Source organism: Colius striatus, chromosome 1 (genome assembly GCF_028858725.1).
Source record: "Colius striatus isolate bColStr4 chromosome 1, bColStr4.1.hap1, whole genome shotgun sequence".
Taxonomy (NCBI): domain Eukaryota; kingdom Metazoa; phylum Chordata; class Aves; order Coliiformes; family Coliidae; genus Colius; species Colius striatus.
Window position 1 is genome coordinate 103,832,269 of NC_084759.1, and position 576,716 is coordinate 104,408,984.

The following is a 576,716-nucleotide window of genomic DNA, read 5'->3' on the forward strand; positions in this document are numbered from 1 at the left end:
ATTTCCCACCCCCCGCCTTCCAGTTCAGCTAACCATGAAGATTCTGAAGAAATAACTTTTAAAGAAATGAATCAAGAAATCTAAAATCAATTTACAAGGTGTGGCTATTATTTTACCATAGCCATGTGTTTTTGAGTTGAGTCACAGTTAATTCTATTTAGGTGAGGTTTTAAAATACATACATACATATATACATCCAGAGACTGACGCATAACAACACCTATAATAGAGTGTAACTAATTTTTAATGTAGAGACTTTTGTGTGTTTGTCTCAAATTTATGAGATGCACACACAGAAGACTACAATATATTAGAGATTATATTGCATTGTCCATGAGTGTTGTATTAACAGTACACTCCACTTGCATTCATAGTCTCCTTGGAACATCTCAAAGGTTACTGTAGGACCAGGTAATATCAAAGTTTTCCTTGTATCCATGAATCAAAGATAGGCTATGCAAAATTTGGTTTTAAGGTTCATCCTATAGTCAGATGATAACATATTTATTTCTTATAATACAGTAAAACCTATTTTTAGCTGGATATTTCATATTTAGATATTATAGAGAACAAAGCACACTTAAATTAGGAGACAGTATTCAAACCTTTCATTCACAGAATCATGGAATGGCAGGGGTTGGAAGAGATCTCTAGGGATCATCTAGTCCAAACCACCTGCTAAAGCAGGTTAACCTCAATCAGGTCACACAAGAATATGTCCAGGTGAGCTTTGAAAACCTTCAGAGAAAGAAACTCCGCACCCTCTGTGCAGTCTGTTATAGTGCTCTCTCACCCTCACAGTAAAGTTTTCCTTCGTGTTCAAATGACAAGTTAAGAGTTTTCACATAACTTTTCCTTCTTGCTAAGCAGACTAATCCACAGCCTTGTCTCACATGCTAAACTAAGCTAGATCTGCGACCTGATCTAGGTGGACCTGCTTTGGCACGGAGGTTGGACTAGATGATCTCTAAAGGTTCCTTTCAATACCTTTCTGTCATTCTATGATTCTATGAAATTTTCAACTAGATTCTAATTTTCCTTCAAAAATATGACTTGGTATCAAAGTCAGTTATACTTCTGGTGGAAAAAGTAATTTGTTTCAAAAACTTACTGCAATGATGACTATGTTTTAATTAATATTACAGTCAAAGTTTAGACTTTACCACTGCTTTCAGTGAAATACAACACAAGGCTTAAAAATGTTATGTCTTCTTTTTATATGCAGCAGCAGTTACTGCAGTCTTGAGATATACTTTAGGGCAAGTTTTCAAGTAGTGTCAGGTAGTTGTAATGCTATCTGCAGACTGTTAAAGGTTATAAATTTTAAAGTATTTTTAACATGCAGTGAGTGTTTTGCTTTACAAAGACTACCTTAGCCAAAAGTTATTTCGTTTTATTATCTCAAGGGATTTATTTCTTGTTGAGAACAAGATGAGTCATACCTGGTGGTACTAGATTTTATATTTGTTAAAAAAAAAAAAAGGTAGTTTACTTCTTTTAGAGAGCTTATCAAGTAGGAAGAGCTTGTCTTAAGTCAGTAATGCTCACCTTGAGCAGATCAGTGAAAAAAATTAGAAACCCACCTATGAGGTAGCCGCCCCTCTACAAGCGCAAAATTGGAAATTCATCTGCTAGCATGTAGGTGTCCTCTCTGGATTCTTTCATTCTTCTTATTACTCGTTCAAAATATGTATCCTTTCTGGAATTAAAAAGGAAGGAGTTAAATGGAAACTGAAAGGAACTTATATGAAAACAAGAGATGATTCTAATGTAGTGGATCAAACATGGTGATGACAGACATATCTAATTTCAGAAGCTACAGGAAGACTATCTTATCACATTTGTTTCAGTGACCTCAGTTTTTAACTTCCAGAGGCAATGCCTTCAATATGCAACCTTACACTGAGGAAAAAGAGCCAAAATAAGTAGACAAAATGATGTTATTGCATTTGCCAACAGAATTTTTAATGGAAACTTTTTTTTTTTTACAGTTCCTGCCTCTTATAAAAACAAATCCGAATCACTAGTTAGAGGACTACTTTTGTTACAAAAAAGTTTTAAGGAGCTACATAATTGTGTATGGCTATGAGTCTCAGTTCAGAAACCTGTTCATGAGAAAAGTCGCAGCATCATGTCCAAACTCTTATTTTGTACACAAGAATGCAAACATGTGATTATGAATGACTGTATAAATAAAAATGGCAGCATAATTTGTTTTTATAATATTCAAGGAAACAGGTTTTGACAAGAATAGACTTACAGTAGGATATTTTTAGTTGAGATATCTTAGTAGTTTCAACTAATCATATTGTCAACTCCAAAGCAGGGCAGTGATTCAGCTGAACTCTACTTTTCCACTGGACCTCAACAGAGAAAGAAAGAGGAAGAAAAATCATCTCACTTGTAGGAACAACATGTTATGGCGGTGGGATTTATTGTGGCAATGAGATTTAATTAATATTTATATTACAATTTTGACTTGTACATAATTAGGAAAAAAAAAGGTGAAGGTTGCGACCTACAAATAGATTCTTTAATAGACTTTAGACTAATAACTCTTAACGTACTGAGGAAAAAATAGAAAAATTGAAATGGTTTTATCAGTTGCCGCTGTAACCTAGGAGTAGATTTTAGCGTAGGAATCTGATATTCTGGTACAATATTTACTAAAATACATATTATTTCCTTGTGTTATTGCAAATACAAAAGAACAATATATAGACAATAGTTGTATTTTCCATCTTAGATTTTGTGAGCTTTTTCTTTGGGGAGTGACACCGCAGCACATAAATGTTTTGGTTCAATCATTCTCGACTTCTTAAAAGATTATATGCCATTTCTTTTCTGAAAAAATAACAAAAATAGCATAAGGAATATTTTTTTTTCTCAAATGTCTGTTAACTTAACTTTATGTCCCTACTTTTCCACTGAAAATGGCTTTCTGCTCCTGTTTATGGCAAACCTTCTTCATTACAATTTTATTCACTGCTTTCTGGCCTTTGTCTTGGTTTTCTCCATCTGTAATTATTTCAGTTCACATGACATAGCTCTGAGCAAGGCTAGCCATGCTGCTTGGTAAATCCTGTGGTCATTCCTATTAATACCAGGTATTTCAATACTGAAAGAGTTGTAATTGTACTCTTTACTTGGTCTGAAAGAAGAGCAATTAGTACTTCATACTCTCTTTAAATGGTCTTTAATTAATTTTCTAGATCTCCAAATTAAAGATGGAAGTTTTCATACACTGCCAGGGTAAAAATGTTTTAGATAGTTACCTGTTAAGAACCTTCAAAAGAAATTAATTACTAGAAACTTAACTCGCACTGACTTGCAGCCTGGTAAGGTTTCCACACAGATGTTATTAGTATGGTGAAGCACCTATAGATAATTTTTAAAAACTTGGCCTTGGAAAAACATTTTTCTACAAAATTGTTTTGCTTTTAACATTGAACAAAATTTGCTAGGCATTTTTTCACGAATAAAAATAATACAGACCAAATGGGAGGTAGTATATAATGTCACCAGTCCAAACATCTATAGCTACAGTAGATGATTCTTTCATGTTGACAGGCATAAATTCATAAAGATTGTGAAATGATTAAAAAAATGAGTGTACTACTCTATCAAAGCTGTTGCATACAGCATTCTTTTGCTTAAGTAGTTTAAAATGTAAAGAACAACCAAAATATCATCAGAGAAATGTCTCTCAAAGAAAAACAATTACCATTTTATCGATACAGATTTCTCTTTAAAGATTTGTAAATAAAAATGGAAAAATTCCTATTTTAAGTGCATATAACAGCAATCCTACTGTTCATCTTAATGAGCCTGTCAGTCCAGAATATTAAGCAGTTTGATTTAAGAATCTTAAATATGATGTAGATCTGAAATGTTAATGGGAAGCTAGAGTTTGGAAAATGTAATGAGAGGCACTTTTCCTATATAAAAAAAATCTTCTGTCATGTGCTATTTGCCTAGATTATGAAATGTGATTATTAATTATTATAGCTTTGATTTTTAGGGACTAAAGGAATTCAAATATAAAATATTCCACTGTATTTTAAAATATTTCAAGATGTTCTTATAGGAATCCAGAGGTTCTTCATATTTACTTGATGTGATTTAGCCTTCATTTAATTTTTTTTTGCTCATCTTGACATTCTTTTAAGGAATAGTCAGCAATTGTTTGATCTACCACTGTCATTTGACTTAACAATCTTCTGATTCAGTCACTGCTTACAATCCAGTATTTAACAGTTCAGATGCCCTAACCTCCCTGTGCCACTCTTGCATCTATAATCTTATTTCTGGCAGAAAAGACATCTCTGCATCTATCAGACATCCAGCTCCAGAGTCATTGCTCCAGTCTTTTTTTTTTAAGTTGGTGTTAGAGAAGGCTATATCAGTTTTTCCTACATATTGTTTGTAAGAAACATGACTTAAGCAACTGTAATATTGTATACAGGGACCAAAAAAGCACTTTTCTGCAAATACGCTGGTCACAGATACATTCAGACATCCATAAGATTTAAGAAATATAATCCTTAGTATTTTTATGTTAAGTAGTTTAAGGGTAAACACTGTGAATTGTTCATGGCTAAAAAGCAAGCTCCTTCTTGATTCAGATGATGTTGTACATTTCACTTGAATGATGTATATTTATGGCCATTCAAAAATAAACAGATTAAAATTTGTTTTAACTGGGTATATGTTGAATCACTAACCAACTTTCAGGTCATGTGACAAGAAAATAAATGGTTTTATAGGGAGGAAAAAGAGAAAATAATCAGACTTGGAATCTTATGTCAGGACTACTATGATCAGATGATCAGCACTATACCGTGTCTCTGCAAAATCACTAAACAGTGGTGGCTGATGATAGAGTACATCAGAATTTATGCTAATTTTCTTTGAAATGTAGATCACTTGAAAGGATCTTTACGTCTCCCAAAGGAAAAATTTCCTAGGTGGCCTTCCGTATTACTTCAGTTATTTCTATCAGCTGTACTATTTCTTCAAAACGGTACTGGAAAAGACTTGTAGTGTCTTTTTAAAAAAAGAAAAAAACTGTAAAAATCCATGGGAATTTCTCAACTGAATTCCATGCAAATTTAGATGAGAACTTTTTCCTTATGTTCTTCAGAATAGATTGTTGTTTGGTTTTAATTATCTACAAAATAATAAACACAGCACACATCACTATTTGATGCCACCTACACATCTATAGGCATTACTACAGTATTTTCAATTTCATATACATTTTCAAAACATACACATTTTTTACTTAACATTCTTTTGTGGTTTTATATATTGTCTGATTTACTGTAAATCTGACATTTTAATAGACATGATACAGATTAAAGTGTTAGTATATATTCTTTCTCTTTCTTGGGAAATTTTACAAAGTCAAATTTTGCATAACTTTTTACCAGAATCATGAAAGACACATTTCCTACAGCTAATCTCTCAGAAAGTAACGTTACAGTGGGATTTAATTACTATTTATGTGGCAGACATCCACAGATACACAGTTCTGGTTACAGGATCTCATTGTGGTAGATCCTGTTGAATGAGATCCAATTCTTTCTTCATTCTCAAGATAAGTACCTTCTGGGCCATGGCAGTACAAAATACCCTATTCTTCTCAAGATTGTCCTAGAGGACTAAACTATTGCTGATTGTCTGCGTAAGATAAGCTTACAATGTATTTCTCTTGTCTACAAAAAGCTAACTCAAATAATTTAAGCTGAGAATCATCAAATTTGGTCGCCATCAGCATGGGCAAGATTTGAACTGATGACTTTGATTGAAACATGCTAAATTCCACCATCAGTCACAAATTTGAAGGCTGTACAATGAAAAGAAAAAAAATCCCAAATCAAGCACAACAGATTTTCTGTTATGTGGGTAGTGTGCTTTAAATGCAAAAGAGTCTTCCTAGCTGTGGCAGTAAGCAGCTTTGAGGTAATTGCTATTTTGTGTTTCAGTTCAGAGACAGACGTTAAAATGAGTCATTGGCTTCTGTTTCTGTGTTCTGAGCTGGCCCCTTTGCTTGTACAATTTTATTGTTTTTAAAGGGACCATGTACTGACACAGCTGCTCACAGTATAACAGGATATGCAGCATAGGGGAAAAACATTCCCACATATTTTCCTGTTAAAAGTTTCATGAATTTGTATGCAATGTAAGCAATTAAATCCTATAATAGCTTTAACTGCTAATTATTCAAAATACAATAGTTGCTCTCCTGATTATATAGGATACTTGGTGTTTACACTTGTATTTACTTATTTGTCATTTTGATTAAATGCATACTTTTTAAGAAGTCTTGCTCTGAGGTTTCATTTTTTTCCCTCTTTCACTTTTCTTTTCAATTTACTTTTTAAATTTATGGTAATATTGACTACTCTTTTAGTCCGCCATGCATGGAAGAGGTATTACACCAAATTCTGCTGTGAGAACTCTGTTCGTCATCTGTCTTTAATAGGATCACATTTTTTAAAAAATAAGTAATATTCTCATATAAAAATTTAGATAGAAAACTAAATTACATGAGCCCTGAAAAATCATATGACTGAAACATCAATTCTAATTTAAAAGCATTTCTTGTGACAATGCAAAATGCAATTCTATTGCTGAGGTGAGGCAAGGCTATTCTGGAACAAAACTAATATAAAAGTCTGACAAATATTGTTAATAATCCACTGATATGTATAACTGATGAGAACAGTGCTGACAGCACCATATTGCAAAAAAGAATCATAGCCTGATGGGAACATTACAACCCACTGCTAGAAACATGCAAGAGTCTCTAATGCTGTTACGGTTGCCATCGTAGTGATGGACCAAATTCTCAGGAGTTGACATCTTCATAAATCAGAAGCTCTGTGGTACCACAATAAGTCCTTGGTTTGACTAATATATGATTACAATTGAGGACTTTAGTACAGCAGAAATCATGCTACACAATAACCTATCCATACACACTGAAAGCCAGAGATAATGGGGGACTCAGTAAGTCTGGCTTCTTTTTCTATAAGTGACTATAAAATACAACTAAATTCAAAAGACATTTAAGATCCAAAAGCAATACTGTATGTGTCCATTAGAATTTTAAAGTAAATTGACTTATTAATGACACAATAAATCTTGCTTCCTACATTATAAAATGAAACAATTCCTATCATAGAATCATAGAATCATAGAATGGTAGGGGTTGGAAGGGACCTTTAGAGATCATCTAGTCCAACTCCTCTACCGAAGCAGGTTCACCTAGATCAGGTCGCCTACGAACATGTCCAGGTGGGTCTTGAAGACCTCCAAGGAAGGAGACTCCACAACCCCTATTTTCCCACTTACATGGGTATCTACATAATGGACATTTACATATGGATCCTCTTGTATGAATTTCTACCCCGTTAACAACTTATATAGATCTGTAGCTACATAATTTAATTTTTAAAGCTGTAATTAAAGTGTAAATATTGTTGGCTAATGTAGCTGGCTGTCAATATGGACTTGTTATGGAAAATGTTACATATGTCATTTAATAAGAGAGCATAACATTATTTATAATATAATTATACAGGAATATGGTGTTCAGTCTGAGACTTATTTGTATATTGCTTTGTACAGTTATAAATGTTGTGTTGCTGTATAGCTTGATTTTTCAGATTCTTGGAAGTCAGTGTGCAGTAGCTACACTGATTTTCACCTGAATCAGTCTGATCGTACTATGATGAAATGCATGTTTTCTAATGGGAATTTCACCTTTGCATCTCTCACGTAGGTAGGGTAAGATCTTGCCTTCTCCCAGTTTTAAATGTTTCTTCTTTCTTTTTGAATGATACAAGGGCTACCTTACGCCCTCTGGAAACCTAAACTGTTTTTTGAAATTAAGCTTTGTCACTTAAGGAATGGGTTTATTTTATGAACGTAAATTAGGAGAGAGTGCATTTTTATTAATTTTTAATAAAAAAGAATGTCTAGATAGAGAAATACACTATCAAAGGAACAAGTGAAATTACTCTTGGAGTCTTATTTTATTTGTAGTTGATAGAATATGTCTTTAATGTCCTTGTTTACATAGATTATCACATTATTCCATTCTTGGTGCCTTCATCTTACTATGTAATTGGCTTTTCCTTCATTAGACAAATAAATGCTTAATTTACAGAGTCCTATATATGAGGGGAAATAGAAGTTCCTGATGTAGCAGACAGGAACACTCAACAGCTCTTACAAATGAGAGATGTATAGACATACCAATATGAAAATATTAGTATGCAAGAGGAAACTCCTGACCTGGAGAAGGCCAGCTAGATGTAGTCTGTGGAAAGACTGAAATGGATGCAGTGTGTCTTGTTGCAAATAATGAACTCATGCTACAGTCAACAATGTGAAGACAGCCTGAAGCTTGGTGTGCAACTTACCACATTGGGTAGAAAGGCTTTTAATTTTAGATACTGCAGTTGCAAAAGGAAGCATTTCCAACCCCAAGAGATAAAGGAATGCTCTTCTATTCCTATAATATTCACCCTTCAGTCCACATAGCAGTTACTCAACAAAGGCTTCTAATATTGCAATAGGAATGGCTTAAATTTTCTGACAAATCAAAAAAATATTTTATTTCTAGTTTGTGTGTGCAGTTTTATGTAATTTTAAAGCAGAAGAGCGTACTACTGAACACTTTAATATATATTTCTCTACTAAGAAGTATGCTTACATGCTCAGAGCTTTGCCAGTACTGCGAGTCACAGAATCATGGAACCTCAGAAAAATACTGTTCAGAAGAGACCTCTGGAGATCATTTGGTGCAACTCAAAGCATATTCACCTTTAATATCTAGGACATTGTCCAATTAAGTTTTTAATATCTCCAGTGAAAGTGATTCCACAGCTCCCTGGGCACCTGTTTGACTGTCTTCATGGTTAAAACCTATTCCCTGACATTCCCTGACATGTGTGAATCCTCCCACATTGCAACTGGTGTCATTTCCTCTTGTGCCATCCCTATGTACCTCTGAAGAGAATCCAGTTCCACGTGTTCTATGCAAGTCCACACAAGTCTATATGAAGTCCTTCACTTTTGAAATGCACTGTACTCTTCACGCTACAGGTCTGGAGTTTCAGCTGCTACTACTACAAGTCACAAACATATATCTAACGTGCTATTCTTATCCCTTTAATCTAGAGATGCTGTTGCTCTTTACGATGCCAGCTCCAGGTATCTCAAAGGATGGTGTGCTGCCATCTTTTACTCAGCAGGGGAACACAGACCTGTACTTCACACAGTAGTAAAAGTAGCAATTTTCAGGAATGCCACAACTAGGAGCTTTCTTTCACCTTCCTCTTCTGCTTTCAGAAAGGAGAAACGTTTATAAACCATTTTTAATTCATTTTAAAATTCTTTTTTTAACTTGGAATAATTTCTCTGTTTTATTGATTTTTTTTTCACCAAGCTTCAAAACATGAAAGATACAGTATCTTTTCTTACAGGTGGTAAAAGTGCATCCACAGAACAAATGGAAAGTAGGATCTACAAAGTCTTTATATGGTAAAAGTATATCTACTGTATAAATATTTGTGCTTATTGCCTACTCTGAATCTCAGTTTAAAAGAAAATAACCTATTAGAATTTATTTTAGGTGAGGTTGTTTTAAAATTCATCAAGAAACTGTACCATCTTTCTGTTATCAGATTTTGCACATTTACTGAGCTATGGATACAAAACCTAAATTGAGCATATGATGTATATCAAAAACCTTGCAATAATTTAATTTATCAAATATTTATCTTACTAACAGTATAGATCATTCTTATAACTGTGGTAAGCACTGTAGCTGTACTAGTAATTAAGAACAGTGCAGACATATACACAAATGTAGGAACATTTCAAAATAGGGTGGGTTAGTGTTACTTCATTGGTATTTCCATAAGAACACTCTGAAGTCAGCTGCCTCGACTCATGAATTTGTAATGTTGAAGCAGAAGGTGACCCTCTGTGCTGCAAGTAAGAGACACTTGTGAGACATATTCAGCTACAAGAATGGTTCTAGAAAAATAGATTAGTCAACATTGTGGTAGTCTAGGACAGCAGAAAAAATAATTTTCAGTTTTCAGAGGTCTTCATGAGACACAGTTCTTATAAATTGTTTCTAGTAAAATGTCTTACTTTCCTGGACTGAGTTCCTAATTTACCTCTCAATGTCTGTTTTCCTATAGAAGACTCTATTGATTGCAGCAGGAATAATAACCAAACTTCAGCATTTATAAGGATTAAAACCTATAAATTCTGTTCTCTCATAACGTATTCAATAGTCAGATGACATCAGAAGCTGGTGATCTGGAAGAGAATAGCACAAAGGAAGAAAAGAGTGCATTTTCTGGGAAAGTCCATGCTTATTCTGGTGGTTTTTTCCTTTTTATTTTTGTATTTCTGAGTCTGCCTAACATTACATGCTCTGAATTATCATCTGGATCCACCTTTCACTCTACTCCAGAGTCTAGAAAGACCAGCTTCCTAACTTAAATACTTCAATTAGTTACCTACACTTAAATTATATTGCCACTATATGTGTATATTTTTGGGTATTAAAAGATCTGGAGCCACTTTCAGCAAGTCCCTGAATGAGACTCTAGTGTCTAGAATAAATTCTAGATCACCAACTTCAACTCAACCTCTCCTCTTTAAGAAGACAACAAGAGTTTTTAATGGCAACCAGGAAACTGAGTATATTATACACATTTGTAACATCAGAAATGGTAATGTTTACAATAAAGATGCTGTGAATGGTAGAGCTCACCTGAAAAGAAGGTTAGTTGTTAAACACCCATACTTTAAACACTGGATCTGATCTTTCACGTACTATGTATTTTAATGCAGTTATAGAAGTGCAGATAATCACAGATAAGAAATATCAGACTGAGGAAGCAACAAAACCTTTACTTGTACCACTGACATGTCTAATCTTACTGCTTTTTTACCAAATTAGTCCTTTCTTACTTGATTACTGACCTTAGTATGAATGAGGGCAATCTTACTGTGCCATTTCTCTGTTTTAAAGTCCCACTTCAACGACACTCTTTGAACTTATGTGTGCCAATACTGACACTTCTTTTCCTCATCCTGCTCATAGAATTATTTCATCAGGTGGGACATTACTCATAGCCAAACAAATAGTTGGCAAGGTCAGTTCCTCTGTATCCACCTTGCTATTCAAGCAAAGAATATTTGTCTTGTTGGCCATATCCATCGGAAAACAAGAGAGATACTGTATTTTTTTTATTCTGCACCTTATAATGCAAACATTACTCTAAATAAACTCTGCTTATAGGCCAGTGACTCTGATCTGTGACACATCTTATGCTTGTGAGCCACAACACTTGTGAGCCACAACACTTGTGAAACTTAACTATAACACTCCAGCAGACCGCTCTCAGATTCTGACAGCCATTTTAGAGGCCTGTTGACTCTTCTCAAAGAAAAAAAAAAAATCTAACACTGAAGTACATACAGGCAAAATTTACACCAGAAAAGGTTTGATTAAGTTTCGTTGAAACTTTTCAAAGTTTTGCAAAGTGTTTAATAGTTGAAACGTGGTATTCTGTAGAAGAGAATGAATAAAACAGTAGCAGCTATAAAGAATAAGCTGTTGATTTCACTGGGAATGTTTACAGAACAGTATATAGCTATTTCCAATTTAAAACTTTGTCATAAACATGCCAGCATTTCCCCTAGCAGTGTGTCCTTAAAATGTCCACTAGAATAGGAAATATTCTTTAATATTTCATGTTTTGTTACACATACTGCTGTCAGGTAGGTGATTTATGATTTTCTCGTTTTGCCAATTCACAAGCACACTTACAAAGAACACCATTTTGATCATCTTACCCTAATTAGCTATAATTACAGCCTTCTTCACAAGGTAGTCTTTAGATATATTAATACATATTTATCTGCAGGGCATATTGTGAGTATAGGAGGACGTCCTTCTGATTTGCACAAAGAGGCTTTGGAATCGTCATCTGGCTCTGTACAGAATAGCAATAATCTTCTCAGACACCTAAAAAACCTACAAACACCTCATGTCTGCCACGTTTAGTGATGGTAAAACACGTGTCACTAATTCCACATGAGAATCAAGGAGGAAATCACTTGCAGATCATTTGTTTGAGTACACATAGGCAGGGTATATTTTGCAGAAATATTATTCTGATCCTTTATGAGAAGAACTTATCAAACCTCTTTTCAATGTAAAATAAAAGAAAGAGATTTAATGAGAGAAAACAACTTGGGACCATGTAAGAGGCAAGTCCTTTCTGTTGAAACAGCCCTGCTCATCCTACTGCATCAAAGCGCGACTCATACCTTTTCGTTCCCCAGTTAATTTTTATCCAGCGTCATTGTGTTAGACCAACCCCCAACTTCAACGTCCCCCTAAAAAATAAAAATATAAGCGAGCTAAGTATGCTCCCAACGCATTTGACCAGGTTCCCTTGAAAAAGTTACCTCTGCTACTACTCGCTTGGGTCCTGTGGTGGAGAAAAGGCTTATCGCCTGATTAAACAACGCGCCCCCGGCCTCCGGTAGTTCCCGAGTGTCAGTCATTCCTATCACAACGCCCGCCCTTTCCCGCGGGCTACCCTACCGAAAGCTCCCCGGGACGCGGGGCCACCCAGCCGCCCGCCGTCAGTAGCCTCCCCGCGCCGGGCAGATGGGGAGGTCGCCCCCCGCTTCCCCTCCCCTAGCTCCAGCCCCCCCGCCAACCACGAGCGAGGAACTCGACCGTAACAAAAGGCAACGCCGGGCACGAGGTGGCAGCCGCTGCCTGTCGCCTGTCAGTAGGGGGCGCCCGAGTTTCATCTTGCGAGGCTCCCGCTGGCCGGGGGCAGGCGCGCGGCGGCCTAACCGTCACCCGAGGGCCACCTCAGGGCTCCCGCCGGCCTCCCCTCATTGCGCCCTGTGTGGCTACGCCTGGCCACCCCCTGCCCTGCTTCCGTGCTTTTCAATTCCGGTTGCGTCCACTTTGTTCCTTTCTTCCATGTTCTTGCCTCTTCACACACGCCCCTCGTCCCCCACCACCCCCGTGGTGGTTTGGGGCTTATTCTACCGTTTGACAGCCTCTGTCGTGCGTGAAGGGGAGAGGGGCTGTTCCCCCATGTTTCTTGGGCGTGACGGCAGCCCTTCTCTCGTCTCTCTTCGTCGCCGTCTCCTCCGGGGACCGCGCTCGGCTCCGCGAAACTTTCCGGCTGAGAGGACGGAGTTTCAGTGCAGCCGAGGGGCCCGGGGGAGGGTAGCGGAGGGGATGGCGCGGGAGACGCGAGGCGGGAGGCTGCTTGTTCCCGCGTTCCGGCTGAGCAAGCCCCTGCCAGCCCTACAGACTTTGCAGGTCACGCGTGATCCATTTTATTTTATATGCCTCCTTTCCTTCCCATAGAGCAGATCAGCAGGAAAATCTCTGGGGAAGATTCTTTCAAGGGTCTCCCTCCCAAGTGTCTGTGTGTGTGAGGAGAGGGAATGAATAATTAAGGGAAGAGTTCCATGAAATCAGTTACGGAAAAATTAGCCGCCCGTTAAATGGGAAGCGGTGAGGTGCAATCATGTAAATTCTACCTATACTCAACTGTAGAGGAGAGACAAGAGAGGGGGCACCGCCTGCAGGAAGCTTGATTTCCAGTCCTGCGGCTGCCGCCTTATATCGCCGTCCCCATCTTTCTACCCCGGGAGGAGAGGGACGCGTGGGTGTGGAGCACAGTGGTTTAGTCCACACCCCGCAGCCTCCCTTCCCCAGGCAGCCTCGGGAGCCGCACTCATTCTCCTCCCTCTCCTCGCCAGCCGGTGTGTCCGCGGCAGCAGGAGGCGGCGGGAGGGGAGAGAGGAGGGAGAGGAGAGCGGAGCGGCTCGGCGGACGCCGGGGCCGCCCGGGAGAGCCGCGGCGGCGGGAGGCCCCCGCATCCCCCGCCGCACGCACATACTCATTCATTCACCGCCGCCGCCGTGATTGCAGGGCAGCAGCCTGCCGCCGCTCCCGCCCGCAGCGGCACCGAGCTGGAGTTACTGCCCTCAAGCAATTTCCGCTCTGGTTTTCAGTCAGGAGGGAGGTGTAGGGGCTTTATTTTGAGGGGACGCTGAGAAAGCTGTTCCCCTCCTGTAGCACATTGCCTAGGCGTTCCTATTATGGAAGTTAAGTGAGAAACTCCGCAGCTTGAACTGATTTGGTAGAGAAAAAGAGAGAAAGGGGTAGGGGGAGGGCAAGAGAAAAGCAAAATAGCCAAACCAAGCCAATGATTTTCCTGCAAAGTGCCGGGAAGTTTGTGGAGCACTTTCCAGGAACCAGGTCCTTTCTCAGAGTCTCTCCTTGTCTTCAGAAGAAAGAGCTTGCTTTTTGGATTGCCATGGATCCTAAAGAGAGTCTTAGACACACTTGAATAATTCCTCTGCTTGGGCTGGATTGGTGGGAATTTAGGAAGGAGCGTGTGTGCAAAGCTGAAGGCTTCGGAGCTCGCTCGCTGCTCTAATCTGTATGGATCTAAAAGTATCACATCTAAGACCTTTCCAGCTGCAGCTTTTGATTTCGAGATTTCCCTTTCCACTTTAAGTAGCTGCTAGGAAACTGAAAACTTTTTGAACTACCTCTTACTGGCTTTGGATACTTTTTTTTTTCCTTTTTTTTTTTTTTTTTTTAATCTCTGTGGAATTGGTCTCATAAGCGATCGGGATTGCTTTTAATATGTCAAAATGGGTCTGCTGACGCCACTCCTGCTCTTTGGATTTGCATTTTTTCAAGTCGATGGTAAGTTCGCTTGTTTTAGATGTGCCATTTCTGTGCAGAAATCCCCTTCATCTGAATCTGATTTGGGACGGCACATGGACGGCATTATAAGCTTTAACGTTACAGAGCCTTAAGTTTGTTTCTGGTATAAAAATGGTATTTCGGGGGTGGGGGGGAGAGGGAGAATATGTTTCCAATAAGTACTCCTTCCCGTCTGCTAACTTAATGGAAAAACAGCTTATGAATGGAAGAATGTCAGCTTGAGGTAGCGAGGAAAGAGTAAAAAGTGCCGTGCTAAATCTTTTATTTCGGGAGTGGGGGTGAGTGAGCGGGAAGGAGAAAAGAAAGGCAGAGAGCTCTTGCAGCTGATACTACTTTGCCTCCTTCTATTGTTAAACTTTCCACCGGGAGAGCCAGCTGATGAAATAAATAGGGTAGCTCTGCCTCGGCTCCAGGTGAGGCCAGCTGGCGAATTTCCAGTCCCTAACCGCCTCCTTTGGCGCTGGCGAGAGGCAGGCAGGGCAGAACGGCACAGGGGGACACTGACCCTCACCTCCGCCCCCCCGGGGGCAGGTGCGGCGCGGCCAGTCCGCCCTGCCGGCCGCCACCGCGGGGCTCCGCTCGAGGGTGGGGCGGGAGGGTCTGCCATCGTCCTCTCTCTCGCCGCCTCCTCGCGGGCTCTCCAGAGGGAGCGTTGTCATGAAGCTTAGCAACGTTTGGGGGAAAAGGGTGGGGTTCTCTCTTCCCCCCTCCCCCCCTTTGATTCGGCTCTCCGATACTTGTGGCAGTTTGCAAGTTTAAGGAATGGGGAGCAATAAATTATCATCTTGGGGAAGTACGCTTTAATAGGGTGAGAACTTCTGTGCAAGGGTAAATTGTCTTTCGAAATAGGGGTTGGCGCTGTACTGCAGTACAGACCTTAGACACGTTACAGTAGTTCAAGCACAGAACTAGGAAGCGAGCATCTGTAACCGCGTACAGTTCTACCTGAGTGTATGCTGGGTCCAAAGTGCTTGGCAGCCCTCCCGGTATTGAGTATTAGCAGCTCTAAACAGTCTTTTTAAATTTTAGGCTGGCTGTGCTTGTTAGAGCAAACTTTATTCCAAGAAGCTGATTACAGCATTTACTGTTTCAGTCCTAAAGCAAGGATTCTGGGTTTATTGTTTGCAGTCACAGGCTGCTTTGGGTATTTCTCCCTCTCATCTTACCCACCTCCAAGCAAGAAAGAAGGCAAAATAGACGAGACACTCAAGTACAGTTACACGTTGGTTACATAATATGTTGTGTAGTTTAATGTTCAGTTTGGTATACTGAGAAAAAAATTTATGTGTAAGGTGTGGACACGCTAAACGCTAGGAAGTTTTAACTATGAAATGATTTAATGCAACACTTCTGTCTTAGCAGCATGGTCATAGTTTTTATACAAAGTGAAAACATCAGATTGTGGAAATGTAATTATTAGTAAGTGTTTAAAATTGTATGTAGCTAGAAGGAATACAATTAAAGTGCTCAGTGGAAGTGACAGAGTGAATCAGAGGAGCTTGGTGTTACAGAATGTAATTAATGTACCGGGCTGTTTGGAGATACACGAAACAAATGCAATTAACCAGCTTGCTGGAACGACAGGAGCAAGACATAATTTATTCTAGTTTTGTCATGGGGAACACAAGTAGAACCTTTGTTCTGGCTTGGGGGGGGGAGGGAGGCAGTGTGCAGGTGAAACACAAAGCTAATTTAGAGCTGGACCATTATTAAAAAAAAAAAAACAAACCACAAACTAAAACCACCAAGCAACTGCGCAGAATAGATGTGATCCTCCACTTTCCTGGAAAGATATTGCAGAGAATGTCAAGTTTGCCTACATTAACAACTCTCTGAAATAAATTAAAGAAGCCTTGTGGATAGCACATCATGACCAAGTAGAAATAAGTTGATATTGTTGAAATGACTAAGAAGCAGCTTGGAAGAAATACTGACATGGAAGCTTGGCATGCAGTACTTTATGCTTCTAAAGAGACAAGTGATTATGGTTCCACCTTAGGGTGACACATACCACTGGTTGCTTTGGAAAGATGTACATCAAAACTAGCCCTATTTGTAATGCTCTGCTTTAAGGGGAAAAAAGGCAAAACTCTACAGACCACTTGCTCAATAACTAATTGATTTGCTTTCTGTGTTTGAAAGTTACCTCTTTGTGCAGTTCTGGTTTTGAGGGGTTTCTGTTGGTGGGTTTGGTCGTTTTTCTTTCTTTCTCTTGGCATCAGGTCCGGACAGAGAGAGGCACTGTAGCATCTGAGACGTGTTAGCCATCCTTTTCCCTGTGTTGTTAGTTTTGTTTAATGATTCAAAAGTGGTATTACACAGTGCATAGATCAAAATGATAAGTTTTTTCTTTGAAAGTTATTTTCTCTGGGCTTTGCAATTTTCAGGTATCATAAAAACAATGAAAATATCAGAAAGCATGTGATACACACACATATATTATTGTCTTATTTTTTAATTATTGTGCTTCTGATTTTCCTGAGGCCCTGCCCATATTCCTTCAGTCTGTTCAGGCAATAACTGTAATTCTTTTTCTTTAGCTATCAGTCTTGGCTAACATTCTTGACAAAAAAAGAAATCAAACACACAGAAAACCTCCCAAATCACACAGCATTTCACTAGACAGAGTCTCTACCATAAAATAAAACATTAGTTATTGGAGTTAAAACAACTGATTACTTTTTTTTATAGTATTGTTCATTCGATTTTTTTTTTCTTTCATTGTCATATGTTTTTTTCTTATCTTTAACAGAAAAGTTCACAACTGCTGTGAACACAGGTGTGTGAATGTTACTGCAAACACTGTTTTTAGTGGGCCAAACCCTGCCCTGGTGGGACTCATGGTGCTTTCAATGAAAATGACAACCTGTCATGTGAGGGCTGGCTTTTAGCCTTTGTCCCTTGAAAACTGCAAGTGAGATGCCCTGGAACATGTGAAGGTGTAAAAGATAGATGAGAATAATTCTGTAAAAGCAGCATTTTGATCTCTGTATTGGTATATTTAAAAAACAATTACTTCTTTTTAATGAAAAGTATGTGACTGAAATAGTGGGGTGACTTAAGCATTCTAGCTTGCTTTGGTTAGGGTTTTTTTAACTTCATTTTATTTCTTCACACCAATAAGCTACACATCTGTGGCCTTATGTAGGTTTCTGTTGTCTCTGTGAGAATATGGCTTACATATAGAGTATATTTTTCCAGCGATTATTTGAGCTGACAGGGTCTTGATCTGTCATGTGAGTTTTGCTATTGATGGATAACCTTTGCTTCTGTGGAATGCATCCATTTTAATGCATTAAGAGTAAAATTCTGAAATGGAGACTTTGTGGTTTTGTTTCCTTTAGCTTTTTCATTCACAGGACTAAATTTTGCAAAGCATTTAAGTACATTCTTCCATTTTATATCCAGAATCTTGCTGAAGTAGTGATGAATTTATTCCCAAGATGAAAAGTTTTTCTGAATTAGTCTTAATATTTTGCCGTCTTTACTTCCTGTCTGGTAAATTGTTATTACAACAACAAATATTTATGTGCAAAGGGTAGGCAGTGAAGAAATCCAGTCACAGTGCTTCCAGATATGGAGGCGTTTGAAAAATAATGTGATAATTAAAATAATTTGTTTTGTTTCTTTGCTAATTTGGAATGGTGCAAACCATCTGATACCCTCCAATTCTTCCCCAAAAGTCAGAATAGAGGCTTTAAAAGTTTTCCATGGGTTGTACTTAACTACAATAATCCTTCCATTAGGAACTTTCTGTAATGATGAGATCGATGCTGCTCAAGGAAGATAGGTTTTAGCAATGCAGGCTAAAGATACATAACCTTAAAAATACACAAAAGCCTTTAAGTGCCTTTTTAAGGATGCATGAAATGCACCAAAGAGATTAAAAAAAAAAAAAAAAAGAAAATCAGTGAGAGGAAATGGAGGCTCTGGCTGGTCTGTCCAGTTGTTTTCCATAGCAATGTGGTATAAGCTCATAGCACTAAATGCAAGGCATGCTCTGTCCGCTGCTGAACCATTTAGTGGAAATTACTAAAGAGTATGCAATGGCTTTTTAGCCATTTGCTACTCTTGAATTGTTATTCAAATATTGATCTCAGCTAAATAGATTGCTAACAGGTTCTGTACATTCTGTTTCAACCACCTAAGAGGAACACTGCTGTCAGGTTTTATCTGTTATCTCAGCTGGCATGGCAGAGGTTGCTCTTCCTGTGGCTGCCATCTGGCTCACTACCTCTCATACCAACCTTGTGGAGGATACTTAGTAATCACATTGATGCTGTTTCTTGCCAAGACACTAGGTTGCTGGTGCTCATTTCTACATTTCTGTAGAAACCTTTTATGTGCAGAAGAAAGCAAGATTTGCTCTTGCCAAATAAATAAATGTGTTGGGTTTTTTGATTCTGATCGAACACACATTTCTTACATGCAACTACTTAATTTTTATAGAATTTTTATTATTACTCAAGCTTTCTTGCACTTGGAAGGCATGTGGACCATAAAAATGTATAGGCAAAAAAAATTTGTTCAAATTTTGGTACATCTGATCTTAGATTGATACTTCAGAGAGAATGATGAGGATACATTTTATGCAGGACTAGTCAAGTGAACTGTTAGTTACATGATTTTTGAATGCAAAGTAATCGCACAGAAACAAAGATTTGGAGATGTAGATTTTATTCTCACCATCTTTACTCTCACACCTGGCTTCTGCAATGCAAACTGTGGACTCTGCCCTTAAAATGATGTGTCCAGAAATAAGAGTCAAGCCTTGTCAATTTAGGACCTGATTCTGCACCACTGAAATCTATAACAAATTTTCATCCTTTGTGCAAAAGACCTTGAAAGTGAGTGATGATATCTTGACTTACTGTAAGTAAAGCCTTGCATCTTAATTCATGTAATGTAATCTTAATACAAGATTAAATTGGCTTTTTACTACATTCTTCCATTAAGATACCTTTCAAATACTACAAGGATATAAGAACATGTTGATGCTTTGGTCCTGCTTACTCCTTATGTGTTCCTATAGTGCTCTCATTGTTAGTGTATCCCTTTGCAATCAGAAAGCTGCTGCTTGTGCTGGGTTGTGGATGTAACGATGTGCATTCCTAGTATTTTTTTCAAGCCAAAAGTTCATGAAGTAAGAAATGGCTTTTTAATTCCATCTCTGCAGCTTATCTTGGTTTTGCTGACATGGAAGACATCCAAGATGAGCTATTAATTTTATTATGATAATAACCTTCATCAATAAATACATAAACAACAATACACAAACTAACAAGTAGTACCCATGTTATAATCTGTTGATACCTATATGTATAGAGCCACTGTGCTCTAGTGGCCAAGCTTAATTGAGATTCATCTTTGTATTATGGACAAATGTGATGTGAAGATATTAATTTAAACAATGTTCTGGCAGAAGTAACTTGTGCATATGCACAGAATTTGGAGACTTTACCACTGTTCCCCAGCTTCTCTCTTTTTTTTCCAGCTGAGAAAATTGATTATACACTCACTAAATGGTAGTTATTATCTGCAGGTCTCTGAGTTAACACATCTGTTTGAGCATTGAGCTAACAACTTTCTGGTTATGTTCTAGATAAATTTGCAAACATCCTTCCCTGTGCTTAGTTTCTCTTTCAGCTTTGTTGAAATACAGAATCATATTAGTAAAGAAACACACAATTTGATCTCCTATGACAGGGTGACCCGCTTGCTGGATGAAGGAAAGGCTGTAGATGTTGTCTACCTTAAATTTAGTACGGCATTTGACAATGTTTCCCACAGTGTTCTCCTGGGAAAACTGGCTGCTCTTGGCTTGGATGGGCATACACTTTCCTGGGTGAAAAACTGCTTAGATGGTTGGGTCCAATTAGCTGTGGTTAGTGGAGTTAAATCCAGTTGGCAGCTGGTCACAAGTGGTGTCCGCCAGGGCTCAGTACTGGGACCACTCCTGTTTAACATCTTTGTTAATGATCTGGATGAGGGGATAGAGTGCACCCTTAGTAAGTTTGCAGATGACACCAAGCTGGATGGAAGTGTTGATCTGCTTGAGGGTAGGGAAGCTTTACAGAGAGATCTAGATAGGCTGGATGGCTTGGCCAAGGCCAATTCCATGAGTTTTAATAAGGCCAAGTGTTGGGTTCTGTACTGTATGCCTGAGTGGTGAAGAAGGCCAATGGCATCCTGGCCTGTATCAGGAACAGTGTTGTCAGCAGGAGGAGGGAGATGATCATTCCCCTGTACTTGACTTTGATGAGGTCGCACCTCGAATGCTATGTCCAATTTCTGCTGGGTAGTCCCTCTCTAGAAGGACATTGAGATGCTGGAGAGGATCCAAGAGGTGGGCTACCAAGTCAGTAAAGGATTTGGAGCATGTCTCGTGAAGAAAGGCTGAGGGATCTGGGACTGTTTATCCTGGAGAAAAGAAGGCTCAGGGGAGACCTTACCACTGTCTACAACTATCTGAAAGGAAGTTGTAGTGAGAAGGGAGTCAGTCTGTTCTCCCTAGTGACAAGCAATAAAACAAGAAGAAATGGCCTCAAGTTGCACCAGGGGAGGTTCAGGCTGGATATGAAGAGGAATTCCTTTACTGAAAGGGTTGTCAGGCATTGGAATGGCCTGCCCAGGGAGGTGGTGGAGTCACTGTCCCTGGAGGTATTCAAGAGATAGGTGGATGTTGCACTTAAGGAAATGGTCTAGTGGTTGATAGGGCTGGGACAAAGACTGGACTTGATCTCAAAGGTCTCTTCCAGCTGAAATGATTCCAACTTCATCTTGTTTGTCCTGATATTTCTACAAGGAAACAATTGATGTTTGGCGTGCTGATAACTGAAGGCCACTAGTCTTCTAGTGATTCCATTGCACATTTTGGAATCAAATGAGATTGTTTGCATCCAGGTTGTATTGCAAGCTTTTTATGCTATTATTTGTCTTGATTGATATCTCCACTTACCTATGTGAATGATGACTGGAAGAACACAATTTTCAAAATCTTTCCTCATAATTTCCAGGTGTTTGTTGCATGACACCATTTAAATCTTGTTTTGGAGCAACCTTAATGATATGTGACATTTGCTTGCAGAAATTACTCTTCTTGTCAGTGAGTGCTCAACTATACTCCTTCAGTTCCAGCATGTTCGTGTCTGACTTCAGTGAAAGACAGTGGCCTGTCATTGTACTATTTTATACATTGTTATAATTTACTCTTTTTTTTTCATAATTTCTTAGATTAATTGGGAGAACAGTTTATTTGGTGTGATATGAAGAAATGAGCTGGTAGGATGAGTGGGAATGCTAGGAACTATATAGTTGTACTCACAGAATTACAGAATGGTAGGGGACGGAAGGGACATCTAAAGATCATCTAGTCTAACCCCCTTGCTAAAGCATGACTACCTAGATCAGGTCACACAGGAACACATCCAAGCAGGTTTTGAAAACCTCCAGAGAAGGAGATTGGCCTGTGCCAGTGCTCCGTCTCTCTTACAGTAACAAAGTTTTTCCTTATGTTTAAGTGTAACTTTCTGTGTTCCAGCTTTTGTCCATTACCCCTTGTCCTGTCACTTGACACGACAGAAAGAAATGCCACCCCGTGCACCTTTTAAATACTTTTAAGTATTGATGAAGTCTCCCCACAGTCTTTTCTTCCCTGGGCTGATCAGTCCCAGGTCCTACAACCTTTCCTCATAAGAAAGATGCTTCAGTCCCCTGATCATCACCTAAATGATTATGCCACAATGTCTACTGCAGCATATGGTCTTTTAGTTTGTATTTATGCATTGCCTGTGTAGCTTTGGTGTAGTGTGCTAAGGTGAGCAGCATATTTTCATAATATACTTGTCAAATGCAGATTGGACAAATGCATAAATAATAAATGACTAGCAGCAAGCTGTAAAACACACTAAACTGTAGTTCAGTTCTATTAATCACTTGCCATTGATTGCAAGAGAAACTGTGTAGGAAAAAAACCCTTTTAAAACCAAAACGTCAGGTAACTAACATTAGTTAGCTTATTTCTCATTCATAGTGAATGGAGGGACCAGATGCCAGGATACCAGAGGTACTTTTCTACTGCTATGAAAATGTCAAGAGTTAAGAAATAGCTATGAGAAGTATTGTAATGCTGCATGAGCCCTATAATAATAGGTTCTCAAGCTGTCATTCTGTACAGTTTCCAAAGTCCTTGTGTCCTGAAGCACATATATTTAATCTTGGCAAAAAGAGTGGTCAATCCTCAAGAGAACTCTGTGACTAAAGGATGGGTGTTAATATCTTTTATATCAGCCTTATGAAAAAGTCAAATGGCATAGCAATGCTGTTGGACTAGGAGCTAGTTAGAAAATATGTGTTTTCTTCATCTGGATTTCCTTTCCCTAGTCACCTTGATCTTTGGGATTGTCACTCCATAGTGGAGGCAGCAGAAAAGGGATCAGTGGGCATGTCCTCCCTTCTCATTTTGCAGAGATGAAGTCCTTTGCACAAAGCATTATGTTACCTTCAAAACCTTGAGGTACATATTGGTTCTGCATGTACAGTAGCACTGCTCTTCTCCGACAGTTTTCTAGAGAGAGAAATGACACTATAATCTGGGAGAAGGAGTGGAATAGTAGCCTAATTCCAGGTCCATGGTCAATGGATTAAAGAACTACTCCTGTTTTGAAACAGAGAATGAGGAGAGAGACTTAGCAAAGGAGCTACAGACCAAGTGTCTGAGTTAGCACAGGGAGTGAAAAGGAAAGCAAACCACTGCTGTCTTGCTTAACATGATAGTCTTGCTGCCTAATAACTTTGTGATTGGTTTATGCACAGTATGCTTAGGCTTTTATCATTGCTATGTCATTCGTACATCAATTATTCATGAAGTGAATAAACATTTCTGTTAAATTGTTTGAGTTCAGATTTGTTTAGAGTGGCTGCAAGAAAATACTAAATTGTCATTTGATGCAGTGAACTAAGGTCTTTGCTGGCTTAAACTTGATGCATTGCAGAAGTGCTGTGATAGACTGTCTGGGTTTCTTGTGTATGTGTTTTTATGATATGTAAGAGAAATTCAGTGGGCTAACTAAAGTAGTTGGTTTACGTGAAGGCAGCAGCTGTTAAACAAAAGGCTTTCAATGGGAAAAAAAAAACCCCAAAAACTATTGGAACTATTGCATCCTGTTACCAAACTGGATTTTTAAAATATAATGCTTTGATTTTAAGCTAGTAAGTGTAATGTGTCTATTCAGATGTATGGCTGACTAGTAAACTTTGGGGTTTTTATTTTTTTCTTTTGCATGAATTTGATTCATCATCTTAAACTATGCAAGGTAGTGTTTACATAATGAGACCAGATAGTTTGTTCTGTGAGATCACAGCCTGTAGGATAAAATTTCAGCATTTGGGATAGGAGGATCTAATGATAAAATTGGGTTTTAGTACTGTTGTTTTTGAAACTTTAAGAATAGTTCTCTGTGTGTACATCTAGATTTTAAAAAAAACCCCCATATTAGATATATCTATACAGACTTACAATGTAAGAAAATAACTTTAGAAAGTGTAAGGAATAAAATTTATGTCCCTGAAGGCAAAACTGTAAACAGTAGTAGGAATCGTAGAACACTGAATTAAAAGAAAATTAATTGTGTGACAAGTAGACAAATAGAGATTTCATTAAATATGTGAATCAGTGTAAACCAAAGCTGTTTATTGTTATTTACTGAATGCTTTTTGACAACTGCTCAATTTAGGATGAAATGCAAAAGAACATATGTCTGGCTTTGTATAACCCCAAATTTCTCTGTTCTCCCTTTCAGCAGAGAACATGCCTTTTTTGCCTAAGTTATTTTTGGTTGCTAGGAGAAGTGCAGTAGTCTGCCCTGCCCTCACCCAGCAGTAAAACCTAAGAGTGTATTGAGGTAAAAAGAGGGGCAAAGCACAGTATAGGCCATGAATTACAAGTTGTCTCTGATATGTCCACTTTGTTCCCACTTTTTCTTTGAAAACTTTTGTTTTTACTAATGATGCTTCTTTTGAGCTGATCTCTCAGAGCCATTCAGTGCTGTTAAGAGTCCACTCACAGGAACAAAAAAAGGAGGGGGAGACTGAAACTTATTCATGGGCCACTGTGGTAGCAGTGCTCAACTCAATGAATAGTTTCAGTCAGCTGCCCTTAAAACTGGATGATTGATACCTACTGTTTTTTTTTCTAGGACTAGGAAGTACACAAAAAGTCTTCATAGTGGTCCTGCCAGCTTTTAGTACAGATATTGAAGTTATTTACAAATGCTTGTTTATTGAGGTTGTCTTCAAACTTCAGTATCTACAGTATTCTTGAATCATGTCTGTAGAATTTGAATAGTAATGTTGCACAGTTAAAATTAGAAAAAAAATTGTTAAAATTAGATAGAATAATAGTCATGTGTCTCTTGCTCTAGTTCGTGAAATCCTTTATTCAATCATAATCATGTATTTTGAATTAATTTTGTACTGTGGCAAGAATCATTTGACCATCACCTCCTACAATGATCTGAAAGTATGCTTAACCAAATATCATTAGCTACTTTTGAACCTTTGCAGTTAAAAATGATTTTATGTAGCTAGATATTTTAACAGAAATAAGTGATTAGACAATATTTTCTACATTCACAAACTGTTGAAATAATGAGATTTATGGCAGATTTCCCTTGAAATTGATTGTAGGATGAATATATAGACAATATATTCTTTTCATAAGTGCTTAATGAAACCTAGCCTTAAGAGCAGTCTTAAAACAGTGATTATATCTCTCAAGAAAGAGTGTTGAAGATGTCACATGTGTGAGTCCTTTGAATGAAGAATTAGAACATATGACTGCAGAGAACTGTGATTTGTGCTGTAGAAACAGATGACTGCCTGTGAACAGAGCAGGCCTCTGTATCATTCCTTAACAGAAATAAGTGGTGAATGGCTAAGAGTCTCATTACCAATTTAGAATATCTTGTTGACTCAATTTAGCAACATGCAGATAATAGAGAAATTCAATGATGATGTAATTGGAAAAATAGTGCAGCAACTTGTACCAATTTGTTATTCCCATTTGAACAAAATAGGTTTCACCCATATTTCTGAGGGTATTGGGTGACCTGGTGGTACTGGATTCAGTCCGAGTATAATTTAATGGAATTTGTGTCTGTTTAGGTCAGGGCTGAATTTGCCCCCAGGGAAAGATGAACATGGAAGAGTTGTAAGTTAAATTATGGAGAGTTGTCCCTGTCTTAGAGTCTGCTGCAAGGGATGGGAGTGTGTGTGTGGTTCTGTGTGGCATTTTTTTCTTTTTCTTCCTGATCCACATAGACTTTAGGCGATAATTTAAATACCATCTACAATACAACTGAGTTTTCAGTTACTTCTCTGAAAGCTGCAAGTGTGGAGACCAAGGATTTTTCCTCATAAATTATAGCAGATGTTGCCTCATTCTTCAGTATTAGTGCACAAGTGATGTTGTCTTTCATGCTGAGAACTGCATGGCAAAACAGACACATTTTTGTCACTGTATATGGATATTAGTTAACAAAATTGGATTCACTGTTAATATGTTAATAAAAAAGATGCGCCCAGTGCCACTGGGAACTCTGTGTCAGAAGGGTGAATGAGATCTCTAAGAACATGGTGATGGTGGGAGAGGGGTGCTAGTGTTAATGGTGAGGGAAGAAGGCCTAATTTGAATTGATGTTGCTGCTGCATCTCTACCTGGCATTTAAAGCAAGGCACCTTTTGACGTCCAGGAGGGTGAGAATGGTAGAATCACAGAACATGAATCTGTCCTGCAGTTATAATTTTCTTTCCTGTTACTTGAGTCTTGCCACACTGCACTATGAAAGAGAAAAAGGTGTAGAGGGTGAATCATCACTGCTGTATTTTGTATAGGGGCTACAGGGGAACAGACACTGCTGTGGTGAAACACTGAGCTGGGCCCGTTCTTCCTCATCTTTTCCCTCTGTTCTCAGCTGTGTGTTTTGGGGAATCTAAGTATGCAAATGAAGGAGTCAGAAAAGAAGTGGTAACTGTGGACCTGGACCTATCTGAACTTGCAGGACGCCTGTTGTTGCATGGTGACATTTACCTGTCCTTGCATTTCCCTCTTCATTCAACTTAACATTATAAATGAAGGATCGTTTCTTCAGAGAACTTCTCTGTCCCTCAGAGCCCACCCAGTTTGTCTGTAGCTCAAACTTGTTTCAAATGAAGCAGTATACATCTAATTAAGTAAGGAGCAGCTATAGCTACAAATCTGAAGTGGATAAATAAGGAATGAAGGCAAATTTGTGTACACTTTTTCTGTCATGTGATATGGAACAAATCTATAGCCATTTCTTTCCTTTTATTCTTTTTCTCCCCTTCTGTTAAATGTTTCCTAGATTTTTGCTATCATGAAAGATGTTTGTAGCTTGACTGGTAAGTTTCAGATATGAAATCTCCTCGCTGTTGATACTTTGTATTTATAATTCTAGAATGCATTCCTTTGCATAGGCTAGAAAATGAGAAATACCTTAGCTTACTACACAGAAATCACTAGAGTCAAGACTTCTAGATTTATTCTAGGCCACAGAGAAAAATATGCTCTTGTATTTACAAATTTTACTTCCCTGCGCTGTTTGCTACTTCTGTCCCTGTTTCATTCACGTATCTTTCCTCCCTGTGTTTCATAGTTAAATAATTTCTTCTATCATCTTCTTTTTTGTTAATTAATTTAGTTTAGTTTCCTTTTTTTTTTTTTGGTGTTCATCTTGTTCTTCTCTGGTTGGTTTAGGTTACCATTTTCTAACCATATTTCTTGAAGATGAGGAACGGAATGGCTGAAATAAGAGGAAAAGTTGGGGGGAAAGTGTTGATGGAGGAACAATTGTAAGAAACTTTGTCAGGATTACTTGATGAATTCTGTGTGCATAGATAATGTTCTATGAACACAGAATCTTCTGCCAGCCGTAACAAGGGCTTCAAGTAAGTAAATAAGAAAAAGTTTACAGATGTAGGAAATTTTGTGGCAATTTAGAAAGAGATACCTTCCAGAACATTCATCCATGTCTCAAATCTATCTTTTAGTTTTGAAGGACATGTCTCTGTCATGGAGAATCCCTCAGTCTAGAGAGACTTACAGATATTATAAGTGATTTGTTAGGTTTCCTATTTTTACAAATTGTTGAACTTTAGCCACTTAGAAAATACATAGTTGGGCAATCAACTTTAAAAATCTAAGCTGATTTTTTTTTTTCATGTTCTACAAAGTTATACACGGATAAATAACATTAAACGGCAAAAAACCACTAGAGAGGCATAAACTAAATAGTAACAGCATTCAAGGAAATTCTTGTGGTGATACTACTGTTGAAATTATTGACCTTTTAAGACAATTTCTGTTATGTGTATGTAATGTATACATGATAAATGTATACAATACTGTACATGACACTATATATACTATAAATATATCTTGTAAGAAAACTCTACTTGGTAAGCTGGTGTAAATAGTTTCTGGGTAAAAGTTTAAGCTGCTTTTGGTTTGGTGATCTTAGTTGTATTGGAGAAAAAAATATTTTTTTTGTGGCGGGTGTGGCTCATTGTATATGAAATCCTGATTCAGCAGACAATGTTCAGAATTTTGGAATCAGGAAGCCCACAGTTTTGTTTTTGGATTATTTGGCAACATGAGAGGCTAATGCAGATGTTTTGTTTTAAGTAATTACACAAACCTTAAGAGATTGACTTAAAACCAAACATAACGATGTATTCAGGAGGTTAAGATGCAAGAAGCTTTACCTGTACTCTATTAGACAACTAGTGAGAAGCCAAGATAATGATGCACAACAGATGCAGTCAGCAGCTTGAGAAAAAATTCTGTAATGACATAAGACTATATTATTTCATCTTCAAATAAAGGGTGGCTGTTGACTTGTGGAGCCCACCTTCAGCTGTATCTGCCCTGAGGGTCACAGCTTTCACTATGAGGGAAGCCATAGATCTATTTAAAAAAAAAAAAAAAAAAAGGTTTGCAAACTAGCAAGGCAGAATCATTATTTGGCAACAGATTTCTTCCATACCTCTTAGCAGTTGTGACCAGGTGTCTTTCTAGGCCACTTGGTATTTCCAGAGCAGTGGTGAGGACGCTGGCACTCTTTAGATGAAAAATTATACAGGAGTTATTGGTTGTTTGAAGGGGATGGACAATAATTACATGCAAGGCTTGGTGTCTTCTGCTACCTACAATGGTAGTTTTGGCAACTTTTGAGATGTTCTCAACTTGTACTTCAAGGGCCCAAATCTGTATTTTACTGTACATACTATCATCAAAGTCTAGGCCTGACTTCATTAGAGACTACGTCATATTAATTCCATGGTATTGCTGTTAATGTAGTACTTTTGTCCTATGGGAAATCACCAACAAAGCTTTATGAGAATGAGGCAATGTCTCCTAATTGGAGTGAGGGAATAATTTTTGACTACTCAATATCATGACTTTTTGCTATCATGCCCGGGTAAGCATATAGAAGGAAAAGTATGGAGCATGAAGACGAGTTGGAGCCATGGCTCAGCATACTTCTTGTGTATTACTTGCAATATGAAATATTTACTGCTTCAGAAACTATCACTGGGGAATATTTTAGCAACAATCACAAAAAAGCAGTGTTTTTCCTGGATTCCCAGAATACCTGTATGCTAATCAGGATTTGGGGTATTGGGGGAAAATTTTAAGGTCATTTTTAGAGGAAGATGGATTTCTGAGAGTTTGAAATTTCTGAAGGCAGATACCGATGCAGTTATAGATACAATGTATCTACCTTTTGGTTTGGTTTTTGTTTGTTTTGTTGGGTTTTTTTCTTCAATGCCTTTTGGAAATTAATTTCCCAGTGCTTCATACTTTGCTTAACAATTTGAACTGACAGGCATCATTCTCATGTTTAACAACTGTGGTATATTAAGCTGAGGAGAAAAAATGTAGGGAAAGTTAGTTTTAATAGAGACTTGGCAGGAGGTGTGCCTCCTAATGAATCAACTGTACCACATCCTGTAGTGTTATCCATGCTAGTGGTCTCCTATCCGAATATAATTCTTGTCCAACTTCCTTCACTTCTGAGCCTCACAGGGTCATAATTCTTACATTTCCTTTAGAAAGAAGACAGGTTACAAGTTTGACTGAGATGGAGCATTTTGAACAATTTTCTTTGGAAATGAGACTTCAATGGAGAAATTGAAACATAGGAAGAATAGTGTTATGCAGGAGTAAAAATGTTCAGCCAGTACACCAAGTACCTAGAGAGGAAATAGATTCTTTAATATTCTATGTTCAATGTTCAGAGGGCTTTTCAGATTTCAAGCTTTTTTATAACTTGGTATGAATGGTTGCATGTGATATAAATAAAAACTAACTAGAATTTGTAAGCTAAAGAAACAAATCAGCCAATGATTCTATTGCATATATTCTTAGTAGAACTCTCTTGGAGAGATAGAAATAGATACTGCGTATTACTTTTGCTTGCATTTATTTGTGCTTTAAATAACAAATAAACATATTTTTAACTGACCTTAAAGTCACTTGGAGCGTATTTGCATAGATCATTTTGAGAAAAAGAATTAGTATCCTTGTTAAAAGATTTGTTAATTGTGTCTTGGTGTTGGGACAAATAGGTAGTCAGTATAAATGACAGATGTTTCTTTTGTGTCTTTGAGAAATTACATAGAAGGTTTATGAGAACTTTTCCAAGCACTTACACTATGAGTTACCTTTCTGTGGAAAAAGCTGTATCTAAGAAAAGAATAGAAATTGGAGTAGTAATTTCAATAAGTATCCATTGGCCTAAAAAACCTTAAATAAGTAAAAGGAACATAGTAGAAAAATACCTGTCTCATAGATGTGTCATTACCTCTTTGCTGCTTTCCAAATATATCACAGCCACCAAAAATATTGCTATAGTTTCAGTAACCTCTTCATTAGAGGCAGATCTTGCTGGCTTTGTGGGTTTTGTTGGGTCTTTGTTGGTTTTTGTTTTGGTTTGTTTTTTTTTTTTCCAGTAATGGAAGAGCTTTTGCTTTGTAAGGACTTTTGGAGGCTTTGCTCACTACTAGTAAATATGGCCAAAATAAAATAGGAGATCAGTCTGATAAAGTGTTTAAGTGTTTGTGGAATATATACCTAATATAATGTAAATGTTACTCCCTGTTGTTCTCCCTTTGTTCTCCTAGGGGAAAATCAATATATACGCTTCAGAATACTTCCCCTGACAAAATGAGATAGACAATGATGATAGACCTGGCTAACTGTCTGGCAGCATGCCATCTCTTGGATAAACTAAATATTTGGAACTTTCAGAGAAGTATTGTTAAAACATAGTATTCCTTCCATCTGGCACTTGTTGCTCACTTCAGTGAGATGTTTTGGAGGTAAGAAGAAATGCTGCTTAAGAAGTTCAGTATGACAGATTTCAGAATATTGTGACTTGGTGAGATTCCTTTATTATATAAACAGTTAATAAAAGTAATAAAGGAGTCAGAACAGCTGCTTTCTTATGCTGTAGAGTTTTGACTTTTGGTTGTGTAAGCAAAGAGAGTCATAGTGTACCTTACAATCTATATTTATGGATTTTTAACCTTTCAAGTGGCGTGAGCTGTTCAACTGGCCTTTCAATAGAAGCTGCACAATACCAGCAAAATAGATAGTAGGAAGGATTAATGAAAAATGAGTTTCATCTCAGCCTACGTATAACTAGGTATATAAAGCTTCACTTTTCAAGGGAATAGGCTAGTTATTTCTAACCCAGATTTTACATTTTAAGATGTAATTTCATATTTACAGATCAAAAAATGTACACCAACAAAACAAGAAAACCTCCTCAGAGAGAGAATAGATTTCAAAATAACTTTTAAAAATATTGCGAGCATTCTGTGTTTGCAAATAATGGATCTTTCATTTTGTTAAAAACTTATAGTGAACGGAATGGAGTTTATGTCTAAAAAAAGTCTTAATTGCAGTTATGAGAGCTGTTACATAGACAAAACAAGGAATCTTTTGGACCATAGATAATGTAAACACTTGAACAATACAAAAATGAAAATTACCCACATTTTATTTATTTAATTGAAAATTGATTATGAGAGGTTGCAAGTCTTGACATTTTGTAGGAAAACTAGACTCATCTTCTAGGCAAAGGAATGCAGCCTGTTCACTTACTGGATGAGTAATGTCAAAACACCAAGTGCTAAAAATGAGTCAGTGTTGCATCTCAAAATTAGCACTGAAAATAGCAGATAAAAGCAGATGAATCTTGACTCTGCATGCACTCTCTTCATTGAAAAGCCCCTTAGGACAAAGTTATAGTTGGCTGTTAGATGACATTAATCTGTGTCCTCCATGAACTGTTGGGTCCCCAGTTATGATAAAATACTGATAAGTCTACTTAAGCTGGTTTATTATGGCTCATATAATTGTTTTAATTCTTTCATTCACTAATCCATGTTCCTTCACTAAGTATTTTATTCCTATCCATGGTTTTCAAAATGCCTTTTAATTGAAGAAACATTTGAGTGAGTGGAAATATCATGTCACTTATCAATGTTATCTATAAGTTAGAAACAATCTCCTAATTTAAGGAATTTCAATCAATTACCATCATGCCTCATATTGATGAGGTTTTGTTATTTTAGGGCAACTAGCCATCTTTTCAAACCATAAATAGGACTATTAAAACTTAGCCACCGATAGTATGGCACTAACCTTTTTTCAATACATGACATAGAAGGCATACAGTTTTGAAGGTAAAACTTTCATTCGAAAGACAGAATTTTAAACATGAGAAAGAGAAGTTCATATTTATTGTAAATAAGAAGTATGGGTGGATTATTGGATGAAGTGATGGCCTTTCACCTCCAAGGCAACAGTTTAAATTAATCCTTAGATCCTAAGTTAATTGAGATAAATGGTTTTAGCTTTGTCCCTGGTGCAAAGTAGTCCATATTAAAAAATCACCAAACATCTATATTTGCATATTTGGCCTAATTGGTATGCTCTTGGGACTGAATTGGCATTGAAAATGAACTCTTTCTTATTGCTTAGGAAAGTATTCCCTCTAGGTCAGGGTAAATGTCATTGTTGGATTTGTGAAGAAAACCTACTCCTGCTACCGTTGATAATCCATAGCTGACAGATTTGTAAAAAATATTTTAAGTGCTACATCAATACTTTTAAAATAAAAAACCTTACTTCAGAGTAAAAAAATAGATCGGTATGAGACAGGGATCGTATTATATCTGGTAATTCAAGTGCTCAGATACATTAAAATTGTCTAACATCATTTGCTCATAACAGGTTGTCTAATGCTTCAATGATGCTCTTTTGAACTTCATGGAAGATGGACATGTGTAAAGAAATATAAATTAATGTAGAATACATTATTACTTACTAAAGACTATCTTGAAGGAAAGCATGTGGCTTTCCTTCTCCACATGCCCTGGAGGATCGCTAAGAACTACAATTCCTTCTCTTTTGTTATGAGAGTGATAAGACCCTGGAACAGGTTGCCCAGGGAAGTTGTGAATGCCCCATCCCTATTAGTGTTCAAAGCCAGGCTAGATGGGGCTTTGAGCAACCTAGTCTAGTGAAATGTGTCCTTGCCTATGACAGAAGGGTTGGAACTAGATGATTTTTAAACTCTCTTCCAAGTCAAATCAGTCTACGATTCTGTTACATGTAGATGCAGCATCTAGGGATATGGTTTAATAGTTGACTTAGCAATGTTAGTTTTATAGTTGAACTCAATGATTTAAAAGTATTTTCCACTCTTAATAATTCTCTCCTTTTACTACTGTTGTCTGCAGAGTTTTTGTTTGTTTGCTTTTCTACTCTTGCTCTGTATGGGCTGGACTGAACCTCACTATTTTAGCTGGCAGAACATCTGGAGGAGTGAAGGATCGAATACACGGCTTTTAACCAGTGCCTCACTTTTAACCCCTAGTGTGGACTAAAATGTTGGGAGGCAATGAAGGAAGCTGCATCTGCATTTTGACCAACATATTCACTTTGGAGTCATCCAAGGCAGTGCTCCAGGTGAGAGCTTAGTGTGCTAAGTGCTGTTTCAGCACAGGTGGAGTACATGCTTTCCCAAAATCTTTAGATTTAGACAGAAAAAGATCACAAAAATATTTATGTGACAGAAATTGAGGGGAAAAGTCCAGGAAGACAATGTGTCATGTTCATTGAATTCTGTTTGTTCTCTTTTGATACTAACAAAAGAAGCAATTTCAAAATGGAATTCTGTCAAATTGCATATGTTTTTATATACATCTATTGGCTACTTTGGGAACATTTTTGTTAAATTCAGGGAATATTATGACATTTTTTCTGGCTGAAAATTTTTTTCTGAAAGCAGAGCACAAATGTTATGCATATAAAAATAACATGTTTTGAAAAATAACTTGTGAAATATCTGTAGTTTATCAGACTTTTTTTTTAATTAAGAACTTGAAAAATACTTTAGTAGTTCTTGGTTCATTTTTATAAAGTATACAGACATGCATTTATAAAGGAATCAGAGAAACTGCCTCATATATGTCCATGGCAGGGTTTTATATAACAAGTTAACATAGATGTCTTAAATCCAAGTAAAATTTAGGTTACATATTAAGGCAACATATTAGGTCAGCTTTAATTAGGTGTTTGAAAGTGTGTACCATTTATTTCAGGTGTCTGGAAGAACAGGAGGGAAGGAGAGAGGAGGGACAAGAAAAAGTGCTTTTTTTCAATTGTCATACTCTCCAAAATAACATGGAATGAATTGTTTTATCATATGATTCATACTGGCTAGTTACTGTGATTTCTGGTGATGTAGATGGATAGAAATTTGTGGCAATTTTTCTTAGCAGAGTAGTTTTCATAAGACATGCATCTCAGTCCTTTGCTGTATCATGTGTAGAACTTATTGGCAGGAATGGGAGATGTGAGCTGTTCTAAGCCTTAAGTAGCTAAAAGGGATTAACTCTACACAGAGGATTTACTAATGAAGACATTGCACTTAGGCACACTGGAGGAAAGTGGATTGTTGATCAAGAAGTCATTCTATCTAGTTGATTTAAATGCTTTCCTAATTTATTTTTTGTTGTTATTTTCTTTAATGCTACTTATAAATGTAATGTATTGTAGAAATGTACTTGGATACTAGTCTTATTTTTTTGTCTTCATGCTTTTATAATAGTTTCACAGCACCTGACAGTCAAAGTAAGATGCAGTCTATGGACAGATAGACATGACAGTCAAACTGCAGGCTGCAATGGCAACTGGTGTAGTATTTGTTCTTCTGATACATCATGTACTTAGGAGTAGATCCTACAACTTAAGCCAGTAAATAATTTTTTAAAGGGATGATGTAGGTAATTCTAATCTTTGCTGGGATTTGTTATTTTTAAAAAACACAAAAAAGAAAAAGGATTTTTTTAAAACTGAATGCTTCCTCTTTGCTTGTATTCTGGAAACCACCAGTTAGCTTTGTAGCTGGAGGTCAGGTGAGCATCAACAATGTCTCTCGAGTGAGCAAAAATCAAAGCCCAAGTAATGAAAAGATTTTTCTCCACTGAAATTTAGGAAGACTTGTTGACAGCTGGCATCGTTGTCAGTACCTCTCTGAATACTAACATTCGGAATTATTCATCAGGAAGGCAGGACAAGGTACATGTGGCTAGTTAACCTCCTTTATTAAAATGTTAGGGTTTTTTTCCTGAAAGACTTGCAATTTGATCAGAACACATTAACTTTGTAGGCAAAGATCAAGGAGGTATCAAAAAGTTAAGAAATATGCCTATTGCCTCTCATTACTTCTCTTGCTTTCTTACCATATAAACTGCAAGTTCTGTAGTGAGTCAGACCATCTTGATCTGTATTTCAAATGCAACTTTGCTACAAAGAGTTGAAGCAGGTCTTAAGGTGTTTTATACTTACCACCCCAAGTGGAGCTGTCTGAGTTTTGACTAATAGAATATGAGATTTTTTTTGTGCTTTTTAAGAGATACTGCTTTATTATATGCTTACACTTATAGACATCCAGATATATAATTGTAATTATAAAATGAGGTGTTATAATATAGATGTTCTGTTTTACTTGTAGGGAAATATAAAGACGTTATTTGTAACAAAGAATACTGTTTTAGCTGGATCCAATATAAAAGAGAAGAGTCATTTAAGAAGTGGTTTTCAAACAAAGAACACTAAAGCTATTGCTTTGACAACTGGAGTATGATCTTTAAAACTGTGTAAGCTACTGATAACTGATAAGAGTGTATGTCATTCAAAAAAGTTTAGTCTATCTTTCTAGAATATATTGGGTATATGCTGTATATTTGGTATATCGTATATACAATATATTCTTTTTAGATATTACTATATGATTAATTTTTTTTTTTTTAATCTTTAAGATGTGTCTGGGTCACATCAAGCTGTCCTCTTGTTTTTGGTCTTAGATAGATAAACAATACATTTTGGAAAGGAAGAAATGGGACAAGTACTTTGCAAGTCATTCCCAGCTTCTAAAAGTTTGTGGCTTATTGACTTCCTGAGATTGCTGTCATTGTGGAAAATCTCTTTTGCTGAAATTAGACAGCTGCTTGTTTGGTGTGTTTTTTGTTTGTTTGTTTGTTTGTTTTTTTTTAATTTGTTCTTTGCTTTTTGAGTAAAGTCTTTCTGAGTAAAGTAACAAAATAATTCCAGCAAACCATTTCCTGTGGTATTAGCTGATATTTATCCATAGATCAGTTCTCTTGCTCAGTGTTATTAAAGAGTACTGACAGAACTGAAGGAATAGCTATAGACACGTTTGGGATTTTTTTTTCCTTGCTACAGTCAAATGAAAGAATATTAAATAACAAACACAGGCTTGGCACCTGGTGACCAGAACACTACCAATTTTTAAATGCAGGCAGTTCTGAAGTTTTTTGTGCTACTGTAGTGTTTTGTTTTGGGGCTTTTTTTACCTGCAAAGTTAGTGATATAATCATTTGAGGTTGTTGCATTTGATATTGACATTAACCTTTAGGATAGCTGATAAACTGACTTTCTTCTGGCAGGCATCGTTAATAGGAGGCTCTGTGCTGTCCTTAATAATTTTCTTCACAATTAGCAGCATTGATCTTGTAGGTGGAGCAGCAGTTGAAGTTCCTTGAGGCAATCAGTGACTAAAACTCGCTGAAACTCACACTGAACTGCAAACCAATTGTTCCCATTTGACCATTACTGCAATCACTTTCTTCTAGTCCTTGCTTGTTGATTTTTAGTTTCTTTTTTCTGAAAGCAATTTATTCCTCATGCATAGATAAATTTCTCATGCTTCTAAAGCAAGAAGTGAAAGCCTGGATTCACCAAGTTGTTCTTAATCTTGAATTAAAATTGGAGGTAACATAGAAAGGTAGGGAAATGCATAGTGAAATGTTATCATTACAGCTCTTTAATTTAACAAGTCTTTCAGAAGTGTAAAAAATGTCTCAACTGGTTATAATGCACTGACATGATGCACATGACACCTTTTTTTTGTATCTCTTATAAGATAATGGAAAGTACTTGCAATTTAAGTAATTTTAAAGTGGACTGAACAAAGCTAGAGATCACTGTGGCTGACAGATTAAAATGCTTAGTCTACAGTAAAGAAAACGTGCTGATTTCTGTAATCATTCTCAGTTGGTTTTATGCAGACAAACCCACTGTATCCTAAACCATTATTTTAGGCTCTATGTTCTAGGCATTTACTACTGAGAACAGTGTTGTGTCATACTGTAATGAATGTTAGACTGATGGATTCCGAGGAAGATGCTGCTCAAGGCATGAGAAACAATAAAAGATTAACAAAGCATATGTTATGTTTGCTCTCATTATTTTGAGAGAGAAGGAAGAGAGTGGGTTTGTTTTTTTTCCTGCCCTTCTTCACCTTCCAGTAAGACTGGATGGTTTTCTAGTCAGGAAGACCATCTGTAGTGTCACAATCTGAAATGCTTAATCAAAGTGTGTACTTCAAGGTGTAACCTGATCACCTGCAGCTGTTTGAGTGAAGATTCTTGCCCATGTGCAGCTTCATACAACTGCAGTATATTTGTTGTTTTCCACTGTCTCTAAGTATGATCATAAAGTAGATGATGTATTTAGGGTTTGATGTGGTGGGGCGAGTTTTACAGGGCTAAAATTTTGAAATGACCTGGCTCACTAATTAGCTTTATATGCTGTACTAATTAGTGTGCCACTCGCTATGAGGACAACCAGAATGTTTATATCACTTATTTTATATCTGTAATTGAAAAGTCAAATGTAATAATAATGTATGGGGGGGACGTTTGGAGAAGGGCACAGGAAGGGAAATATTGAGGGAAAAAACTTTGTTTTAAAGTAAAATTTACAAGTGATTCTAAAGCAACCGCATTAAGATAGTGTTACTGGTAGACAAGGATTTGCATTTTTACTTTATAATATCAATTAAAAATCTGGATATTGTAGTTATTTCAATTATTTTTTAGACAATTTTTCTCTATGCTAACTAGAGTGATTTTTTTAAAAGCTATTAGTTTGTGTAACATAAGAGATAGCGTGAAATTCACATAAATATGACAGTTTAAGAGATAATAGTGCATAATAGCACTGTAACACGGTAATTGTGAGGTGAAAATACTAGGTGATGCCCTTTCAATAGAGACCGTTTTTCCCCAATAGAATTGAAATCTAATTAAATAGATTTCTTAATCCCACATGAATTAAAAAAAAGAAAAAAAAATGTTCAGAACACACATTCAGGCATGGAACGACCAAGGGAGTTGCTTGATTAATCTGAAGTAAAAGTAAAGAAGTCTTTCATTATTCATCAGTTAATGACACTTAGGAGCAAGCTGCAATGTTTCGATAAATGAGAGATGTACAATGTTAGTGTTATGCAGCCATCTTCCTCTCAAAGTAGAACACAAGACTCAACCAAGCTCCTCAATGAAAATGCTAATTCCACATGATTAATTCTTTCTCCCTTTCTGTCAACATGAATATTAAGTAACTTCCTTTCCAGGGTCACTGGTAACTTGTAACTCTTTTACTTCAGGCTCCCCTACCCCAAAACATACAGCCTGACCACAGCACTTAAAATTACCCTTAGTGTTTGTTTCTGCCCCTTTGAACTATAGTTCTTATTCTTACCAGTCTGGAGGAAGAAGGCAAATGGCAGAAGCAGCAGATAGTGGAAATTACTGATATAACAGGAAAAGAACTTTTTGAACTGCTTTGCAAGTTCATTGCTTATGGGCAGTGTGAGCCTGATCTGGCCTTCCTTTAAGTAGGGGATTAGCTTCAGTTCATGATGTTAAATCAGCATTGGCTGTGTTTAGGAGAGTGGCTATGAGTATTTAATTTATTATGTTTGTGTGGTTTACAGGAAACATTTATTCTTGAAAACCTGTCTTCAGAGGCCTAATGCTCTAAAGTATTCTGCTGTCCAGTATGGTGCAACTGTACTTTCATATGGAATGTTTTTTCGCAATTCTATTTCAGTTTTATGTACATAGGCTTAAAGACAAAAGACCTAGAATGTTGGTCTCCTTACCTCATCTAAGGAAAAGAAACAGGACCTGGTTGCACAACTCAGTCTTCGATGTACTTCTTCATGGTGTGCTGAGTAAATCTGTAGCATAAAGATATGAGGAAATCAATACAGGCATGTCTATTGTAAAAACAAATTTAAAAGATGGCTGTGCCTTGTGGATGCATTCCAGATAATAACTTGACCCTCTTTCCTTTATACTATCCCTCAGTGACCTCTGCCACCTGCATACACTTTTGTGGCATTCCTCTCAGCTCTTAATTGTGCATTAACACCAACTGTTTCTTTGGTGTAGAGGAGCTAGCAGATGTGGCATTGATGCTATGTAGGTTCTTTGATTCCTGTTAATGGTTAGGTACACTGCCTTTCTTTTTTTCATGAATATCTGCACTATCTCTAGATTCATCTGGGTTAGCTAGTGTATAGCAATGCCTATTCTGGAGAGTGGCAGTCGCTTTATGGTATGGCATAGATTACCAGCATCTGGGGTTTTTTTTAATATTTATTGTAACATACAAACTGGTTAAAAATAAACTTTCACTCACGGAAGCTATGTATGCTAAATTAAGTTTTTAAATAGTTCATACACACACTGATTTCTGAAAAATATGTGGCTGTTTGCATGATTTGAGTAATATGAAAGAGAATGAAAATTTCTGGTTGTACCTCACTGATTATAGAGTAGATTCAATCCCCATGAGACAAGCCATATAAAATTAGGTGTGTAATCTAAGGCTTTCAGTTCTTTCTGTAGTCATTGGAGACCCTTGTACTAATGATTTATCCTATTCCTACAAACTTTAAAAAGCATGTTAGGATGGTATGAACCTCTGGAGCTGAATTCATTTACTATCAAATGTGTAGTTTAGACAGCTGAACTGAGATGTCTGATTAAGACTTCATTTCAGAAGAAAGGGTTGTTGAGAAAGGGATTTAAGTAGAAGAAAAAAAATTAAGAATATACTTTTACCAAATTTTGATACAATTATTCTTGTGCTCGCTTAGTTGTTGATAATGCAAGTCTTGAGTGTAAATGTGTGGTCTTGTTCTAAGTGGGTAAAAGAAAAAAAAACCTATTGTTTTGTTCAGTCAAGAATTTACAGATACCTTTTATTATGAAATTAAACTTTCATCCAGATTTTATAAAGTATACAGTTATACAGATGAGCAATGATATTTAGTGTTGATGTGTCTGTGAACAGACCAATTGAGGATTATATTAGCATGCAGAAATTACTGTTTCTATTATTATTCTAAGCATTCTCAGTGCTATGCACTCTCCCCTCTCCTAGGTTTCTGTTTACTACATTATTGTTTGAAATGTGTCTTTCAGGAAAATTATGTTCCTATTCATCTCTTGTAAAAGTATGTAGCATGGTATGGAGTGCTATGGTTAAGAACTGCTAAGAAGTGGGAGAGAGTGCTACTGGTCAATAAGAGGAGATTGTGTACTTCTGCTTAAGAGCTATGTATCAACTTCACTTCCATGTAAACGGAATTTGTAGACTGAAGTTTATTTTGGTCTCTGCTTAGGCTATTTACACTCTGACAGAATATAGCTTTGATTATGGGAAGAAATCTGTTAAGCTCCTGTTATTATTTCCACTGTATTGTGGTACTACCAGGGAAGATTAGAATGTGTTGCTTTATGCTCTATGTAACAGTGCAGTCTGAAAGAAAGGTCCAGAGCTGTCAAGGTTATTTGAAGCAGGCATAGGGAGACACTAAAGTGTTTATTAAATTAACTGGAACTGCTTTGAAGTAAACTTTTTCAACTACTCAGCACTTTCCTAAAGAAAGGGAAAAAACCAATATTCTATAAATAAGCTCAGAGAAAGCTTGTATTTCTTACGTGGTATGTGTGGCTATCTTTTATAAAGTGGATTTTCATTTGGCTTTGGACATGCAAATGTTTTCTTGTTTCTTCTGTTATGGTATTTTTGCAAAGGGACGAGGACTTTGCTTAACATTTTGAGCTACAAGTTGGATTTGGTTTATGAACACAGGAGGGTATGGGTGTATCTATGTGTGTCTCTATTATATATAAATATATGCATATTTATGTCTATATGTAAATATAGTGATAAATTCCATAAAGTGGTCTCGAATTTTCGATCTCCTTTGTATGGAGAGTTATCTATGGCATTCTTGTTTGTCTTTTCTTCAAATGTAGTATGTTTTATGGGTGAAATTCCATTACACTTATTTTCATTTCAAAACCTAAATATCAATACATAGGCACTACATTGTAGTTTTGGTTATCTGATTAATGAAACTGTAATGCCCTTATTGAGGCTACTGCCTCTGAGTAGTGCTTTCACATTAGTTTTCATTAATAAAAAAATTAAATGTTTTTCCCTTACATATTCATTGAATAGTTGCCACTACTACTAATCTCTCATTTCAAATCCCATTTATAAAACTGTTAAGTACACTAAATTTATTTCAGTATTGCTGGAATAACCAATATATCTCCCTCTGCCAGATTCCTATGGACTCGTTTTAGGTTATTACACTGGAAAAAAAAAATCACAAATGCTGTGGACTTTTCCTGACCAGCATTTAGCAATGATTCTGTGCATTCTGCTGATAGGCTGATGAAACGGAAACAGGAGGCTAGGTATTCTAGTGAGGTGAAACGTGCAGTAAATATGAACTAAGATTTTGGAAATGATGACAATTGAGTGTAATTCTAGCATGTATCAAAACTTTCTAGCTGGAGGAAAAAAATAATAGCAAACTTCCTTGGATATCCATACTAACATGTAAATGAACCCTTGATTGACATGGGTAAATAAAGGGTTACAATAGATAGCAATAAACTGATTTAAAGAAACCCATTGATTGGTTTGCCACAGGGATCTTTTTATTTGGGTTGTGTCTTGTTTAACATCTTCGTTAATAATCTGAATGAGTGGGTAAACTGCATGCTAATTAAATTCACAGATGATACTAAGCAGGGAGGTGTTACAAACATAGGGTGGCCAGATTTTCTAAGTGAAAATCTGGACCACCTGTCATGGCAGGCAGAGAGAGGAAGGTTTTTAGCAGGGATAAGGGAGGGGGTGTGCACAGAAGGACTTGACAGCTTGTGGGAGGGGAAGAAAGACTGCCCACTCCACCCCCTCCTTAACCAAGCACACCCTCCCTTTCCTTCTTCAGCATCCTCTGGCTTGGATCCATTGTATTTCTACTGTTTGCTATCCTCAGGTCATGAAAAATTTACTAGGTACCTATTAACTGAAAAGCAAAACCTCTTAATCAGGGATAGAGTGAAATGTGGAAGGGAGAGGAGGAAGCAGTAGCAAGTTCCAGGCAAGTCATCCTGGTAAGCTCATCTTACATCAACTGAAAATTTGGATTACACAAGTTGTTGGGGTCTTTATTAAGATGAAGATTGAAGGCTGACCCTTCCATAGTAGTCTGATTTATATTGTTCTGACAAACATGGAGCTATGCATTTTATATAGAAGCTGTAGTGGCAAAAAGGCACTACGCCTCCCTCTTAATTTTTTGACTGTTGCTTAATAGCTAGTCTTACATAAGTGGTTGTGGGCCATCAAGAGTGTAGCTCATGACGTGAGGCACTGAGTGCCAAGTGGAAATTGTCTTTCCTCCCATTTTTTCTGGTTCTGTGTGACAAAGATGCTACTTTAGTACCTTCTCTACTGGGCCAGCCTATTTTCTTGTGCTTTCCTTGTTATTTACTAAGCACCTGTTGTTTATAATTTCTTTTAACTTAACATTGTTTGGGAAACATAAGTAGTGCTTTTAAAACCTTCTTTTCTGTCCTCCCAGGATTATGAATAAAGGATTGGAAAAAACTTTGTCTGTAACTTTGTCAATCTATGATCATGTGAACACTTGAATAACAATATCCACTTAGTGATGAACCTACTTCCAATGATGTAACAATGATCAAGGGGAAAGATGGGCATTGTATTCTTAATGAGGCAACTAGTTTTAAAGGAGTGGCACTACCTTTTCTTTTCTGATTTTTACTTTAGGTTCCAAAGTTTTAATTGTCCTTGGCTGAGAAGGTTAGGTTTTTTTTTTTCTTCTCATACTACAATTGATGTATTAACCTGTGGCCCATACTGTCTTTGGGACAGTTTTGGGGAAACCTAGAGGACTCCAGCTTTTTTTAGTCACAAAGTCTTGTTCTGTTTACCTGTGTAGTTGTAGCTGTGTAAAATGTAATTTACTTGAGAAAGAGAGAGAGACAGGGTTTGACATTGGAGGTTTGGCAAAACCACGTGCTTTCTAGTTTTCTCAGTACTGTTCATTTTTCTTTGAATTTTGTTTGGACAAATTCATTGGCAGCAGTGCGAAAAATCATGCAATCAAATATTGTATGTAGATGTTTGTTATGTATTTAGCTGTAATTCAGTTCTATGTTTGCTTCCTCAAACAATAGATGGTTCAAAGTGTAATGGCCATGTGACAAATTATGTACATGTCAGGCTGCCTTCTTGAGGCTTTTTACTCTTGGCTTTTGTTTCCTAGGCATCTTTCCCTGGCAGTGTTATGCAAATTAACCAATTAATGACAGACAAAATGGCCTTCCTGCATCGCCATGTTTGTAATAAGAAGGGCAATGCTGTAAGTCACGTACCCATTCAGCTTGCTCTGTAGGCCACTGCGAGGGCATGATTAGCCTGACTGTGGAAGACAATTGCAGAGGCATCTGCTCAGTTAATTTTGAGAGAAAATTTACCAGATGGAGGCTGAAGATTTAAGTGATTAGAAGGTAGTAGATTGGAATACAAATTGGATTAAAAGAAATTAGATTGATATAAATCGAATTGAGTCACAACAGTTTGTGTTGTTTGTACCAAGGGGCAATGGATTATGGGAGAAGCAGATGCTCCAATGAGATAGGAATTAATGTGGCTTTGACGGTCCATCTGGGAAGGCCTGAATATCGAGTACATCCCTAATCTCTCTCTCCATTTATCAATGCCATAATGTTAATTAGTACTTCATTCATTAAGTTACTTACAGAGGAAAAAAATCTCACCCCTAGCCCTCTCTGCTTGAGGATTTGTTACTGTGCCAAGAAATGGAAATCTCTCTTTAGCTGAGCTAGTTACAGTTGACTGCTATGCTAGACCTGTGTCATTTTTCTTCAAGCTTGCTGCTGGTTTTGGTGCAAATGAAATTTACCGAGCTTTGTTTTGCACTAAACTTCCCTTTTAAAATCCAGCAGCATAGTTTTTGAAGTCCTATCTTGATCTCTGTGTCACACTGATCTCTACACCACACCAATCTCTAGCTAACAGCAATGTAATCTGCTTCCTCACAGTTTTAATAAGGTACGAGATATTCTGTTTTATGTAATTGCATAGCTTTTTGGTTTATGACCAAGATAAAGCTATGACTTTAATAGTGAGAGGCAGATCTTCTTTGGGAGAAAACCAAGAAAGTTTGCAATTGTGTGTGCATGTGCAAGAGATCTCTGTTAGAAAAAGTTGTGAGTAAAAGTGCTCTACCAGAAACACCTGATGTGAGGCTTGTCTTCAGGTCTGCAAAACTGGCTGACAGAGCTGTTGACTTTTAAGCGTATTTCTCTTGCCTAAGCTATATTCCAGAAGATAAAAGTTTGGGTTTTTTCCAACTTTGAAAAGTGACATGAAATTGTAATGTGAGTGTTTTCATTAGATGAGGAAATTGCAGAAGTAAAAACCTCTATAAAATAATTAACAAATACACCAGTATTGTAAAGGCACCAAGTTTAATTATTTTTCTAGCAGCAATCTTCTAAAAATGAAAGTGAGATCAGAAATTAGAAGTATGCTTAGTAAAAACAGAAAGAGATGACTTAAATTTCTCTCTTCCCTCTCCCAAGTACACACATAGGTATGATGCAGCAAGGTTGTATTAAGGTTGTATTACACAGAGTGCAAACATTGGTAAATGTTGGTCTTCTTGCATTGTTATAATATTAACTTTAAATTTTTCTTTATATTTTTCCATAAATATTTGATTTGTTTTCCTGTCTGGCAAAGAAGCTTTCATTCCACTTCATAGAGAAAGGTAACTGCAGCTACAGTCCTTTTAATTATTAATCAGAAAAGTATTAGGTATAAAAGCATGTTTCTGCTCAACTGATGGAACCTAAAATGTGGAAGATATATACAAGAATGTCTTATACCTCTCTGTCCTGGAGGAAGTAGGTTCACCACAGAAAGGTTGTGCAGAGGAAAAGATTCTTTTCTCATGTTTGAGGTTTTTTATCTGTCAAAAAAGCCATAACCCCCTCTATGTCTCCAGAAAAGTGCATGGGTTTTATCTTTAAACAAGGAATGTAGTAGGCATTAGATGGGCAAGAAGTTGGGAGGGAACATAGCTTGGGACAGCTGACTCAAATTGATCAAAGGAATATTCTGTGTCATTTGACATAAGCTCAGCAATAAAAAATCATGGAAAGGAAGATAAAGGAGGGATATTTGTGGTCATAGCATTTCTGTTCTTAATTAACAGTTATGCAGAGGCTCTGCTTGCCCAGTAAGTGGCTGGACATGTCCTTGCAGATGGGAAATAGTGAATTAATTCCTATTTCTTATGCTTTGCTTGTATATATGGCATTTCCTTCCTCTTATACCTGCCATGATCTCAATCCTTGAGTTTCTTGTTGTCCTTCTGCTTTCTCCCCATCCCATGGGAAAGAGTGATGAGTGAGCAAATGGGTGGATGTTCAATAGTTGACTGGGGTTAAACCACTGCTTTTTAGAGATGGAATTTTATTTCATTAGTTTGTGTAGACAACATTTGTTCTGTTTACTGAAGATAGTGATTTAGAACTCAAAGGTCACAACCAGAGTTACTGGAATCTGCTTCTCTATATTTTATATTTAGTTGCTCTACTGCTATTTTCACAAATTTACTTGCAGTAAATAATAACTGCCTAGGAGTTTGTTTTGTTTCACCTACTGTGGTGCCAGACCCTCTTATTTCTGTGCTTTGTGGTTCTGTTTGCTCTAGAAAAACATGGATTAAAGAAATTACACTAGAAAGAAGCCTTTAGGTTTTATTTCAGCAGTACCCTTGTCATTCCATAAGCTCTGAGAGGTGACTGTTTATCAGTAATACACACTCCATTAGTAGAATAAACAGACATCCCTATAAAGATGGGGTAGACAATGTAGATTTCTGAGTTGATGTCTTCAACTTTAGTGTTTCAGTATTTTCTCTCTCTTTTTAATGTATGAAGGATCAAATAATGCTGCAGAAAGATAGTGTGAAATGTGTATCCCTTGAAAGGCAGGACTGTTCCTAGCTAGGACTGCCACTACTAACAGCAGGGTTACATATGTACAGCTGAGTCAGAAATCCATAGAATCATAGAATGGTAGGGATTGGAAGAGACCATTAGAAATTATCTAGTCCAACCCCCCTGCAGAAGCAGGTCCACCTCGATCAGTTCATATAGGAATGTGTCCAGGCGAGTCTTGAAGACCTCCAAGGAAGGAGACTCCACAACCCCTCTGGGCAGCCTGTGCCACTGCTCCATCACCCTCACAGTGAAATAGTTTTTTCTAATGTTTAAGTGGAACTTTTTGTATTCCAGCTTCATCCCATTACCCCTTGTCCTGTTGCTAGATACAACAGAAGAAAGGGATACCCTAACTTCCTGACATCACCATTTATATACTTATAAATATTAATGAGATTCCCCCCTCAGTCTCCTCTTCTCTAGACTAAACAGCCGCAGTTCATGCAGCCTTTCCTCATAAGGAACATGCTTCTGCCAATTGGTCCAAAACTTGGTCCAAGAAAGCCTGTCAATTGACTGGTGTCTTCAATCTAAAGTACTAAGAAAGACTTTTTTGCTATGTGACAGGTTTGGATGTAAATACATGCAGCAGTAGAGATGAGAAAAATCAGTGAGGACTGCTTAAAAAAAGATCCCACAGTTGCCACAGCTACTGGGAGTGTTTGTGCTCTGTCACCAGGCTGAAGAACATTAAATCAAGTTTTGGCTGTGGAAGCTGGAGAATTCTATTTTGTAACCTAATGGGATGGATAATTGGTTAGCTTCTAAATGAGAGAAGAAAAAGAAGAGAGTTCCACCTTGTAAATGTTGATTCACTGGTTTGGATAAAGCAACATGTCATTTTACTAGCTACAGGCAGTAAGGTAGAAAGGTGACTAATTAAAATACATACAATGAGGTTTCTGAGGCATTTGTGAAGTTTTCATGGAGAACAGAAAGAAAGGGTGCAAGAGAAGTATGGAAGAAAGGAGACAGGAACAGGACATGTAGAAGATGATGTGGGCAGTTAAATGCCATTTATTCTCTTAATAAAAGATGCTCTCTCAGGTGGTAGATATATAGAAGATATATATAAAATTGTGCTATAATTCTACTATAAATGCATCAAGAGAAACTAGAGTTAAGATAAGATATTTGTGTGCAAATTTAAATGATATGTTAAGTTTCTAATTAAGGAAGTTTTTATCACTAATAGTGTAACAGAATCGATAATATGACCTCAGCAGTGTGATAATTGTTGAAAAAATTAAAACATTTTCATGATCAAACCAGGCAGTGCACACAAAAAGATGTGATATTTGCAGTAAAATATTTATATTTTAAAACTTAAAAAAAAGTCCCAAGCTAAACATCAAACTTCTAAAAATATATATAAAAAGAAAAATGCATACCATAAAACACCAGTATAAAAAAAATGTGGTGATCTTTTCTGTTTGGGATATTAGGTGTCTTGTAAATATGACTTAGAGGTAGAAATAGCATGACTGAATTGTCTTTAAAAGTTGTGTTTTTTTCAGACATAGAGTGTCTGAATGTGTCTTTCATTTTACCTCTTGCTAGCTTACATTTTAAAGGGCATTAGCCAATGTCCCCTAAGTCTTTTATTGCCTGTACTTATTCACTTGATTCTTGTATCTTGACATATATAACAGAGATACAGTTGTGAGGAAGTTTATGTTGATTCCAAAAGTCTTTCGTATGAAGATGTACTTACTCAATATAGAGTTAGAAAAAGTAGCTTCAGAAGCTATATGAAGAAAGCTTGATTTATGTTTTCCTCCTTACATTTTTGGGAAAACTTTTATAAAACTAGTTGAGCAATCTGACAAATGGCCAAGGTATAACCTTTAGATTTCTAAACCAAGAGATTACAGTGATCTTTTGATAGCCATCATATTACTTTCAATTTTATTTTGAGCTTTGCTGGTGAATTAATATTGATTGATTAGTTAGAACTTTATAGAAGCTTATTTTAGGATGTTTGGGTGAAGTTTTAAGTAAAGTACTGATAATGTCTACATGGGATTCCTTACACACAACTGGTGTGGTTCAGAAGAGCAGGGTGAAAGTCTTTATTGCCAGTGTCAGCACTGAACACAGTGGCTGTGGGTGTAATTTAGAAACCAAAGTTAAATGCCTGCTGTGCTCAGAGTAGCAATCTCCCACCTTCCTCAAAATAATATTTCAAATGGCTTCACATAGGTGCAGTTATATTGCTTGTTGTGACTGTTGTCTAATGTTCTTTTTTTTTTAATACTTCATAGACCTGATTTCCATGGTATGCAAAATATGTAATTGATTACATCTGCTAACATGAGTGATATTTTTTCTATGTTGCATTATGTGAGGGTAGCTTTGTCGAAAATTGAGTAGAACAAATGATATTGCTTCTGAGTTGCAAAACAAAAAAAAAAAAACCTAAACAAAATAAAACTAAAAAAAACCAAAACAAATCCCAAAACCCTATTTTGATATATGTCTGTCACTTCAGAATTTTTGTCTAGCAGTGAGATATTAGATTTTATTTTCAGGTTTTAAGATATTGGATTGCTAGTGACCCCAGATTGATGTTTATGAGTGTGAAGATGAAGGAAGAGATAAGAAAATAAGTTTCCTTAGCTGAAGTAGCTCTATGTGTAGTCCTCTGTAAAAGTTAGGGTGTCAGAACTATCAAGCTTACCTAATAATACAGTCAAAATTTGTATTGCAGTTGTGTTGTGGAGTAAAGATGAATTATTAATCAGAACTAAAACACACAATATTCATGATTCTAACAGCACAATACTGTGAAAATTTTGACTTGTATATCAAAATATTGGTATAGAAAAGTTAAAGGTTAGATCATTTTAAGATTATTTGAAGAGGCTTTTTGAAGACAGGTTGAAAGTTCTTGAGAAACATCTTCCTAGATTTTGTGGAATTATAATAGTTTGTAAATAAAGTTAGGTCGATTTCACAGAATGTGCCAATTGTATCCTATCGTGATAGCTATTTGACTTCTGATTCTTGAAGAGATCTGGACCAGATTGACATTCAAAAGCTGTTTTTGTAGCTGTTGTTTGTGTTTAATATTGTCAAATCTTATTTTCATGTGTACACATTTTTAAAGCTTTTTAATAATTAATTTTTCATAATCTCTTAGATGGTCATTATCATCTATCAATAGAACGTTTTAGACTGGAGAGCCTGTGTTTATCAACCCTTCTATGCAAAAGTATGAAAATTACTTGCTCCTAATTAGCCATTGATTTTTACAGTGGTATGTGGGAAGATGAAAACTTCTTTTTGACTGGCTGATAAGATGTTGTTACTTTGCCAGTGCTATGATGACAGTATACTAGTTGTATAATAAATGATTGTGCTGTCTATAATCAATGTCTGGTGGGTTTTTTTTTTTTCTATCCTTGACCTGAGAAAGAGCTAAAAGATGTTGGGTAGAGTCAGACATACACTTACGCATTTGTTTGCTAAATTCCAGAGTGGTTTTGAAAGGCTCCCAAGGGGAGAGCTGTTGTGCTTGAGCTCTACTGGATGAGAAGAGAAAAAACACTTTTGCTCTCTATTTGATGCTTTTGTTACATGCTGTATATGTATCATAGAATGATTTGGATTAGAAGTGACCTCTGGAGGTTATGTGTGTATATATATTGTATGTGTGTACATTTATAAAAATATAGACATATATTCACATAACCCTTCTCATTTGTTCTGCTTTTCATATCTGTAAGTGTTTCTCTTCTTTCCCTATTATTTAAAATTTTTAAAGTTATTTTTATTGTCTCACTGTTTTAGAGTCAGTGAATAGTTGAATTGGAACAACTATTTTAATTCCAAAATCAGAGCGTTTTTGAGAAAGAAAACCTATATATAACTAAAAGTGATTTGGTTTTGGTTTGGGTGTGGTTTTTTTTGGTGATGGTTTGGTGGTGTTTTTGTTTGTATAGTGGGTTGTTGTTTTTTGGGGAGGAGGGATTGTGGACAGTTAGTGTGTTAGATATTGGTGTGTTAAGTAAATAGCTCTATGTTATCTGCTTCCAGGGAGCATAGCAACAGTAGATATTTTACTCTGTGACTGAACTCTAAACTATATTGCTTTGCCACAAACAAATGGATGTAACTTTCTCATTGAAGCAGTGACTTACAAATGTAACATCAGTTTTCACCAGGGGAAAAAAAAAGATTAATTTGCCTGAGAATCTATATACCAGTTTTCAAGGGTACTACTCACTTCTCTCATAAGTGCTGTATTCCACTGCAAGCAGTGTGTTGGAATGCAACAATTTTTGAGGAGTGGTAAGACTCTGCAAAACAAGTTCCAAAGCAAAGAGAGCACAGCCATTGAGATGTAAAGTGAAAGAATGTAGCTAACCTATTTGCAATATGGGTGGTCCTAATGTACTTGTCAGAAGTGCTGTATGAAAAGGGAAGTAGATTTTTGGTATTTCCTATTGTGTGAGAAATCTATTAGCAAACTTCTAAATCAAGGTGCATTTTACACTAGTAAACACAGCACAAAACTGCTCTGCTCTTTGCTGGCTATTCTGATTTTTGGCCTGTAATGCAGATTGGATTTTTTTTTTAATTACTATTCTGCTCTTCCATACCCCTCAACCCAAAATTGAAGTGTGACACTTGTATGTTGGTACGTTGGTCATGAGGAAAAAAAAAAAAAATTGAAGAAAAGTGAATTACAACAAATTTCCATTAAGTCTTTATGGTGATTTTGGAATGTTCCCCCTGAAATAATTTCATAGAAGGAATAGGGTGCTTATATTGTGACATTGGATTATTTTTCACATTTCTAAAAAAAACAACCAAAAAACCCCTCAAACCAAATTTTATGTCTGCAAAGTTTCCTTGTAATCAAAGTTGTTTACACCTTGCAAAACAAAGTCAGTTTTATACAACAGAAACTTCATAGAATCAGCTTTTCAATAAGATTTGGTCAAATGTTTTTAATGACAGTTATTGATCTGTCCTGTCAGCATTGCCTGCTATCCCTTCTTGGCAGATGTGCACTATAGGAAAGGTGGCTTATCTGCAGATACAAATCCTGGGGAATTTAGTATGTGTTGCTTAATGGATTAATTTTGCTCAAGGTAAAAGCTTTCAGAGGACCTTGTCATAGCTGATATGGCTTTGAACAAAAACCTTACCTTGGAAACAGTCATATCACTAGAGTCTATTCCCGTCTGCCAAATCTCAGGGGAAGAGGAGAGACTGTAAAGTATAAATTTTTGAAATGTAATCTTTTACCATGTCACTTTGCCTAGAGGAATGCATCTAGGATAATCAGCCTGATGCCAGTGCATCAGCCTGTACTCCAGTTGAGTTTTCTCATTATCTTGAATTTTTTGTACATTATCTTTTGTTCAAACTAGGATGTGACTGACTGGATCTCTATTTGAGATCTCTGCTTCCTTTCAGTCAACCCTGTGGTTAAAAGGGTAGTGAAAGCAACGTACTTATTCATTATATCTAACAGATATATGTAATAAGCGTTTCCGATAAGTACTTCCTAAGTGGAACAAGGCATATGAATAAGCAGGAAAATGAACAGTAACTATGACTGTCTTTCGATAGCTCTGAGTAGCTGCAGGAGTGCCTTTTTTTCCAAGCTTAATGTCATTCAGAAGTGTTGGTCTGCTTAAGGAAAAAAAGAATCCAAGCCTGGCCGTGCGAAAGATCTTACATAGTCAGAAAAGATTTTGCATGTTATTCTTTTAATTGTTATTTTAATACCTTCTGATTTTTTTTTTCCTTATTTTGTGCAATGAAAATAACCCATGATTCTAGCATAAAAGAGAGTTCTTTGGTATTGAAATATATCTTTGGAGTTATCCTCCAAGTAAAATAAAATGTATTCAGGCCTTTTCATTCCTGCATCTATTACTTTCTGTTGCAGGAGTTTTTTATACATTTTTTTTTTATTACAAATTACTGTTTCTTTTCCTGATAAACAATCTTTTGTACTGAAGCAGAGCATGTATTCTTCGTAAAACTCTTATAAGGAATGCATTCAAAATGCCATCAAAAGCACAGAACAAGCTAATAACCTCTGGGACACAATATTGATTGTTTTCACTTGTAGCGCACACAAGCTTTGAAATGTCAGCATGACTTTTTTGAGTTGATGTTTCTTTATTCTACTACTGTTTTACAGTAAAGTGTATATTATGAACTTGTCTTTCAAGTTCATTTGTCTTTCAGGCATTACTTTTTTCCTGCACTAAATATACAATACACCTGTCAAGCATGACCTATCAGAACTGTTGAACCAAAAATGTTTCAAATCTATGACAGAGTGGAATACATCACGTCATATTTTAAACTTCCCTTTTCCTAGTAATAAAATGATAACTTTAGGAAGGATAGAATAGTAGGTGGCAACTCTGTAGTAAGGATGATGTTTAGCATTCATAGTGCTAAATAAGTTAGTCCTGTTAGTGAAAATCTAGTCCTGACTTTTTTTATCTAAGTATATTAAAGCTATGCCTTTGGAATGTTAGAAAAATCAAAACATGAGCCTTCAGAAAAGATGTCAGATTCAAAGTGTGAGGTTAAGGGCTGGACTTGATGATCTTAAAGGTCTTTTCTATCTGAATCAGTTATATAAAACAAACAGCAGCCTCAGAGATCAACATAGGAAGACATTTTTATATGTAGAAAATCAGGTAGGAAGAAGTTGGAAGGGAGGTGAAGATATGCAAATAAATGGTATGTTAGCTGAATCACTAGTGACAAGCGGTCTCAGGTGGAGATAAAGTGAGAAAGGAAGAAAGAGTATTGAGGTTTGTGAAGGCAATTCGGACATCTGTGTTATGAAATAATATGTCACATTATTAATGTTAAAACTGATACAATATTGTTTTTTCTTCAAAATTGCTTAGTAGTTATAATAAAGTCATTGGCTTTTCAATTAACCACCACTGTCCCAGTAGCCATAAACATTTTGGTGACTTGATAAATGACTGAAATGGCTCTGAATTTAGTGTTTACTGCCACTTTTCTTATATGACAGACTAAGAGAAGGCTTAATAGATGAAATCAACTTGTGGTCTTGATGTGAATCTAATAAAATTGGAGAAGCATGAAGTGCAACAATATATTTTCCTTGAAATTTCCTTGAAATTTGAAAGACAGTGGCCTAGGAGGACTAGAAGGTGAATTTCCAGATGCCTTTTTCTATGAAGATGTGTGTATATATTACATGCATACACAGAGCACATTATCCTTAGGGTAGGGATTGTATAGTGTCTTTGTGGAAATGTAGTGAAAAAGAAGAGAATGTTGACTTTTTTTTGAATTTGCTTTTCTTACTGCTGTGTCTCTAGAAAATATCTTTAAGAAGATTTTTTTGCATTCAATTAACTTTCTGAGGGTTATTTAGCTATAGAATCATCCAACCTATATTGAAAATAACATTGTTTATGTGCTATCAGTATAACTGTAGCTATATAGTAGAAACAGACTGACTTAGTCAGAACACTGACGGTGCTGAACTGGTCAGAATGAACTAGTGACCATTGTCTTTTACACTTTCCAAAAGAGTAATCTTGAAGGTAATTCCGAGGGAATGTCTCCTCTAACACATCCAAATTGAATTACAGCAGGAGACCTGGAAGAGCAGAGTGTGTTCAGACACCTGAAGTACAATATGCAGTCTAGATTTTTTTCTACTTTTGTCAACTTACTCCATTTTAATTACTTTCCACTTTAATTACTTTTGATTAGGAAGTATGTAAGTATACAAGTTCTTAGGACAGGAAAGGAGGTATAAGTGCAGGTGGTGAATATATTTCAGTGCATGTGCTCCATCTAAAGTGGAACTTTTCTCTTTTTTGTGGCAAAGTGTTTCGTCTAGCAGCTTCCTCTTGCTTGGCTCTGGAAGGAGGGTGGGCTTTGCAAGTTCAGTGTCCTGACCTCTATAGACATTAGCAATGACTGATGTGGAAATGATTCTTGTAAAGCTAGATATGAATGGAAGGGTGTTCATTACCTGCAAAGTGACAGTTTATCACAAAGCTATAAAGTCACCAATTACTATTATGAGAATACAGCATTTCCCATTAGTCAACATTTATCAGGTCAGCAATTATCAGTAGTTCTGATACCAAGCTTTAGTACCTGAAAATGAAAGCTGTGTTTGTTAGTTACAAAACAATGTCTTTCAGTGTCTTACACAATGCAATTTTATAACTTGATGTTCATTTTTAAATGAAGATGATGTTATTCAGCCCTTGAGATTCTGTTATTATTCACAAGTAAACATGCAACAGAATAGCATTAACACTTAGTTAACAATTTCATGATCCATATTTTAGTTTTAACTGTAGACTATAACTTATATTTTACCATAGAAATTTCAGATATATTCTTTATGAAGTATGGAAAAATTCTGCATTTTTTAAGTGTAAGTAGTAGTATCTAGCAGTAGAAGCAAAAATGAAATAATATAAAACCTAGACTTAGCTAATTCCTTGTGTTTTTCTTTATTTATTCCAAGTAGTGACTGGAAAATATCATGGAGCTTTTCACTGAAATAAATGTTACTATTGGCTAAGTAAATTTGAGTGTGATTTTTTATATGTATGTAGTTTTATAGTCTTTTTCTTTTAATTTGGTGCTGGCTTGTGAATTTGAACAATAGCAAAGAGGGTGAAGATAAGGAAGAACAAATAATTAGCAGTATAATCTTACTTTGCTGTATACTTGGGAAGAAACCAGTGAAAATATATCAATCTATTAAGATAAGAATTTAACATATGAGATAAATCAGTACATTAATACTGTTCCATCAGTTGTCTCCTGCTATTTGGCAGTAGTTCTGATTTACTCAATGAAGGCTATTGAATTTCCTAACTTAGGTTCTTAATGAAATATTGCCTGAGCACCTCCCCTACATTAGGTTTTCTAGCTCTGGTAGCATCCACTGTACTATGATGTTTACATCAATTCACATCTCTCTGAAAGACACATTTGCTGAATCTGAACTATTTCTACTAATAGGTTTCCAATCAGGAGACACCAGCAGCTGCCTTGAAGATGCTGCTTCCTTCCTTCTTTGCCTTACCATTAAAAAAAAAGCCAATTAAAGAAGAGAACATTGAGCTAACTAATAAAGTAATGTAAACAGATGTGTTGGTTTTGGCTATAGCAGGATCTTAACAAAACTGCATGGGGAACTTCAGCAGCATTAAGGTAGAATGATTTGTTTGTTTATTTCCAGCCTCATCCCTCCCAAGGCTGTTATTTGGATTTCAACATTAACTCTATATACTGTGATTGTTTATACCCTCACTCTATAGTGAAAACTATTCTCATCCATTTTTTCTTTCTAGCTTAGATTCTCACACATAAAACTAACAATCACACACACATTGCTGGTGCATGTTATTAGCAGTGTTCCAGATGACACTGAGGTTATGTTGAATGGTGTACTTATTTTCTGTGCTTATTGTGCTTTGCCTGATGGCATCAAGACAGAATGTCATACATATTTTATTTTGTAATTTTACCTAGGTTTGGTTTTTTTGTTTTCTTTGGGTTTTTTTTAGTAGTACTAACGTAGGAGTATGTCATGTTGTGGCAGATGCTAAAAGTGCAATAGAATCACTGCTCTTTTTTTGTTTTGTATGAGAATCATTTTGCTGCTCAATTTTGTTAAGTAATTAATTGTAATGGTGACTTACTCAGTTTGCGGCAGAAGTGTTTGTAAAATATAAAACAAAGTTTTTAAAGATAGACCAGGATAGAAGTAAGTTGGAGAGATGGCTTACGTCTTGGCTTTTGTTGGAGGAATCTTAGTAACTGTTTAATGCTGCAGTAGGATACCATGATAAACTTGTACATTATCTTTTTTTCATGTATATTTTGGGCTTTTGTTTATGGAGAATGGTTTCAATTATTCTGTGAAGTAATAATAAACAAATAAATGTAAAACTTTCACTGTGAATTAGTTGAGGTGCGCATAAAGCCAATCTTCTCTGTGTTAAAACCAGTCATCTGCAAAAGTTATGTGAACCTTCACATGCAGTAAGTATTAGAGTATTTATTCAAGGAAGTGTTAATACTCTTTTTGTAGATGCAGCTTCATGGCAGCTTTCACTTAGTCATGATATTTTTGTAAGATTTTTTTCCAAAGGCATGTTTTTGCCCAACAGCATGTAACAGCCAATTTGAAGCCATTGCAGTGCATCATAGTAATGACTACTTAGGAGTTCTTAAACTCAGAGGTTACTCACATGCTCTATGCATATAGCCTTGAAGGAAGAATGGAGAGGCAAGCTGCCTGGGTAGTCTAGGATACACCACTAAGTGTGTTCCACCATAAGTGGAACGACTTATGATCTTGAGTAGGTCATGGTTCCATCTTGCTCTCCAGTAAAAGGAGAAGTAGCATCTTATGCCTAGTTAGCTCAGGGGGTTAATATTTTCTCTGTTCCTTCTAAATTGGGATGTATTTGTAAGAGTACTGGGAGGTGAGGTGAGGGAAAGCCATAGTGGAAGAGTCAAAACTCAACTAGGAAAACACCATTTGGGGCTATCACTTTCTGTCAGGAAGACAGTGTTGGTGTCTGCCAGAAGAGAAGCAGTGAAGTCAAGTTTTCAGTTTTCTTTGTTCTTCTAAATAAGAGTATCCTTCTAGGATAGCTGTTGCTACTCAGTCAGTTCTGAAGGTGAGAGTCTGTTGTGGTTGCTGATTGATTTCTTCTGTGTGTTTTTCTTCCCCCCTCTTAAGTGCTGAAGGAAATAACTTGCAGTGCTAGATAGCTGAAGGTACACCCAACCATCACAGGAATGTGTGGTATGAGTCCCCCTCAGAACTCCTCCTGAGCCTTTCTCCTTGCTGATTGGCATAGTTTCTGCTGCCCACATCTCAACCCTCTCATGTGCACAAATTACTTAATTAGGGTAGAGTGAGGTAAATATTAGTTTTGTGATAAACATCTGTGCTGGAGAGGAGGAATTAGTCCTATTATGACCTGAGGAGGGGTTCTGAACTGGGCTGTATAAGGCAGAAGGTTTAACTCTTTATGGGAAAAAGCCTTTTTTAAAGGTTGAAGATGGCCTATAATTCTCATTAGATTTTTGAACATTATCAACAAACCTTTGCGTTAGAAAATTAATAGTTTAGATTTTTGTTGGTGGTGGTTTTGGATACTAATTTTGTTGAAATCTGCTAATCATTTGTCAAAATTTAGTCATATTCTCTCATGTGATTCAAACTTTAAGAAACACTTCAACTTTGATGTTCTTACTGATAAGATTAGTAAGAATTTCTTGACACAACTAATAGGGGTGGGGTTTTTTTATCTGTTTCTTTTGAAAAAAAAGCAACAAAGTTGCTAGACCTTTGCTATAATGATAATTGAATCTGGTAGCCAATGAAAGAGTTCAGCAGTGTTGTAACACTATATTGCTGAGACAAGCCTTAGTATAGTGAATAGAGCATTTACAAAACAGAAGTCCAAAGGCAGATTCACTCTGTAGAATGGATCCTTATTACTTTCCTCATAACTTTTGGAGTAAATGAGCCCTTGACAATATTTTTAAATATGTAGTGCCTGAAATAAAATTAAGACACTGATCTTAAAATTCTTTTCTATGACTCAGAAAAACTGCTTACCAGAAAATTGAGGCAAATGTTTTACTAACCTGCTGAAGCTGATATAACTTGTGTTTAAGTAGTGCAGTCCAATTACACTAGAATGGCAGCTCCACTCAAAGAGTTTACAGCATCCATGGTAGAAGAGATGATTTTTGCCAACAATTATGAGCACTAACCTCATTTTTATGAGAAGCAATGCAGAAGCGTAAACTACTGTGATGTGTTTGTCGCAGAAGAACTATTTGTCAGAATTATATAGTCTAACTAAACATGCAGTAATGAACTATATCTGAATGATTGTTACTGAAGTTAGGAGTGCTGGACTTTGGTTTTCTGTTGAGTGACACTGTTCTTGTGCTTTCTTATTTTTACAGTTTGTCTGTTAATAGCTGTAAAAATGAGAAGACAATCACAGAATCACAGATTGGTAGGAGTCCAACTCCTTTGCTCAAGCAGGTCCACCTAGATCAGGTCACAGGAATACATCCAAGTGGGTTTAGAGAATCTCCAGAGAAGGAGATCCGACACCCTCCCTGGGCAGCCTATGCCAGCGCGAGCTCACCCTCACAGGAAAGAAGTTTTTCACGTTAAAGTTGAACTTCCTGTGTTCCAACTTCTGTCTATTACTCCTTTCCTGTCACTGAACACAGCAGAAAAAAAGGTTGCCTCAATGTCTTGACATCTAACCTTTAGGTACTTCTAAGTGTTGATGAGATCCCCTTCAGTCTTCTTTTATTTAGACTAAACAGCCCCAGGTTAATTATGCAAAGAATTTCAGAAAAAGGGTACAGCAAGATATGGTGAGTCCTCTGATACTATTGAATATTTTTGACAAGCGTTCCATGGAGGTTTGGGATGCTGTGATTGGTCTTAGAAAAATTGTACTATATGGGAAAGACTGTAATGGAAAGCTGGCACTGGGACTTTCTCCAGCATGGTGCACCCAGTGCAAATCTCTTCCATATTCCTTACTTTTATAGTCTCCCCTTCTTCAGCACCCCTCTTCTTTATTCCAGGACTTGAGTGACAGGGTAAGGCTTTGTTGGAGAAGGTGGAGGACAATGTTCAGGCCTTACTGCTTCCCTGTCCCAGGCAGTGGGAAGACACTGGAGTATGAAGGAAATACAGAAAAGCGTAATGGTGTGTAGAAGTGGCTGGATGTAAAAAGTACAGGGCAAAGCACAAAGTTGCTATTGTAGAGGGGAAAAAAAATAGTGCTGTAGAAATGTCGGTATTATCAATACCTGGTGGTACCGATAGCTGTGAAGTCTTAACAATGGCATATTCATCATCAGTATTGTACAGTGAAAAATAACGTGCAAGTTTGGCCTGGTCTCAAGCACTCAATGAAGAGGTGGTGCAGTAGTGCCTTATATGGGATGTCCCGGCCCACTGCACACAATGGAGAGTCTAGGCACTATGGCCTTTGTGGTGGATTGACTTGGGCTGGCTGCCAGGTACCCACCCAGCTGCTCTATCACTCCCCTCCTCAGCAGGGAGGAAGACAGTATTCTGGTGGCAACTGAAAGATGAAGGTGCTTTGGGTTGTATTACTTTCCAGTGATAAAGGGAATAATTTATTTAATCCTTAATAGTGAGAAAAAAAAAATAGTGGAAAAAGTATAACTACGTTCTCTCCAAGGTATGCTGCACTCAGGCTGAGCTGCCGGCATGCACTCAGAGATCATTTAAGGTTCCGGATCCCTGTTTAGATGAACTATGTGGAAATGATGGTGATATTCAACTCACCATAACCATGTAGCCAGGGTTGTGATACAGATTTAGGGATACTGCAAATGTGTTAGAAAGTACATTTGCAGATAAAAGATGAAAGACACCAAAAAGCAAAGTGGGGGAAAAAAAAAAAGGATAAATGCAGAGAGAAGAAAAAGATAAATGAATCTATAATGATTTCCAAGGCACTGGTGCTTGCAATACACTTTCAGGCATATGTATGCCTGTATTTTATTTGTATGTATGAGTAGATGCACGCAATCTACTTAAATTTCCTAAAACGTAGATCACATTTGAGATTTCCAAATAAAAATAAAGCTCATTAGTTATTTCAGATACTTTAATCAGTAAAAATTGCCAACCGGTGTATTAGAAATTTGTGAAGGAAGGAATGCCTCTCAGGTATCGGTGTAGGTTTTTGTTTGCTTGGTTTGGAATTTTTTTTCTTCTGTTTCTGTACCTAGACTGTTTGTGGAAAAAGGGTAAAAAGCGTACATATAAACGAACAAAAATTGTTATCAATTGGTGGTAGGACGTGGTGGTTTTGGATGTCCACCTATTCAGTCTGGCAGAAGAAAGGGTGGGAGAGCAGTAGCCATAAGCAGAATCTGGAAGCACATAAGGATCTAGATGGAAATATAAATAGAAAGTTTATTGGAATAAGGAAAATACTGTTATACATGCTTGTATAGGAGATCCTTCTTTCAGCCCAGTCTGTGTGTAGTATGAATTTGATAATGCTTTAGAGGTGTGTATCTGTAGTCCAACTCAGGTTTTTAGCTTTGAAAGCGATGCAGTCTCTGATATCAAACAAAACAATATCAGATGTGTACAGATTTTCATATTTTCTCTAATTTGAAAATGTTTGTGGCATTAAAGAGGAACCTGTGAGAACTCTTTGTGATGCCTAGAGCTAAAATAAATTGTTCTTTCCTGCCTCTCTCCTTTTCTTTTACTCTAGGATCCCGTCTCCGCCAGGAGGACTTTGCACCACGAATTGTTGAGCATCCTTCAGATGTGATAGTCTCTAAAGGAGAGCCGACAACTCTGAACTGCAAAGCTGAAGGACGGCCAACTCCTACTATTGAGTGGTACAAGGATGGAGAGCGAGTAGAAACAGACAAGGATGACCCGCGCTCCCACCGCATGCTGCTGCCCAGCGGATCTTTATTTTTCCTGCGTATAGTGCATGGACGCAGGAGTAAACCTGATGAAGGAAGTTATGTTTGCGTAGCAAGGAACTATCTTGGAGAAGCTGTGAGTCGCAATGCATCTCTGGAAGTGGCATGTGAGTAGTTTTGTATGATTAGCACTGTGTGAAACTTTATAATTGCTTTTATGCTGCCTTCTAGCGCTTGCACACAGTCAGCAATCTGAGAGATAACAAATGTAGATAAGTGTGGCATTTTGTCATTAGCTATAGCTCTTAGTCAAGGCATTTTTGCATGCATTTAATACAGTAGCAATGACCATACAGAATATGTGATTTATACTGAAGCAAAGTTCCAGCCAGCACATAATCATGATTGGCATAAACATGGCCAAAGGCTAATCTTCCTCTGAAGAGTAATTTAATTTTTAAATTATGACTAAAGTTGGTTATATTGAAACTAATGTGGAAAAATACCTATCATTTACTATAAGGTGCACTGTCTTTTTCTCTTCATCTAGTCATCTGTTACCTGGGCAGAAGCATATAGCTTCTCAGTGACTCATGTTCTGTACTGCTGAAAGCCTCAATATATGCTCCTCTATCATAAACTTGATACAGGCCTCATTCATTATGTGAATGGCAAGTGAAATTGTTGTCCATTTCTCATATCATCCAAAGCAGTCTTATTCTTTATCGATTCTCTTCATCTTAACAGATAAGTCGTCACATCTCTTTCAGAGACCACCTGACGTGCATTATCTGCTTCCAGTAGAATTAGCTGACACATTTGTTAAACTCACATAGCAAACAAGCTCATCATACATAAAATACAATGCAGCATATATTATTTTTTGCTGCTTAGCTATATGGGATGAATAAACACTAATCTTTTTATTCAGGGTATCAACTAAGGATCTTTACATAGATCTTGTATTTTAGTGGATTTATGAATGCTGTTCTCTTGCAGAACTTAAGTTTTTCACCCTTACAGGTCTTATCTGTCACGAGTTTCACCAAAATATGTTTGACTGAAGTAGGACTTTAGCACAAACTTGTATTCCTTAGTTGATAAAGAATGGATTTAAGTAAATATGAGAAAGTATTTGGGTTTAAAGCTAGATGGGAGGATGCAGCGCACAGAAGATAAATCTTTGTTCCTGATGCTGTATTTAAACTTTTATAGCCAATGTAATGTGATCTTGAGGCACCAGTCTTCTCAGAAATTGCAGAAAATGCCATTTTGGAAATATTTAGATGGTAGTATAAATGAAGTAGAACAGACTTGTCCATTCCCTTCCACTTGTAACCTAGATTCAGAACTGTTTCAAACAAAAAAATGAATACAGTTTCAGCACACATTCAAGTAAGGTGTATCTGCTAATAAAGGCATCACAGAATGTTATTCAGTTTTGGTAGGTATTTAGGAATCAAGAAGAACAACAATTTAAAGAAGACTGAAATTTAAGTGAGTAAGACTCCAGATAAATTTACTGGATTATTTCTATCTTTGTACATGTGGGTTTTAAATTGTCTGTTCAGAAATCTTATGAGGGAGGCGTAAACACATAAAACTTTTATTGCAATCCTGTTGATTCAGACATCTGCCAAAGTTCAGAAGATCATTCAAGTTATTCCTTGAGTCATCAAATATAAGTGATTATTTTGAAATTTAAACATGCTTCACGTTTCATCAGTTTTCACTGATCCCTACTGAGCACTCTTGTTACAATATCCCCTCTCTGGAGTTATTGTTGTAACCGCTGTAGCTGGTGGCATGAACTGTATGTGAGATAGTGGAAGACTTTGAAAATAGTTTCATTGTGAGGGATATTTTAGAGAAAGATCGTAGAATGTGACACGAGATCTGAAACTATAGCCAAAGTTTTTGCAATAGTAGCATACACCTGACACCAGATTATTTTGCTGTTTTCCTGGCTTTGAAATTTTAATTGGAGAATTTGGTCAACAGTTTAGCAGTTTTAAGCAGACACTCCTGTTGCACTTCAGCAGTGCTTTGGCTTTCCTTGACCTATGGCATGACTATGATTTCAAGGAGGTCTTCACCAAAAAAAAAAACCCCACCTTAAATAAGTACATTCCTTGTTTACTTAATATTAGATTCTAATGGTTTTCTATTCATTGGTCTTAAAAGCACATTGGCAGAGCTTGATGTGTATCTAATGCTACCCTGCTTTCCCTTGGATTTGAGACACTTTTTAATACGACTTTTGGTTCTAAATCAAGTTTTCAGGTAACTTTCAGAGAAATTATTTTAACGTTTTTAACTGTTTTTCTACTGTCAGCATTTCTGGACTGAAGATGGGCAGGACCATAGCAGCCCATTTGCAGACTAGGGAAATGAGTTGTTGCTGACAGCCTGTTGTGAGCAGGGAGTCCTCATTCACCTGGACTCAACTGCTACAGGAAACAGTTGAGTTGCCTGGATACTGCAGCCCTGTCTGTTGGAGCTGGGACAGCTGAATGAAATTGGGTCTTACTTCTGCTATCTGTAATGGTGTTGAAAACTGCTCTTTCCTACACTAAGCCAAACTGTTTTCATCACCAGGAAAAGGATGGCTGTTCTTTGCTGACAACAGAGTTTTGGATTATTATTCGACTCTAGGTGGCTTCAAATTGTTCCATTAGAGACAAACTGCTGCTTTTTACTGGTTTAAAATTCTTGAGTCTGCTGTTTTAGTGAAAGAATCACTAATTGTTTTACTTTGCTTATTAAATTGTCAGTTGCCAGTAATGCGTGCTTGCAACTTTCTAAATGATGTATGAAGAAATATTTATTAGTTTTATGTATCTGTTAAGTGTGTTCATGCTTATGCATTCAGATGATGATAAACTGTTAATTGTGGTCCATTCTCTTCTGTTTCTTCCCGACCCCATATCCATGTGTAGAGACAGAAGAAAAACTTCAGTGAAATTCAGTTGGAGCCTGTGGTGATGCAGAGCATCTTGAATACAAGCAATTTGCCCAATGTTTTGTTTTGTTTTTTTAAAGTTGCTGAAAAGGTTTTTTGATCCAGTAGCAGTTAACACTGTTCCCAAACATGATGAATTCAGGTACTAGCTCATCCAAGGCATTTAAGTATGCCTTTAAATCTATACCTATTTAGAGCATGTGCATAAAATAAAGGGCAGATATTTTTGTGCTGATATGTGTCCTCAGAAAAACTTTTGTGTGACAGTGAAACTGTGAACTATAATTTGAGAGATTAGTTAAAAACCATCATTAACATACACAATCTGCTTTTAGATTTTTTTTAAATGCTTTTAATTTAGAAAAACTTGATTCCAGAAGACACTTCAGAAGAAACAGGAGTTTGTATTTGAAGTCATAGTTTAGGATTGATATGATTTATTCTGTTTCGTTCTCCTTTAATGCATTAGTCTATGGCATAATTTGTGCAGTAGGATCTTTCTTCAGGAAGAGTTTCCTGAGAAGGAAAAAATAATGCTACTTGTAGCAGCAAAGCCATTTTTCCACTGTGTACTTGCAAATTCTGATGTAGCATTTGCGTGACTTTATGCTTAAATAGTTAAAAATAAATGTTCTAGTCCTAAAGCAACTACAAAGGTTTATACTTGAAGATTAAAACATCTTTCTTTTGATTTTCTGTATTAGAATTTTTTTTTATTGAAACTGAACAAGGGTGGGCATTATCAGAAGTATGTTGATGCTCAGATTTTCCTGGGAGGATTTTAGAAAGGGAAGTAGGCTTGAAATAGTTTGGTCTTTCATGAAATTGCTTTCATATTTGAAAGACAGAAGTTTTAAAATAAAAGCACAGTTTTTCACTCTGTAAGAATTAACACGATTGAACCTATGTAGTGGAGTTTTCCACTGGGAGTATCGGGAGACACATTTGCAATAATGACTATAGGTAGGATTTCAGTTGCAAGCACTGGGGCGCCACATGTAAGCAAGAGAAAGAGCACAAGGGTCCTCACACTGACTCAGGCTGCCTCTGATCTAGCGTGAGTCAGCGGCAGCCCCCAGAGATAGCAGCTGTAGCCCCAGGTGTTAAATATGTGACAGCAGCTTGATCTATCGACCACTGTAAGAGGGGGCTTTGGCCTAAATGAAAATTCATGAAAAATTGATGAAGTCCCCAGATTATTTTTTTCCCCTTTTCCAGTGCTGTGCCAGTGCAGCGAGGAGAGATTAAATGAGGTGTTGAACGCTTTAGTGGCAAGGAGGTTGTAGTTCAAAGGTCGGGGGGAAAAGGAAAAAAAGACCAATTTTCTACCTTAGTTTCCTTTAAAAGCAAACAGGAGGCTTTTCAGATTAGCTTGGATTTGCTGCCATTTTAATATAAGAATAAATCTCAGGAATATTCATAAATGAGATTCTTTTCTGCATGGATTGGCAAAGAGTAGGAGTGTGTGGGCTGGTGCTAATAGAAAACAGTGGAAGACTCTGAGTCATAATTCAATTGGAGAACCAGAAATAGATTGAATTTTGTAATGGCAGTATAAATTTGGGCTTCCATCTTTCTGAATCTATGCTTGAACTGAAGTCATTTGGAGAAAGAAGAGGTCTTGCATTATTTATATGTCACAGATTGCTTGAATAGCAGGCTTTGGAACACTCTCCAAACATAATGATCCTGTTTATGTTAGATCCAAAAGTGAATTATGTTTTTATCTGTAACAGTAGAGGTTGTAATAGTACACTGAGTTTAGTGAGAAGCATCATAGGTGTATTGCAAAACAAGCATAATCCAGATCTTAAACATGAGAGACAGTAGTTTTACAAATAAAAAAGATATGTCTTAATATTTAGTGAATAAAGGCTGAGAGGTGTAAAATACATGCTATGCAATCTTCTCTGTATCATAATGTCAATGGCTACTTGCTGGAGCATGTGCAAAAGACTGCAACATGTTTGTAGTAAGACAGTTAATTCCATTTGAGATATTCAGGATAAAGACTCCCTTTAAAATAGCATAAAGACTATAATGTATGTGCATAAAATGAGTGGGTGATGTTTTTTCATCTGTTTTCTGTTCAACATATGACTTTAAAAATATTGTTCGTAAATCTATTATTGGCAATTTCAAAGTCTGGGGTCACTTTCATACATGGAAAGCACATCCTGTTCCTTTACTTACATCTCTCTTGTTCAAATCCTTCTAAACAGACTGTAAAATGCTTCCTGTCTAAGCTGGAAGCCTCTTCCTTTCACCAAGACAGAAGTAATTATTGTAGAAATGGAAATTCTAGTGGCCCTGGTCCTGAGGAAGAGCTGTATCAGGATGTTGAAATGCATCATGGTTTTTCTTACTCTCTTTTCTTACTCTTACCATAGCTGTTATCACAGCATACAGCATACAATGAAGATAAAATTTCCCTTGTAGAAGAAAATGAACAAAATTGTATCTGATTAGATAATCTGGGGAAGGGCAGATTTCGTAAGATGGAGGGAACACTTCAAACCTTCTCTGTAATTCTGAAGTTTGCAATAAGAAATTTCTATATATTATGATGAAAGCATTGGGAGTATCATTGTTAGAAACTATTTCATATTACACTATTTCTGTATAAGATATAATATAATTCTTATGGTCAGTATTGGAAATTAAAGTGTTTAATAAATAGTAATGAATGAAGCCATATCAGATAAATCAAGAATTGACAAAATTTTCATTGCAAAGTTTCTATTTGAGCTAAAAAAGCAGTTCAAAAAAGTGTTCATTTTGAGTGCTTAAGCTCAGCTAGTTATGTGTGCCAAGAAAGGTACACAAGCCCACCTAAACATTTCCTTAACAGCTAGAAGTTAGTTCTAGTATCGGAATTAATTCCTTCAGAACAGATTAGTATGTCTTTGCAATGTGTTCTCTTGCGCTGGGTAGTTGTATTGTTGAGCATCATTCCCAGTGTTCTTGTAGCAGAAATAGCTTTTGACATCCAGAAATAGTTAGTGAAGCTTTCTGTTAGATCTGTAATTTATACCTTGAATTCTTCTCTGTAGGATCTACCCTTTTTCCCCATCTAAAAGAGAACTTTCCGCAATATATTTTTAGAAGCTATTTGCAGTGTATTTGATCTCAGTCTACTGCTAATAATTTCTTGCACGTTTCCTCATTTGATTTTTATCAGCTTCTTTCTTCATCTTACCTTTTATTTTATTTTATTTTTATAAATCAAATCCTGCTGTTTATATCTCTTTGAATGGTCTATCTGGTAAAATGTTGACAGTTAAGGAACTACTGATAACTTTGCAGAAACCTCGAAGGAGATCAACTATTAACTTAATTGGCTAATGTGGATGTCATCATGTACTGTTCCAGTTTTTTTGTTAGTTGATATTTCTCTAATTTTTATTTCCTCTAGGGAAAAAATTGCATTTTTTCAACTTTATTCCCTTTGCTCAAGAGTCTATAAGCACTATTTGAATGTTAATTGAAATATTAGTTGTTGTTGCACTATTCTGTGGTGTTAGATTCTTTTTTTTTAAAAAAAAAGAGTACTCCTTTGAAATAATATGTCAGAATATTCCTCTGCAAGTATTGTGTGATCACAATTGTGACATAATTCATTACCGTGGTAATAATTATTAGGATGAGATTGGTGGATGTTTTGTAGTTACACATATATATGTATAGATATAGTTTTTCATTCCAATAATCATTATGTTTGTTTGAGGACACCAGGACATTCCTCTTCTTCCTTCCCCCCTCCCTCCCCCTGTGTTTTTTAAGATATGTTCTTTTCCCTGTTCCTGTTCCCAGAGGACTAAAATTTAATCATGGCTTTGGTGATACTTCCACTTCAAGTGTTCCTACAGATGTTATACTTTGAGTGACTTTCTAATATTTGGAATTATGTGGGAATTTAAGTCATGGTTTTGTTTCACTCCTCTTGCTCAAATTTTTTCAAGTAGCAGTGATGTGAATGTATATAGATACTTTGGAAATGACTTCATCACATTAAAGGGAGGCATATGCAGTTGCTTTTTGCTGTCTCATAGATGTGTACTATTGTAAAAAGAGATATAGAGATGTAAAGAGCTTGAAGCCCTGGATCACTGAGTCATCTGTATTCTACACAGCTGTATTTTATAACTCCATTCAGAAACATTTCAAGCTACACTTTGAAAAGCAGCTTAATTGCTTTCCCCTTCATCCTCAAGCTCACTCTGTTCCCTGTTTCTGTTGGAAGCCCATCTTGGAACACTTGCATCTTTCAATGGTGAAAAAAATAGTTCTTATGTTTCCAATGTAAACATTAAACATGTTTTATGTATACTTGTTCTTGTGATCTGATTTTCCTAAAGGTGTATTCTCTCCTTTGTAACTATAGACCACAGTGGTATCATTTCCTATCTCTGTTATTGCCAAGTTAAAGAAAAACTAGCTCATATGTTCTCTTGGAAAATATTTGCTTGATCCCAGTAGTCATTGTTCACCTGCTCTGGTCTGTGTATTTTTTCTGAGACATGGGTGGGTAGATTTCATACAGTATTTCAAGACTTGCATGCCATGTATTATGAGCTAATGTCAACAACTACCTTCACTGTTCACGTCAGTCCTATGATCATGTTTACCTTTTTTTAAGCATTTGATAGCTCATAGTCACTCTGTAGTTACCTAATGCAGATCTTTATCGTCCTCTGTAAATTGTAACAGATGAGCTTGTACTTTATAGTAAACTTCACTGTGATCAGTTTGAAAGGATATGGCTGTTCACTTTCTCTTATTTCACTTCATCTCGCCTCTCCTACACTAGTCTTCAATGTTCTTCAGTTCCTCCTGCTTAACGTAATCCTCTTGTTGGGTCCTGCTGGGCTTGTTGCCTGATCATTAATGCCAAAGCAGAAAGAGGGTGGCTTTGTCATTCAAAATTATCAGTTTCTTAATCCACCTGCATCTTGCTGAAGGACTTTGCTTCTACTAATTGGACTTGAACTTGCCTCTTGCCCACCCTTTTATGCAAAATCATTTTCTGAAATAAATGAGAAAGAAACAACTTTCTGTCAGCCTATGAACAGAATATCAACCTAGCAATGTTGAGCCCTGTGAACATTGTGTGAAAGAAGTAGTTTCACTGACTCTCATTTTGTTTCTGTTACAATCTTGAAACACCAATCCACATGTGAGAATCTGAGGAAAAATATTTCCAGTTTAAGTGGATAATCTTGCAAAAGAATTTACATGAGTTAATATTTTAATTTTTTTTCGATTATAATGTATGCAAAAAGTTCTGTATACGTGCACACCCACAAGTATAATTTAGAAGAACGTAGGCGTGGAAGAACAAAAGAATTCATTGCAAACCTCTGACTTCAACTTTAGGAATTAATTAATCAGTGCTATATGTAGTGCACTTGATGACTGACACTATTATAAACCCCTAAAGCTGACAAGTAATAGGATGATCACTTTGTATTTTATCAGAGACAGATATTAAATGGAACTTCAGGGTGTGGTTAGAATATAATTCCTGTGTTTTGTCTAGAAGAGCACCATTGTTGAGGTACTTACATGAAATTTCTTAGTTTCTATTTTATATGGAAGAAAGAAATCAGTGATGATGAAAACAATAGTGTACTTAGGACAGCTTTCAATTGATTTCCATGATAAAAATTCTTCACAGGTTTTACATGCAAATATAGCCTTTGAAATATGCAGATTATTACTTGTTAGTATGAAGTAACATTTTGGTTGCAATATGGTCACACAGCGATTTTGAGAATGATAAAATTTTTATTGTTTTTTAGGTTTGAAAGCTGGGATTATGATTTCAATTTTCAGGAGACTTTTAATCTCTTGTATCAGTGACAATGGTGTAGTGCCCTACTGGGTCACACCAGTTGGTCCGTCTAGCGCAATGTTCTGTCTTGGATAGTGAAAAAGACAGATGCTATTTAGGAGAATACATGAGCTTAAATGCTTTAAGTGGCTCATTCCCCTCATTGATTCCAGTGAAGTACAATTGGTTTTCTTAGACTGCAGAAATGACACAGATAGTGGAAAACCTACAGAAGCTGAAAACACCTGGAATGGGTGAAACAGTCACCTTAGTCATTGAGATGTTTATTATCTTTACTGCAAGACAGTCTTTACGAGAGATGTGTACATAGAGTTAAGTTTCCTTTCTTTCTCTGCACCTCACTTTTGTCTTAATGTTCTAAATATTCTAAACTTGAATATTTAACAATATTAGTAATTTCAAATTAATTTTTTGCCATTTACTCTTTAGCAACCAAAATGCTTTGCTAGAAGCAAAAGCCATCCTGATCTACCTTGAAAAGGTACATTTGACTTTTCTGTTTTCTCCAGTAACTTCTAGTTTATACCTAAACTATGGTCTCATATGGGCTTTGTATTTAAACCACTCTAGATTCTAAAGATGCCTACATTAGAGTCTTTATTCACTCAATTAGCTTCTATACAATCTTCATTCTGCTGTAGAAGCAACTTGACCATGTGATTCAAACCTATATACTGCACTTGAAGAGATGCATGCCTAAAAGTCAATAATGGCAACACTGAACATCAGTCATGTTTTCTTTGAGACTGAGCCATCTGTTCAGTCATGTATCATGTTGATTGCAGAACCATGAGCAGAAGCCAAATCTTTGGATTGGTAATATGATATCTTAAGAATATGAGGAATAGTCTTCATTATGTTTATGTCCCTTAGCCTCCTATAAAAAACAGGTGACTTTCCTCATGCTCTTTTTCAGGTTGTGTTCCCATCTGAGCAACATACGATTCTCTATGTATTAGTTTCTGTAAATGTTGGACTTTTTAATAGATCTTTTATGTATTATGTTAAAATTTTATTCTGTCAATCTTATTGAAAGATGTGAAAATACCCCATCCCCTGGGGAGCACTTAATAGAAAGAAGTTTTTCAGAAAGTGAGCCATAGGGAAAGTCGAAACAAAAACGTTTCATTTGTCTCTGAGAAATTGACATATTTCAAAAACAAAACAAAAAACAAGGGAACCTACAAAAAAACCTGACAAAGAGCACCACTATCCCCTCCTCACCTTCCTCACCCTCCTGCCCCCCCCCAAAAAAAAGGGGGCAAACAAAAAAAATCCCAGTAGGTGGTGGTGGCAGTATTGTTTGACCTGAAAATTGTAGAATTAGTTCTTTCCCTACCACTGTCATTAATCTAAATGATACCTCCACTGAAGCCCATGCTTTTACAGTTGTGAGATTAGAAATGAGTTTGGGACAGAGCCCTGGATTTTTTTTTAGCTGGATTTTCCTATCAAATAATTTGGTCAGATTGTAAGGACTTGTTTTCACTTGCTAGAATAAAAGCTTGTCTTTTAGTATTCTTTATATAGTTCATCTGCTAATTTTGCCATTCATCAAAATGTTTTGACTCTATTATAATAAATACCCTATGCATATGTGCAGATCTAGGGTTACATGTCGTTTTTCTCATTATAAACCTGCATGCTCAAGAAATGAGAACTTGGTTTCTGTCATATCAAACCTCTTGCACAGTTGTTTTATTTCAGAGCTGCAGATGTGCTTAAAGATAGTTTAATAGTACTAATTTTCATCTCTCTTAGAAATAATTTCACTTTTGCAGAATGGTTCTTTACTGGGAATGCACGTAAGTAGTACAATTTAAGAGCTATGAGAAAGGAATAGTTTTGTATTGGAATGTCATCAAATCCCTATTGGGGACATACAAAATTGGTGAACAAACAGGATATAAAGTGTAATGTGTTTATTAATAACATTGATTTGCTAAAATTATGGGAATATGAATTCTCAATTTATAATGAAGTATTTGCAGTATTATTTAGGACTTCTATAATGTACAGTTATTTAACTGTTTCTTAACTATGTGCACACTTTGTCAAGGCACACAGTATGCACAACGCAGCTGTGGTATAAAATGTATTTCCATCCCCCTGTCTGTACACTAGAACCATTCTTTGACATTGTGTACTCTTTTTGCTTCCTTTCTGTTCTTCCAATGCATTAGCAAATAGGTACAGAAGAAACACTGAATCAATCATTTTTTCTAATTTTTGGTGATCCTCTCTTCAGCCTTCATGCTTCTGCTGTAATACCAATGGGATATTTGTACAAAAACACCTTTTCTTCCCATGTTTTTCTAACCAAGCTAAAAACAACACTGGCAACTCAAGGAGCAGTGTAAATAAGGATCTGTACTTATTTCCATACATAGCATCAGCTACAGGGAAGGCGTGTATGCTTGTGCCAGCTGTCTTTCCATTGCCTATCCCAGACTCCTCAGTTGAGGTGACCTCTGAAGTGTCTGCTGCAGTGAGTGATGGAGTTATTGAGATCCAGTGACACCATAACCCTGACCCCCTCATGGCCTTGGTTTCACTCATCCATCTTCCTAGCCCCACAGGCTGTGATGGGCTGTGTGGAAACAGGATTAAACAAGTGTGAATAAACAAGTTCAAAGCTTTCTGTCATGGCTGCCAACACAGAACATCAGGAAAATGAAGCATTAATAACCCAATAGTGGGAAGGCATGTTGTTTTGCCATAGGAACACCTGGGAGAAGTACTGCTTTCTTTACAATTGGTGTTTTACATGCCAGGAAATGTTTGGCAAAGACTTCTGTGAAGGGTGCAAGATTTGGCCTGCCATTCTTCTTAGTCATGAAGCAGTCAGATCAGAGGTAGAGCATATAATCCAGAAAGGTGCTGAAAAACCTCCTTTGAAAGCAACACCCTTTGCTTGTGTGTTGTTGTTTGGGCTATGATTCATTAGAATTGATTGAAAGGGGTTTTTTTTTGTGGTTGTAACCTAATCTGTTTACAAGAAAAAACAGTCTGAGAGGTATTGCTGAGATTATTCTTTTAAGGAAAATTTTATGAGATGAATTTTGTACTTTGTCACAAAATAAACTTTTTTGCTATAGTATGATTTCAGGTAGAATCTGTCTCTGAGTAAGATGTGGAGATAAAATACATTTTTTTGGTTGTTAGAGTGGTTTAGATAGTGTCTGTCTTCTCTTGGTGAAAACACTTTCTTTATCCTGTGGCACTTTCTGATCAGTTGACTAGTCAGTGATTAAATTCATTCATTTAGTTCAATGGGTCAGAGCATTGGGTAGAAAATTACTGATAGATTATCAGTTTCATCACCTCTGACATCCGGCCTTAGCATAGTTTATCATCTGAGAATTCATAACACATTTGCCTGAGCAATAACATGCTCAGCTACCTGTGTGATCATGGATCTACTTACTGGGAATGTTGTATTGAGGGATGATAAGACAAATGTCACAGAAATTAGAAGGGCATCATGGGGTTTTTTTTGGTGATAAAACACTCATTAGTACTTTACTAAAGTGTGTACTAGGGTCAGTAGCAAGCTTATTAAGTTACAAAACTGTAGTTCACCAATATTTGTCTGTACCTGAAGCTTTTCAAGAAATAAAAAGTATTTTCTGAATTTGAGGAGCTTTGGCTTTAGAGTAACTGGAAACTTACAAGGAATAAAATATGTAATGATTTTTGTGGTCTAAAACTAGCAAATTCATATTGTGACAAATATCTCTTCTGAGACCTCTTAATTTTATTCCTTTTAGAGAGTAAACACTACTACTGACTGAAAGCCTATCTAAGATTAGAATTATTTTCTAGACATCAATCCCAAAATTCCTGTGAGCAAGCCCATCTGGTGATGGCACATATCTGGAGATGTTGTATTTCTAGGTTACAAAAAAATCAGAGACATCTTGTATTGAAATTTGTGACAAAACAAAAGGATGCCCAAGAGATCTAGTGAATGAAGAGTAAGGACCATTTGCTGCTCGGACCAGATAGCCGAGTACTGTTGAGGTTAGCAATGTAACAGTGGCTGTCATGGTGGGAAGCTTATTCCTCCAAAAATTCCTCTGATATTTGAGATCTGTCTCCTAGTGGTTTCTGTTGTTCTTGTAATTTATATTTCAAACTAAGGCAATTTCCACTCTTATGGGACTATCTACTGGTTTGTTTGCTTGGTCTCTTAACAGAAGATGCCTCAAATATCTCTGACTTCAAAAAGGTTCAGGGAGCACTCATGCATCTGTATTTTCATCTTAGATTATGAATAATTTTTTTTTCTATTTATTTCTCCATACGTCCTTGGAGTATTCTCTATCTTCCTAGCATCTTCCTACCATAATTCTACAAATATCTTTTAATATCCTATGCACCATATTTAAACGTAATGCTAATTTGAAATTTAGTATGTATCCAATAATGATTTATCCAACAGTTCTTTTGTCAATTCTTCCACAGAAAAGTGTTGCAATGTCATTGCAACTATGACTAGTCAGACTCCTGTGCTTTAGCCTGTGATTTTTGCTGAATAATTCATGTGTTTCTCATTTAAGTTATGCACTTTACAAAGAGAGTTGATTTTTCTACTAGGTGTGCTACCTATTGTAGGTAATGAGAGTAGGTACTACTCAGGTAGTGAGAGGAGGAACATCAAAAGAATGGTAACTGGCTGGAATGAAAAAGAAAGGGTAAAGACAATTAGGGCCCTGTGGTGAGATTTTTCTTATTCTGGGACAGAGTTAATTATCTTCCTAGTAGCTGGTACAGTGGTGTGTTTTTTATTTAGAATAAGAACAATGTTGGTAACACACTGATGGTTTTAGTTGTTGCTAAGACATGTTTCTACTAAGTGAAGGACTTTTTAGTTTTTCATGCCAGCAAGAAGTTTGGAGGGGCACAAGCAGTTGGGAGGAGGACAGCTGGCCCCAAGTGACCACAGGACTATTCCATACCATGTGACGTCATGCCTAGTATATAAACTCGGGGAGCTGGCTTGGAGTGGCAGATGCTGCTCAGGGACTAGCTGAGCATCCGTCAGCAGGTGGTAATCAATTGCATTGTGCCTCACTTGTCTTTCTTGGGTTTTATTTCACTCTCTTGTTACCTTCTTTTTCATTTTTCTTTTTCAGTTATTAAACGATTCTTATCCCAGCCTATAAGTTTTACTTGGTTTTGATTCTCTTTCCCTTCTCACTGGATGCAGATGCCAACAAGCTTAGAGGCCTTGGATAAAAGGGAAATACTCCTGTTATTGAAATAACTTAATGTGTGAAGCTATATTGGAAAATAGCAGTTATAGAACTTCTGCTGTCTTTTACTGCTTCATTATATATCATAGTTCACCAGAGGGACACTTGCAATATAGTCTATCTTAATGTAGTTTTACTTTAATTTAAGGATGCTGTAATCCTGTAACTTAGAGTTTACTAGCTTTCTCTGATTATATATACATCTTGAATATTAAGAAGTACTTAAATGTTACTCTCTAGAGTTTGACTCTATAGAGTTTGACTATAGAGTTACTCTATAGAGTTCCTTAACGTGTATTTCACAATCTTGACAATGAAAGGATAAAAGCTGTAGTTTTTCAGAATATTTTATGATATGCAGTGATCTTCCATCGTGGAATTGGACATCAGCTTTGGCTGATGTGGCACCCAGTGACAGACTTAAGTATTTAACAGTTGCGTAAAGGAGTGCAATGACTGTGTTATCTTACTTTTGCTACCTCAAATAGAGCATTTTCTTCGCAAAAATATTTGAAAATTATATATTCCACATGCTGCAGGTGGGTTGCAGAGAAATATCATTAAAAAAGCTGATAAATTTGTGTCATACCTTGAATCTACCTACTTATAGATTGATGAGTTGTTGGTGTTCCTGTCCTAAGGTCTCGATTTTCGCAAAGTTGTGTGTACCTACAAAGACCAATCTTGGTGTCAGAATGTGGCATACAAAGCCTGGTGGTTTCAGCAGATATTTGATTTAGAGCAACTGAAAATGCAGATGACTTCAGTCTAATTTCAGTAAGAACTTTAAAGGAATGACATACCTTTAAAGGAAATAAAACATTATTTATAATAGAAATACCACGAGCTGCTTAGACCAAATATCTGATATACCTCATGTACTATAAAAGAAGCATAAAGTGAATAATGGACACAGTTGCTTCAGAAACAGGTCAAACAAATGTCAGTTTCAATGGCTGTATATTCATGAAAATTGGGAAAGTTAAACAGGAGAAAAAGTAAATGCCCAAAGAACAAGTGTCAAATGTTTAGTTTTTTGTTGTTCACAAATAAATACTTTTTTGGGATGTTGACCTCAAAGATGCAATTGAGCATCTAATGATGTATGTAGTAGTGAAGTGAAATCTAACATTAGCAAAGAATTTTCAATTTTATTTACTGCCTTTATTCTTCATCTTGCAAATTACAGCCAGAATGGGATTTCATTGTAGATGGCTTTGAGCAAGTATGCCTTTAAAGCTATAACCCTCTGAACTTTACAAAAGAATATGAGAGGGAGGTTTTAGAGAAGTGGTGCTTTCATCCTTCAAAGTGTAGTAAAACTCCTATATTGGCGTTATACAAGTTACTGACAAATGTCTTTATAGAAGCTAGGTATTTTGTTTACTTTTATTTGTGAACCAATAGTCACATTTAAGGTTAAAGGAGCTGTAACCCTTAATTCTTACAGTTCTTAATGTAGTAGGATTTCTTGGAGGTTTAGGAGCCTTTTTATTTTCATTTCTGTTTTTTAGGTCTTTCAAGTATGTAATTCATATCCTTCTTTTAAATCATAAACAATTCTAGGATCCATTTAATATAGTGGCTCCATAGAGACATCTTTTAATTCCAAATAGTTTACAAGTATGACATTTGAAACCTTTAATGTCATGTGCAGCCAAAGGGGAAAGATGCTTTGAGAGGAGGTAAAATGATTGATTTTTTTTTTTTCCTCACAGAGGTTTAAACTATAGTTTTAGTAATAGTACTAAAATAAAAATCAGACCTAAACTTTACAATCAGTTAACAATGAATGATCTTGTTCAAATGCTTAAATTCTTTCAACATTGTCAGTTTGAAAATAAGGCAGAGTTAAAACTTTGTAGAAGCAGACAGTGGAAAACAAAATTTATTCTTTTTATGTCCAATTTGTACAATGTCCATTGTATAAAATATTTGCTAGTATAGGTTTTGATTTTCTCCTTTTGATTAATATTAATTTCAGATTTTACTTAGAATGGATGAGGAAATGCTATGGTTTCAGTTCTTGCTTCTGCTCCAAACTTCTTGGTATTACCAGCTGTATTTAACAAATTTGTAGCCATTACTTCTTTAGCTTTACAAACCCTTCTGAGGTACTTATATTGCTGATGTGAAACACTAAAATAATGCTACTATGGTAGGTAGCTTTGAGACATTCTGCTCTTGATTTAAGAGCACAGTTTACCCGTTGGATATGATCAGTGTTTAACTGCATGCGCAGCTTTATTCCCAGGTAACTCTTTTAGCCTAGAGAGACTTCATGTGCATATGATTGCTTATTTTCTTACATGTCTGAAAGGCTATCTTAGTTTCCACCACCTACTTGATTTTTCTTTTCCTAAGTGCTTGAAATGTATTGAGAGGAGAAAAATGACAAGAAACCATTAATCTAGAGCAGATTATCCAAAGTGTGGAAGAATATATGCAGTACTTGAAATGACTTTTAACCCAAGTTTGACATTTGACTTGCTTTGGAGTTGCTAATATGCTTTTGAGATCTCCGACTTACAATAAACCTCATTAATTCTTGTGACTTCTCTTGTTTCTTTTTATTGACACATAAGATGTATTATTTTAGAAAATGAATTCCAGTTCTTTGTCACAATTCCCTGTTACAAAGATGAAGTAAGGTTAAACTACACATATGCTTATAATATGACAATAGCTCTGCTCTTTTACTAGGAGAAGCATGCAGGAATTATCAAGTTAGACCCTAGAATTTGCATCAATTGTTGTTATGTCAAAGCTGCCATATTAATATTCTTAGTTTTCCATTTCAGTGGTTAAGTATAATACAGATCAATCTAACGAGGTTTTAGGTACACTAAGTACTTCTTGCTTTTACAGCTGTATGGTCTCAAGTTAAAAATAAGCTTTTTAAAATGTACCAGCATAATTCATAAAAACTTGTAGTTTTAAATAAAAGGGAAATTTAATCAGGAAGGAAATGAAGGACATAAATTTTGTCTTATTTTCTTAAAACTGATTGCAGGCTTTGTGTTGAGAAGTAGTGTTTAATCTTTATAAATTGGTATTTTCTTTTGACCAAGTTTTTAGGTGACCTTAGTTAGGCCTAAGAATGAAAACTATTGTTACAACAAAGAACTATCTCTAACAGTTATTGGGATAGACAATGCTCATTGCTTTAATATCTAGTTGTATTAATGTATTTTCTCACCTAAATACTGAGAGGAAATGATAAAACTTCCTAAAAATGAATGCAGTGCTTAGATTTTTAGATTTGGAGATATGGAAACAAAGCTTTCTCATATTTATTCCAGGAATGTGAAAATGTTTTCTATTATAATCTAATCCAAGACTTTGTTCAATATACTATATTTAAAAAGAAATAAGTTCTTGTGTTCTCTCATCCTGACAACACAATATTCTGTTGAAATAACATCAGAAACCATGTCTGAAGGATTTAAAGTTGAATGGAGGGGACATGTATTACTATTTTTTTTTCCCCTAGTACAGTATTTTCACCTTTACTGGTCCTCAGACTGATATAAGCCTTCATTGCGTTCATTCGGTATATGCAACAGAGAAATGTAAACACTTTCATAGTGGTCGCAAGGCAGGAGCCACAGGAAATAGTTTACTCCGAAATGGTGGAGTTTTACTAGTGTAATAAAATCTAAAAGGGAAACAGCAACAGAGAATTAAGCCTTGTTTCCCAAGCATAAACTATGAGAAATTTGAATAAACCAGCTTTTCAGATTTACTAGTTTTAAAGAAATTTAACCACTGTGTTTCCTTATGAGTCCCTGTGGAGATGCATTTGAACAGAAATTGATTATGTGTTTTTAAATGTTCTTTAGAGTTTCGACAGGGTTCTAATGTAGAAAATAATTATTTTGTTGCTATGGGTTTTGATTAGGGAAGAAGATACTATTGGTTTATTTTAAGCTCTTTAACACTTTTAAAGACGTTTTCCTAAACTCCATTTTAGTAAGAGGCAGGTACATTAACCAAAATAAATTATTTTGTTTCCTTGTGGTATGTATGTTTGAAAACAAATGCAGAGTGATTTGTAACACCTGACTCCATATCATCTTTGAGATGAACTAGCCTAGGGATCTTGGATTTCGGTGAAGGGTCTAGAGAACAGGTCTTATAAGGAGCAGCTGAGGGAACTAGGGTTACTTAGGCTACAGAAGAGGAGGCTGAGGGAAGTCATGATCACTCTCTACAACTACTGAAAGGTGGTAGCAAGATGGCAGTTGGTCTCTTCTCTCAAGAGATGAATGATAAGACAAGTGGAAATGGCCTCAAGTTGTGTCAGAGGTGGTTTAGATTGGATATTAGGAAAAACTTTTTCACTGAGAGGGTTGTTAAACACTGGAACCAGCTGCTTAGTTGGATGATGGAGTCTCAGTCCCTGGAGATATTTAAAAGATATGTAGATGAGAGACATGGTTTAGTGGTGGACTTTGCAGTGTTAGATTAGTGGTTGGACTTATCTTAAAGGTCTTTTCCAACAAAAGTGATTGTATGATTCTATATGTAGAAAATGTACTTTTGTGTGAAGATTCAGTTAAAGAAAACTTAAAAATGCAGGGAAACAGAAAGAAGAGTGATTTGTGCTTCTGATTTTCTCTTTCTGATTGTTTACGGCTTTTGGTATCCATGTTTGAAAGGCACTTATGGCTCCTGTCAGGCCAGATCTAGGTTGCTCATAAAAATATCAAATTATGAATTGTTCGTTGGAGTGCTTAAGTATGCTTGGGTGATAAATCTTAGGTTGTAAGGCATGGTTTGAATAGCCTAAGTTAGCAGAAGCAAAAGCAGGGCAGCTTCATCTGTTACATACAATTTCCTTAATTTAGATATGACAGAGTCGCATTTGCCTGCGTAATGCACTTGTTCTAGACAATGTGAAGTGTTCACTTATGTCTGTGAGGTGTGTGGTGTTTGTGTGTATATATATATATAAAAATCTCATTTACATATATATATTTAAGTACCTAAAAGGTTTGTCAAATATTAATTCTGCTTTATTATACCATGACCTTTACATAATGGTTGCAGTTTGACCCCAATTGGAAGCTAAGCTCCATGCAGCTTCTCATTCACTTCCTCCTAGTGGAATGGGAGAGAGAACTGGAAGAGTGAAAGTGAGAAAACTCGTGAGTTGAGATATAGATAGTTTAACAGATTAAGCAAAATCCATGCACAAGCAAAACAAAACAAAGAATTCATTCAGCACTTCTTATCATCAGGCAGGTGTTCAGCCATGTCCAAAAAAAAACAGGACTGAATCACATGTAATGGTTACTTGGGAAAACAAATGCCATCATTCTGATTGTCTCTGTCTTCCTCCACCTTCCCTCATCTTTATATGCTGAGCATGATGTCATATGGTCAGTTAGGGTCAGCTGACCCAGCTGTGTCCCCTCCTAACTTCTTGTGCAGCCCCAGCCTGCTTGCTGGTGGGGTGGGATGGGAAACAGAAAAGTCCTTGACTGTGCCAGCACTGCTCAGCAGTAACTAAAACGCTGTTTCCAGTATAAGTCAGAAACATAGCCCCATACTGGCTACAATGAAGAAAATTTTCTATAACCAGCATATTCATTTTCTGATGCACCACTGTCTGAGTCAGTGTTGAAAATGGATGTTTTTTGTACTTTGCTTGTTCAATGTTTTCCTCGCACTTCAGCTGCTGTGTATTGTTGATGTCTTAAAATAAGTGCAGTGGTATTTTTTTAATCTTCAAAGTTTTTAATGCTTATCTTGAGTACGAGAAGTAGCACTACAAATATTTTGTAGACATAGAACAAACAGGGCTAGCTTGTGACTTCAGCAGTACTGGCCGAGTAGGTTGTGGCAAATGTAGAGCTTGGGTGTTTCAAACTGACAGGAGTACTACTTGTCTTTCTATGAGTCTCACATGACTTGTGACTTGTACAGGAGATGGAAGAAATGTGACTTGATGTTCTGCTCATTCAAGATATCAAACAAAAACTGAAGGGAAATGGTGAAATTTGAACAGTTTACTGGTTCTGTAACAGTTCTGACTTGTTCTGTGAAATTATAAGGCTAGTTATCTGAGCTGGAGGATAGGCCAGTAAATTTTAATTCATTTGAAAGGGACTTAGCAACAGATTGTAGAAGATTACAGATCCTGTAGAGAATAAGTAGATGGTCATCATTTGGCGAGACTGTATCATAGTACAATTATACAAAGGAATAATACAAGTAATAATAAACTAGTTCCTTTCTATAATAGTTTACTTAGCATAGGTTTCATTCTCTCTTTTGAACAAAATTTTCTGTGTTTGTTGGGAAGAAATAAAGTCTAAACTGATAATTCCATAGTTTTCTATCAAATAAGCTAATGATTTTTTTTTTCTCTATAGCATGTATGAGCTGAAGTACTTTCTTAGACCTTAGTCTCCCTGTACATGCACTTCTCACTGGTTATGCACCTTTCATCTGCCTCTAAGTATGAACACTAGTGAACTGTTATTTGTATCTATGTTTACATTTACACACAGGAACAGTGAATGCTGATCAATTATCCATAGATCTCACCAGAGAATCCAATGCATATTAAACAGCCATGCAGAGCTTTGAGAACTCCCTTTTAATAGTAAGCAAAATGTAAAGGAATGCATAGATATTTCTGAACCTTTGTCTTATGAAAGCACCATTTTCCTTTGAACACCTGATCTTTTTTCAGTCTTCAGGTAGAAAGCTGCTTTAGCTTCAGCTTCCCTAAAATAGCTGTTATTAAATTTTATATTTAACTTTTTTCCCGAACCTCACATTTTATCTTTTATGTCTAAAAAGTATAAAAGTTAATTCCTTAAAACAGAAATGCAGCTTAAACTGTACCTTGTGTCTGGGTATTTATGTGTACCTATGTATTTAACATAAATGCAATTTTTGCTTTTTTCCCTACCTGGTGAATCAAGAGACATATATAAAGATCATTGAATATCACTTGTTACTCATCCACTATCTAGAGATTTGATCCTTGGTGTGGATTTCAGCAGCTCTAAAGCAAAACAAACAAAAAAGACAAAGAACTTTTCAAAGATTTACCCAATGGCAAATTACTCTTTTATGAAGTCTTATCAGGGCTGTAAAAGTAATGATATGACCCTTATGTATCATGAAGAAACCTGATCACATTTAGCCAAGTGGCTTGCCATCGTTCAACCTCAGCACAAGAAGCAAAATATTCCTTTAAAAACTTAGCTGTAGTCTCTGAAGAGGAGAAATTCTGGAGACCACCATGAAGTTGAAGTAAGGCTTCCTATTGTTTAGGCAGCTTCCAGCTATTGTACACATTTGACCCTCAAATGACAAAATAAATGAAAGCTGCTCTTCAAAGTAATGCAATCAGTTCAAAAATATTGTGCTAATAAAGTTATAAATTCTAATTGAAAGATTTATGGCAATCCATTTAGTTGTTACTAGGTTATTTGTGACAGACAGATGCAGAGTAACCTGATTACAGTCAGTATTGTGATGACTTGTAACTGCAGAGGGGAATAAAGCTTTAAACCATTGTCAGAGCCCATTCTCTGAGTTGCAGTTGGAAGCTAATTTAAAAGAAAATATATGACCTTTAAATGTGGGTTTTCAGCTGCCTCAGGTTGGCCCACAGAAAGTGCCAAAATGACTGGCAGGTCTTTCTTTATCTAATTTTAATTTTTAACTGAATTTTGCAGATAGATTTAGAAGATGTTCTATTGCAACACTTTTCAATATAAAATGAATTTTTCCATTCATTTACATTTAATGTTAGGAAAAAGTCTTAATTCAGTTACTAAGGGGTTTGTTTACTCTTTTGGATTTGAGAAACAGACTTCATTGCAATATGCCATCTATATGGACATTCCTTTGAAAAATGTAAAAGCAGTGCTTTTATTAATACATAGCTGTATAATTTTAATTGGAGGAGCTTGGCTTTATTGGAACAAAATAATGGTTTCACAAATGCTACAAAGAGAAATAAGCTAGCTGTTGTGTGGTACACGTTTCTAGATCTAATACCTAAAAGGTGGACATTATTCTCATATTTTCTTTAAGATACTTATTGTTGTAGTGACATCCTTCAAATCATTCTACAGGTGAGAATGAATTCAATTTTTTGTTCAATTTGTTTGATCTGTTTATCATAAACAAGGTTAGTTAGTGAAACAGTACAGTTCTGGATGAACAGGAATAAAATGTATCCAGTTTTTTAATAGTAATGTAGTAATGTGTATTGTAAAGCAGTTCCTAGCACTAACTTCAGTGCACTTGAATGCTTTGGTACAATCAAGCAATCAAATGGTCCAAGTTCAGGCTTATTGGCAAGTGCTGATCTTAACCTTTCTAATTAATAAAAGTCTTTTACTGTAATATGTCAATTTATATTACATTCAAAGTTATAATCAAAATAGATGTAGTAGTTACAGCTGTCAAAGAGGTCTATTTTGACAAAACTGCTTTTGTATGGGGAGTTAGATGAGTCTCATATCTCTAGCATTACAGAATAGCATGCTTTACTTGCTGGCATTCATTTAATAAGATCTATCTCTCATGCTTTAGGAGGAAATAATAATTTACCAGAATATCCGAAAACTGAGGGTGAACTGTAAATATAATCAACGATTGTATTTCTGTAGAGTAAGTGGTATTCTTTGATAAGTTGTAATACTGATTGATTTCCTGTTAGTATTGACTAGTAAGGAAGAATTGTGAAGTATGTGTCTAAATTTGTGTATTGTACATATATATGTGTGTTTGTGTATAGTACATATGTATTAACTGTATTCCAGATTATTAGTGTCACTTTAAAATTGTCTAATCTTTTTTCTAAGATAAGACTTAATTTCTGTTGTCTGTCACCTTACCAAGTTGTGATCACTTCTTTTGAGGAGGCCATGTTTGGCTCTGTCTTCAGGATGACTTCTTGCTGTGAAGAGGAAAAACAAAGGAAAGAAACAAGGTAGAAACTTTGTCCTATTCTAAACATCCGGATTTATGAAACAAGAACTTCTGGATACCTCCTACCAATGTCCTTCCTAAACTCTGGAAGGATTTTATAACCAGTTGTGGTATCTAGATACTTAGGACCAGGGACCTGTAAATCAGAAACTTCCTTTTCACAGTGCCATCAATCCACTGTTTACAGAAATCAGTGTTTACATTTGTGAATTACCAGAGTCTGAGATCCTAAGCAGTTAGAGGCCCTGAAGATTCCATTGGTGTTTTGTGTGCTCAAGATATTCCCAGCAATTGTAACTTTTTAAACTTCTTTCTAATGATATTCCTTTGAGGCTCAGGGGCCTGGAATGATTGAATAATCCCCAAAGTGATGGATTAGCATGCAGAGAGGATTTGAGGTGGTCAAAAGTGCATGATAAGTTTAACTCATCAGATGGACATCACTGCCGTTTCTCTCGGGATTTGAGGGGACTAGCATAAGCATGTTTTACAGACTGGATAGACATTTATTTTTAATCTATGACTCTTTATTTTAAATAGTTACTTAAGTAGAAAAATCATTGTGATCCAAGCTGTCAGTACAGCTCTGGTAAAACATTAGAACTTATTTTCTACTATCTAGGAATACTACTGTTAGTGACAAACTGTTATAGTATGGGAGCAAATTAAAACCCAGAGCTTCTCATCTTTTTCTCAGTTAACTCTTATTCCGCTCAAATACGTTCCATGCACAAAATAGAACTCCACATAGTTTGTAATAATGCAGTTTTACGTTTTCCAAGGCTTTTCCACTTTGGAACTTGTATTTAAGCACAGAATTATAATGTAAATACCTAGATTGTTTAAAATACTTTGATCTTGTTAAGAAGGCTGTTGAAATAGATTTAAAATAGTGAATGAGATCATTAGCTGACATGCATGGACTCTGTATCATTTACTTCACTTAATTTTTGCCTGTATGCATGTATCTTGGTTAGCCTGGCCTACTGTTGCTAATAAAAGACATAGAGTAGTTTCACTGCATCTGTAGCAGTCAAGATGATAGTGGAAGGTGCTGGTACACAACTTCCATTAGTTGCAGTGATTCTCACTTCAAAGGGTCAAACTGAGCATCTTCTCTATTGCGTATTTTCCCCCATCTTAAACACACAAAAATACTAGTCCCAGGTTTCCTGGTTAGGGCTGGCTAAATATAATTCTGAATCTAATACTTAAAAGCCAGCAGTATATTTTCAGTTCTATTCTATTTTTTAACTGGAAAGTGGAACTCTGCTTTGCCAGTTCTCATCTTAAATGTGTATTTTCTATCTCTTAAATATACTTCCTTGCTCCCTAATCTCTTAAGTAGTGTTTGTGAAGACTCAAATTTGATTCAAAATCTGGAAAACATTTCACAAATGAAGAAAGATTTGTTGCAAACTGGATGTCGAATCACTTTTAATTTATGGTTCCAGTATGTCATAATCTAAGTCATTGCTTGTCACTCTGCATAGTGGCTGAGGTTCTTCTGAACTGAAGATGATTATTCTGAAAAGTCTCAATAGTTTGTCTCAGGTGTGTGCCATTGCTGTGCTGTTTCAGTCAAGAGTCAGAAATGCTGCAATGGGCATATTGTGTTTGTTCACTTCCCTGTGCGTCATCACTTCAGGAGCCTTTACAGTACCCTTTTTCCTAGTGCTCTCCCTGATCAAAGCATGACTTGCTTACTAAGATTCTCATGAGATAATCATTTAATAGCTAGAAGACAAAAGGAAAGATATCTGAAGAGCTCATTGCTAATTTCTCTCCCAGCGTAATCAAATCAGTACAGCTCTCCAGCCAGGACTTATAACCCTTAATAAGTCACTCCATTCGATTAAGAGGAATTGATTTTCTTCTACTGTGGATCACAGTGATTATGACAAATATGGTATCTGCTGCCCACATTCCTATCTTCCCTGCTAGTGTCCATTTGTTTGCAGGGTCGGCAGGTAAACGAGCCAGAGAGATGACGCAGTGTCATTAACTGCAGTTGGTGTCAGCACTCTGACAGCTGTGGAATTGAGTAGTTCCATAGATCAGAGCAGAAGCCAGTTGTGAGGATCTTGCACAGCAATTACATACTTCTGACAACTCTACTGACAGCGTTAAATGCAGGAAATGATGGGACGGTAATTTGTAATTGCAACTAAGATAGCAACTTGCAATCGGCGGTGGTGTGGTGGCAGCATATGGGCCATAGTTGAGAGGTTAGCCAGCATTAAAGCAGATGGGCGAAGGGGAAAGGAGAGCTGTCAAGTTGCCATGTTTCAAAAGTAAAGCAATGTTGACCTTCTCTTCAATCAGAGGTTACCAGTGGAAATATTTCGTGACAAGGTTACCTGTTTGTTTGCTTTCTTTAAGCTTATTGGCAGTAGAAAATTTAATTGACTTGAATTAATTTAAATTTTGGAGATGCAGGGTGGGGGTAGGGAGGCAAATGGGTAAAGGTCGGTGCCGTTCAAGATAGTTTTGGGAATTGTTACATAGAGGCACATAAATGTTTGTTTATACATGTTTAACTTTTTGGGCTATCATGAGTACAGTCAAACAGCAAAACAAGACGTTATATCTGGAAGTTTTTCTTTCCCCATCATGGTAATAGCAGCCTATACCTACAGAGCTTTTCTTCTGGGTGCTCTCAAGCTGTATACCACATAGCAAACACAGGTGAACTTAGGGAAGTGAGCCAGTCATATGATTAATCTCTTTTGTGTTTATTTTTATTTGTTAAAGCTGCAGTAAAAATTATGTAAAAACATAGCAGACTTCCTGCCCTCCAAAGTATTGCCTAACCCATATCTAGGCAACTATTTAAGAAGTTTTACCTTCTTGCTGAGCAAGGGAAACTCAATGACCATTTCAGTGTTCAATTATATAATCTGGCTAGATTAGGGCAAAATTATCCAAATCAATATGATCGTGTCGTATGATACCTTGTGTAACTGAAGCCACAATTTCTATAGTAGAATCAATAATATGTGCCTTTGTTTTAGGGCCTGAATTTGTTCCATGTTATCCTAAATAAATCACAGAATTCCTGTTCAGGGTTAAAAGGATTTCAAGTGAGGGAAATCATATCCCCTCTAGGCTCTTTTAGTATTGATATGAATCAAAACTAAACCTACTACTTCATGAATTTTAGGTGTTCTGTTCTGGTTAGGTTACTTAGTTTTATACAAACTGAAGAAAAAAAAAAAAGTGATGCCCACACTGTGTGGTATTTTTGAGATGTTATATGTCTTTTAGATATTGCAGCTGTTTCGTGCATTTGATGTTTACTTTTCCTCCATAGCTATGTGGAATGATGGTAAAACGGGATTCATCTTGCCAGCTGCTATCTCATACTGCATAAGTAGAGCTTTAAAATACTGATTAGATGGGAGTATGGTTTTGAAGTGTCTGAAATCTACAGCATTTGGATCCAGAGACAGGTTTGAGTGAAGGATGATAAAGTGATAAATTTTTTTCATGTTTCAGAGTATTTTGGGAAACTTACTTCATTAATGTACACACACACACAAAAATCCAGTTACTTCCCTTTCAGTCGATTCCCTTCATCGACTTTATTTGCAATGTGAGTTTTTCTAGATCCAACTTCCAGCCTTGAAATGCTGAAATCCTATAGTGGGAATGTCACTCTATGGTTAAAGCCTTGAAAAACTGCAACTTGCATAAACATTTACTGCCTATGCTGTCCCTTATATAGGTCTAGCACCTTGAATTTTTCTAAGTATCACATTCTCAAATGTGACTTTTTTTTTTTTTAACCATACTTCTAATTATTCTCCTCTACATTTTGTATAAACTGTTGGATTTTTTAGTACTTCAAAATTGTGGACAGTAATATTGGGCAAAATATCACAGGAGTAGCCAAATCATTGGCAGTTACACACTGTGCAAACATATTTTGCTGCTATTCTCTTACATCCAGAGATAATTTCAGTAATTTTTAGCCACATTGTTAAATCGGTAGCACGTGTTCCCTTGGTTATTTATTTCCCTTTTACTCTAGCATATAATCTTCCATTTTGTCTTTGTGGGATTTTTTGATTGTTTTGAAATATGATCTTATCGTAAATCCTGAACTGTGTTCAGTTTACCAGGCAATGCTTATTTGTATAGATTGCTTACCACTTCATTATCTAGTAATATGTGTTGTCTGAAAATTGGATTAGTAATGACCTTATATTTTCTTCTCGATTACTGACAGATATTGAATTGTTTTGAGGGTGTGAACCAATGTCAGCATGACTCCACTAGGAACTTGTTTTTTCATCAGTGATTCCCTAGTGATATATCTTTTTCTGGATTTATCAATTACTAGCTTCAAATCCACTTAGTATGTGCCAGGTTTAATTTGTATGGTGCTAATTTTCTAATGCAAATGTCATGCGGTCAGATGCTTCACTGTCTATATAACTTCTTTTCTAAGAAAGTGTGTTGAGGTGTGATACAGTCATCAACCTCCTTCTGAATAGATTTAAAGCTTTTTATACTGCATTATTGGACTGTTTTGTTTCTTTACTGTAAAAGCAGTCTTGGCTGTGTAGTGCAACTTTGGCTTGAAGGGTGCTCCCTGTTGGTGTTGCTTTTTAGCGTGCAGTGCTGCTTATGCTGTGAAGAGAAACAAGACAGCTTGCTCAAGTGTACCAGTGCTGTTTACATTATGAGGCTGACTTAAATGCACATAAAGCCTGGTTATTGCTGACTAGAAAGTACAATACTCAGCTTTGAGAATAAGATGTTTATGGATTTAAAAAAGAAGGAAAATATTCAGCAAGCTTCCTTTCTCATGGCTTTATTTGATTGTATTGTTATTTTAGTAGCCATGGTTGATGCAAATAAAGACCTGAGAATTAAATTACTATTTTGACTCTAAAACTATCTATGTCAATAAAATCTTATGGACAGCTCTTTCCTCTGTGAGGCTTATGTTCTGGTCCAGGTTCTCCATTGCTTTGGCTCACGCAATTTGGAGATTTTTGGAATGTAATTAGGGAAACACGAGGTTAGAGTAATATAGAGGGCTCTTATTCTGTCCTAGGTTGACTCTATGTCATGGTTTAGGCCCATCAGGGAACAAAAGATTAGCCTCAAGTACCAAAGACTTGAGAATTGCCAAAGGGCAGAGAGGGCTTAATTGCTGCTTATGGTCCAGGACAAAACAGACCAGACTACTCGGCTTGGGGAAGAAAACAGAAAATAATTGAATCCAACACCAACTAAAGCATAACCCTAAAACCCCAAAACATAACAGACACAAAACAACACAGAATGGTGCAACAATGAAGAGTTACAACTAGCCCTTTAAGACCACCTTCTCCCCACTCCTCCCCTCTTCCTGGGCTCAGAGCCCTGATCCCAGTGTCTTTATCTGCTCCCTTGCTGAATGGTTCAGGGGAGCAGGGAACGGGGGTTTCAGTCAGTCTATTCTCGATGGTTTCTACCTTTTGTCTCTTCTCAGGGCAGGTGGGCTCCACACCAGTCCTCCGTGCTCCTCCATGGGGTACCTCACACATACCTGCATGGACTGCTCCAAAGGCCACAGCTCCTCTCTGCCTCTCGTGTGGGTCTACTCTGTGGCCCGCAGGCTCTCCATCATGGTCTGTGCCATGGCCACCTCCTCACACAGTCTCTCACCCATCTGTGTACACTCACATGGAGCTGCTGGTGGCTCTCAGTCTGGCCTTTGCCCTCCATGGATTGCAGGGGTACAGCCTGCTTTCTCACCACAGGTTGCAGAGAGGTCTCTGATCTGGTGCTCCTCCTTCCTCCTTCTCTGACTGCAAGGTCCATGTGGTTGCCTCCATCTTGTACCACTCTTACACCTCCTCCCAGGCACTTCAAATTCCCATCCTTAAATAGTGATGGCAGAGGTGCCAGATTGGCCCAGCTGGGCTGGAGGTGGATGTGAACATAAGAGTCAGGGGAGAGTCCAAGAACTGAACATGAGCCAGCAATGTGCCCTCATGGCCAAGAAGGCCAACGGCATTCTGGGATACATCAAGAAGAGTGTGGCCAGCAGGTTGAGGGAGGTTCTGCTTCCCCTCTACTCTGCCCTGGTGAGGCCTCATCTGGTGTCCGGTTCTGGACTCCTCAGCTCAAGAGTGACAGAGATCTGGAGAGAGTGCAGGACAGGGCCACCAAGATGGTCAGGGGACTGAAGCTTCTTTTTTATGAGGAAAGGCTGTGGGAACTGGGGCTGTTTAATCTAAAAAAGAGGAGATGGGGGGGGGGAATCTTATTAATATTTACAAATATCTAAATGGTGACTGTCAGGAGGCTGGGGCATCCCTTTTTTCTATCGTATGTGGCAACATACAAGGGGTAATGGAACACAAAAAGTTCCATTTAAACACAAGAAAAAAGTATTTCACTGTGAGGGTGAGGGAGGCCTGGTACAGGCTGCCCAGGGAGGGTGTGGAGTCTCCTTCCTTGGAGGTCTTCAAGACCCGCCTGGATACATTCCTGTTTGACCTGATCTAGGTGGACCTGCTTCTGCAGGGGTGTTGGACTGGATGATTTCTAAAGGTCCCTTCCAACCCCTACCATTCTATGATTCTATGAGCCGTAACATTTTCTGATGTAAAGAGAATTAGCATACAATTTACTTGCTAGCATTGCTGTTAATAATGAATGGTAAGAGCACTTGATAGTATAGAGATGATTGCTTTACCAATACCTTACTTAAATAAACTTTAGCTAAAATGTAAGCCTCATCTCCAAGTGAAAATTCCAATGTGTTTTTTTAGAATTGATCTTCATTTGCTCCTTAATAGTTGGTACTGGTTTTATATTGCAAGTCTTGTGTAGTCTAATAGTTCACTGATAATTTTTCTGCCTGTGATCAGAAATCCAGTAGCCAACTAGAATGAGTATCAAGAGTTGACATTCCTCACTCTCCGAGGACAACAGCGTCTGCAAATGTCATAGGAGACATAGCTAGAAGGCACTGAATTTTCTCTTAGAGGGAGAATTCCTTAATCCCCTAGAGCTCTGGGGTGTGCTAATGAATAGTGAATTCCTGCCATTTTTTACACATGCAAAAATTCTTTTGGAGAAAGTTGTATTGATGTTTGGAAAACAATTTCACACACATCAATACTAAAAGTTCTAATCAATATGGATTACAAAAAGCAGTAAGCATAGCTCTAGCTTATTCTTGACTTAGAGATTGTTTTGGTGGTGGATTTATTGTTGATTTTTTTTTTTTCTTGAGTCTATTGGGAATAAAAGCTGACGATTTCTTTGCTACTTGATGATCCTAAGCAAAACACTATGGATGAGTTACAAGCCCTTGAATTTAGTTTAGAGTAGTAATGTACTTTGCAGTCTAACGTGAAAACTGTTGCTACTAACATAAGCCAAGTCTTTAGCACAATAACAAAGGAGTTGAAGGAATTGTTGAACATGAGTAGGTGGTGGAAATCCATGAAGATCCTTTTGGACTTTACTGTGTTTCTTGTCTGCTTTCTGTGAGCTCATCTGATACTCTAACTCTAGCATGGAAGTCTCAGTGGACATTTGATGATTGTTCCTGATACTTATTGCATCATTAGAATTTTGAATAGAAGCAGTTGAGGATATAATTAATTAGTTTATGTTAGTAAAGTGCTCTCTAAATACTAACTATTATAAAGTAAACTGACAGTATACTCTGGAAAAATGGTACAAGCATTCTCATTACTGTAAATCATTATATTTGTTTACAGAATTCTGCTTATTGTTAAGGGGAATTTATAACTGATGAACAGTTCAAAAGTAACCTGGAGCCTTGAGTCCTTAATTTATCACAGGAGCAGGACATTACTGACAGAATAAAATAAATGCTGTGGTACTTAAAATGCACCTTAACCTTGACCTAGAGGAGACATCTCTGGGTATGATCAGGTAATTCTTGCTCCATGCCCTGTAATTCGTGACCTTTCTGTTACGATTACCAATAAGGATATCCATTACTCTCTGTTGAAAGTTAGATTTTATTAGTATTAACCATAATTTATATTATATTAAGGCCTAGAGAAATGACTTCTCAATGTCATAAACAAAGTAAAGGCACAACAAAAAGACTGTCTCTGCCCCAGAGAACTTATATTTGAACGCTTGGGCCGAGGACACTGGCACTTGTACAATGTACAGTCACACTATGACTGTCAATCAGATGTCTTTGTGAGGCACTCAGGTTACTGTGGGTTGAATTCTTTGTTCATAAGTCTTGGGTGCTGGGGTTAACTTTTTTTTCCTCTTTTTAAAGCAGGTTTTATCCATATTTCATTTTAAATTATTTCTGCACAGCAAGTTGCTATCATAATGTAAATTAAAAAAATCTGTAACTGAATAATCTCCATGTGCAACCACAGGACAAAGCATTCTTAGGCATCACTCTTGCTCTAGTGAGTGTAAAAATCTTTGCAGTTTTTGTGCAAAAATATCCATGTTGTCTACTGAATGGGCTTGCTCAGTAACTGTAGGCAACGTATATTCCATCATGAATAAATAGGAAAGCCAATTAGGACTGTTACTAATTTTGGAATGCACTGGGTGTTGTCATATTGGAAAAGCAGTTTGCTTGAACTAAGTCTGTCAGTGTATCTCCAACATTGCATTGGGAGTTTATCTCCAGAGTCATTAGGTTACATACATCCTTTTGTTTTCATTTGATTTTGACTGTAAGCATCTGAAATCCTCAATAGTTGTACAGTAATTTAGGAAAAAAAGAAAAATCAATCAAATGGAGAGAAGGAATAAACCAATGGATGGGGAAAAAAGATAAAAAGATGAAGTGATTGTAAAATTAAGTTTCCATTATGGATAGATGAAGCTCTAATACAGATGTTCTGGAGGGGAATAAAACAGTATGATGAAGACTTGATACTTAAGTCCATATACCTCTTCCCCTACTTGGACCTCTCCCAGATGTTGGCCAATGAAGCTGGCAGTATGGTGGGAGAAAGAGCAAAAGGTTCTTACAGGAATTCTTAAACCTACTTATTTCTATCATCTGCTTGTCCTCTTGAACATTGCTTTGATCCTGTATATAAATCAATGTAGTCCTTGTACACAACTATTAAGGGGCTTAAAATGCTTGGTGTTTCCAAGTGATTATTTAATTAGTGGAGGCTTTACTAATAAAAACTGTACTGCTTTTTGAATCTGGAATGGACAACACTGAAAATACACTTTGTCAAAATAGGGAACTGAATGAAATCTTGGAAACAAATGCAATGTAAAAATGTGATCTGTATTTACTGTTGTATTGGGTCAGACCAAGATAGTGAAAATTTTTCCACAGCAGCCCTCACAGCACTTACAGCGCTGCGCATTCTGTTAGAAGTGCTAGAAGTGTTAGATGTGCTTGAAACGTGTTTGATAGCCCGTCAGTGTTTTGGCTACTGCTCACGCAGTATTGAGGCTATCTCTCGATAGCCTAAGGATGGGCAGGGATCTGGGAGGACCCATGGCCAGGACAGCTAACCCAAACTGACCAAAGAGATATTCCATACCATGTGATGTCAGCTCAGCAATATAAACTCAAGGAGAGGCGCAGGAAGGGAGAGGTATTTGTGATTCATATTTGCCTTCCAAAGCAACATCTTTGCTTTGCTTCTCATGTGCGTGGCTTTGCTATTTCTTTAGTAAACTTAATATACTTTAAACTGCTTGTATCTCTACCCACGAGGCTTCCACCTTATTTTCTCCCCTCCCTGGCTCACTGAGGAGGGAGATGATAGAGTGGCGCGGTGAGAACCTGATGTCCAGACAAGCTCAAACCACCACAATTTTCTTTCAGTCTTAGTGTTCCTAAGGCTGTCTTTGCTAAATCCTTTCCTTTCAACTGGAACATACACTGCAGTTTTTCTCAAGTTATCAGTGATATGTGAAAAAAACTTCTTTTACAAAGACTGGTATTAGAAATTCATGGATGCGTGTATGGGTTGTATTTATGGATAGATGTACCTGAATCTGAAGACTTGAAAGAGAATTCATCTTTCAAGTTTCTGAGCTTGATTAAATTAATTGATAAAAGACCACACCTGTCATTCTTAGTAAGTTTCAAGAACCCTGAAGTAGAAGAAAAGATAGTAGATATAAGTATATGGATAGCAATCATCAGGAATATCTTGAAAATACACATTTGGAGATGTAAGGAAAAAGGGCAGGGAAGCCTCTGTTTATAGAAATGTGTTCAATACCAGTGTTTGTATAAAAGACAAGATGTTACTGGATTTTATGATCTTCGATTTCCATCATTCCTATAATTATTTATAATGCTTTCCATCATTCACCTGCTGTTGTATATAGAGAAATACAGTCGAACACTTGCCTGGCGATATGCAGGTATTTTTTGACACTTTTTCAGTGTGAGTTATTCATTATGGTAATGGTACTTTGTGATGTGCAGTTTCTGGATTTATGACCCATTCTCGATAAGCGTGAATCCAGCCTGCATGTGCATCTTTGATAAGGTTCTAATTGGATAGCAGTGACCTTTCTGAATGTAATTCTAGGAGGAAGATTAAAAAGCAGTCCAGAAAGTGACAGGTTTGGGACAATAACATATGAATTCAGCTCTGCTGGCAGGCATGAGATGTAAGCCATGATAAATTAGAGGCAGGCCAAACAGGCTTGTTGAATGATTGCTCATTTCTGCTGCATCCTTGGGTAAAATACCACAAGTAGCACCAGTGGTGCCACGTTTTCCCTGTATTCCAAATTCAGTGTTTACTGATTATATGCATGCTACAAAATCGTACAGCTAGTAAAGTTACAGAAAACACTAGAGGAATGCCTGTTGAGCTTTACACATCTGAGTGATAGTATCCCTTCTTGTGCTAGGGAAGTCGTGTATTTGTTGTCTTCATTTAGCTACCCTGTAATAGCCTGCTTCTGGTCACTATGTCTGCTCTAATTAAACTACTTTAAAAAAAACAGATTAGCTCCATCCAGTGTCTGATTAAATAGCTTACAAATTAAAATTAGTCAGCTTGACTCTGCATGCATGCTTTTTATTTTTATTTTTTAAATTTCTTTGAAAATAAGACATCTGAAGTTGAGTTACAGAACTTGTTCCACATGAATGCTTAAAGGCCTATGGTAATGTAGGAATGAACTAGAAATGAAAACTTTTTTTATACATAAAAAGTTTGCTTGAATAAAAAAGAGATAGCTTAGTTAACTTGGCAATTATCCAGAAGGGATATGCTGTTTCCTATATTGAAAGACTGTATTTAATTCTGGATGAAATTCCTATGTTGATTTCTCAGGTATTGTACATATACAGTGTAAGGGACGTTTTTTACTATTGTTCTTAGTACCAATTTTTTGCATTGTGACAAAGCCATTAAGAATTTGAAGTCACTTTTTACCTTATGAGAAATACTTGGCTGTACTGTGTGAAATCTGAGATCACCAAACTGAAGGGGAAAACACTTGTCAATGCAGTAAAGCCAATGTGAATAACTTGTTTTTAAAACTTTGTAAGCCATCACTATTCAGCCTCCAAACTGCAGAGTGGAGAGTTCTAATGGTTACTAGCTTTAGCTTTTGAAGTAGAAGTTTGATGTTTGTAATTTTAACCGTAGGGGAAATGAGAACTGTTTTTTTTTTGTTTGTTTCATGCTTAATCTTATGATAAATATATTTAAAATCAGATTCCTCAGTACTAGTGATACTTGTGAGAGAGCAATGTAATTATTTATTAATGCCTTGGTTTATTGGAGCACGCTGATAGAAACAAACTGTCATTACCTCTGATAATTTGTTTTGGTTTATCTCAATCTATCTTGAAACATTTAGAAAATGAATCATGGTAAGAAACTGTCAGAGGTTACAGTGCATAGTTGTCATTTAAATCTTATCTAATGAAGATACTTAAAAGCAGATAATAAATGAAATACTTTGCTTTAAGAATTTCACAACTGAAATTTAGCAGAAAAATTTTTAGAAGTGTAAGGCCAGAATGTTCCTAGAATCATAAGAAATTTCACTTTGCATGCGTTTGAATAGGGTTTCCAGGCCTTTTCAGGACATTATGGCAGGTAATCAAGGGCTCTTGTTACATACAGATGAGTTGAAAATTGTTCAACAAGTGAAGAAATGTTATACCTTCTACAGGCAGAATTGTCAAATATGATTGCTAAAATTAAATAAGGTTCAACATTTAAATATCAAGATCTGCTTGATTTTTCTGAAATTCTACCCTAAATTTAATGAAATTCTACACTAAATTTAATGTGAATGCTTTTGTATCTTTATGTACCAAACATGTTTGATATTTTTTTGTATCACATGAAGTACCTATGTTTATTTTGTATTTTAAAGTTTTGAATATTTTAATTAAGTGATCTGATTTTTTTACAGTTTCTGAGAATGGACACTTTGAACTAAGTGAGTGTATTAGGGAATGTCCTTCTTTACCTAGTTAGTTCAACCCTGCGTCTCTACTGTTCTTCAACTGGTATTTTCCAATATAACTGCAATATGTGGTATGATGCCAAGTAAACATTGATAACTATTTCATAGTAATTCAAAGCAATGAGTTGAAAGTGTCTGTTACTTCCTGAATGTGTAGCTAAAGGAAAATTAGATTAAAACCAAACAGGTGTTCAAAGAAATCCTTGATGTTGATACATTTAAGCTGCTGAGCTTGGTGGTGTCTGTAATTCTTTTAGTTCAGGCATTTCAGCTATTTTGCCTTGTTACTATACCAATTGTTTTGTTTATGTGGAGTTTTTTTGTTTTTTGTTTTTATTTTTGTGTTTTGTTTATTTAGTTTTTTGAGGGGCTGAATATTTTTGTTTTCAGTTTTATGGTTTTTAAAATCTGAATGAAATTGCCGTTTTACTCCATAACAGTGCTGAAAATAGAGATGTGCTTTGACTTTAAGGTAATATTTGCTCATTGACCAACAGCATCTAAACATAATCAAGACTTCTGAGACACTAGAACCTTGAGTGTTTTGAAATGTCTTAACTCCAAGTCTATTAGAATAAGACAAGGCAAAAAGCCAACCTCCCCAATTTTAAAATAGAGTGATAGCATGTATTGATAAGGTAAGTTTGTAGTTGGAGTGTTTTTCTGATGGAATAGAGTCTATTTATATGTCTTGTTACTGGAGGATGCCATTTTATATGGAAAACTTGTAATACACAGAAATATTTGTCTTATTACAAAGTTTTCACAGTTAATCATCTCTTCACAAGCAGATAGCAAGGCTTTTGTGGGTGAATACGACCAGTTTTCTATTAGCAATCTTCCTGATAAGAAACAGAGCCCATCTTCCAGATCCATGTTGGTTTTCTGTCCCCAGTGCTTTAATGTTTTGCGTGGAAAAGCGGTGTTTGTCCCCCATAGGCAAACTCCCATGCTGCTGTTCTGTGGAGAGCCAGGAAAATCAAAGAGCCACCTACTGACCCTACCTATTGTCTGGCCTTGTCGCCTTCTATCAGTAGCATGCCACAATCAGCAAGCTACATGTGTACCTCGTGCTTGCTTGAGGTTTGGCAGACCTCATCCTCTGCACTTGTTTGCTTATGCATGAGCTGTGCATGTTTGAATCCAAATAACTGATAGAGAAGGAAAGCAAAGTGGGAGGGAGGGAGAAAAGTCATCACCGTCAGGAGCTTTTCATTAGGCTGCTTGGAAGGAGCCAAGGCACAATGATACTGTGGAGGCAAAGGAAGTATTGGTAGAATCCACAAGTGTATTATGAAATTGGGAATTTTAATAGATGTGACAGTTGATCATGGCACATATGAAGATAAACCATCTGAGGAAAGGCATCTCTCCTTTTCCTACGTATTTTAATTCTCAGGTTTGATCTCTGAGAATTAAAGACTGCATACTTTGTAGATGAAGGGAGAATCTGTACTTTTCTTGAACAGACTCTTGTAATAAGTGCTGGTAAAAGTGTTATGCAGCATGAGTCAGGATGACAGAATTTAGCCTGTTGTCTGCTACCAAATCTGCTATTTAATCTGCAGGGTCTTGCTGGCAAATGTTTATAACTGTTACAGAGGAAGGTCCTCTTGATTTTTTTTTTTTTCCCCCACTACTGTTAGTAGGAGTCACATTTAACCTTGTTCAGCAAATACTTTTTAATTTTTTTGTAAGATATTTCTCATTCAGAATCTCCTATGAACATATGGGAGTAGAAGCACAAGAAAACAGATTCCACATGCTGGTGTATATTTCTTGTCATTTCAGTGTTTTGAGAACAGTATTGGAAAAGCTTATTTTAATTCAACTCAGTGAAAATAGGTGCAGGGTCATGTTCTTACTTTCTTATTTGTACCTGCCCAGAGAGAAGAATTGACACAGCGCTCCTCTAGGTACAGAGATCAAATACCTTCTCTGAAATATAACCATTTTAGTGCATCTTCCATGCACTTCTTTTCTTTTTCCTTTGGACTATGCTTTAAAAGTCGTGCTTTTCCTTAAAGTACTGTATATAGATAATGCATAATTTGCCTACTTGCTACTCATGAAATAACTTTATTGAGTTGGGACTGATTCCCTGCAATAGGAACATAATCCTTCATCTAGACTTAGATAACTAAATGCAGTAGAATAAAGCTCTTTAATTAGCTAATATAGCTAATACCTAGTTATGTTGAGCATTGTACAGTGGAAGTGTGAAATATTACTTGCCTTAATTCAGAAAATATCTGAACAGTTTTCATTCCCAGATGATGCATTTCCTATGTATATTTAGGATTTGTTAATGCCAACTAGACTTAAATTCTTAAGAAGAAGATAGACATCTAAATAGTTTTGAGAACATGGACCCCATGTGATTGTTGCCTTTCAAGGATACTTTTGCAGTATTACTCTTACTAGAAGGACCCTTGGATACTAGAACTACAGGAGAACTGGTGAAATTGAAAGTTGCCAAGTTCCTTGAACTTAGAAATACTATACATCCTAATTACCCCATTAAAGGAATTTTCTACCAAGTATGTAAGTGTTATCACTTCTTTCTCCCCTTCCTCTTTTTTTTGAGCAATCTTTAGATCCTGATGAGAACCAAAACAAATTTAGGATGATGGAAAATGTTATGTTCCTGTGAAATATGGATGTTTGCTTCTTTTATAGGGAGAAGGGCCTTAAATTTTCACGATGTAAAATTTTCGTGCTATAAAATAGAATTCAGCAAGTACTTTAGCATATAAAAGTGGATTTATTTTTTATTTTTCATTATTGAATCAGAGAAGTTCCTGTGTGTATTTTTCTTTAGTGAGAATGAGCCAGTGCTTCTAATGAGCCTCTGCCAGTGTGTTTCACTCTAGGACTTTGTCATACAGCTGTTATCTGACAAAATGAATAAAATTTTTAAAAAGAAAAGAAAAAGAAGAACATGAAACATTCCTGTGATCTATTTTGCACATTCAACTATAGTAGAAAAAATGTGGCTAGTCCTGTAGTAAGTAGAGTAGCATTTGCAATTGAATATGTATAATGAATTCCAGAAAGAACTCCACCTCTTACTTACGTTGCCCAACACAGTCTTAAAGCTGTTGTCTTTATGTACTCCACACAGTCTGAACAAATGAACACTTTCTGCATACAGATTTTCAGTGCTTGTGCAGAAGGTACATCTGCAGACCCTTACACGACTGATTTCATGCCAGCAATGTATTTTACTGCCATTTAAATAAAATATTATACTAATACCTGTAAAGTCACCAGATAGTTAGACAGGTACATTTTAAGGCCTGTAAGCTTAAAAATATTTAGATTTCTTTTCTTACCTGTCTTCCTTGAGTGCAAACACATTTAGGTTTTTTTCAATTAGGGATTACTATAATTTTTTTTTTTTATTCATTCCTCCTGCTCACCCATTTACTGTAATACAGTTGTCTTTCAGTGGATTTTTTTTTTCCAACAGCTATTTTGATCAGTTTAACTGTGTACTTGAGTAGCAATACAAAAACTCAACACAAAGGCTTAGGTATAGAACTCTTTTTGAATTCCATGAGACTTACGAAAATTTGTCTGTTCTGCAATTCTTTTCAAGTGGAAGCACTACACACAAAACCAGCTGTCTCCCTGTGGGAGTTCATGCAGCATTTAAGTCCTGTCAGGTTTAAAATTTTCAGACCTAAATTTTGCCATCTTTACAACTTCTATGAATTTATATAATGTGTGTCAGAGCACTATGTGTTTTTCTTCTGTGGCATCCTTACCAGTACAGCACAGACTGTGGGTGCTGTTGCAGATAGCTTATCTAAAAGATATCCCTGAGACTGCTAGTCTGAGGAGAGGTTATGTTCAATAAGCTTCAGAATTGGAGAAGAGTCACTATACACCTGTCATCTCTTCCCCTGCTTTAGGGTATATGGCTCCAAAGGATATTGCAGTTACAGGTTCAAATGTAGTTTTATAGAAGTTAAGCAGTAATGACATTTCCTTTGGACTCTCTTTTTGTAGGACTTGACTTTTTAATTTTTCTGTGTGTTTTGGAGTTTTTCTTCAAGCTTTGTAAATTACATTAAACATTTTTTTTTCTTTGCCACTGAAACCTTATGCATCAATTTGATTTTGAAAACTTATTTAAACTGTCACATCTTAATTTTTTAAGGGGATTTTTCCTTTTCAACTACAGTGTATCTATTGGCTTGTTACCTCAAAAATGTGATCAAGCGTGCAAATGAAGATTTGAAAGCCCTGCGAATGACAGACCTTACAAACATTTTTGTGTAGATAGTATTTATTGTAGATTAGTTATAGCATCTTTGTGGATTGCTTTTCCTGTGAGCTTTTGTAGGAGTAATTAACATGTTCAGTATATATATCTATCTCTATGTCTTGATTATCTCCAGTGTAAGACAGTGTATTTATCAAGAGTCCAATACTGGTCAATGGATATATATTCCCAAAGGTCATTCTTGTTTTACACATCTTTCAGTAGATTTAGGTCCTTTACTGCCATTACTTAGTCTCTAACATCCCTCCCATCCAATTCACAGTTTGAACTTCCTCACCTACCAGTATATTTGCTTGCTGCCTAAAAATCAAACTGTTGGAGTGTATTCAGAAGGATAGATTATTGGCTTGGTTACATTCAGCTTTGTCACAGACATGATCTGTACAAAATATTTTGGTGACAGAATCTTTAATTTCTAGTTTATCTCTTCCCTTCTTTTGTTGTTTTGACTATCAATTAGTGTTCTCTTTTCTCATTTTTTCTTTACATTGTGCATATTTCTTTTTATCTTAATCACATCTAACTATGGTTAGAGACAATTTGTGAAATAACAGAGAAGCACAACAAAAAGCAGGAGAGCAAGAGGGAAATGCTTTCCTGGGAAAATGTCAAAATTGGTTAATTTCTTTTCTCTCTCATCTGTATGCTTTTTTTTTTTTGTTTTGTTTTTTTTTGCCTCCCCCTTCACTGGATATATAATTACCTTATTGTTTCAGTAATGTGAAACAAAAATTAGATGCAAGAGAAAAATCTAAATACAAGTACTCCAAATGCTTTTTCAAAATGAAGAATTTAACTAAACCACTCTAAAGTCCCCTGCTGGGCTCAGGCAAGCTGAAATTAATTCAAGAAGGCAGATAAAAATTTTAACCAGCCCAAGTGGAGATGACGGATGTGACAGCTCTCAGTTAAAATGTCTTTTAATGGCAAATGCATGCATATCAGTCAAGTGATGTGACATAACTGTCCTGGGTGAGAGAAGATGAACCAATGACCATTTGCATTGAGAACAAAAGAAAATTTAGAAGATTACAATATAGAAAAGAAGAAAAAAAAAGATGTTAACATTCTCTTTCTATATGTAAACTGGTACATATGTGTATACATACAAAAGTGTATGAATAAAAGAGGTAGCTTAAAAGATCTTGTTGGTGATGGGAAGTCATAAATGATGAAGAGTTTTAAGTTTCCTTTTTACAGGAGTATTTAAAAAAAACTGTAGACTTGCCTGACTAGGATCCATGAAAAGTAGTGTTTTTTCTTTTTTTTCTCTGCATAATTGACCAAAAAAGCTGAAGTGTGTGCTTCATGTATAGATACTGAATTTTAAAAGTCTTTCTGTTTTGAAAGATGTTTTTGACTCAGTATATTCTCAGATTGAGCAAATGTACAGAACTAATATGAGCAGAATTTATTCAAGGATCATTCAAGGATGCAGTCCATTGTGAAATGCAACAACAGAAATAACAGGAATGGACTTTTAAGAAAATAAATTACCTGCTTAAGAAACCTTGGCCAGTCTACCACATGAATTATTATTTTTTTAAAGTTATAGTTTAGCAGCATATGTTAACAAGTCACAGGAGCTCCCAGTTAGAGCTGCCTAGGTAATTGTATTTTGGTATTATTTTTGCTTTTCTCCTCTGTAATCAGATTATATTATAATTTTGTTATTTGGATATACTCCTTACTGTGTACCTCAATAACATTCAAGGTCACATCTGGAATATACTATTCTTAAATGCTGTAGGATGACAGGATATGGGATACTGTACTATCTTTCTAATAACATTTGATTGCAAAATAAGACATACTCCCAACTGCTGTTATAGAGGGAATTCTACCAAAAGGCTACTTTTGGTATTTTTCTATGTGAGAACGTGCATAAATTGATTCTCAACATCTTAATTTCAATATTCAGTCTAAAAAACTTTTGTTTCCACTGTGACATTTTTAAATACATCCTTGTGCATCATGCTTCATTACAGTATTTCACTTAAAAAAGGAGTATTCATTAAAAGAGTTTCAGCTATTGAATAAAGTACTCTAAAACAGGCTCAGAAGGATAGGGACTGTAAAATGCTGACCTGTTCAGAAATAAAGTGCAATTCAGCAAGCTTATGGCAAGCTACTCATTAACATTTTAACAAGTGGATCTAATAGCACAACAACCTTATTACAGCAATGCATCTGTGTACATTTGCTCTGCCAATTTTTTTCTTCTCAGTTGCTTTGAAAGTAATGTTTTTAATGTTTAAAAAGTTGATCTGAGCTATTATAAACTATTTTCTAGAGAGACAGTTGAAAGAGGAACATTTACTTTTTTTTCTTTTAATTCAAAACAAGCAAATGTGTATATTGTAGGTTATTGTTTTTTCTTTACCCTGATATCCAGCATAGGTGTGTACTTTGAGACGATCAGTGTGTAAATCAATTTCTTTTCTAAAGCTAGAAATTTTCAAGTTTTCTCAGTGTCTTCATGAAGGTCTGTCTTGTCACAGTTTGACTAAATACAAGTTTGCAAATACACATGATTTCAATTCCCTGCTCTGTCAGCTATCCCACTGACCTTGAGCAAGGCTTTTGTCACCTTTTTGTGCTTCAGTAACCAGTCTGTAAGATGAAGACATTAACTTTTCACAGCATCACATGGACACTAAATATTAACTGTTTTTTTCCAGTTATAATGTGAATACAGTTAATGTACACCTTTATGTACAGTATGGAGCCTTTCTGGGAAAAGAGATTAAGGTAATTTCTATAGGCTTATGTCTAATTGCTCAGAGTTTTGTATTCTATATCTGGAGATAACTGAGGTCTGGAAGCCAGGAAAACTGTTTTCAAGAATCTCACAGCTTCATGTTCCTATCTCAGTCAGTAAACTAAATAGTGAAGAAAGAGTATTAAATAAAATACATGGAATAAATTACACCAGAATAAACCCCATATGTATAAAATATCTCTACCTAAGATCTGGATTGTTTAATTAAGTCACTCTTGCTTACTGTGCTTATCATGCTGCCTACCAGAATATTGTCTGCCTGTCTTGCTAGAGAATATTTTCTTAGTTCAGGAGAAGAGATGTTGTTCGCAGAGAAGATACCCGTGTGCCAGCCTTTCCAAATTATGTCTAGTTGAGGAGTACCTAGCTTATTTCTCTGTCTCCAGTGTACAATTATTTCAAACACTAAAAATTATTTTAATATTATTATTTTGTATAATTAAAATCCAAATGACACTTTCAAGTGAGTTAGTCTTTATTGAGATTAAAATTACAATCTTAAGACCTTTAAGGCATATATATCTCTTGAAGGCTGACGTAACTCAGCTGCCCTGAGGAGATTGTGCATCGGTAAGGCTGCCGAGGGCTGGTTTGGGTTAGAACAATACTGAGATTCTTCTTCCCCTACCTGTCCTACTTCTGCTCAACTGTTTAAAATGAGTGTATGTACAAGACCACACCAATGACCATATGGTGATATTTGCAAGTAACAGATAAAAGTATCTGATGAGCTCCATTTAGCATATTTGAAACAATGTAGATCAATAGGCCTACCTGAAGATAATATTTTCAGACAATTGCCTGAGAGAACTACTCAAGGCTAGGTGAAGATAAAGGATATATCAATGAGCCAATGAAGTAGTTTTTTTTCACTGTTCCATTGTTAGTGATTAGTTTGGAGTCTAAATCAGCTAAAACAAGGTAGACTTTTAACCTGTTTTATTTCTCTACTTGTAGTTTAATTACCAAAGTGACTTGCCTTTAGGGATCATATTTGGGATGTTGTGGGGATCCATTTACTTTCACAAATGACTGCAAATGTACTTATAAAGTATATTTTTAAAAAGTAGGAAAAATAATGCAGTTAATCTCAGTGCAAGGTGTTATGCAGGGGGAAAGTGATATTGATTACTAAATGTTTAAGCAAGTTGTTTGTATGCACTCACTTTACAGCTACATACTAAAACAATCCAAGATGTTTGTGTCTGCGTAGTCTGGTCATGATCACTTCTGTGTGATGCACAAGACAAGGGCTGCCAGTTCCTCTTGACTGATGACAACAAACTGATCTTTGGACAGATCTTTAGTCTTAAACATCACATTCCTCAACCTTTTTCCTGGGAGCAGTGTCCTGGGAATAACATCCTTTACTATCAGTGTAGGCCATTGTTTTCAGTCTTTGATCTACTTTTATTCTGGTGCTAACCGACAAAGATTTATATTTTATTCATACCTGTTCGTTGGGTTGTTTTTTCCTTGTACAAATCTATAGAACGACCTGTTAGGAAGGGTATGGACTATTCTATCCACAGTAACTCTAATTTTAGCTGATTTGAGACCATGGGAAACATTATTCTTTGTAAAGTTGGGCTACATGCATGTCAGCTAGAAATGTGTTGAAGTTTTATTAGTGTTAAGTACAAGACATTCAAGTGAAATGATCAAGTGGCTGTAATTGAGTTATCTTTTATCAAAAAGGATTATTTCAACTATGAAGAATATGTCAGAATTTTAAACAGTTAACTCAAGACTAAATTTGCTGTTTGGCTTGGTAATAATAATAGGCAAAATACGAAACATCCTTCTGCTCCTGATGCTTTTAGTTCTAATTTTTGTTTGTTTCTTAGGTGATATAGATTAGTGTTACAAGTGTTGTGCTGATATTTTCTTCTTTTTCACAGGATTAATCTTGTACAAGTAAGAAAATTAAGGGACAGATGGATGTTCTAGATGACTCTTTCAGTCTGTTTACTTATTATTTAGAAACTTTGTTTACAACATATTTCGAAGATGCATTTTATGTTACTATGGATGTACAAGCTTTTTTAACCCAGGTACTGATGTTTATCCATTCCTTGTAAAAGTGTGAGAAGTAAATTTAGACTGGTGTTGAAAGATCTCATGGAAGGAAACTGATTTGTTGATGGCTGCCCTGCAAAAAAGTGTTGTGCTTATCAGAAGAATGTTTATTTAAGCAAAGGAAACTACCAAACACATCAAAAGCTCAACTTCTGGAACAAAAGTTCCAGCTTGCTTGCTCATTTATTTATTTATTTAAAGCTATTCTAAACCTTACGTTTTAAAGATACATGTAAATTTGACTGTTCTATTTGTTGAATACAGCAACTCTGATCTCATTTCTGATAACTGAAACGGTAATCATCCACAGTAAGAAACTATGGAAGTCTCTATGTTATCTTGGCAAGACCTAGAGTGACATTTCCATTTATGTGACACGTTACATTTGCCAAAAGCGTTACTAGTGCACTGGTTTGTGGTAGACTGCAAACAAAATTCTGTGTACTAGTGAGCATTCATTAAGGAGGCAATCTCATGAATGGAATACTTGCAAAGCTTATTCAAGCTTTTATTTTTGGGAAATAAAATATTTTAATTGTCGTTCAGAGGCACAGATGGCTTTATAGTCATTGAATGAGGAGCCAGATATTCATTCTTCACTATAGAAGATTTAAAGGTTTGATTACATTTTTGTTAATTTTTTGTTATTTCGCTAATCACACATGGTGAAAAGAAATTTTAAAAATCTCTTGTTGAGACATTCATGTAAGGTTATTTTACAGTGTTTTTTAATTTTTCAGTCGTCTGAGGGTACCTTACATTTACACTTTCTAGTTATGCTCAGTTTTATTAATAGAGAGCTGAAGTATGGGGACTTAATCATCATCCAGCTGCTTACAAAATAAGAATAGCAGCAATATTAATGTGTGGCGCAGCATGAAATCTAGAACAGATGGTTTTAAAAATCATATCTGTTATGCCTTTTGGGTTCTGACATTCATCTCTCTGTATAACTTACAGCACTTGCTGACTTGTTCATACCGTAAACTTGTTCATGCTGTAAGCCTCATTGACCATCTTGAATTAAATCTCAACTCTAGAATCTGGGACATAAGCAAATTCTTCAGACTTTGGTATCATTTCACTATTATCCTCTTAATGGAGGTGCCACCTACTAGTGAACTATTTAGGCAGATGCCGTTAATCTTTGCAGTCAATTATTGGACTATTAAAAGTACAAATAAGAATTTTTAAGCGTTAGATGGTCTGAATATTGAAATATTGGCGCTTGTTAGGGAAAGTGGTGCTTCTGTTTAGTGCTGAAAGTTTTTGTACTCTGTGATGATTTCTAGTTTTTGTTATTGAGTTCTGAATGCATTTATTGGTACCACCTACAGGCACCATTAAGGCTCTGACTACTTGTCAGTGTAGGGAGAATTTTATTGTAAGACAATGAGAGAAATTGAAAAGAATGAAGTTTTTGTTTCAAAGGTTGTTTGACATTGATATAATGTGTGTGTGTATGTATTTTAATAAACTCCCGTTATGTATAAAACACACTAAACCATGCTTTTACTCTTTTCTAAAACCTTACTTGGCACAAATGTACCTAGTGACTGTACGCCCTTTATAAGGGAACAGTCTTTAAGGTCTTCTGGTTTAGATGGACAAAACTTCAAATGTTTAGGTGGTCAGAAAGTTAAAAAAATAAAAATATTATGATCAAAAGATATTTGGGGGAAAATGGCACCTGTAGTAACTGCCCAAATTGTTGGTAGTATTGGCATATGCTGGAAAATCATTGATGGATGATCAAGTAGACGATATAGGAGTACCAATGTTAAATATTTCACTGACCTGTCTGGCTGTGAGAGAAGATATGTGTAATAGTATGCCATACTTATATTAATATACCACTAGAAGAAGTCAAATTAGAAGTTTGATGTGACATCTGTGTTTTTGTAGTCTTAAGTCAGTTTCTTGTATTAATTCAGTTGTTCCAGCACAAATTCTGAATGCTTAATAATAGTATTCTAGCAATCTTAATAGATTCATTCTGAATTCTGTTAGTTTTATTAAAAACAGGATTGATAGCAATATATGTTTTTGCCTTTAATTTTTTATGACTTAAAATGAAGTTATGGAGTAGTATCCAGAGACACGAGCCCAGAGTGGCTTTGTGAAATTTGAATATCTCTCCCATGATCCTCTTCATTTTCTCCTTGTGATAATAGCCTATTACCACTCAAAAAAAAAAAAAAATCAAACAAAAAACCCCACATTACTCTGTCATATTTAAACGCTCTAAAATAAAAGCTACATCTCATTCCTGTAGATGCTTGCAGCAAATCTCTTCCAATTTTCCACAATAATACAATTGAAGATTTTGTGAATCCTGAATCAAACTTTAAAGGAAAAATTCCCCCTGGACAGCAGATTATGACTTTCAGAATATTTAAAAATTTTAATTATTAGCTGTAAACAATTATTATTAAACAATTTTGAATTATGACTTATTGATCCAATGGATTGTGTTTCTTTTGCAGTCATTCTGTTAGGTTAAGGAGATTTCTCCTACTGTAGGCTGCACAATATTGATCTAATACCACAAGTTAGTGGCCTGTGATAATTCCGTTTCAAGAAATTTTTTCTGTGTAATATATAACTGTACAGTTCATGACTTAATGAATTTGTCCTATATAAGTTAATAATCTGTATTTTATTGTCACAGAATGTGTATAACAGTCATGTCCTATGTTACCATTGGTTATTTAGATTTCTTTAAAAAACACTCTTGTGAGTTAATGCCTAAAGGATTAGATTCTCACTCAGCTCCTCTGTCAATTCCTCCTCCTCAATCCCCTACAGGGTAGGGTGAGACAAATAGAATAGAAAAGGTCATGGATTGAGATGAAGACAGGGAAATTGCTTATTAATTACTATTACAGGTGAAACAGACTGAACTCGGGGAAAATGAATTTAACTTATACCAATTAAAACAGAATTAGATATTGAGAAATAGAGACAAAACATTAAAATAACATTTTCCACCTACTTCCCTTTCCAGATTCAATCTCATTCCATTCCCAACTCCTGTACCTTCCCTTCTCTGCAGGGCAGGAAATACGAGGGATGGAGATTTGTGGTCAGTCCATAAAAGCTTCTCATTGCTGCTGCTTCCTCCTCGTGCTTTTCCTATGCATTAGGATGGATCCTTCCATGAACTGCAATCCTTCAAGATAAACCTGCTCCTACATGGTGTCTCCACTGGCTGCAGTTGCTTCATAGCTACTTGCTTTGCCATGATCCCCTCCATGGGCTGCTAGGAAATCTCTACTCCAGCACCTCCTTTCCTCTTCTTCCTCTCACCTCTGTACTTGCAGGGCTGTTTCATGTACTTTGCTCCTCACTGCTGGGCAGCATTTCCTGCCCTTTTTTATACACTTGTCTCCCTCCTATTTTGTAACCATCCTCTGTCAGGTCTATATGCAAATACCTATATACATCTGGTGAAGATGTACTTTGTTATGCATATGATTATTTTAGTAGTTGCTTCTTATTTTTCAGTTATTTTGTTAGCAGTTACTTCTTTATCAAGAAACAAATGTTAATGCCTTGATTCCGAGTTCTACATTTTAAAAGGCTTGGAGGAGCTAGGCATGGAGCATTTACCCTACGTGTCTCAGAGTCCCTAATAAAGTAGCACTGTAGTTCATGGAACTTGTAGCCGCTTTCATTGAACACATTGAGGCACTTGAAATAACTCTCTGCCCTACATTTTTTTTTTTCCACAATCTGTTCTTCCTTCTCTCGCTGTAATTTTGGCACCACACTATACTAGGAGGTTTCATGCTGCAGACTGTGTGATAAGGGACAATGTTTTCCACCTCACGGGAAAAATTCTCCCAAATCTATGAAGTATTTTCCAGAAGGATGATACACTAAGTGTATTATTCCCAAGTGTGTGTAGATGACATGCCTCAAGGCTGTGGTTTTGCATTTATTATTACTGGATCTGTATTCAGAGTATAAGATGAGAGCTTTATGCCTTTTATGGGGAGGCAGATGGTATCAATTTAATGAGTTGTTACTGGTTCAGCACTAATGTTGTGTAACTGTTCTCTATGTCTTGCTTCATGATTCTGTGCCCTTATACCAAATGTACTCCTATTATGTAGCCACTACTGGAATTTGCCTCAAGCGAGAGAAATTCCCACAGCAAAGAAGGTGTAATTGTGCAAGTTTTGAAACTCTTTTTGGTATGTCCTACTTATATGTTTCAAACTATTTTGGTGTAGACAGATTTCATACAATCATAGCATGGCTTTGACTGGAAGAGATCTTAAAGAGCATCTAGTTCCACTCCCATGTGCCTTATTTTTCTCAAAATCTATAAACTGGCATAAACCTGCAAAGGTATCTCATCTTCTCCTCATTCTATCATGTCTCCCTAGACCTATACTGATCCCATCTAATATCAGAAAAACTGTGAGAGTTTCCCATGACTAGGAAATTAATCTAGGTTAAAAGAAAAGCTTTTTGTTGGCTGAGTGCATGTGTGTATTTATCCAAATGTAGAAATTTGACCAGATCACTTTTAAACTTGCCATGCTGGTCCTTGGACAGGTCACATAATTGCCTGTATTGATCTAAGGGAGAGGAGGGTGTAGAGTAGAAAAACTCAACAAGGACTAAGATCTGCATTTGGTGGTAAATTTAACTCGGGTGTTGATAAAACCCTGCCTTTAGGCAGGAATGTGCAGAGAGAAGCTCAGAGAAGAGTTTCTTAGCACAAAAAGGTGCCAAATTTGGCCTGTGGGATGGGCACACAAAGTATGCTGTTATGTTAAATATGACTTATGCATTCAGTAGGTTAATAAAAGGAGGTAATATAATGATTAGCATATTATGAGTGAACTGTATATTGGAGGGGGAAAAAATGACCTTCTGAAATATATTACAAATTATTTATATATCTAATCAAAGGTTTAGTGCTGGTTCATCGCCTTTTTCCACCTGCTGCTTATTCACAGCTTACCTTTTGTCAGGTCCTATAAATGTAATGAATTCATCAGCTTCTCTGTTAAGCCTTTTAAATGCCAGAGAATGGCAGTAGGTATATTACTGTGTTTTGGTTAGCAAAGCTCTTTCTTCTCTTCTTCCTACTCATCTTTATGTTTTTACTCATTGCTATGAGTCTCCTACTACTTCCTGAGGCTTTTGCTACTAATCATTACTTAACAGTCTCTGTTGCTATAATCACAGAATCACAGAATGTTAAGGGTTGGAATATTGTGGAAGTGCTGGTCAGCCCTATCATGACCCAGCCTATTGGGAAACGGCAGAGAATTCTTACAACTCTGGCACTGAAGTCTTAGCCTGTCCCTTGGTGATTAAGTCATATCTTGTTATATATGTAATTACTTAGATATCAAAATAAGATTTCCTGATGTCAAGTGAAATCCTACAGAATAATCATGGCAGAGGTTTTCTTGAGAGTATTGTTAGTAGTGGTTGCAGTATTACAGGTCTGTAATAAAGTTGTTTTTATCAGTATGTAATAAGTATACCTTTTGATGTTGTTTGTAAGGTTCTTTGCTTATGTTGTGGTAATAACTACAGGTCTACAATACCTACAAGAATCATAATCTATTGAGTACTGTTCCAACACAGAGCACTATGCAAAATATGCTCTCTAGTCCCTAATACCACTGTACTCCTCATTTCTTTTGAATTTTACAATATTCCCTTCAAAACCTCCACACTCACTGTTTGCATTACAGATGCTACTAAACATTTAGATGGCATGATAAATATAAACAATGCTTAACAAAACATTAAAAGCTCATGCAATATTTTGCATAAAAATATACAATACAATATGTGGCATTATTTTACAGTTTTTACATATTTTTTTTAAAGCACATTAAAGAGGGACTGTCTAGATACCACTGGTTAGGGCATAATGTGGAACTAGCGAAAGCAGTTGATTTTAAGGGAGGATTTGAACATGAAAAATTATGTGGTTGGCAGAAATTAGGTGAGAGATATAAAAGCTGTTTTTCTTTTAAGCTCTCAGGAGCAGAATTCTAATGGATATAGTACAGGTAGTCAGCTCTAAAAATGGAAGTTCCATTTCTGTGAAAAATCTTTTAGAACCCATCTGTTTATGTTTCACAGAAGTGGCGAGTGCAAGACATAGAAATGATTGAAGATTGTGTGACTTGCAAAGGGCAAAAGTGTGAATGAGACTGTTTTACTTCTCTTGGAAAGAGAGTTGCATTTTTATAATCCTATGCCTAAAACTGCTTCAACTAATGCCAAAAAATTAATTAGAATTAACACACATACTCACTCTAGAGGTGAAATTTTTAGAGCAGCTTAGGGGAAATAGGGAGAAACTTCATTTCCAAGTGGAAGTTGGGTGCTAAGGCCTTTGAGCTCTTAAAAGTATCTAGTTTTAAATGCAGCGGGCTGGGGAATATTGTTTTCCTAGTGTGCCTCATATGGAAAAAAAGAGGAATGCAGAAGTAAAAGTTGTTCTGTAATGTACTGTATAGGGACTGCATAAGGCCCACCAAAGGAGCTAGGAAAGGAAAAAGAATGTATCTGAAAAATTGTCATTTCGTAATTGTTTGCCAGTGGAAAAAATAAAACTGCTTATGGCTCATTTCATATCCTCACTAGGCTGTGTTTAGAATACTCTCCTAGGCACAAAATGCTTGCTGTTTCATTATAGTGATTTCTGAAACTCCTCTACTTAAGCAAATAAATGACAGGGTCAGACTGACAGCTTTTGTAAATCTGGGCCAGGTACATTTAGTCTACAATTTTTTTGAGAGGCAGAGTTCCTTGTAGTTACATACAGCACAATATGGTACTCTGTCAAAAAGCCAAAGGATTTGCTCCAATAAATCACATGACATATCCAACAGGTCTGCAAAGATATCACTGCATAAACATCTCTGTACTTATGGAAGGTTTTGCACATAGTTTTGTAGTATGCTTACTTCGTACTTACTTACTACTTCATACATACTTACTTCTTACTTACTTAGTATGTCTACCTGAGGACCTGAGCAAAAATGCTGTGCAGCTTTTTCTTCCTTCTAGGTTCTTGTATTTCAATGTTGTTTTAAAAAAGTCTTGCATTGAGCTGATTCTTATTTAGTGCCATCCAGTAAGAAACAGATACTAACTTGTCTTTCCTGCTGCATGGGAGCCAAGATGTGAGTAGCTGCAGGATAAGGGGGAAGAATTGAGACTCCAAAGACTTGGGGAACCTGCTAGGACTGATGGTGAAGTTTGTCTTCATTATGATTCTGCTGAATGACAAGCATCAACCCCTTGAAGGAAAGAGCCCTACCTTGACCTATTGTTTTTTTGAGTCACATACTTATTTGTGCATGTTTCTGAAAAAACAAAATGAAATTACTTTTTATGTTTCTTGTTAAGAGAACAGATGCCATAGACGTGTGTGTTTAGTAACACCACTTTCTGAGCTCTGATCCTCTGCAACTCTGTATCTTAAACAATGTGTTGACTCATTCTTAATCCTTTTGCTGTTGCACTGTGAGCCAGACTATGTTAATGTCCTGTAAAACTCATCATCATATCCAAGGGCTCAGCTGATTACACTGGATATACTTGCATATCCAATGAGAATTTTGAAAGCTCTGTCATCTTGTAGTACAGCCGCAAGTTCACTTCTGAAAGATTGGAGTTGGACGGAGAAGGAGGTGAGTTTTGGTTTGATTTTGTTTCTGGGCTCAGCATTACCTTCATCTATTCAAAGGGAGTGTTGCAGTGGATTAATAAACAAAGTAGCTTTCTCAGTGGGCTTTCAGTACAGCTGACAAGGATGGAATCCTGGGTGAAATTCCCAGAAAACCTTCAAGAGTTTCAATAGGGATGATGATTTTCAGATCTTTATTTCATCTTAATAAAAAAAAAACTAAGGAAAGGCAGTTTTGTTTATAAACAAAATCAGTTAATTCAACTAGAGGATGAGCGTAAACCTTTTCAAAGATTAGCTAACACTTGAAGAATATGAAACTCAAAGTGATGACCAGTATATGTTGGCGAATGAACTGTTAGAAGGTAGTACAGGCGAAAGGGACCTGGGGGTCCTGGTGGACAGCAGGATGACCATGACCCAACAATGTGCCCTCGTGGTCAAGAAGACCAATGGCATCCTGGGGTGTATTAGAAGGAGTGTGGACAGTAGTTCAAGAGAGATTCTCCTCCCCCTCTACTCAGCCCTTGTGAGACCACATAAGCAGTATTGTGTCCAGTTCTGGGCCCCTCAGTTCAAGAAGGACGGGGAGCTGCTGGAGAGAGTTCAGTGCAGGGCCACCAAGATGATGAAGGGAGTGTAGCATCTCCCTTATGATGAAAGGCTGAGGGAGCTGCGGCTCTTTAGCTTGGAAGAGACTGAGGGGTGACCTCATTCATGTTTACAAATCATGTTTACAAAGGACAGGTGTCAGGAGGATGGAGCCAGGCTCTTCTCAATGATGTCCAATGATAGGACAAGGGGCAATGGGTACAAGCTGGAACATAAGAGCTTCCAAAGAAACATAAGGAAAAACTTTTCACTGTAAGGGTAACAGGGCACTGGAACAGGCTACCCAGATGAATTGTGGAGTGTCCTTCCCTGGAGACATTCAAAACCCACCTGGATGAGTTCCTGTGTGACCTATTCTGGATGGTCCTGCTCTGGCAGGGGCGTTGGACTAGGGGATCTTTCAACTCTTAAGATTCTGTGATTCTGTGATGAAGTTGACTGAATGTTGACTCTTTCTATTATGTCTTTCCCCTTACTGCTTCTTCCTGTTGCAGATGTAAGTTTCTATGGATTCATACAGGCCTTACATATATAGCAAAGTTTTACTGATTTAACTTAAGCTAAATAGATACTCCTGTTAAGCTTTAGGAATATTTTATTTTGTTTACATTGATGCCTAATAGAACAAAAACAACCATAGTAGGTTCCTTTAACTTAAGTGACAAATATCTAGTTTTGTATATTCATATAGTACAGAAAGGGCACAATTCTATTTCAGGGGAAAAAAAGAAGGAACATCACATTAAATGTTAAGATTTATGTATTTGTTCTGTTCTTAATATTGACAAAGGTTTGCTGTTTAACAATGCTTCTCAGACTTCAACAGGAACAAAAATGTTATTAAAAAAAATCAATATTTTCCAAAGTATTACCTCTTATCAAGCTGTAATCGAGTGAAGTTCTCTCTGACCAATGCTTAAATAAACACTCCATACCTAGGGTTTTGTTATGATATTTGTTTTAATTCTCCCGGAACAGCAAATTCAGGATGTCTTGTACCCCATCAGTCTTCTACCTAAGTAGCAGGTGTAGTAGCTACTCTGTAAGGCCAGCTATGGTTTGATCGTAGTATTAGGATCCATGTTGGTAAACCTGCTAACAGTATGTTGAATTTATTTACTATTATAAGTGGGTCTTCAACACATCTTCTGATTGCTAACAATAGTCCCTGTTTTGATATTACATATCCATAATACTAAAGACTCAGAAACTCCATAGGAAAAAAAAATGTTCTCTGTACATCTAAATACTCTTAGTTCAGAATTCAGTTTTTCAGCCAGTACTTTTTGAAGACTGGCTAGCACAAGGGACTTGTCTGCAGTACAAAATAACAAACATTTGTCCATGAGAAGAAGAGTGAAAAAGGTACATAACGGAAGAGAGAAGCCAAAGATTACAGTAAAAGACCATAGCTGTGAAACTGTCAGTAAAGACAATCAGTAACTTTAGGAGCAATCAACAGATTGTGTATGTGTTACCTCCCAAAATGAAGATAGAAAAGCCAAACAGGAGAAAGATAGTTTCCAGAACGTTCATCTTCTCATAGCCTTATTTGCATGGAAACACTGTTAACAGCAGACATCACATGGCCCTAATGAGAGCAGGTGTGTTCCCTCATGGATCCAAGCCAGTTGTGAGTGGTAATGAAACTAGTCTGTAAATGAGATTTTAAAGGGTGCAATACTTCATCACTGGCACTGTTGTCAACGTGCAGAAGGCCCTTCCCTCTGTTTATAGTGGAATGCGATTAGTTGCAGATTAAGAGTGATGACAGAATAGAGTTCAAAGCACATCCTCCATTGTGGCAACAGGCCTTAATGATAACATAGTGCCATTTCTCTTAAAGAGTTTCATGTCTTATTCAATGTAAATGGTAAAAATGTAGCATTTTAGAACCAATGATGTGTTTTTCTATTGATATTGTCATAGTACACAGCTGCTGAAAGAAGAGCTGTTTGTCAGTTCCCATTTTTCTCAGTGATTCATCAAACAGTGGCAGTTCATGCATGTAGTATCAGAATGGGAATTAATAACTTGCAGCAATGTATTGAACAGCATAGTGTTTTAACAATCACCCAGCTATTCTGATGCTACTCAAGATATCAGAGATTTTGGGTAGGTTCATCCAAGTCTGCATTCAGTATCTTGCAAGTTGCATGACTATTTTTCAGGAACAAGACATAAGAAATAGGAATATTAATGAGTTAATGGGTGAGGAAATCAGAACTATACATTCACATTATTCTTGCCATAGGATTTTTACACTCCTCAAAACTGCTATGGATGCAACCTTTTCACATACTTTTAAATTCTGTATTTTTAACAATTACAATCAATCCAAGAAGGGAAAAAAAAATCACTTTAGTAACACTTTAATAAGTCAAAATTCAAAATTAATTTAAATCTAATATACTCACATGGCACCTACAGTTACCTATGTCATGTAAATGCATTATTTAAAATAGTAGTAATAAAATTAATCTTTCTGATTCAGAAGGGTATTGACACCAGGAAAAGTATTCATGAAGTTCCATGCATTTCCAGCTATCATAATATGACCTGGATGGAAGTGCCTTGGATGTATTTTAGTTGCCGTCTTGGGCAAGTGATTCGTGGCTTTTAAGTTTTATAATATCTGAGAAAGATTGGTTATATATATTGTGTGTCTCTGACAGTTAGGATTTGGCGTGAAAGGATTAGAAAAGGGGGAGAGAGTGTGAAGACAGACATAAGGAAAGCCAAGTAAAAAGCCTGGTACATCCTAGCCTTGTCTTCTGAAAAGCAGATGTTGACCAATGTTATGAGAATTGGGTAGATATTCTAATGGGAAATAGTATGAGGGTTTCATATAATGTGACTTTGGGTGCCTGAATTAATAGACTAACACCCAGAGACTATATAATCATTTTTATATTCCCCTAGAACCTGTCTGCCTAAATGGGTATGTGTGTGTACGTGTGATACTGTAGTTCGCACACAAATTGTAGACACAGCTTTTTGTATGAGCTTTTGAACAAGAGAATATATCAAACTATAGCTTACTACTTGGAGTGAAATTTAGTTTTCCATTAAAATCGTGTTTCATACTCTGCATTCAAGAGATCCTGGCAAGTTCTTCAATGTGAAACGTATTCTACAGGATCTGCTGGAAGGATTTAAAAAAAAAGGATTTTTTTGGTTCTTTTGAATTCCTTTGTCCACGGTAGCTGGCACACAGAAGTTATTCTAGGGAGCAGTCTTAACATAGTCTTAAAGGATAAAAAGCTTCTAAAGTACAGTTTAATAGGAATTGAGCTGACTTAACGGTTATAGTTTACAGTAAATATTTTTGTGATCGTTTTATTGCCTCAGTCTGAACTTACGTTTTATTGCCTCAGTCTGAACTTACGTCACACCTTACTGAAAGATCAGTTGGATGATACAGTTTTCCACAATGTGTCGTGCAACTTTCTTCAGCCAAATCACAGGAGAAATGCCAAAAATGTCTGCTGAGGACAGTCGAGAGGGCAAAATACTTGAACTCTTCTGCAACAAAAATGGTAGTATCGAGCAAATTCTCTCGAACTGCATAAGTTAACATAATATTCTTATAACCAATATAATACCATTGTTAATTAGTTTTGAAAATAATTATGTACACATGTGTAATCATAATTTACATGTGTATGTTACACTTGTATGTACCAACACTTGTAGATACTTGTAGTAATGTATATTTCTCCCAGAATATGCATGACTCATTGTCACAGCAGGGTAAGTAATTTTTTATGTGTCAAGTTAAATATGGTCAGGATTTTTTTTATATTCTTTTCTACCTAAGATCTCATTTACACATCAGTTGGAGAAACACAGGGAACAGAGTGTGGCACTAGTAACTGCTGTCATGAAAAACTTTGTGACTCTTTTCTGTTACATTTTGTCATGTTTTGATCATAATTCCCAGCAGTGTTCTGCTCTGGGATGTCCTTTTCAGTAGTGGGCCAGAAAATGTCACTACATATGATAATTTATGAGTTCATGAACAGAATTAATAGATATGTCTGTGAGCATGAGAAACCAAACTCCAGTATACTTAAAGAGGGTTTATTTTTATATTAAAGATCTCTTTAGGCATCTTTATCATTGACTTTGGTAGAAAAAGGGTCAAATGCATCTGTAGTTTATCAAATACTGAAATAAATAGGTAATACAGAGAAGTTTGAGGCTGTGAAGTAAGTGATTACAGGACGCAGAGAAAGTATCTTTCTGGTTCAACATAGTAGATGCATAGTGAAAATGAAACATAGGATCCTTCATCCTAACTACAACTGTGAGTTGTAGACAGTTGTATGTGGTGTGTAGTCTATTAACATAAATTCATGAGAATTTCCATGTGAAACTCCTCCCAGAGTAAAAATCTTCCTGTATTCCTATCAAGGGGCATTGCAGAATCTCAAAGGCTGGAAGAGTTCTCGAAAGATTTCCCAGTCCAACTCCCCTGACACATGTATAGAGAAGAATACATTTTCAGACATATGTAATGAATACTCTTTGCAGATATTTATCATATTGTCACACAGCAGTAACGTTAGCAATGGGTAACTAAAAAGTGCAAGTCAGAAATAACTCTTCTCTAGGCTGAAACCACAATGGTATATACTTTTCTCATCAGAGGAGGAAACGTAAGAGTTTCTCAGTTTCTAAAAAAATTTTGGCCATGTAAAATACTATTATAGCATCTTATGTGATTATATGGTTAACTAATTACACATCTGAAAGAAAGAGTACTCTGGACTGAGGAAGCGTGTTAAATACAAGTCTATTTCATGTAGCATTGTAGCATATGATCTTTGAAAGAGGTTAGCTTTAGAAAGGCATTTAAGTGTGGCTGTTATAGGCCATGCAGGTCTCAAATATTTGAGCTATTTCAGATCTGAGGAAAAAAAAACAACAAAAACCCAACACATAATGGTCATAATTATATTATGTATTTTGAATTGAATTTTTGTGTCTATCTCATAGAGCTATTTGTTTCGTGAAAGTGCAAATGCAGCATAATTTTATAATGCTTCATTTGCTAATGAAGCATGTAAAACATCTTAAATATAGATATACAATTGACAGGGAATGCTATTGCAGTTAATTTACTCCCACTGATCTCAATTGACAGATCACAAATATCTGATTATTTGGGGATGTTTTGAGAGTCAGTATTTTCCTCTTTCCTCTGAAGTAAGGTCAGTGCAAGAGGATACCTAGGTTTTATCTCTGAACTCTGTTTTAAAGGATCAAGTTGGAAAAAAAACCCTAAATGTTTTGCCTCATAACTCAAATAAATTGCTAATACACGCAATGATATACTGGGCAGTGAAATGAGGATCATGTAATTTGCTCTATTAGAACCACTTGTTGAACTGATTACATGCTACCATGATTTTTTTCTTTATAATTTTTCTAAATTAGCTGATAATTTCTAAAGAAATTTATTACTAAAGTCTTTGGTCTTTTAAGGTTGAGGTGGGCACAATATAGTAAAAGGTCAATTCAGATTTTAAAAAAGTCACAAGTAGTTCAAAGGGAGTATTGTTTCTGGTATATGGTAGTTTTATATGTGTAAAAGAAAAAACCCACAAATATACTTTGAAATATTTCCTAATTTTATATGCATTTTCTTACAATGCTTTGCTCATGTTTATTTGATTGTAGATTTCTCTCATTTTTATGGATTATAGATAGAAAACACCCTTGGTCAGTTCCTATGGTTTTTGTCTTGAGACTTACATCTTCTCTAAATCCTGTTGGAAGAAAAAGAAAAGATTGATGTAAATTCTTTATTGTGAATTATTTTCAATGAATTATTGTGGTGAAACATATTTCATATGGTTGTGTACTGTAAATATTTACATTAGCAATCTAATTAATTTAGACCGTGAAGATGACAATTTTTTGTCTGTTTTTAATGGAAAGAAATAGGAGGATTTGCAAAGGTGGAGTAGAAATACTACTTCTACATCTTGCTAGTTATAACTCAGATATATGTGTATATATCTAGTATTTTGTATTCTTCCGTGTGACAGCAAAGCAGCTCACCTAAGCAGTCCTCATTAAATGAATATGCATAGCTACATATGAGTAGAACACTGGGTTACGTTATAGCACTCTACTGAAATTTAGAGTGAATATCCTTTTAATCCCTGGACTTCCCCTTCCCTTTATTTGCGTTATACATGTAAACTTAGTTGTTTTAAAGACATACAGCCATTTTCTGTCTTCAAACTGACTCTCTGGGAATGAAGAACCTGCACAAAAACCTGCAAATGTAACTCTCCATTAAAAATCAAACATCCATGAATATTATATGAGTGAGAATTGACCATTCCCTCTAGTCAGAAAATATAATAAAACCAGCTGAGGTCTCAGGAAGAGGTTTTTCATCACTTATTAATCTACCAACTTAAAATAGCAAATGTAACAGCAGAGTGACTTACATTGCGGTATAACACCCTATGCTTTGCCTTTCATAAAGCCATATATTTTTTAAAAAAATATAATCAATTAACAAAGATCATTTATTCCTACTGAAATTCTGATTTTTAACAGTATGCAGTCCCATGCACGTTAATTTTCACTGACATTTGTCTCTCCCTCTGTCTCTCCCCCTATGCCTCCATGATTCTGTGTTAAGGGAGCCAAAGTTTATTAGTCATAATAGGAAATAATCTTAAATACCTCTTGATTTGAATTTAAATGGGCCCAGTCTAGCTACTTTGAAATTAAAATTAAATTCAAAATTCGTACCCTTGATTATGAAAGAGAATGTGAGAGACCAGTCAAGTGTGATTTTTCTGAACAAATTAACCTTCCTTGATACTGCTATATACATTATTTGGTAGTTACACTGGACTGGGTCGTGACAGATCTTTTATACACTTGGATGTATGTGAGAAGGACCCATTTCCTATCAGCCTTCAACACAAGCTGCCTGAAAGTCACAGTACTTAACCTCAGGAGAAGACACTAGTTTACTCTCAGACATCAATGTCTGGGAAAGAGGTTTTACGTATGCTCCTTGGATGTACGAGGCACCAAGAAGAGAGTGCTATGACTTTAAAAGGGTCCCTCTTATTGGTTCAAAAGCTCAGCTACCACATGACAGAAAAGTGCAGACTGCGTATAAATTTATGCTGCTAATTCAGATTTATCCAAACATATTTGATAGGGGAACATGACAGCAGCAGCCATTATGCCATATTGTCAGCCTTCCCACAGTTGGCACAAAAGCCCATGGCCAGTGTAGACTTCATATTGTGCATAGTATTGGAGTTAGCAGCAATCTGCCTGTGTGTCCATGCTCATCTGGAATGAATGTATTGTGTGAGCAGGTACATACCTCTACTATGAGTAACTGTAGAATTATAGCCTCAGCAGCAGTACTCAAAGAATTAGTGAATTACTGAGGTATTTGAGGAGATGTTGTTGCAGCTGCCATCAGTTTTGTATATTTGATTCCCATCTTGTTATGGCATGGCCTTGAAGAGGAATACATATGCTTACTGAAATGAGAAACGAATGTTTGAATGTAACAGCATTTTGTATTTGCTGCTTCTGAAGAAAAAAGAAAAAATGTAAAAGTTACCTCCAAGTTACCTGGACACCATTTTGTCATTATTTTTATTTCACTGACAAACTCTGAGTTAGATTTTAATATCTATTCCTCTTCATAAATATTCTTCAAAAATGGTTCTGTGCATAGAGTCTGCCCAGTCTAGAATAAGTGAATTCAAAGTGAAAACTGCCGAGGTTTGGATATTTTTTTCTTAATTAAAATATGATAACACATTCTCAAAAGATTGTTTTAAACTTTCTTGGAAGAGGTGTGCTCTTCTTTAGTGCATAATCCTATATTTTATCTGAACTGATGCAGTTAGAAGGAAGTTTTGGTAAGATACGATTCTCTTACAAAGCTTTATTAGCTCTCCCAAGTACAGTATGATAAAATTAGAGAACAGTTTCATTTAAACTTTAAACCTTTCTAAAAGGTTTTAATTAGCAATTTAATGATCAATGTGAAGGAGAATGTGGCTGTGTTTTCTCATTAAATGAGATTAAATTAAATAACACATTTTGGTTTTGTAGAGTGTGCTCTTGTGACAAGCGTGAATATGTTTCTAAGAGGGTTGATTAGCCTTTTGGCCCCTCTGCTTAATATTTTTGTCATTCTTCTATGGAAGTTCCTGTGTGCCTCCCATCAGGATTATTGGAATTTGGAACTTTATCTATAATTGTCTACCAATAGGGGTGACATGATGTCTCTCCGCTGCATTAACTTTATCGTTCCCTGTAAAACATTAACGCAGCAAAAATCTGAGCTTGTAAATGAGAGCTATGTCTTCATCTTGATCGGAGAAATGAAATTTGTAATTCAAATGAGAAAAGTTAATGAACTTAATGCACAAGCTGAAAAAAGTGTTGTGATGTGCCAATTTGGTCTGCCTATGGATGCTTCCAAACAGTCCCATTAAGGTATTGATTGTGTCCATTTAGCAAAGTGAAGGGGACAGGGAACTCTCTAATGGTTTACACATTACACCGGTAGTGTCTAGACCCACAAACAAAGGAAACCTATCATGATAAGCCTTACATTTTCTTAAAAAAATTAATTTAAGAATGTAGCTGTTAATGCCAATATGTTTATTTATAAGGTCAAAAGCCATTGCAGACAGAATAAGGAAGCTTTTTGTTTATTGATATCTATGCAGGATTTAACATTCGCAAGTAATGGTGGAGGGTCTTAGAACTATAAATAATAACGAAGGTCTCCCATCACATAAATGATCGCTGCAGTTTTATAGTGACATTTTACCTGGAGACGTAATGTTGTGGTCATGATGATAGTTTGCTATCTGCTCCTTGTACTTTCAGAAAATTTTATTTCTTCACTGATTACCAACAATTACCATTTTACTTGCTTTCATTAGTGCTGGTGATGGTGGACAAAGCTTTATTAGTGGAGTCTGTAGCTGATGATGTATGTAGACTTCAAAATTATCTTAAGGAGAAGAAACAAAGGTGAAAAAACAACAAGTCAAGGAGAAAAAAAATTAGGGACAGAGAGGGAGAAGAAAAGACCTCTTCCTAGTGACGGCCTGGGGAGAGAAGTGTGTCCTTGAACATGTCCCCAAGCGCTTTTCTCACAGTAAGTGAGAAACTGCTCAAACTCCTGAGAGGATGTACCTGCGTGTGGTACTGTTAGTAGTCATGAGTGCAAGTCTTGCACATTGGTTGTTGTCTAAGCTTGGCAGATGAGCTTTGTATGCAGAAACATGATCAGAACCTGTCCACTGGATTTGTGACTAGTCTTTGCTATGCCATCTGTGATGTGCTAAAACTCTAAGCTGGAAAACAGAAGGGAAATTGTGAAGATGACGTTTCCTGGACTTGTAGGCTGAAAGCCAAGAGATTGGGAGTGATTTGGGCATGTGCCAATCACAAGAAGACACTATGAGAGTGGTGAAAATCTGCCAGCACAAGGCTGTGAGAAGAGCAATTGGAATGATATGAAATACATTGCCACTGTATCCTCAGGGGGATGTACTGATGACAAGGCATGAGGTTACAAGTCAGAGTTGTACTACAAAATTAGAAATGGAAGGACCCTGATTTTATGAATGTTAGATGAAGTGGCCACCATGATCACACCTCATGTGGTCTGCGTGCGACATCTGGTACTATAAGAGCCCCATTTGATTTCTAGATGACTTGAGTATAGAAGAGATTTATGAATGAGGCAGTAATAGCTGCTAACTTACCACCTCATGCCAAGTAATACAATGAAGTACTAATCTACAATTGCAGGTTTGTAGCAACATGTGAAGTGAGCCTCCCAACCACTATTTTCTTCTTACTATCTTGAGGAATTTTGTCTCAGACATAAGTTGTGAATAACTGGTTTTCTTACCTAGAAAGATTGTATGTGTCAGCTTGCAATCATTTAACTGTTTTACCAGGCTAGTTGTCTACACTTCTAGGTTACTGGATGATGTATAAATGTTGGTGGACTTCATGTTTAACAAAGTGTTCTGATTGCCAAACAGTATTTTCACTATTGTAAACACATTGTAGTTCATTTTAAATAAGGCCAGTTTTAACACAATATGCAGAAGTTTTCTCTAAAGCATGACTATATATAAATGCAAGTCTGCAATGGATAAGTATTTTTAAATGTAGTTATTTTTATATACTATGGCTTAATTTCACTGTTAAAGAAGATGACATTTAATCAAGAAATAAATCTGCTCTACCTCCTGTGAACTGAAGTAAATACGCCAAAATGATGGGAGTGAGATATTTTACATGAAAACAGAGGACTTCACAAAGACCTCAAAAGCTGTTTCCAACATTTAAGTTTGAAAGACCTGGAAAGTGTTTGAAAGGTAGCCTGTGCTAAATGCAGACCTTGAGAAGCGGCATACTTGAATGTAGAACAAGTCAGTGTACTATTGATTGGAGTACGGTGGGATAAATGTGTGGCTTTTGCCCTTAATGGAAGCTGATTGTTCAGGGACGTACTGGCAAGGCTGGTCGATTCTTTAGCTGTTGTTTACTGGGGAGGACGATATCAATTTTCCAGAGGGATGATTGGTGGGATGTCAAGGCTGTCACCCTTTTCTTCTCATCACTGACAGACAGCTGAGTGACAATTACAGTGATGGGACATTGTCTGCATTGGCATATACACCAGAGGATAACTGGCAAACAAAAAAAGGCAGCAGCACTTTAAAAAAGATATAATCAGCAGTTGTCAGGACTAGTTACATATATGATGTCTGAATAACAAGGCCAGAGTGTCCCGCCTAAGACACTGACATATACTGTACTGTGTATTCCTCAGCTTACATAGAAATTAGCCCTGGGAAATTTATTGACTGCTACTAGAAGTCACTGATAATCTATTTGGGAATTAAGCTTCAATGAACTGTATTTTCATGTGGGTCCTCCTGAAAATAGGAGAGCTTTTCTGCAGAACTTCAAAACAGTGGACCTGTGTACAAAATTTCGAAGCTAAAAGTCTGTTTAAGTGTATGCCTAGCTCCTTCAGGAATCCTGTGTTGGAATTTCTTCTGAACGTTACGTCTATAGTTGAAGAGACAGCAAACTGTGTGTTCTTTGTGTTTGTTGTAGATATTTAACCTGGCAATCCAGAACACACAGATGAAACTAAACTTTAGATCTTGAAAGCCTTGTTTCACACTATATGGATGTATACTAGGTGGACATATGTACTTTTTGTATTTTTATATTGATATATTTTAATAGCTACAAGTCATTGGTCGTAGAATTATAGAATGATTTGGGTTGGAAGGGATCTTAAATACCATCTCGTTCCAACCCCCTTGCCATAGGCAGGGACACCTTCCACTAGATCAGGATGCTTAAAGCCCCATCTGACCCAGCCTTTAACAGTGACAGGGATGAAGCATTGACAACCTTTCTGCACAACCTGTTTCAACCTCACGACTGTCATAGTGAAGAAGATATCTACCCTAAATCTTATATTTTTTTCAGTTTGAAGCTATTATTTCTTGTCCTATCACTATGCCCTGGTAAAAAGTCTCTTTCCAAGCTTTCTTATACCTTTAGGTATACCCTTTAGGTACTGGAAGGCTGCTATAATGTCTCTCCCTCTATTCTTGTGAGACCCCACCTGTAGTACTGTGTTCAGCTCTGACACCCCAAAGTAAGAAGGACATGGAGCTGTTGAAGCAAGTCCAGAGGAGGGCCACAACAATGATGAGACTGCTGAGGCACAATACTGTTGGCTCTCAGGGCTGCAAATGCACATTTCTGCCTCATATTCAGTCTCTCATCCACCAACACCTTCAAGTCCTCCACAGGACTGCTCTCAATTCACTCGTCATCCAGCCTATATATGCATTTTGGATTGCCTCGATCCATTATACAGAAGATTTTGTCTTGTTCCTATGAAATCCCAAGTAAAACTAATTTCCATAGTGCATACTGAGGACCAATGAATCTAGCTGTGTGTTACATTAACAGCTGTGACTTCCCCTTCCTTTTGAATGTTGAGATGAGAATGGGGCTATAGGAAAAAAGAGACTCAAGGAATGACTTAGAGGTAAGTGTTGTATTTATGGTGCAAAGCACTTTTGGCTTATCTCCAATCAGCTATTTTCTCATCTTTACTGCTTTTTTTGCCACTCCTCTTAAAAACTCTAGATTGAGCAGACCTTTTTGAAGGGTATTTTAGATGTACTCTCTTCAAACCTTGATTACTATTTTGACAGTACACTTAGATTTATTTCAAACTTTTACCTGAAATATACATCCTACTGAGACTTTTCCCTGGTCTATTTCTCAAGATCTCCTGCAGCAAGCACAGAAGAGGGCAAAACATTCAGCTCCCTGCATACAACTTTCGCTGAAGCAAGGAAAGATAATGGAGGCAGAGATTTTTGGAACACCTATGTTATTTGTTACAGGCCTATATCTCAGTCTTCCTTATAATGGATTAAGAAAAAAATGTAGTGGTCACTAGTTAGAAAAAAAAAAAGTGCCTCTTCAGAGACAAATGTATGAATACACTAATGGAATGTGAATATTGTCTCTCAGACCTACATATTATCAGTTGAAAAATGGTACAGAGAGTCTTTGCAATGAGGAATTAATAGTCTAAATGCTTTTCAGGCTAAGTGGTACAGTTGCTTGAAACCCACTGCAATAGGGTTTGGATAGCTTCCACAACTACTGAAATTCTTAAGTGCTTTTTATTGTCTATACCTTGTACATTTACACAGTCGTAGGTAGTATATGATATGGAGGCCACACATATATTAGCTTTCCTCAGTTAGGTTCTTTTTCTCCTTTTGTGACTTTTAAATCTCTTTTCATGTGCTAACTTGCTATAATATATTAGTTCCTTTACTTCTTTCTGTTCTTCCTCACCTGCCATTTTCATTTTTTTCCTACATGTTCTATATACATGCATCATGTTCTTTCGAGTTTTCACTGTATAGTGAGAGATTTTGTGTATGCTTCTGATTCCCTTATGCAATTGGATCTCTCAAACAGCTGAGTCCAAACTTTAGCAAAATAATGTTACTCATTTGTTCATGCATGTTTCATCCCTTAAATTCTAGGCCTTTGATGGCAGCAGGCTAAGTAGGAGGAGACTCTAGTACAAAGCACAACTCTTTCTGTTATATGCTCTGGATCTCAGTGTAGCGGTTCCTAACAGAGGAGTTTGTTTCTGCTGCAGACAGCTCATAACAGGGACTTTTGAGCCACTGGGGCTGTTACAGTAAGAGTCTAAAGTAACCCTCTACTGTTAGCACACAGGTAAAGGGACAAAATTGTCTGTGAGGCCAAATAGTTGATCCAGCATGGATTCTCTCATGCATGTTAAAACAGATTTAGATTTTGCCTTTTTGATAAAAGAAGTCTATGTTAAACTTAATGTGTTTGATACCTGACTTTTTCTTGCCTTCCGTCAATACTTTAGCAATATCTAATAATATTGCTATTTATGGAAGTTCAGGTTTCTTTTGTTTTCTTGATTTGTGAATATCTATTGTTCCTTTCCACCAAGGTGAAGTTGTATTGGTGAGCTTAGAAGTATCATTACAAGTAGAGTTCATGATTTGAGACCTATTAGTTTCCAGGTACAACGAAAATTAACAAATTGTACTTTGGGAAAAATTTCCTGCTGCAGTACAGATATAATAATATGACATATGAAGTTGGCTGTCTCCCAACTGAATGGCATTGTAGAATTGTATCAGACGCTCATCTTCTCTTTTTCTGTTCTTTTTGAAATTATTTTCTTTGAGTGTTGTTGGGTTTTTTTGTAGCTATGCTATAGCATTTTTCAAATTGGTGATGTGCAAGACTATGAAAGAGCAATATGGGGATTTTTTTTTTTTTTGCATTTTTATTTTTAGGAAATTATTCTTCAGTCTGCAGAAAATTACCAATACATGTGATTAATACAGAAGGTTATTTTTGATGGGTCTCATGAAAATACCAAATAAATGTGATTAGTAATTTCTTTTTCTTAGCCACCAGCTAATTGATTTTGCACTGTGCTCATCAGATACTTTGACTTTCACAGGACTGTATGGGAAACCTAAGGCAGGGCATGACTCCTCTGGGACACCATCAACTGACCATTCCATCAGGCAGGGAGAGAATGGTCATGGTGCTTGTCAGAGCTGAAGTATATTTACCTCATCTCCCAGCAGATAAACATTTGCAAGGCTAATAATAAATTAGCCATTAATCAGAAGAGTGGCTGTGTTTGATGAACCCTGAATAGAGTGGAGATGTCAGGTAATGAGACAGAGCAAACTGACATTGTAGACTGAGCCACGTGGAAATGTCTGTTAGGAGTTTTGAAAGCTTTTGTGCTGCGTTTTTGAGAGAGTTTCAAGGTTAAATTAAAAAGAAGTGTGAAGATAGGAGGCAACCAATGATTACTCATTTTCAAAATGATAGTATTACACAGTCTTTCACCTCAATTAGATCTGCGGCACTGTTCCAGTGCACAGCTATATGTAATGCAGAAAAAAAGACATTTTTACAGAAACGGTATAGAATGCCCTATTATTACCAATTTATTAAAAGCATACGTTTGTTCAGACTTAATGATCTCAATACATCTTCAGGTGAAAGTTCAGGTTTTTGATTGACAATGTTTTTTAAATACTAATTTCTATTACATTAAATAGACTTTTTAAATGGCATTTACATTATAAAAATGTTATTCTCAAAACATATAAGGAAAACAGTGGAGAAACTGTACATTGTTATTATCTAGGCAATTTTATTAAAGATCAGGCATGCTTTAATGGCCATGCTTGTAAACAGAACTAAAAATAATAGCAGAATTTTCTAATTACCATTTGTGAGCGCTTAATTTGAGCATAATTCTTTAGACTATTTAGTAATTCTAGAAACTTTAGATGGTCCAACTACTGAAAACTGGGCAATTGCTGTCTTAGAAGAGTTAGCTCAAATGACTTTTTCATCGTATGATGTAAGTGGAGCTTATAAATAATTTGAAAAGTAAAACGTGTAGGGATTCTGTGAGACTCCACAAACTTAAGACGAAAAACATTACAAGCCTTGTTTTTTAACTGAAAGACAAAATTGCCGTCCTTACAAATTATACATCAGTTGTTTAGTCACATGTGACATGCTCTTAGTCTTCAGGTGTCACAAAATGGTCTGTTTGAAACAGATCTGCACCTTTTATTCTTGAATGCCCCTTTTTTTTTTTTTTTTGTAAAATAGACTGAAAATTCAGTTGCAAGTTTTTTAAGTAATCAGAATGTTCAAGACCTTTCATTTTCATCTCCACTCATTCAGTGCAGTATAGCTCCTAGAAATGAATTTCCAGACTGTCAAAGGAACATCTTTGATTTCTGAGATCAGCTATGTTGGTGTTTATCAAAATGCTTACCTGAGCTCTTGAAATCCTTTAAATTGTTAATTTTTAATTAGGACTTGTTCTGTTCATTAGCAGAATTCAAGCAAACACTTTAAGAAAAAAGTTGAGCTATTGTAGGTGACTCTTGCTTTCTCACAGAAGCAATACGTTTGCAAATAAAAGATTGCTGATTACTTGTTTCTTACTTGTTCATTGCACATGCAGATTACCTGACCAGGCTTTGGTTAAGAAGTATACCTTGTTGTCATTATTCCTGTTTGGGACAAGCATATTTTTCTTTCTTGGCTGTCATGTAGAAGATCTGCATGATTTTCTTTATTTAGTTTGGAAAGTAGGGAGAAAGATACTTTTCTACAGGGTTGGTTTGGGTTTCTTTTGTTGCTTTTTGTTTGCCTTTTTTTTTTAGGTACTCTCCTCAGTTGTGTTAACAGACCTGTCATCTCTGTCTCTAGTAGGCTTAGATTGTAACCTGTTCTTTTTAGGAAGCATCATTTTAGTACTGCTGGAAATTTGCTGCAGGTGAATATCTCAGAAGGGGAAACGTTTTCTTCCTAAAATTCCAATTCTCTTGAAAATTGAAAATAAACACTCTAAGAGAAAGAAATCTCTGAGCCAGAAAGGTCGCTAACCTGTGCATATATAGTAAGAGTAAAAAAACAATGGAACAAAAACTCAATAGAATTTTTTTTTTCCATTTACATGCTGCAATAGTTACTGAAAGGCTGTCTTTTTCCTTTTTTTATTAACTTAACTGTTGTTTAATAATATACTTGCCTTGAGTTTTCTTGTTGTTTTTTGTAGGTCATGGAAGATCCTTCTCTTTTTAATATGCCTGTAGATAGAAAAGAAAACCCACAGAGAGAGAAAGAGAGAAATTATTCTCCAATGTCGATATTTTCTCTTATCTCTTGTGATCACAGCAAATCTCAACAGTCATTTACAATATAATAGCATACTGTTCATTTATAGTCGGCAGTATAATTCCAAAATTAATGGTGACCCTTCAGATTTCAATTTTCTGTGGATTAGGTTTCTTAACCAAGCCTCAGAGCCTTTAGTGCCTGTTTTCAAATACAGGATACTAGTCAGTCAAAGAAATGTGTACATGTAATAATGGAAGCATGGCTTTGGAGTGAACTGATGCCTCCAGTATTTGTCATAACTCTTTTTGACATAAAGTGTATTTTTTCACAGCGTGGTGTGGCTAATTTGTGCAGAAAGAGCTGAAGCCTCAGAATGTGTATAAGAAGCTCATCATCAAATAACTGTCAGGGAAATGACCTTGAAAAGATAAGTCTGCACACAAGTGTCCAGAAGGCTTGTGACTGGGGTGTTTCAGGCTCTCTGGCATTTTCTCTTTGGAAAGGAATTGTGTTCTGCCATATACAGACAGTAGGTTAAAACTCTCTTTACTGCAGTGTCATATTATGATGTATGGATATTCAAATAAGTGACTGTTGATTGCATGAGAGATTCTCAAAAGGTTCCCATGGCTAAATGTCCACAAGTGGACTATACAGTATGAATCAACTACCTATAAGGCAATGTTTAAAAATGCTTAAGATTTCAATTGCTTTTAACTACTTAAGAAACTGTATCTCTTTGAGAACAGCAGCTTAAGAATTTTTGTAACTTAAACTTTTTAACAGTTTTGACTTTGGATTTCTACTTCATAAATAGAAATGGCTTTGGTTGCTTCCAGCAACTCTTGTTCTAATTAGTATCTGCAATTTGTAAGTATATGAAAACCATTCAATTATTAAAATTATTTTCAGAGACTCCAGTTATCTTACAAACTTCTTTAATTGTTAGCTGATTATTCTAATGTTTTTTGGTTGGTTTAAGTACATGTTGGTTTTCTTCTGAACTCTTCAACTTACTTAGCTCTTAGGTATTTTAAAGCTTTCATGAAAGACTGTTCACTGTTTATTTTGCCAAAGGACCTTCATAAATAGTTGATCTTACAATGATTTTACCTGATGATTTCTGTAGTGCTTGAAACAAAACAAAACAAAAGTTGAAGTAAATATGATTCTTCTCTTTTAGTCTAGATTATTTTTTGTGCTTTTTATTTTGGTAGTAGACAAGCAGACTTGTTTAGTTTTAAATTGGAGATTACCTTTTCCTGTGACTTTTTTGTTGTTGTTTATTTAGTCAATTATTTGGTAATGATTTAGACACTAAATGGAATGGAAGTTTCAGGTTTTTTTAGCTGAATTTTTAAATCGTTTTAAAATTAACTGCAGCAGCCTTGTGCTTAGCTTTCACAACCTCATATACTCAATGGAACAGTGACGTGTATTCTTATGTAGATGACACCCTACTATTTTCGACTGACTTGGTTAGGTTTCTGAAAATCGCCTTTAGCTTTTGTATTGTTCACTTGATTAGCAAAGTTTAATAGAGGTTTATGTCAGAGAAGTCTGAATACCTCAGTATTGTCATTTATAGAAAGATCTTTTAATCCTTTGGAGATCAGAATTTTGTCATGAAAGGGAAAAGCAAGATTTTTAGTATTATACTAGCATGACAAAAAAGTATGTACATTATGCAGCAAAATAGATTCAGTCTTATTTTCTGTATTTGCAATAAAAGTCTATTGGAGGGAATGTTTTGCTTAGCTACCAATGATCCAAGAGACTTTCTTGCTCTCAAGATACTTTGCACAGATATTAGTGTCTCAGGATGACTAGCTTTTTTACATCAGGTAAGAAGGGAGCTTGAATTTCACTTCTTTAATTTATTTCAGACCTTTTGGTAATTCTCAGCATTTGACTTTGTCACTCCTGTATTCTGACTTCATGATGCTAAAATGGAGATTATAATTTTGCCCTATCTAACAAGTAGAGGAAAGGGACTGACTATATTAGTCTGTATGGTGCTGTGAAATAAGATGAGAAAGAAGGAAGCATCTTGTTCGTCTAATACTCTGTCAGCAATTTTGCTGGCAAATAGGAGAGAATTATGATAATGAAGAAGTCTTGGTTATCCCAGGTGGCAGGGGAACTCGGCTGATGCTAATCCCATGTGATGTCCTAGCCTTTAAAGTAGAAAACAATAGTATAAATGTAGACAGGTGAATTATACAGTTAGTTCAGTGTATGAAATTTTTAATACTATAGTATAAACTGGTACTCTCTTCTTTCTACAGAGATCTCAGTGTCAGTCTCACTGAGCACATCATAAAGTTTGTTCAACCTAGCTGTGTCTGTATTTGTAGTTCTGGAAGCCTGGGCTCTGTACCTGCTCTCCCCATCTGTGATTTACCATTGCTTTTTTCTAGGCTTTGGTCCTTTGTTAGTAAATTAATGTCCTGGTAGCTTGAAAGTCTTACGAGTTTGTTATCTTTTTATTTTCTTATTCATGTTGCAAATATAGTGGCATGGAATGCACCTTAGGGGAGATACTATACTACTTAAAAAGCTAACCTGACAGCACACAAATATTTGAGAAAGGCAAAAGTTGAGGTTACTGTGCTTTCTGAATTTGTAAACATCTCTGTTGTTCTGCCTTTTAAAATTTTTGGTCAGCTTTAGGAGAAGAAAGGTTACCACATCTTTGGCCTACATTTGTTGAAATCGTAATTCAGCAAAAAACTTCACTTCTCAGGTTCACTGATTTTATTTGGAAATCTTAGCAGTTGATATTGTTTTCTTAGTTTGTTAAAATACTGGCTCATTAGTTTTTATTTCTCATTACTCTGATTTGATTGGTAATAAATTAAATTAATTTTCCCCAAGTCATCTGTTTTGCCCATGCTGACTGTCTTGCCCATTTCTGACTGATCTTCTTGCTCTTATCTAAACCCACAAGCTTTTACTATATTTTCTCTCCTCTGTCCAGCTGAGAAGGGGAGCGATAGAGCAACTTTGATGGGCACCTGGTGTACAGCCAGGTTCAAACCACCACAAGAGCAAAGATCCTTCCCCTGTTCTAGATGAGAGTCTGACCTATCTGTGGGTAATGAGGCAACGTCTCACATCCTCACTGCATCCCAGCTGTAGGTTTGACACTGTAGAGTCCGCGTTGGTCTCTCTCAATTTAAACTGGATTGAATTACTCATCTCACTTTTGTAAACACATTTGTTTATCTTACTGATTGTGTTTTGAAAGAAATTTGCAACTCCTGTTTGTTTCATGAAATACAAGACTGAAGTGCCTGTCTTATTAATATCATTTTGTGTGGTATCTTACGAATAGAGGGAAAGGGATGCCAGTAGTGGTAAAACAAAGAAAAAGGGGGTAAAAAACAGAAGTGATGTGAAGAGTGGACAAAAGTTTGTTTTAAATAGCTCTGTAATGTTAGAGGCTTTCTCACATCCATTCAGACTCCCGTTTTTCTTCACTTTAGACTGAAGGCAGACTTTTCCCTGAAGCGGGGTGCTAGCTTGTTACCTGGAAGGAAGAGAACAGTTTTTCAAACATTAGTCAAAGAAATGCTCAGCATTGTGATATATTTTTCTGCCTTTTAATCACAGTCTTATTTGAAATCAGATTAAGCCAGACATTTTGAGATACACTTCCTTGGCTGTGAGGCAGCTAAATATAGGGCATTTTATATAAGTCAATTCTGACTGCTGGCTTTACCCATACCATAGAGCAATTATAAAGTAGACTAAAATATATGTCTCACTAGTTTGCCCTATTTCAACTTCTGTAAACTGGATCAGTATCTGCTTTGCTTATAATTTGTATGAACTGTCCATATGTGGGATGTTTCCAGAAGTTATGAAACTGTTATTTTCCCTTGCTCTTACTTAGGCGGTGGTTTTGAATTACTGCATGTTTTGCACAAAAACGGATTGCCAAGAGAATAGTCAAGAGCACTTTTTAGAAGGAATAGGCCTTGACAGCTGCAGAAGAGCAGTATGTGTGGGTCAATCTGTTAAACATTGCAGCTGAGGTGGACTGTGCTAAGATACAATTGCAGTCCATTTGTAATTAGATAAGGAATACTGACAGGAGCAGTGAGTTAGTGGCTCCCCTCCAACAAGAGCTATTGACTGAACATTAGGTTTTGCATGAGATGGTGATGCAGTCGATAAAACCATCAGGTCTTGTTTGGAGTAACACCATGGATTACTCTCTAATTTGCTGCCTGGAAGTGAGCCACAGACATTTCAGCCTTGTGTTTAGTGTTGATGAGATCTAGAGTGAACATTTAATCTTATGTTTACTAGCAAACCACTTGTAAAGAGGATGCAGCACCACAAAAGTATAGCTCTCTGATGGTTTTCCAGCAGTACAGCTTTGTTTTAGCTTTAACCCAGTTCAAAGCTACCGCTTGATAGGGATTGTTCATTTTGTAAGCGGCAGCTCAAGGCAATCTCTTAAACCTTTGATGAGTGACCTCATTTATTTATTTTTTTAAAGGTATATATGATGTTTACCTTGTGACTAAAACCACAGTATTCATTTTCCAAATCACAGCAAAGTCTCAGTTCTTCAAAGTGCTCTAGATAGAAAGGGGCATCTATTCACTTGTATCGTCTCACTGCTGGAGGTCCTCATGGCTACAGCTGACTGCCAACAACAAGCATTTTGCAGGACCAGAGCTCTTCTGCCAGCTGCCTTCACTTTGCTGTGACAGATTTCTTATCAGTAGTGCTTTACCAATGCTGTCAGCTTTGTAGATTCCTTCATGCAGTAATTTAATTTAAACGAATACTTTCTTTTTGGTCTAGAAAGTTATTGAGCATGTACACAATATCAATTTTGCTTTATATCAGAACTACAGGCTATCAACTATTAGGTGAAACGTAGCTTCAAGTGTAAGCCAGTAAGTGTGAAAGAAAGAAAGAAAAAAAAAATGCAGAAGAGGCAAATGTAACTCTGAAGTGATTTTAAAAATAATCTTTTGGGAATGCCTTTGTGTGACTTCATTGTATTTCTATTTCCAGAAAAATTGGTTAGTTCAAGTGCCTAAAACAAAAATCTCATCCAATTCTATGGCTGCTGCAACTAAATACATAGAAGAGATTTGGTACAAAAATAGGTTACGTGAGGAGATATGGGATATAAAGTTTTTAACTTCTTGGCTTTTCATGCATTCACACTAACTTTTTTTTTCTTTTTTTTTTTTAATTAAGTGGTAATTTAGATCCTCTGTGCAAAGAAATACCCAAACTTTAAGTGATTATGGCAGGAAAGAGCTATACCACAAACAAAGCAAATGGAGGTTACTAACCCTAACTGTAGTTTAAATGCTTTGGAAAGGGTCAAGTGGCATCTATTCAGGAAGCTTACGAATTTCATTACAGTTGAGAATCTCCCTTAAGATGTTCTCCCTTAGAATTAGGCAGATGAAGAGGTACTTTTTCCCATATTATAATTTCTGTTGCATGAGAATGAGTCAAGTTTCTACTTTTGTTCTGTGGGAAAGCTGAGAAATCTGCCTACACCTTAGGAATTCTGATTAACTCTACAAATTCATTAATGTTATGGGATTTGATCGAGCTTCTTTGTGGGTCCATATCTAGCACTGCTGACAATGGTGGCAGAGCTAGCACAATTATCAGGTCTTTTACTTCAGAACTGGTATATTAGAGTGAAACCAGCTTGGGGCAATTAATTAGATGCTCAGAAAATTAACAGACATAGGAAGAAGACTTGGTGCAATAAAAAGTTTTGAGAGACAGACTAAACTGTTAGGTTGTTGTAATTTTGTCAGGAGTGCTTGAAGTTCAGGAATTCTCCATAGGTTTGCTGTATATGAAAAGAGCTGACACAAATGGTAATAAAAATATCTCTTGCCTGTGTCTTGTATTACTTACATCCAAATGGGTACATAAAATCTATTGGAAGTCTGGAGTAGCTCTGAATGCAGAATGCAAATCCTGGACACAGACTCTGAGTCTCAGAGTCTTATGAACTAGTTTTTTATGTGTTATCACTGAACTCTGAAAAAAAAAAGGAAAATAATTTAATTTGTATAATCCAAATATTAACAACACATGACCGGGTTTAGAGATAAGAGGAATTAATATCTAGTTTTTATCACTTCAGTGACAGACATTCCTGTCACTCTGGCAGCAAAGTAGTGGAAGATTGTTCCAGTTTTGCAGCTGGGCTTTAGGTTTAAAGAAAATCATTGTGTTTGGTATTGTTTTAGATAAAGGCAACCTGTATTTGAAAATATTTGTAATGCTATTTAGCCATTCTAGGGGCTCTATTTAGGCTTAAACTACCCTGTCCACTAAGTGAGGTCATTCATGAAGAGAGAAGTTTTTTCAGCCCTCCTGTAGTCTGCTGACAGCCTCTGTCTGCCTTTAAAAATGTCAAGTCCTTTCAGTGTGGGAAAATACTCATCTTCTGTCCAGTTTGTTGGCATAACTTATTAATGACTGTTCCTATATTTAAGATAAAAAGTTATGTGACCTGCCTTTGGTTTGTATTTTTGTATATGCTGAAATCATTCAAATACAGTGACAGTCATGTTTCATGACGTGTGATGTTTATTTTCAAGTTTTGGCTGAATTATGACTAACATGGGCTTTTAAAAGTTATTTTGGAAGAAACATGTAACCTGGCAGAGGCTTCCAGAAAGTCTGGGTAGAACAGAATACAAAGAGCAAAATGACATCGTTTCAAAGTGGAAGGCTTGTTTAGGTTGTAAGTCTGGAAACACTCAACAGAGCTGGACACTGGAAAGGACAGACTTTAAAGTCCAGAAACTTGAGAGCAAAAATCATGGATTAGTCTGGAGACAACGATGCAGGAAAAGGAGTGTTCATGGGAACCAGAAAGGAAAATAATTTAAGGAAATTTATTAAAGCCTTGTTTTGTCTGTTTTTAGAAATATTTCTTTATGTGAACGCAAGAGTAATATAGGTTTCTTTTAAATTCTCGGTATCTCTGTGTGTCTATCTGCATAAGATAATATAAACTATGTGACCCTTAAAAAGCCAAAGCAAAGATGAGGTATCTGGGAAGGAAGTGCATTTAATTTTTCCATTTACTATAGAATGTCATTTAAGTTTGAATGTCATCACTAATCTTCAGGCAGCTTGGTAGGTGGGTTGTAGGAGCTTATTTCTGTTGATGTCTGGCTCTAATTAAGAGAAGTTCTATGCACAGTGATACACCAGAGAAAACATGTAGTAAACAAGCACTGCCCTGCTGCTGGTGAGATTAATAGTGATACTGTTCTCCATTTTGCTGGAGGGTAATGTTTTCCTCAAAACAGAATATCCCTAAGCTAGTGTGGGGGATATTGAAGTCACACAGATACATTCAGGCTCTTATAGCTGCTCAATGTAATGATTTAATTAAATTAATGAAGCCAGAACATACATGAGCACTGAATAATTTATCAAAACAGATTGAAGAGAAGAATCAAAACAGTATGTCTCCCTAGATTTTGTCTTGCACATGGGAAACTGCATCCTGCCATGATCATCTTCAGTAAAAATCTGAGCACTATACAAAAGTACTGAGAACAGTCAAGGTGGTCTTCAATGAAATCTCTTCTGGAGGCATGTAATATGGTACTGAATTGAGAGGCAAGCTTCTAGGCCAGACTGTTGTAATAAATGGTAATATGAGAATGTATGTGACACCACGTAGGGGATGGCTAACCTTCCCAGCCTGAGTGTTCTCATGAGTAAATGAGCCATAAAGTTGTATTTGGAAGCCTCTGTCTGTGCTCTGGGGGAAAGTAAGAGAAGTTTTTCTGTAGTAGAAGATTGTAGTAGAGTAGAGCAAAGTAGAAGACTGGCAGCATCACCTGATTAAGTACCACTGAGAATGAGCAGGGTTGACTGGTCTTTGTTCACCTTTTCAGGCCATTGCCGACATGAATGATGGACCATTTTATTTTCTGAAGGTTCAAAAGTCACAGATTAAAACATTAATTTAGATGAAGGTATTTCTTCTGGCTTGCTGTACTTTGCTGGTGTAAGATTTTTACATTTGATCAAATGGGTTGTTTTTGTGTACTTTATGGCAGTTAATGCTTTAATAAGATTTGATTTAACAGCCAATCGTTAATTACACGTACAGCTGATCCATTCTATCTTGGAAGGAACTATAGGAAAGAGAAGACTTGAAGTACTGCAGAAAACCTTTGTGTTTTTCTCAAAATGGATTGCAGCTCCGTATTTATCACTAACATTTTGAACTTAGCATCCTTATGCTGCTTCTGACATTTTCTGCTTTTGCTGTTTTGTGTTGCTTTATTTTAATGATTTTCCTGGGAGACTGGTAGAAATTGTCCATGCCTTTGGATTAAAAATTGGCACCCTCACCATACTGCAATAGTGTGCTCTCGTTAGTATGCTGCCTTTTTTCTGGTAAAAACTTCAACTGTGTTTCACATTTAAGTTGTAGGCCTGCTTGTGTTTCGGCAAATACATACTTATCAAGGGATATGCACACTACATAAAATCTACTAGTTTGTCTGAAAGTCTGGTCAGTAAATCATGAAGTATACCATTCAAGAACTTTATAAATAAACAGTTTTATTATTAAAGTCTGTCCTTTTTTTTTTTTCACATTTTCGACAACATTTACTTTATGAAATACTCTTGCTAGTCACTAAAAATCACTTTCCACTGATATACAGCTGCCTTCAAGGTAGAAGATAACTGTAATAGTACCTGTACAGGAAGTAAATGTGTGTACTTAATTTATTACACCTATAGGAGATAATTTACATAGACAGAATGTAATTAGGTAGATTGGACTTTTGTCTGAGAATAAATGCTGTGAAGCATTAAGTAGCTAGAAGACATTATAAAAAACTCCAAGGCTTCTACAAGTGCTGCCTCAATCCAGCTGTAAAGTGTAGACTGAATGTCACATTATCTCTGATTCAGTCTGTACTGAAGTTCATGGGGGAAAGAAATCCCCTGTTTTTAATGGGCTTGGATCTTTCCCTGGGAGGGAATTGTGTCAGCTTTGAATCATCAGACCACTTCCTGGTGCACCTGTGTTTTCCTTGGAGGACTCTCATGCAAACAAGGGAGACATGGTCTTGCTCAAACTTGTGAGAACTGAGAAGCTCAGATCCCAGGGCACAAAGTCTCTAGATGCACGTGCCAAACAGAACCAGACAAAATGCAATGGCAAAACTTGTCAGTCTTCCAGACGTGACGGTCATGAGGGATGCCACAGCCAAGGAATGAACTCAAGTGATACTGAGTTTGATGCAGCTGTGCTGTGGTTAGGGGAAAGCATGCACATCTGTGTTCATGCCCTTTGGATTGCACAACTAGAATCTTACAGGCTGAACTGGATTGACAGTGGTACCAGAAAGTGCAGCCACCACACTTTTGTCCCTTTCCTCTCTTTGCTGTAAATCAGTACCTTCTGAAGCACTGAGAGGTTTTTTTTTTGTGGCATCTCACATAAATAAAGACTAGTGTGTTTAGTTAACCTCCAAAAGTAATTGAAGACTAAGAAATGTTGGTAAAATTTCTGATTCACATAAAGCAAACTTTGAAATCTGCTTTCCATAAAGATGACTACACAATATCAACCTCTAGTGAGGGTGCTGTCAATTTTTTTTAATCCTTTATAACTTATTACACATGTTATAGCGATAACTGTTGTTCTGCAGAGCTACTTTTTGCAACCTTGTGATAATGAACTGAATTAAGTCTTTCTAAACAACCCAGTGCCCAGAATGCCTGTATGTAATTAGGATTCTGTTTATTAAGGTTGGTGTAAAAAATAATCACTCTAGAGGCATCCATATCACTGGACAACACACCTGCATCTCAAGAGACAATGGCATTAATTGTAAAGTGTGTATTTTTTGTTTTCTTGCTGCACAGCTTACATCAGCCTACTTTGCAAAATCTAAAATCAGCAAGCAATTTAGCTTTCTTTCAGTGCTTTGTGGGCTGAAAGCTGTGAAGATTTTAATTTCCTTAAAGGGCTATAAAAATCTCCTCAAACAGTAGCCATCAGTGTGCATTCTAAAGCTAGTTAAGTGTAGTAGCATGTTCAGTGCAGATAGCAGTTTATTCTTGTGTATCCACCCTGTCTTATTTTTTTGTGATGAGTTTGCATAATTCTTACCAGATGGAATATTTGTTTCAGAGTTCATCAGATTTTATAGTCTATTAATTTGAAATATCTTGTCAATAAATATTGAACTGTTTCATTTTGTTCACCAGTGAAGTCTTTTGATACAGAGGACAAAAAATGACCTGTGTCATTGTCATCTCCAGTATGAATTTGTTGTGGGAATTTTAATGTGAAAGAGTATAAAAATACTGTCATAGATGCTTATAATGTTGATTACACTACTAAATCATAAAAGCGGAAATGTATGGTTGTACAATATTTCTAAGTTCTTTTTTCTTAATCTCTTTGAGGCCCTGCTTTAATAAACAGGCTTATATAATGATTTGTTTTGTTTACGATCCACAAAGGTAGTATCACATATTATTCTGATTACAAAGTTAGGATCATATTAGCTGTTTAAAATTCTCTTGAGAATATGATCTACAAATGAAGACTTCTACTATTTTGTGCAGTGTGTGCCTTTTGTACCAAGAGTGTTACCTAGACGCTTCACCTGGAAAAAGTAAAACCCTAAAGTCCCTATACTGAGACACTTATTATGTGACCCTATTGATGAAGTGACTTTGTATTTCTGATTTTAATAGTGTTTTCTTTAATTAACAATTAAGTTAATTCATAGCTCAAATAGCAAAGCTTCTGGCAGGGCAATTGTTTGTCACTGTAACAAGTGCACAATGGATTAAAATTAAAATTGAAACAACTATAATATAACTGTATTCCATAGTTTACTTTAACTGTTAAGTATAGTTTACTGGGAAGACCAAAAGCCAACCGAAGATTAATTGTCAAAACTGTACCCAATATTTATTCCCCTCCTCGAGCTTGGCTGTGTGATTAATAATATGCAGGTGGAGCCACTGGTATTAGAAAACATGCATTTGAGTTCCCCTGATCATAAATGTATGAACATCTCTTGCACTGCACTCTTTTAATATTGCTGGTTATTTTTATTATATTTGACCACAAAATTTTAAGATTATTTATTTTTTAATATTATAATCATAATCACTTTTATTAATTTTTAACTCCAGGCAAAATCTTGGTCGCACTGAAATTTGTAGAATTTGTTGTCAGTGATTTCAGTCAAGCTTTGATTTCACATTTAAATGTCGTCAGGTCCCTTACATCTGATGTGACTTAAAGTTCTTTGTCCCTTGCTGAAAAAGATCTTTCACACTGTCCTATCCAAGACACTCAGTGTTCTCAAAAAACAACTTGGCCACAACTGACTTTACCTTTATTTTCCCCAGACTGAAGTTGCACAGGTGGAGGCAAATGACTGAAAATAATACAGCTCGCAGCAACAACATCTCTAACATTGAACAGCCAGGACAGGTCTCTTGCAGACACTGTCACTCTCTCAGGCACTCCAGCATGTGGTCTGGAGCTGCTGCCACCAGGGTCTGACCTTGTGCTTAGATTCCATGTGCACTCTCTCCATGAAGACTCTCGGTTGGGGTAATCAATCCAATGGCAGTCTGGTCAATGTCGAAATTAAAATCTAAAGCCTTCTGAACAAAGCTGTGATATGATGAGTTTTATTACTTGGTGAGCGAGCAGTGTGGAGAAAGGTTCCTTGTTTGCTTTGTTCTAGCTGCTATGCCCAGGCCTGTATGGCAGCTTTCTAGATAAGGGGCTGTTGCTTTTTCCTAAAAACATGCTGCAGGAGTCTGAGGGGAGTGGAGAAGGGTGTCACATGCCTGAAGGGCAGCAGAAAGACAGCAAGCAAAAGGGCAGGTGCTGAGCCTAGGAGCTGGCGTAAGGCCAGCTCTCAGGAGTCATGGACAGCAAAAGGCTGTGTAAAAACCATTAGCCCTACTGCTAGGTTCTGGTAGCAAATCCAATGAAACTTGGTCTCTGGTTTTATAAGGTTTCTTTGTATTTTCGTGGAGATTTCTATTAGGAAAAAAGAAAAAAAAAGTGCAAGGAGTGCTTCTTGAAAGCTCTGGCAGACACAGGATCCCATTGCACAAGAGCTTTTCACATAATTTATCTTCCCAACAGTGTATGAAAAAAAAAAGATAATCCTGTCCACACAATTCATGTTACTAGTTTTTTGAGGAGCTATGAAAAGGGAAATGTGGCTGTATTTTAAGCCTTGAGCTTTGCATTTAATACTTTTCATGTTTTTAGAAATCCATCTTAGCTACAGCCACTTTCTCCATTTTGTTGCTCTCTTTCTTGTAACAAAATATAATTTTTTTAGATCCCATAGACCAGCAGCAAAAAGAGGTACCAGTTTTACTGTTGCTGCAAGTAAGTCCATGATCTTTTCTATTAGATCAGCAAGTGACTTTATACACAGAATATGGTTGCTCACTGGCTGTTTTCTTTTCTTATTGCAAGGCTTCAGAGCTGCTTATTACTATTATTTCTTTCTAGATGCGCAAATTGTTGCAGAAAGCCAATAACTTTCATAAGAAAATGTAAAATTCTTCTGAGCAGTGTGGTTTTTTTGTTTTTGTCTTTTTTTTTTTAAGGATTTTGCTTCCCTGTTTCTGGATTTACTTCTTTGTTTGTAACAAAAGAGATTAAATTAATAGTACAAATATGTTCTTAAAAGTAAGCATATGTTTTTGAGGACTAGTGACTTCCAGTATTTTAAATATAAGACTATTGATTTGAAGTGATAAATGATTTGTCTATTTTGATGGATGTTTTTCAGATTTTGCCGGTCTTTCCAAAATGCTTTTGTAACAAAATCAGACCATGTAACATAAAACTTGTATAAAGGATCTCTAAGCTAATACCTTTCATTTACATTTTTGGAAAAATAATAGTAATTTGACACGTGTGCACTTTTATGATAAACTTAAAATGGAAAGAAGTATCCTAGAAACTGGCGAAGTATGTCATCGTACAGCTGTGAAAGCTACTTTATGTTTCATTTGCAGCAAGTGAAGTTACATGTTAAGGAGCGTGACTACCCAGCCATACAATGCTTCCCTTGAAGAACTGTGATTTGTAGTTCATTCAACCAGAAATTTCTTAAGACAACGATAATCATTCTGAAAGCAAAGTACACAAAACCTGACCTACTAGCCTCTTTTTTTCTTTAAGCTTTTATCTTATGATTCATCCAGGGGTGGTGGTGGGGAAGAATTCTATCTGCTTCTCAGACAGTCATCATTTCTACTCAGGGTGCAGCAGGCATACACTGCTACAATTGCTATAGCATACAAGGCCATCCACAAGGGACAGAAATCTGAATAGAAAGAAAGACTATTATTGCCAGATAATAGTCTTTGCCCTGCCTGAAACCTGTTGGAAGGAACCATGGGAAGAGGTAACAGAGAAGACAATTTCCACTTTTCTCCAGAAATGGTCATGTCAGTTTCCAGCAGTTGTATACATGCTACGCTGCTGGCGTAAGTCAAGGAGACCTGAGAGAGACTTGACAACAGGCAAATAATTTTATTCTGCCACCATTTCTGGAATATCCATCCTTCTGTAAAGTATTGGAAAGCTGTAAGGTGGCCCAGCCCAGGGGTCCATGGTATTTCTTGTAAAAAAAAGTAATGCGTCATTCCTCAGGTATATTGATCTCATTGAAAGGACAGCTCTTATTGTGAGTTGGGGACAGCTCTTTTTTGCCTCCTGCAGGATTATAAGTTAATTATATAAATATTTCATACCCTTTGTGAAGGACAGTAAAAAAGATAAAATTGAATTCTGAATAAAGATTGCATTTTAAGTTGGAAGCTAAGGATGTATTCTTTATAGAGATGTGTAACTACAGCGCTTATCCCTTACCTCATTGATAGGCATGGGTAATGTGAGGAATAAATTTCATTCTTATGCTTGGAACAAGCATAGTTAGGTGCAGAGTTATAGATGTTAGTTTCAGCATTCCTGTCTAGGAAGCAGGGTATTCTTTTTTTGTGCGTGTCAACTTGAAATTGTAACCTTAAAATTAGAAAAAAATGTATGGGAAAAAACCCAACAGGGGAAAAGAAAGAATTAGAACAAAAGCAATAGTATGAGACATGTGCCAAACAAGGTAAGTTGTTTTGTTTTGTTTTGTGGTTTTTTTTTTTTTGTTAGGATCAGAGAAAACAGTATATTTTATCATTAAAACAGCACAGGGTTTCTCCTATTGCTTCTCTGCACTCTCAGCATCTCCTACATCTGTGACCACAACTTGTTTTCTAGTCCCTTGGCAGAACTAGCTTGTGTGCTCAGATTGTGCCTCTCCTTGCCATCATGCATCTTTTAGTTAGCCGAGTCTGATCATGTCACAGGCTGAGGCTGTCCTGAAGAATTAAGAGGTCTGTTTGTGAAAAGAAACTACATGACTAGGTTCATGCTTTCCCAGGATACTTCCCTAGTGATCTTTCACCAGAGCTGGTAAATCCAAAGATTTCATTTCAGAGTCAAGGCTTCACATAACACTTTTTCTGTTGTAGTATTGTTTATTAAAGATATTCTTTATACAGGGCCACTAACCCATAGTACACTTGGAGTTTTACTGGAGAAAAAAAACCCCACCTAAACTTGTTGCCATTTCACCAGTGAATGAGAAAGGTGACAAAAGCATTCTTTTACTGTTAAGAAATAAGGAAATTTACAGTGGAATAAACGTAATAATTGTAAAAACTGAACATAAGTTTTTTATCAGATCTTTTGTACTTTGATGTACAGATAAATCACACTGTTCAGCTGAAAATGCCCTGTCTTCAGCATTGTGCATGCCACTTCATAATTTGGTATTTTTTTAAGAAAACCATTATTTTTCTTTTACTGTAAAGTATACACTGAATGAAGATGCTACCTTTATTAATTTCCATATTGCCAAAATTTTAACTAACAATACCTGAAAAAAAAGGACTAAGTATAGTATAAAAAGTTCATACAATGGAAAAAGCATATAAACTACTATAAATGGCCTGTTCTTGCACCTTAACCCTGACTTGTAAACTACCATGTTTCACTCCTGGGTCTCAACTTCAGCGGAAATTGTTAATTGTATAGTTAGTTCATGATGTGGCTAAACGTCCACTAGGGATTAAGGCAAGATCACAAATCTCTTAACTCATGACCTCAGACAGACATGAACGTTGGCCTCCAGAGATGAAAGGCTAATACAAAGCTCCACTACTGCCATCTTCCCATCGTTATCTTGTTCTCAATAAAATCAAAGATTATCAGTGCCCTGTGTTTTTTAAGATTAGGTATGTGTAAATGCACATATCTAATGATATGTGTGAATCTCTACATGGCAAAGAATGATTACAAAATATGGACTTAAAAAAACAAAATAAGAAATAAGGAAAATTTATACAGCTCAATTATGGGAATTCATAACTTTTGAATGTTTCTGATGTATTGAAATGAATCTTAGGAGAACGAGAAAATGACCAGTTCCTTTTACAGTTAAAAACAAAAAGAAAACACCCGAGAGAAACCCATATTTCTATCTGTGAGACTTTAATACTAAGCTTTTTAAACAGAGATGTTTTTAAAGAATCCTAGTGCCTCAAAATAAAAATTACAGTGGAACTTGAAGTTTCTTTGGGGTGTGATATAGATAGAAATGACTGGTAAAAGACTGTGCTAAATAAAGAAAGTAAAACATTTAAATGATATCTCTCTTTTTGAAAGATAATGACCTAATGGTTCAAAGCACATGGAAATAAGGAAGATCTCTGCTTAAATGGAGATGATACTAATGACCTTGGCAACGAGCTGAACAAAAAATTTAGGAATTTTCTCAGGTGACATATTTAGCAAAGTGGATTGTGTAAGATTTGAGAACAAATAATATAGTATGAAATGAATACTAAATTCAATTAAAAAGAGATAGAGGAGAGAAAATTTTAGATGATCCATTATATTTTTCATAAAATTTATTGTTTACCTTTTTCATGAAATAATTAAAAAATATTTTAACTTATTTATAATTTAACTTATATAATCCATGTAGAATTGGTGGCTGCTCTAATTTTGAAGATAATTATTCTTTATTTTTAAATATACAGTGAACTAAACAAAAAGGATTATTTATCAGGATTGTTGGATTGAAGGTGACATAACAATTTCATCATAGAATGTAAGGATTTTGATTCTAATATATAGAATCTACCAAAGTGTTTTCACCCACCATATGTTTTCTGTGGTGTAGAGGTATCAGACAAGACCTGTCTTGTATTTGCATGTCAGTGTGTGAGTGTCTTAGAGGGAGAGCCTACAGAGATCAATTGTTGAAATGAGCCTGGTCTGATCCTAGGTCTAATGCCATTGCAGTGTAGGGAGACGTTGCTCCTTTGGCATTAAGTAAGGGTGCAATTTAAACCAAAACAATGGGCATGCCTCTCTTATTTTTGCATTTAGAATGACTGTCATGAGAAAGACTTCTGTGAATAGTAGAGGAGGTTTAAGGTAGCTATTAAAGATTTTTACATTGTTAGGATGAACGAGCTCTTTTGTAATTTAATAGTGTTAGTAATCTTGCAAGTCATTTTTTAAAAATAATTATGATTAGCAATTTGAACCTCAATTTATGATTTAGGAATTCACTGTATCTCTTGTAATAGCAGAGAAAATAACTTCATTAAATATGAAGAGATCTTCTTGAAATGTTCAAAACATAATGACTGTGTTTCTAGGGTCTTTAGGACATTTGCCAAACCAAAGCACTTCATCAGATCTGATTGCCATGGAAAGCAAGATTACAGACATTTCAAATTTAATGTGCAGGCTTTCATAACATTTTTAAATACATTTTTTTATTAAAAAGTCGATTGAGATAGTAATTTGTGTTCCTGTCAAGCACTGAAAACTGTCTGAATAAACGGTAAATTCCTTGCAAAGAAACTTTGCTTTGTTTTCTCAAGGCTGCATGTTCCCTTAAAGTTATGATTTTTCAAAGAAATCCCATATGGTTGCACTTACATTTTCTTAATGGAGGATGGAGCCATCATTTCCTTGTAAAAAGGAGATATGCCTTGAGGAAGCTTGTTAGTTGTGCTAACAAGTCCAGTTTGGGGTGTTTTTTCAGTTTTGGGTTTTTTTTTTTTTTTGATTTGTTTGGACAGACATTCTCTGAAGATTGTGAGTGTAAATTGATGCAGAATGGATAAAGAGGTATCAGGCCTCGACAAAAAAGCATTTAACCACATTACTAAGTCTGGTTTTACATACTAGAACATTTTCCATCTCACTCCCTGCTTAATTTCAGGTCTATGATTTAATCTCTTAAAGTTCAGCATATGTTTATTCTTCCTAATTGGGTCTCTAGCTGAAGCTTCTGATGTTTATATTTTGGCAGCATTTCATTTCCCTGTGATGCTATGTTTCTGAAAATGCACATTTTACCAGCACCTCTATGATTTGTGCCTACCATGTTCATAAATCTCACTGCCCTTTTCATGACAACTGAAAGAATAACTTTTAAGGCAGCATTAACATGGTGACTGGAGCTTCAGGGCACATCTCTGTTTTCATGCGAGTTATGCTATTGCATACCATAAGACAGCCCTTTGTAGCATCAGAAGTTTAGAAGAAGATGTTTATATGATATGATGCAGATTCCGTTATTTTAATGAGATACTGCTCCTCTGGTATGTAAAATTGACGTGAATATTTATGAGCCAGACACAGAATCTACTTGCCCACCTTTCATTATGATGATGAAATTGTAATGAGATTTCACTCTCCTGTCAAAAAGTTGCTTCCCTTGGATGAATTAGCAAAGACAAATTTTGCAGCACAGCTTTACACACAGGTTATTGTCTGGATTTTCTATCTGAACAAGAAACTCTGTTTTCTAACTGAGACTTTATGTAGCAATATTTTGTAGTTGGAAAGATTCACTGTAGTTGCTGTACACCATCCATAAGATAGATTATAAGAAGGAAAGACATTTCACACTGTGTTTAAGTGCACAATACAAATGCCTCCAGTGTATTGTGCTCCAGCCTTCTCTTTCACTGGAGGCTCAAGGAGATAGGGTTGCTGTGCTAGGGCCTGCTCTTCAAGGCAGGGTGGGTGTTGTCCTGATGAGTCAGGGGGCAGCCCACTACTTGGCAGACCCAGTGGGTGATGAATGTCCAAAGCCCTCCAGGCTGACTACACATTTTTCATCATTAATCCTGCCTATTGTGAGCTGGTCACTCACATTGATTCCAACTAGAGGGCATCATCTGCTGTTAAGAGGGTGATGACTCGCTAAAAATGAAGGCCTGAAACTAATCAAATACAGTTAGAGCCTTGGCTGTCAGCTTGCTTGGATTGCTCAAGGGCACTAATAGGAAAGCAGCAGACATGTGGGCAGATCCCTTCAGGCAGTGCATGGCTTAGTATAGGAATGCAATGGTTCCCTTTGACAGCATGTCGTGTTATTATGGCTATTATTGAGTCAAGCGCTGTTATGAGAAATTCTTCTGTCTCTTTTTGCATTTTTTTTCCTGGTTGTTTTGCAATAAAAAAATGGCCCCAAAGAGGTGTGAATTTGGAACCATAATGTAACACCCATCCTGTCAAGTCAAGATCAAGCTAAGTGATTGTGCTAAAAAGAGGAAATAATTCACTCTGCAGAGATCTTTGTCTGCCTATCAAAATCATTTGCCTATCTTTATTTAGCTACTTATTTATCTAGTGGCTTAATTTCTTTTGTTAAAAAGTATCACATATGCCCACTTTTATGCCTTATTCAGTGTTTGTCTTTGAATAGAGAGCTTAGTGGCCTCAAGTGCAATTACAGATTTTACAGAAATTACAGAAATCACATAGTCAGTGTGCTTGTAAGCAACATGTTCCTATTGCAAAGTGGTGAGTTTTTCTCCCATTTTTTTTTTTTCACCTCATTCACTGATTGTGTCCCTCTTCTAAAAAAGTTTGCATCACTAGAGGTTCTACTTGGGGGAATTTAATGCTGCTGGAAGAGGATCCTTTTCAAGAATACATCCATTGTTGGAAGGAGGCTTTTCCAGCATCTGCTCTGCTGGGGCCCCCCCTACCCCTCCTGGGATTGTTTTCCTACTGAGTTTCTCCTACTGAGACTTCATGTTGGAGGAAAGTCAGTATGCTTAATTGGTAGCTCATAAAGTGTTCTCATTGTTCAACACTTTTGCTCCCAGTAAAAGGTTCGTAAATACGTTAGGCATTCTTCTACTATGTTTTTATTACAAGATGTGCAAGTGATAGCCAGTGGCAAGTTTACAGAATGTGAAGCTGTTGCTCTTTTGGGCATTGATTTAGTCCTCTTGTAAGCCAGTTCAACTTCCAGGTCATGTTTTCTTAGAAAGCTATTTAATGCTACAGGAGTAACCACTTTATATTGGGAAGGATTGCTGAGTGTGCCAGTCTTGGCCATTCATTTAGGCATAATGCATTGATGAAGTGGTCTACAGAAAAAAAAACCCTAAATAACAAAAAGCCTCCCCAAAAAACACCAACACAAAACAAATCAAACCCCAAGGCTGGTTTCTTCAAAAAACTGGGACAGCTGTTGATTGGAACAGAGCGGTGAGAGGAAATTCCCTGCTGCAGAGTTTCTTAGCCTCAAACAATCTCATTGAAAGCAAGTTAATTGGGGAGCACCAAACCGGCTTTGTGACAGGAATAAGAGCGTGCTGGGGAGGAGCGGTCAGAGAATTTGCTTCACAAATGTCCTACTGCTCTAAAGGGAAGCATGAATATAGATGCAGCCTAAGGGTCAGATTTTTGTGAGGATAAGATGGACTTGGATAACCAGTTCCCACTAACTTGTCTAGGCTGCAGACTTTTTTAAAAAACCCATAAGTTTCAGTCCTTTTACGTATGCTGCTTCAGTGACAACTATCTTCAGCCATCTGAAGCTGTATAGGATGAGTATGCCCTCCATGAAGTTTAACTACAGTTATGGATTTTACCCAAGAAAATTCAACATATTCAATTATTCATGGGACTATTCACATTTTTGAAAATGAAAGAACATTATCCTGTACTTCTTCGGATCATTTAGTTTTGTGTCATGGCAATTCAGGGAACTCACCTTTGAATTTAAAAAAAAAAAAAAAGTGAGAATATTTGGCTGTTAGATACCAATTTCAGCAATACATTTCTTTTCAGAATCCCAGAATTGTCAAAGTATTTGTTGTTTGCATGACAACTATTCTGATAAACTATGTAAAGAGTTTTCTAGATTTTCCGGGATTTTATTTCATTTTTCTCTGTTAAATCCATATATTGTTAGTCCAGAACAAAAAATACTAATGTTCTACACTGTTGGGTCTTTTAAACCACTCTCTTAGATTTTGCTTTATGTTTGTATTGTTTTAGCATTGTAGGTGGTTGAATATTTTTTTACATAGTTGATGACATCTTGGTAATTTAATTCAGGGAATATTATATTTATTTCTTGTCTATTCAGCATCTTCAATAAAGTGAGCTATTTTAATTTATCCCACTCCCAAGTAAAGGAATGAAATATTACTTTGCTTAAAGATTCAGAGGCCAAGGAAAGATTTTACAAATAATATCAAAGAGGGGAGAAGTCAGTCAACTGTGAAATTACTGATCATCTGGATTTTCCCAGTCGTTTTGACTGCATATAGTGAACTGAAAAAAATGCATTTTCTGCAATATACAGCACTTCATAGTAGTTTATACCAATTCGCTTTTGTTGATTACACATCCATCTTACTAGGGCAGTGGTAGTGTACTGGATGGTTTGTAGCATATTTTCTGGTGACTCTTCAGGAGAGGTTATATGGGGCAAGAGAGGGGAAAAGCTCTTAATGTCATTAAGAAAAATACTCTGAGGAAAGATTTCCCTTCTAAAAATGTAAATAGCTTTTCTTCATGGTGTTTTAATACAAATAGACACTACAAAATAACTGATGCATAATAATCCTTTCTCACTTAGAATAGTGTATAATGAAAAGAAATGGTCTTTTGATGAGTGTTCAGGAGTACACTGTATGTATTAAATATTAACTTCAGTTGCTGGTTGGGAAGGAATGAGCTCAGTCATCTAACGAAGTCTGTAGTCCTGCTAGTCAATCAGATAAAGAGAGCTAAGCCTTTCTTAAAGGAGTTGGGGCTTAGGAAGTTAAAAATAAGGGAGCCTGAAGACTGATCTGTCATCATCTTGTGGCAGGTTTTTTTGTGCCCTGCATTACATATGCAAAGGTGATTCACTATGTATATGATGAAAGGGAAGTTTATCAAAATATCTGTGACCCTGTGACAACAAATACTTCAAGACTAATTTTAGAGTGAGAGTGGTATGTTTATAATAAAATGAGTGAGATACTGTGCTGTAGTCTCAAGAAAAAAAAAAGAACGGAGCACTTCCCTTAAGAGTAGGTTAACATTTTATAGGCTGGAATCTACATTCGCTGTATATAGAGGCTGCACTGTTTCCTGAGTTGTAAAGCTCAATAGTCATGCTTTAAAAAGTCATTGTTACTCATGGCTAAGAGAGTGTAGTTTGGAGTTTGATTGGCTGGTAATTTGATTATTTTTCTGATGGGTTATTTATGCAGTTCAGAGCATGGCTTAATCACGTCCCCAGACAGTTCCACTGACAAAACTGAGGAAGCCAAGAAACTGCAGCATGGGTGACAGGAGGCCATTGCTGGTAGGAGGTGTAATGGGAACTTTGGAAACTGGTGCTGTGGGCAGAGAAAATACAAGGTCAAGTTAAACTCTGATACACTTGAGTGTCTGCTCAAATATTTTACTATTCTGGAGCCCGTATTGAGTCACTTTGTCCGTGTTGCTGCTTGAAACAGTGAAAAAGTGATTACTGCAGTAATCACTTAGTAATCTTTAGTTTCCAATGATGTACTTGTTTTAGGGCATGTTTAGATTTAATTTGGAAGTTAGTTAGATTGGGTTAGTTGTTACTTGATTTGATATATTATGACCTCTTTAAGCAAGCCTTAGCTTTCTGTGCCTCCTTTCCAGTTCTGTGAAACACTGCAAGTTCTCCCTAGGCCCTCTGCAGTATTCTGAACTGATTGTTTTGCATGGATAAAGGGAGGTAGTACAAACACTTAACAATACTCTTGCATGCTTGTATAAAACAATAGTGTCTGGTTCTGTGGTGCTGGTGGACCATTATTTTGTTGAGAAGTGAGATGTGATTTTGCAGCACCCCAGTGAGACTTAGGTGTGTACTCAAATATTTTACTCTTCTGGAGTCTGTGTTGAGTAACTGTCTCCATGTTGCTGCTTGAAACAGTGAAAAGGGGATTACTGCTGTGCCACAGCTCTTTAGTTTTCAATGCTGTATTTTAGAGCATGTTTAGGTTAAGTTTGTAAATTAGTTAAGTAACACTAAGGCTATGTCAGACTCTTGTTGTTTCGACCACACATTCTTTCCTGCTGTAATGTCCACAGCATATTGCCCCGACTGCTCTAATATCTCTGTTAACTTGCATCTCCTGGTGAAACTGATTTTGTGACCGTGTGCTAACCTGTCTGAGGCAAAATGAGCTGCCTTTAGATCTTTGCTCAGGTTACTTAAATTAACTGAAATCTTTTAGAGAACCACAGTTTTGTACTGCTAGAATCAGAAAATTGGAACTGTAGAGCAGGGTGCAAGCTGGTCACAATTGTGTCCTTTGATCCACAGAGGCATTGGCAGGAAAGGATGCAATAACACTCCCAGAAGTCATCCTTAAGTGCCGTTCAGTGCATCAAAAGTGTTGGATGTTAAAGAAGACTTCTTTTGCATTCTTTTCTTCTAAAACATCAATATTTTGTGGTGAAGAAAGTAACTTTTTTTCTATTGTCAAGCAAAGGTGTAGCTTTTGTCATGAGAGATTTTTTGCCTGCTGGAACCACAGCTTTCATTCCTTTGCATAAGCAAGACTTCATCCCAGTTATGAGTGTTGCAAAATACTGAGGACATACCAGCTACTATCAGCCATAGTTTCCAGCTGAAACTATCTTTCCAGAAGAGTAGGTAGCCTGATTAAGTCAGATCAATAGGCATAAAGGTGAGGACGTGCCAGAACCTCATGCCAGTGGTTGTTGACTCACGTGGTCTTAAACCAGCTTTATAGTCTGTATTATTAGAGGAAACATTTTTCCCACCTGTGGGGTGTAGACAGAGACATGCTCTGGGCTGTATTAGAGATAGCAACTCTAGAGGAAATAGCAGATTTCCTCATGTCTCTGCACATGCATCGTATTATATATTTGGAATGGATCGATTTCCTCAGAAATCTTCTTTTCAGGCACTTAAACATTTAGCAGCAAACAAGCAGAAAAAAAAAAAAATTCCTTTTCCCTGAACTCAATTTGTGCATATGATCCTGAGGATCAACAGCTGCACATTCATATCTTCCTTGGTCTTGAGTTGTGCCAAGCATTGGTAGGTGACTTGAAGGCTGGTATGTAGTGATGCAGAGTGAAAGGTAGAATTTAGTCAGTTGTGTATACACAATAATAAAATAAAATATTTCATTCACCAGTTATATGAACATTTTAAACAAAATTTCAGGGGTTTGTTGAATTTTTTTCTGTGTTAATAGACTTATGACTGTTCTATCTCAGACCAGACAATTTTGTTTTATTTTTCAACAGGAAATATCCTTCTTTTGTGATTACCCTTACATTAAGTTTCTGGGATGAAACAATGCATTATGAAAAAAAAGTCAGCTTGAAACTCAGGCAAAGTTTTCAGATTTACCTGATTTTTTGGAGGAACCTTTCTTTTTGCATGGCTGAATTGAGGCATCTCTAAAGTATTTGACATGCAAAAGGAAAATTATCAGTACTTCTGGATTATTGTGCCCCTTGAGAAAAAGAATAGCAGGTAGGGGATCTTGAAGTGTAAACAGTCAAAATCACTTGTTAAATGAAGAGATTCCAAATATAAGCCATATTTTTATGGATTAAATTCTCTTATCCCTGCCAATGGTTTGAATTTATCCCTCTGTAAAAAGCCCACCCTAGGCCTCTGCTGTGCTTTCCTGTCATTTGAATGCTGTTTTGAGATTTCAAGTGGAAATGAAGTGGTAGGGATGTGTTGGGCAGTCCTTCTGCAAAGTTTTAAGTTTAATAGTAGCAACACAAAGAATTTCATGATATAGCACAAGAATAGAAATTTATTCCATGAAAGGAGCCTGTGTTGTCTTTTGTGAGCAACACAAGTAGGAAAAGGAATGTGAATGCAGAATGCTTTTCCAAATACTCTCATGTTCAGATATGTGCAAATACCTTGTGATAAAAATTATTAAAAGAGAGGTTTAAATTCTCTCTGCTTATGAGCATAAGACAGTAATACAATTATTTTCAATATGTACCGTCATTATTGTATACTTCTGTCAAGATATTTGTTTACAAATAAAGTCCACGTACTCTTTGTATGACTGCTCTTTAAATTTGAAGCAAAAGAAATCTGTTTTCTATTGATCAGAATGTTTTACCATCCAATTAGAAAAAAAAATGAACTTGATCTTTGTCCGGTAAGTGTTCTCATTAATTGGATACATGTCCACGTTACAAGCTGTTCTGCCCAGGGAACATCTAGTATGGTAACAGATGATAAGCCAAGCAATGAATGAATCCCTGTGAAGAGGATTCAACCCCTATGAGTATCCTTGCTTACTATGAGAGGGCACTTAGCAGGACAAGCTGGAGTGTTCTGCCTGAGTGGCCTGCAGGGATGCAAAAGGCCATACTTATGTCCCCTGGCCTGACTGACCTCAAATGCACTGAATCTGCTCTCTACCTGGAATTTAAAACATTTTTATTAAAACTATTTAATGTAAAATAGGATTTTGTTTTTTCACATATTACCTGAGTAGTCAATCTGACCAGGTTTTAACAATCTGACTTTGAGTGAAGTACATAGTTACAATGGTAGAGATGTTGCCCTGTGCCTGCAAGCTTCAATATACAGGAAATTGTTTACCACCTTTTCATTGCCTTTGACCTGCTAAACAGTCCACTCATGAGAGCCTATTAGTCTTGCCCTAATTAATATTAATGGCTGGACTGAAGGTACTTAGAATTCAGATTTAAATGGGCAATCAATCTTAGGTTTGCTTGTGAATGGTGCAGGCCTCACTGCTTTGTTCTCTGCCCTATGTGAGCATCTTCAGTTATCTGAAATTATTATATTTAAAAATAAACGTCTTCCATGTTTGCCAGTACATAATTTTAGAACCACATAGAAGTTTGCAGTGGCATGGAAAAGAAATACCAGCTCTACTTGTGAAGTGGAGTCAAAAGGCAAATCAGTTTTTCCAAATACAAAACTTCTAAAGTTTAACAACTAAGTTGTCAAGATATATTATTTTTAGCTTGTAGTGTGACCTTGTTGTCTTCATCTTTTGGTTTGGGACAGCCATTTGAGTCTTCCTCTTCATACTTGAAGGCTTGTGTTAGTGCCTGATGCAGTGGATAATTAATCAGATATTTAATTTTTAGTGAGAACTAGAGAACTGAGAAGCCATGCAGTAGCAAGTCAAGAAAGGAAATAAATTATGCTATTTTGTCATTCTGGTCAATGTCATGCAATCAATTCCTAACTGGTAACAATTTTGTAAGCAAGATCTGGCGAGCGCACCATTGAATTTTAATGATTATTTTCACATTTCACACGAAGAACAGAAGTTAGAATTTCTTCATCTCCAAAATGCCCATGGAAGCTGACTCTGCACCGCTTGAAATTGCCATTACAACAGTTTCTTTCCAATCCAGGTGCTAGAGGACATAAACTGTTTCTCCATGTCATACAGTCTAATAGAAGAAGAGTTAGGATTATTTAGAGGCCATAAAAGCCTGAATTTTTGTTAATATATAAAAAAATAATTTATTCTTGTTTTCTTGAATTACAAAAATTGAATTTGTTCAACCTGTTGTGTTTAGGGTGTTTGATAATAGTATACATCTTCAAACTTTTCAAAATTCTGCATTGTTATTTTTTCAGGACATATTTATAATTCTGATAAGGGACTAAACTTCTAGTTTCTGTTCCCTTCAGACATCACAGTGAAAGCTGAATCAGTAGAAAAAAAACTCATTTGAATCCTAATAAAGTGATAGGTAGTAAAAAATATCAAATGATAGTTCAGAGGTATTTTTAATATAATCATTCCTAAGATGGGATAGTATTTTAACTCACTATAGAGAATACTGTAACTCTATGGGGGTTTTGTTTTTCTTTAAATATATTATGTTTCAAAAGCATCTCACTCCATCATGATGTTCTTTTACATATAATTTAGTTCTTGTATAATGCATTGTATCATCAGATATTCTGCATGGTATTCTGGAGTATATGCTATTTATATACAGAAACCATTTATTCATATAAGAGATGCATTAGAATAATTTTTCTGACTACAATACATGATTAAAGGACACTGTCAAAGTAATTTTTCAAATGATTTTCCTCTTTCCCTGTTGTTTATAATAGCTTTTTGGAAGAGGAATACTTAAGACATATCTGTTTGAAATCAAATAAAGTCTTGGAACCTTTTCTAACTTGCCTTGGCTAATTTTGGTGAGCTAATGAAGAGAGATTAATATCTGTTTCACTATTAAGACATTAATGAATTTTAAGTCCTGAGCACCCAGCTTAGCCATTCATCTTTCCTAAGAGACAAATTATTGCATAACTTTCAGTAATGCTCCCGAGTTTTATTACATCTATGATGAGAATACGTGTTTAAACAGCAACATTTTTATTTTAAATGGCTAAAGGGCACAATCCGGTTAAAGTATAAATAATTCTGCAACTTGGATGGTAAGGAAGTTCTGAACATATTTTGATTAATAAATTTCTCAAGTCACAGTCAAAGCTATAGCCTACCTATGTTTCTGGCTTGCCAGAAAGGGAGCAAGAACAAGTACTTCTTAGTTAAGCTTTGAGGAATTTCATTCACTTCCCATAGTTTTTTATCTGTCTTTCTATCTACTGCCTCCCTGTTATAAAATGCTGCCATACCCAAAATCAAAGGTGTGTTTATCCAAAGTTTTTTTCACTCTGGACTACCGGACCTTTTGCTATCTCTGACCTCTAAATAGCACGCCTTCCACTGTCATTTTGTTACCAGGGACACCGTTAAGTTACAGTCTTCAGAGATATTCATGTATCTTCAATATGTCATAGCTGAGTAAATGTAAAGAGATTGGAGCCAAAGTGAGCTTTATGTTTTATGCATGTATGTAGTCTCTTGCATGAGGGATCTTGATCCTTGATGAATGCCTCCAAGCTGTTGCCACAGTAGCAGTAAGTTGTTCCTGCAGATTCTGTAGAAACATTCATGGAATCTCTCTGTGAGTAGGGGAAAGCTATCAGGGTCTGCCTGAATCTGCTTCTGTCTTCTAACATTCTTGATGATGAAGCAGGTGAGTGGGATACATAGGAGATAAGATTAGGTGTGGATGGGTTCATGTGATTTGGATTATATAGTTGCTGTCTGTATTTTGTCCCTTTTACTGAGGTCCTTGGTCTCAGGTGTTTATCTTTCTGCACACCAATTATATGTGGCTCAGGGTTGGTTTGTTTGTTCATTGTCTATTTCTGTAAAGCAGTCCATCAGCATTATTTTGCTATTGTTACTGTTTTTCCTCTTAAATTTGTTGTTGCTTTTTATCTAGCTGAGTGTTGCAGAATCAAACATACTATGATCAAGACTCAATCTGTTGTAGAATTGGCACTGATCTCATCGATAAGTCATTTGAGTCCCAATTTATTTTCTTTTTCTGAATATGAAGGTCCATTGAACTGCAGACATCTGGTGTTTTGGGCACTTAAAGCTGCAGATCCCAGACAAATCTGTTATTTTTGTTTGAATATGTATGAATTGTTGTTTAGGTAATCCACCCTGTCAAAATAGCATCAAGTGTAATATATCGTTGACCTTCTCTTTTGCATATTGGAGAGGACTGGATAAGTCTACTTATACTTGCAACTACATTGCCATGTTGCACTTTTTGTATATTTGAATGTTTGGAAGTGTAAAGATTATAGAAGATGTAATTGTGGTGGTTTAGCCTAATGTCCACCCAGTCATAAAATCACTCCCCCTTCCAAACTGGATAGGAGAGAGAGAAATATGACAAACGGCTTGTGAGTTGAGTTAAGGACAGAGAGATCATTTGATAATTAGCATCACAGCCAAAACAGACTCAACTTAGGGAGAAAAAGGTTTGATTTATTAAAGAAAGAATAAGAACAGGGAGATGAGAAATAAAACCGTCTTAAAACCACCTCCCCCCACTCCTCCTCTTCCCAGGACTCTCTTTCCTTCCCTCCCAGCAGCATGGGGGATGGGAGTTGCAGTCAGTTCATTACAGATGGACTTTGCCGCTGCTTCTTTTCAGGGAGAGGCCTCCTCACACTTCCCACTGCTACAATGTGGGGTCTCTCCCCTCAAGAGACAGTCCCTCATGAACTTCTCCAGCATGGGTCCTTCCCAAGGGCTGCAGCTCCTCATGAACTGCTCCAGCATGGGGCCTCCCACGGGGGCAGCTCTTTACACCCTGCCCCAACGTGGGTCATCCACCGGGAGAACAGTCCTTCAGGGACAGACTGCTCCAGCCTGGGGCCCTGACAGGATCACAAGTCGTGACAGTAAACCTACTCTGGCCTGGGCACCTCCCCCACAGACTCCCGGGTCCTGCCAGGAACTTGCTCCAGGATGAACTTCTTACGGAGTCACAGCTTCCTTCAGGCATCCACTCGCTCCGGCGGGGGTCTTCCACGGGCTGTGAGTGGGTCTCTGCTTCCTGGTGGTCCTCCATGGACCACAGGGGGACAACCTGCTTCACCATGGTCCTCACCACATATCACAGGGGAGCCTTTTCAGTGCCTAAGCACCCTCCTCCCCCTCCTTCTCCACTGACCTTGGTGTCTGCAGAGATGTTTTCACATTCTCCTTCCCTGTTGCTGCCGCCATTTTGCAACTGCACCACAACTACTTCTCCTTCTCAAATATGTTTTTCACAGAGGCGTTACCTCCATCACTAATTGGCCAGGCCTGGGTCAGGTGCAGGGTCCAGCTTAGAATTGACTGGCCCTAACCCTGTGAGCTACACGGGAAGCTTCTGGCAACTCTTTTTGTTTAAAGAAGCACCCCTGCTACCAAAAAAACCTGGCCCAGGCAAAACCACTACAGTAATATTTGTTAATAAGTGGTTTAATTTATTAATATATTTTATTTGGCCCTAAACAATAAATAACATTAATCTTTTACAGCATAAGCTTGGTGTTAGGGAAAAAAGAATGTAATAAGGTAACTTGGCAAGCTACAGGCCCTACTGTGCACTGTGTGCAAAGCACATCATGAAGGAAATACCTGGACCAATTCCTGACCTTCAGCCTGTAAGACTGCAAAAAGCTGAAGTCTGTGCAGATGTAGTTTGGCTTCTGGTGTTGAGGAAGCAGGCTTAGAATCACTGTGATTTACGAGGCCCGTGAAGATTGCTTTGACAGTGAGAGTCAGAGCAGCACTTCACTCATATACTTTCTCAGCCAAGAGGGTCTGCAAGCATGTGACAAGTGGCTAGCACTGCCAGCTGTGCTGTGCTCTGAGATAATCCTTGGTGAGCCAGCTAAAGTAGTTTAGTGATTCAGTTGCTGCTGTACTTGCATGGAGCAGCAGCATCTTGGGATGTCATTGCAAGCAATTTGTATTTCAATATAAAAAGTCTCTGGGTTTACAGTCAAGCATGGGCAGTTTTCCTGCCATGTTAACATAGCAGTTTCAGTTGAAGTTACAACCTGTGTCAAAATTAATAATATCTTTTTTTTTCTTTTTTTTTTCTTGTGGACAAGCTAAAGTGGAAAGTGTTTTCTGAAATCAATCATTTATCATCTCTGTGAGTATTTTAAGTTAGCAGTATTGACCTTTTCTTGGTATGATTAAGAGCTTTTCTACTGCAATTATAGAATCACAGAATCTTAAGGGTTGAAAGAGACCTTGAAAGATCACCTAGCCCAACCCCCCTGCCAGAGCAGGACCACCTAGAGTAGGTGACACAGGAACTCATCCAGGTGGGTTTTCAATGTCTCCAGAGAAGGAGACTCCACAACCTATCCTGGCAGCCTGTTCCAGTGCTCCATCATCTTCACAGTTTAAAAGTTTTCCTTAAATTTCTTTGGAAGCTCTTATGCTCTAGCTTGTAATTATGCGAGAGCAAACTCTTGCAGATTCTATAAAATTAGAATTTTGTATAAGCTTTGCAATTTTATTTTCTAAGGCCAAAATCAGATTGTATTCGTTCTGTTGTTTTTTGTTCTTACAACAGGAAGTATTACTACAATGACAGGTGTGATTTAAAAGGTACAGACTTGTCTTCCTGCAGATAAATTTATTTTTAATAGGCACTTAATCCTTCTAAAAGGTGCTGAATTTGTATTTTTATGCAGAAGTTGTTCAGCAGGAGACAACAGCAAGACATAGTTCCCTTACAGACATGTCTGAACCCTGACCTAGAGAGATCACCTTTAGAGATGAGTCTCTGCACCCATTCAATCCTTGACCTCCCTGCCAAGACTCTATCAGTATTGCCAATTTATGATGTAGACCTTGGTGTGAGAGTACCATCTCATTTCAAGTTGACTACCAAACCAGTTGTGAATGATGGCAACTCAATAATGACCCAGAGGTGGTTTCAAGCCAGTGGTCACTGGGGAAAGGTTCCCATCCTATTACAGATCTTTTGAGCCATCTAGCTTGCAGAGCAAATGCTCTTCATTGTTAGAAAGTACTTTCTTTTGTCCATATTCTATGTTCATTTTCATAATCTTCAGTGCAATCTTTTTACAAATTTGTGAAAAAATAAGAGTAAAAATTGTAGGGATTGCTTTTACATCAGAAGCTTGCAAATTTAGCATGTGGGTACAAAAATCACAGAAAGATAACTGTATTTAGCTATGTCAGATGCACCAGACTCTTTTTTCTTGCTGAACCTTACATGTGAACAGTGAGCTTCCATGTATGCACTTTCCCCTGTTCTTGTGAATGTGGCAACGATGGCAGTAGTATTCAAGTAGCAACTCATGCACAAACTGAATGATGCTCTGGCAGATGCTCCCCATCTCCTCCAAGAAAAAGATTGCAGATATTTTTATTTCTTTTTTTTTAAACTGGGAAAAAGAGTATATTTATGTTAATATGCATCTGTATGTATGTGTGCATGCATGTGTGTTCTAAGTATGTACCTGTATTTAGGCATCTTGCCTTAAAGTATTGTGCAAATAATTTATTAAATACTCGCTATAGATCGGTAGTCCCTATTCTGAATCTCTGCTAGGCTTTATCCTACACTTACTAGGTAACAGCAAAGCTCTCACTGTAGCACTGATTCACTCTCTTGTCCTTGATAATATTTTTAGTAATTTTTGTAAGCACGCAGAAGAAGAGAACTTTGCAATGATTATTCAGCCTGTCTTTCTTGTTTTATCATTATCCTCTTTTAGATTAGGAGGAATAAAAGCCAACTAATGCATTTTCTGAGATTTTTCTCTCCCTTATCTTTCCTTTAATAATTGATTCAAACCCAGCCATTTTTATGGGTTTTTTTTTTTTTACAAACCATAATGGTGTCAGAGCCCTTTTCCTCTTTCCCATTCTTAAGCATTTGAATAACATTGCTCATTTGGAACCTGTTTTAACCTTAGCAATATGTTTAGGCTATTTGAATTCTTGTTCTCTTTTTCCTCTTTGTTATTCACTGTACAATTTGGTTAATGCTGCTGTAGCCATGCATTACTAGTCAACCTTATATATAAATTCTGTAATAAATTAAATAAAGCTCTATATAGGTCAGCTTAGACTAGCCCGATTAAAAAATGATTTACTAAAGAGATAGAGGTAGCAGGATGGTAGAACGTGCTTCTAAATCAATTATGAGTCCATTCACTGTCGGCCTATTGTGCGTAATAGTGTATTAAAATGCATTCTATATTGTTAAAAAAAAAATTGACTCTTTCATTGAAACTGAATTAACATTTGCAAGCCCATAATAGTGTTTGGAAAGCTATAAACATTTAAATTCAATCCCTCATTGCAGGCTAAGTGTATACAGCTAGAATTGTAATATCCAGATAAGTCTTGATACTGTGCTCATTTCATTATTATTGCAAGATGTTCACCATACAGGTAAGATTGGGTCAACACTTGTATTTATAAGCCCATAGTACAAGCAGAAAGCAATACCACTGGAGTGTAAAAGCAAAGTTCATTTTTAATTGGAAATACATTATAGATATATTTGTGCATATACACACACATACATATAGAAATGTATAATACTTAAGTAAGTTTCTTAAAGCTTTTCAGTCTGAGTCCATTGGCTGGTCCTATAAAACAACATCTGCTAGCCCTTGTGGCAGAAGATCCACAGTCCTTACCCTCAGGTTCAAGATCTTCTAGTCTGTCAGCTGTATGCTCTGATTGCATAGGGGAACATCTTAAGTTCCACATGCACAGTGTACCTGCCTGCCTCCAGCTTGCAGATCAGATACTCTTCATTTTTAGTAAATTCTTTTGTCCCTATTCTGTGTTCATTTTCATAAGGTCTACAGTGTGCTGCTGTTCTAAATACCTGTGAAGAAAAGGCAGGGTGCAATCAAACAGGTTTTGTTCTTGGTGAGCTAGAGATGAAGGCTATGCCTATACTTGCAGGTTGGCACAGATCCTGTCATCTGAGATGCTTTCTTTCTTTCCCTCTGGTATTGCAGAAGATCTCAGTCCTCTCCAGAGACTGTCTGCAAAGAGTTGGCATGACATTAGGTTGCCTGGATGCACCTATGTACCAAATTCATGTGCAGCAGACATGCATCTTGGTACTCACATGGTAGCACTGAAACAAGCGATGCAATGGAGTTCTGTTCCTCTAGAGTATTCCTCTACTGGGACTAACACTGTCTTTAGTATGATTTGCTTACTTCAAATCCAGCTAATTAATTTTTATGGGATAAATGCAAAAGGATCTACAACTACAGCTTTCATTTTAGTTTTACTTACATTTGTACTTGCTTTTGTGTTTCCAGTATACTAAAATGAAATGGGAAGTTCTACAGGAAACAGACCAAGCAATGTCATCTGCAGAGTCTGAGAGTTTTAAGGAAGTTAGATTCTGTTTTCTTCCATAGGGTATAAATACTGGGGCTGTTGTTTACATACACACATTCAAGCATTGAAGCATGTAAATCCATAGCAACCAGCTGTTTGGATCTGAAGCAGACCATCTTAAAACAGGTCTACTTTTGCTGTCAACACTGCTCTGTGGTAGCTCCCATTTTAACAGCCGTGCTTATTATGTTTATAAAACATAGATGAAGATGAACAAGCAATAGATTAGGATCTTTTGTGACTTGGAAAACAGGTAGTGAGCATCTTACATGTTTTGTGGTGCCTAGTGTTCATACCAGAGTTTCCAGAAGTGTATGAATAATTCTTTCAGTCTTTAGAGTTTGCCTAAATTTGTTTTTCTTAAAGTTGTGTGTGTAATTTCTGTTGAGTTGTAGGATGTTTGCAGAAAACTATAGAAATTAGCTAAGCATTTTTCTAACATCCATGAGGGACATATACCTGAGCAAGCATGAAGACTGATTTCTTTATCATCTCTGAAGAAATGTAGCCCTTCAGTTTTCTGACATGATCAGCTGAAGTACAAATTCACTAGTGTTTATTTCTAAATCAAGGAGAAACATATATGGCTTCAGACGTTGTGTGCATTTTTAGAAAAAAAAGTGGTTCTACAACCACCTTTATGGCTGATCCTCTATTTGAAATAGAGGCACTGTCTGTGCATCTAGAAGTAAATGAGTTTTACTGTATATTTTAGAGTTGAGAGAAATTTATGTGAAGAGAAATACAATAGTTTACCAAAGGCTTCATACTGTGGAAAAGTATGTTAAAATTTTCCCGTTGGTTTTCTGTCATTTTATTGTAAGCATGATGTGGTTTAATATTTTTATAAATTTACAGGACAATTAAAAAATAATTTAAATTTTGTGTGTATACATTGTTTTTTCCCTGTAAGAAAAGAGATGTCAGATTTTTGTAGGTTAGTTACTAGCTGAAACTCAAAAAAAAAGTGTAAATGTTTAACCTCACTTCAGCCTTTGGGTTCATATGTGATGCAAGGGCTATTCAAATGAAATAATTGCTTTGTCTGGCAAATAGATAGTCTCATAAGAGGACTGAACTGTATTAAGTGATTTTCCCCTGGTGATTGGAAGTCTCTCTCTCCACTGGTTCGGGTAATTCTAAGGTTGTGCCTTCACTCTTTCATGCTAGACTGCATTTCCAATAAAATAAAAAATGTAGAACCTGTTACATAAATGTAATGTTAACCTAGATTTCTCTGAGGACACAGGTGAATGCTATAGGACTTGCCAAAGACAGAGAGGGAAATTATATTAAAAGGATATTAGAGATAATATTGGATGCATGGGACTGTACAAAGCTGAAAGGTGCAGTTTAGGGTGTATGAATTTTATATTAGTTTACGGTTCTATGAGACTCCTTGAGGCAAATCCTAACAGACTTTTTAAATACTTGAATACTACTTTCTTTTCCCTTCCAGATATAAATTCAAGATAATGTTGGGTTTTTTTTGGTTTTTTTTTTTTTTTGTGTGGTAGAAAAATACAGTTTTAGGCAAAAAAGGAAGAACTAATAATGGAAAACAAAAGCATCAAGATTGTCATAGAGGAAGCTTACATGTTTCTAAACATTGTTTTAGGTCAATACTTGAGCAGGGCTGTGGCTGTACAAACTACATATGTACAAGGAGCAAAATGAGAACTAAAGATAAACTTACTTTCTAGTTTAAATCCTCAAGTGACCTGTCAGAGCCTGGAGTATTTTACATGGAACAACTGGGAATGCCCAAGGCTGGATTTTAGTGTGTTACTGTACCTACATTGAAATGATGTATGTAAATGTTGAAATGCACTTCATGCACAGCAAATCTTCATATTCAGCAGAGAAACTGCTTTCATTGCAGATAAATGAGGTACAATCTGGATGTATATTTGCTGCTGTAATGGGATAAATGTACACATCTGGAGAGATGTTAGGATAGAGTACTGGTGGGAAGGAGGGAGTGCATCAGTATCTATTTTATGAGCATCTTATTCATGGGCAATTATGCAACTTGTGCTCACTTGCTGTGCAGCTTGCAGATGATATGTTACTGGTAGATATTTGGTGCTTCATTACAAGGATTTTCAGTGCCATAGAACTATGAGGTCCTTGTTATACAAAAGTGCCCAAAACTTGATCCTTTTTTTTTACACTTGATGTGGTTTTTTTACACATTGTGCATGTGTACTTCAGAAAAAAAATAGTTTAATTAAAAGAATTCTTAACAGAAAATATTATTCAAAGCATGTACTTCAAAATTATTGTGAAAATGTTTTGAAAGACGAAGAGATGAGCAATTATTGCTGTAGTATACCATATAAAATAGATTCTCTCTGTAAATTTGGCATTATATTTCAGCTTAGAGATAACAGTGAGAGAAGAATTTAGTAATGAATATTATTTAGTACTTCTGGGACCCCTGTTCATTCTCAATCCTGGGAAGAGAAAACTCATTTTGCATTGTTCTAAATCAAAAATCATACACTGATGTGGCTGCATGGGAGCCAGTGAAGCTTCTTTAGGCCTAATGATTGAAAGTCAGAGGTGAGTGAAGACAAAAAGACTGTTCAGATGATACCACTGCTTTATAGAGGATAAAACCAAATCTAACAATGGCAGCTGGGATTAACCTTTTGGGAAATAATTAGACTGTGGGGAAATAATTTTTGCCTTGATGATTTCTCTGTGTCAGAAGAGCTGACCTGGCTCCTCTGCTGATCAGCTGGTGATCTATAAGGTCCAACTGGGAGAAAAGCTTTGTCTCTCCTTCTCTTCCACTCCTATATATGCATCCACTCAGTAAGTGAAAGGGAGCCCAACTATTTAGAACTCTTCTTCTTGGGTGCATTGGTCAAGGCATATGGAAGAAGACACAGCCACTCATGAGGCACTGAACGTGTAAGTCCAGTTTGCCCGAGTTACTGTTCCTGTCAAAAAAATCTTGAAGTCTGTTGTAGATATTAGGTAAACATTCTGAAATAATAATTTCCCAAATCCCAATAAGGATAATGTCTTTTAAAATCTTTTGACAAAGTAAACATCAAGGAAAATCCTGGGCAACTTCCAGAATGTGACACAGTTCAGAGTTTTTAGTTGTTAGCTAGTGCCACAGCCTGTGTTGCACACAAAGTAACTGAAGAGAAATAAATACTGAAAATTATTTTCCTTTATTGCCACACTCCTTTTTATCTGACCAAAGACCTTAATAATAGTTGCTATATCTGGTGGGCACCAGTATAATAGCATGCTAGTTGCTTTGTTTTGCCAATCATCTGGCAAGCCAGTTACTTTAAGAAACTGGATCAATCCTCTTAGCAGTGCAAGCAGTTTGCACTGTACTAGGCAGCTGTTGTCCAAAGATGATTTAAAACAAATGCCTGTAAATTCCAGTGATTCCCATCACACAGCACTTCCCCTCACTTCCAGTGGCCCAGCAGGCACACAGGTCATCAGCACATGATATTCGTGGAAGCCTTGGTGGGGGTCTTGTCTCACATAGTGTTGTGTCCTCGGGCCTTGAAAGGAGGAGAATTAGTGGGCTTTGGAGAAATATCTGTCTGGACTCTGACAATAAGAATGGTGATCATAGCACAAAGCCTGCAAGGAGGAAATGAAGAGTGATGTGGAAAAGGCCTGAAAAAGTCTTCTCGTAAAGGTTTATGCAGAAATGCAAACACACTTCCTCTCTCTCACAAACTGTGTGTGCTTTTTGTGTCTCTACCAAAAGATCTGTAGTCATCTTAATATTTATGCTTCAGTATATCTGCTGCAAATGATGATGAGACACTGACATTACGGGCCAGCTGTAACATTGTCTTTGTTATAGGAGTACATACAAGTGCTGTTCTGGATGTGATGGTTGAGGATGGAAGAAAGATTTTTAGTAGACTACCTGACATGACAGGGACAAAAATACTAGATTTGTAGGGATAAAATAAGTAAATAATATCAAATCTCTGACCCGGAAACATGAGCACTCTCATTTTTCTGTAAACAAGTTTCAGGATTTTAATGCACAGATACTTGTTTATTGAAGGCTTTTATTTATCCACCTGCTGTGGGAGGGAAGGCTTCACGGTTTGTAGGCTGCTGTTCAGCATCACAGATGATATTGTTGCTCAGCAGCCATTAATACAGCTTTATCTATAATTAGCTGAGGTCTAACACCTATCTGGCCATATGGAAAATGATAAGTTAGCTCCTGTCATAACAGGAAAATAATTGTTGGATAAAGTAAAAACATCAAAACATGATAAATAATGGTTACTTGAACAATCCTCAGCTGGATAAAAGTAGCATCTGCCTTCACTTTCTGAATATCACACATGATTAATCTGGAGACAGCGAGGCACTTTCTCAGCAGTGTTGTCTCCACTGGGCAAGCCTGGCCAGGTAGTTGATCCCATGAAAGCAGCAGTGGCAAGAAAAGTCTGAAACCTTCTCTTACCCTTAAGCTCTGAGATGACATCTCAGAATCGGTTTTCATCCAGATGTCTTTTAAGGAAAAATGAGAAATAGGAGTAGGGGTGATCTGAAAATGTAGCATTAACTGAAAGTATTCAGTTTACTCTTACAATTTTGCTTCTGGAAAGTGCATCTAAACAAAGTTTTGGTTTATTATTCTCAGAATTTCTACTGTACTACCCACTGGAGAGTTCCTACCAGCCCTGTTGCACCACAGAGCTTGCCTCCCATTCACTGTCAGGTCACCCATACAGATACTCTGGTTTCATTGAGAGACGTGACCTGACAAAACTCTTCAATCCCAAGTCAAAATTCCAAAGCTCACGGTGGGCGTTAGGCATTGTGCAAAGCACATCATAGGTTCCTGTTGAATTGAACCCCTGATGGATGATGGTGTTGTCACTACACCAGCAGACCCCAAAACATTGATCTTTTTTGCTATTTATTTGATAACAAAGAGGAGAACATAAAGATCTTTTCATGTGTGTGAGTTAAACAGAGCAACTGCCACAATCCCAAGGGAAATCCACTGATAAAGAGGAGCACTTTCTCCTTTTGCTATTCCTGTGGAGGCTTTTGAATAAAAGTAGCTGTCTATGTCTAGTTTTCTTAAAATTATGAAGTATATGTGAAAGCCTTATTCCTATTTGAAGTGAGAGGCAGTAGCATAATGCTGCAAAGTGTGCTGTAATTTCTCCTGTAAACTTAGCGGTGACTATTAATCCACCAAGATTTGAGAGATTAAAGGAGAGCTGTGCCAGTGGGGAGTTGGGACTGAGTTTGATATTTGATAATTTCATCTAATCTCAAATATCTATACATGGATAGAATTCTTAGTAAAGTACTCTTTCTTTTCCCTTAATAAAACCTTTGAGTTTGCTGTAGATTCTGTGCGGGTATTTACTACTTAAAATCAGGTTATCTATCTTGAGGTCCATTAGCTTCCCTAGAGCTCTGGGACTTCGCCCTTTGCCTCTTAAATTAAATATTTAATATTGCTTTGTCTGTGCTTACTTTGAAAAGCATTCATCCTTCATTTGGGTACCATGTTGGGATTCATTGGGAAGCAACAGCTAATGTTGCCGACTGAAATCAAACCTGATCCTTTCATTCCCTATCTGCCCTCAGGGGCTGTGTTAGCACTGCCATCTCAGGAACCCCTGGGGTTGCTCAATGATAAAATGAAGGGAAATTAGGATCCTGGTAGAAAGCAGTCTGAGATCCTAAGTGTTACTGTAGAAAAGGACCCCTTATATTAGTTTGCTGGCAGTGAGGTTCTTCATACTCAAACAATTACTGCAAGAAAACATAATATGTATATGACTAAATGGCATATAGTAGGTGTGTCAGTTGGGCTAAATATATGAAGCATTTTTCTTAAGAGTTTTACTTGAAATGAACAGTGCATGCACATAGAGTTAATCTTTCTTCCAAGGAGACATGAGATGATGTGACATAGAAACAGACAGGATGTATGTAGTTTTAATAGTATATTTTAAATTACATTTTTTGCTATATTTTAATCTTTATCTGCCTCTCTAGATTTTCTGGTGACCTACCTGAGTGCTTTGCCCATTAAGCATCCATGGGATTAAATATAGTGAATTTATTTCAAAAGATGTATAGTCAGTGAACACCTTGCACATAGTATGGTGAGGATTCAATTAATTTCAACACTAAGCATGCCTTGTGAACTGTAGGGCTTTAAATTGAGAATGATTTGAACCGGCTATCCAAGTGTTTAGTTGTGCGGTATCAGCATTGGTATAAATAACAGTGTCATCCCAGTTTTTAGCTGTTTCATCTTGTTAAAGTCTTGTTCAGAGATTTTAACAGTAAAGGTTACCTTTGGAGACCAAGGATTACGTTTTAGGAGATCTTGTAAGTTAGTAAATAAAATACCGATTTTTAATTTTTTTTTCTTGGTTTGGTAGTTTAAAAATGCCATTGTATCCATTCAATATGTAGATGCACATTTGTATTAGAGTTAAGGAAAAAAAAAAACCAGCAATGAAGCAAAACACTTCTTAACAGTTTTATTCTACAAAGGTTATGTTACCGATTGATTAAATTTAATTTTTAAAACTAAGGTTAGTGAAGGCAACAACTGCATTTCATAAAACAAATATGAAAGCAATGTAGCAATGGAGTACATACTGATAACGCTTGTATTTTCTCAAAGCTCACAATGAGGTTTTAACAAGTATTTTATATGACATAAAGCCCTTCTGGGAAACAAGGAGATGATGATGTGTGATTACAGGTGGATACTGTGCTCTTCTGTGGTTTCAGATTAGTTCAGGTGCCCCTAAGTTAATGATGAGTACTAGTATTATTTAAGAGGGTGGGAATATTTTAAAGCTGTTTGTCGTTTATTATACACATCTCCATTTTTAGAAACTTTTTTTTAATATGTTTGTTTTACTAGTTCACTGAGATGTGTTTCATATAAAATTATGTCAATATTTAATAGTGGAAGGATAAAAATTCTTTCAAAGTATTTGCCTTATGCTTTACTGGAAATAAAACAGAAAGGGCTATAACATGTCCTTATTTAGGATTAGAAACCGTAGCTGAAGAGCGCAAGGATATTTTCTTCCCTTTAGTATTTTCAGTACAATAGAAGTCTTTGCCTGATTATAGAGGTAAACTAAGGCTGAGAGCTTCTAGAACCCTCTGGGGCTGACCAGGGTGCAGCAGAGGGTCCCACTGACTTCTGTGCTTACCAGCAAAAAAATGGAGAGTTGAAGCGTAAGATAGAATTTTTCATAGTCTCACAGGTTCTTCAACTTGTGTCCCTACAGGAAGATGGCTCTGTGAGTGTTCACTTGTGCAACATTTATCTACTGACATTGTCCTCCCCTTTCTGTCTCAGAGAAGTTGTAATGTCCTGTTTGAAGATTTAAACTTCTTAGACATTATATATTTTTCCATGGCTGAAAATTATCTTTGTTTTGCATGATGCAGCTTTAACAAGAAAAAATTAATTGATTCAGAAATACCCCCAGCAGTTGCTCTTGAAAGTGATATCTTAATTTTGTCCTACACTGAAAATGAAAGTATTTTAGGCTATGCTAAAAGTTAGTGTTGCCAGTGCAAGCTGCATAGATGATTCAATCCTGCTCTTGAAATATAATATTTGTAGTAAGTTTAGTATAGCTGCTGTTTTCATATTAACCTTTTGTAATTATGTCTTCAGTAACTGGTGATTAGCTCACATTCATTCATACGAAGTGGTACATTCAGTGGAAATGTGTCCAAGGTCTAAGAGCACTTGGCTAAAGAGTCTTCTTCAACCTTTTATCGCTGAATCAGAAATCAGGGCAGACGATAGTGGAGGATTGAAAAAGATGGTCCCTGTGGTGCACTGAATATACTGCAGTAGTGTTTGTAGAGGTCAAGGCAGCTTTCACCTTTACTCTTGGAAACTCTTTGGACATGGACTTGGTCTTACTTTTGTTATCAAACATCAGATTGTTCAATTCAACTGTCTGTTTTTCCAGATGGTTATGATTCCCCATTATGCCATTTCACTTCATTTCTCATTACTTATTCATATTTGGTTTTGATGTGCAATTGAAATACTGGCCCCCTCATCTTAAACAAGCTTCTAGTTGATTACAAACAACTCTTGTCAGTTATGAAACTGAAGTGCAATATTAACCCATAGTAGCATTTGAGATTAAAAATTGGAATAAAAGACAGAAAAGGCAACTTTTGCATTTTTGGAGAGAAACTGGCTTACTTGTAGGTTTGGCTTGGTGTATTATTGTAGTAAATTCCACTCAAGTAAGAAAAAAACATGTATCACAATTAGTAGGTGAGTAAGAATACCTGATTGCCTTCTCAAAAAGCGCATCAAGATAAATTTGGGGAAAATGAGATCATGACTTTAGGCAGCATAATGCTTCTAGTTTATTAATATGCCAAGTAACATGTCAAAACAAGAAATCAAATGCAATTTACCAATTCCTTCCTACAATAAAAAAATACAATACTCCACACAATGTAGTAGGAATTTTAATTTGATCTTGTCCCTCTCGATTGAAGTCAGCCATCAGGTTTTCAACTAAATTTAATACCCTATAAATGTGACTGATTGCTGATGTGGTAATCCAGTTAGCTGCTGAAATGAATAAAAATCTAGAGATTTTCTGTAATATTTTCAAGAGATCTAATTTCAGTTCTTAGATTTGACATGAATTTGAGGTGAATTCCCTTCTGTGTGCCTCTCTTCATGACATGGGAATTTCTGTCTCCTTCTCTACCTGGGGCATGAACATGGGTGTGAATGGTGTGGTCCCATCAACATAAGACATCAAGGTCTACAGTAGGATTTTCCTTACATTTTAAGAAGATCAAGCAGGCAGCTTGTGTGTTATTTTAAAATAATTTTACCCAATTGAGGGGGAAAAGGAAATAAGAAACTCTTCACAGCTTGATCTCTCAGCTCACATATCTGTCTGTTCAGGATGATGATAATTGTAGTTTTGAGTTCAGTCAGAGGTTTAACAGCTTTTGGTACTGCTAGTTTCACACTTAAGTTACAGCATCTCATTAGTATTTCACTGTCTCAGTAACAATGTATCTTTACATTTAAAATGTTCTTTTTGCTTGTACTCCCACATACAGGAGAGCAATGATTTTAGCTTTTGTCTGAAAAGGGTGAATGTCAAATGATTTCTGTGACAATTTATAAGAGGCTTGTGCATTTTTTTTCCCCATTATACAAATCCATCTCACTTATCATTATCTATGTTAAAAAAAAAAAAAAAGCTCATATATAGTATGATGTGAGTGCATGAAAGTATGCAAAGACAATGCTGGCGAGACAGCTAATTAAAATCAGACTGACAAACAAAAATTTTTAAAGTTACTAAAAACCATTCTTATAAAGGTAAAACAAAATTGCAGAAGTCTCATTCAAGAGACAACTCAAAAGGTTCGTGGAGTACAAAGGACTATGATTGATTATCTGGAGGGAAACTGTATTATTGTGGCTCCCAAATGACAAGTTATTGTTGCCTTGGTGTTGGGAGACCTCCTATAGTTGTAAAGCAACTATATTATTGTATAATATTTATAATTATGATAATTATAAATTATACTTATAAATAATTGTATAATATTATTATACAATAATATAGTTGCAAGGCAACTATAGGTAACTTTTCAGCTTACAGCACTAGATACCAACAAAGCAGAGTATTTTAGATCAGTCAGATCCCTTAAATTCCTTTGCAGATAATCCTTCAACCTAATCAGTTGGGTAAGTCACCCAAACTCCTGTTTAGCCTCATCAGGCAACTGTGATATCAGATATATTTGCATATGGAAAAAATGAATGGTAATATATGATTTTTATCTATGAGTTCTTTTGAGCCTAATCAAATGTTAATAGCCAAGCAAAAGTACTGTCGGGAAGAGACTACACATTTACATTGCTTATTTGCTGTGATCTGAATGTAGGGTTTAACTATATGTTTTAACATACAGATGTATTACTCTAAAGCCTTTGCATACCCCTAAGCTATCTTCCTTTACTGTCAGGAGATCTAATGATAAACATAGATATTTTACAAAGTCCTATCCTATACTGTGGAGTAATTAGTAGAGTTATTTTACTTAATATCTTAAACATAAGCCTTTTCATTTAAATCAATTCTTTTATCCCCTCAACGCTTTTGCTTTATGAGCGTGTGTCTATATACACATGCTGGGCTCCTGTTTCAGTGAAGTCTAAGCAGATACTAGGCTAGAGAGCAAGAGTATAGTGAGCAGGCTGAGACAGATAACTATTACCCACTGATGCTTATCTTCAAGAGCAGAAGACTAAGGGTGAATTTTTGTCTTTGACTGCTTGGTAGATGACTGCAGAGAAGGCAGTCCTGCTCTCCTTTGAGATGTGCAGCAAAAGGACTGGAGGCAATTACCACAGGTTGCAGGAAGGAACATTTCAGATAGATAAGGGAAAAAATCCTCCATGGTAAGCGTGATGATTTGTGGCATGGGCACTGATGCCCAGAGGGGTGGTGGAATCTCCAATCCTGGGGTAGTCAAAACCCATCTGGATAAGATCATGAGCAAAATGACTCCTACTTTGAAGTTATCCCTGATTTGAGAAGGTCTCAGCAGGTCACCGCCAGAAAGCCTTGAAACAATTTTTTCTGTGATTCTATGAGATATATGTGAGTATATATATATTATGGATGGGGTATGTATTGCCTTATGGTTTGCTATTGGCACAGACTCTCAGGGTGTTAAACGTATATAGGATAAGTAGAATTTGGAAGGAGTGGCATTTGCTTCAGGAAAAAATAAAACTAACATCATACAAGGAACTAAAGAAATGCTTTGAAGTGGCAGCAAGATGTCATGCATTTGGCAGTTAGAGATAACAACATTTAGGCCTTGTGGGAATAGAGTCTCTTTCCCCCTCCTCCTGCCCTGTTTTGCTTCTGCAGCGTGCTTTTGGCAATACAAAATGTCATTCTATGCATCATGTAACACTTCGGTTACAGTTCCTAAAATAGGATTCAGATGAGGGTACAGGAAACCAACTCATGTACATGGAGAGCAGACATAAAAGACTTGTGATGAAAAAGATGAACCCATTGCTGTTTGATTTTCAGAGCATATTGGCAAGACTTGCAATTGCTGACATTTTGGGGGCAGTTCCTGAGAAGTACAGAACTCAGTTGTCTTGCTCTGTTACAGCCACATCAACATTGACACAGTTTGTTTGTGCAAATGTGTTGTCAAAATGAAAGCATTTGTTTTAAATCAGTCCTGTTTTATTTCAAAAGCAAAAGAAGATTTTGGCACGTATTTTGTAAAGCCATAGGAGGTAACGTCTAGGAGGCAAAGCAGCAGAAAAAAGGGGGTACAGTGTGTCACATACATGAAGAAGCTGTTTGCAGACTACATAAAACAGCCTGGGAATAAATAGAGAGTCTCTTGTCAGTAAGTTCATAACCATCTAAACTTCCCTTGACTTTAAAAATGAAGCATGACACAAACTGGAACAGAGACTGTGTTCACTAGATGCATCTATTTGTCCACTTTTTAAAAGAAAGAAGCAAGATGTGACTTTGGAATGAATATGACTTTGAGTTCGAAAGACGTGGAATACCAAGATACAGAAAATGATAATGGAAGAGGTTTAGTTAGGCATGTATGAGCTTTTTCTGGATATTTGCAGAGGAATGTAGTAACTTTTAGTAAGTCTTGAGCAGGAAACTAAATCTCCCAAATGATGAAGGCCCAGATGTATACAGCTTCATCCTGAATTCTACAAATATTTCAACAAATGCATGAATGACATGAGCTGCTTGAAAACATGCTAAATTTCTGATGGAATTGTCCCACTGCTCTTATGTTTATGATTATTCTAGCTGAGACTGTAAGAGCAATCCAAATAGTCTCATGTGTTCTAGAGAAATGTATGTAAGACTGATATTGTTAACCATGGAGGCACTCAGGATTCCACCTTCTGTAAGGGAATTTCAAGGAAACCTATGTGAGGTTTGAATTTTACAGGTCTTAATTTTAGTGTGGTTCAGTGGAAGCTGCCCTAATATGCTTTGATAATACTAATCCATATCCTAATTTGTATATATTACAGAGTACAGTTAAATTTGAAAGTAAAACATTAAATGATGTCTTTACCTGTGAGTGCTTTAACTGTGCTTTCTCAACAGACTTTCCATTCAACCTGGTAGATTAGCTTTGTTTTATATAGTTGGAAAACATGATTTGTGTAGACCAGCCTCCATGCTTGTACAAAAATCTTCCTGACTTAGTGATGTTTCTGTATAATGGAGCAATTAGCTTCCATGCCTCCAGTGCAGATTGAGATCAATAATAGTGCAACACAAGCACTGAACATAGTCAATAGAAATCTCAGCTTCTACTGTTATAAAAATAACAAAAATATCTCTGCAATGCCTGTAGAGGCTTTTAATGACTTCAAAATATAAGGCGTGACATATTGTTTTAATTTATATACAACAAACACCACACTTCTAAAGTTGCTATTTGGGTTTTTTAAAAGATGAAACTGATGATAGCTAAAATGAAATGAAGTAAGTTTTATGCATGTTGCATTTTAACAAGTCTGCTGTCTCATTGGAATGCACTGCCGTCTTGTGCTACATTTTATTTTTGGAATTTAATAAGGCGCCTGTCATATCTGCCTCAAGGCTAAAGAATATCATGAGGGAGAAATCCAAAGTACTGTCACGTTTGAATGACAGGGGGCCAATTTTAATTTTTTTATGGGAGGTGGCTGATATTAACAGGCTGTAGTGCTGAAGATGCATTGCTCTACCATCTGCTTTAAACACCCTGTGTTGATGAGCCAGTAATGACGTTGCTCAGTGACATTTATCAGGTGAATTTGGCTCTGACACTCAATAGAGGATTTTCATTAAAAAATTAATTCTGTGCATTTTACAGTGAAGCCCATTGTGATGATAGATTCTGGTACAGTGCCATGTATCTCCAGAAGCTGCTCTAATTACCTGAGAAACTTGGGAAAGCAATAAACTACTACTTTCCATTTCTTGTGTGTACTCCCTTAGCATATAATTAACACACTGATTCAGTAAGCTTAAATCTCTAAAGATCTGTGTCTATGTGATGATTACTAAGTCTTCAAAGTAATAAGCAAATGCACTTCAGTTGCTTAGTGGTTGGATGGCAGTGGGATCGGCAGCCTTTGTGCAATGCAGCCTGATGGTGACATTCCCTAAATGCGCACCAGAAAAGGGAGTGAGACACAATAGTAGTGGAAATGCTACAATTTAGGCAAAGCTTTAAAAAAACCAAAAACACCTGACCTCCCAGAGGGAGATTTATTAAAATATTCTATTAACCTCTTCAATCCAGTGGGAGAGATAAGATTCCCATTCACTAAGTCAGGATTTTGAGGTCTGGGCATTTCCTGAACTGGAGGCTCTATGGACACCTGGTACTGATATAAATTAGAAGACTTCTCTTTCAATATTTGTTGTAATGTTCATTCATCTTGATTAGCTTTATTTCTCATTAGCTTACCATCAGAAAAAAAGAAAAAAATCTTGTCTAAGAAATTAACAGAAATTCCTTAAGAAGCAGAATTTGTTAATTAAGTTTGGCATTTAATCTAGCATCTTTTCCTGTCCTTAGACGTGTCAGATCTGCATGTATCTTTTTCCAATTCAGAATGACTTTCAGGTGACCTGAGAGGAACAAGTATACCATGGCTTTTCAAGCCCCTATAAGTGCACCCTGGCAAGTGGTGACACTTCTACTGACAATCTTTGTAGAAGGAGTAAAGGCTTAATAAAATACAGTAAGTGGAGTTATGGTTCAGTGTTCATTAATACTTATCTCTGTTAAGCTAGATTATTTTGCAGTGCCTATTTGATTTGAATCAAGGCTGAGCATAAGTTCTACTCAATTTATTATAACACATAACAAGGGTCTTGTGCCAAGTTTATGCAGCTAACAAGAAGAGATGATGCCTCCTCCAGCCTGTAAAGTGACATATACAGAGCATTGTAGGAGCAGCATGAAGCCTACTAAGGCCAGATTTACTATATTACGGAATATGATGATATCACCACAAGTGATTGGAGATATAGTATCTAAGCAAAGCAGCTGAAGGAACAACTGGATGTTTTGAGCTAAGAAAACACATCAGGAAGATTGCATAGCATTTTGCTGCTGATCATCAGAATACTTAAGAACACCTTAATGTAAACCAGGTGAGTTATCCATTAATGTCTCTGGAGATTATTTGATTAGCCATTTCATCTAGTTAGATAATTTTAAATGACAAACATTCTGTTTAAAGTATTATGACTATTTTTTAAACTCATCTCATGGGTTTTGTTGTGGTCAGGGAGGTTTATTATTTAAAAACAAACTATAAATATTTTTATCTATATTTTCACAGAAAAAATAAAGATAGTTTTCAGACAGCTTTGTTGGCCTTTGAGTGGGAACAGAATGGGAATTTGAGTAGGAATTTTGTGACATTCTGCAGTGTTTCTTCTTCCTTCTATGAAAGAGGAGTATTTCTTTGTTTGGTTCAGCGAGTCATTTGCTGTAGTACTGATGATACCTTACACCTGGCTTGGGAGCCATATACTAGTAGGAGATGGGAAAAGCAATACTCACTTAACAGTATCATGGAAAAGAAGTATGTTAGTGACCTTTTGAGAAAGGTCTGTTTGGGGATTATTTTCATAGCAGGCAAGTACTGTGTGCATTCATCACCTTAATGCGTACCTGCTTGCTGACCTCCTACAGAGGTCATCTGGATCATGTCTTCAAGCAGCTTTTCTAGCCAGAGACCCCTGGTAAGCATCTGCTTGATCTGCCTCTGGCTGCTATATGATCTCCCTTTTCTCTTAGTGGCATGGCTCCCTCACTCTCTGAAATGAATTGCCAGCCAAAAGAAAAATGTTGTATAGCTGGGAGACGCACTAAGGCAGAAGGGGATTGCTCAAATGCAGTTTCTTCCCTCAGTTATCTGGTTTCTAAACCCTCCTTTCTCTGCCTTTCTCGAGTGGAAATGTTTCCAGCTGACTGCCTTGGCCAGGTGCTAGTCCTCCTGTCACCTTTGAACCTTTGTAGTGTGCGGGACCTCCTGCTGGTGGCCAAGGCAGAGTTAAATAACCGTATGGCTGCCTGCTGCTGAGCTCAGTTAGCTCGTCACTCACAACCTGAGCAGATGGTTGTTCTGCTCAGCCTTGAGACGCAGTCTCTTTCTCTCTTATGACCGGAGACTTGTGGAAGTGGTTTTGTTGCTTGCTTTTTGCTTCTTGCTTGTTTTCTTTCCTGTGTAACAAAAGATCTAGGGAGCCTAAACATTAGTCTTTTGGAAGCAATATGAAAACCAGCAAAATAATGGACGACTGTCACAACAGGAACTTTGATTTAAATATTAGTATAAAGCCTAAGTAAGCCCGAGTTTTGGTTGGTTTGGTTTTGTTTTGTTTTTTTTTTTTTTGACAAATGTTCATTTTCAGCTATTGCATGCTCATTTACCTGCCCATCTCTCAAGGCGCTCTCTGATTATTTCAATTTTGCAGCACACTGAGGCAAATGTCATTCTTCTTTACAGGGAAGCAGGTTTAAAGCCATGCGGTTTTTTAAGCACCAACTGCTGGTCATGAGTGACAAACCATGACCCAGAATATGCCTTGTTTGCCTGGATCTTTCATTTAAAGGGAAGAAAAAACCCTCACCTCTGCTGCTAGAATGATTTATGTTCTTTTTTTAATTTTTTTTTTATCCTTATTTGTGAAAAAAGTAGTTGGTCTGGACATCCTAAGCATTTTTGACAAAATGGTAATTCATCACTGTTAATTTTAGCCACACTTCTGTAATCATTTCATACTTTTAGCAACAGAAAGGTAGATTAGGTGCATCCCTAGTGTTCTACAAGTAGATTAAGGGCAAGAGGGAAATTACTTTCCTGAAGGGAAAAAGTGTAAAGGGTATGCCTTCCTCTTCCTCTCTCCCCACTCTCCCTTTTTTCCTCTTCATGCTTATTTTCTCTGTGAGTATACAGTACCAGAAGCTGCTGACTCCAGATCTTCAAAATAACATGAATTCTCAAGAGAAGAAAGGGTCAGAGAAATAGAAGAGGAAACACATTTTCCTCTGATCAGAAGAGAGCATGTCTGAGTTAGCAGACATCATCAGGTTAATGCAAGAACTAAGGATTTTATGGTATTAAAATACTTAAAGCACTGGTATTGCAGTCATAATATAAGCATAAACAAATAATTTAAGGGGTTTTAAATGATTTTCATCAGATCAGGACTATGTATCTGCATCCATTTCTTTTCCCATCATTTTCCGATGTTGAAGAATGCTTCCTTTCCCTTCCAACCATGCTTCTCTTATGATCTTGAACTTCTTAAAAAAAATCTTGTGAGAAGCTTAAAACCTAGTGTTTGTGCAATACCAAATCAACAAACCATTAGCTCTGCTGCTGAAGTTTTGTATCTCTTAGCTGATAAGCCATTATAATCGTATCATAGGGTACAAATAGGTAAGAAAAAACAGAAAAAATCCTGCTTTATGCCAAAGGTAAGAATGCTATTGTAAAGGGATTGTAGAAGAAGGGACATAGTGCCTTTAAATGTTTGTGGAGCAGCAAGTTACAGAATTCCCTGTGCAACTGTCTGGTTCATAGTAAAAGCAACTTGAGTGAAGTAGAGGAATTGCACAAGGAAATAGATATTATTAGCATGACAAGGAAATGATGTAGGTGTTAAAGCTTGGCACGATTGTTACTGCAATTTTTGGAATGAAGAATCCAAAGCATTTGGAGTTGGAAGTATCTAGATAAATGTTAGTTTGTGTTTGGACACTGCAGCAAGAGCTGTGTGTATTGAGTTAGTGTGTATTGTGTGTATTGAGTTAGTCAAAAAGCAGCAGTGCCAATTCCCACCTTTTTCCCCATAGTATGCGAAAGGATAGGTGTTTATTAGCTCATATTATTACTAAATTACAAAATGAATCTTTGGTATTTTGGAAAGAGCACACTAACTAAATAAAAATTGGTTTAGATGCTGAGAAAGCTGTGTAAAAAACATTAACGGTCTCAATGAAATGAGGTTTCTCCCTAGGTGAAGCAGGTAGACTAACCACATACACTTATGAGACACTGTTGCCCAACAATTTGTTTTGCTTTTCAAGTGCTTAAAGTTTCTATTCTTTAAGGATAACAATTCTAGTGACATGTATAATTTCCTTTTTTTCTTCTTTTTTTTTTCCCACTCACAGTCTCATTGTTGTTTCTTAATTCCATTTGTATAAATGTATTGATCTACAAATCAAACCACAACCTTTTACATTCAATAAATGGATGGGAAATAAAAGGGAAAGGGTCTGAATAGGCAAATGTTTGACAAGATAAACCGAATGTGTTTTAGCTTGAAAGAAATGGATAGATTACAGCATGAACACAGAACATGTTGCTGTAAGTAACATCTTCTTGGTATTTCCCGCAGAGAAGCTAAAGTTACTCTGATGCCTCGACATTCACTTCTTTACACAGGAAATTTTTCCAAATTAGACAAACAGATCTGATTGGTATAAGGGATAGCACCTCTAATGTGTTCATGGGCATTTTTGCCATGAACAGGTGTCAGTCTAACAACTCTTGGGAGTCTTTTCTACATTAGGGTTTCTGTAAGATCTGAAATGTTAATGTCTTTCACTGCCTTTCCCATTACATTCCTAATGCTATTGGGAAGAAGAGTAGTGCTATTATGTTAGTTATGATAGCTTGGCAGTATACACATATAAATGCAGCAGAGTGAACTCTGTAACTCCTAATGAATTTTCTGTAACTCCTAATGAAGAACTGTTTCTAGCTTAAGCCAATTTTCAGCTGTGTTTTTGGCATGACGATATGTTGTGGTTTGGCCCAGCTAACACAGAAGCACCACGACAGTCTCTCGGTGCCCCCATTCACCCCCACTCTCGTTAGGATGGTGGAGGCCCCAGTGAAATGGGAGTAAAAAGATAAGGTTGTTGTGGATTAAGACAACGGCAGGGAGGGGTCGCTGCCAAACAGACTCCAGTACTCGACTTAGAGAGGAAAGTAGGAAAGTTTATTCTACAAGAAACAGAACGGAATAAAAGCAAAAAAGGGAGTAGGATGATGAGAAAATTACAATCAGCACTTTAAGATCTCCCTCCCATTGCTTTCAGTGTGGTTTTCAATAATCCATTGTTTCACTCAGCTTTTCCAGATGCTGGTGCATGCTAAGGAATATGATAAACCCATTCAATGTCGTGCTCTTTGGCTCAGGCAAAAGTTATTTCCAAAGTGTGTCCCATTGTCTGACTCAATTCTTTCTGGGGTGCCATGTCGCCATAGGACTTTCCTTTCAAGGCCCTGAATAGTGTTCTGGTCGGTGTGGTCTGAGACACAGGATATGTTTCCAACCATCCTGTGGTTGCCTCACCTATTGTGAGCACATGGCGTTTGCCTTGGTGAGTCTGTGGCAAAGTGATGTAATCAATCTGCCAGGCCTCTCCATATTTATATTTCTGCCATCACCCTTGATACGGGGTCATTATCAAAATGAGTCTCTACCACTGATGCAGGCTCTTTAAAGAAAGGAAAATAAATCTCAGCTTCACCAGTCCTCTCCGTAGAACGCAGGAGAGTCTCTGCTCCAGTCTCTGCTCCTCCTCCTCTCTTTCATCACTGACCTTGGAGTCCACATGGTTGTTTCTCTCTCTTCCTACTCCTTGCACCACCACCAAGCAGAAGAAGGGGCAGAAGAAGGAAGAAACAGGAAGAAGAAGGATGAAGAAGCCTCCTCTTCCTGCTTCTTCTTAAAAAATGATCATGGAGGCATCTAATTGGCTCAAACCTAGAAGTGGGTCTGGCTCAGAGCTGGGGAGAGTTTCTAGCAACTATTTACAGGAGCCATCTTTACAGCCCTTTCCCCCTTACCAGAAAAAGCTGTCATGTTAAACCATGACATTCCACCCCTTGCCTTCACAAATCACTTTTTTAAGGAGGCATTAAAAATCCACCCCTCGTCCCTTCACCAGAGGTAGAACCACAGAAGACCTCATTAGTCAGCAGCACAGTTCATGTTTTACTCGTTACCACTCCCAATTAATATCCTTATCTCACATTTGACCATTTAAAACTTCAAAAAGTTTAACATGTTTAACGTGAGGGCACTTGCGTAATAGTGTCACAATGTTACAAACATTTGTAAAGAGCTAATAAACATACTAATCAACTAGGGGATCTTGAGTCCTATAGGAAATGAGCTTTACTGAGTTTTTGTAAAACAGAGAATTTCAGACACTAAAAGATATGATAAATTGAAATAAATAGTAAGAAGTCTTCTCTTCTTCTGTATAAAACTTGCTTGCCTCTCTCATTTGTCCAGTTTCAGAACTCAAACCTGCTTTAAGCTTCTGATTCTTCTCCTCTTTAAAGGTCACACTGGATTTTCAGCAGATTAAATTTATCCCATAATTGCCCAGACCTGAAAAGTAATAACTCTTATATTGCAAGAAGGAATACATGTAGTCAACTGAGAAGATAGGATCCACTAAAGTATTTGTCTAATTTCCTGAACACTGTATAAATGACTGTACTGAAAGGAGAGGATCTGTTGGAAGATGCAGATATTTCAGTCTGCACAACAGGACATCAGCCTTTTGAAGTCTATCAACTGACTCCAGTTGACATAGTCTTCAAATTTCCTTTTCATTTTGATTTTTAAATGGGATGTAATCTCAGTAGAAATAGCTTCAGTCATCAAAAAAAAAAAAAAAATAGTGAGAGTGGACTGAAATCTCCAGAAACTTTCCCAGTAAAGCTGTGGCTTCTGCTGATTTTTTTTTTTTTTTTGAGGTAAAATTCCTCTAGAGAAACACTATAATGATGCAAAGTGTCAAATGGAACTTAAATTCAATTTATAGCCATTTCCTCTTGGAATAGTAGTGTAATTTCAAATATGGAACACGATTTCAAGAGTTATTTGTAGTATCCATCAGATTATAAATACCTGTGTTCCTTCTGTTTTATATTATCTCTTCTGGTCTATTTTTTGTACATAAGGAATGATGAAAGGAATATTGGAACATACCTTAGAGGAAAAACAGGGTTGATATGGTAAAACTGAAGACATTCTTAATTCAGTCAATGTTGAAGATGTCTCAGTATTTCCCTTATTTAAAAAGAATGAACCTGATTTACAACTTTTAAGGACTGTAGATATTTTGTCTGATAAACTTGCTGCTATCTTTTATATATGGATTGTGCATGGGATTTTCCATATAAAAACCCATGAAGTTTGTTCATGACAAAAATACTATATCTTTGGTTTACTCCTCTTTGTCACAGTTCTGCTGTTAAGCAACATTCTAATGTGGCCTGTGCCACTTGTTCAGTCATGTCATGTGTGATCTTTCCTTTCTTCCATATTGTTCTGGTTTAGCAAGGAGCAGCTTTTGGCTTAGTAACAGGGGGAGCGGGTTGCAGTGAAGACCCGGTAAAGAGTTTGCGGACTCTCCCCCGGCTCCTGGGTTCACACCCACCTCCGGCCTGGCTGGGCCAATCTGGCACCTCTGCCATCACTATTTAGGGGACGGGAATTTGGAATGTGAGTCAGGAGGTGTATGAGTGATACAAGATGGAGGCGACCACACAGACCCTTCAGCTGGAGAAGGAGGAAGGAAGGAGAAGCAATAGACCAGAGACTCCTCTGCAAGCCGTGGCGAGAATGCAAGCTGTGCCCCTGCAACCTATGGAGATCCACGGCAGGACCGTGAGTTACCAGCAGCTCCATGTGAGTGAGCCCGGACGGGCGAGGGACTGTGTGGGGAGACGGCCATGGCCCAGGCCGTGTTGGAGAGCCTGCACACCGCAGAGCAGCCCCACACGAGAGGCAGAGAGGAGCTGCAGCCTTTGGAATAAGTGCACGTCGGAGCAGCCCGTGCAGGGCTGCCATGCGTGTGAGTTACCCCACGGACTCGCAGGGAGGACTGGCGTGGAGTTCACCCGTCCTGAGGAGGGACAAACGGCAGAAGCTATCGGGAACAGACTAACTGAAACCCCCACTGCCTGCCCCCCCGAACCGTTCAGGAGGGGACAGGGTAAAAACCCCGGGATCAGGGCTCTGAGCCCGGGAAGAGGGGAGGTGTGGCAAGAAGGTGTTCTTAAAAAGGCTGGTTGGACTCTTCATTGATGTATTACTCTGAGTTGTTGCGTTTTGGTTATGTTTTGGGTTTTTGGGGGTATGTTTTAGTTGGTGTTGCATTAAATTGTTTCTCTGTTTTCTTCCCCAAATCGAGTAGCCTGGTGTGTTTTGTCCTGAACCTTAAGCGGCAATTAAGCCCTCCCTGCCCTTGAGCAATTCTCAGCCTCTTCGGTACTTGAGGCTAATCGTGGCCTTTGTTCCCTGATGTGCCTAAACCGCGACACATATATTTACTGTTCTGACTCACATTAAAGTCACAAAACTTAAAGTGTATTTTTCAAATCGAAAAAGGATCACTAGCCTACTTGTTTGCAGATGCCTGGGTATTGACAGGCAAACTCAGTACATTATTGTCATGTATTTAAAAAGCTAGAGGATGTGACTCCCTTATTTGAAAGCACGTACAAAACTTTATTTTGTTTTGTTTTGTTTTTTCAGTGGTACTTGCTCTTGGAAATAAAGAGTCTTACTCTGTAAAATAGAATCTTGCGAGCAAGCGAGCAGTTGAATTTATATATCCAGTGTTCATAGATTGGACAGCACTCTCTTCTGTCTGTTACTCCATGCTTAACTTTAGCATCACTCTTTTGAGTGGCAAAGGGACTTCTATTTGACCTCTTCCTTTGACCACTCTAGAGCCAGCATTTACAGCCACATGTGGAGTTGCAATGAGTGGCTGCAAAATTCAGGGGCTGGTGTCAGGAATGTATTTTTACAGCTGTGTCATCTGCATCTTTGGACATTTTATTTTATTGTGTTTTAGCTGTCTTCATTTCTGGCTTTACTATACAGCAGAACAGCCTTTGAGATGTTTGCTGCGTCAAACTGTTTGTGATAGTCCCTTGTCATCCTTGATGCCATTTGCATTGAATCACGCTCTTAACAAGGGCAAGTGCAGAGTCCTGCACCTGGGAAGGAACAACCTCATGCACCAATACAGGCTGGGAATTGACCTGTTGGAGAGCAGCTCTGTAGATAGAGACCTGGGGTATCTATTTGATAATAAACTAAACATGAGCCAGCAATGTGCCCTCATGGCCAAGAAGGCCAATAGCATACTGGGATGCATCAAGAAGAATGTAGCCAGTAGGCTAAGTCAAGGGAGGTTCTCCTCCCTCTTTACTCTGTTCTGGTGAGGCCTCATCTGGAGTCCTGTGTTCAGTTTTGGGCTTCCCAGCTCAAGAGGGACAGAGAACTTCTGGAGAGAGTCCAGCGCAGGGCCAACAAGATGATCGGGGGGAAAGAAAAATGAAAAGCTGTGGGGCTATTTATCTTAGAGGAGACAGGGGGGACCTCATTAATGCTTACATGTGTTTGAAAGGTGTATGTCAAGAGGATGGGGATTTTTTCTGTAGTGTCCCGTGACAGGACTGGGGTTAATGGACAAAAACTGAAACACAGAGAGTTCCACTTAAGGAAAAACTTCTTTCCTGTGAGCATGAAGGAGCCTTGTCACAGGCTGCCCAGGGAGGTTATGGAGTCTCCTCTGGAGGTTTTCAAAACCTGCCTGAACAAGTTCCTGGGTGACCTGATCTAGGCAGACTTGCTTGAGCAGGGGAATTGGACTAGATGATCTTTAGAGGTTCATTCCAACTCCTAACATTCTATGATTCTTAAGCGAGAGCAATTTTACTCTATGTATGGTTTGAAAGCAGCAGAACAGTTGGCCACTGGATGTATTCAATATTACATAAACATGATCATTTTTTTCTCTGAAGATCAGAAATAAACTGGCCATCCTCTTGCCTCAAAGCACTTCGTATATGTCATGGTTTAGGCTCATCCATGGACAAAAGACCATGATCAGATTTAAGTACCACAGACTTCAGAAATCCCAAAGGACAGGGAGGACTTAATTGCTGCTTATGGTCCCAGACAAAACAGACAAGGCTTCTTAGCTTGGGGAAGAAAACGAAACTTAATTTCATCCACCTCAAACTAAAACACAACAAACAGAAATATCCAATGGAAAAATGATACAGAATAGGGCAAATGAAAGTGCAACCAGCCCTTTAAGATTATCTTTCACCCACCTCCTTCCCCCATAAGCAGTGCTAGGGCCAGGGAATGGGGGGTGCTGTCAGTCCTTTCCCAATGTCTCTTGCTGCTTATCTCACTCCTGAGGAGAAGTGCTCCTCGCCAGCCCTCCCTTGCTCCAGCTTGGGATCTCCCACACAGCGGGCAGCTCTGCACAGGCCAGTCTGACTGGATGCTGCAACCACAGTACATCTTCTCCAAGTTGGGTCTAAACTTCTCGCTCCGTCTGACCTGGAGTCTCCAGATCTCACCTCCTCTGTCATGGGGTCTCTACTTACCATCACAGGCTGCAAGGATGTCTCTGGTCCAACATCGCTCCTTCTGTCTTTCTCCTGACTGTGGGGTCTATGTGGTTGCCTTCATCTTGCCCTTCCCTTCCACCTCCTTCCATGGACTTCAAATTCCCATCCGTAAATAGTGATGGTAGAGGTGCCAGATTGACCCAGCCAGGCTGGAGGTGGGTCTAAACCCAAGAGCCAGGGGAAAGTCCGAGAACTCTTTACCAGGCCTGCACTGCAGCCCCATCCCCCTGTTACCAAGCAAAAGCAGCTCCTTGCTAAACCATGACAACATAATTGTATTATTTTGTCTTTTTATAATTTGATAAAATCTTTGAAGCTTTTTCCAGAGCAGGTGGCAATGTTTCCTTAGCACCAAATGTTTGATCAAAACAATAAAGATATACTGAATTGTTAATGAAAAGTGGTGTTTATAAACTTTCTTCTAATATAGTAAAAAGACATGCTTATCAGTTTATTCATTAAAAAAAACCCAAATGAACCAAAATGTCAACACAGGTAAATTAAGATTTTCTGATTTTGCTTTCTGCTTTCTCCCACTATATTGGAGAATGTAGTTGTAATGTAAATACATTGCTTCAAAATTAAATAGGCTTCTATGACATGAAATTGAAAAATGTCCAAAAATTCAGTGTTATAGTTCAAGTGTTCTCTAACAAGCAAATACGTAATTGAGAGAGTTGGACCAGTTTGACAATTAAAAATGATAGTGAATTTTTCTCAGAGGACAGCTGTATTTTAAAGTACTGGAAAACTGCTTGTATAATGTAAGGTTTTACAAAGTTATGTATCAGTGTGTTATCCAGATCATGGCCCTGTTATAAACCTTATGCTGCACTGTAAAAAAAAAATGCCAAAGCTCGTACTGAGTAGCAGCATGGGCCATACTCAGATCCTGCACCAAATCTTAGTGACAGGAAGGCAAAAGCCAACTTTCACAGAGATAGGGGTGAAGGCAACTGTGCTTTGTAATGACAGAGAGAGCAGCTGAGCAAGCCTTTCCACACCCTGCTTCCACCCTGACCTGCAAGACACTTCCGCGGGGTGAAAAAGAGGTCAGTTCATTTTGCAAACTCAACAAGCCATTCAAATCCACAACTTGTGTGCTGTGACTGCCAAGGGTGCCAATTAGTGGCAGCTGTCTTGGTGGGGTTTGGGATGTGGACAGCTGGATGCTAGGAGCTGAACCCAGACAACCCTATCCTTCCACGTGGAAACAATAAACCAAGGAGGATGGCTTTTTTTTTTCTTGTTTCTTTCTATTTATTTTCATTTTCTCTATCACCTTATGCTTATTTCTTTATACATTTATCTGATTATTGGTATTTATGTCTATGTAAAATTCTTTACAGTAGAGAAATGTTGGTTGTGATACCTACTTCAGCATGGTATTCAAGATGTTCTTGTCTAGCTGGGGCATCCTCATCATCCAAAATGATGTGAAAATCGGCTAGATTAAGGAAGAAACTGGGAGTCTTATAAGAACCCCAGTAAAGCATGAGGAAAGACTTTAGTTGCAAACTTTTGAACTTACTTTTTGAAGTGTGAGCTGAGCCAATAATTTAGTTCAGATCCTACTAAGAGACTGAAAGTGCAATTAAAATATCTGAAACACACTCAGAAGAGGGGGCAAAGGCTGTAAGATGAACTACCCTCTTGTCCTTAAACAAAATCTGTCTAGGTCTTGTTTAGGAGGCTACTGTGAAGAGGTTTCTTTTACTGTCTCCATACTCAAAGTTGGAATTACTTTATCATTTCCTGTGTGAAAAAGATAGTCTGATGTATAAAAAGCACCCAGGCCCTAATGACATTTTTTCCAGAAATCTTTGCATTTCAGAGTTGAAAAGATTTTTTTAAAGTCTTTGAAACACTTAGAATACGTTCTTTCTTCAAAAAGATCCTTGACAGAAGAAAGAAGTACACCATCACAAAGTTGACTGTTTTCTCAAATAATGAGTAAAGGGAACTGGATCATAAGACTTGCTTTAGCTGCTAGAGCAACATAGATTAAGTAACAACTGGGAAAATACTTCTTTTTGGAATTTGGCAATGACACAGAAAAAAAAAGTAAAAGTACATATTACTTCATCTGTAGGAAACCCTATAAACTGTAGCAGTTCCTTTAGTTTGTTCTGATGCCAAAGAACACATTTCAGACTTCATCTTGTATAAGAGTAAGAATTGCAAAGAGCTTACTGTTATTCAGTAAAATACCATTTCTCTGACTGGCTTCATCTCATCCCTACTGAAACATAATGCGTTGAGACTGCCTATGTGGTTATTTTTACTTCTTCAGTTTTGTACAGTTTGTCTTTAGCTGGAAAAATACATACCTTGAAAAGCTGTTATGGTGATATTCACTAAGTTTTGTAATGTATACAGCAGCTATGTCATAGAAACAGGTCTTGCACCAGTAAGAGTGACAGCAAACAGATGAATTTTTTGTGACTGCTTCAGCCTTAGTATCTGTGTTCAGGACTCAAAGGATGTAATGTCATCCTGAAAGCATTCTCTGTGTATATGTTTCCATCTATAGATAGGGACATTAAAAAATTAGAATTTACATCCATAATCCTAACAAAAAGAGAGTTACAAATCCAGAGGATTCAACAACTGATCACAGTATGACTGGCTGCTCCATTGTTTGTTTCCCTCTTATACTCACTGGATACACAGTGCTTCCCTGCATCACTCATGAACAAAATGCTCTTCTCCATATCCAGGCTGATATCACAGCATCCTGCTTCTCACTCATCACTTCACTTTTATATTGTCTTCTCCATACTGGTGGTAATTTGAAGCCATTGACTCAGGTTCTGTATGGGTTTATAACTGGACCTTGCAAGACATTAGCAACTTTTTCAATACTCCGAGTCTCCCACTAAGAAAAATAAGCCTGTCAGCTGGAGACTTGAAGGCAGTATCAGCTCAAAAGTCTACTTCCTGGCTTCTTCTTCTCATCACACTGTTGGAGCTGAAGTTCATCTCTGTTTTAGAAGTACCTATCTCAGGAAAATATTTTGCAAGAAAAAAAGTATACGTGAATTAATGATAACACTTGATTATCTTTTTTTTTAATTATTATTTTTTTAATCTGTCAATTCACATACACATATGGTCTGTTCTGAGTAGGAAAGGGTTAAATAAAATACCTTCTATCTTTTTTTTTCTGTTTTTTTAATTATGTGGGACACTGTCACACTTCTGAGGTTAATATCAAGGTACCAATTTTATTACTTGTTCTTTATAGACTGTATATAGTGTGGCAGCAGTGTTTAACCAGTGTTCATGTGACTATTTTAAGGAAATTGAGAAAGTTAACTTTATCATCAGTATGTATATATTTGCTAAGGCAGTGTCTGCAGATCCATTTCAGAGGGAATAGTTAGATGTCGGTAAGTCACAGAATGTTGAAAACAACTGTGTGTGTTAGAATAGTGCACCTACTCTTCCATTGTCTTCTTTGTTCAGGGCAGGAGCTGAAGCAAAGGAAGGACAAAATTCCTGCAGCAAGACAACTTTTGAAAATGCAGCTTTTGGTTAGGTGTCAAGTATTTGATTTTCTGCTTTGTTCGGTTAATGTTTGAAATAATTTCATTTTCCCTTTACGGATTTACTGTCGGACAGTTAAGCATTTTGCTTATTCTTGGTGATATTTTTGTATAGCCTCAGATTGCCTACAGAGACTATTTTCTGAGTTTATTCAGTCTTTAACGTGCTTCTTGGTATAGTATGGCCACTAATACTAGGTATCACTGTGAATGTTTTAAAAGATGTAAACGTTAATACCTCTGTGTTCAGTGCTGCAATCCATCTGACTTTGTACTAGTATGAAATCAAATTACCTGAAAATATAAAAATGCAAATGTAGGCTAAATTTTGATCCAACTACTAAAAGCTTAAACAAGTTAGTAAATCTGAAGAGGTTCCACATTTATTTTAAACATTATCTATAGCCTGGTTTAAGTGTAATGGGTACAGTATGCCTGTAAGATAAATACTTTCAATGGTCTTTGACCTGTAGGTAGTTGACAAAGTGGTGTAACAGCATCAAAGGGATAATTTTGATGATTCAAACTAAGATCTTCTGTACAGCTGATGCCAGTAAAAAATCTACTGATGTAGATGCTGTCATCTAACATACACAAAGTTAGCCTGTGATGTAAGGGAGAGTGTTGAATGTTAGAATTGTCAAGGTCCATTCTTCAGTAAAACATACCTTCTGCAGGCAGTAGTTCTAGTATTGTTAGCTGACAATGTGAGATTGTTGACTGGACATCTGCAAAAATGCACAAATAAAAAATAAAACTATTAAGATTCACTTCTGTAATTCACATGTTTTCAACTTCTGAACTAATACATCTCATCCATGCTACCTGGTAGGAGATTGTATTTGCCTGGGAAGGCAATAAGGCAGGCAGAACAAGCTGAAGTGTGTTAGTACATCTGTTTGCAACAAAATCCCATTGTGGGAAGGACTGGGTCAGTGTACATGGAAGAAGTGAACAATAATAATAATGATAATAATAATACTAAAGCAGTTTCTTTGTAAGTGGGGTGGTCCCTTCAGCTCATGCATTAGTGCTTGTGCTACAGAAGACTAGTAATTTATTGATGCAGATGGCTATGTAAAGTGCATGCAATTTGTGAGGGGGCTTGACCCTTGACTGATGGGCCATATGTTGCAAAGCCCCAAGGGCATCATTTGACTGAGTTCTCTTCCTCTCTCTGTCTCTGCACCTATGGTCCTTGTTCAATCACCACATATTGAACTATAGACTTACTAACTCCCCCAATAAATCTCCAACTAATGGCTCACAAAGGCTATAACTTAACCCTTTACATACAAAAGAGCACATAATTTTACACTGAATTTTTCACACTCGTTGAAATAAATATTACATGACCTAACTAGTTATCAAGGACCAAGAGGCCATAAAATATGAACACCTGCAGGCTTGTCATTGTCTGCATAAACCAAATTCATCTGGAGGATTCTCAGACTTTAATGTACATGATGTTATTGAGAGCTGTGCCCTAAATGCGCACTTTGGTTGTACGTTACTGTTGAGTTGCATTTCTAAAACACCACTAATGAAACACAGTGGAGTACCTAATGTTTCTAATTTACTGTCTTATTTTGTCTGCTACTCTTTTTATGTTCTAATAGGGTTAATAATAAGTTCTTCATGACCTAGGCATACATCTTCAGTTGCATAGAGATTTGACAGACAGTTATCCCAGTAGACAGTCTTTCCATTATCTATTAAAATGTATCACATTTTTCTCTCATGCAAAACCCTTTCTTAAGAGTAGTTAATGTATTCATGTGCAGTAAAATTACAGCTGCAATTTATTTCATATATTACCTTTAAATTGTACGATACTGCAAGTCACTCCTCAGGCTGGCAAGTGAGGTTCTGCATTGTTGTCTGCAGTAGGAGCTGTAGTCTGCTATGTAGCAAAGCTGTCCTGTAAGAAAGTTGTATATTGCCATTAAGCTATTTTTATGTAAGAAGCAGAACAAGGTACACAAAGCAAGACACAGTTGTAAAGTCCGTGTAAGATTAGTATTCATATAGCTCCTTCACATATTAAGAAGTAACCCTATGCATCTAGCTAATATAACTATGGGGGATTCGACTTTAAAATGTTGGTTTGAAACTAGACAGACAGAAGTTTTTCAGTAAGTTCAAAAAGCACCAGAAGAAAATCGTTCTATGTAGATAATAACTATTCTTCTTTCACCGCAAAGTAATGCGAGGTGACAGTTTAGCTGGGTGGAAGTCAGTGGGAGTTTTAACATTGACTGCAAGGTCACGACTTTACCTAGAGAGTGATGAGGCATTTGTAGGTAAGGGGATGCTTTTTTTTTTTTTTTTTTTTTTACTGTTAAAGCCTTGTGTAATAGTTTCATGTGAGAAGCTTTCTCTAATTCTCTCAAATTTGTTCTGGCAAAACTCAAATTAACAATGAGTATTTTTTGTGTGAATTAGCACACTGGCAGTGCTCAGTTAAGTTTATATATATCTTTATGCTGAGGAAAACTATGAAGACTTCACTTGGATAGTCATTGTTCTGTAGTTTAAAGTACAGGTGATGCTTTTCTGCGTGATTCTTTGGCAGTAGAAAATGGGGAAAAAATCAGAGCAATTTAGAGTTCATTGGTGAATCAGAATTAGTTATTAGGCATGAAAACAATGAGTTCATGGTGAACCAATGTAAATGAATGCATTCATTACTTCCATTCTTAAAACTGCTTTTTTAGCAATTTGTGATGTAGTCAGAAAACATGGTTATTTCAGCACAAATCACGTGAATTAATCATGCACATTTTTGTTCTCAGTCATCCAAATCAGTCATCCTATGATTTGGCATTTTTTTTCAAATGGATCCTTTTTCTGTACTGTTGGCTCTGCACCATTATTTTTTTCACAAGTCTTCAAGACTGAAGTATTCCGTGTTCCCAGAAGCCACTGATAAGCATTCCCTCCTGTGATTATTATTTCACAATTAAAGTTATGATATTGAAAACATTGATTAGCAGTGGGATTTACAAGGGCAGGCACCTTTACCATTGCCTACAATAGCAGAAGCAGTGGAAAACATCAGTTTTCAAATTTTTGATGTACTTTAGTCTCCATGAATTTCAGTATATGTTCTGAAAGAGTTGGGCTAACATATAATTTAATATGCATTTTATATAGCTTCAGTCAGAATTTGAACAGGCTGCCCAGATGGGTTGTTGAGTCTCCTTTTCTTGGGCATTCAAAACTCACCTGGATGAGTTCTTGTGTTACCTACTCTAGGTGGCCCTGCTCTGGCAGGGGGGACTTGATGATCTTTCGAGGTCCCTTCCAACCTGTTAATGTGTACAGTTATGTTTCTGTAATGACTACCTTTGTTTAAACTGAGTAGGCTTTGTTTCCTTACTGTAGCCACTCAAATAATTCAGAGTCCCATTCCAAACACACAAGCACAGTGTAATAATATAAGAAACTTATTTTGTGCTTACAGCTGAAGCAAACAGGACAACTGTAGGAAAGTGTTTTGGTATTACACAGATAGATCATCAATCTGTGTCAATGTCAACAAAAACTCTGGACCTTGCCGATGTGAAATATTAGAAGGCAGAGAAAGACATTTGTTCCTGCTGATCATGAAAGAAGTTGTAGAAAGCTGCCTGGACTAAACTGTGTTAGTGAGCAGGCACACTGCTGAAAGTCATTACCCTCTTGAGTTCCAGGTGGCAGTTTCTGTGTTATTACTGCCATACTCCATGTAGTGAAATGCACTGTCCTTGATGAGTTTGGAGTTTTTGAGAGGCAATAACAGATCATCTTTTTTATCAGTCACATTTCTGTCAACTGCTATTTGGTTTTCTGAGTCTCAGGTTGGGCATTAGAAATGCTAGCTGAAAACTGGTAGGGTTTTACTAACTTTTTTAGGTTTGGAAGTTTTATGTAGAAATGCAGAGAAAAATGGTTATTCAGGGAAGACACACGGTTTGCCTGAGATAAACTGTGATTGAGTCACACAATCACAGAATGGTAGGGATTGTAATGGACCTCTAAAGATCATAAAGTCCAACCCCCCTGCTCAAGCAGATACACCTAGATCAGGTCACTCAGGAATGTGTCCAGGTGGGTTTTGCAAATCTCCAGAGAAGGAAACTCCACACTCTCCCTGGGCAGCCTGTGCCAGGGATTCATCACCTTCACAGTTTAAGTGGAACTTTTTGTGTTCTAGCTTTTTTCCATTACTCCAGTCCTGTCACTGGACACTACAGAAAAAAGTGTCACCCATCCTCTTGACATATACCTTTTAAATACTTGTAAGTATTAATGAGGTCTCCCCTCCATCTCCTCCAGGCTAAATAGCTCCAGTTCCTACAGCCTTTCCTCATAAGAAAGATGCTCCAGTCCCCTGATCATCTTGGTAGCCCTGTGCTGGACTCTCTCCAGAAGTTCTCTGTCCCTCTTGAGCTGGGGAGCCCAGAACTGGACACAGGGGTCCAGATGAGGCCTCACCAGGGCAGAGTATAGGGGGAGGAGAACCTTCTTTGACCTGCTGGCCACACTCTTCTTGATGCATCCCAGGATGCCATTGGCCTTCTTGGCCATGAGGACATATTGCTGGCTTATGTTTAGTTTGCTGTCCTCCAGAACTCTCAAGTCTCTCTCTGTAGTGCTGCTCTCCAGGAGGTCAACCTCCAGCCTGTACTGATGCATGGAATTTTTCCTCCCTAGATGCAGGACTCTGCACTTGTCCTTGCTGAACCTCATGAGGTTCCTCTCTGCCCAAGTCTCAAGCTGGTTGAGATCTCGCTGAATGGCAGCACAGCCTTCTGGGAAATCACCGAGTCCTCACAATTTGGTGTCAGTTTGGTGTATTTACAACAAATGTTTTCATTGTATGGTCTTTCCAGGCAAATAGAAATTAAGAGAACAAAAAAAGATGAAAGTCATTGCAATTCAAGGCTGTTCAGGTTTAAAAAGCTACTACTCAGCTTTTCCAGCTTAGGTGTCACAAGCAACTTTTGAACTGATACACAGCCGTGGCTTGGCCATAATCTGAAATTGTGCTGCTTGTACAGATTTGAAGGAAATTTGACAAAAAAAAAATCTCGAAGTTTCCACAAAGTGGGCAGTGGGAATTCTGAGTTTATTTCCTACTTACACCATCATACCTTATAGCATCCTGAGAAATTTACTACTCTTGGACATGTCTGAGTTTGTAAACTGAAATACTTTGTCTCTTTTGGTTTGTTGAAGTCTATTACCTATCTCCCACCTCCAAAACACACATATAAGTTGACCAAAAAATCCCTGCAGAATTCTAACATAGTGATGTGAAAGTCTAGAGATTAAGCTTATTGCTAGGAATATTGTAACATTTGCCAAGTCTGATATAGTGATTTATTGTTACCCGGTAGAATAAAGCTTCACTTAAAATTATGTGTTTTGTGGGGTTTTTTTTTTTCTCTTTGGAAAAGAAAAGGAAGGAGAATAGGTCAAAGTATTGTGTCTTGCTGCTTGAACCACTTTTACAATCATCCTCCAGCCAGGTAAGAGAATTGTCGGTTATGCCATTTTACCTTTAGAGTGATTTCACTGATGCCATTTGAATTGTATTATCTAAAGCCAGAGGCAGCTAACATCAAATTGTGTGAGTTTTAAGGGACCATTGGACAGATTTTGGAGCTGCAGAAAGTTGATCACAAAATCAAATCTACAACCCGTCCTTTTGTTTAAGGGACTTTTCCAGTCAGAGTAGATATATATATATATATATATATATATATTTTTTTTTTTTTTTTTTTTTAAGGAGAGTGTTTTTTAGTAAGAGTGGTAAACCAAGCATAGCAAAAAGATCTCAGTCTTACAAAACTATGATTTATTATTGTTCTTCTTCATCTCCCATTATAGTTTATTCACAGAGGGCTTTTATCCTGAAGAAATGGTAATTGAATTGATGTTGAAGAGAAAGTTGACTCACATAAATAATAAAAGGACAGCGTATGTCTCTATATATTTCAGATGCATTTTCATCGTGACCAAAGGCTCTAAAGACACAAATAGTAAATTTTAGCTATTTCCTTCAAGATTAATTTATTATACCATAATCTTTGTTTATGATGCAGACAGAATAGCTAAGTAATATCAAATAAATCAGAGTCTTTTACCATTATAACCTGAAGCACTTTATTGTATTGTATTTTCCCTCTTGCCATGAAATTTTAGACACACAGTTTAGTACACTTGAGAAACACATAATGAAAATAAGTCTTCCATGTTGCTAATGAAAGCTAAGAAACCCAAGTATTTACTTCATTTACTGAAGAGATGATAAGGATTGTTTCAGGTTATTCTAACTCCAGTAATAATGCCACATGATTTCTTTATGAAAAAGTCATCTTCACATATATAGACAAATTACCAATGTCATCACCTGTGTTCTGTATTTGCTGACTCATGAGCTTTTAAGTGCACTTAATGGGATGGATGTCAGGAAGACAGCAATATGACCACTGCCAAGGCATTAACTATGGTTTGGGGTTTTTGTGTATAAGCTTTATTTTAATTCAGTACACCTAGCCTGATCCTTCTTGCTATTTATTTAAAGAGGAGTATGACGGAGACTATCATCACCTATTTCTCTGATTTCAGAGTTCCCTTTTTGCTGATTAGTGCAGAGATTTTAATTTGCAATTACTTTTACAACAATCAGAGCACTGTCAGTGGAATAAGGGAAGCTCAGAGGGACTGAGCAGGTTAAGCAAAGTTGTTATTTAGTGCTGCATATATGCTACAGCTAGCTTTTTGGTTAAAATACTGAAAACTACACTTTCTGCTATGCTTATCAATACTGTGATCCCTGTCACAGTATAAATAAGGAGAAATTTGTTTTCCTTCATGATTAAATCAGTTCCCAGTATATCTTTCTTGGGTGAAATACGAAAGAAGGGGTTTATGTGTATTTGTTCGCGTGATAGTTTCAAAACAGAGCCATGTCCCTAGATAGAAACTAATGTGTCAGGCATTACCCAGAAGAATATTTATAAGAAGCAGCTGAAGAATTAAGAGAACAGTAAAGTTGTGTAAAGCAAACAAAGGTACACTATATGATTAAATCATTTCTTGGTGTGCTATTCTTAGACAGTTTGTTTGCCACAGAAATCCATCCATTGTCTTCCTATTTTTTATATTGGTCTGATTGTAGTGTTCCTGTGGAAAGCCTATGACTTTAATAAATCGTGAAAACCAACACAATAGGAAGGCAGAATAGAGAATTCATTATCTGTATGTCAAAAGCTGTTTCATGGATGTGTGTGGTTTCTATATCAAGTAGTGGAAGCTCAGAAATATGGGAATATGACATAGCAAAAATGTTATTTTCCCCATTTCTTTCCTAATACAAGTTCTCATTGTTTCTTTATAGAATGAATATATTAATGAAATTTTCTGCCTAGATTTGAGGTGACCTTTTTTGCCCTCTGAATGCCTTTGTTAGGTAACATAGTACAATGTCACAGTATTATTTTCAATGATCTTTCTTTTTCTCATTTAGTAAACTCATACATTTCTCTGCAGATAGCTTAAGGGAGTGTTTAAGTGTAAGCATTTACTTGGTTCATAATAGCAGAAATATAGGAGGAGTAGGTGACTGTGATTTTTCTCTGAGAGGGTATGTTTCATTTCTGTTCTGCATTATCAAGTTATACTATCATCTAAATACTTTAAAATAACTTTTTAGTCAGAGGGGAAGGCATGAAGGACAACTGTTTATAAAAAGTTTTATATTTTCCTGCTTCCAGAATCATACCAATTTTTCTTCAGAGGAATCAGATATTATGATAACAAAGAACAGGATGCATTGTCTTTTCTAATGTATAGAAATAACAGAAGGAAAAGTAGGAAATTTAGTGTTTAATATTTCCATTGGGTTGGTATCCTGTCTTTCAGGAAAAAGACATGAAGGTTTCACTAGTGGTTCTGCAATTATTTTTACTTTACTGTGTTTTCAAGACCTCAGAAGACTGACCTGTAAAACCATTTGAAAGTCATAGCTAGAGGCAACATACAACCTCACAATAAAATGAGACAGAACATTCCCTTGCCAGTGTTGTTTGCCTGATGGCCTGACTGATTGAAGATGTGGCCATTCTGGACATCATGCTTTAAGTGACCTTGAGGAAACTATGAAAGTTATGCTTTAACGTGCTGAAATAATGTTGAGTTTATGTCCTCTCTCTTGAAACAAACAAAGGACTGTATTTGCAGATTTGCTGTAAATACTGTTTCTACATATGGGTAAACTGAGACACAAAGAAATTCTCCTGCCTGTTTTTCAAGGGGGAAAAAAGCCTCAGAAATAATTAGGAACAGAGAATCTTGATTCTCTGTTTTCTCTATGTAAGCAGTAGATAGGCCATATTTAATGAAAGATTAAAGCTTTCTTAATCCATGAGTTAAGAATGGTCATGCACATTGTGCAGAGTGATTCAGTGAAGTTGTTTCACTGGTGTCAATTTGCATGCTGAACTTAAAACAATCCTTTTTAGTTTAACAAAAATAAAATAGTTCCAAGATACTCATTCATCAAAGTCTATTTACTTACCTAAGTAGACATCCAAAGCCATTTAGTTTTAAGATTAAGTTGGAAATCTCAGAAGAATAAACTTCTCTGTGGATATTTGTGATTTCATTTACATTCAAAACGAGCTGACTAGCGTGCCACGTAGAATCACTCTTTTCTCTGTGTCTCAATTAGATTTTATGTGAGAGTTGTGGAGAAGTTAAAACATAATTTTGGAATTACCATATTAGTATATCCCTAAAAGGAAAGCTTTTATTTTAGCCGAAGACAATTATTTCTAAATAGGCACTGAAAAAGGGAATGCAGTCTTATTTTTGTGGTGCGGCAAAACCTCAATTTTTGCTTTTAAGATAATCCATGGGGAACAGTACCTTTTTTTGTATTTATATTCATGCAATACAAATGGTCTTACTAACCAACAGGGTTATTAGTGAAAGCAAAAAATTGGTGGTCTTAACCAAGGAAAAAAAAAAAAAAGGGAAAAAGTACCTTGCAAAGAGTACTCAGACAGAAAACAAACCCTGCCAAACTGTCCCTCAAAATTGAGCAGTTTAGTCTCATGTCTCATTTGTAGCTCAGGAGGTGCTCTCTCAATGTTGTTGCTGAAGTGTCTATGTGCTATTGATGTTGTAAGCACCTGACTGCCACTTGATGTTTAAGACTTTGTAGTTCATAATTAACCAAAAGTGCAAATTATGTAAATGGTTAATTCCTGGAAGTTAGTTATTCTTGTAACTCAGACATCTAATTAACAACAAAGAAAACAATGAGACTATGTCTGAAATTGTACTGAAGTAGTGGAAATGAGATAAACTTTAGTATCTTGGGAGGAAGCTAAAACAGCTTCACAGAGGAAAAAGATGGTGAAAAGCAGCCACTTTAGATGGTGGTTCAGCTGAGAAAGCAGAATCACAAAACGGCAATTGATTCACTAACCGTCACAGCATCAGTCCATTCAAGAGGCTTGTGAAGATCCCATTGCAGGTCTGTATCAAAGGAGCTAAATTAAAGTAGGCTTCCTGGAAAGGAGTGAAAGAGAAAAGTAGCATTAGGGAAAGCAGGGGGGCATCTGAATCTAAGAGCAGCATTGATTCTGAATTTTTTATCAGTCATATGAATTTAAAATCAAATTATATACCTATAGTGGCATTGTAATTCTGCATATTCTTTTACAGCTCTTTTTCTAAATTACAACATTCTCTTGCTGAATGTGCTGTTTAATAACAGATTTCAAATACTATGCACCCGATTTATAATTTCTTGTATGAAGGTTACAAGTAGTTCCTTATTCTAAGTAAAATGGTTGGCAGCCATTGCTCTTCAATAATGATACTTCCCAATTACATCAAATATATCATTTACAATCCTAAGAAAAGAGAAATATCACAGTATCATGGGTATCAATTGTGTCATAACACTTGGTAACTGGCAATTTTTTAATGGGAGCCACATTATGCCTTAAGGTGAGCCAATTTTACAGTGAATATAACTGTAAAATCTTTTCTATCTTTCCAAATAAATTGTCTCTTCTGTTTCATGAGTATCAGTGTCATAATAGCTCTTGCAGTGAAAATGGAAAAAATGCAATTTCATATAGAATAAATGTATGTATTAGAATTCCTTGAGAAGCTATATCTTATTTTTTTTTCCCTGGAAGTATTTTTTTGCTGGTAGAATATTTTATTTTAGACACAGTAATTACTTTGAAGAGTCTGTCTGTATTTTACCAGACTTTAGCATATGCATATTATAAAGTGTTTATAATGAAGAGATAAAAACATTTTTATGCTAAGCTAGGAAACTGTGGAAGCTGTCGAACTTAAGCTATACAGCCATTTTATGGATAATGTAATCAGGCTGCCTAATTGTTTAGCTCACCTTAATGATTTAACTGATTGAATTTTGTGTTTGAAACAATGTTGTCAAGTCCATAGAATAAGAATGTATTTTAAATTTCCTTTAAATGTAGTAAGGAATAACTGGCAAGTGTTCTTACCCAGTTAAATTGCAAGATTTCAGCGGTGAGCAAATCAGTGAAGCTTTCATTTTTGTGAATAACCACCAGTAGTTAAAAGGAATTTAGTAACAGTTCTCTTATTCCCTTTTCAGACACACAGGAATATGCAACAATCTGGAAAAAAATGTTATGCATTTATTGTTGTCAAGTGACCTTCACCAAGTTTTTTGAGCTTAACAAATCTAGTGGTAGGTGTGATGATTCCTAATAAGAAACCAGGACAACAGAGAGATTATGGGTATGCTGAGCTGAATCAAGCAGTGTTTTTCATGGCCTCTGAGTAGGTGAATTGTTAGAGTGAAAGACTTAATGAAGAAAGTCCAGTCCTTCAATTAAATAGATGGTTTTGGGAAAGAAAATCACAACTGCAATATCTCCTTTCTTTCACATCTGAAAATGTTTGTGTGCATTTCTGATGGAGCATGCACTTTTTGAAGAAAGAAATATGCCTTTATTGGGGTGATTATTTGTGATTTTTTTTGGGGGGTGTATGCAGGCAACCGAATGCAAAGCTGCCACAAATGTGGCACTCTTTACTGTTGCAGCATTGTGTATAATAAATTTCCAATCCTGAATGTACGAGTGAGCAAGAACAACAGTCAGTATGCATGACAAAAGTCTAAAATATAGGATTATATTTTGACTTCTGAGGTATGGAATTTCAACACACGCACATACACACAAAGCTAGTGGAAATATTATTTCATCTTATTTTTGAAGAAATAGAAGTCTACTTTCTCTTCTTTTTTGAATTTAAACTTATAGAGCAAATACTGTTCTTAAATATCATAATCATTAAAGTTTTAATTTATTTAAAAAACAGATAAATAAAATCACACAATGTTGGTCAAAATGTTGAAAAACTAATCACATTGCCTTTCCAGATAATATGTGATTTGTTTGTTTGGTATAGCCATTTTTATGCATATTTGCTTCTCATATATGTCAGAATATCTTTTACAATGGTCCAGTCAAGAAAAACTCAGATGGTTAAATAAGTTGAATAAGTTAAAACACACAATTAAATCCCTGCAACTGAAAAAAAAAAAATAAAGAAAAAGGGGAAAAAAAAGGAAAAAAAAGAGAGAAAATTGGAGGAAAAAGAAAGCCATCCACACAGCTATATTAGCTGATAAAAATGAAGTTAGATACTTTGGGACTACTTGGAGAGCTACCAAGGGGGTTCAGAGAAACACAGTTTTGGCTTAAGTTCTTATAGAAATACCCAGAAGTGATGTCTGTTTAGTCATGTGATGAGTTAACGGAAGTTGTTTCTGTGTCTGGATGTGTTATGGCATAGTTTTTTACTGTAGTACCTATCAGTAATGTCAGTCTGTATATTATTATACTTTTCATTATTTGAAAACTTACTCTATAACTCTGAGCCTGTGTGAAATTAGAGAGCCTTCAGAATAATCTCAAGGATAGCTGAAAAAAAAAAAGGAAATAAAATGGAAAATAATCCTGTTTTGGTGGAGTACAATTTTATTCCTGAATTGTAAAGCAAACTGAGGAATGAAATAAGAAGTTTAATATCCAATAATATTGGGTTAGGAAAGGAGACAATGCTAAATCAGGAAGCAGCACATCCACCAATTGGTACATACTAAATTTACTTAAGCTTTTCATTTTCTGGTCACACAACACACAGTATCTTCTTTTGTTAAAAAAAAAAAAATCTACTTTTAAGTTACTATTCAGTCTCTTGCAAGATGAAAAGAAATTGTTTTTTAAAAAATGGGGAAAAAAGTTGGAGAAGTCAAATAAAGACTGTACGAAAAATTCATTGCCTGTGTAAAGCACACTGTTTATTACTATTAGTAGTGTTGTGAGTCATGTGAAATTGTTATGCCTATATAATGTTTCTTTTCTGGTTGTTTTTCTTCCCCTGCCCCTGCTTTCCCTGTGAGAGATTATCACACTGGTTGCTTACTGAAGCTTGTTTTCTTTGCTTCACTTACAAATTTTTCTTCATTACCATGTAGCCTCAAAAAAAATTTAAGTCTGAAGAGGATATACATGAATAAGTGTAAGTTGTCATGGTTAAGGCCCATCCAGGGACAAGAGACTACGATTAGACTTAAGTACCACAGACTTAAGATTTCCCAAAGGACAAGGACGGCTTAATTGCTGCTTATAGTCCCAGATAAAACAGACAAGGCTACTTAACTTGAGGAAGAAAATAGATAATAATTTAATCCACCACCAACTAAAACATAACCACAAACACCTAAAACATAGCAAACAGAACACAACACAGAGTGGTACAATGATGAAGAGCACAACCAGCCCTTTAAGATCACTTTCCCCCTACTCTTCCTCTCTTCCTGGGCTCATAGCCCTAATCTCAGTGTGTTTATCTCCTCTCTGAACAGCTCAGGGGGCCATGGGACAGGGGTTTCAGTCAGGCTCCTGCTGTTTATCTCTCCTCAAGGCAAACAGACTCCTCTCCGGTCCTCCCTGCTCCTCTGCGGGGTACCTCATACACCCGGCAGCCCTCACAGGCTGCTCTAACGTGTGTTCATCCCAAGGGCTGCAGCTCCTCTCTGCCTCTCATGTGGGTCTGCTCTGTGGCCCACAGGCTCTCCAGCATGGCCTGTGCCATGGCTGCCTCCTCATCAATCTAGGCGCATTCACCAGGAGCTGCTGGTGGCTCTCAGTCCTGCCATTGTCCTCCATGTGTTGCAAGGACACAGCCTGTGTTCTCACCATGGGTTGCAGAGGGGTCCAGCACTCCTCCTTCCTTCCTCCTTTCCTGACTGTGGAGTCTGCATGGTTGCCTAAGTCTTGTATCACTCCTCCACCTCCTCCCACACACTTCAAATTCCCATCCTTAGTGATGGCAGAGGCGCCAGATTGACCTGTCTGGGCCGGACGTGGGTCTGAACCTCAGAGCTGGGAGAAAGTCTGAGAGCTCTTTACTAGGCCTGCACTGCAACCCCCTACCCCTGTTACCAAGCAAAAGCAGCTCCTCACTAAACCATGACAAAATTTTAAAAGCATATAATTAATATGCACAATTACTATACGTAACCAGATTTAATACACCATATTCTTACAAGCCATATATGTATAGCTCTTGGCTCTGCTCTCTGGTTGAACCATACCACTTATGCCAACATTTCTTGTAAATCAAGATGCACTATGATTAAATTACCTGACTCATTCTTAATCCAATAATTCAAACACTCTGATATTTTTGCCTAAATTGTAAATCAGATTCCACAAGCGTGAGAAAGAGATTGCTATGACCACACAAGAGATTAATACTGGGATTCAGTTTTGTAAACTGAATTTTCTATTTGGATAAAAATGCAGATTTCCAAAACTCCACTCTCTTTCCTACTTTTTCACTATTTGTTTGTAGGCTTTGAATCTGGTAAAAAGTACATGCTGTGCTACAGGAAAGGACTGTAGAATGAAAAAAGTATTTATTCAACCCAACTGCCCAATACCTCCTTAAACACCCATAAATTTAACTAATTTCCATTTGTAGTTCAGTATCAGTACACTGTGCTGAAATATTGCCTTGTAAACCCTTATTTACAGTCTTCATCATTGTCTTTCTCAGTCTCATTTTCTCTCAGCATTAGTGTCCTTCTTTGAACCTTTGGTCATGTGAGAGGATGCTACTTCTACCCTTCAGCAAAGAGGTTAGTTTTACAGAGATCTCTGTGACAGCTTTTGTCAAACAACTTTAACCCCATGTGATATGTTGTGATCCACTGAGACTTTCCTAAGTTCCCTTAGTTAGGAAATAGTCACATATTTTATGTCCATGCAAGCATATTGGGAAAATCTTGAGGACTTTGCTATTTTAATTCCTGTGGACTTCTAGATGCATTTGAGCACATTACAGAGGAGCTGTATTATTAGAGAAAATATTCAGTTTTTGACTGCTGTCTTCTACAAACCCCTAGATTTGGTGAGGGCAGCAAGTGCCCTTGCTAGTGTCTTCATCGTACTTGAATGTAGCACAAGAAGAGATTCCATGAACCAAGTACCCTTGAGAGTCCAGGAAAAATCAAGGGCATGGAGTATGATTGAATGCATGGTCTCCACAGGGGCAGAAGTCCTGAAACTTGCTTCTAGCAGAAATGCTGTAGTTGCAGTCTCCATCTAGATAGGAAAGTTTCATATCAAGTTCTTAAAGGTTGCATAGATTGCAAGGAATCTAGATTTTGTGAGTAAATTGCAGATATTCATCTGATTTCTGGTTAAATCCACTGTATGGAGCCACTGAAGCAACAGACATTGCTGGAGAACTGATGGTCTTTTAGTGTTTTACCATAGATTTGACTAACAGTGTAGCAGTTTTATTCCCACAGTTAACCGGGGGAAAAAAAAAAATCCAGGCTCAAAAAATATGCACAAAATAAGCTTCTAATATACCTGGGCAAGTGTAAGCAGACATACAGATTCTGCTGAGGCCTAGATTTATATTGGTTTTGATACATGACTACCAGTCATCCTCTTGTGAAGTTAAATCTGGGACAGAAAGAACATGACTGCTTTCAAGTTAACTTGTAGTCATTTCATAGCCCTTTCTTAGCAAAATGGGTGGATATTTCAATGTTTCATCCATGAATGTGTAACAGAGGATGACAGAATGTTCAAAGCTCTCTCACAGAATTCATAATACCAAATTTGAGAACACCTTTCCTTATTTCAGTGCTCTGCAATGGTCATTTATATTGTAACAATTTAGACTGAGGATATGTTTAGACAGTGTATTTTTCTGCTTGAAAGTCATCTTCTGTATCCAGTCAAAGTTGAAAAAACAGTAAATGTTAAGGAACACAAAAGAACCAAAAGACTAAAGCAGTGAAAGAAAAATTTAAAACTTAAAATCTACTGGCATTACAAGGCAACCATGGACAGCAGGTTTATTCTTTGTAATTTAGAGACTTAAAGTCCATCTCTTTAGAATGTGGTTTGCACAACTGTCATACTAAAGAGCATGTTCCCATTTGATTGCTTTCCACCAGACCACCCATGGATTTCCAGTTAGTTTTGAAGATGAGTTACTTTGGAATTGACAATGGGAAGAATGCAGGGATGCTATTCTTTTCATCCCCTTCACCCTTTCCCTCCCCATCACAAAATCAAAGACAATAGTTTCACTGTGGACTACTCATTGAGTTGTCTTAGGTCTGCCCAAAGCACAAATGTAGGCATTCAGACGCCTCTAAAACCTTTCAGTTACTTTTGGCCTTTCCTTTGAGTTCTAAAATTTACTTTTGACTGTGATAAGATGCACCAGCATATATTTTAAAAAAACTAAACCTGCTGATCAGATACTGTCAAGATGAACGTATAGAGTTATACATTATATGCACAGCTGCAAAGACTTCAGTTTTGAGACTGCTATCTTCTAGGACTATCCTGTATCAGACAGAGCTTTGAACCTACCCTTCAGGAAATACATGTCATTTGAGCTGTTTGAGAATTCTTATTGGTTGCGTAAAGACTGCAAGAAAGAGTTAGGCAGATCTAATTCCAGCTGTGAGAGGAGTCAAACACATCTCCAATAGCTACCTTATTATAGAACAGTGTGAAACATAAAGCTTATTTCAGGAACTTACTGAGTTTTGTAGTTTATCTGTTCTACAGTTAAGGTCATGTGGTTAGGGGTTTTTTCCTTCTTTATTTATTCAATTTTTATTTCTGGATAACAGCAGCATCTACAATTTAATTTTTTTTTTTTAATCACCATCCTGGCTATTCTAAGATGTTGAATTGCATTCGGTAGCTCTATATTAAAATATGTAATGCATGTATTTATTGAAGGAACCAAGAAAACGTATGAAAATGTCTAATTGTGCATACTGTTTGGATGGAAAATTAAAGATGATAACCCCTTTTCACCATTCAACAGAGCATGAAAGAGCAAGAGAGATTCAAAAACTTCATTAATTGCTGTAACATGACGTTACAAGCCACCTGCACTTCAAAGAATGTACAGTGAAGCAGATGGATTGATGAATATGCCATCAAAGATTTTGAGAATGTTTGTTTTAAAAATAAACTACTTTCTAAATCATTGACAATCAAAGCATACAATTTAAAAAAATGTCACTGCTCTTTTTCTCTCATATCCCGCATACTTTTAAAAACATATCCTTGTCATTGATAGTGAGATTCAGAGATTATGTTTTTTTTCATAAGCAGTGACTGCAGTAGATTTGAAACAATATTTGGACCATAGTAAGATTTACAGTCCCTTATGTTTCATGGATGCCCAATAGCTGAGGACAGGAGTGGAATGTTAGTGTCTTTTTTAATTTGGTTGCGTGGGTCTGAGGCTCGTGGAGTGCAGAATTCATCCTCTTGACTAGACTGAGTAGTGTTGCAGGATGCTGTATTACACAGCTAATGTAATAATAATCTACACTGAACAACTTGCAAAAATCTTGAGTTTTTTTCACTTTTTAACAAAGGATGCAAAATTGTCTCAGAGTAAATGGCTTTATGATTAGTACAGTCTTACTGATCAGAGGACCCAGAAAACAGAAGTCTTGAACTGAAGTAACCTTATTGCAGAGTTGTGGATGACATCCCGGTTCCAATAATTCCAATTACAAAAGTAATATTATTTGTATGAGATGGGGTGATGTTAATGTTCAAAACTAAATATCAGATACTGAGGACATAGCAAAGGAAAAATAGTAACTTATTTTCCCCATTTTGAGTCTTGATATTGATATGTGTTTCTTTTTTTTATAGTATAGATTGACTCATTAATCTTCTTTCTGTGTTTAAACATGGATTATATCAGAAACTTGATGTTAAGTTACTTTTGGAGTATCTTTCAGTGTAAATTTCATATTCATCATCTTTATTTCCTAAAACTATTATAAACAGAAAAACTCTGCTAATTTTTTAATCTATTTTCATAGAGGGATATAGTGCTTGTTAGACGAGTTCTTCTAAGAGAAGCACTGATGCACATTCTTACTTGCAAAATATAGTTTCTAGTTCTGCATCTTGATTAGATGTTGATTGCTTCATAAACTCCTTGCTTTGTAGAAGAATATCTCAAGTTTAGCTAGAAGAAACTGCAAGTAAGCTTATTTCTTTGGTGTAAAAAATATCTGAATGTGAAAAAGTGAAAAATTTCTAAATCTACTAGAAAGAAAAAATGAAAAGGAAATTAGACAAAACCCTAATTATGGTCATTTTTATTTAAAACATCTGTACAGATGTTTGGAACATTTAAAAATGGAAAGTATAGGAAGAGAAAACAGCTGAGAGTCAAGAAAAAAGCCTCACTTAATTTTAAATATTAATGTTTGATGTGAGATGCATTAAGTACATCAATCAGTCTTTTTTTTTAATCAGGTAGTTGTATTGTTGTCTAGATCTCTTTTTTCATAAAGAATATTCAGATGTGAGAGGACTGACATGTCTATGGATAGCAGAGCAATTTAGTTTGCAGTCACTTTTTTGCTTTAGGAAGCAAGGGAAAAATGAGAGCAGAGATTCAAAGAAGATGAGGAAAATGGTAATACAGCCATGTTGTGACAGATTTCAGTTCTCGAAATTTTAAAATGTATGATTTCACTGTTTCCTTCCAAGTGGTTTCATTTGACCTTTGTACATGGAACTCTAAGCATAATAGACTAAATATTTACTGAAGTCTTCAATGATGGGTATTTGAACAATGTAGTTTTTTTTCTTGAAATACCAAAGAATAGGAATACCAAAGAAGAATAAACAGTGCATTAAATACTTAACAGTGTAGAAAGTGTTAGAGAAAATGTTCCTTTGTTTGTTGGGAGGTTTTTCATTGTATGTTTTATCACTTCGGTTGGAAGGGGAGAGGGGAAAAGGAAATAAGGAAGAAAACCTTAATAGCTTGAAGAAATCTTTAAATGTGGGGAAAGGCAAGTTAATTTCATTTGGTTAACATTTGTTAAGTGAGGATTTGCACCTTCACTTGAAAAGAAAATTAAGGCATCCACAAATAAAAAAGAAAGATTGGAAACACCCCTTTAATTAAACACGGAATTTGTAAGATGTCACTGTTCAGATGCATCTTTTTCCTCAAGAGTCAGGTGGGACTGTTAGACTGAAGGTTTACAACAAAATGTTTGTACCTGATGTTTAGTCATACCTGGCCACATCAGCCTGTGACATAACTGTACCCTCAGAAATTATTCATTTTTTCTTATATGAATTACTCATACCATCTAGGATATTAGGTGGAATGCTAACTGTAGTAAAAGATTGTGTTTCTATTTTAATGGGAAATATTTGCTGTTTTACAATTCACAACTCCCTTTTTTAAAGAAAAATCTCCTTTGCTGTTTTCCCTGCTTCTCCTAAGGACAAGAAGATAAAATAAGCTTCAGTGAACTATTGTTGCCTTTCCATCTTCTTTTATATGAAAAGTGATTGAGATGTAATCACTGGATAGTTGATTGTTTTTGTAATGGGTAAAATTAATCATTTGCATTTGTCTCTGTCATTAGTATTATTCAGTGAATGTCAAAATAAATGTTAAGACAATATATGGCCTTTAAATACTTGAGATACACGGAATTTGGTGACATAACCATCTCTAAATAGCATAGCACTTCTATTTTGCCCTGATGCTCAGGATCTGAAGTAATAATGCAAATTAAATCATGCCTCTTTGCAGTAGGGAAAAAATCTGAGATTCTAAACAACAACAAAATCTCTTTGTGATGCAGGCGTGATTGGAGAGGTTGGAAGGCATGAAATATGGGGGGAGGGGTGTGGGAGAGTGTTGTTTTCTTCTTGAGAAAGAGTAAATTCTAGTCTTTCAGTTAAGAACTTGCCCAGATTTCACTATCCTGCTAGTACTTTGGAGTGTCATTCTGAAAGATGACTGCAGTTCAGATGTGGTAACTAAGTGCTTTGATGTCTCTGTTCATCCTTTCCAGATCATAATCCGTTTTCCTCCTCAGATCACTTCAGACTGTAATGTTAATCAGCATAATTTATATTCACTGCTTAGAAGAGACTCTGGGTGATATCATAAATGTAATGGAATCTGCTTAAGTAACATATGATATTTCAAAGGCTTCCTTGCAAGATTGCTAAGTTTTGGGGAATGGTGTTGTCATTTCAACAGTTGATCAGAATGAGATTAAAAATGTTGTTAATATTTTCAGGTTTGGTTGCTGTGTTTTTTGTCAAACTATTAGCTTCTGTTGAATTCAGTTATGATTTAGTTCATAAAAGACCCTTGAGTTTGTTTTTCTTGCTTATTTTCTTTCTTGTAACACTGAGATCAAGTACATGACTAAAAACCTGGTGAAGCATGAAATTGTTGCTCAGTATTACAGAAGATGTTCAATGGCAGCAAAATCAAGAGAACTGTGAATATTTTTTAAAACAATGCTCAGAAACATGATCACTAAATCATAAAAATGACACATAAATGTATGTGATGCTTGCTTGATAAACTGATAATATTAGTAAACACTGTCTAATCAGGACCATGTTTAGCTTTGGCAATACCTGTAGCCATAGCCACAGGTGCAAGAACTGGTGTAGATCTTGTGCCTTATGGCAACTGCCACTGACAAGCAATTAGAGTTCATTATGACTGTGCTTATGCTATACTAATTAACATTCCTGTTGTGCTGTTTTCCTTGTTTGACCGTGTGACAGCCACAGGCCTAATGGCCTCTGTGAATAATCATCTGAGGAATTGCTAGTTGCGGTAGAATTTGTACAAAATGCATTCAAACACAGATGTGATCCTACCTTGTTGCACACAGTGTAAGCCAGATTGAACTTCCACAGGAGTTCCTGTGAAAGAACAGTAGTAAATGCATAGGAGGGCTAAAAGAGAATAACCTTGAACTTGTCATGCACATAATAATTTGCTGCGCTTCCATCTACAAAGACAAGTTACAGTGATCAGCCAGAATATGATTGGATATATGGGAAGAGTTGTTTATATCTTGGTGTGCTAAGCAAGCTTTGCAAGTCATAGATTCTCCACTTTGTTTTCAGACTAGAAAAAAAATGCTGTTAAATTAAGTGCTTTGTCTCAACTAAGCCAAAAAGAAATTGACTTTCCTGTTTCGGGATTTGTTGCTTCCAGTTTGGAATGGGGACCTTGCAAGTCATAAAACTGTTCCCATGAGCACCATGACTATGATCAGTGTTCCAACTCTTCTATAATCTCTGGCAGCACAACACTTTTGCATCTTGTAAAGATCTGGAAGAAGGCAGTGTACGAGGCTTTGAAGGTGAAAACAAGACAAACAGAGCTGGTAGATGTACAAACTTAAATTTATTCTCAAGTGTCATGTTTTTATACTTAATGAAATAGAAACCGGTTTTTGGTAGACATTTTACAAGTTAGGACTTTTTTCCTCCAAGAGTTTGATGGAATGTCATGTTTGCTGTGGCCAGAGACCAAGGAACAGACAGGTGTCACAAATCAGTCATGATCAGGCTCTTCCCAATGATGTCCAATGATAGGATAAGGGGCAATAGGTATAAACTGGAACACAAGAGGTTCCAAAGAAATACAATGAATTTCTTCACTGTAAGGGTGATAGAGCACTGGAACAGGCTACCGAGGTGGGTTATTGAGTCCTTCTCTGGGGACATTCAAAACCCACCTGGACGAGCTCCTGTGTGACCTTCTCTATGTGGCACTCCTCTGGCAGGGGGGTTGGACTAGATGATCTTTGCAGGTCCCTTCCATCCCTTAAGATTCTGTGATTCTGTGATTTTGTAGTTACTTCATTGTGCTGATGTCCAGGAGCAGAAGCTCTTGGATGGCTTTTCCAGAGCAGGGTAATACACTGCCTATTGATCATGACAGATAGTTTGACAGTTTTATGGCCAGTATCAAATTGAATGGTCTTGAAAAAACATTTTCATTTGAGTTCCTGAAAAGCGAAAAGATATTTAATGGTTCTTACAGAAAACAAAAGACCCATTATATTAGGATCTTATTTGCCTCATATATTGCCTTTCTTCATTATTCACCTTTACATTAGACACAAATATGTCAAGGTGGAAGTTACCTGTCTTTATTTTACTTTTTGTTCAGTTGCTAGGTGCCAGGTCTCTGGTAAAGGACAGTGTTATGAATAATGTATGAGAAATAGCCTGAGTATGAGGCTGTTATCCTTTGAAACAATTGTAGTGGGAAGGGTTGTGGATCATTCAAAGTGCAATATGTTTGTCATATGAAACCCCAAGTAGCTTATTGTGTATGTAATTAGGGAGGAGAAAGAATTCTTTAATGCATCTGCTATCCTGGTAAAGTAATGGAGAACACAGGGACTGTAAAAGGCAAGTGATGACACTTTCTCTCCTCTGCCACCTTTTCACTGACTTCCTTAAATCGGAAGAGTTAGTTGGGAATGTTCTGGCAGAACAGTTTTTCTGGAGGACATGCAGAAGCACTTTTATTTCAAGAAATCATCACAGCAGCACAAGTGAGATTTTGGCCTAGTTTTCTGCCATTTTGCCTAGGGTGTGCTGGGGAACCCAAATTACTTTATCCATGGGGTATCTCTGCTGCACTGCTAGCTTGCATATCAACCAGTGAGCAGTTTCTATAGCTGAAAAAGTACGAACCTTGAAGCCTTGAAGGTCTTGTGATAGGCACTATCAAGGTTCACAGTTTGCAAGAGAGAGTTCATAAATATTTCAAAATCCAAGCTCAAACTCGGGTAGTCTGTGTTTCTGGAGTCTAGACATGGTGGGTTGATGTTTGGAGGCAGAAAGCAATCTCAGTGCATTCCTAAGTCTCTGGGAACAGAAACATCATCTACTTTCTTTTCGAAAAATGATTTTTAATTTAATACCAATAGTAGCTTAAAATATTAAAACTTCAAGAGAAAGATGAGCTTTGCTTTGCATTATGTTTTTAGTGTGCTAGCTCTGTTACCGCATTTTGTGGTCATCTTGTGAGCCTTGAGATACTTCGAGAAATATCCTTTATGCTTTTGAATGATCTTTCCAGATTCTATGCAATTTCTGGGGGAAATTAATCTGACTGATAGCTGCTGTCTATCAGTTATTTCCCTACTCTGGAGGTAGCGTTGTCTTTGCTATCCGACTTCTTTTTTTTCTGGGAAACTGATATTAGGTGCTTTGTATGAAAAATTATCAACATCAGATAATTTAGGAATGACATAGAACTATCTGCAGAGGAAATGAAATATAAGAAACTTAAGAATACTGAGTGTTTGAGAGAAAACTACACAAGTGTCATGGTTTAGGCCCATCTAGGAACAAAGGGCCATGATCAGCCACACAGCAGAGAGATTTAAAATAAATAAATGGATGGAAAGCTGCAATGTGGAGAGAATTAAGAACAGTCTATTCACAGAAACCAGCAGAGGAAGGAAAAAGTAAGCATAGAGATAAGGGAGACTGCAAAGTAGAAGATAGAAGTTAAAGAAAGGCTCAGCTGAGGAAAGTAAGAGAGCAAGAAAAAAAGAAAGAGCAGCAGAGAGATATATGTAGAGTAAGAGAGAATATAAAGATGGAGACAATTAAAAAGACAAGGAAGACAGTATCAAGGGAAATCACAAGCATAGTACTAAGAAGCCGTTTCCTTCCCTCTTTACTGAGTAGTTAAAGCCTCTTTTTTTTCTTTTGGTCTGCGTCTGTAAAGTGGGGAGATTTCCACAGCCTTGGATGAAGCAGGATGCAGAGGTAGGAAGTCAGTGACCTCTGAGAGGAGAGGGCTCACCAAGGGCCCACCAGAGGCTTTGGGAGGCTACTGAGGACTTTACTAGCATGAGAACTCTAGGGACTGATTTACAGCATGTTTTTTTTTATTGTTAGAGAGCAACTGAGTGCAGCTCATCCAGTGATTTCACAGGCCTTGGGATCCTGCTGGAATTCCCCTAAATGTATGTGCTGAGAACATTACTGTGCAGAAAATACTTACACAATACTGTGTTTGTAATTGGGAATAATAATTTTATGCTATTCATTGTCTAGAAGTGGCAATGAATGTAACACACATCATAGGAGAAATATAGGGAAAGTTTTGTGGAAAGACAGAAGTAATGCAATTAGGGATATTGTGGTGAGAAATATTCAAGTGAAATCTTCGTCAGCTTGTTAGAATTGAAAGGAAGTCTCCTGTCCAGGTTTGTTGGATACCTGATGTGAACACCACCTCATTGCCACATCCAACACACATAGCAGACTGGAACAAGATCTTGGCATTGTGTAGCTTCAAATACTTTTTAAAAACAGAAACTCCTTTCTGTGTTATGAGGTAAACAATAATTTACATTTGATGGAGATTAGGGCATGTGTGGTATTTAGAGAGTATTTTGAAAAGCTTCACAACTGTTATTTAGCTCTTAAAATGTATTAAATTTGGGGGGAATAAGTATGGATTGTCAAAAACATTCAAGTATGTTTTTAACTGAAACAGCAATAAAGTATAAGAACGGCATATAGGAAACACTCAGACAGTTGTGGTAACAATTGGTTTTACCACTTAAGTTACATATTGTATATAGAAAAAAGAAATATTGATTGTCAGAATGAAATTTCTTTTAGGTATCAAAAGACCAAATCTGAAAGATATCACATAGTATGTGCAGAATGCATGAATCAACCAAGAGAGTATGTATTTAACTCCTATCTGATAGACTCTTGCCCCAAATGAAGGAAACTTCATTGCATTTAAATTTAATTAAAATGCTATCTTGGTAGACAGTAATATAACCATCTAACCTTGAGTGCATCACAAATTTTACAGCAGTATATCTTACAACCTTTTTGTGGTTCCATTCAACATAGGAAATAGTTTATACCTTTAGACCTGAAGCTTAAAGTTTAAAAAAAAAAAACCACAAACCACACATCTGTAGTTCACAGCACAGAATAATTAAATGCATGAAATGGTCAGCTACTTAAGGTAAATAGTTATGTCAGTGCTAAGAAAACTTTTAGATAAATCCACTTTAATCTCCTTAGATAGTTCATGTATAGATGTATGAACTAAATAAGGATTTATAATACAGTTTGGTCTTGCTTATGATAATGTATTTGTGCAAGTGAACAGTTCCTGAAAGAGAGGAAAAATATTTAGTGCTTACTTTATGCCCTTAGACTCTTTCCATAACCAAATTAAAAATAATGTTTCTCTAGTTAGATCTATAAATTGTGTACCTTATTAAGCACAGGAACCAACAATGGACATATGTCACCAGTGTCCACTTTCCTTTGGAGATTTAGGGTGATGAGAAGATAAAAGGTCTGCCTACCAGATGGAGCTTGTCAGATTAGCAATTGGAGCAGCATAAAGAGAACGGTCAAATTGTTTTTTTTCTTTTCCTTTCCTTTTTTTTTTCTTGAGATACAAAGCAATCCCTTTATAACATATGTGCATATTTTATATGGGGTTGTTTTTTTTTTTAAGAAAACGGGGAAGAAAAAAGGCCTCAGCAGAAGGTTGCTGGTGGTTGTACCACTAGCAGAGTAGCTGTTGCCTTCGGGCACTTTCCTGCTTTCTTAGTAATAAGGAATATTAGCAACCAGTGGCTCAGGAAAGGCAGAGTCAAATAAGTCTCTTGGGGACAAGTAGGCCACACGAAGTGAGAACCATTAGACAAAGCAATGAGATTACTGCTCCAGAAAGGGTTTACTACATATATTACCACATAGATTTTACAGGGCTGCCAGCTTGCTCAACTTACAAATGTCAAACATGATTTAAAAGGTTATTATACTATCAAGAGAGAAAAAGGATGATTTTCTATCACTGAAATTTCTATTTCATTCTATTGTACATGCTGCATCTTGCAGAGTCCAATATAGCCAAACAACCTGCTTTTATCTTTAATAAGTGCTTTATGTCCCTCAAAGTGGGAAAAAACATTTTCACTTTATTTGTATTGGAAAATTTATCTCCTCTCATCACATAGCAGTGTGATAAATATTTCATGTAAGTCCGGTATTAGAATTTGAAGACCTGTCTTTTAGACTGTATTTGTATTTTGTATGTTGAAAAGGGCATATATCCTTAATTACTGTGAAATTGGAGTGATATGTTTTAAAAGCAATATGTGCTTTCCCAATACACTGTAAAATAGAAGGGCTCTTCAAATAGATTCAGAAACTTAGGTATGCTTCTCTGTAGTTTAGTAAATTACATGAAGGTTTTTATTGTGGCTGATCTGTATAACAAAACTGTGGGGGGAAAAAAGTGTTGTTTTTTTTTTTTAATTTTGTATCTCTGGATATTTTTTCTATCTGAACAGGGACCTCTGTTGGGATGTGTGTTCAATTGTATTTTAAAGCCAGACATAAATTTATAGCAGTTACTTCAGTACTAGCTACCCTGATATAATATTTTGTTTCCCAATCAGAATTAAAATTGAAACTTATTAAGTACTCGCTGTTTTGTACCCAGTTACTTTATGACTTCCAGCAGAGTTGCTAAATTACACACTACAATGCATCCTTACTTCAATTTTTTACTCACCTGGAATCCATTGCAATATGGAGCAAAAGCTGTTTTGTGTGATCTGGGTATTTAAAAGGAAACCTTCTTTTATTTTTCTCCTTTATCCTTCTGAGACATCTTATATCAGCTTCTGTAAAATAGTAATGATTTCTCCAGATTTACTTTCTTCATGTACAAGTCACCATTATTCCCACAGTGAATGGGGATTTGTATTTATTCATTTATATAAATTTGTAAAAATCTAATATTACTGGATTCTAATCTTTGACTGACTCTGAGTACAATAGTGCACTAGAGCTTGCAAAGAAGTAGAGTAGTAGGTTTCAGTCTTTGATATGCAGATAATACAGATATTATTTTTGTGTCTTAGTCCTAAAATATTAAATTTAATACTCTGAATTTACACAGCTAGATATATATTAAGAGAGAAATAACACATTTGGGAAAGGATAACTACTATCTGTGCATGAAAAGCAGGACTGAAATTTTCCAAAATAAGTATGTCTGTTTTCTTCATCTGCCACTGGAAGTTTGAGAATCTTCATGTTGCAATGGGCAAAGCGCCTAAATTAGAAAGGAAGCAATCTTGAGAGAAAACAGAAAAATCACGAAATTGCCCATACAAGTAGCTCTCTCTTCCCTGTTTTTCTACATAAGTTATGAAAAATATGTGTCAAATTTAAAAAATATTGTTTCAGACCTCTGCAGAGAAGTATCTTTTCTTTATGAACAAGATGACTTACATTATACAGTGTCAGTCAGTCAGAAAAATCCATGTACTTCATTCTTGTTAGAACCTGATACGAAAACAAAAAACAGCAAGATGAAAATAAATTAGGACCGCAGGAATGAGCTAAGTGCTCTATTTTATCCTGCTCCATTGATGTTGAATTCAAGTAGCATAAACATGGAAACCTCTTTAAAAGATTGCTTGCAAGATATAAATTGCCTACTTCATTTTGCTTGGATGCAGAGGACATAACTGGTTGAATAATAATGATATTTTTGCACTCATATAACATTTTTTGTCTGAGTATTTCAAAACACATTGTAAACATTGTCACATGAACTTTGTCAGCTTGTAAATAAGATCTTAGCTTTAAAAACTGCAATAGCAAGACAAAAGAGAAAAGTGCCAGTTGTGTTCTTTGGAACACAGGAATCCTGTTTCTCAACATCCTGCTGAGCTATTAGAAGTTACATGGGTTATAACTTTTAACAACATAGGGCCCCCAGTTGACTCTAAGTTTGGCATTAAGTCTTTTCAGAAAGGTAGTCATTTAGTATTGTTTAAATATATCAACTTATGAGTAAATGTATTTCCCGAACTACGTTGTTAAACATCTCATCTTTTCAAGGGAAAGCTCTGAATAAAGAATTTAGATATTGTCAGGTCAAAAGATCTCTTATGAATTTTTGTCTGAGAAAACAACACAGCAAAACCCACTTGGCTTATAAAACTAGTTTATACCGGGTTTAACTGAGAAAAATGCTTGATTTTTTACAGAGTAACCATGTTTAATGTGAACTTGCTCATTGATTAAAAAAAAAATGAAGTCATTTATGCATACTTTGTATGGAAAAAAGAGACTAGTTAATTTAAGTTTCATTCATATTTCCAAATAAACTTGCAAGAAACACCAAATCATTCTCCAGAGTAAGGGAAACGGCAGCAGGGTTGTCTCAGTGATGATTATCCAGACCACAGAGACTCCTTGAGCCCTCTCAAGATCACCTTTGTGTGAAGTTCCACTAGAAGGAGAAATAACAAATTTGGAACAAGTGTATAGCATGATGGACCTTGTTGTATTTTAGATAGTTGCACTGAATTGGCAGCTCTCCAATACTTTATTGATATATGTGTGAGTTTTGAGGGAAGAGGAAACCTTTGGAATTTTTCTATGAGGTGATGATTATCCAAAGAATGGAAAGTAAAGGGTAGTGAGACAGCAGTCTAGTTCAAGCACCTGGATATGGATAAAAATATAAGAGTCTATTTATTACATCTAGAAAAAAAAAGTTTGTTTTCTGTTTTCTATAGTTTGTCATTACCCATGAACACACAATCTGCCTGGATTGGGGCAGTTTGTTGTGTGAAGCTGGAGTGTGATCCTAGTTGAAACCCTTGAGTGCTGCTGCAACACAAACAATAACAAAGAATGTGTTTGTCAGGTTCCCTTTGTTTTTAATTGGATCTGTCAACCCCTTTTAGCTGGAGTAGACTTCAGAAATGGTGTAGTTAGGAGACTCAGTATGATCAATAGCTTCAAGGGACAGATTTTTTTTTTATGAAGACTAGTAACATTCATTATTTGGCACTTTTGCTTAGCATACACTTCTGCAAATAAAACTGAACTTTACTCTTCATATATTCCGGTTGCAACAATTTATTTGTATAATATCAAAGAAAACATTATTATAGTATCTGTATCTTCTGTGTACTGCTTTCCAAGCATTTACAAATTTCTTTGCCCTCCAGAATTGCCTTTTGTTAGGGGGAAGGAGACTATAAAGTCAGTGGAAGAAACTAGGGAGACAGAAAGTTATAGCTAGAAATTGCCCTTCTTTGCGAAGCTTCTTTGAACTGTTATTTAAAAGATGGCAAATACTACAGTTTTTATTGCTTTTAAATACACTTTAAAATTTGCTTGTATTTATTTACACTGACTCACCGGGTTTGTTTGTTTGTTTATTCAGGGTTTTTTACAACAGTAGCACATGTTCTTTTATAGATATTTTATAAAAACCTGTGATCAAACTCTGATTCGACTGAAATAAATCACAGATCTCCCACCAGCTCCAGCTGAGCTTGGCATTTTACTCCTCATCATGATTCCATAGCATGCCAGCTTCTGTAGTGAGGATGGTTACTGAGACTTCTTGCCCCATCAGCTCAGGTCCCTGGTTTCATTAGTACCACAACATTTGTTTAATGGTCAGTGGAGTAAACTTAATTAACAGTCTTTTGTTGTGTCTCAAGAATCATTATAAGCAGCAAGACAGATGAATATAGTTAGATTTTGTGAGAAAAAATAGAATTCAAATAGAATGAGGCATTTTGATGAGAAATGAGTGTGTAATGAGTTCTGTGGATATATTTGCACTATAAAGCTACATTATACCTTAGAGCATTTATCCATCTCTAAAAAGATAGAGTGTGATTCATTTACCTAAACACAGGCATATAGGGACATTTGAGATGTCCCAGGATGTTGTTCTCTAGTAGCTGCTCTAGTAGCACAAGTATCTATTGCAGATCATGTTTTTCAGCCAGCCCTGCAGTCTAGAAGTCTAGATTTTGCACCTGTATATTTATGTGTCTAACTGTAGGTGGCAATGACTGAGCCAGGTGGTCTAAGTGCCAATTTTAAACAAGGAATGCCCAGCCAATATAGTTAATGGACTCAGAAAGCTAATAGGTCTCTCCCATCATTCTCCTGATTGCACAGATTTTATTGACCACCTCTTCAGTGCTTTGTAAACAGAGCTTGGGCACCTGCCTCATGTGTTTCCATCTGTGTTTAGACACCTATATTTAGGTGTTCCTAATGGGAAGCTGAACTCCATTTATTACTTTATTGCAATCCCTTTGGACAGAATGGAAGTCATGCAACTGTACCACAGAATCTCAGCTGTTGTAGGAAAGCTCTTGTCATGAATGATGATATAAGAGAAGAAAAAATACAAGGATGACTTTCAGATCTCAAATGGAATTTGAAGAAATATTAATTAGGAGTCAGTCTATTGTCTTCTCACCTGGGACTATAGAGTAGACAGGTAAATGTCAATATGGAATTTCTGTTGGTATTTTTGTATGTATCTTTTAGTTCAGGTTAGGTTTAGAGTTTGCTTGGAATTAGTAATGCATATTAACAGCAACGTGGAAGCTTGATGGTTTGGTTATAGACATACTGGAAACATTTCTCAATGGTCCAGAGAAATATTGGCTTTAGAGAGACTACTGATGGAAAACTGTTTAATTCCAGAAAGCTACTGACATATTAGAGAGAGTTCAGCTAAGAATAGCACAAATTAAAGAGCTAAAGGGCCTAATTTACGAAGAATGATTGTGTTAAATATGCAAAATTTGATGAAATGATAACTAGGAGCAATCTTGTAACTGTCTTTGACTATTAAAAGTGTATGATGCCAAAAAGAAGAGTCGGTAGCCTGGAGGAACTGGAAGTAAAATACACCTACTAAGATAAAAAGAATAAGTGGACAAGTTAAGTCGTATACTTACCATGTCCTAATTACTTTCATGTTCTCTCCCCTACTTAAAGCACATAATTTCACTTTCAGACTGTCAGAAAAAATTATAGAATCATAGAATGGTAGGGGTTGGAAGGGACCTTTAGAGATCATCTAGTCCACCCCCCTTGCAGTAGCAGGTCCATCTAGATCAGGTCACACAGGAACGTGTCCAGGTGGGTCTTGAAGACCTCCAGAGAAGGAGACTTCACACCCTCCCCAGGCAGTCTGTTCCAGTGCTCCGTCACCCTTATAGTAAAAGAATTTTTTCTTATGTTTAAATTACCACCATTTTACAATGTTAGCCTTCATTCACTTACTTTCTCTAACAGCTAATATCAAACTTTTCATCCTTCCCATTTTTCCTTTCAGTGCCTGTGTGTTGTGTATCTCTAGCCTAGATCCTGACTGAACATCTAACCACTGGGACTTGGGTTTGTCAAGCCCTTTTAATAGGGAGAAATGGGGGCCAAAGTAACTTAGAAAATGCTATCTTTAGCTTTTATCACCCTTCTTCATTATCTTTTCTTCTACATCTATAAACTTCCTTGATTCATTTTCACTTTCCCTGCCTCTGTACCTCTTTCAATGCTGATTTTTATGTATCTATATCAAATTAGAGCTCAGAAAAAAAAAAAAAAAAATTGGAAGTTTGGAAGAGGTGAGAGAGTAGCATATTCTCCCTGGCAATATGACAGAGACGCAGTTGAAAACTGTCAGCAAATAACAGTAATTTGTTAAGTTACTGTGATTCAGCTCTTACCTGCACTCAACATTTCTCCCTAAATGCTTAACTCCAGCATACAGGGCTTTAAAAAGACAATAAATCTGGAGGAATGCAGGAATGGTAGTGATGCATTAGGAGGCAGAGAATGTGAAATAGACTAAAATATAAAAAATCAACAAAATTAGAATGAGTATAGTCTGTTTAGTTAATTTAGTAATATTTTTTTTCAACTCATGAGAAGATCCCAAGAACAGTTAACTTTTTCCACATAGTATTAAACTCATCTCTGGAACAGAGCAAATAATATCAGTAGAATCATAGAATCATAGAATGGTAGGGATTGGAATCTGAGTTTCACAGATGCTAAGCCCATCAGATTTCAGTTGTCTAAGACAGCTGCTTATTTTCTGCCCTAGATTTGCTGACTATATGTAGGGATCTTCAAATCTTTTGGCAATCTTGGCTGAGCTACTTTTGTGAAGTTCCAATAAGCTCTCATAATTACCTTATTTACTGTTTTGTAGTCAATGCGTTGATGTTATCACTTTTTGTCCTTAAGCTGAAGAAATTAGGTCCTAATGGCATTCATACATATCTTAAATATGTTTTAATACATCAGTACCTAAAGCAGTAAATATAAAAATATTATCTAATTATAAATTATTTGCGTATGCATTTGAAAACAACGTCAAACAGTTATGAAATAGTGTCTTTGAACTCTTTTCTCATGTAAAGAGTAGGGCAAGATAGCAAAATACCAAATTTTTCTGTAATGAGCACAGGGAAACACTGTTATAAAGTACAGTATGTGCTTAAATTGATAAAGAAAATGGAAGGAAAAAAAATCCAGCTTTTGGCATAGCCAAGTGACAGATCCTATTACAGGGCTCTGTTCCTTCTGTTATATGCAACAAGAGAGGTTTTAAATAGGCCTGACTGGCAAAGAGAAACAGCAGGGTGAAAGAAAGCTATAAAAATCCCTGGCTTCCTTTAGCAGAAAGAAGGTAACATTCATAGAAAGCTGAGATATAATACTTGACCACCTAAACTATATCTGGAAAATGGGCATAGTTTCCCACTGTATGTGCAGGTGGTGTGTGTTACAAGGGCAGAATTAGGCAGTCCTACTGTATGAACTCTTAGATGAAAATTCAACTTTGGACAAAAATAAACACAGGTACTTTTTTAGATTTTACAAGCTTCTTTTGAGTGCTAAACTTTCAGAATACGCCTTTAAACTGTATGCAGAGAGAGTTAAAGTCACCGGGGCTTTAGCTCGTGAAGCTTCATTAAACAATTCTAAATTATGTCAGCTGAAGGGTAAAGAGAATAGGTATACAGCAAGATTGTAGGTCTGCACAGCACTGCAGGCTTCTCTTAGTGTTCTCCTCCTAGCTTTTCTGCCTGCTGGATAGGAAAGCAGTAGTGAAATACTTCACTATTTATAATGATGAAGTGCTTGCCCATGCCTTAGCAGGTTGCCAGAAAAAAAGCAGCAGCACAGGCCAGTTTGATAGGAGAGCTCTTCCAAGCATTCTCAGCCAGAAATTCAGAAGTTACGATGTATGTGACATCTCTGAAGTGATGTTGACAGATGAGTTGTAAAGGAAGATGTGCAGTTAGTCATTAAGATACTAGGTGGTGGATCTAACGCAGCTTGAGCAGGAAAAGAGAACAGAGCACATTTTGTAAATAAATCACCATGTTCTGTTTAAGCACCATATATTCTCTCACGCTTACTCCTTGAGTAAGCAATTACTGTGAGATAACCAGAGTAGAAAGACCTGCAGATTTTAATTCCATACTAGGAATCAAAGAATATTACCCAGATCTCAGCTGTATATAAAATAATGATTTCCCTTGATAGAAGGCATTGCACTTGTTTCTTTATTCGAACATCAGATATTCTAGGTTAGCAAGACTTACAACAGATACAGAGTAAGTTGGATGAGGGGTTTTTTTGTGATTTTAATAGATTTTGACAAGGGAGAGCAGAGAGGCAAGATTAATTGACTTCCTGATCTGCATAGCACAGTTTGTTGTGAACAGATTTGAGAAATAAGGACACTATTGAGGTAAGAAAGAACTGTAAAGATCAACACTCATGCTTAGTTTATGCATGAACATAAGTCCGTGTTGAAACAGACTTATTGTTGCTAAGTCAGCCAGTATGGAAACTCTTTTCTTTTAACAGAAGGTATATAAAGTACTGCCCCTGAAGAAGGCATTTGTTTGTGACTGATGGGTTGACACTATATCAAATTTATTGTAATATTTCCTCACAAACAGCACATTCCATCCTTTACCCTATCACTTACTCTAGGTGGTCCTGCTCTGGCAGTGACATTGGACTAGATAATCTTTTGAGGTCCCTTCCAACCCTTAAGATTCTGTGAAAGAAAGACTATTTCTTCTGTTTGGATGATAATCCTCTTACTGAAGCAAGAGAGTGAGGTGGAAAACGTTGAAACAGTTGAAAAAGTGACTGAGGTAGGATCATAATACCTGAAGTCCACAACTACTTATTACTGGGCAACAGCAGGTCTTTGTTTCAGTCCACTAGGAAGTAATTTTCCATTTAAATAACCATCTGCAATTTCTATGTATAGAGCTTCAGAGGAAGAATATGTGGTTTCCTGAAATGGTACTGTGAATTTCGTATGGGCTAGCTAGCTAAAATGCTTACTGAAGTTCAAAAGAGAAGAATCTAGTGTTAAGGAAGCAATCATTATATACCTTCAGCCAATTCTAAAGATAACAGCAAAGTGATCTTTTATAAGTCAGGGAAGGACTGCACAATTTCTACGTGTACTTATGTCTCTTTTGTGGACAAAGAATTTTAAGCAATATCAGTGTTCAAATTCTTAGTTTTAGTGATATAATTAAATAGATTTTTACTACTGAATTATTAGTATATTTATTATTAATCATTATATTAAAAGACAAATCATAGTTAACAAATAAGTAATTTTAAATTTTCAGACATATACAATTATAGGGTAGATGTTGCTTCTGCTGAGATACTTTTGGCATATGGAATCATGATAATGTCTGTTTTTGTTTGGGTACCAAAATGTACTGACATACCATTTGATCTCTTGCTAAGTAAATTGCAGGAGTCGGGCATCATGAGCTGAATTATTACAGAACTACAGAAAGAAGTGTTCATGTAAAGAAATTGCATGTTTTTTACAGTAAAATGGTCATATGATAGGTTAGACTGTTTATTGAGTTTATTCCCTGGGGTGCATTACCTTAGTTGCCAAGGAATTTTTTGAGTGAATTAAACAAATATATATTGGAATCTACTTGCATGATTATTTTATATATTGCATCTTGGAAACCAGCATTGTTTTAAGATCTATTAGAAGGGATGTAGACATTTATATTTCTGTCTTCTATCAAGAGTTAATTCACGAGTTTGTTTCTCACTGCTTGTATGCATTTTTAACTATGTCAGAACTTAATTCTCATTTTAAGTCTAACTGTTTATCTGTAGCCTCTCAAGAACTGTGAATCTGACATAGGATATGGAGTCATTAAAATAGTCATTAGAGTTATGCTATTTAAGCAGTAAGCTTTTGGGGATACAAAACTGGGACAGACACAAGAGAGAAGCTGCTCTGTGTCTGTGTATGCCATAACCTGTCTTTGTTAGGGTGAAATCTCAGTTTCTTTTTCAGACAGTAAAGTTCACTTGAAAAATTTAAAGAACAGAAATGACGTGGTGCTTTAAATTGATATGTTTTATGAAATTATGAGATTCCTTAGAGCAAAAGGTGAATTAAATCAGTAAGAAATTCTTAAATGCTAATATTTTGTATGTGGGATCATTGTCTAGATGACAAAATTTTCCAGTTCCTTAAAATTGCTTCACTAACTATAATGACAACAACAAAAATAATAATTCTTCTCTGGTTGATGATATTAAGTGTATCTATACACCTATAAGTAAACATGTACATATGCATACGCGTATATTTGGTATTTATGCATCTGGTTGCTTGTTGGTTGTGATATTTACTGTTCTGCTAGTTTCCAGCTGAAATTGTTGTGGGAAGCACTACATCACCAGAGTTCCAACTTCATTTTGCCAAGACAACCCTTTGTTTTCTCAGGGTTTTACAGATCTTGGAAAGTGTAGGAGGGGAAAGAGGTGGTAGCTGTTTCCATACAGCCAGCTTTCTGTCTCCTAATATCCCTATTTGTGTGGCTCATACACACTGTTCCTGTTGAGTTTCTCACTTTTTCAGCTGTCAGAAGCTTGCTGAGTTCTGGCATTCCTACAGGGTTTCCCCATGCACCATGAAGCACACTTCTTTTTTGACCCTGAGCTTATGTTAATGCCAGTCAGAATGGTGTTGCTGAGTGTGAGTTGCTGACTTGAAATAAGATAGAAGCCACTTGAGGAGGAGGGCAATTTAGGGATGAATGTGTTGCAAGGGAGCAACTGTCATATACTTTCATTAGACATTATGCAGCCATATGGAACTATAAGCAGAGGAAGAGTCAGCTTTGAAATTAAATTGTTTTAAGCCTTCTGTCAGTATTTAAAATGCAAGCTTTCCTTTCTCCTTTCCATTTCTTTTGAATCTTTAATTTTCTGATATCTGTTGACTTCAAGCTGTGGTCCACCACAATAGTATCTCAAAGACTTTTCATGTTCAGTTGATACCAATAGAGAAATCCCAAGGCATCTCCTTGTGTCCAAAGACCTGATCTTATTGGAATTCATCATCATTAGATGGTGATGTTTTGTTTTCAGACAGATGAAGCTTTATTCTTTGGGGTTGTTTTGCTGAGAATTGTGGCAGTTTTTTGAAAGCCTTTCTTTAGTAGAAACATCTGAATGAGGTAAATGAGTTTTCTCAGGAGCTTGTTGGAATAATTTAATCTCAGTGTTGTGGACAAGCACAACAGGAAAACAAGCCTCAGCTGCAGTGCTTGCAATCAGAAATATCACATTCTCTTGATGTTCCCTCCAAGCTGGGAATCCAGGATAACAGTACCATCATCCCTGGATAAGATAAGGTCACTTCAGGTCTTTCTGTCACATTTAGTGGACTTCAGAATGGGTTTTTGTCCCTACAGTTGTTCACGACTGCAGAAAGTCATTCAGTTCCTGAAAAAGAAGAGAGAGGTCTCAGGCAAGATTTCTCTTACAGATCTACAGCTGAACCAAGTCTCCTTATATTAAGATTTAAGCATCATGTTCTGTTTTGATTGTGCTGCTAATTTTCACAATCTTTTAATAGTGGTCCTAAAATAGCATTTGATTTTTTCTTAATAGACTCAAACAGCACAAACCAGCTGCCTGATATTTTTTGTCTTTCCTCTTATAAGCATGGAAAAAAGAAATCCGTGAATTTATGTTCTGAAGTCAGTAATGCTAAAATTTCTAATAAAGAAAAGTTATTTGAAAATACTAGATAAATTATTATTGCAGGCACACATATATCTGATTTCTCTTGCTATGTTGTGGTTTATATTTTTTAATGTTACAGAGTAGAGCATACTTTGCTCAGCAAAAAACAAAATAAAGTGTAATATTTACAAAAGTAAAATGAATCAAACCGCAGTATGATGGCCTTTCTCTTTAACTACGTGTGTGTTTCTTAAGGGTTTATTATGAGCTCCAACAAGCTACCACTGGGATCACTAGTGCTGGTCCTTTGTCTTACAATATTGAGGGTTTATTAAGAATTTTGCCCATTTTATTTGGCTTTTTGATGTTTGTATGTAGCTTGATTCAGGATTCCACCTTTCTCCAGTGCTCATTAGTTGTAGTGGCCTTTCTAAACCAGGTCTTTTGGGAATGGCAGTGATTGTGACAGATGGTAGAGGAACAGAATTGCTCTGGGACATTGTTTCTTGCTCTATCTCTGTCTCTCTCTTGCCTTCTTTCCTCTTATTTCAGTGCTGATGTTGAATTCCCATGCATTTGCCCCTGGAGAGACACAAATTGCAGTAGTTACTTATGCAGTGCTTCACAGAGAACTTGCAGGAAGAAACTCTCATGCTTATCTTTGTCAAATAGAAATCAATTACATTTTTATTTTTTTTTTACAATTGGATTTTTCTTTTTCCTTCTTGTAAAAGGTAATGCATTGAGAGTATTGGAGCCTAAAGACACATCTTTGTAGAAATGCATGTTACAGTTGAGACAAAGCATTCTTCATCTGCTTTTCTGGAGTTATTTGTAATTAGACACGCTCTAATGGAGAAAAGTTGTATTTTAATTCTGGCCACTAAAGAGCCAAGATTACTTACAGCAGTATTCGTCCAATTTGTGTGATCAATATACCCTCCATATTTGTCAAGTTACAAAAAGGGAAAGGCATGTCACTATCATCTGAGCTGCAGGAAAACAGTGTTTTGCCTTGAAGAAACAAAGTAAAAATCAGACAAATTTTCAGTTGGGGATAAAGGAAGAAAATGAAAGGATGAAAATTGTCAACAAGACGGGAAGCAAGGAAGAAACAGAATTGATGTTAAGCTTTATTATTTATGTCCTTTTTTCCTCCTCCTGATTGGTGAAGTAAAACTTCAGCTATTTTAGTCAGACATGATGTGCAAGATTTTCTCAAGATATTGTAAAGAGCACAAAATTCCAAGACTTAGAGTGAAAATGACACCCAGTAATCACAGAATCATGGAAAGGTAAGTTTCGGAAGGGAACTCTAGAGATCATCTAGTCCAACCTCCCTGCTAATGTTTCTGTATATTTAAATACATTTGGGAAAAACCACTTGGACGTATCAGGAATACAATATAGAAACACAATGAGACATCATAAATGTTTTTGCCCTTTATTATTTAAATCATAAATGCATTTCTTATTTCTCTTTCCTGCCTGCCTAGTACTAAAGGCCAACTTTCCTTTTCTTTATTTAAAAGAAAAAAAAATAAATACAGAGGGTACTGTATTGCATCCAGTCTTGCTGAGGTGACAGGTATCTTCCTCCTATTTTCTATGTATTTGCAAAGACTGATTGCCTCTTCAAACCCATGTGTGTTTTGCCTTCAAAGCATTCTCCCTTTGATGCCTCTCCTCCTTTGCCACCCATCATCACTGGACTCATACAAGGGGAATCCTAAACTTGATTTGCCTGTATATTTGTGAAACTCACAGTGTAAAAGGGTACAGCTTGCACATTCTCCATTGCTCACAGAGTATTATTGGATTATCTCTAATTGTGAGCTGCAGTGTATCCTGGAGGGGATCTTTGAAAAATGGGAATATAACTGTAGTTTCAGGATCAATGCTCCACCTATTTTGGCATACTCTTTTCTTAGTTGGGAAATTAAACCTACTTTTTTGGTGGTTTTCATTTTTAGGAGGCAATCTTCTAAACCAAATCTATTTTTATCAGTATACAGTACTATAACAGATAATGATAAAGTTATTACTGTGAATATTACATGTAAACAAGCTAAGCGAAAGAAAGTAAATGAATTACCAATACTAAATTGTACATATCTATAGGTCTTAAGGTCTTTCTTCATCTACTAAAAAAATTGAAAAATTTTGCTGTAGTGTGGCTGAACTCAAATTTGTCTCCTTTTTTTCTGTGGTAGGTTTTCTGATTTGTTTTGTGTTTCAAGATCTTTCAAAAGTTATTCAAGTGGAAACAGGCATGTGCTGTGTATGCCACAGCATACAATTTTGATTTCATGGGGGGCGATGGGTTTTTTGTTCTTTGCCAGACCTTTTATGAACATACTGCTAAATCACATGTCGAATAGCACCCACTGTGCTAGTGATGGGGATATGTATAATGGCATGTCTACCTTGGGAGATTATGGATATGGTGAAGGCAAGGGACCAACAGGGAGGCCAATGTGTGTGTACACTTTCCAAATTCCTAGCTACACCCTTGTCACTGTTAAAAGTAGCATGCTGTTAATGCTGATATATAGAAAGTGAGGATTACAAAAGAATGTATCTTTGCGTGTTAATGACTGTATGTACTCTGTGCTTCCTAGCAAAAACAGCAGAAGATTAATAACCTCTCTAAAGGCAGAGCTATAGAACCCAGTCTCTCAGACTGGCAACCATTCCTTGAACTTGTAATGCAATGTTATCTGTCCCAGCCTCTGTCACCTTAGGTTTCAGGCAAAAGATGGTAGCTTTATGAATTTCACCTTAAAGGGGACTAGTTATTAGGGCAGATGCAACCAGGGAGTTGACAACCTCCTACACACGTTGACTGGACTGACATTTGCTTAGCGGTAACAAGCTGCCATAGTATGGTGCCATGGGGCCCCTTGGGCTTGATTTAAGAGTGCTGACACCAACTGCTTGTTATTTCATATTTTAGAGCTGTCAGGGAGGCAACTGATGTCAGCATAAAATTATTTGATAGCTCTAAATCATGAGTAAAGTATGAATCTATTGACAGCAATAAGCTAGAAATCAAACTGTTGAACCCTTCAATAAGGAGAAAATTGACAACTGAATGGCACGTGTGCATACATGTATCATGGGTATAGTATGTAACTGTAGCCCATCCTATGCCTTCACTCTGAAATCCGCGTGTATGATTCTGTCTTTTCACATCCCAGTATAACCGTGCTGCTGTTATTGCCCAGCCAATTTTCTAAGAAAATACTGCATTGCAGTTTCCATTGTATTCCCACTGAACTTTTATTTGGCAAATTTGATAATGGTAACGTTCTCATCATACATTGTACATATAATTGCAATTACATCTGTCTTTGCTAATGGTCTTCTTGAAAATGTTATGTTGAGAGGAGGCTCTTGAAGTAGGAAGATAATAGTGGACTGTTAGGCTCACTGTGAATATTTATGAAGCATACTGCATTCCAATCCCAAAAGCTGTATCAGTTGCTTTACCTATGTCCCACTTAATTTTCCTAGATTTATTCTGGTGTAACACCATTACTAAACAGTGAATTAAACTTGTAACCTTCAATTGTGGAATGATTTTTTTTTTTTAAATATCAACAGAGTTTCTTTTCTCTATCCCCCCACCCTAAGCCTATCACATGGACTTTGGGAGCTTCTGATTCTCTAATTCTGTCCCAGTATATACCAATTGAAAGCATTTAGTTGCGATTAAAGCAGATTGAATGAGATAATCCCTCTGAGTGAGCAGCTTCAAAAAGCTCAAACACAGCTCTTTGGGGACATGAACTAACTCAACACAAGCTAATTCCTGTGGCATCTCCCATGTGATGCATTAGGCACACCGCTTACTTATTTTGTTTACCAGATTCCATTAGAATTTTTTTGTTTAAGAACTGATTTTTTGAGTAAGTTTTAACAGTCTTACAGCATGGAATCACACAATTTAGAATTCTTTAAACTCTGCAATAAGATGCATATTTCTGTGCTAGAAATCAGAGAAAAGATGTTTCTAATGGAAGCAGTGATGCATTGAGTCATGACCTGCAGAGGAAGGGTAATAATATGCAAAGCATGGGAAATAGGACTGCTTCTCTTTCAGCACTATAATGCTTTAGTTAGCCAGTATCACACTCTCTAACCCCCGCTGCCTGGCCTCATGTTCAATGCTTTGTACTTTTTCCACGTAACATTAGAAAGGTAGCCAAGATTTTGAATCTGAGGCCTTTTAAGTGCAATTGGAGTTAAGAATGTTGTAATGTTGACAGCTTTTCCCAGTAAAGCATTTTCACTGGAGATTGTGCCAGTTCTTGTTTGTTTCTATTTAAATTCCTTTCCTCAAGTGTGTTATAACCATTATTTAAGCAGACCTAAACCTTAAGCTCTACAACCATTGTAAATATTAAACTATCTGATTTTTTTCATTTTACTTTTGAATTATTTGAAGGGGCTTTCTTTTGACACATCTCTCCAGGATCCACAACTGATCTGATTACACCGGTCATGTGCTAGCCATGAGGCTACAGTACAAAAGGGTGTGGTTGCTGTCCTCTGCTGTTCACTCCAGAGGACAGGCTCAGAATTAAAATGTTTAAGAATATAAGATACTTTACTACATGTACGTGAACTAATTTCAGTCTTTGCTGAATGCTGTGGTCTGTGGAGTTCAGTCTTGAAAAGCAACGAAGTAGTTACTTCTTTCAAATTTTCCCAAATTTCTTGTAAGATCATTCTTAATCTTTACTTTTAAAACTATCTAATTTTTTTAAGACCTATTTGTACTGATTTTTTCACTTTTTCTTTCATCTGAATGCAGTCTTGCCATGTAAATGCTGGTAGAAATGAGAAAGCTGGTATTCGGACATCTTGCCTGGTTGTTTTTATTCTGAATCATGGAGAAAGTCAGCCTAGCCTGTCTTCTATCTCAAGAACTTAGGAGGAATGAAAAGATGCATTTACTTCAGCATTTTAGTGTATATCAGGAGCGTGCTGTTCTTCAAAATGAAATCATCATCTGCTGCTGTCCTTGACATCTTTTACAGAGAGATGTTGGGGCATGGGAGCTATGCTCCTTTCAGAAGGAATTAAATCAAAATACAGGTTTCAGGAGAAACTCTAACATGTTCCAGCATCCTGTGGACATTCAAAGTATCGGAGTAGACTAGGTGTAGTTTAAAGTGGCTCTACCAAAATCATATACTATGTGGATACTGGGTTCTTGGTGCCAAGTCTTTAATTCTACAGATCTGCTCCTGTTACACTACAGTTCTTACTGACAGATACATGACATAGACTAAGGTGACACATAACTGTGAAAGGGGAGACAACGTTACAGTATTAGCTTTTTTTCAACATATCTAGGCTTTTGCATTCTGAGTAAAAACACAACCAGTGTGAAAATTATGTATTTTTCTAAAAATTACTCTACTATGGCAAAAATATTTGTGATTGAAACTTGATCTCTACATAGCCTCTAACAAGAACTACTCTGCCATGCTAAATTTGGGTTGGGAAGAATTTTCAAGCTAAAGTTCAAAGCAATTGGAGAGATCTTTGGCACATGCCCAGTTGGCAAGAGTTCATGCGTTGTGTTAGCTCAGCTCAGTCCCCAGCCTTACAACAGAGAGGTGGTTGCCGAGTCTGGGACAACTTACACATGTGGAAGATTGTTAATATCTTGGCCAAGCGCCACCTACCTCAGTCTTTTAACAGAGGAGAAATGAACACATTAGTGATGAGGCAGATTCTGTTACATTTTACTGTTACTCATCAACAAAGGAAAAGCAAGGGATTAGTTTTAAAAGTTGTGTAACAGAAAATGAACAGACTTTGATGTGCCTGAGTAAAAGCAATCTTGTATACTAATTGAAGGGGTTCCAGTCATGTGTTAAGTTCACTATTTGTCCAAAGTCTACTTGCCAATACATACCACCCACAATTGTAACTAAATATATTAGTGACACCTGAGTTTGAATCTGGGACTAATCTACAAGAGCTGTTTTCCTGGAGATCATACCCTAGAACAGACATGACTTGTGTCTTATGTCACCTGTGGAAAATTAAATTTTGCCAAGCAGGGAATGAGAGATTGAGACTTAACTGATACCAAACTCCCTTTTTAACAGGAAAAGGAGGGCAAAAATGAGACTGGAGCCAGAATTTTTTCTTCTAGTGACACAAGAAGCTACAAGAAGCAGAGCAGTGGTAGACACTTCAGCTAACATGGTTTTTCAAGATACAGGCATAGAAAATGTTATTCTTGACTATTTTGTCTGAACTTTATGTCAGCTCAAACTCAGTGCACATCTCTGGACTTCACTATTTTGAATTACACGTAGGAGCTATGAATAATGAATAAAAAAGGGGAAACACTCATTTGAAAGGGAAATATCCTTTGCTATAGCACTTACCATCTAACCTTGATAAAAATTCCCATTACATGGTGTCATGTTAAGAGTAAGAGCTTGACATTTGCCAGAGTCCCTCCTGGGGACTTTCACTGAAAAGAGTTTTGCAAAGTCAAGGGTTAGTATTTGGTTTGTTAGCCACAAGTTTGGAAGGCTGAAAACCAGATAATTTATTAGGGCAAGAGATATAATGTATTCAAGGTTGATGTTGATAAATATGTTACTACAATAGAGTGAAAAACACAAATCTTACCAAGAAAGTGTCTCTATCTTGATGGAGAAAGAGGAGTAGAGCCCCTTGACTATCTCACCTATATCTTCAGTTTCTTTCTTCCTCCCAAGTTGAGTTGAGGAAAGTTTCTATTTTCATCTCCCTGGGGACTTTTGTACCTGAAACTTCTCTACCACTTCTCTGAGGTGATGTTTAACATGATTTGAACTTGAGGAACATAGTCATATATGTGTAGTATGTACCTGTTTTAGCTCATTACCATATTCAGGGTGTTAATATTAATTTTATGACCAACTAGGCAAAGGTCTCACTCTGGGCACCATGGCCTTGCTGAAACTGTTTTGAAGCTGTTTTTCTGCTTGATCTCCAAATTTATAGCCAAAGCTGGACCATCTGGCAAAGCTCCCTCACTAGATACATCTCCTGTTGCTCTTTTGCTCCTCTACCCTGAAAGTCTGCACAAGGCATAAGCCGGCATTGGCACTTTTAATCATTTATGTGCAATTACCACACATGACTTAACTAGTTGTGAGGAAGGAGTAAGGGAATGGCTGGTTTAAACCATTTTTCCTCTTTTTCACTTAAAAAGCAGTTCCAATTCCCTGTCTTCATTTTTGGTATATTGTTGGGCCATTACAGAATGGAATTACTTGTCAATCGGAATTATCTAGTTTCCAAGCTTGACTTTTAGAAGAGAGAAGTGAACACGTTGGAATTCAGCTAGAGATAGACTCTTGAAGCAGGAGATGAAATACTGACGGGATTGAGAGAAATGGGCACACAAAAGAGAACAACAGAACTTGTCTGGACAGTTAACCACATAACTCCATCTATGACAGTTACATTTTTACCCTTAGGTTTTGAAAAGAGTCATATTTGTTTTAATACCAAAATACTAAAGCACTTAAATTTTTTGGTAATCAGTTACCAGACTGCCTAAAAATTGTTTCTTCTTGGCCTAGACATGCTGATTTTACTGCATGTTTGGATGGGCACAGAATTACTCTCACACCTGTGGGCTATTCATCTTTAGCAAGCAAAATCACTTCCAAAGTCAAAGGGAAGTCTTACAAAAGTTTATTTTTCTTGCCAGTATTTTATCTCTTTCTGTAATCCAGATACCCTAGAAACATAGCAAACCGGGAATACCGATTGTGTTATTTTCTTAAGAGACAGAATCATTCTCATTTGTCTCAGCTTGAGGACTGAAGTAATAAATCTCCTCTTAGGTTATTTTTATAATTTTAAGACTACAGAAAGAGGAGTTGGAGATCAGGTTACTAGTTTTCACATAACGCATCTAGGAAAATTGTACTACAGTCTCCAAGCTAAGCACCCTTCACTTTGTAGGAGGATTCCAGTACTTTTCTTAGTCCCATGAGATACATGAGCAAAGTCAATTTTGGGGGAAGGGAGCAAAGTGATTGTCTTTCATTTGTTTTCAAGAGTTTTAAGTTACCCTCTGATGAAGTATCCTACATTGAAATAAGCCAGCTTTAGGCCTTCAACATATTTGTCCAGAATACTCTAGAACACAGAAGATAGGCTGCTTTTCTGAACCAGCCTCTCCCAACGAATCTTTTTTTCCACTGGTTATAATGGGGCTTCTGGAAGACAAAGATTTTATTTTGATGTTTGTACTGATATGTGGCTAGATCACCTCCTTAGTTTTCTTAGATGGCATTTTATTTTGATAGACAAATTTATTAAATAGAAAATAAGGAAGTTCTTCAATTGCCACAGTCTTTAAATGTTGCGTATGAAGAGAATTAGAGTTGTGGGAGTTTAAATTAGTTGAATCTATTGAATACTATTAGGTAACTGCTCATTGAATTTTTACTAATAAGTGGACTGTAATATTACATGCATATACCTATAATATCTATCCTTGTAAAACAACTTTTTAATTATAATTTTTATTTTGTCAAGTTTCTTTCATGGTAGATCTTGATAAAAGCTCTATGTGCATTGTTTAGAGAAAGGTTCTGTTTGGAGCTCCATTAATAATGGATATCATCCATCTGTCTCTCAAAAATGAATTTTCATGATCTCATTGTTTTGAATGTTATGGTTAAAGCTCATAGTTGTCATATGTAGGAAGAAGAATTTGCCTTAGTAGATTAGAGCATTGGTCCATGAAATCAGGAATCCTGCCTGCACCAGCAGCCAGTTCGCTGCTATACATATTAAGGACACTATTCTGATCACTCAGTATACAGAATTTTCTCTAATTTAAATGAAAAAGCAGCCTGATAGGACTCTTTCATTTCCCTCCAGTATATTATGGCACATTCATGGAAAAGAGTCAGGGACAATACCACATGCTGTGCGTATCCTAAAGAGAGAAGGAGAAATCTGTAGAAGAGGAGTAGTGAACAGTACAGACTGCCATCTTGTATTGATGTTTTCCTTCATATTTCTTTGAAATATTTTAATAACTGCTTCAATAGTCAGTGCCCTTGGGCAGCTTTAACTTTTGTGGCAGCAGAATAGCCTGTGTGCTAATGACCTATTTCAGGAGGTTGGGGCATCCCTTTTTATCTTTGGTATCTAGCAACAGGACGATGGGTAATGGGTTGAAGCTGGAGCACACGAAGTTCCATTTAAACACAAGAAAAAATGATTTCACTGTGAGGGTGAGGGAGCCCTGGCACAGGCTGTCCAGGGAGGTTGTGGAGCCTCCTTCCTTGGAGGTCTTAAAGACCCGCCTGGACATGTTCCTATGAGACCCAATCTAGATGGACCTGCTTGAGCAGGGGAGTTGGACTAGATGATCTCTAAAGGTCCCTTCCAACACTGCCACTCTGTGTTTCTATGATTCTATGACCTTGGCAGAAATACATAAACCATATTTTCACCAGCATAGGATGTTCTTCAACAATTTTTCTTTTGATTTAGGCATACATAATATTTTCTGTAATGTCACGTTGGCATTCTAGATTTTGATGTCTGTGATGCTGATCAATGAGGAGACTTCTCTATTTATGGTAGGTACACCATACTCCTTTTTAGTTATTAAAGATTTGATGAAGGATGCCTTGTACTGTTATCTTCCTTCTCTCATTTCAGATGAAATCAATTGGAATGTTTTACAGACATCAGCTCATATTCTCAAAACTTGACTCCATTGAAGCCAACGATATATAATTTGCTTTTACAGGGCTAAGTTAGGAAGCCATTATTACTATTACTTAAGAATTATCCTCCAAAAAACAAGGATCTAATAGATCTCTCCAGAATTTCTAATCCTAAACTTTCTGTAGAAGCCACAGATATCTTGCTGTTTCTGATTGGTAGCTGGGAAGACAGGTAGCTCTGCGGGTGATTTGTAAGGTGAAAGTTTGACAGCTGCTTTGCTCTTCTGAACTTACATGTAATGATGAAAAAAGAATAGTCAAAAAGTATCAATGGAAAGAAAAAATGTTGAAAACACTCATGCACACATATTTTCATAGCTGTTCCTAAAGGAAACATTTATATAGGAAAACTTTCGGATTTGAAAACCCTTTGAATAGAGAGCCTAAAAGATATTATGTGACTTATATCAATAAATACATATCACAAGCAGTGAATTACTAAGGCCAAAAAACCTGCCAGAGAAAAAAAAGTCTATGTGCAAGACATATGGTCGTATATGTATGATCTGAACATTAATGTCAAATAAAGGAATGTTGAGGGAGGAAGTAGGATCCATGGTTAAATTGTGAGCATGGGCAGTTTCTTTTTATATCTTGACATCCTAGTAAAGTAGCAATAATCATATCTTTTAGATCAGGCAAATACTTTGTAAATAAGGATTATGAAGTTGTCTAGCAATAAGGTCACAGTGCCTATAGATATACTTTGATTAAAATATGATTCAGACAAATTAAATGAGATAGAATTAATTGGAAATTTTATTCTTTATGAATATTTTGGTTTGTGTTGTTGCTGGCTATCCCATTCTATTTATGTTTCATTTCAAGAAAATTTTTAAACACAACCAGAACACTGTGATATTTTCTCCTTTTTGATGGACTTAGTAGGTTAGTAACTTCATCCCAAACTTGTCCTTGGGAATTTCTTAGAAAAAGATGTTAAAGAAAAGCGAAGTATGTTACTTTTGTAAAGAATCAGTTGAAGACAGTCTTTCTTTTCTTCCCCCATTGGACTCAAAATGTAGTTTTTTTGGATTAGGACATCGACTAATGGATATAATTAGATATACAGTGACTGCCAGAAAGAGCATTTACAGTGTCTGATGATCGTGCTGTTGAAATCTTATCAAAGATAGCCTTCCAAACATCATCTCTATGTCTTGCGATCTGTTCTTAATCTGCCTTTTTTGGAATCTTGGCCAAGTTGTGGTGAACTAGTTAAACATGTACATTAAGTGGACTAGTTAAGCATATACATTAAAAAAAAAAAAAAAAAAGATAGAAAGGTATTATATACTAAGACGTGCTGTCTTTGGAAGCATAGAAATAATTTTCAGCATTAAAGTTCACAACATGTGATAACTTGATGAATAGTATCCTAGGAGTTTAGAAGAGTAAACATAGCAATGTAATATCCATGCAAATTAAAAAAAACAACCAGTGCTTCATCAAGAACGTCAGATCTCAAATTGGTGAAGTTTCTAGTAGCAGGTACATCCAGTTTACAGTTGATTTTGTTTGTTTTTGAGATGTAAACGTAATCTAAAAACATTTGAACAATGGAATTATTAGACACTTTTAAAATGAGAATTTTTATTGAAAAGAAGAACTGTAACGCTGCTTTCTTTCAAGAATCATATTTCCTTTCAACATCATATTTGCATCCCTCTGTAGCTTTGTTGTTTCTGATGGAACTTCTTGTATTTTTTTCAGGAGAAAGCATGGATTTTAGTCTATTGTGTAGAAACTGTCCTTTTTTTGACTAGTGTTTTTTAGTTAGATACTGATTTTGTTATCTTAACTGCATAGAGGTTACTGGTTTTAACCAGTAGAAAGCAAGCAATCCCTTTGAAAGAGAAGAGAAATGATCAAGTCAGGTATGCTCTGAGACTGAGTCACTGTCGTTCATTGTCAAAAGCTAGTGGTGTAGGCCATCACACCAGTTCTTGCTGGCAGAAGTGACAGGTGAACGGCCCCAGGGGCTTCAGAAGGAGCAGCCTGCCAATCATATTTCAAGAGTGCTCACTCAGCGCTGGAAAAACTAACCAAATGATTAAATAAACATAATTTTCCCACATTGTTCTCAACTGGCCAGTAGTTAAATACACTTGTAATGTACAGAAATATGTATTTAATAAAAAGACTATAAAGGTAACGTACCTAGGTGGGCCAAATGTGTAAATAAGGTAGTGGGCAATTTCAGTTTGTGGTCTCTTGCCTTAGGGAGTGTCTTTTAATGACTTGATGTGATGCCTTTTACAGTTTATCGCTGATGACATTTTGAGGACACACACAGTTTGTAGAACAAAGAACAATAAAACTAGGGTATTTTCCTGAATGTGCTTTGTATGCCCACCAAGTTGAAAGCCTCTTCCAACAAACAAGTAAAGGCCTACTGTATATTATTCTCCTTAAAGTTAAGAAAAAACCCACCTTTCTTAATGAAAATACTGTTAGCTATGTGACAATAAACTGGTAGTAACCTAACACAGGAAGTTCGTTATAAGAAATGAAATATCATTTTATTATTGTTTATTTAAAATTTTTATATTTTACTTTATCCCCATTTATATCCCTTATTTTATGTTTTTCTGACCTTTAAGATATCTAAATGTTTCCAAGTTACCTACATATCATTTTTATATATACATATATAGATATGTTCTTATTTATGTATTAAAAAATCACACCATATCACATGTGCAATGGTCCTAATTTGTAGCCTCAAGTAATCATAGATGCACTTAACCCTCAGGATAGTGATTGCCTGGAGAGCACAAAGATCTTGAGCTTGGCTTATTTGCTTGTTTAAGGAATAAGAATCCCATCTTCTTTGAAAGGATGCTCTGGTGTTCTCAGCTTGTCTGAATTTCCTCAGGACTTGTTTCCCCATCGTGTCATTTCTATTTCTCAGTATTTGAAAAGGAAAGCTGTTTTCTCATCTGCATAAAGAAGAGATAAGAATACAGCTAAAATATATGTGCAAATGTGTGTGTATGCATATAGACACAATTTTCTGTACATGAATCTTCATGGAATTATATATTTATATTAAATTTCCTGTAGGTACAGTCTTAACAGAAGTACAGCAAACATTCTGACAGATATTATGTAAATTAATTCTGTAATCCCATTTGAGTCATATCACACCTGCTACAGTTTGTGGTGTATTCAAAGATTTGGACAGTCCTGATATTTAAAAACTCTTTTGTATTGTGTTACTTTACATACAACTTCAGAGTTGCCTCCCACTTGTGTTTATATTTTAGCAGACTTACCAGTAGAAAGAAATTTCTCTTCGTGATGGGTAGAAAAGAAGGAGAATGAAACCTAAATTATTGTTCTGGTCTTGATATGATCAGGAATTGATGGTGACAATAGGCAGCTACTGGAGGATTAGTTTCCAACTTTGTCTGACAGTCACACCAATGACCCTCAATCATCAGATATGAAAATTATGTAGAATCTATTCAATACAGTCATTGAGTACTGGCCAAAATTTTGTGTTAATAAAGGTTACAAACAGATATCAAGACTTACCTCTGGTAACCTCCAGAGCTACTAGGTATGTGTTGTTATGAACCAGACAGGTGTCCAAAATATGAATGTCTTATTTTAAAAAAAAACAAAACCAAAACACAAAAAAACTCAACTCAATCAACTCATAAAGTAATTTATAGGAAAAAAAGTGCACTCACACTAGTAATGTTTTCTTTCAGGAATTTTCTAATCCACCTGAGCCAAAGCCAATGGCTCATTGAATTAGTCACAGAAAACAGGAAACTTACTGATGGAATGATGTTCTCCATAATGGGTTCATAAACCCTAGTACTCATCCACTCTTGGTTTTCTAACTTATTAGGTGATGAATTAGTCAGAATGGACATATTACATTGCAATTTTTCTTTAGTTAGCCTCACAGTAATTGTTAATATTTTGTCTTGTCTATTCTGCACATGTGGCTGCAAAGTCACGCCAGGATTTCACTATCTGCCAGCTGCCACTGGGTTTATGCTCTTTTTCAGGACATGCTGTTTGCTAGGCAATGCCCTGGTAGCACTCAAAGAAAAAATGGCAGCAGTCAGTTCAGCAGAGGCAGCACTTTCTTCTTTGACTTTAATGTGGTTGTTTGCCAAGGCTTTAGATTGGATATAATGTATAGAATCATAGAATGGTAGGAGTTGGAAGGGACCTTTAGAGATCATCTAGTTCAACCTCTCTGCAGAAGCAGGTTCACCTAGATCAGGTTGCATAGGAACATGTCCAGGCAGGTCTTGAAGGTCTCCAAGGAAGGAGATTCCATAACCCCTCTGGGCAGCCTGTGCCACTGCTCCATCACCCTCACAGTAAAATAGTTTTTTCTTATATTTAAGTGGAACTTTTTGTATTTCAGCTTCATCCCATTACCTGTTGCTAGCTACAATAGAAAAAAGGGATTTCCCAACCTCCTGACACCATATAGTTTTTATATATATATAGTGTATGGTATATATATATATAGTATAGTATATAGTTTATATACTAGCCACATGTCCATACTGAGACTTTCTGTCTTTCATTAATATTTTGGAAAATATTTTGGAAACAACCCTGCTGCAAATCAGCACTCTATGGCACTGAGGTGGGGAGCTTGGGTTTCAATTAGATCCAGAATGCTAAAGTACAAAATAAGTGTGTGATATCAGAAATGCATTAATGAGGAGCTAGTTATGAAGCATGTTAGCATAGCCTCCATATCATAACTGAATGTAAAATAATATGTCTAAAAGAAATAAACACATATTTTGACTATGAAAGCTCTAGATGTGTAAGAAAGGAAGGAAGGAAAGAACCGAAATGGTTATATTTCTCTTTATGTTGCACTGGGATACAATATCATTTATCAGATACTAATGTATTTTAAAGAGAGCCTGCCAATGAATTTTGTCAGTATCTTCAGACAAATTAAGAACACAATAAAAATAGCAGCAGTCATAAACTCCACGTATTGCATCACCTGCCTTTCCAGATCTCTTAGCTCTGTAAGAGAGTATGATTTTTATCATTTTAAGATGAGGTACTGCATCAAATCCCTTTTCAGTGTTAATCAAAAGTGGTAATTTGGTGTGGTTTGTTATAGTTTATTGCTCCACTTTTGTTTGAGATGACAGGATGACAGAACCTCAAAATAATAATTGCAACAAGTTTTGCTGTTTCCTTCCACAAGCAGGTTTGCCAGTCTTTCTGATCTCATAGCTTCATATTCCAGCAAATCCTGCAGCTTTCGCATTTCCACTCTTTTCTAGGTTTTCTCCCTGCATGATAATTTTTATTTAATTTATTCTAATTTTCTTTTTGCCCAGGTCCCAATTGTTCTATTTGTGTAATTCTTATTGTTCCTTTTAGTCTTTCTAATCTCAAACCTTATTGAATCTGATTAAGTCAGACAGAGGTAGACAGCCTTTCCTTGTGGAAATCTCAAGTGCTGCCCCATCAATGAAATAACTTGAATCAGAATGGTACTGCATGGAAAATATATAAGTGGACATATTACCATTAATTTACCTGGGAATTTCAGTTGAGGGGAATAGAAAACCTGGCCAGTGATGGGCTAGTGAAAGGACTGTTCCAATAATTAAAGGCTGAAGCGCATAAGGCATAGAAAATGATGCAGTGACTTTGTGATGAAACCAGGGAATTATGAACCTCAATTGCCCCTTTCTTCCATAGATCTCCATATCTGGTGTAGCAGTTAGGGCACCACAGCTATCAATTCCCAGTACAGTTGTATTACCAGCACACTCCATAATTTTACCCCCACCAGCAGCTCCGTTCCTGTGTATAATACATCAGTGACAAAGTGTGATGCACTGTTTAATAAGCTGTCATTGTCTGTAAAGATTTTTGATTTGCTTAACAAATAATATTCCTTCCACTGCAAAGTTAAAAGGGAGGGTGGAAAGACATAAGAAGAAATATTTATGGCTGTACATGACCAAACTAAGGATTTTTTTTTCCCCTCTCATCGTGCAATTCAGGCAAAATTAGTCAAGTGGCTCTTTCCTTGCCAGCAAAGGCTGACTGAGCCCTAGCCTTGGAGCGTACATCCCAACAAATCAAATGGTTTGCATTATGCAATAAATCTGTAGATATTTGCTGAAATCTAATTCCACTGTCCTTGAAATGCTCCACTGAACTTTTAAGATTTTAATAACCTCTCATTATTAGGAATATTAATGTCTCATCTTAGATGGTGGTCTGTGGAGGGTTAATTTCTATCCAGGTCAAAGATCAAAGGTTCAGTCAAGTGTCACGAGAATAGGAAAGAGGACAGTAGAGACCTCTGAATGACCCCCTTTAAAGCAGATAAACTTGCAAAAATGTTTAATACTGTAATTTTTTATCCAAAAATAAAGCAGATAATGCAATTTCTGCCTGCAAAAAAATGACAGCACCATTGGTTTCTCTGTGCATGTCTCCTCGTTACTTAATTCACTCTGAGTTATAATACAGGTTATCAGAAAAATGGATGTACAAATATAGTGTCAGTAAATGCCTTTGATTGTACTTTAAATATGCACATGATAGCCAGCAAGCTGGGAGTTTCACACATCTTCCAGTCCTCAAGAAAGCACCCATAGTTTTCTGAAAATCTGGGCTGCGATAGCCAGAATAATTTTCATAACAAACTGTTCCAGTGTCATGTACATGACTCAAGGGAGACTGAAGACTCGCCACTGACATGAGCTGAGCTGTGGCTTTTTACACTAATCAAAGAACTAGCCTGTGATTGCCAAGAGAATCAAAAGTCTGCAAAATATGGTGCCATTTAGCTATTTGTGAAGATTATGGGAAGAGAGGGTAAAAAAATACTGCCAAAGGATTCTAGGGGAAAAGTTCATTTATTTTATTATTTTTAATGTGTCACAGGACTTCACAGAAAGAATAATCAGAAATATCACTTAAACTATGGGATATAAGGAGCAGTAAATGTGTGACACAAGTGCTTTCTTATAAATTTTTCTGGGCTTTTTTGTTATATCATGACAATGTTTTCCTACTCACATAATTGTAAATAGAAATGGTATAAGTTATCTTTTTCTGTTTTTCTAAGTGGGAAGCTGCAAAAACATGTTTGATTGGCTCATTTATTTTCTATGTAAAAAAAGGAAATTTCTTAAAACCATTTTTTGCACATCAGCGTGTTATCATTCTTCACTTTTTATAAAGCACCTGAGTATGTGATATAAATTAATGAATCATGGCATGCATAGATTAGAATAGGATAGGAAAGTCCAAAATTGATAAAACAAATAGTATATAACATTTCCCCATCTCTACTTCAGTACTATCACTGAATTGTGAGATTACTGAAGAAAATTCTCTTTTCCTGACCCTTAGAGATAAGTTTGACCCGTCAGCTTCAAGGTTGTGTGCTCATATTTGGCACATTAATCGGCATGGAAGAGTAAAGCACGTTTCACTTAATGATGTCTTCTGTTTGTATTGCCTATGTTAGTAAGGACTGAACTCAACAGAAGCAATGCAACAATATGAGTAGAAGGGCTCTCCCTTGATTTTTGCAATTAAATGAAGCAGCCTATATCTGTGTGACACATCTAAAGATTACTGCACATATAAGCTTAGAAGCCTCTGGGTAGCCTGTGTTTGAAATAGATACACTGCAAAGGAGCTAAAACACTTTCAGGTAAAAGGAAGAAAAATGTATAAAATCTTCGAGAAGTGAAGTATATTCTTATCACAGATGCTGTTTTACGGTCCATATATACATGCAGAGTAAACTCAGATAGTCTGTTGATCTTGTGTTCCAGTATTTGAGGATTTATACGTTCCTTCAGTCTTATGAATACATTTTGACTTACGTGAATGAATAATAAAGGTTTATTTAATGATGATTTTGCTGTCTTTTAAAAATCACTTACTATAGGCAGAATGACTTAAAAAAGCAGGTGCTTTCTCTTTCATATGTATGCTTGGCATGACTCTGGCAAAATCAGCTATGTGATAAATGCCAAAGCTCATGCCAGATGTGGGTTTTCAATGACAGCTCTACCAAATAAAATGGCTTTTTAGCATGTTTATGAGAGGAAATGTAATTTGACACATCTACAAAACAGGCCACATCTTGGAAGAGATCAGAATCCAAGAATGGGAACTGTTTTAGTCACTACACAGCTTTCTGGCAGCCTAGAAAATTATCTTAGAAGTCTTCTGAAGAGATGCTCTTTCCAAATCTCTGTCCTTTCCAGGTTCAGTGTGGAACTAAAATATTTATGTGGGCATAGAGAAGGATGACTTAGAAATAAAGTTTGTTGATTTGGATCATTATACTATATTTAAGAGAAAGGGTGTTTGAAGAAAAAGTGTGACAGCATGGTTTTTTGTTGGTTTGATTTCAGCTGAATATATATGACCTAGTGTGAGCATCTTTTTACAGCAATGTCACCTTTTATTTCTTCTATTGAGAAACCATTTCTTTTAGTTCATATTACTGTGGTTACACTTTATAGCAGAGAACAGCTTTCCTTTTTGTAGCTGCACATCATGAATAACAGTTTTATTTGGTGCCAAATGAGATGCCCTGATTTGTGAGCTTTCCATAAACATATCTGAATTGTTCAATTTCCTTCTCATTGCATAATTTCCATCTTGGCCTTCTGCCTGCTGATATCCAGATAAAGAGTGCATTCAAGTAATTTACAAAAATGCTGTGAAACTCTTTTAATGTAGCCCGCTATCTAACATAACAGGATTGTTCAATTTTTATTTATGTGTAACATAAGTACTATTCACCGTTTTCTTTTAACAGCCACTTTAACAACTGCCTTACTGTAATGAATGGTAACAGGGAAAAAAATAAAGAGATTTAGAAGTTACCTACTTAAATATATTCCATGATCATGGCAGAATGTAACATTGATTGTTATTTATATGTTTGTTTTAATGCTTTTTTTTGTTTGAGGAATCAAACAAGATAGCTTACTGTTTTCTTTTTTCTTCCTTTTCTTTCATGTCCTTTCAACGTGGTGATGGATTCCTAATGTGGATATCTGATCTGCTGTGCAAATGACTTGCCTTTGATACAACTTCAACAGGTAAGTGAATAATATCAAATTACTACAGTATTTTTGCTGCAATGTTTGGTTTGTTTGTTTGGGTTTTTTTTAAATTTAGACTGTAAGAGAATTAAAATGAATTTTCAAAACAGCAGTAAAAACGTTTTGTGTTGAATCCAGCAAACATCAGGTAGAATTAGCTTAATTCTTCCTTTCACCAGGGAAAATATATGAGACTATATTTTGGCCTCAGTGTCAGGATAAATCTGGCACCTGCTCAACTGATTGTGTTGTAGCATTTGTTTAATCTTCATGGTTAAACCTGAAGAAAGAGATACAATGGAAAAGGAATTATTTGTCTTAGTATATTCCATTCTCAAGGAATGGGAAGAAAAAAAGAGTAAGAAAATATGCCCTCTCTTCAGCCACTAAATTACTGGGCTTTTGTGTTATCAATGGTGTTTATATATACTGAGCTAGGAAGCGCTCAATGATGAAGATGGTTGAGAAAGGGCAGTAAGGCAGAGTACATGAATTCAAAAACCTATTTTCTGAGATTACTCTATCAAGTGGATGAGTGTCCGTTATGTACCATAGTTACAGTGTCTACTATTATTTTATAGCGGTAAATATGACAATATAGATAACAACAAAATGGTCTTCCTGAAGACAGACACTTAGTAAAAGTGTCCATGACCAGACAATAGTTAAGGAAATCTTCCCTGAATACATAGCAGAGTTATGACAATATATACAAAAAGGAAAAAAAAAAACCCAACTGACTATGGTATTTAGTGTTATGTTGCCTATCAATCTGACAAAGCTGCTTTTTTTTTTTTTTTGGTAAATATGGACTTCTGTGTATTTGTGTGGGTTTATTTTGGCTCTTGTAGTGGTAGGGGAAGAGTGCTGGGGCTATCTGTACATTAACATTGGTTTTTGAACCTGAACCGAGAACTGACATCCTCACCTTCAAGCCCAGGCTACATTCTAGCCTTGCCATTTAGGACCTGTCTCTGTCCTGGTGAGAAGGATCAGGAGAGGACCCTGGCAGGCATAGGAATGGTGACCTGAAAGAAGAGCATGTGCATGCTTAGTTGCAACTGAGTTTAACAGATTGTTAAAACTGTGTCTCTTCAACATTTGTTTGCTGTTACTGACACTTCATAGCTGAGATGAAGGATTGCAATTCAAATACAGGAGCAATAGCTTTGGAGCTTCCTTCATTTATATGTTCTCCAAACATGAAGCATAGATATGTCCCCATGATAACGGTTAGAGCAACATGACTCTGAGCAATGTTTCTGCAGCTGCACACAGCCAGCTGCAGTATAGGCTGTAAAGATACTGTAAAAATGTCTTGAATTTTTCAGGCTATAGCAAGGAGAAAGAGAGAAAAACTGAGCACTCCTCTTGTTGAGATTGTCATCTCAAAAATATCAATGGTTGTTGTTGCCAAGAGCAAAATCTAGCCTGTGATGTTGCTAAGGTCTCTCAATTGCCACACTTAGTGCATAATATTTGCTTTGCTTGTTTTCACTAGGTAGCCAGCATTTGGCAGAACAGACATGTCAGATTGCATTATTGCAAGAGACTTCTATGAGAGACATTAGGAAGGAAAGGATATACTTTAGAACACTATGACAGGGAAAGCCAAGAAACTATGTAAAAACTGCTGTTAACCAGATAGATCATTTGCCCGGATTATACCAGTCAGATATACAACTTCTTTCTGTGTATTTAACATATGTAGACAGGAAGAAAGAAGAGTTGAATGTATTGTACTTCCCAGGTACAGTACAATTGCTCAACATTTTCTCTCAAAACACGTGTCACTATGGTACTTCAGACTGGAGTTTCAGGGTTCACCAGAGAAAGAACAGCTGGCTTCTTTATTAGATTTTGTCGTACATAAGGAGACCATGTTTCCCATTGTCAGAGTGTAAAAGAAAATGAAAGCTCTGGGCATCATTAAAATCTTGGAAGTGTAGTATATGTCAGTTCCATTCCCACAACACCTGGATCAAAAGCTTAGTGTGAGGCCACTTAGCTAACAGAACCAGACTGTTTTCCACACTTCAGATTTTTTGCATTAGGTTTCCAGGAACCTTCTATTTAACACATGTTCAGCAACATTGTCTTGGGTATTATTGTACTTCTGGAAATACTTGGGTATTATTGTACTGAAAAAAGAAATCAGGCAAACGTAGAAAACTTTTGTATGTACTTCTGAATATCCCTACTTCCACACACTGTGAATTAACACTAGCAAAATTTTCAGTAAGAAACATTTATGCTCAATCCAAAGAGCTAATGGAGACATGTCTCCAGGTTTGTTATCCTGAAATTTTACGTTTTCACTTCTTCTAAAATGCAATGCTTGTTACAGGTCTTGAGTTGCACAGGTCCATCCTCACCATGAGGTTAGCTGAAGGAAGTGGTTTAATAAAAAGAGGATTGGTGTGGTCTTCTTTTGAGTCTACTAGTTCTGAAAGTCTACACATTACAGAGTAGAAAGGAGTCAGACTTTAAGTGGGTTTTGTGCAAGATGAAGACACAGGTCTTTATGCCAAGACTGAAAACAGATAGCTGGTAATGTGAATATTTCAAGAGAAATCAATGACTTCCATCAATGTTTAAAATGTTCAGTGAGTGTATCTTATTATAATGTAGTTTCCAAAATTGTCCATAACTTCTACCAACACAACTTAGCTGCAGAAATAGAGAAATTGTTCTCAAGAGAAGGAAAATATTGTTATTTTTCTACATTTTAGAGTCATATTTAAGATCTGTGTTGCTTCTTGGAGAAAATGTAGCATTGCAAATAATAGGAAAATAAAAGTAAGCCTTATACTTTAGAACTTTTCATAAACCAGTGCTGAAATAAGTATTTTCTTCAAAAGGCAACTTGCAGTGGAACACATACCTGCAAAAAGAACTGTTATTGGTTTCTTGTGGAGATCAGAGGCATCATTCTCAGAAAATAATAAGTAGAAGAAAACAAGAAAATTGGGAAAAAATGTAGAATTCACAAATAAAGCAGTCTCTGAATAGATTATTTATCTTTCCAATATCACAAGAGGACTGTTTTGCTGTGTCTTGGAAAATTAGTTGAACAGTGACAGACAACAAGTCAGAAGTGATGCTAGAACTGATCACATTTGGAAAGAATTTGTAGAGCCAGTTGAAGCTTACTGAAGTAAGCTGACAAAGGGTTCAAAATGTTTGATAGTTAGTGACATGGATATTTTTAATTTCTATGCTCCTACTAACTGTTTTCTTATATTCAGTATACAACACAAATTAAAAGTTGTTATTATTACTACTACTGGTGCTTCAAGTAGGAGCAGTCTGAGAATTTCCATTTTTCATAGTGCATTCCAGCTTGTGTCATGGCCCAGCAGTTCAATCCCATAACCACTCTGTAGCTGGAACAGACCTTACAAACTAATAGTATTCATGTGCTGCTTTTTGATTCCTGGGTCATTAAACATCAGATTAGATGTTTACTATTGCTATATCTTTCGGATTATTCTTCTTCTTTTCTGTGGCTTGAAGTTCTGCTGAATGTGGTCTTGCACGCTGGAATGTTTGTAATTCAGAACTTTTATTTATATGTTTGTGTATATGTATAGATGTGTGTGTGTGCAAATTTAGATGTTTGCCTTAGTTGCAAAATGTATTATACTTTATGTCAGGAACGTGTTTCAGAGACATACTGAAACATTAAGAATCATAAAGCACTGAATACCAAGGATCATCTGTTTTATTTACCTTACAGCTGAGTCTCTTCTCTCTTTTTCTTTCTGCACACATCATTTTAGTTGTCTTCCAGATAGCATTTGAGATAAGCTGGTTACTACCTAGCAGATTGGCTGCTTGCTGCTTGGTAACTGTACTCTCAATAAGTACGAGATGCCAAAATAGTTATGAGTAAAAACATTGAAATCCATTGGCTGCTTGCAGCACTCTTAGATGCTGTTTTTTAACACAGCCACACATGATTGACACCAAGAAAAGTTAGTAATAATAAACCCCTTCAACAATACAAATCAGATTTACAAAAGTTAGGTCAATGTCACGCCTTATGAAGACAGAAAGGAACATTTCCTGTGTTCAGCTGAGAAGTCATGACACTGAGACTGTGTTTAATTTGAAGGGTTGCATATGGATCAGTACTTTAGATACATTAGTTTTACCTGGAAATTTAGAGCAATAGTAGAAGCAGTAAAAAACGGATTACTCTTCAGGTTCTGATACATGTCCATCTACATGAAAATATTTTCCAATGATTTCCCTGCAATCATGTCTGTATACATATTTGTGTTCATCACATGAAATAGCTACCAAAAGTGCTGTAGAGAAACAATTGCTAATTAAGGCAATATTGTTTTGCAATAAGTCAAACTGGCATTCATAGCATTCCACCTAATCCATAGCAACATCTACCAATTTTGGATACTATTTTGCTACTTTCAATACACGACATGTGGCATGAGGAAACTTATTTAATTTCATGGTAAGTGTAGCACATGCAGTCATGGACTCGGTGTAGAATCGCTGGTGTGTTTTAAATTCACAGTCTTGTCTTCTTGGGCTATAATGTCTTCATTTAGAAAAGCCCTTTATCAGAAATGGGGAGGCTTTATGAATTATTTTGATCAATTTCTTCTATCAGGGTTTTCTCTGTTCAGTTTCTCATTAATGATCTATTAAAACTTATATCAGCATAGTAGATCTCTGCAAATTCCCACTATCTGCCATTATTTGTCTTGTATTTTATTGATATCTATATTTAAAGACATAATGCTCTTCATTATGCTCTCAGGATCAGTAACAGCAGGCCATCAATGTAAACCAGCTCAATGCCATTAAAACTAAGCTACTAACTTATGTCGACCTAAAATAGACTTGAAGATGCAGATGTCATTGCTGTTTTTCTATATTGTTTTCATTCTGCTTCTTTTGAATAGTCCATGTTTTTAAAAGCACATGAATCAAAGCTCAGAGACTTTATTAAACATAAGCTGTTATAGTGGGATTAAAAACTGATTTTTATGAAATATTTTCTTTAAATGAAACAAAATTATTTTTTTATATTAGATGACATTAAAATTAGGAAAATATTAAAACATCTACACAGTAAAACAATAATAAATGACAAACAATACTAAGATGTCTCAAAATGTGTAAACAGAATATGAATTTTGGTCTACTAAATGTTTGAAACCTCCATTCTGCTTAAAGAAAACAAACAGGATTTTGACTAAATCAGAATATTAATTCGAAAGATAAATGCATATGCATGTCCCTTTTTTGGGAAGCATTATACTGTTGACAAAGTAAGGTATAGAGAGACTTAAAGGACAAAGGACAAGTTGCAAAAGGCTTGAAAACAGAAATAGCAGGAAAGAAGTTTATGCCCCCCTCCTAACAAAAAATTTATATTTTTCAAACAGACCATTGGAAGCGCTCTTGGAATGTATGGTGTGACCATTGCAGCATGCACTGTATACATACTGTACTTGATAGTAACTTCTGTAGAAGATAACTTTTCCCTGAAATATTATTTTCTGTGTATAAAATAGGTATGTAACTAGCAAATGACTATATGCACTCGCCTTAAAAAACAATAATAAGCTTTTAATACTGTTTACGTAGACACTTAGTAGACACCTGAACGAGCCATTTGATTTCTTCAGTGAAAGTGAGGTTGGTATGGAAGGGAATCACATAAGGCATGTGTAAGCATACCAAGATGATAGATTTTGATTTGGAAACCTTAACAAAGATGGTCTCTACTGTTTCAGCTTTGGGATGTTCTTCTGTGTCTAAGCAGTATAGAGAAGTGATAGTATGCTGAGGTATATTCTTTGCTAGGCATAATTAATACTCAGCAATAGAGAGCAAAATATTTCTGCCTTATGTCCGCAGTGTGTCATCTTGCAGCTAAATTAGTGATTTTTCCTGCACTACTCTGACCTGTTTAAAATGTGGGGAAATCTGGGCTTCTGAACTTCCTGGTGTGGATCTAGGGTCTGACAGCCCTAGCACTATGGAAGACTTCTGTGAAAGATATTATTCCATAAAAGAATATATTATATAGTTATTATTTTTCTGTAAGTAAAATCATTAGCTTCTATATTTTTTTTTCATTCTGTGAGAACTGAACACTCATATTAATATCATCCTTCCATTCTATGTCAATATTTTTTCTATAAAAAGAAATCTTATCTTTTGACATCTATAGATCATACTGAGAATGTAATCAGTCATTAAAATGCATGTTTTCATCTCACCGATTTTTTAGAAGGGGGACTTGACATTTCCATTCAATTTGATCAGACCATATTAGGTGCATATATAGGGTCTTGGACTGAAGGGATTCTGTGGCATGAACCTCTTGCAGGTTTATCTCTAAACCTTTTTTTGAAAAAAAACAATAATGGGCTGATATATATATAGCAGTGTGTAAAGCAAATACTCGGAGAATGAAAGCACCATATTTTAGAAGAAGTAATAAACGGAAATGGACTAATAAGTAACAACTGAGACATTGGCACCTTTCTTAGATGAGCAATAAAAAGAACATTCAACATGAAAAATTAAAGGTGCTATGGAGATGTTGAAAGTGATTTTCTGTTTCTTACTGAGGTATTATGAGAGCGATGAAGGATTCTGGTCATTGGGAACTGGAGATAGTAATTTCTCTAGCTCTATGGGACATACTATGCTTAGGAATGAAACTGTGTCTAATAAAATCTGAGGCTGAAATATTACCTCTGGCTTCCAGAACTTTATTCCTTTTATCCTCTCAAAGGAATGCTACATTCCAGTTAGCTATCGGAGTACCACAGTTCACCAGTGCTTGACAGTTATTTGCGATGAAGCTGGAACACAAAAAGTTCCACTTAAAGATAAGAAAAAAATATTTTACTGTGAGGGTGATGGAGCAGTGGCACAGGCTGCCCAGAGGGGTTATGGAGTCTCCTTCCTTGGAGATCTTCAAGAACCACCTGGACATGTTCCTATACGACCTGATCTAGGTGAACCTGCTTCTGCAAGGGAGTTGGACTAGATGATCTCTAAAGGTCACTTCCAACCCCTACCATTCTATGATTCTATGATCTGTGTTATTTCTGTGCATGTATGTATCCTTGCAGGATTTTTATGAGAGGAGGGATAGAGAAATAGATACTACCTATAAAGCTGAATGATAATCTAATGAAGAACTTGCAACACAAAAAAGCCTTGCTATATGTTAACCGTAGTATTTCCTCACCAAAATGTTGTTAATGACACAAGTCATTAACAACTAGTAGTATACTACTGCATGTACACATGTTAAAGGGTCATATGAGTGTCAGTAACACTCCACTTGTGATTCTTCTTTGAATACTCAAACTATTTCTAATAGATACACACAAAGTCTAACATCCAATGTTGACAGAAAAGCAGGAATCCTGCAGGGGTGACATCAAGAACTTAGAAAGTACATTAAAGCTGCAGTCTATGTACTGGGCATATTTTTTTATCCTGGCTTTTCCTGCTTTGTGTAAAATATCTTGCATAAGTCATATTCCCGTAGTGAGCTATACAAAATGTGAAAATAATTGTTTACTTTTGAAATAAATGTAATACATGTAACCTCTACTCATGCTATTTTGTGTCCTGCAGTCTTTTCCTTTCACTTTCATACAGTTCGTTTCTAATTTCCTTTCTTTTCTGAAATGTGGCTAAAAATAACTTTCATGAGTTTTTAGTTTTGCGTTTTTGAGGTGAGGTTACTAAAACAAGATTTAACACCTTCCTCTGTAAACGTTTTAGAAGGTGTATTGGCTGTGGAATTACTGAAATGTATGATAACCATCTCTCAAAGATTGCAAATATATCTGTCTTATTCTCCTTATTTTTGGAGCCTGATCTGAATCTCATTAAACTCAATTTAAAATGTATGTTTGTAGGTCATTTTCTCTGAGGTTGGCTGCTTAAGGCAATCTTATCTAAGGACACACTTGTGAGAACTGAAAAATTATGGTCTTGTCAGTTAAATGCTTCTGATTCAGTTGCTTCAGTGAAGGAGTTTTTAACTTAAATTGGTTATGAATAAGTTAAGAATATAAACTAAGTATGCATATGGAGATAGAACGAAAGGTACAATCTTTAAAGCAAAATACATAAATTTTAACCAGTTCCTGATTTGGTTTAATCATTACTGTAAGGACAGTATCCATAAATTTCTTTCCTTTGAGGTACTAGGTTCCATTGCTGGAGGTGCTGTTCTAAAGTAGTTACATTCTTTGTGTATAGATCCTCTTCTGCTTCAGATTCCTTTGTCTCCATGAAATGCATAAGACAGACAATGGCACTCAAACCATTTTGCAGTCACTTTTCACAGCTGAAAATGCTTATTAACATCACAATGGCAGTAAAGAATCAAGTCCTCCTTAACTACTTATTTTTCAACCCTGGATATTGTATGTGACCAGCCTTTATTACCGAGCCTGTCTGACTTTGGTTTTAGAGATGAGGAAGAAAAGGCACACCATTTAGTAAATAATCCTAAAAGCAGAAGTGCACCTTTCAGAAATTAATTTAAAATTTCCAAATGGAAAAGAGCAGTTTTTCTCCCTGGAGTGATAGACTTGACTTTAAGGACTCTTCAGATACATTCTTCTTTTCCTTCAGATGTATAAGTGCATGAAGGAAAGTTCTCTTCTTCAAAAAAACAAAACAAAACAAAATCTTATAGGAGTTCCTAATTTGTTGTAGTATTCTGAGAAAGGAAGGGGAAGTAATAGTGGAGAAGATGGGTTTATTTTTTGTCAAAGATTATAAGTAAGGCAAGGTGTCTCGCTAGATTTTCCATAGTTTAATTGATAAAGAAATTTATTCTAAAAAAGATGAAAGCTCTGTAAGTTCTTGATAATGACCTGAGTAAAACCCACATGTATTTAGAAACTGGCTGAATTAAGAAAGATTTTGTTATGCCTCCTTGTTTAAATGCAATGGAGATTTTTCTGCAGTAATTCTATTTATTTGTTGTACAGTTTCTAAAATATGAGTCAGATGTGGCATTTCATTGGAGTAAGTACATAATTAAAGTGCAATGCATAATAAACCTAGAATTTTTTCAGTGAAAGAAAAATAATCCACAATTTGTCTTAATTACAAGAAAGAACTGAACACAGCAAACTCTCTTAATTAGACCTTGACAATGCTCTTTTATTTTATTTTTTTTTTTTAAATAAACAGATACAAACTACTGACTCATCTTGCAAGAGAAATAATAATCATGTGGGACTCATTATGAAATTTTATAATTCAATGGCAGAATTATTAATTAGCGATATAGTTTAATGAGTATTAAACAATGACACTTCTTTATTGACCGCTTTAAGAGTAAAATTGCGGGGAAGTATGAAGGATATTTGCAAATGAATTATATCCTTACTGTTCACCTGAAGAAAGGGAGTATCTGAGAGACATGTATTTTCATGGAGTAGGCGACAGAAATTACAGCTTTTAGCAATGTCACTGAAGGGAAAACCTGTCAGCCAAGGAGGAAGCAAAGGTGATCCTATTCACCTCTAGTCAGCTGAACTCCTTCAGGACATTAGCAAGGCCTGGTCCCCAGAAGGGGTCAGTGCATACCCAATAGAGCCTCTCAGGCAGAGCTGGAAGCAGACCCAGGGACCTACAGAATAGCCAAGTGTATTGCCATTTACAGTACCTTCTGCCTGTGTAATGATGTTTTCCTTATCAGTTTCACGGTGGGGAGAAAAAGTATATATTTAATCAAATCTAAGTCTTGTTTATGGCCTTCTGATGCATATGCATGGCCTCTATGCAGAGAGACAGTTGGTGGAGGCTTATATTGAGGTAAACTATGTATCTAAATTCCCTTTGCAGTCAATAAACCCAGAAAAGCCAAGAACACATTTTAAACCAGACATCTCCTGGCTACCTTACTGTATCTTTTTAAGACTCCTTTGACTATAGTGACTAAATCTTGATTGACTATTATGGATCTTAGACACTGATCTCACACTTTGTCCTCAACTGTTAGCTGTCTCTATTTTGTACTGATTACTATCAGCTGATTTTAACAGCAGGATTCAGTTTCCTCAGCATAGGCTATTATTTACTAGTAGTACTATTTCAGAAGACATCGCATATTCACCTCTTCCATAATTTTCACCTACCTAGGAATGTGTTTCCCTAAAATCATATCTGCCAATGCTATATAGATGTCTTAGATACCCCTAGGCATCTAAAAATGGTGCTAGGCACCCATATTTTAGAGAACTGTTTGCCAGCCTTATTCTTTTACCAGTAGCTGCAAGAAAAAAATAGCAAAGTAAAAAGCTAACTTGCAATTTATTTCTGTTCTAATAAGTTACAATGCAAGTCCATCAGTTCTTTCTCTGAAGATAGTGAGTCTTTCATATAACTTAAGATGTAGGTATATGAATTTGAAGGAAGATTAATGTATCATTACAAAAATACTCCATATTAATTAAGATACCATAGGAAATAGTAATTCTTTTAACTAGAGTTCAAAACATAGCTATATATCTATGCATTCAAGGAACAAGTAGCTGAGAAACCAGAGAAGTGTTGGATACCTAGATTGTCCTCCAGCATCCTTAATCAGCAATGAAAAAGTTATAATTATCATTTCTCTGAAATAAATACTAATGGCGTTCCAGGTTAAGTCACAAAATGTTATAATCAAGACAACAGGAAAAGTTATAGTATGTTTCACTCTCCAAGTGGTGGGTGTCCCAAAGGATATGTTAATTATGCTTTTATTTTCATGTGGAAAGTTCCGGAATTCAAAGTGAAGGCAATGCTGATATTGCTCCAAAATGGGCAATAGATAGGACATCACTATTACCTACAGCACTGGTTAGTGCATACATGCAGTTCTGAACAACCTGTATCTATAAAGAGGTATATATTAGACAAATATTTGCAGGAGAAGTGGAGAAATAGTGAACTGCTCTATATGTACATGGACATATAATCCTTCTGTGAGAAGGATGAAGCTTTAAACTCACAGTCTGTTTGAATGGGACGAGGCTACAGATGTATTTATTCACAGTGAATAGATATGTAAAAAAGGGATCTTAAAGTCATTTCTGTTAGTTCTGTTGAAGTAGAGATGAACAAGGTAGTGTATGAGCACTGAATCAGTTACATGAAGGCTGTTTTCCTCCTCCTCAAAGGGTAATACAAATTTGGAAATCAGATTCTGGTAGCACTCAGGAAGAAACTACTGCCAACTATTTTGGATTCCTATAACAACCTGATAGTATTAGGTGTCTAGACATTCGTTGTGTATTTTACTTACATTGAGTTAGGTTGGTTAAAAAGCACGGCTGTTTGTTTACTTTTATTTTAAGACATACTTCTAGCACCTCTGACTTTTCACCTTTTTCTGGAGCAACGCACAAGGATTGATTTTGTGTTGATATCACTAGTAGACAAGTTTTTTGAACCTGCATGGCTTCTGGCATTTCTGTCTATATGGTGAGGTTTTTTTTAATGCTGTACAATGCATAAAGAACCTTCTGTTCTCCTGAAGATCTTTTCAAAAGCCTTCTTTTCGGCTTTAATATGGCTGTTTCAGAGATGGAGAGAGATTTAAATAGTCATTCTGATGCTGAATACTCATTTAACATGTTGCAGCTGATCCTGGTGGAGTGCTGTGTACAACTTAAGTATCAACAGTGGGGTTTCAACAGAGCTCAGAGTTGTTGCAAATTTCAGTTCTTGGCAAGAATGTCAAGTTTGTATGTGCCAAGTGTCTGTTATTTAACCAAGCAGAGGATATTGAGTTACTGTAGCAGAAGCAAGATGTATGATTCATGTTTGCATATCCTTCTTCAAAACAGAAACAAAGAGATTTCACTTTTAACATGTCAAGCTTATCTCACTAGCCTTTTTCCACTCACGTTGCCATAATTTGCCAACAAAAATATAAGCATTAAGTATTTATTCACTCATTTAGTGAAATGGGTAGCAGAGCATGCTGTCAGGCACTAAGACAAGCTAGGTAGGACCAAAAACTGCTGCAGCATTGTACACTTTTGAAAATTGTAGAGTGATATACACTGTTTTGTTAAAACTCTGTGACTATCAAATACAGTTTATTTTGAATAAGAGTTTTTAAAAGTCATATTTACAGAGCAATAATGATTTTAAATAAAAAGTTTCATTTTAGGCACTTATGCTGGTTTTGGTGGTGATGAGTTTTGGGATTTGGGTTTTTTTTAATAATTCATTCTCCTATTGCTTTTGAAAAGTTTGTGTTTTCAAAATATATACTTGGGAGTAATTTTGATTTGATGCTGTTCCTTTAAAAGTGAGAGCAGTCACTGTCATAACAGATCAGATCAGTGCCCTATTTAACCTAGTTTTGTCAGTGTGCCACTGACCACCACTGACTGCAGCCATAAACAGGGTAGCATGTGCTCCCATCTGTGTGAGCTCGCTGTGAGATATTCAACAATTCACCTGGCTACTGCTGCCCGCCAGCTCTGCTAGCCCAAGACTGTTGGTCAAATGGTGTTAATAAGCGTCTTAGGACGTGATGATTTTTTCTCCAGCAATGTTACCCAGATTTTCCTGATTCGGCTATCCTAGCTGAGGACAGTTGTTAAGGCCATCGAGGATATAATGAAGCGGGTATATGGATATTTAACTTCAGGGTGGAGATGTATTTTTCTGTAAGAAATCTCAGCTGAAAAAAAACATTAAAGTGTCTTTCATTTTTGGTTCCAGATTAATGTTAAGAGGTGACATGAATTAAACTTAAATATCTCTAGACAAAAGAATGGACGGTAAGAGTATGGCCTGTCCTGTTTGCTGTATGGCCTTTCCACACTCATGGGATATGCCTGCAGAAATAACTGGGAGCCTCACCATGAATCACAGGTATCTGTGTGATCAGAGAATCATACATGTATCTGCACTTCCTCAGTAGGTGCCAGTATATGTTGTAAATTAATAGGTCCTGGAAAGGTCACTTGTGGATAAGTGACATTGCCATGGTCCACAAAAACATGTTAAAAAGGAACATGTAGTGTCTCTTCAGTTCATTTGTAGCTATTTACTACATTCGTTCTTACTACTTTGAATTAAGATCCAGAAGACATTTGAAGCATTATTAGTGGTTCAACAAGATGAAAAGTATGGTTGTCTTAGGTCTGTGTGTTAGCATTTCCAGTATTCGTCTAGCAAGAAACAATTCTGAATAGTTTTAAACGCCTGGGTAATTGTAAAAGTGACTTAATATAACAGTTGTGGCCAAATAACAGCCCACATGTCACATTTCATCAAAACTTTGCAGTATTTAACATAGGATTTTACAGTTCACCTTAGCTTCATGGTTTTCAGGAGGCTTTAGTTTCAAAAATGTTTGTTGCTGACCTTTGGATCTAGAAAATAGGACAGAAAACAATAAAAACTTGACAGTTTTCATGTTCTATTTCAGGTGGGATTGCAATGGTGACAAACTGAGGGAAGGGAATTGATGTGGAGAGGTTATATTTTATGAGCCATCATTCCCTGCTCATGGGAGTCATGTGTCCAGTTTGGATAAAGTGGTCAGCATTTTACATTCTGTATACCATTTCCAAATAAGAGTGTCATGAATTTCCACAATTCTTCCATACCTAAAGATTTACTCTAAAATACTTGATGTTACTCTTATAGAGTGAAACAACCAAAATGGTTAAATGCTTTCTGAAGTAATTGAGAGACAATATTGTGTATTTCAAAACTGGAAAAGGTGTATCCAAAGGTAGAACAACTGCATGCATTCATTTTTCATGAAGCATCCCAATGACTATTTTTTCCAATTCAAAGTTTTGTTAACTTTTTTTGTTATTAGTACACAAAAATCTACTTTTATTTTGGACAGAAATTACAAATGAATAAAACAAAAGAGTTCTGTTTTATTATATACATGGATGTAAATTGCGTAAGTCATGTTAGGACAGAATTAAATGAGAAATTTTGCATTCTAGTAATGCTAGAGAAAATTACAGCAGGCTTTGTTGTCTACCTAAGACGAAATACGTGAAATACGTATGTTCTCTTATTTGCGTTCCCCTTATGATAAGCTTTCTTACCAAACTTAGCCCTTTTTTTGCTATGGGGTTTTTTTTTTTTTTCCTCTTTTAGGGGTCTTCAGAATCTTTAGATTCTGTAACATTTTGTCATTGTATTCAGGGTCCTAAAATAATTTCTGACATTACATCTTCAATGGGCTTGAACTGCCAAAGTCATAATTTGGATATGTCATAAAATTAAAGCTATAAGACAAAATCATATTTTTCTTGACAATTTCATTCTAGAGATTAAAAAAAAAAAAAGCTAATTATATATGTAGTGACACTGACATGTTTAGATTTTGATTCTTTTAGAGGAGGAAGAGATATCATTTTAGTGATAAGAGCTACAGAAGAGAAAAAGTAACAGAAGATGGTTTCAGCAATTCATTAAATAGAGGAACTGAAAAGAATACAAAGGAGACAAGAGTTGAAAGAAAAAAAAATTGCTAAAGAAAACCAGCAGATGGGGATTGGGGAGAAACCAAAGAAGTAACAGAAATAACCATGCTTTGTTTTCATGTACTGCTTGGCCGTAAAGCTGTGTTAGGCTAAAGTGTCCTTTTTATCAGAGCAGTGGGTGTTGCAGAGATTATTTCAGTGGCGAGTCTGTGCAAAGATGAATGTGCTTCTGTTTCCCTCTGCTGATTAGCACAGTCCCAAATGGCAAGTGTGATAAACCCTGGTCTTTTGATGCCCTTTTTTTCCCTCCAACTCAAAGACTTTGAGATCATAGGATAATGTTTTTTTGCTAACAAGACACTGATGTTTTCTCCTGAATTCTTCATAAATCGGACTTTTAAAATACTTAAGACGATGTCATTACATTTCCAGTTTCCATGGAATCTATAGGAGGTTTAAAGTATTCCAGGATGCCCTGCCAGCCCTTAAAGTCATTATCAGATTTTTAGTCTCTTGTGTCTCACTTAGATCTTCTGAGGTATGTTGCATAGCTGTTTTCAGTAGAGCAACTCTGTATGAGGAGCTCTTAAATGATGCCTTCTAAACTTCCTGTATTCCTTTGATTTCACACTGGGTCTATTTTTTGCATCTTGCTGACATTTGTCATTCCCTTGAGGCAAGTACTACAGCATATACAACACCCACAGCGAGATAATCACAAGCTTGGACTTGTGACTACTTAAAGCTAAGTCTTTTTAAAGAAAAAACTGAAGGTGTTCTTGTAGTTAGTGCACTGAGATAGCATCAGAGAGAAGACAGCTGTTAACAGCCACTTCACATAAGGACTGTCTTTCTAAAACTCCCATTTCTCCATTTTTGTTTTTAGATAGTTTCTTTTAAAGCTACCTGTCCTAACATTTTCCTCAACTTTTCCAGAGTCAGCATGCAGACTAACTGCATTGCTGATTAATGCACTTGATGGCTCTGCTGTCTTGCCATGCTTGAAGGAAAAATATGGTCACATTTAAGGGAGATGCCATTTTCTTTGGTGAAACCAGACTTCGGACCGGAGGGCAGACAAGTCAGAAGTCATGATTATCTGATTTGGCATAACAAAACAGCACAGCTCAATAGGATAAAGCTCCTGGCCACGGAGAATATAGCAAATTTCAACTTCTTACTATAATGCTGATGGGTTTTCTTTTTTATTTTTTTTAAATATAGTTTTGAATGCAATTACTAAAAGGTTGTAGTTTTTAACAATCCTTTTCTTTGGCATGTATTTCAAACATTCACTCATGAACTGTAAGTTGAGCAACCAGTTGCTTGATTGTCATGCAGTGCTAAAGCATGACTTAACTTCTTTGCACTAATGTAATTGTTCATTTTTTTTCATTTAAAATGTTCATTTAAAATTTAAAAGGAGGATAAAGCATAGAAAATATTTTTTGCAGCAGACTGGAGTGTAAGAACACCAAAATTAAAGTTTCTAAATGTAGGACTAGATAACTAAGATTTGACTTCTGGAAGAACAAGCAAATTGCAGATTGGGGTGATGATACTAGTGAAGGAGCTATGACAAAAGCAGTTTGTCATGAAATATGGAAAGGCTGTGCTAGACAGCCTGTAATTATGAGTAAATTTCCATGTTTGGCAGCAGTACCCTCTGAAAATATTGCTGCATCCATCAGTTCTTGCGAAGCTAAGTCACACTGGCTCCCTCAGGTGTGCTGGCAGACATATTCAGAGCCCATGCTGTGAACCACAATTCAGTTCCACTGAGCAATCACTCAGCATATTTTTTCAGAAGGACACAAGAACAAGTTTGGTACATCAGGTTGCCTTAGTTGCATGACGGTGTGGTCTTGCAAACTACTGTGCTGGCACAACTGCAGTAGCAATACGAGAGCAGGAACAGGAGGGAAGCAGCACTTGCGCAAGCTTGATAGCTGTTGAACTGCTGTGTAGGTATTTGGTCCTTTAGTGTCAGGATAACCTTAACTGCTCAGAATTGCATATTACAGAGTTTTGCCAAAATCCTTTTCAGCTTCAGGCATGACAGATTGCCAGGTGTAGTGTTCATTGCCTTTTGATGTGAGGTCTGGTTGTATGAGCAAGCACAAATTTGGAAAATTATGGCTCCTACCTCTTCCACCTTCTGCTCCCACCTGCTTGACCCTTTCCTTCTGCCATGCCAGGGGTGACGGTTGGGCCTCAGCCATACAGACAGAAGAGTCAGGGCCACTGCGGCATCACAGGAGCCAGCACCTGCAGCCCTGGCCTCGCTGGGCTGAGGTCTGTGGGAGGGCCTGGCCCTGCCGCCAGGCCCTGACAGCTTCTTCTTGATGTGTTTTGGATGCTCCCTTTGCTGCCTTTGTCACATGCTGCGTCCATATGGTATACAAGTGATATGAAAACTGTTTGTATCTATATGTGAGGAGTTTTTTATTTATTTTTTTACCTGATCATCTCCCTTTCTGAAAAAATTTTTGGGACAACATAGTTAATTGTCCCAGTGCTCCCTGAATTGATTTCCGTCTTTGCTAAGAAAAGTTAATTTCTTGTTCATGTGAGCCTCATTGCTGACACTTCACCAGGATAATGCTGAACTTGCTGTTAAAAAACAAGGCATAAAGACATTGAATGGCACCCAGCATTCAGCAGGAGACTTCTGAAGAGCACGCAACAGTTTGCTGATGTGCTTTTGGAAACCTGCTGAGTAGCAGTCACAGATTTTGTCAGATGAGGGGTTTTGCTGCTAAGTGACTGTCTCTGGATAAGGATAAATATTAGTATGATCAAATTCTTTTGCACTGAATACTGTTTAAGCAGTAACTCTTATTCACGTGTACATATTGTGAAAGTTCTTCTGTTCTTCACTAGAGTCATTCCTGATTTGAGGCAAATGAGAGCAAAGCTAATGCTAAATGAAGGCCTGGGCTGTTCAGATAGATCTATAAACTTAAAGAACAGTAAGATACCAAACAGAAAAGATATAACTATAATTAAATAGTGTTAAAATATTAAATATTTGTGTTCTCTTTTTCTTACACTATGATTGGCTTCACAGGTACGTAGAGCATGGAAGGTTAAAGAAATAAGAAATGCTGTTCAATTACTGTAGATTAAATCCAACCCTGTTGGAGTCAGCAGATGTTCAGTTGTTTAATTTAGTAGTGTCAGGTTTCTACTATTTATAATAACCTACTGTATGTTTAGATATTCTTTCAGTACAAGAATTAGCATCTACTACTTAAATATTTTTAATACTTGTGAAGATCAAGTGTAATTATTCTGCAGCTCTTCATATGTGCTAAATGTTCATTTTATTTCCTAAATTATATTTGTAGTGGTTCTGTGTGGCCAGGTTTTGGTAGCAGGAGGCCACAGAGTTGGCTTCTTTAAACAAAAGAGCTGCCAGAAGCTTCCCTTGTATCTGATAGGGCCATTGCCAGTCAATTCTAAGATGAATTTGCCACTGACCAAGGCCAGGACAGTTAGCAGTTGAGGTAACACCTCTGTGACTAATTTGAGAAGGGGGAAAAGTTGCTGTGCAGTTGCTAAATGCCAGCAGCAGAAGGGAGTGAGAATGTGAAAACATCTCTGCAGACACAAAAAGTCAGTGGAGAAGGGTGGGGAGTAGTTGTTTAGGCCCTGAAAGAAAGACTCCTCTGTGATCTGTGGTGAAGACCGTGGTGAGGTAGCTGTGCCCCTGCAGTCCATGGAGGCCACTTTCAGCCCGTGGAGGACCCCACGGGTGGATGCATGAAGGAGGCTTTGAAGAGCTCACACTGGAACAAGTTCCTGGCAAGACCTGGGGCCCGTGGGAAAAGAGGAGGCATGCCAGAGAGTAGGCTTGCTGTCAGGACTTGTGATCCTGTGTGGGACTCACACCGGAGCAGTTGGTACCTGAAGGACTGTTCTCCCCATGGATGACCTACACTGGGGCAGTGTGTGAAGAGCTGCCCCCGTGGGAAGGCCCCATGCTGGAGCGGTTTGTGAAGAACTATAGCCCATGGGAAGGACTCATGTTGGAGAAGTTAATGGAGGACTGTCTCCTGTGGGAGGGACTCCATGCTGTAGCACAGTGGGAAGTGAGGTGACCTTCCCTTAAGAAGAAGCAGCGGCAAAGTCCATCTGTAATGAACTGGCCATAACCTCCAAACCCTGTGCTGCTGGGGAGGAGGAGGGAGAGTCCCAGGAAGAGGGTGGGGTGGGGGGAGATGTTTTAAGATGTGATTTTATTTCTCATACTCTGTTCTGATTGTTCATTAATAACTCAAACAATTTCTCCCCAAGTTGAGTCTGTTTTGCCTGTTACAGTAGTTCCTGAGCGGTCTCCTTGTCCCTGACTCGTGAGCCTCTCATTATATTTCTCTTTCCCCTGTCCAGTTTAGGAGGAGGAGTGATAGAATGACTTGGTTGGCACCTGGCATCCAGCTAGGGTTAAAACCACCACAATGTTATTTCCTGGTAGCCAGCTAGTGAAGACAGCAATAGGATGTATTTCCCCTGTTAAGTTATATCAGGAAGAAACAGGACTATTTTGCAAAACTCTGGGAGCAAAGCTGGGTTTTTTTCAATTTTGTTGAATATACTTGTCTATGGATAATCTTTCTTACTCTGTTGAGCTTAAATACCAAATTCCAGTTTGAGCTGGGATGTTATCACGGCTTTTCAGTTTACATCCTTTTACAGTCAGCCTTTTTTGCAGTAAATTGACTGTAAACCAGAAAAAACTCTCTTGGTATACCGAATAGAAACTAAAAACCTTCATGAAGGAATAAAATTCCTGAAAAGTAACTCATAAATGGAAAGGAGATTTAACATTTTTAAGTCAGTATTAAAACATTGGAATTGCACATTGATGGATACTGCCAAATTTAGAAAGCTAGTGAAGAGTTAGCTATTGGTAAGAATTATGCCTTGCAGGGTTTAAAGTCCACTACTTGATGATCTTGTTTTCATTTGTCATTGACTTGGGCTTTCTCACTGTCAAATCCCTCAGCGATGCATTTCATTTCATTTATACTAATTTTTCAATTTTCCTTTTTTTTTTTTTTTTGGCAAGTGAGCAGTTTTACAGCATCTCAGATGTAATTTCTACACACATTCAATGAATTGCCAACTTTAATTTCAGTTGACTGTCTCTTTGATAGAATTTTCCCTACACCACAATTGTTTTTATAATTCCAGATGGATAATTATAGGCTAGATGGTAATACTTTGAGGGAGGCCAGAGAAGTAGGTAGCAGGCATTGTGAGAAGTAATTTGAAAAATGTTACTAGGATTGTCAGGGAAATGAAAAAAGGGAGAATCTTGAGAGAAGAAGTTGCTATGCCTTTAATTTAGCTTTAATTTAAATATGTTAATCCCTATATGTTCTTTTTTTTTCAGTGTGGTATAGTACTGCTAAAAATAAACCAGTGATGTGTACAACAGGAAGGAAAAAAGGCCTACTTTTTCCTGGGGGATGTAAAGACTCTCAAGTCTTCTCATTTTCCTAGACTCTTGTCATCTGTGCACTTCAAATTAAATTGGAATAATAAATAAAAAATCCACTGTATAACAGGGCAAAGGTTTCTTCTGTAGATTTGTCTTGTTAGCAAGTATTATACTTCTCTGTGGAGATGCTTACTGATTCCTGCTGATTCATTATGGCAGGAGTGGCTCATTAACTCTTGCTAGAAAGACGAGTGACAAATGTGGTTTTCTGGTGAAAAAGAGCAGAAGGACTCAGTCTGACCTCAACACAGTGAGCATAGGTTTTGTTCAGAGAAATGTGGGACATTGCGACGGGAAGTAGATTTGGATTTTATCAAGCCAAAATTGTGTTTCCAAAAACTTTTCAAGCAGCTGCTCAAACATCCTGATCTAATGAGATACAGGCAGACAAGCTGCTAGTTCATCTAGCACAGGGAGAGGGCTCGAATGCAAAACTTGGAACAGTGCTTCCTGCTCCGTGAAACGTTTGTCCTTCTTTTGGCAGCTTGCTTGATGGGATCATTTGACTTCATATATCATGGTGATTTATATGAGCAAATCTATGGCACAAAGCTTGACTGTATGGAAGCTTTGTGAGAGAGCATAGTTTTAGCTTGCAGAGCAGACGTACAATTTGCAAGGCGAATTGTGGTAACAGTTCCAGCTTTTGTAGTTCATTGCTTTACTTACATAAATGTGTGTGTTTATGTACATAGTGTATGTTTTTTATATATATATATATATAGGATATAAATAGATATGAAGCCCACACTTCTCACTTTTAGTCTGCTGTTGCTTCTGCCTGTTTTATTACAGCTGTGACAATGATGCACAATGAAAATCTATTCTGAAAGGTTACAAAGAATCCTCTCAGTGCTGAGCTTGTGTCTTGTTCTCATGCTTGGAGTTTGAAAGCATTTTTTTTCCTGCAACAAAAGGGAAGTTTCTGGCTCTCTTGACAGTATGAACATTGGCTCAATTTCACAGGCTCGTCAAGGTACATTTCAACTAATAACTTTTCTGGCTTTGCAAGTACCCATGTATACACTACTCTTCTGCAGTCTAATACACACTTTGAATGCATCAGTGGCTGAAATATTTTAAGTAATTTTATAAGTCTGTGCAGTATAGGAGGCTTTTTTTTTCCTTGTCCTGCAATACAAAGAAGGCCAAACATAATGGCATAGCAAAAGTCTCTTTCATAGATAGTCATATAAAGATGATACCAGCAAGGTGCTAATGGATAAAAAAATCAGGATATTTGAAGTTTCAAAGCTGTAGTTCCACAGCTAGCTTATTGAGATGGCAAGTAGGGCAGCTATTTATTTCAATAGTGAAACTGAATGTCTGTCTTAAAGTTTCAATATAGCCTTCAGATGTCATGGTGCATCCTGCTATGTTCCAGTAGTGTCTGAATAGGCAAGATTCTTAGAGTGCAAAAGCATTGGCTATTGCTAGTCTTGTGCATAGTGGGAGAAGGAATACAGTAGTTACTTGAACACTTATCTCATGGTTACTACTATTAAAAGATTTCCATTAGTACAGCAAATTGCAATTTTCTTCTCTTATGCTTTCCTTGGTCTATTTAATAATAGAATTGGCTCTCAACAGACAGGCTGTTGAGAGAATGTGATTGAGTTTTCAATTACTCTGCATGTTGTTGCATCACCTAGGAATTAGCCAAGGTTTCCATTAAAGTTCATGTAAAGCATTTGTTTAGCTACATGTAAATACCTAATTAACACTATGCTAAATGGTTTATTTTGCTTCTAACTACTAAACACACCCTGAAAATTACTGTTTTCTTTTTTGTATGTTGCTTCTTTCAGAGCACCTTTTGCACATGTGTATTCATTATAATTCATACATTTTGTAAACAGTTTTAATCACTTGAAAGTCTGAATTAGTCTTTTAATTATTAATAAGTTGAAATCCATTGATTTTCTCCAGTTGTTCAAACATGAGTCTGGCCTAATCCTGCCTCAGGCTTGAGGGGCACTGAGATGAACAGCAAATCCTTGAGCTAAACATTCATTTCATGGGATTTAAAGGGGAAGGGAGATGTGGGGGAGAAGGGGGCATATCTCTTTTTTATTCTATGACCTTTTCTTTTAGCTTTTTTCATTTTCTCATATGCAAACATATATTTGAAATCTATAATTTTGTGATAACAAAAATAAGTAAAAACAGAGTAGCTTGAAAAAAAAATGTTCAAAAGCAAGGTTATTGCTTACTTAAGCCTATTCAATTTATGTGCCTGTGCAATTGATGAAAGTGGACCTGTGGTGCAGAAAGCTTTACAACTGAAACTAAGAAGTCATATAGCCAATAAGTGAACCGCAGAGTGTTCTAGCACATAGAAGTACATAAGATAATTCAGGACTTGTGTGTTGTGTTAACGCACATGTGTATGTGAGGCTTATCCTATGATTAGTGTCAGATTTTCCCTTTTGTGTGAAGGACTTTTTTCACTAAAGCCTCTGGATCAGCTACAGATCGGTGGTTTGATGCAGTTTTGTCACAGTTTATTTCTTTAATTGATCTGATCCTCCTTGTTCTTTACATATGACTCTAATTACTAAAACCTGGCATACATCTGTCCTACAGGAGTCTAACAATTTGGTTTACTCCTTTATCTTTTATCAGTTTAGTTTTTCTTCACCTCAAATTCGCTCATCACAGAATCCCTCATGTTTATTACTATAAGAACTCTCTTCTATGAGATCTGAATCTAAGATAAAGTAACTTTAAAAGAAGAAAGGGCTGGGGGTGTGTGTGGGGAGTGTGGATAAAATTGAGAAAACATAGAATGTGGTTAAAACCCTCCACAGTTTTATTAATTTAAAAATATGTAATTTGAAGCTTTCCTTGATACTTTTAGGGTAATCAGTGCCAAACTTCTGAGCTTTATTATTTTCAGAATTTTTAGCCTGTAAACAGATCCTTTTTAATGTCTCTTCTTCAAAAATCCCTAATCTCAGAGACTTAATTTCCCAAATGATATAAACATTTCAGAAATCATCCATGACTGTAACAAGTTCAAAGTGGCAAGTATCAGTACCTCAATTGTGCACAGGAAGACAGTATCTATCTTCTCTGAAGAGAAATAGTGTTTTTCACTGCTGCCACTAAAGGGAAGCCTCCTTTGGGACCTTGTTAGATGCTTTCATGTGAGGACCATTTGACCCACTTCTGACTAGTGAGCAGTCTTAGAAGGCAGTAGTTGTTGGGGATATGCCTTTGGCTGATCTCCTCCCCCTCTTTGCAATGAGAGAAAACCCTCAGTGGAATATATTAGAGATAATAACAGGGTAAAAATGTCAGTTAAAGAAGGGTGACGGATGGAGGTCCTAGCAAAAAATAATAATAATAATAAACAAAAATCTTCAGAAGGTTTCTCTGCCACAGACAGCATTATGATAACATCACATGTCATTTTTTAAACAAATGAAAACAAGAATACTTGTAGAACTTTGGTTTTTAATAACAAATAATATTAGTGACTGAATATCACATAATGTGGACTTTTAAATTAAGCCAAATTTTTCCTTTAACGTGATGAAATCAATTTAATGAAACTGAAACATGCATCGTTTGGAAGAAAATTGGTTAGTGTTTGACTGCCTGTTACCATCAAACAAAAGAGGAGGTGAGCTTATGTTTAAGATATGAAATAACAAAGTAGTATAAAAAGAAGTTCTGTGATTCTGTGATCATATGGAAACCATCAGCAAAATACATCAGAATACATACCTATAGCAGATCCTTTTTATCTGATATTTAAGAACAAAATACCAACCCAAAACTTTCAGCCATAATACTGTATCTTAGACAAAACAAAATACCTGTTATATTTTCACCTTGACAAGTGGATTCATTTGCCAAATACATTTATTTTGGCTTTTTTCGGTAGAATAACTCTTTTGTAAGATAGTCTGAAACAGGTAATACTTGTTTTCTTTTAAGATGTTAAAGATCTACAAAGCCTTTTTAATTTTGGGGTTTTTGTATATTACGACAGTCCTTGATGCAGATACCAACATTTTCTGGATTATGAGATTACTGTATTCACATCCCTGGAAAAGCTAGTTTTGATGTATGATTTCCTGCACTATCACCTCTAAATACATGAGACTGGATCTACGGTAGTGCATGTGGAAGAGATTGGAAATAAGTAAATTTTGGGAAAAAAAGAAGTTTTTGTTAAGCTATGTATAACTACATGAAATATTAAATATTCTTCCATTCTGCAACTGGAGTTCTTCATAAACAATGTGTCTGACTCTGTATGGAAAAAAACTAATAACTGTGTCAAGAGAGAAGCCAAAGAAACCAATTACATTGTTGTAGCCAGTAGAAAAGAAATAAGAAACATAACTTTTTATAAAACAAAACACTTCTGCTATTGCTTTCTACTTGGACGTCCACTTAAAAATTGGATCTTTAGATTGTTTTTCAAGGTTTCATTTGTATTATTGAAAAGAAGCTGGAAACCAACAGATGAATGTCCGTAAGAAAAATTCTTCCCCAATGTCTTTTGAGTGCTTGTCAGTACCTTTCAAATAAGGATATGACTGAAAAACCAACCCAAAGGGATAAAACCAGAGTGCAAAGACAATGTTAGGCCTGAGGAATCCAACAGGATGTAAGATGAAGACATCTGTAGCTGAATAAAGACGCCGCCTTTAGGAGATTATCCTGAAAATGATTGCAGCTGCCACCAGAGAGCAGAAGTGCCAGATGCTGCCGTAGCCCCCGGGGAACCGGCTATATGTGATGAGTTGTCAGAGACAGGAGGGTTGGAGGAACAGGCATCCTTCTCCAGATCTTACAATAAGAAATCAGACTGTGACAGCTCTACCCTTAGCCTTTGTCACCAGTAAAGAAAAATCCGCTATAGACCTCTTGCCATCAATCTTTTTTTGGCGTTTGAGATGTGACTTGTGGGAAATAACTATGATAGTACTTTGTATGGATGGTAAAAGCTCTTTTCAGGGACTTTGAAGTAAAATGTATGCTGCTTGAGAAAGTGTTAGGATTTTTAATTTATTAAGTACTTAATACCTTTGAAAACAGAGTAGCTAGATTTTTATAATAGAGGTGGTGTATCGTGACAGGAAAGTGAAATATTTTTGTTTCATTATATAAGTATAGCACTGTTCAGTTTATATACAGGAAGCAGGTATTCTTGCCTAACTCAAATAACTAGAATGAACTAGAATGTTCAAAATTATTTTAGTAGTATTCTTAAATCTGAATTTCCACTGCAGTAACTGTAAATCATTCTTGCTCATAAGAATGATACTAGTAAAAGCCTGAGTATCTTATTTTTAACTCAATTATTTGATTAATATAAAGAATCTTTCACACAAGGTGACAAAACATATTATATTCCTATTTGGTTTTTCTCTCTTTGTGTCTGTAGACGGTAAAAATGTATTTCCTTGTTGCTGTATACTTATGTTCACATGTGAATCGCTCCTAAAATGATTCAACCTTACTTTAACATGTTTGACATCAAAGTATCTTTTCCCAGGTGAATAACTGTGGAGGTTAGAATCAGCAAGTGTGAATAGCACTTTCAGAGTTATACCAGCAATTCTTTAATTGTAGTAAAACAGAAAGGATTTTATGATGTCATTTAGAAATGCCAAAGGATGCCAAAAAGTATTCAGGTCTGCATGTCTGTAGTCTGATTTTAATGTATTTTTTATTAAAGGGGACGTTTACACATACATTAAAAGTTCTGTTAATTCTTAAATTAGGTTTTTTGGTTTTTTTTTCTGTTGCCTGCTCTATGTATTTCTATTGGTACAAAACCTTGATTCTAGTGTTAGTAATTCCCTCTCTGTTACTATGTTCACCTGAATTATTTTACCACACAAGCACTTAATTATGCTTTAAGTGACTGCTTACTTGTTCAACCCACTCAGCATGTTGAGCTCCTGATTTTAATATCTATCTCAGAGTTCACCACATGTCATATGTCTTACAGACAGAGTTTATAGAAGATAACCCATATGTCAGATTATAACATCACCATCCTATCCTATTGACCTCACCCTTTGACCCCACGATGGATAGATTGCTGTCTTGCACAGTCACAGTTGCTAAAGTGTTCTGTCTACCGCCAATTAGGATGGATGTCCTGATTTTTCCAACATATACAAAATACTTCAGCCAATCAGCAGTAGGCTATTGTGCCATTTGTCTTCATCTTGCCAACTTCATTTTATGTTGTGAGGCAACCAAGGAAAATGGAAGGACTTTTCTGGTCAAAGTCATATTATCATGCTGCGGGAGCTAAAGGATGAACACTTTCTTCTCTGTTCTATGGTAATTAGTTGAACATAACAATGACAGATCTCAACCGTCGGCCTTTAAAGTGATGAAAATGAGAAACATGTTTGTGTGTCAATCATTTCAACCTAAATGCAAGTCTAGAAAAGATGAACAGGGAAAATCGTAACTCAGTGTTATTTGCATAGAGTTTGAGAAAAGCTCTATGTTTTTATGTTATGCTTTTTTTCAGAACATTGATGTTAATCATGTGAATTGTATTCTCTACAATGATACGTGAATCATATTCTGTTCAGCGATACATAAATTTGAACTCAGTCATTTGTGGGTTGACACACAGAGCCATAGATAACTGTAAAAAAACTATTTGCATATACTTTATGTGGACTGTCTTTATTAGACATTTTGGAAGAAGAAATATCTTGTTCAACTCAGACAAAAGAGTTGTGTTCTCAACTGAAAATATCTATGGAATATTCCATAAATGATGTTGGCCTTAAATTATTTTGTAATTATCCTGGCATCCATCCCAGGAATAAATGAGATGATAATGCAGCTCACCTGTAGGCATGATGTGTCCTCACCAGTTTTTCACAGTCTTTATTCACAGCCTTCTTCATGAATGAACTTTAAGAGCAATTTTGAAATTAGTATACTACAGCAGAGAATATTTGAGCTGACAGAAATTTGAATTTGATTTGATGAGAGTCCTCATGAGACTGAAGAAAAGCTAAAGTTTCTTGCAAAGAGCAGGTGAAGAGCATTTTAAACTGTAGCAAGCCTATATATTTCTGCTGCTGTTAGCAAACAACATCTGTTTTCTGTTTTCTGGGCTTCAAATTTGTTCCATTCACATGTATTTCTTAGCTAATTACTGGCAAAGTTTGCCAATACCCTCTTGAGGCAATTCTGGACTCTGGAGTTACATTTCTATGCAGCGTGACGTCTTTAACTTGCACCTACTATAGCTTTATGGGACTGTCTGAATCAGAGCTGCCAAAAGGGAATGTAGACTTGTTATCTATAAATTTAATGTGTTGTTAATCTAAACTTTTCTCAGCTGTCTCCTTTAAGCCTTGGTAGGTCTGTTAGGATGCTGTATCAGGAGGCTCTTTGAGAGGCTGACTGGCTATTTCACAGCTGAATCTGCCTGTTCCCTCTCACCTAGGTCAGCAATAGTTCATGATTAGGTGCATCAGAAACTGATATCGCTCATAAACTCATGGCCATCTGACCTGTATTGATCTTTAGAAAGAGATCATTGAACAAAGATTAAAAATGTTGTCTCTATGGAGAGATGTGCAAGTAAAATCTCACCACAGACATAAAACCTAGCTAATCCCCCATACAGATAAGTATGTCTACATAACTGCAATCTTTTTGGTATCTCTGCACCCCCTTTCCAGCATTCCTAAGTAATGATTTAGATCAATTTCTGAGGACAACATTAAGTGGTATAGAATCAATGGTAGGAAGTAAAGGCAAAAGAAAAAAACCCTCTGTTGGTTTGCTCCCCATCTCATTACCTGTGAAGGATTGTTCCCTATTGTATATTTTCTAGTGATTTGTCTGTTCTGCTCTTAAAAGTTGCAGGGCCTGGGTTTCTACTAAGTCCCTTGAGAGACTGGTCTGATGTATCTTCCTGTCACGAATTTTGATCTGTCTTCTTTCTTCTTCTTCTAAAGACTTGTTTTTTTCCTTTCCTTTTGTTTCCCTGTTACCATTACTTATAATGAAAGTAATTACTATTTGAATTGTTTGATAATGTACACATGAGTTTTTCATTTATAGCATGTATTTTGAGATTTATTTGTATGTGGAGTTTCTAAATAGAGATTCTAAAAATCTTACAAACGCTCTTTTAAAGGTATGTTGGGATTTTTTTCCTAAAAATTATTTACTAAATAAGGTAGGTTCGTTAGTAGTGCCCCAGCTTAGTATGGACAGTATTTATAACAATCAGGCTTTGCTATTTGGCACATCTTAGTGTAAAAAAAAAACTATATTAAACTTTGTGTAGACATTTCTTCAAATGGATATCTGACTTTATAAGTATTAATGTGGTTTAGACAATCTTTTCTCCCCTTATGCCTACATATTTTTTAAATCTTTCTTCTGCAGTATGTTGTTTACTATTGATCTTTTTTTCCTTTCATTTATAGGAATCATTCATTGCATTATTTCTTAAGTCCTAAGTGAAAAACAAATCTTTAAAGTTTGTGATTTCCATAGCGTCTCTTTGAATTTACTGATAAATAAGTTAGGAAAAATATGTGAATCTTCTATTTAATAAGTAAGATTTTTAATGGAGAGGCATTTGAAATTACTTTTGGAATAATGCAGGCACTAGAAGGCATGTTTTACAAAGTATTTCCAGGAATTGAAATTGTGTTAACATTTTCATTCTTAACCCAGTCACCCAATTGAAGTGATCAGTAAGCAAGCTTTTTTGTTCACCAGTATAAAAAAAATCCTACCTTTTTTTTGTCTTTAGAGAGTGACGGTGAGGATTTAGGTGTTTTTTTTTAAGTTTTGCATCCTGTGGTTTAAAACTGATCAACTGAACTTGTTTTCTGCCATAGTTCTACTTCATCCATTTAAATATATTAAGTGTTCATAATATTACCCTGTCAGTTATATTAGGAGATTTCTATCTCAGAAACCAATTTGAAGTCACACATCTCTATTTTACTTACTCAATAAACATACCAGTGAAATTTGAATGTTGGCTGGATATTGCTTGCTGCAAATCTTGTGCATTTTCCAAAAACCCATTACTGCATACACATTCAAATTGTTGATAATCTCGGCACTGCAGGTTTTGCATCAGTTAACGGCCAGGAAAACATAATTTCACTAAACATGAAGTTATTTGTGAAGATGAGACATACTTAAGTATTACATCTCCTATGCACAGAAGTGGAAAACCATGATCTGAAACTTAATTTCAAATAAAGATGGAAGAACTGGCCAAATTGTTAGAGTCTGTTTATAATAACTCTATAGTTAGCTTTTCCCAACCATCTAGGTATTTCCTTGGACCTACTTACACTTCTACAGTAGCTCCTGCTGTGAGAGAGGAGAGCCCTGTGGGCATGCCTATGGCCAGTGAGGTGATGAAAAGTCTGTGCTTGGATGCCTAGGACCACTCACTGACACAGAGAAAATGAATATTCAGTGATGCATTGTGTAAACTTAATCTGATGGAGGAACAAGCCTAATTGTGCATAGAGGAGTAAATTGTGGTTTGAATGGAGAAACAGATTCTGCTTTCCTTACAAGCCAAGATACTACCAAAGTAAGAACTTTAGTAAAGATTGAACACAAAGTTACAAAATGTGTTGTATCTGTCCCAACTTGCCAATGTTATTTTCATGGAGGTCCTCCACAAAACATTATTTGTACAAAACCACATATTCTAGGAAAAAGCTCCAAAACAACATCTTGGGTGAAACCTGTGTCTTGCTGCTGTTTCAGCTCTCTGTTTTTTATTTTCTTCTATTTCTTCAGCTGCTAGCTGGCAAAGTGGCATCATTGAAAGGGAGACCAAAATAATGTAAGCCGAAAGCCACAATAAAGATTCCTTGTAGAGTTCTGCCATTGACTTCAGTAGGAGTAAAAGAGACCATAAAACCTTAATTTGAATTCACTAGAGGCTTATAAATGTGTCTCAGATTTTAAATGGCTTGATTCAATTTGCTAGTACAATTCAATATTTTGGTTCTGACCATTTCTTCACATGTATCTTGGTAAAAGTCAGATGTTTTTTTCTTGGAGTATATTGATGTACACTCTTTGTCACTCACTGTACAATGCAGAGAATCTAATTCATTGTGCCAGAGGCATTCCTAGTTTCATACTTAAAGGTGAGTTTCTATCCTTTGGTTAATGAAAATCACTTTTTTCCTTTGTGAATATCCTTTCTTCTTCTTTTTTTTCTTTTTTTTTTTTTTTTTTTAACTCTGAGCTGATCCTTTCCAAATGTCATTGTGCTATGTGAAGATCCTGGATTCATTAAAAATGTTCCGCTGAGAACTGGCAGATATTTTACAAATGTTCCACTTGTTTCCCGGTGACCAGACAGGCAGCTTATCAGTCAGCTTTTTTGTAAAACAGTCAGCCAGACAGTTTTTAGTAGAACAGCATTTTAAATAGTTGTCAGGGGTTTCATTTTTCGCATTTGTTAAAATATCTTCACTTAGATAGCAAAGCAGTGCATTGGGGAAAAGCAAGAAAATTAATGATAAACAAATTTCCATGGTCTATCAGAAAACACAACTGGGCTTCTGAGATGTGCTCTTTGACTTGAGCTTTTATTTTCTTATGTATCACCTTTTGCAAGTAGTAGCTGGCCCACAAAATACACAGCTCTGCTTGTATTAGAAAAGCTTAGAACTGCAAAGAGATTTCTGCCAAAGCAGTTACTTCAAATCTCTGCAAGAACACAAAAAATGAAAGGATGTTCAATTTAGGAAGTACTTAATTTCTCTAAATCCTCATAGTGAAATCAGTAGTTTGCTTTTCATTTGTACACATGACCCTCCAGTGGCATATGGGCATCATTGTGGGACACTGGGTCAGTATTACTGGCAAAGGAAAATATTCAGCAACTAAAACATCGTCTTCCATAGCTGTGGTGCCCTGAGGGTGCTTTGAGAGATTTCACATTGAAGTATTTTCATAGCCCCTCCCTGCTGAGTGTGTGAGAGCTGATGAGATCACAGCTTGATATCAGATAACTGCAGGCCAAATATTCTCTAAGAAGATAAATAACCCAGCTACATAGGTCATTGGAAGAAAGCCCAACTTCTCTAAATCCAAGGCAAGGTTTCACCTTATAGGTATGCAAGTAATCAATTCACTGGTAAAACAATTATTTTTTGTGAATAGATCTTACCTGAAAAGGTGCTTACTTTCCCCTACTTGCTGATGACACTTTGCTTAAACATTTGCTTTAACAAGTTTTTAATTTGTTAAAAGCATGCAGGCTTATGATTAAGCTAAACAATCAGTTTAGTAATAAATATTCAAAGAGCAGACCACCATAAAAGCTGAATTAAGCTATGCATAAATATAATTAAAAAAGCTACAGCCCCTCTGCCCTTTTATATGACATAGGCTACCTGCATTCAGAAAGACAGAACGTTTTGCATTTTTTTACATATGAACAAACCAACCAAATCATATAGGAAAAACACAATATTTTATAGAGATATGTATGGAACATTTAACATATAGATTGAAAACATCTTGAGGCTGTCATTTGGGGAAAGCAAAATCATCCAATGTGTTCATTTACAATAAAGAAGTAAAACTTTTTTTTTCATTCACTGCATATCTTGCAATTTTTTTTTTTTTTTTTTTTACAACTCGAATTCTTTATAAACTCAATTACAGTAGGACACTCTATGTGAATAGATTCAACTTTGGTGTTTAATTTTTCCTTACACTATTGTTTTTGACCAGCAAACACAAATGTGTTCAGAGTCCTGAATGTCCCTCAGAGCAATTACAGGTTAAGTATATTTTAAAAAGAAACAATTAAAAACAACCATTTGCAGCCTTTTTGTCAATAGTAGCCTTCTGCAAAGTGAAGGCAAGCCTTGGATAGACTTTTTCAATTTCTTATTTAAATGTTTTCCAACACCTTATTGATCAAGTAAGCAGTTACATATTTTCTGTACAGAGCATAAGATGACACCACAAGTCAAATGAAGCAGTGATCTGGAATAGGCACCAGTCACCAGTGAAATTACAGTCCATCCGTGCAGAGAAAGTGAGATCACGGGGAAAGTTCTCAGCTCTTCAGCCACCTGCAATGAGTAGCAAGTGATCTGTGAGCGTTTTCAAACAGGCAGTGTACATTTCTTTGCCATTGTAAGCCTTAAATGAAGCAAATAAAAAGTACGTTAAGGAATTAGGAAAACTCGCTGGGATGCCTCTTAAGAAGGTAGGGCAACCCTGAGTGTAGTTAAGGATGCAAATTCTATAAAATGCCGTGTTGAAAAAAGTATTTTTATTATATGCTCTTCTGTCTTTAAGGCTACTGTAAAACTCTTACACTAACAACTTTATTTCATAAATTGAATTGACACTTGCAGTATAGATAAAATCTTGGGTCTTGAACTTTAAAGCTGAGTTAAGACCTCAGTGATTGCATTGATTTAGGATTCCAGGGTTTTGACATAAATATTTCCGAATTACTTATGCTGGACTATAATTTGTTGGCAAGTTTTGTTTTGATCAGTTTATGCGTTACATTAAATCAACGTTACTTTCCTAAGGAAATGTATTCCTAATTTTTCAAATGTGTATCAGGTCAGAGGAGCTTTGAAATCTCATACTTTTTTGCTTGGTTCTACTATTATATCTTATACAGATTTCTGTAATCAATTTGTGCTTAGATTTGTACAAAATACCACAATCCAGTCATCTTCAAGGCCTGCCAAGAGCAGATGAGAGCTGATAACACAGAAAAAGAAAGCACAATCTGAATAAAGAAGAGTGTATGGGAAGGAACAAGAAAACCTTGTGATCTATTTTTAAAACAGATATTATATTCTGTCTGCTTTATTGCTGCTCTCCCTCTGCTCTCAATTTGCTTCTGCTCTGAGCAGGGATGCATGCAGGAGAGGATTACCTCTCACAATGGAGGAGCACAATGGTGTCTACCAGAACAGAGTGAAGAATGTTTTTTGTGTTTTTCTCCTTCCATTCATGTTAGCAAAGGCTGGGTTTTTGTGGTTTTGTTTTTGGGGTTTTTTTTCTGATGTTGTCATAATCAAAGTTAAATGTTGATCCTTTGACAATCAACTAATAAGGAATGTGCCCCTAAAACTGTTAGACTGCATGTATGGAGCACATATGAAAATTATATAGTATTACAGTTAGCATTGCTAATCAATATGTAATGCATATCCTTCAACTAATCTTTTTTGAGCAATTAAAGCAAATTCAAAAGAGAGATTATCATGTGTAAACAATGACAGCTTAGATATCTTGCCTACTGGCCTAAGGTCTCCCCACAGATCCTGCAGAGTTTACCTTCTGTATCAGTACTTAATTAAGGTGAAACATGAGGTAATTAGGGCTAATCCCAGTGCTATCCTGCTGGCCTATTGCCTCTCAGGCCATGCCCTAGACCAAAGCATTTTCACAGCTTGTGAAATGTTGCCATTTTCAGAGCAGATTTTAAAAACTGATGCCTGTGTTTTTTACAGACAGTGTTCCTAATCCTTTAAAGGAGGTAAAGAGAATACTGTCCAAGTGGAAAGAGAGGAAGGATAGCTTCATTTCTTTTTTCTATGGGTTTGAAAACTGCACTGTTGATACAACTTTACACTAGGACATTCTTTGTAATTGACAGGGGATTAGGAGGATTAGATTTGTACTCTACACTTGTTTCCAACTGCTTGTGTGAAGATTCTTTTTTTTTCCTAATACTTTACATTTGTCGACACAGGAGAGAGATGCACACTCTTAGAAGATGAGTTTGTGCACAGACGTGCCAATGTGATATAAATTAAAAGATGTATGCTGGTACCTGGAAGAGCTACCTCAGAACAGCATAGAGGTGTTGTTTCTTAGGAGCAATCTGCCCTTCATGAAACACTAGAGAGATTCTGCAGAGTTATGTCTGATCTCTGTCCTTCAGGATATATATTTCATTTACATGAGGAATATTTCAGATTTTATTACTCAAAGAATGGGGTTTACTGCACATTAGATATGTCTGACTACAAAGAGAGTCTCACTCTTTTAGTAGAAAATACAACAGATTTATTTTAAACCAATAATAAAGTTAAATATTTATCCCAGAAGGCATTTTATTAGGGTTTAAAAATTTTAGCCTAGCTGTAAGATCTTGAGTCATGTGTCAGGTAAAATTACTCATTTTTCTAATTAGCTGCAAATAATTATGAATTCACTGTCAACCAATGAGCCCTGTTTCTTCTGTACTTCCTGAATACAGTAACCTGATCCAGTATTTCTGAATTGTACCTTATCCTGGGGAAGAATTTAGGTCACTATACCCCTCTACTGCAGTCATCTTCAATAAACTCCCAGATAAAAAAAAAATTAACTAAAAAAGAAAGGAAGAAGACAACCAAAATGTAACATTCAAAATTTATGGAAGGATATTTTTGCTCTCAGTTGACATATAGTTGTCCACTCGAATTCAAAAACTGCTGTAGACCCTGATGATTACACTTTAGTCATTCATCCCTAATTTTCCAAGAGCAGTATTTTATTCAATTCTGCCATACAGTTTCAAGTGCCTTTAACAAGTTGAAGAGCTGCCCCTCTTTGACACTGTATTAACTTGTTTGATTGGTTCTTTAATACTGCCTTCCTCAGTTTTCAGAAGCCAAGGAAACTGAGACTGTCAGTTTTCAATTCTGCATCAGTTCATTGATTACTGGTTAGTATTTGGGGTTTTTTAACTGATAGTGAGTGTATGGATAAATTTCTTCAATTCCTTGTCATCCATTTTGTGTTTCTAGTTGGCATCTTTATCTTTCTGAGTGTCATAGTTCTTTCAGTTTAGAAAAATAGGTATTAAAGTCACAGGCCTAAGAATAAAAGGTTTTCTCTTGGATTTATTGGGGTTTTTTGACATTTAATATGCTTTTTACTTGATTTCAGCTTCTAAAACTGGAGGAGGGTCTTTTCCTTCTGCATAAATGCAAAGAGGATTTGCAGCATGACATTTAGAAGTATATTGTATGAGGTTTGCTATTGATCCCTCTGGTGGGGATGAGTGCTCAGAGGGAATAAATGGGCTGCTTTTATGAGGCTCCCTGTCATCATGGATTTAGCTGTTTCATTTGCAGATTCCTGTAAATGTTTGCCTGATTTATGGCCAGTAATTTTCGTTGGAGAAGAAATCGACGTATCGTCAGCAAATGACTGTATGTCGTTAATACTTTCAAGTGGCATCTGAAAATGTTCATGCACTTGCATTGATCCAGACTGCTTCCCACTTTACAGCTCCAAATGGTTTAGTGTTTTGTTAATATTACATACGTGAGGCTTGGGACACATTTCATTAGAGGGATGTGGGAACGTGTTAAAAGAATAAATCATAATTCAGATTCATTGTGTCTATCAAAGTTTAAGCAAAAAAAGGAACAGACTCAACTTCAACATGTAACAGTTCCACCTCATAGCTTGAAATTAATTTTGTAGTATTTCACTGACACAGGTAGTTGTTGGAGGTACTTTCCTGGTTAAATATAAAACAATAGCCCATGTCATAAAGACTTGGTAAAAATGCTCTAGATGTAAGCATTTTCAACTGGAACTTTTGGTCATCTTCAAAGCCAATTGATTATATTCTAAATCTTTAAATTATCCTTACAACACTTTATGCTTTGCCTCCTGCTATTACTAGCAGTTAATGGTCTGAGGCTTCTCATAACTAAGGTTAGTGCTTTGATGCAAGAATTCACATCAGTAGCTGGGTTTTTTATATTAACTTGTGAAAAAAAATTACTGAGTTTTGAAGCCAATATTAGAAATATGTTTATCCTAAAAGTGTCTTTTTACTTTGAGTCCTCTATGTGTGATATCTAAGTGTGAAAATACTTGTTTTGAGTCTTTACACTTGAGATTTGTTCTTCAGGCATGTGTTCATGTTAGCAAAATGGCAGTATTTTTTTTTTTTTTAATAAAATGGTGATATCCATTGTTTTTATTTGTTGGTAATACCATAGTAGTTATTAGGCAGGTGATATTATTTTTTTCTGTATATTCTATCCTATTAAGCTAGTGGTTGTGCTAGTAATATGGTCACTAGCTAGACAAAGAACAATGCATATTGTTTGCTTTTTGGCACAGCCTAGGCTATGTCTGCTTGGTGTAGCTATTCATTTCTGAGAGATCTGAACTCCAAGGCAGATGTACTTTACACTGTGTTTTTAAAGGTGTCAGCTGATTGGCTTACTGTCATAGAGATATAATACTTTTTCCTATTTTGTGTGATCTCTAGGGTCTCTGATACCAGTGCAGAACTGTGGTATACTTAATATTAAATGTTGATATATCAAATAAATCAAAGCTTTATAGAAGCTAGTGTAAAAGTGTGTATAGTTACTGCTGTAACATAACTAATAAGTCATCTACTTCTCTGGGAAATCCCATATTGGCTTCATTGTATGCACACATACTTAAATAGGAGGTTCCTGAAGTGCTTCCGGAATGAAAGACAGCATCTAAATTCACATTCCTTTTTGTCATTATCATAGAATATGTATGGAGTAAGACAGAAAATAATAGCCATAAGAACAAATGTTAGAGAAAGATATGTCAGGTGAATCACAGCTTTTTCTTAAGTAGTCGCTCCCAAGCTTGACTGCTCTATTTGTGATAAAAATGATTTGTAATATCAAACACAAAATAAGGAGAAAGCAAGTTAATCAAATAGTCATTCCCTTCCAGGTAATCAGCTTAAATCCAATTCAGCATCAAGGTCATTACAAAATGAAACCTTCAAGAAGTAGGATGTGTCTTGTTATTGGAACACAAGCACAAACTTTTTCTGCAGACACTGATGTAGTTGCCACTTCTGTGATGATCCCAGGAAGAGACAGGAGGGTGGGCTCTCTTTTCTAGAATTGGTCATCCAAGGCAGAGCTTACTTGTGGTCATGTTATCTGAGTGAATTGTAGATGTTAATATTATTACTATGGCTGGCATTTCATGGACGCGTAGCATCCTTCCTGGCTGCAGCCAAACCAGTTTTTCTTTCTGCTTTTTATGGCCACTTTAGTTTGCCATTTATTTAGTCTCAGGAATAAGTTTCACGTAGAATGAGTAAATAAAAATATGTCTGGCAACTAAGTGGTAGTAAAGAGGTATTTTTATTACTGTGAATATGTAGGAAAATTTATCTTGCTCATTCTTCTGCTCAAGTATTCCTCTTGTATAGCCAATGCTCCTGTGGCGATATCATTTAATTAGTCAGAAATTTGCTGCATGTTGCCTTTATTATTCCACACCGTGACTACTCCACCTCTTTCTTACCACCAGCTTTCAGCAAAACAAACCCCCTAGAAGGATGAGCTGCGGGAAGCAAAGGAGAGAATTATTCACTATTAGCAATTTGTTATACAGAGGAAATGTGATTTGTTTCAAGCCTTCCGGCTGCCTTGTACATTACAAACTCAGTTTAAGAGAATTTTAACCTGTCTTTAAACAAGCAAGAATGTTAAATTTTCAAAATAAAAGCAACAGCTGGTTACTATGCAGATGAAATTGTGACCAAAGTCTGTCTGTTTCTTTACCAAAGTATTCCTTCCACTCATATTATGAAAAAGCTGCATCAGAATATATTAAGTTCCAAACAGTGATTCTCCAAATAGTTTTAAAGAAGTTAGTGTCTTTTTTTCTATTTTAGTAATAGATAACCTGAAGCACCAGTAAGTAAACTTTTCGAGTGCCCAGTCAGCGAGTGAGCTGGCAGAAACAAGCTAACACCTGCAGCTCTTCATTAACAGCCTACCCATTTCCTCTTGTAATGTACAAAAAGACAATATATATTAATAATATACATTACCAGATATTGGAGGATATCAAAGTTATTTGGTATTCTGCATGAAAAAATGGCTCACAGTGCTCCTGAAAAAACACCCATGCCAATATGTGAATCTGAGAGGACTGTGAAGTTGTTTTGCCAGATGCACACCATTGTAGTGTTTCCTTCATTTGTAAACTAAGCAAAACAGTAATAATATCTCAAGTAGCTTATCTTCTTGTTTTTTTTTTCAATATATTTTCAATCCTGGTTATCTGAAGATACATCTTTAATTATTAGGGCTATGTATGTATCAGTATTATGACAGAGCCTGTATTAATACCTGATGAAATTATTGAAAAGAGCATAATTAAGATACACTGAGTTAATGCTGATAACAGAATCTTACGTTTATATTTTTTCTAATTAAGCTTTTGACTTTGTTGTCACTCATAATTTCTGCTAATGTATGAAATAAATCGTGTGCTACTTAACCTTAAAAAGAGAAGGGGGGAAAAAAAATAGTTTTACTGTATTTATTTCAGCCTTTTTAATCCGTGGTGAAAATGGGAATGTTAACTTGTTAAATTGAATGTATCAGTGGTGCTTTAAAAAATAATTGAAATGAATGACTTTGAATACACCAGAATCATAAATTTGAGATGAAAAGTGAATGAATGCATGGGTTGGGTTTTTTGGGGTTTTTTTTTAATGTCAGGTTACTGAGAAAGCATTAGATTTGAAAAAGCTTGTTCTATGTTATCCAAATGAAAATTGGATGTCTTAAGGAATTAGAAATCCAAGTTGAGATAGTGTAAATAGTAGATGGCAGAAGTTGTGAACCATTCAAAAAATGTGGCAGTATAGACTTTTAGTTTCCAGTACTCAGGAATATTCCTTGGGCCTAGTTAATACAGTAGCACAGGCAGAAATTGTCAGTGTCACTGTGCTGAAGGAGGACTGAATTAGGGTTTCTGCTGGAGAAGGATTACTTTGGGGATTTACGCAGCTGAAACAAGGCCAGAGTGGTGTTGAATGTTGGAGCAAAGGTCAACTCTGACTTCAGAACATAAACTCAAGTGAAATGCAGTAGAGGTAAAACAATTAAAAGTCTTTCCCAGCTGTAACGATTCTATGATTCTATGATTCAACTGTACTGCTAACATATACAGGAAGGTAACGCAGCCTACTCAAATCCTGCCTATAATCATAGAATCATAGAATGGTAGGCAGAAACAGTATGGACAAGCACTAAAACAGGTCGATATTTCAACCAAAATGGCTCAGCCGTACTACAGAAAGATTACTTTTTTGCAATACTTGCAGTTACATCTGTGCTAGTAACTAGAAAAAACTATTTTACTGTGAGGACGACAGAGCACTGGCATAGGCTGTCTGGGAAGGATGTGGAGAATCCTTCTCTGGAGGTCTTCAAAACCTGCCTGAACACATTCATGTGTGACCTGACCTAGGTGGATCAGCTTGAGCAAGGGATTTGGACTAGATGGTCCCTTCCAACCCCTATCATTCTGTGATTCTATGGTTGTATGATAATGAATGATTATTCATTTTTTAATAGTAATTTTGGAGCACCTCTTTCAGGTCATCTCTGGTCTCAAAGAGCTGCTTTTGGAGGTGGGAATTCATTTTAGAAGACCTTTTTGAAAGCATTGCACAGATCTGAGCAAAGTTGTTAGAAACTTCATTTGAAGTTTAAGCCTAGAAAAAACATCAAATATTTGAGCTTTAACTGATGTGTTAACCCAGAACTACTACTGAGATTACTTTCTCAACAGAGGATCTTGGATTATTCTAAATCTTCAGTTCAAGCTTCTTTGTCTATTCTTCTGATTTTTTGACTCCTTGTGCCTATTTCAGCACCTCTTACAGGCTGATTAATGAAACTCCATTGCTAGCAGTGATGAAATATGTTGCATGTAGCATCCTCCCAGCAGGAGGAAATGTTTCTTGTTGACGGTTGGCTGCACGTGACGGAAAGCAGCTACTAAAGTCTGAAACTGTGGACGTTTCCTGCAGATAAAAGCTGGATGGTGAGTACTGGCAAAAAGAAGAATAAACAAAAAAGCACAGCAGGTTTTTGGATCCAAAAAATATTTGCTTCCCAACTGTCACACTTGCAGTGTCTGCATCTGGCATTCTGTTGACTACTTTCACCTGAATCAATCATATCTGTTTGAGTTTTCTGTTTTAACCCATAACATAAATTCCTTTTCCTGAATACATCTGTACCAAATTCATAATTTTAATAGGCAAAAGAAATAATCTTTTTTTTTCTCTGTTGAGCAAACCTAAACACATTCATTCCAGGTTTTATCTATGATCAGCATTTATATTTAGGCAAAGAGTAGAACTTTTTAGAACTTTTACCTCCTTTAGGTAGTTTTTAAAACAGTAAAAAAATATTAATTGCTTAAGCTATTCTTTTTGCTATTTGTGTCTTGTATTTCTCAAGAATTATTATTATGCATAGTTGTACTAACCAGTCTCATAACATTGGAAGATCCATACAGACTTCTTTTCTAATAGAGACAAAAACATAAAGAAGGAAAATCTGAATCTTTAGAAGGAAGTATTTATTGTCTTTTTATTTTGGGTTTTTTTTAAAAAAAAATAAATCTTTTTTTATGTTTGCTTTTAATGTGCAGAGGTTTGACTCTTTTCAGAGTTTGGTAATATTAGAGATCACTCCAGTGGGAATAAATGTAATAAAAGGAGGACTTAGTGAAGAAAAAATTGCATGCATACATGTGCTCCCTTACCCGTGTCCTTTATTAAACCAAGGACAATGACTACACACTCATCCCTGTTGAGGACAGAGAAGATGCAGAATCTCCCCTCAAATACACCATAAGGCAAATTAAACTATTGTGCTGTGCCGTTTTATTGCCTGTACTTGGCCAAAACCACCTTATGATTATTAGGTAGCTCTGTAACACCACTGTACCAAACTATTATGGAATAAATGGCGTTAACTATAGGGGAGAAAATGAAAAGGAAGTGCAAAGAGAGAAAGGAGAGTGGAAAGAGTATATTAATTGCTCAGACAAGTACTGTTATGTGTGCTAGCCACTAGATGCTGACATGAGGGGGAAGGTTGGGTAGCTCTGCTCTTGTCTAAAACCATGTTTCTCCTGGAGCAACTTGCTTCTTGCGTAGCCACTCCGTGGTCGTGGTGTAGTCCCTATCAAGTGAACAGAGTGGCAGATAAAGGTAGAGAAGGATGCCATCGCTGTCAGAGAAGAGCAAGCACTGATGTGGTCTTGGCTTTGTATTTTGCTAAAAGTACATGAGACATTTGATTGGATTGGAGTTAATAATGCTTCACAGGAGAACTCTGCTGTGGAAGTGCATATATGTAATGCAAAAAGTAGCATATACAGTTCAGATTTTCTTTCTCTGTAGCTAGAAGCTTATGTTATAGTCTTGTTGACAAATGAAGCTGAATACTTAATAGATACACAGAGAGGAGGAGAAAAGATGGGACTATACAGGAAAGAAACCTTCTTATATTCACACAGTCATACTTTTTGGATTGAGAATGAAATAGAAGAACTGCTGTACCGAGCTAGCTGCCTTTCCTTAAAACTAAGACTTCACACACATGTGTGGGTACATGCTCCTACATACATTGTCATTATCACAAAGGAGATTTAAAAATGAACCACTTCCAAAGGGATCTAGTTCAGTGTCTTTCAAATTCTCTGTCAGTGTGAAAAGTAGTACCAAAGTAGGAAATCAAAACCAGAGTATTTCAGACATGCTATATTTAAGGATCTTATTTCATGCCTATTATTTCCAAATTTAAATTGAAGTTAAGATCATCTTTTGAAATTTGTGATAGAAAATCATTAGAATAAAAGAAAGATGTGTGTCAGAATATTGTGCAAAGAGAGAACAGTGCTTCTATATTAAAAAATTTTGTTTATCTGTTGAGGTACAAGTACATTTTTTCAGGCACAGATGCATACAGTTTTAGAATCTTATCTCTCTTTTTCTTTTCCCTCTCCCAAACAAAAGATTAGAGAGAAAATCAATGGGGTCATTTCTACTGATGCATGGAATTTTCAAAGCATAACACTGAATGATAAAAAACAAGTTGTCTATGTTTGATCTATTGTCACAGTGTATGGGCTACCTGTAACCAAAAGAAGGAGGAAGAATAACTCTGAGAAATGTGTAATTTTTTTCTAATACTGTGAAACATAAGGATTTTTTAAAACCATACATTTTGATCACAATGTAGAGGAGACCTTTTTTTATTTAAGAATTTTTAAGACACAGAATAACATTGAAACATATAAAGGTAACCTCAAATATATAAGATTCCAGAGTGGAAAAGACTTGGAAGATTCCTTTCAATTTTTAGATTATTTGTTGGAACAATGTTCTCAACTAAAATGTGCTTTCATTGGTTCTGCTGATCTTTTCCTTACTCTTCCTAAGTATTATCTTGCTTTCATGATCTCTCCCTGGACATTGCACAGACAGGATTATGTGAAAATACAGTGGATCTACATCTCACAGAAAAGAACAGCCCCAAACCAAAATTCTGCTGTTATTTATAGAGTAGTAGAACTTGGATATTCTTCCACCCCATGGGGTGAGATCTCAAAGAGCCTTGATTGGAAGAGCATTGTGAGATCTGAGCAAGAATCATTCTTGATAAAGAACCATTCATGGATTTGAACAAGTTGCTTTTAATTTCAAAATGAGCGTAACTGTGGTGGCAAGAGTGATGTCCTGACTTCTTGAGCTGATCGCCTCCTTCTCAGGGCCAATGCTGCTTGGCTGGTTCTGGTGTGGGAGCTATCTTTTGCAAATGTCCAGGTGTGGGCCCTGTCGCAAGCCCCAAGGCCCCGTGGAGGGATGTTGATTTGCAGCTCTGCTGCTCCCGAGGCTGCTGGCCCTCACCATCTGTGTGAGAACAGCATATGCTATTCAGAGCAGCACGCGGCACAGCGGGACCTGCAGCCATGCCGCTGCTGACTGCTCACCTTCAAACATCTGTTACTTCCTACCCGGCAACTGGATATCCTTGTTCCACACGTACAGCCTTGCCATAGTTTCTCTCAAAGCTAGTCATGAAATAGGATGTTGTTCACTCTGAGTTTGTTTAATTGAATCTTGATAAAAAATTAGTGCACGACTATCTCTCTTATGTATCCCCTTTAACTAAAAGAAAGAGGAAACTTTTTTTTTGTCCCTTCAATTTGTAATGTTTTATTAAGAGGAAAAAAAAAAAAAAGTGGAGTTGCTGTACTACTTTTGATTTTTTTTTTTCTCCAAAACTTTTATCCTCTTTATTCAGGTTGTCTTCAGACTCAAGCGGGCACCTTTTTTTTTTTTAATAATATGAAGCTTATGAACTGTTCCTTCCTGAACAATTATTAAAGAGTTATACTATTCAATGTGAGCAAAGGGTCTGATGTAATTATATGACTCACAAATTAGCATTTTACTATATTCCCTATGCCTCTTATGCAGCCTTTCCTAGACTTGAGTAAATATTGTGGGCTTGGGACTTGAATTAATGTGATACTTAAAGATGAGTTCATAGTGACGGGTGGTAGGAAAGGACAAAGGCAATCCATTTAAGACATCTCTGGGTCAGCAGTGCACTCACACTAGACGAAAATGTACATAAGTTTTCTTGTGAATTTCAATAGTGAATGGTGGTGGGGCACATTTTTTTCTTCTTTGGACTGAATATACTGTGTTTGAGTGAGTCTGTTCCTGTGGAGCTGCTGAACCTGGCCTCTCTCTGTAAAGTATTTTAAGCCAGCTCCACAGACCAGTAGTTTCTGGAGATGAAGGCCGGTGGGCTTACAAAAAGAAACTGAGGAAAGAACAGCATGAAGGTATAACAAAGTCATGGGTAAGGAACTTAGAAGTTTCAGGTGATGTTTAAAGGATGTGCCCAGGTAAGCATAAAAGCAGGACATCAGGTAACTAGTTAGTTTTAACCAAGTGAGAGAGAAATACAAAAAGCAGACAAGCCAGGGTAGGAAAGAGGAAGAGTTGAAGAATAATGCCAGTGCCCAAACAGAAATCTGTTTCATTGAACTCAGAGCAAGTTTTATCTGAACAAAAGTTCTGTAACAGTAATCTCCATTAACACACAACAAGCCTCAAGATTTTGGACACAATGTTCATCATTGAGAGCTGTTGTGCATGATAAGTGGCATAGAGTTTGTGCTTGTGCTCATTCTCTGGTTTTTCAGTGAGGAATTTGATCTGAAAAAATAATAGTCCTGAAAGAAAACAGGTTTTGTTGCTGTTCTGTTGTTCTTTTTTAAAAAAAAACACACAAATGCTACTGCTCAGCAGCTTCTCTTTCCCTGATGTAGTGACACTGGTAGATTTTAGCAGATCTGCTTTGCTATAAATGACTGTAATGGTGGTTTATCTTAATTTTGTTTTGGACAAGTTAGAATTAATGTATTGCAATTAAAGTTTTGCACTGAATGGTATCAAACACATCTGATTGGTAATCACTAAATGGTGATTACCACCATTCTGATTCTTACCACCATTTCTGATTCATCAGAAACCTTGGTGTTATTATATGTTCTTAAGCACATATGAAGTCATTACTCAAAATTATCATTTAACCTAAATTGAAGGAGAGGAGGGGTTTTGCTGTATTCATTAGTGACATTCCATTTTGATGATGTAATTTTGTGTTTCATTTTCATCATTGTGTCTTTTCATTATTAGTACAAAACGAAATCTTTCTGTGTAACTATTGGAGGTGTGATTTTTATATAGTCTGTTGTCTCCTAAATTTATTTTAAATAGCCACCTACACACAATAGGGAAAAGTTTGAAAATTTCTGTTTAGCTAAAAGAGTTGGCATAATATTTTAGCAGCTTGTTAACAGGCCTGCAGACAGGTACTAATTACACTCCAATTTACAATACATCAGTTTAGCACTATTGATCTGTTAAAAAACTGAAAGTAAACTGAGCAAAAGCTAGTCTTGTTGCTGAAGGAATGATGTATTGATTCCATCTGACAGTGCTTTGTCTACAGATCAATGTAGATGTGCAGTATAGACCAGAAGAATGAGACAGGGTCAACAAAGGTCAGTCAAAGAACAGGGTATCTCAGATTATTTGAGACAATGAAATGAACATATCATAAAGTAGACCTGATTTGTAAAGGAATCCAGCAGTAACAGGTTTTGTCATGTAAGATAGGAATAATATATTCTGTTTTTCAATTAGCTTTAGCTGCTATCTGTTTAAGAGAATTAAGGAGGATTCAACGTCTGCTCAGGAACATGCTTACTTTGAGGAGTCTTACAAGACTGAGATAATAAACTACTTACAGCTCTCTATGTTTGTAAAAAGTGAAAGCTATACTTCTGATTTTAGTCTTTCTCCAACATAATAGAACATTTTAAAATTCAAATATTCAGACATTCTTAATCCTTTAAAAACTTTAGACCCCTATTTTGATGGTTGCAATGGCTGTTTTTGCAGCCATTCTAGTTCTATTACCTTTCAGCTTTCCATATTGAAAAAGTAAGCAGTTATGTGCTGGCTTAATTCAACAGCAGCACTGAAGTGTACTTGTACCATAGTGTGTTATTCATTCATGTATTTCTTGTGTCCTTAATGTCCTCCGAGATGAAGGGCTTTCTATTTTTAATAAGGAGGAACACTACTATAATATGATTAATCCCTTATAGCTTTGATACCTTCTAAATCCTTCCTAGTTCTGCTTTAGAAATTAAACTTTTTCGATGAGGGTGATATGTCCTCGACACAAGTATTATAATTTAGAGCTTAATCCCCCAAATTAATGTTTAATCTGCACTGTTGTTTTGTTTTAAGAGCTGCTGAATGGGTATCATTCAAAAAAATTGCTTCCAGAGCATTCTAATCCACATTTTTACATCAATGCTATGATTTCCATAGGTTTAACTATATTTTGTGGCAAAGTGTCTAACACTGGGTGATGAAAGGCTGAGGGTACATAATCACAGAGGAACAATTCACCACACTGTCACTTTAGCCTTCTCTCTAAGGAATCAGATTTAACACAGTTTGGAGTTATAGATGCATAGTCACTCTATCTCTTCAAAGTGTATAAGCTGGTTTGGTTCAGAGTGGCTTTGCAGCAAGGGAAACAATATCTCCACCTTTTATCTCAATCTCCCATTTTTGTCTTCTGGGACAAGATACATTTTATAGAAGACGTGCTACACCAGCATTTAGTGCAACTGCTTGTAAGAATAAAATTGGCTATAATATGAATTATTCACAATAGAATACCTTTGGGACTTGATGGTCAGATGTGATCTGTCAAGACAATGTAAAGGTAATGTTTAAGTTTTAAGAGAAAATGTTTTCTGGGACAGTTCTAGATACCAACAGTGACAATCTACCTGAATTAAAAATTACTCCATGTAATGCATGTATTAGGGCAAAAATTCCTCTTCTAGAATGTATCTTGTCTCTGCTTTAAAGAAATAGATATGGAAACAATAGGTGAGTTCTTCAAAGAGCTGTTTTTATTGTTTTGTGGGTTTTAGCTTAGTCATAATTGGAAAATTATTTTTTCATGACCCTGCAGAAGTTTTCAAAGAAGGAGATAAAGATGCTGAAAACACTGCTTTGACACTAAGACAATTTTGAAGCTCACTGCCTATGCAAAATCAAGGAAAATGCCTATTCTTTGAGGTTTTTTAGGTATTCTATTTGCCTTTAGAACAAGCAGTTAATTTCAGGTTTTTGGTATGATTAATCCTTTGTCATTTATATGCACAGTGTTCATCACATTTTGTCCAAGTGTATAAGGTATGCCAGAAATATCCATTCATTTGTCTCTTTTATGAAGATTACCTTATTAACCATGTTGGAAATATCCCAAATAATGCATTCATTAGAGTCCACACTGTCTGAAACTATTATTTCAAAAACTGTCTCCCCAGGGGTTTGGATTTATACATACTGAGTTAAATGATTAATGAAACTATGGCACATTAAATGTTCAGTATTTCAAGTTACTGGGAAGTTTTCATCAAGAGGATTTTGATTTAAAACATCACAGGAAAAAAAAATCTGTATTTTCATTTGTAATTTCCTGATTAATTTTGTTGCAGTCATGAGCAACAATATTAATGAAATTTTATTTTGCAAGATGCTGACTTTCCTGAAAATCAATGCCTTTCTTAGGAGCTGATTTACTCATCTCATAGGAAGACTTGATAACTTTCCAGGTTTAATCCATTGAGATCAAGAGCAAATTGACTAAGTAGTAGAAAACTAGGAATGCTTTTTTGTTTCTGATGTAGGACTCAAGAAAACTCTCCTATTTGAAATAACAGACTTTTATTTAAATTAATACTTTTATATCTCCCTTTGAGGTGAAAGCCATTATTATGAACTTTTCTCCTTTAAGATTCACAACAAATTTCCAAGACTCTAAGAGAAAGAAAGAATTGGGATTTGTTTGTGAACGCACTGTGAATATATACTGGAGGTGACAACAGATATATATACAAGAAACACAGTCTAGTGCTGTACATACTCCAATATATCTTTGAACCTCAAGCTGCAGCATTGTTTTTGTAGGTTTTAGACTTCTGTACCACAGTGAAGCTTTATGAGAGTTTTTGAGAAGCCAAATTCAAAATACCAGATTTCCCTAAGCAGTTATCTACATATGTGAAGTGTGAGTGGATTAAAGCCAACTCTTGCTGACTTCAGAAGACAGAACATCTTTCCAAATACTTTCATAGTCTTTGCTAGGAGGATTTTCCTGTTGATAAATATTAATATGTCAGATATACTCAGCTTGGGACTCTTCAGAATTACTTAACGTGTCCCTTTGTACCTAAAATGAGGTAATCTTCTTTAGGAAGTCAGTGTCTTTTGTGTATTCAGGCATTGTATTAAGAAAAAAAGTATTAGGTGAGTCTTTTGATCCTGGTATCTTATGGAAATGAGGTTTGTGTGGTCAGTGTTATTTTTTCTGTGTGACTGCCTACTGACTTTTTTGCTTTCTGATCCTCATCATTTCAGTTAAATTTGATAAAGAGGTAGAAAAATGTTCATAGAATTATGTTTACTTTTTGAAAGTAAATGCTGATATTGAGAAGATAATACACTGAAGAGAGAGAGGAGTGCATTCTATGCAGAGGAATCTACAGAATTTTTTATTGTTTTTGAAGGATGGAAATTAGTGTGAGAATAGTTAATCCCAAACAATGTCCCACTGAAACTGTGGAGAAGATGCTGATGGGGGAATTCCCAAGCCCTTATATTATCCTGATGGTCTTTACCAGCTAATATGATACATATTACAAAAAAGAAATCAATATTCTTGTGGCATTATTGTAGCTATTGGCATTACTCCCTTGGAGAGTGTTGTCAGGTGTTTTGAGTAGAAAAAGTTTAGGAATGTGGTCTGATACATCCATTATGTGTGAATGAAGAAGAATACCTTACGCTATTTACAGCTGGTTGAGAACCATTTACTTTAATAATGACAAATTAGTCAAATCTTGTAAATCATTAACAAGCAATTAACTTTCTTTCTAGAGTTTCAGCAGACCAGGTGATTTTTATCACTGTAACTGCCAAGGAACTCTACCTCCCAAAGCAGCTGACTCTGTTAGATGGCAATATGTGATAAAAGGCTTTGATACATCACAGATGTCTTGGGAAGGGAGACTGATACACAATTTGGCCTTTTTACCTGCTGCTGAGGTCTTCTAGAACTGTTGTTGGTTGTTTTTTTTTTTTTTTTTTTTTGCAAATGCAAAAATGGTACAAATAAATTTGTGCTGCTTCAGTGTGATGCAATGTATTTTTCCAGTACAGTGTACTCCCAGACAAGGAGGACAGATTTAGTTTATGCTTCCTCTTGTACCAGTATAAAAAGCATCTGTAGTAGATAGGCTACTAATATAATATATCATTTTTATATACAGTCCTGGACTGTATTATATCTTACATATGAAGAAATAGCATTATTGATAAAAGATTTATAGCTTGGTACCTGAAAATAAGCTCCTACATCACCTTTAGTTGTGGTGAATTTAAAAAGTGCTAGTCAACTGTACAAAGGATTTAAACATTTAATTAGACATGTGAGTATAGATTTACTTGTTTACTTCTAGACTTCTGTTCTCTAAACTCCTGTCTTATATAATCTTATGGATTAAAAAGTCAATTACTGACTTGTGAGTAAAATGAATGTGCATAATGCAAAATGATTTTTTAAAAAAGTTATATATGTCTTGATTTAGTTGTTTAATTAAAGAAAAAATCTTTAAAAACAGCAGTAGGTGTAAGTGAATCTTTTCCAAGTTATGCTTTCCAAGACAGAGTTAAAATAGAGTTCTTTTCTGGAAACCGAGTGGCAGCTAAGCTTATTTCTGCATGAAGAATTACTACATACTGTGATTTGTATTAAAATGTCTGTTTTGTTATAACTTTTTAATAAGGTTGCCCTTCCTACAAGAGACTCCCTCTACAGTATTAAGAAAATGTTATCAGTCTTGACATAATTTACAATTTTTGCCACAGTTTTGGGATTAAAAATCTGTACAATGCAAATTGAATTAGGAACGCCTCTCTCGGAGAAGGTATATAACCTTTCCAAACTGTGAGACCAACATGCAACGTTGTTCACTGCTTCATCTTATTGAGGCGGTCTAATCCAGCCCAGGTCTAAGGAGTCAAGCCTCTACAATGCCTAACAACCACCTCGGAACAATTTCTCTGAAGAAAATAAATGGGTTTCTTGTCAAGGCCATTGTAACAGAAGAGCTGGGGGCATTGATACTGAAGGGGTCATTTTTTTCCTGTTGTACACTAATTTGAGGGTGACATGTAGTTTCATAACTTGCATGAGACATCACTTTGTCTTTTCCCTTCCAGATATTTTCTAAATGTGTCATCATAAGTCATGTATAAAGCATATAATCTTTTATCATCACTATGCACATTCTGACACAATGGTGATTTAGTCTTAATACCATCTCTATTACTCCCTAAATGAAAATCTCACATTCTCCTAGATACATAGTATCTTGTTTTCCTGCCTATTTTTTTTTCAGTTTTTCCCTTCTCCATCATCTATTGCTGCATGCTCCTGTGTACTAAATTAGGATGTAAATTTAACTGAAACCAACATTATATCAGTGCAAGTGTTACGGGGAAAAAAAAAAAAAAGTGTAGCTTTTTCGCAGAACAAACTTGTGACCGGTAACTGTTCTCTACAAAAGTCCATGAGAACCAATGAAATAATTGGACAGCCTTTACAGAATCAGATCCTCAGAGTATTTGTTACTCAAGCAACGTAACTATTGAAATATCAGCCCCCAAGGCTGAAGTCTTATGTGTGCATGTAGCTTTATGCACTGTGAGTATTCCTACTGACTTCAGTGGGATTACTGACAATGAGTACAGTTAAACATGTGCATAAATCTTTGGGGCATACAGGTCTTAAGAGTTTTCCTTGATTGTGACTGAGTACTTCAAGGTCTATTTCATAGGAGCTGAGGAGTAATTCATTTATCCTACTTGTTTGAGGCTTCTGGACAGGGCATGAGCACAGTGATTTGTGTTTCCAATTTCAACAAGTTTTTTAAATAGTTAAGAAAATATTTAATTCTGCAAGTGTAGCTGTAACGATTAACATATTATTTTAGCCTTCATATGAAATATAGGCAGTTCCTAATGACTTCACTGGCATTTTCAGAAAGAGAAATTTATTGCCATGTAATTACTGAATTTTGGTTTAAATCTGTAAAGATACACCCAGGTGTATATTCACACCCTGGCACACATGCAAACATGTACAACATTTATATAGTTTCCTTGGAGAGGTGGAAACGTTTTTTAACATATTGATTTTTTTCCTTTTTGCCACATTTACTAAATGAACTAAGTAAATGCAAGTAGAATCACAGAATCACAGAATGTTAGGGGTTGGAAAGGACCTCTAAAAATCATCTAGTCCAACCTCCCATGCTCAAGCAGGTCTACTTAGATCAGGTCACTCAGGAACACATGCAGGAGGGTTTTTAAAACCTTCAGAGAAGGAGAATCCACACCCTCTCTGGGCAGCTTTTGCCACTGCTCCCTCACCCTCAGGAAAGTTTTTCCTTAAGTTTAGGTGGAACTTTTTTGTATTCCAGCTTTTGTTCCCATTACCCCTTGTCCTATCACTGGATACTACAGAAAATAGTGTTGCCCTATCCCCTTGACATGCACCTTTCAAATACTTGTAAGTATTAATGAGGTCCCTCATCAGTCTCCTCCAGGCTGAAGAGCTCCAGATCCCACAGCCTGTCATCATAAGGAAGATGCTCCAGTCCCCTGTTAATCTTAGTAGCCCTGTGTCTCTCTACAGAAGTTCCCTGTCCCTCTTGAACTGAGAAGCCCGACAATCAGACTCTGGACAATAGATGAGGCATCAGCAGGGCAGGGTTGATGGGGAGGAGAGCCTCCCTTGACCTGCTGGCCATACTCTTCTTGATGCATGCCAGAATGCCATTGGCCTTCTTGGCCATGAGGGCACATTGCTGGCTCATATTTAGTTTATTATCAATCAGGACTCTCACGTCTCTCTCTGCAGAGCTGCTCTCCAGCAGGTACTGGTGCATGGGGTTGTTCCTTCCCAGATGCAGGACTCTGCACTTGTCCTTGTTGAACCTCACAAGGTTCCTCTGTGCCCAACTCTCAAGCCGGTCGAGATCCTGCTGAATGGCAGCACAGCCTTCTGGGGAATCAGCCAGTCCTCCCAGTTTGGTGTCATCAGTGAACTTGTTGAGGGTACACTCTGTCCCCTCATCCAGGTCATTGATGAAGATGTTGAACAAGACTGGCCCAAGAACTGATCCCTGTGGAATCCCACTGGCCACAAGCCTCCAACCTGGCTCAACTCCATTGATCACCACCCTCTGAGCTCTGTCATTCAGCCAATTCTCCATCCACCTCACCATCCACTCATCCAGCCCATACTGCCTGAGCTTTTTGATGAGAATGTATAGTGAGACAGTGTCAAAAACCTTGCTGAAGTCAAGGTAGATGATATCAACTGCTCTCCCCTCACTTATCCAGCCAGTTATCCTCTCATAGAAGGCTATCAGGTTGGTCAAGCAGTATTTCCCCTTGGTGAATCCATATTGAGTCCCCCTGATAACCCATCTTTTCCTTCATGTGTATTGAGATGGCATCCAGGATGCCATCTACCACCTTTCCAGAGATGGAGGTGAAGCTGACTGGCCTGTAGTTTCACAGGTCATTCTTCTTGCCTTTTTTAAAGACTGGAGTGACATTGGCCTTCCTCCAGGTCTCAGGCAACTCACAAGTCCTCCATGATAATTTTAAAATGATGGAGAGTGGTTTAGTATTAACATCAGCCAGCTCCCTCAGCACTCATGAGTGCATCCTGTCAGGTCTCATAGATTTATGGATATCCAGCTTGCCTCATCCTCGTTCACCAAGAGAAAGTTTTCTGTTCTCCAGACCATCCTACTGTCCTCCAGGGACTAAGCTTCTTGAGGGCTGGCCTTGGTAGTAAAGACTAAGTGTCATGGTTTGACATGACAGCCTTTTCTGGTGTGGGGGAAGAGGCTGCAAAGATGGCTCCTGCAAGAAGTTGCTCACAACTCTCCCCAGCTCAGAAAAGGCTCACTTCTGGGGCTGAGCCAATTAGACGCCTCCACGATCACTTTTTAAGAAGAAGCCGGAAGGGGAGGTGTCTTCCTCCATCTTCTTTCTTTCTTCTGCCCCTTCTTCTCTTCTTCTGGCTGGTGGTGGTGCAAGGAGTAGGAACAGTGAGAGAAACAACCATGCGGACTCCAAGGTCAGTGATGAAAGGGAGGAGGTGTACTGTAGCAGAGACTCCCCTGCATTCTATGGAGAGAACTGGTGAAGCTGAGATTTATTTTCATTTCTTTAAAGACCCCACATCAGCGGGAGAGACTCATTTTGATAATGAGCCCGCATCAGGGGCAAAGACTCATTTTGCTAAAGCTGACCCCGGACCAGGGGCAGCGATTCACTTCATTAAAGGCCCTGAGCCAGGGACAGTGATTTTGGCCGGAGGAGGCCTTGTCCCAAAGGAGAGGCCCTTTATCACTATGGCCGGAGCAGGCCCTGTCCCGAGGAAGGGACCCAATATCCACAGCTGCAACTGTGGGGAGGAACCCACGACAAAGCAGCTCATTAAACTTATGCCCAGAAGAGGCCTTGTCCCGAGAGAGGGACCTTGCAACTGCAGAAACTGCAACCGCGGTGAAGAATCCACGTCAGAGATATTCACCAAGGACTGTGTCCCGTGTGAGGGACCCTGTATCGGCAGAAGCTGCAGCTGTTGGGAACAACCCACACCAGAGAAGTTTGTTAAGGACTGTGTTCCGGGGGAGGAACCCCGTGTTGGAGCAGGGGAAGAATGCCAGGAGTCATCCTCATCTGAGAAGACAGAAGCGGCAAAGCCCATCTGTGAGAGACTGACCACATCCCCCACTCCCTACCCCCCTGAGCTGTTGTGGGGGGAGGAGGTAGAGATATCGGGAGCAGTGAGCTGGGCCCGGGAAGAAAGGAGGGATGGGGGAGGGAGATCTTAAAGTGCTGGTTGTAATTTTCTCATCATCCTACTCCCTTTTTGCTTTTATTCTGTTCTGTTTCTTGTAGAATAAACCTTCCTACTTTCCTCTCTAAGTCGAGTACTAGAGTCTGTTTTGCCCAGAACCATAATTGGCAGTGAGCCCTCCCTGCCCTTGTCTCAATCCACAACAATCTTGCTTATCTTTTTACTCCCATTTCGCTGGGTCCTCCACCATCTTAACGAGGGTAGGGGTGAATGGGGGCATCGAGCGAGAAACTGTCGTGGTGCTGTTGTGCTAGCTGGGCCAAACCACGACACTAAGGCAAAGAAGGTATGCAGTAGTTACACCTTTTCAGCATCCTCTGTCACCAGAGCACCCTCCCTGTTCATCAGTAGGTTCACATTGTCCCTAAATGTCACGTACTAATTGAAGAATGTCACTTAATAATTCTGTGTTCTTTTAAAAGTTTGAATGAAACAAGGTGGCTGTACAGCCATTTTAAGCAGAACAGATTTTTTAGAATGAAAGTATGAATTCCTATGAAAGTGGTTTTGCCTAAATACTAAAGGTGACTTTTAGCTGAACAACTATGAAGTACTTTGCTTCAATACTAAAGATAGCTTTTAATTGAAAAGTGTAAGTGAACCTACAAAGCAAGGTTAACGCTTAGTGGCATAATTTTATACATGCACTTTGGCAGTTACAGCGGCTTTGATTCAACCTTGACTTCCTACAAGATCATAAAAAGGCACAGAATAATTTCTTATAAAACAAATGAGAAGCAGAATACAAATATGAGTTGCATAAAAAATTGTGAATATGAAATGGTAGTATTTAAAGGAAATGTAGCATTTTATTCCAGTGCCATAATTCTCAAACAATGTTACAAAAAAAGAAGTATGGCCTGCAATTCAACCTTCCTCCTCCTCACCACTGCAGCTCCATAATAATGTTTAGAACTTTATAGCTAGGTTAAAAAAGACTTTTAAGGAAACATGGTACCTTTCTGCACCCTTCCTAATCACTTTAAATTCTCTGAATAATCATGCCTTCTTCTAGCCAAGAGACACTGGTAAGCGATGAGTACTTTCATCTTCACATTTAGAGGAGCCCCACACAACTTCCATTTTGTGTAACATTACATGCCAGGCAGTTTAAGTTGATTGTCCACACCCAGTGTTTCTTCTTTTCATGGAATCAATCATGGAATCATAGAATGGTAGAGGTTGGAAGGGATGTCGAAAGATCATCTAGTCCAACCCATCTGCTCAAGCAGGTCCACCTAGATCAGGTTGCTCAGGAATGCATTCAGACAGATTTTGAAAACCTCTAGAGAAGGAAGCTCCACAACCTCCCTGGGCTTCATTACACCTTTCCATTTGTGCATTCAGCCACTCAAATATTGGAAAGATAAGCCCCAATGCTCGAGTAAGCAAGCAAAAGATGCTTGTCTATTAATGACTTACTGAAGGCCACAGGCTGGGCTTCTCCCTTTCATTCAGGAGCTGAAGTAACAGGGCACTACAGTTTTCTTCTTGCTTGATATTACACTGCCAGAAATAGGTAAAATCTACACAATCTGTCACTTCTGATTAACCAAAAAAGAGAGGATATGATCTGAAGAGGATAACATCTATGTAGGTTAAAACTACTGAGTATAGCTTAGAGCAATCAGGTCTGTAACTCTGTTACCCCAAAGCATTGTCCTCTTTGGAGATGTGTCTTGATTGAGAAGCTGGTGAGATAAGCTTTTCATTAAAGTAGAGCTAAGGGATCTTTGCTTGATTAGAAAGATATCATCGCATTTCCTTCTGAATTCCAAAAAGAGATCATTGAATTATTTGCTAATAGTGAAAAGAAATTAAATTGGGAGGTTTGTATGTCTATGTGTCTGGCCACTAGCTATTTCTCAGTAGCATTTAGTGCTGAGGAATCTCTCAGAAGACAAAAAGAAAGTGGATGTTAAAGCTAAAAAAGAAAAAAATACACAAGTGGCATGCTGCAAGTTATGATGGCTTATGCCTTGTCTAGTAAAGGGTTGTCAAGCAAGAAGTAATATATATTAGCTCACAGTAATAGCCTAAACTGAAGACAAGTAAATCTTTTATATGCACTTTGTGTACTTGTGTCATTTATTATTATTTTTATTCTTATATCTAAGGAAAAAAATAGCTTATGACCTAGAAATTTAACCAATTTTTACTTTTAAAAAAATTTGCAAGTGACAGCCTCTTAAGAATATGCAATGTACTCAAAGAATTATGTGTTTCTGTAACAGTGTTATTTACTAATGCATTTAAGAATTCATCCCTAAATTGCCAAATTAATTTCAACTTTTAAAAAGTTTTCACTTTTTGGTTAATTATAGTAATGACTTCCATTCATAGCTAAGCTTTACTTAATGTTGTTTCACATTCTCATATACATAGCTTTAGCAGGGGGATTGGACTAGATGATCTTTAGAGGTCCCTTCCAACCCTCCAACCCCTACCATTCTGTGAATCTATGATGCATGTATATGTGCATATGAGTTTTAGATTTGAGGTTTTTTGTCTGTTTTGCCTCGGAAACAGAAGCCGTTGCTCTTGACAAATAACTTGCTCTGTACAGAGTTGTCATAGTTGTAAGGTTGTAGCAGATTCATTCATGTAATCTGATTGATATTGCAACAGTGAAGAGCTTTCGGAAGATAATACAGGACTAGTAGTACATTAGTAAACAACAGTGACTCGATAATTTTGAGGAAATTTAAGAGGATATAAATGTGGGAAAGAATGGAGACAAATCCTGCTGGATGACTGCTGAGGACTTTTTATACAGAGGAAAAACTATGCCCGTATGTCTCCAAATGGGCATTAAAACCAATGTACCTCTTCTTTGACATCTGTTAGAACAGAATGAGTCCATTTGAAATCCCTCAAACGTTTGCATAGTGACAAAGTATAGTAAATGAAGCAAAATGGTTTTGGGAAATGGGAATGTGTAAACAAGCCAGTCAGATGTCATTTACTTTCTTGAATCACTTTGGTATTGTTTTTCAGGTATGGCTGTATTAAGTCTTTGTGCACACAACTGATTTTACTGTACTGAACATAGGTTTTCCACTTTAAAGGACATGGCTGTTTAAATCACCTCTGTTTTGGAGCTGGTTCTCTCAGCTTTGTTTGATTTGCAATAAGCAGTGAGCCCATTTAACAAAAAAAAGTATTGTGAGGTTCTTTTCTGTTGTCACTAGTGACCAAACTGTTAGTGGGATCCTTTCTAGGTAAGCTTTAAAAATATTCACTGTTTTCTTTTAGCATACCAGATCACTTTGCTTTGGATGTTTAGTAATGACTTTTATGTCACTTTTTGTTCATACACAATTTGACTACAGTATAGCTGAAGGTGCCAGAAAAAATCCAAATAAGAACATACATAATATTGTTTGGTAAACTCTAACTATTTGCAATAATTGAAGACCTTCCTTTGTACCTAAAGTATTGATTTCTTATGCAGTAGCACTCCTCTTTGTTTCAAAGGAGATGAGAGGAAACAGCTTTAATCGATAGTAGATCTGGTTTTATCTCTTTATGATATATTTGTGTCCATAATGTAGCTTATATTTTGGAGGACATTAGCCAGGAAATGTCAGATATTGTGTTATTTACAAACAAGTTTGTCCCCAAAATTAATTAAACTATCACTCAGCAGAACCTGTGACTAGCCTGTTGTTGAGTATCCTTAGCTCACAGTGGAGTCTGAGGGTCATTTGGTGTAACATGATGTACTTCTAACTCAGGAGAAGAAAAGAGTTGCACCAATTTTTGTGAACGTTTTTCTTTTCTAATCACTTCCCTCTCATTAACACATCACAAATTAGAGTGTATTTTGGAAGGAAACAGACAGTACTCATACACATAACTCTTCCTCAAAACTATCTCTAATGCTTTGTGATTTTAAGGAAAATGTCTTCACATTGGTGATTTCACATACATTTACAGTTGTCACGCTTTAAACTTTACTGGAAGCACACCATTTTTTTTTTTTTAAATGCACAGACACTTCTGGGAAGCTCCAGATATGCTTTTTCATTTTTTTTTTCTGGAGAGTCAATGCTGCTTTAACAGCAGAAGATGCAGGAAGCAGCATCCAAAACAAGTTCTGTTTGATACCATTTTCTTCTTCACTATGTGCTTTGAGCAACTCCTACTTTCATTTCCTAATGAACTGTATGTCTGCATCCAAATGTAAAATCTTAACAACAACCCACAGCACGAAAACCTAAGCACAAAAACTGTAAGGCTTCAAAATTATATTTCCACTCAGTTACATTTTCTCCCATCATTAATTTTGTTGGTTGTTTTTTGTTTTTTTTTTGTTTAATTCTAACCTGTGACCCAGAAGAGTTACAAACACAGAAACAAAGGATATAACAGTAAAGGGTAAAATTGTCATACAGGTGCCTCAGTAAGGAATGTTTCAAGTGTATCATTAGCATCCTGAACTTTGATCTTAACTTAGGGCTTGACAGAACTATGATTATGTTTTACTTATTATTTCCATAAAAATCATTATACTGCTTGCAAGGAAAGTATTTCCAAACATGGTTGAAAACTGAGGATTCAGATGGCTTGGTAGATTTAAAGGATACTATAGGAAAATGGTAGAGCTAGTAGAATGTGAACATGGGCTCAGGGTCTGAGGACGGATCTGCCACTCACATGCTGTGCAACCAAGTGATTTATTCTTTCAGTGAGTCTACTTTTCTTATATAAAAAAGCAACAAAAGTGAACTCAGAGATGTGAAATGGTAGAAATACTTATGAAAAGGATACTGATAATACCAACTTAATGTAACTTCCTAATTTTATTAGCTGACAATAGGAACCAGTTTTACTCATAGCTATCAGAAAAATGGGCTGCATTTTAATTAGTTTACTTCGGAATACTGCTTAAAGGTAAATCTAAAAATCCAGTATGAGAAGTCTCATGATATGAGTGATTTCCTCTGCACAGACCTATACTAGTTTCCATAGAAGCTATGTGAGCAGATTACTGCTAAGATAGCCTGTTGTGGTTTCAAGATGAAATATAATGATTTAACATCCTCTTCATACTAAACATTCTAAGAATTGGTAACTGTGAAGTTTACAAAATTTTAAAAAACAACTCTTGTTTTTTTAGTGATGCTTTAAAAGCACAGCAATTTTGCCAAAATGACATTTGATTCTAAAGCATGTGACACAGGGAAGCTTGTAAAATCGAACCCTAAGGAGTTGTGTAATAACAGAGAACTGAAGATAGCAACAGATTATATCTGTAGGCTCTTACTAATAAGTGTTTTAGAGAGACAAGTGTAATAAGGAATATGCATATGTTAGAGTTACTAAAATACATATAATGGTAAAAATAATGTATTGACTAGGAAGATTGTGTATGTAGGATTAGGGTATGGTCTGCAAATGGATTTGGAAAAGGTATTTTTACCGCCTAGTTGAGAACTGAACTTTCTACAATTCAAGTTTGGAGTGGAAAAATGAGTATTTTAGCCATATGGAAAAGATACATTAAAAATCATAAAATCTGTATGGTTTTTGGGTTTTTTTTACAAATTTTCTTTAATGGTAGGTCTGTATCTTTTATTGAAATTGTGGTTTAATCACATGTCTATCACAGCTCAGTGAGAAACCTCATAAAACCAACTTGCTGGTACTTTTTAACACTAACAATCTGGCCTTTTTTTTAATTGTATTAAATTTCAAATGCTCATTATACAGCACCCATGTGCTTAGCTTGCAACATTTCAGTTTATTTATATAAACCTATTGCTGTGAAAAAAATGGTGAATATTTGCAGTCCACTGACTAGCTGGACTCTGGAACAGAAAAAGTAAGACTGCTGGTAATCTAACCATGTCCTTCTAGTATTAAGAGAGTTCAATCAGAGTCCTTGAGATAGTGACAACAGTAAGTTGAATTAGAGAGGCTTTGTTTTACTTTCTCTGATTGTTTCATTCTTGTACTGAAAATTATTTTAGTAAAATAGGATTGAGACTCATATTCTGGATCAATAAATCAATTCTCCAGCTATTCTGGACATGACATTATATAATTTATTTCACAAAGTTATTGAACGATCTCCATCTGAAAATCTGTTTAATTCCTCCACTATGCTTGTTAGAAAGTCATTTCAGTTTGTGATAGTTCTAATAGTTATGGGCTTTCTAATCTCTAACATAAACTTATTTATGACCGACCTATAACTTTTTTTCCTTCCTAATATAGGTCCTATAGTTTAAGTAGGGTTTTTTTCCTCCCTGTTTTTTTTTTTTTTACAGGCAGTTAAAAGTTTTGTATTATAACAAATAGAACATTCCAAATAATGTTTTGAACTTCATATAACAAAGTTATTTTAAATCCCAGAGAAAACTATCCATAAACTTCACATATATATTGCATTTATTACTTTTTTTTATTACTTTTTTTTTTAAGAAATGTAAATTATTCCAGTTCCAGTTCACTGAAAAGTCGTACTGCAGAACACAGCACTGCTGCAGGGGATTGTGTGAAACTCAGCTTGAATCTGATGCTGCTTATGGAAAACTTCCACTAGATTCATTGTGGCAGTATCAAGACTCATGTTATTAGATAAGCCTATAATGATAAGAAAAGCCAATATTTTGGCTAGTTGCTATGGCTCATGCAGTGATAGGAGTAAAGGAGGCAACGCATACAAGCCTCATATGGTGACCCTGCATTTAGCACAGAAGGGACAATCTCATAGAAACAGGTGGTGATGTATATATTTTCTACCTTTTATAGCTGTTACAGAGGGTCAGAAAGCTGTTAGAGGAGAAAATGGAGAGAAGTACCATGAGATTGAGACGTACAAAAGACTTAAGTGCCACTCAATTGCCTTAAGGCATTCCCATTAAACGTAATTACCCTACTTACTAAGCACCAATCATAGCTATTAAGTATCATCGGGTTTAAATTAGTTCCCTGGGAGACATCCCATTTAAACGGATCTCCCAGTTAAGCACAGGAAACTTTTTTTTTTTAATCAGTCCTTCCTCTCTTCCTCCTCCTCATTGTAACTGCTGTACAGTTGACTGTTTTGTAACTACTAAAAAGAAAAAAAATCCCTATGTGTTTATTTGGTGTGCTAAGACAAGAGATATGTAGTTCTTGGCTTAAACTTCCAAAGTGAAGAGCAGAAGGATCAATTGCTTCCTTGAGGACACTGGTCTGTTAATGACTGGAAGTACTGAAGTATTTAGGCTGGCCTTGCTACTCTACATCCATTTTTCCTATATTTGCTCTCTTCTTCTTCTAATCACTCTATGGGATGTTACTGTCTACCCAGAGTCCCTATTTCTTCAAAGTATCCATGGATTATTATCACTTATGTTCTCCTAGAAGTTTGTCAAACATAGTTATTCCAATATCCTCATATAAGTCAGTTCTTCCAATAGAGCATCACAGCATAACTGAGGCTGGAGGAGACTTTCAGAGCGCTCTAGTCCAGAGCCATGCTCAAAGCAAGTCAAGTTGCTCAGGAATATGTCTAGCTGAATCTTACAGTCCTCCAAGGATGTATATCTCACAGACTCTGGACAACTTGTGTTTGATTTTTTTTCCTTACAGCTTATCAACATTCCAACTGGCATCTGTTGCCTCTTGTATTTTTGCTGTACATCTCCAAGAAGAGTCTGGTTCTGTCTTCTCTGTGTCCTCTGGTCAGATGGTTATAGACAGCAATGAGGTGCCCTTTAAGCCTTCTCTTCTCCAGGCTGTCTCAGCCTCTCTTTCTGTCTCCTGTATCCTGGACTCGGTCCTCTCACCAAATTGGTGTACTTTGCTGGACTTCAGTACATACTTGTCTGTGCAAAGTACTGGGGAGCCCAGAATTAGACACAGCACTCCAGTTTCAGCTTCCCCAGTGCCAGACAAACGGGAAAGATTACTTCCTTCCACCTGCTGGCTGCAGTCTTGCTGACACAAAGTGGGATGTGGTGGGGCAAGGGAGCACTTCTGCCTCATGTTACCTGTATGAGGCAGCACTCAGGTTGCTCTTTCAGCTGACAGCCCTGAATGTGTGTATTAAGCTCATACTGTAAAGATGAATGGCAAAAAAATGTTGTTGAATATGATGCTGATTGTTTAATCTATGCCTATATTTTATTAATTTCTTCACATTTTAGAGTGAAGGAGAAATAACATCTACTAACTGTTGGTGTTAACTATTACAGTAGCTGAATTTTTGCCTTCAGTGGTGGAGATAAAGATGATTTAGACCATAAACTTATAATACTAAAAAATATAGGCATTTAGTATCTGTTGAAGTTAGCGGCAGTGTTTCAAATAACCTAAACTTATTTTAGAAGACCAGGAAGAGTTTTCTGTCTCGTATTTAAACTGCATATATGTTAAAAAAGAAAATTTTGCAATCTAACTTGAAAAGGAAAATACAGAACCAAAAAAAAAAAATCCTAGAAGCTTGTCATTCCTTATTGTCTTATGTATGCAGTGATTTTCATAAAAATCTGTCTTTCCTCCCCTGCTTACTTACATAAAGACTACTGTAACTGCTCTGCTTTCTTGTCTCTTCTGCTCAGTGTTTTTTGAAACCATTAAATTTCATTTTCTTGGATATTTCTGCTAGTCGAGTTGTGGAGTTTTATTAACTGATTGAAGAAAATCACGCTTTTTTCAATACTTTCAATATTTTTGTAAGCTTTCTTATACTTCCTTAGTTCTATTCTTATTTAACATTGTACTATGAAGATTGATTTGCAGTGATAGCTGCTAAAAGGTCTGCTAAATTTGTTCATGTCTTAGAGCAATGCAAAACCTGGAGAGGCTTGTCTGCCAAAGTGCTGTTGTCTAGCTATCAGGTTGCTGCAATTCTAGATTTCCCTTTTCAACTCTTCCGTGTGGATGTGCAGTAAAGAGTTTAAACAGTGTCTCAGAGGAGTACTTTAATTTAAAGAGCTTATTTTCACTGGAAACTATTTTACACGCCAATTTTTTCCTCTTGTAGTAATGAAAATGAAACAAAACCAGTGGTTTTGTTATGCTTGCCACGTTGGATATATTACTGATTCAGATATGGATTAAACCCTTATCAGTTTAATGCTGATATTCCTTAAATGTTAGGTAGAAGTTGACTAGTACGATTCTCATTAAAGTTATTAGAAGATAACTGCTTTCTAACTATGATGTGATTATAGTTTCTGAATGATTCACTATATATACCTGCCAACACTTCTAGTTTGCATCCAGAAATGGATTTCAGGTGCAAGCTACAAGAGAAATAGTAAGGTGAGAGTTGAGGAAAAAAGGGAAGTGTTTCAGAACTTGGAAGGCATACAGCCTCTCTGAAATGCTGCCATACCCTGAGATATCTGGTGTACCTTCTGTCAGGCCTCTGCTGAATTTTAGGACAACTGGATTTGTGTTTGGATAAAAATGCAAGAGACTGTGACTGTTCGTAATATTGTTATTGGAACAATTTTGTGGCACAGTGGTCTTTAACTCAGTACTAGCAAAGTAAATTAAATAGTAACTGAAAAATAACATAATGTTCTATCAAGTATGTGTGAATGACAGACAATCATGACTTTTCTTGAGGACAGCCCTGCCTCTAATCTACTATTGAGTGGTAGGGCAAAATTTAGAAACTGTTTTGTGATGGGCTTTTAAAATATCACATATAGTCTTGAGGTGAAAGACAAAAGACTGTCCTGAAGTGCAAAACAGAAAAAAAATCAGAACTAAGATTAGAAAGAATAATTTTTTTCATCACAATGAAAAGATTAAAAAGGAATTGCCTTGGGTTGCATAGTAGTTCTGGCAATGTTTAACATATATATTATAGAACTGGGAAGGAGGAAGAGGACTGTGGGGAAAATAATAATCTTGCAAAAGCTTTAGGTGCTGTGAAAAAGACTGATGAACTTTAGGAAAACGTAATAGATAAAGGCAATTCTTCATTGTTGAAAGGATCATACAACAAGTGTTTCCAAACTTTTTTCCTTTTAATTTCAAGTCTTTGCAAATTTTCCAAAGTAGATGAAGATCCATACATGATAAATTTAGGTTTATTGATGTATACTAGTAAGCACATTCAAAAAGCACAAACTTAAGATCCTGTAAATAAACTGAAAAACTGAAATTGCAGAAAGAGTAGGAAATATACTACTTGGAGGAGGAAAAGAATGATGATATATCTCTCGTTTTAGCAAGATAATGCCTTCATTTACAGTTATGATAATTTTTATGGAGAAGAAGGCCTAACAATTGCTGAAGTTCTGATGTACAATCGATATATCTTTTATTCCACATCATATCATTCACAAGTAGTTTACCTGTTCTACAAACACAGCCTAGCTATTCAAAAAGAAAGAGTCGAACTAACATATGGGCTATGCACTTGCTTACCTGACAGAATTACCTACTCTTCTTTCAGCTTTTACCTTCGTTACTCTCACTTTTGATCATTTTCTGTTCCTGCATTGTCTTGCTCTTCTGTTGTTTAAATCACAAGGGAATATAACAGCTGTCACAGTGGAGAGTTGAACACTCCCTAGCATAGTGTTTCTTGCCCTGATTATGCATCTCCAGATCCAGACAGCTATTTCCAAGTTAGAAGGTCAAGTGATGAAATGAAGGGATCATGGTAGCAGTTTGCACAATGCTTCCACCATACTTAGGATCTGTAAAGGAAACTGAATGCCAGGAGAAAGGGGGAGAGAATATAAAAGAAAGAAAATCCATATGTACTTATTAGGTAACTTTCTCAAGTTTCTTTCAAGAGACTGGTAGATTGGAATGTAAGACACAAATACACCTTCAGGCTCAGTGTATCATGACTTAGGATGTGGGGGCATGGGAGCATCTTTTAAACATATGGAGAGAACTCAGTCATCTGAAATCCCTCAGTGGGATGTCGGTTGGCAAAGAATAATTTTTAGTTTTTTCTTTAGATGTGCTAACCAATATTTTTTTCTTTGCATTTGTTTTATGTCTCTGATATTCTCTTTTCAGATGATTTATGACTAGGGAAGAGAGGGTTTTAAGTTATGCAATTTCTTATGCAATGGAAATTGTGTACTTTTTTCCATGAACAACAGAACTTCTTGTCAGATGTGGCCTAGTATGCAGAATATTCCTCTCTGAGTAGTACCATAGTAGTATGTAACAGAACAAGGCACACACACAAAGCTGCTGTGCCCTATTCTCTGTTGCACTTGTATCCATTTTACGAAGGGTCACTCCTCTGATTTCAGTACAACACTATCGTATTTCATTTTAGAAATAAGATAATTTTGTCTCTTTTCCAGTTAAAAAAATATAAATTATCTTCATTAGGTTGATGACACCTTCCAATGATAAGCATCAACACATACATTGGTATGAACACAGCTAAGTTTTAGCTCAATACTGCTGTTCATTCCTGCAAAATGAGTACAAAAGTAAACAAAGCCAATATGCTTCCTCATATCTGTACAGGCTAAAAAGCTTTTCTGTACTTACAGCATCTATTTAACAATTTTATAATTATTAGGAACATAATAGTAATTACACTATTGTTTGTTTGGCCATGGGGAAACATCCTCAGTTAAAAAGTATGCTTTGGCAAATAACACATGGTTTATCTCTTGGCCTCTGACTTCAAAGGAAAACAGTTATATGGGAGGTGTGGAAAAAAAAAAGGCAGCAATCAATGTTACTGTTATATTTTGTGAGCTTGGCAATTGCTGACTCAGCTGCTTAATACAAAGCATCTGACACTACCTGTTTGGGCAGGCTTGAAATCTTTTGAGTAATGGGCAGATGCTTGGAATGAAATGCTAAAATTTATCAGTTTGTAGTTTTATTTTTGTTGGGTTTTTTTTAGCAAACTTCTTTCTACTTTTTATGACTTCTCAAAAGTTGAGACTGAATGTCTTTCAGTGAATTTCAAAATAGCGGCTTATCATACAAAAAAACTATTTGCTTCCAACAGAGCATTTAATTAAATGGATCATAATAGGTGGAGAAAAAAAAATCTAAATGTTGATGTAAAGCAGAGCTGAGGGGTTTTTTCCTCTTAATTTCATGTTTTGGTAAGTGTTGAAATAACTCTTTGCTAACCTAAAAATCTACAAGAGCTTTTTATCCTTTCATTTACTGTTATTCTTCTTTTCCCTGTAGATATCTTCAAGGGCAAAGTGTATATTATGAAATTTGAATACTTATTCATTCTCCGTGTTTAGTATCTAATTCGTACTTAGTACAACAGATAGTTTGTAGTCTATGGTCAAATACTCTTATGAAATAAGACACAAAATGGCAAGGGCTTTCTGTGGCAGGTACAAGTTATCGGTTTCTAAATACTGAGTTGAAGTGTGTTACTCTGTTCTATTTTTCTACTGGAAGAAAACAAACAATTCAAATCTGTATTTCTTTAAAGTAGCCGTGAAGAACATACAATGAACAAATAATATATGTAGAACCATTCATTCAACTGAGAAAGTTAAACAGTAGAGAGAAAAAATATTTATTTCAGACTCCATTGGTAACTGGGAAAACAGTATTTGCTGAATCATGTAGGAAAAATGATATTAAAATATTCAATTATAACGCTTAATAAAAACATTAAGAAAAAAATACTAAGATGGAGATGTATTAACCTAACGTTTAATTCTTCTGTAACTGAATCACTCCAGTGTTGCAAATACTATTTATACTGTGTTTAAACATGAACCTAGACACCTCGTGACTTCCTCTTCAGTTTCTGGAAAGGAATTTGAGAAAGGACTAAAATAAAATTATTTTTTGCCTGTGGTTTAAACTGAGTCTCACTTCAGCTCTTCATGTGAAGGAGGCATCTGGAAGACATTGTCAGTCTTGCTTTAGGAAGAGCTTTCCCTCCTTTTTAGGGAACTTCCATGGGCCCTTTCAGCAAGCAGATTTCTTGTGTTATCATGTCTGATCAGTGCACCCAATGTAACTCCATTCTCTTCTCAGTCTTTCCAAACTCTTATTGTAAGATTACTGGATGGGCAGGTGTATTGTCAAGATTACTTGTATGACTAAAGAGGTGCAATGAAGGAATTTTTCGTTTGTTATGGTTTAAATAATAGTACCATAATTTTTCATGACTTATTATTTAATATGGAAACCATAATGTATTTTGGGAGAAGGGTAGATAAAAAATCTGATAAGTTTAATAATTGGTTTTCAGTGCAAATAGCCATACAAATGAAATATTAATCAAATAATATTTTAACATTTCTAGTTGGATGTGTTCTGTGCATTTGGTCCTATAACTTAACTGTTACTATTAACTACTAGTACTATTAACTGTCTACTCTAAATTTTAGGCAGTCAGTCTCAGTCCAGCTGTCCTCTTTGGGTACATCTGTGTGACAAAGGCTTAAGTTTATGGTAGTAACATGCTATAAACTCTCTCAGGACTCCTGGCAAATACTTAAGAGTAGTTACCGAGTACTAAAACTCATGCTTCTCTGCCTGTATAGTTGAGTGAGCGAGCTAGATTACACTTATGTAAATAAATTGGGACGTATTAACGCTTAGTTCTTAATGCATCTCTGTAGCTCTGCCTTGTAATTGCATCTGATATGTGATAGATTCTTTGTGCTGTGCTTTATTATTTTTATATTTGAATTTGAGACAAGAGGTAGAAGTACATGTTTTTGGAATCAGATTTGAAAAGCATTTCTAAAATATGTTGATGAGAGTATGGTACTTTTGTCAGTGCTAGAGGAAAGGATGAACATGGCTGGTTGAACAATATTTATTGAAAATAAAATGCTGTGAAAAGTTCTGCTGATTTTAATGTAGTGATTAGTCTGGGACTATGCAAAAGCATTTGAAAAAAACACAACTGAAATTTTGAGCATCAATTGTAAAATACTATTTTGGAGTTAAGAAAATGTCTAAATTGACTGGAAGTCATAGTACTGTATTTCTGGAACCTAACTGCTTTTATTTTTTCTGACTCTTTCACTCCTTTAGTTTTAGTTAGATTGTTATTCCAGAACTATTTTGAGCACAGAGATGACCTTCAATAATCTTCCAAAATGTATATACCTTCATTCTTATATAAAATCAAGTGTCTACTGTTTCAGTATCAGTATCCCAATTTGAATGCATCATTGTGGTGTATCTCAGCCATATTTATTCTTTGAAAAAAGTTCTATACTGTTCACTGATTTTCTTTTACTTTCAGGATATTTCTGCTTTGAACCCATTAATATATGTATTGAACACCTGTCCCATTCAGATCCCTAAGGTATCCAACTCTTAACTTCTCTCTACTTGGAGAGGCAGCCATTAATTACCACTCTTTTGTTTCCTATCACTTAGCTAATTTTTAATCCACAACAAGAATTTACCTCTTATCCTGTGGTTATTTATTTTCTTTAATGGTTTCTTGTCGAGGACCTTATCACAGGCTTTTGTCAAATGAAATAAGTTATAGCTACCAAATCACTCTCCATTCTGCCTGTCTCATTAGCAATGTCCAAGAATTCAAATAAGGCAGAGACTATTTTCCATTCATGGAGGTCCAGGATTATCAATGTGTATTATATAAATGCTTCATTGTTCTGATTTTAATTGTATGCTATTAGCTACTCTACAGATAGAGGCATCATGCCCACAATGTCTTTCCTTTTCTTAAAAGTTAATATTATATTTATCCTTTTTTTTTCCCCCCTCTAAATGTATAGATAAATAGATATCTATGACAGCAGCTATCCTGCCTTTTTATTTAGATATACTCTCACTCCCATGAATCGCTACCTTCACCATGGGGCAATCAAGTTTGAAATCACAGCTGTTTTTCCTAATCTTTGTTGAAAGTACTTTCAAACTGTTTTTTTTTTTTTTTTAAATGCATTATTAAACCTATTTTAGGAATATATCTGGGATAAAAATATGCTTGTCATTTTCCTTAGTGAGGATAAACATGAAGACATTTCTCTGCAAGATGCTTCCTCTTATCAGCACAGCTGCATTGTGCAGAGACAACAAGCACTCATCCTGTTGCCCTGATTCTGTTACGACTTGCATTGTTGCTATAGGTGCACTATGGTAGGAAGGGTGGGATTTATCTGAGCCAAGAAAGGAGAGAGGAACACACAGCTGGGCTGCTTTCTATTACTCCTCAGGTCTACTTGCATGATGCTGCTGCATCTTTACAGCTGCAGGGCCCCTCGGCCAATCTGGTCTTTATTTCCCTATAAGGCTTCAAATTGTGCGCTAGTTTTTTTACACTAACCATTGAGTTTCCTGTTGCAACAAGTATTGATGTCATTGCATTTCTTATTCTAGATTCTCAAGTAGCATTTCTGCATGCCTTTAATCACAATTTGAACCATTTCAGGGAGTGAAGCAACACCTATTTCATTTCAGTTTACTCTTGCTAATAAGGTGGTCAAAAATATGATGATAGTCAGGTGCCTTTTTTAAATTACTGGAGAAATGGTGACAGAAAAAAAAACCAGTCTTAAAAGCTACCTCTCTTTATATCCCCCAATATATCTCTCTGTGATATAGTCAATCACAGATAAAAATTAGAAATCCCCATTTCTAGGTGACAGATTTACTCCTTTAATTATTGAAGGTCACACTTTAAAACATCACTCTGTTGTGCTAGAAGTTCCATAATAGCAAAGTTAGGAGACTCCAACTTTATCTTCATTTTCCACCTCCCTTTTGTATTTGAATGAATATTTTGTAATTACCTGTTGTTTTCTAGATCACTCCTGGTCTTTGTCCCCTGCTGGGTGGAGATTACACTCTCCTATTAGCCCTTTTAAGGTCCAAGAAATGCCAGCCATGCCACATGTGAGCAATCTGCAGGTACCATTAGCACTGCTTGAGCAGCTCTTGATAACACTCTCTATGAAGTCAATTAAAGGCGTCAGGGGGTGGGTGGACTGCTTCTTTTTACTAAGAAGTCTCATTAGGGGGCTGAGGATGGGAAACTTGAACAGTGGATTTTTAGTGTTTTAAATAAGAAATCACGAAAATACCCAGTCTATCTTCCTCCTTTGTGTAGCATTCATTCCTTTCTCTTTTCTTCCCTTCCCTATTTCTAAAACAAATCTCAGACAGATATACCATTTTACAAAGTCTGAAAGAAGTAGTAACTGTAAATCTTAACAAAAGAAATCTAGACAGACAGTAAAGAAAATAGAAATCAGATGAGTGTTTCATAAGTAAAAGGCAGTCTTGGGCAGCCGTTTCTCAGAGCGCCCTCTGATCATAGACAGGCCCTCTTGTCATGATTTGTGATGAGCTGAGGATAGGCTCTCTTTTATGAAAATTTTTAGTACTGTGTAGCTTGGGAAACTTGAGGATTTATAAATATTCAGCAATATAAAGATATTTAAAGAATTAAATAAGATATGATATTATATAATTGTCCCTGTCTTTACACATAAGCTTCTAGAAGCAGTGAAACAGTATATTGCTAGGGAGTACACCAGTGAAGCTGGTGTGTGGCCTTGAGCGTACATGTTTTCAGTGGCCATGCTAAGCACCACTGGCTGTTAACCCCCAAGGTGTGAGAATAAGTGCTACATAAAGGAATTGTAAAATACAGGACAAAGTACATATAAGCTGTATTAATTACAAAATCCAAAACAGAGTTCATGTTTTTGCATGTGTATTGTCACTCACCAATGAACTTAATTTTACAACTATAGCACAGAAACCTTAGGAAAAGGTAAATATCAATATTGTTTTGTTTATTATTGCAAGGGATAGAATTTGTGATTCTTTCTTTTGGTTTTTTTGTTGTTTTTTTTCTTTTCTTTCTGCTGTATGTGATTTTAAAAAACTATTATTTTACAGATTTTCCAATGAGATATGGAAGTATACAATTCAGCTCTCTTCCTTTAAGGTTTTGCTTTGAGTAAAGACAGTGAAAGCCTGAGTCTTAAACTGAGTCAGTATATGTACTTCCACTACAGGAACATTGTTATGATTGAGCTAAATTCCAAGTAGGCAATGGAAGGACTTCAAACTTCTTTGAACAAATATTCTTCTCTGGCATGGAAATTTTATCATTCAAGCATCTTTAGTCTTGACATGGTGTTAAAATGAAAACAAAAGCCCAAAATCTCTATTCAAATCCTTCATTTTCTGTATATGACCCACAAAGTATTTAGGTGTCCTTTTGAGAAATAAATTCATTAGTCTAAAATCCACCATCCATTTGGAAACAGCAACACGTAATATAACCTCAACAGGGAGGCACTACATAAGAATCCATTAAACAGTATTTTAACAGGAAAAAAATGGATGTGTTTTGAAATGACCATCGTATCATATATATTACAAGAGAGTACAAAACACTTCTTGTATCTGGCAGTTACTTGTAACAAAGTTAAAAATAATCTGAAATGGTTAGTTTAAATTCTTCAAGCATTTTCAGTTCACAGCAGCATATCACTTGCATTAAAGCTTCCATCCTATCCTGCTGGTGAGCATATCTCATCTCACTATGGCTTCTCTCTCCCCGCGGCATCCAGGAGATGCAGTGAAAAAAATGACTCAGGTAGTAAGAAAGCACTGTTTCCTTTTTATTTTATTTACAATTTAAATTATTAGATCAGCTCTGAATTAAAGATTTTTGTTTTTCTGGGTTCATAAAATTAACATAATAAAGGAGTTTCTGCTTTTGGATATGCGCAGTCATGATTTCACAAATGTTGGAATATCAGTTGTGCTTACATGTTTCTGCTAAACATTGGATTTGATAGACTAGTCATCCCTCCCATATATAGCAATTGAAAGATGGGACTTTTCTACATTTTTAAACTTTTTTTTACAGCCTTTGTTGCTGGTTTTTGTTCAGTTTACACAGTGCTTATGTAAGGAAAATCTAGTAAATGTAATAGGCAATTACTTTATTTTTTTGTTGTTCCCAATATACTGTCAATCTTCTGGTTTATATTTATGGTATCTCATTTAATTCTACTTAGTCAATACAAAGAAATACAATGGAGAGGGTTTTCAACATTAATACTTATTATGCCTGTTACTTATTTTCAGAATTATTTATTTCTGACCATATTGCTGAGTGTTTGAGAAATTAACTAAGTCATCTGCTAGTGTGTGCAATAAAGATAAAATGAGATTGTTAACTCAGCTAAAAATACACAGTTGTTTAATTTTGAAACAGCTGAGAACATGACATGTAAATTAGTGCAGCAACAAGAACGTGCATCTCCATCAGAAGGATTTAATTTGTTAAAGGATTATCAAAAGCAAATTTATAAATTTTACCTGACTTATTGTATTAAAAATTTTCAGCCTACACATTGACATAGAATCATAGAATGGTATGGGTTGGAAGGGACCTCTGGTGATCATCTAGTCCCAATATCCCCACAGAAGCACGTCCACCTAGATCAGGTCACAAAGGAATAGGTTTTGAAAACCTCCAGAGGAGATTCCACAGACCTCCTGAGCAGCTTCTGCCAGGGCTCCCTCACTCTCACAGGAAATAAGTTTTTCCTTATGTTTAAGTGGAACTTTTTGTGCTCCAGCTTATGTCCGTTAACCCTAGTTCCATCACTGGAGACAACAGAAAAAAGTACTGCCCCCTCCTGACATACACAACAAGATGGGATAAATCCACATCCTGGATTTATTTTTATAAATGTTGTCAAGATATTCATTATAGAATTGTCATTTGGACCACTGTGCAAAGAACTATACAAAGTACATATAGGAGTGTGCACAAGAAACCTGATCAGCCATTTATTTCTGAAAACTGGTATCGGTCAGTTATCTAAACTCACTCAGAAGAACTATGGTAAACCAGATAACTTGATTTCATTTTGTACCGGCCTAGTACCACAGGAATGCTGTCCTATTACATATAAATTGCGGGTTTTTTTGCTCGTTTGGGGAGGCAACAGTTGTTGATTGACTCAGCAGCTGCTGTTAAATCTGATTAGTATTTCACATTTTTCCTTTACATTGTTTTTATTCTAGTCTGTTATTCCCTACTAATAATATAGAGATTGAAAGAGCGCAAACCACTGTTTTCTGTTATTTCACTTACAATGACATGTCTAATCTGATTCATCCATATTTTTATATCTCTTCAATGTGCTAGTTGACAAGTTGGAAAAATCCATATTGAGTGCCTTGTGATACATACATGTTAAAAATAGTATCTATTTTATAGATTTGGAAATAGTGTTTGAAAGCCAAAGAAAAGGGCGGTGATTGGTATTAAATTAATATTTCAAGCAATTTTGAATAGTATTACATTAGGCAGTTCCTTGAACTTCTCAAAGCTTCAAAATTGGATTTCTCCGATCTAAGAGTCTAGGCTACATTCCGTGGCATGGTATGTCAATTTTTATAGTAATCCTTCTTTGGCAGTTAATATGGAAGTTAGCGAAGTATCTTCTACACTAACGTCATATGGCAAATAACAAACATTAGACACTCTTAGTGCTGAGGTTACTGAGAAGATTTAACTTTTATCTCCAACTTTTGACTGTTTTGTTGATGCATTTTACTATACTGCTGTAAGGAGCTCTACTGGAATTGAAAACAAGCCTGGATATTTAACTTTCACATTGAATTTCTCTAAACCAGAACAGCAATATATTGATAAAATAAATTGATAAAACAATATGATCAGACTTATGTGTTAACTACAAATCTGTTAATTGCACATCTAACCATAATAATTATCCACCATTATAGTGCAGAGAAGTCCTACTCCTGATGCACATAGTTGGACAAAATTTTATTATTACTTCTTTCAGCCTTGTGCTGTCAATGAAATGCAAGAAGATAGCATGTAGTTAGCAGGACTGTGCAGGAGAGTCTGTCTAGAGGAAAAGCAGAAAAAAGCAGAGGTGAAGCTACCACACTGCTGTATCATCCGTATTTCAACTTGAGGACTTCTGTATTAGAATATGAGTTAGGGGACATTCATAGCTACTCTGACATCCTGTAAAGCCACATCTAGGTCCCAACTGACCTCTGCTCGGGTATTCCATCATGTGCGAGTACATAGTAACAATGAATGATGAAAATTATTGTGAAGCTTTGCACTTGAACAGCCCCTGCATAATTCTTGGTTGTCCTTGCTGTAGAAAAAAAAAAATTGGAGGTATATTTTAAGACTTTATTGCAAAGTCTGACTTGTAAAATATATGGATGACAATTTTAACTTATTATTTTGAAACAGAAATTTGCCAAAGGACTAGACTGTTATATCTTTTAATGTCCATGTGGGTTTCACTGTTGCTCGACTCTGTAAACTGTATCAACATGAACACTTCTCCTGATTGAAAGAAAACAACAGGGAGTAAGCAAGAACGTAAAATTATTTTTAGAAAATGTATTTTTAATTACTGAACTGCTTAATTATTGAGTACTACTGAAAATATCCTGTGAACCTCATCGTTATGCAAATATATTCTGTTTTGGAAACAATTAAATGATAATAAAGCATTCTTTTTTCTTTTACAACATATTACTGTAATGAAGCTGTTACCTCTCAGTGTGCATTTTAATGAGTTTTAAGTAACATTTTAATGAGCTCAACATTACCATAAAACCAAGGATTAGACAAAATTGAATTTACTGGAAAAAAGAGAAGGGTTCATTAAGAGTTAATTATATAGTTTAAGAAGAAATATAATTCATTTTATGATGTTCTGTCAACCAAGAATCCAACAGTAGATCTATGCTTATTAATAGGTGTAGAAATGCTGTTATTATATTGACATAAAAAAATGGGTTTGGACACTGCTGCTCAGGTTTCCAATGAAAGTTTCTGTATTGAAATCCCTGGGTCAACTTTGTTCTTATCCAGCTCATTATTACATCTGAGGAGAAAAAATACCAAGCTTTGTATTACTGGTTTGTAATTCCACCTACAATTTTTATAAACATTGTGGACAGTGAAAGCAAAGTTTAATGGATTTACCATTGCCAGTAGGATCTGAAGGCAGGTCATGAATAAATGTCTTGGATTTATTATTTTAAGGACTGGTAGAGATTTGAATCTAAACTGCCAGCTCTATTGACATGCCCAGTCTAACAGTGATCTGTTGAACGTCTGCAGTCCAGGCTCTTGGATTCCCAAAAATTGCAGGTAAATTCCCATGCAACAGGGTTATGCTGGCTGCACTCACTGTACATTCACATGTACATTCAAATGTACATTCAGGAGCCCTATACAGTATGAAGTGAAACTGCTCATGCTCAATTTGCTGCTTTGCATCTGCCAACGTTGACATTTCTGATTAACCATTAGAAAAAGTGCGGAGGGTTTTAACTCAGTGCCCTGAACTGTCTGCTTAGAAAAGACCATGAAACAAATTTTAAAATCTTAAGCAAAATATTAGTTGTGCTGAATTGGTATAGTGCTCTCTTGTTCATAGATAGCCCTGTGACCTGCTATTTTTAAGAAAACCAGTATGTATTTTGTTAATGCCAGAGCCTTTCAGTGGGGTGAGGGAAGACTCGGGGGGGTTGAAAGCTTTCATGAGTTTTAGTAAAATAGATGTGATCTCCTGTACCCTGCTGTTGTAGAGGAAAGAGCACTCTAGCAAATGTCTGTTTGAAAGAGGAAAATCATCAGCTGTGGTCAGCAATTAGAGCTGCTGTGTTCCCATTGCTCCTGCATGTGCCAGACCCAAAGGTGTGCCCTGAGATTGGTAATTCCAATAGTAATTGGAGCTTCGAAATGCTAAGGTGAACCTATAGACCTACCCTAGAAAGATGATTTCTTAAAACAGAAGTCAAGATACTAGTGGCATTCAAAAAGGAAGTCTAATTAGTACCTTAGCTTTAATAGTGCCCAAAATAAAATGCAAAGAAGAGCTATTAAGCAGGTAATAAATTCTGGATATGACAGGAAGAAAGCAAAGTGCCACCAAATGTGTGATTGTGAGCCATATTGTACTAAACTTCCATTTGTACAGCAGCAGAAGTGGTTCCATCTCTTCTGAGTTGTTTCCAGCTGATTCATCTGCTGCTAGGTAAGGAAAGAAGCCTTGACAAACAGAATTAAATTATAAAAATCGAACATTTACCAACGATTGGCTGAATATGGTATAGTGCCTCATGTTTTCTCTCCCAGAAGTTCACCTTTTTGTATTAATGTGGCAGCACAGCCAGGCATGTGCAAGTCTTCAGAGAGAAACTGAAAATGTTCCGCACCTACATCTGGAATTGTTCAGAAAAGGAGGAGCAGAGCTACAGAGATCCTTCTCAAGGGAGAGTTTAATTCAATTTGCTTTAATTGAAGCTTCACAAGCAAACTACAGAATATTTCCAGTTCTCCTGGTCTCAGAGAAATCCCACAGCATTCACTAGTTACATGAGCTATTGTATTTTATATATTTCATATTCTAAATATAGGGTAGTATAGCCTATACTTTAACAATACATTTTCTTTGTGGAAACTATATGGTTTAAGTAGTACTGTTCTCTTCTGGTCACTTATTTCCTCTGCTTGTAATAGCTTGTCATTCTCTTGGTTGCTTATGGATCTGGGCTGTGAACTGGATTGGTGCAGTGATCACGGTTAAAACTCCTACAAACAAGAGATTTTTTTTTTATTATTATTTTTCCAATTGACTTGGAAGAAAATGTTTGTACCATTTGGCCTAAAATCTATCCCAGGTGAATACTATGGCACACTAAAAATTCATTCCATCCAACTCTGTCTAGTCTAATAATCTAATCTGCCTATTGCAATATTGTATTTTGTCTATCATATAATGCTTGAATACTTTATCTTGTCAGTATAGCCTCTTGTTTTCTAGTGCAATTGAAGAATGACAGTAACTACATGAATATAACAAATTAAACCTCTTGTAGGAGCTAAAACCACAGGCACTTACTGTCTTGTTGAACTCCATATGAAGAAGGAGTGAAATCAAAGACTTGAATGTGCTAAGAGACTCCTGTTTAAAATATCTATTTCAATATTTAGTTATCAAATGTACTTGTTCTGGAATAGATTTTTTTTTTTTTTTTGTTATACTAGTACTTTACGTACAAAAAGCCAAAATAAGAGGAAAGAGGAATGTGAGGCCTTTATCTAAAGGACTGCTCCAGCTGTTGACTAACACACTCATTAAAGGCTGTTTTGCAGGGACATCTCAAATTATTTCTTCCTTATAGTCTGGGGTAAACAATTATTTGAGTTATGCTGTTTGCTGTTTTATTTTAAAGCCATCAGCAGATGTCTAGTTACTCTGATTTTCTCTCTTGTACTGAACTGACACAGGAATATTTAGGAGAACGTGTTTAGAATGATGTGTGATATGGGGATTTATTTTGTTCTTCTGGTTTTGTTTTACTGTTCATTTTTCTATTATGCAAAATTTATTGTACATGAAATAGCACGGGAAACTGGTATTAGAAAAACTCAAAGAATTGTTTCACTTTTAGTGCTATTCAAAACATTGTGCTACTGTATTTTCAATAGTATGTCTAGGAGCTGATGTAACCAGTCAGCTGAAGGTCATTTTGAATCTCAGGCACAGCACAGCGTGACTGGAGGGTGGAGCTGGACACCCAGATTCTGGTCTCCCTCTGGATGCCGTAGCTGCCCTTTCAAAATTGTTGCTTCAGGCTATTATGGTTGGTCTTTGCTCCTGCTTCTTTATTTTTTTTTTTCTTTCCTCTTGCATGATATAGTGAATAATAATGAGGATAATGTGAACTCTTACGTTCTTTTTCTCTTTTGAAAATAAATAGGAGAGTTATAGTTCATATTGTATAGAAGTAATTCCTTATGCTGTTTGAGCAGATCAAAACTACAAAAGTTTTCTGACAGATTACACTAATCTCTCCTTTGTTTTGCATAAAAGCACAAATTTGGGGCTTTGCTTCCATGTTTAGACCATAGAAAATACTGTTTTATCTAGTTTGTGGATTATTTCCTAGTTGGTAGCATGTTGACAGAACTCATATGGCTTTGTCGTAAAAGCATTTAATGTACATATCACATTGCCCCTTCAGTTCTTTAGAGCTCTGGAAACTTAAATTCACTATGTAGAATGATATGATGATAAGTGACAGATACATTTTTTACATTGTTCAAGATAATCCAGAAAAAATGTCATCTATTATTTTTGGTCAATCATTGAATTTGTTTTCCTATGAAGGAAGAATCCAAGTAGTAGAGGAGTTTTTGGGGGTGGGATTTTGCTGTAAATTCTTGGAGAGCGAAAGCCAAATATGCCTGGAGTGGTAAGCACACACACTGGTGACTTATAGCCTTCTCCTGTCCCACTTCCTGTATACATAGTTCTTCCTTCACATGGCTCTTTTCCACTAGCTTCAAATGACTGAGTGTATTTCAGTTGACAGCCATGCAAAGAAGTTTCCAGTCTCGATTTCCTGGGACTAATTCTAAAAAAGTGAAAACAGTTGAGCTCTTCAGAAGGCTGATGATTGTAGAAGGAACACTGGGGTCAGGTCCAGCAGGAAATGCCACTGCTGTGGCACTGTGTCATTTATGGGTCAGAAGACATGAGGCCAGCCAGGCCTGCAGAGCAAGCCTGTTTAAATGGCATCTGACAAGCACCTCAAAATGACATCTTGACACAAAGATAGTTTGCAGGATGGGAAGTGAGATATTCAAGAAGCAGCAGACTGCTCCCACTTGTTCTGTGTACCAGCTGTGGATGTACCTCATGTTCCATATCTGATAAAGTGTAGCTGCATGGTCCCCTAGCAGTGGAGTTATACAGTCTTATCAAGAAATACATGCCTTGCTATGTCTGCTCGAATATCTTATTGTCAATCCTGACTTCTGAAGGGAAAAACACAGAAGTGCTGACAAAATTAAAAAAAAAAAAAGCCACAAAAAGCTGAATAGACGAGTTTTAACCTATAATTGATGGATAAAGCTTGGTAGAGTCCAGGGTCAGGCACGGATGTCAGGGGAAGAGAATTCCTCTGTTGGGCAACAGCCTATTTTATTTGGTGCTTTGCCTAATGTGGCTAAAGTATAGCAGTAATGTGGCAGTGACCCCCTGCCAAGATGTGAAAGCATCCCAGCTGTTGTATATGTGTTGTGCATGTGTACACAAGAAGTTTATTAGAAGCTATTCACACTCCAGTGGAGCTTGGAGATTGCAGTCTATATTATATTGGTTAAATGGAGCATATAACACTCTATATTTCTCATACAAGAAATGTTCATTCGTTTGTATTCATTTTCATGATTCTCATCATTCTTATGTCTTTGTTTTACTGAGGCACATCTACATTTTAGGTGTTTTGGCTGGGCCTGAACTGGAAGCCCAGGGGACTTAAGCAGCTAAAGTGGTTGCAGGAGAACCCATTTCAGTCAGTAAACATGAAAAAAAGCTCAATATTTAGTCAGACTCTAGGTAGAATTCATTAGATTGAGCATACTACTGCAAGTACCTGGCAGCGCTACATTTGTACTCACAACAGTAAACATGCATGCTGTTATACTGCAGTTTCTGAAGTCACTAATTAAATCTGTACTTTTGAGGGAATATCTGCTGTACTCTATATGTACAGTGCAGTTTCTGACTGCTCTTCTGAAGCACTCGATGAAAAGCTCCCAATTAAATTTAGTTCATATATCTCCGACAGTAATATTTGAGGGTTTTGGATGCCATTGCTTTGAAAATTCATTATATATTTCTAATTCCATTAAGTTTGGGATGAGTGTTATTTTATACTTTTAAATTTTCCTTATGAGAACCTAAGAATGGCATCCAGTCCAGTCTATTGGCTCACCAGGAGTTTGGGAGGATTGCCTCAGAATCTTACAAAACATGATGCTTTCTTACAGCATTAGTGGGAAAGAAGCATAGTTGATGTGATCTGAAGAGTGCTCTAGTGCTTTTGGTGAAAGTAGTCTCATATTCTTGCTGCAAAGAAGACGGACTAACATACAAGTGTCAGTGAAAGTACACTTCTTCAATTGTAATGTGGTGGTTTTTGAAGCTATACTTGATTCTGCATCTGAGTTTCACATTGGTTGGGAAAAAAATAAATTACCTGTCCATGATTATCTGAGTACATAGTCCGTTAAATGTGAGGAGCACATAAGAGCTAACATCAGACTTGGGTTCAAAGAATCATAAAACCACTGTACTAGTAAAGTAATAGGTGTCTGATTCTTGCTCAGTCTTAAGACTTAAAACAGACAGTGAACATTTTTCGAAATCAGTTGTCAGCAATTGCAGTAACAATTCTTCTAGAAAATCTCTGAACTTTTAACCAAAGAGTTTTACTTTCAGTGAAATAAAAATCTTGGTAATGTGTCTCTTACCATCAGCAATCTGTGCAGTTCATTCATCGAGTGATTATGCTTTAAAAATAAGAATAAAAGAAATCTCTTCTGTATCCTTGAGAAAATTTTTCAACATATTACTTTGTATAGCTTTAGATTTCTGAAATTACTTAAATGTGGCCTTCAGGATATTTGCATTTATAAAGAATAGTTGGTTATGCTTATTGCTTTCCTTTGCCTTTCTTGACTGTCAAAACACAGTGATGGTTTTGAAGATTTATAGCAGATGGATAATGAGATTTGCTGACTGTTAACTAAATGCAGCATTCAGAATTTGTTGGTAGAAGGAGGTGGGAGTTTAAAAACAGAGATAACCTTCTCTTTTGGAACTTCATTGCAATTAAGGCAGGTGATAGAACTTTGTTTTCAATCAGGATGCCTAAACACAAATATATGAAGTTCCAAATTAGAAAAATCTCTACTCTTGATGCTATCTAGTAGTCAAATAAAATCTTTCAGAAAAAAAATATGAAGATGTCAGATTGCATTTAAGTGATCACCGTGAATCATAGGAAATGCAAGGACATTATACGATTTTTCACTAAGTGTATTCAGTCTGTATTCAATATACTTAATTCAGCAGCCTTTAAAAATTCAGAAACAAATCATAAGTTAATGTCTGCAATAACCATCACTTGTATACCCTTGTAATTGTGTAAAAGGGAAAACAGGTTGGCAGTGCCCTTAATTGGGTTGAAAAATTTCAAAGTCTGACTCTTGTAGTGTGTGCTGTAAATAAGAAAGCAAAAAGCCTATCTTCGTTCCTGACCTTTTTGCAATCAGATGGTTGGGATACACCTCAGACTGAAAATTAGCGGAGAGAAAAAAATCACAGCTATCTCACATTGACTCCATTTGGAATCTTTCTACATATTTATCAGCGGAGGTTCATGCATTGGATTTTTAACAATGTTATTCTGTATTCACCTTGTTTAACAGATTCTGTGTTTAGATGCAAGGGTCTCCACTTTCACATTTAGACATTAATTCTCATCATAAAGTTTAAATTCTATAAATGTCTATATCTGTATGTATAGGATGTATCAGAATGGAGTGCTTTTTCCACGTTTTGGTCTTTACTGAGACCTGAGAATAAAGAGCAAGTTACTTTTAACTGTAAGTACTGAGTAGATGACTGAGTTCAGAGAACATGAAATATTGAATGAGAATTAAGGATGAAGACAAACAAAGGTACTGAATCTGCAAGAAAAAAGAGTCTCTTTTTGTTTCTTGATGCAGGTATCTCCCTGCTACCCAATTCCTTGCTTTGATTTCTAAAGACCCTACTAACTGAACATTGTTGAAGCTACTGGACTCTGAAAATATCCAAACATCTCTGAAAATTAAGTACATTTTTACATTTTAAAGTAAAGTCTGAATATTTTGAGTAATGATAAATTAGCTAGCATACATGACTCCTGGGCAATATCTGTATCAGGAGATAGGCAAAAGATTGGAAAAAATAGGAACAAAAAATATATGGTTCATTCTAATATTTTTTTTAAATAGATTTTTTTGTTTCTTTTTCCTGACAGTACACATACAGAGGGAGCTCAGGAACTCCCTGGGAGTCTTGCCTAGGGCTGTTGTCCATGCTGTGATTATTGTTTTTTTAAACTCTCCTTACAAAATATGACAAAGGCAGTTGCTAAAACAAAGAGGTAGGGATGCAGCATGCCCAATCAAAGTGTATTATTATTCTTCATGAGGATCTATTGTTTTTTCCTGTCACCTCGTTTTAGCAGGTAGTGCTGGCTTGCTCAGGGACAATTTCAGTAGATCATACACATTAGCCAAGTTCTAAAATATCCCCCTGCACTGTACGCCACCTAAAGTATAATAATCCTTTAATCTGTGCACTGTATGACATCTGGGCAGTTATTTGACATAATAATTCATGTTGATTATGCATATCAGTGTGTATCAGAGGAGAGAATTGCCAAAGCAGTGGTTGAGAGATGAGGATTTAGGAAAACGCCTGTGGAGCAGTGCCTTGTATCAGGGAAGACCTACCTGCATGTAGCTGGTGACCAACTTGCCATCGATATTGCTGTGTAATAGCTTTATGTGAGAATAATATTATCCTGAGATAAGCACAAAACAGGAGAAGGAAGACAAACTACCAGGACCCAAGTTACAGAAGCACATTAATATTAACTTGATATCTCTTTGTATCCTCTAGTCAGCATGACAGATGTAGCTGCGTTTTAAGACATTATCATTCATTGAAAAAGGGAAAAAAGACAATATTTCCCTCCCTCCCATCCATGGTAATCTCAGATGTTCACTATGCATGCTGGGGGGAGGAGATGGAGAGTTGAGTGCTGGTGGGAGAAGAATGCAATTATCCCAAAGCCTCCTGATGGGCATCTACTTCTTCCTTCCAGCTTAGCTGCTCTGACCACAGTCTGGAGGCTCGTGGGACATGGACCAGATTGAAAAAGTGGAAGCAGACAGATGGTTATTTGTAATCATCATGTAAATGTAAATGCTATAAAAATGTTTTCTTTCTAAAGGCCTGAAAGCTGTTGCAGTGGAAAGCAGGATTAAGACATGGATATCTAGCCTAGAATAATTTTAACCCTACCACTTTCCTTCCTATTCCATAAACGTTGTGGCTTTATCTCCACTTGCTTTAAACAATTTGCTGGAGCCTAGGTCAAGGAAATTAATTTGATTTCCATGTAATTCCCTGAGTTTATGAGTATCTGTTTGACTGAGGCCTGGATTTGGGCCTAAGCTGGCAGGTGCTGGTAAGCAGTTGCCTTGGTAGCGGGGACGTCTTTTTTTTTTTTGTCTTTTATTTTTCTGCCTCCCTCACTCCGGCAGATGCATGGCCTTCGAGTATTTATCTTAGCATTGCCATCTCTAGATGTGCCTGCTTTCTGTGATTACACTCACAGATACCTGTAAGTGGCCATACAGGACTTTGCATGCCTCAGAGAGCAATGTGACAGCTCACAGACATCTATCTCGTTTGAGCAGAATCAGCTTGTTAGAGCTATATAGAGGGAGAGATCAAACTTTAATTAACTTTTGTCTGCAGCCCCATTGTAGGCTATATGTACAATCTAGCTGTCCTTTCCAGCTCTCTGGTCCTATGATGCCTTTCCAGACCACGAGGTGTAGCCACGCAGAGGCTTTTGCCCCTCTGAGGCTTTGCCTCTCGAGACATGAGGACATTTGTGCAGCCATCAGACTGGCAGAGGGGAGCAGCTCCCCTCTGTATTGCCAGTGCTGCCATTGAGGTGTCATGACAGCATCCGGAGTCCAACTCTCCAAGGAGACCAGGTGCACAGCATTCCCAGTATAGACAGGCAGGACAGGATGCTGGCAACCTTTATTTTTGGCATCCCTTATTGAATGTAGGGTAATGCCCATGCAAGCCAAAGGAAGCAGCATAACATTAAAATTGGAATACAGCAAAATAAGAACACAGGAGAAGGAAGAGGAGCCTGATGGCAACACTTGTGTTGAATTTTTAAAATGCTAGTATTTGTGCCCTGCCAAGAAGGCCCTTAGGAAGGCTGGCTTCTCAAGTGGACAAAAACCTCTTGCCAGTGTGTGGAGGGTGATCTGCACAGGCACACTAATAGTTATTTGGAAGTACCAAGCAATTGCGGATAATTGGCTGAGGAATATTCTGCAGCTCTCAACCATTTTTCTGTTTTCACAGATGATTGTGTCATTGGATACGGTGAATGCACTAAGACGTGCTGCAACTTTTCCATTTACTGTGCTAATAAATGTGAATTTGACTTCCAGTTGATGTTCTGCAGCTTTCTGTACCACTGGAGTGGGACAGCTGAGCTCACCAACTCACACTCTGGTCTCTGCATGAGCGTTTCCTCTTCCCTATTTCTTTTTTCTTGCGATGATGTTTGGATGCAGTGGGATGGCTGCACTGATCAGATTGATATCTGTGCATTGTATATATCATTGTTATAATGCATTAAAAGCACTGAATCACAGAAATGGCAGCCCATGCCCTCTGCTCTTTACCTTGTGTTTCTCTGCTTTAATTCTGACTATTTTCCTTGCTTTACCTGGCTTTATGTTTTCACTTTCCCTAAACTTATAGTTTATACTCCACACATTTTTCTCTTATCTTTGTCTTTCCGTCTCTGATTTATTTTTTCCCTCTTTCATTTTTTTCTCCAGATACTTTTTGGTTTTGTCCAAAATACAGAATGTTTTAGATGGAAATGGTGAGATATCTCTATTCAAGATTCGCATATGTGCTAAGGTACAGACCAAGATTAAGTAAACCCCATGGCATCAATTTTATCTTCCATTCAAGGCAGATTTGCAGTAAGACTTAGGTAAAGGAATATGATAAAATCAAATCACCCTTTAGCCTCATATTCTGAGGCCGATTGGACCCTTACACAGTTTCTGGGATGATTCAGAGAAAGTGAATGAATTTGCTGTGTATCACCCCAAGAAATTGTATTTGTCAGCTTCATATAGCATTGTGAAATGCTCAAGGAAAATACTTTCCTTAATATTGCTGCCAGGAGTTAGGAGTCAGGAGTATAAAGTCATTATATTGTGGGATCTGCTGATTTTTCTGGGCATTTTCCACTAATGGATTTGCACCAGAGTTCTGTCATTTTACAAAGAATCAAGCCAATAACAATGGATTTTTTTTGGTGTGATAATAATGGAAGAAGTTGATATTTATCCATTTGTCAGTTACATGAAAGAAAGCATAACATTGCCCAGAAGTATTTTTTCTCTCTGATTATCGTAATGATTGCAGATACAGATGAAGGTACTTGCTAAAACAGGTGATTTTGTAAGTCTTTTTTTCCTGGTTCTTTCCCTGAAATTGCTGTGGTATTAGCTTTTTTTGGCTTTGCAAAATGATATACTGCCAAATAGTTATCAGCCCATGATCTTCAGTGTACTGTTTCTGTGTTATACTTTGCATAAATTATTTCTTCCATTTGAACGTGAAGCAGAAATTCTATTTCTGTCAATTTCGTTATTGTGAATAAAAAATGAATGGATGATTTGTATCAATCGGAAATATTTTTGGGTTGAGTCTTTTGTTAAGCTATACATTGGAAAAAATGTATCAACTGGGTGTGTCACCTAAGAAGAAGACTATGGGTTCTTGCCAGGGCTTCATTTGTTGCCAGCTGTGTCCTGTGACTTTTCTTTTAGCTTCAAGAACAAGACCTAAATAGTTGCTCTTTTTTTGTGTGTTAGAAAAAGAATTAAATTCCAATTAATTGACTTCTTCCTCTGGGATCTACCTTTGTATCCCAAAATGGGGAACAATGAAAGTTATCTCATATGGTCACATATGTACAGCTTGCTCACCTCAGCCCATTCAGAGACCAATTCTTGTATGTATTAATCATATTTTCTTGTGGCTTATTACAGAACAGGAAAATATTCAATTCCAAATGTTAAAATGTGGCACGTTTTATTAACATTGAATGCAGTAAATTATCTCTGCTTATGAAATGAGACTGAGCTATTTCTGCTGAACTCTTCCTGACTTGCCCCTTCACTAGGATACAGTGTTTTCTAATTTCTCAGAGGGCCCTGGTTCCATTAAGGGCGAGAACTGTTTTAAAGCTGTAATGAAAGTCATACGTAGCTGAAATTCAAGAGGGGAAATGCCCTAAATTCTATTTCAATGGCTCATCTAGAGCTATTTTCAGTTTTATGTTTATAAGAATGTCAATTAACCTAGAGACTAGGACACACATGGAAGAATAGTGATGAAGTAGATATTTTAACACACTGAATCCAGCTAACTGGACCTAATCTTTCTTTATAGAAGCTTGATTTACATAAGAAGCTGGCCTGTGCAGCCTAATTTAGTTCTCAAACAGCTCAGTGATTTAAATACTCTTTAAATACAGCATTGGTTAAAGTTATTGAAATATTCCAACTGAAAAAATAAAGAAGAAATAAAGCACACTACCAGCAGCTTTGGCTTCTCTGACACATTTCAGAACTGATGATCACTTCAACATGTATTTGGTGATAATAATAACAACAATAACAATACCTTCAGTCAGGATATAGCTCTGCAATTCCGTATCAGTTGTGTTGAAGATGCAGGCAAGCCAGATATTGAGCATATTATTTTCTGTTATGAGGAAAACTCAGCATCAGACCTTCAATACTACTTTTGCAAGACTAGGAAGTGGCTCTGTCAAGGTTTATAAAGAACAATGGGTGCTACAGATCCTTCTAATTTAAATGCAGAGCAGTATTCTTATCTGGAGAAAAAGTGAAGGAAAAAACCCCTATATATGAAACCTGCCTCTATTGAACAGAAGGCCACACCTCATGAACTTCTTTTGTGAGATCTTTTATAGTACATCTAAGACACAAAGTTGAGGTATTTTTGTTTGTTTAACATTATAAGTATTTGCATGTATTTTTTCCCCCAACTTACAATGTCATCACTTCTAGTAACTATTTTCCCTTTTTTCCCTTATTTATTGAATTAGTGCTACGGGATGACTTCCGCCAAAACCCTACAGATGTTGTGGTGGCAGCTGGAGAGCCTGCCATATTGGAGTGCCAGCCACCTCGTGGACACCCTGAACCTACCATCTACTGGAAGAAAGATAAAGTCCGTATTGATGACAGGGAAGAGCGGATAAGTGTGAGTATAACTTAAGTGCTTGTCTGTAGGCACAAGAGCTGTGCTGAAGTTCTGCAGCTGGGTGCAGCAGAACTTTAAAGTTTTTGTAGCCTTTCCCATAGAGACTCATCATTACTCTTGCCAATTTGCATTTCTGAGGTTTTCCAAATAAGGGAGCATAGTTATTTCCTCCTTCTGGTTTGACTATCCAACTTGAACTTCTTGAGTTTTGATCTGTATAACCAGTATAATGAAGGTCTATTAAAACTATGAATTTGATCATGTAAGGTGCTGTATTAGAGGTGGAACTGAGTGGATCTCTTTGCCAATTTGGCTTTGCCTTTTGTAGATCTCTGCTCACCAAAATGAGACCTCAGTTCAATGGAGTGAGAATATCAGACCTTATATCAGTGAGGTGTTTTAAAGATAAAATCAGTCATATTTATGAGGTCCACAAATACTCTGTGGAAAAAACCCAACAGCTTAGGAAAATATTGGTAATGTTGTATATAGTGTAGTAATTGGGATGTGTATTCTAAAAGAAGGCTGAAGTTATACCCAAAAGAATGAGTAAATGAATAACATTGGCTGAATTCTGTGACAATTCATTCTATGTACTGAATGAAAAAGGATCCAGCAGAAATACCTGATTATCAAGTGATTAGAAATTATATTATGGTATGTGCAAGAAAATGGGATAAATTAAGGATATGGGGACATACTCCATTCCTAACTTTTAAATGTTTAGCTTTTTACTATTAATATCTCTTCAATAGTTTTATGTAATGATATGTAACCATTAAATACTGACCTTATTCGATATGAAGGTACTATCAGGAAGCTTATTTGTTGTTTTGGGTGCCTAAGGAAGTATTTCAAGCTAAATAATCCAAGTGATTGCTATTTGTGGGCCAAACGGTCTCTGCTAGGGTCTACTGAAGACTAGAGGAAAGAATAGTGGTGGTTTTCATTCCCTGACTCTCAAGTTTATTTGACTGTATTCTGAAGTGCCCCATTGTCTAACTTTTGACACTGGGACTTCCTAACCTGTACATTTGTTACTTCCTTTTTTTCCAACAACCCTGCTCTTTCACTTTATAAGCACCCTTTGTAGCCAAGAAAATGTTGAGTCTTATGGAAGTCAGGCGAATTCTCTGGTTTGACTAGATTCAATCTGTTTGCATGAAGGAAAAGAGAAAAACTGTCTTAATCAATGAATAGGGAAACTGTTCAGACACCAGTAAAATAAAATGAACTAAAAGTAAATAAAATTACCTTTTTCTTGAGGGAAGATATCAAGAGTGCTTTACATATCATGAGTAAAAAAAAAAAATACAGGCATCCTGCATTGCCTAAGAGGCACTAAGAAATGTCATGTTTAAAACTGAAAGCATCTAATGAGAATGAAAGAAAAAACAGAAATGCTGTTAACATTGGTAGAATAAAAAGTGCTCTAGAACAGCTTAAAGATATTTTAGTGTTTAAGATTATAATTTTAAAGCTATACATTTGCTTACAAACAAAACTTTTACAGAACTTGCTGCCTGAGAAGGTAGCTTTTTTTCTGTTTTGTTTTTTTGTTTGTTTGGATTTTTTTGTTTACCTGAAGTTAAAAATATATTCCTTGTTTTGAGACAGATTCGTGGTGGAAAGCTGATGATCTCCAATACAAGAAAAAGTGATGCTGGCATGTACATTTGTGTTGGAACAAACATGGTGGGGGAGCGAGACAGTGATCCAGCTGAGCTGACTGTGTTTGGTAAAGCAACTAAAGCTTTTGTTTGCTTTTCATCACAAATACCATCAACTTTAACAAAACACAATGTTAATGCTTAGCTGCATTTCACAGTTTCTGAAGAAGACTAGGTATCAAAGGCTGCAATTTATACTTATGAATGAAACATTTCCTTCTAAGTACATAGTTCCTATTTAATTGGAGGTCCTTAGTGATATGCACACACCCAGAGATGATTGTGCAGGATGTAGTGCTCACCCTCACAAAATTACTAAATATAATTAAACCACTTTTCATATACTTGACAATGCCCACTTAACAAAGATTTAGACCAGCCTTGCCTATTTAAATTATTGCTTATTCCTGTGGGATTGTGGAAGCACAAAGTAGCTCAACTGATCAGTAAAATGTCATTGGAGAAAATTCCAAGATCAACTTGTTGAATTTATACAGATACTTTTGTTATTTGTTTTTAAAATGGCATGAAACATCTTGTCATCTTGTAAGCCAGGGCATCGTTTACATTATTGGTGCTGCTGAATGAGTAAAAAATAAATAAGTTTTCCTATGTGAAGGCTTCCAGACCTGATGGGCAAGGAGAGAAGTTGTTGCCCTGTGGTTTGGGTCTAGAGCAGGAATAGAGTAATATTGAACCTAGAGCTGGATCCATCCTGCCAACAACTGGATAAGAAGCAACATTGCATAATGCTGCTGTGGTAAATCCTGCAGTGATGGCATTTCTATTTACCATTAACTATGGGTTTGTAGGAAAGAGACAAGAGGTCATGGGCAAAGGAAAAAAAATCAATAAGGAAAAAAACCCTCACTGCTAAAGAAAACACATACATGCATTCAAAAAAGAAAGAGAAATAGTGGTAATGCTCCCTCCTGCTAGATCTCTTCGATATTCTTGATAAAATACCAAAATTTCAAACCAGACTGCTTGTAATCCCAGTGAGAGTTTTCATAGAAGTCCTAAGGTCCTTTCTGAAGCAGATTCTCCTAATTTATTCACTTCCTGCTTAACATGGTACACTGGAAAACCCAGCCACACATAGTCATCTGTTTTTGCAAGTATATGTAATTCAACATTTGACTATCCACTTAAAAAATACCCTATTATGGGATTCACAAAAGGCACAGAAAAGTTTCTTCTTGACAAAATCAGTAAGTGACTGAGGATTTACAGTTTTCCAGCATTACAAGACTGTATAGGCTTTCATTCTGCTTAGTTTGTTATGGATTCATTGGAAGCATATACCTTTTAAAGACAGAACTAGTATACCTTGCAAAAAAACACAGAAAGGATCTCTCATAAAGTCATTATGTCCTTTGCAGCCAATGTGTTGAAGTTGTGCCTTTATACAGATGTAAAAGAGACATGACATATCTTCTTCATCAGTTTAAGTACTGACAATCTCTGTTAATACTCCCTATGGATAGGATGCAGATTGCAGTCCTAAACTACAAAGACTTAAGAAATCCTTAAGAAAATAATTTGTTAAAAAGCATTGAACTGTGGGAATAGAAATTGAAATATGCATGTAATTTCATGTCCCGCAGAGCTACACAAAGTATTAGGTGTGTCTTGGTATGTGAAATAATACATAGCCAATTACAATATTCTGAATTTCGTTACAGGATTTAAACATAGCAATCAACTTGTAAAATATAATCTAAGCCTATTTTGTGAATGCTCCACAAAATGAGCAATAAATGAAATAAGGTATTTTAATTCTTCATAATTGTCTTAGACTACCTGAAGAAAATTATAATTAAAATCCCTTTCCTATCTGGGCATCTTCCTTTTTAAAATTACCCTTCTATTGAGGTATCGTTTCAGGGGACTGGAACATCTTTCATACGAGGAAAGGCTCTGGGAACTGGGGCTGTTTAGTTTGGAGAAGAGGAGACTGAGGGGAGGTCTTATTAACATTTACAAATATCTAAATGGTGGGTGTCAGGAGGCTGGGACATCCCTTTTTTCTATAGTAGCTAGCAACAGGATAAGGAGTAATGGGATGAAGCTGGAACAAAAAAAGTTCCTCTTAAATATAAGAAAAATCTACTGTGAGAGTGAGGGAGCAGTGGAACAGTCTGCCTAGAGGGATTGTGGAGTCTCCTTCTTTGGAGGTCTTCAAGACCCGCCTGGACATGTTCCTATGTGACCTGATCTAGGTGAACCTGCTTCTGCAGGGAGGTTGGACTAGATGATCTCTAAAGATCCCTTCCAGCCCCTGCCATTCTATGATTCCCTTCCTTTCTTCTTTTTTACTGTACAAGAATAGCATGCAGGAAACGGGCACTCGGGTTATGATTTGCTGTTTTACAAGCCAATTTTGACTACCCTGTGTCCATTTCCTGACTTCCACCTGGCGCTGAAGCTCTGTGTTAGTGTATTGAGCACACTGTATAGACCTGTCCAGGCTAGTCCTGGTCTGCTCCGTACAGATGGACATGGCTTGGCATTGCCTTCCACCAGCAGAACAGTTGTATTCCATTCATGGACTCCAGGCAGCAGCTCAAATGTGGGTGGGTGCATGCACAGTGCACTGGAGAGCATTATCCATGATGTTTCCAGGAAGCAATGTATCTTCTGGATAGTCCAATCAGTCTAAGCATACAAAATAAATCCAATAAATCCAGTCACTCTGGGAAACATCAGGTTAGCTGTAAGTGTTCAGATTGACTTTACTGGACATAGGCAAAACCATGGTCATTTGTTAAGTCCACAGCCTTCCTCTAATATGGCTTCCAGGTTTCAGGAACATGAGAATAGTGCAAATGTTGAGAAAAGTTTGCTAAAACCATCATAATAGTTATATATTATTCGTGCGCCCAAATTTAACTGGTTTGAACATATTTGAAAATGGGCTTTATAATGAAAATGGAGAGATCTTAGCTAAGAGACATAGAGAATTTAATAAAGTGTTTGGCAAGCCTACAGCTAGTGCTGATTCTGGAGAGGAATGTGTATTAATTAGCTGATTACCAATGTTTCTCTTCTTTTTCCAAATAACAACCACTGAAACCCTTTCCATATCGTGAAGGGACATGCTACTGTGTGGGAAAAGGAAGCGTTTTGTGTTAGCTCTCAAACCTTTCCAGGAATCAGACACTTGTTGCTTTTGGCTTTGCAAGTTTTTCTGTAATGCCTGGCATTAATTTCTGCATGTGACTCATGACAGATCTCTTACTCCCTGTACAGTAAATTTAGCTTGAGGCATTGCCTCTGGAAAATCTGAAACACTATGGAGGTAGCTGGTGGCCTGAGGGGGACTTCATGGAAGCCTAGTCTAAAAGATTACACCTTTTCTGAGTTATAAAATAAAATAGGCAATAAGAACCTTGACAAGAAGTAGGAGGACAAAATGAATTTTTCCCATGTGCAAATTGTATCCACTTGGCTGCTCTTTGCTAAACTTCACTGAGGGATAGTTGTCGATAATGTATGTGGAACTTTCACAAAACAAGTAATTTTTTTTTTCAACCCTGTCTGCATGAGAAAACTAATTTCAAACGTTTGAGCACTGCTAACAGTCTATTTTTAGTGCAGATTGCATTCCTTTTGTTTCCAAGTCATGAGTTGTCTACTAGCAGAATATTGCCAAACTTTCACAGTAAAACATCAGAAAGCAAACTGATTATATAAGCAGAGCTTACCAAAATTATTCATGTGTTTTGAATAGTTACAATGGTGCATTACATTTTGTTAATCTGCTCTTTCAAGCACTATTACTACTTTTTGCCTTTATGAGGTGTAATCTTGGAGTAAGGCGAGAAGACAGAGTCTGCTTAGAGTCTAAGTTGGCCTTTAAAGGAAGTTACTATCTAATCCATCAATCCTAACGTTCAGTAAAAGAGGCAGCATGGTACTTTATATTATGGACACACTATTCTAAAGGCCAAATTCAGAAGTGTAAGTGATATAAATTAGACTGCTTTGCTTGTGTTTGGGCACGTAGCCTGTGGCAGAACAAAATTAAAACAAGATGCAAAACAGAAACAGTTTGTTCCAATTTGCAAGAAAGCTTGGTTTGTAAATACATAATATGGAGCCAGAAATTAAATAAAGCAAGAATTACTGTTTAGGTCAACCTTTTATCATGTTATACTACTGCACTGTTCTCAGATAAGTTTTCAAGTTGTTTTAACTATTTCAGGCTCCTTTTTGTTCTTTTGGACTTAAATGGTATGTTTGAAGAGAATGTACAAAGGTATATCCTGTATATTGATCCTGAAGCTCAGTGAAATCAATGAAAGCCTTAATATATCAACTTCAAGAAGCTGGCACCAAGCAGTGGAAAAAGATATATTTAGGAAAACCTTAAAAGAAGATAAAGCATAACTAAGAAGAGTACAAAAATGTCTTAAAAGATAAGTCAATTCAGACATATTAAAGATTATTTTGGATTCATCTTTGATTTTAGCTTTGGTACCTGAACCTTTTTTGAGCTAATAAGGTCCTGTGGGATGAAGAGGTATTTTTGTCAGATGCTTGAGGAAGTATTTGTGTTTGATGACATTTTCAGTCTGAAAGAGTATACTATGATGACAGGATTTTAGAGGAAAAAATCCAAAGATCTGTTAATGAAGATTTTGAGCCCCATTTTACTTTTCTGAGCTCTGACTATGCAGAAGGTCTTAGCAGAGTCTTGTCCCATTTTGTCTTGGAAATTAGTCCCAGAAACTTTCCTAGCCACATGGAAAATCTACTAAAAATCAGGTATACATTCAGAGATCAAGACAGAGAAATTGGCACTGTGCATTTTGGCCTTCTTGTTTTTTCTTCTGCTCTTTGTATTTCTTACTTGCAGAGTACTTGTGGAAGTTTGCAAAAAGCCAGTTTGGCTTTTCAATATTTGTTATCCACAGATATTGATACATTGTAATAGGATAATGATACTGGTGTGAAAAAGAGTCTCATTTGGTCTCTAAAGTCCATACCTAATGTTCAGTAAAAACTGAAATTAACACATTGCAGATACATATATAAAAGGAGAAAAACACTAAGGACTGATAGAAATTTTTCAATTTTATTTGCCTTTACTGTGCAAGATAATCCCATCTTGGGTACTCATGAAGAGTGCAGAAGTTTGCAATGTCCACAGAAGAGCATATTTCTCAAATGAAAAATAGCTACATGCCTAAAAAACAAAAAAGGCAGTAGAATAATGTTTTAAAATATAACTCCATCTGCTTTTGCGATTGTATTTTCATTTATTCAATCAACATAGGTAAATTTAGTGTGATCCTAATATTCTGTCTTCCTCCACATCTTCTTTTTGGCAGAGCTCTACTGTGTCCAGATCATGTTGCAGTTAATGAAATATCTACCCTATCAACTGCTTTCTGAAATGAAACTTACTTCCATCCATCTAATCTTTCTTTTTTTTTCCTTTACATGAGAACACTATAGTGAAATAAACTTATTTGTCACAGCTTGCTCTTAAATCATTCTCCAAAGCCTTTTAATTCTTTATATTTCTTTCTAGAAAACAAAAACATTTTAAAAACACGATGCCCTCCTTCCATCAGAGACAGAGAAAAGGATTTTAAATCAGGTTCAATCTTTACATTATGGGAACCACCAAATCCTTCACTCTAGCAGTTGCCTCCACAAAGAAAATATATTAAGGTAGTTAAGATCATTTTAATTAGATTGAGGTCCAATATATGGCTGTCTAACACTTTGAGGAACAGAGAAAGGGTAATAATACATGTGAAGGTCATCTGAGTCTATGATAGACTGTGACACTCAGACCAATTGTTAAATAGAGGAAAACTTGAGTTCCAGGGTTAACTTGTGTCAGCACTCAAAGCAAAGAAAGGATTTTCGTATGTTTCTGCTTAGGATCAGTTCTGTAAGTTTTCTTGTAGTGCTTAAGCACTGCAACAGATTGTACGTGTGTGTCCAGATTGCATTAACTATCCACTTTTATAACTGCAAGAAAAGATTATTCTGAAGTTATAAAGGTCACTCTAGTAATAGCGTGACTGGTTGACATGACATATAACCATGACCTCTTTTATAGTTCTCTTCAAAGATTTTTAATATTCATCAGAGAAAGTCTAGGAAGTGCATACTTTATTTACTCAGTGAAAGCTTATAAAATAGCTATATTAACGTTTTTATACATGTCTGTGATTTTAATTTATTACTCTTTCTTGTTATTTCTCAAATATATTGTATTCTGAATCCTGTTGACAGAATAACAATCTATAGGTATACCACCAGGCTTTATTAATAGGCAAACCATTTCAAAAAAAAAAAAAAAGGATTTTTTTTTTTCCTCAAGTTTAGCTCTGAAACTAAATTTGACCTGTCTTCATGAAGAAACCTTCTTTATTTAGCATGCTTGGGCATGCAGTGCTCTGTCTCTTGAGAGATTAACATTGTAAGCAAGTTATGCAGGTGACTCAAATCCAGTTAATCTCACATAAAGAATGTTAATTGCATTGGCAATGACATTCATTCTGATCACTTTATAGCTGTATAATTAGCTATTGGATGTATTCAAGGGGTTGTCTGGGTGATACAAATGCAGGAAACAATGTGAGAGACAACTTGTTCTTTCCAGATTCACACTGTGCAAAATGCAGAGATAATGAGTAAATGAAAATAGCAGTGATAGGTATTTGCATGTCCTTGCTGACTGGAATCTGTACTTACATACCTGTTTATTTTTAGCAAACTCTTATCTGTTTTAAAAAAATAATAATTTTGAGTAGTTGATCTGAAATAAACATGTATGTATATTCCTAAAGTGACTTGATGTGGAATCAAGTGATTTACCTAATGACATTTGGTCCATCTACTGTCTCATCAGCTAGTTTCTTCTCAAAATGTGATGAGAAAATAAATTCCTATCAAACTTCCTATCTCCTGTATAGAAGCACTAAAATACATACCACAGTCATCAGGTAGAATGTATGTCTGAGCAGCATTTTCATGCAACTGCACTGAACTCCTGCTGCTATCACTCTCCTGGGATAATGCTTTGTTACTTCAACCAATTTTTCTTGCACTGATGCTGTGGATGGGGGACATCTGGATGGAACCTCCAGTTCAAGTGTAATTCAAACACACAATGAAGAGTCAGTTTGCTGTGAGGCATGAAGAAGTGTGAAGCATGGATAATTGTTAGGGAGAGTTGTCTCATGAACTGTGAAAAGCAATAGTCTAGGCTAGGAGGAGAGAAACTGGCTAAGAAAGCAATCCACATCGTCACAGTGTGGCTGACACACAAAAATGAGAGTAGGAGCAAATCTAGCAGGAGACTGAGATGGGTCAGGAGACTACATGCACAGGAAAGGAAAAATCGGATGAAGTACACTCAGGACAAGGAGCTGTAGTGAAGGTTATATAAGGGTTATAAAGTGAACAAAGACTGAGATTTCAAGGTGTTGAGAGAGACTGGAACTGAATTTACCTGCTCAAGCACTGCTGGAACTTGAAGGTCCCAGGCAGGACTAGGAACAGGACAAAAGCAATGGCTTGGGAGAAGTATGGAGTATCCCTGTTAGACATGTTTTTTACCTCTAGTGTCTGGAAAAATGCTATAGATTCTTGAGTGTGTCTATTCTTCTGCTGACAAAATATGTTTTTCCCTTCAAATAGGTCTCCCTGCTAGTTTCCCGGAATTCATGTGTGATGCTGTCACTCATTTAGATAATTATTAGCAGGTGGTTTTTTGTCCCATATTTTCTGACTTCATATTTTGAGTTCTAAAAGCAATGAACATTTTATCAGCTGCAACTGAAGCTGAACTCCATGGAAGCTGAACTTTGAACACAGAAAATTAATACTAAATTCTAAAAAAAAAAAGTTTTATGTCTCAACTTGAACATCAAAATTTGGCAGATTTTTTTTTACCTTGCATTCTTAGATCTCCATAGCATCTTAGAGAGAAGCTATATAAATAAATGAATTGTTTGTGAATCATTAAGATAGGTGTAATGGGGGTCATAGGGAAATTAATATTCCTGCCTTTGAAGTGAAGTTTGAGTAGTATGACAGGAGGCCACCCACTAAATGGTACAACTAAAGCAAAATATTAAACACCTGCTTGTTAAATTAATACCAAATATGGAGATGTTTGGAGAAAAATAATACATGATCATATAATTGCAACCAGTCTCAAAAGGTATAAACAGAAAGGGCACACAGATCAAAGGGCACTCAGATAGGCTTAGTTCTGGCACTGAGGTGCTGTGTACTTGATTTTGCAAACTTACTAATGTTCTTTCAATTATTTTTTATTATTATTTGGATATAATAAAGATGGATAACCAAGCCTTTAACTTAACTCTGTAGTTATCAAGACAAACTGCCTGAATCAGAACCTGGTATTCCTTACATCTGTGTGAATTTTGAATATTTTTTTCAATGGCATTATATCTTTCAATTTGCTAAGAATTAAATATGAAACAGTGTGTAACTAGTTTTAAATGTCCTTATAATAAATCCTTGTCTTGAGTGGAAATAATGCTTCATATAATCTCAATCTTATAATGATTTGACTCTAGTGTAAATAATTTATGACAACAAAAGTGTGGTATGGCTAGGAGTGAGCAGAACAAAATTTATACAGTCCAAAGGCAACTTGGAAACTAACCTCAGTGACATCCTTTCAAATGAAATTACCGGTACTTTGAGTTTGTACTAGTATAACTAAGATCAGATTGCTACTCTGCATCTGGATTTTAAGCAGGCCTGTACAATATTATGAAGATTAATAATATTTGTAGTTGTGCAGGCTAACATAACAAGGGTAAACAGAACTTATTATTCAGACCTTAATTTAGTTTTCCATGGCAAAATTAGCGATGGGGGTCAGGGAAGCTCCAACCTCTATATGATAGCTTGCAATTGGCTGAGATGCATAACACAGTGTTTACATTTTCTTCTGAAGCATCAAGATATTGATTATTGCCAAAGGCAGATGATCTCCATTGGCAACTCATATATCGCTAGAGCAGGCAGGAGATTTTAGTTCCTGCTCCATGTATGAGGCAATGCAGAGCCAAAACAATTCACATGTAAGGATATAGCTTTGGAGACCTCTCTGCTGGTGTGGCAAGTGGGCAGCCAGTGCTAGCACAGGCTTCCTTCTGGTGGCACTCAGCTCCTGCCTCTCCAGCCTGGGAGTCATCTTCTGGGCTCTTTATGCACATCATCAGTTCCTCTTGTCTGAATTTGTGGAGCTCAGCCTCCTTGCTTCATTCTGTGAATGAGTAAACCAAAAGATGCTGATAAGTCAAAAGCATTAATTTCAACTCTCTGACTCACTAAGGAATTTTAATGTCTCTTTCAAGAACGGCCCACGTTTCTCAGACGACCGATTAACCAAGTGGTGCTGGAGGAGGAGGCTGTGGATTTCCGGTGCCAGGTGCAGGGGGATCCCACACCCACAGTCCGGTGGAAGAAAGATGATGCAGACTTACCGAGAGGAAGGTGAGACCAGCGTTCATATTCACCACACTTCCAAATTTCAATTGTTGAGTAATGCTGAATCACTGTCTACTACTTATAGTTTGGTTTTTGATGTTATAGCCAAGATTTATGTCTCATATTGCTGGTCTTTGGCACTACAAAACCTATTCCAGAGCCAGTTGAACAGGGAAATCCAGTCTGGGTTGAAGTGTGCAGGTAATGGATTCCTGTGGAAGGAAGGAAGGAAAGTGATGCCTGGATATTGTGAGCACATGGGTATTCACTGAATTTGCCGTAGAAAGGAAAGGTGTTTTAGGAATGTACTAGTGATAATAGCCTTCATAATAATGTTCTGTTACCAAAAGGGAGAAAATTTGTCTGAAGAGCTGCAGAGCTCCTTCAGTGTGCTAGGAAAATGAATTAGAAGCAGAGCACTGTGGTGGGCTTTACTGGCGCTTGGCTCATATTTGTTAAGTCTCAGAGAGAAACTTTTGTCCTGAGGAAACGAAAAACCAAGTCAGCAGAAATGAAAAAATAATGAAAACTGTAACAGGCCCCTTGTGTTCAAGAAATACTTGTTTAGTCTGGAACAAGTGCAGAGAAAATTCAAGTGAGCAAGGAATGAGAATCTGTCTTATAAAAGGACATTAATTTGACTCATCTCCTTTCAGCTAACAGAACAGTTTGGTCTTTGCTTTCTAGAACTCTTTCTAGATTTGATGCTGAATCATTATTAGATTACAACACTTTAATATAGAAATAAGTCTGGGAACAGAAATGAGAGCCCTGGTCTCCATAACCCAACCAATACTTCTGGGCCTGTGAGTTCTGATTAATTTTTGCATAGTACATTTAATTTCAACAAGAGACATGAATACTGCCTTTTTTCCCCAATCACAGTTGATTATTCTTTTTCATCAGTATTGGTTATTCCTGCAATGTTGCTGATGGAATTTGAAGAAAGGAAACAAAAAAATTCTAAATCTTCTCTTCTTCAAACAAGTGCGTTAAACATTGGATTTAGAGAAGCTGGTTACCAGTGTTATTTCTCCTCCTATAATCATGATCTTAAAAAAAACCAGCAGCTGCAATGGTATTTGTGGCTAGTTTCTGCCAGTGTGTATTAAAGTGCACTGTGAGACAGTACTAAACTGGGCCTAACCTAAACAACCTAAACATTGCTGTCTGCTTTCTTTATCACAGCGTGTTTTACATCTTCAGCCCAACAATATGGTAAGATTGTCATCCAGTAGTCTTCATCTACTTGCTAAATATGCCTTTTTTCTTGCATAGACTTTTGTCAAAAGTGATGGCAAAATTCCTCAGAGTAATATGGCATTTAGTCATGGTCTTTTCTTGGGTTAATATATTTTGTTTCTCAAAATCTAAATCTTTAACAAAATCCCAAAACTCAAATTGGAGAATATCTTTTTTAGTTTCCACATCCTCATGTGAGATGTCGTACAGCTCTTCAGTTAAAAATATTAATGGAATGATATATAATCTAGAAAAATAATTTCTATTTAAGTACAGACACATATATGTAAAAAATTACTTATATTTTAAAAATAATTTCCTTGCAATTTAAAACAAGTTTAAAAAATAACATAGCTTTTTTTTTTACAATTATATTGATAGATCAGCATGCATATAGAACACTAAATGCTATTTTGAACAGCAAAACAGAATGAATTTTTTTCTTTACTTGCTATTTAACTGTAGAGTTATTTTAACATTGTAAAGTAGTCCATAGTAAATACTGTCATTTTTTTTTACTGTTGAGCTCCTTCTGTTGTTTTAAATCATGTCTACTTCTAGGTCTCATAAGCAGAAGAAATAAATGATGAATCAACAGTGCCTTTGATTAAGTTGGCCTTCTATTATGTTTTTTTAATGACTATGTTTCTTCTTTTTATTTTACAAGTTACTGTGAAAAACACAATACTATGTGCTTTGAGGTAATTTTTCTGTTCATTCATGATGTATTTTTGAGGAGGAAATGTAACAGAAAGCATAGAAAGAATTTTCACTGGGCTTTTAACTGAAAGAAGAGACGTTTAATTGGATACATTATTATATTCAAGTTCAGGCATATAATATGTTTTACAGTGTTTTTACTCTGCTGTTTAACATTTTATTCACTGTATTTTGGTGTCTTAAAATAGAAAGTGGGAGTATGTCTTAGTATATATCTGCTTCTCAGAAAACCAAAGAAGTGGTTAAAGAAGGGCAAGGTTCCAAAATCTCATACTGGAGGCCACCTTGGGTGACAGGGAACTACCACTGCCCCTGCCCATGTAACAGGCTACTGCTACCTGAGCCAGATGGATTGTGGTCATCTAGTACAACATCTGGACTTTAAAAAACAAATACCTGTGATGATCAGGACTGTATGACTTGTCTTCTGAAGTGTATCATTTGTATATCAGTACAAGTAAGCAGAGTCTATGCTTTCTAAAAAGTGGAAATTTCCAAACCATACTACCATGGTTGTTAATCCAGGAAGATAAATTTGAAACATCTAGAATAAAAGCTATTATTTTTTTCTGTACTTTTTAATGTGAGCAAAGAAATTTGTCCAGGTACAGTCTGAATGAATAAATGAATGGATGAGAAGATGATAATATAACAATTTTATAAATTAAGAGAAGAATTTCAAAGCTTTCCTCCTTGATGAAGAGTGCAATTTTTTTAATCTTTTTTGAGGCAAAATGGAAATTAGCTTTCAGCTTCTGAACTCTTGTATTTTAAGGATTTTAACATCTAAAGTGAAATATAAAACTCTCAAGGAACTCCCTTTGTCATTCTTCCTACATGCATAAATCTTTCTTCTAAACAGATCTGTGCAGCTATTTTTCTTCTAGCTTTCAATATCAATTTCCTGTTTCCACAGTTAACCATGTTCTTTGCACTTCTGTCTATTTTTGTTTTTTCAATAATTTCCTTTTGGTTTCATGTCTCAATTACAAGACAATGATAGCAGATACCTGTTTCAACAATTACTGCAAATTTTTTAATGATCTATTCTTAGTTCAGCTTTCAAAAGTATCTAGTTCTATGATAGTAGAGTGGGATAAAGAGAATAATCTTATTAATTTTATTTCTGTATTTTGTGAATGCCATTATCAGTGACACTGGAGCCATAGTCTTTCAGAAGTCCTTCTCTATTTTACCATTTTCCTTTTAGCTTTTTTAGTGACATATGTGAACGTGAAAAGTAATCATAGTAATTTCTGGTGAGAAATATAAACAGTAATGCAGCACCAATTGATGCATTGAGTAATAATTGGTAAATAATTTTCGCCTGTTACAGTTTTAATTATAAAGGTCCCTGGTGAACTGTAAGCATCTTCAGTTGCAATTGCATTGAATGAGAAAAAAAAGCAACTTCTAAATAAATTATCATGTTTGAAAATATGATTATTTGAAAAAAAGAATTTGGCTGTTTTGTTGAATTGTCTGTGTAATTACTCAGAAAATTATGAATAACCATGATTTAGAACTGAGAACAGATGGACATAAGTTTATTCTGAGAGTGCAAGTCTTCATTACAAATTGTAGCTATTTTGAATTGATGATATAAAACAACTATAATAGTCTGTATTTTGAATTTAAAATCTTAAAGTGGTTCTTCTATTGGAAATTTTAATAATGCCTGGGAAAAAAATAGGTCTCTAACAGTCAAAGGAAGTTACTTGTCCAACATCCTGTAGACTTGATTTGAGATTTCAAAGACTGTGATATACATCATGGAGACATTCTGTGTGTGGCTGGGCCGGAATTAAGTGTTCCTGTCTGACTTGATCTAGGTGGACCCACTTGAGCAGAGGGGTTGGACTAAGTGATGCCTATAGGTCCCTTTAAACTCCTTTTATTCTGTCATTCTATGATTCTGTGTTAAGAAGGAGAAGGTGGAAAAAGTGTTGTGACTTAAATGTGCTAACCCAAGACTGAAATGTTTAACCAAGCATACAGGCACATGGTATATATTTGATTTTAATTGCTCTAAAAATTCAGAATCACACCTAGAGAACAGTTAAACAAGTACAACTCATGTCAAACTACTGGAAGTGAACAGGATGTTGTGAAGTCACCAGTCCTATGCCTTTGGCTGAAATATTAGGTTCACTATTTAATGAGTAGAGCTTCTTTTCATTATAAATGACTCAAGGACATGGCACAAAAATTCTGCTAAAACAACTCAGACAGCTGTGGTCATGCATAATGATCAAGTCACTTTGAAAATGAAATAAAAATGTCTCTATATATTGAAGTCTTTTTCCAGCCATATGTTCAGGTAGCTTTCCCTTTGATGTCTGCTTAGAAGAAAGAGAGATTATACTTTTCTGCTAAGGAGCTGATGGTCTCCTGTGTGGTGAGGAACTCAATATGGCCTGGATCAACTTTTGGTTCATCTGCTTCTTAGTCCTGGTAACAGGAAGAAAGTGATATTGTTTGAAAGCCTCCAATGTGAGAGTGGCATATCTATGACTAGCAATTTAGTAAAATTTGAATAAGATTTTTACAGTGTTTCATGTCTTCAGATTTTCCAGTGAAGCGGAAGAGAGCAGCTGCATAGTCTGTAATTACATAGCAAGTAATATGGATTTTTTTTTTAAAGAAGTGAAGAGATTTTCAATTGCAAGTTAAAATTTATGATACGCTGTAATAACTGTTTAAACCTTTTACACAGAAAAAGCTAGCGGTGCCAGCTCTTTGGGAGAGTGAGGTTTGCTCAGCAAATGTATTTTTCAGTTGCCTTAAAAACGATTGAGTAGCAATCACATAGGCTTTTTTTTGCATTCCAGCCCAGAACAGCTGGTTTAGCTCAGTAAATACATCTTTAATGAAATTACAACCTGCTCTTGTAAGTTACATTTACAGACACTGTTTGATTAGATGAATATTGTGCTAGAGATGAAAAGTGGCAACTGCACCAGCAGGAAGAGGTATTTGTTTTATGTGCCACCCACGCATGGGAGTGGAGGCTGAAAAACCAAGAGCAATGATTTCAGAATGAAAATGGTGAGTAGTTTACACAAAGTATATTGCTAAGTGTTAAGAGATTGCAGGTTATTAAATGAAACGGAGCAGAGACACAGAGCGGTGAAAATCATAAACAGCACATTAAGCTTTCCTATTTTCCACAGATTAAAATTTTTTTGGAAAATACATTATTAATGCATAGACTTAACTTATTCTAAGATATGCATTAGGTCTAACAACAAAGGTCTGTGTAGAGGTCAGTCTTATTACGTTTTAGAAACTATCCCCTTTGTGCCTGAAAAGTAATTGACTACACTTAGCTTGGGCAGGTATACTGTCTGTCCTTTGATGGGTGTTCAGTAAGTACTATAATTTCTGGACTTTCCTTCATGGCTTCTTGTAAACTCAAAACTAAGGATAAATAACAGAATTTTAACAATGTCTTACTATCTTCCAAATCCAAATCTTTGAAATGGATTTGAATGCAACTGATAGCAAACCTTACCCTAATAAATTCACAGAAGTTAAGATGTTTTAAGAGGAGATCCGGAAAAGGCTTGATAGCCAGAGATGTTCTGCATTTGTACTTCTCTGTGATCACAGGATAAGGCCCTGTAAGGCAGACACACAGCAATTTTTAAGAATAATCACAGTGCTACATAATTGTATTTATATTCTGTGGATGGGATGGTGAGGTATTTAACTACAGCCTCCTCTAGATAAAACCAAGGGGGGAATGACCTTTCAGTGAAATATGAGTTAATAACACTACAGTGCTGTGTGCTTTAGTTGAGTTAATCTCTGTGCAGATTGTAACAAAATGCAGTCTAATGTGTATTGAAAATTAATTAGAGTAAAGAGTGTGTTTCAATAGTGTAATGGATATAATCTTTGGTTACATCAGCAAATTTCTGTTGCAATTAATAACAATTAATGGTTTTAAATTAAGTATCAGGGAAAAAGGATGCTTTCATACTAGCTGTATCATGTGTATTATTCATCACCATTGGTTAGATCCAGTATGATTTTCATGCCCATCTTTTGTTTCCTAAGCAAAATTATCAAGAAGAGATTAAATCCCTTTATGAGGAGCATAGGGGAGAAGATTGGATGTTTTTAATAGCTTGTCAAAAGGAGACAGTGAAAGAAAGAGGTTTAATATGCTATTTGTATTCTTATGTACATCTGGAGAGAGTAGAGGCAGTTTTCAGAGGATGTTGTTATCTTGGATTTAATACAGCACATGGCTGCCATGGGGCAAGCTGCAGTGCAACTTGCAGAGTCCACATATCCTATCTGAAGACAGGCAGATTTCAGTGGAGTGCAGTGTAAGCATCTTATTAGCTGATATGTTGAATCATTCCAGGAAGTTTCTTCCGTAAAGCCAGAGATATCACTTAGAGATAGAGAGGTGATGAGGAGTATAAGGGAAGCAGGGATTTCATTATTTTTGTGTCTAAAGTATGAAGATGGTATACTCCAGTGCTGATGGGGTACCCCCTTCTGTTCTTTTGGTTGAGTATCCCTCTTCTCCAATTGATATTTTGTCTCTCAATGGTCTCTACCAGTCTATAAGTGGAAAAAATATTCTTTACAGTTTTCTAAGGACTACATGGCCAAATAAAAGTGTAAATTAGAGTATTTTTTACATCTTAAATCCCTCATGGCATGACATTAAGTAAAGTCCTGTAAATGCATCTTCCCACAGTTAAGCCAGAGGTCTATAGTCTAACTCAGTAGTTATTTGCCATTCAATTTGTATGAAATATTAAATGCTGTGAGCAAAAGTGTTAGATATGTGGCTCTGCTACACCTATCAGCAGAGAAATGGTTAATAACATTGACATTTAAATTGGCTTCATGTTAAGTGTCAGTTCTCACCACAGAGCTGAAGAAGAGTTATTATTTCAGGTGATCTGTTTGTGGATGCATGAAAAAAGTCTCCAGTTGCTTACATAAGGGTCAAGGTTGGGAAAATGCTTTACAACTCCATAGACAGCAACCATAAAGAAATTGTGTCAACTAGCAGTCCTTCCTACATGTTTTCTCTTCATGCGGTGTTAACCACTGGTAATCTATGAAGTGATCACCGGCAGTGCACTTGAAATATGATTGTTGCAAGAGAATGTTTTATTTTTTTGGTTCTCTTTTATTTAACATTTTCAAATTGTTAAATTTCAGGGAATTAATGAAGTCACTAGTAGAGTTCAGAAGCAGAATTTAGTGCCAGTAATAGTAACTTCAAACATGAATTTCTCTGAATTTTCTACTCACAAAAAATTGCAGTTTGAGGCTATTACTGGCACTAAAATTTGCTTCTTGCAGGAAAGAGACACAAGAAAACTTAATGTAGAATTTCACTCAAAATACTCTTTCTAATGCTTGAATCTTTCTTTAGTATCAGAAAAGCACAGTATATTAAATAAGAGCCTAGTAATCATGTAATTTATACATTGTATATGCAAATTTCAGAATATTGAGGTAGCCTGCTCTCTTGAAAAGTGTAAAGATATGAAATAGTTTTGAGTTCACTCTTATCAGTTTATTGCATATTAAAATTAGAGAATGAAAAAGTAAAGATAGTTAACTCTGCCATTTTCCCTAAGGAAAGCAGAGAGAAGGAAGCTGGTAGTTATGTTCAAGTTGGAGTAAGATTCAAAAGCTCTGACCACAGCAGTATTGATGCTACTGGAATATATGACCTGCAGGGATTTTTTCTGTTTTAACATGTTCTACTCCTGCACAGGTTACAAAAGTTGTCATCTCAGTTAAAAACAAACAAAAACTGTCAGTAACTGCAGTGTTAAAGTTTTAACCCTAAGAACTACTTTCCAGTTTCTGTTGGGAAGTCCTATGCTGAGAATTACTTAACATTAGTAAAATGCACTTTTTAGTAATATGGCTTCTGGCACCACTGTGATGTTGAAGGCATTTTCATTAAAACATTAACATGACTTCATCTTTAATTAACACTTCAAGTTTGGTTACTGATTTGAAATACAGATTAGAAAATATTTCAGTTAGTTCTCTGACAAGTTTATCACAATCATTCATCATGCCTAAGGCATATAATAATAGAATGGCCAACCCGAGTTCTGTTTACTTCAAACTACTCATAATCTACATGCTCATATTAAAAAAAAATGCATCGTCACATTAAGGGAGTGCAAGATGCCAGTCCGGGTTCAGATCTTCTTACTTTTTTTCCACTCCTTGCAGTATCATTTCAATTTTTTAAAAACAGAAATGGACAAAAACAGGATGTTGCTTTTTCTTAAGATAAACTGTGGTGGCATGGGCTGAGCAGATAACCCTGAGAATCAAGAGTGCTTTTCTGATGGATGATTTTATGACATAGGCATTAATAATACAAATCTCCCAAAGTGCCTGACAAATGTGTCTCATCCACAAGGGAAAGGACTACTTCTGGTGATAGGAGGATAGAGCTCCATGCCAAATCATTACATGGTCTCTTAGCTCATACTTCCACCAATGTTCCAGTTTTTGAAATGTTGACCTCTGTCTGGAACTAAAATCAAATCAGAAACCCATTTTGAATAATTATCATGTGATAATTCCCTATGAGTACTCCTCTGTGCAAACAGAGATGTAGAGGTAAAAGATGGTGCCTGAGTTAATGATTCCCAAACAAATATTTTGTTCTCAACTCCTGTTTGTTTCCAAATTATTTAAAAGATAACAAAAAAGCAGTCTCATTCTTATTTCTTGGTTCTCTCCTTAACACATGGCTACTGATTGTATGAGACACTAATTATGTGCAGTCACATACATATATATGTATGCATATGAGTAATGCTGCACAGTCTAATGCTTCCAAAGAAGTTGGAAAACACTGTTTAATTTGACAATAGGTATGGTTTCACAATGGTGGCCCAATAACTGTAGCTGTTTTATACCATTTTTATGAGATTTAAGCCATTTTAATGAAAACCTTGGTTTAAGGCACAGTGCAGCATGGATTTGTGTTTTATATTAGTGCATTTGAGAATATCTACTATAAGAAATTACAAATAATCTGATGATCACAAGTCATAAGTGATTTTGAACTAAAAAAGAACGTGCAGTCTGTGTATTTTAAGAAAATCAAAATTTTGAATAGTAACCTGTATCAGCTCTTTTTCTGGTTCGTTGGATAAGGCCAGTGAACCATATATGCTTGCATATATATTTCGCACAAAGAATTCAAGGTGATGTCACATTGTCTTCTATCTCTCACTGGTATGAATGACATAGCCAGTAAATGGGATTCTGGATATGTAGAAGTGAGTGGCAGCCATCCTGTCAACACCCTGGGGATAGCTCCCTAGTAGCCAAATTTATCACAGCTGTAAGCAGTGTCTTAGTGCCACCCAGCAACAGGCAGCCTTTTCAGAGGTACAACAGAATAATCTGTGACCAGTGCACACAAATTTATTCCTCCATAATCTCTCTGTCACTGATTCAGTTTTTGCTAAGAACAGAAAACCAGAAACCCCTTTATCTTTCCCACAGAGGGTTGTCACGCATAGGTTTATGCGTCTTTCTTCCTCCACTTATCAACAGAGGTGAAAAAACACATTTCTTGTAAGAGAGCTGGCAGTAGGGTTGGCTGCATCACTGATGAGAATGGAGGCTTCTGGATGACACAAGGCTAATGCAGGTAATGAGCTCACGCTTCCTATCTCACTGCAGCTTCTCTCTGGTTCCCTCCATCTGGCACCTAGCGTTGAGGAGCCAGTGAAAAGCTGTGCAGTACCCTGGAAGCTGAAGTGCCAGCACCACAAAAGAGAAGTGGAGACAGAAGCTTAAGCCTCCTTAACTACTTCCTGTTTACTCTGGTTTTGGCCAGTAGCATCTCTCTGTTTGGGCTCCCTAATCATTGATGTTGTGAGTAATCTTGAAGCTTTGTGTGTGGTTTGCAAAGTAGCCTGTCAAACAGGCAGAAGAAAATAGAGCAAAGTAATTTTTGTGCCATGTCTAGCGAAAAAGAAAGCCTACAAAGATTACACAGATTTTTTCTATATATTATTTACAGTAATATTTTAGAAGAATATAAATGCCTGGTATAAATTGATGTAAAGTTTTTGGAGGCTGGTGGCATGCAATGGTTTAGATTTGGCTTTTTCGCTTGCAAACTCCCTTTAGCAAAAAAATATAGCATTTTTTAGTTGGTTTTGTTGAATTCAATAATGTATTCTCACAACTTTAAAATACACTGCTGAAGCAAGTGCACCCTTTATTACCAGTTAGGCCTATTTGAATATATAAGAATGTAATGACTATGACTGCAGACACAGTTTTGCTACCTATACATGTGAAAGACAAAGAAGTGCATGGTTTTTATGCATAGATGCATGCATATTTTTGAAAATCTGGAAATCTAGGGATTCTGTGAAGCACTCAATAGAATGCATATCAAATGCAAAAATGTGTATTGCAAAATCTCTGTAAGTTCAGTAAATTATTTATCTCTTTTTTTTTGTTTTGTTTTAATTTGACAGCCATCGAAGATTGGTGGCTGAATATGGACAAACACAATTTTGAATGTGGGAGAAAAATTATAACTGTGACAAAACCAGTTGAGTTCAAGATTATTCTTAGATGCGTAAGCCAATGCATGAATGTAACCTTGGCACATTAATTTGTGATACTTAAAAAGAGTTAATGTGTTTTGTTTTATTTGTTATTTGGTTGAGCAGATGGTAATGGTTTTGACACAATTCATATTTTTATTTTTCTTCTTTTCTTTTCTTGAAAAAGACAAGGCTGTTTTTCCCACTTTGTCACAGCTGGTTACCAATCAATCTCAATTCACGGTACAGTGATGATAGCACATGTTGTTCAGGGGCCAAATCTGATTGGGTTGCATTTTCAGCAGTGTTTCATATAAAAAAAAAAAAGTGTCTGTATGGCAGTGACTGTCAGCACACTATTGTACAACTGTCATTAATCAAAACTAGCAACAATGAATGCATTCATATGTGCCAGAGACTGCCAGATTTCACTCAAAATCACCCAATTTCTATTAGAATTTCTTCACCAACAGCGTTTTCTCATCTGCTTTTTATTTCTCTGTTTCTTTCTTCCTTTCCAGTCCCCTGCTTATCAAGACTCCCCCGACCCTTTCCTTCTTGGTTAATTAAAGGCAGACCTAGTCTAACTACTACTTGTAACACAGAAATTATATAACCTGGTGCCCGAAAGTGTCTGTTTTAAACAGTCTGACTATCTGTTTAAAAGACCTCTCCCGGCTCAGTCTAATGGCTGAAGTCTAAGCTGAACGGAAGAGTTAAGCACCTCCAAATGTTTAACAAAGAGAAGTACTTAAAATCAATTAGATGGCCATAAACAAGTGAAAATTATGTCTGACACCCAATGTTTTTTGCTGGATGTTGGCATTAATTGGCTAAGAGTCAGCAATATTTGGGCAATATGTCAGAAGGTGTTTCTTGATGCTGCACATGTTTCAAAGGCATTGCCTTCTTAGTGCACTGGCAACATTAACAGTACGCTCTGTTTTTCTGCCACCCCATCATCAACCCAGGAGTCTGGTAACCTCTCTCTGTACTTGGTATTAGCTAGTCAGAGAGGCCCTGATCCTGATTCCCAAGTGTTCAGTAACACTAATCCAGGTGAGAATGAACTTCTCTAGAAGCTTAAGTTGAAGTACCTTGACATGGGAATATGAAGATCTGGGGTGGAGAGGAGACAAAACACTGTTCAAGGCTACACAAGTGAATGCCCGAGAAACTAAAAACATATTTAGGCTTTACTCCTTGTTATTTCACAATCCCTTTTTCATACAAGCTCCCTGTGCTGCTGTGGATCAGGCTAAAAGCCAATTTTCTTCCTTTCTCTTTCCTCCCCACTTCATCTGTCAAAACTCTTCACTGAACCGTGGTGACTTCTAGGGACAATGTGAGCGGAACAGATGACTGAGGGACAGTATATCAATACTTCAGGACAGCAGATGGTTATGATGTCCCATGGGTCCATCTACGTATGAATCTAATTGCTAGATGGCACGTTCAGGGTGGTCTAAAAACCCAGTATGACCTTGTTGGAGATGCAGACCAGGAGAGATGGACTTCTCCTTGAAGTAATTGATAACTGGGCCATGACAGTGACATGTTTACACAACCCTCTGTTTCATGCCCCAATTGGGAGATGGTGGCTGTACCCTTGCTCTGCGTCCTGGCATGCCATGCAGCTGGCTCGTTCCCCCAGCAGCCTTTGCACAATTTGCATGATTGGCAGGTGCAAGCATAAAGGCTGCTGAAGCCTCCAAGGCAGCTGGCTGGCATGCCCACACCAGCACATGGGTGAGTTGAAGAGGAGTGAGTCAGCTGCAGCCCCCAGCAGACTAGAGGGCCCTGTCCCAGGCTGCCTCCATCCCAATTCAAGCAACCCCTCACTCAGATACAGTCCTGCTGCCTGTCTGTTTTTATCTCGACGGTGGTTAGTGAATTACAGGGATGTTATTTATCCTTAAAAAAAAAAGGAAAAAAGCCCATTTAATTAAGTGGCTAGTTGTTGCTCAGCTTTATAACTGTGATCTCTATATCAAACTCATGTTTATATTACAGCTGATCTTGTTTTTCTCATCCTACAGAAGCTGAATACAACTTTATCTTTTTAGCTCCCTAGGGCTGGCCTTGTGTCAAGAAAATAAGCATTTTGTCTTGTCTGCAACTCTGTGGTTGCCAAAGACATATAACTGCTCCATTCTTCTGGGATATTGTGTCATATTCTTGAGATTTTTAAGGGAGAAAGTTTGCCTTTTCTCTCTTATGAAAACAGTGATTTCTCTATGCCAATGACTCGTGCAACATGGCATGCAAAATGTCATAATTTATGAGCAGTTGAAAAGAAATGTTCCCTGACTGCATATGACTGTTGAATGTAGTTGCAACAGATCTACACTGCTCCAGAAACTGCATATTAACTTTTGTAGCATCATAACTTTTTGTCCTCCCCTCAGTGGTAGTATGGTAGGAAAAAATTTTCCCTAAAAGTTTCTGAAGTTTGCCATGGCATCTACTTATTCTTCCCCTTGCCATATCCCTTACTCATTAGTTAAATATAAGGTACTGCATATTCATATAATTAAGTGTAACTCCTAAAAAGGGATATTATATGTCTTTAAGTTTATCTTTGACAAAATGGTTAGCCTCAATTTAGTCTTTTTTAATTTTTTTTTGGTAATGAATAGAACGAACATACTGAATATAGACTGAAGATGTATTGTGATGAATGTGAAAAGATGTCTTGACTTCTCTTTGTTCTTTGAATTGCAAGGAGTGCTCTAATTGGTGTTGTGGGTTTTAATTAGACATAATAGAGATTGAAATATTTCAACATACAGGATCATTTAGATTTGAGTGCTTTAAAGTCTGCTAGCACACAGTACTCTCTACAAATCTGTACTAAAGGAACAAATAGTAATGCATGTTTATGTACACAGAAATTAATGTTTCAGGTTCCCAAAGCATTTAAAAATACTGATATAGCCTCACAACATCCCTGTAACTAACTGCATTACATTCTTATTCGTCAAAATATTTAGAGGTGCTCCTCCATAGGATTTTATTGTTTGCTGAACAAGTCTGCAAAGTCTTTACTGTATAACAAAGGTAAATTAGTTCTCCTGAAGCTATGTCACAAGTGTGTATACAGTGAGAAATTGATGTGTCCTGAAGTCTTGATCTTTAGTTTCATGTTCCTATTTCATTATTTGATACATGAGAATCTGAAGCAAAATTTAGATTCAAAGTAACTTAAGGTATCATGGGCTTACTATGTCCGAAAGAAATGTTGTTGAAAATACTTTTACAGGAGAGTCTTTCAAGGGTAAAATATCCATGTTTTCCTGAGTTGAGAGACAAAGAAATTTAATACAAAATTAAGTCTCACGTTGACTTTAATGAACTTTGAATCGGAGCCTAAAATAGTGTGTAAGCATGACTTTGTCAAGGTAATAACAATTTAACAGAAAATCCTTGAAAATGAATGTTCACTACATGCTGAAGTACTATGTATTATTTCAAGTTTTATACATCCTCATAATTTTAGAATTATTGCAACAGGAGAAGTAAAGAAACAGACAAAACATGATTGAATTATTTCTAATTTCTTTTAAAAAAGACAAAACGTTAATGTCCACCTTTAATGAACAGTTTTGCAGTACTTATGTGAAATTGATAAATAATCTCCTTTAATGTGCCTCTTCAATAAATATCACCTTCCAGACCTTCAATATCTTTTTTATTATTTGTAATCATGTAGTGTCAGATCCTACCTGTGTGCCCAGTTTCTGTAACTGGGTTGCTGTGGAAAAAATCTCTATATAAAGGGAAATTTCCAAATCAGCGTAAGGTAAAATGTGTAGCTCACATGGTTAAAGGCATGATAAACCTGAGCTGTCGTGTATTGATAACTGGTGTCTGATAGCTTAATTTTATCTTATTGCTCTAAATCAAGGACAAAGTGAAAGATATTAATAAAGCCCTAATACTGAGTGAACATAGCAATGCTGGTTTTATGTAAAGTTTCTAACTAATGCAGAGTGCAATAAAAATGTCGTGAAGATTAATGCTTGGTGGAATTATCTAATGCTAGATATTAATTTATCTTCCAAAATTGGCTCCAAGATAGGTTCAGACGGGCACATTCCAGGTGAGAGTTTTCATTCATTTCTGTTGTCTATGAAGAGTTTTCATTCTTTTCATTCTTATTCTGTAACATAGGTATGATATCAAAGATGACTACACTTTGCGCATTAAGAAAGCCATGAGCACAGATGAAGGAACCTATACATGCATTGCTGAGAATCGAGTTGGAAAAGTGGAAGCCTCCGCTACCCTCACTGTGCGAGGTGAGTTTTCCCATGGAGAGAAGGCTTATGTCCTGAGTGAATAAATTACTTTCTGATGAAATGAGCCACATTCTTACCTGGTAGTGTTTGGGTTTCACATTCCTTTGCAGTGGCTGATGTTGCACTGATTTACAAAAGAGGTGAAATCCTGTTCCTGTTGATATCTTAGGCAAAATTGTAATTGACTTCAAAAGTGTAGGTTCTCCCTGCAGTTAAAGAGTTGTTCCAATGGGTTTTTTATTCAATTATAGATGTGTGTAAGCTAGCACTAAATAATAACGGGCATAGACTTTAATGAGTGAGCCATCAGTTTAGGCTGTTATTTATTTTCCTTTCCCTAATAAGAATAGGAATATAGTAAGTAACTATGTTTATTAATGGCAAATATAATGCAGATAGTATTATCATGTGATTAGCTTTGACATAATTAAACTGTACCATCACTCTTTATCTGAAAGATAAAACTTAGCCAAAGGTAAAAGGAAATCATGATTAAATTTTGTAAGTATTAGGAGGTAAAGACTACCATATTCTCTCCTAAAATATTTGAATATCCACTCAGCATTTATATGCTGCTGTTTGATGTGGTAAGGAGGTTTTAAGACCAGTAAAATAATGAGTTGCTAGAATATCTTTTGTGACAGTAGATACAGACATACTAAAGCTTATGGGGAGAGAAAAAAGTTTGTAGGCTAATATTTCTATATGAGTAAATAGAATATAATAGTTATTACTTCATTCCAAAAGATAAGCAGCAATTTGGCACAATAGATATCATGCAGACACTATTTCACAGTTTAGTGGTGCATGCTGATGGTTTTCGGTAGAGCTGTGAAAGGTTAATAAAAACATTTTTAGCTTTATCTGTTCTCCTCTTTTCATACACATTAAATCAAATGTTCAAAGTCTCAATGGATTGCTTTATTAGAACTGGGGTCAACTGACCCAAGAGGCCAGCTTCCATTTCCATCCATTTAATGCATGGACACAGTTCAGTTTAATTTGCTGAATTCAAAGTGAAAAAAAGCACTGAGTGGCTTTGTAGTGGGAGGAGATGTTAGTATATAACAAAGAAAAGAGAATATTGTGATAACCGATCTGCTAAAATATTACCTCAGTGTCTGCTTTAGACAATAAGTGATAATGCAGCTCTTTTTGGTTTAAGCTGAAGAAATAGGTTTACCTGCCTCATGCCTATGTAAGAAATCATTCTTCCATTTTGTAACATGAGGAAAATACTCACTATAGTAAACTCCTAGAAATACTCTCACCCTGTTTCTTTGTCCCAGGCAGAATCATGGTATCCAATAAATCTGGCAACTAATTTGCCTTTAAACACTCTCAGAACTGTGTCCATTGTATATATTACTGGAGCAAGCCTTACAGATTTGCTACCCAGACTTGTGATATAAACAATAGCTAGATGGAAGAAAAAATCCTTTCAAATCACTGAAGCTTGAACCTGATGAAATTAAGGTGAAAAAAAACCCAGGAAATATATAATTTAATCGATTTTCCTACAGTAAGAGCAGGTTTTCATTATCTTGGGTCTTTTTTCCCCCTGAGTTTGTCATTTATAGTCAAATACATACTGTTTATCCATCACAAAGGAAGCCATGATATTATAAGCATATTAAATGTTCAAGATATGACAGAAAATGAGAAAAGCCAGGAAATTCAATGTAGAAGGCTATTATTCTGAATTTTCTGAAAACAAAGGACTAGGCAAAGTCACATTGACTTTAAAGGGACCATGAATAATGGTCTTTTTAGTTAGTGGAAGCTTGAATTCTGAATTCTTAAACTTTTGTCTTTTTTGTCTGAAACTACTTTTACCATAACCACTTGTCATGTAGTGAAGAAAAACCACAAAGTTTACTTTGAGAATGCTTTGGTCCTTGCAGATGTCTTGTAGTTACAGTTGCAAACCTGGCAATAACAGCATAATCCTTAGCTCACTTACCCATGGTTCCATCTTCTCAAAGCAGACTATGAGGATGCAGTCAGGAAGTTAGCATTACACTGTCACAAACAACAACAGAATTTGAATTCTCTGACTCAGCTATCATGGCCTCTCTTGGAAATATGTATATCACTCTTGTTCCTCATCTCTCTGCAGAAGAAAGAATATGTCCATAATACTACAAGCCAGAAAGCCTTCAAATAAGTGAGAAAAGGCAGGAGGCTTGAAATAGTTAAATGAAGCAGGTATGCCAAAGTAAGGATAAAACCATAGAAAGGTTGAGAACTAAGAACGTCCTTGCATGCAGTGTTACCTCTGAATCTGCGTATCTCATATTTGACCCTAACCTACACATAAGCACGCAGAGCTGGTTAACTTCTTAAAAAGAAAAAAAAAAAACACCAAAAAGAAACCCAAACAAAAAAAACCCAATTGTGCCATTGTTCAGACAGGTGTAACTACTTCTGGGGCTAAAATATGGAAAGTTTTGCCTACACAGATGCAACCCAGAGTCAATTTTATGTCCAAATTTTCAGCTTTTCTGGAAGAGGATGTCTGTATTTTATTCACAGCAGGACTGACAGTCCTCTTCACAAGCAGAAGTATAATGAAGGGGTTGCTATAATCGAGAGATCACTTGTTGCAGCAGCAGCAGCTTTCAATCTTGATATCTGAAACAATATTAACCTGTCGATCATTTAATGACAGTTGTTTTAGGAAGTAGAAGTTTTCTAACTAGTAATTTGAGATGTTCTGGGTTGCGGTCCCTGTGGCCATTTCAGTCTGTTTGTTATATTTTCATCAGCACGTTAGTGAGGAAAAAGCAGTGTGCTGTAAGCTTTCATGCCTGTTATTTAATGAGAAAAACTGTCCTGGATTTTCTGTAGCCCTTACTGTTGTACTGACTGGTCATGCTTAAAATTCAGTTGGTATTTGACTCAGAAAGCAACTGCCTTACATCTACTGGCATGACATTTGACAGTCTACAACTTAAATGGATGTGTTCATTGGGATATAAAAGTTTGTGGTAGTGCAATGCAATTTTTCTTTTATCAGGCATTAACAATGATACTTGATGATGGCATGTGAAGATAATAAAAATGTTTCTCAGAGAATGGTTCCAGTCAGCTTGTTCAGATGCTATGCTCAAGTAAATCTGATAATAGTGGCACGTGACTAAGCAGTAACAACAGTAAATATTTTACTTAGGTTGTCATTTGAGTGGTTAGTAATCATGGTAGTATCCATAGTGGAAGGTAACATTACGTCATGCATTCTGACAGATATTTTTTTCTTTTTTTAATTTCTTTTTTATGTTCTCACTACACCATTGTAATGTCAACAGCTCGCCCCGTTGGTAAGTAACCATCCTTCTATCCATTTTGGCATGGCTTCATGCAATGCTTCATCTTTCATTTGCAACAGCATTTAACTGTCTGAAATTAGCAACTAGAGCTTAATCGTTTTAACTGTCTAACACCAGGCAAGTGATTTTGACTGACAAAGTACTGTTTTTGAACTTTGTAAGTTCTCCTGTGTCTTGTATAAATGGATTTGCCAAATCATCAACACATACCAATCAGTGAAATGAGGTGGGTGTGATGATACCGAGACAAAATCACTCACTCTGAGTTTTTTAACAGTTTATTTAAGGGCTCTGTATAAAAGCCGTTGAAATCAACAGAAAGGATTGTATTGACTTCAGTGTGTTTCTACCAGGCCCTAAATGATCAGCTCATTATGTTTTTATTGCCTAGCAGTAAAAGCACAGCCTTTGCATGTCCCGTCTTTCTTGTATCTTTCGAAAAGTTTTGAAATGAAGTAGTCCTGAAATTGAAAAGGGAGTGGAGTAGACTTCTCTGCTTGTTAAGAAAGTTCATCGTTTTTTGCCCTTGTGTCTGTCATCTTGTAAAGTATTTTGGAATGCACTACATAGGATGAAGAATTTTTGAATGAAGTGCAGAGGATTTTTAATTCTCCTTTTTTTTCTTATGTCTTTGAAATGACTTCTGAAAATGTAGCAATATCTAACTGAGCATAGTGGAAAATTTGCAACTATCAGTAGCCGACATTCACTTTTGGTGTTCAGAAATATCCTGAACATGTTATTTAATTTTCTTTCACAGATGTTTACTCTGTGCCTATAATAATTTAACCAGTTGCACTGCTCCTCTGATTTTTGTACTTTGTGTTTAGATGTGTCTTTTAGAATAAATACAGTTATTCTGATTTTTTTGAGTTAGTGTGAAAAGTCAGTGCTGTGTGTATGAAGATTATTGAGGGGTTTGATCTTTATTTATTCAAAGCTTTTATTATTATATGTGTTTGACTAAAGTTTGTGAGTTTGAAATTGTCTCAGCTCTTCACTCTTACGAGTTTGGAGGAAGAAAGGTTGGAATAATTTAGAAATAAAATCCAAATTAGGACACTGTTTCCAGAACTAAGGTGATCCCATGCTTATTAGCTTGTTTAAACTAGTATACGTAGAGCGAAGTCAAGTAATTCCACAGTCAGAACACGGCTTATCCACACCTATGCTGAATGAAAATTCTCTGTTCTCCATTTGGAATGTTGATAGCAAGCTTTAAACCCTGAAGTTGCTAATGTATGATTTTGGCATTACAACACTTCTCTAATAAGTTAATTCTCAGGAGTTGTAACAGTGTAAACTGGAGTAAACTCGTAAGAAAAGTTCCTTAAAAAATATAGTATGAACTTAGTAAGCTTCTAATGAAAACCTCTCATACTGGAGGAGGAGAAGATATGGTTACTTCTTCATCCACTGAGAAAATACTACAAGATTAAAAGTATTTCATTCCAGTATATTTTTCTCACTCTGCTCACTCTTATAAGAGAGACAAGTAAAAAGAAAAAAATCACAAAGTAGAGACTATTTCAGGCTCTGTGAAAGCCACATGAAATAGATGACTGGAGATTCACAAGAAAATTACAGATTTCAGCACTGTTGATGATGTCTTATTTCAGAACACTGATTCTTGTTTAAGACTTTTCAGGCCATTGAGTCATCCGTGATTACAACTCCAAAGCTTATACAGAAGCTCTTGGTCTCGAGTAACTTCATGTCCAGTTTTATAATCCCTTTGTATGACTGTGCTGTGGTCTATTTAGTATATTCCCAGTCTATGCTATTGAGTTTTGTTGCAGGTGAACATCTGGCACAAAGTAAATTCTTCTTTTACATAACTTGTTCAGGAAACATAAATTACAATGATTGACCTTAAAATAATTATTACAAGGACCTATAATCTCTATGCAATTACTTAATTTAGTGACTGTCTCTGTGAATTATGAAAAGATTGTTAAGTAAATAAGTCAAACCCCAAAGATATTTAAGATATAGAACTCTCATGCAAGTATGTGTGTAGTTTCTTTAGAACACTTTTATTTGATCCTGTACATGTAGAAATGGCAATGCTGTCCTTATGATAGCATATGTCATTATTGTTTTTGCTTAAGGACCTGAAATGAAATGGATTTCTACAGTTCATGTCTCTGTTTCATTCAAAGCAAGCACCTGACTATCCTGTTTTTTAAAAAAAAATAAAAAAGCCTAGTAAGGCAAAAAAAAACCCAAAACAACTTTCCACCACAATTTACCACAAGAAGCCCAGTTGATCTTCTGTTAAAATTGCCATTTGACAAAAGTGGTGGGTCAAATACTTTATCTATTTTTTGTCCAAAAAGTTACCTGGAACCCAGAGCAAAAATATATCTTCTCACTGAAAAAAAAAAAGTTAAAGTAAACACTACTTAATGATATTAAGCTCACAGCTCTCTAAGATGGTTACATTTCAACAGAAGTGTATGTTAAACTGCAGGGGAGTAGTTTAGAACTTTATGCTATTTTGTGACACCTAAGTACTATCTATATACCTTTACCATTCAGCACTACCTCCAGTTCAAAGCAGATATGTTTTGTCTTTATTGTGTTTTAAACAAAGCCAAACCATTTTCTTTCATTGGCTTGTCACTGAAGAATAATGTATTTATAATGCTTCAGAATTTCAATTCTTGTTGCAAACAGGATAATTTTCATTCAATTTTTGCCCATTTCAAATATTTATATTCTCTTATTTGTGATCTTTTTATTTAAATTTCAACTGGAGTGGAAAATCCAGGAGTGCAATTACCGATGACTATGTTTGATTCAAGCAGTTATAAACATATGATATATACTGTACAGAAAAAGTGATGCATGGCTTTCCCAAAGATGGGTGAGGTTAACAGCTCTATGCCAAAGTCATCATTTTTGCATTTGCTGCTAGGAATAAATACGTCGCTTACTTATAAAAGAAATATTATTTATAAGTTTTTTAAAATATTTCTGATAGGATTTACAACAGATGAGTATAGGAAACAAGATATTTATCCCTATTTAGCTGGTTTCTATCATTATTTCACTCATTAGATGTATATTCCAGATAAGCAAGTTCATATTCTCTCCCTTTTGCAAATTGCTCTAATCCTTATGGCAGTTGGGCACGAGAATAGCTGCTAAACGAAGCACAAAGTTTTGAGCAGCCCAAAAGTTTTGTATGGTCCCAATGAAAGTAACACTGATCCTCTTTTTCGAAAGCAATTACTATCCTGCTTTGAGACAGAGTACTTAATGTTTAAATAAAAGATCTATGAAGATCTGTCTGATGTATAAGTTACCTTTTTACCAATCATGCAAAAAGTCATTCAGGTGTCGAAGTACTTAATTTTCAAATTTATTTCAACCATGTCCAAGGGAAAATACAGTTCTTTGTATTTCAATTCCTTTGCAATAAGTGATCTTTACTTAATTTTTTGTCATATGCTATGACTCCTCTTCCTAGAAAGACGACATGCAGTAAATAGATACTTTGGCCATCTGGATAGAAATTAAGTATTTGGAAATAACTAAGTGAAGGGAGAGCAAGGAAGTTCCAAAAACTTCACTTCTGTATCATGTTGGAGAAGAAAGAAACAGATATGACATTTGCCATGAATTTTCCAAATTTAATATTAATTAAATACAGTCTTGTCATATTTAAGTGCAATGTGACTGTGTGATGCATCTGCTCTGGGAAGTTTTCATGACATAAATCACCTTGGCATGATTTAAATAGTCTATTAAGAGTGCTGCAGCATGAAACATAAAATAGAAAGGGCTGTACTTTCAACAAAGTTCTATTAGATGTTGTGATCAAAAATTATATTGTTCAGATGATTTAGAATGGTGAGGAAGACTTATCTTTATCCTTCTGCATTCTGTTTCAAGGAAAGTCTGTATAGGATTAATACTTTTAGTATATTCATGAACATATGAGCTTTACTTTGAGACACGGAGAATTTATAAAACATCATTAATGGCAATTGGTATCTGACAGAAGAGATCAGATCATATTTGGAGCTATTGTGCCATCTTTCAATGGCAAAAATCTCAAATTTATATCAGTGTGGTATGTTGCCTGTCTTCCTGCTGCTACCACCGATAGAAATTCTCAGAAGGTAAGGACACTAGTAGACATTAAGCTTTTGGGATTTTTTTCTTCCTTAAGTGAAAGACGAAAAAATGAGCCTATTTTACACTTGAAGTTTTAGCATGTCATACTGTGATGTCCTGGCTCATTCCACTATGGCACCAAGTATGTGCCAGTACTCATACCATTTCTCTTAGAGAAAACTCGGTTACAGCAAGTGCAGGAAGTGATCAAGCACCTTTTTTTTTTTTTTTTTTTTTTAATATATTATTGCTAAACTCTGGCTCATGAAAGTTTTAGGATGTTCAACTTGTAAATCTTTTTTAGCTTTCCTGATGCATGCTTAGATCAGTAGGAATTCTTTTCTTACTTCAATGGATTACAAGTCTCTTCATAAATCTTTGAAGATTAGTGTATAAGACAGTATTTTGATGTGTTGCTCCCACCAAACTTTTCCCTTCCTTTTTCTAAAAGGAGAAATCTCACACTTTTCCTTCAGGATGAATGTGGAAATTCGTGTGTTCATCCATTCACTTTTCCTTTCTCTTCTTTGCTCAATTGTTGCTAGCCATATTACAGTTTGAATATGACCTTGGTATTACTCAACAGCAAAACACGGTTATGCCCCATTCCTTGAATGTTAGCATTGTCAGTGAGCATGAGTAGTCTTATTTCTTACTCATTCCTTTTCCTCTCTTCAGTTGACACTCTGCTCAAATTGAGCACAGTGTCTTCTCTCAGTTATCTTTTTTTTTTGTTGTTGTTCTCAAGGGTAAATAAACCAAGAACTTGTCATCTTTCTCACAACAGGGGTGGCCTATTAGCCTATCTAGGCTCTTTCCTCATCATTCCCTTAACTATTCAGCACGTGAATTCATGAGTTTTTTTTTTAAGGAGATGACTGGATTACATTAATTATTTTGATGAAATTTTACTATATCTACAAGTGGTATGCTTTTCTTTTTTAAATACATTACCAGCAAACCCTCCTATTATCTCTCATGGCAAAAGGAATCATGGCAGATTAGATGTCTTTTTGTTGGTGTAATTTCTTTTGCTTGCTAAACTCACAGAAGGTATGGTAGCAGGAGCCATCACCTAATGGTACAGTTTACATTAGCAAGCAGGCTAAAGTTTTAAGACTTTAGGAAAGCACATATTTTTTATCTGGTCTGAGTAGAAACTTAAGAAAAAAACCCACATTGTCTAAAGTGGAAAAAGTCCTATGTAAGATATCGGGCAGACAAAATCAATGCTATCTCTTTATATGCATCTAAACTAAGAGAAGGACTTATTAGGAGGGATTTTCCAGGAGCATCTATAAGGTGCAGGGGCTGCTTAAAAGAAGTGGTTGGAGAAGATACAATAAAATAGAGATGTATGATTAAATGAAAGCAGGCTACAATCTAATGCTGAGATGAAGTTCCGACCAGATATTTAAACAATATTTAAATGCACTGCAAGAAAAGGAGGGGGGTCAGGAAGAGTGCTGCTACTGAGCTCAGAGCACTGGAAATGTGGGGCGGAGCAGAAAGTAGATTGCCTTTCTTTTCTACTATGTAGAAGATAGAAATGGATTTTTTGAATAATTGTTCTCACAGGTCTTTTTATTGACATTAGCTCTAGGGAAGAAGGAAAATAAATCCTTGGTAGTGCTTTTTGGGAGGATTTGAGAGTGATGTTAATTGAATTCAGCAAGAAAACTTTGAGTATAAACCAAACTTGCTTTTTCATTATTGTTTATTTCACCTTTTTTTTTTCACCATGCAGATTTATCTCACTTCTTTCTTTTAGGTTATCCAGAGATAATAGAGAGATTAGCGTTTTTTATTTATTGATTCTCTAGACTTCTTTCACCTCTTGCAAAGAAAAAAAAATGCCTATGCTTCCGTGCTTTCAGAGATAATCTGCTTCAGTGTTTCAGAACAACTAAGGGATAAAAATTTCGTATGTGACATGCAAAACCTGAATTTAAATTGAAGATTAGAACAATTAGTCCAGGTGTGAGGGAAAGTTTAGCATTCCAAAAGGATTTAAGTGTGATTTTTTTCACACTACTGTTGTTTTTACATCATCTGAAAATAGCAAACAAAACAAAAGAAATTTCTCACTATTAGTGAGACAGGCGCAAACACTTACAGCAGAACTGGTCCTGGTAATATACTTGTTGAGACCTCACTTCCCTCTGCCTTCTATACCTGCCCCGTTGCAGCCTAATTCATTTCTCTCAGTGCTGCTTTTCATTCAACCAGCTAAAAATTCTCCCTATTTGTTATCTGTCCTTCTAATTTTGTGTGTTTGATCTATTCGTGCAGGATGTATGAGAAGTAATTTTGAAGCAGTGTCGATGTGAAAGATGGTATCTGAGCGATAGACTACCAATACTCTAGGTTATGGGAAACTGCTTTTCAGAAGAATCCACATCATGTACTTGCTTTACCACCTTCACCTGTGTAATTTTAAAATGATATCACAGGTCTAGTGAAGGGCTTCATGAATCTTTCGTTATCACTGCAACCTAGTCATTCCTCATTTTTATTGGCAGAACCATCCACCTGGAGAAGAAATCATGGAAGAAAGAGAACACTCTAAATGTATAAGGAAGAGAATGTAGTTTCAAAAAAAACCAAAATGTCCACAAAATGAGATCTATTCACTTGTTTTAAAGTCCAACTGCAGTCAGACTAGGGAATAGTTATAGATTCCTCTGCTAACGTGATACTCATGACAAAGAAAGAAAGGAAACTCAATCATAAAGTCCTAAAATGATGCTTCCTTCCATGTCTGTGAACACACTTAATCATTGAAGCGCACCATAAAATTGGGAAGTGTTTTCACTTTAAAGAAAATGACCATCCTCCACTTCCATGAGTTTATCCTTGATAAGAAAATCTGAATTAGTAATAGACATAAGCTGTCATCATCTCAAGCTTCTGTGAAGGTTCCCATGTCAGAGGATACATCTTTGATTTATCATTAGTCATGGATAATAGTGCACTAATAACTTTGTGTCCTTACACCACTTTAAGTACCTAGTGAGAAGATCTGAACTTCTGAGGAAAGAACTGCTGACTCAACCTAGGTTTCTAGTGCTTGAGGCCGAACATATTTTTCTGTTTTCCTCTATTTCCTTCAGCAATAAAAGCCTTGCAAAACATTTTCCAAAGCTCCTAGACTTTCATATCTGCATTTTTTAGCAGTTCGTGCCATACAAAGAGCAAATGTTACAGCAAGGTATGTAAGTAGGGTCTTGTAGGTTTTTTTCACATTTTTATCATGGAAAAAATCCAAAAGTCCAATATCTGTCAGACCTTCTAGACAAATTTAACCAAGGACACACAAAGATAGGGGAATATTATTTTCTTTTAAGATTTCCTTTACTACTTTCAGCTGTCATCTAAGCCAGTATCTGGAACCACCAAAACAATCCTGCAAATAAGTAGTGCTACTCCACAAATGATGTCTAGGGTTACTTCCTTTTTCAAAATATATAATACTTCAGCTGGTGCTCTGAGGGCTTCTGCTATCCTGTGTATAAATGTCTAAGATGCAAATCTTATTCTGTATTTGGTAAGTCTGGAACTGAGTTTGATGTCTTAAAATGTAAACATATATCGAAGACCAGCTGAAGTAGCCACATGAATATTGTCACTGTGGTAAGGGTTTGCGAGGACATTGAGATATCCAACCTTATGTCTTTAAGGGCTTTGCAAGAGAAGTTTGTGACATTGGTGGGGTTGCAGAAGTCAGAAGACAATTTGGGGAAGGTGCCATTATCATTGTAACCATCCTTCTTACATCCAGACAAAGCTACTGAGTATGGTACCGTGTGTAACTTTGATTATTCAAAGGATTATTATGATGGAGATATCAAGTTGGTTTGCTCTCTCTTCCTTGCTGGAAGCAGAATGTTGGAGCTTTAGCAGCCACTGTGTTTCTACTTGTTCCTCCAAGCTTTCTTCTCTATCAATGAGAATTATCTGAGTTTGGCTTAGAATATTTACAAGTCAGCATCTTTCATCTTGCCCCCTTTAAACGAGTCACAGAAATATGTTTATGGATAATAAACATTTCCAGTTTAAAACTTTAGCTTGACTAAGTAATCTTCACGATGAATTTCATTTGCAGTTCACTATCAACTGAAATTAGTTGTAATTAAAGGTTGTAGAATCTGTAATTTAAGCCCTTTAAAATTTATTGCTGTCACTCTTTTCCTGTAATACATTATTTTTTCAATGGATCCATTCCAAAGACCAAATAAGCCAATAAGAGAATTCCTACTGACTTGAATGAGCTTTGAATAAAGCCTTATATGCCATGATATAGGAGGACATTTTTATCTAAGTACATGTAATTAAGAGATTACTAAAGTTTTCATTATCTGAAAATTGTTTGGATTATGTAAAATGAGCTTGGTCTCATAGTAGATGCCTTACGTTATTGAAGATGTTTAGGAAAAATCCAAACAACAACAAACATCTCTCTGATATGAGTTACTGGGATTACAAGTCCACTTCTGTCTGCAGTAGCAAACTGGACTAAAACTTGCTACAATATCTACTTTTAATTCAAATCACAGTAGTATAATGTATGAACCCCAGCGCACTGGGCCAGAGGAGATAATATGAGCAAGTCATGAAAATTCCCTTAGGATCATTTAGTTCAATGTGAACTACCAACCGAAAGATAACTTAGAAAACTGTGTCACTGAAATAAAATGTTACTAGTACTTGATATGGGATTGGTATGCTTTCTGCTGTAAATTCACATTTTTCTGTGGTAATTTTCCATTTTCTTTCTGACTTGTCTGCCACAGAATGTCCAGAGTTCACTTAGGAGGGAAGAACTCACTGTCTCAGTCAAGTTTCTTTACACCAGCACTTTTATCAGCTCCTGATGACTTAATGTAACTTTTACTCTTCAGTAACACTACTGGAAAAGAAACAATCCATCTCATCAGAGTAGAGATCCTGCTAACTATAAAGATTAGGGAAGAGTTGAGAAATCCCTTTGAAATGATTTTTAATGTTTGTTTCCTTAGTTTTTTCTAAAGCTCTTTAACACTTGAGCAGAGGCTACCTTCCATACATTTATTAATGGAACAGAAGATCCGCTCAGTCACGCATTAAATGATGTCTAGAAGGAGTCCAACAGAATGCAGTCTTATCATTTTAAACAACATAACTAATGCTCACTATTGCTCATGCTTTTCTATCTCCATTTTAATTCTTACAGTAGAATAATGTTCTGTGCTGTAAAAACAGTTCTGAACATGATGTGATTAACCTTAGGGTCCCCCATCCCCTCATCTCAAAGCCCCCTTGTACTTGGCCTATGCTTTCTATTCATGTTCAACCATCTGATTTCCATATCATCCCACTCAGTCGCACAATCATCTATTAGCATGACAGAGCTTTAGTGTGACATTGATTGAAGCCAGCATTTGCTGAATGCAGTATCAAAGCATAATTTGCCAGAAATCAAATCTAATTTACTGTGTACTGTTTAAATTTCTCAAAAAAAAAAAAAAAGTTCAATAGAGGTATACGGGATCTGTAGTCTTAATTGTTCTCTTTTTTTCTTGTTTTTGGCTAGTCCCCTGGAATCCAAACAATATATTTCCTTTAAAAGGCATTGTCTTTGACTTTCAAATACCAATTAAACAAGAGTTTTTCCACTCCGTTTATTCCAATCCAGTTAATGTTACATCTGAAACAGTAAAGGGTAATAGTCTGATAGGCACAACAATTGGTTTGCTGCTTCATAACAGTTTTTTCAACAGATTCTTCTAATGACCTTAATGTTTAGCTTGAATTAAGCATTAAAACACCACATAACTTTAACAGCTGAAGCATATCAAGCCTGCTGTTATTTCTCTAACTGTACCTTTTCAGAATGTTTTAAAAATTCACCTACTTTGAGAGAGGCAATAATGGCTGGAATTAGGTTTTATCTACCGTTCCACTGAAGCTGGGCATTCAGCAAGTCATCATCTCAGATAACCTTTCTGCAAAATTGGAATAATAATACTTACCTACCTTTATAAACAACATCTATATGTGAAGATAATGAACTCTCTTTTGGGGAGAATATAAGAGCACAAGTGCTTATTCTGTCAGAGAAGCCTTGCTGAATCTGAGCAGGGTTGCATTGCATTCTCTGGGGATAATGGCAGTATTACTGCTTTTGTAGTTATACTTGACCAAGAATTACTCTTGCAGTTATTAACTGTTACTTTCAATTTTCAATTTGCATTATTCAACTAGAAATCGATTCATAAAACTGATGTGGTGAAAATATTATCAAATGGTTTGGTTGAAGGTATCGGGTTTGTGCTTTAATTAAATGTGATGACCAATAAAAGTAATCTCCTTGTGGATCAAGAGATTGTGTTTAAATAAAAGCTCTGATTCATTTTTTTGTAGTGAATTTGTCGTAATTATAGTTGCTGAGAAAAAGTTAAAAATATATCCTTGCATAACCATACATCACTGTTCACTGGAATCTCTAAAGTAGTAGCTACAAGACCACAGATCTTCTGTTTACCTACTATGTTTGGTTTGTGACGGGGAGAGAATAGAGCAACAGGGTCAATCCAAGTGATTTAGATTGTCTGGACTGAGCTGCAATCTTAATTCCTGCTTTTCCTTTTTTCTTTTTTCCTTCCAAAAGAAAGGATTCTTTCTTAGGAAAGTGAGAGATGTTCAAAGTTTGGAGTAGGTCAAAAACTAGGAACTAGGTAGAAACTAGAACATTTATTTCTCATTGCTCCTTGACTACCAAGTTACCTTAATTTGGTCCTTGGAAAATCGGCTACAGCATCAAGTTCAGTTCTATTACATCTGCCCAGAGCTTTGAATTGTTGACTTATTGTACAGCCTTATGTGAGAATGTTTCAGATGAGCCCTTAAACTTACCTACCTTATATTCATTTGGTTACATGATTTAAAAGACTGGCTTATGGAAATGCCATGCCCCTCCTCCTTTTGTTGATCTGTCTCAGAACACTGCATAACATATCCCCAGTGCATCAAACATGCCTGCAAAGTGACCTTAGGCATCAGTCCTGCCTAGGTATGATTCATGGGATGGTCTCCTAACACCAGGTTTTTAGCACTGTGATAGAAAGATTATGGTCTTGAGGCCACCCATAATGCAACATAGACATAGGACTCATGCGTAGTTCCTGTCAAATGCAGATAGAACATCTGAAGAGGTTTTCTAGTTTCCCCTCAGCCTGAGGTTGCTGTTGGTCCTATGTTAATACCTGGGCAATGAACTTCTATGGCTGAGCAGTGAATACTGACCTTTATTAAATGGGTGGACAGAAATTGAGATACCTTAGAGTATGGTATGCCTGTAGGAATGGAGCTTTCTGATTACCACTCAAAGGTCTTCCTTTCTTTCCCATTCCGTATGATTGAATGAATACACACACGTGCTGGTTACTACATTAGTGTTTTATTACAGCAGTAGGGATTGCGTACAGATATGTTAGGTAAAACAAGGTAAGGAAAAAACAAGTAACTTACTTCAGTCCAGCAGTTTAGAAATAGTACACCATGCGTTCAGATCCTAGAGGATGAGTAGCAACACCAATGCTCTTACAGAAATCTCAAAACATATGAATATAAATGAGTAGCAGCAAAGCACCTAGTTCTGCATCTCTGCTCTTTCAGAAGACTGACACCTGGACCTTGGTAAGAGGTGGATGCTTTTATCTCCAGAGAGGTCAAAACCTAAGTGTGAGGCAGAAGACAACTTCTTGTGTTGTCTGTATTTAAATTGATGGTGATTCCTGTTAATTAAGTGTCTTGCAGTTCTTGTTTTAACAAAGCATTATGGCAGCACTATTCAACTGATGCTCTTTAGACTCCTGTTGATCTGTAAAGCATTGGGAAGTACCTCATGAGATAACTGCAAAGTGTATTAAAAATCAAAGCTGCATATATTTCTATGCAGTTAACAGATTTGTGTCTGTGCTGTCAGCAGGTGTAATCGGAAGCTGGGTCTTGATTGCTCTTCGTGCCTAATTAAATAGTTTGTAATTATAATGGTGAAAATGCGTTTTTCTAAAACACTTAAATTCTATTTACCTAAAAGCTTAGTGTTCCCAAACCATACCTCTCCACAACCACCAAACCAATAGTGGAATAGAAGAAAATAAATGTGACAGGTTTTTTACTGTTTTGTCCCCTTCTTCAGCCTGCCCCAAAAGTTGGCTAGTCTTTTGATAAGACTATTTGGATTTACTGCTTACATTTTTTAAGATAAGCTGACTAGTGTAAAACCAGTTGTGTTGAATTCCAATGTTGAACCAAGACTGGAGGGTTTGCCTGTCACACATAGAAAAGTCATTTGCTTATCACATCATGCTCACTGTTGTCAAATTTTTTCTCTTAAATCTTCCCAACACTACTTCTTGCCCACTTTCCTTCAGCACATTAACACCATTTCTCTCCCTTCTTTCCTCACAAAACATTGACTCTCTATTCTCCATCAATACTTCCAGACAAGTCAAACTATACCTCTTTTTTTTTACAAATTTTTGACTTCTGACTGTGTTTTCTGGTCTGAACACTTGTAATGCTATATACTTGAAAACATTACCAGTACTGGTGGTTCTTTCTCTTCTTTTCTTTCCCTTGCCTCTTCCTGATCTGCTGGAATACCTATTCCTTCTTACTCACTCCTCAATACTGGCCATTAACTCTTCAACTATTGCTGCCTTTTTTGTCTTTACACAAGCTTAAACCTGGATCTCTCGAGTTTGTGTTGTTTTAGCAACTATTCCTTTTACAGCAAGTCCTCCTTCCCACTCTTTTCCTGACCATACCATCACTATGAGAAATGAGAGAGCTCTTGAACTTCTCTCCTGCTGTCATCCAGACTTTCCTCTCCTTTCTCAATTGTTTTTAAAAGTCTTGAGGGGCAGACTGAAAAAGGCAGTCTGTGTATCGTAATCCATACCTTGCAATGAATGATAGCTCCAGCACAAGAGGCTCTGCAAAGTGTAGTGGTTGAGAGCTGATACCTGCCCAGACGAAAGGTAGAATACATCCAGAAGCAGCATCATAAACAGCTGACTGCTACTCCTTAGCATTTATTATCATCAGAATTTACCCTAGCATGTATGATTGTAATGTTTCTTTTTTTGTTGGTTTTTTTTTTGGTTTCTTTTTTTTTTTTACAACTGAGGTATCACTATTACACACTGATATTGCTGTTCTCTATGTTGCTGTTGTTGTTTTTGTTATATATGAGTTCTGTCTATACTAATTAATGTTTCTGGTGTTATGTCTCCTGGCTTAAAACAAAACTTCATAATGTTGTCTCTTTCCTTCAATATTCATCATCTTCCCCTGACAAAATATCCTAAATTTACACCGTGTTTTTTCTTACATTGTAGCTCCCCCACAGTTTGTGGTGAGACCACGAGACCAGATTGTAGCCCAGGGCCGAACAGTGACTTTTCCTTGTGAAACTAAAGGAAATCCCCAGCCAGCTGTTTTCTGGCAAAAAGAAGGAAGCCAGGTAAGTTATAAGGACCCTATAAGTCATTCAAGACAATATATTACCTTTCACAGATTCTTTTAGTTTTTCACATGAATTTGTCCTTTAAAATACCAGTATTCTCTACCAATGTTTTGTTGCTGCTTTCAAAAAAATTATTATTTTGAAGAACTCAAAGGCCATTTAAGTTGGTAAAACTTGTGCTAGGTGTTGTATAAAAGTATAGAATGCAGCAGTATATATCTTAAAGACTTCATTCTGAAGCCCCCAACAAACAGGTGGGTGAGACAGACAAAAAAGGTATGACTCAGTCTTTAACTAATCAGAGTCAGTAATTACAGTTCACAACCTGTCTAGACACGATCAAGCAGATATATATCTAGCAAACTGATTTGCATTGGCATTGCACATATCTTAGTGCATACAAATATAGATTTTGAACACATGGATGCTTTCTTCAGAAAAATTGTCTCAGGAAATTTCCAAATCTGCATTTTGAAATATTTCCCTGATTCTTGCTGTCATTTTTTGAAAGCAAGATTTCTGAAGTAGCCATCAGTGTTGCCATCAGCCAATACTAACTTCTATAGCTTAATAATTAAATAGTATGCCATGATTCTTTTTTTAATTTACTGCAGTTGCTGTATTGGCATGGTGTTATAGCTGAACTCGGGCCTTCACACTTTCAACTTGCAATTCATGTTAATATGTTAAATTTCAACACTGTAAATTGTGTTCCATATTCTCTTTTGCATCTGAGAAAGATTAAAAAGGGACCAAGGACGGTGCCTTCTGCAGCAGTCTGATGAAGCCTGTCATGGGTACACCTGTCTGTGTACCTGTCTCTGTTGTCTAAATTAGTCTTTTCAGACCCCTGTGCTACTTTTTCCCATATGATGGTATGTGAATTAACTCAACTATCCACACTGTGCTGTGTAATGCAGTTGTGCCTTTTGTCTGATCTGGAGGTATTGTGTGTACGACCTCAGTTAAAACGTGATTTAAGAACTGAACCACAGTTTTCCCACTCTGCCCCATCTGCTTCTGCTTCACCTGCAGTCAGATAACTGCTCCAGAGTGACATGACCAAGGCTGACAGCATTTTGTGCTCTATTGCATTTGTGGCTTTATGAATGTAAGCTTGTTTGACTGTAAGCCTAATCTTCAGTGTATTTCTTTCAGTGTATTATCTGAAGAACTTCAGATCTAGCTTCCATGGATCACATCCTGGAAAGTAAGATAGCATATTGAAGTTAACATAGGAAGTACTGGTGTCTTAGCAAACATTTCAAACCCCATCCTTGTAGAGCATTTTAATAACATGGTAATGTTTATGTAAAATGAGCTTATAGTGTCACACTTGAATCTAATAAAGTGGACATCCATCATGCTGTAATAAAGAGAAGAGCTTCTAATTAAAGTAGGACATCATTTGCAGGATTAAAGTCATTTAGTGTAATTGAAAAGTGTTAATACTCTATTTTATCCTCTTCCATTGGTATCACTTCAAGGGTAAAACATTTTAAGGTGAAAATGCATCTTGTGTCTTTAATTGAATGTTATTACCTACTGATTGTACCATGTTAAAGCTGTTTAATTACAAACCTGGAAAATTAATTACCATATTGAGAACCAGATCCCTGAGGGTTAGAATAGTCTTTTTTGGCAAATAAATGCAGCATAAAAATTGATACCTGCATGGTTTACAATCAAACCCTTAAATGTAGCTCAATGTGATTCACTACACCCTTATGTTAATCTTAATTGAGCATTGTTGAAGGAACACGGGTTGTTGTTACCGTCTCAGTATACAACTTGCCAGATTTTGCAACGAGATGTGATAGAATAGGTGAGTTTCCACACACTGTATATCATCATACAAATCTGAGGGAAAGTATTTTGTCCAAATTACATGACTTTCCACCTTTACTTGCCTGCCTCTGAGTTGTTGCTTGGCTTTACAATGCTTGTATTTGCTTTCACTCAAGGAACAATTTGCAGCTCTGCTGTTTGCAGCAATGTTATGCAGTCATGTTAGCTGACTCCAGTAATTGTAGGGTATTTTTCATTGTGAATCTATTTCTTGATCCTGTGTTTCTAAGCACAACCAGCTGGAAGGGAGGGGAGCTGTTCCCTCCTGAGTAATTTTTTGTGCCAACTTATGCATAAACAGCTGGTCCTTTGTACTCTGGAGCCTACTCCCTGGAGCCTAGCAGCCACCCACCAATGAAATGCACCAGGGCAAAGCATGCGTAACCTTTGGACTCTCTGGATTAAATTCTTCCTTGAGATAAATTCAATGCTATTATATCAGGAATGACTCTGGTCCCCCTGTCTGCAACCCAGGGTGCCACCATTGTGCCCAGATGAGCAACTCGATGGCTAATTAAAACTAGTGAAATTGTAAAAATGTTTTAAAAGGGTTTGTACTATAATTTAGGACAAGTTATAATTCATAGTTATCTGGTCTTTGAAGGGAAGAGCCTTGAAACTGATGAACTCCTTCTGATGTGTGGAATATTCCCTGGGATGTGGTACCTCTCCAGAACAGAAAAGCTCCCACTGAAGACAAAAAGAAGTGTAGCCTTCCCTTTCTAATACAGTGATAAAGAGGATTCTGGGTCTTACTCCTCCTAAGAATTAGGATCTTGATCACTTCACTATCTTTTACATTGTGTTTCTTTTTCTGCTTTGCATAATGAGTTCTAAATGGAGTCAGACTTAACCATATAATAATTCCTTGCTTTCTCATAAAATTTAGTGGTTTCCATAATACCCTCATTTGGTAGGTAACTGTGCCAAGCAGAGGTTATTTTGAAAGTTTCAAGGCAATATGGAAAATGGTAATTTTTTTAGAACCACTTAGCCTTGTAGCCTGAAATTGTTTCAGAATTCTCACTTTTTTTTTTCTTATTGGATATGACGTGTTTAGTGGGTGCGTATTGATTTTGAGGAAAAATTTGCTGTGAAAAATTTTTGGACATTGATGTTGAAAGGGAGTAAGGGAAGAGACTTACCCTAGGGTGACAACTAGCCCAGTAAGTTAATACAGATATAAGGATACTTGGATTGTCGAGTCCTGTTTAAAGTACATCTCTCTCCCTTTATTGCACAAAGAGTAACAAAGATGTGAATTTCACTCCAAATCAGAATTTTTAAAATCCAAATTTGCTGCTTTTCAGTTCTAAATAATTTTTTGTATACCATTAACATCTACTGCTGAGGAAGCACCTCTACAGATAAGTCATCTAATACTCTACTCTGTCTTTCTAGATTTTCTTTTTAGCCCATTTAGACAAGCTTGTAATTTAGTATGGATTCATCATTAGAAAGCACAGCAGAGCTAAACAGAACTTCAGTAACAACTGAAAGCTTATTACAGCATGGGAACAGTATTTTAGGATATTCCTGATACAAATAATTATGTTTTTCATAGAAGCTTATTGAGTTGACATAAAAAACCGGACCTTATTTTCCTGGAATTACTGTTGTTTTAATTACTGTTTAATCTATCCCCCTTTTTGTCTCACTGGGCAATACTGCTGCCCTTTCTGTTCACAGTCTCACTTTTCCTTTTTTTATTATTCATATCAAAATAATTCCAGACAGTATAACTTTTGCCTTGAAAATACAGCTGAAACCCTCACCACTAAAACCTCTTCAATCTTTTTTCTGTATTATTGATTTATTCAGTCCTTCATCATATGCAATGACTACTACAACTATTCCAGTTATTCCTATTGACGTCTCTCTTTTCTCCAATCCAATGAAATTATTTTTTCTCTCTGATGATTTCTACATCAGATTTATACCCTTTCTCTTCAACCTCAAGGCTCCATGCTGTGTTTCATCTTTGATAAATCTTGGTTTTCATTTCCTTTTACTCCTCCTTTAAGCTCTCATACTCTGATAGCTTCTCCTACTTTATAACCTGTTTGTATCTTCCTCCCAGCTTGCCTTTTGTGCCACACTCTTACTTTCTCTTTGCCCAGAATGCATTCACAAACAATAGTGCTATGTTCCCTCAAGTATCCAGGATTCAATTATTTATGCCAGTTATCTAATGTTTACTGTAGTATTGTATCTTCTTGGTTTGATAACCAAGTAAGTATATTATTACAATTATATTCAGAATGAAGATGAATGTGTCACAAATACAAGTCAGTCAAGTGTGATTCTTGGAAAAATTGTCTTCGCCTATACTCCCAGCCAGAACACACCACTGCGTGCTGTCAAAGGACTATTTCTAATTTAAACTGCAAGTTGCCCAAGGCAGGGAAAGCTAGCTCTATGTGTTTATAAAGTCATAACCACACTTTTTCTTCTAGTTTATACAAAGTACTTTTCAGGAAAAGATCGTCATTTCCCTAGCTGAGAGAAAAGTCATGCTTTTATGTTTTGAACTGATGTAAGATTAATTGTCTTTACAGAATCTACTCTTCCCAAACCAGCCTCTCCAACCCAACAGCAGGTATTCAGTGTCACCAACCGGAGATCTCACTATTACGAACATTCAGCGGTCTGACGCAGGCTACTACATTTGTCAAGCACTGACGGTTGCTGGAAGCATTTTAGCAAAAGCTCAGCTGGAAGTTACTGATGGTGAGCTATAGAAATTCCTCTTTTTTTTTTTTCCTGTCAAACGTGTTTTAAAAGCAGTGTAAATAAAGACAAATGAGATCACATAATTAATACAAGTGGACAGAGGAGTTTCTACAGAAAATACAATGATGAAGAGTGTCTCTGCAATTCTCTCTGGTACCAAAAAGGCATGTAAATCTAGTTTGCATTTTGCTTGCTTTCTGGAAGTTCCGTGACAATGCATACAAGGAGCAAACCATCTTAGAATAAGGTTGATGAAAAAGGAAGCTTTTGATTCACTAAAGCTCAGACAGGAAGCTTTTGGTTCACTAAAGCTAAGATAGGACTGCAAAACATAAAGACCATTATGAAGAATGAAGAGGCTTGTGATTAAATCAGTGAATTGGAGTGCAGAGAGATGAGGCTCGTTTCCCACCAGTCTTCGGTATTGTCTTTGCATGCTGGTTTGGGGATGTGTACCTAGCTCACTTTAATCAAAATGATTGTCTTGAACTTACTGGAGTGCTGTTGTTTTAGAACAGCTACAACATATAAACCTTTTAGCCCCTCTGGGAATAATGCACCTACCTCAGAGCTGTGTTCTAAGAATTTCTCAGTGTGTTAGATATGAAAAGAGTCATGTAAATATATAGGTGGACAAGTTTTCAGGAAAGGAAAAGTGCTACATGATCTGTCTTCACGCTTTCCATTTCAAAATTTTGGCTTTTCATTTTATCCTGCCTTGACGTTTATGTTACTCCATCTACAAACATGAGTCCTTGTCATATGTCAGGAATCCTGTTGATATCCTTCTTCATCCCATTATGGATAGGAGGCAGTTTGCATCCTTTAATATTAGTGAAGAAAACAACATAATTCCTCTTATACTAGGAGACTCTGGCGTTCCCCAGCATCATTATTCTTTACCTTAACTGACTCATTAAATATCTCCTGACAGACTTTGATGAATTTTTGCCATTAAAACCGTTGTTATATGCAGAAGTCTACTTTTACTGTTCCCTTAGAGACCTACATGCAGTATGAAAGTTTGAAAAGATGTCTAATTCTGAATAATCTGGCTTTTCACAAGAGCATATTCATCACAAGTGACAGGTAGAGAGGTTCAGGCTCCTGTTATAGAGATTTGAGCATTAATTTGATGCCTTTTCTTTGTTTTCCAAAAACTGTCTGTATTTTTATGACAAGGAGGGATAATATCTGCCTTATCTTTGCATCTTTACAAACACATTGCTTTTCTGTAAAGTAGTTTCTGGAGACCAAAGGCTAACCTTCGCTCTGCAATCTCTTTACGTCCTTTCTTTGATGATCTATGACAAAATGATGCATTTTCATTCAATTCAAATTTAAATATAGATTAAAAGATCATTTAAAATTAATGGAAAGGTAGTATTTTTTAATATCTATCCATAGTGTTGCCTGATTCAGTGCCATGACTGTGATTGGAATAAGTAGAACACACAAACATTGTCTAAGAAGACATTGAGCTGTTAATGGTTGCACCTGCTGATGCTGTGCGATTTACTGCAACAGGGACTGAGTGGATCAAATCAGGTTCAAGGATATTAGTGATGAGAAATTCTTCCTTTTGACAGACAGGGCCTGTGGTCCGTCTTTATCTGTTTTGAATGTGTGTGTAAAAAAGAATCTTAATTGACCTTTCTGTAATTTTCATTAGTTTATTTAATAAGTCTACAGATAACTCATAAAAGTGTCCCTCCTAAAATTCAAACTCATCTACAATTAATTCTGATTAAAAGCGATACGCATTCCACATTGCTAGAGAAAGCATTAGCTGGTGGCTCTGCTGTTCAAGGAGTGCAAGGCCTGCGTTCTTCAAATGCTTTCCAGAACCCACTGTCAGCATGATCATTATAAAATAATGCAAGGTTCTCTTATAGAAATAACATTTCATCCTTGAGTCAAAGGGCAGGTGAGGTCAGAAGAAACGTGCCAAAACAATTTTGTGGAACTGAGATTTATATATATAAATATACCATTAGATCACAGATTTTTTCTAATTGGCTTCAGTAAGGAAGTTAACCATAAATGTCTAAATAATCTGTTTTGGTTGATGCTGAGCAGAAGTTATGGGAGCTAATGATTTTTGTCAGTAAGGAAATCTAATTTAATGGTTTTAAAATGATAATAAAAGATAAACAATACTCATGCTAGCTATACACTTAAGCATTCATGTTCTAGTTTTTGGCTGGTGATTTCAGTTTTACTTCATAGCCCAGAATTTTTCTGTTTCGTTAATGATTTAATAATAGTGGCGAGCCATCTTTTTCATTTTGAACACATTTTTGTTTGATCCAGAGTAATTTAGATCCAATTGAAGTTCCAATACAGAATGAAAACATATGTCATGTGCAGAAAAACAAGTACTTAATTATACCATATATAGCAGTGTTTCAGTTGTTACATTTTTGCACTTACAAGTCTTTACTGGAAATATTTTTAACTCAAGTGTTCACATGAGAAGAGATTACTAGCTGTGATAAAATGTGCTGACTTGAGTTATAATTTTGCTGATTATGGACTGTGCTAAGAGCCTTCAGTGTATTTGAAATTCAAATCTTGTATTTTCTTGAAAGGCTATCATATAATGCACTGTCTAATGCACATCTGGATAGGCAAAATCTTTTCAAAAATTGAGACAACCTTAGCAGTCCTTTCAAACTCAAGATGTGAATATGTAGCTCACAGTTTTAAAATGGTAGATCATTCAAATAAAACAAATGCTTCCATCTAACTATGTTTGTGCTCAAGATAAAAATAATGGTTTACAATCAGTAACTTGTTCCATAAATTTATGCATCATGCACAGAATGTTTTGGAAAAGATGTTGATTTCTCCTTATCTAGCCGTTATTAATATTAATTAATAAAAATTCCAAACACCACATGCTCAACTGTAGAATCAGCCTGCTTTGCCCAACTAACTCAGCAAGTTGCTGTTTAGGGTTAGTATTGGGATGGAGGAGCATGCTTAATCTCTCACTGCGGATTTTTCTGGCAAGATAAGAATAAACTAATATAGGATACTAAATTGATTTAAAAGGTCATGTTTCTGGTCTTTTGAATGAAAGCAGAAGGCTGGACCTGTAACAATGATTTGGAATATACTGAAAAAAAAAATCTATTTAGAATAGATACTGAACACATTTTTCCCAAACTCCTCTGCAAATTTTTTACTATAGGTCTATTGAATATTATCCATTATTCTCAAATCCTCTCAGAAGAATTTAATGTCACTCATAGTCTGCAAATCTGACCACCAGGACTGTTGTCCCTCATCAAATGTATGTTACATGTTTTATATCACGTGTGACAGTTTGAAAGATGAGAGATTCAGAAAAACTTCACAGCATCCTGTGAAGTTCCTCCACAAACAAGATAGAGGAAGGATTGGTATCTGCTTTTCCACCTTTCAGGAGAGCACCCTGCCCTATCATACTAGTGTTCCTCATGAAAATTCTGTGACTTCTGATTTTCCCCATTAATTCAACAAGAAAACCTTTGAAATCTTGATTTGGAAGTACCAAAGTAAAGACTTCATTTTTTCATTCTATTAATTTTGTGTTGTAATTTGACCAAATTCTACCCTGATTTAAACATCATTTCAGTTGATCCAAATCTTATTTTTAGTAAATTGTTCTGTTCATTAACAAATATAATTAGTTATTTTTCTGAAATCTTGCTCAAAATTTAAGCTCCATTTTATCACAAAAGAGGCCTGATAGTTTTTCAGTTATCATAATACGTGAACATATGGTTACTGGCATATATTTTCAAACCCATTTTTTTACATAAATAAATTTAGAAATCAACTTGTCTTTTACAATGCAAATATATTTCAGCAACACATAATGTTTCTATGGAATTAATATAAAAGTTTCCTGCTAGGAGAAAAAAAAAAAAATATAAGAAACATTTACATGTTTTAAAAGAAATTAACAACCCCTCTCTCCAACCTTTTTGTGGAAATTTTTCGCTATCTCTCAGTTCTTCAGAATATGTAAGATATATCTGTTTAAAACTGTAACCAAGTTTTGAATCTTCACTAGCAAAAAGACCTGTGTAGTAGAAATACAAGCACATATACACATTTTAGAGAAGATTTACAAGTCATAGTCACGAAGACAATACAGTTGTTCACAGATCAGTGGAAACCCTAAGTGTTCATTTAACCTTTAGCCTTAGTGTCATGGAAACCTGTAGTGGTCTTTCACCCATAACACCCTTGAAAATGAAGATTCCTTCTGGCCAGGAGACTTTCAATTACACTATTGATCAGAGCTATTTAAAGGATTATGAGCTCCTCATTTGGTCTGTAAAAAAACTAATTACATGCCAAAGAACAATATCTGTGATGCAGTAGGTTTTGAAAATACCTACATTGCTACACATATGGAAGGCAATTAGATGCAGCAAATAACTGGAATGGAAGAGTTAGCTATGTAGAAAACAGAGGTTTGCTGTTTACTTTAAATTTAAAGGAAAACTTACACAGCTAAGTTTTCATTTGAATATATTAATGCTACAGATATGCTGATAGTATATATGAGGCAAGAGCAAATTTTATTTTACCAAATGGCTGAACTGTGGAGTCATAAGGAACTTTAATAAGATAAAAAAATTCATATGAAGGTGAAAATGCATTCCACTTTTTCTCTTCCTGTAATACAGTGTTTTCTGTTCTATCTCTGAGTTCTGTGGGTGATATTTCAGAATTTCCAAAATAGCTTTCAAATTTTGGTGTTAATAAGTAATTTGTCTTGGCTTTCCATTTTCAATTTCAATAAATGTGATGAATTCACACTCCAAGGTGCTACTAATACTAATAATTTTATCTTTTGTGTAACCTGTTAACAAAAGTATACAGTAGTATTTTTGCAATGTTACAATTTTAGAGACAATTATTTTAGAAATAAAACATGTCTTTAACATCTCCCTAATACTTTTTATTTATTAAATAACATTTATTTATTTATTAAATAATTTTTATTTATTAAATAACATTATGAAAGCACTTTGGATCTGTTAAGTGTTTCAGAGGTTTGCGTCTCAAACAGCTCAGACACAACAGAAACCAATATTGCTTCACAGTAATTTATTTTCACTTTATTCTTAGCCAGGTGTTGTTTATGGATTATAATGAAACAGATTCTCAAGTTGAATAAATGATTCAGATTCAATTAACATCAGTGGAGCAAGGCTAGCTTACATTGGTTCAGGAGCTAATCTTGCCTGTTACAATATTTAATACCAGTCACATAATTGTTTAGTTGTTCTAAGATTTAAAGCAACTCCACTGTGGCACATAAATGTATAAACATGAATTTTCAGTTTTGTTATACTTATTTTATGCAGGAGTCATAGCCTTGTTTATATTCAAGTATTTCACAATCATTTTGTATAAATACATTCTTTAGAAACAAAGAGTTATGTTTTGCTGCTTAGCCAATGACTTTGAGAATAGATTCAAAAGCAGAGTTATTTATGAAAAAATGATCTTTCAAGAAAGAGCATTTTACCTCATCCTCAAGATATGCCGCTAGTCATGGAATGAGATTTATACACAGCCATGCACTTTCTCACTCATTGCAGAGTACTTTAATCAGTATTTCAAGCATATAAATGTAAATCATTAGGGGGAAAAAAATGAGAGAGTTCATGGCTTTAAAAGATGATGAAATTATTAGATAAATAAACTGTTAAATGGCATGATTGAATTTGAAATTTTCTCCACTGGAAAGAGTGCTGAAGTAATTTAGATCACTCAAGATTATAAAAATGTTCTTTATTACCTTTAGATATTTTTGATAATGAAAACTTGCAAGTTGAGCATGAATGGGGGATGTGGTTCATACCCCTGCTGAAATGGCTATGGTGTTTGAACTTTTAACAGATTTTCTGTTTTAGGCTTTAAATCAGGTAAGCAATTAAGCACATCTTGATGTGACATTAAACACGTGCTTTAAGTGCTTTCATAATTGGAAGAAATAAGTAGTGTACCTCAATTCTTTTCTGTATGAACGTCTTAATTTTTCATTTTGTCTTAATCAAATAAGTCTTATGGTCTTTGCTAAATGAAGTTTACATATCTAGGTGTTATCTGACAGCAGTGAAACAAAATTCTTGCAACAATGCTTCTCAAATGTAGCAGTTAATTGTTAGCATGTATCTGTGGGTCTTCCAGAAATTCTGGTTTTAGCCTTCTAGAGATGAACTTAAAGCAATCCGTTAAAACTGTGCTATGTCAAGAAAGGTGCTGAGGGAAGCAGAGGATGGTTAATGTCATGGATACTAATGCATGTGTCACTGTTTAGTCTTGACAGATAGGCCTCCACCCATCATCCTCCAGGGGCCAGTCAATCAGACAATGGCAGTGGATGGGACAGCCTTACTGAAGTGTAAGGCAACTGGAGATCCCCTTCCTGTCATCAGCTGGTTAAAAGAAGGATTCACTTTCCTGGGCAGAGACCCTCGAACATCTATACAGGATCAGGGGACGCTTCAGATTAAAACTCTGCGGGTAAGTAACAGTTAGAAAAGAAGTGCTTAATAGTGGTACATGACTAGTCTTGAGCTGGTGGTGTATGCCTTAAGCAGCTTCGCTGTCTTACTGTCTGTTGTCTTCAAAATCAACTTGTCTCTTTCTTTTACTGTGGAATTCTCCCCAAGTCCACAATCTAGTTCACTTTTTGATATTGGGGAGGGGGAAGCCAAACTAGCATCAGATATTTCTATAAGAATTCCCTAAAACCAGAATTTATATTTTAAGTCTTACTCAAGTAAAACACGTGAGTTGAGGATAGTTAGATATATAAAGGGATAAGCCTTCCTTATCATTTGAGTTAGTCTTACCATGAAGCCATTGGCCTGTTGTTTCTATTAAAGCTTAGAGCAGTTAATTTTCAACACCCAATCCTAATTTTCCAAGAAACTATTGTGCTAGCAAGTGATTCTGGAGTTCATCAGCAACTGACTGTTCACTTTCTCTATCAATGAGTCTTGACAGTCTTGAGCTGGCTGATTTATTCCAAAGTTACGCTTGCTGGAGCTGTTCCATCAGACTGCAGATGGGAGAAGACAACTAATACTGTAACATGTGCAGTTGTATCCAAAGGGATTTGTGTTGTAAATGAAATTACTATAATAATATTTACATTTTGACACATGAGATGTTGTATTATCTCAAAAGTACAAAGAAAACTTCTAATATTCCAAATTACATGGTGTAAGATTTTATTGATAAACATTGCTTCACTGATTTTTATTAGGGCATTTAATTTTTCCCTATTCAAATCCAAAAATGCACATTTATTTGTGTGTATGTGAACAAGCAAGTATATGGAAAAATAGTGAGAGAAATGTAATTATTTGTCAAGAAGTTCAAAGACAACATTGGAAATCATTTAATTTTATCAACAGTAATTTTTGCACTTAGCTTCACCATCCAAAAAAGGTCAATAAACATTACTGTGGAGGACAAGACATAAAAAGCAGTTTTGTTTTCTGATACCATCTCATCAGTGATCGTAAATGAATTGTTAACTTTCTTGGAACCAAATGGAATTAATTAAAAAATTTATGCTAGCTTTCCTTGAGTAAACAATTTATCCTTCCACCCTGGGCTGAAGACAGGTTTAGGCCATGAAGGTTAATGCATTTTTCCTGTAGAGCTGGATTAAAGAGTGCGCTTGAATAGTCAAGATTCCCCAGTAGTGTTAGAAAGCAGTAATCAAAGGTGGAAGCTTAGCAATTTCAAACAAACTTCCAGGCATCAATGATGGGCTTCTGTGGAGTGTCCGTGAGGCAGAAGCTCCTGGGATACCTGACTGCATGCAGCTATGCAAACAATAAAATTGGTTCTGAATCATGCCAGTGCATTAATCTCACTGTTATAGGTACAAGGTCAGTAAACGAAAGGAAAAAAAAATTACTTGCAAGGGGAGAAGAGAACAGTATTAGTAAGGAGTGTGGTTTTTAAAGACATGAAGCTTTTATTGATCCTTAAGTGGCTCATTCACTAGTAACCAATGTTCCTTAAAGACTCAGAAAGACATTTTTTTTAAACCCCTTGATTGCAGTAATGTGCACGGTTTGATTTAGACTTAAGAACAAAACCCACACAACTATAAAACCCAGATTTATTCTGTACCTTGCAGTTTTTATGAATTAAATACAGATTTAAATCTGGATGTTTAACTTTTCTCTCGGGTCTGCCTGAGCAAGGACTAACAACACTTTCTATGCAAAAAATGGCCATGAAATTGTCTAAGGACATTTACATACTCAAGTTAATATTTAATTTCCACATCCCCTCAACCTTTTCCTCCCCTCACAAATAATAATAACTACTACAATCATAAAAGATTTCAAGATATGAGTCTAGATGAGCCACTACTGTATAAACCTTTGAGTCTATCCTCTTCTGGTATGACCCTCTCTCTCTCTATGTAAATCAAATTATTCAGAAGTCTGAAGCAGTCACAGTGAGTCTCGAGCCCAGTTGCTCTGAGGAAGACAACTAAAAACTCAGATACGCCACTCAGTACCCTTTCAGACAGGTCAACACTGACAAAAAACTCCTTTCTGTTCTGTAGAAGTGTACCATATCAGATTTATACACCTACATTAATTAAGGAAGAAAACTGTTTATTTCACTGAATAGCAAAGATTTTCTATTCACTTCTCCTGCTGATTTTTCAATAGGAGAAGAAAAGTATAAATAATTGAATTATCAATACACTATGTCTGTATCTAATTCATCCACAGTCTGGAAGTTAGATAATTCACCATGACTTTCAAAAGGCTGGATATCTCCAGCTTGCTTTATATGTTGAGCTTGCCTTCTGAAAGTTATCTTGTTGTGTATACCACATACTTCATTGAGTATGCCACATACCATCTGTCATGGTAGTACACAAATGCGTGAACCTCAGCCTTGAGAAATAGTCTCCATTATCATATAATGAAGAATTATATATTTAATAAAAGCTCAGAGGAAGCAAAATGAAACACTGTTTCAGAATACTATAAGGCTCTTGCCTCTGGAAGTATCTGTCCCTTTCAAAAAACTTTCTCATTTCATTAACAATGCTTCTATATTTTGAGTCTCTGAGCTATTGCTTCTGTTTCACAGAAAAAAAAAGGTCTCCTAGCAAGGAAGTGATAAGAATTGCACACTGCAATCCCAGTGTATCTGAAGAAAATACCAATAAAGTTTAAAAATGACAAAATTTAAAATCAATTAAAGTATATATGAACAAGTAATCTAAAGAGCGTCTCACTTATTTGCCTTGACAGTCTTCTTGAAGAATGAAGTATAAACACATATGCTATATTGCCAATCTGTGTCTAGCAGAAAAGCCATTACGGTTCTTTAAAGTTCAATAAAGCTTCTTGGATGCACTCCTATTTCTGTAAAGTCATCTGATGGTGAATATAATTCTTCTCCTTTATCACTAGAGTCAGCATTCTTGCTCTTCTTCTTCCATCTCCAGGTTGCCATGCTTTATACACGATGATAGGAAGGCTCCTCTGTATATTTTACCTTTGTGAAATTATTGTTTTCCATCCATCTCTCTAGTCTTCACTAGCTCCTGTCTCAGAAATCTTTACTTTAAATTTAAGTGAGGAATAGCAAAACACTTGTCATTTTTTTCCAGTAGAACAATTTATACAGCAATGAGATTAGTATTGACAACATAATTCAAAACAATTTCCCCAAATAAATTTGAAATATATGAACCAAAAAGGGAATCACAATAGCTTTGTACAAGGCATTTTGGTTTTGCTACTGAGGTGACTTGCAAGCCTGAAATAAAATCCCATGTGAAACAGAAGAAAGGTAAACATGATGTGGGATTGAATTTGATTTTGCCTTTTCAAAATTGCTTAGGAAACACTCTATGTAGAGAGAGCCACTGTTAAGTCTCAGTGACAGTATTTCTGTGTGTGGTGACCTGTATAGAAATGTCTTCGTTTATTGTAAGAGCCTAAGATGATGTAAGCAGTCTTCCTGGTACAGGAAACCGTGTCTCTGGGTCATTGTGGGATAATGAACAGTGAGATATTTGCCCCTAAAAAGTTAATTGCTTATATTGTTACCTCAGTTCACCTGGATTTGTGGTAACAAATGTAAAGTTTGACACTGTCTAAAACATCCTTTTTGTAGCACTTACATGCTGTACTGGTACCATTAACAGTATGAAAATTGGAATTAAAAGGTGTTAGACTCAAGTAATCTTATCATAGCTCTCTAAAAGTAAGCTGCCATTAAATGATTGTTTGAAAATGTCTGGTGCCCTTTAGTCTGGTGAAAAATGTAGGCTAAGTCCCTCTTACCAAGAAATATTTAGAAAAATAAAATTAGAGTAAACTCAGTCAGCTAATTCTAAAAGGTTGTTAAAACTGCCTATAACTGGTTTTTATATCTAGCTGTCTGATACTGGGACTTACACGTGTGTTGCTACAAGTTCCAGTGGAGAGACGTCTTGGAGTGCTGTGCTGGAAGTGACAGGTAAGTGATGTCCAGGAGCTGTTTTTCGGTTGGCATGAAATGAAAGTGAGCAGTCTCAGTCAAATAATTCATTCTAGAAATTCTAGAATTCTAGAATTCTAGAAATTCTGGGATTAAGATATAGAAGTTTTAACTGGGAAGGCTGAGTTCCTTCACGTGGCTTTCTTTTCATTGCTGTTATCTTTATATGCTTGTAGACACTGAACAATTTGTGTCTGGTGGCAATGATATGCTAGAATTCTTCTAAACAGGAGTAATAAACTGTGAATTAATCCAGTAACTGACTTGGGCAGAAAACTGTTTTGTCTACAAAGAGGCTTATCGAAGTCCAGTGTGCTTGCTATGAGTACTGGAGTTGATCTGGATATAAGAACTGTCTCTGCCTTCTAGTAACTGAGGTTTTAGTATTTTATGTAAATTTCAGCAAAGCTGAGCATTTTTGTCACTCTTCCTTTTCCTTTCATATATATTTTTATATAATCTTTTGAGTTTTACAAATTTTTTTTTCTTTCAGTATGTACCTAAAGAATAATAGCTTTACATCCAAAATGCAATTGTTAACATAGCTTTTTTACAAATCATTACATTGATTATAGTGATTTTGCAGATATTTGCTTTTAGTCTTCTGTTTTGATCAAATTTGTACAATGAAGAATTAAAAGAAATTGTTTTGTACTTGCCCCTCACAGAATCCGGTGGAGCAACAGTCAGTAAGAATTATGACATAAATGACCTTCCAGGGCCACCATCCAAACCTCAGGTCACTGATGTTACTAAGAACAGTGTCACTCTGTCCTGGCAACCAGGGACCCCTGGAAGCCTACCAGCTAGTGCATATATCATCGAGGCTTTTAGGTATGTAAATTTTTCCATTTTTATTCTCTTTCCTTTCTAATTTTGCTTAAACCCTGGTACCAGGCATTCTTCTTCTAATATTGTGGTGCTCTTTTGGACTCTATATGTAATGAACTAGAGTTCATTAAAAAATGCAACTGCTATGGCAGGCATTGATATTTTTAAAATTGATTTTTTTAAAAAAATACACTTTTATTTCTGAGTGATTAGTTACAGGAACATCTAACTATTTCTTCAGTTCAACAGGAATATAACAGAACAATGTAGTCATCTGTTACTTTTCCTTTAGCACTGCTGATCAGTAAGTCTCCTTACTGGTTGTAACTTTCCATTTTCATCTTCTTTTCAATAAATTTAAATATTTCTTTTTTAAATTAATGCTATCCACCAAAGCACAAGCAAAAAAAAAATTCTCTTTAAAATTTTGTGATATTTCTCCCTAGATAAGATTTAATGGCATTCCATCAACAAGTTTTAACAAAGCCAGGCATTTTCATTAAAAGCTGTTTTAGCAATCGCTCTTGAAATCTCTTAATACAATTAATTGTTCTCTAATTCTAATAATGTCCCATGTAAAATGCAGCGACAGAAAAAGTATTCAGATGCTTTCCTTCATTTACAAGCATGTTTTCAGAAGTTTTTTTGTAACTTTGAGTATAAATTTAGTTCAAGGAGAATATTTTTCTTTGAGTGATGGTATATTGACATCATTGACTTAGAAGTATAGAAAATTTTTCTTTTAACAGGATTTTTTCTAAGATTTATGTTCAAGAGTGGCCTGTTTATCATTCAAATTTACTTTCAGTTTTCCACACTTCAGTTTTGCAGGTATTTCTTTTAGAGAGATAGCAAAAGCTTTTTCTTCTGTTGAAAGGAGAAATACTTTTGACAGCTGTAGGGACTTTTTATCCCATCTTCATGAGTACACTGAATTTACTTTTATTTAAACTTTTTTTTCCTGTTTTTACTATTTTTTCCTGTACTTAGACTTGATATAGGGTTACAAAATTAGGTCCTTTCAATTCTGGGTTTTTTTTGCATTACTCTATAATGTTCAACCCTCTTCTCATTACAGTCAGTCTGTGAGCAATAGTTGGCAAACAGTGGCTAATCACGTGAAGACCACACTCTACAATGTGAGAGGACTTCGCCCCAATACAATCTACCTGTTTATGGTGAGAGCTATCAATGCACAAGGTCTGAGTGATCCAAGCCCTATGTCAGATCCTGTCCGAACACAAGGTAATGGTAGTTTTTAAGGCTTGCATGCTTGATCTAAAATAGAAAGAAGGAACTGAGAGTTGACCAATAGGTCAGTCTGGCCATTGGACTTTAGCACTCTGACTCGAGGAATCACAACTTGAGTTTAAACAATAAAAATAAAAAATAGTCCAATGCTTGCTATATCAATATGGACTGTAGGAGAGGTAGGTTAGATCATTAATCCTTGTGCATCTCAGATGGTTTTTTTTTTGAGTTCACTTAGACTTGGTGTGCTACTCAATGTCTGGTTTCTATTGAAAGTAATGTGAGCTACCTAAGCTTTTCTGAAAAGTGCTCTGAATACTGCACTCTCCTCAGTATCTTTCCTCTCTATGTCCTTCTCCATAGGGATATACTATGATAATGAGTGCTTATGACAGATAGACACTGTTAAGCATTAATCAAAAGAACTGCACAAAATATCTGTAGCATATTGATTAATCTAGTCCAACATTTAGGCAGGGAATTCATGTAAATTAAGGCAACTTCACGCTAAGAATTTTTTTAAGTTATTATGAGAAAAGTATGGGTCTTCTATTTATATATTTCTCTCATATGAATCCACTGCATAAACCAAGAGGGAAGATTGAAGTGAAATCCCTCATTTACAGGGTGATGATATAACTGATATCTCTGATCTTCCATTGCCATTGATTTAACTGTTGAATTCTGTACACATTTCACTGAGCTCTAACTACAGGTAATTACCACAACCAAATTTCTCTTCACAGCATGGATTTTTTTTTTTTTTTTTTGTCTTTGACAACACATTGCTTGAATGCTTCATGCCAGTAGCAGCATCAACAAGTTTTCTTCTCTTTCTTACTTTCTCATTATTATAGAGTGACTCATGGTTTTCATTGCACCAGCTTTTTAGTCTGCATAACTTATGACTTAGTTAAAAAAAAGGACTTTGTTTGGCTTTTGAGTCAAATATAGACTTTTATCTGACATACTGACAAGCAATTTGATTTCAGTAAAAACATGTCTTTTAATTAGCTACAGCATGTGTTGCAGCTTCCATTTCCAGAAATTGTTTAGCAGTCAAGCACACTGAGACATGTACAGGATTTATAGCTTCTTTGCAAGCCTACAGTTTAATAGAATTAAATCATAAAATCAATTGAAAATTAACATAATGTTTTAATGTGATTTCTAATTATGCCAGAGTTCAATTCAGGCTCACAGAACAATCTGACACACAATAGAAAGCCTATTCACGGTGGCCATGGAGGAAGAAAAAATCAGCTATAACAGTGCTACGTAATATTAATTTGCAACAGGTGTCCGTGGTAGCTTTAATAGCTGAGCATTTAATTTCCTGACATTAAGTATAGCAAATAGGAGTCATAGATTTTTATGTGTATTTTCACGGTAGAATAAAGTAGGCAATAAGTATATCTAAAATTTTACCTTATATGGCTTACACTAAATAAAGACAGAGAAATCAATAATTACTGTAAGAAAAGGGTTGATTTCTTGAATGGATTGTTAACAGACCAAATCATATACTAAAAAAACCACTGTGGATAAATTATATATAATTCCCATCTCTGGAATTTAGATGACTAGCAACTAATAGTAAGTTCACTGGAAGCTGTTAAAAGAGATTACAGAAAATATATAACTTTTTTGTTGGTTTTTTTAAAGACCTTAATTGTAATCAGAATATAGCTTCTTGAGACAGTTTTTCTTGAGCCATAATTTTATTGTCCTACTACTGGAAGACAACCTTATAGGTAGATCAACTGCTTTTTCAGCAGAAGTCTCTAAATAATGTGAAAATGTCATTACATTACATGATGAGCATCACGTTTGCGTATGTTTTCAAGTGTACACACCACAAAAGAGAATTCCACATGTGCATCTGGATACTCGTTTCTCATTGTTATTAGCCTATGTTATTCTCTTCCTTCTGAACAGATGTCCCATTAAAATGATAAAATACACTTCATACAAACTCACTATGTAGAAATAACTTTTCTCTTGAGGGAATATAGGTACTTTGTTTGTTGTATACCACACAGTAATTTAATATGTAGCCATAGGTAGCTACATTTTGTAGGTATTTTGTACCAAGGATCATAGCTTTTTGTGGATAGTAACATAAATTACCATCCCTTAAACTAGTCTTAGTTGCTGTCTTACAGATTTATTTTATTGTATCTTTGTTTCTTGGTCACTTTGAATACATATAATTTGCTAGACAAGCACCTACACTGACATCCATATTTGGATTATGTTCCCTTCGGAGATCCATGGAGCCATTTGTATTTGAATGCCAGTAGAAGTCTGTGGCAATATTATTTATTGGTGTCTCAGAACTCATAACAATACAGAATTATGAAGGTGAAATTTTGCTGATCAAAATCTACTTTCAAGATATGGATCCATGTGATTCAAACTAAGTTGTTACATTTAAATGTTTTGTTTTAAAACATTATAATTTTATTTCTTAATAATATTTAGAATACAAAAAGATACCACATGTTGCATACTCCCATATCTAAGACTTTCTTCAGAGAAAGAAAAAAGCTTTTATAAATACATTCTCTTCACAAGGACATGATACTGATTCAAGAAGAGGGAAAATGTCTTTGGTTAGTGAATCCCATGGGAAAACCAAGCACAGATGGCTAGACAGGCATGACCATAATATATCAGGCATTTTTTAACATAGTCTGTACTTGTGTTCCAAATCCCCTCTTCTGGAAAAATCACATATAAAATTCCAGCAGAAATAAACAGTACATATATTTTAACAGGCATTACGCAACCCACATAACAACTGACATAGTAAGGTCATCTATAACTATTGGACAAGAATGGCGTTGTAAGGTCCTTGAAATATTCAATCAAGGGATCCAGAATCTAGTGACTCTTAGAAAGTACCTTCATTTCTTTCTAAGTTGGAGGGAAGGGACATGCTGTGGTGATATATTAGCTAGGTGATAGCTGTAGCCCCACATTCTCCTTTTGGTGCAATGTAACAGAAAATTATGATTTCCAGGAAGTACCTCTAAAAGGACACATTGCACACATCTTTCTCTGTTTTCTGACACATATTTTATATTTGCAGTTCCTATTTAGCAGTTTCATTCAGTTTAACGTAATGGCATAAACCATATGTGGTCCCTAAGGACTAGGTATTAAGGCCACATGAGGTACTAGAGATGGAGTCACACTTTTCCATAGATGGTATATTGAGTGATCAAGTTCATTCAGATTTATACTAGAAGAAATAATTTTCCCATGTACTTTGAAGGAGTCTTTGACGTAATCTTGAAGAGAAAATTCTTGTAATGGAATATTTTTCTTGGCCTTTTATTAGATCAGAATCATTTTTACTTCATAAATTAATACATTTTTTTCATATTTGCACTAGATTTCATTTTCTTTGTAAAGGGAAAATTTGCTTTGCAGAAGGAAATGGTTTTTTTAGTGTTTTGTTCCTTGTGTGTGTGGTATGTGGGGAGGAGAAGCTTAATGAAAGTTTGGTAATGTATAATGACTTGATGTCATACATGCTCTAACAAAATTTTAAAAAAACCCAAACCCAACCTGTTCATTTTCCTCAGTTATAATAAACAATTTTGTTCCAGACATCTGGGTAGCATTATTATTATCTGAGTATTTTGGAACTCGTGAATATTGCATCTCTCTCATCACTTAACAAAGTTTTCTAAGAAAACTTTGCCATTGAGCCTGAGTACTCATTTAAACATGTTTATATTTCATGATCTCCTACATAGCTAAAGGTGAATGATTTGTTGGCATAACTTGATGAGTTCGTATTTAAACCTTTGTTCTGTACTGTTTTAAAAACCATCCTAAAAAGAATGTTTAAATCTGGTCATTAAACTATTCAGTAATTCTTATTGACATCATATTTAACTCTTCTCATTAAATTAATGTTTTTATGTGTATACCTGGTCTGGCAGATATCAGCCCACCAGCACAAGGTGTGGATCACAGACAAGTTCAGAAAGAACTGGGGGACGTCATTGTACGGCTGCATAATCCTGTTGTGTTGACACCCACGACGGTTCAAGTCACCTGGACGGTAATGCTGCTGTTATTATTAACAGTACTTTAATTTTGCATGGTTTTCACACCCTGAAACATTGCAGTCTTGACTTCAGTGTAGGTACTGTAATAAATTAACATCATACAGGCATATATCTATATAGATGTCAATGAAATGATCTTTTTATTTTGTCTTTGAAGTCAGGCAGATTCAAAGTCTTCAATGTTCAGCTCAAAGAGACCTAGCTGTCTGATTACAAAAATATTATAAAAGTGAATATGCCTAACACCATAATCTTAAGAATAATTGATCTGTGAACTCATTATGGTGCATGTAAAAAAATAATCAAAGTACCAACCTGAAATTGCTGTATGAAAAAGCACTTTCAGCTTCAAGGCATAGGGACATCTGACAATACCCTGTCATTTGGTGACCCTAAAGTGTAAAAATAGCCCTCCTGAAGGGCACTTGTGAAGAAAGAAGCACATGATGCTGATGCTTGACCCATTGTGTAGCATCTGGTTTTATAGCATAAGCCTCACCCACAATCAGTGGATATCCTTTAATTATGGAAAACCAGAATATTTTTGGCAGTACTTAACAACATTTCTATTTGGGGGATCAAACTACTGGGTAGAATTTCTGATATAGTGTTTGGCTTTCAAAAGACTGTTTCCCTTCCTGAGGCTTGAAGGAAGGGATTTGTAATTGTAGAAGAGTTAGTTCCCAGGGTGCTGCACACCAGAAAAGAGTGCTTTGCCCTTGGGGCATCTGCCTCAGAGGAAGAAATCCACAGATGGAAGAATGAGAGAAATAGTACTGCACTGCATGTCACTGAAACAGTTGCATTATTTAGGATAAATTCTGCTAAAGTGGTATTCACAATATTCAGGGTTTTTCTCCTACATGTAATATTGCTAAGAGGTTAATGTGTACAGGAGATTATACAACAGGAGATAAGAAGTGTGATGATAGATTGTGTATTATAAGGATTACTGTTGGTTTTGCACAGCTCAGCTTATATTTATGGGGGCTTATGCATCATCCTTGTTCGTTCAGAACATTTCAATGGTCAGGGACAGATTAGACTAGAGAAACTCACAAATTTGTCTTTCTTATAAGATTATTTAGAAAATGTATCGTTGCATTTTACCTTTGATGATGTCAACATGTAGCTTACCTTTCTAAAAATGCCGTCTGTCTCAGCTACATAACTCCAGGGCAGGCTGACTAGTCTTTGTAGCAAAGCCTTTTGCCAAAGCAGATATTTGCCCAAGCAGATGGGTCAGTAGTTTAAGAACTTTGCATTTTTTCAGCCAGTAATTTAAAACTGAATCACATCCATATAGTGCTGCTTAGAGTCTTTTCTTGGATGTGGCAGCTATTAGACATACAGTTTCATAGGCTTACCTTTGTTTTCTACATGCTATAGAAGGAAAACCCAATAAATACAGCATTCAGTTTTATGCAATGTAACCAATCTCATTATACTATAATGAAACATACATACATATTTATGTGTGTATATATATATATATATAGTGTGTGGAGGGTGTGTATATGTGTATATATATTTCTTTGTGTGTAATATAATCTCTTGGTGCCCCTGCTGAACAAGAAATGAGTGAAGAAAACATGGTAAGATAAAGGCAAATTGTTAGGGATGCTATGGATATCAGTTTATGGGGAAGGTCCCTCAAAGCAATGACTCTATGCCACCTGAAAAGCATACGTGTCTCTACAGTGAATTGCCCAAGGGAAGACTCATACAAAAAAGTTCTCTAGAAGAGCTAATTAGAAACTTTCTAGCAACCAGAACAAAACCAATTAATTAACCATAGTCTGTAGCAAAAAAAAAAAAAAAAACAACAAAAAAACCACACACTATCCAGAGAATAAAGTTCACACTGGTAATATAAAACGGTAAGATAGTGTAGCTATCATACAAAAAGGACAGAAGTGCCATGAGAGTTGTAGAGTCTTTGTGTTGACTTTCTGCAAGTCAAAAAGTGAATTACAAGGAAGATTCTTGATTACTGAGTTTCTAGCATCTTGATTGACAGCAAATTACCACCAATTTCTCCCTTCTTTCTGAGATTTTTTTTAAAATTTATTTTCTCTTTCTTTTTTTTAATATATTTTTCCCAAATTTGAGTTTACTATTTCTCTGCTACTGTGTTGCAATTTTAAAATATACTCATACATGTACACACATATTTTGTCTGTTTTAAAATACAGTCAGGGTTAAAAAAGTCACTGTTTAAAAAAAAGAGGAGCAATGTCAGAAGTTAGGTTTTCACTGTCAAATTTATTCCTCTTGTGACTAGGTATTAAAGTGTAGATGTAATTATCTGGTCACACACAGGATCTCTTCTTCATGGAGCTATTCAACATTTCTTTTTGTGTTCTTTATTCACTGCATGGTTCCAGGTCTTATTAAATTCATACCATTGAAACCTTGCATTAAAAAAATTATTAGTTTGTCTCACATGCTTCCTTATCTGTCGTGCTCTCAACCGTAACATTTGTATGTTTCACAAATAATACAGAATTTAACATCACAATGATAAAAATGTGTCATTATCCTAACTTTACACAGAGAGAGGAGGTGCAGAGATATTTATTGGTGATGAGACTTACAAAATCAGATATGCTTGCTGTTATCAAATGGCTGTTATTTTAAACCTTGAGTCTGATTTATTTTTACTTTTATCAAAACATTTTGCATTGCAACAGCATGCATTATACTCCAAGCACATTTTTAGCTGACTTGAGCTATAGTTCAGCACTTCTAGCATCACTGGGCATTAAACTGAGAGTTTCATTAGTGACAAAATATGAAGTTTCCTAGCATTATAAAGGAGCCCTGTGGCACAAGCAGGAATTAAAATCAGTTCTTCAATATGGCAAAAAAAAAATGCTGCTTTGAAATCCTGACTGCCTTCTAGGAGGCTACAAGGCAGAAGGATAATTTATTTATCTTTGTCTCTTAATTTGACATTGATTTTAAATGAATGTACTTCCCTGGAATCTTCAAGAGCAAAGTGATTTAGACTGTCTTACAATGTATAGTCACCTTATGTCTTGTTCCTGTAGGACAGATAAATGCCTGTTATATTTGAATTGCCAGAGATTACTGAGAGTCTGTAGTAGTGAGTTCAGCACACTGTACAAGGTACTCTGTCCATGTGGAGAATTGCTGTGGGTATCAATGTGGGAGCAGAGTACTTCTTAGGATATTTTGGTGTAGAAATTTACATACTAGAGAGAATATTGCATAAGATCTTTAGGATGCAGATTAGCAGGTTTACCTGAAAGGAGCTTATATTTCCAGCTTAAGCTACATTACGAGTTTCTTGCCATCTTTCTAACAACCTAGTACCCTAAATGAATGATCTAGTAGCCATTGAACTTGTTTTGTTCTCAGCTGTGGTATGTGCAGATTTCAACATGCAGGGAAAATTAGTTTCCTGTTCTGCCCAAATGAAGAGATGTCATTAGTTTTGTAGATACCTCCTGCACTATGTATTTGTCATAAAGAGGGTGAGAAGGAGCAATGCAGCAGCAATTATACTTGCAGGTTGCCTTGAAGCATTAGGTCACTGCTGAACAGAACCTACCCAGTAATTGCTCTCTTCTGTCTTTTAAGAGGAGCATCTGCATTTTCTGCCACCTGTCTTTTATGGGAGAAAGTGTACCTTTAGATCAGCAACTGTTGCAGCTCTTTTAAGTGGATATCACTGCTGCTTGTACAAATTGAAGAGTAGTTAAGAGCATCACAGGAAGACTAGGAGTATTCTCTGACCCAAATATTCAGCACAGAGTTACTGCAATCTCTGTAATAATGCTAAGTACTTTGTATGAGGAAATGGCAACCATTTACTAAAAAATGGGAAAAAAAAAAAACCAAAGGAGAAAACCTAGGAATGATTACATTCTTTCATCAAACATGTACCAAACCTATAGAGTTTTTTTGGTACTTAGCAAAGCTCCATGTGTATGAGTATGTAGATGTGAAATATACATGTGCTATATCTCACAAATGTCTCTGGTTAATCCATGTAGTTATCCCAGAGTAATGTCTTACTAATCAAAAGACTCCAAAAAAAAATCCACCTTTACCAGTAAGTGAAGTGCCCTCTGAGTACTTTTCCAACATTATGACCATATGAAAGGCCTTGTTCACTCAGACTAGCTTTAAGTGAATGTGAGAGATAGCTTCTTGTCTTCTTGGTACTGAATGCAATTGGATGTTTACAGAAAACATTACAAATATATGAAAGTGTTTTCTTTCAGAAGTAACTTCCCAGACCCTGAACAGTGGAATCATTGTCAATAATCTGAAATTCGAGTAGATCACTCAGCCCTATTGTAGTTACACTTCTAATTGAGGGATCTGTAAAACTTGTGTGAGCCCCACATCAAGGTGGTTTATAACACCCATAGACATGACAACTGTATTGTACTACTACATTCTGTTATCATATTCTTTGTAATGTTTAGTCTTTTAGGTTAGCAATTTAGAAATCTAGGAGGAAAACAGATATATGGGTAATTTGTATATTATCTATTGTAAGTAGGCACAAAAGTGTACCAGACTCTAAATTAGTATACAATAGCTATACTATAGTGGTCAAATTCTTCTCAATGAGTTGATGGGTGCATTTGTGTTTGTACTATGCCATAGAAAACAGTTTCCATACCATTTTGTAGCAATACACCATTATTGTTCACCCTAGTCAGTTCTGAATTTTCAGATGTTCTCCACTAGGCAGCAGTCAGTAGAGCTTAAAGGTATAGCAAAACAAAATGGAGAGTTCTAATGAAGTTATGCTATCTTTCAGCATAGCTTCTAACTCAGAAGTTAGGCAGGAATCAAACTCACTGTTTGATTATTAAACATCATAGCCTTATATTGTAATTTAGATTGAGAATCTGTGTTACAAAGTGCATGAAAGCATTATTCTTGCTGAATTTTGTGGTAAACATGAGGTTCATAAAGTCTTTATGTCCGTAAAACATTTAGTTAATCAAAGTCAAACATGGATAAAAACAATTTACTCTGATTTACAGACTCCCTTCATCTGGAAACAGCTGCTTAATGTTCTTCCTAAAAACACAGCTTGATTCTTTCGGTATTAACAAGCTATTATTGTGAGTTATATCCCTCTTTCAGAGCATAAATTCACTTAAAGTGAATGTAGAGAAGTTTATAAAATGCAAGCTTAATGTTGTTGTAACATATGTTGCAAGCTTTTTAACAGTGACAGTTTTGATGAAAGACATTTCTGCTTTGCTCTCATAAATAAAGCTTTCTTCTTACTTTCCCTGCTTCTTAATGTCTTAAGAATCTGTGTCCCTTCTGAACACCCCAAGAAAGTGTGGTTATAAGGAGTAGTGTAATAGACTCTGGTTTGTGCTTTCAGTCTTAAATTCATTTGTTCTTAAGAAAAGTCAAACCAATTTATCTCTAATTCTGGAATATATTTGAGCTAGGAAATTGTCAAGAACAGAAAAGAAATCCTACTTGTTGAATTTTGCTTATTACTCAGAGATTTACCAAATAAGTAGCTTGTATAGTCTAGGTATTTGTGCTGGAATTTCTTTGACTCTCTATTTGATGGCCACAGAAGCAGCTCCATTTGGTTTATTTTTTTCTATCAGACTTTTTATTGAGTTTTTTTCAGGTGAAATTAACGAAACACAAAAATAGTAATAGCTTGAATCATTGTTTTATGCCTTTTTTTTATTGAGAAAAAATACATGCAACTTCTCCAAGATAAAACACATTTAAGTTGTTCCTTCACATAAAAATCCTATTTATATCTGTAATAGTTTAGAATTACTGAACTCCTGTGTATAGTCTAATCTTGAGTTTTACTCATCTGGCAACATATAAAGTATAAAACAGCATTCCATCTGTATCCAATGGCTTGAAAATATCACAACTCCAGGATGCAAAGAAGCTGCTTAGAAGTAGCCCATGTCTTTGGAAGTTGTTTTCTCTGCATCTGTCTTATGTATATTTTGATTTCCTGTACATCTTATGAAAAGATGAGCTGTGAGCCAAGCAATGGACTAACTGAAAGCATGTAGGGTATCTTCAAAGACTTGTCCTTTTCTGAAAAGAATTTGTTTTTCTTTTCTTCTCATATTTCAGCACATCAGTAGCCAAGATGTGCTTAACAAGTTTACATACAGTAAGCACTATGCCAGAGTTCTCTTTTCATGATTTATTGCTGGGCTGGGGCCTTGTTTTATGATTTAAGGTGGTATTTTTCATGTTATGTAAAGCTGAAGAAAGTAAAATAGAGATGTTCTGTAGCAAGTAATGTGAGAAAAGTGTTCTTTATAGACAATTATCAACAGTGACTTACAAGAAGGCAGTTTGATTTTTAAATTCATCATCTTAAACAACTGTTCATTTTCTCTTTGTCACCAGGACAAAAGTATTCTAGGCAAATGTTTTGTTTTCTTTTAATACAATTTTGTTACTTTAATATTTTTATCAATGTATTATTTAATGCTATTTCTAGGTTGACCGCCAATCCCAGTTTATCCAGGGCTACCGAGTAATGTATCGCCAAACATCTGGCCTATCTTCTCCAGCTGTGTGGCAGAATTTGGAGGTCAAAGTCCCAACTGAGAGGAGTGCTGTCCTCATCAATTTGAAAAAGGGAGTCACTTATGAAATTAAAGTTCGCCCTTATTTCAATGAATTCCAAGGAATGGACAGTGAATCAAAGTCTGCTCGTACCACAGAGGAAGGTTAGTAAAATAATCTGAAAAGCAACAGACTTTCATACCTAAAAATGGAGTTGAAATGAAGGGTGACAGTTTTGATTATTTTGTGTGTGCGTGTGTTCAGTTATTTTTCTTACAAATAACTTCTGTTTGTTAGATACTGACTTGACATTAGAATTCAGTATGTTATTTTTTCACTTTAAGTATTCCATGAGAAAACATTAGGTTAGTCCTATATTCTTCTGGCTGCTATGTCCTTCTAAGGTACAGATGTCTTTGGGTCTTCAAAAAAGTGTGCTTTGGAGCCATTCTTTCATAACCAGCGTTGCTACAATAAAAGACTTTGGTCTGTTCTTTGAAAATAAAATTAATAAATGAAACCTTTTACACATGAGTGTCTGATCTTAAGCACATCTTTCTGAATGGCTAATAATGTAGATGAACAATTTGGTTGGGAAATGGGGACTACTGAAGGACAGATATTTAACTACTCTGAAGGAACTCCAGTCTCAAGGGCATGCCACTTTATTGTTTCTGTTAACACTCCGTTCATGAAACTGCCCTATTTAGTCCTCTGGAGGGTTTCCTTAAGTACTTTTCAAGCCACTGTGAAACGTGCAGGATGCAGACATAGTAAACAGTTTACACTATTGAAATGCACAAGTGTTTATATCTATGGCGCATAGCATGGCATAAAGTTTTGCTAGAACATACTTGCTCCAGGACTGTTTTTTATTGAAAAGGAAAAGGAATGAGGTGAACTAAATAATTATTATGTTTTTCCCTTAGAAATGTACAAAGTACCTATCTTTCTATCTATCTAATGCAACATTTGCCTGGAGAATCTCTCCTGTAAAAGCAGAAGGATGATCACAACAATGAAGGTTCATCTTCCATCTGTTTCATTGATTTATTTTGAAGCACGGGGAAGAAATACTGGTGAAGTTTTAAAATGCACATATGGTTTCAGTGGGTTTTGAGTGCACTCTTTCCTTCATATTGAAGGTGCATCTTAATCATTTTCATTAGTCTCTTGAGGTTTAATTTAGTGCTGATTGCCAAGTACTTTTTAATTCTAGAATGAATTAATTTATTACTTTTCTCTTCATTATGGCTATTTGTCTCACAAGTAAGTAGTGCTGAGGATAACTTGGTTGCCATTCGTACTTTATGGATGAGGAAATTCAGTGTCTCATAACGTATAGAAGAGCATACAGGGAGGCAATGTTCAGGTCCTATTTAGAATTTAGGATTTTATGATTCTCATTTCTTTTTTCTGACTATAAGTCCTAAATGAGTTGGTAAAGAATTTCTCTGCAGCAGTCTCAACAGACCTTTATTGTGAAAAAAAAAAAAAAAAAAGAAAAGAAAAAAGCTATCCACAGGTGAAATTGCTTTTCTACAGTTAAAATGTAGGATTCTGTCTCCTCACTAGAAGAGTTCCTTCTTGTCCAATTTAAATTGATTTTTTTTGTTTATTTCTACAACATTTAACTGTCCCTTACTAAAGGTGAATTAAGAACTACTGAAAAAGAGAGAAGATATTGTAACTTCTGCCTATTTCTATAAAATACTCGGGGAATGGTATTTTCTTTTGTAAACCTAGGATCCCCACAGGGCCTATCAGGTAATTTGCTATGTTAAAGGCCACTTTATTTGGAATAACTTTCCATTGAGTGAGGATTTAAAAAATTTTTCTTGCCTATAGATAAACTGTAACTCACAGCCTATTATACGCTTTTTAGATTAATATAACCTTTGAGGACTCTGTTTACAAGTATCTCTCACAAAAAAACCATCAGGCCTTAACACATAGTATTATCACCAGACAAATGTCAGCCCCTGTAAATAATTCTTCTTATTACTTAAATGATAAAGTTAAGTACTTCCATGAGAAAATTAAGATGTGGTTGGTGCAGTTCTACATATTTCCTTTAATTCCTCACATTATATTTGTAATTATATTGGTGTTGGTAGCTTTCAAAAATGACATTAACTAAATGTTTAATGACAGTGGTTCGCTTCTTATCCAATGAAGAAAGATGGAAGTCTGTTAAAGGTATCCCACTTGCTATGTTGCTTCTGATTCTATTTCGAGAATGAGCTTTTTTTAGACCTGACTTTTAAAAAATGTCAGCTATACTATTTTTAGAAAATAATTTAGAAGAGTGCTACACGTATTGTAAGTTTTTTTGCAAAATCAAAACAAATAGCCCTGGAAAAGGCAAATTACGACCAAAAGGTAGTGGCAGTTTTCTGCTGGATTGAATTTTACATGCAATGTTACTTCTGAGGCCTACCTCCAAAAATCAATTTTGCTGCAGTTAGACTTTTCCTCTAGATCAGACATTTGTCACAGTTCAGTATCCATCCATCTCCTGCCTCTTTGGCCTTGTGAAGGTAACAAATGGAATTCTGTTTGACTGTGTCTGGGAAAGATGAGCAGCGATTTGGGTTCTTTCATATCTGTAAGAAGAAGCTGAACACTGGAATAATTGACCTGTCAAGAAGCAGGCAAGGTGTTCTCCACAAGCTAGCAGCAAGGGAAATGAGAAAACGGTTTTAAAAATGTTATTTTTCAATGCAGTCTATTTAATAACTGCAACAGTGTCAGACAAGTGGTTTAATTTATACCATGGTGCCAGCTTTCAGTGTGATGCTATCAGAGAGGGGAAGGAGAACTGTTGAATACATATATAGTTACACACATAAGGAGCTAAATAAAATATTTTATTTTATAGTTTTCACTATTTCTTTCACACTTGCTCTAAAGATAGCTGATTCTTTTTTCAGTTAGATCTACCATTTTAAATCTCTTTTGGAATAACTTTGTGGAGCAGTATTTGTTCTGCATATTTTTTGTCACCACAAAAATACGAAAGTTTTAAATGGAAATTTCCTTAGTTTTTATCAGCTGCTGTCTGTCAATTCCTTGCCTTAGTGCAGCTCTTTGAATTGTACTTTCAGCTGCATTCATCAACTGCAATTTTAATTTTGCTTCAAACTTACCATATATCCTTCAAAAAAACCCCAAACAGACACTGGTAGAATAGTAAATAGAATATTCATGCAGATTAAATGCAAAGACAAATGAATACAGTATGTTTCTCTTTAAATATTAGAGTGCAGTATTACTTTTACATTTCTTTAGCATTTACTCTCCTCTCTCTCTCTTTCTCTGTATTTCCAGGTATGTGTATATAAGAAATTATATTTCCAAATGCCCTTTGTGTTTGAGGATGAAAGTAAATACGTTCCAGCAAGTTGTTCCATTACACTTAAAACGAAAAATGTGTTATACAGTGTTAAGCTTTACCATTTTTATGATTATTATTTTCACGTAAAATGTTGTTCCAATTAATATCACATGCATATATTTATTCTTGTTTGTTTGTTTGTTTGTTGTTATTGAATAACTTGAAGACTTTTAAAATGCTTTTTTTTTACTGTGCGGCAAATTATTTCACTTGCCATAAAATACACAATGTAACTATTAACTTTACTCATTTTATGCTTTGCACGATTTCAAGGAGTAGCCCAAGGCCACCTCTCTGTGCTTCACTTGAGCTGGCTAAAAGTCAAATTGTCCATAATACAGCTCCATTACTCCCCTCCAGTACACTGTTTCTCTGCATTATTCAAGGTCACAAGGACTCTACCAAGAACTATGTGCTTTGCAGCTGCACCAGCAGCTGAAAATGGGGTTGTCAAAATGTGCAGCCATCACAGGACAGTAATACATGTGTTATTTTTATGTCTAAAATATTTTTTTCTGTTACGATCTTTTATGGTCCCTTGTCTTCACCTCTGATACCGTAGTTTTAAGTGGTGTCATTCCTATAACAGGCTACTTTAACTCTTCAGGTTTATCAGGGTAAGGCTTTAAGCTCAGCACCTTGAGCCTGTGCCAAGTCAAGTGCTTAGGAATGTCCGAAGTGGGAACATAGCCAGTCTCAAAGAGGCTACAGGAAAAAATTAGGAAGTCTGAATTGACTCAGGAAACTTGAATACTCACAATATCCGTGTCTGTGTTTAGTTGCGTTAAACTCTGCCACACTTTAATATGAAGATTTCTGTGACTCTGCTTTTTTGAGGAGTATGATCCAGAGATGTTTGATCAGTCAGGAGTACCTGTTAAAGTTAAGACTAGAGTGCTCTTGCAATAGAAGAGTCCTCTCTAGACAGGAATACTCTAGACCAGGTGGCTGGAGTCAGGGTCAAACACATGACGTGAGATGCTCAAAACCAGAGGGCTATCTAGATTTGAAACTGAAGCTGGAGGAAATTATAAATACTTCAGTTTCTGGTACAAGGTCTACTCTAAGTCTTCAAAATAAGTTTTCATATTTCATGTTAAATGTTTTAACATTGTATTAAAGGCGATGACAAATACATTGAAGAAAAAGTCCATAAGGAATTATTAAAGATATTACCCTGGAACAGAAAATGTCTAAGCCCAGGCTTTTGTGAATTGGAAAATACTCCTGCAGAGCTATCACTGTATGTTCATTTTATTAATTCACACTTACCTATCCTCTTTCTATTAGTTTTTTTGAAGACTGAATAGATGGCTGGGGTAAATGGACTTTGATGGATCATAGAACCAGTTCAGTGCATCTGTCATCAATATATTTTTTTTTCTCCTCAGAGACTATAACTTAATATAATACACTTGACTTTGGTGACTTAGCTTGCCACTGTGGTGAGGTTTCAACATTTGCCTAGAAGAAAGAGAAGGGAGAAGGAGGGCCACAAGCAGTTTTGAGTGGCTGAGAAGGTCGATATGCCCCAGCCCTCTGCCCTGGCAGCTACAGCTATGATGGGAGAGGCCCTCATGGAGATGAAACAGGTGCTCACAGAGGAAACTTTTCTGTGGTGAAGCTGCTGCACCACTTCCCAAATGACATGTCCTGAGCCAACAGAAGCATCCTGCTGCTGGTGTAGCTGCAAGAAGGTTTGCCAGCATAACTGATCACTAACAGCTATGATTTATTTTTAAATACTTCTAGCCAATGTAGTGGGGCTGGCAAGCAATGGTCTTGTAGATATGGCCTTCATACACAGTGACTAGCCAAACAGCTGTGAATGGCTGAACTGAACAGGACTCTGAAGAGAAAGCAATTTGTCTTGTGAAAAGAGGACATAAGTATATATCTGACCTAACCTACCACCTTCCCTATTCGTTGGCATTTGATGCAAAGCCCTGAAAACTTTAAACTTTTTCCATCTAGGAGTTGAAAGGTTTTATGTTTAAGCTTGTGAAGTTAATATCTTCCTGGTAAACAGGTAGGAAACAAAAAAGGTTCCTTAACATGTATGCTGCTTGTATTATTCTTAGACCATGTGAGGAAAGAAGAATCAAAGCACTTTTCAAACTAGGTGAAGCAGCCTCATGTTAATTCTTAGTTGATATATCCATAGCTATCTTTGCATATTATGGAAAACAAATGCAAGTATGAGAATAATTCCAATGCAAACTAAAGGAATGCTAGATATAACTAAATGAGGAATGATTTGTATTGATTCTGCATTGCCATAAATTCCACGTTGTCATTCAGTGCCCTACTTCTCTTCGGAAAAGCTTTTTTTTTTTTTTTTTTTAAAGTTATCAATGCTTAACAAAGTGTGCATACCTAAGCCTGGAGGAAGCATGAACTTGATATACTGGCAGCTTGCTCTTACACTGTTTCAGCAAAATTCATGGTCTAGCAAGTGGTTTAATGTTTTGCTTCTGTCTGTTCCCTCTCCTTGATGTAGCTCCAAGTGCCCCTCCTCAGTCTGTTACTGTCCTGACAGTTGGAAACCACAACAGCACAAGCATCAGCATCTCCTGGGATCCTCCCCCTCCAGATCACCAAAATGGAGTCATCCAGGAGTATAAGGTAGAAACAATGTCTAATGGGAGGGTTATGTGTTTAACAAAACAACTTGCTTGAGTTACAGAACAATAGCACCATTTATGGATCTAGATTCTGACAGTATTTACAGCTGCACATATAATTATATGGAAAAAGAAGACTGACTGCTTCTGGATTTTTTTTAAAAATTATTTTTATGGGTTTTTTTAAGCATTACTATTGTTATAGTAAAAGCAAAAATACCATAAGCTAGATCTGGAGGAGAACTGTAATTGCCAGATATTTTGTAGTCCTTCTATTTCTTACTTTTCCCTATTGTGAAACAAGAAGAAAGGGATGTTTTTGTTCTTCTGCTCTCTCAAAACAGTCACTGAAGTCCCTATCTTAGAGCACCTTCAATCTGTCAGAAAAGCTGGCAGGAAAGATACCTCTTCCTTCCTCCGCAAAAATGTTAATCCTAACTCTTCAAGGTCAAAGTCAAGGACTGTGTCTCTGGGAGAACATAAGACTTCTTCCGAGTACTATTTCTGTCAAGATTCACAACTCAGAGTGCTAGGTTGTTTACTCTGAGGAACAGTTTCAACACCACTGTTATATCCAGTTTGTTATATGAAGAAGTTTTCTGCATTGGTTATATTTTCTTCTTCTTTGTTGCTATGATGGCTCAAAGTATCCACTCCGTATATATATCATCTTATTTTTTTGTTGTAGTCTATAATTCCCCACTAAGCTTGCTTTTTACACAAGTATATTTTCACAACATGGAAAAAGTGCAGTGTGTTGTTGGGGTGGAGGAGAAAATGATCAGGCAAGGCTGAGCATTGTCACAGGCTTGTGATCACAGAACAAACTGTTAACTTTGTTGTAGCTGAGTTATGTACCTAATGAGAAATTTGTAACTGAAAGAGAGCAGGGCAGCTTTCTTGACAGTCCCACAAAGGATGGTAATGGTGGGTGCAGCTTATTTCACACAAAAAATAGGGAGTTTTTTCCTGTTCTATATCTTGAGGGAACACAGCATCAAGAAGGGAGAAAGTTCTTGACTTTCAAATCAAGTAATGCTTTAGAATCTTACAGCTTACTTGGTCAGAGGGATGCAGTAAATCCTCACAATAATATGTTTAGCGTAGAACTTCTTTTGTTTTGCTTTTAGTCGATATCAAGATTTATTAATCCCAGTATCCTATTGATCTCATTTTCATATCAATTAATAATCATCTTTTTCTGAATTAAACTTGATACTGACTCCAGTATACATCAATATTAACCATCAAGGGCTTATAGGTAAATAAGTAAAGCATACTCCTAAACCGCAAAATATGTAGACATGAAACAAAGTGGGCTGATGGTTGTTAAAAGCCATGTTCCAGGTGAGTGCTCAGATCTCTAAACTGTATACAAAAACAGCTGGAGTCACTGCCTATTACATTCCTTTTGTCTTATATTAGGTGGCTATCTGATTAGTGGGCTGGCTACAGTGAATATAGTGCAAAGAATCTAACGCTTCCTTGAGTATAAAATTACTGCTGAGGTTTCACAGAACATTTTCTAACAAACTGAATGTAGATCTTTTGATTTCATTTCAAGCATCAGAGTGCCTGTACATTCATTTATGAATTAAATACCTTTAATTAAGGGCATCTCTTTACTACTGTAACCTAAGACCAGGACAGACACGGAGTGAAAGAATGAAAGCAATAGCTCCTCACTTTAATGCTTTCTGGCCTGCAAATAAGATCTACTTGTGTTTAGGGAAACAAGGGTTTATTTTGCCCTCCACATCTTCCTCAATGTTTCACAGAAAAAAAAAGATAAGTATGATAAAACCCTGACCAGGGACAAAAATAATAGTAATGAGAGAATTATAGTTTTTTAGATATGTCAGTTTGTTACTGATCCAACCAATGCACCAATAGCACCCATAGTGCTTTCTTCTGCTATTTTAATTATGTAGTGTACATGTGATATCTTTATGTATTGATTTTCTTGAGTGGTACTAAATGCTTTCTTTAATAATGTAGAAGCATCATATGTAGCTAACATTAACTGAAGAGGAATCCCTAAATGATCTTAGTTTTGAAACTTCTTGGGAAAAGCTTATGGAAAAATGCGAGAGAGATACATAACACACAGAAATCATAAACCATTCTCATGACAAAATGCCAATTGAGATTATAGAGTATTTTTTTCTTTTTAATTGGAGAGAGATTGATTCAGGAACGGGTATCTACATTCCTGAACAATGTAAGTAATCACAAAAGCAGCAGTATAAAGTGAGTTTGTAGTTGTTCCATTTCAGAAATGTCACATATCCCTGTTGTGCAGTAAAAGGAAGATCATTTTTTCTTTAGTACTTTAAGAAGCATTTCAACCCGTGCTTGTGTTATTTGGTGTCCTTTTGCTATTCAGTGAGAAATTAAGAATGAAAAAAAAGTGGGATTTATTTAGAAAAGGTTTGCTTGTAATCTTATTACTGATCAAGATTTCAATTTATATATAACACCTCTTTTTCACTTGAATAATTCTGATCTGTGCTTCTAAGAAGTTTAACCACTGAATTTACACACCATGAGGGAAACAGGTTCCAGAGAGGTATTTACAAGCAGTCTGCAACTGGCTTGGTCCTATTCTAACCTTGGATAGCTTGCTGAGCTGAGTTGTCCAAATTCCAGCTATCTTCCTGGACAGTAAGATAGTTAAGAAGTCCAAAATAAGTGATTGTCATGCAATAACCTGATATGTCATATCTATGCACAATTGTTTATGAGTATGAAGAATTTCGTGTTTTTTAACACATCAACTTTTGTCCCAGATCTGGTGCCTAGGTAATGAGACTCGATTTCATATCAACAAAACAGTAGATGCAGCCATTCGGTCTGTAGTAATAGGTGGCCTATATCCAGGTATTCAGTACCGCGTGGAAGTCGCTGCAAGCACCAGTGCAGGTGTGGGAGTAAAAAGTGAGCCACAACCCATAATAATTGGTAAGTGATTGTCTGTTCTATTGTTTTGTTTTGCCTGTTTCAACTTTCCTAAATCATTTATGGAAGCATAAAAATCCATGAAGCAAAAGACAAGAACTGAACAGAGTTAGTTGACTTTTAACATTTCACTGCCTGCTGGCCTTGTGTCTTCTCTTTGTGCAGAGTTCTCACAGGCAAAGGAAGGAAATATATTCCCAAGACATACAAGAAAGTGCAGATTATCTAGTTAAACTGATTTACTATTTTTAAAATTAATTTACCACATCTACATGTTGAAAAAGTTGCGGAGCTAAAAGCTCAGACTCCCTCTTCCTCCTCTTCTGTAATATTGCCTTACTCATACTACTGGTGCCCAAGGCACTGTTTACAGTTGGTTTTCAGATCATTTGAAGTCAGTGTTTCTCAAATATCCCAAGCACATGACCTTTCTTTGTCAAAGAGTAAGCTACCTCTAGTCCAAAGAGAGAGCAAAGGTAGTATCATCTCTGACTTTGAAATGACTGTTTCTTAGTGGTTTCCATGCTGAATTAATTTCCTGACCTGAGCGAAACACAGATTGTGATTTTTTTCTTTTAATTCTTTTCAAGAATAAAATACTAAGGCAGGAACAATAAGGGAAGGGTAAGAATAAAAACCACATTTAACAAAACTGAATCAAGCTGTGAAGAGCAGCACCTCCCTTAATACAGGAAGAGTGCTTAATACAGGAATTTTGTTGCTTTTATCTGTCTGATCTAATTAGGTTATTACTTAAATGGACTTGTGAATCTTTTGTGATTTTTAAATTCTTCCTTGAAAATGTTGTTAATGTAATGTCTCAATGAAGAGTTAAATTTGAGGAGATTTGTATTGTGGCAGGAAGAAGGAAATGAGTGTTCTCATGCAAAATGGAGTATTCTGTTATGCATAGACCTTTAAAAAAGACTGTCCCCTAAGCATTCCTTAATGATATTCAGTCTTCCTATGCCTGAAACCCCAACAGAAATTGGAGTATGTCAACTTGTCATGTAACGTCACTGTAGAAGGAAATAAAAAACCTGGAGAGTGGTGGTGAAGGTGACACTAGTTTTAGAAACGGCCACAGAAACATCAAAGAGGGAAAAAAAGTTTACTAGAACTGGAAGCAAGAAATTGATTTTTGAAAATGCAAGAAACCTGAATTTTGGACTTCTGTATAAATAATTGACTTTTTGAGACTAGTCTGCCATAGCATTCACTTTGAGCAGGAAGCTAGGAAGCCCATCTATCTAGGCACTAAACACATTGGACTTGTTCCAAAAAGTACTGAAATATGTTGCATTTCGAAGAAGTGAGTAGCCTTGTGTCACTTAATGTGTTGTGAGTTAAACTTGCACAAAAGTGCTTTGATGGATGATTCACAAAATACTCAGCCCCACATCTGGGTGCAGCCTGACTTTTTCTTTGAAAAACATGAGTAGTAGAATCAAGAGATAAATGTGGAGAGATGTGTGTTGTTTCAGGAAAAAGGAAAGTTATGTTAGGATGCAAATAAAGTACAAAAGAAAGAAAAAAATTGGTATTTTGAGACTTAATTTTGCAGCATTACAGTGGTATTTGTTTGTTCCTTAAATAATTCCCAAATGTCTGCTTCAACAACTCTGAAAACTTTGCAATTTTAATCCTTTACATGAAAATTGAAGGAGAGTCTTTTTTGTTTGATCGTGTTTCCCTTCTCATTTCTGTTTTCCTTTTTGGGAGCTCAAAGCTGGACATGGTTATTGCTTCTACAGTCTGCATCTCTCTTTGTCTTTTCTTCTCTGGGTCTCTCTTTTATCTCTCTTCTAATGCTTGGGAATTGATGGCTGTTATTTGTCAGACTATAAATTTTCTTGATGAAGATAACAGTGTTTAAGTGATAACATTTCTGGAAAATTTGAGTTGATACTACTCAATGTTTACTGAGAATCAAGACATAAAATAAGAATATGATTTTTTTTGGCATTTAAAAAAATAATTACATGGATTAAAAATAAACTCATGAGTAAAGCCTGAAAAATCATCATCAACAGGAAAACAGTATTGAATGATTGTGTTATAATGAAGTCCTATACAGCCTGGTGCTTAGCTAAACTATTTAAGAGCTTGCAAACAGAATGAAACTACAGAAGTACTAAATTATGGAGAGAGCAGATCAGTGATTCAGAAAAGTTAAGCCGTGTTACTGAACAGTGTGGCTTTAACAGAGTCTGGTGTATAAAAACAAATAAGATGTTATTCTTAAACACTGAATATATTCTGCTAATAAGAGGTTTCTTTCTGAAAATAAATGATTTTCATAATGTATAACGAACTACTGACTTTATAGACCACTTCTAGGTAACAGAACTCTGACAATCCAGAAAGTAAAATCAGGACAATATGGAGCAGTAGGAAGTTTACTCTCTCTTTAGTCAGAAGTTGTGTCACTCTTACAGGAGTCCTGTGCCCAAGCTTCAAATGGGACATTCAAAAGTCTTATAGAAGACTGTAGAGAATAAGGAGTGACATATTTATGATTGCTATTGAGATGTTAAAAAAAATTCATGTGGAAAAACAGAACTAAAACTGTAGAAAACAACAAAGTTGGTTAATGGTATAGCTGTTACTTCTCTTCATCAGTTGTGCAACTGTTCATTCTTACATTCCATCATTGGCATAATAATATGAGGAACAGCTGCAAACTTTCACAGTAATAGGTACAATCGAATCTGATGTGTCTAATTAATTTTTGGTCTGACAAATTAGTTTTGTTCTTCATTACTCTGCAATGGGAGGAAGACATTATATTTCATTATGTTTTTGTCTTCAGGAACAATGGAGCGTTACAGGTCGCACACTTCCCTTGTCTGTGTTCTAATTAGTTGAACTGACAGCATTGTTACAGGAACACCTGCAGTATATGAAATAGTACATTGGTACCTTGGATGACATATTTATTACTTCTGCTTAAATATTATAAAAAGAAATATAAAATTAATGCTGTTTGTTTCCCTAAACCCTGAAGATTATATTAATTTTATCAAACATTGGTGGATAACATTCATCTGTATCCATTTATTTTTCAGTCATTTAATTCACAAAGCATATGTTATTTTGACATTTAAATGAATTATTACTTTTGCAATAGTAATTGACACTGAATGTTGAAAACAAATCACCAGATTGCAGACTTTAGAATGTAATTTGGAGACAGATTGCACCTTCCTCTAGAAGAGAGGGAGAGTATAAAGTCCATTGAAAGCTCTTCCCAGGCTCTCTGCCCAGGCTCTCTGTAATTTGTTCTCATAGCCTCCATTCTCAAAAGGCTCATTTCTAACCTTAAAGGAAAAAATTAGAGGGTCAGACTTTTTGGAAACTTTAGTGGGAAGCAATTTTTTTTCTTGAGTCCAGGACCACTGGTTCCCAAAGCCAGGTCTCTGAGGTGCTTCCCTGCCTGCTCTTCCTCATGGCAGCATGGCTGTTTCCAAAGCAGCACTAACATTACCTGTTTCTTCACTGACCCACCGCTTTTACCTCTCCTTCAAAGAGCACAGAAAGGAAATGAAAGTTAATGGCAATTAGAGCAACATCAACTCCCATGCTGATTTCAACTAGAAAACCAATTGTGTGCCTAGAAAAGCATGCTATGGAGCACCTGTTTCCATTAGTTTTCCTCTTGGCATTTCCTCTTTTAGCATTGGGGTGTATCTATGGATTGGATTCATGGGCAGACAAAAAGGGGAAAATCCAATAAAGGAGCCACCTTTGTGTTCCTTCTTTTCCTTGTCACAGGTACTCCCTGAGTTTTATTTTCACTTATTGCATCAGGAGTGGAAACTATTAGGCTTTTGGCAGCAGGAAGACAAAATAGGAAAGGGCAGCTGCAGCTACCAGGTCCCAATGTTAGTAAAGCTTACCAGCATGGCCAGTATAGACTGATACATGATACCAGTGGTGGTGTACTGCCTTTTTATACATTAGCAGGTGTAGTCCATCAGCATCCTTCTATAGGACCTATTTTCTTTGCGGGAAGCCTGTTTTGTTTTTTGCAGAGAACTACTGAAAGCAAGCCAAACTCCAGCACAGTTTCAGCAGTCTGTTTGCAAAAGCAGACGGTCATCGTTACTAAATATTGACATTGTGCTGAAAGAGAGAAAGCTTAATAAAATCACTGAGATCATTAACAGTGTGATAGTAATGTAATGCGGTGTATCACATTTCTTCCTGAGTAACAGTCCATCTCTGAAACACAATTTAGGACCTGAAGCTGCATCTTGGCTGAGGCAGCACTGAAGCAGAACTGGTCCCTGCAGCGGGGAGACAGGCTGGGGCAGGGAAGGCACTTTCAGCCCAATGGGCCCTCTGGGAGGGATCCTCATTCACAGCTTGACTGGTGTGAACTCTGAGTACCCTGCAAAGATATGTCCATGGAAATAAAACTGGAAGTGTCGGACTTGTTTTGTCTACTTTAGTCAACTACCTTGTTTGCTTGCTTTAGGCTGAAGCCGGTGTGCTGACACAGGGACTCTTTTGCTAAAAGAAGTGAGTGGTAACTTGAATCATTGATGAATTATAGAAGAGGAATATGTACATTTTCACAGCAAGAAATAATGTTACAATATTTTTAATAATTTCCTCTAAATGAATATTTTGATATTTTATTGCCATATGCCACTACCTTTATGTGTGTGCACGATAGATTCTTATAATTGAGAATCACAGTATTTGCATCTTTTTTTTTGTCTCCATAGAGAAATTACCCTTGCAGATCTTCAGCATACACATGGTCATCTGATAATGCTTCATAAACATTTCAAGGGTTAAGCTATATAAATGCTTTTACTGGAAATGGTGGATAATTCCTTTGCCAAATTCAAAACTGCAAATATGTGCAGCTTACATCAAATGTAAAATAATCAATAGTCATATTTTTTTGTGGAAAAATATGTTCTGCATTTCCCAATCTTAAACTAACCATTTTTGACATGGGAAAGTTTACAGTAGGAAAGTTCTGGCCCTGTAACTACATGCTTTAGCATTTTTCTGAATTTCCATTAATATTTTTAAGAATCATTTGTTTTCAAGCCAAATGCTAAGCTTTTCCTTTTAGAAATGTTCCTTTTTAGAGAGGGGAAAAAAACAACAGGAGCATCTACTGAAGTTCAGTTTTCTAATGTAACATACACAGTTTAAGATCCTATATAGTAATTTTTTTATGCATGTCACTTTGGTTGTTATTCCATGTCATAGTTATTTCTTACAGGTTGATGTTACGAATTTTTCATGCTTATCCTAAATGAAAAAGGAATAGCATCTGTTGCTGTTATTGTTTAGGGCTTACTTTTAACTACTTGATTCCTGGTTTGTGTCAAAGCTGGTGCACTTAGGATTTGTATGGCTTGTTTTCCCCATGAAGAAATTGCTGGGAAACACATTTTTGCCCCAGTTGAGAATACATATTTTTTATTTTAAATTTGGAAACTCTAGCATATAGCAAAAACAAATGAGTTAAATCAGAATTTGTGGCATGCTGATGACAATGAGAGAAGGATCTGTTTTTTGATGTTGCAGTATATTTTGTATTTGGATGTTTTATTTGCAAATAGTTACTTATTGATTACTTGATTGTTGTTTTTTTTTTTAAAAAAAGGGATTTCTTATGATTCAGTTTCTCATCACTGTACTTTGTCTATACTTATGTAAAAAAAAACCTATCAAACTTGTATATTGCTAAAAAAAAAGACTCTGGACTGTGGAATCTGTTGTATTATTTGGGAGAGTGTTATAGAACTATCTTTTCAAATACATGTTTGTAGAATCATCATAGATTTACTTTCTAGACACATTGTTTTTCAGGTGTGCAGTGGTACTCATTAAAGCTCTTCTACTGTGGATAATTCTTTGGAGGTGCATTGCTGGATTTTTTTTTTTCATTTGCAGTCCTTGGTTCCTGTTTGTATTACAGAATCCATAAAAACAACGCTCTGTCAAATTTCTTTTGTGCAGGAGGCCGTAACGAAGTTGTCATCACTGAAAATAACAACAGCATAACTGAGCAAATCACTGATGTTGTCAAACAGCCTGCCTTTATAGCTGGCATTGGTGGTGCATGTTGGGTAATTCTGATGGGTTTCAGCATCTGGCTGTACTGGCGCAGAAAGAAGAGGAAGGGGCTCAGCAATTATGCTGGTAAGAACAGTTAACTATTTCTTACTACCTCATTCAGGTTCTATCACTAGGAAAACAAATGCTGTTAAACCTACTTAAAAAACACGTGGAACTCACAGCAAATGTGGCCTGGGTGAATTTTGTATGCTTGTTTTAAATGTATGTTGTGAAAATGCTGGTGTATGAGAAGCTTTAAATGCATTGCTCAGTACCACATTTCATCATTATCATAAGACAGTCTTTATTTTTATATCTCCAATACATCTAGAGTAAAAAAGTAGTACAAAGAGGAATAATTGTACCTCTTCCTCCTTGCTCAGAAGGCATTCTGTTAGTGGTCTGGCTCCATTTATGAGTTCAAATGTGAATTAGACTAAACCCTACAAGGAAGGTTAAAAAGAGTATTTGGTCTCCTTCTTTCCCTTGCATTTCGATGTCTTCAAAGACATGTGCATGGGAAATGAACGGACTTAATTAATGATTCCATGGCTACAGCCGGAGAAGAGAGTCATGTATTAGACAGTGAAGTGTGATCAAAATTTACCTATGGCTGAAGCCATACAAATATTTTCTTGGAGGTAGAACACCTTGGAATGCCCTCACAGTGTGATCACTCTTGCACCAAAGGCATCATTCCAGTTACAAATTAATTTTTGAAAACTACGTTCAAAAAAAAAATATATGTTTGCCAAACAAAAATATTTTCTTTCTTCCCCAAACAGTTTGTTTTTTAAATTAATCCGTGCTTCAGGCACCTTAGGGATTTTTAGGAAGTCAGGTAAATTACCATAAAACAGGTCACTCTGAAGCCTAATTTAACACACAAAAGCTATTCTTCAAATGTTAGGTTAGGCTGTCTTGCACTGTTTATTAACTTTTTTTTAAAAAAAACCCTTTTTTACACAGTTGAGGACACATCACATTTAATGCTGACATTATACCACACTAAAAGTTACTCATCTATTTAGAAGTCATCACGTGCAAACCTAAGGACGCAGTTTCTCTAAATGGCTGAGCGTCTCTAACAACTTGCCAAAATCCTATGTTCATTCACTGCCTGCAGCCAAAGAGTCCTATGTCTCCACACTTTGTGATGTTAGCCATCAACAGGCTCCTCAATATCCTGGCTGGACTCATTAAACCAGAAGTAAACTGTTCGATATTGGGTTTTGATCCTTCCTGCTGAATTAGTTTTCCACTGGTTTAGTGAATCAAGACATTACAAGAGGAAACCAGACGAGTAGTGAAAGCATGGAAAGGAAAGGTGCTTTCAGTGACTCCTGGACTGACTCGGTTTCTGTGGAACCTTACTTTGTGTCACTATATGTCCTCTGTCATTCATAGGTCACGATTTTTGCTGAGGTGTCTTTAACAAGAATGACTTTACTCTCTGAGAGGTGGGATGGTGTTATTTGAGAAACAAATATAGACCTACTCAAGTCTTTGAAAAATCGGTCTAGATACCAACATGATTCATATTAAGAGACAGTTGTACTGTTTCTCCCCTTAGGAAACGGTCTTATACATGAACTTTGGACAGAAACTAAGACTACCTTTTTTTTTTTTAAAGCAGAATTATTGGCCCTGTATGTGAGTTGGCACACTGGGATGAGGGGGAGGTTGAGAGCAAAGTCTTTTATACCTTAAAATGCATAGCTATAAATAGTTATAATAGTCATTATAAACAGCGTGTCTCATGCAACTCATTCCTTCTCATGGTGTTTGCTGCATATGAATGTGATGTGAACATTGCATCATGACACAGATTTCTCATAATGAGAATTCTTACATAGTGTATGCTTTCAGCAAGGAAAAGTTCATAACAGATCACACTTCAAAATTCATCCTGATGTTTACAATTTGGAGAAGAGCATGTCCATACAGGAACTCCTCAAATTGACTGTCAAAAATTCACTACCTTTCCACCCATCATTTTTCATTGGCTGCCAGCTGGTTTGTGCTTTAAGCTCAATGGTTATGTCCTGCTTATGATATTCAACCATGACTGAGTAAATTCCAGAGGAAACTCGTGCCCTGCAATTACCACTTATTATCAGGGTGTGTTACTCACAATGTGTTTGCTTTCTTGTTTTGCAGTTCAGTCCTTCACCTTCACCCCTGCAGGTACTGTCCATTAGTCTGTCTCTTACCTCACCAACACACCATTACAAACATTAGCTAAGTGTTTATGAACATATGAGATATGCAGAATTAAAACCAAATAAAAAGGGAAATACTTCTGCTGCCATCTGTGATAAAAATGTAGCATATCCATTCCAGGAGAAGATAAAATCTACCACCATTAATGTCTCTGTTACTGTAATTCTGCATACTTGTTACCCATCTAACTCCTCAAAATAATGCAGTTTTGAAAGCATTTTGCAGGACAAGATACTTGAATTAACTTAACGTGAACAAGCATTGGTCATAAAGAACAGAATTTTAATTTTAAAGTTACAAAAAAAATCTCAAGTGTTTTTGAAGATCTATCTGGAGAAATGGATTTTTCATCCATTTTGTCTGTTACATATACATTGCTCATACCTTGAGGTATTCAGCAGTTCAAGCAATCCAGTGATTAACCTATGCACACATCGCCTTTACAGCAAACTGAAGCATTTGCTTTTTTTTTTTATTTATCTACCCAAAGTTGATAACCTAGTTTTCATATCTTGAGTAAGCATAATATACAGTAGACAATTATCATAAGAGTGATTAAAGATTTGTGAAGAGTAAACAAAGTGTGACTGAAGCAGAAAGTTTCAGACAGCTTAGTCAACATGTGGACAGCCAGGAAAAATAGTCTACAATTAACAGTAATAACAATACAAATAATTATCTCTGCTCTCCTGCCTAAGCTCAAGATTCAAAACCTCGAAAATAATTATACCTCAGTATTACAGTGTAAAAGGCTAATCTCAGCATTTTCCAGCAGAAGGTGATAAAATGCTTTATGTGTAGCTTGGCCTCTCAGTTTTACTTACCAAAGCCATCTTTTCTGTCCCCTCTGTTAGAGTCCACTCTTCCTACTGCACTGCAGAACCAGTCCTGGTGCTCAGCTAGCTGCTTTCTCACTGTTTGTCTTAAGACACAGTTCGAATGTTTAGTTTAGAAGGAAACAGCAGATGACTGTTGAGGCACCTCTGGTTTCTGGGCAGGTTTGTTCAAGTTAGTGTAAATTGTGGCACAACACATTCTACCCTAAATTCATTACTTGCTTTTCTTTGAGACACAATATAGGATATTTTCCAAAATGAAATAATGCAACTTTGCATTTGATTCCTATAATTATGCAGCTTTCAGATGTCTGTCTGTGGTGAGTTTTTTCCATTGTCTTTATAGTACCCATTGGCATGACACAGGCTTGTGCTGAAGCCACAGTGACTGGGCAGGATTCAGTGCAATTGATCAACATGTGCTAAGCAACAAAGATATGTCAGAGGCACTGCCAAAAATTTATTTTTTTAAAAATAGTTTTGACATCTCATGGACTTTATAGAACTATAACAGCTCATAGTTGTATTTCCTAGCCTATAATCATTTCTGGAGGCACTGAGAAACTAAGTTATCTAGTAGTCAAAAAAAAAAACCAAACCAAAAACAAAACAACAAAAAACTCCTTGTTCTTGTAAAAGAGCATAGTCCCTCTCTTTTATGTTCCCTTCAGAATTATGATTCATAACCAATTTGTTTTCAGATTGAAATATTTAGACAGTAGTATGTAGTTTTCAGAACCTCATTAGAGACAGCTGTCAATAAAGTTTAACTAAAGATTTATCCTAATGTACTAAAATTTTAGAAGGTGTACACTTTTTGTTCAGACATCTGCTTTAAATTCTTCTGTCAGAAAATTGCAGAACATTCAGATTTGACTGGGTAATAAATAAAGTTGAATATGTTAGTGGAACTTTCAGATACTTACTCTATTCGAGATACAAAACAAACCTCTATTTTTTGTTATTTTTGATGGAAATATTCTTTTGTTTTTCTTCAGATGCATTTGCAAATGTGCAGAACTTAAAACAATCAAATTAGTTCCTTAAACGTTTGGATTCTGCAGTTATATAATTCCTTGCTAAAATGTTCTTTTGAGTCATTTTCAGATGATGAGTCATTCATCAGGACTTTTTATTATTTTTATTCTATCATTAGGCTCATAAGAAGTATAATTTCTGCTGTGTAACAAAACTACTGTAACATTCTGAGTAGGAGAAAAGCAAACAGCAAATGCCACCAAATTGCTAAAGATTTGTGCCAGAGTAACTGATTGAGTTGAATTAATTCAATTTTTATAAGCACTGACCAATTACTCAGATGCTCACAGTAAAGCAAGATTGAAAATTGTAGCTAAATCTTTTTACTTATTTTAGGTTGAACTGATTCCCAGTAGTTACCAAGACACAATTCAGTACATCAGTACTCCTTCGTTTTCCTTTCCCCCATCGTGTCTCTCCAGGTGTTGATTCTTGGTAGTATAAGTACTACAAAGCATGTGATTTTCAGCTATATTTGTTAGATTACTACTGGCAAGCAGTAGTGTCATCATGTGCAGCTGTACAGGAAGTATACATTTTCGTGACCATGACATACTACTAGCAAAACCAAATCTGACACAGAGACGTTACATACAAATGTTACCACTTTTCAGTCATCTATGATAGAAAGGATGACTCGATCTTACTTTTGTGAGTTTCTGTAGAAGCTAAAAAAACTACTGCACTGATTTTTTTATTATTATTATTTTTATGATTACCCTTTACTCAGATTGCCTGGATATAAACACACACCATGAGTGTCTACAGGATACAAGACAAGATAAATGGCACAAAAGAGATGTCTGAGCATTATTCATATAATAGATTAATTATTTCCTTCCTGTATTACAATGACAGAACAGAATTTATTTATTTTGCACTGGAAGTTGCAATTCTCTTTACACATTTTGATATAAGGACTTATACAACAAAGGCATGGAATCCATTTGTAGAAATAAGAGGCATTTTATTTATCTGCTTATCTCTCCTGTGCTCTCAAACTCATTGTTGTGCCTGTACCTACTCATTTGAATACTCAGGTGTTTTCAAGTGTCTAGGCTATCAGTCATGCAAAGAAAGTAAATATGTATTTTCACTTAGAAGTAGGTAAGCTCATTTTGTGACTAGTTCTCCTTGGGAGAGATTAAAGATTTCAAGAAATTGAGTAAATAAAAACAAAGTAGCAAGATAATTATGGAATGCTACATGTTTTATGGGCAACTCCTAAAACTGTTAAATGAGGATAAATTATTTGACAGAACCATCCAAAGGTAGACAGAAGATTTGATGGAATTTTTATATGCTGATTATCTGTTCTGAGCTAATACTTATTAAAAGAGGATTAATCTACATTCATATTTGAGGAACAGCTTATCAGAAAAGGAATAAGGCTTGGCTGGCAACATTAAAGTTTTCATTTTCAGTAGAAAAATGTGGCCTACTAGAGATAGGCATATGGAAAGCTTTCTGAAGCTTTCTAAAGCTTTCTTGCCTCAGAATGTCAACTTACTATACATTTGTGTTTTTCTGATTCTAGCAGGCGTGGAGATTAAATTTAACCTTGTCAGATGATATTAGTAAATGGTTTGGGTACCTCCTTATTTATTTCATAAAAAGCATGTGAAAAGCTCCTTAACATATGCTGTTCTTCATATAAATATATACAATATAATTTCCTTAAATATTTATGCATTTAAAATGCACTTTGGATTATATTTCTGCATTTTTTTAGTCCTTGAAGTATAAGCTAGTGGGGATTCCTTCAAAATCTCTCTGTGCAGAGGTTATTTTTTCATCTTCTTTTGAAAACCAATCTCATCCCTGCAGGTCTTCAGCTTTTCTAAGAACATGTATCAGATGCAAAGAGTGCTGAAAGAGCTTTTTTGCTTCCTCTGTGATAAAAAGGAAGGGAGATGGGTGGGTCAGAGATAGGGACATCCTTCCCTTCCTCCTCTTACATTGCCCCTTGAAATTGCTCTACTTCTTTTTGAAGTAGAGATGGGATGAATAAAGCCAGCTGTCTGTGTGTTTTATTTTTGCAGTGACATCTACAAGCCTGCATTGCATTAAGTATGCTTCTATTCAGGCATTTAGACTTGTTTTGTAATTGCAGAAATCAAACTGCAGGCAAAAAATGCTGACAAAATGTACGGTAGGAATGATAAACATAGTGCTCATGTTGTCAGCCTGACCATATCTTCTGTTGTTAACTGTCTTTCCTTTCACAATATTGATACTAAAAGAAAAGCACCTTCTCTATCCTCAGGTAGCCCATTAATGATTGGCATCAGGAATAGGATTTTTTTTCTGTTACATTCTGATGACGTGTTCATATTTCAAGAGGAATTTTGGCTTGCTTAGCTGATATTCTGGACCAAGAATATGCCTTCTTCACCAAGAATAGTAACTAAAATACTTTCTTTTAATTTTCTTATTAAGATTATAATTGTCCATTTATTGATATACAAGAATCCATATTCTTTCACAACTCCTTATTCATCACATAAACCAGGCACAGTCTTCCGCAGAAAAATATAGTGTCACTGCAAGCCAGGTTATTTTTTTAATAAACTAAGCTGAAGCTTTCTTCTAAAACCAGTGTTTATGTTGGGAGAGTAAAAGACTATTTAACTTGGGAAAATGACAGGAAATGGTTACTACCACCAGGATACACAGAGAAAAGAAAAGAAAAAAAAAAGAGTAAATGCTGTGATACCTGTCTTTTCTCAACAAGCTTATATGCCATAGACAATCTGCTGCAAATATGGCTCTAGCAAAGAGGTTTCAATATCGTGTCTTCTTGATAAGTTTTTCTCAGCATGCCTTGAAGGTTTTAGCATACCTCAATGCAAACAAAATATAATGAATCTTGGCAAATGTTGCTGCAATCTTGTACTAGCTCTATCATTTTAGCTTTGCTTTATAAAGGTATAAAAAGGATATGAATATTCTGAAGACAACAAATATTGATTTTTTTTTTCCCCATAGGACATGCATAGTTTAAGTCTCACACACCTGTACATACTATACAAGTAGAGACAATGTTACTTATTATTTCTGGTATACAATACTCTAAACAAGAGCACTAATCCCAAGGAGTTTTCACAAAATATGTTTTACTGGAATTCCCTTAAATTTGTAAACTTTCTTTATAATGATTGTTACCGAAGGTGCCTTTGTTTCTCATTTTCCTAATTTCTTGTTGCTTTGACAAATGCAGAAAGTTGGAGAAATAGAGTATTACACTTAGAGGTGAGGAGGCAAAAGCAAATGACATGTAATGTACTTTTGACTAACAAGCTTTGAAACATAGCCAGGCAGTACCCACCTCTTTGCATATTCACACAAGGATATCCACAGCACTTCAGATCATTCACTTTTTTGGCACTGAGTGATACAGTCATTTGAGTGAAAGACCAAATCACGATATTAGAAGCAACATGAATGAAGGTAACATCAACTTTAAAATTAATTAGCTGCAATGTTTTACCATGTCTTGTTTTTCAAAGCAGGCTTTTATTTAATACTTCCCATACTTGCATTTTGATTTACTTTTCATTAGTTGGTTTGATTACACCCTTTCAAAATTCAGCTATTAACCATTTTGATGTGACATATGACTGCAGTGATTTTCTGACATTGATATTAGTCTGTTCTGCAGTGAAGGGTAATTAATCACCCTATCCAAGCACTTTCCCAACAGAGCTTCCAAAGAGGCTGATATTGTCCCTTTTGCTGAATGTAGACTGTGAAATTATCCCAGGAGTTATTAAAGAGACAAGGATTCTGTAATATATAAGAAGTATTTTCCCAGTGGATTTATGCCATTGCTACTTTTTAAATAATCACAACATTTTTATTGGGTGCAGTGATTTTGTGTGATTAGAGTGGTGTATAATAGGAAGATTAATCTTGAATTAGTGTTATTTGGACCAATACTTGGAAAATCTTGCAAATACTCTGGGAGCTGTAATTTAATGACGGGAACGCCTGTCTCACAAAGGTAAACAATAGTTCCAAAGCAAGGGTTATTTTTAATTAAACTGGCCAGAGACTATTCTATTCCTTTCTGAAATTCAAACCCTCATCTTGTCAGAGGCTTGTAAGGGTGCAGGTGTCCAGGACATTGATATAATTTAATAGGCTGCCTTATCTATGCCTGACAATAAATAATGGGACATTGCCACTGAGAACCAGAGTAGTCTGTTGGCCTTGATTCAAAATATTTGCCAGTGCTTCAAAAAGGAGCATCAAATGTTGTCAGCATCTCACCAGTAATGTGAGTTTACTTATATTGTCCTGAAATGTAATCCTGTTAATAAGATAGATAAGTGATAGGCTGTTTTTCTTAAAACACTCATGAATAGAGCCATAAAAACAATTGTCTCCCTCTGAACATGTCCTTGGCATCCCCTACAGCAAGACTGGAAACTATTTCTTCCCAGTGACACTGGCGTATATGCTTTTATGTGTGGGTGCTGTTTCTTATACTGTACTTCTAATGGAAATGGTGCAGTTGTCTGGGTTGTTGGGTTTTTTTTTTTTTTTTTCACCTCTTTGGCTCTAATAGAGCTGCCACCTCTTTGTATTTGTCCTGGGAAATGGCATATTTGTGTGGTGACATTATATTACTGCATTATGACATGATGTTATTAACTCACTGGTGCAATGTCATTATGTACTGAAGCAAAAGCATGCCAAGAAAACAATTTCATCACATGTCCCAATCTTGCAGCACAAAGTCATATGAAGGGGCCTGTGGTGAATTTAGGCCTTTTGCCCAGGTGGCTGATTTGCCTTGCAGGCTATGGAGCAAATTGATGTTAATCAATAACATGCAGTGAAATCCTAAACAAACTGTAATTCTAACGTGTTTGATCCTTTTCTTATAATTTTTGTACTTCGTATATGATGATGCCAAGAGGCCTCCAATCTTGGACACTGATTAGTTTTAATTGTTATTTTTTATTATTACTAATTGATTTTTCCCTGTCTTATATGTATGTGTGTATGTGTGTGTATATGTTTGTTTTGTTTTCCAACCAAAACACAGTTACTTTCCAAAGAGGAGATGGAGGACTAATGACCAATGGAAGGTATGTTTATTTGTATAAAGGTCTTTCCATTCTATTTATTTTTAAAATTAGGGATTTGAAAAGTGCTATAGGTGATGCACTTGGGTAACAACCTATCACAGGGAAGACTGACAATACTAGGAGGAGTTAAGTAGCTTACCACAGGGTTTAATGACCTATCTGTTGTGCACTTTGGAGGAATCAAGCCCAGATGTTTCATATCTCCCAGATGCCCTGGAAGAAATGAGTAGTAAATATCACAAGGAATGTGTTAATTTGTTACCAGGATGTTTATTGCATTAATTAGACATTAGCAAATGAAGTTGCTGTTGTTTAAGACTCCTTATTGGCTCCCCCTAAATTGCTGTGAGTGAGCAATTACACTTAATCGATCACAAAATAAATGATTCATGGATGATGAATAGGCTGTAGATTGATAGGACTGGATTCCACAACTTTGGCTACTCAATTGAAATTGATAAAAGCTGATAACGGGCCCATATATCCTCATCTATTTTCCCTTTGCCAATATGGAGATTGTAATTAGGCCCTGGTAATAACTTCCAATCTCCTGTTTAATCAATATTTTAGCAAAAAGAGATTAGGCCTAATGAGAGCAAGTAGATGTGGCAAGAAAGTGACTGGGTCTTCTTATTGCCGTTTCCATAGAAACCAATGTTTCTCTTAGGGATTGTACTAGGCAGGGGTCTATAATGTACAATGATTGGAGATGTTGCTCCAACTTCATGAGTGCATTAATAGCCTAGAAAAGCTACAGAATTGAGGGGTGTTTTTTTTTGTTTTCGTTTGGGGGAAGGGAGTATTTGCAGGAAATGGTTTGTTTTCCTTGTTAAATTCAAACACAGACAATTCACTTGCCTTGCTAAATTTCCGGCTGTTTATCCTGGGATGAGAGAGAAATGGTGCCTTATGGCCTGAGTATACCTTCTCTTTCAACATACTTGCTCTTTGTTGCTGCTCTCAAAGCTGAGAATTTCAGGGATATAAAAGCCATGCAGTAGTGGTAGATAAAGATAGCTGTGGACTTTCCATTAATCCCACTCAAACCTGTTTGCCTTTAAACTACCCAAGAATGCTCAAAAAAAAGAGTTACCAGCCTGTAGATGACAGGCATGCATTTGGGATGCAAAGGAAGGAAGAAATAGTAGCCCAAAGTCCTGGAAATGGCTGATACGGAGCAATCAGTTTGAGTGATGGCTCCCTTGAGGTGGTAATTTATCATGCAGCCCTGGTGGTGGATCCCGTGATGGTGCTGCCTAACCACTGTTTCATACAAACAACGGACTTCATTTGGATTCTGGCAGAATCACAACGGATGCCTAGTCCTGCTTCCACTGATGAAGTTGATTTGTATATAACCTTAATTAACTGTTCAAGGTCTTTAAATCATCAAAGGCTACACAATTTTAATTTGAAATAAATTAAAGTCTCTTAAACTGTTTACTACCTACAGTGTTAGGAGAACACTGAAATGGTATCTTCAGTCACAAATTATCTCACACATATTTTGTTTTTGTAAATTTGTATATAAATATTTGTATGTATAATCTTTTTTTTCTTATTCTGCTTCAGTCGACCAGGTCTGTTGAATGCGAGTGACCCCAGTTATCCTTGGCTTGCAGACTCTTGGCCTGCCACAAGTCTGCCAGTAAACAACAGCACTAGTGGACCCAATGATCTTAGCAATTTTGGTCGTGGAGGTAGGTTTCATTTTAGTAAGTCACCATATAGTACACAATAGGCTTCTGTTAGTTAACATCTATGATAAATATTGTGCAGTATTTTTATACAGTACTTTCTGTATTTGACTCAAGATTGACTTTAAAGTTGACTTTAAAACTTGTATTTTGCTCTATCTCTTTCTGCTTCTTTAAAATATAGGTCTAGTTTGTACTTTACCCCTCACAGTGGTGAGACAGAGTATGCTTATCATCTCAAGTGTATTTACTACTCAAATTCATCCCTGTTTGTGTGGAGGAGAGCAATCTGATGTGTAGGGCAATGTAGTGAGCCATAAAGAGCAGATAAGAACTCAGGAGATGCAGGAAAGATGTTCCTTCATCAGGAGGGAAAAACATTGTTGTCACCTTGCCCATCCACTTCCTCCTAAGGGACTGCTCTCAGTCTCAGCAATAATCCATTAAGATCTCAAAGAACTCCAGAAACTTCTTTTCTTATTGGAGAAAAGAATACATAAATGGCAACTATTTAGATTTTAAATGGCTTTACTTCCATTTTGAATTGAGGAAGGCCCTTTGGGGAGATGAGGTGATGATTTGTAATTATTTAGAGAACTTATTTTCTTTCAAGCATTTTACCCAAACGGGAATTTCAAGATGTATGATTAGGATTTTTAAGTCATAGTAATATTCACATCTATCTCTTCCTTGATTTCTATGATGTTGTAACACGGCTAGTTTTGCATAGTGGTGTTCGAATCTAGGCATCATAACGTAAATGACTCTATAAATGTTTTTAAGATGTAAATAAGTAAATAAAATTAAGACAACTTTATATATCAAAATACATCAAAATGCAAAAAAAAAATAAACTCGTCAAACTGATAAATGTGAAAAGAATTCATTTTTGAACTGTACTAAAATCTGCTCTGGAAAGCATCCCTCACATTGGTCATACTTTCACATACAAAACTTCTTGCCTGTAATTTGACTACCATGACTTCAAATTACAACAAAACACTCTAGATTTATTTTCCATATAAAAATATGGTAAAGCTCTTCTCTTACAAAACATAATGAAGTCAGCAAAACTTCTGATAATGTTCAGAAGGCAACTGAATATCTACCAGCTTCTTTGTTGTTAATATACTGAAAACAAAACCCTTCAGTAATTTTCCATCTTTTCATAAGCTCTCATAATACAGAAGAATTACCATTTTCCTTTAGTGTTTGACTCTATTTGACTGGGATTGGAAACATGTTTTAAAGCTTTCAGCTTAAATGTGGGTAAGGCCTAGGACCAAATTTGTCTAAGAGATGAAACAGTTATATTTTGAATTTAATCAGCTTGACTTCACCCATAATCCTTGCAGTTGAGCTCATACTCTTATTCTGATTATTTTGGGACTGCTTATCCCTATCTGTTTCAACAGTTAAATTTGGATGCTTCTGCATGAAAGATGAATTAGAAGTCAGATGTTTAACATGAATTAGCTATGGAGATAGAACTTGGGCCTCTTTTAGTGGTTAAATATCTGTGATAATAGGTCTGCCAGAATTTTGAAAACAGTACGATGATGATCAATCACTCTGGAAACTCAGAAGCTGAGGCAGACAGTTCTTACATTGCCTTTAAGAGTGTAATCCATGCTTTGTCGTAGTCAGCATTTGATAGTAAAGCTGTGAGTAGGAAGTACAGTTTAGATTTGAAGTTGCATAAGGCCACAAAATGGTACTGTGTCTCCCAAGGCAGCAAGAAAGAGCTTCCCTCAGGAAGTACTTCAGCACTATTTCATGTAACACAAGAATTGCAAAACCAGTTGGATTTTGGAGAGTTTGGGGTAAAGCATCCAACGAGATGTGTGTGTTTATCTTTGGTCTATTTGCAAAAATAATCACACTCAATTTTTGCTAGGTGACTACAGCACTTTGTAAAATGGCATTTTAATAGCTCTTTGAGTGCTTAGTGTATACATCTCACTGAGGTCAGAAAAATAATCTGGTTGTACTGAAAATTCCCAGAATTTTTGGAGAACCTCAGCTCATTAGTAAGAATGACTGCAAATTCTTGTCTGGTGGGAAGCTGTATCACTTTCCTTTCAAGTCTGTGCAAATGTATAGCTCTAAATTTTAAAATAACTGTATAGAGTTGATACCTCTTTAGTTGCCAGAAACATGCTCTTAAAGATGTACATCTGAGTACTTGAAAGATGAGCGTTTTGCTAGTTTTTATTTCTGTGAGTCCGCAAATCTAACATAGACAGGTTGAGCTGGACTTATTTAATTTTATGCATCAACAACAGAATTTATTTACTAAACTTCAATCCATTATTCTTTGATGGAACCAATTGTGGAAAGGAAAAATCTTAATATTGTGAATGAAATGCAAGAAAGATAGAACTTCACTTTTCTCTTATATGTCATGCTGTATTAGCACATAGATGCTTTCAAGATTGTGCTCTGTCCCTGGAAAGCACGTTGGATATGTTCAGATAGTAATAACTTGATTTTGAAATATGACCTGTAGTTTGCATTAATTGTATTTTTTTTCTCTTACAATTTATCTGCAGATATAAGTTAATACTATTAAGGTATTTTAAATACTTGATTGTGCCCATTTCCCTATTGTTGTCTGCAAAACCAGATCACTCTGATAGACCCAAATTTAATCTCTGTTTCTGCAGACTCTTTACTGAGCACTTGTTATTGCCATATTTATTGTTAATATTATGTTGCCTTGAGACTGCAGATGTAATAAGGATTCATATTAAAATGTTTACTGTTGCACACATGAATGCAGTAGGAAATCGTTCTGAAGCCTAAATGTTCATCCCAGGAGAAAAAAACCCAAAAAACAAAAAACCATAAACCAAAACAGTAGGAGAAGGCCATGTTATCATACCTTGTTACTGGAAAAGTCTTGAGACAGTGAGAGATCAACTCTGTTCCGAGGTTGCACAAAACCCATGTCTGAATCTGGAACTGAGCTTAAACCATTGTCTAGGTGCAAGAATGATAATTTCTCTCTGGTGCTTAAGGTATATAAAAATATCTATGATACCTAGAATGGGATTTGAACTTCCTAGCTATAGGAGTATGCATTATCTCAAGTATGGTAATCCATAATTGACATCTGACTACTTAAAGCAAACAGCGTATAAATGCTACATTTTCCTAACAAGTTAATTCCATAATGAATTTAACTTTTCAGAGTGTAAGTAAATTGTACAAATAGTACCATTTGATATATTGACTTCTGAGAGAGCAGGAAGAAGATTATCTGCTGAGTTGTAGTTCTCCTTGGGACATCATGCCAGTCATCATTAGATTCTTCACACTTCAGTAGTCTCAGCTTCTAAATCTAGTATTCTACTAGCAAAGGTCAGTACAATGTTTAGTAAGGAGAGAGATTGCCAATCTAACTGATTAAAGATACAAATTGCAGTGTGTGATAGGATTCAAAAGATGTAGAAAAGTCAACAGATATTTAGTTAAATATATCATGCTGTTTTTCAGATAAATATACTGGAGCATTTGAACAAGTTTGAACACTGCTTTGCCATTTTAAGAGATTGACTGCTTAAACCCCTTCAGAATAACAGATTTCTTTCACCTATCAGGAGCAACTTAGTTTTGTTTTTTCTTTAGTTGTAAAGGAGACATGTAGTATCTAATGTCAAAAAGAAAATTAGATAACTCAATGCATAGAACTTCAAGGAAGTCAAGGTGATGCCCTTAAAAAATTACTTTGAGAGTTTTGGCATCCATAGAAGAATTTACTGGGAAAGTTTCCTCTGTGATTTCTATATTCACTCCTTTTATCATTTCCCTGAAGCCCAGACAATTTCAGTGGTTCTGATGTAGAGTGAACACTTGAAAACATTCTTCAGTAGAGAAATATTCCAAACTTCACTTTCACAGTTCAAGGTATGGAAAAAAAAAAAGATGGTTTTAGGCAGTGAGATGTGAAGGACAAGTGGTAGTCCTGTCACAGATGCTGGTAGCTTGACGATGGTTGTACATCATCTTCCCTTCATTGGCTCACAGACTTGTCTCAGCTGAAATGCAAAAGTGCAAAATGACACATTTATTTTTCATCTTAAACCTTGATATTTTCAGGCTTCCTGGGCAACAATGATTTTTTTTCATTCCCCCATGTTCACCACAGATGTGCTGCCACCAGTCCCAGGTCAAGGAGATAAAACTGCTACTATGCTTTCTGATGGAGCCATTTACAGCAGCATTGACTTCACCACGAAAACTAGTTACAACAGTTCCAGCCAAATAACGCAAGCTACACCATATGCCACCACCCAGATATTGCATTCCAACAGCATCCATGAATTGGCTGTCGACTTACCTGATCCTCAATGGAAAAGCTCAATTCAGCAAAAAAATGATCTGATGGGATTTGGTTACTCTCTCCCAGACCAAGGCAAAGGCAACAATGGTAATTACAGCTCTTATTTTCCAGAGCCCTTAGCTTTGTAGTGTATCATCTATGCATGAATTAGAAAAATCTTTTTAGCGTGAAACACTGTTCATATTTACTGTAACTAATACTTAATGTTTCTTGCATGTGTGCTGAACTTCACACAATCATGAAGTGTCCTTCTGTGCTTTTAATCCTCTTTTTCCTGTGCCAACTGCCAAGCCATCTGCCTTCCATTAGGCTAGGATAGGTATACATCTTTTCAAAAACACATGAAACCTTGCTACTTCCCTCACATCTGCCCTTGACTTGCTAACTGCATGTGCTGCATGTGCTTGTGCTGTCAACTAATCACACAATGCCACTGTGACCTTTGCCCTTTAACCCTTAGCCTTGCTTTACATCCCTGACTACCGCGTGGCTGAGGGATTGGCTAATAGATTGCCACACAACCAGTCACAGGATTTCAGCACCACCAGCTCCCACAACAGCTCTGAAAGGAGTGGCAGCCTCTCAGGTTGGTTCCACCGCCGTGAGTGGGTGAGAGAGGGACGGAGGGGTGTTGGTGAGCAGCTTGCCAGGGAGGAGGAAAACCTCCCGGGTGCAGTTTGTAGGTAGGTATGAGAGTGTCTGCCCACTGGAACATCAGCCAACAGCATCACAGTGGCCTCTACAGAAAAAAAAAAAAAAAAGAAAAAACCTTTTAATTAAATGTATTTGAAGACAATTGGAGAATCCTTCCAACAAGCACTTTCTGGCAAAATTGCGAATCTTGACTTGCCTCCTTTCCCTGACAGCACAGTTCATGGAGCAAATATATTTCCACGTCAGTCCTCAATTTACAGGTCTCCCAACACTGTACTACATGAGGAGTATTTTTATTCAGTTGTTATCAGATTCTCCCCTGCCACTGTTTCTAAATGCAGCTCAGAAATAAACATAGGGCCATGAAAGACAACTGAGATTTAAAAAACTGAGCCAAGTCTGCATACAAACAATGTAAATTTTATGTGTGTGCTGCATGTTATATTGGAGACATGAGCCATTTTCATTGGATGAAAATGATTGTAGTGTGTGTTTGTGTATTATATTTAAACACACTTTTTTCTTGATGTCTTTAATTTTGCTTACTTGTTGATTATGTTCCGTATAACTATATCATTTTTTTCCAAGACAAAAAATGATAATCCAGCAATTAAAATGAAATGCTGTTTCATTGAACTGAAATAAGAGAGATCCAAAGAAACTTAAATTTCAAATTCCTAGTATAGTCTTTTGTATGTTGACAATAAGTTGGAGCAAACATAACAGCAACAGATCAACTCCAGAAATGGCTTCTTTATGTCAATTTAAATGACTTTTCAAATTGAATGTTGAGATCAGAAGCCTGTAATCATTGACCCATAACTCAAATAGCAAAATGGGTTTGCAAGTCTTGTGTTCTCATGGGGAGTATTACCTGATGTGACTGAGATCAAAAAATAGGCTTATGGTATTGACAGAGAGGTACCTGGGAGCTAAGTTCGTGCCCGACTTCAAGAAAGATTCTTGCTCCTTGTGTGTGAGATGTATTGACAAGTAGCTTAGGAAATCTGCTTGCTCCTCTGGATACATGAAAATGAAGAAATTGATATACTGAGATACATATGTGCCAGTTATCAGAGGGCGATATCACACTTTAGATATGTTGACAACTACAGCTGCCTAACAATTTTCTCAGAAAATATCAGTTGATCAAAAGCTGGACTTAGAACAAATATTTCAAGTGAAACATATTTTGTGTAGTGTTTTTCAATTGGAAGTAAATTTTCTGACAGCACACAGAAACTTCAGCTTAGCCATTTTTCCTATGTCCAGGGCACTCCTCTTGTGATCAAAGCACCTGGATGCTCCAATGCTCAGATGAGTGTCAGAGTATGCTCAGTGCAGAGTCAGTATTTGCTTTCCCTTGCCCACTGATTATGTCTTTAATACATGCTAATTGTGCTGTAATACATGAGAAACTGGGAGAGACCTTTAAATGGAATGCTAGTTAGAGCATCACTGGAGTCTTAGACCAGGTTTTATTACGTAGTCCCCATCAGAGTGAGAAGAGAGACTTGTTCTCTCACTTTCTTGGTTAATACTTTAAGTACTACCTGTTATTCTGACTTTCTGTCTCAAATTAATGTCTTGAGAAAACCTATCCCATTGTGTAATGGAAAAACAGCTAAAAACTCCACCGCTTTGTGAGGCAGGGAAATTTTGTGGATGTACTTTGCTGATCTCTCAGCTTATGTCAGTGCTATGATCATCAGCCTGACTGGCCAATTCTTTTTCCAGGACCTGGTTCACTTAGAGGTTTAAACAATGTGATTGAATTTCAGTGAGAGAAGACATTGAAATATCAAGAATCATTGCTATAGGAAAGCAAGACTTTGATGCAACAGCTTTCAAACACACAGCAGGCATTAAGTGTCTGTTCTACTAGTTTGACAGCGGGGTAACTCTTCCCATGCGGACAGAAGAGAAATCTCCTGCCCGACTGTATGGTGTAGGTTGCTTTCCCTACCAATAATGACATTGGAGTTATTTTTCTTCGTCTGAATAGGAACGGTTCCTCATCTATCTGTTTCTCTCTTTCTAATATCTCTGTAATCTTTGACTTTTCTCTCTAGAACCCCTCAAACCCATGTAACTCCACACTAGCACCCCACACATCCAACCTCCACACACACACATTTATGCATGTGCTTTCCTCCCAAAGCAGTCCCTCCTGCCTTAGCTCTTGCTAAACTCCTATTCCTGCTGACTTTTTGAAAATTCCCCCATGTCCCACAAACTAATGTACTTACTTTGTACTGTTCTATGACCTAGTTTCTAATCTGCTTTCTGTCATATCTGTGCTTTGAAAGCTTCATTTTCTTCTAGAGGGTTTATGTATTTGTTCTTCCATTGCCACCATCACTGGAGTTTCTTTTCTGTTGATCAAAACGTTCTTTCCCTTTTCAAGAAAGCTGGCAGGCTACAAAAGGAGAGAAGAGCCTGTCTTGCATTCTAATAGATGGAACATCAGCTCAGTTTGCACGCAATGAATGACAGCATCTTGGCTGGACTTCATATAAATTCTCCAAGACACAGAAGGAAGAGATCCAGTCTGGAACTGAGTAGTGGAAAGCAAAGTTCCAAAGTCGGAACATGTTATGAGCCAAGCTGATGAGAAACCTTGCTAGACTGATTGCCTGTCTCTAGCAGACATAAAAGAAGGTGAAAAGAGGTCTTGGCTGCTTCTGAATCCCAGAATCACCTTTTTATTCCCTGTCTATTAATTCCTATTTTCGTCCAGCTGACGTTTGGAGATAACAGAAAAAAGCCATTGTCTTTCAGATGAAATATTCTGTGACACGTGATTCTCTTGCTAGAATTGCACTTGCATTGTGTGAATGTCCCTATGCCTAAAGCTAGAGACATGGAACAGAGAGTGGTGCCTGCCAGTGCACACCATGCCACCCTGAATCACAGAATCATAGAACGGTAGGGGTTGGAAGGGATCTTGAGAAGTCATCTAGTCCAACCCCCCTGCTAGAGCAGATCCACCTAGATCAGGTCACACAGGAACTCATCCAGGTGAGTTTTGAAAACCTCCAGAGGAGACTCCACATCCTCCCTGGGCAGCCTGTGCCAGGGCTCCCTCATGATTTCAATAAATAAGTTTTTCCTTAAGTGGAACCTTTTGTGTTTCATCTTTTGTTCATTACCCCTAGTCCTGTTGCTGGACGCTACAGGAAAAAAGTGTTGCTTCTTGACATACACCTTTTGAATACTTGTAAGTATTAATGAGGTCCCCCCTCAGTCTCCTCCAGGCTGAATAGCCCCAGATCCCACAGCCTGTCCTCATAAGATAGATTCTCCCATAGCTCGATCATCTTGGTGGCCCTGTGCTGGACTCTGTCTAGAAGTTCTCTGTCCCTCTTGAGCTGGGAAGCCCAAAACTGGACACAGTACTCCAGATGAGGCCTCACCAGGGCAGAGTAGAGGGGGAGCAAAACCTCCCTCGACCTGCTGGACACACTCTTCTTAATGCATCTCAGTATGCCATTGGCCTTCTTGGCCATGAGGGCACATTGCTGGCTCATGGTCAGTTTATTATCAACCAAGACTCCCAGATCTCTCTCTGCAGAGCTGCTCCCCAGCAGGTCAATCCCCAACCTGTACTGGTGCATGGGGTTGTTCCTTCCCAGATGCAGGACTCTGCACTTGTCCTTGTTGAACCTCATGAGGTTCCTCTCTGCCCAACTCTCAAGCCGGTTGAGATCCCGCTGAATGGCATCACTGTCTTCTGGGGAATCAGCCAGTCCTCCCAGTTTGGTGTCATCAGCGAACTTGCTGAGAATACACTCTGTCCTCATCCAGGTCATTGATGAAGATGTTGAATAAAACTGGCCCCAGAACCGATCCCTGTGGAACCCCACTGGCCACAGGCCTCCAGTTGGATTCCTTGCCATTGATTCACCACCTTCTGGGCTCTGTCATTCAGCCAGCTCTCGATCCACCTCACTGTCTACTCATCCAAACCACACTGCTTGAGATTTTTGATGAGGATGTAATAACAGGAGGTGTCAAAAGCCTTGCTGAAGTCAAGATAGATGATACCCACTACTTTCTCTTCATCTAGCCAGCCAATTATAAGCTCATAGAAAGCTATCGGATTGGTCAAGCAGAATTTTCCCTTGGTGAATCCATGTGGATTCCTCCTGATAACCGTATTTTCTTCATGTGTTTAGAGATGTTATCCAAGGGATGGAGGTGAGGCTGACAGGCCTATATCTGCCTGACAAGTCAAGTTTGTCTTTTTTGGATTCGCTGCTGTTGAGAACTTTTTACATGGTTTCTTTTTTTGCCATGATCTATTATATTTTTTGTCTAACAGTGAATTCAAGAAGTCATGAAACAGACATGAATAAATCAGTAAATATATTTCTGATACACTAAAATCTGTCTTTCCTTGGTTGTGCTCTACTGTGGTGTAAATGTATGGAGTCTTAAAAGAAGTGATTTTCAGCAATTATTCAAAATATTTTTTCATTCCATTCTATTATTATTTATAACCTTGTAACAGCATTATCACGTTGATGCTGATTCTGCTGAGATATAAATACATCTTCTGTTTTTGGACTATGCCATCTGGAATCAGCATTATTTCAAAGAAATGTAAATAGCTCACTTTTTTTCCCATATTACATCTCTAACATTTTATTTTTCTTTTTGGATTTGCAGGTGGCAAAGGAGGGAAAAAGAAGAAAAACAAAAATACTGCCAAGTCCCAGAAAAATAATGGTTCAAACTGGGCCAGTGTTCCACTCCCACCGCCTCCCGTGCAGCCACTTCCAGGCACAGAGCTGGAACACTATGGGGTGGATCAGCAAGAAGCAGGGTAATTTTCTTTTCTTTTTTTGTTTGAAGAAAAGCCTGGTTTGCAGAGTTGAGAATTTTTTAAAAAACATTTTACTAAGTGCCAATATTATTCCATTTTTTTTTTTTAAAGAGCACGTGTCTTATCCTGTAGATTTATTCAAGGCTGTGGAGGAGGAATGTTTGAATAGCTTCTCTTCATAGTGGCTGAATTTGGAAATAAAAGTGACTTTGCTTCATGATCATGTAGGTCTTCCCTGCTTACTCATGCTGAGAACATCTCACTTCATGTGTAACTTAATTGAATTCTGTTGGGACTACTTGCAGGTGATGGGCCTCAGAGTGAGTAAGGATGACATAATCTGGCTCCTTGTATATTTTCACTGCTTTGATGTTTAAAACTATTAGAGCCAACAAAACAAAAAGCCCCAGACTAAATTGGAATAATTTTAGAAGATCAACCAGTGGATAATAATAATCTCATCGGCTTTTAGAAGAAGTCTTACAGTTGAGGAAGGCATCCTTTTTATAGGCCTTTTTAAAACTATTTAAACAATTCTTGAGTTTCTGTAACCTTACACTTGTTTTTGGATAGCTTAAGCTTGTTATCAAGGACACAAAAGTCATATGAAAAGCACTAAATGAGAGGAAAGAAATATTTCCTGCACAGAGAACAATTATGGAATGCGTTTTTTAAGGTCAAATTGTATGAAATACCAGGTTATCAAATTCTGGAAGAAAATCAGAGTATATAGAAAAATATTTTACTGAGCTCAGTTCAACTGCAGCCTTTGAGAATCGTTCTGTCAGAAGCAAATTTCTGCCTGTTTAAATACATGGATTAATCAGTATTTCCTAAGGATGAAGCATACGTTTTGAAAAATATTGTAATAGCTTTATTGAATAAAGCTATTTCAAATGTTATCTCTTTTGTAAGCATGAATTGATATTCACTTCTTTTATAGTGAAAATTAGAATTATTATTAATATTTGAGTTTATACCAAGTTGTTCAATTCTTAAAATTAATAATAACTAACTATGTAAGTTAGTGGAGTTCTTTTCAAAATGAAAGTCCATTCCAGCTATATTAGAGTTAGAATTTCAAAGCAAATGCACGGAAAATGAGTAACCTTACTGACAGTAGGTGTTTAGAAGCCAAGGCAAAAAGTACATATAATCATTGTGTTCTGTATTCTGTTTTGAAAAGCTAAAATAAATGTAAGATTATTTCACCTTATAATATTTGTCTTTATCAGTATATATCTTTAAAATATGTATATGGCCACTTCACTAAAATCATACAATAGAAGGAAAATGATTGGGATTTTCTTTCAGGATAATGAAATAGCAAAAAACTTAAATATAAATACTTTCTAAAGAAATCACTTATAATACGGAGCTTGACTCAGTTACATAAAGTATCTGTTATTTAGCTGGAAGGAATGATGTTGGTCACAATGACAACACTTCTTATTTAAAGATAAGGTAATTACTTCCAGTTCTCCAACAATTCAGACTTAGTTTTTCCTCTGATTACCCTCTGATCTTTTTTGTAAAATCTCATTAATTGCAATTGTATTATGACCTTCTAACGTCCAATTCACCAAACAAACAAAAAAATTAGACTTGCAGTATCAGTCTTGAGCTACAGTAGTTTCAACTTCATTGAATCACAGAATCTTAAGAGTTGGAAGAGATCTTGAAAGATCATCTAGTCCAACCTCACTGCCAGAGTAGGACCACCTAGAGTAGGTCACACAGGAACTTGTCCAGGTAGGTTTTGAATGTCCCTAGAGAAGGAGACTCCACAACCCACCTGGGCAGCCTGTTCCAGTGCTCCATCACCCTCACAGTGAAGAAATTCTTCCTTGTATTTCTTTGGAACCTCCTACATTCCAACTTGTACCCATTGCCCCTTGTCCTATCATTGGACATCATTGAGAATAGCCTGACTATGAACATATGAAATTATGTTCAGGGATCCCTTGGGAAATTAAAGTGCTTAGATTTTAATAAGAAGCACTAAGAAAAGGTTGTATAAATTTTCACCAAGCTGTATGTACTCAGAAAACCAAAAAGTATATGAATGTGATCAATATGCACTCTGCGGGTTCCAGAAGCGTCAATAACTCTATTATTTATATGAGATATAATTACTATGCAGTCTGTTAGGTTTACTAACTTTTTCTTGCAGGAGTTGTTTTGAGGTTTTTTTGTAAATGCAAGTTACTACTGGTGGCTTTTTAGACATCCTACATTATAAAGACAAACGTTTTTGTACCTGAAATCTTGAATCTCAGTGTCATGAACTTCAAGGTTACAGTCCATTTCAAACAAGGTCTTGGTAAAGACACAGTACTTGTGCAGAATCTTTTTAGTAAGAAATCTTTTTATTATCCAGCTGAACATCTGGGGATTTGGAGCAAATAGGGTCAAAAGGTGAGGACATCCAAAGCTCATTTATGCGTTACTGAAAAGCCACTAAGGAGTATCTTTCTGCCCTGTCCCTTTTAAAGAGGAAGCCATTATACCAAAGCATGAGGTTGAGAGAGTAAAAGTAAGTGACAGAGATGTTGCACTGTACATTTTTAGCAGCATAAGTTAGGACAGTCCCTTCAGCCTTGGGTGGCAATATCATGAGTGAATACTGCAAGGAAAGACAAATTAGAACTAGTCATATCTTAATTGTCTCCTAGGGAACTGAATATGTATCATACTTTCTTAAATCTTTGTGTTATAAAAATGTTTATGATCATTCACTCAAAAGCTCTTAAATGCCAAATGTTAAGATGCAGTATTTATTTGCACCTCTGTACACAAATGTATATTTATATATCTATATATGTTTTAATCTAGATATAAAGTGATACTGGTCTTAATTGCAATATATATCTTTCACAGAATTTTAGTGGTTAGATCAAGTTGTTTAAACTATCCTAAATCTGTACATTTAAATACAGACTATAGACTTTTAAATAAGGAAAAACTTAATTTTAGAAATCTTTGAATTTTGCTTGAAGTATGTGTTCTGTACATAACATAGATTTTGAAACTCCTCTATCTCAGTGTTCTAAGTCTTTTCATAACCCAGCTTCACACTTAAGAAAGCTGGCAATGATTCATTGTTCTCTGGGAAACTAGTAATTCCTTCCTGGAGAATTTTTAAGCTGGTTTGAAAGATTAATTTATAATACAATGCATGGCATTGCAGACACAAGGAGTGCACTTTTTCAGCAGCCTTTGAAGGTGGAAAGAACATAAGTGACTTAGATGATGCTTGAGGAGTGGCTTTTAAAGTGTGAAATGGTTAGACAGTGAAGGAGTTGTGAGAGCTTTTAGTTGTTTGGTTGCCTTTTGAAAAGAGCTGTCTAACCTGATGTATTTTTAGACTATACTGGGAGTTAAGATGTAATGTGTACAGATGCTGAAAAGACTGCAGACTGACTGGATGTTTTGAAGATGAGAAGAGTTGATAGTATGGAGATTTGAGTGGTGGGATTGTCAGCAGAGCTGTGTGCAACTGAAACTGTGGCCAGATTAGGGAATTATTCTGTAGAGATAATGCACAGGGAATACACAGTCACTAGGGCCTTGGGTGAAGCTAGTGTCTCTAAGGGACAGTGTCCTGGGATGATAATCTAATGCAACACTGAATGGAAAGGTCTGTGATGAGGACAGAGACAGAAAGAAAATGCTTGAATTTCTGGAAAAGCTTGCCTAAGATGTGGTAGTAAAATATAAACTTCAGTTTCTGCTCCTGAGCAGCAGTAGCATAACCTCTTAAACATTTGGTAAAAGACTGAAAATCAGTAAAACCTGTCAAAACACCTCTTATATGTTAAGAGAGAAGAATTTAGTATTGAAGAATATTGGTAGTTGTTAATATTTTCATTTACTTTGGGCAGATGTGTTGAAAGTGTTCAATACTTTAGCACTATCTAGGTAAGTCTCAGTAAAGATAGAAAGTGGAGTGCTGACAGAGCTGTCAACATATGTGCTAATGTATCTCATCAGCTGGTGCTGTGACATAGCATATGCCTAGGGTCAGTGCTGTCGTGACATGAATGTATTACACATCACAGTAGATACATATGTGCAGTGTCTAAGACCAGAATTTACATGGAAGGATTTTTATTTAAACTACAAAATAAAAACAAATAGGAAAATAATAGACAAATAAAGGGAATGATGGGGGTAAGGAAGTTAATAAATGCAACTATGTAATGCTTGTTCTCCCTTTAAGAATGCTGCTGTCTTCATGTCTAGGTCAATCTTCATACATTCTCCTAAGCTAATGACCCAGGAAGTGAGTTAGTTCATTTTTGTTGTTGATTGTGGCATAACATAATCTAATCAGCATTAACAAATGAGATAATGGATGGGTAATTTTTTTGTTGCACAACTTGTTCAAGTTGCTTCATTATTGTGGGAAAAATTAAACACAGTCATTATGGAGAATTTAAACAATTATGACCCCATTTTCAATAAATGTTAAAACTCACATTGCATGTGAGGGTACAATCCTGTATACTCTTTACCGCACAACAAAGATGAGATTTGATATATACTGAGTTTACTTGGTATTTATTTTAGATATGACAGCGATGGTTGGTGTCCACCCTTGCCAGTTCAGACCTACCTACATCAGGGCATGGAGGATGAGCTTGAGGAAGATGATGATCGTGTTCCCACACCTCCTGTTCGAGGAGTAGCTTCATCACCTGCAATCTCCTTTGGACAACAGTCAACTGCAACTCTCACACCTTCTCCACGAGAAGAGATGCAACCAATGCTTCAGGCTCATCTTGATGAATTAACTAGGGCTTACCAGTTTGATATAGCAAAGCAGACATGGTAAATGTTTGGAAGGGGGCACCTGTGGTCTGGGAAATGAAAGCGTAATCAGAGTTTATTCCTTCATGACATAAATGTTGATTGTACTCAGCAACATGTCAGCAATGTTACCAAAGCAGTAAAATGGAAAAAAAAAAAAGAAATAGCGAAACTCTACAGTTAGAAGGCCTTAAACATTAGTAGGTAGTTTTTAAACCATGATGCTTGGTAATATGTTAAATCTTGGCTGAAAACACTTTAACATTCCCCTGGAGTTTTACGTATACTCAACTAAGTAGTTAGCACCCACCTAATGACAACTTTTCTACAGTTCAGAGTACTCCCTTGCAAAAGTTACAAATTTTTTAGGATTCTCAAAATTATTGAGGTTCTAAATGATGCTAATCACTTCAAATGGCAATGCAGCAGCTTTTACCTCATGTCACATTAGAATTAAGCATTTGTGTCTCTGATAGGGAAAAACCCAGAAATTGCAGGAAGGAAGTTGTAAGTATCTACAGAATGGATCTAGCATTTTAGAGTGCTTTATGCCTGTTTAAAGGAAGAGCAAGCAAATACCACAGTAACATTTCCTCTGCAAAACAAATAGAAGCAATCTCTTCAGGGACTGAAAAAGAACTTGTCAACTGCACCAGACTGGGGATACGGTGAAGGTCAGTTACTTTCTGGATGTTCCCTAAGCAGCAGTTGTCCTTTTACAACTTTTCTATCCAGACAAAGCCCGTGAATCTCAGAGGAAAGGAGCAGAGCTAGTTATTGAATGGCATTCTGCCAGCAGAGACGCAGCCTTTCTTTGCTGGTAAATAAAGCCACAAAGTTATTCAGCTTGAGCTACCATAAATAGATCAGGCAGGTAGGCAGGCAGTGCCAAATCAAAGCCAGCTGTTTTCCCTGGATGCTGTCAAAGCCTCGAGGCTTGTCTGCAATCTGCACTTAATCAACAGGGTACTTTGGTCCCACTGCAACTCCATGTTGCCAAGCACAGAGCCTAGCCTGCTTGTGGGACAGACCGAAATCCCAGGCCTCAGCTAGACTTGGCCTATTGAAGGTAACTGACTTCTGAGCCAACACAGAGACACAGACCCTATGTGAGCAGTCAATCACTGCTGCATTTTGCAGCTGTTAACCTTTCTATACCCTACAAAATGTGGGTGTCAGTCTGGGAGCAGATAACATAGCGAGACTATATAGTGTAGCCTCTTGCAGCTGACGGGAAAGATCTTCATCCCTTTTTGAAGAAACAAAAATTTATTTGGAACATTCATAAGGTACATAAGAATATACAGATTTTAACGCTGCTTGCATGTAATGTCACAGTAACTGAGCCTGAAACTGAAAAAAATATCAAGGACATAATCTTTTTTTTCACTCTGTGATTATAACAGTTATCACAGTAAATAATGAGGGCTGCAAATACAAATGCTTTTATCAGTAGTTGTAACATGGAATTATTTAATGCTTTGATATTGTTTGACTGGACACGTATCATACTGTGCAGTAAATGCTGTTCAAAGACAGTGGAAAGTCCTCCGTTGTCTTAAGTGGGAAGGGAGGTTTCTTCATTTTCTTTTCACAAAGTTAATCTGTCCAATGTAAAAGGAGGGAAAAAAGCCAACAAGATGAGAAACCTGTCAAATAGTTTACTGTAGGAGTAACAGAAGAGAAATATAGAGACCAGCCAACTAGAAATTTAAGAAAGAGCACATTAGAGATTACTGGAAAAGTACATAATCATTACGGCCTTGATCCAGCAAATCACTTAAGTGTAGGCTTAACTACAAGTACATGAGAAATTGACTTCAATTGTTCTATCACATGCTTAGCATTAAGCATATACTTGACCATTTTTATGAACTGAGAGTTAATCACACTATTTATTGAGTGTTAGTTAGATGGTAGTGCCCTTTAACACGTTGTTTTGAACACCACATAGCTAAGAACCTGGTGTCCAGGCAAAAAAGCATTCAAGAACTGCTAATCGGAAGTGAAGTGTAGCATTTATTCTGCAAATAAACTTCAGAATAAGCTATAAGTTAAAACCTACACTAAGGAGGACAGAGATTCCAGTAGTATATAACATTCGCCATGACATTCTCATATTCAGTTACAGTATTTACCTTATATATTAAAAAAAAAAAGACTCTTTGAATAAAGAGAATTGTTGCACTTATGTAGGCAGTAATGCACAAAAAAATTTTCATTGAAAAGATATTAGGAAACCAAATAAGTGACAGCTGTAATTTTTTTTCTGTTATGCTGATGTCCAGGCAAGAAACCAGCAGAATCCTGGATCCTGTCCAGAGCACTGCCAATTCATATCAGGTCATGGCACCTCATGTATCGCCACCGAAGAATTCCCATGTGCCTAAGTTAGCAATTTCACACTTGATACATTCTCTTATGCCCAGGCCAGTCATGCCTAGGTCTCCTGGCAAACCTTGCTGTGTACCTATAGTGCCATGGTGAATGCTGCATTGAAAGCTGATGGTTGTTTTTTTTCCTCTCTAGCCAAGACACGCAAATGAGACTCTTAAGTCCTACGCTTGCCTTTGGCCATTTAGCTATCCTGTGGGTGTTTCTCATCTTTGTTTTTCTTTTTTTAAAAATTGTGATTGCTGCATGCATTAATTTCACACATGCATGTGCTATTACTGCTGCAATTAAATCAATTAAACTACTTGGAATAAACCAAAATAAAAAGGCCTTGCTGGTTGTTCATTGTCAAGTCCAAGTTCATTGGACTTAAAATTTTCTTCTGTCTTACTGGTCACTTCCTTCTCTTTAGGATGACTTCTACTTAAGGGCACTGAGTGTGTTTAACCAGAAGGAGGGAAATTTAATTTTGGCTCAATGTGTGATTTGCAAGTTGGAATATTGAGTGAGACACATATATGCTAAGTTGGGATTCAAAATTCTGCTTTTCCATGGATTTCCTTCCTGATTTAAGTAGCCTTTGTGTACATTGTTCCCCATCTGTAAACATACAATCTCGAGCTTCCCTATCTTACAGAAAAAGTCTATTTAAGACTGCAAAATGTACAGATAGTTTCATATTAGAGGTTATGATGAATAACTGAACTGACTTTTCTTGAATTTGATCTAGCAAGCAGGTGTTGTTAATCTGCTTCAGGATGTATTGAAAGGCTTATCTTCTATTGACCATAGGGTACAAAGTTTCATCCATTCTGATGATGTTTTCCTGTTTGTTTGTGTAGGCACATCCAAAGCAATACACAACCTCCTCAGGCTCCTATTCCACCTTTGGGATATGTATCTGGAAACCTTATTTCAGATTTGGAAACAGATGTTCCAGATGATGATGATGATGAGGATGATATTGAAGAAGAAACTGTAGAAATCAGTAGGCCGCTAAGAGGTCTAGAACATACTCCAGGCTCCAGTATGGACAATCTAGACAGCTCTGTGACAGGTAACTAAACACAATTTGTTCCTAACAGTAAAATACATCATCAGTCAAACCCTTTCTAAGTGAAAATTTCTTCCACTCTAGTTCTGTAACATTTAAAATGTGTTAATATTAAACACTGAAGAAGGATTTGAAAATACTTTGCTTTGCTGCAAAATGATAAGAAATGTCATGAATTTTAAAAAGCTTTAAAGACTTGAAAGAAAACTCAATTATATCCTAGCTTTCATGGAAACTTCACTCTACTGGAGAAGGAAGCCAGTTACATAAAAAGTAAGGGGAAAACCTCGGCTTAGGAATGTATATTTCATAAATCAGGAGCAGCTTAACAATGTTATCTAAAAACATTTTAAAGAAATTTTTGGGGCAAATGCTTTCACAGATGAACACAAGGAAGTTAAAAGTCTTCAAAATAAATGCAGTTAGATCACCACAACATTTATTTTTAGAGCAAATACAACATTTATGTACAAAAATATGTTTTGAACCTACTTTGTATTGCTGCATTTAGTAATTGTTCCCTTTCAGTGAGATATTTAATTATTCTGATACTCCTTCCTTCAGTGCTTCTCACTCTTCGCATGCCTTGGAAAGTTACAACAGGGACAGTCGAAGGGGACCTAGAAAGACACAATAAACTAGTGCACAGAATCTGATTGAATGAAATTGTTGTTATTGAAATGTAGGCATTTAAAGACAGTTTTTGAAAAATACAGATATTGTGTGGATTTAATGTATTTTTTGAATGCATCAGTATATTTCTCTTTAGATTGAACTTGGGTTTCCACATAATACACTGTATCCACAACAGACAGCCTTACTGCAGACTCAAATGTACATAGCTCATAAAAGCTACTGGGTGCTTCAGTCTTTGATCTCAGCAGCAGAACACTGATTGCTTGTTGTATCTTAGAGAGACTTGCTCAGTAAAAATTACTGCCATAGCACAACAAAATTTAATCTCATTGTTCTGGACTTTTGAAACTCCAAGGATTTTGCTGTTTTTGCTATTCTGAAAACATGATGCAATACCTATCATTTTCTTCCTTTTCCCTTGTTCAGTTAAATATTATGTAGCTTAATCCCACTTTCCAGGTTTTCCTTCATGCTAGGGACAGACTGTTTACCAATCTAATTAAGATTAAAGAGTTGTATCTCTGATGCTGTGATTTTAAATCCAAATTCAACTGAAGGCCATAGAGTTAAAGTTTAAATCCCTGATTGAGAAGGTTAACTTATTAGTGCATGAGTATGTTAAGTCACTTCACTTGAATTTTTAGTGTAATCTCCTTCAGGCTATAATTCTGCATATTTTTGCATATCTCACTAGTGGCTCAGAGCCTTTCCATTAGGAATACAGTAAAGGTTTTGCACTGGTAATATAGCAATAAACAATAATAAAAAAAAATGAGCTTGCTATATATTTTCCTTTTCATATTTATTAATATGCTGGTGTTGATATATCTCTAAATTAGAAAATGAATGTTTTTCCTATTTGCATCTTCACCTAATATTATGGACTGACCTAGTGCAAGGAATAGCTTCATTTCTGCTCCAATTAATAGATTTCTGTACTAAATTCAGTGTCTTGCACTGAGAGTATACAAGCTAATTCTTTTCACACAGCTTTTCCTAGGAATTTATAAATCTATATACTTCTTTAATTATTAAATTAAAAAGATGGAGGCAAATGAGAACAGCTGACTCAGATGAAGCAATATTTCTTTTCATGTGAGTTCAGGATTTGTTCAGAAATATAAATTGATATCCCTTGTTCCAGGCCATCTCCAAATAAGAGTTGCTGTAAGGTGAGCAGGGTGAGTTTCCTTATTCTGTACTGTCAGCACACCTCAGCAATGACTTGAAGATGCTCACTCTTAGAGTGGAATGGTACTTAGTTCTTTATGGCTGAGCTGAGACCAAGGTTTTCTTCCAATGCCAAATGTGGGATTCTCTGAAGGAAAACACTGATGCTATGTGAGCTGTTTCCAAACTGCTAGATTGCTCTGAAACCACAGTGTTGCTCCTTTAAACTGTTTAAAACTCATGTTGTCCTCTTGGCCCTTGAGTTTTACTTACAGCTAACTGAACATTCAGACAAGGAATTAATCTAAACGATTAAGCTTTACTCTTTGCAGATGGCAGAGATGTCATATTCACGTGTATAATAAAGTGAAAATAAAAGAGGAGTGCGCTATAACTATATCTTAACATTTTCCAGATATTGCAAATAAAACTCAAGGAGAAAGGTTTTGATTTGAACATTTGTGGAATGGAATGTTAAAGTGAAAGTTTTGCTTCATTCCCAGCAGGATTTGTTAGATACCAACTTATTGATTCTAATTGAAAAAAAAAAGGAACTAACTGAAAAGCAGCTGTAAAACTTCTACTCTTCTGCTCACTTTACTTTTAATTCACAATTGTCTAATGTTGTTTTTGAGTTCAGAGACACATTGAAATATGGTTTTTATTTTGCTTCTGTTTAAAATTTGCCCTTCTAATGAATTGCTGTGCAGTTATGGCATGGTCACGAAGGGTCTGTCATATTATTCTACTTTAATAGACTTAATTAATTACATATGATGAGAGTATAAGAAATTCATTTGCTTCTCACTTGAAATCACTAAGAACAACACTATGTTTCATCAAATCAAAGTATTATGGTTTGAGGGTTTTCTTTCCCCTCTCCTTATCTTCTCCTCCCCCAGTACCACCAGTGAAGCTGGTAGTAAAGACTGTTTTATCTTTAGTCCTGGTGCATTTTGACTGAGTGGAGAGGTACATCCATTAACCAGCATGAAAATTAAACAAGCCATTTTCTACCTCACTGATACAAACTGAAATAAGCAGAGAGATATTCTTGTAAACAATACCACTGCAAATGGATAACCAATTGGGAGCTTTTTAATAGAACTCTATAGATCTGAAATTATAAACATCTCCAGTAAGGAATAAAAGTCCTTATTTGTCATGTTTTAGTCTTAATTAAAAGAATCAGTGATCACTGTATGGTAAAAGTTGTTCATTCATTGTGTCTAAGCACAAATGGAATAATTTTTGAAAATTACACAAAATCATTTTCATGAACCATATTTTACCATGGCAGAGTTCAATATTTATATTGATTTGCTTAGGGATACCTATTGCAAAAGATTCTGTATTAAGCAGTTAGATTGAATTTAATAGGATGAATGTGTTTCATGGATTAAATATGTGCTCAGAAAATAGGAAACTGCTATTTTTTGTATCCCATAAAAATGGTAATGCAACAATTAGCAGGGTCATATTATAAAGCACAGACTTTACTCTAGCTTAATGGATCTAGGGATATGCATTCATCAGCAACGATGGATTTAGCATAAAACGACATGTAAATGAATTGATGACTGATCATAAATTAATTTTAGTGCTGAAGAAGTAATAGAGACACAGCAAGATGCCACTTTATCATAGTATTTTACTGCTCAGCAACATTTGAGCAACTTGATGTTCTGTGTGCATTTCTTTTCTAACAGCTTGAATAAAATAGAGAATTTTTTGTGCCTTTCAGCAATATGGAAACCAAAAAACTAGAAAGACTGAAAATGAAAACACAAATAAATTTGGCTAAGTGGCATAAATATATTTTTCGTTCAGTGTTTGTGAAAGGCATTAATAATGGTTGCACCTGTGAAGCACCGACTTTGAATGTGTAATTTTTACCTCCTGTTGTTTAGTGTTTCCCTCCCCAAAATAGAAACTGTAAAACTTAAGCGTGTATTTCAGGTGCTTACATATTTGAGCTTTTATGGCAAAGTATAATATAAAGTATACGAGTAGGTTTCATTTTTAAAGTGTGATCATATTTATATTATACTTTCAGCCCCTTCTATTATTCTTCCTTATTCTCATGGTACAATGACTGTTGCCTCTTTCATTCTATTACTTCCACCAAAATCAATAGACATTCTTTGTAAAGATGACAGTAGTAGATATATCCAAAAGAAGGTAATGTCTTTCTCCTGTACCAAGGCTAAAGGAATTCTTTAACTGGTTTCAAATGAAGCAGCATCAGTCTCCAAGGTCTTCATCTGTACTTCACAAAACTAAGCAATCTAGCCTTGTTTCACAAACAATTCTGCAAAGTATGAGGGGTTTAATATTAGCAGGTGCTTAATGATGTTTTGAAGGAAAGCACATAATAAGTCACAGTGGTGTAATCTGTTAACTTTAAGCATGTACATAGTATGGTACATACAGAAAAGTATCTGATGGAATTTTCTGAAGTGTTAAGTTTGTTGTGAGCAGCTTTTACTTCACAACTGCACAAGATTTATTTTTTTTAAAGTGAAGCATAAACTTTGCAAAAAAAGTAAAGAGTACTCTTTGAAAAGAAAAATAACATTTTTATTTCCTGCAAAATGCCACTAAAAGAAGTGGCATGCAGTGTACAAGAAGCTAGCACCTCCATTCCCATCACCTTTCCCTGAGAGAAAAGAAGCTTTCTTTTTGCATTAGCACCAAGAGATATTTTATGCAGCAAGAAAACAGAGTTCAACTTTTCACAGAGTTGATTTTGTTCTGCATAAAGCATTTACTGCTGCTGTCAGCAAGAGTAAAATTTACAGTTGCCAGAAAGCATAAAAAACTCATATGTGCTCTTGGAAAACACATAGTGAGCTGCATGTAAAGGACAAACTAAAAGCCTGTTTCATTCCATTTCAAGATGCACAGTTGATCTGAAGGAAATGTCAGCATCTCTTATTCTGTCTTTATTCAGAGAGAAACAAATGTGCATCTGATTTGGAGTACAAGAGGCCAGTGGATGCCTTTAAATAAGCAGTCACCATGTGTGCTACGTTAACACAGCTGCTTGGTGGTTTGAGGTGCCTGGGCTGGGCTCCAGTACTCCCATGCCTTCTGGGCAATATCTACACCTCTGGAGGGCAAAGCAGACTGGTGGTTTACTACAACAGTTTTTGGGGATGAAATTGTTTATGCAGGGAAACTCGGGAACTCGGTAGCTCAGGAACCCATAAAACAATGCAGAGATTTCATCCTTAGGTAAGTGATCACATATAACTGTGGATGCTATATATGTCTCATGGTAGCTTAATGATTTCAGCAATTATGAGTTTTGCCTCTGGTTCCAGCAGCCAGAAATATCCTAGAATCCTTGAATTATAGAGTGGTTTGTGTTGAGAGAGACCTTTAAAAGTCGTCTAATCCAGCCACCATGGTGTGGATCTCTCACTAAACCAGGTTGATCAAAGCCCCATCCAACCTGTCTTGAACACTTACAATGATGGAGGATGCATAACTTCTCCGAGCAACCTCTTTGAGTGTCTTACCACCTTCATCATAAAGAACTTCTTCCTTGTATCTAATCTAAACCTACTCTTTTTTGGTTTAAAACCATTGCTCTTTGTCCTGTCACTATAAGCCCTGTTAAAAAGTCTTTCTCAATCTCAATTTATAAATCCTCTTTACATATTAAAAAGCCTGGAGCCTCCTCTTCTCCACTCTGAACAACCCCAACTTGCTCAGCCTTTCTTCACAGGAGAGATCTTCCAGCTTTCTGTTAATTTCTGTGGTCCTCCTCTGGACCTGCTCTAACAGGTTGATATCTTTCTGGTGCTGGGAATCATGGAACTGGATGCAGTCCTCCAATTGGAGTCATTGTTTGCTTTAATTGGCAACTGTGTTGATGTCCTGATAAAACTCATGTCCCTATGAGAACTGAACTACACTTGCAGACTGACAGGCAGTCCCTCCTAACACAGCTGCTGGAGAAGAGGTAAAAGAGAAGCGATCCATGGGCAAAGTGCACTATTCCTGGCCTTGTTTGTGCTTACTGTCCATGGGAACACAGTTCAGGAACAGGGCTTTCCTATAGGGTTAGCCTGAAAAAATGAAAATCTGAAAAGAACACTCTACTGATAATTAAAATTAAACTATTTTTAGGAAAAGTCACCATGTGTATGGGTGTGTAGAATGATAGGTGTATATAGACCCATTGGAGAGAGCATTATGGGCTTTTGCCGATTTTTAGTCTACTTCGTACTTAAAATGTGGGTTATTTTTTTGGTGGAATAGATCTCAGTATAGCACTTCAAAGAAGAGATGAAAAACCAGATTTTCCTAGCCATAGTCTGGAAGAGTCCCATCCAAATTACATTACATTATCTGTTGTGTAACAGCTGAGTGACTGGTTAGAAAAAGGACAGAGCAATATGAGCAAAAGAAAAGTCAAACTTGTATTCCTTTAAAACATCCACAGTCTTGTACTTATGATACTGAAAACCATACCTATACTGTACAGTATGTTTTCATATGTCTCTATGTAGAGAGTAGAATGTATCATACAAAACCCTCAGGCCCTGAAACTAACAAGATACATGTTAAATTTTTAGCACCCAAGCATCATCCTTTGAAATTTGTAGGTCTAGTTATAATTTTATGTTTCAACTTGTGCATACTTTGCAGAGTATGTTGATAAGCAATTGTTTGAAAATGTCCTCAGCTATAGCATTTCATTTTCTTCCATCTTCATGAAGTGTTTTATCTGTAGTATCTCTTTTCATACATCATCAATAACTGTTGCTAAGTCTTTTTACTCTCAATTCTCTATGATGTCCTATTACACTTTGATTTTAACTTCAGAAGCTGTCTTCTCAGAGAAAATTCATTTTTGCCTTCCCTTGCTGTTATCTGGGCCTCCTTACATCTGCCTGCAACAGGTCAAGTCTGTTTGGAAAATAGCAATTTTTTCTGTGCTTTTGGCAAGCAGAATCAAAATCTGTCACTCTCTGTTGCACTTAACACACTTTCTGCCTGTCAGACCTCCATAGACCTCTTTGGTTTGTTTTCTTGTATCTTAGAAGTGCATTGGCTTTTGTTTTTATAGCCTGCCACTTTGCTGACATAAAAAGGTTTGGTCACTGCAGCATCACAAAATAATCCATTGTTCTTGGGCTCTGTAGTGCAGTGTGCTACTGACTAAATTCTATTATTCACTGATTGTATTCAAGACTTGTTTTTACAGGATAGTTTTAATATTTAACACCATCACTAGTTAATTAGCCTATCAATTTAGTACTAATAAGCAAGTCATTGATGATTTACTAGTTAACTTTTTGAACACAATAATACTTTCATGGACATGGATTGAAAAAAAGCCTTTGAAGAATGACTTGCACCACTCACTACAAATCTTACCTACATTTACATAAATTCAACTATGCTAACTGAATAGTCAAGTCAGGGCCGTGATATAACTCACTACATGTGTCTTCATATCTTTGTAATCTAGTTCTCTGCAGATTCTCATGTGGGACTTTTTTCTTCAACATATGCATGCCACTGTTTTTACAAAGCAGATTTCAGGTATTGCAAAATAGGTGCCTGTTCTATATGAGAAACAATATGCTATGTCCACACAGCATTGTGCAATGCCACACAGCACTTCAGGTCCCAAAAGCAGTCTGATACCTCTGTACTTCATCTGGATTTTGTAACTAACTAGTATGGCTTCCCTGTTCCTGGAGCAGGTTTAGATACTAGAATTACCTTGTAGAATTACCTTGTGACATTTACTAATGATTTTTGGAGGTAAAGAACATCATCAACTCCATTTGAAGCCACAAAAAAGCCTATAATTTCAATATATTCAAAATATATTAGTACTGCCATGTTGGGTAGCTGATTGATATTTCCCACATTGGAAAAAATTAAAAGAAAATATAAAGGAAGAACATATAAGGTGAATCCTCACTTCACTGTTTAGCTCTTTACAATTGAGTTATGTCAAGTTTTCTATAGTTCTTTCATATGCTTTTTCTGGTACCTGGTTTTCTGACGGTGTTTTTATGATATTATCACTTTTGTCTCTTGCAGTGTTGGTAATCCGTAGCTGAAAGGTACCATGAGGCCAGCATTGGCTTAGTGACTGACTCAGTATTAAATCTGAGTATATATTTGCTCTGCTTTTGGATGTTAATTATTTCTAACCTTTAAAAAACCCAACATTAATCTACTTTAGGTCAGCCTTCTTCAGACCATTGAATTTGTTCGTCTATTTTAATATTTTGATTGAGAAAATGACATCATGCCAGTCTTGTTCAGGGTAGCTCTTGAAGCCCATACCTGTCTTCAATGATTTCTACCAAGACTTATACTTGTGCTCTCCTAAATGAAGGCTTTGTTTTGCAAATATCAAACTAGACACTGATTTATATATAGGTCAAGTAATAAAAATCACAATTTCAATCACAGGGAAGATCTATTAATTTTCAAAAGAATTTATTATGGAGCATTGCATTTGTAGGCCATATGTGTCATTTTTCTTTACAGGATCAAAGCAACATGAAACAAGTTATGAACAAAATCTTAGCTTTGATAGTGTTCTTTGATAGTGACCAAGCTCTGTCAGATAAACTTTGTGAAAGGACATATTACGTGGGTCTTTAAGCTTTAGATGAATACTGCTCTTCTGTGAAATGAATTTTGGGTTTCCTGTTGAGAATGGACATATTAAATGGCTCTTTAAGCTTTAGATGATCAAAAAATATGATATGTGCACAACTCACTAGACACCTACATTTGTTTTTAGGTTCAATGGTAAATGGATGGGGTTCTGCGTCTGATGAGGACCGTAACTTTTCTAGTCATAGATCTAGTGTAGGTAGCTCCTCAGATGACTCGATCTTTACCAGCGGCAGTTTTGCACAAGCGTTGGTTGCAGCAGCAGATAAAGCTGGTTTTAGGCTGGATGGAACCAGCCTGACAAGAACAGGTTTGTAGACTCAAAGTTGATGCTTTCTGCATGAAGAGTGTCTCTGCTTATTCTTCTCTTTTCAGTGAACCTGCGTCTCACACTTCTCTAACATGCATGGAATAAGGTAGACGGAGATATTTTTTTCAGTATACTTTAAATGCAGCTTTGCATTATGTTTCATTTTTAGTGAAGTAGTGACTATCACATGCTTTTAATCTGCACCTTCAGTCTGCTGCAATTTCCCTTTGTGCTGACTCTGCTATAGATTTACTGACATATGCTCTATTTAATATTTTGGTGAAGAGATCACTATTTCTGCCATGTGGTCTTTGATAATTTTATTTTTTGCAAAATCTCCTCACAATCATTCACATTTTCAGTGGTGAACATCACATTTAAACTATTATCTCCATCCTTGCTCTTCTGTCGCATCTCTTCTTGAAAAAGTGTATTTTTCTGTGAAGTTTTTTTAAGCATGGGGTGAATTGGTGTGCTTTTATTGTTAACAATAAAAACAGTTTAAAAGCCTTATTAATAGCTGATTTAAAAAAAAAAAACATGATGAAATAAGTTAATATATTTTTATAAAAATTAATTTCATTATGCCAGCTGAATCTTCTAAGTGAGATGTAACAGAGGTAAATCGACTATTGCTTTTGAAAACAGCCAATCTATTATAATAAATTAATGAAATTTCAACATAATTTAGTTCTTATCATTAAAGATAGATATGTTTTCTTTCTAGTAAAAACAGAAAAGAATTAATTAGTTTAAAATATTCTGGAAAGAAAGACTATATTTGAAGTTACTTTTAATTATTTAAATCCACAGATCTAATAGCAAAATAATAACTTTGATCATATTTTTGTTACACTTTCTCAGGCAATTCCTTTCCACAGGTCCCATAATATTCCTATTAAAATGTTTTACTATTATTCTGGCTTGAGATCTATCCTTCAGTAAAATGTGTGCATTTGTGAGAAATGTCTCCATGTATTAGGGCTGAAAATTGCAGGCTTTATGCATACAGTGACTTCATAGCAAACACTGCCTTTAGGAGAGTTAAGAGTGAATTAAAGAAATTATGGCAAAGTTCTGTGTTGATAACAAACAACAAGGTGACAAGATATATCTTTTCTCAAATCACTGTGACTTTTGCCATTGCTTATGTCACACCTAATCATCCTTGGAAAACAGTTATTTCACCATTAAAAATATTTAAGACCCTTACTTGCTTCTTAAACTGGTAGAAAGTTGACTGAGTATCTATGTCTTGTCATTTAAAAAAATCAAAGCAAACAGAAAAAAAAGTCTGATGTAGAACTTCACTCATCTTCTATAGGCATATTTGGCCAAACTATGATTTAAAATATATTGGCTTGCTTGAAGAGCTTCTTAAACAGTCTTGAATGAAGGGAACATATCATTCCCAACTGTTTTTTGGTTTTTGGTTGGTTTTTTTTTATTTTTGGTGCTGTTCTCATCTTCAGTAAAAGCAATGCAAAGATTTACCCAAAGTTAATTTAATCAATCCATTGAGAAGTACAGTTTCCACTACAAATGGACTAATAACAAAAGCAAATGGACACACAAACACTTTAAAATAAACATAATTTCTTATAGCTATATAAATGGAAAGTAGAAGGAAAGGTTGAGAACTCTCTTGCCAGTTATATTTTCCTAGTTAAATTAGGTCACAAATGCACTGTGTACTTGTATGCAATTCTCAGGCAGAATATTAGAGTTTAGGGTACAACAATGTGTCCAACACTTGTGGTACAGAGTTTATGATTATCACCTTCTTACTCTTTTAATGATCCGGCAGGCAAAACAGAAGCAAAATAAAACCTACATGTTAACAAACAGCTCTCCCCTCTTTTCCTTAGAAAACCTTAGCAAATGGAAATAACTCCTCAATGCTTACTGCAGTTTCATTACAATTTGATAGCTTGCAGGGTAGTGAGGATCAGTCATAAATGCCTACCACAAGCCTACTGCACCACAGCACCCCTCCTCACCCTATATGAAAATAATGTCTTGTAGTAGAGAGGCAGCAGTATTATTTCTGTTCATTGTTCTGCAGAGAATCTGAAGGTTCTGACTCCTTTACAGTCTGGACAGTTATTTTCACCCATTCAGAGCAGCTATGAAACATTCTCACTGATATGAAAGGAGAAACATCATGAGGGTGTGTTTGATTGCCAAGCCTAAGAGGCACTGGTACATCCAGGTGCAACGTATCTCTCCTGCCAGACACTTTGGTTCCAGTTTCTGGAATCACACACATGATATGATTTGCCATGAAGTTCAAAGAGTTTTCGTTTTTAATGCTCCTTGGAAATTAAATCAAGAATTAGTGGATTCATCCTTGTCTCCACTTACACACACTAAATCCACAAAAAGTCTGATACTGCTCAGCAAGTTCTATTGGAAGGGTTGCATACAAATACAACATTCTGTAATCAGTTATTAGGTTCATTGAAAAATGTGGTTTGAGAGCCTGCACATCATTCGTATTTGCTCCATGTCTGCTTTATGTCAGTGCTATTTATTTTCTCTCATTTTCATGGAGGGATAAAAGAGAGAATGTTTGGTCTCTATTTCTTTTCAAACCAGCATTCTAGATTAGTAGTCACATTTCTTTAGTCAGGAAAATACGTGTGAAGAATCTTTGTCCTGCACTCACTAGTTACACTTGCACACTGCGAGTTTATTTTTGCAAAATTTCTGTGCAATGTGCTATGAGCTAGGATGGAATTTCAGGCTCATATCTGAATTTCTTTACATTAGTGGTATTTTTTATTTTTAAATGAAATTTTAATATTTTATCTATGTTCATATGATATTTTATCCTTATCTATGAAACAAATGCTTGATCACTCATCTTTGTCTGGCTGCAGCTGTGCCAGCTATAGCAGTTAATATTTCCAGCCTTCCACCAATGCTTATTACTGCTTTATCCCAGCTCCAGATTTAGCTGCTTGGGTGGGCGTTCTGTAACCCATTTCAGTTAAAATGAGTCAGGTTAGCAAAGACATACTTTTCATACCGTTTAAGTTCATCTGGTCTTATTTTGATAGAGAAGAGTTAGGAAATGTCCACATGAGGGGTTCAAGTCTACTAACTTCCAATAGCAGGCAAATAACACACAACTGGGAGAAAAGTCTGCCTAAGTGCAGTGACCTCCTCACAGTGCACATCAGTCAGAACGTAGATCAGTCCCAAGATCTCCAGTCAGGCAATCTCTGAAGTTGAATACTGAGATGTTATTCTAGCATGTATGTATTCATGTGAAACTCCATGTTAGAGAGATTATGGTTACATTTTTCTCTTTGCCCTCTTTGCACTGAGAATATTTCCAATAGTGTAGGTGATAGCGTCTTACTCCTGATCAGGTTTATCTAGATCAGGGAGTATGTGATGCCATGTTGGACGTAAGTTCATCTGATGAAAGGATTTACTAGGAAACATAGCTCACAGCAATGTAGATCCTGGTCTCAGTTAACGAGAAGAGCAAAAGCTCTTTACTAGCTTGGGGTCAGTTGACCAGAAAAGTAACAAACTCCAAAAAAAGCCATTTTGTCACCTTCCATCAACTATCATACCATTTAGGCCTTGCATAGCACTGAAAGAGCAGTTCTGACTGGCATATGTATTTTCCACAGCAGATAGGATTAAAAGCATGTAACAACTTTAGGTACCAATTATAAACAAATTAAAATGTTTACATCCCCCAGATACTTAGCAAGAAAGTCATACACATGAAAAAAACAAATCAAAAAATGGTGATCTTTAGAATCATAGGAGGACAGGGTTTGTAAGGGACCAATGATAATAAAGACCATGTAGTCCAACCTTCTGCTCAAGCAGGTCCGCCTAGATCGCATAGGAACGTGTCCAGGAAGGTTTTGAAAACCTCCAGAGAATGAGACTCCACAGTCTCCCTGGGCAGCCTGTGCCAGGGCTCCATCACTCTTACAGTAAAGAAATTTTTCCTTAAATGGAACTTTTTGTGTTCCAGCTTTTGTTCATTACCCTTTATACTCTTCTCCAGGTTGAACAGCTCCAGATCTTGCAGACTTTCTTTGTAAGAAAGATGCTCCAGTCCTCTGATCATCTTGGTGGCCCTGCACTAGACTCTCTCTAGAAGTTCCCTGTCCCTCTTGAGCTAGTTTTCATCAGTTATTATTATTAAACACTAAATCTAATTAATGGAATAAAAATATCAAAAAATTAGGAATGTAGTGAAATAGGAATGTAGTGAATGTAGTAAATGACTATGCTCTTACAGTTTCTGCAAGATGCTTTTAATGATCTGCTACATAGAACAGCATCAAAGAGGTTTTTTTAAAGAGTAATCATATAGCTTGATTAGTCTATATTTATACATATAAATCTGAGACTAAATTTGGTCAAAATAAATTCTTTTTTTAACCTATAAAAATACTGCAAATGAACAGGAAAATTTTAGCATTTAAATATAACTCCTTCCCACCTTTTTTTTTCTTGAGAAAAGAACCCCAGAAGTATGCAAACTTATATTGCTGCATAGCTTGCAAAATCACTGAAGTTGCTCCAGATATACAGTGCATATGGGAGCCCCTAAAATGAGAATCTGGATCAGCAAACTTGAAGGTGGAAGGCAGGGGGAGATAAATTAGATATGATTGCAGAACTATTTTCCTTCCCTGCTCATGGTTGAGTAGTTGTTATGACACATCTGTTCAGCACACAGAACAGGTAGGAGTTACAAGGCATACAGTAGTTTTATCACAACAGATGGAATTATTTTAATTACAAAAGTTAAAGACAAAAGAATGCCAAGTTTCTCACTTCACTTGTTGTGGTGTGTCTTAAAGCACTTGTCATCAGTGAGTACCTCAAGGGGACACTTGCTTGCCTCTGAGAATTAGACCAGATTTAATGTTTCAGAACAGACACTAATAGAATGGTCTGTTTCAAGGCAATAACAATTTTTCATCTCATTACTCTTTTTCTTTTAGGCAAAGCATATCCTTCCTCTCAGAGACCTCGGCCAAGCAGTCCTTTTTCTACTGACAGCAACACCAGCGCAGCTGTCAATCAGGGTCAGAGGCCGAGGCCCACTAAAAAACACAAGGGAGGACGGTTGGACCAACCCCCCTTGACTCATCGTAGGGAGGGAATAACAGATGGTAAGTGTTGCCATGAAGTGATGATAACCTGCAACAAGCAGATATATGGAGTGAGAGAACACAGAGCACTCTTTTAAGGAATGTGCATTATGGTGAAATATTTCTTTGGTGGAGTCCACAGTTTGCTACCTGAACAATATTGCAATGCTAGCAGTGTGGAGTTTGGTTAAGTGGGTCTTCAAGGAGCCTTTCTTCATTGCAGCTCTAAGCATGTTAACAAAAGGTTTTCTCAGATCTCAGTATAAATCTTAAGCCCAAAATGAATACATTGCAAATAAGTTGCCATTAAAAATTGGCCTGTGAGTAATTTTACACTAAATGAAAGCAGTTACCACTAGCAATAGCAGTATGCCATGAGTTCTTAAGAAGTATAGAGCAAATCCCACAATGTTCTGTTTGGTTTGTGCTGATTTTGACAGACACACAATAGCTACAGCAATACATGCTATAGGTTTCTCATGATTCTGCTTCATGTCTTGTCGTACTACTTTATTCCTGATATCCACTGATCTCAGTGACTTTATTTTTCTCTTTGACATCTCCACTTCTCTAAAACCACTGCTTCCTACCTGAAAATTTCAGGCATGTTTATTCTGCTCTCCTAATGACTAAGATTAGCTCAGTCTTCTAGTATCTTTGTCTATCCTTTCTTGAGTTTGGCAAAAGACATAGTTGCTGCCTGTTACTCTTTGAGAAGGATTGAATAGAAAAGTGGCTTTATCTCCCCACATTTCTTCTGATCTCTGGCCTGGCCCCTATAAGTGTTGAAATGATGAAGAAGGAGACACGGGCAAATGGAAAAACAGTATTAAAGGAACCATCAAAAAGATATTTGTAATGCCATGCAGATGGAGATGTGATCACTTTCCTCATGCTTACCTCAGTTTTCAAAGCGAGGCAATTTGGAGAGCTAGACTGTCCTACCTGCCTCAGTGGCTCTTGTAGCACTATCTAGACCACAGGAGTGGGTGTGATGCTAGTGAGTCTGTCTCCTTAAATACACCTTGACAAATCTTCCAATGTATGGGGAAGATGTGAAAATAAAAGATCTGACTTCAGATCTTAATATAAACATCTTCCTTATTCTAGTAAAAATTACTTGAGAATCATACAATATCTCGAGTTGGAAGGGACTCATCAGGATCATCAAGGCCAGCACAATTATCTTCTTTGGACAAGTAACATAAGAAATAGGTAGAGTATGTTTAGTTTTGTTTATTTATTACTGTTGATACATGTATAAAATATATTAACAGCCTGCAAGCTGGACTGTGGCCACTAAACCCACCGGGCCTCTCTTCTCAGTCATTTTATCAGGTGTACAGATAAAATTTTGCAATATGCTTGAACAGATTCCTTGTGAAAGTCTTCCCCAAAGGAGCTGCTGTTACACCTCATACTCCATGGCTCATTCTCACTACAACATTATTTGGGGAAACAGCTTAAAGTAGGTTAGACTCCACTCATATGGATATGTATTGTTTTAAACATTAATACTCCCTCCCTCTGAATATATTCCAGAGGCTCCCCTTCTACACAGATCTATTAAATAGATATGTCTATAATAGTAACTGGATATTGAGGGTGTTGCTTGTGGTGCTGGCAATGCTCTTTCTGTGCATATGTTAAGTCAACCCTCTGCATGACATATCCTGTCAGCCTGCACTATGAGTCTTTTGGGCCACAGATTCTGTGTACATGTGAGTTTGTAGCGCATTCACTATGACGGGACCTTCTGCTTTTGAGTACTATCACTATAGAAATATTTAACAATAATTGCCAGAAAAATAATAATAAAAAATAATACTAAAAAATTACTGGGAATCCAGTTCAGGTCGTGAGACAGATGGGAGAGTGACTCCTTGGGAAGTGACTCCTTCATAATATCTGGCATTGTTTTAACTGAGTGAAAGGGATGAGATTTTAAGAGTTCTTTTAAAAGAAGAATCTCCTATTCTCTTTTATTTATTCTTTATAAAATACTAATTTTATTGGAGTTTCATATATTTGAGTCACAATATCAATTATATATACTATTTCAATAATTCACCACTCGGTCACAGGCAGTAACCATAACGGCCTTCAGACACCATTAGCTTAACGTTTGTCTGTTATAAAGTGCTTACTATATGTTCCAAAAATGCATAATGTCCTGGGATAATAGAAGAACTTTACCCGTCCTGTTGTACCACAGGAACAAACACAACTTATGCACTTTTTCCACTTCTGCTCTTACTGAATATGAGTCATTAAAGTATAATGGCAAGTCTGACTCATAGCTAAATTTGCAAAAGAACATTTTTCAGTTAAGGAAGCTAAAGATTGCTGCTGCCACCTGTGTGTATATAAACAAACTGAATTTAAGAACCTCTGGTATACAGAAATTAAAAATGGTAACTAGATGCTCTGTGTGAAATATTGCAGTGAACTTTTCAAAGAGGGACAGTAACACTATGCTTAAGCTACTATTAGAAAAATCAAATAGGAGAACCTGGGACAGATCCAGCAATTCTGAGCCCTTATCCAGGCCAGTCCATTAAACTTTGGACCATCCTAATTTCAGTGAGAAGCATCACTATACATTTTCTCCTGGTATTGAGATGTCTCTATCCATTCCTATACAACTGCTTCCCCTTGAATTTGTCATATGCGAATATACTTTTTTTCTCAGTCATCTTCAAATTCCCAGCTGGATGAATACCTAGCATCCTCTGTTTGAGTCTTGTCAGATACTCAGTATCTGTGGTTGTAAATTTTCATTGATCAAGTAAGCTCCAACCATGTTCTTACACATCCTGAGCACTTCCTCCTTGTTAACTGTAACCATGTGTGACTGTGCAAGAGACCTAAGAAACTGTAATATTTAACACACAGCATGCAGATTCCAGATTATGTAAGCATATTAGGGTACAGCTTCATGCTTACTTTTAATAGCAATCCACATAAATCCCCTAAAAGCCTACTTCTTCATTTTCTTTAGTTACAGGTCAGAAACCTATAGAGACTGACTCTAGATTGATTCATCACATTTGTCTTGCCATAGAACTTAGGTTTTAACACTCACATGCTAATAGCCCACAGAGGCAACAGCATATCCACAGAGGAAGAATACTTTATGACTCCATCAGGTGATGAAAACTCAGCCCACCCTAAAAAACAACCCAAAAAAGCAAACCATAAAAGATACCTAGTTCTAGTGATCAAGGAATAATTTGTTTTCCTGGAAACAATATATTCATGAATTGCAAAACAGTGCAATCTGTCATGTAGGTGGTGGTATGACAACTTTTCCTTAGCTATGCACAATGTCTAAAAAAACCAAAAAGGAGGCACAAGAGAAATATGGCTAGAGGTTAAAAAGGATAACTGGAACTTAGGACTTCTATTATTTTTGCCACTGACTTGCTATCACGTACTCCAGGCCAATTTTTGCGAAGGTAAGATCACTGTAGAGAAGGTGCTTACCCTCTGGTGCTAGAAAGTTATTCAGAGGCTTATTAAATGTTGCAGTAATTATCACCCCTAGGAAAACAAATCACTGGCATAGGTAGAAAGATAGGTTTATAGGTTACAGTATAGATTATACTCATGGATTCTGTAGCATGCTGCTTTTTCCAGTTAATAATGAGAGGCTGTGCCAAAGCTTTACTGGTGCCTGAATCATTTGACCAATTTTCTGCCTTCTAAAGGAGGGCTGTTGCAATCCCATGCCAAGCATACATCTACCTCTTATCAGTCACTCTGATGTCCTATGGCTTCTCAATCACAATCTCTCCATTATTAAATCAATAAGACTATGACCTACCCACCAAGGTATTTCTAAATTGCCTTGCAAGTTTGATGATCCTGCCATTAGAGGCTGCAAGTGGTAGTCTGGATGACATCATGCTGGCCTAGTAAGTTTTCAGGTGTTTCACCTGGCACCTGGAAGATAAATGTCATTTAGATGGAAGTACAGTGATAATTCCTACATTTCTAGATGCAAAACTTTTCTGAAGTGATGGAATGAGTTGATCTGCCTCTGTGATACTAAGTCTGCCTGTTAGGGGTTGTGATTACTAACTTGTCTGTTCTCTGTTGCCCCTTTACTAGCACTCAAAATACCACTATTAACCATCATGTATGTACATTGTTGCAAGTGTGTGTGGAGACACGTGCACAGCCACATATGGACAGACATGTTTGGCTGGGAAGAGAGGAGAGGAGAGGAGAGGAGAGGAGAGGAGAGGAGAGGAGAGGAGAGGAGAGGAGAGGAGAGGAGAGGAGAGGAGAGGAGAGGAGAGGAGAGGAGAGGGGAGACTGTGCTCTGTGGCATTGGAGGAGGAAACTTGTCACTCCATATACATGGGATATATGCCCAGGCAAGATAACAAAAGCATATTTAGTAATTTATCTAAAGCAGATTTATGCTAGAGAAATTGAGCTGTAGAGCAAATAAAAAGCCACATTTTCAAATGAAGCTCTCTTCTGGCTTACTTTATTAAAAAGGAAATGTAGGTGTTACTGTGACAATCAACCTGAGTAAGAAGGTGAAAAAACAAACAGTTTAGTCAGGTGATGATTGGTTAGAATTAGTAGCGGTTCTTATGATCTCATCAGACATGTCTAACACATTTTAGTACTTAGACTGGAGCCATCTCACATTAATTCCATAGTACCTATAGTTCTAGAATTGTCTGAAGCTTCATTAGAAGATAAAGCTTTTTTCATTTCAACTTATCCACCAGTTTAAAACATCTAAAGATGGCTTTTCATTTCACTTCTATATACAAGGCAATCATTATGCCTATTTTGAGGACTGATAAAAACAAGAATTCTGTTATCAGTAGATCAGCAACGCAAATCTACAGTAATTCCAGGAGTTGTAGCTAGCTCTAAGAACATGCAGGACAGTTTACATACAAATCTTCTTTCTCTCTCAGTATCTAATTAATAACAATTATTAGATGGCAATTTCTGAGAAAAAAATACTGTGTGTTAAGAAGTTTAATAATGCAATAACTTCAACTTTTTTCTTTGCTATGATATTACTTGAAAATTTTGTTTATATTGAGAGGTAAATATTTAATCTTGGAAAATGATATTGTCAGATGCCATGTTTTGACTTTTATTGACCGCAATGAATCTCCATAAAGTTCTTATAAGTCACAATTTCCGTAATGTCTATTTCAGATTGCATAAGCAAATGCCCATGTTGTGGTTCTGTACATTAACTGGTTATGATTGCAATAAAATCCATTATAAGAAATACTGTTTTGGAAGCTAACACTATAAAGCAATTTTAACATTGGCAAGCTCCCATACGCTCCCATTTCCACCTACGGTAACTCAAATATAGTCGTTGTCATGGAAGGTCACATCTATACTCATAACTAAAAATTTTTCAAATATATCAGTGCTGAACATAAAGCATACACCAAGCTCATTGACAGATTATTATAAGGCTGTTCTAACCAGAAGGTAGATATCTTAATCTGGGATATAGTACTCCAGCCATGGACAAAGGTACAGGAGCAACATCAGATACATATTTCCTTTGTAAATACAAATAAACCACATGCCTTCATTTATATGTAAGAGACAATATCGACTGGAATGGTATCATTCAGCAACTTTGAAAACATTTCTGCCCCATATGTGAGGTATAAGTATCACCTCTAAAAACAAGGATATGGAAAAAAGTCTGCATAACATTATATAAAGCTGAATTAGACTTCAAAATAAATTCTATCCAAACATGCCCTCACCAATTTATAAAATGAATTTTAATTTCACTAGAATTATAAACATCAGACTTTTCTGCGGGCAAAGTGGAGGTTTACTTTTCTATGCCTGTTATTGAGCCAAGTTCAATTCCTTGATAAACCTTCACAACACTGTAGGATACAAAAGTCTAGAAAGAAGGGCAGACCTATATCTAGCATAAACATAGATTTAGTGAAGTCAGTGGGGATGCACAGGTTTATTTGGGTTATGCATTGCTTAAAACCAGAATTATCAACTAGCAAACAAAATGTACTTTTGCATCCACAAATATGTTTAGAAGCTTACTCTTCAATTCTACAAGCATCTTAGCAGCCCAAGGGGTAAAGTTGAAAAGGACAGGAGTGGTTAGAGACCAGGCAAGTGTCTTTCAGGTGTTCATCTGAAGTTGTAGTTTGATTTGTTATGATTCAAAAACTGATAAACTCAGGAGTGGCATTTATCTTGTCTGTGAAGACTGTAGCTCTTGGCTGACCTTTCAAATAATACTTCAATAAAATGCATGCCCATTGTTTAGTGGTTCCATTTAAACATGCATTTTTCACAGATATGTTGATGCTTTTTCAATGACAGCAGGTTTTTTGAATAATTTTTCCTGACATTTTTTGTGGAATTTTATTCATTTTTATAAAGTTGTATATTTAGATTTTTAGTTTAAACCTCAAGTTAAAAGTGAAGCCCAAAAATGGGGGTGATGAAGCAAGCCCATATGTGATGGGGAAATTGTTAACTGGCACGGATCAGTTTTTCATAGCCTTTCCTAATTGCTTGCTGTTACTGAAAGAGCCAGCTGGAGTATACCTCACAGAAAATATATCCCATGCTTAGAAATGTAAGTCAAGGCTCAGAGTCTCTCTATATTTATGGAAGTTAGAAAGAGCTGGAAACACACAGTAGACTGAATAAAAACCTAACAGAAGTTTAAAACACACTTCTGATTAACATGAAATTTGATCCTTTTGAAGTCGGCAAGGGACTTTTCAGTATCAAATAGACCTTCTGTGTCAATTTTAAAATTAGTTCATCTAAATCTCATTCACGTTTTTTAGATCTTCCACCACCACCCGACCCACCCCCTGGTCAGGGTTTAAGGCAGCAAATAGTCCCTGGCCAGCGTGGAGGCTCGGCAGAGAGGAAAGGAAGCTCTCTTGAGAGGCAGCATGCACCGAACATAGATGAAACAAAGAGCTCCCTGGACCGGCAAGCTAGGACATCACTAGAGTGGCAGCGGCAAACCCAGGAGTGGATAAGCTCTACAGACCGCCAAGAGGATTTCAGGAAAGCCCAACACAAGCAAGCCTTCGGATCAGGTCTGTGTGTGCTGCACCAGCCGAGGCACCGCAGGCGGCTTCTTGATGCTTCTCAGATGAGGGTTTCTGTATTTGGCAGGAGTCTAGGATCACCTCATGCCCCTCTGTGAACAGCACTGACGAAGCTCAGGCTGGAAAATAAGAAATGACAAAGTGAAATGAGAGCTTGTGGTCCAGGCATTTTTCTTCCTGCAACAAGGGAATCTCATTAGCACCTGACTCAGTGCATTCTTTACAGTGTTTTGGCAATTAATAATGTTATCAACCATAGCATGGTAAAAACAGGAACAGTTTCAGACAGGCGGGAAAGAAGCAGATTTTTAGAGTGTTTTCTGTTAGATATATTTATTTGTACATATAGGGATATATTTTCTAGTTCTTTCAACCTGCTTCTAAATTGGCAGCAGTTGTTTTTACATGTCTACAAGAAGAGTGATCCTTCTGTATCACTGACATTTGTTCCAGCTGTATTTAAAAGACTGTCTTCTCCTCTTTCTAGGATGTGACAAAGTAACATTCAACTCTCAGGCCCAGCAAGATGATAGCACAGATTTTCACCTTTATAGAGGAATTATGACTTTCTAAGTTCTTATTTTATCTCCTAAGTGTGTAAAAATGTGTGCAGAAGGTGATGCTGAGCTATGATTGTAGTTTTGCAACATTTGTAGATTATTTCTCTTAGCCTGGCCTCAAGTAAAGCTGCTGTTTCACCTTTTACCCTCATACCAGGGTATTTTCTTTAACTTACAAATCATGTTATCACAATGCTGATTAGAGTGATACAAGAAGACGTTTAAGAAGATTTTAAAATGTATATATACTGTACAGGGGCTTTCTGTAGGACTACACTTTTTCTTGAAGCATGAATGTAGCTGCCACAATAACACTGGAAGTATTCCTGTTATCCATCTTTCTCTTGATTTTATTCTACTCTTAATACTCCTTGTTAATTTAGCACACCAGTATCAATGACATTTTAAAGAAAAAAACAGTAGTATGCAGACAAACCTGTCATGAGGGCACAAACCTGTCAGGAGGGCAGGATTTACTGAACACATTATTGCTACCCATATTTAAAATTTAAATATTTTAAGTACAAGTCATATTTTAAAATTTTGCAATAATGATACCATTAAAATCCCCTGAACTTTCAGCTACATAAACAAGCGAGTGATTGCTCATGTTATGAAATGAAACCACAGCTTAAAAGTGGTCTGTGAAATTCATAGTACTTGATGAAATGGCTCTTTCAATTATAATGAACAAGATCCACAAACACATAGAAAATAGCCCGAATATACTTTATACACCTAATCTCTTTGTGAGTTAGTTACTATTAAGGATGCTTCTCTGACCTGGTTAGCAAGAACTCTTCTTCATACGTGTGCAGATAGAAGTTGTCAATTATTCTGTGATACAGAGAATATACAGCAATAAAATTCCCATCCTGCAAAACTTGCATTTATCTGTCCTTAAATAAAAAGGACTTGATCTTGACAATCTCAGTGCCCTATATGAGCACTGAATTTAGATCTGAAGCGATTACAAGTCTCTTGTCAAATTCAAGGTGACCAGAGCAATTACATATTCTTTCTGATCAACAAAGAATTCTTCTAGGAGATATTTCTGTTTTACTCTGGTGAGGGGCTTTATAAAATTTGTGAACAAGGTAGATGAGAGCTCCATATCTGCCTGTCTTATTCCAATGTCTTGCACTACAACTTTCTTGTACTGTATTATTTTATCTGGTAGGTTTTTAATAATACTAATTCTACTTCTTTACTTTTCCTTTATTAATGACAAAGACCTCTGGAAATCCATCCTGTCCCAGTTTTTAATATAGTTCAGAAAGGAGTTATTATCAGCTCTCAGCTTCCAGAAAAATAGCTGTTTTGCAGCTTAGGGGATTTCATTCAGACATTATCAAGCTGTAAATAAAATGTAGAAAGCAAGAATTTTGGTTTCAATTCAAATAGAATAAAAATACCTAATTCTGGAAACTATGTTTCCACTCATAGCTTTCAGTATAAACAAGATACTGAGTGCGTGCCTGTGGCTTCATTGTGGACCTGCAATTACAGCACATCAAATATTACATTCTCAGCTACCTCTTTAAAGAAAGTAATGCTAGATCAAGTTACAACAGTTTTGATAATATTAAAAGCCTTTTGATTATCTTATGGGGTGTAGAAACATCATTACACACATATATCCTGATTTCACAGGAGCTGGAATTATATCTTCAAATTAAAGGCTCAATATTTCAAAGAGAAAGGCAAGGCAAAGCCTCTCTTTGCAGCTCTAGGGCATGGGGCATTGTTTTGAGTGTTTTACAAAGGTGAGCCCATTCTAAAGGACTTGAGACAACTGCTTTCCAAGAGTTAGAACGTTATGAAAAACTTATCCTTTATTTTATTTCGAAATTGCTTATTTTATGGATTGTATTTATTTCTGAGGGCACAAGAGATAATTTAACAAATCATATACTCTATAATGATAATGCACTTTGTTCATGGGGTTTTTTTTCTCAATAATTCAATGAACCTGAAGGAGGCCTTATCCTGAGCCCACAAAATAGAAAAACAAATCAATTGACCATTTTTGTCACGTTCAAACTCTTTTGCAATGCTAGTGACTTTTCATTCCTTCTTTTTAAAATGTATCCAGCTTTCTGCTGCAGTGATTTATGCTGCTTGCTTTATTGTTGCCCTAATGCAAGTTGTTCCATATTTTAGCCAGACTTTGGAAACCAGGTTTGCATCTGATTGTATTGTTAGGGCTTGAATATACAAAGAACACATAACATAATTTAGGAGGCTATGACTGTTCAACACCATTTTACTACATCTTTGAAGCATTTCTTTGTATTTCAGCAAGGGCAGCATACGGTCATAGCACAAAATACTGATAAAACCCTTATATCCTGCAGCACAAATATTCTGCCAGAGGAATATACTTTGGCAGAGAAAAAAGTCATCTGCCTGCCCTTTTCTGCAACAGATTTACCTTACAAATGGGTTCTATTCAATAGCAGATCACATGGGGAATTCCCATGTCCTACTCACTTGTATCAGTAGCCACAAAGAATGAAATCTTGGGTTCCTTTCACAAATTTGCTCTCATTTGGCCTTTTTACTAAGTTAATTGTGCCTCTACTGCAGCCTTTGCAAAAGCTTCAAGATTGAGAATAAAAGCATTTTTATCTCCTTTTTCTTTTCAACCATCTCCACCTACTTTTCCTTCTGTGTTCCTGCCCTCTGTCAAAGACAGTCTGTTTCTTCTCATCAGGTTGTTTGAGAGTGAAGACAATGGGAAAGGCAAAATAAAAAAAAAACCCACACTTTCATCCCATATTGACTTTAAAAATGTAAGATTCAAGCAAGAGACATCCCACTGATTTCAGATGAGGAAATTATTGTGTTTGAGGTTAAGAATTTATACTCATGTTCTTCCTTGAATCAAACTATATTTAGTAGATCTCTTTCTTCAGCTTCTGAGGCAGCAAAAGTGGATCATACACAGCAAAGAAAGAAAATAGAGCTTTTTTTCATGTTAAATCAGTGCTGCTGCTTTGCTTCTTAGGTTAGTATTATTACAACAATGTTTCCTGGAAGCTCTAACCAGATATGATGTCTTGTTTTACTTCACGCTATATGAGGACAGAGTCCTATGCTTTATTGGTGTTAATCCTGCTCTCCCAAGCAGTTCATTATTACAGGTCTTCACAAAGGAGGAATCCAAGTGAGCAAAAGTGAACCTTTTGCTCATAATCAAACATGAAATAAGCTGCAGGAAGATTTACTTACCCCAAATATTACAACCACTAATTCTATGTATAATATAATACTTTCCAATGTAATTCAGAACCAGTTAAAAAAATCTTCAGTGTACTTTGCATCATTAGAAATTACTGAGCTGCTGGAAGCTAATTAAATTAGCTGATATTGTACTTCTTTATCTAAATTGATTGAGGTAGTTTTACCATAATTTAAGCTATAGAAAAGAGAAAGGCACATTTATGTAGGCTTGAAGCAAAAATCTAATCATAGCTTCATTGTTTTGGAAATTGTATGTGCATCTATTTTCATTAAAGTATCTATGATTCATGATCTGTTACTTCATAATGAATCTAGACTTTTTATAATTAATACAAACTAACTTATGAGTTGACATCAAAGCAAGATTAAATTAATACTCATTTCTTTGTCTGTGGGATACAACACTGAGTGTTTTTTCAGGTAAAATTGCCGTGCCATAAAGCAAGACAAAAGATAGATATCTGAGGGCTGGGATGAATATGGTGTCTTTATAAGAATAACTTGTTTATTCTTATTTATAAGGATTAAAATGGTATTTGTTTTGTTTTGCTTTTGCTTTTCTAGAAGAGGCACTCGTACCATATAGTAAACCCAACTTCCCATCCCCTGGCGGCCACAGCTCTTCAGGAACAGCTTCTTCTAAAGGATCGACCGGACCTAGAAAAGGTGAAGTCTTGCGGGGAGGTCATCAACGCAATACCAATGACCTTCTTGATATAGGCTATGTGGTATAAAATAGTTGAGGACAGTTTACTGGTGAATTATGTAAGTTTATCTCTAGCCAAAGTTCAAAATCTCAAACAAACGGAGAAAAATTTTGAACAGAGGAGGAAGTTGAGTGTGATAATCAGATTAAATGTGATGAAGATCTTCTTGCCTTCTGAGGTGTTTTGCCTGTGATGACAAACAAATTAAGTTGTTCTGTTCTTTGGTTGGGAGCAGTTCCAATCTGTGTAAAGCATTCCAAAGTTATCTATGTAGTACATCTTTCAGTGTATAGTGCTGATGAAAGACTGGAAAAATTGAAAAGATAGTAATTTAGAATTTCCGTGCCAAAGTGCATTTCTTGGAAATGCCATTGACACTTTTTCTCAGAGGAGTGAATAAAAGGGATGTTGAATTTGTTGTCCATGGTGGCAAGCTTGTGATACCTTTTCCTTAACATTCTCTTGTATGATGAGCAGTATTCTGCTTTTTTTGATTTTGGATGGAGGTCCTCTTTTTTTGACTGTGTACCCTATTTTTTTAGTTGTATATCCCAACTCTTTCCTTTGCCTTGTAGGCCAGGGGAATTAAATTCCAAACTGGTTTTTTGTTGTCACTCAATAACTTTCTATAAAACCCTGTTCATGCTGGGTACACGGTGGTAGTACCAGATGCCAAAATGTTTGATTCTGTTGTTTGAAGTAGTACATCAATATCACATCTAGCTCAGGCATACTGTTGGCCTGTTTGTCTCTTATTTGCTGCAGTCAAACCCTTAGTATCTCCTGACAGTTACTGCCCAGTAGCTTGTAAGAGAGCTAATGGTGATCCATGAACTCTGAAATGTGCTGTCTTAGATATGGTTTTGGTAAGTGCTGAATTTTAGAATCCATGGCTTTTCAACTTACAAGCAATTAACTCTCTTCTCCAGACTATTGAATATTCATCCTGTGCTGCAGTAATATTGCCATCGGGCTTGTTTTGTGGATTTTTTCTTCTCCTTATTACAACCTGTTTCTTTTTGTTTCTCTCTATAGAGTAGTTGAGAAGACACATTGCAAGCTGCTCTGACGGACCATCAGGTCTGAACTCATGGAAGTGATGACACTAAACAGTGCAATGAACATTTTCTTTATTTATGTACTATTAAAAGAACTGTAAATGCAATGTAAAGACACACAGCCACACATATCCCACAGATACTTTACTTGTGTTCTTCTCTTTAATACACCATCCACCTTAAACTATTCCTTGTCAGGAGTATATAAAAAAGAAAGAAAAAAAAATCACCCTCCAGGATGGAAAGGATTTCCTTCTGTATATAATTTCTTTTGTTGCATTGCTATGCAAGCTCACCTTCTTTTTAGCTATGTTCATATTCATGTCTGTTTTTATCGGTCTGTTGTACTATATGTGAATTAATAGGCTGTGGTGCCATATATTAACTTTTAATTGTGTAACTTTTATGTTTAAAGTTTGCACTGCAATTTTATTTGGTGATAAGCACAAAACTCTACTCCTCATGACATGAAGAAAAAAAGAGACTGAATGTGTGAAGAAGGTTTACGAATTGTAAGCTACTTTGGATAATGCTGGATATAAAGGAGCATGTTATCTGTTTTTCCATTGGGGTGTAGAAATGAGAAAGTGACAGGCAAAGCTGATGTCAGTGAAGACGTTAGAGACAGATGTAAATCTTTTAAAAGCAAGCAACATAGTTGCTCTTCCTATTCAAGAAGGGGTCAGAAGTTGAAAGTGTGAGATTAAAGAGTGAATAGGAAAATTAAAGATAGCATGAGATGGCCTAGACCCTTTCACTAGAGTGATGCCCTTAGTATCTGTTTTTAGTCATCCCATGCCACTAAGTAAAGGGGAAGAAAACCAAACCTTGCTACAAACAAAAGAACTTAAGGTGTTTCACTAAAGCTGATTTTATATTGCAGTTTTAAAAGAATTATTACCATTAATTTTTCCAACCCAAAACATGACAGAGATTTCCCAGGAGGAACAAACAATATAAACTCAAGGAATACCTTATAAGTAGTTAAGGATGCAATTTATTATTAAGACATATTAAGGCTGCTTCCAAAAAATTGAAATGTCAGACTATCTTATTTCATCTTTCCAATACATGTACAGTAAAATAAAGAACAGAGCTGCACCACTGAAATTCATGACATTGTTTTGATGCAGTCTAAACAAACCTTTGTGTTGTGTTATCTGAAGTCTGTGAGAGCTGAAGCTGGATCCACTAAATTTGTAGTAAAATATTTAGTGTTTGAGAGGAAAACAACAGTCAAATTATTTTCAACTTGCATTAAATGCATTTCTGACAATACAATACACCCCAAAATTGAATATAAGTAAAGGAAATCTTTGACCTGTGTTTTAGTGAGTGGCTTCAAACCCTACTATGGGAAGGAAATAACGCGTGTTTATACACTTTTTTGAATAAACCAAACTCTGTAAGTGGACATTAATGACAGCATCTTGTCTCTTCATTAACTTTCAAGACTTTGCCCAAATCTTCTGTACCTCTCAATTGTCGAAATTGAGTAAATTGTCACATTTTTTTTTAGAATATTGTATGTGGATAGCCCATTCATTTGGTGCTCAATTTAAATACTGCATCCTACTGCTTATTCATGTTAGTTATCTTACCATGAACGCCAATTTCCATTTGAATACTTTTCATATAACCAGTCTATGTTGTTTTAAATATTGCCTTGGAGCTCATCAGTATTAAGAACACTTTTGGTAATGGCAGAGTTTTAGAAAAGTAAATTACAATGCTAAATATGTGTTTCTTTTCATTTCATTGACTTGTTCCATGATAAGATAAAACACTACGACCATCAACTACAACTCAGCACTATAGAATATTAAAAAAAAAATACTAGTTAACTTCCTTAGGTCAAGAATGTTATTAGCAGGTTACAATCCCCAAAAGTTGAGAAAATATGTATGCATTCATTCATATATGTGACTAGTGAATATATGTGATTTTCCTGCTTACTGAACTGTTATAGTTAAAACCATTAATTGTAAAAAGTGCAAAATTTTTCAAGCAAGATAAAGAAGGCATCATATTTACATATGTATGTTTTTTATTTTGGTATTATCATATAAAGAGAAAACTATTCAGAGAAAAATTCAAATTTAATTATCTGGAAAATGTTAGTCACAGGTACATTTTTATTTTCCCTTTTAATTTGAAAGCTTTTGTGCTGAGCTTTGGTGGAACACCTTACTCACTATATTCTATTCAAAACTCAGTATCATTAGACATTGATAAAGCCATCCCAATTACTTTCAAATATGTGTTTTATCTCTTCCACTGGAAAGTAAATGTGTGTCAGTATTAAAGCTGTGCAGTACCATGATATTCACTAACTTGTCCATCTGCTTCTGTACATTTTTGTTCATTAATAATTTGCTTACAAGATTACATAAGGTGTTGTTGTGTATCGCAAAGTGTCTCCATTATCTTACAGGAATTGTCTTTTTTTTCTCTCTCTCTTTTCTATACAGTGTACTTCCAATGAACCACAGTACATATTTTTTAAAATGCCATTTAATTTACTATTTTAAAGGAAGTATTCTTCTTTTTAAAAAAAAGGAAAAAAAAGAAAACTTTTATTGTGAATAATGTGTTTAAGAAAAAAGGGATGTTGTGGCAGCACTTAGAATTGTCCTTTAATTTGTTTTTTTTAAAAAAACCTGTTTATTGGCTACAGTTTGTTCACGAAAAAATATGACCTCTTAATGTGTTTCATTGGTATTGTTAGTGCAGCAAAGTTTAATTGGCATAAAAAGTTGGTTAATAGTACTGTTGAAGTGTGTATTGTATATTTACTGGGGAAAAATAAAACATATTCACATTTCAATCTATGTTAAGAGACCTTGAGTAAGTAGTCAATATGTGAAAACCCAAACTGGGAAAATCAGGCAATAATAACATAGACTGAGCTATAATCATCACTGTCCACTTACAGGTAACAAGAAACATTTTATATGCTGATTTTTGAACTAAGCTAAGAGCTGTCATACAAATAGGCCAGTGGTAAATATTGCCTGTTATAGGTCCTGACTGTATTGGGAATAGTTGTACCAATGTAATTACACTGATACAGCTATTCTAGTGATACATCCTCCATTTGTAGACATACTGTCTCAGTGTATACTGAGGACTGCAAGTGCACAGCATACTTTGCTTAAAGCCCATAAAGTGGTGGACATGTAAAACCTGTGTTCATTGTATCTGAACCCTTGTACGTGGGTTTTTGTATTGGTGGAGCTACTGCCAATCTAGTACAGAATATCCCCAGGAGATACAGATAAGTACGAGATCAATTTTCCTCAATCTTTGCATTGAATATATGCTTAATTTTAAATGCAAGAGAGCTGAAGGACCAAATAATAAATTATTACATGTACTTCAGTGGTGTATTGCTGTATGGGCAGCCATTTCAGTGATGCAAACAACAGACACTTCTTATGGTTTTCATTATTTGTCAAGTCCATATCTAAATCAGTACACCTTTTGAATAACTTCTGGTTGTCACCTGAAACACAACAGAAACACTGTTCCTTGGGAAAAATACAAAAGAAAAGGAATATAGAGTATTTTAAGTATATGGATTTAACTATACACTGGTGCAAAAGGAAGACATGAGCATTAGAAATAATGATGTGCTGATTTGTGCATGCCTCAGCCTAAACATTTCCAGCTAGGAGAAAACATATCTACTAAAGCTGAGAAAGAGTCCTCACAACTGACAGGAGAGGTAATTTTGGTTGGGGGAGATTCTGGCCAGAACTTTCTTTTTTAAATTTTTTTTAAAATACAGGCAGCTCTTTTGACTTTTCTACAATTTATGCAGTTTGGGTTTTTTATGATTAATGGCCCTGTGGAAATTTAGCAGGGAAAGTAGAAGGAAAACTGTTGTCCTTCTTTTGTAAAGATTTGGGGGAATTTATTTGCTGATGGGAGGATTTTTTAATTGAATTTAAATTTTTTTAATACAAGTTGTGTGTTCCATTTATCTGGAACACAACAACTCAAAATAAATTCTTTTTGAAAGCCATGTGGGCAATGGACAATTCATTTAGGAAGTACATTCAAACAGCAGGAAAGATAGCAGAGTATAACTAAGAAAAGAATTACATACACTAGCTTAAAATCAGCCAAGTCCTCTACTGTTTCACATGTAATTCTGAACAATTGATAATGTGTGTAAGCTTCATTGCTTTTAGTGTCCATACCAAAATAAAGAATTCAAAGTCCATTGGAGGCTTAGATCCTTGGGACACTAGATCCAATCGGGGTGTGCTAAGGGTACACAAACCACACCAGTCCTGGCTGCTCACACCCCAGTCTCCATCTGACAAGCATATGTGGCTTCAGGCTCAGTGGGATTCAGTGAATCTGGTCCCTTGTCAGGCACCCTGTATGTAAAGACAGGAACTTCGCTGAGGATGCAGTGAAGGTCTCCAATGAGTTATGCATTGTGGTGGTTCACCTTGGGACCACTTAAGTTAATTCAATCTTACATATTGAGACTACCTTCCCCAGTCCTTGTCTCAGTGTTGTCCTTCTGTGGTTTGTGTACTCAGTGCTGCTGCTGTCTACCAGCTCTGGGGCTGTTGGCTCGAAGGGTGCAATTGCTGGGGGGCATGTAATGCTCTACATGCATTGAGTGGCTGCATATATATTAGTTAAGAGAGGACCAGGGAAAACAGTAAAGCAGTGGTCCCAAACATCCACTTTGCTGTTTCTAGTTCATTCGCTGTTTCTCTTTCAGACTGACCTCTTGCCCTGCTGTCCTCTCCTCCACCCTTCGAAATAACAGATACAACTTAAGAGTCTTCTTATGGAACCCAGAGGAGACATACGGCTAAGGCTGGTTTTTTTTTTTTGAATGGGGAAAGCTAGCTCTGAGCTCTCGTGTTAATGTGAGGACTAGATTGTGCTCTAATATGCTTCTATTTAACTATGGATCCAGGAAGACCCCAGCAAAAAGCCAAATTCCCAGAGCACGTTTCAGCATTGCAGCATCTCTTCTGGCATGTGATTCCTGACCATTCTGAGTTCAATGCTGGCTTCTCATCACACCCCAAGGACTAAAATGGCTTACACTAACATTTAGGTAAATGAGATTGGTTTTTTTGTACAGCACAATGGAAAATAAATTGATTAAAAAAAAAAACAAACAAAAAATCCACACACAAACCCGAAAAACTGTGACTTAAACCCAAATCTTTTAAAACATTCCTCAAAAATCCTAGAAAACAAAGCATTTCAGGTGTACATGTTAGAGGATTTGGTTTTTTCCTTTTCTTAGTATTCTAGTTTAACTGCCATTGAATTGATCTATTTATTTTTTCAGAACCACTACACTCTCTCTGCATTCCCCACTCCCCTCCCTCATTCTCTCCAGTACTTATCCTTCATCTGTAAAGTAGTTATGGCAGAAAATAATTACATTTGTGTACTGTCCGTGTTATAACTTTGAACAACAAGATGCACAGTTGCATTCAGTTCAATTGATCAATGCCAGATGGTGATGAAATGTTTGTGGAAAAGACCTGCTACTATTTGTGCTGATATTTGTTCCCCATTTATGCTGATCGGTGCATCTTTTGCCTTCAAGGATGCCATTAGTAGTTCTCCTTTGTGTTAAAAAGCAGGAATCCATTGTGCAGCACTTGGATTGTCACTTGGATGCAGGTAAAGAATGTAACAGCTTGAGCAAGTGCTAATTAGAACCAATTAAACTTAATTGACCTCCTTTGGCAGTAAAATGCGTAATAGAACTTGCTCTGTCCTTGCAAAATGGAGATCTTGCCTCTAAGCATAAGAGTGAAGCATGGTTTCATGTATCAGCCTGTAGTAATTATATGAGTACAACAACCAGAAAGGGGCTTGCTCCAATTTGTTCTAATAACTGAGCTCTACACTATCAGGGCAGTGCAATAAAAGTGAGATTTCTGGTTCAGTCTACTTAAAAACCTAATTTTTACAGAGCAAATGAGCATCCCAAGACACCAATACTAATCTCTAAGAATGAGTTGGCAGAAAAATACTGAGTCCCTTTTATAGGTAAGTAATGGTGTGAGCATAAAAAAAAAAAAGGCAGTTATATGCCTGCAAGTTGGAAATGGTTCTGATGCTCAGAGGCTATGTCTATCCTGAGTAGTAGGTGTAAGCTTTGGTGTGCCTTGTCTGACTGTATGGTCTGCCTACAGTTTAGCATGGCTCCCTACTGCACCTTGCAATGAGGTTGCCTCCTGCAGACTTCTGTTTGAAAAGAGGGACTGGTATCCATTCATCTGAGGTTTGTGGTGCCGTGACACTGAACCACTAGGACGAGCACTAGTTTGGACATAGTTAGAGGCATCCAAATAAAAGGAGAGAGAAAGAACAGAGGAGAGTATGAAGGGCAGGAAATATAAAAATCATGTGAATTCGAAAACATCACTGATATGTGCTAAACTGCACAACCCTGTGAAAAGTTGAAGACTTGAAAAGCCATTCTTACTAGTAGAACAGAATTGATCCTGTTTCAATGACCATGCTTTGCTGACTTTTTCTTTAGCAGGAACTGAATGCTACTGATTTTGCTGCTAACTTGGCCTTACTATGAACAGCAATAAAGGTGTTAGTCAGGTGGGGACTTTGATGTGACCAATAACATCACTCTCCCTTCAGGGAATGTTCATGTGCTGGCTTGTTAATGAATTTCTTTCCTAATGAGTATCATTAAAAAACCTTTGATTAGCTATTTGTGTGAATGCCCTTCCTTTTTCCTCTAAGCTACAACTGGCACTAGTGGCAGCAGGATGTTGCCCTCAGCAGAAAGCATGCAGCTGTATTCTTTACCTCATGAATACAAGTCTGAGGCAAACCACCACAGCAAAGAGAGAAAATTAAAAAGCAAAAAAAGACCTCATGGATGAGTTGAAGTTGTTTTCTACACACGTACAATCTGAGCAGGCACTAACATTCACATGAGAATGTCATTAGGAGAAATGAAGAGCAATAGGTAATGATGGCAGAGCATGTAACTAATTTACATACACCTTGAGTGCCAACAGGCGAAGAAACAAATAAAGCTATAACCTGGGGAAAGGGAATGCCAGAGAATAAATGGACCGCAACAAGCAAACAAAAAATGCCGTGTCATAAAATGTAGCAAAAAGCCTGGAAAACAAAATTAAAAACAAAACAAGGCATTTCACATCCCAGGCTTCTTAATGAGATATTGATGACACAGAAATTGCCTACTCCTATACAAGACAAAAGGAAGACTGAGAAACACAAAAACAATTAGGAAACAGATTTGGCTATCTAAGGTTTAATAGAAAGAGATGTGGCATAGCAGAGCACAATTAATCACCAATTGCCTGAAACACTTTCTTCTTCTGAGCTACTGAGGACCTATCTCCCCAGCTCCAAATCTTAAAATGACAGACACTCTATTCAGTTTGTATTTAAAATAAATCTCTCTCTGCCATTCCTTTCCCAGTCTCCCAAATCTACCAATTAATTGCAGATTCTGATAAACAAACCTTTTACATTTACTCTGGTGTCACAGGCTTCAAATTAGCTACAGCCTACCCACCCCCTTCTTCCTTCTCCTTTTTTCCCATCAGGCATAAGCTTCAGCTACATATTTTCTACCTTGTTGTTAGGAGTATAATGAGGCTTTTCTATTTTTGTCTTTCTTTGCCCAGAAAGCTGTCTTAGACGCATCTTGCTTAGAGATTTATACAAGTTCACTTTTATGTTTGATCTATGTGGAATATGAGGTTTAAGTTTAAACTAGGTCATTGGGTGTCTTTAGAGCATTTCTAAGTAAGAGAGCCATTGATGAGTCTCGTTTTGAGTGTTTCAGCCCTGTGTGCAGAGCCTGAGAAGCTTAGGGTGAATGATCAGAGGTGCAGAAGGATTATGGCTGTGTGTTGCAACCCATGTCTACTGTGTCATACATGATTCTCTGCATCAATGTGCACATATTAATAGCAGCATGGGAATGTGCCTTAAAATGTCTGAAATAGTTACTCTGAATAGTGACAACCTATGAGTAAATCTTGTATCTGGTGAAATCTATGGTAAAATTTTAATCAAGATGAAGCATTAGTTTTCAGGGTAGTCTCTGTATAGTGTAGTAGCAGATTTTTGCCCATTCGAGGACTGTCTATCTATTCTGTGTATCTTACAGCCCTGGGACATTGAAACATATTCTGATTTTCTCTATGCATTTCCAAACATGGGGCTTTGATTTTGCTTCTATCGTAGTCTATATGTGCTTTTGTATCTTTTGGGACATACACAAATCACAAGTGTTTTCACAAGCCCTTATCTCTAACTAAGAGTGCTCAAAGACCAATCCCTTCCATATTTTCATATTCTTTACAATCCCATGCAAGTGTATGAAAGAGAACAGATGCCAATTTTATCATTTGCTTGCTGATAAGTTACACCTCTGGTTTCATTGAGGGATTTAGGAAGCATAATTTTCATAGGAACTTATGTGAGTTAGTTAATTGGAAAGTAATGGTAAAAGTACTGGACCTCTGAGAGAGTAAAACCTTTCAGTCTTTTTGTAGCTACTTTTTCTTTAATTAATTGAATCATGGCTTTACAACATTTAGTAATGTTCCCAGTAGAGCTGTCTGGGTAAAGAAACTTCACCTTGAAACTGAGTTGCTCTGATCAGAATCTCCTCCTTGACCAATATATGGACTTTTATGAGAAGTAAATCTTTCCTGCCTTTCTGGCATTAACAGTACTCTTGCAAAAAAATTAGTCCCTTAGTGAGTACTTGAGATTTTCTCTACTTTCATCTCTGCCATAATCCAGGAAATGTTTGGTGCAGGGATATCTTTGTCCCTGCTGACATTCCTGGCACCTCTCACATCCCTGGTCATGCTCAGACCTGGAGCAGCCACAGGAGTTGAGGGCAAGGAGAAGAAAAGGAAAGAGAGAATGGGAAGACAGTTTCAACAACAGATTTCAGACACAAAAAGAACCATATCTTTTTCTCAGCCAGCTCTATAGCACATTGTGGATCTGATACACAGAAAACCTGCTTTTGCCCGCTGTCCATTTATTTTCTTTAGATTTGGATAAATGTAAATATCTGTCTGAGAAAACAAAATTTCAGAAAAAAGCATGATATTATCAACCAGAACAATGTGGGTCCCTCCTCAGTGCAGACCTCTGACCATCAATATTAGGATGTGTCAGTAAATTGATTATCATTCTTACACTGTTCCCAGTGCTGACAATAATAATGACAGAATGCCCCTAATTGGTCCCAGAGAACAAAAATGAGACATAAAATTCTCCCCCCGCCTTTTTTTTTTTTTTATGGTGAATAGTTTTTTTCTCAAGCACTCAGTATTATTGTAGCAGTCTTAAGGGTGCTCTGAAGCATCTTAATGTTGTTCACTTTCTTAAATCCATTTATTAAGTTGAATGTTGTTGAACATGAGGCTGACATTTGGGGATTCTCACACAGTTTCTAATAGCTGCAGGGTGCTCATTTTTGGAGCCAGTTTTATGATGCTACAAAATGTCTTCTCTGCTTTTACTGGCACTTATCATACCATATAGCTGAAGCAGAGCTGTCAGGACAGCATGTCTCTATTTAGCAGACCATTGTTTGTCATCGAACTGATATTCTTGGACTTTTTTCAACTGTAGCATTGTTGGCAATGGTTAAAATTTCAAAGCTTCGGAATTGACTGTGCATGGGATGATTAATCCAGCTGGCAAACTTTCTACTTTTAAGATTTTTGTAAAAGTTGTCAACACGGGAGCCAATAATTTTCATTCTCTGATGAAGTCTTTATTATTGCGCATCTGAAACCTTGTTGTAATGTGTATGACTTTGACATTATATCCTCAGTTATGTGCTTGGACTTCTAATAGCACTCATGCAGTGGGACTTGAGCACTGCAAAGAGCCTCTGAAAGTAGAGTAACTTAATTTTCCAATGCAGTCACACAGTGTACAGGTTTATTAAGGGTCTCTCATGTTATTTAGAATGTCATTGTTTGTCAACATCTTATTTTAGTTTCCAGGTATATAAAACCTGGCGAATGTCAGTGCTTGTAACTATCAGCTTTCAATAAACACCATCTTCAGGGATGTGACACAAAAAGAGTAGGTCACTCCTTAATGAGCAACTACAAAGGGAGGATAAGTTATCTCAAACCTGTTTCTATGTTTGTCAGATTGAATTTGAGGGTTTTAATGTGTGCATATTCAGAAACACTTATAGATGGTCAAGACATGTTAAGAAGAGCAGTACTGAATAATAAAGTTATGGTGCTATAATGGCATCATAACAACTGGTGCAGTCGTGGCAGTTCTTGTTCAGCACTGATTTTATTATTCTGAAACAAAATTATTACAACTTTGACCTGCTAGTGGATTCTGTGATATCAGGGAAATGCTAGTAATGGTTTTTTCTTTCCTCTGTTGACTGCATTGGGAAAAAACCCAACAAAACAAAACCAACAAGCATCAAAAACTATTGACCAATGACATTAAAAGAAGCTACATTTCTTTTTTTTTTCCTCTTTATAGAACTTTTGTCAATCTTCACAGCTCTCTGGAAATAAATTTTTTATTCAGAAAAAAATTTAAGGTTTGTATCAGAGAAAAGGTTTGATAGAGGAATTAATTTACTGTCAGACAAGACCCAGTCCTTTTCCTTTCATATACAATAAGCATCATCTTTTCTACAGCAATCCCAAATAAGAATTAGTATTATGCAAAGTATGTCTGTCCCATGCTGCTTATGCAGGCCACTTGGATCTTTCTTATTCATGTAATTTGCTTTTCACAGCACTACTCTTAATTTTTTTGTGTTCCATAGTATGGACTCTAACATTTGTAATGTATCCTTATTTTATTATTAGCTTCACTATCCTTATTTTTCTTACCCTCAGTTTTTCTTCATTTTTTCTCTAAAAGATATGATTTTGTTCTTTGACATACAGATTGTGCAATACTTCTTTACTATTTAGATAAGGGAAATCAGAGCCCAAGTATTCACTTTGTGTGAGCAGAATCATTTATGGATTGCCCACCCTTATGTATATGTTAAGATGGCTATTGCAGCTTTTACAGGCATCTTGGGTATATATTCAGATGTCCTTCGTTTGGTACCTTGTGTGACATGAAAAAAAATGACCAAATAAAATTTTAACTTTGAAAAGCTTTTTTACATCTCTTAGGAAAGCCTAGATTTCTCTCTATGTATTATATGTATTAAATGTGGTACAACTTTGAATAGCTTCATATTTTATCTTCCAAAGTTTTCCTTCAAGTACAGAAGTTACTGATGTTGATTCTACCTGGAAATTTAGTAAACAACTTCAACCTTTCTGAGCCAGCCGCGCAGCCAGTTAGTTGTTTGGAATGGCTTCAGTTCAACATAGCTAGTTAGGAAGAGGCAGAACATAGCCAGCACCCTCACTCTGCTACAGTCATAAATCATCATAAAACCTGGCATTGACAAATTGGTTTTGGCCTAGAGCATCCGGGAGCTCTGTGAGAAAGCTGGCCAGAGTAAGGTAGGCATCCTGAAATATACTTTCAAACTTCTGGATGGAGGTGGATGTGTAAACAATATGTTTTGTAGGCAAATTTCCAGGAAAGGCTATTGAATTTTTAATTCATCTTCAAATACCTTTCCTGGAATTTTCTTTCAGTTCAGTTGCTATCTTTATTGTCCAAATGAGCATGAGCAAGGTGGATCTAGGATGATAATCAGGCTCATCTATCAGGGGTGTAAAGAGAAAAATAGCAGCCCAGTTGCAATTTAGTGCACAAAACATTGCTGTTAAAGAGTAACTGGTTCATCAAACTTTGCTGAAAATGATGAGGCTTTCTGGTGGTAATTTAGACTATTAGTTGGAAAACAATTCTAATCGGACTCCAAGGCTGAGTAGTTGTCACATATAGTAAATCTCCAAAGAGATCAAAAATAAGATGAGAATTAATGAGTTTCTAATTTCAAGACTGATGTCTCTTGAATATGTCTCCTTTTATTCTCAGAGATTTTCTCCTTATCACTTCTCTACCCTTTCCCAGTCTTACTCTTTCCATTATACAAATTCTTTATCTCATAATCACTTATTGAAGCACTTCTCTGTGCACGTGCCTGTGTGTATAATAGATCTTAAACTGAATGGTATAAACAGGCATTGCAGTATCTTAATCTACCAGCAATTGGTACAATTGGAAAAGTGGGAGGACAATAGCCCCAGTAAGTTATTCTGTGAAAAAAATGCCATCAACTGTGACACAATAACACATTTCTTATTTATCAGTGTCAATGAAATGGTGCTATCTCAACATCTTAATGTTTCTATTAGCTACTAGTCTTCATTTTTTCAGTTTAGATTTTCATCAGATTCTTTACTCCATCTTCCAATCTATCATAGTTTTTTTCCTCTTTTTCTAACCAATATCTTTCTGCATTTTCCATCCTACCTTTCATATCTTTTTTATCTGTTTTGTCTGAGATTTCCAACTCTCTTTCTACTCTTCAACACCAGTCTTTCCACCATTTCATTTTCCAAGATTATTTGTTCCTTCATCTGCATTGCTAATGTGAAATACACTATTTAAAATATGTCAGTCTAATCCACGAATAGCTAAATCTCTGACCATGCACACGGCAAACTGGTTATCTACAAAAAAATTAGAAGAATCAAATTCACTTGACTGCTACAGTGACTGATAGCCCTGTTTTATCATTTATCTGATTTCTGCTTGTTGCAAAACATTAAAGAATTTTCTACACCTGTATGTAGATGTATGATCATGAGAGAGGAATTCCAAATAAACTAGTGCTTTAAGAAGGTCTTGCAGGAAATACCAATCCAATGAGGGCTAGGGGGCAAAGGAAGCTACCAATATCTGTTTCTTTTTTGTAATCTCCAAGGTGCTGTTAACGAAAGATTTAGAACTGCTTACAGGCCTATTGGCTCAGTAGTGTAAGATGTGAGTATAGTAAAATAGTATTTTTCCTCATTAAAGTGTTATGGCTCCACTTTGACATAAAATCCATACAACATATGGATCTGGGGAATTCTGAATCATTAATAGAACAATGGCTTGTTTATAGAATAAATATAAGGGAAAGATGAAGTGGAAACTAAATGTAATTGAAAGGAAGTAAATTCTTGCAAGGATTATATACTTTACTGGTTTAATTGGAAAGAAGAACAGATTAGGATCATATTTCGTTCCAGATAAAGTGCACCTGAAAGTGTTCTCATCTTCTGACTTTTTTTTTTTTTTTTTGAAAGTTAGTAGGCAAATGATCTCCATTTATGAGCACAGCTTTTATTTATTCGAGTGACCACCTGAGAGTACTGTAACCATGATCAGGGACATGCAGGGACAGGCTACGTGTCTTTGGATGTGGTCCTATACTCTGATTGCTCATTTGCCTGTCTTCAAGAAGGGATAAACCAGTCTGAGCTGCTCTGTGTCCTGTGTGACACTGAGACAGGACACACTAGGGTTTGATTTGGTTGGGTTTTAATCCTATACCCTACAGAGGATCTGGAGAGTTGCTGCATTTTGCCTAGAAAAAAAAAACAACTAGCTTCTCCAGGCCCCCATCAACTTGTCTGGTGTTTTTTGCATCTCTTTGTTAGGTTGTATATGGTGGAAATACTTCAAAGCAGCTTCTCCCTTCCCTCATCCTCCTTGCATACAGACATCTGGGGTAAGCCTTTAGAATGAAGAGGAGAAGAAGGCACTGGCTTTTGGGAGTTCTGAGAGGCAGTCAGGGATTTGGAAAAAGAGAACAGTTGGATCTCCTTCTCTTTGTCCTTTGTGCCAGATCTTTCTTTTTTACCTCCACTGCCTTCCCTTCCTAAGTGTTTCTCTTGTCAATTTCTGTAAGTTATGGAAATGTTTAATCTTTTGGTGAAACATCATTTTCATAATTTCATCTTTTGATTTCATTGCTTGGATGCTAAAAGGTAAGCCTTCTTCCTGGTGCAAAGTTTAACAAAATAAATCTCAGTATAGAGTTGCCATATTTCCCCTTTTCTAGCATGAGATTATGGTTTCTGTGTAGACTGGAACCAAAAAATTGTAGTTGTGTCCTCTGGCACTGTTAGCTAGGAACGTAGAGATTTCACAAGGAAATCTCCATTTCCATGAAGTATATAATTTAATCTGTTAAAACTTTATATATAAGTAGAGGAATTCTTTATTCATTTGTTTTCTAGAAAGCTGCACTAGCTGAAGTTGAAGACCAGATGGTTTTGTCGCCAGAAATAGTTATTACATCAATTCTCTCATTCCAGCTTCTTGAAAAGTCCAAGCAACTCTTCATATATGTGTCTTGCAAAATTATTGTCAAAACTATTGAAATTACAGATAAATTGTTTCATAGTGTGGATTACAGACTGGCAGCCTTGTATGCAAGGCTACCAAAGTTACAGTTAGCAAAGTAGCCAGCTGATATTGACAGCACCACTTACCTATGATAGAACACCAATTGTCAAAATGGATGGATGAGATTTTTTTTATTACAAGTGTAAAATGACACCTGGCATCAATGCTTGTTTGGTTGTAAACATCTCGTGATCAAGTACAGACAATTACATCAAATTACATTAGTGTTGAGCACAAACATTACATTAGGTTTCTCAAACTGGTTTCAGTCAAGTCAGCTGGTTTCATGGTTTCAAATCACAAATATAAAGGAAAATGTAACATTACGTTTTTTAAAATATGTATTATTTATTCTTTAAAAAGTTTATTTAATACATATCAAGTCTGAGTAATATATTAGTATACTACCATTTTTCAAAGATTCACAGACACATGGATAAAGTGTGGAACAAACACTCTTTCTCTCTGTTACTGTGTTTTCAGGACTATAACTGAAGAAAACATGTTGAAAGGAGTCCTCACAACCTAAATAAGATTTATATTTTGTCAAAGGAATGCTCTGAGAATCAGGTTTCATGAACCAATAAAGCATTATAGAATTACCTGGTAAAAGAAAAAATAAATACCAGAGCTTTGAGGGACATTGTGTTTGGTGTTATTGTCTGATAAATTTGGTTTAAAATGTAAAAGGATTAAAAATGATCATTACTTAAACTAGGATTAGTCATAAATAAGTAAAAGCTTTTTTGCTAAAGCCCTAGGTGAACAATGGCGCTTGAAAATGAAACACTGGCAAAATGCCCATCTCCTCTGGGAAAAGGCCGAAGAGACAGCAGTTTCTCTTTGTATGCAAACAGCCTACAGAACACAAGCATCTTCTCAATGCATTAAGAGCATCCCAACAGGGCACATTTTTGTGTGGTTTTGTGACTACTTGTTTAATTATGAGTAATGGTTAAGTTCACAGAGGCAAATGCAGGGATAGCACTTTTTTCCAGCTGCTCTTTGAGGGTCATATGTTTACATCTAAACTCATTTTTCCTTCATCTGTGTGTATGTGGTTTTGGTTTTTTAATTTCCTCTCCAAATCTGTCTCACAAGAATGAAAAGACTGAAGTGTTACCACAGACTTTAAGAACTGATTTTTCTCACACATGTTTTTAATTTTTTTAAAATATATGTCTTCCTGGAAGCAGACACATTCCAGCATGCACACACAAGCAGAATTTTCCTACTGCAGTAGTTCTGACATGAGATACTTTCTCAGTTCCTCATAATGATCTACCTGTGTGAACAGAGCAGAGAGAATTCACACATCAAAATAAACATCATGTTAAATTCAGCATTTCATATATAAAATGGGAAAAAGTTGATTGTCCTATGTTGTTTAGCAGACCAAAATTTGAATTGGGACTTAAATCCATAGTTTCAGAATAGGGTTTTTTTCAGAGGTGAGTTTCGTAAATGTATATAATTCTTCATGAAAATGGCTAAAAGGCTGTTTTTATCCTCCATTTTAAAAGATCAGTAGTTCTATAGCATATATAAACATTGCAACAATTTTCTAGAGAGCTCTCATATGTCAGTACAGACTGCTCCATTTCACCAGTATATGTCATTGGCATATAAGCCCCATATAATTAAAGGCATCAGTTGCATTCATCCTTTGTTACTTCTACTTTGTTCTATGTAAAAGAAAAACATATACAAGAGTTTAAAGGCCATGTCCACGTTCCCTTTTTAAGCTGAAGACCAGGAGCCACTCTACCTTCTAGTTCCCGTTGCCCACCATATGCCACAGATCCCTGAGAGCCTCAGGGAGCTGTTTGTGCATTCTTTTTTGACAGCCACGGAGAGCATGCCATGCTAGACCAGGAAGCTAGACTGAACTACATGCAGTGGCAGAAAGATCTTGCTTCACCATTTCTAAGGGCTATAAGGTAGGAAGAGCTGAAAGCACTGCATGGCTAAACCACGTGAGAACTGCTGGGTTGCTGTGCTCACACCAAGAGTGAGTCTGGGGGAAAAGAACTACACGATCATGGCAGCATATGGTGGGATTGCCACACAGGACACATTGGCAGACTCTTATGTTTCTTCTCAAAGCAGAAACTGGGATATAGAAGTGAGTTATCTGGTTTCTCGTGTGGAAATGTGATCCGGAGTTTTCAAACTTGTTTGGCTCCTCAAAAACAAAGAAGTGGGTTTGTTTCCACCACCTGTAGGATGCTGAGCACCTGTTAATGCTGAAGAATCACCTACAAAAGTAACTAAAGGGATTTTGCTTTAATGCTTAGGATCTAGTTTGGGGAAAGGGTCTTGGGAGGCTCATGTTTGTGACTTACATTCAAAAGAGGGGACATACTACCTTGGTGTATGGTGTGTGCCAGGGGCTCCTACTAGGGATCCAGACTGGACTCGTCATCACGGAGAACTGCATCCAGGATCAGCAATTCCCCATGTTTGGGGTCAAGCAATGCAGAGTGATTGTGTTTGCACAGCTCTGCACCAGATTTCTTTAGAGCCTGCTTAACTGCTTTGCTTGGCTTCCCATGGTATCCCTGTAGCATTGAAACCCAATTATTTTCTGCAGGTTTCTTCTTGAGTTTAAAATGTCTGAAATAAAGTGAAACTGTGCTGTACCATGAATGTCTTTATAACACGAAACTGAGGTACATCATGGGAGCCACAGGATGTACGAGGGAGCAGAAACACCTGGGACAGTGATGTGAAGATGTGTGTTTTAGAGGGAATTTTGTTTGTGTTGCTTAATCTTGAAATGGAACATAATAGCAATGTATTTAGATTATCCCTATATCAAAAATAGCAATTTAAAACCTCCCTGAAGTCTTCTTCTAAACTTGTGTTGACGGACAGAAGGCTGCATTAACCTTCTGTCTGTGAGCAGGTCTCAAAGGGGTGTCCAGCAGCTCTGCATTAAAACTCTGAATGCAGCAGTACTTCAGTTGCAGTTGCTTCTGCTTCATGAAATTGCTTCTATTTCAAGCAATCAGTTTACAGACTTAAAACATGCTGATTTTGTAATGGATACAGATACTCCCCAAACAGATAATGTTTTCAGATAGGATATCTCATCAAGTTTCTGGGGTCTATATGCCTGGGTAAAATCAATGGCCCAATGCATAATGACAGATTTTGGATTAGTTCTAAATCTAGGTTTTACCCAGGAATAGCTTATTTGTAAGTGGATGCTTAAGCTATCCCAAATTAAGTAATAAGAACAATTCTTTCTGCATTCCCGGAAAATTAGTGGAACTCTATTTGTGTGTGTGTGTGTGTGTGTGTGTGTGTGTGTGTTTTGGTTTTGGTTTTTTGGTTTTTTTTTGTGGTACATTTGTAGTTTCTAAGGAACAACTTGGTGTGATGCTGCCATTATGCTCAAGGAAACAAATTTAGATTTACCACATGCCTCTGGTCCTATGAATCAAGAGAAGACTTTAACATATTGCTTATTGTTTCTGTTGAAATCAAAGTTAGGGTTTTTTTTGTGTGTGTATGTTGTTTTGTCTCTTTTTTATTTTATGGAACAAAGTAATTTCTGTGTTTATATTCTAGATTTTACATCTAATTCTTTTGATGTTAAGTACGCATTCAGTGTGTGTTTTACAATGCCTGCCCCCGACACACACACTCCACATATGTTTCCTCTCCTGCTTTGAACAGAAATCTAACACATCAAGTGAAGAATGCTGAACTACTGTTTCACAAGCTGTCGTTTAAGTGATAGATGGTAAACTGGAATTTTGCCATGCAAATTAGTTAATGCTCAGATGAAGACAGTGTTCAACTATTCAAATAAGATCTCATCCTTGATCAGTTGTTTCTGCTTATATCTCCAGTGAAGCAGACAACCAGCTTACAACTGGAGCAAACAACTAGAACTCCACAAAACCATCAACTGTATTCACTTAGTACTATCTCAGTCGATCAAATGATGTTCAAACCGCACTGATCTGTAGCTATCAGTTGGAAACAGCCATGGATGCTGATCCTTCAGGCAAAGAAAAATTGTGATGGTAGTAATTTGAAAGAAGAATTTACATTTCTGGAATCCACTATATCCTGAAAATTAAAAATCCAACAAATTTATAGTATGACCTTTCTTTTAACAAAAACATATGTCAAATTCACGAACAAAGAAAAGTATAGTTAGAATCTTAGTGGAAGCCAGAAATGACTTTTATAGCTAAGTTTCCTAAGCCTACATTTTAAATACGTATACAATTCTTTAAACAGCTTGCTATTGCTTTTATTCACGAGACCTTTGAAATCTAGTAGGAAGAAAGGCCCTTGGCTGTACAAAATGCCCTGGTTTTACCTGATAAAATTCTATGATGTTACACATTTGTAGCACTTAATTTAAACTTACTTTGCTTGGATTCCTTTGGGAAATATTAGTGACCTGTCAAATGACTGAGAAGAAGCCACCTATAGAGCCAGTATGTCCACATTATCTGCAGCAGCCTCACCCCTGGGATGTACCAAAGCCACTATAAGTCCAGAAGGGAAGGAAACCATTTTTCACAGTACAGAGCTTCCCTCTGGCCCTTCATCAATAATCTCCGTGGAAGGATTGCCATGGCCTTTTGCAGATCCTCATGGTTATTCGTAGCAGTTCATGAATGCCTTTTTTATGGGCCAGAGTGACAGCTGCTTTGCCAACTAAGGTGCTTTACCCTGTAGTAGAGGTGATAGTAGTTTGTGCTGTGAGTTCATAGGACAATGTAAGTGATGATGGATAAGGGGTAGTATAGCAAAATTGTTATATTATTTCAATAAAAGGACACAGAAAAAGGGGTTGCTCTCCACTACAACACCTTCAACAGTGTAAGTGCCCTAATCCGCTTGACAGTGAGGGTGACAATTTATCAGTGTTTTACAGCCTGCTCAAAAAACATCCAAATTTTCTCTTGAGAGGTTTGTCTGCACATCTCTTTTAAAAAGTTTGAAAATACTGCCCATGATAGACACACCTGATCTACTCTTAGGTCCCTCAAGAGAAAGTCATAAAGGCTCTACCTAGTTAGATGCTGCCTGCCACAGTGGCTGGCAGAGGCAGAAGGACTAGTCTCACCCACTTGACTTTCCTTGGATTATGAAGTTTTTCTGAAGAACAAAGTACTGAATTTTCTAAAAGAACGAGCAAGTGGGGCAGAAGAAAGGAACCTGGGGCTGAAATGTTCATGAGTGAGCAGAGGTGGGAGGCAGAAAGCAATGAGTGGAGGAAGAAACAGTAGAAAGGACTTACAGAAAGTGTGATTAGGTAATGAATGCTGGAATCAGCTCCAGTTTTTGGAAAAACTTAGGAGAAGGGGGAGACAAAGCAGATGGAGATGTTTGGAAAGGGACATTGAACTCAATTTTAAGAGACGAGCTGTCAGTTTAATGATACAGTTAGCGATCCTAGTAATGTCCTTTCACAGTTATTTTTATGTAGTTTTATGTGTATATGTGTGGAATGGGTTATTTTCCCGTTCATTAACGTGTATTCTAATCACGTTCCACTCTTTATATGCATCTCAGCAGCATCTTCACTGTTAAGACATCTGCTGGAAGTGATGTAGGTAACCAAATCAGTTTGGGCTAGCCTGGCATGTCTCCCAGTGTTCTGACTCAAAGCTGAAATGTGTTGCTATCTTTTGCAAGATGTTCACAAAGCAACTGCATAAGAGGATATTATACGGTGTGTTACCGTTTGAAATCTCTTTACAGTGTTTTTCCAGTGAAACAACAAACTTTGGCAGCTATCATCCACTGTTTTCCAATTTGCAGTCAGTCAATTATATCACTTAGAAGGCATTTGATTAGCAAGATGCAAGTTCAAGGCACTGTTGTTTGCCTTTCCTTGTTTTTGTCTCCCCTTCTGTATGTATCATCTTCACTGTTTTTGTTACTTCTTGCTACGTGCAGTAGTTCCTTTGCAAACAATATTTTAGCAGTGATCTCACAGAGTTTTGAAATGTCTTTTAAAATGTCAGATATTAAAAGAATCTAGTTGCCTTAATCTTTTAGTGTGACCTGATCAGATGGTTTCAGTGGGGAGACCTGCAAGAGTGACAATTTCTTCAGCGAACCAGGGCTTGTAAAACCAGATTCCATTTCTTCTCTCTCATCAGATGGAAGAGTTACTGAAATGCCTGCAAGCAGAGGGTCAGGCATGCTGGCTATAATGGAGAGGAAAACAATAGACTGGCCTTCAGCATGTGCTAAACATCCAAGCATGACTGAATGACTATACTGAATGTTTACAAAGCATGCTGAGCCCCATAGGAGTGGCCTGGATTGTTTTTCTCCAAAAGCATTATTGCCCTATCTGGTATGTAGTATGTCACCCTTTATAGTGATGCATACACCATGTCTCAGTAAAGAACACATACACACATGGTTGGTACTATTATATCTCATGAACTATCTCCAGAGCATAATGCTTTATAAATTATATTTGACCAAGTTAGTACAAATGTTTACAGAAATTAAGATTCAGTTCACAGAATCACAGAATCATGGAAGAGTTGGAAGAGATCTCAAAAGATCATCTAGTTCAGCCCCCCTGTAGAAGCAGGTTCACCTAGATCAGATCACACAGGAACTCGTCCAGGTGGGTTTTGAATGTCCCCAGAGAAGGAGACTCAACAATCCACCTGGGCAGCCTGTTCCAGTGCTCTGTCACCCTCACAGTGAAGAAATTCTTCCTTGTATTTCTTTGGAACCTCTTATGTTCCATCTTATACCCATTGCCCTTTGTCCTATCATTGCACATCACTTAGAACAGTCTGGCTCCATCCTCCTGACACTCACCCTTTACATATCTGTAAACATTAATGAGGTCGCCCCTCAATCTCCTCTTCTCCAAGTTAAAGAGCCCCAACTCCCTCAGCCTTTCATCATAAGGGAGATGCTCCACTCCATCATCTTGGTGGCCCTGCGCTAAACTCTCTCCAGCACCTCCCTGTCTTTCTTCAACTGAGGGATCCAGAACTGAACACATTCCAGATACAGTCTCACAAGGGCAGAGTAGAGGGGGAGGAGAACAACTCTTTACCTACTAACCACAGCTCTTCTAATACATCCCAGGATGTCATTGGCCTTCTTGGCCACGAAGGCACATTGCTGGCTCATGGTCATCCTGCTGTCCACCAAGACTCCCAAGTCTCGTTCCCCTACACTACTCTCTAACATTTCATTCCCCAACCTGGACTGGTACATGGTGTTATTCTTTCCCAGATGCAGACTCTACACTTGCCCTCATTGAATTTCATTAGATTTCTCCCTGCCCAACTCTCCAGTCTGTCCAGGTCTTGTTGAATGGCAGCACAGCCTTCTGGCATATCAGCCATGCCCCTCAGTTTATTATCATCAGCAAACTTGCTGACAGTGCCCTCTGTTCCCTCATCAAGGTCATTAATGAATATATTGAACAATACTGGTCCCAGCACCGGCCTCTGATGGACTGCACTAGATACAGGCCTCCAACTAGACCTTGCACCATTGGTCACCACTCTCTGCCTTCTTCCCTTCAACCAGTTAACAATCCGTCTCCCTATCTGATCATCCAGCCTACACCTTCTCAGTTTTTTTCTGTGAGGATGCTGTGAGAGACGGTGTCAAATGCTTGACTGAAAACAAGATAAACCCCATCCACTGCACTACCACCATCTATCCACCTGATTACAGCTTCATAAAAGGCTATCAGATTGGTTGAAGATGACTTCCATCTGGTAAAGTCATGTTCACTGCTTCTAATGACCCTCTTGTCCTTTAAATGCCTGGAGATAGCACCTAGGATAAGTTGTTCCATCACCTTTCCAGGGATGAAGATGAGGCTCACCGATCTGTAGTTATCCAACTCCTCCTTCTTATCATTTTTTAAGATTGGCATGACATTTGTTCTCCTCTAGTCCTCAGGCACCTCTCCTGTTCTCCACGTCTTACTGAAGATGATGGAGAGTGGTTTAGTAATGACTTCCACCGGCCACCTCAGCACCCAGGTGCCTCCCATTGGGGCCCATGGATTTATGTACATCCAGAATACTCAATTGATCCTTAACCCAGTCCTCATCAACCAAACAAAACTCATCCTTTAATCTGACTTCCTCTGGAGTCTGGGACTCTTCAAGACAGTCTCCAATAACATAGACAGAGGTAAAGAAGGCATTCAGTAACTCTGCTTTTTCTATATCCTCTGTCACCAGGGCACCCATCTCATTCAACAGTGGGCCTACATTGCCTCTAGCATTAGTTTTATCTGCAATATATTTGAACAAGCCCTTCTTATTGTCTTTGACCACCCTTGCAAGGCACAACTTCGAGGCTTTAGCTTTCCTAGTTGCCTCCCTACATCCTCTGGCAGCAGCCTTCTATTCATCCCAAGTGGTTATCCCATCCTTGTATGATCTACAGACTCTCTTCTTCCAATTTTTAATGCAAACATTGCAGTTTCAAGGCATCTCCAAATGAAAGATTTACCCATTCTAATATTTTCTCTCTTGGTGAAGTAATAATAGTGATAAATTTCTTACAGCACAGGTATTTTTATACCTAACAGAATGAGTGACACAAAATGCGAAACTGAAACTTGGTTGTCCATTAATTTTCCTGTAATCTCAGAAAAGGGGAGATTATAGATTGTAAGGAACAAAGTATATATATATATATATATATATATATATATATATATATAATGTAAACACAATTCAGGAAAACACTGAAAATAGTTTCAATTCATATTTATGATTTACTGAATCAAGTAGTCTAAGATACTGCATTGAGTGCTACAGATAAAAGAAATCATTTAAAGTCTCCAGGACTGCTCTTTATATAATCTGTTTCATGTAAAGACTTTTCACAACATGATTTTAAATATGTTTTCTTTCCCTGCTGTCTTGTGGGGTGACATTCATGTCACATGAAGATTTTTTAGTTTTGAATTAGAAACTCTCTGTTTTTAACTTTGCTTTGAGTATGTGTAAGACTTTCTGGTTTAAACCTAAATCTTGTGTCTTTAAATAAGATTTAGGTATTAAATGATCTTAATCAAAAGTCCCCGGTCAACCTTTCCTTTATGCCTATTCAGATCATACCACAGTGACCCCAGGCCCTGACTGGTGATAACCATAGGAAAATATGATAGCACTAATAAATGTCAGTTATACATTTAGTCTTCTGTGCTTCTTGAGCTAGGGATGCTAAGAGGAACAGAAACTAAGGTCTTTGTGGTAGCGAGAGAAGTGTAGTGATAGTAGACTGTAGCTGGACTGAGTAATACAGGTGATCAGCCTCCAAGGGGTTTGGTTGCTGCTAAGAAGTAGTGTTGTTACTCCTAGTAGGAAACCCAGTTCCAACACACCGTCTGACCTACATATTTTTTTGTCATCTTTCCCCTTACAAAAGTAAGTACAATATTTACCAACTTCCTAAAAATGTCCAGGTTGGGATTTAGATAGAGCTAAGAGATTTTTTTAAAGCATTTCTGACAATTATTTTGTCTGCTTCCCTATCCTATGCATCCTATCCTATCCTATCCTATCCTATCCTATCCTTAAATTGATGTAAACATTGAATAATGTTATGCAGGTTACATGACATGGACTTGAAGCATGGACCTGAATGATCCGTGTCCTTTCATCATGTGCACTTAACCCATTCCCGTAATCAAATCTATTCCTGCCTGTTTCAGTGCTCTAACATCCTGTCAGTATAGAGAGGTCAGATGCCACTTGATCCAGCCATAAGTGACCTCTTTCAGCACGAGAGAAAGTAGCTTATTAAGTGTCAAACAGACATAATACCTCTACATATATTTTTCTTCAGTTGCAGGAATTAGTGGAACCCCACAGCAGCTCAGTTTTGCTTCCTTCTATGCTGTCTAACTTCCCCCTTTGCTACACTTTAGGAAAGTCTGAAAATCTTACTTAAAAGAACATGTTAACAGTGCTATTAGAGATACCACAGAGCTTTCAGATGAAAATCATATGCTGCATAAAAAGTGTATGCAGAAAATAATTCAGCCACTGATTACTTTCTTTATTCACAACACCTTTCCTTTTTCTTCATCAGCAAGAATACTGTGAAGTTTTTGTTTATGGCTGACTACAACACCATTTTTCTTTCATGTTGGCATATTCAAACAGGATAAATCTGTTTGCAAGCAAAGAAGAAGAATAGACTGGATATTTTGGGTTTTAAGCTAAATGTTTCCAGAAGTTTCAAGTATCATAAACAATCTAATTTTCGGATCAAATCTGACTTGATTTTACCCCAGAAAAGGTTCGGTCAGTTTATTTAGGGTATCTTCTGCTATAGTTGCTTTCAGAGGCATTTCCTCCTCTGATGGACATGACACTTTTCCATTTTATCTAAAGTTTCTCAGGAAGACTGTAATAGTATGACCAATTGTCACTAGAAATAAGCGATTTTTCTCATTACCGTAAGACATTAAGTTGTCAGCATATGATTCACATTAGCAAGTTGCTTTTATGTCATCTATATTTCAGAAAATCTGTGGCTTGTTTAAATTTCTGTTTCTTTGGCAACGTATCTGTGTGTGTAGTGAAACAAAGAAAGTGACTAATACACTGAAAGCATTAGGCATTTGTACCTGCACTGTTAGACAAATGCAGCAGCAACACACTGCACCACATGAAAGAGAACCATCCACCTGGAAGAGGAGAGAAAAGCTCAGTCTATTGGCACATACTTTGAAACCATTTTGTCAACAAAATACTCTTTTTTAGCTTGACTTCAGAGATAGGAATTACATGAAAGCAAAAAAAAAAAAAAATATGCACCTATCTCAAAAGTCTGAAAATATGCACTGTACTTTTTCTGGTCTTTTGCATCTGATCTAGTATTTACTGGCAACTGGAATCTCCCCTTATACAACTTGATTAACATAAGTGCAGTGAATGGTTATGTAAGAGTCCAACCATACCCATGGTTTTAAATACATCGTGCTGCTATATGCTGGAGAAGTGCACTAAAAGATGAAGCTCGTGGTAACTGGTGTATCTATCACATTGCACGATGTTTAACTGAGTTCACACAAGTTCACACAAATGCAGTGGTATAGTGTGAGGCAGATAGAAACGGTGTTATTCATGCCAACAAACTACTCTGAGAAAATAAAAGTTTGAGTGAGTGAATTTTATCTTAAATTAAACTCAGACCTTAATATCTGCAGAAAGGATATTCCCCCTGCAAAATCTCTTGGTGGTATATACTCTGTTCATCATGTACACTCTGTTGCTAGACAGTCTATTACATTTCCTTGGGTGTGTTCTTCAGCATCATAGAAACGAAACAGATCCACTTGGCTGCCTAGATGATGCACCCCCTTGGGCTGGGCATATGTGACGCGCTGCTCTGCTAGTACTCGCTGTCCTTTCTGGAAGAGATCTGGGATGTGGCACTTGTCTGAAACACTGATAAATGGAATAAAAGACTTTCTCTTCAGTCACTTTCAGAAAGAGGAACTCAGGTTTCTGTGACTAATTGCCAATTAACTCAGCAATGTATTTTGCTCTCTGTGTTCTTTCTGCGTTATCTTCTTTATTTTACAAGCCAAAGTCCAAAACCCTTTGCCACCTGAGCATGACATGGTTTAAAAACACTTTAAAGTCCCTTTGTGAGTATTTTTAAATAGTCTTATGGCATTATGAATCTGGGATTGTTCAGACTGGAGAAGAGGAGACTGAGGGAGGACCTCATTAATACTTACAAGTATTTAAAAGGTATATGTCAGGAGGATGGGACAACACCTTTCTTCTGTAGTGTCCAGTGATAGGAACAGGAGTAATGGACAAAAGTTGGAACACAAAGAGTTTTACTTAAGATAAAATTTCTTTCCTATAAGGATGAGGGAGGCCTGGCACAGGTTGCCCAGGGAGGCTGTGGAGGCTTCTTCTCTGGATGTTTTCAAAACCCACCTGGATGTGTTCCTATGTGATCTGATCTAGGTGGACCTGCTTGAGTAGAAGGTTTGGACTAGATGATCTTCATCCTCTTCCCACTCCTACCATTCAATGATTCTGATTCTATTTAGGATTAACAGGCAAGCAAACATTGTCACCAACATATAGGGTAATTTTAATGCTGCAGAAACCTCTTGGAACACTTTCTTAGCAACCTATTCCCACTGTACTCTTGATTTGGTTTCAGTTATATCTAGAAAGCTAAAGGACTTCTCTGCATGCCACTTGCATTAGCAGTTACTCCTGTAGATAGCTACAGGAGAAAATGGTTTTCTGTAGCTAGCCTTCATTTTGGTGATACTGTACAGCTAGTTGTGCAAATAGACGTATACACCTAGATTAAATTGGTAACTGAATGATAAAAGGATACCTAACAGTGCTCTATGTCCAGAAGAAAGACCAGGTCTGATCTGTGTCTTTATCCTGGCTCTTTGGTAAGTGGGTAATGTTAACTATTGGAACACGAAAATGTTTGCTTCTGAAACAAATCTGGGGGCAATTGCACTTTCAGGTTTCTTCCTGCAACCAGGATCTGGCCATCAGATCCTCCTTTAGGAATGACAGTGCAGGGTTTACCATGGAGCAACACCAGTTGCACAGTGTGGACAGAGAACATTTGTGCCTTTCTTGCAACTGTACAAATTGACCTACCAAAAGAGTGCCTGAGTGAATATCTTAATATGTTTCACTCATTGAATCTATCTGCTTTCTATTTTCTCTCTTAACATTTTCACATAAATGCGATTTATAAAATAAAACTCTCTCTATGTAATAATTTTAGTGTTAATATATCCCTGAACGATTATTTTGCAATGTACATTTAAAAATATTTAAACAGGCTGAAACGCTGTGATATTTGATGACTCTCTGGACTTTTTTAATTTGCCTGACATATGGCCAAAGGAACAATTTAGAAATATTTGGGGAAAAATTCAGCTATACAAAGAAGATTAGAATGTTATCATAGTTAAATAAGAGTCTTGCAGAATATGAAGGCAGTGCATAGGCTTCACAAATTGTTCATGAGAAGCTTTAGGTGGTATAAAAAATTGAGGACAGTGAGTTAGTGAGTTACTTGCAGAAGTTAACAGGAAACAGGCTCTTGGTTAGAATATAATTAATATGCAGTGCTTTTTTTTGCCTTCACACCCTTCAAATACCCCCTAGATTGGGTGAACAGCTCTTCTTTTTAAAACCAGAGACTATGTTGTGGAACACAGATGTGAGTGCTCTTTTTATACAGTCACTGGATGATAAGGACACTTGGGGTGCTGTTCAGCGTCCTTTATCTGAGAGGATTTGAACCCAAACCTCTCAGGATGGTACCCTAATTAGCACTTTGCATGCTAGCCAGCCTAGGCTGAGGTTTCACACGCTCATTACCTTTTGTTGGATGTCTCTGATGTCTGTCAGATTTTACGTTTACAGAATTTATGTTTAAGCACGTGTACATGTCCTCATCATCAACCCAAATGGTTAAGGTGGCAGACTGCTGTCTCACATTAAGACCCATAGGGGGTTTTTCCATTGGAAATTTTGGGTTTCATGGGTTTGCAGTGCTATTATGGCTAGGTATGGTTTTTGAGGGTCTAAATTAGGCATCTAATTGATACTTTAGATGCCTAAATCTTTTTTAATTCCCCATGAGACATAGTCTTTAGTACACGTTCCTGAGGTTTTCCCAAGAAAGACCTTCTTTTTTAGCTGAGTAAGAAAGTTATGCAGAGAAGCATTACCTACATGCTTATTATAAAATCCTGACTATGCAGTAAAAATGCAGCTGCTTGCAATTCATCACCTGACTTTCCTTAAAGCCTATTGGTGAGTGACTTTAATAGCCACATTTCTTCCAGCAGATGTAACACTGCTTGCATTTATATGCAATATTCTAATATATATGTATAACCACATAAAGCATACAGTTTTTGTGTCTGTTGTGCTTTGATTGTTTTTTCTTTGCTATCTAAAAGCTGCATAAACCTGCACATTTTTGTCTACCTACTAAGGGGAATTCTTAATTTTTCAGTCTACTCATAGAAAACCTCATTGATATCGATGAGATTTCATGCTTAGTGAGGCTCACCTATGCAAATCAAATTATCTACACCCTGATTCAGTAAGGCCATTTAAGTGCATGTTTAAGTCCATCTCACCTCAATAATATCCTTAGTCATGAGATATGTTCTGTTGATTTTAGTTGAGTTGAACAAAGCCTTGAAATCAGCCATACGCTGAAGTGCTTTGTTGATTAGAATGGTCTAAATCAGATGATAAAAATTGAATCTACTGACACACCTTTGTGAATCAGTGCCTATTTTTTCAACATAGGTTTTGAAATCTGAAGAATAACTTATTAGTTATTCCATCATTTTAGTAATGGTTTGCTAAGATCTTTTCTGCTTATAAAAGGAGACAAAATAATTTTTCCTACCTTTGCCTCTGTGACTCACATAATTTGCAAAAATTCCCATGTTTCAAACTGATTTCTCTCTATGAGGCTTAGTTGCTCAGTCAACTGAAAGTAATATGGAAAAAACCTCATTCTTTTGCTTACAGTAAGTCTGAATCTCTGTCTACAGTGGTAGATTCCACAAACGATCTACATCCTTATTTTGGTTGGTTATGAGAAAAGAAGTGCTTGTGGGTGTGAAATTGGACACATTTTTGATTTAAGCAATAAGTGATGTTCCTCTTGTTGCCCTTGCGCATTTAGCATAGCTACAAAATAAAGCTAAAATTCTCTTGGAAGGATAACGAGTAATATACTTACTTATGCAAGCTTCCTCTTTCCTTTTAGTGCTATGCACAGTGTGTAGACAGATGCAAACTGGAGCATCAGAGAGCTTAACTGATAGAGGCCTTCATCTTGACAAGAAAAGAACCATTTGGTGACGAAGCTAGAGAATATTCTTATTGTTCATGGTCATTCAGTTTCTCATCTCATTTAAAAAAAAAATGCTGATTATCTTTGGATGAGGCATTTTTGGTATAGATTACAATTGATTCAGAAATCAACACCAAACTTAATTTCTCTGATTAAACCTTTATGGATTTTCTTTTGTCATGCAATGCAGCAGACTAATGGTTATTAATACCACCTGGATTATGCAACACTATAGCTCTATGATGTCCATACACTAGATATGTGTCAATTCACCACGCAGCGGTACAAAAAAAAACCAAAAAAAAAAGAAGAAATCCAAACCCAGGGCATATGGGTATGTATATGGAAGGGAGGAGAGGAATAATGATAACTGTTTGAAGAAGAAATGACACAAACCCTTTGACATCTAAGTCTTCTTCCACTGAGTAGGTAACAACAATACCTCCAGATCTGGTCAGTGATTTCTTAGTAAGAAGCATTCCACAACTATTTGAGACATTTGTTTTCACACTGATAGTGTAACAAGTCTCTTGCCCCATACTTTTCTAAAGTACAAAATAAAAATGCAAGTCAGTCACAACTTTTACAGTTGCAACTTACAATAAGCAATAACCATTTCTATTGTGAGAAAAAAACAATTATTGTCATGCATCCTTAGTTTTAAAATCTCAGAACAGATGGCCATACTTCCAAATCATGAGTATTCTCCACAGACAAAGGGCTTTTGTCCAAATGGATCTGATTGCAGAATCAGGGCCTATATATATGGAAATACAAACTTATACAATATTATGCAACAGAATCTGTTGATACATAGGGAGCATAGGAAGAGAATGCAGTTGCCACAGTCTAGGTGACAGTGTGAATGACTTGAAGATGGTGCAAATCTCATTTTTGTTCCCACAAAAAGTCTCTTTGACCAGGGAGAAGTCTTGTTGTGAGATAAAAATTAGGGAATAAGTCTTGCTGAGGAATTCTTTCAAAATGAGTTCAATTATGTCAGAATTCAAAGTAAAAAACCAAAACTGTAACAATTATGAAGAATATAAGATTATTTTGAGATTATAAATATGAGAATTTTATGCAAAATGAATACCACTGGCTTTCAAACTCATACATTCCAGACTTCAGTCTCTTGAGTGCAAATGCTATAAAACCATAAGGGTATGGGTTTTATACTATCTTTTAATTTTATCAAAGAAGCCATTATTCAAAGTGAAAATCAGGTTTTACTGAGCATGGTTTTCTCAGCTTTATTAGGGAATTAGAAATGGCCTAGGTTTTAAAATCTATATGAAAGACTATTCAGATATTTTCTGGAGTTTTGTTTGTTTATTTGTTTTCCTTCTGTACAACACGGATCAAGAAGGAAATGTGATTAAGTATTTGGAGAGCAGAAGAAATAGGAACTGCTGAACAACAAGGGAGGAAAACCAAGTTTATCAATTTGAGACTGAGTGGCTTAGTCAATTGCATAGTTAACATTGCTATTACAGTTATACTCCTTTTGTTCTCCTTGCTTTTGCTTAAACATATAATAAATCCATGAAATTTTGGGAGAACAGTTCCTACAGCTACCCATTTTTCACTAGTGAGTATCCAAATCAGACACCTATTCTGATTTTAAACCTGTCGATATAACTTGATCAATATTTCTTTTTCAGTCAGCAACAAATGTCAAAATGAATAGGAGAAAGTGTGATTAAAAAATGTTAGAAGGTATTATAAACTTCTTTGGATATATGAAGAGTTGTTCTATCAGGATATTAAGTATAGAGCTGCAAGAAACAGAATGACATACCAATTTAGATAAGTTCACAAAGTGTTTCCAAACAGTAGATTACATGCTTGTGTCTATTCTTACTCAGAAGAGAACATAAATACCTGGTAAAATTTTTGTCATGTCCATTGTACTGTGAGCCTCATATACTTCAAATATTGGCCTTTAGTGATATTTAGATTTGGGATGAACTTCTGATTTGAGACTCATATGAATAAACAAAGACAAGCCATGAAACACAATTCATTTATCTTTACTTTTGTCATTCTTCATCATTGACAGTCTACCACTATTTCTCATGTCTCACTTCCAGCCTCTTGTAGTCTACACAGTCAGACTTGTCCAAAATTATGATTATCTCCAAATGATACTGTAGAGCTTAGAAATCTTCACTGTCTCTCTGTTCTTATGAACATTTTGCAAAAAATGTTTGTAAGAACAGAAAGACAGTGAAGATTTGAGATTTTTATAATATAAATGCTATTTTCATAGAACAGAGAAAAATTTCCACACTTTTGTAAAATTACTGTCAGAATCTGTTATGATCTCCCAGTAGGAGAGCATTTTGTAGACTTTTAGTACTTTGTCAAAATAACCACAGTATTTTCTCGTCCCATGGAAAACATCTGAGATTTTACTTCTTTTTAGCGATGACAATCTAAATAGAATTTGTTAGCCTTATTGCAGGAATACAGTCCTAAAAATTGTTGATGCATCAGATGTACTACTGAAAAAAAAAACCAAAACATGGGATCTGAGTATCAGATCAGCATCAGGCAGTTAATTTGATCAACAGCTATTAATATTATCTCATTAGAAGCAACTGAAGAAACAATTTCCATTATTAGATCTCTAGTTTTTCAAAAAAGGCTATGGCTTTGTAAGAGACACTCTTTTCCACTCCTGCATTTATTAAAATCTTTACTCAATATTTATTTCTATATTTAGATGGCAAAATCACAGCTCATTACCAATGAACAAATTAGTTTGAATCAGAATCCAATCTACCTGGCACTCAAGACAATAAGGATGAATGGGAAGTGTTCTTGGTGGTGTTCTGTAAGAGATCCATTTGCCCTCTTACTCACTAAAACAAGTCAGTAGAGTACCAATGACGTACTGATTTGTCTGATGACCTGCGATGAGAACGTTTTGAAGAGAAACATCTGTTTTTTTTCTCTTCCTTAATATTTCCTGGATAGATCAAAATGGTTTTGCTGACTTAAGGCAAATAATTAATCTTTATCTGGGAAATAATTAATTAATACTAACCAGGTAAAGAGATAGATATAGGTGCTGTCACAAAACTTTAGGAAGATTTGTCAACCTGAAGCTGAGGTAGTTAAGATTCCAGGTAAGTTCATTGACTCCAGGTTTGGGGCACTGACATTTTAGCAATGCTATCACTGGGGTCACTAATGATTGCTGATAAAGTTATTTTAATTCCTGTAATCCTCAACAAATATTTTAGTAGCTCATACCAGTAGGACAGCTGTACTAAGAGGCATTGTGAGCAATTATGAAGCCTGGTGGCTTGGGCCTGCCAGGATAAGCAAATATGGGTCCAAGCAGAAAAACAAGATGGGTTCCTTCACATTTCCTCCATGATCGTTTCAACCACAGAACAAATAAGAAGTCAGTCACAGGTCTTCTGTTTTTTACAGGCAACATGTATTTGTGCATCTGTATTTGTGTGAGAAATCTAGTAGAAATCTTTTTATGGATTGCTGTTTTGTGACTATTTTTCAGGTCAGCTGAACCTGTTTTTTTGACAAATAAATCATTTATCTATATGTTTCTACTCTGCTCTAATTAGGTGAACAATTAATGGTGGCGAAGTACAACATTCATCCATCTTAGTAGATTGTTAGAATAACTGAACTGAGGAGTTATTAAGGTAGATGTACGCGAGCAGTGCATCTATTGCAACCACTACAGCTTCACTGCTGAGCAAAGGGAAATGGAAGAACAGTTGAGGGCTGCTGAAAGTTTTGAAGTCTTTGGAGGTTACTTCAAGACAATGAGTTGCTTCATAAGGATTTTCTCATTATGTCAGGTATTATAGCATAGAAAATAATCAGAGGTCAAACTTTTCCTGAGCTATTATTTGGATAAGGAATTAAAGGAAATAAGATTTCTCTTTGGAATACTGTTTATCTCTTAATTGACTAAAAAAAAGAAAACAACAAAACAGTAATTCATCCTTGCAATGAATAAGGCATTTGCTAAAAGCTGACCAACTTTTAAACACTGTCTTCTTCAGATAAGGCATTGTCCATCAACAGATAATCTTGACTGAACAACCAATTTCCTGTTCTGAATTTTAGCATTTCTTTGGACTCTGAAATTTTCAGATGACAAAAATCATGGGGAAAAAGAAGATACAGAAAAAGGGTGATTTTTTTTCACTTAATTCCAATGAAATGTAAGTGGAATATGGACTTAGCCAAAACCTAAGGCAAAACCAAAAGAGAAATTAGAAAGGAGGCACAACCAATATTTGTTGTTTTCCTAACATACGCTATTAGATAAACTGAATGTATGATGTAATTGAGAATTACATCTTACATATACACAAACTTGAAATTGTTATGAAGATGTTTAGGTCTTATCACAACTTAATTTTCCTTTTTACAGTTACAGTGTAATGATGCATATAATGCAGTGATGTACAATGCAGATGGATTAGTCTTAAAATGGATTGAGTAGTATTATGATAACACAATGTTTTATATGCCAAGCAAGGTGTGAAAATATCATATTAAAGATGGTTTATAAATTTATTATTTTTTGCAAGTGCTGTCTGTCAGATAATGTCTTGTCAAAATAGGCCTGCAAAAGAAAAATAGCAACAATCTTCGTAATTAGATTTCTCTTAGAAGGCTAAAGCTATTCTGTTAACTAAACCAAATGAACTATCCTGTTGATTCATGCCTCTTCTTTGCTTGGGAGGTATTAGAGTAACTGCTCAAAACAAAATAAATATTTATTTGAATCTTGATTTCCATAGTTCTTTGAGTTGGATTAATCTATTCCTGTGGTAGAAAAAAGGTTGATTTTTTTCATGCTGTCCTCTCACAAAAGTATAGAGTGGTTTTATGCCTGAATCTTAATGTACAACATTTGCAGCCCATGCAGAAAGAGAAAACAATGATAAATTATGATAACATTACCACTGATACTGTGCTTCATGATCTTTATTTGTATTTCAATAGCATCCAGAGATCTGATTTAAGGACAGCACTGTGGAAAGCACTGTATGAACACATGGCACAAGATAGACTTTGTCCAAAAAGAGCTTATGATCTAAATAAAAATGTCTATAAAGAAGAGAATTAACTAGCCATAGGCCAAGGACCAGGTTTTTCAGTTTCCATTTCTGTCCTTTGACTCACATCACCTTTTGCAGCAAACATCTCACATCTGCTCTAACTAATTTCATATGGGGAGATGGAGGTAGCATGAAATCATTTGTGCATTATACAAATGATTCAATCATGGCGTATTTCTCTGATTTTCTTTATAATAATTTTGATGTGATTAGCCAAGCATATAAAATGGTCAATAAGCAGAATAAAAAAAATGTAGTTCCTGATACAAAATTTAGTTGTTTCAGTGATTATGAATAAACTTTCATAGTGGAATACAATTATTTAGTTTTCTCTTGAGAATAGAGTCAAAGTAAAACAATTAGCAGCATTCCAGAGAATGCAAAATTTGGAACATGTTAAGAATGGGAATTAGTTCTTGATGTTCCAGGAGCAATTGCTCCCAGGGACCTCATATCTCTTAAATCAGCTAGAAGACCATCTGCTCCAAAGGATTTATCAATTACTATATTCCTGCTTAAAGGAGTTTTAGGTATTCCTAATGAATACTTAAAATTTCCTAATGAAGCTCGAACTGAGCTTGCTCTATGTGTCATCACCCACACAAATGCAGCATTCATTTTTAATGATTCCAATTTCTGTTATGTCTGAAACAGAAAACATATAAGATTCAGAAACTGTTGTGAACTAAAAAAATTACCATATTCCTTTTGCTTTTTATCTTGTACCTATCAGTGAGGCAAGGAAAATCACCAGCTCCTCAACTGGGAGCCTGGCTCATAATTCTTAAAAACACAGGAAAGACTTTATTTTAGCACCTGCTGTAAAAATAATCCTGGAAACATTTCCTCAAAATTTCTCCTGTCCCAAGATTATTTCAGTTCACAATTATCAGATTCTACATACTTAGAAACTTACTTAAGCTGGACTCCTGCTCTCTTGTCAGTATGTAATATATCTGGGTCATAAAATCTCTCTCTACATCTTACCATGAGATGTCAGGCAACTAGAGATATTGGTCCAAGATGAAAGCACAACTTTAAAAATATTTATTACATAAAATGCATATTTTATGTATATATTGCTTTTACATGGAATTGTTACATCAAAATCTTTTCTATAAATGTTTCATTTTTAGCATATTAATCTTTCATCAAAGTTTTTGTACTTGATCACATTCCTATGCCTTTTTAGCAGAAGAATGAGAGCCCGTGTTTGTCCATATTCCTTAGCACTGGGCTTCCTGCAGCAGATCTCTAGATCTTTGGATTCCATCAGGAAATCCAGACACATCTAGGTCTGTCCTTAAGGCTGGATAATTTCATTCTAACCCATGCTGCTGATTGGTTGTTTTCTGCTAAAAACCATGTCTATATATCAGGAAATGTGTGTTAGACAGTTTGACGCTAGAATTTGGCACATGTCTTTGGGTTAACTTGGCCAAAGTGATTTATAGCCATTTGTTCATGACCAGCATCCATTAGTGGAAAATGCTGTCCAGCTAAAACCCCATGAGAGAGAAGAACAATGGAGAAGTGTTAGCAGCTATCTGCACAGCCAGTGCCCCAGCCACCACTGAACGCAAGGACAATTACCTGATAGCTTTCCTCTGGACATGCAACCATGCAGTTGAGGGCCTTTCAAATTCTGGTCCTATTCTTATTTTGTCTTCCTGAATTTTCAGAGATAGACAGAATTCGGTCAGCAGTGCTGAATGGCTGCTCTGCAGAAGGAGTGAGCCAAATTATGGACTGTAATCTGATGCTATTCCAACGATTAACACCTGATCCTCTCATTGTTCTATTAAAACTTCATAATGTAGTAAGCATGAGTAAGCATATCATTATCTGATCCTGGTTGAGCATCCTGAAGTCTTCACATCTGATGGCATCTCTCATTTAGTGGAAATAGACGCTTTGTCCTGTACATTAAATATTAGACAAGTGAGGGAGGGAAAGAGCAGTAAATGATCTTGATGATAGACTCAGGAGAAGGGTGGGATGATAACTTCTTTTTCTTCTGGCAAACAACTTTGTAAATAATATAGGAGCTAAACTATATTACAGGAACATAGGGAGTTAAGAATTAAAATAGATCATATGAGCTGACATGAGTTACAGTAATTAGTGAGTACTAGCTTTGAGACTGGCTGGGCCATGACTACTTCTATACTTCCCCCGTTTCATGATTGTCAGAATTCCAGAAATGCTGGATTTCATTCAGTATATTATAATGGGTTTCTCTCTTGTCACATTGTGAAGCCAAGTAGACTGGTGCTTTGCCTACCTCACTGGGAAAGCTTCTGATATGATAGGACATTTTGCATCAACAATTATCAGCTTGTTAGGACAACTACTAGGCCTCAGAAACAGGCACAAGATCAACTTTATCACCACTGTTGTCAGTTCTATGCCAAGTTACTAGTATGAAAATATGGCTAGTAAGGAGCATCTCTGTAAAATTTGGTAATTTATGAGGTCTGTGAGTTTGGGGCTTTTTTTTGGTTGGTTGATTGATTTTGGTTTGGTTTCTTTTTTCATCTGTTTGGGGATTACTTAGGAAAAAAAAAAAAAAAGATTTTAACCCAAATACATGCAACTCTTTTCATTGCTTAACTACTCTGTGCATCAAGAATGAACTGGCTTCTAATTACCTTTCTGGAGCTACGTTAAGTATTTTAGAACCATGGTAGGTAGCTGTGGCTTTACCCAAAAGACACAGAATTTAAAATGAGACTGAAAAGATTTAACACAAATGGTGTATCAAGCAAGAAACAAAATTTTTGACCCACTATTCCCTTCTCCCATGGCCAAACTTTTTATGTCATTATGCTGGCCAGCTTTCCTTCTATTCAAACGTTTGCATTAGTATAAAAAAATATATATACACAATAATTTCAATATAGAAATATTTCAATGAGGAAAACAATTTAGAAATGTAATAAAAGGAATAATTTAGTTATCTATATTTTCATTTTTTGTCTACAGTCTTTCATGTTTAAGAAAATGTGATATATTTGAAAAAATTTTGAGAAGGATGTTTCAATGTCTTCAGACTCAATTCAGGGAAGAAAATACATATATTTGCTCTTAACTGTAGATATTTTCCTAACTAACAAACTATCTGTTATCTGTGTTCTAATTCAATACAAAGAGTACAAATACTGAAAATTAATGATTGCTATTTGGTTTTTTTTTTTCCCTATGCTGTGGTCAACAAAGTCCATTATATGTCATAATAAATATTTCCAGCATCTGGTTTTAATGTCTGAAAATGTGTTAGTCTTTCTCCAATGTGTCTCTCTTCCTCTCTTCTTTCCTGAGGTATGAAAATAATCCTTGACAATAATTCATCTTGGTGTTCACCTTCAAAAGAAAAAAAACCAAAAAAGGTTTAATTAAAAGGAGAAAAACCCACTAGTTTTGAAACTATATAGTGAATACTCGGTGCACAAAGTAAATACTTTTCATGTGTGTACAAAACATGGAGTGAACAAATGGAATGGTTTCAAAAGGCCACCACATGAATAAAGGTATCATCAAAAACCAGCAAATCACTATGAACATGTTACGGGAATATTTCACCTTTCTCAGAAACATTAAGCATAGGCCATTTTCAAGAACCTCACCGGAACTTGTTGTTAATCTTAATTATGTGCCTTAGCCTACAAGCTAGGAAGATGAATTCTTTAGAAGTGTTTGCACCTGATAACAATCATAAGACATGAATACTTTGTACACGAATGCTTTGTAGCCTTTCCATGTGATAGTCCCTTATACTTTCAGTGGAAGATTAGGCTTTATTTTCAAATAATCTCAAGAAAGCTGTTATTACTCTTAGGTACTGATACACAGTGACAATGTGACAGCATAAAAATTGCATGAGAGTTTTATATTATTTGGTGGCAGAAAACATAATTTTAAGCACAATGCATGAACAGTGTGTGTACCCTGTTATTTTGGTGTGCAGTTAATAGAAAATCTTGAGCTGTGTGTTTGATTTAGGGAATAGTAATGCTTTGTAGTAGACAACTGGCTAGCAAAACCTTCCCAAGGAAGTCCTGATAGGAATATGTGCAGTGGTATATCTCATTTCTGTCAATGAAACCTATTTAAGAGAAAAGATATGTGTTAAACTGCTTTATGCTTGTAGCCCCACTCAAAACTACAACCAGGTTCCTGTTGTTACCTACTTTTCACATTACAGTAGCTGTTGTTATCATAACCTTCCTCCCTGCTCCTTTCCTCTTCACTGTCTATTGTCTGTTTTCACACTCCTTCTTGCTTTATAATCACTCACTCACACTCATTTATCACTGGCTTACTCTGTCCTGCCTACACTATCTCCCATTTTTGTCATGGTGCACTGGTACATTACAAATACAATTAAACCTTTTACGATACTGCAGCTTTTGGCTAATGCATCTCAGCTTCAAGGTTGAAAGATTTCTGATATTACCACTGATATCAGTTCTTTCCCATTTATCGGCAGTGTCTGGACTAATGCAGAAGTGTTGCATTAATTAAAGGAAGCATCCAGTAATGCTGCTGTTTTTGCCAGTCTGACACTGAATTGGAGCTTGATGCCTGCTCATGTTTTAAGAGCCATTCATCACACATGTCATCCCAAAGCAGCCAGCTGTCTGAGAAAAGCCTCATTTGCATTTCATCAGCAACACTCTCTCTTCTCTCTACCTTTTGTATGGAGCTTTGGCTTTTTTTAAAAAGAGCATAGTCTTCAAAAGCAGCTTAGCTAAAATTAGTATTCCATTTAGAAAGCTGATTTTCTTTAGTTCAGAGGTCTTAGAATTGATCTGAGTGGAAAAAAAGTGTCATACAAACATAGCCATGCAATCTATCTGTATAAACAAATTAATGCATTATGGGAGAAGACAAAGATTTTTTTTATGATGGATGGACTAAACCTCTATTAGTTCTGTACATTAAGTTGTTAGAATTAATAAAACATTTGATTTATTTTGAAAGTTACTTAAAGGACGTGGGATTTTAAAATACCAGCAACTCTGAATGATTCTGCATCATGAATTTTGATTTCCTTTATTGTTAGATTGAGATTCTCCAGGTCAGATTATATTGAAACCATTTTAGAAGGCCAAAGAACATGTAAAATGATCTCAATGTGCTGAAACCAGCTGGAGAAAAGAGAAAAAAATGAAACTATTTGCTCACATTTTCATTCAGTGCCTGATTTGAACTAATTTTTGCTTTTTGTTTTTACTGAATAGTGTGGAATCTGTAAGTAAACATAACTATCACATAGTGTCATGGTTTAGCGAGGAGCTGTTTTTGCTTGGTAACAGGGTGATGGAGCTGCAGTGCAGATCCAGTAAAGAGTTCTCAGATTTTCCTCTGGCTCCTGGGTTCAGACCCACCTCCAGCCCAGCTGGGCCAATCTGGTACCTCTGCCACCACTATTTAAGGACGGGAATTTGAAGTGCTTGGGAGGAGATTTAAGAGTGGTACAAGACGGAGGCAACCACTCAGACTCTATTGTCAGAGAAGGAGGAGTGCCATATTGGACAACTCTCTGTAATCCTTGGCAAGAATGCAGGCTGTGCCCCAGCAACTCATGGATGGCAATGGCAGGACTGAGAGCCACCAGCAGCTCCGGGTGAGTGAGCCCAGATGGGCGAGAGACTGTGTGAGGAGGCGGCCATGACACAGGCCACTCTGGAGAGCCTGCACAAAGCAGATCAGACCCACACGAGAGGCAGAAAGGCCTTTGGGATGAATGCACGTCGGAGCAGCCCATGCAGGGCTGCCATGTGTGTGAGGTACCCCACGGAGGAGCAGGAAGGACTGGTATGGAGCCTGCCTGCCCTGAGGAGAGACAAACAGCAGAAGCTGTCAGGAATAGACTGACTGAAACCCCCATTTCCTGCCCCCCTGAGCCATTCAGAGGGGTAGGAGAAAAAGACACTGGGATTAGGGCTCTGAGTCTGAGAAGAGGGTCTTAAAGGACCGGTTGTGCTCTTCATCATTGTACCACTCTGTGTTGTTTTCTGTTGGTTACGTTTTGGGGTTTTATGGTTATGCTTTTGTTGGTAGTGAATTAAATTATTTTCTGTTTTCTTCCTCAAGCCGAGTAGCCTGGTCTGTTTTGTCCTGGACCTTAAGTGACAATTAAGCCCTCTCTGCCCTTTGGCAATTCTCAGGTCTGTGGTACTACAGTCTAATTGTGGTCTTTTGTCCCTTCACAGGCCTAAGCCATGACACACAGAAAAATAACTAAAATGCATATCTGCCTGAATATGTCTTCGTATATTGAATACAAAGTGTTGTAGGTGTAGGTATATATGTATGGTTATATTTCTCCAATTTTTGTTCAGTGTCAGGGCTTGTTCAGTAAAAGCAAAAAAAAAAAACCAGTTCAAATTTTACTCTTATTTCCTTTCATCAAAACAGTAAATAATAGAGAGCTATCGTAGTTCAACATGATGTAGTTTCCAATTATTAAATAAGAATATACCTATTGATGAACTGTATAAGAAGGTTTCAAAATCTTTTATTTCCTATACCAGAACTAAAAATCTATTTATACACACAGTGAATGAGATACATCATATACAACCATCATGATTGAAGTTATCTGTCACTAGTGGAAAGAGACAGGGACATGTCTATACAATAGATGTCTACAGCCCAGTGCTATTTGAGGGGCAGTGCTCTAAGGTGTGCTGGGCCATGAGGTGTGCCTTGTAGTTTTACTGTCCGGACTACAGAATGCTCCTCCTGCTCTCTCTGAGATGCATAATTAGTCTTCAGTTGAAACTAGTATGTAAAGTAATGTTGATGTGCACCTGAATCTTATTCTGACTGCCTCTGGAAATGGCTGGTATATGCATCTGGAAAGATCTGACAGTTTTAGCATAGATGAGACTAAGTGCTTAATTACTAGAGAACTTAAGATTAATTTCATGTCAGGTGTGCTATACACTGAGCTACTGGGCAAATCCCAGTACCTACCTGAACCTAGATAAATATTAGCCAACAAATACCTAATTTTAGACATATATACCTAAGTCCTGTACATTTCAAAACTGTTTAGATAGTGATCATTTTGCTGGAGCAAGACCAGTAAAGGTTGCTTGGTGACAGCGATGGTGGTGGCAGCAATGGCACCAGCAACAGAACATCATTCACCCCACTGGACTCAAGAGAGCATCAGATGAAACATTGTTATAGAAGACTAGTGGCCTTCTGGGATGTGGTGGACCCACATTGGTGGTGACTACTGTAATATCTCTCTCTCTCACTCTTTTTCCTTCGTTCCTCTCCTGCTCCTCACAGTGTTGATTGTTGCCTTGTTACAATAAAGTAGTTTAGCACTTGACCACAAAACCTAATCATGACAACCTATTTGATTGGACACCACTCAGGAGTACAGCCCAGCCACCCCCAGCCACCCAGAATTGTCTGAGGTTGGTTGGAAAGCAAAGGAACTTGACTCCTGCCAAATTTAGCATGTCTCTACAGGGGATGATGACAGGTGGTTAAAATTTAATGCATTTATATCTATTATTTCTCATAACTCCTCCACAGAGTTATTTAATATCACATTTGGAAGTGTGCAGAGTAAAAGAACTTGAACATCCACTACCATACTTTAGTTTCTCATAATTTTTCCAATATCTGTCTTTTAAACAGTGTAGGCATACAGATTTTAAAATAAAATTAATTTCATTTTCCTGATTTTAGCATATTATGGACTGTCTTACTAATCGTTAAACTTACCATGTATATATCTATATTATAAAATAGAAAAAAATATCATCTTTGGTTTTTGACGCTGCTGTGAATTTAGAGATTTTTCTGATTTTTTAACCTGGTCATCTCACAGAGTTAATCACTAATCTCTCCCTCAAATTATAAATTTTTTCTCTTGCTCTGACGTGCACTCAATTTACTTTACTCTCTGTAGATTATTTTCTGCTAATGTGATTAGTGCTTTTATTTAGTGCTTTTATATAGGGACTATTACCAGAATCAGGTCTACTTTTAAATTGTTTAAAAGTTGTCATCTCTCTTTTGTCCAATTTATCAGATACACAGTTATTAAACCTTTTTTTTTTTTTTACCCTCAGTCTCAGAGCAAAATATATACACACAGCCTTATCTCTATTTCCAGCTGGAAAATAGGAATTATTTGTAAAAGTAATTAGGAAGGATTGATCCCTAATCAAATTAAAATACTTGCAAGCCATATTCTATGAACTCAATTGTCATTTAAATAGCGTCTGAATTGGTACCTGAATAGACTAATAGTTCTGAAGGCAAAGCAATGATTTTTGTCTTTTATAAAGCAATGACATATAGAACTGAGCAAATACATGACAGTAACATCATTGTATGTGAAGAGTTTACAGTCTATGCTCAGACAAAGCATAGGGAATTAGATTTTGTCTGAGAGGCAGGATAGAGACAGCCTGTTATGGGGAAGAATGAGAGCGTCAACTTAGGGTGCAGATGCTTTACATTGAAAAGAAAGCCCGGAGAAGTGAAAAAGTGTCTGGGAGGAGGTTGTCTGGCACAGCGACCTGAACCTGAGAGGACAGAGAAGGTACGCAGCCTGGGAGAAGAGACTGACACAGAGTTGTCAGAAGAAAAAAAGGGTCAGGGAATGTCACTGCACTGTCATGGATGTGACTTGTGTTGCAGGTTTCATTATGACATGATGTTCTTCAAGGTGGGGGGTGTTCCCATGGGATAAATATGATGCTAGTCACTCCCAAAGAATCTCATGCAGAGGCAACAGGTGAAGGTCACATGCACTTGGGGTCCCATGTATGACAGAGAAGGAAGAGGCCCCTGAAATGGATCTTGATCAGAAGAAGTTCATGTGTTTGCAGTTTTACAGAAATAAGATATGTTCCCACCTGAACCATTTTCTAAGACTTGTGATGATCAGAACTTGTTTGACATTGAATAGGGGAACGTTTTCTCTTTAAAGTTAAAGATATTGGTAAAAAACTCAAAAGATGTTGAAAGGACGGTGGGAGGTATGACAACTGAAAGTGAGCAAGAGCTGTGGTGTAGCAGAGAGGCCTGTGAGAGAGAACGGAGGGAAAAAGGAGTCTTTGCCTAGAACTTGAAGAAAAGCATCAGGCACTTGAGGAAGGAACATGGATTGCTGTGAAAGCAGAACAGTCCTGGACACAAAGGCTGATTTAGACTTCTCCAGATGTTGCAGTAGCACTTTCTTCCTGTATTCATGCAAAATTTTAAATTTTTTTTCCCTACAGTTTTGCCTGTCCTCATCTTGTTGCTGTCAAGCAATGAGAGTAGCCTGGGCACACAGGACTCAGCACACAGAGAAAGTGTGAACAAGCAGTCTGAACTAAGGTAAGAAGAGTATCTACACTGTGATGAGATGAATAAGAAAAATACAGCCAACAGGAAACTGATCAAAGGCTATATGTAACTTTCTTGTGCACAGTCCCCGAGGATCCCTTTTGGTCAAAATCTGCAAGTCCTCTATATTTCTGTGTTTATCAGACTTCTTCTGATAGATGTACTCTTCCAGTTCTGTCACCTTTCTCTCCTTGGATTTCTATTATCACATTTTTCTGGTTCTCCTTGACATATATTCTTTTCTGGTTCTTTAAGAAGAAGATAATATGAGGTAGAAATAAATAGAAACATAGAAATACATACAAAAAGCTTGCTGATTTTAGCCAAGGTCAATTGCCCTGAGTATATCCTCTTGTAAGTTTTCTTTCTAAAGAAAACTTTTTCAATTTGTGTTCAATTCAATTTCACAATTAAATTTCAATTGTGTAATGTGTAAATGTGAGACTGTTGACAAAGAGGATTGGAAAGCACTATTTTTTTGGTGAATAAGACGATTGTCAATTGAATTGCCTTAAAAGCTTCTAATTCTGTTTACATTTAAATTTCACTCTGAAAAAATTTTAGAAACTAAAACTTATGTTAAACCATTAAGAATTCAACTATAGCCATGATTGTTTGTCATGGAAATTTGTTTTCTTAATAATTATATTTGTTTCAGTGAGAGAAACAAAAATAGAAATTGAAAAAAGCTCATTCATTTGACAAAACAAAATAGTTGCTTTGACTATTATAAGATTGTGGTCCAGACTGGTTAAAGATCTGGAATAGTGAGATAATTTAGAAAGCAAAATACATATGCAAATTAGTTGATCAAATCTTTACACTGTTTTTCCTGGTGCTTTAAGTAAAAGAAGGAAAAGATGCGACCAACAGTAGCAAGATGTCAAAATACATGTTATTATTGTAAATGCAATGTAATATTAAGCACAAGGAAAATTAAGTTTTCAGCACTCATGAGGCTGTGGACAGCAGCAATTTCAGTGACAACACAGTATAACTGAGATTGCTTCTGATGCATGAGAGAATAACGATGGCATTTATTCCATCTGATTTACATTATCTACAGTGTTGTCATCTGGACATCTCTTACAGGCAATAGAGAGAAAATAGTTCTTACAGGACAACAATTCAGGTTGCAACTGGAAGGCTGGAATTTACAGCCCTTGCTATTTCTCAGTAGACTATTAGGAACTAGGTGATTTTCAACAACCTGATAAATGTTAGATATTAATTGTTATTTGTTAGACTTTCACACCTTCATACATTATGTCCTGGAGCTTTTTCAGGATCTTGCTATGACGAAAACTTTCATAAGCAAAAGACCTGCACTAAGTCACTACAGAGATTAAGCCCTGTTAGCTGTCCCTTTGAAACAAATGTTCACACTATGTAAATGAAAAAGTATGCGTAGATTCCTAAAATTTGTTAAAATTAATCAATGTTTGGTAATATACTTACAAAAGAAGATTTTTATGTGTAACCAAACTAGACCAAAGACATGACAGATATTTGTTGAAGTAGCTTAACTTTACTTGTATATATGTAGAGATATCTTATTGTGAAATTGAAACTGCTACTGTAGAGTGATCAGTGGGAAACAATGCAAATATCCCTTTTGAGCAAGAGACATGTTGAGGTTTTTTGTCCAATGCCTATTTTCCTCTCCAGAAGAATATTGCCAGGGAATTTCTGTCCTTGGTTTGAACACTTACATAGACAGCAGGAAATAAATTAATTAATAACTATAATAACAGCACTGTATTAATTTAAAAAATAGTAGGCTTCTAAAACTCCACAAGTGAATAAAATGTTGATGTTGCTGTTTGTAGCCTTTTCTAATGACAATCTTTCCTCTCCACTGTTTATTCAATACATTGTATCAGCTCCTTAGAAAAAGCTCTTTGGAGTTGGACTTAAAATCTCTGTAAAGCACTGCTTCTGTATGGGATTTTATAAACAAGATAATTTCTCATGCTGTAAACATGCCAAATGAATTAACATTACTGACCGAAAAATTCTAATAGCACAAAATTATGAGGTTCAGTTCTCCAGAGAAAATCCAGGGAAGGAAGTGGCCATCAAGCCTGACTTCATCACAGAACGACTCTCATTAATTTTAAAAATCTGCTGACTTTTTGGAACGGTTACAGCAAATGAGTTATGAAATGAAAAATTCTTTCTCAACTCAGTGAGCTTTTCAATCAATGTTCTCCATGATGTGCCGTTTGCTAGCTGTCTCAATTCAGCAACCCTAAAAATATTTAGCAATATAAATTTTAATAGCTTGCTGTGATCTCTCTTTTGATATCTGGCTTTCATGATCTGTCTTCATCCACCCACAATCTCCGGTGCTATCAGTCAAAAAGTCAGTTTCTCTTAAGGGTTCACCTGAAGGCATCTGCAGTACTGAATTTCCCCCTAGCCCCCGCCTCTGCACTACTCACTGTCCCCATCAGTCTCACTGAAAGTTTTTCTTTTTCTCTCTCTCTCTCATGAAAAATATAACAATAATTTCTTCCTGTGCATACTTCATGCCCTGAAGAGAAGATTAAATTAAATTAAAAGTTAAAAGAGGATTTGCCGATGGCTTTGATTTCCAATTGCCATGGTTTTGTCCAGCCGGGGACAAAGAGCCACAAGGGTGCTCTCTCATTCCTCCCCCTCCTGGCAGCATGGGGAGTGGAACCAGAGAAAAAGGGAAAACCCATGTAGGTTGAAATAAGAGCAGTTTAATAGAACAGCAACATGAAAAAACAATTTCAGGAAAAAACAGTTATAGCAATAAATGAGGGGATATACAAAAGGGATGGCGCGTGCTGCAGTTGCTCACTGCCCGGGACCTGACACAACCGCGGCTGCCCAGCACCCCTCCTGGCCAGCTCCCCACCCATGTGTAATGGGCATAACATCAGTATGATATCGAATACCTGTTGGTCAGCCTGGGTCAGCTGCCCATAGTGTACCCCTTCCTACTTCCTTACAGGAGTTAACCCTATCCTAGCCCAAACCAGGACACTAATTTTACTGCTGGAGCTACAAATTTTATGTAGGTTATTGTTCTTTGGCAAATGCATTGTTACTGCAATTCTTTGCTAACAGACAGACTAATCACTGCTTAGAGAGGGAAGGCTTGTTTATTGGCTGGCCATTACACCACTTGGTGACTAACTTTTCCATCTTTTTTCCACAATCTACCTGTTTCTTCTTTCAGTGGCAGAACCATTGAAATCATCTAGGAAAATGATGCATTTTGCACCAGGAGTGTTATTTCAAGTGTGTGCTTTACACAATTCACAGAAATCATCACTGCTAGGAAACTAGGTTTCCTATGTATTTTCTCTCTGCTTCACAACTGCTATAGAGAGGTGTTTGTCTCTCAGTTAAATGATTGTGTGATCTGTGAAATTATATAGATGCCTAAAATAGCCTGATGTAACCGCCAGTATCATCCCCCAGCATCATAACTTCTGGTTTTGAGGAGCTGATACATATGCAGACTTCTGTTAATCTGTTGAGCTCTGAATGGTATTGGAAGACCAAAAATCCTCCTTGTCTCATAAGCTTCAAAGATATTTCTACATTGATTAAAAATGAAAGCACGAAGGATTAGTCCACTGAGTAATTAGTAGCTAATGAATAATACAGATGTGTAGTACTTGTTATGGAAAAAAGATTATCCTTCCATACTAGGTAAATAAAATCAACCCAAAATGATTTTTTCCAATGATTTACATCCTAATTGTAATAAATGTGAACCATGAAAATCTGCAGCAATGGGGATTTTCTGAGAACTTACTCTAAAGTAGACAAGAAAGATAATTTTTAAAACTTGCTTTATGGTTTCATTTATTTAGATTATGAATGATAAAATTTTGAACAATAACTAAATGATTGCATCTACCTGTAAGAAATATATGAGGGCAAAAGATGCATGGAAAATTGACGAATAAAAGTGAAGAGAAGTTTGTGCCTTTACAATTTGCTGGCATAAAACTGAAGCAGAATCCTCAGTGTCTGCACTTGTTTGTAATGTAAGAAGAGTCTGTTTGGAAGTATAGTTTGTAATAATATAATCCTTGCTCTTAGTAAAGCATGAATGATGTTTGGCCGTAGATTAAAGAGAAATGAGGAGAAACGGCAGGTTTTCAGAGTATCTAGCTGTGGCACCATCAATTACCTGTCTTGCTTATTCCTGGGAGGTCTGGCACTTTCCCAGCTACAACTTCTTTTAGGCAGCATCTCTGTGCTGGAGCTGAGAAGAATCACTGTGCTACCTAAGAAACCTGACATGTGGGGAAGTCCTTGTGCAACAAGTGAAACTCAGTCCAAAATTCTGTTGAAAGCAGAATGTGAGGTGGCACAAAATGATGTTAATGAATCCAGACTTTTGGAATTTTTTCGTGACAGCATTGGCCAGCAATTTTATCAGCTAATCCAAAAACGGTATCCAATAGACTAAGCCAGTATTTGGGTATAAATGTTACGGAATGTTTTGAGATGAATTAATTCAAACCTACTGTTTTTTTGGTTTGTTTTTTTTTTTTTTTTCCTTTATCTTGTATATGAGTATATACAACAGCAAAGACCAAAACCTCAAACCCCAAACTGCAGGTCTAACCTTGTTGAAAAACATAAAACTTAATCCTGCTTGCCTTTCCCTTGTTTCACAAGGATTTCTCTTAAAAAGGATGCAACAATAAAGAAAGAATAAAAGACATCAGATGTGGTTGAAACAATATCTTCACATTTTAGAAGTTTTGAAGGATACCACATGACAGAAAGAGATATAAAGATGTCCCTTGGCTTTAGATGACAGATCTCTGTCTGAGAGAAATGTCTGAGGTTATGCCAGAGTGATATGCAGCCAGCCATGAGGTGTCTTCCACCAAGGATTTCCAGACTTCTCCTTCTTTTAGGCACAAGTGAATCATGGCAGCACAAAGGTTTAAAAAAAATCTTTTTGAGTATTCTTCCACAAATACTATACAGTGTTACTACCTTTTTGAAATAATATTTATTTACAATAGTTCTTGTTGGAAATCCTCACTTTGTTCTTTTAGGTCTAATGCTAAGGGGCTTTGTACCTTTTCATTCTCTTTTGCTATCACCAAACTCCACGTTTCAGTCCTATCAGTCATGCATTATGCTCACACATATGCCATATTAAACACATGCACTGTTTTTTTTTCCAGTCCTTCAAATTCTTGTAGTCTCAGGGGAGAAACATGAAGATGGTCTCAGGAAAGAAATCTTAAATAGGTGCACACTTTGCATTTGTGACTGTATACTTTAATCTAATTGAGCATTCATGGGAAAAAATAACCCCTTCTTTATTACTTACTATAAAACCAAGATAATTCTACTTAATGTTCTTCTAACTGACAAAAAAGGATAAACACGGCTACCTATAAACCTGACATAAATAAAATCTAGCATTCCTCACATTCCCCACCCACTGTCCCAGTTGGCTATTTTGTCATATGATTCAATATTAAATTTAACAGTACGGTAAATAAATGATCCTCTTCTATTCTTTTTCATGATAATTGGCTGGTTTCCAGCAATAAAGAATAGTGAAACTACAATTTATTCCAAATCATAAACATCTTTGTTTTATATGTGCCTCTTTGCCTTTATTGTGGAGAAAACAATGCAGTGGCTGACAGAGAACTATATCAGCAGATTGCAATAGTTGTTTGAAAAGAACTAGAGACACTTGAATTCAGTCTGAATTTAGTTGACTGAGTGTCTTACTTCCTGGCTCCAGGAAGTAGAGGATCTGCTAAAATGGTGACATAAATTGATGTTAATAAATTAGTACACTCATAAAAGGAGACTCCCAATTTTAGTGCTAACAGCACACCATTATATGCAGCATAATATAGTTTAAAAGGCACACTGATAAGTGGCTGTATTCAAATCCATTTCAGTGCCCTTTTGTGCTCTTATCTATCCTGGTCCAGCAGACAATCCAGCTTTTCACTAACCTTTGGCACTCCACCATCAGCAATAACCCATGTTCTCCTTTATATCCCCTCAGCTTCCATAATGAGCATCACCTGTGGTATGCTGCGTTTGGAGCTGCAGCATCAGCAAAAACCTACTTTGGTGCCTGCCAGTGGTAAAAGCACTGTGGCTTGGGGCCCATGGGAACCCATCTGCATGCCCTAAAGTAATACCAAGGAAATGGCTTAAATACCTATCATCTCCAATGAACTGAGCCTTAGACTCTAATCCTTGTAATTGTTACCTTAGTAAAAGGAATTAATGAAACATGGTCCCAAACTAACATAGAGTGCCTGGGCTGATTCAAGGTTGCTTGCATTTGAGATAAATTATTTGTTTGAATCATACAGATTACCGTGGCAGCATCTGCTTTTTAAAATCATTGTTCTTCCTTGAAATTTTAATTTTAATATATATTTTTAAATCCCTATTGCACATTTTTAAATGAATTTTTACTGCAATTAGAGATATTTTCCCTTTAGGAATTTATATATATTTATCAATAGATGTGAACATATACATATATATTCACATGTATGTAAATAACTTTGAATTGTAGCAACTTTCTAAGAGAATAAGTGACCTTGTAAACATTTTAAAGTAATAGCTGTAACAGTTAATAATGAATAGCATTTTGAAAAGAATAGGTTTTGCAGAGCTACAGGCAGCACACCAAAACCAGAAACAATTATAGAAATGTCGTTCCAGTTGTCTGAACTGAGTGCTTCTCAGTTCTCATTTCCTTTTCTTGTTTTTGTTTTCATTCTTGTTGGTTTGTGTTTATTTTATTTTTTTCTGATGACAAATCTAGCTGAGAGGTTTAATAAATATATTTTCTTAAAAAAGATCAATTTAACATCAACACTATTATACTCAGGTCTAAACTTAGAGCGATGGTGTCAGGGCTTCCAAAATGAAGGCACATATTCTTCTGAAAACAGAGAAGCCTCGTAAAATAAAAGCTTTTTGTTGCTGGATTGATATGTTGAAAGAAGTAGAATTCCAGTCAAGAAACATCCCAGACTAAAGACAATGTTTCTAGCAATAGAAATAAAAGATTACCAGAGCTATAGAACAAAAATCTTCTGTCTTACAATACAATTTACAATAAAGTGGGTAACATTATTTTCTCTTTCAGAAGTTCACTGAGATAGACAGCAAAGAAATAATGCTTTTTGAACTGTCAGATATGCTTACCATATTTTAGCATCTCATTTATATGTCTGACATCAGATTTTGCTCTGGACATTCACAAATAAATATACATATAGTTTCAAAATATTTCCTCTTAAAAAGAGATAAACAGTCAATCATGTGATGAATCAGTAGATAACATAGGTAGAATATTCTGCCTCTTCAAACTGAGTGAATGATAATACGCCATAAATTCTAACTCTGCTTTGCATGTCCTTTGTTTTTTTTGTCAGAGGAAAGGAACAAGCTGTCATATTACAAGTATCACATTAACTACTTTTTATTGACAGTAATAATTTTTTTAGTCACAGAAAGGTATGAATCTGGAGGAGAAAACATGCCAGAAGGAGATCTGTGAACATGATAATCTAAAATCTGTTATTAACTAAAGGAACTTGCTATCTTTCAACTCAGAGTCCTGGACATTACTCAGCTGTGACTGTAAACAATAATATCAGTACTAATATGCCACCCACCAATGTTGAGGATTAATATGGCAATAGTTTGGTTCCCCCATACCAGCACAAACTAATTCTGACTAGCAAAAAACCAAATCTCTTTAGCTAATGTGCTCATCAGTAAAGGAATTTATATTGTTTCAGACTTTGACCTGTCTTGTAAGTACAGGGCCTGGAGTTTCCTAATTATTTTACCGACACATTTTTTTAAAGAAGGCCTTGGGTTAGATCACTGTATTGTCTTATCTTTTAAAATCACCTGACAGGTTTTGAAAAGGTGCAGGAGGCATATAAAGAACAGCCATAAAATATATCAAAAAACCAGCAGTAGTGCTGTAGTGGAGTGTATCTCAGAAAAATCTCCTGAAACATGGGGAAAAAGTGTAGTCTAGAAAAGAAAAATAACAACAAAGAAAATATGTAGAGAAAAGTCAAGAGTCTAATTCTGTTGTAAATTACTGTCTCTGTCCTATGGTTGGTGATATTATGTATTGCAGTCCAACAGGGTATTTTACACAAAATAAGTAGGATACTTTGCATTTATATGGTCAAAGGAATCAATCCAGATCACAATCAGTTGCTGAAATTTAATTGCTATGGTGTAGTCTCTTCTCTTTCTGGTGAGATCTTATGGACATTAGAGATAACCACATGTGAGCAAATGAAGCCACAGAGAAACTGTGACATAAAGGTTGAAGTGAGATTCAGCCTGTTGACTTCAGTTGCTTTCCTTTTTTCAGTTAAAATTTGAGATTACAGCTCTTGGATTGGATCTTCTTTCCTTCAGAAACAGAAGTATTAAGACTATTTATACATACTGTATATGTAGTCACAGTCAGTTGCCTAATGCTGCCTGCAGCACAGAGGCAGTAGAGCTGGGTAAAGATGGGCACCCACTGAACTCCCTGGAGAATGAGTTAATGTCGAGGTAGATGTGAGAGCTTTTTTAATATACAGAACAGGAGACAGACTCATCAGCTGCTATGGGAGTTTTCTTCTCTTGTTGGTTAACAGAACAGAAATATGTTGCTTTCACAAAGATCTCCTTTCTCAGATCTTGGTGATTCATTAGGAAGCTTCTTCTTATGCATGGGATTTCCTCTATGGGAGAAGAGTACAAGAGTAGAAGGAACAAGAGAGTGTTATATAAGCTAGGAGTGTGCAAAAATTGCAGGGTTCCACTGTTGTTGTTATTTTAATTATTCAAATAAACAAGAGACATAAATTATCTTGACAGTGCCTGCTGGCCACCTGCCTAGCCAAATGTTGGAGAAAATATTTATGATATACAGGGAAGAAATATGGTTGAAAATGGCATTATAGTCTTCTAGTAAGTCTAAACTGCTCTAAGTGTTCAATTAGTAATTGTAAAGAGATTTCTTTCTTAACTACTGAGTGGAATTTTGAAATAATGACCATATTGTCTAAGGACAGTTAAGAGACTATTCTGAATATAATCTTGGCCATATTAAAGACAATGGGAATATTTTGTCTCTTCTCTCACTTGTTCTTATTTTGAAAGAAGAAAAATTAAAAAAAACTATTCTATGAGATTCTGCTGGAAATGCTTTCTGCCTTAATAAAGAAAACTATTTCATTAATAAAGTCATTCAGCAAAAAGTTTTAATTGGATTTAAGACTAATTGTTTTGTATTTGTTACATATTTATATCCTTTCACTATCTCACTATTTATATTAGCTCAAGATAATGAGAAGCTTTGTTAATTCTAAGAAGTCTCCACCTCCTGGTTTCTTCAACTCTACCTTCCTGATTGTGTCAGTCTTTTAATCTCTCTGGTATCACTTGTCCAGTATGCTTCCACTGATCAGAGAATGGGTCCCTTCTTGACATGCTGCTTCCTGCCATCTTATCCTCTTTCAGCTCACAAAACTGTCTGCTCATGCTGTGAACATGGAGGATTTCTGTGATACAGCTTAAACAACAGTGGCATACAGTAAAACATCGTGACCTTCAGCCACAATAGGTTTCTATTGAGTTGAATGGCCTAACACGTGGTTATGATTTTGAGCCAAATAAATTTTCTTAAAATGGGTAAATTCTATATTTTTATGATTAATAACAATGAAGAACTCTATCTGTCCATCTTAGTAATTTTGGAATGAGAAGAAGAATGAGGCCAAGATGGAGAAGCAGACAAAAGCTTTAAGGGGAAATGCTTTAAAGACTTAAAATAATTCCATATTCATTAAATGGCAAGGGCTTCTAGAGTTATCCTTGAGCATGTATTTACTTGTTAGAGATGCATGGGAGCAAAAATAAGCTGAGATAGAATAAGCTGCCCAAAACTAAGTAGCTTTTGAACATCTCTTTTTAAATATTAAAATTCCTCTCAGTTGTATTTGAAATGTTTAATGAGAGAGAAAAAATGTAGTCTATTCCAATCTTTTCCTGAGCTGAGCTACAAATTTACTTACAACCTTATTGTTATCATGATGTTAATAATCACAGTGACAGCAGAGAACAGTTGGAGTGTGAGAGACTTTCGTTTATGCTAGATTCAGAATCCTGCTAATGACTTTGATCAGCTCTTTCCTTACCCCCACTTCTTCTGGAGTCATCTTAAATGCATGTCATCTCTCAGAGTACATTAAGCCTAACGTGGGATTCAGGAGCATGTAAAAATGCTGCCCAATGTCAAAGCTCTTCAGAAGAGGAGTTGTTTGAATAAAAATCTTGCATTAACTGTTTAGTAGAATAAAAATAAAACTTAGAGAGTAAGAGCCTGACCAGTTTCTTTCTGAGGGCTTTACCAGCTTGGCATTTGTATGCAGTCGTTGAATACAGTAGGTGCCTGGCAGCAGTGTAATCGGGAGCAGGGGCTACTAACAGGAACTTCAGAGAACTCTCTGATCCCACTTAGCTCCACAACACATTTGATCAAAACTATTTAATGAAAATCCATAAATAAGTTGGCAAATAAAAGAAAGACAGGCTGGAGCCAAACTGACCTCCTTCAACCACTTACTGAAGTATACATGAATTGTATTCAAAGGTTTTAGTCCTTGACTGTGTAGTTGCTAACCCTTTCATATCACAAGGAATGTGAGATTTTTGGCAACGCAGAAAAATCTATAGTCTTTCAAGTATGAAAGGGAAATACAGCATATTTGCAAAAAAAAAAGTTCCAACCAAGCAACTAATAAAACCAGCCTCACATGTTCATGAATAAAGCAGGGATTTTTTTTGTCTCTGTTAAATGTTACAACATTCAAGTGAATGTATTCTTTGTCTCATTCATAGCCAGGTCAGATAACAGGATATTAAAATGAAAGCTTTTTTCCAGGATTATCACATGGTAAATATAGCAGTTAGGAACAGAATAAAGGTACCTCCAACCTAGCACCTAACCTCTAGTAGAGACAAATTTTGAATGCTTTGGGAAAGAACTGAAGAAACAGGAAAAATGTGGGGCAATTTTATTTCATTATCGTTTCCAAATTCTGTAATCTATCAGTAGTTTGCAAGTAAACTAGTTTGTGATTTGATGAACCAGAACTTTCACTGTGTTTCATAGCTATTCATGGACCTTTACTTCATGGTTTTATCTCATCTCTTCTACTCTTTTATATACTGAGAAGATTAAAAAAATGCTACTGAAATGAACTCCATCATTTAATTACAGTCTTCAAAAAGGGCAAGAAGAATGACCCAGGAAACTACAGTTCAATCAGCCTCACCTCCATCCCTGGAAAAGTGATGGAACAACTCATCCTGAAAGTTATCACTGAACATATGAAGGATATGATGGTTATCAGAGGGAGTCAACATGGCTTCACCAAGGGGAAATCCTGTTTGACTAACCTGATATCCTTCTATGAGGGCATAACCGGCTGGCTAGATGAGAGGAGAGCAGCAGATGTCATCTACCTTGACTTCAGCAAGGCTTTTGATACTGCCTCCCACAATATCCTCGTCAGAAAGCTCAAGCAATGTTGCTTGGATGAGTGTACAGTGAGATGGATAGAGAGCTGGCTGAATGACAGAGCCCAGAGTTGAGTTGGAGGCCTGTGGCCAGTGGAGTTCCACAGGGATCGGTTCTGGGGCCAGTCTTGTTCAAAATCTTCATCAACGACCCAGATGAGGGGACAGAGTTTACCCTCAGCAAGTTCGTTGATTACACCAAACTTGAAGAACTGGCTGATTCCCCAGAAGGCTGTGCTGCCATTCAGTGGGATCTTGACTGGCTTGAGAGTTAGACAGAGAAGAACCTCATGAGGTTCAACAAGGACAAGTGCAGAGTCCTGTATCTGGGAAGGAACAACCTCATGCACCAGTACAGGCTGGGGATCAAACTGTTGAAGAGCAGGTCTGCAGAGAGAGACCTGGGAGTCTTGGTTGATAATAAACTGACCATGAGCCAGCAATGTGCGCTCATGGCCAAGAAGGCCAATGGCATCCTGGGATGCATCAAGAAGAGTGTGGCCAGCTGGTCGAGGGAGGTTCTTCTCCCCATCTACTCTGCCCTGGTGAGGCCTCATCTGGAGTCCTGTGTCCAGTTCTGGGCTTCTCAGCTCAAGAGGGACAGGGAAGTGCTGGAGAGAGTCCAGTGCAGGGCTACCAAGTAGATCAGGGGTCTGGAACATCTTTCCTATGAGGAAAGGCTGCAGGAACTGTGGCTGTTTAGTCTGGAGAAGAGGAGATTGAGGCGTGATCTTATTAACATTTATAAATATCTAAAGGGTGGGTGTCAGGAGGTTGGGACATCCCTTTTTTATACAGTAGCTAGCAACAGGACAAGGGGTAATGGGATGAAGGTGGGACACAAAAGATTCCACTTAAACATAAGAAAAAATTATTTCACAGTGAGGGTGACGGAGCAGTGGAACAGGCTGCCCAGAGGGGTTGTGGAGTCTCTTCAAGACCCGCCTGGACATGTTCCTATGTGACCTTATCTAGGTGACCCTGCTTCTGCAGGAGGATTGGACTAGATGATCTCTAAATGTCCCTTCCAACCCCTACCATTCTATGATTCTATGATTCTATGATTCTATGATTCTATGATTCTGTGATTCTATGATTCTATGATTCTATGATTCTATGATTCTATGATTCTATGAATAGTACGTTCTTTCACTGTGTGCTCTCTTAATCTGGGATTATAAATAGTGAAAGTTTACTTTCTCCATCCCATTCATGGTTTTGTTGACCTTATTTGATTATATTTTATTATTGCATTACATTTATTTTAGTTTATGTTTTATTCTATTATGCATGTTCTTTCATTTCTCTACTTTCTAAAGTGTAGAACTTTAGTTGATTTAAATTCCTTTGTAGAAAAGAAAGCAAGATGATCATCCTTTCTGCTTCTCCCCTGAACCTTATCTCATACTAAAGAGTGGACTTTGAAATGGCATGAACTGATTTGCACATGACAGTCAAAATGGGGTCAGAGTCTTTGCTGGAAAATATGTGGTTTTACAATGAAACCAGAAAATGGAGAGAATGACTTTTCAAATTACTATTCTAATTTGAGTATGGCAAATAGATGGTAGAGGGAGGAGATGAGACATCACTTGAAGGCAAATATCTCAATTTTTTGTTTTGAATGCATGATTTCAAAACCTTAGTAATATTTTTCTAACATATATTTTCATACTTACCAGAGGTGATCAAGATTTTACAAGACAAATGCCAATTCATTGGAAGAAAAGTGTAATAAAATGCTTTTAAATGAGATTTTTAAAAGCACTATTTCGGATCAAGTCAACAAAAGAAAATACCCTGATTTTGAGGTCAAAGAAAATATGCGAAGGTTCCAGTTGGAAGACAGACTTCAGTTTTGCAGAAAATTCATTTATCTGGAATTGTGAATATTCATGTTGAATATAAATGTTTATCTTGAAAATATTCAAAAGCATAAGAAAGAAGAATACCATTAAACTTGTGAAATCCAGTATGTCTGTAGGAACCTTTCTTATTCAGAGTACAGAATTAAGAGTACTCTCTGAATGATTCAATATTTTATTTCATCTTCTATGATCAATACGAGGTCATAGTCTTTACTTAACTACAGTTTGTTAAAACTCTGCTCCAAAGCTGTGATTATTAATTACCGATGTGTTTTTCTCTCATATTACCATTCCAGTATTTTAGTGCTTTAGAGATGTTAATGAATGTATCTTCCCTGTGCAGTGACTGAGAGATGCTGGGAGCTGGCTCACAGAGATAAACGATTGAAGCACTCCCTTACTTTGGGCTCAACTTCAGATGTGCGTCTGGTTTTTCAGAGTACTTAGCTGTTATTTTGGATATTAAAGCAAGAAAAACATTGATTCAGTTGCAACTTCAGGGCTCAACCATTTTGTCAATCAGGCCTGAGCTCTCAAGAAGAAATATCCAGCTAATCTGAAACTGTTTGCCTAGTGCACACAGAACTGTATGTGCAGACAGGTTTTCTATATCCTGGACCTGGTGTTTCTCTCCTTTGTCTTCACTGCAATTGTTTACAGAAAGGTTTTGGTGTATTCCCTGAACAGGTACAATCCTCTAGTCTGAGTTTCATCTCCGCTCTGCAAGGCTAGACCTTTCAGATGTGTTCAACCATGTTTACATGTACAGAAGTTTTTCGTTTAGGTGAATTATTGTTGAATTGAAGAAGAAAAGCAAGGGAGAGATCCAATAATGAGTATTTTCCCTTTCTAGATTTTGGAAAACTTTTCTAAAAAAATGCAGGCCTCATTGCTGTTCAAAGAATGGTGAGTGAAATATTGTCTATTTTCTAGGCCTTCTAGAAATGGTAAAGGATATTTTCTACAAGAATTCAACTAGAATGGAAAAAAAAAAATCTCATCATTTTTTAAAATTCAGTAGAACTATGTGCTACTCAAACAGGTTTTACAATGGAAAGTAAGAGAAAGCTTGAGTAGTAAATAATATGAACATACTTAAGAATGACAAATCATTAGAGCTTCATAAGATTTTCTCTGGATTATGAACCCATTTTCCAGTAAAAAGTAGAAAACCTGACCTATTGCAGCATTTAATTCAAAATAAATAGTTTTAAAGTTTTATACTCCCTGTGGGAATTTAAAAAATATCCTTGAACTTTTGTGATGTGAATTATGCAAATTTCTTTTTTGTAGTCATAGTTATCTCTTTATATTCTATTTAAATAATCTAAATTACAGTCTGTAATTGATAAACTATTATTATATTATGTACCAAAGCCATACATAAATAATGAATATATTTTGGATGTGTCTTGTTTGTTTTAAGTGTTTCATGTAAGCCTTTAGAATTTCTTCAGGCCATCACCTAGCCAAGGAACAATGCTTTTTCTTCTTTTGGAAAACAGGGTAATATGTTATAGTAGTATTCCTTTTTTACTACATTTGTCACTAGATTTTATGGTAGGAGCTGTTATAGTTTTAGCAGAGCAATTGTTGATTTATTGGATTTGAGTTTGAACACTGACTTACATTAAAACATAAATGTTTTAATCGATTGCTGCAGAATGATTTAGGCAATAGTAGTTTTCACAAGTAAACTGCAGTCACTTCCCTTTTACAGAGATTAACTGTGAACTGACTCAACTCAAACATTTACAATTAAGTACACCATCAGAAATAAGACTGTGGCACATCTACTATAGGCTCTAATCTTGTAAAAACACCGGTACTTAAGCAGAAAAAATATTCACCCTTCTGCAGTTGTTGGGCATCTCATCTTTACATCAGGATTCACATAAACATGGCCACAATGCAAAACCAGCACACTATGTTTTACACAACTCCAGAGTAGGGCTGTCTATTTTTCCACCAGCAGAGAATTCCCCTGGCTTTCATGCCCACCACATTGTTCTGCTGCTTTGTTTGCTCTATTGTTTTTCCTGCAGTGATACATTGCTGTATCTTCACTTGCTGCAGCTGAAGTAGAGCCATTCATCATCCCAATCACTGAAACTAAGGACCTTATGGACTGGGAGTAAATTATGTGGTTTGGAAGGGCGGGGGTAGGGGGATGGCGAGAGAGGAAAAGACTGAGAGTTTTTTGTGTTTGAATTGTGGGGGTTCTTTATCTCCCTGAACCTGCTATTTTAGATTATTATTTCCTTTTACATAATATTTCTGCCTTGTTTGGATCATGATAAGGTAAATGCAGTGAAAGTGATTTCATTGTTTCCTGAACATAAACTTAATCAATACAAATGCAGTTAGCAACTCCATAGCTGACTTGACTATTGCTTGGATCTGAATTTGAGTTTCATTTGTGTCTTTCCTTTCAACTTTAATGTATTGCAGATGTAGACTTCACTAAAATAAATGTACGGTAAACCATAAAAGAATGCTGCATAAGTGTTGAGTCCAATTTACTGTTACAGGCAAAAGCCTCTTCCTAATCAGATAAGATCCAAGTGAGGCTCCTGGTTTTAATTTTAAAGACTACAAATTATTAAAACCTGAAACTTTGCCCTCAAACTAAGTCATATCTTGGAACCTAAAATGTAATCTGAAATCTGACTTAAACTAAACCAGAGCCCAAAATCTCAGTAGTATATCCTGTTCAATGAGGACAACTGAAACCAAAGATTATTAGGCCTAATTTTCACTCCTCAGTATTGCTGAGTACCTCTTCCTTCTGGAGCCTTATGATGTCTCTGTTTCTCTTATTTTAAATTTCTGGCCACTTGTGTTAGGATATGGGACAGAAACAAGTGACCATTTCCCTGAGGCTTATCACAAGCCCATTTATGAGCACTTTACTATAATTTCTGTCTTCTGCCAAGTCAATAACCCGACTTTACTATGCAGGATGGGATGAGGGGTTAACAACAGCACATTGTGCTTATTTCCCAGACTTCCCAGCTGCCGCCCCCCACCTCATCATCTCTCTGTTGGCAGACCTGAAAAATACTCTTCAGAATTTTTCAAGGCCTTAAAAGTAGTTTTCTATTTTAAATTAAGCTTGAAGCTTATAACAATTTAATTGCTTATAAAGATCCAAGAGCTGGACTACAAAGAGTGCTAAAGATTTGGGTATTAAGGTAAGGGATTTTATTTCTACCAAGTCTACACTAGGCTCGATATCCAAGTTACGTGACAGATTGCCTCTTGATGTTCAGGGCATATCTGAAATGACTGAACGAAAGAAAAATTAAATGGTAGTTCAAGGATTGAAGTGCCTTGCTTTTCACAGTCTTGTCATGGAAATTTTTGTGTAAAAATACATTTGAGCAAATTTTGTCATTATAGTTAGAGAAACAATCAAAGAGGGTCATATAATCTTTGATAATTACCTGACAACTTTTAATGACACCATTGAATCAGAGAACAATGAAATATCCTTTCTAGTGTTTCAAAGCAAAATGTATTCTCTCTGGATTTGGTTAACTTGCTTGGAATATCAATTTCAAAATATGGTCATAACACTGGTTTTTTAAGACCACCAACTTTCAGTTACCCCTTTCAGGAGAGACACTATAAGAAGCTGCCTTGCCATTGCAAGTGATTTAACCTTAGATCCATCTGGAAAACCACCTGTTCTGCCCCTCAAAATCTGTTTTATTGTGAGATGAAGCTGAGGAACAGCCCTGGTGGGCTACAAGGTAATCACACCTCCGTACTGAAGCTTTGGCATAACAATCAAAAAATCACATGTGCATCTTTATACCAAGTTCTAAATGCCAGCATATTTACCTAAAAATCTACTTTCTTCTTTGTCAGTGGAAGTGCTATTCTCTGGAGTTCCATTAGCTAATCAAATCAACTGTACCATGAATTGGCATTAATTTTTTTTTTTGTTAGAGGATGAGTAGAAGTTAATGTGTACAATGTAATTTTTAAAAAATTCTAGTGAGACTAGGATCTTTAGTTAAGTAAATCTCTTTTGCCAGCTGTGATATATTACATCTCTCCTCAAATTTTCCTGAAAAACCATAATGGACCATAATTACTCTGGCCAAGAAGTGCTTTAGGTACCCACAGAACAAGACCTAGTGCTACTCTAATGCTTATAGCTCCAAGGCTGTGTATAAGGGTAGAGTATTACCCTATTTAATAAAAATAAGTATATTTAATTTTATGATGAATGATATGTCTGTTTTTGATTAATGAAAGAAAAGTTGGTAGAATGAGATAGGAGAGGCACTGTCTGTGTAAGTGCTAGGTTAAATGCAGTGTGATATCTAGCATCAGAGAGATTGCAAGTACATGTGGGGTTATAATGCAAGATGAGCAAGAATTTCATACAGGGACTATCATTATGTTTTTATTATACATCTACACATGGTAAACCAAACTATATGCCATCACTTCATTTATATCATATGTCTTTAAGACAAAAATATTTACTATATAAGAATTTTTTAATAACTTATTTTTGGTAACATGAATTCGTGGGTATAAGTTCCAGACGGAAATCCCTGCAACCATTTTACAGACCCCACTGAACAATCGTCAGTTTATGTCATTCATTGGATTCAGTAGTCATCAAATTTTCCCTTCAGTTGTCAAATATAGATAGATAATTCCATTTCCTCACTCTGTTCCTTAACGCCAGAAATGAAATTTGTTTTACAGAAACTACTGGCTCTTTATTTTCTCTCTTTACCTAATAACAGTGAGTTTTTTCCCTGACAATGAGTTTGTTTTGAATATTTATTTCTTTGCCATATCTTTCAAATATACTTTGTATTGGAAACACAATAATTACATCTATTTCTGTTTCAGCTTTGCTGCTCTTGGACTCATTCTGTTGCTGAGTTGACCTGACATATTCTTAGCTAAGTAAGGCACGTTATTAGCAATTCTAATGTGCTGCATTTGAAACCCATATGCAGAAGGAAAAAGTTTTTAAAATATAAGGAAGAGTAAAATGCTGATCCCTGTAGGATAATCACTTTCAAAGAAGAGAGAACATCATCATAGTCAATCTTTTTATTCTGGAAATAATTTTGCTTGATAGAACAAAAGTATTGGAAAAAATCCAGAGATATTTAGCTTTATTTCTTTCTTTTTGTACTTATTTTTAATAGTTGTCACTCCAATGTTACAGTTCCATACTCAGTACTCAATTATTGCTCTTTCTGGACTGTAATTATGTTCTCTATGTCCTTATGTTATTTATCATAAGTTGTCCTGTGGTGCTCATTTTCCCTTTAAAATCTCAGATCCTGAAGTCAGGTTATTGTGTGAGGCACTGCAAAACCTTTTATCTTTTTCTTTTTCCTTTTTCTTTTTTTTAAAACAATTTCACAGTCTTCCCAAGTTGTTCTAAAAAGCTTAAAAATAGTGAAGCTTAATGCTCACAGTACTACAAAATTGACGGTTTTTTGTTTTAAAATATGATTTTAAAGTCAAAACCTAATTTGAGGGGACTGATTTCTGACTCAATTACCCTCAATTCTGTTTAATATTTATTATCTTCCTATGAATATCTTGAATTTTTTAAAACCTGAGAGTTTTACTGCATTTCCACCATGTAAAGCTGAGTCATAGAAATTGTCAGCAGCAGCAGCACCATCAAAAGCAAAGAGGCTATTATACCACTTCTGATTACAGATGTGTCCATAAGTACAGAGAAGGACTTGAGAACTTGCGGAATCATTTTTTATTAATTTCTGTTGTCTCAGATGGAAGTTTCTGCAAGTATTCAGGAAATCAGTCACATCTAAAAAAAATTTTATGGGGTGAGTAACTCTAGGCTATCTTCACAACTCATCAGCCATTCAAACCAAGGGGATATCAGCTAGAAAGACAATCTTGCCAGTGTATGGAAAAGGAAAACAGAGGAACACTTTATATCTCCAAAACTTTGAAAAGACATGAAATATTGTAGTTTTCTCTTCAGGTCTGTCACTGATTTAATATTGCGTATTTTACTTACATGACATTTTGATGAGATGCCTTTATGAGAGAAGTTTAGGTATTGGAAATTTTTTGTTTTCATTCCTTTTCTGAAATATTCAGGTTATAAAATCAACATTTTAAGCCATACAATATAGGAAGGGATGCTCTGATAATGTTTATCTGGAAGAAGTGAGCGAGTGGGAATGTTTTTATGAGAAAATGTTTAGGTACATGAACACATTGTACTTCTCTGTTGTATTTAATGTCTAGACAGGGAGAATATAGCAGCAGAGTTTTTTATGCCATTTTTTTCTCAAAAAACACATAGAATATGGAAATCTTTCTTCTGATCTCTGCTATTTATAGGAACCCCACTGATCAAGCTTCTGATGCCTCATAATCTTTAATGCTTCCACCTTCAAACGTCTCCATTTAACCTCCTTCCTCCAGAATGATAGGCACTTATTTTCTCATTTTAAATATTAGGAGCTCGGGCTAGATTTTAACAGTCTTGATTTCCAGGGAAGAAAAAATAAACAAAAAAAGAACAGCCTGGAGGGAAGAAGCCCAGGTTAGATTATTTTTTTATTAAATAGAAACAGAACAAATGAACAACATGGTGCTGGGAACACATCTTTGTTTTGCCTCTTTTCATCCAGCAAGTGCCTTCAATATGTAGAGCACAATTTCATCACAGGATTAAAGCTCCCAAAAATTCTCAAGAGTGAACAGAAACCGATTTTTCTCGTAGGTTGAAGATAGACTCTGGGCTGCTGCAAAAGAGTACAGAAAAAGCTGACCTGGAATGAAGGGAAGAACATACAGGAAACAGAAAGTCTCAGAGACTTGCTGCTGCTGTCGCTGCTGTGGGATTAGGGAGGAACCCTGGAAGCAATGATCCAGCTGCTTCAATCGGTTGCCTCCCTGCAAGCATGGATCTTCCTTCTGCTGCCACTGCCTGTGTGGACCTAGGTGATAGGTTAGTCCCTGTTAAACTTCTCAAGAGTAGTTTTACTGGCCTAAGCATCTGCCTATTTTGCCATTCCCACAACTGGCTTGAACAGTTTAAAAGAGAGATTGTTTTCTGAAAGCATCAGGATCACATAGAAGAATTCCTGTATTCATACAGCATCTCTGGAACAGCTCCAGCTATTGTTTCAGGGTGACTTCATATTAGGAGAAGTTTAATGTGTTTTAGCTGATGTGCTCTGTCATCCAATTCAATGCATGACAGAGTTTGGAAATCTTGACCGTGTGGCACCTTTTGTTTCACATCCTTACCTCATAGCTTTGGTGAGCTCTACTTGGCTTAGTCCTTCTTACCCTCTGGGCAGTAACATAGCCTCTATTTCCCGAGCTGAAGAGGCCAACAGGACTTGGGTGTATTTACTAGTGCTCACAGAACCCAAAGCTGTTACAGCTGAGCTTAGACCACATGTTTCTAGATTTACAAGTCCACACCTTGGCGTCCTCTCAGGGAAAGTATAACTATGCATATTGACTCATGTAGTTTTAAGTATGTTGTGCAATTTACAGAGAGTAATTTCTATTACTTTTTGACTGGTGTGATGTCCAGTACTATCTGGCTATTATTTTCCTTACAATGGTAGATCTGAAGAGGGCTTGAGAGACAGATATTCAGCTGAGATAGGTCAGCATTGATGTGTATATATCAGTGAAGTGTTACTGTTTTACTGTAGCTACAACATACGCCCTTCTGAAAATGTTTGCTGTTGCTGGTACTCATGTTGGTGATGAGAACTGTGCATTGTTATTCACAAAGTTTCTTGCTTGCAATTATTATAGCCTTTCCACTTTTCACACAGTGTTCCTGCTGTTTGTCTGCCATTATTTATACAGCTTAGTAATGGTTTTCAACAATTCTGTCTTTTCCAAATGTTCATTTGGTTTGCCTGAAATTTGTGAGAATGACTTGGAAATACTGAATAACATTCTGGCTTGCAATGCTGTCCAGACTTCTGATAAACCTTCAGGGCATTATAGATGACAAGTGACAGGTTTTAAGATGAACTTTTTCTAAAGAAGAAAATGTTTAATCCTCCTAAGCAAAGCCTTATAAATCCAAAATCCAAATGTGTTTCTTTAAACTGTTTGATCTAGAAGCTTTTCCAGGTTCCCATCCTTTGCATGAAAGGTTTTGCTTCACATATTTCTTCTTTCATTTTTTACTCACATTTTCTCTCAATTTTAGCTGTAATAGCTCTGAAATATGTGAAGACAACTAACTGCTCAAACTACACACTCAAAGCTAAAATACGTGTTATTTAAAAGTTCGCCTGTTTGCTGGAGAAGAGTGTTTTTTCCGTTCTCTGATTTAATTAGTTCTTTAAAGAAGCAGTGCAGGCAGGGCAGGAAGACCTTTCCACTGTCTGAACTTTAATTGAAGTTATTTAAGTTTCAGCATAAGAATACACAAGGTGTATGGTCCCTCGTTTTAACTGTTCTGTCTGATGTTTTATCCCTGAATTGTGTTGTCCAAAGTAATTTTTCTGTAAACAAGGAAGAGAGAGCTCTGTAACACTGTGCTGTGAAAGGAGGGCACAGAATTCATGCTCAGCAGAAACTTCTGATTCCAGCAAGATAGTGTGAATCTGCTCAAGCTGGCCTGCTTTGCAGTGCCTGGAAGATTTCTGGCAGGTGTCCTTGCTTGCCTTGATGCTTCCTGGGTGTGAGGCAGAGGCTCCCCAGAAGAAGCAGCAGGATACTGATGTTCAAAACAAAGCAGTGATAGCATGGCAAGCTGCTGTGCAAAGGGCACCAACCCTACCAGTGGAGAGTGCTGTGCTGCTTTGTACTTGCTGCTGGATGATACGAGCCCTCAGTTGCTCTATATTAGTGCTGCTAGCTCTCCTTCAGAATAAGGCTATAGAAAAAACAGTTGCCTACCCTTTGTACATGTAGCAGAGATATTCTGGACTTTAGCTGGCGCAAATCCGTCAGGATTGGTTTCCATCGCATATCCTTGAGACTCTCATAGCTTATGTATTTTCCAGGCAGAAATAAATACACACAAAAAAATATGGATGTATTCTGAGTCCAATGTGTTCAAGATATGCCAGATTTTCTGCACAAGCTACACAGATGACAAAACTGTGTGTAGCAAGTCAGATAGATGCTGAATGTACTGGGTTCACTGTGCATACACAAATTAACTCCACAGTGTACACAAAAACGGGATGACCTGTCACAGATGAGTCATAGTCACTACACATGTACTGCGGCGCTGAGATCTGACTAGCTGTCGGCTCCCTCTGAGCTCATGTTTCAGAGAACCACTGGTCTCAATAGATGGATGGAAAGTGCCACCAGGAGAGCAGAGGCTCAGAGCACAGACTCGAAGGTACAGAGGATTACCAGAGCCATAGTAGAGATCAACAAAAATTCTCAGTTTCCTGAATTCTGAAGAGAAAAAAATGTGGATCAGGTATTCCTTTAAAACAAATTTTCTCCATGGCTTTTTTTTTATGCCTCGACTGGAAAAGTTAATAAAGAATCACCAGAAATTGCTATTTGTGATATCCATGTTCTATAACTGTGCTACTGCCTACAGAAGAGGCCTGATATATTGACAACGTAAGGACTCAGTCTGCCACTGTAGGACCTAGTTAGCTATAGGTTCTTCTCTGCATTTTGTGCATGCTCAACCACTCTGTGGTGACACCATGGTGACTCTGTAAGTCTATATGTCTGGCATTGTGGCCTCTATTCCTTCTTGCTCAGACACTTGTAGCTGAGGACTACTGATACAGGTAAACTGTTGTTTCATTTCTATGTTTCACAGTGCCATTTCAAATGTACATTTGGAATTCTTTAGAAACAAAAGCAAAACAGACTCATCAGTTTAACATCTTCTAATATTAAAATTATTATTGTAATTAAAACTTCATTCCTAAACAGAGGTTGTGTGGAGGTCTGTACAACAAAGGGTGAGCTGTCCAGAATTTATTGATTTTCCAAAAAGGAGATTATAAACTCTGCATGCCAATACAAACAAAAGAAATTGATATGTCAACCTCTGTTTAAATTACTCTTAAAAAGTAAGTGTTGAGGGGATAAGGTGTAGGTAGAAATAGGTCCCTGCCTCAGAAATGGCCAGCCCATCAGAATGCAGAATACTGAAAAGGTCATCCTGAAATGGCATAGGACTGTATTTTATAAAATATAGGCATTACATTTCTGGAACCCCATTTGTGTGACAAAAACTGTGACAAGAACAGAGGTTGGCACAAAATCAATATACTCAGGCAGGGACTGTAATAAATAATAAAAATGAAGAACAGCATAAATTTTAGCTGGTTTTCATTACAAGTTAAAACCAGTCTGATTTCCTATGTGATCTCTTGAAGCTGCATAATTTTCAAAGAAACATCAGCAAAGGTATATTTTTCATTTTGGATGAAAGGTACCAAGACAAATATCAGAGAGAGAGAGAGAGAGAGGCGTTTGTCACCTTCATTTTCACCTGAGTGTTACCAACAGAAATGGAAGTATGGACACACAGCCACAGCCCTCTGCAAGCCAAGGATCCTTGGACTTTTAGCTATTCTTCAGTCCCAAGTAATCTGTTTTACGTAGCACTGAGCAACTTCTCATGGATGAAGTGCTGTGCCATAGCCCAAGCCCCTATTTCAACTGTCTCTTTACAGAGCCAGCTCAACATCCAGATCCTGACACCTTCATTTTCCATTCAAATGTACTGCTAATATCAACCAGTGAGCATAATCTTCTTGTGTTAATATTTTATTATCCTCTAAAATTTCAGCATTGTTGCTGCTGTGAAATGATAAATCCATTACTCTCAACTTTATCAAAGCAAGTGGACACAAGCCCAGAAGCCTAGCTCAGCCTGTGGTGGCAATTGTCTCACAGGGACCTCCTTGGGCAAGATGAGTGACTCAGCTACCTTCAGTTTCCCTCCCCTGGGGAGGCAGGGAAAATCAAGCTTCAATATTTCTCCATTTAGATTGACAACTTCCCATGACTGTGGGGTTAACCTTGTTATGACAGCACAGCTGCAGTTGCCATCTCTCTCCATCGTACATTATAGCACAGTCTTCTCAAAGTAATAGCAGCTCTTGGAATCACAAATTACAGAGAGTGTTTCATCTCCTGTGCTGTTATTTAGCCCCAAATGACTCTGACATCAGTTTCCAGTGGTGCAGATGTACTTTTTTTCAGTTTTCTCCAGAACGAAAGGTTAGCGAGGGACAGCCCTTGTTATATTGGTTCTATTTTCCTATTTTATAGCGAAAAATGTGAATCAGTGTCCACTCTCATGTTCCTATTTGGCAAAGGCCACCCTCCCATCAAGAATAATGATACTCAGATGCATCTGTACATTACTGTACCTTGTAGATATTTCTGCCAAAAAGAATTGTGTCTTTAATGCAAATATTACTTTGAAATTGTGGTTTTATTTGATGTGCAGGACTCTTTTTTTGTTAGTAGAAGGTTTGATTATATTTTTTGTAAAAAGACAAAGACTGACGGTACTCATGGACAGTGCAGTTTTTATTTATGTAAAAATATTTCAGGTAAAGGGTCAGTTTAATTAGATTGCGGTTTTGAAAATTCCCCTTTAATATTCTCCTTCTATCCCATTATGACACTTGTCAGAACTAACTCAGTGTTGCAAGATTGGATCTCTGACTACTGATCATTTTTTGCAAGTGTTAGCAGACCACCACTTTATTCTCTCTTTACTTTCTGGATAACTCCCTCAATAAATACATTTTCTGGATAAACAACACTCTACCTTCTTGATATGTGATGTTCATTACTGCCCAAATCTCTATGCTACAGTTTTATACACAAAAACCTGATAATAGCTGGTTACCTTAGAACTGGCTATTATCAGACAGAAATAAAATTTGTGAGGATAGTTTTAGTATTGACAAATGTAGAGTGCAGCATTATTAAATTTCTTCAGTTGCCCTCTGTGTCTCAGGAATGTGCCAAACCCAGTATAGCTTTTAATTGCTTCATTCTCTGCTCAGTAATGTTCCTGCTGTTATTAGTACAGACTGCTCAGTAATCACTTGGAGATGAGGCATTTGTTGGAGATTTCCTTTGTGTAGTGTTTGTGTTCTGCCTCTTTGCACTCTATAACGCAGTTCTGCACATGAATTTCTGCCCTACATGTAGCTGTTTCCAACTGACACTTGCAAGACCTCAGGGAAAAATATATTTCTCCATGAAACAGGTCTCTTAACTACAATTGGACCATATTTCTGAGATGGTTATGTAAAAAGAGAAGAAAATTTTTGGATATCTGTCAACACATTGCAGACATATAATTCTTAATCATGTGAGGAGGGAGGAAAGCAGGAAGGAAAGTAGGAAGAATACCAGCATCAAGCACCTGCAGGCACTGCCCTCCACTGCCTGCCTCTTTCTTTCTTTCTTTCTTTCTTTCTTTCTTTCTTTCTTTCTTTCTTTCTTTCTTTCTTTCTTTCTTTCTTTCTTTCTTTCTTCTTTATTTCTCTCTCTCTTTCTCTCTCTCTTTCTCTCTCTCTCTTTCTTTCTTCCTTTCTCATATAGAATTGTAATTTTTTAGCTATATATAATGCAAAGGGATATAAAATCCACCCAAATAAGGGCAATAATGAACTACAATATTTTACACAATATAGCTTGGTTCCATCAAATTTCAAAAAATAAACATTCTGTTTATTGAAAGCTCTAAATCCTTACGGTCTACTGACATGATACCATGTAGGAACATAATGATTAAGACTGATTTGCAATGATATACAAGCAATGAATGCACAGTGGTTGGACTAAATTCAAATTTCATTGTGAAGTTCAAAGTTAGGAAAATGGCAACAAAACTACGGACCACAGGGTACTGACTTAGCTGATAGGTTGTTGCCACTGTTCTGGAGACCATATTGAATCCAGAGTGTCATAGACTTTGGGCTATGATAAAAGATGATTTCAGCATAGGATGGATAACCAACTGTAGAAGGCCAAATTTTTGTGTTTCCTAAGGCATCTACAAAGTAAGTAGCTTGTAAGTTAGCAGATTCATGTTGAAGGGAAGAGGGTGTGGTTTCTTTCTTTGAGGCAACTAATGTGAGCCAAAATGGAAATGCTTAGGCATTTTGGAGAGGTCCTTCAAAAATGCATATCAAAATAGCAATGTCTTCTCTAATTGATAGTGCAGTCTTTGCCATTAAGTGCTTTGCAAAAAGTATTATACTCTAGCTCTCCCTACTGGATTGTTATTACACAATTGCTGAATTTAAGGGATGAAACATATCTCTGTGTTATACAATTAAATTGATAATCTGAGCATCCCACTATATTGCATAGCTGTTTCATACTTTATGTGCTTTGCAACAGATACGGCTATTATTTTTATCTTTATTTTTCTAATTCTTCTTATTTTGCAATACATCAAAAAAAAAATCTATTTGTCCTGATACAGTTTATGAAGAATCATTTCAGAATGTATTTCTTTTGTCTGTAATTTCCAATAGTACCTGGGTGAATTTTAAGAACTTAAGGTAATTTTTCAAAACTGAGTTAGGCTCTTAGAAGGCTGAACATCAATGGCTTTCACTGAAACTTGTGTATCTGAACAATCTTTTAGTTATGTTTAACTACATACCATTCTAATTTGATTGATTTTTGAAAGCTAATGGAGAGATTAGACTGTATAAATTTCATGGGTTTATTGTACTCAGTTGAGGTTATCTTTTTCCAAGGGAAAAAGCAAGTAGAGATATTTTAGGTGAGATAAAATGTGCATGTATTTTGCCTGTCTTTTGTGGTATGACATCTGCCATATCAGGACTTAACTGAGAAAAGGCAGAATCTTTACAGCTAAAAGTTTAATTAAAATATGTTTTCCCTCATATTGCAACAAACTTTATCTTTACTGGCAGCAAGATGATATTTTTTATTAATTATTCCAAATAAAAAGCATATATGTACTTTTACACATACAATGAACTAATTATAGAATTATAACATAAAGTTTCATGTTTCTTATGACATCCACTGAGAAAGTTTACAAATAATATAGTCATGTGCTGTGACTGCAAATGCAATAATTTACCAGATAATTTAAGAGAACGAGTTTATTGATTTTTCATAAATTTCTACTGCAAAAACCTGCAGTGTAAAAGAGACCAGAATGTTTCTCATGTACCTATGGACAGTACTAAATATTGCTATATTCACTTACTATCAGTATAAAATCCATAGATTTGAATTTTTCTAGACTAAATGAGATATACCTATCCTGACAAATTTTGAAAAAGGACTAGAGACCAAGCCCTGTGTCTGAAGGTAAGAGGCATTGAAAATCTGAAGTCCTCAGGAATGTGTCAGACTTTATTTGGGCAATTTGTTGGTGCAGGCTAAAGCAAACTAAGGGGATGAGCTAATGATTAAGCATGTAGAGATCAGGAAACTAGTGCTCAGATTGACTCTAGAACCTTTTTTTTTTTTTTTTTAAGCACAACAGATATTCCCCAGGATGTCTAAGAGATTAATCCTTTAGATCTACACCACCAGATAACTAAGATCCCCGATTCAGTACTTTCTCCTTGTCTCATTATTAACAATGTAATGCAGTTCACTCATGAGTTGTCTTTCATAGCAAATCAGTTAATTCCTTCTGAGAAGAAAATGTGATGCAGCTCTGGGAAATGGTCCGAGAACCACCCATGTACCATATGGATGCAACTGCAACAGTTTAGACTCCCTCATTTCTCTGCACACCTCCAACGTGATTCCTGCAGTCTCTGCATCCTTACTTACTCATTTAAATGTTTCACCTGAAGCATTTTAATATACATATAAGGAAATAATGATCTATAATAAAACAGAGAAAAGGAATAATGATCCCATTGAATGGGGACATGGACCTTTTGCCTGGGATAGACACGGTGCATTGTGGGGCAGACATTAATGTCTCTCTATAATTGCACATAGCGACGAATAATTCTGCAGAGTAGATATGATATAGGTTTTATTTAATTATATCAATTTAACCAAAGGATATACCAGGCATAAACTGAGATTTCCAGTGGGCTGAATTTCTGAGCAATCTGTTTCTCCATAAGTAGAACAAGGACACTCCTGGTTTAGGCACTTTAGTACTGGAAGATATATTTCCTGAATGTGGGCTAGTGCAATATCCATTTCCTGCACTAAATTTTTATTAAATTAATGTTTATCCACTATATTTCAAATTTAATCTAAAAATATTTTAGCAATGTCATGGTTTAATTCCAGCCAGCAACAAAGTACCCCATGGTTACTCACTCCTCTTCCTCCCAGTGGGATGGAGAGGAGAATCCGGATAAAAAGTAAAACTTGTGGGTTGAGATAAAAGCAACTTAATAACTAAAATGGCTAAAATAATATAGTAAATATGTAATAATAATTGTAATGGCAACAGGACAAGGCGTAATGGGATGAAGGTGGAACACAAAAAGTTCCACTTAAACATAAGAAAAAACTATTTCACTGTGAGGGTGATGGAGCAGTGGCACAGGCTGCCCAGAGGGATTGTGGAGTCTCCTTCCTTGGAGGTCTTCAAGACCCACCTGGACATGTTCCTTTGTGACCTGATGTAGGTGAACCTGCTTCTGCAGGGGGATTGGACTAGACGATCTCTAAAGTTCCCTTCCAACCCCTACCATTCTATGATCCTATGAAAAAAGAAGTAAATAAAATCCAAGAAAAGGCAAGTGCTGTACACTGCAATTCCTCATCACCTGATGAACAATGCCCAAGAAACAATCCACTTTTACCCACCAATTCCCTCTCAGTTTCTATACTGGACATGACTTCCTATGGTATGGAATAGTTCTTTGGCTAGTTCAGGTCAACTGTCCTGGCCACGCTCTCTCCTAGCTTTGTTTATTCATATGTCACCACCAGGCTGCTCACAGACAGGGCAGTGTGAGAAGCAGAAAAGGCCTTGATGCTGTGTAATCACTGCTCAGTGACAAATAAAACATCTATATGTCATTAACACTGTTTTCAGCACAAATCCAAAATGCAACCCTGTACCAGCTACTAGGGAGAAAATTAACTCTATCCCAGCCGAGGCCAGTACAAACAGGGACATTACCAAAAAATATCAGGGCCTATAAATCATTCATTCTGCAGAGATGGTTTAATCTAGTCTCCTTTTTTTAATGTGTAATCACTTAAAATATCCATTAATTTTGTTAACATATTTAGTGACATAGGATAAGCAAAAGATCAATCAGTGGATTCAGTCAAATAAAAAGAGCTTTTTATTTTACCTAAAAGTCTTTTGAGAGATGTTTGACAGTGCTAAAATATTGGCTTGAAGTATACACTCTTCATTTCAGAAGCACTTCTTAGTGGCCAGCAATTCAGAAGGGGCAGGATTTACAATGGAGTTCAGCATGATTTCCCAAAGCTATGCAGTAGCAAGAAGTGATTAAGGTAGTATCAACTGCACAAAGAACTGCAAGCATGGGAAAGGATTGAGGTAGCTAAGGAAGACAGAGAAAGGAGAGAAAATGAAGCTAAGCGCTAAGCAAAAAAATGTCATGTTTTTTGAGACATGTACATAACACAATTTGTTTAACTTACGGCAAAGCAGGTTGAGAGATTACTTTGATTATATTGACAATCCCTCCCAGTGCTAAAATGTCTAGGTGTTAACTGCTCTATAATATAACATTTCACAAACAGAGCCAGTATGTGCAAAATATAGCTGCATGAATTCACATGGGAAATAACAGAGTTTTGATGCAAAGGTGATTAACAAGTATAAGAAACCACATGTGTAAGTGATAGATTTTTCCAATTCTGATGGCTTTATGTTAGTCCCTAATAAAATAATTGTCTTAAAGACATTCATCTTAACAGAGCTCTTTATTAATGCAGCTGTACTGCTTTAGTTTCACAAGTGTAATGGGCAGTAAAGAACTCAACTCATAAACACAATTCATTGTGAGTTGTAGTTATATGTTTGAGAGAGATTCCAGCCTGAAGACAGAATAGATGAGCAAATGTACAATGCCATCTGTCTAGATATGGAGCTGAAGTTTAAATGAGTGTGTAAATTTTTGCTGTCTCAAAATAATAATGTGTAGCACATTTCAGCTAATCACATCCTTATCAGATGCATAGAAGAATAAGTACATATATAGGACTATTACAAAAAGATTCTAACTAGTACTTGACACTGTATTTCTTCTTTTACAAAAATATTAAGATTGTTTTTAAACTGGCAGTTCCCAAATTAAGCAAGTCTCCTACAGACTAGGAAAACTTTCTGGTCTTTACTCTACTCTCTACTTTCTTCATTCCCCTTTTCCTTCTCCTTTTTCTTTCCTCAAAAATGGTTTCCTCTCTGGTATCCACAGGGGAGTATAACATTTACTCTGACCCAATTAGAGTAAAGAGATAGAAAGCAAATAGGGCACAAAGGCTGCGACCTTAAGTAGAGATTGCACACTGTGCATGTGTAGGAACAGAGAGAAGAATACTAATTTTAGTGCAGAGAAAAAATAGACTATTCTTCTCTTTCTGTTTTGATTTTGTGTTTGTTTTTCTAATTAAGGCCAGGAGATTTCAGATGAATGTGAAAAAAATAGAGTGTGTTGAGTTGAAAGAGCAAAGGTATCTCAACTTTACTTTTCAAGAGCAACCTACTGAATTTATAGCTTATTGAATAGACCTCCTAAGCCTCATTTGACATAGAATTATAGTGTTTAAAACCAAAACTGTACACCTGCAAGAAATTGATGAATGGAATGAGAGATCCATGAAGCACTTTATCAACTACCTGCCACTTTCAGTATAGCAACCAGTAAAATCTCATTCATTCTGACAAGGAAAGAATCATTAAAAATATATGCATCTGGGGGAGAAACTGGACTAAAGATGGCCTACTAATGGCATCATATATCAGTATGTGACCTAGTGTGAAAAAGAAAAACATCTCTTTAAGAATATTTATAGGAACTAAAAGAACTTTATTATACCATCAGATATGCTATAAACATGTCTTAAAAGTGTTTTAGATAGCCTATTAAAAGGAAATAGTATTTTTAATAGTATAATCTATAAACAAACAGTGTGGACTTAAATTGAAAAATTATTCCTCAAAATAAGACTTATAACAGCTGGACATTCACATTGCTGTCAAAATTTGTTGTCATACTTTTGTGATTAATATATCCTGCTGTTTGATTGAAACCATTTTATGATCCTATATGTATTCATGTAAAATCTACTTGCATGATGCTTACATGTATTTAATGTAAAGCCTGCCAAGTGACAAATTATTTTTGTCTTCTTCCACAAGTAAGATATGGAAATAAAATATCTACTGCCTGTTGGCTGATCTTTGATCCACGATCTTCACTTGTAGAGAAGATTTGAACTGCAGTACATAGAAATAGCATTCTGAGTGGGATGTGTCTAAACTCATTTCAGCACATTTGGAGGGTGCTAAACAATTCAGCCCTCATTTGCTAGGTTTCTGATGGAGTCAGGAAAAGTGAGACAATAAGGAGCAAGAACAAAATGTGCCTAAAACATATGCATGAAGAGTTTTTTTTCCTTTTCTTCCATGACTTACTGACACAAACTATGACTGTAATGTATTTCATTATATGATTTATTATTATCGGTAAATATTATTCAAATAAAATTTCACACAATAAAATGATGATAGTACATAAATACATGGGTATGCATTTGCTCTGATCACAGACACAAAATATATAATGAAAATATTAAAAATATATCAGGACAAATCAATTATGTTCCAGAAGGAAAATGTGCTGTCAACCAAGGACCATGTGTATACTAGACAGCTGTTTCACAGGAGAAATGCATCCAAAGCATCAGTACAAGAGAACACGACTTATTTGGATAATTTCTTCAGGATCTGCTTTTCTGTTGTGGTTGTTTCCATTTTTTTCTTGTCTCCCTTTTAGCACATTGAAGATGGATAGGAAGAACAGTTGTGCTATGCACTCTCTTTTACCATGAGTTTTGCAGCAGTTTTGTTTCTCTTAAGCCTTTGACTGTGACAAAATTTCAGCATTATTTTAGAGAAAAGAAAAAAAATTCTAAGTCTTGTGACTGCAGAAAGGACTTCAAAGAAAGATACTTCTGGCTTTAAGATGTATCAGAGTAATGAAAATGTAATTCAGAAGTTATGATGTCAGAAGTCAGATGAATTTTAGAGGGGAAAAGAAAATAAAGGGATATTTGATTTATAATTTTAAAACATTGGTGTATTTTAACTCTATAGAAAGAGGAGAAGAATCAGAAGAAAAAACAATCAGAAAAGACACTAAACAACAGATGAGGACACAATAAAAATTAGTAGTAGCCAGGGATTGAAAGGAAATATAGAGTACCGAAGGAATCTTTTTGTCTTGTCCCAGACCATTACTCTGATCATATTTATAGACTTTATTATCCTTAAAATAATAAAGTATTTACTGTTTTCCCCAATAAATCTCTAAAAGAAATAGTATAGTAGTATAAGGGAAAGGAAGAAATTATAATTGATATGCTTTTTGTCAAGTACATAGTCTGATACAGGAAAAAAAAAGATTTTTCATTGTTCTGGAAGAAGTACAAGATATCTTTACTCTGTGTCTTTTTTGCATTTAATAGTTTAAATGATGATAGACTGAGAGGAAGAATCACATTCTTATGCCAGTCAGTGCAACATTAATATGAAATGTAAACTTGCATATTTGCATCTAGAGAAAGATGTGCAGCTCTTCTGCCTCCAACTGATAAATCAAGGCAAACAAGCTATGCTATGAGACCTCTTGCTCTGCAAACTGTTCATGGGACTCAGTGGTTACCATGGAAGGGCAACTCTCAAGGTGAGTTTGAGAAACCCACATGAAGAGAGAGTGCTGACTTTCAGATAAGCACTGTTTTATATCTGTACAAATGTCTGGTCTGGTAAATACCACAGGATTGGCAAAATAGATGAGAAAAAGTATTTCCTCACATTAATTTGTCTGATCTTGATTCACTACCTGCTGCTGAGTTATGTAGCTGAGTACATATACCTTGTAGATAAATTTCATAGATTTATGAATTTAAGATAGCATATTGTATTATAGTACAGCTAAGAGGAAGGAGTAACCTGTGCAACAGACTATGGGCTCTTCTATACATGATCTTATCTGCATAATTATTTTCAGGATAGACATCTATATTTCTAGTATAGTTCTTAAGTGCAGCTTGGCAGGCTGTGTTACTTCAAACTAGACCAGACATAAGCCTGAGAAGTGCTTTTCTCCAGATATTCATTTTTCATTAGTGCATCTTGAAGATTCAAGTCATCCTCAGATAGGCAAAAATTTAGCTTCTTGAAATTCACAGTCCAGAATACTGTTCTGGTATTTAGCAGAAAAAGAGAAATATATTTTCTATGAATGAGGAGAAGAAATGCCTGATTTTTATACTTCTTTTTCATTATCCATAATTTAAGATGCATTAGTATTGGTTGGATGCATGAAAATTGGTCATAGTTAAGTCTTTAGTACCAAGAAATATTGATTCCTGGCCTATCACATATGAGGCAAGCAGCAAGGAAATACTATCACTAAAAGGCAAACAACCCATGATTTTCTTCCACACTATTACATTTAGAGAATGAATGTGAAAAAATAACTTTATGGACATGGTGTTCTCTCTGAGGCACACAGTAAGTACAGATTGGACAGAGATAATTCAATTTGTTACTTTTTAGCCTGGCATCTTAAAAAAAGAGAAGTTTTTGTTTGCATGCTGTCTCCTGTGTCCACTCTCTAATTTCTATTAACATTTTTATCCATGGATCAGTTTTAACTAAATGGTGTTTTTCCAAGAGTATTCAGTTCCACAGGTTTCATGACAACTGACAACTCTTGGAGAAGAGATAAGCAACTTACTCTAGCCGAGTAAAAGTCTGAATAACATGTCTGTCTGTCCATAGCTATGTATGAAAAAGTAATTGGCAGCAGGCAGCACCACAGTCATCCAGTCCGTCCTGTCAAGCATTTAAGGAAAAGCAGTGGGGTAGTGGAGCTACATGGCACAGAGAGGAGAAGCCGCAAATGCAATTTTGATGACAGAGTGCAAATGTAAAGGAAATTAGTCTCCAGCACTGCTGCAGCTTTCTGATATTTTTATTCAGTTTTATATTCCCTTTATTATGCATATATCAGTGAATCTTCTACAGAGATTGAGAGTTTTAACTAGAAGAAAGAAAAGCTCTATGGGCTCTGGAAAGACTGATGATGTTCTGGGAGAAAGACAAAGCTGGCTGACCTATTTGTTCTTTGTTAAAACAACAACAATTTTTAAATGTTGATCTTAAATCAGTTCCTAGAAGGACATTGGGGGTGGGAATGGGAGATGTACAATTTCTTTATGTAGAATTCAGATATTTAGGTAAAATCTGTTTTCTTCATGAAAGTTCTCATTTTAAATTTTATCTAGGATTGCAACTGGATGGTGTAAGGCAGATGTATGCCTTACCTGTATGGCATGTATGTATGGGGTTCAAAAACCCCAAAAAGTAGATACTGCAACACGGTGTTAAAAATGTTGTTGCAACAGCTTTGTAGAGTTGCTGTGTGAGCGAGTTAAACATCTTCCAAAGTACTTAACACTGTTAGCTCCAGGTTGATTACTGAGGTTACTGGGCTCTACAAATAACAACACACTGTCACATAAAGTCTACACAAGGTCTCAATAGTCATCAACAGACAATGATTTAAGACTTTATTTTTATTAATACAATTTACAAAGCTTTGGGTAAACTTGATTCAATTGTTATTTGTGTAGTGTGTGGTGTCTGTGATTAGATTAGGAATCTGAAGGACACTGCATCAAAATATTTGGTAAGGATGTGGAGGGGAAGGTAGCACTGTGAGTTAATAACTTCTCAACTTGTGATGAGGTTTATTAAAAGTGAAGAGCACTGTGGAAATATGGAGCCAGTTTAAATTGAAGTATTAAAGGGGAAGGAAAAAGTATTTACCACCTGTGGTTCAGGGTAGAAAAGCACACTCAGATAGCTGAGAGCATTAGATTAGTGACTGCAGTGATATCTAGGGAATTTTAATTTGTATAATTTATTCAGTCATTAATAAGGAGGACTAGAATTTAATGTAGAACTCATTTTTATATCAGTATGTGTTACAGGCAACTCAGCACGAAGAAAACTTCAGACTGAATTTTATTAAGCAAAATGGATATGGTAAGTGCCATGATCATTAGGAATGGATTTTGGATACAAATACAGGTGTATTAACATGTAAATGGTCCAATTTAGTACAATCAAAAATATATTAAGTAAAATAGAATGGCAGTGTTTATGAGCCAAGAAATCTGAGGACAAAAAAATAATTTGCAAAAAGATTGAGAGGATATACTACAAAGTAAACTATGAAACAGAAATTATTTGAAGCCTCTGTAGATGAGTGATAAGCTGTTAAAGTTAACTCCTAGTAACAACACAGAAGTAGAAAAAAAAAAGCATGGAGTCAAAAACTTTGGCACAGACATAATGTCACTGGAAGAAATAGAGGAAATGCAGAGAAGACCATTTGAAGAATAAAATAGAAAACTGAGTTGCCACTTCATACCCTAGTTGGATGACTAGGAAGGAAATATTCCTGTGATGGAGCTTTCTCCTGTGGATGGAGGATAAGGCAAGAGAAAAAATAAAATAAATAAGAAAGCAACAAATGGAAGAGGAATCTAACCTTTTTCTTCTCAAAAACCTGGAGTCCTGTTCCTAGTAACCTCTTTGTTACAGCATTGCTTTTGAATTAACTCTGTTCCTTATAATGCTGCAAGCTACCCTGGGGAAAGATTGATCTTTTAGAGTGTCATAGTACTCATGGAGCAGCACTCTATCGTCCCTATCCCAATGACGATATATTCACACCTCTTTGCATAAAGGTTGTTAGCTGGAGGTGAAAATCTTCAGACTATGATTCAATAGCTTTGTCCCCCAGAAGGAGACTAGAATTTGAACCAGTTATTGATGGTAACAAACACAACAGCAAACATTAGAGTTATAGGTATTTTCCAATGTGTTCTTATGCAGTCATAATACATTTAGGAAATATTGAACATCAAACTATGTGAGGAATACCAGACATAATTGTTTAGTAATAGTAAACTGTCTTTCTGTGTCTAAAGAAGGATACTTTCATATTTCAGTGGGTGGCAAAATTTTACGTGAGTGATTTTTTTTCCCTATAATGTCAAAAAGGATGTTTAAACTTTTTTCTCAGGGTTCTGAGACAGCAAGTGGTGGTGTCAAATTATTGAAGAGAACATGGGTACTTTTCTTTGCTAGATCTAAGTTGCTTTACTAGTACTCAACATAAAGTGGCACACAGCTGAGAATTTCTAAAAGTCAGAGTTCTTTTTACCTTTTTTAGGTTGATTTCATTTGGAGCAACACACAATATAAGGTGAAGTATTCAGAGACAAAACTTAGGACATAAATGAATTAATACAATTCTTAATCATTTCCAAAACAGAGTAAGTCACTAAGTTGAAGGATATTCTTGATGGGAGCACAAGCTCTTTTTCCCTTTTCTCTAGCTACTGTGATCAGAAGTGTATTGCTTGGGAAGGGGATGGATCTTGGGGTTGTCTGTGCATTTTTTCTCTCAGCTTCTTGGGCAGCACTTTATGGTTACTGGAAATGAAGTATTAGTTAATGCAAGGTTGTCTACACTGGAAATAAACAAATAATTAGAGCAAATAAATTAGAAGATTATGTACTATATTGGGTAAGTGTGCTAACATCTTTGCAGATATGTCTTGATAATGCTCAAAGCAAAGCATACCTACCACAAATTTTCCCTTAATCTTAAAATAAGCACATCAGCTGAAGCCTTGCAAGTAAAAAAATGAGTTGTTTCTGTTCTGGCAGCAAACATGTTCATATTCTGTAAAAAAATGTTAGGAAAAAAAATGGCATTTTGAAGAGGAAATGACTAGACATTTTATCCAATAAGTAAGGTCTGCACGATTTGAAGTGAATGAGAAAGAGTTAGAGAAAGGTCTCATTTGAAGGAGAGCAAGAGATGTGGTTTATCATGTATTTTAATTCTGATAATTTAAATGAAAATTGTGGAAACTGAATTTTTCTTTTGCAATCTAAGTTTTATCTATGCAATAGATCTTAGGATTTCTGTGTTATGACCAAAAAAGATGAAAATTCTGCCTTTTATGAGTGTGAATTTTCTATGATTTTACTACCCTGATGACACAACAGTGTTCTTTACAGAACTATTCAAGCCACTCTTATAGCATCTTTTATCACATTTGTTTGCTTCTCTTAGCTTTTGCTTACTAGGCAGCTGCCCGAGACTGTGCTCTGTATCCATCTCTCTTCCATACAGGCCAGCGAGGTGGGGATTTTTCACTAGCACTGCCCTTCCCTGCAAGTCACAAGGCCATGGCCATAACAGAGATGGCAAGCTCCATCAGAAACCTTTGAACCTGCTGCTTTGTGTCCTCAGAACAGGTCCCAGTAATATGTGTGCTGAGTGTTAGGCTTCACAGTATCTAAGAGTGGGGAGAAAAAAAATAGTTATGTGCTTTGAAGTGCCCAAAATAAATGTGACAGCCTTCAATGCTTCAGGCAGAAAATGACAACTTGCTCCTGCTTTGAAATTATGTTGCCAACAAGGTACACTGTCTCTTTGGCCCCCTTCATGCCTCACAAAGGTGGCAGGAATCTTTTATGGGTGAACAGGGAGCTCCTGACTAAATTAAAACATAAAAAGTATAGAAGGCATGGAAGAGTTAACCTGGGATGAGCATAGACACACTGTTTAGGTGTGCAAAGATGGGATTAGAAAAGCAAATGCCCCTAGGAGTTCAATTTGGTGAGAGATGTGAAGGGCAGTAAAAATGGTGTTTACAGATATTTCAACAGCAAAAAACAGACCAGGGAAAATGTGAGCCTACTGCTAAAATGGGACAGGGAACATGCTGATAGAAGACACTGAAGTGCTCAATGCCTTCTTCACCTTGATCTTTACAGGCAGCTTTTACCCTCAGGAATCCCAGGCTGTTGAAATCCAAGAGGAAGTCTAGAGCAAGGTAGACTTACCCTCAGTGGAGGTGGACCTAGTGAGGGAATATTTAAGCAACCTGGATATTCAGTCCCTAGGATCTGAGGGGTTAAAGCCACCAGGTGCTGAGGGAGCTAGCCCATCTCACTGAGTCCTCTGTTGATTATTTGTGAAAGGTTGTGGTGATTTAAGGAGTACCCTAAAGACCAGAAAAAAAGTAAATGTTACCTCTATCTTTAAGGAGAATCCAGGGAACTAGAAGCCTTTCAGCCTCACTTTGGTCTCTGAGAAACATTTCCAAACATGAAGTAGAGGGAGGTGATTGAAGGTAGTTAGTATGGATTTATGAAAAGGAAATCATGCCTGACCAAGCTGAGAACCTTTTACAGTGAAATTATAGGCTCAGTGAACATGAGTGGTGGATGTTGTTTTTCTTGACTCAGGAAGGTTTTTGACCCTTAGTAATATATGTAAATACCTGATTTGGGAACTAAAGAATACAGAGTGAGACTCTTCTCAATGATGCCTGATAACAGGTCAAGAGGCAATGGGCACAAACTGAAATACAGGAAATCACACTTAACCATAAGAAAACAGTTTATTGTGATGAGGGTGGTTGAGTTCTGTCACAGGTTGCCCATAGAGGCTGTAGAGTATCTGTCCTTGCAGATATTAAGAACACAGTTCTGAGCAACCTCTTGTAGGTGACCCTGCTCTGAGTAGAGGTTTATAGATGCCTTCCAATCCCCACGAGTTTGTGATTCTGTAACATTGCAGAGACATACAATGTCTCAAATAATTTGGTTTTACCTTGTGGAAGCTTATAAGCTATTAGAGACAAGGTATGAAAAAGAACTGAAAAATTAATTTGAAAAAAAAACCATATAAAATATAACTTACATAATTAATTTTAATTGTGGAAATAATTTTTGTATAAATGAAATAAGCTGTGTAATCAAAGAAGGCATCTATCTTTTTAAGAGTTGGAAATAGGGACAAAAATTCCTGTGTTTAAAAGTTTCCATGCTGTCATTGCAATAAATTAAGTTTCTAATTAAAAACATGCTCATATACACACTCTTGGATGGGAATGCTATGCTTGATCAATAGCCCTAGGCTACACGGCAGCAAGCAGAATTATAGCAAATGGAACTGGATGAATGGATTTACTTAATGACCACAATATGATTTATTTCTTTGGTGGGAAAGTGGGGAGGAAGACATCAAATTGCTAAAAATACTACCCTAGCAAATTAAGATATGATCTTACAGGAGGTACATTCCCAAGAGAGCCTGTGTGAATATAGTAGATCAGAGCTCAGATCACTCTTAAAGAAGCATACTTGATGAAAGTGTCAGTTAATCTGCATTCAGCTTATTTTCCATTTATATTTAAGAAGGCTTTTTTAATTATTTTTTAATGTAGATGCTTTAACCATAGACAATTACTGACTTAATCAGCACATTTGCCCAGTGTCATGATTTTAGCTGTTGGAAGAGTCTTAGTGCAACAAACAAAATCAATGCAAATAACTCATATATATAAACAGATTAAAAAAAAAATTCACATTTATTTTTTTGATTCCTGACAACAGTCACTTATTATTTGGCATTCACATTCAGAGTTAAATCGACAGCCCCTGTAAGACTGACTAGTGTGAAATGTAGTGGTATCTGCTGGTGGTGAATCTGGGACCAGCAGTTACATCCTTGGCTCTGTCACCTGGTATATGTCACTGACTCCTTTGTCCAGTTACTTACCTTGACTGTGAAGAGCTGAAACAGAAAGAGGGAGATGAGGCTGCTTTCTGAGAGTGGACTTTGCTGTAAAGAAAAATTTCAATTTTATAGCTTGTGAACAAGTCAGCCAAAATCAACAGGACAAAATTAAAGTGAGTAGCAGGAGAAGTCTTCTCCAGAGCTCTCAAAATACATGCACACATGTATACTAATTTTGGTTCTGGTTATTGGAAATGTTCATTCAGTTTCTCTTCCTCCCTACTTGTTTATCTGCAAAAAAGGCAGAAACTGAATATAAATCAGGTTTTGACTTTTTTCATAATTGTGCTTTTCAGAGGGGATAATTAAATTTTTTCCTCTCTAGGAGAAGGTCAGCATGTTGGGGTAACAAATATTCATATCTCTAGGGCATTTGCCCTTATTAGCCATGAATCACTATTTCATAAGTTTGAAGTCTTGGCTAGAATCCATCTAGCCTAAGCTACTTTGAAAACCTATGAATTATCTGAGATCTTTAATAGTTGAAATTTATTACTAATTAACCTGTATATGCCCCATTCGTTATACTATAATTCAGAAACTAACACTATTGCTATTGTCTAGATGTATATTAATTGTATAATGCTACTTCCTTACTTTAGGAATTTGTTGCTATTCTGATCACTTGTTTTGCACACAAGTTAAGGCTGTAGATAGGCTAAGGAGGATAATGAAGAAGCCATTGAAAGTCTGATATTTGACTTAATTTCCACATCAGCTACCTCAAAACAGCCTGCATTTGGTTGATGCTGGACAGCTTAGTCACAAGTTGACTGACATAATAAAAAGCACTTTGTGGCAGAGCAAGCAGATCAACTGGAAGAAAATATCAGGATTTTTTATTTTTACATTTTCTGTAACCTTTTTTTGTCATCTGAACTCATAATTAAGATTTCTGTTCAGATTTTCAACTGCTTTTAAGGTGTTGGGATGGCAGAAGTGATCAGACCTGTTTTTTATCCAACCTGCAGTTTCAGAATGAAATGTCATAGCCAATATCTTGGGCTAGACCCATAAAACCTCTGCATGTCTTGCTGTGATGGAGTTTGAGCTGACACCAAGCTGGGAGCTGTATAATTGTGCTATAGTAACACAGTTGATGCTAACTCATCCTCTGGGCAGTAGGACTGGGAGCCTGAGACAATGTTGCATATGGGGGTCCAGAGCATTGTGTTAAACTATGGTGACAAAGTCAAGGCATTGTACATCTTTGTCTTACATGCTGAGACCTGTCATCAGCTATCCCTAATGTAAAGTTTAGACAGACAAATGACCCCAACTCAGCTGCATGCTTAATCCCAAAAAGATCACTAAGTTTCTTGGGTTTCTAGTAATGAGGATTTTGGAATGTTTAACTAATTAACTACTATAAGACTGTATTTAGCTGAATTTAAAGCCCATAGAAATTGAGACACTAAGCAATCCTCACTTTTCTCACCTGTCGAGCCTCATCCTTAGAAAACACTTCTAGATTGTGTTAGATCAAAGTAAGAAAAAATGAAATATTATCCTATTCTTATCGTCAGTTCCTGTATGGATCAGCCATTACTATGCACTTCCACTATTAAGAGGTTTGAATCTCTCTCTTCGTTTTGGTGGTCTTGCAGTTGTTTTGAATTAATTCATTCTCTTAATATTTAAATCTCTAGTCTTTACAATACTCTTCAGTCTTCTTCCTTTCTTTTGAAACTGTTCCATATGGTGTGGACCAGAGAACAATTCCTGTAAGTGTACTTCCTGTCCTCTTGAAGTGACAGTAAAAGTTTAAGCCTTCTAAATTTAAGTATGCTTTGTAGCAGGGAGAGTAAAAGAAAATCTTTTTATTTTTAGGTAAGTACCTTAGATAAAGTATATAGTCATGTCCCTGTTCACTCACTAATTTTTTCTGGTCTACTGAATATGGAATGATAATATTATATTTAGTATTTAAGTGGAACAATCACAATAGTAGGTCATGAGAGCATCTGCTCTCACATAAGCCTATAGTATACTGGTTCAATCCTTCACCTAGAATGTCACAGAAATGGGTTCATAGCCCTTTTGAGAAAGGAATTGAAGCTGGGAGCATTAAACTTACATGTGTAAGAATTGTTTTATGCAGAATTTCTTTATTAAATATGACAGTAACACATGATTCATATAAACTACTGAAAAAATTGGTAATAAAGAACAATAAATGTGTGAGTGTGCCTAGTCAGACAGATGTTAGCAATACATTAAATTACAACTTCAGCACAGGCATATTCTATGTCTTTTTTATTTGCCATCGATCTGCAGACCACATAAAGCAAAAGCTTTCTCACAGTAATTTAATATTTTTCAAGTTCTGCCAAAGAGCTGACAAAATGTATTGAGCCTCTGATAATAGCTAAGTGTGACTTTATCCAAACACTAAATAATTTTAATGCATTTTATTAGCTGTGTCATAGGGGTCACCTAAAATAATGTAGGTCTATTCAGATGGGCAGGGAAAATGTATTGAAGTTCGTATGTGTAGTTTCATAGAATCAAACCTTGCGTTAACTACTTTAGAGCAGACCAATATTAAAATAGAAGCTGGCACAAACCAACTGATTTCTGGAGCCTGATATCCTGTATGAAATAGTTCTAGAACTAATTGGAAAAGATATGGTCAACTCTTCTCTCAGTCAATAATTTCACTATTTCAATTAAACTTAATTTTCACTAGCTCCCAATAGACTGACTTGAGAGATGGGCAGAGAGGAATCTCATGAGATTCAACAAGGAAAAGTGCAGAGTCCTGCATCTTAGGAGAAACCATCCCATGTACCAGCACAGGCTGGGGATTGATCAGGGGTATAGAACATCTTTCATATGAGGAAAGACTGCAGGAACCAGGGCTGTTTAGTCTAGAGAAGAGGAGAGCGAGGGGGAATCTTATAAAGATTTACAAATATCTAAACGGTGGGTGTCAGAAGGTTGAGGCATCCCTCTTTTCTATTGTATTTAGCAACAGGACAAGGGGTAATGGGATGAAACTGGAACACAAAAAGTTCCATTTAAACATAAGAAAAAACTATTTCACTGTTCAGATGAGGGAGCCCTAGCACAGGCTGCCCAGGGAGGTTGTGGAGTCTCCTTCCTTGGAGGTCTTCAAGACCCGCCTGGACACGTTCCTATGCCACCTAATCTAGGTGAACCTGCTTCTGCAGGGGGGTTGGACTAGACGATTTCTAAAGGTCCCTTCCACCCCCTACCATTCTATGATTCTATGATTTTCTATATCTAGGGAGAAAATGTGAAAAGAAGTTCGTTATGTATATCCTATATCATTTACTATTTTGTTTACTTTTATTACTTCTCCCATAATTTATCTCTGCTCAAAGATTAATGGTCTGCAGCCATCTTTCCCAGGAGGAAAATAGAAATGGATTTTTCAATTCAAAGAAGCAAACAAAACCAAATCTTCCTCTGTGAAGGAAGCTTTGAAAGCATAAATAACTGATATCAAGTAAATGAAGTTAAAAAAATCACCTCAGCTACACTTCTATTGGGTGGAAAGCCTTCAGTACACACAAATATCTATATACATATATATACATTTGTGTACTTTTAAAGACAAAATGGTTGGGGTTTCTTTTTATTTGAAATATGTCCTGAATGTTTTTGATAATCTCATCAAAACTTTTTGAATGTTAATATTGTTTAGTAGAGTTTGATAGAATGATCAATTTTTTTCCTAATAGAAGAAACTTTTGCTACACAGGTGAAAAAGGAAGAATAAGAAAAGTTTTCTCTTTAAAGATATCTGCATCAATTGTCTTTCAGTGGTGCTAATTTAATACTTAGCATGCTTCGAAATCCAGCTGTGGGATGCTTTAATTCAAAAGCATAGCAACTTGCTGAACTTGTGGTTGAACTCACTTTCCCTCACATTCACTTATGATTGGACTTTGTATTATGGTGCTGGAAAAAAGGGGAATAATGGCATCTGCCACAGTTTTTAGGTGGATTTAAGGCAGTGAAGAGATGAAGAAAGAAAAGACAGTTGCCTGCAACCCATGGGCTTCATATCTGTGTAGACCAAGTCAAATTTAGAGCTGTGTTGAACTATAAGTTAATGATTTGTTAAAAGAAAAAAAACAAAACCAAACCACATTAACAGTCATCAATCAAAAGATTTTTTTTTCCTATTATTTGAATGTTACTTCCTTATTTAAAGAAAGCTACATTCTTTTGGCATTTAGGTGTTGAAAATGATTCTATAACAGTAATGTTTTTACATCCATATGTGTACATAATCTTTTCTTTAAAGATTTACATATATATTTTAGACTTGACTTTTATAAATTCCTCTGTCCATCTAACCCTATTCCCATTAACACCAGCAGTGTTAAATCACTCTGTAAAGTAAAAGCTGTAATTTTCCATTTTGAATTTTCAAATAACCCTAAGACCACTACCTTGGAAGAATTATGGAATCTAGGATATTTTTCCAAACCCACATCTGCTTTTTGGATTATCATTCATGGCTCTATTGTGCTAAAGTAACCAGTATTCTTTAATGCTTTTTTGCAATACCTCCAGGGAAATAAAATGAGTTTTTCACATTTGAGCATGCAAGGTAACAGTTCCTGTCCTATTGCCCTTACCATGGGACAGGGCTTTGACAATGCCTGTCAAAGCAGTGTTGTCTATGGTATCAGAAATGCCAGTGTAAAAACTGTCAGATTTTTTATCACATTGACTACAGAAATTTGTATTATCTTGTGGGGTTGTATATTTTTGTACTTCATCTTAATGGAGTGTGATAGCTTATGAGTGTCAGATTTTTTCCTTTGCACACTAATATTATCTTTGTGACAGTAGCAGAAACTGTTTACATAAGAAAATAATCAGATTCATGATTTTGTAGGTACTGAGGACAGTAAGTCCTCTTATTCGTAGGACGAAATAATATTGAGCATGCACCTGTAAGTATTTGTACTACTACCATCTTATAACAGACTAGTATACTAATGATTTCTGTATCCTACATAATTCCATCATTTCCCTTGTGTATTACACAGGACTGAAGCCATACACAAGATTATACACTGAAACGTTCAGCAATACAGCCTTAGTGTTGAGTAATTTTGTTAATATAGGGGAATTCACAATTCTGACTTCTGTTCCCAGGCTGCCTGTGACATCCTGAAACATGGATGTGACGAATCAGGCATCAAAGGATGTGACTCACATCAGATATCATAATAAGTCTGCAAACTGGAAGTGTAGTAGAAAAGGTTATGTTCTGTACTTGCTTCCTCTCTGCTGATTTGGAGCTTCTCTGGAGGACTGAGACTCTGCTTTGTGATCAGTCTACTGGAAATAGGTGTTTAAATCCACTTCTTCCTCACAAAACACAGAGGGAAGAGATGTTTTTCCCTGTCAATCTAACAACATAAGCATTCATTCTGAATTGAGGAAATAGAGGAAGTCATGCTTTTCCACCATCAAATGTGTGTCTAACCTATTGAGCCATAGAGCATATCTTCAAGTGTTTTCTACTCTGTTTTAGCACACATTGGATTATCAGTCTTGGCTACTTCTTTAGCATTACTCTACACTTTTCTAATGATATCTTGTGTCCTGTGATGATTGAATTATTTCATGTTAAAAAAAAAAAATCAACAGGGGAACTGCCTCACATGTAATCTCCTGAATCAGTCGACATCTGAAAACAGGCCTTGTAAAATCTGACAGACACATTGCTTGAAGTTGTTCAGAAGAAGGTCCTATGACTAGCTGCTGAGTGTATATTAGATAGATTTTTCTGTTTTTTCCCCTTAGCTTTCAAAGACAAGGCATGAGGTCTTGGTTTTAAGTAGACTAAAGTGGTGAGTTACTATACGATACTTGTAGCAAACCAGAGAAGCTCTACTATCACTTAGTCATGCTGCCTCAGCTCCAACTATCCAAACTCCAAGTAGAGACAGGTAAGTACTCAAGCAAAGTGATAATATGTAGGTTACCAAGAACATAATTGAAAATGAGCTTGGATCCTCACATTCCCTTGAAGCCCCAGTGGGAGATATGCTAGCCCCAGGAGGTCCACAGCAAGGACAGTTTGGTGTACCCTGGCTGGAGTAACTGTAGTAAATGACATATTGACAACTTCATGCCACAAAGTCCTCTAATCTTAAGTAGGATCTGTGGCAATGAGAACAGAAGCCAGATTAGTTTTTTTCAGTCTAACTGGAAGACCAATTAGTCCCTCTTTTTTTTTCTTTTTTTTTCCCTTCCATTTTCTAGTCTAGAAGAGTAGAAAACATATTCAAATGGTAGAAAGATATTGAAACAATTTTATGGACAAGATTTAATCTGAATGTCTTAGATCATGAATAAATATTCTGTTGCTATGCTGTTGGGCAAAAGTATGTGCATAAAGACACTGGATTTTTTATGGCATGTGGTCCTGAAGATATAAATTACTCTACTGAATTAGTCCCTGCAGGCAATACAGGCAGAGAAATTCCATATTTATGGATTCAGAAAGGCCTTCAGTGATCATCAACACTTTAAAAGTTGGAAGTTTATGAGCATGCAGAAAACTTAAGACAAGAGCACAATATGTTGCATTCCATTTGAAATACAGAGAGTTTGCAAGGCAGTTCCAACACTAATTGCCACACATTACCAAACTTTATTATGCTGGTGTGCAAGACGTCTATCTAGTTTTGCTCTGAGTCACTTTTGGACTATCAATACTACTTCAGGAATAAACACTAGGAATTTTTGGAATCTCAACTTTGAGCTTGATCAATTTTCCTGGGATTTTGCCCCCAAAAAAGTATTGTGGATTTAGGAGGTTTTGGAGTCACCTTCTGTGGATTTCTTCAAACACCTGCCTGGACGCATTCCTGTGCTACCTGATCTAGCTAGACCTGCTTCTGCAGGGGGATTGGACTAGATGATCTGTAAAGGTCCCTTTGTATTTATTATCTGTATTTAGGGGGAATAATTTCTTGGCTTTACTATCACATTCTGTGTATCAGAGAAGCCAAATCAATGTCTTTAAATTGATTTGTCATAGACCAAGGAACAGAATAAATCAGAATCTACTACTTCAAACTCATTTCCCTTTTATATCTTCTTTAGATATTTTAATTAATACTCCTAGTCACTTAGAGGTAAATTAAAAGAATAATGTATTTTTAAAGTAAAAAAAAATATATGCAGTATGAGAATTTCCAATTTTCTACATTAAGGGCATGCAGATGGATCATTGTAGCATGTTATTTTGTTACTTACACAACTGCTACCTTTTACTACAGTATCTCTTAATCTCCAGAATTTCTCTTCCAAGATTATGTATGGATTCTGTCTTAGTCATAATATCTTAATTCATGACCACATATTTAGCAAATGCCTTCTTTTATCACTTGATGACAGAAGGGATTTTTTTTCTCTGACATTTATTGCTTTTTAAACTGTATTTCTGGTCAGATGCCAGATTTCTTCCAAAATATTGTAAATAAATGTGAGTAATACAGATTTGGATTTATGAAGCATAATGGCTGGATGCTCTAGCTGTGAAGAGATGCTTTATCACATTGTACACTATTATGTGGGGAAACTTTTAAGATTTGCTTTTCTGCTCTATTTTACTACAGTTCTTAAACTGAGCTGCTTTGAGACTTGAACACAATTATAGTAACCAATCTGACATATGGGAATAAAATGCTCTATTATATACAGGCATTTTAACCCTGATACTTTCTACACACATGAAATAAAGGCACTTTGAAATAAAACTTATCTCCTGCACCTCACTTACCTACTAATTGCATATAAACTCACATAATAATAGTAATAATAAAAAATTACTGTATGTATATCATTAAGGAACATAAAAGTTTGCTATCTTTTCTCATGTTTATCTGTAAGACTCAGTAATGTTCCCATCTGTAAGAATAGATGCTCTACATATATATGTATGTTCAAGTGTAATTTATGTATACATGTATATGTCCCTTCAGACTCTGAAGGTTTAAAACACAGGCTGGAGAACTGATCCTGTATTCACATTTTCTGAAATCAGACATTCTTTAAATGGAAGATCCACATTTCTTCCTTCATGAGCTCTGCTTCATGAGACCATGAAATCAATCCTGCCACCCTTTTGGCTAAATTTGTATTCAAAATGAAAAATTGCCTCTGCTCTAATATCCTTATTCTTTTTCAATCATTATTTCAAAACTTTAATCATTTTTTTTGTATGGTAGATTAAATGTACTGGTAACAAAGTTTGAAAACACATTGACTAAGCAAAGCCATCACTTTTTGCATCACTTTCCTTACATTTTTTGCATAGTGATGCATTGTGCAGTTTACCTTGAAGAACATGAACGAACTTTATTCCTGAAAAGAAAGTATGCTCCTGGGGAAAAAAAAAAAAAAAAAAGGATATTTATAATCAGAAGGATTATAATGGATAACATGGGGCTAGTTAACCTCTGCGCTTGATGTGCTGCAATTGAAGATTAATAGTATCAACTTGTTCTATGGTGAGTTCTAATGTACCCAATGCAGGAATCTACTTTTCACCTACTCTTGCCCCCGAGAAGAATAAAGGACTACTTGTGCTCCCCACTGTAGCAACAAGGGCTGGCACCACTTTTTGTAAGCTTAGAGGCTATATGCCACATTTTAGACATGATGTAGAAATACAGGGTTCCCAAATTTCTTAGCTGCTTTCCGTTCTGATTTTTTAATGATTTCCCAGTAGATCAAAAGCTTATATAAGAATTCCAAGGAAAGGAATGACCCAGTTCAGGGCAATGTTATCAGAGGGCATTTCCCAAGTGCCAGTTTCACGAGGGTGGGAAAGGAAGCAGATGTTTTCCATCAACAACTAATGCTGAAGAGCTACTATTACTCCCTCTCTAACCATAAGCTCTAGGTCATAATCATGTACTCCCTTCTCCTGTTTCTATACATGTAAAAACAGCATGTAATAATTCAAATTCTATCTTGTTGACACAGCTTGTTTCAGCTGTACAGAAAGCAAATTGTTTGTTCAGTGAATCTGTAGATACATCAGCACTTTACAGAGAGTCTAAAAAGCGTTGCTGCGTCTTGATGGCAATTGCAGCCTTCTGAGCCTTCTGGAAATCTGTGGCAGCACACTGAAGTAGCCACACACAGTAAATTTCTATCAACGTGATATAAATATTTTTATTACAAAGAAGCAACATTTTCCCCTGAAAAATTCCCTTGAACATAAAAAGAAATATTTCTTTTCTGTTAATTTGGGAAGCTCATTTCAAAAATCATTTCTTTCTTTGTGTTGAGTAATTATGCCAAGGAATTCTATGAAACGCTTCAGTTAGGGCTGTTTGATGGCAAATGACGTGTGATACATATCTGGCTTGTAGAAAGTGAGAATAACAGGTATTCTGATGTAGTATCATGTAGTAAATATGAGGCACGATGGATAAAATTGAGCTTAAAATACAAATGTATGTGCAAGAATTTCCCAATGAGAATATTAAAGAACAAAATAAGAAAAAAAAAAAAATTAAATGACATTAGTATAATAAAAGGGGAATAGCTGCTAACCTGTTGAACCAACAAAGGTTAGCTGAGAGACTAAATAATTTTTTTTTAATATAAACAATCACAAAATAATTAAATTATTCAATTTAGAAAAGATCTTTAAGATAATGGAGTACAATCACTAACCTAACGCTACCATGTCCAGCACTAAGCCATGTCGCTGTCACATCTACATCTCTTTTAAATACCTCCATGGGTGGTGACTCAACCACTTCCCTGGGCAATTTGTTCCAATGCTTGATAACCCTTTCAATGAAAGTATTCTAAACCTTCTCTAGTGCAACTGCAAGCCATTTCCTCTTGTCCTATCACTTGTAGCTTGGAATAAGAGACTACCACCCAACTCACTACAACTTCATTTCAGGTAGTTGTAGAACACAATAAGGTCTCCCCTTAGCCTCCTTTTCTCCAGACTAAACAATCCTAGTTACCTCAGCTGCTCCTCATAAGACTTGTTCTCCAGACCCTTCACTAGCTTCATTGCCTGTCTCTGGACATGCTACAGAACCTCAGTGCCTTTCTTTTAGTGAGGACCCAGCCTGTCTGGGTCCATCTGAAGAGCTGGGTCCATCTGAAGAGCTTTCCTGTCTCAGGCAAATCAACACTGCCTTGGTGTTTGCAAACATACTGAGAGTGCACTTGATCTCCTCATCCAGATCATTGGTAAAAATATTAAACAGAACTTGCCTCAACACTGAGCCATGGGGAACACGACTAGTGACCAGCCACCAACTGAATTTAACTCCATTCACCACCACTCTTTGGGCACAATCACTCATTTTTTTACGCAGCAAAGAGTATGCCTATCCAAGGTATGGGTAGCTCTAAGTCCAGGCAGACCACTTTCCCTCATCCACTAAGCAGGACCTGCCTTTCATAAACCCATGCTGACTGGGCCTAATTACCTGATTGTCCTGGATCTGTCATGTGGTGGCACTCAAGATGATCTACTCTATGACCTTCCCTGGCACCAAGGTCAGACAAACAGGCCTGTAGCTCCCTATATCCCTCTTCTAACCCTTCTTGAAGATGAGTGTCACATTTTCTAACTTCCAGTTAACTGAGATCTCCTTGGTCAACCAGAGTTAGATGATAAATGATGGATAGTGGCTTGGTGAGCACTGCTATCAGTTCCCTTGATACTGTTGTGTGAATCACCTGTGAACCCATAGACTACTTTATGTCTAAATGGTATAGAATGTCATTAACCTTTTCCCCTAAGATTATGAGGGCTTCATTCTGCCCCTCCAACCCTATCTGCCAGCTCAGGGGGCTATGTACCCACAGAACAACTGGTCTTGCTATTAAAGACTGAGGCAAAGAAGGTATGAAGTACTTCAGCCTTTTCCTCATCCTTTATCACTATATTTCTCCATCTACATCCAATAAAGAATGGAGATTCTTCTTAGCCTTCTGTTTGTTGCTAATATATTGATAGAATAATTTTTTATTGTCTTTTTCAGAAGTAGCCAGATTAAGTTCTATTTGGGCTTTGGCACATCTAATTTTCTCCCTGTATAACCTTATGACATCATTTTAGTCCTCCTGAGTAGCCCACCCCTTCTTCTAAACATCATATATTCTCTTTTTTTTTTTTCTTGACTTCCAGTCAAAACTCTTTCTTCAGCTATGCCAGTCTTCTTCCCTGCCAGTACATCTTTCCACACATGGAAGCATGCCTGCTTTTGTGCCTTTAAGATTTCCTTCTTCAAGGAAGTCCAGTCTTCCTGGATTCCTTTGCCCTTCAGGACTTCTGCCCAAGGGATTCTGGTGAACAAGCTCCTAAACACCAAAGTCTGCCCTCTGGAAGTCCAGGGTAACAGTTCTATTAAGCTCTCTCATTTGAGAATCAGATTCTCATTTAATGATCACTGTGCCCAAGACGATGTCCAACCATCACATCACCCACAAGTTGTCCTCTGTTCATAAGCAACAGGTCTAGTGAGGCACCTTCTCTAGCTGGCTCAAAAATGGTCAAGATATCTACTCTGTTAGAATGAGCACTTTAATATTCTGTTTGGCCAATGTGTGTAATATTATAGTGTCATGGTTTGACATGATAGCCTTTTCTGGTAAGGGGGAAGGGTCTGTAAAGATAGCTCCTGTAAGAAGTTGCTCGCAACTCTCCCCAGCTCTGAGCCAGACCCATTGCTGGGGCTGAGCCAATTAGACGCCTCCACGATCACTTTTTAAGAAGAAGCTGGAAGAGGAGTTTTCTTCCTCCATCTTCCTCCATCTTCTTTTCTTCTTCTGCCCCTTTCTTCTTTTTCTTCTGACTGGTGGTGGTGCAAGGAGTAGGAACGGTGAGAGAAACAACCATGCGGACTCCAAGGTCAGTGATGAAAGAGAGGAGGAGGTGTGCTGGAGCAGAGACTCCCCTGCATTCTATGGAGAGAACTGGTGAAGCTGAGATTTATTTTCATTTCTTTAAAGACCCCACATCAGCGGTAGAGACTCATTTTGATAATGACTCCGTATCAGGGGCAGAGACTCATTTTGCTAAAGCTGACCCCTGACCAGAGACAGTGACTATGGCCGGAGGAGGCCGTGCCCCATGGGAGGGACTCAACTACTTCACTACAGACCCCGAGCCAGGGGCAGTGATTTTCTTCTTTAAAACTATGTCTGGAAGAGGCTGAGTCCCGAAGGAGGGACCCAATATCCACAGCTGTAACTGTGGGGAGGAACCCATGACAAAGCAGCTTGTTAAAATTATGCCCAGAAGAGGCCTTGTCATGAGAGAGGGACCCTGTAACTGCAACCGGGGTGAAGAATCCACGCCTGAGATATTCACCAAGGACTGCGTCCCGTGTGACGGAACCTATATCGGCAGAAGCTGCAGCTGTTGGGAACAACCCACACCAGAGAAGTTCGTTAAGGACTGTGTTCCATGTTGGAGCAGGGGAAGAATGCCAGCAGTTGTCCTCATCTGAGAGGACAGAAACTGCAGAGCCCGTCTGTGAGAGACTGACCACATTCCCCACTCCCTGCCCCCCTGAGCTGTTGCGGGGGGAGGAGGTAGAGATATCGGGAGCAGTGAGCTGGGCCCAGGAAGAAAGGAGGGATGGGGGAGGGAGATCTTAAAGTGCTGGTTGTAATTTTCTCATCATCCTAATCCCTTTTTGCTTTTATTGTGTTCTGTTTCTTGTAGAATAAACTTTCCTACTTTCCTCTCTAAGTCGAGTACTGGAGTCTGTTTTGCCCAGAACTGTAATTGGCAGCGAGCCCTCTCTGCCGTTGTCTTAATCCACAACAACCTTGCTTATCTTTTTACTCCCATTTTGCTGGGGCCTCTGCCATCCTAACAAGGGTGGGGGTGAATGAGGGCACCAAGCGAGAGACTGTCGTGGTGCTACTGTGCTAGCTGGACCAAACCACAACAAATAGATATCATATATTCCTTATTCTAGTGTACAGCTGTAAATGTACCAAACAGGAAAACAAAACCACATCTATGCTGCTAGCTTCCCACATTAGTTTTAGAGGAGTCAAGTGTGGAGGACTTTCTTCCTTCCTAAGACATACTGTCAAGAGCTCTTAAAAGACAGCAAGGAAAGGTGAGTGACAATTGGGTTTGGAGGGTTTTTTAGCACTAATTTAATTTTTGTAACATTTTCCACCTGAAATTAACCATTTCCTTTGCCAGAATGAAACTTTTTAATACATTTCTAAGTTTCAACTTTATTCATGGGTGACAATTTTTTTTTTTTTTCTTGGGAATAACATTCAATTGAAGTGATATTTTGCAAGAAACACTTATAAGAGTACTGCTCATGGAGAAAACTTTCCTCAACACTGTGAAAGTTTGGGGACCTACAGGATCAAATGCCAGGACTCGGGATGAAGTCTCCCCAAGAATACATGATCCAGTAGCTTCCTTGTAAAAGATGATAGGATAAGAGGAAGCAACTTCTACACTGAATATTCTCAAATTTCTACAGCTCATCAGTGTAAAATTCCTTTAGTGGAAAAGGTATGACAAGTGACAAGAAGGAGTGGAATATTGCTTTGTTATTCTGATTTTTCACTAACAAATGCAGATCAGCAGTGTATGTGAAAGGAACCTCAGACTGTGAAACAAGAGAGAGCTCAGGATATGAAACATAGACTTTTTTTTCTTGTTTCATGGGGCTGCTGGGATACGAACAAGCCATTCTCGGGCAAGCTAATTGCCTGTTCAGCAACTAAAAGCAAGATACCTTTGTTCTGTGAGTTACAATTCCCTGAAGTACGCTGCAGTAGCAAAGCAGTAATTACAATGCAGCATGTCTTAACACCATTACACATTTTGTGAAGAAAAGGGTAACTCAGACATTACTGTTCACTGGTTAAAACAAAGGATTTAAAACATCTTGAACGTAATTGCATATGTTTTATGAATATACATTTGTGTTCACACAGATTTGTTATATTAAAACCATGCTTGAAGCCCACTGTTTCCAGACTATTACCAGACCAGGTCATAAGCTATTTTGCGCTGCTGGTAACAGTCCAGTAATCTAAAACTCTTTATTTTTTTTAAAGTCTCCAGCAAAGAGATATTGTCTCATCAAAATGGAATGACTTCTGGATGAAGAGAAACACAGTGAATGTTCAGAAAAGGATGGTGTAAAACAGAAGTGTGAGCAGACTGAGGAACTTGGGTAACAAATACAAAAGAATATGAGCTTGATATGTTTCCCATCTTCAAAACAGAGTGGGCATGGTTGCAGCATTCTGGAAATCATAAATATCTTTCAGAACTAAGACTATCTCATGAATGGGAATAGGTAATTTCTTGGGGATTATTTCTAAATCAGACTTTAATTAAAAGGTCAAGGAAAGATGAAAATATGTTTCAATAAATAGATCTTTATTACAGAATACAAGCATCAATAAGTTGTTAATGATCACTTATTGATAATTACAAGCATGCTATAGTTATTTATTAATGTCTACTTATTTATTAACCATTAAGAGATTGAATATTTTCTGCACAGTATAAAATTGCAGAAAAAAGTTGGAAAGGAACAATATATGAATTATGTTTTTGACAGAAATCAGCAAGGAAACGTAACTTGCACACCAATTATGCTGCATTGCATTACAGGTTCCATACTCTCCCCTAATAACTATGTAATTCTCTCGTGTCTCCATGGCACATATTTTGTGACTTTTTCATTAAAAAGGCCAACACAAACTCAATAATCTTTTGCCACATAATACGTTATTAGAAGAATCATAAGGAGGGAGGATAAAGGAGTATGTTTAATAAATGCTGCAAAGCATGCTACTGCTCCTGAATGTTTGTGTTGGGTTTCACATGATGTATGAGAAGTTGACATATCCTGTGGTGGCTAGTTTACATTTTTTAATGAAAGGTTACAGTACTCTGGACCTATAGTTTATTTAGTTTTGCACTAGTGATATAAATATTTATTAAGGATTTGACTCATTATATTTTGTCCAATGATTGCACTTAAATTTTGTGATTCACAGTGTACTGAAAAGAGAAATAATGCCCCTAAATCACACCTGTCTGCAAAGAGAAAATCTGTCAGCTCTTTCACTATCAACTCTTCACCTTATATCAGGAAAGGAAAAAAAAGAAGCCAGAAAGCAAGCTAGATGCTACTAGGAAGTTAAGTCCCTGGAAAAATATTTCTCTGTTAAGAAGTGCTTGGCTGGAATTACTAGGCAAATACAGAACTCAAAAGAGTCAAAATGGTCTTGGATTTTAGATCACTGAGCCCCTGATATGGAAAAAAAAAAATCCATATTACTTCTCTTTGTTTTGTTTTTGGTTATTTAGTTGCTTGAGGATTGTTTGGATTTTTTGGTGTTTACTTTTGTAAATCATCCACTGAAGATTAGTTTTATGAAAAAAAGAGATACATCAGATCAGTAGTGTGAAATACTCAGATTACTTATGCGGCATCAAGATATTGTATATACAGTTTGGATATCTTATGTTGACTAAGAATTTGAGACAGATCCATTCCAATTTCCCTTTGTATTCAGCACTGGTGAGGCTGCACCTCAAATACTGTGTTCAGTTTTTGGCCCCTCACTGAAAGAAATGTGCTGGAGCACGTCCAGAGACAGGCAGTGAAGCTGATGACAATTCTGGAGAACAAGCCTTAAAGGAGTGGCTGAGGGAATTGAGGTTATTTAGCCTGGAGAAGAGTAGGCTGAGAGGAGATAGGATCTCTGTCTACAACTCCCTGAAAGGAAGTTGTAGTGAGGTGGGGGTTGGTCTATTCTCTCTGGTAATGAATGATAGCACAAAAGGAAATGGCCTCAAGTTACACCATGAGAGGTTTAGTTTGGACATTAGGAAGAACTTTGTTACCAAGAGGATTATCAAGTATTGGAACAGACTGCCCAGGGAGGTGGTGGAGTCACCATCCCTGGAGATATTTAAGAGATGCGTAGATGAGCTGCTGAGGGACATGGTTTAGTGATAGGCTTGGAAGTGTGATGTTAGTGGTTCAATTTGATGATAGTAAAGGTCTTTTCAGCCATAATGATTCTACAGTTATATGAATTACGAAGTACTAGATTCAGTAAAGTGCATCAGTGTCTGGGTATTCCATGAACAATCAGAAGTCACTAGGACTAACAAAAGGCCTCTTGATCCTATCAGAGCCACAGAATTTTTGCTCCCATTGCTCCTAATGACCTTTAACATACACTTTGCTAAGCTTATAAGAGACACTCAAAGACTTTATGGCTTGTGCACAGAGCTCTGCACACGTTCCAATGTGACATTTCTGTGAGGTAAACTGGCAACTACAAACTTGTAGTGTCTTTTGCTCATTTACTTTCTGAATGGCTTTGTGATTAATTCTTTCCTGTAAAGTGGCATGATTGTATGATTGTATTTTACATGATTGCAAAATACGTGAATGAAAATATAAATAGCTGATAACCTGGTGGTAAATGCAATATTCTGAGGTCAATTTTAATTCCAGTATGCTGGGCAGATGCAAATCATCATCTTTCATCTCTGACTGCATCCATCTTTTAAACAAGTGTGTCTGCCACCTCATTTTGTCATGAGCTTGACCATGCCATACTCTAAAAATACTTTCAAGAGTCTCTATATAAAAAAATACATCTGTCAAAGAGCTCAAGTTGTCTCAATGTTATGCAATGTTAATCAGTGTTGTGGTTCTAAATTCTGTTTTCATATTTGACCACAGTAGTCTTTCCATTCACCTTCATGGCCCTTGATTGATTTTACTACTAACATTACAAATCATGGGATGAAATAACAGTATGTTAAACACACATCAACACCAGTGTACTGAAATGTATATTGATATTCACCGGTATTTTTAGTCTAAAAAGGTGTTTAAATTTTTGAGTTAAAATGTCTCTCTACATATAACAGATAAATAAATAAACCTCACAAATAGTTATATAAAGCAATATATTAAAATGCATGTTTATTTATCTTTGTGATAAATTGCATCTACTTATAGGTCTACACTGTTGCCTTATGCCTCCAGATAAAACCTGTAAAGCCAGCTTTTCCTGAGTACAAGAAAATCCATCTTGAAACTTTAATTAAAGAATAATCTATCAATGACAAATTACCAGAGGGTAGATATGTCACTCACAGTGTTCATATGTCATTTCAAAGAACACAACTGAAATCACAGGAGACGAACAGATCTTGGTATTTGTTTGCACTTAACAGACAAGGGGAACATAACTGATATAAAGCAATTTCTAGATAGTTTCTATATTAAGAGATTAGCTGGAAATTTCTTCACTCTGAGAGAAAAAGGAGATACTAGAGAAAATATGTGTCTTTTGAAAGCTCTGTAAAAAATCTACTAAAACAAGTATTTGGTTACAAGTTTAAAACTACTAGTGTTTTCTTAATTGTACTTGGTTTCATGAAACCTCCACACAAAATACCTGAGCATTTTCTTATTTGGCTCCATGAAAATAGTTCTCATAACCCTATATCATCTTTCCTTTTAAATAAGGAAGAGTCACCCATGAAGATATGAGAAGAGTTTTTTGTCCTCAGTTCTGTATTTAAAATAATTTACTTTGTACATGTAGTAACTCATCAACTGCATGTGCTTTCTGTGCATAGAGTAATTTATAAACTATTGACTCTATTATATAGTGTTCGTATGTAACACAGGTTGAAAAATATTTGTGTATTCTGGAACAGAACATGCACTGGTAAATATTGTATACATGTTTGTTGCAATGTTTTTCACTTACAGTAAAAAGTCTTTAAAAATCTGACTGACTACAATTTCACATGAAATTGAGATTTGCTGTCCATAAGTAATAAGGCCTGTATCGACAGATTTCATACAGAAAGCATATGACCTTGGTTTGAATAATTTTCCTGTTAGCTTCTCCTGCTTAAGAAAACACACTAGCATAATAAGTCATACTAAGCAATGTTAATCAATTCTTTATTCCTTCTTCATAGAGTGTAGTTTTCTCTTCGTTTCATCCAGAGCACCTCATAAATCAGGTGGAACAAAAATTATATCACAATCATATGGAAATTTCACATAATCTGAAAGTAACTTGCTGATAGGAAAGAGTTTATTATCCTCAGATTATTATATAGAGTTCCCTGATGACTTCATATAGAAATGATATACATACTTTAGGTATAATCCTGTATATTTCTAATCACTGTTATCTTTCTATTGGGTTTATTGACTTCTCTTCTGGAGCATCTTCCTTACAAGGAAAGGCTGTGGGAACTGGGACTGTTTAGTCTAGAGAAGAGAAGAATAAGGGGGGATCTCATTAATATTTATAAGTATAAATATTACTTATAAATGGGTGTCACGAGGTTGAGGCATCTTTTTTTTTCTATGTTATCTAGCAACAGGACAAGGGGTAATGGGATGAAGCTGGAACACAAAAGGTTCCGTTTAAATATAAGAAAAAACTACTTTTCTATGAGTGGGAGAGAGCCCAGGCACAGGCTGCCCAGGGAGACTGTGGAGTGTCCTTCCTTGGAAGTCTTCGAAACCCGCCTGGATGTGTTCCTATGTGACCTGATCTAGGTGGACCTGCTTCAGCATGGGGGTTGGACTATATGATCTCTAAAGATCCCTTCCAACCTCTACCATTCTATGATTCCATGATTCTATTGGGTTGTCAGCTACCAAGTTTTCACTTATTTTTGACCCCTGAAACATGTCCAGCATGCTCTACCTTAAAATGTTAAGTCTATAATAAAAGCTTATAAAATTGTATGTAAATGTCACAGCTACAATTCTGTATATGGACTCAATTGGACTATGTTTTTTTCAGGAACTCCTTTGAAGTCTTAATCCAAAGGAATACATTCAGTCTCTGTGATGTACTTTGGCATGATTGCAATTGTGTAATGTATTTATCTACTCATAGTTTCTATATGAAGAGGGTATTGGAA

General features: G+C 36.4%; 1 protein-coding gene across 3 annotated transcripts; it reads left to right on the forward strand.

Annotated features, from left to right (window-relative positions):
- The first annotated feature begins 14,198 nt into the window (after positions 1–14,198).
- On the forward strand, positions 14,199–476,615 carry ROBO2 (roundabout guidance receptor 2). Of its 3 annotated transcripts, XM_062002636.1 has the most exons (28): positions 14,199–14,794; positions 60,961–61,287; positions 332,060–332,217; positions 333,835–333,955; positions 343,250–343,388; positions 358,100–358,227; positions 361,536–361,547; positions 375,068–375,192; positions 379,602–379,773; positions 386,105–386,310; positions 390,222–390,303; positions 390,993–391,158; positions 392,234–392,400; positions 396,363–396,484; positions 402,985–403,216; positions 408,950–409,074; positions 411,863–412,034; positions 418,020–418,202; positions 427,269–427,311; positions 428,884–429,011; positions 433,159–433,440; positions 438,679–438,835; positions 443,408–443,668; positions 446,884–447,098; positions 460,854–461,024; positions 467,837–468,097; positions 472,480–472,581; positions 473,658–476,615. In XM_062002636.1, exons 1-28 carry the CDS (start codon positions 14,740–14,742, stop codon positions 473,660–473,662), a joined length of 4,317 nt encoding a protein of 1,438 aa, XP_061858620.1. In that variant the 5' UTR covers positions 14,199–14,739; the 3' UTR covers positions 473,663–476,615. The 3 variants fall into 3 exon arrangements, with proteins under 3 accessions (XP_061858620.1, XP_061858628.1, XP_061858634.1); XM_062002644.1 differs by lacking the exon at positions 467,837–468,097; XM_062002650.1 differs by lacking the exons at positions 460,854–461,024; positions 467,837–468,097.
- Positions 476,616–576,716: the final 100,101 nt, after the last annotated feature.

Bases quoted from the DNA above. Each gene is read 5' to 3' on its own strand.
- ROBO2 (XM_062002636.1), top strand. From the start codon at position 14,740: ATGGGTCTGCTGACGCCACTCCTGCTCTTTGGATTTGCATTTTTTCAA. The intron at 391,159-392,233 runs GTATGTAAATTT...TTCTCATTACAG, and splicing joins TATATCATCGAGGCTTTTAG to TCAGTCTGTGAGCAATAGTT. The intron at 396,485-402,984 runs GTAATGCTGCTG...TGCTATTTCTAG, and splicing joins CGGTTCAAGTCACCTGGACG to GTTGACCGCCAATCCCAGTT.